The 576,716-nt window shown below is 40.8% G+C and overlaps 5 protein-coding genes across 22 annotated transcripts; 3 read left to right on the top strand and 2 right to left on the bottom strand.

Annotated features, from left to right (window-relative positions):
• Positions 1-158,834: 158,834 nt before the first annotated feature.
• LOC132399375 (katanin-interacting protein) lies at positions 158,835-289,189 on the top strand. Of its 5 annotated transcripts, none has more exons than XM_059979655.1 (29): positions 158,835-160,672; positions 169,889-169,956; positions 170,356-170,382; positions 175,109-175,200; positions 177,337-177,485; positions 185,262-185,371; positions 188,002-188,133; positions 192,223-192,363; positions 192,668-192,878; positions 199,521-199,652; positions 201,862-202,040; positions 202,973-203,073; positions 204,691-204,793; positions 205,106-205,330; positions 212,094-212,231; positions 213,978-215,028; positions 220,151-220,891; positions 224,408-224,613; positions 230,687-230,756; positions 231,914-232,091; positions 234,531-234,696; positions 236,855-237,018; positions 237,554-237,618; positions 239,814-239,924; positions 250,034-250,173; positions 252,954-253,055; positions 256,499-256,659; positions 277,714-277,799; positions 288,087-289,189. In XM_059979655.1, the coding sequence occupies exons 4-29, from the start codon at positions 175,145-175,147 to the stop codon at positions 288,140-288,142; spliced, it is 4,974 nt and encodes a 1,657-aa protein (XP_059835638.1). In that variant the 5' UTR covers positions 158,835-160,672; positions 169,889-169,956; positions 170,356-170,382; positions 175,109-175,144; the 3' UTR covers positions 288,143-289,189. The 5 variants fall into 5 exon arrangements, with proteins under 5 accessions (XP_059835638.1, XP_059835636.1, XP_059835637.1 ...); XM_059979658.1 differs by lacking the exon at positions 158,835-160,672 and adding an exon at positions 169,778-169,804; XM_059979653.1 differs by lacking the exon at positions 170,356-170,382.
• A 3,563-nt stretch (positions 289,190-292,752) lies between these two features.
• Positions 292,753-303,501, bottom strand: LOC132399373 (cytochrome c oxidase subunit 6B1-like). 4 transcript variants are annotated; one of them, XM_059979650.1, is made up of 4 exons: positions 303,345-303,501; positions 301,236-301,346; positions 293,121-293,221; positions 292,753-292,892 (listed from the first exon to the last, which is right to left on the bottom strand). In XM_059979650.1, the coding sequence occupies exons 2-4, from the start codon at positions 301,339-301,341 to the stop codon at positions 292,839-292,841; spliced, it is 261 nt and encodes an 86-aa protein (XP_059835633.1). In that variant the 5' UTR covers positions 301,342-301,346; positions 303,345-303,501; the 3' UTR covers positions 292,753-292,838. The 4 variants fall into 4 exon arrangements, with proteins under 4 accessions (XP_059835633.1, XP_059835634.1, XP_059835632.1 ...); XM_059979651.1 differs by lacking the exon at positions 303,345-303,501 and adding an exon at positions 303,042-303,338; XM_059979649.1 differs by lacking the exon at positions 303,345-303,501 and adding an exon at positions 303,054-303,338.
• A 1,365-nt stretch (positions 303,502-304,866) lies between these two features.
• fam234a (family with sequence similarity 234 member A) lies at positions 304,867-338,662 on the bottom strand. Of its 3 annotated transcripts, none has more exons than XM_059979640.1 (13): positions 338,205-338,662; positions 329,621-329,987; positions 329,217-329,327; positions 326,835-327,023; positions 325,459-325,589; positions 323,917-324,076; positions 320,678-320,828; positions 320,233-320,379; positions 317,956-318,037; positions 314,723-314,872; positions 312,626-312,737; positions 308,806-309,016; positions 304,871-306,692 (listed from the first exon to the last, which is right to left on the bottom strand). In XM_059979640.1, exons 2-12 carry the CDS (start codon positions 329,889-329,891, stop codon positions 308,808-308,810), a joined length of 1,713 nt encoding a protein of 570 aa, XP_059835623.1. In that variant the 5' UTR covers positions 329,892-329,987; positions 338,205-338,662; the 3' UTR covers positions 304,871-306,692; positions 308,806-308,807. The 3 variants fall into 3 exon arrangements, with proteins under 3 accessions (XP_059835622.1, XP_059835623.1, XP_059835621.1); XM_059979638.1 differs by lacking the exon at positions 338,205-338,662 and adding an exon at positions 337,656-337,776; XM_059979639.1 differs by lacking the exon at positions 338,205-338,662 and adding an exon at positions 337,656-337,776 and having other exon boundaries at positions 304,867-309,016.
• On the top strand, positions 337,855-458,659 carry luc7l (LUC7-like (S. cerevisiae)). Of its 9 annotated transcripts, none has more exons than XR_009513981.1 (11): positions 337,855-338,056; positions 343,484-343,578; positions 345,055-345,153; positions 347,517-347,627; positions 352,114-352,257; positions 353,000-353,176; positions 353,400-353,488; positions 353,671-353,700; positions 357,766-357,954; positions 401,824-401,952; positions 418,378-418,491. XR_009513981.1 is itself a non-coding variant. In XM_059979643.1 (11 exons), the coding sequence occupies exons 1-10, from the start codon at positions 337,996-337,998 to the stop codon at positions 360,748-360,750; spliced, it is 1,143 nt and encodes a 380-aa protein (XP_059835626.1). In that variant the 5' UTR covers positions 337,855-337,995; the 3' UTR covers positions 360,751-360,777; positions 362,647-364,634. The 9 variants fall into 9 exon arrangements, 6 of the variants coding, with proteins under 6 accessions (XP_059835626.1, XP_059835629.1, XP_059835628.1 ...); XR_009513979.1 differs by lacking the exons at positions 401,824-401,952; positions 418,378-418,491 and adding exons at positions 360,603-361,003; positions 362,647-364,634; XR_009513980.1 differs by lacking the exons at positions 401,824-401,952; positions 418,378-418,491 and adding exons at positions 360,442-360,570; positions 362,647-364,634.
• A 159-nt stretch (positions 458,660-458,818) lies between these two features.
• On the top strand, positions 458,819-470,304 carry LOC132399372 (cytoglobin-2-like). The gene is made up of 3 exons (XM_059979648.1): positions 458,819-459,065; positions 465,596-465,827; positions 468,366-470,304. The coding sequence occupies exons 1-3, from the start codon at positions 458,968-458,970 to the stop codon at positions 468,510-468,512; spliced, it is 477 nt and encodes a 158-aa protein (XP_059835631.1). The 5' UTR covers positions 458,819-458,967; the 3' UTR covers positions 468,513-470,304.
• Positions 470,305-576,716: the final 106,412 nt, after the last annotated feature.

The following is a 576,716-nucleotide window of genomic DNA, read 5'->3' as shown; positions in this document are numbered from 1 at the left end:
AGTATTTGGGTACTGGAATGCGGATCTCCGAGGGAGAAGGTTGACTGTCATGGGGTTGCTGCATTGAGATGAAGAGTTGGAAGAGTGTGGCAAACAGATGCTCAATGGCTTCCTGCAGCTGTTTCTGTGCTGTGTGCTCTTGATGACAGATGATGTCCTTTAGGCAAGCATACTTTGTTGGGTCACCTATCCTGTCAAGAAAAGTAGAGGAAGATTGACCCAAAAACAGAGCAGCAGAGATAATTTAGCAATGTATGGTAACTTAAATAATTTTGTCACAAGCCACTAGGGGCCACAAAACAAGAGAAAATAGATACCAAACACCACAGCCAACAAGGTGACTGAAAACTAGGAGTAATCGGTTAAGGCTGTTGGGTGAACAAAGACTGTGGATGAGAGCTGGGTTTAAATAGGCTGCAGGTGATGAGTTGAAAACGAGTGGCAGGTGACTCCTGTTAGCTGTGTGGAGACTGGGAGGTGCCTGCCTGCGATGCCCTGACACCAAAGAGTGAGTCAGTCTCCTCTCCCTCCCCCTCCCCAATACTGATTCCAAAGCAAAGAAACAATGGACACAAAGTTAAAATACAGATAAGACAAATCAAAAATCTATGCTCACACTCTTCTTCCTTCTGAAGCTTCACAAATTAACCTTAAAAAACTTGAAACAAACACTTAATACACAGTAAACACATATTTTATAGAACAAAAGAGAAGAAAAGACAGATGGAGGTCCCCCACACACACATTCACACAATTTCACATCAAATAACAGAATCTTCCTCTTGGATTAACTCAAATGCCCTCCGATACAGATGTAACAGAGACATAACTTTGCACATCACTCATTCATACATGCATTCTTTCTCTCTCTCTCAAGTGAACTCGCATGGCCACACCTCACAGAATCTTTTTCAAACACAAACTATTCACACTTTGTTTCAGGAGGTGTGCAGGGCAAATGACACCTTCCTAATGTAGCTGCAGCGGGAAGGCACCACCCACACCTACTGCCGCTGAAGGTGCACCTGTGACTTTAGCAGGACCTTCAGCGAAGGATATAGGGAACTCCAAGTGGAATACTAGGAATCGTGTGGAGGACAGAAGGAGCCCTTATTGAGGACCCTTCTCCCTCAATGGCCTCCTTGCTCCTCTTTTCCTGGCCGTGGGAGTAGGAGTAGGGAGTAGGAACTCCATCTGCCTCTGGAACCCAATTCTGAGCAATGGCAAAACATTTCCTTACGGGTTATGTGGAGCCCTTCACCCCCAGCTGCTTGTCTAATTTGCACACCCGAGTACGGGGACTTACCCTCATGTACTCAAATCCCTCCAATAATCTGATGGCAGTGTCTATAGTACGTCCTATCTCTGGTGTCAATTGGGCAGCACCACTCCCTTTTAAATGGGGAGTGGCTGCTTTAACTGAATAGCCCACCATGGTTGGAATTAATCTATAACCCTCCGGTGCATCACTGCCACCAGTGACCAAGGCCTCCTGGTGAAGGGCTTTAATCCCTTCCTCTAATTTGCCCCACTCCTCCCAGTCCTGTAAATCCTATTCGAAGAGTGAGAGGTAGCTGACCTTAGCCACTGCTCTCACCATGCCTCATAGCGATCTGTCACCCCTGTGGAAGACAGGTGGCACTCTCAGGATGTTGTTAATCATCTGGTGGGATGACAACAATTCCCCCCTCCCAGACACCCATAACTTCAGTCCTGCAACCCCCACCCACATCCCATATCCTCACCAACCATGAGGGCAGAAGCTCCCTCCCAGCTCTGCGGAGAACCCTCTGACAGCAGTCGTGGTGGTGAAATACACTGTGTTACCCTCTACAGCTCCCTCTCCCCCAGTCTACTGCTCTTCCTCACCCTGCTCCATGGAGGCTGGAGGGCTGTGGACCGGCACCCCTGCTGGGTCTGGGATCGAATGGCCTCTACTGGCATGGTTGCATGGGGGGAGGGCGGTCACTTAGAGGCACAACTCTGGCGTTTTCTTCTAGCCTCTGTCCCCATCCTCACTAACCAAATACTCCCATCTCCCATCAACATGTTGGGTTCCCCTCCCTGCAATACCGGGGCCCGGACCTTAGTGAGGTCCATTCACCAGTTAGCCCTGCAGGCAACGTCTAACTGCAGCACCTTTACTAGCCAATTGCTGTACTCCTACCACTGACTCTTTAGCACGCGTCTGCGCTGACCAGGCAGCCTCCCCACTTCCACTTCATTTCTCAAGCCACCTACCTTTCTCCTTCTGTGAAATTGTCTCATACTGCTGCTTTACTGTGGCTGCCAGAAGCCAGAAAGCACTCAACTGGCTCCCCTTCCACTTGGGGAAACCTACCTTGTTGAGTACAGTCACAACGTGGTGTCCCATGTTCACCCAGCAGGAGGGAGTCCAGCTGATCTGACCAACATGCTGGTGTCCTGCAGCTTACCAGTAGGTTGGTGAGACTATCATTCCCGCACTGTCGAGACTCTCAGGCCAGCCTGGGGCTCAGCATTCCTCACACACCAGGAAGTTGGTCTCTCTCTTATTATTGCTGTTAATCTTCTGATCAATCACTGAACCCAATGTAGCACCAATTGTATGAAGTCAGGTCCTCAGGTTTGGTGAGTGGGGATAGAAGACACTCATTACTGATGATTAAGTTAACCATTTAGTTATGGTACAAGACAAACACTAAACATTCAGTAAATCTTTCAAATGCTTATCTAAGGTATGTGCTTGGGCGCACTTACACTGTTTCCCTGGTATCATTTGCAACCTGGTCCACGGTGACCCAGAGAGCAAAAGAGGACAGGTGCTTTCAGCATGCTAGATTCATACATTACCCATGCCGTGACATCATCAGCCAGCCCAGACGCCAAATGGCAGCCAATGGGAGGGCTGCAGTGCTCCCTAAACAGGCCAATGTCTAGCAAGTACAGGGGAGAGGAACAGGCCAATGTCTAGCTAGTATAGGGGAGAGGATTTTGGTGAACAGGCAAGATGTACACTTACTGCGACAACGGGTAAAATGATTGCAGTGTGCCATTACTCCATACACCAGGACCCTGCTATCCTAACTTTGTTGCAACATTTCACTCCCTGACTGGGGGAAATTTTCACTGATTCTGCTTGTTAGTAGATGATAAAATCCAAAATACAGGACAAATTAGGATACTGAGTTTGTGACTTGACCCTTGAGCCAGTTCCAACATCCAGCAAACCCATAGCTAGCAGTCTCAACTCCACATTCCTGTCTCTCCCCTGGTAACTTTCCACCCATTTGCTTATGAAATCTGCCTCTGTCTGTCTTAATATTAATAGGTTCTGCTTCCACTGCCCCTTGAAGATGTGGGGTCCAAAGAGAATAACATCTGTCTCATTTCAAACATGTATGTATATTTAAAATTTTACTGAGAGATTCAAAATAGTAACAGGACCTTACAGCCATGTTGCTCAATTACGCTCATGTGACCAATTAACCTGCCAACTCATACACCTTTGGAATGTGGGAAGAACCGGAGCACCCAGAGAAAACCATACGGCCACAGGATCACTTTGTCACTTAAGTAAAGAAGTCAGTACTATTCACAACAGTTCAGATCTCATCAGCAGACCATCTAACTAAACAATACCCTCCTTAAGCTTGTATTGAATCCCATTAGAAAAAAAAACTCTCAGCTTTCCCAACTACTTGCTGTACTAGTGAATCATGCATTAACCACGCAGATCCCTCTTATTTCAGATCTCTACAACCTTGAAGTAAAATACTCCTTTTTTAAAATTTTTCTGTCAATATTGAGAAATTCACAATTTGATTCTCCAGGTTTTTGACCACTGAATTGATCTGCTATATCTCCCTTTGATTTTTTATTTCCTGTTTATTTTGTGTTGTTCGCAAATCTTGCAATCATAACCTGGGATTCTTCAACTGTCATTAAAATAATTTATAACATTTATAGACATTTCAGTGCTGAATCCAATGGCACGCCATTGGTTAAGTTTTGCCAGCTCTTTATGCTTACTGTGTTTCCTGTTAGCCAGCTTATATTTCATCCACACCAAAATGCTACCCCTTGCACCATGAGATCACTTTCTGTGAGATTTACTTTCCGTGAGATCCTTTGATGGAACACCGTATTAAGTGCCTTCTGCAAATCTAAGTGTATCACACCCGCGGGTTCCTTTTCATCAACAGCACAGGTTGCTTTTTCAAAGAATTCACACAACTTGGTCATATATGATTTCTTTTTCACAAATTTAAGTGGACTTAGTCTGGTTACTATATAATTTTCTTTATGTCCTGTAAAAATGTACTTACTAATAGCTTTAATAGCAATTCACGTCTGATAGATGTTAAGCCTATTGTTCTGTAAGTCTCCTGCTTTCCCTCCCCCTTTTTTAAATTAAAGAGTTGCATTTGTATTCATCCCTTTTAGTGCAGCCTTATCTGAATTGAAAGACTTGGAAAATCGCAACAAACATACTGTAACGTTCTCCTTCGCGTGTAACTGATAACGTCGAATTCAACGTCGAGATAAACCACAGTCAATGAGAACCAGATTGCAGTAAGATTAACCATTTACTGTTCACTCTTCACATTAACATATGGTGAAAACTGTTGATAAAACAATACAAGATTGATACAGTATTTGTTCCTTCCTTAATATCACATTTCAATTGTAAATACTTGTAAAGGTGACTATAACTACATTACACTAAGGTGCAGTATACAGGGAGAGTTTACCTGCTCCATTGACTACTTTAAATACACTTCCATGCAAACTATCCGCAACTCTTTAACTAACGAAAGCATAAACATTATCGACCGTCGTTACTTCTAACAGGATCGGCATTAACATCTTAGTTCAATATATCGATTATCTATTAACTTACAGCATTGCTCTCACTGTGATTTCTCATGCCTGCAAAACAACTTCTGCTCAGGTGTGCCTCGTGGTGAGCCCCCACCCTCGCGCTAATTTCAAACCGGTACTTTCCCACAAGACGCGGCGAAACCGGATGTGACGTCATCGCATGCCGATATATTTTACATGCAATGAATATACTTTAAACACTTCTAATTCTAACTAGAAAATACTATCGAATGAATTACTAAGCAAAAATATTATAAACTAAATAACTGTCGTAAAGACAGCACACATACCTCATTGGGACCAAGAGGCAGCAACTCCAACTACTGCCTTAGTATCACTTCCTAGTATGTACAGTTTCCTGAGTTTCTCCCTCCCTTCCAGTTCTTGATTTTCTGCTGTTTCTATGACACTACTTAAATCCACCACAGTGAAGACTGCAGAAAAATGTTGTTTAACAATTTGCCACCTACTTGTACCTCAAGATTCAAGATGGCTTTCTGTCACTTCCAGTACACATGGTGTAAAGGAGATCAAGATAATTGTTGCCCCAGATCTGATGCAGCGCAGAAAAAGAAACGCAATAAGATAAAGAACACAAGAACATGACAAAAAACACAATAAAAACTGTGATAAAACAGCTTATTGATTGTATGCCCATAAAGTGATACGAGGCACAGGATAGTCTATATATAAGGTGGGTGACAGGAAATGATAAAGTAGTGTTGGTTGGGGATGTGGAGGGCTGGGTTAGTGGCTGAAGGTGTTGATCAGCCTTACTGCTTGAGGAAAGTAACTATTTTGGGTTTGGTGGTCTTGGTAAGGATGCTGTGTAGCCTCCTCCATGATGGGAGTGGAACAAGCAGTCCATCCACAGTGTGGGTGAGATCCTTCATGATCTGGCCCCTTCCCTGCACCTTTCTGTATATATGTCCTGAAAGGCCTGTAGGCTGGTGTCAGTGATGTATTGGGCAGTTTTCGCTACCCATTGTAAAGCATTCCTGTTTGCCACAGTGCAGATTCATCACCATGCAGCGATGCAGCATGTTAGGATGCTCTCTACTTTATTATTCATTAGAAATTTTCTAGACCAGTTTTCTCTCAGATGACTGTTCACCTTGTTAATGCTTTTTATAAATCTTGATAGAAATCCCATCTGTTTTAATATTTTGCCTTACATTCCAATTATTTCCCTTTATTACCAAACCTTCACTCATTCATTGTTATTTATATTCAATCCATTCTTCTGACCTGCTCTCTAACGTTACAAAGATTTGAATTTTCATAGCTTCATGCGATATCCTAGTTTTTATAGTCAACTACAGAGTGTGGGCTCTCCCCTTGTGATATTTCTTTCTGTGGATTCAAGAAGTTCCTCTTTAATTGTCTGCCTCTGTGAATCACTTGACCCATCCCTTATCCTAATTTGCCTGCTCATTTTAGCGAGCTCTACTTTCATGTTCTCATAATTGTCCTTAATTAAGTTTGAAATACTCATCTTCAACCTATTCTTCTCTTTCTTAAACTGAATGTAAAATTCAATCAAGTTATGATTGCTTCTACCTAGGGGAGCTTTCATAATAAGGTTGTTAATTAATTCTATCACATTGTGCAACACTAGGTCTTACATAGTTTTTCCTCTTTTTGGCAGCAGTATGTACTGTCCTGAGTCACTATCCTGAAAACATTATAAATTCCTCATCTAGGCTACTTTTCCCTATATGATTTTTCCAAACAATATGTAGATTAAAATCCCTCTTATTAATATTGTACTTTTCTGAAAAGCTACCATTATTTCTCCTTCTATTCAGTATGACAACTAAAACATTGACAGACTTCTATAGATGTGTATTGGAGAGCATATTGTCTGGCTGTACCGCAGCCTGGTATGGAAACACCAATGCTCTAGAAAAGAAAATCCTACAAAGAGCATTGGATACAGCTCAGACCATCATAGCTAAAGCTCTCCCAACCACTGAGCACATCTACATGAAATGCTGTTGTAGGAAAGTCGCGTCCATCATCGGGGATCCTCACTACCCAGGACATACTTTCTTCTCATGCTGCCATCAGGAAGGAAGGTAGAAGAGCCTCAGGACTGGCACCACCAGGTTCAAGAACAGCTCCTACCCCGTAACCAGCAGGCTCTTGAACAAAGGAAGAACTTGACTCAACTTCGCTTGCCTCATCATTGAAACGTTCTTACAACCAATGGACTCACTTTCAAGGACTCTTCATCTCATGCTGTCATTATTTACTGCTATTTATTTATAATTGCATTTGCACAGTTTGTTGTCTCCTGTACTCTGGCTGAATGCTCGAGTTGGGCGATCCTTCATTGATTCTGATATAGTTCCTATTCTATAGATTTGTTGAGTGTGCCCACAAGAAAATGTATCTCAGGGCTGTATATGGTGACCTTTATCTACTTTGATAATAAAATTTACTTAGAACTTTGAACTTTATTGCTCCATCCTACCACACTGGTTGGGATGTCTATTCTCCACTAGCATGTGAACTTGTGCCTTCATTATTTCTTATATCCAAATTGGTTCTACGAATTCTCTTCTAAGAGCACCAGTAATTAGCAGAAAAACTCCTCTACCTTTTCTTGGCTCTCAAATGTCACGGATCCATCAATGTACAGGTTCCACCCAATGGGGTTCTACTGGTTTTGTCTCATTATTGCCATCAGATCTCTCATATTTATTTCTAGTTGTACACTCAGTTTATCTGCTTTGTCTCAAGTGTTGCTTGCATTCAGATACAGATTAGTTTGGTCCTTCTATTACTTCTATAAATTCTAGCCTTATCTGTTGATTTATCCTTAGACTCGCACTCACTATACTTCTCTGTCACAGTCCATTTATCATTTCCCGTTTCCTCCAGCTTCATCTCTACTCTGGCTTACCACATTATTCTAACTGTGGCACCTTGTCCCATCATTTATTTCAAAGTCCTCTCCACTTTTCTCATTACGCAGTTCACAGTTTTTAATATCAAAGAATGTATAAATTATACAACCTTGAGATTTGTCTGCTTACAGGCAGCTACAAAGCAAGATATAGGAGCAGAATTAGGCCATTTGGCCCATCGAGACTGCTCCACCGTTTCAATGTGGCTGATCCAATTTTCCTCAGTCCCAATCTCCTGTCTTCTCCCCATATCCCCTCACGCTGTGACCAACCAAGAATCTATCAATCTCTGCCTTAAATATACATATAGACTTAGCCTATAGCAAAAAACTCCACAGATTCACCACTCTCTGACCTAAGAAATTCCTCCTCATTTCCATTCTAAAAGGATGACCCTCTGGCAAGGAGATAATGCTGAGACTCTATAAGACACTAGTTAAACCACACTGGTGTATTGTTTGTCAATGGTTTTGGGCCCCATATCTCAGAAGGGATGTGTTGTCTTTGGAGAGAGTCCAGAGGAGTTTCACGGGGATGGTTCTGGGAATGAAAGGGTTAACAGATGCGAGTTTGGAGGTTTTGGGCCTGTACTCTCTGGAACTTAGAAGGATGCAGGGGGATCTCAATGGAACCCACCGAATGTTGAAAGGACCAGATAGGATTGATTTGGAGAGGATGTTTCCTATGGTGGGGGTATCCAGAACTAGAGGGCACAGCCTTAAAGTTGAGGGGCAACCTTTTAGAAAAGAGGTAAGGAGGAAATTCTTTTAGCCAGAGAGTAATGAATCTGTGAATGCCCTGCCACAGTCTGCAGTGGAGGCCAAGTCCACTGGCATATTTAAATCAGAAGTTAATCATTTCCTGATCAGTCAGGGCATCAAAGGATACGGTGAGAAGGCAGGTGTATGGAGTTGAGTGGGGTCCAAGTTTGGCTATGATGGAATGGCAGAGCAGACTCCTAATTCTGTTCCTGTTTCTTATTCTTATTCTGAGGCTGTGTCCTCTGGTCTTAGATTCTCCCACCACAGGAAACATCCTCTCCACATTCACTCTATCAAGGCCATTCAATAGGTTTCAATGATTCATTCTTCTGATTTCTAGTGAATTCAGGCCCACAACCATTAAACATTCTTCATATGACAAGCTATTCAATCCTGGAATCATTTTCATGAACCTCCTTTGAACCCTCTCCAGATTCAACACATCCTTTCCATGATAAAAGGCCCAGAACTGCTCACAGTACCCCAAGTGAGATCTCGCCAATGCTTTGTAAAATTTCAACATGATATCCTTGTTTTTATATTCGAATCCTCTTGAAATAAATGCTAACATTGCATTTGTCTTCCTCAACACAGATTCTATCTGCAAATTAACCTTCAGGGAATCCTGCACAAGGACTGCCATGTCACTTTGCATCTCAGCTTTTTGCCTTTTCTCTCCAGTTAGGAAATTGTCAACACCTTCTCTTCTTATACCAAAGTGCATGACCATACACTTCTTGACACTGTATTCCATCTGCCACTTCTTTGCCTGTTCTCCTAATCTGTTTAAAACTATGTAGCCTCTCTACTTCCTCAAAACCACCTGCCCCTCCACCTATCTTCATAATACCTGCAAATGTTGCAACAAAGCCATCAATTCCATCATCCAAATCATTGATATATAACGTAAAAAGAATCAGTCCCAACACAGGCCCCTGTGAAACACCACTAGTCACTAGAAAAGTCTCCCTTTATTCCTATTCTTTGCCTCCTGCCAATTAGCCACTGCTTTATCCATACTTGAATCTTTCCTGTGATACCATGGGCTCATAGCTTATTAAGTAGCATCATGTATGGCACCTTGTCAAAGGCCCTCTGAAAATCCAAGTACACTACATCAACCATTTCTCATTTGTCTATCCTGCTCATTATTTCTTCAAAGAATATCAACAGATTTGTCAGGTAAGATTTTCCCTTGAGGAAACAATGCTGACTACAGCCTGTTTTATCTTGTGCCTCCAAGTACCCTGAGACCTCATCCTTAGCAATTGACTTCAACATTTTTCCAACTACTGAGGTCAGACTAACTGGCCTATAGTTTCCTCTCTCCCTTCTTGAAGAGTGGAGTGACATTTGCAATTTGTAGATCTTCCAGAACCATTCCAGAATCTAGTGATGCTTGAAAGATCATTTGCAATGCCTCCATGATTTCTTCAGCCACCTCTTTCATAACTCTGAGGTGTACACCATCTGGTCCAGGTGACTTGTCTACCTCCAGACCAAAGTTTCCAATGAGCCATCTCTCTAGTAATGGTAACTTCACACACTTCATGCCCCCTGACACCTGGAACTTCCACCATACTGCCAGTGTCTTCCACAGTGAAGCATGATGTAAAATACTTATTCAGTTTGTCTGCCATTTCCTTGTCCCCCATTAGTACTGTACCTCTTCAGTATTGTATTCTAGCAGTCTGATATCCACTCTCATTTCTCTTTCACACTTTATGTATCTGAAGAAACATTTGTTATCCTCTTTAGTATTACTGGCTAGCATACTTCCGTATTCCATCTATATTTTCTTAATGACTTTTATAGGTGCTTTCTGTTGGTTTTTAAAAACTTCCCAATCCTCTCACTTCCCACTAATTTTTGCTCTATTATATGCCCTCTCTTTGGTTTTTATGGTGTCTTTGACTGCTCTTGTTGGCCAAGTTGTGTCATCTTTCCTTTAGAATACTTTTTCCTCTTTGGGATGTATCTACCCTTGCCTTCTGAATTGCTTTCAGAAATTCCAGCCATTGCTGCTCTGCCATCATCCCTGCCAGTGTTCTTTTCTAATGAATTCTTGTAGATACGATAGGGTCTTCTAAGAGGCTTTTAGATAGGTACATGGAGCTTAGTGAAATAGAGGGCTATAGGTAAGCCTAGTAATTTCTAATGTAGGGACATGTTTGGTACAACTTTGTGGGACAAAGGGCCTGTATTGTGCTGTAGTTTTTCTATGTTCTATGTTTCTGTGTGACTCTTCTTTCATGTCTCTGTAATCCCCTTTACTCCACTGTAATACTGATACACCTGACTTTAGGGTTTCAGGGTGTTTTCAGGGTGAATTCAATCTTTTTATGATCACATACCCCTCAGGGTTCTTTTATCTTTAGCTCTCCAGTCAATTCTTTCCTTTGCTTTCTCTGACTGAAGCCTCTTTTCGTGGAAGCCTCAAAGAGCTCTAGCCTCAAGATCACCACTCTGACTATGTCCTCTCAGACCACAGCCACCGTGACAATGGCTATTACCTTCTTTTAATTTGCCCTTACTAATCAATCCCAAATGCCATTTGGTTACTGGTCAAAGTCTTTTTTTTGCTGCCACAACCCGTTGCTGCCTTTTATCCTTGGGCAGTGGACCTGGTTGATATCCTTCCTCCAACTTCCGACGTCCTACGTCCTAATTGACTGCTGGTCAAAGCTCTTTCTTCTAATGCAGGTGTCCTTTAGCCACTTTTTAAAGTTTTTTGTCCTATGCCAGCTTGAAAATGGCTTAGATAACAATCCAAAAATTATTACACTTGAGGCTCTGCTTTGCAATGTCGTGCCCAGCGCCTCAAACTGACTCTTACAGTGTCCTACTGACGTGATTGGTATCTATATGTACCACGTGACCGTTTCACTTCAGATAGGAGTAGATGTCCTGAACCCTGGAACTGAGCAGGTAACACAGACTCTTGCTCTTTGCTGCAGAGAATAGTTAATCCCCCATTACTCTGTTCCTAATACCACTGCACATGTTCTCCACACACTGAATGATTTCTTGAATTGCAGTGTTCTGGCTAGTTAGCTCATCCACCCCGCAGACCCTAGTCTCCTCCAGACAAACAGAAAGCCCTCAAATTTATGGATAGTTGCAAAAGCTGAGGCTTCTGTAATCCCACACTCTTGGTTCCTCCACCTCGCAGTCACCACTGCTCCCCCCCATCCTTAATTAAATCAAAAGATCTTATTTAATGTGTTGTGATCACTCTCCCTCCCTGATATGTCAGTATCTGTACCTTGACCCCCAGCTCAGTGATTGAGCTGAAGATAGTCTGGTATCTAGGAACTGCCATGTGTTGCAACTGGGATCTGACTCCAATCCTGCCTCCCTTACTGTAGGAATTACCTACTTAATTACTTTACACAGTTAGTTACTTTCCTTTTAATGTATCTTAACATGCTTAAAGTTGAGGATATAGAATAGACATGTAGGTTACAACTATATTATGTTACGTTAATGTAAGTTTGTCCTCTCTTTGTAATGTATTATGCTGCTGCTGCAACAAGCTAATCTTCAGGGCATTTATATCCTGTATATGTATGCCTCTGACAATGATAAACTGGAATGTGAATTTAAATTTAGATTTTAAATACTTTCAGAATCTCACCACATTGTCATCTTCTTTTTCCAACTCACAATGCACAGTGAGAAGTCACGCTCACTCATTGTGATGGGGCTTAAAGCCAAAAAGAAACCAAACAGCCACCAAACTTGACCAGTCAAAGCTTCTAGCTGACGCCACCATTACTGACTGCTGCTCCCGGCTCACTGAAGCCCCCTTACCAACCAAAGCTGATACTCCGAAGGCTTTAGGATACGTTCCTGTAATCACCCCCGTTGATCTGTTTGGATCCCCATCATGCTTTTGGGTGGCTGGTAGACCTCACTGCTCCCGTGACCCAGTGTCCATCCTATGTGGAGGTTGCGTGTTCTCCCTTTGACTGCTTGGGTTTCCTCTGGATGTTCCAGTTTATCTCCCATATCCCAAAGACAAGCAGGCTGGTTGATTTATTGGCCACTGTGACCCATTTTTAATGTATATATGAGGGGTGGGGATGTGTTGTGGGTGGTGGATGTGGGAGGTAACAGCAGGACTGAAGGGAAGGTAGAGGAGAATAGAGTAGAATCAGTGCCAGATTAGTGCAAGTAGACATTTGGTTGCTGTGGACTCAGTGGGTCAAAGATCTTACGTCCATGTTTTATGATGATGTGACTGTGTTCTCCTGCTTCCACTGTTCTGTACATTGAGGAGAAACTGGCTTTGTCACGAACAACAATATCCAGTAGTACAGGAGACTTACTGAGATGCAGTGATGATATCCCTCAACACACTCTTCCCTAATGGGAACAGTTTATCATTGTAATTCAATGCCGCCATGCACACAGTCATTGCTGTCTAAGTAATGACAAAACGGCAATGCTAATAATGCCTCCTGCTGCAGCTAAAGTTTTGCATAATCTGCTATTTGTGTCACATAACAAGTGCCATGAAGTAAGTCAGCCACAATTTTACTGCATTCGTGGCAAAACAGATTGTTACCGATGCATGATTAGATTTTGTATTTAGTGAGCATGTAAATTGCAAATTGGATCACTGCTGGTACCCAGAGAAGTATTGTGATGAGACAGATGTGATTTTTAATGTGCATAATATTTATGAATGGCCTTGGAAAATTATGATGTCTAAATTTACAAATGAGACTGAATTAAGTGGAAATGCAAGGTGCCATTAGAAAAATGAGAAAATGTATTCATAAATGCAGTGTAAACATTAATAATGTTGGTCTTGGCTTTGTACAGTAATGTAAAATAGCTGACAGAAATCCTCCTTGCTCGTGATATTTTTCCCCATTGCAGTCAATCAGTGGGAATGGGCTTCTTACTGCCAATTTAACACTAACTCATAAAAGTAAACACTGGTCCTCATCATTTTACCCTATTTTCACATCTGCAATGGACACAGACTCAGCTACCTATATTGTTATATATTAAAGGTGAAGTAATTTCAGAGAGGTTTCTCAAGCTTGTCACGGTCGGAAATAGTAGTGGGGATAAACTCCCATGACCTATTAAATGCTCCCAATGGTCTGTGTCGCAAATAGCCTCTGACAACCAAGTTCACCCAAGCCTTCATACGTGGCTTAGCAGCTAAGCCCGTCAAAACTATTTCTACTGACAGAAGGGGCAAAGGCGGGTTACTGGCGCCTTAAAACCAGTCCCTTTAGGCAGATGGAGCTCATCAGCTGTGGTTGGCAGCTCATTGAGGAGAACAAGAACTCTGATCTTAAACCTCTGCTGCCTTATGGCCTATACCCACTCATGGGGAAGGCTTCAGGAGTAAACCCCAAGGGAAAAGTCTGGAGCTGTAGTCCCTAAGGCAGTCCTATGTTGAATTCAATTCTGATTGGCAACTTCAGCAATGTTGCTGGTGCCGGACTGTATCAGTCTCTGCCGTTCCTTTGGATTCATCAGCTGTGTGGAGAGGGGAAGCCTGCTGTATGGGCAACAGCTTGCTCTCCATATCGTACTGCCCTGGCTTGTCCTGAAAGCCAGGACTCAACATCTATGGTCGACTCTGATCAACAGAGGGCCTACAATTGGAGGTTAGATATTTATTTAAACTAGCAAAGTAGACAGAAGGGAAATGCAGCAAGAGGATTTAAGATGAAACTTAGCAACTCTAACCGACCCCACCACTGCTGCTGTACACAACCTGATCAGTGATTTCCTAACGTGGTGTTCAAATGCAAATATAAATAAATAGCAATAAATAATGAGGACATGAGATAATGAGATAAAGAGACTTTAAGTTGAGATCATTGGAAGGGCAAGTGAGTGTAGTCATCCCCTTTTGTTCGAGAGCGTGATGGTCGAGAGGTAGTAGCTGTTCTTGAACCTTTTAGTGTGAGCCCTGAGGTCCTTGCACCTTTTTCCTGATGGCAGCAGCAAGAGGAGAGCGTGGCCTGGCATTATTGCTAAAAGTTAGTTTTGCCGAATCATCTGAGTTATTTTATAATGTTCATAATTGCCTCAGACAGAAAAAAGTGGTAGATTGATAATTAATCCTACCTCAACTTATTTATTTAAAAGTTGTGACTCAAATCTTGGAAAAGAGTGAAGAATGCTCTTTTCATCAAGCTCTGAAAATGAATGGGTTTTCTCTCATTGAAATCCCACTTCTGACAAACTTGTTTGTGAAACTCATTGAAACAAAGCCATTAGTAAAATAGCTAACATTCCTGCTTTTGCTTTGATTATCTTCATCTAAATAGATCGGTGGGTAATTTCACTGCAAATCGTCCATGCATTTTTAAACACAATCATAAATGTGTCTTCAATTTCAAAATGCTATCAGCTCAGTATTGATTACATTGTTCAACATACAGTTAATCTTGGATCAGATAAAAGCAATGTTACACTTAAACTTTATCTAAGAGCCAATTGATTTCAAGAGCTATCCACCTAAATTGAAAGCCCAGTAAATCCCGAATCTGGCAAGACTCCAATTTAGTGCCTGCCGGTTCTGTCTAAAACACTTTAGGGAGTGAAGGCATGCTGAATGGATGAATGACATTACATCAACGAACTAATTTTCTCTGCGGCATTATTAACAATAATTGGCAAATCCTGTTTCAAAAAATTTGCTTTTAACAATCAAAAGGCCAAACGATAATTCCAACAAAATACAAACAACGCCATGTAACGTCTGACTTAGCAAACCTCACACTTGGCAAATATTAAGAATGACTCATCTTGGTGGATTGCATTTGCTTGTTTTGGGGTATAGGAAAGTGCTTAATTTCAAACATAGCTCGATGCATTAATACTCTGGTAATCTGGCACCTTTAGGGAATTGGTAGTGCCAGACTAGCAGATTTTCCATAGAGTTGGAGACTCCCGTGTAATAAATCTTTCCAGTGAATTTGGTGAGTCTAAAGGGAGCAGGGAATGTACAGGCACTCTGGACTACACATCTGGCCACAAAGTCACCCATGTTCCTCATCGCTGGCATTCCAGACCCCAACCACAAGCCTGGATCCCATTCCTAGCTACACACCAGGCCACTCACCCGTTTGCAGTATGGACCTATGACACATACCAAAGCCGAACCATAAAAAAATTTCCGAACCAACAATGTTATATTATCAGAAATTTCCTCAAATGGGTAAGGAAAGTTCGTCTTTTACAAATCTAATTGACTTACAGTGTATACAGAGAACACCTAATTTATCACAATAACACATAAGTAGATTTAGAATTCCTGAACTCTTCTCTTTGTACAGTTTAAGTAAGCTATATCTCTCAGTGATGTTCTCCTCCCTCACCCCTTTTTCAACATGAGATATCCTTGGCAACTTCTGAAAAGAAGGAAAACAGAGCACAGCTTGAATTAACAGTTCTCAAGATTTGGGAGATGTGGTAGTGAGAAACAACATTTGTGTGCATTAAAAAATTGACCATCACATCCCAATAAGGAACATTAAAAGCATCCTTTGGTCACACAGATATATCGATTTACTTATTGACATACAGCGTGGAGTAGGCTCTTCTGGACTTTGGAGCCACACTGCCCAGCAATCCCCCGAGTTAGTCCATATCTAATCATGGGACAATTTACAGTAACTAATTAACCTACCAACCAGTAGGTCTTTGGACTGAGAGGGGAAACCGGAGCGCCAGGAGGAATCCCACGTGGTAGCAGATAGAATGTGCAAACTTCTTAGAGTGGGAATGGAACCCCTGTCATCTGTACTGTAAAGCGGTGTGCTATCATGGTGTATATGACGTCTCTGTTCAGGGAGAAGGGAGCTCAAGCTAATTAAGAAAAACACTCAGAGTATTTCTTTGTAGTAAAACATTATGGTTCCTCACTGTTTATGAAGTAAAGATAGGGATGTTTGGCAAAGCTAGATGTAATCAATTTTTAGGTAAAGACAAACATTTTCAAAGGCTTTCAGATGGAAAATCATCAACCTGAAAATTTAGTTGGATTCTCTTTTCATGTGCTGCCCAGTCTGCTGAGTGCTTTCTGCTTTGTCTGTCAGGAAATGTAGAAGAGGATTGACAGAAAAACAGAGCAGTGGAGATTGTTTAGCAGTCAGGAATAACTTTACAAATAAACTGCAAAATAACAAGCTACGGGGGGGGCACAAAACAAGAGAGAACAGATACTAAACTTGCAGGTGAAGAGGTAACTGAAGTCTAGGATCGGCTGGCTGAGCCAAAAGTACTTCAGATGAAAGCTGGGTTTAAATAGGCTGCAGGTGCTGTGTTGATAACGAGTGGCAGGTGACTCCTGTTAGCTGGGTGGCGACTGGGAGGTGCCTGGCTGTGCAGGTCTGGCTGGACAACAACTCCTATGAGTGGCACCCAACTGCTCTAGGACCACCTTCCACCATCCTAGGTTCCAGAGGTGCAGGCTAAAGTGGGTTCATTGGTACATGGACGGAGGGCATAAGGACACATGAAAGATAGGTATGATCCTGAGGGACAGTAGCAGTTGAAGAAGGTAAGTGATTGGATTGACACGACGGGTAATCTTGAAGGAAAAAGTAAACCGGGGCTAGTGGCAGATCTTGAATGGACAGTCAGACATGGTCCCCAGGCCAGAGTAGTCTGGCTGGCAGATGGTCCGGCATCAGTGGGTGCAGTTGGCAGCTAGGATAGTCCTCCATACCCTCCTCCAAGCATTGCAGCAGTGGTGAACCATGGTGCAAGTGGACAAGACCTCTGCTGTTGGCTCCTCTGTGGGGTTGGTAGCCATGAAGAACTTCAATGAGTGACATACCCATGGCAAAGGAGGTTGAGATTGTGGGACAGTTCATCCCAAAGCAGATACTTCTTCCATGTGGAAGGGTTAGAGACAGCAAAGAATACAGTAATATCTCCACTTGCTGATCAGTTCTTTCTGACTGACCGTTGGTTTGCAGATGACAGCCAAAGGACAAACTCCCTGAGGTGTTGAGGATGGAGGAGAAACCTCGCAAGAAGTGGGAGATGAATTGTGGGTTCCTGTCAGACACAATATCCTAAAGGAAACCATAAAGGCAAACTAAATGTTTGAGGACTTGATCTGCCATCTCAGCTGCTGACAGAAGTCTGGTCCACCACTGTCACGACCATCAGAAAGTGACAAACACGTGGTAAAATCCATGCCGATGTGGGACCACCGATGTCAGGGGACATTAGACCATAAGACATAGGAGCAAAATTTGATAATTTGGCCCATTGAGTCTGATCCGCCATTCAACCATGGCTGATCCTTTTTTCTATCTTTTCCTCAACCCCAATTCCTGGCCTTCTCCCCGTAACCTTTGATGCCATGTCCAATCAAGAACCTAGCAATCTCTGCCTTAAATACACCCAATGACCTGATCTCCACAGATGCTTGTGGCAACAAATTCCACAAATTCACCACCCTTTGGCTAAAGAAGTTTCTCAGCATCTCTGTTTTGAAAGGGCACCCCTCTAACCTGAGGCTGTGCACTCTTGTCCTAGGCTCTCCCACCATGGGAAACATTTTTTCCACATCTACTCTGTCTCAGCCTTTCAACATTCAAAAGGTTTAAATGAGATCCCCCCTCATCCCTCTGAATTCCAACGAGTACAGACTCAGAGCCATCAAAAGTTCCTTGTATGAAAACCCTTTCAAACTTGTGAATCTCCTCTCCAATGCTAGCATATCTTTTCTAAGATCTTTTCTTAACTATTCACACTACTCAAGGTGAGACCTCACCAGTGCCTTATAAAGCCTCAGTAATACATCCTTGCTTTTGTATTCTAGACCTCTTAAAATGAATGCTAACATGGCATTTGCCTTTCTCACCAAGTTAACCTTCAGGGTGTTCTGCACAAGGAGTCCCAAGTCCCTCTGCAACTCAGATTCCTGGATTTACTCCCAGTTTAGAAAAAAGTTTGCACATTTATTTCTACTACCAAAGTGCATGACCATGCATTTTCCAACATTGTATTTCATTTGCCACTTACTTGCACATTGTTCTAATCTGTCTAAGTCTTTCTGCATCCTACCTGTTTCCTCAACACTACCTGCCCCTCCACCAATCTTTGAATCATCTACAAACTTGGCAACAAAGCCATCTATTCCATTATCTAAATCAATGAGATACAGCATAAAAAGAAGCAGTCCCAACTCCGACCCCTGCGGAATACCACTAGTCACTGGCAGCCAACAAGAAAAGGTTGCTTTTATACCCACTCGCTGCCTCCCACCAATCAGCCAATGCTCTAACCACGTTAGTAACTTTCCTGTAATATCATGGGCTCTTAACTCGGTAAGTAGCCTCATTTGTGGCACCTTGTCAAAGGCCTTCTGAAAGTCCAAATATACAACATCTACTACATTCCCTTTATCTATCCTAATTGCAATCTCCTCAAAGAATTCCAACAGGTTCATCAGGCAGGATTTTCCATGAAGGAAACCATGCTGACTTGGTACTATCTTGTCCTGTGTCACCAAGTCCTCCATCACCTCATCCTTAACAATTGACTCCAACATCTTCACAACCACTGAGGTCAGGCTAATTGGTCTATAATTTCCTTTCTGCTGCCTTCCTCTTTTCTTAAAGAGTGGAGTGACATTTGAAATTTTCCAGTCCTCTGGCACCATGCCAGACTCCAATAATTTTTGAAAGATCATTTCTAATGCCACCACAATCTCTAATATCACTTCTTTCAGAACCCTAGGGTGCAGTTCCCCAGGTCCGGGTAACTTATGTACCATTAGGGATTTCAGCTTTTTGAGCACCTTCTCTTTAGTAACAGTAATTCCACCCACTTCTCTTCCTTCACACACTACATCGGGCATACTGCTAGTGTCTTCCATGGTGAAGACTGATGCAAAATACTCATTTAGTTCATCAGCCATCTCCTTATCCCCCATTATTATTTCTCCTGCCTCAGTTTCTAGCGGTCCTATATCCACTCTCATTTCTCTTTTATTTTTAACGTACTTGAACGTACTTGAACTATCCACTTAGATATTATTTGCTAGCTTGCTTTCATATTTCATTTTTTCCCTTCCAATGATTTTTAGTTGCTCTCTGTAGGTTTTTAAAAACTTCCCAATCCTCTATCTTCCCACTAATTTTTGCTTTGCTGTATGTCTTTTCTTTTGCTTTTACAATAGGTTTAGACTTCCCTTGTCAGCCACAGTTGTGCTAGTGTACCATTTGAGTATTTCTTCATTTTTGGAATACACATGTCCTGCACCTTCCTCATTTTCCCCAGAAATGCATGCAATTGCTGCTCTGCTGACAGCAGCCAGCAGCTCCTTCCAATTTACTTTGGCCAACTCCTCGCTCCTACCACTGTAATTTTCCTTACACCACTGAAGCATTGCTACATCAAACTTTACTTTCTCCCTATCAAATTTCAAGTTGAACACAATCATATTGTGATCACTGGTTCCTAAGAGTTCTTTTACCTTAAGCTCCCTAATCGCCTCTGGTTCATTACGTAACACCCAATCCAGTACAGCTGATCCCCTGGAAGGCTCAGTGACAAACTGCTCTAAAAAGCCGTCTCTTAGACATTCAACAAACTCACTCTCTGAAGATCCATTACCAGCCTGATTTTCCCAATTGACCTGAATGTTAAAATCTCCCATGACTTCCATAGCATTGCCCTTTTGACTTGCTTTTTATATTTCCTGATGCAACCTGTCATCCACCTTCCAGCCACTGTTGGGAAGCCTGTATACAACTGCCATCAACGTCCTTTTACCCTTGCATTTTCTTAACTCAACCCACAAGAATTCAACACCATCCGATCCTGTGTCATATCTTTCTACTGGTTTGATGCCATTCTTTACCAGTAGAGCCACACCACCCCTTCCGCCTACCTTCCTATCCCTCTGATATAACATTTAACCTTGGACATTCAGTTCCGAACTACAACCGTCCTTCAGCCACAATTCAGTGATGGCCGCATCATACCTGGCAATCTGTAATATTGCAACAAGATCATCCACCTTATTTCGTATACTACATGCATTTAAATACAACATCTTGAGTACCATATTTGCTGTCCTTTCTGTCTCTACATCCCTCATGATTTGATACTCAGCCTGTTGGATGTAACTAAGTCCCATCACCTGCCTACCCTTCCTAAAGAGCTGAATGTTTTTACCATCCGTCCTTTCCTGAGTCCCTTCACTCCGGTTCCCACCCCTCCCCTGCCAAGTTAGTTTAAACCCTCCCCAACCGCTCTAACAAACCTGTCCATGAGAATATTGGTTCCCGTCACTTTCAGGTGCAACCCATCACTTTTGAACAGGTCATACCTCCCCAGAACAGATCCCAATTATCCAAGAACCTGGAGCCCTGCCCCTGCACCAGCTTCTCAGCTACGCATCTATCTGCCAAATCATCCTGTTTCTACCCTCACTGGCCTGTAGCACAAGTATCAGTCCAGAAATTACTACCTGTGAGGTCCTGCTTCTCCGCTTTCTACCTGGCTCTGCGATTTTTACCATGCAAATAATAATCTGCTCTTTAATTTTGCCTTCCAAAGTGGATGAGCTCACATATACCAACATTGTACTGCATCTGCCAGACCCTTGCCCACTCACTTAACCTATCTATATCTCTCTGCAGTCTCTCTGTATCTTCTGCACAATTTGCTTTTCCGACATAAGCAGATAGAGAACCAAATTCTGAGAGTTTGATCTCAGGAAGCATTCTATGCAGGGAACCTTTGCTCTTCTCCACATCACCCATCACACCCCACCCTCCTCACCAACCCAGACAGAAATATTGCTTAAAGTTTTTCAAGGGGTCAGGGTTTTCTGTAAATGAAATAGACTTTCATCTTCAAATAGATTGTATTCTTTTAGCTCCATTCCCACAAAAAAATCTGACAAATATCAACAACGCCATTCAGAAAAGAATGTGTATATTTGTCCTTAGTAATGGCAATGCAACAATAAAAATTCCCTCAGTATCATTCACAGATTGAATTATTTTATATGGAAGCCTCATCATCATATGTGCAAATATTGTACAAAGTGCCCATTTTGGAAATAATTCCTGGATATATTTAGAGAAAATGTTATGCCCCTTTTTATTGATTATAGTTGGAAATGATGATTGGTTCAGGCTTTTCTAATGATTACCATTGTTCCAGTTAACCAAACATCTAGTTCTTTATATCAACCATAGATTCTCATTTCCTGATGCTTGTTTTTTCACTGCAGCCAATGTGAAGGCAAACCGCAGTTGGAATGTGTCTATGTCCTGAAGGTCAGCTATCAGCTCTAAACAACACTAACTGAATGTGATGCATGGCTCTGGTATCAGGGCATAGATGAGTGAACTAAATCAATTCTCTCTAAAAGCACAGGTATCAAGCATTTAACGGAAAGATGGGGAATATACAAGAGCTTACTCTGAGTTAACATTTCTTGCAGCTACCTATCCTGGAAATTTATGAAAAAGATTTGATCCAGACATCTTCTAAAGTAAATTATTTTTGGATGTTAGAAATAATCCAAAAATCATCTCTAAGGAAATAAATTCAAATGGTTTAATTCTATTTAATTCAGGGTTCTGAGACTAATTAATAAATGTGCTAATAAACAAGGGATTTTTATGCTTGCTTGATGTAGAGAGAATAGATTGTGTTATATCTATTTCTCTGGTTCCAGCTATTATCTGTCTTTTGTCTGTAGTTCCATTTAGTCTACTTTGGACTGTCTTTTTTTCCTTTCCTTTTATCATTGCTTTTAGGTGTGATGTACTGATAGAAAAATGTTCTATGGCAGGGAAAGAACAATAGGTGGCCGTTGAGAGAACTTACTGTGCAATTACAGGATTACCATAGACTTTAGGATAGTCTTTCAAAATCCATTATGTTCTCCAGCCTCCTGTGTCTACTACCATTTACCACCTCTACAGGCACCACACATCTGTCCCCACCCCATCACTTCTTATTGAATAATCTTTCTGACATCCTTCTTACTCAAATCATTCCTGCTGATTTTGACCCTCCATTCTCTCTCCACACCTTATCCTTCTCATCCCAAACGGAGATAATAAAGGAATAGTGCCCTCTCCCACGTCCAATCTGCTTCTTGCAGCATTTAGCATGTTTCATTTTAAATTCAGTAAAACCATGTACACAATGAGGGCAGTCAGGGATGGTGAAGAATTATAGCAATGCTGCTTTCATTGAGGGACCAGTACCTGTCAATTCCCTGGTGTGAACATAGCAGGGAGCTGTCCTGGGACCAGCACTTAAGTGCCTTTCCAAAGAAGGTGCCGCTAATTTCTTGGAAGTTTACGCAGATTCGGCATGTAATCTAAAATGTGGACAAACTTCTATAGATGCACAGTGGAGAGTATCCTGACTGGTTGCATCGTGGCCTGGTATGAAGACACCAGTGGCCAAGAATGGAAAAGCATATAAGAAGTGGAGATAGTGTCGGTGAATCTCAGTGACTTCTGGCCGGTAGTCAATGAGACAAGGAAAACAACTAAATACTTTGCTACATGCACAAAATGCTGGAAGAACTCAGCAAGCCAGCAGCATCTGTGGAAAAGAGTACAGTCAACATTTCAGGCCGACACACTTTGGCAGGACTGGCGAAGGCTCCTTCCAGTCCTGCCAGAAAGTCTCAGACCAAAACATCGACTGTACTCTTTTCCATAGATGCTGCCTGGCCTGCTGAGTTCCTCCAGCATTTTATGTGTGTTGCTCAGATTTCCAGCATCTGCAGATTTTCTCTTGTTTGTACATACTTTGTTAATCACTCTTTATCTGGTAAACAATCAACACAAGCAATAGCCTATAACTTCCCTTTGGTCTTGGAGACCAGGCAGCAGGCCTGTTACCAAGAGCGAGGAAGACCAATCGATTTAAGCACCAGACCAAATTGGAAAGGTCAGCTACAGGTCAAATCGAGGCAGCGAGGTACAGGCCTCAGAGCATACACAAGCGACTGAACCCAATGTCTGGATAATAATTTAGGTACCAGGTCAGAATGAAAGGTCAGCTTATGCAGGATCGAGGCAAGGGACAGGCTGGTTCAGCTCGCTGTTCCACTGTTGCTGAACTAAGGGCCTGGGGACTGACTCCGCAGACTTCAGTTCAGAACGCTTTTTGCTTGTGCTTATCGTTTGCATGATTTTTTTTTCTCTCTACACATTGGGTGTATGACAATCTTCTTTTTATTTTAATGGGTTTTTTTGGGATTCTTTGTTTCATAGCTGCCTGTTAGGAGACGTATCTCAAGGTTGTATAACATATACATACTTTGATAATAGATGTAATTTGAATTTGGATACAGCCTGGTCCATCACAAGAAAAGTCCTCCATAACTTTGTCCATATCTACAAGGAGAGCTGCCACAAGAAAGCAGCATCCATCATCAAATGCCCCCACATCCAGGCCATGCTCTCTTCTCCCTGTTGTTGTTGGGAAGGAAATGCATGAGCCTTATGTCCCACACCAGCAATTTCAGGAACAGTTATTACGCTTCAAGCATCAGTGTGGGTAACTTCACTCTCTTCAGTACTGAAATGATTCCACAACATATGGACTCATTTTGAAGGACTCTACCACTCTTGTTCACAGTGTTATTTATTTATTATTTTTTATTAGCACTTTGGTTGCTTGTCAGTCTTTCAGTATAGTTATTCATTGATTTTATTGTATTTTTGTTCTACTGTGAATGCCTGCAAGAAAATGAATCATAACATGTACATTCAATGGTTACTCTTTGTGGTACTGCTTGTTAATGTAAATGTCTAATCAGCCAATCATATGGCAGAAACTCAATGCATAAAAGCATGCAGATGTAGTCAAGAAGTTCCATCGTTGTTCGAAACAAACATCAGAATGGGGAAGAAATGTGGACTACAAGGAGTGATTGATAAGTTTGTGGCCTAAAGTAGAAGGAGCCAATTTTAGAAAACCTAGCACATTTATTTTTCAACATAGTCCCCTCCTATATTTATACACTTAGTCCAGCGATCATGGAGCATACAGATCTTGGATCTCCAGAAAGAGTCCACAGCAGGGGTGATTGATAAGTTTGTGGCCTAAGGTAGAAGGAGATGAGTTATTAATGTCAAACTTTCTGCATAATCACTCAAAGAGTTGGCCTGCATGTGCATGTAATGAGAGCTGTATAACTCATCTTATAACAGTGGTGTGCTGAAGAGCATCTCTGAATGCACAACATATCAAAACCTTCATGGCCACAGCAGGAGACCACAAACATACACCTTGTGGCCATGCCTCCTGTACCTAATAAAGTAGTCACTGAGTGTAATACTTCGATAATAAATTTACTTTGAACTTTGAATCAAGCTCAGATGCTATCAACAGATCCCAGAATAAAGGATGTCAGAGGACAGTCATCGAATATTTCCTCTAAGTGGTATTAGCCAATATGTCATTGATACTAAACATATGAGATGGGAAAGGAAGGAGCTATGGTGTTCCTGGCATACTTTGAAGAAATGTAGATAAAGGGATCTGGAATTCGAATTACTGCTAGGGTCATTTACTAGAGAGTAAGGGAAAAGCAGAAATTTCAATCAATATGTGAGTGGAAAAGTGAAGGAGAAATCTTTGGATTGCAGCAACATTAGAATTATTGGGAGATGCTTGCAGAAAATAGAAAGGTTGCATTTGAACAAGGATTGGTCAGTGAAGCCTTCATCAGCTCCAGTCTCTCAGCAAATACACATTACTCTGTATTGTACACCTGCTTGTTTACCTAACAGGAATCTCTATCACTCGTAAAATGCTGGAAATAATCAACAGGAATGTGGGAAGAGAAACAGAGTCTTCAGGTTCAAGGCTCTTCCTGCTGACTGATGAGTATTTCCAGCATTTTCAGTTTTTTTTTAATGGTCTCTTATCGAACTAGACTCCAACCTAATGCTCATAATTCAACCAGAACCTTACAATGCTTACCATCTCTCCAAACCCTTAGAAACAGCCAGGTGCATGAGCAACTTGAACACCAGCTTGCTTGCTTCTCTCCTGTAGTAGATGGGGTAATCAGCAGCAGATCGGAGATGGATAAGCATGTCAATTGACTCAGTAGGCTGGAGAAGACTGTGTGACACCAATGGAGTGGTATGGGGATGAATGAAGATGACAGACTACTCCCACCTAATCCTTCTTCATATGTCCCTCCTGCCATCATTCCACAATCCCTTTGGATGTGCAAGCTGCAGAAGTCAGTATGTCTTACTTGTCCATTCCCGTAAAGACATAAGAGCATGAGGATAACAGCAGGAAGGAACTGCATGATGGAGAATCCAATTAAGGTGCAGTCAAGGTGCTTCTCCTTTGATTTATCTCTAAAAAAATTAAAGTGGTTCTCACCTGGATCACTGTGTTAAATTGTGACCTGCATGTTTCCCAATGGCAGCTGTCTGCTGAGATCACAACAGCAGATTTCTTGGGAACCTGGTCTCAGCTTCAAGGAAACACAGGAGAAGCTGCAGATCCTGGAAACCTGGAGCAACAAACAGAGGTCCTGGAGGACTCTAGCAGGTCAGGTAACATCTACGGAGGGAAATGGACAGTTGATATTTTGGGTTGAGACAGTTTACCTGGAGCCAAATGAAGCATCTCAACCCAAAATGTTGACTGTCATTTTCCTTCCATAGATGCTGCCCGACCACTGAGCCCCTCCAGCAGGATTTGCTGAGATTTGAGGAGCTCGCTCCATGATGTCCATGGGACCGCAGCACAAAAGGAGGCAAAGGCAAATGCCGATGAGAAAGGAACATCCTTCGGTTTGCGGCTACCACACTGCTTCATTCCCACCTTCATCATCAATCAGTGGCACAGATTATGGGCATCCCATAAGTACCAAGAGCCACCAGCTCATTAATCTGCAGAAACTGTAGCACGTAATTTTCCTGTGCGTGAGACACAGCAAGTACTACATTCCCTAGGAAGAGGAGATGACATTTGCACAACATTAAAATCACAGCCAGGCCAATGAAGGCAAAAGCACATCGACGTGCTAGTCGATGCACATTTCCTTATCAACTTGCCATGGGGTTGGTGCTTTGCATTTCTATGAGTTAAAAGAAAGGTTATAAATTGATTAGGCGTTGCAGAGGAGCCACACTTGGACAACATCATTAGATTGAAGTGACTGTACCACTTTTACATTTCAGTAGGATTTCAACAGGGAAACAATTACTCTTGCATTAAAGAGTTTTCAGAACATGGAACTCAACAGCACAGTACAGATCCTTTGGTCCATGATGTTGTGCCAACCTTTTAACCTCCTCCAGGATCAATCCAGCTCTTCCCTCCACATAGCTCTCTATCTGTCTTTCATCCATGAGCCTTTCCAAAAGTCTCTTAAATCTCCCTCATCCATATGCCTCTATCTCCATCCCTGGCAGCGTGTTCCATGCATGAATAACTCTGTGTAAAGAAAAAAACCCTGCCTCTGACACACACTATGTCTGCTTTATGCCTGTTTTGTCAACAATAAAGAGACAAAATGAGTCCATTTCTGTGACTGAGGTTTTTATATGCTGCACTGCATCGAAAAGTCATGTAATTCCTTCTTTTTGCTCCAGGTCAGTTCAACACATATCAATGTTTAGAATTGAGAAGCAGGCAACTGAAATCAAAGACCCTGGAGAGAAAAGCATTTCAGTTAAAACCTAACTACTGACAGAATTACTTGCATATCTGGAGCCACAGCTTGTTCAAACTGTTCCCACTTAATTAGACAGAGATTACGAGTGAGATTATTAAAAGACAAAAGATAATACACCACCTCAATAAGTCTCAAATCTGCACAAAACTAGACCTTCACCTGACACTCAAGCTATTTATCTCACTACAAATTACGTAAGTAATCTGTTACATATGTGGGTTATGACCACAGAAAAAAATGGCTGGAGGTGCTTAACATTTTAGTGCAACAGCGTTTATTAGCTGATTCAACAATCAAACTCACAACAATTAGTGAAAATAGTGTAAAGAAAATGCCAGAATATTTTAAACACAATAATAGCTCCTTACTTATTCTTGTCCAGTGGGAACTTCTCACAGCCCCTATCTCTCTCCTCTACTGAGGGCAAAGAACTCCTTTTATTAGACACTAAGACATACCATCTTTACCAACAAAGTTAACTTAAGTCTACACATGAATTAAAATATGATGCATCCCACAATGTTGTTACAATCATATTATAAATGAAACAGAAGTATCTTGTTTAAATACAGTATACAAACTACATTTACTAAAGAAATGGAATATTCTGCCTTGTATGGCGGGAAATGTAGCATAAAGCCAACCTGAGCACGTCAGCTCAGTTTAGAACCCAAATAAACTTCAGTGTCTGATTCTGAACGTACGTAGCAATGCAGAGGGAGAACGGAGATTGTACTGGGGAAGACACTGAAGTGTGTACACTCACTGCAACGACAGCAGAAGGACAAGGCGATGTTTGTGTGTGTAAACAGTGCATTTATCAAGTACTCTCCATCATATAGTCACATTTTAATTGATTACAAGCAAGTAATTAAACTCTTGTACGCCAGCAGAGTGGCCTGTTGGCTGTTGCCAGGGGTAGTGTTTCTGCTGGCTGCTATCCATTCCTCTGGGGCTGATAAAGTTCTAGATACTATGCAACAATCTTTACACATCTTAAAATTAATTAGTCCCACTGTAGTATGTATTTTTTCAATTGGCAATAGCTTTTTTTCTTTTGATTCATCAACAACAATTAGTTAATATTTGCTTCCACAGATCACATCATCCACTGATATTTTATTTTTTGACAAACCTGAGTGGACCCCTTTAAGATTATTCTCACTCACTTTCTTATCCATAGGGGATCAATTTTGATAAAGTACAGAATCAGTTGGGTGAAGTTAATTTTAAGATCCTCTTGGCTCTGCTGGTGGTTGCTGGTCTGAATACTGTGGTCAAATCTAATGATTGTTCATATTACAGTAAACCATTTTGCAAGACTTAGGCCAGGTCTTACATTTTAGGCCTATGCACTACTCAAACCAAAGGAAAGATACAAAACAAAAGACTGCAAGTCAAAACTTATGACAACGATTGTTATTTCTAAAGTGATACCAGTACAAGAGAAAGGGTTTCTCATAAAAATTCATAAGATCAGAAATCTGTGCAATATTTTAGCTGCAGATTATGGCACAGAATTTACTTTGTGGAACATCAACACTATGAGTATGAGAACACAGCATGTTAAGGACAAGGCCCTGATTGACAGCATTGTTAGTGCGGCAAATTAGCATAGCTTTATGTGTTGCAAAGGACACTATCACAAGCAATTCAGTCATCTTCCCTTAGAAATGAGAATGGTCAGACATAATTCTATCTTTCTTTCTAAATCTTTTTATTAGTATTAGTAATATGGACAGAATACAAATGATATATTGATAAAGAAATTACCAACATACACATTCCATTACATATGAAAAAAAAACATACATAATAGTTACAATATAAATGAGTTTACCAAGACATAAGCCATAAGATATATGTATGGACATAGTAAATCTAAATATTTCATAATGTATAATATAAAGAAAACAGAAAAAGGAAAGAAAAAAAAAACAAAAAAAAAATTTTATAATGCAAAACTAGCTAATCTAATAACTATAACTAATAAGTAATAAAAAAAGAAACAAAAAAAAGAGAAGGAAAAAAAAAGGGGGGCTGTTTATAATATCTCACAAAAATAAGTATTCATCAATGCCGTCACTTCCGGTCCTCTCAAAATACATAAGCTAAAAGCTGGGAAATCAAATGAACTTGGCACAGGGTCATATTACATCATATGAAAATGTTGAATAAATGGTCTCCATAACTTTTCAAATTTAATAGGTCTCAAAAGTACCACTTCTAATTTTTTCTAAATTTAAACATAAGATAGTTTGAGAGAACCAATTAAATACAGTGGGAGGATCAATTTCTTTCCAATTCAACAATATAGATCTTCTAGCCATCAGAGTTAGAAATGCAATCATTTGACGGGCTGAAGAAGATTAATGCAGTGAGTCTAACATTGGTAAACCAAAAATTGCGGTAATAGGATGAGGTTGTAAATCGATATTCAAAACTGCAGAAATAATATCAAAAATATCTTTCCAATATTTCTCCAAAAATGAACACCACCAAAACATATGAGTTAAAGACGCAATTTCAGAATGACATCTATCACAAATAGGACTTATATGAGAGTAAAAATGAGCTAATTTATCCTTGGACATATGGGCCCTATGTACGACCTTAAATTGTATTAGTGAATGTTTGGCACATAACGATGATGTATTAACTAATTGAAGAATTCTATCCCAATTCTCACTAGAAATACTAAAACTAAGCTCTCTTTCCCAATCCTTTTTAGTCTTATAAAGAGGCTCTGAACGTACCTTCATAATTATATTATAAAGTTTTGAAATAAGCCCTTTTTGAAAAGGGTCTAATTCAAATAAACTCTCCAAAGTATCTGAAGGCACAAAATTTGGAAACGTAGAAAGTACAGAACTTAAAAAATGTCTAGTCGGTAAATATCTAAAAAAATGAAATCTCGGCAAGTTATATTTGTTGGATAATTGCTCAAAAGACATGAAACAATTATCTAAAAATAAATCAGAAAATCTTAGTAATCCCTTAGTTTTCCAAGCCGAATAAGCTTGATCTATAATGGAACGGTGAAAAAAACAATTAGATACAATAGGACTATTTAAAACGAATTGAGTCAACCCAAAAAATCTCCGAAATTGAAACCATATACGCAAAGTATGTTTAACTATCGGGTTGTCAATTCGTTTCGGCAATTTAGAAAGAGCAAAAGGGAGAGAAGTCTGTAAAATAGAACCCAGAGCATAAGCTGATACCGATTTAGTTTCTAAACTCACCCAACAAGGGCCAAAAGATCCACCCCCATCTTTCAACCAACATAACAAATATCTAATATTAACTGCCCAATAGTAAAATCTGAAATTAGGTAATGCTAACCCGCCTTCCTTTTTAGTCTTCTGTAAATATGTTTTACCTAACCTGGGATTTTTATTCTGCCATATATATGAAGAAATTTTAGAGTCAACATTAGTAAAAAAAGATTTCGGGATAAAAATTGGTATCGCTTGAAAAATATATAAAAACTTAGGTAAAATAACCATCTTAATAGCATTAATCCTACCTATTAGGGATAAAGACAGAGGTGACCACCTAGTAAACAAACCTTTAATCTGATCAATTAAGGGTAAAAAATTAAATCTAAATAAATCTTTATGGTTTTTTGTGATTTTGATCCCTAAATAAGTAAAAAAGTCATTAACTAATTTAAAAGGTAAATTTCCATAAATTGGGACCCGTTTATTCAATGGAAACAATTCACTTTTATTAAGATTTATAGACATAATTCTAAACTTAAGTAAAGGCCTGAAGGTCTTGAGACAGTTGTAATGTATGGAATACTTTAAGAGTCAATATCTCCAGGTCAGAGTCATGGAGGTGGGAACGGAGCTGTACATGACATCAAGGTGAGGTTTTGAATCAGGTTACTGTTGTGTATTTACTATTTCAGTAATATTTGAGTAATATTATAAATATAATGTTTTATTGAGCATTTTGTTTGTTTTAATAATTCATTACAGGTTATATGTAAAAGTACATGAATAGCATATGCCATCACGGCAACACATCATATGCATGTGCCTCACTTAAAGTAAAAATTAGGGCACGCATTCTGGATTCTCTGTATTCTTCAATGCTTTGGAGTTACAAAACATAACAGTGATGATAAGTCAGTTTTAAATGAACCCAAGGTAACTACCTACACGTTGAAACACAGTGAGACATTTGAATTAATTGAAAAAGCTCAGTGAAAAATGATAGAGTTAAAAAGGCAGCGAATCACGTGTTCTTCAGGAAGGGACAGAAACAGTCAAGTAAAAAAAAGCAGAAAATCAACAAATTAACGGGTTCATAAATAGTGAGTATGGGTGATAATAATCATAAATCAAAAGAAAATGGAATGGTTGGGTACTTTGGAATGATAGACACATTTGATTGCATGAGATAACTGTATACTGTATACTGCATGAATTGAGCAGTATTGTAAAGCAAATGGAATTTGCCAATGAGAAGCTAGTGCCAGTTTTGCTGAGTGAATTGGGTGGAAAAGGGTACAGCTTGCTTAAAAGTTTGACTGCTCCAACCAAACCACTTGAAATGAGCTTTGCTGATATTGTGAAAGTAATGCAGGAACATTTGGAACTCAAACCATTGATGATTACAGAATGCTTTAGCTCTTACTCTGTTGCTAGAAAGTTTGTGAACTCAGCAGAATTTTCCCTTTTTCTGCATAAGTACAACCTAAAATGTGAACAGATCTTGATGTAAGTCCTAAAACTTGATAAAGAGAACCCAATTAAATAAATAACAGAAAAAACATTATACTCGTTCATTTATTTATTGTGAAAAATTATCCAATATTACATTTATTTGTTAGAAAATGTGAAATGCTTGGTAATGCCTTCAACAAAACCTATTTGGAGTCAGGTGTTCATTCAATGAGATGAGATTGGAAGCGTGGATTGTAGAGCTGCCATGCCCTTTAAGAAAGACACACAAAGTCAGGTTACTGACAGAGTCTGCTCTTCTCCAGAAAGATCTGTTTACGTACACCCTGCTTCGATCAAAACAAACTTTCAGAAGTTTTTAGTAGAAGAATTATAGAGATGCATGAAGATGGAAAAGGCTACAAGAGCATTTCTAAAGACCTGAGTGTTCATCAGTCCACGGTAAGAGAAGTTGTCTACAAATGGAGGAAACTCAGTACTGTTGCTACTCTCCCTAGAGTGTGCATCCGGCAAAGATCACAACAAAAGCACAACGTGCAATACTGAATGAGGTGATAAAGAACCCAAGGGTAACAGCAGAAGACCTGCAGAAACCTCTAGAACTTGCTAAAGTCTCTGTTCAATAGACAAGCAATATGGCATACACCAGAAGTGAATGTCTAATTAAAATGGGATTGGACACTGGCTTGGCTGCTTCAGCCATTCCACAAAATGAGTTTGAATGGCATTTCAAAGATACTGATTTGAAGTCTGTAGATATACAATTAAGAACTTATACTGGAGAAAATATAACTCCAATGAATGATATTCATAACAGTGAAAGTCAACAACTAATAAACTACACTGGGCTTTTAACATACATGATAAAGTAGCCAGGGAGCTAGATCACACAGAGGCTGGAAGAATTCTTCCCAAAGTTGATGGACAACGCCAATGGCCCGAGTAGCCATGAAGAATGGGTCTGCCAGGATCAGTGGTGATTTTAAGGTTACCATCAACCCAGTACCGAAAGTTGATCAATACTTTCTGTGCAGTATGGAGTATATATTTGCAAACATTTCTTGAGGGAAACACATCAGCAAAGGGGGCTGAGCTGAGGCCTACTTACAGCTGGAAATGGAAGAAGAGTCAGAAGTGTTTCTCGCCATAAACACTCACAAAAGCTTTTGTCATTATAATAGGCTTATTTTCAGAGTAGCATCTGCACCCAGCAGAAAGCGACGGACCAGGTGCTCCGAGGTTGTTCAGGCACTTAGTGTTACCTGGATGACATCCTTGTTACTAGCAAGGATTACACAGAACATCTCCAAAATCTCAAGACAGTGCTAAAAAGATTAGAGGATTATATGCTCAGTGCATGGTGCAACAAGTATGAATTCTTTAAACCAGGAATCACTTACTGTGGTCATAATGCACAAGGATTACACAAGTATGCTGAGGAAATTCAAACAGTGGTGGATGCTCCAAGGCCAAAGGACTTGTCACAGTTATAATCCCTTTTAGGATTTGTCAATTACTATACCAGGTTCCTGCCAAACCTGGCACTGTGCCTCACCCCTTGAACTCATTACTAGTTTGAGAAGAAATGGCAATAGACAAATCATGTGAGGTGGCTTTCCAAAAGGCGAAGGAAATGGTGACAGCAGGCATTGTACTTACAGAGTATGATCCACATCTTCTTATGGATTGCAGCTGCAGTCCTGCCATGTGTTATGAGTAATGGAAAGTAAACATCCCATTGCTTTTGCATCATGTTCCCTTACCACTGCGGAGAAAACTAAAGAGGCGGAGGAACTGAGAGAAGGGAGAAGTATCTTTACAAGTGCCAGGGTGGGAAGAGGTATAGTCAAGATAACTGTGTGGTATTGGGCTTGCTGTCAGTAAAGTTCTAAACCCAGAAGAAGATCTTATGCCCTATCCAAAATAGATAGCTATGGGTATCTTCACTAATGAGAGGTTACAGTAGCTACCTACTCTTCTCCACAGAATGTTTATTCTCGACAGTGAGCTTAGCTGTCAATACCAACTACTTGAACAGCTGGTCACCCCATCCCTCTTCCTTCCTACTAAGGAGGAGGTTCTTTCAGCTAACAAAGTAGTTTAAACACAGTTCATTTAATTTTAGTGATACACATTTAAATGTATACATACTTCTTAAAACACATTTAAAACTCACAGAAGTTTTCCGTCTTTCTAAAACACAAAAGATTTCCAAAATACAGGTACAATTCCTAGAAGCCGAAACAGACATGCCAACAAGTTGCAGATGATTGAGTCAGCAGCTGCAGAGATCAGGAGTGGACTCTAGTCCACCTTGTCTTCCTGTCATTCTTCTTTTTGTTCCTTGACCATTCCTAACAAGCCTGACCGCTCTCTTACACTTTTATTGTTTTTTGCCACTTGGGTGACTTCACCCATGTGATATTTTTTCAGGAACCTTTTCACACAAATGGTCTAAAAGCTTCTGGCAACAGAGATCCAAAATGCCCAAAATTAACGCTGTGAAAGCTGACTCTCTCAGTACGCAGAGCTTCCAACTATTGATAGATCAGCTCTTCGGTGTGCTAAGTGATAGTCTCAATCTGGTCTGCAAACTTCTTTGAACTAGATAACTGAGCCTGTGTTATCTGGTTTGACACAGGCCAATTAACGTAACCCCAGTGTTTTACATTACATCTCTTGAGCAACCAGCCTGTGCTGTAGTCTGTGCTCTGTAGACAGCACTCTTTGTTTGCAAAGTTGTCCTTTTAGGTTCAGACTGATTACTGCTTGCAATTTACATGTAGAACTGAAGGCTGGTTCCCGTTTATGACATGAAGCTGAACAAGTTGGAAATGTAACTTACTCAAAAATCAAATCTCTGATCTCTAAGAAATGTCAGCTCCTGTGTTAGAAAGCTGAACTTAGCAAAAGGAGCCCCTGGCCTTAGACAGTGAATATCCCTCACAACTTTTGAATTAGTGGGTTTGTAAGAGTATGGTGTCAGAGATGGATCAAATAAACTTGAGGGCAGAGTGGATGTTGGAAGCAAAGTTGATTAAATTGATGAGCTCAGCTTAGATGCAGGAAGCAACACCCATGTAGTTGTCAATGTAGCAGAGAAAGAGTTGGGGAGCATTACCAGTGTAGGCTTGGAACATGGACTGTTCCACATAACCAATAAAAAGGCAGGCATAGCTGGCTACACAGTTAGTTTGGGAAAAGTGGGAAAAGCCAAAAAAATTGCTGAGGGTAAGTACCAGTTCTGCCGATGGATAATGGTCATGGTGGGGGGTGAGGGGAACTAGTTGGGTCTGTTGTCTAGAAGGAAGCAGAGGACCTTAAGGGTTTCCTCGTGGGGATGGAAGTGTATAATAATGGGATATTCCATAGTGAAAATATGGCCGTCACCAATGACACCTTCTCCCTCCTCCTCTTCCTGGACACCCCACTCTGGTCTTCTGCCTGTTCTGGATCTTTTCATTGCTAACTGCTGATAAAACATCAACCGTCTCGATTTTACTACTCCTCTCTCCAATTCTAAACTCACTTCTTCCAAACATTCTGCTCTCCACTCTCTCTACACTAATCCTAACCTCACCATCAAACCTACAAATGAGGAGCACCAGGCCATTGTCACCAATGCCATCACTGATCTTATTGCCTCTGGGAATCTCCCATCAACTGCCACCAACCTCATAGTTCCCTTACCGCATCCCTGCCATTTCTACCTCCTTCCCAAGATCTATAATTCTGCCTATGCAAGTAGAATGATTGTTTCAGCTTTTTTTGCCCCACCAAACTCATGTCTGCATATTTTGACTCTATTTTATCCCCTAGTTAAGTCCCTTCCTACCTACATCCATGAATCTTCACATGCTCTTGATCTTTTCAATGATTTCAAGTTCACTGGCCCGGAACATCTTATTTTCACCATGGATGTCCAGTCCATGTCCCCACAACCCTCACCAGGAAGGCATCAAAGCTCTCCGTTTCTATCTGGACACCAGACCCAACCGGTTCCCCTCCACCACCACTCTCCTCTGTCTGGCAGAACTGCTCTTCTCTCTCAATAATTTCTCTTTTTGCTCCTCCAACTTCCTTCAAACAAAAGGAGTTGTCATGAGCACCCATGGGTCCCACCTATGCCTGCCTTTTTGTTGGCTACATGGAACAGTCTATGTTCCAAGCCTACACTGTGATCACTCCCCAGCTTTTCCTACGCTACATCAACAACTACATTGGTTCTGATTCCTGCACCTATACCAAGCTTGTGGACTTCATCAATTTTGTCTCCAACTTCCACCCTCCCTCAAATTTACCTGGTTCATTTCCAACACCACCCTCCCCTTACTCTCTCTCTGACTCTATCTCTGGAGACAGTTTATCCACTGATATCTTTTATAAATTCACCTTGTCACTCGTAAAAATATTATCCCGTTCTCTCAGTTCCTCTTTCTCTGCCACATCTGTTCTGAGGATAAGGCTTTTCATTCCAGGACAAATGAGATATCCTCCTTCTTCAAAGAAAAGTGCCTCACTTCCGCCATCATCAGCACTGCCCTCACCCACATCTTTTCCATTTCATGCTCATTTGCCCTCAACCCCTCCACCTGCCTCTCCACCAAGGATATTGTTCCTCGTCCTCACCTACCACCCCATCAACCTCTGTGTCCAGCACATAACTCTCCGTAACTTCTGCCTTCTCTACTTTTCAATCCTGTTCTGACATGTCAGTCCATGGTCTCCTCAACTGTTGCGATGAGAAACTGTTGGAGGAGAAACTCCTTATATGCTGTTTGGGTAGCCTCCAACCTTATGGTATGAATATTGATTTCTTGAACTTCTGGTAATTGCCCTCCTCCTCTCCTTCACTGTTCCCCCTTCCCCTTCCCTTTCTCCCATGGCCTTCACCTCTCCTAACAGATTCCCCCTTCCCCAGCCCTTCAGCTCTTTCACCAATTGACTTCCCAGCTCTCTACCTCACCTGTTCCGCTCTCCTGGTTTCATCAATCACCAACTATCTTGTACCTCTTCTCTCCTCCCCCACTTTCTTACTTTGACTTCTAGTCTCTTTTGTCCCCGTCCTGATGAAGGGTCTTGACCCAAAACATTGACTCTTTGCTCTTTTCCATAGATGCTGCCTGGCCTGCAGAATTCCTTTAGCACTTTGGGTGCATTGATTTGCCTTCCAGCATCTGCAGATTTTCTATTGTTCATTGAGTTAGACTTGGAATTCAGATTGGTGGGGTACTGGGGAAAATGAAGCTGTACTGTTAGGTTAGTTCATATTGGCAACCTGCTGCAGAATTTAGTCAGCAGGAAGAATTGTACACTAAGCAATGTATTCTATGGCAGAGAATCACAGACTAGAGGGTATAGGAGAGCAAAAGGTTTTAATATGGAAACTGGCAATGGACTAGAAGCGAAGTATTAGAAAATACAAGATGAGGAGAAAAATGGAAAATGCTGGAGGTTACAAAAATAACAAAAGGACAGACCGAGTGACTCTGTGTCTAAATGCATGTAGCGTGAAGCTGAGAACACACCACAAGCTGAAAGCCAAAACAGAGATAGTTGTACGACAATATAGACCATGAGAGGACAGGACATTTTGGAAGTTAGGAAAAGGTTAATAAATAATGACTGCAGAAGAGCAGGGATTATCTAAATTCAGAAAACCTGGATCTTAATGCAGTTTTGGTAAATTTGAGAAATAGTAAAATCCAGATGTCACTTATGGTAATAGTGTAGAGACCCTCATAGAGGGATCAGAAGTGGAGAGAGTGAGCAGTTTCAAGTTTCTGAGAGTCAAGATCTCTGAGGATCTAACCTGTTCCCAACATATCAAAGGCAAGACAGCAGCTGTACTTCATTAGGAATCTGAAGAAATTTGGCATGTCCACAAATACAATCAAAAACTTCTATAGAAGTACTGTGGAGAGCATTCTGATTGGTATGGGGAAGCAACTGCACAGGACTGAAAGAAGCTGCAGAGGGTTATAAGCTCCATCTTGGGTACTAGTCTACAAAGTTCCCAGGGCATCTTCAGGGAGCAGTGTCTCAGAAAGGCAGCAACCATTATTAAGGACCTCCAGCACCCAGGGCATGCCCTTTTCTCACTGCTACCATCAGGAAGGAGGTACAGAAGTCTGAAGGAACACACTCAGTGATTCAGGAACAACTTCTACCCCTCTGCCATCTGATTCCTAAGTGGACATTGAACCCTGGACACTACCTCACTTTATTTAATATACAGTATTTGTTTTCGCATGTTTTTTAATCTATTCAATATACGTATACTGTAATTGGTTTATTTATTTATTTATTTATTTATTATTATTGTTTTTATTGTATTTATATTTTTTTCTCTTCTATATTATGTATTGCATTGAACTACTGTTGCGAACACATTGCACATCACATGCCGATGATAATAAACCTGATTCTGATTCTGACCATGTCATGCCACATGAAGGGCGTAATGATGGGAGCTTGCCAGAAAGATATAGTGGAAATCATGGGGCATTTTAACCTATATTTAGACTGAGAAAATGAGTTGGGTAAAAGTAGCCTCAAGGAGGTACAGTATTCAGAATAGCTTATAGCATATCAGTTCTGAGAACAGACTACATTAGACATGGCATTGTACAGTGAGAAAAAGTTAATTAATGATTTCATAGTGAAGGCTTCCCTAGGTAGAAATAATCATAATGTGATTTAATTTTACATTCATCTTTGAGTAAGAGAACAGTTGATCCAACATTAGTATTTTAAACATAATTAAGGGCAATTATGAAAACAGAACTAGTTAAAGTGAACTAGCAAATTAGGACTGGTCAAGTGAGACGTAGCAACAGGCAGTTAAAAAGATCTTTCAGAATACACAGAACAAATCCATTTCTCTGAAACAGAAATGCTCCAGGGGGTGGACCCTCCCTCCATGGTTAACTGGAGCATGTAGACATAAAAATCATCTAATTTTACAAATTAAGGTGGCAGTTTAGCATATTGGATAGAATATACAAACAGCTTGACCAAAGGATTAATAAACAAAATATTAGGATATAAGACAACATTTTTGTACTAAAATTCAGCAATTAATTGAGATTATTTGAAGAAGCAATATGTCTTGTAAATAAAAGGGAACGGGTGGAAATATTATACTTAGATTTCCAGATAAGATACACATTAAATATCACTGTGGAAAACAGAAGCTCACAGTGTAGGAGGTAGCATGTTGGCATGATCTGAAGTTTAGTTAGCTAACAGGTAAAAGAGTTAGCAAAATATAATGAGTGATCTGCCACAAAGATCAATGCTGCGGCCTCTGTTTTTACAATTGATACAAAGGACTTAATGAAGGTAACAAAAGCATGGTTGGTAAATTTACTGATGCAACAAATGTTAGAGGACAAGTAAATGTAAATTGGCAATTTTGTTTTGCATTTTATTTGGTTTATTAGTGCCATATTCTTAGCAGAGTAGAGGAATAGAGGGCTCTCGAGGTCAATGTCTGTAGATCTGTCAAAATTACCACACAAGTTGATGGGGTTGGATGAAGGCATATGGTGTGTTGGGCTTCATTAGTCAGGGGATTAACTTCGAGAGTTGTGAGATAATATTACAGCTCGATAAAACACTTAGAGTTTTTTGTTCAGTTCTGGTCACCTCATTATAGGAAGGATGTGGATACTTTAGAAAGAGGAGAGGGAAGATTTAACACCATGCTACCTGAACATGAGGCATGTCCTCTGAAGATAGGTTGAGTGACCTAGGGCCTTTTCTTTGGAGCGAAAGAGGATGCGAGGTGCTTAATGGAGGTGTTCAAGATAAGAGACATAGATTGAGCAGATAGCCAGAGACTTTTTCCCCAGGGTATAAATTGCTAATAGGAGGGTGTATAGTTTTAAAATGTTGGAGGAAAGGATAGGGGAGATGTCAGAGGTAGGCCCTTTACACAGAGCGGTGGATGAGTGAATGCCCTGGCAGGGGTGGTGATAGAGGCCCATACATTAGGGGCATTTTAGAAACTCTTAGATAGGCATATGGATGATAGAAAATTGGATGAAAGGGTTAGATTTACTTTAGAGTAGAGGAAACGGTTCAATGTACTATGTTCCATGTACGGAGATATAGTGAAAAACTTACCTCGTATGCCATTCATACAGATCAGTTCACTACAACGATGCATTGCAGTAGTACAAAATAAAACGTTAACAGAGTGCAAAATAAAATGTCACAGTTACAGAGAAAGTTCAGAGCAGGTAGACAATACGGTACAACATTAAAATAAGGTAGATTGTGAGGTCAATAGTCCATCTTACAGTACCAGGGAACCATCCGATAGTCTTATTACAGAAGCTGTCCTTGAACCTAGAAAAGAACCTCAGAACCAAAACTACCAATTGAAACTCATTTGGAAGGTTTTACTCAGTGTTCACAGGGTTACTCCGAGGTCATTTTTGGACATACTATTGTCCAAAACTGACAATATCTTCAAATATGAGAATTACTGATACAAGGCTTATTGAAGGATTTACTTTGTATCAAACTTGGCTACTCAAAACCAAATCTAGTTCATTATTCCATTAAATGTCAAGTAGAAGAAGACAACTAGAAAGAAATGGAGCTTTGTTCAATGTCTTTCATAGTGATTTGGCATTTCTAATAGCAGTTATCCCAGATAAATTGGAAATATTCTGTAGTGAATACAAATTCTTAATGAAAAGTAATAGTACTCCATAAGACCACAAGACATAGGAGCAGAATTAGGTAATTTGGCCCATTGAGTCTGCTCCACCATTCAATCATGTCTGATCCTTTCCTCCCCTCTTCAACCCTTTTACCCAGCCTTCTCCCTGTAACCTTTGATGCTGTGTCCAATCAGGAACATATCAATCTCTGCCTTAAATACCCACAATGATCTGGGCTCCCCAGCTGATTGGCAACAAATTTCACAAATTCACCACCCAATGGCTAAAGAAATTTCTCCACATCTCTGTTTTAAATGTATGCCCCTCTATCCTGAGGCTGTGTCCTCTTGTCCAAGACTCTCCCACCATAGGAAACATCCTTTCCACATTTACCCTGTCTAGGCCTTTCAATATTTGAAAGGTTTCAGTGAGATCCCTCCCTCCTTCTTCTTAATTCCAGCAAGTACAGACTCAGAGCCATCAAACATTCTTCATTTGATATTCTTTTCATTCCCGGAATCATCCTTGTGAACCGCCTCTGGACCCTTTCCAATGCCAGCACATTTTCTCTTAAATGAGGAGTCCGAAACTGTTCACTCAAGATGAGGCCTCACCACTGCCTTATAAAGCCTCACCATCACATCCCAGCTTTTGTTTTCAAGACCTCTTGAAATGAATGCTAACATTTCATTTGCCTTTGCCACCACCGACTCAACATGCAAGGTAACCTTCAGGACGTTCTGCCCAAGGACCCCCAAGTCCCTTTGAATCTCATATTTTTAGGTTTTCTCCCCATTTAGAAAATAGTCTGCACATTTATTTCTACTGTCAAAGTGCATGACCATACATTTGCCAATATTGTATTTCATTTCCCACTTTCTTGCCCATTCTTTTTCTGTCTAAGTCCTTCTGCATCCTACCTGTTTCCTCAACACTACCTGCCCCTCCACCAATCTTCATATCATCTGAAAACTTGGCAACAAAGCCATCTATTCCATTACCTAAATCATTGATCTACAGCATAAAAAGAAGTGGCCCCAACACTGACCCCTACAGAATACCACTGGCAGCCAACCAGAAAAGGATCCTTTTATTCCCACTCGCTGCCTCCTCCCAATCAGCCGATGAGCCAATGCTCTAACCACGCTAGAATATTTCCTGTAAGACTATAGGCTCTTAACTTGGTAAGCAGCCTTATGTGTGGCACCTTGTCAAAGGCCTTCTGAAGGTCCAAATGTACAACATCCTCTGCATCCCCTTTATCTAACCTAATTGTAATCTGCTCAAAGAATTCCAGCAGGTTTGTCAGGCAGGATTTTCCCTGAAGGAAACCATGCTGCTTTGTCCTATCTTGTCCTTTGTCACCAGTACACCATAACCTCATCCTTAACAATTGATTCCAACATCTTCCCAACCACTGAGTGAGATCTGGCTGACAGGTCTATAATTTCCTTTCTTCTACCTCCCTCCTTTCCTAAAAAGTGGAGTGACATTTGCAATTTTCTAGTCCCCTGGCACCATGCCAAAGTCCAATGATCTTTGAAAGATCATTGCTAATGCCTCCACAATCTCTAATGCTGCCTCTTTCAGAACCCTAGGTTGCACTTCATCTAGACTGGGTGACTTATGTACCTTTAGGACTTCCAGCTTTTTGAGCACCTTCTCCCTTGTAACAGTAATTGCACTCACTTTTCTTCCCTGACACACTACAATATCTGGCACACCGCTAGTATCTTCCACAGTGATGAACAAAATACTCATTTAGTTCATCAGCCATCTCCTTGTTCCTCATTATTATTTCTCAAGCCTCATTTTCTAACATATCCACTTTCATCTCTCTTTAATTTTAACATACTTGAGAAAGGTTTTACTAACCACATTGATGTTGTTTGCCAGCTTGCTTTCATATTTCAACTTTTCCCTTCTAATGATTCTTTTAGTTGCTCCCTGTAGGTTTCTAAAAGGTTCCCAATCCTCTATCTTCCTGCTAATTTTTGCTTTGTTGTATGCCTTCCCTTTTATTTTTACATTAGCTTTGACTTCCCTTGTCAGCCAGGATTATACTAAATTGCCATTTGAGTGTTTCATTGTTTTTGGAACACATCTGTCCTTCATCTTCCTTGTTTTTCCCAGAAACTCACACCATTGCTGCTTTGCCGCTGCCAGCAGCTCCTTTCAATTTACTTTGGCCAACTCCTCTCTCATACCACTGTAATTTCTTTATTGAAAGCACCAGAAGGAAATTGATCAACATATACACAGCTTGAATAGCCACTCACTGCTGGTTTACTGTGATACAGGGATAATCCTAAGCTTAACATAGAAAACCTATAGCACTATACAGGCCCTTCGGGCCACAAAGCCGTGCCAAACATGTCCTTACCTTAGCAATTACCTAGGGTTACCCATAGCCCTCTATTTTCCTAAGCTCCATGTACCTATCGAGGAGTCTCTTAAAAGACCGTATCATTTCCACTTCCACCACCATCACTGGCAGCTCATTCCACGCACTCACCACTCTCTGTGTAAAAAACTTACCCCTGACATCTCCTCTGTACCTACTTCCAAGCACCTTAAAATTGTGCCCTCTCATGCTAGCCATTTCAGCCCTGGGAAAAAGCCTCTGACTGTAGAAGTAATGAATGCCTCTCATCATCTTATATACCTCTATCAGGTCACCTCTCATCCTCCAGCGCTCCAAGGAGAAAAGGCCAAGTTCACTCAACCTGTTCTCATAAGGCGTGCTCCCCAGACCAGGCAACATCCTTGTTAACCACCTTAGCACCCTTTCTATGGTTTCCACGTCCTTCCTATAGTAAGGCGACCAGAACTGAGAACAGTACTCCAAGTGGGGTCTGACCAGGGTCCTATGTAGCTGCAACGTTACTTCTTGGCTCCTAAAATCAATCCCACAATTGATGAAGGCCAATTACCATATGCCTTCTTAACCACAGAGTCAACCAGCACAGCAGCTTTGAGGGTCCTGTGGACTTGGACCTCAAGATCCCTCTGATCCTCCACACTGCCAAGAATCTTACCATAAATACTATATTCTGCCATCATATTTGACCTACAAAAATGAACCACCTCAAACTTACCTGGGTTGAACTCCATAAGCCACTTCTCAGCCCAGTTTTGCATCCTATCAATGTCCTGTTATAACCTCTGACAGCCCTCCACACTATCCACAACACCCCCAACCTTTGTGTCATCAGAAAATTTACTAACCCATCTGTCCACTTCCTCATCCAGGTTATTTATAAAAATCAAGAAGCAAAGGGGTCCCAGAACAGATCCCTGAGGCACTCCACTGGTCGCTGACCTCCATGCAGAATATGACCCATCTACAACCACTCCTTGCTTTCTGTGGGCAAGCCAGTTCTGGATCCACAAAGCAAGGTCCCCTTGGATCCCATGGGGTACCATATCAAATGCCTTGCTGAAATCCATATACTCTACATCTACTGGTCTACCTTTAACGTGTTTAGTCACATCATCAAAACATTCAATCAGGCTCGTAAGGCATGGCCTGCCTTTGACAAAGCCATGCTGACTATTCCAAATCATATTATGCCTCTCCAAATGTTCATAAATCCTGCCTCTCAGGATCTTCTCTATCAACTTACCAACCACTGAAGTAAAATTCACTGGTCTATAATTTCCTGGGCTATCTCTACTCCCTTTCTTGAATAATGGAACAACATCCGCAACCCTCCAATCCTCCGGAACATCTCCCACCCATTGATGAAGCAAAGTTCATTGCCAGAGGCTCAGCAATCTCCCCCCTCACTTCCCACAGTAGCCAGGGGTACATCTCATCTGGTCCTGGAGACTTATCCAACTTGATGCTTTCCAAAAGCTCCAGCACATCCTCTTCCTTAATATCTACATGCTCAAGCTTTTCAGTCCACTGAAAGTCATCCCTACAATCACCAAGGTCCTTTTCTGTGGTGAATACTGAAGCAAAGTGTTCATTAAGTACCTCTGCTATCTCCTCTGATTCCATACACACTTTTCCACTGTCACACTTGATTGGTCTTATTCTCTCACATTGATATCCTCTTGCTCTTCATATACTTATAGAATGCCTTGAGGTTTTCCTTAATCCTGCCCACCAAGACCTTCTCATGGCCCCTTTTGGCTCTCCTAATTTCATTAAGCTCCTTTCTGCTAGCCTTATTATCTTCTAGATCTCTATCATTACCTAGTTTTTTGAACATGTGAATCTTCATTTTACAGTGAGATTTCAGTTGTCATCTATCTTATGATGATAGGCAAGAACAGCATAACATCATTGTTTTGATATGATTGGATAGAGGTGAACTACATACATGAGATCTGAAAAGGTGCACTGGCATCCATTGTCAATATAAAGAAATCTTATCATTTGCAAGTTGATCTTCAATCAGCAACCTCAAATTGGAGAAACTCTGGGATTCTAAACAGCAGTTCCAATGATAGGATTTTGAACAGATATTTCAAACAAGAGAGAATTTGCAGATCCTGGAAATCCAAGTAACACACAGAAAATGCTGGAGGAACTCAACAGGCATCTATGGAAGAGAGTACAGTCGATGTTTTGGGCTGAGACCCTTCAGCAGGACCCTTCAACGGGAAACAGATAATTCATGTTTTCTCAGAAAATAATGTTTCTGTTCAGAATGGGTGGAAAATATGGACTTCTAGGGTTTTGTGTTGTGGCTGGATGCTACTGGCTGCTTTAAGCATTGGTTCATCTCATGTGCACAATGGAATAAGGATTGCATGTTTTCTTTGCAATGCAAGGCATAGGAGGATTGTTGGGGGAAGAAAAATTGTGTGGACAAAAGGGTGGGGAGAAGATCAAAAGGATTGCAGCCAAGGTAGAGGAGAAGGCCCAGTTTCACAGTTGAGGAGCAGGGACAGCAACATACTAGGTGCTGAAGAGGTTTTGGAGATTTTGGCGTTATTGGAGCCTTGGACACCTCGGGTGGTGGAAGAGTAGGAGAAGGAAGGTTGGAGATGCAGGGTGCTCTAGTGCTTAGGGCTTGTTTTTTGGAGGATTTACAATGACATTAGGTAAGGCAGCAGTGTCAGAAGGACGTGGGGTGGGTGGTATAGCCAGAAGCATGTTAATTATGTAGAAGATTTACTGGCAAGGGTTTTAGTGTAGCGCTGCTTTGGAGCTACAGTAAAATTCTGATCATCTGCTATCAGATTAATTGAAGGTACAAATAGTCTGGCATCTGGCTTACTGAGTGATTTTACCACTCTCCTTTCCACTCACTGGGGCCTGAAGAGCCTATTCTCTCTTTAAATATTACTGGAAAAATTTATTAGAATGCTGTGTAATATAAAAGGACGGTTAGTCCATCACCAATGATTATCAGAGTATTACCGCACTGAACCCTACCATGACTGTCCTTGCCATGTCCACTTCATTAAACAGCATAGATATGACAAAGGCCATCCCTTCCCAATGGCACTAAAATGAAAACCATTCTGAAGCAGTGCTCCTGTATATGAATAGATTAGAGAGCGGGCTATAGTTACAGCCTGCATTAACATTTTGTTTTGTCACTCATTAATGGTACCCCTTGAGGTACTGTAGTCCAGGTTGTACCAAAATGTTCCACAACAAAAGCAATGCATGAGAAATAAGATTATTCTGTGTGTCCACATGGGAAAAATCACATTTAGTACAACAGTAACTGATCCCAAAATTGTTCAGTCAAATTTACAAAATGATGAGAAAATTGTTGTGTTTCACCAGGGTAAAAAAAAACAATTTTCATTTGAATGATGTTTAAGAAAATGCAGTGTTTGTGATTGAATTTCCAGGTCAATATATTTTACAGATATAGAAATTTTCCTTAGTGACCTTTTCTAAATGTCACCAATACATGGTAAGATAATTAGTCTTCTGCATTCAATCTATGTTTAAACTAATATTAAAAGAAAAATGTCATTTCATTTCTAACTTAATACACCTCCTAAAGTTTATAGAACATAAAATAAAACTTTAACTAGCACTTACATAATACTGTCATGTCAATTCCAGTCAGGACACTCATGTAGTCAATCAGAAATTCATTGTTAGTTAAAAATTAAATGTATGGAACTCATAAAGATTGATAAATCCCTAGGGCCAGGTGGGATTGTCTTGAGTAGCTAATGGCATCCTGTAAAGTGATTGCTGTGGTCCTGATGATGATTTTGTCATCTTTGTCAGTTACAGGTAAGGTACCAGAAGACCAGCAGATAGATTGATAGATACTTTATTGATCCCAAAGGAAATTGCAGTGTCACTGTAACAAGTTCACATATTTACAATATTAGAAGAGAAAAAAAGAATAAATAAAAATGAGTTATCTTAAACGGTGTAACAAGAGGGGGAATCATCCTTTTCCCAGCTGTAGGTTGACTCATTATAGAGCCTAATGGCCAAGAGTAAGAATGACCTCATATGGTGCTCTTTGGAGCAGTGCAGTTGTCTTAGTCTTCTTCTGAAAGTGCTCCTCTGTTCAGCCAAGGTGACATGCAGAGGGTGAGAAACATTGTCCAGAATTGCCAGGATTTTCTGGAGGGTCCTTTCTTCTACCACAGCCTCCAGTGTGTCCAATTTGTCTCTTATAACAAAGCCGGCCTTTCTTATTTGTTTATTGAGCCTATTGGCATCACCCACATTGATGCAATTGCCCCAACACACTGCCACTTAGAAAAGCAATGATATTCTTTTTGTTTAGGGATTAACCAAGGACAGACCCATGAGTTCTATGTCAGTGGTAGGGAAATTATTGGAGAAAATCCTAAGGGAATAAGATATATGTACAGGTATATTTGGAAAAGCAGAGGCTGTTTAGGAATAATCAGTATGGCATTATACAGTGAAAATCCTGCTTCACTAATTTGATTGAGTTTTTTTTTGAGGAAACTAAGAAGACTAGCAAAAGCATAGCAGTAGATATTGTCTATATGGATGTAAGAAAGACATTTGATTAGATCCCGCGTGATAGGCTGGTTCAGATAGTGAAAGAGCTAACTTTAGTTAAAGTTCACTTGGTGTTGGGAGGCTGAGGCCGAAGGTCTTTGAGCCATTGTTTACTGCAGGAATCAATGCTAGGTTCCTTGTTGTTCTGTGAAATATAATGTAGGAGATGTGGTTGGTAATTTTGGAGATGACATGAAAGTTGATGGTGTTGTGGATAACAAGGATGATTGTCCAAGACTTCAGCAGGGTATGCAGTAGATTAGATGGGAAATTGGGTGGAGAGTTGGCAGACGGAATTTAATCCCAACAGTTTGGAAAGTGAAATTAGAGTACAAATTGTAGAATGCTAAGGAATGTTGATGAACAGCAGAGCCTTGGGATTTAAGGTTGTAGTTCTCTGAAAGTGGCAACATAGGTGGTGAAGAACACACACAGCATAGTTGCCTTCATTGATCTAACATAGATATAAAAGTTGGGATGTTTTGTTGAAACTTTACAAAACACTGGTTAGACTTCACTTGGATATTTTGGTACCAGAAAACATGGAATCACATCTGAGGAACGATGTGGTTGCACTGGAGAGGCTGCAGAGGAGTGTCACCAGGATGTTGCCTGGACTGGAAGGCTTTAGCTATGGGGTCAGAATGGATAGGCTTGGTTTGTTTTCACGGGAGTGAAGGTTGCTGAATGGTGATCTGATAGAAATACATCAGACCTTAAGAAGCATAAACAGGATTGATAGAACTTTTTCTCCGTAGTAGAAGTATCAAAAACAAAAACACATATGTTCAAGGTGAGAGGAAAGATCTTTAAAGGAGATCTGAGAGGAAGTATATATTTTTTTAAACACAGGAAGCGGTAGATATCTGAAACTCACGACGAGAAGAGGTAACTGAGTCGGATATAGTCCCTACGTGTCACAACCACGGATTCAGCAGCGCAGTAGATACAGCAATTGCACTTGTGAATTTGCACATGTCAGGTAATTATTATTTAATTGTGATGGTATTTAACTCCATACTTGTCGTCGTAGTGCTTGTCGAGACTTGGACAGAGCACAGCAATGCTTCACTGCTGTTTTGCATTTGGCCTTCCCTGGGATATTGGACTTTCAAATCAACTGACTCTGAAGACTAGCGGTATTCGTCTGACGTTTAGATGTTCCTTTCAGCACCAGTGGAGGCTTTGCTTTCCTTTGACAGTTTTAGTTAACGGCCCTATTTTGGCCTAGCATTTATTGTTTAATTTTCCCTTTAACACTGTTGGTATTGAAGTCTGTGAACTATTGACCTGCCTCACTTTGCACTTGGGTCACATCCGAACCCTGGTGATAGCAAGTCTTGACCTGAACTATGACAACAAGAATGAAGTTAAGTATTATCACAATTAAACAATAATTACATGATACGTGCAAATTCACAAGCGCAGTTGCCGTATCTACTGCGCTGCCGAATCCGTGGTTGCGACAGGTGTTTCAAGAGGAACGAGAGTGGCGCCGGAGGGTAGGTTCCTCCCTCTATTGTGGTGATCGAAGATACTTCTGGGCAGCACGTTCCAAGCATCCAGTGAAAGAGAATACCCGTCAGCAGGGAGGGGAATCCCAACGGGTGGGTTCTCTCTTCAGTCACCTTCCACTGATTCTGTAATGCTCACAGCTTCCTTATCGTGGAGGTCTCAGACCCATGAGCTCAAGGCGATTATTGGCTACGGTGCAGCCGGGAATCTTATGGACATCTCTCTCGCTCAAAGGTGGGGAGTTCAAACTCGGGAATTAAGAGAAAAGATCAACGTCAAGGCGCTGGACGGCCAACCTCTGGGAACTGGCTAGATCCACCTTTCAACCAACCCCTCCAACTGATGTTCGAAGGCAACCATCATGAAGAAATATCTTTCTATCTGTTTAATTCACCTGAACTACCACTGGTCCTTGGTCTCCACGGTTAACCCGACATAACCCACAGATCGATCGGTCTCTGAAGGCACTCCAAGAGTGGGGTCCGGCATGCCTGTCTACCTGTCTGGGTCCAGCTCAAGCTCCATTCCATGAATCCCCTCCTGTGTCAGCTGAGGATGTGGACCTGTCTGGGATTCTGCCTGAATATGCGGATCTCATTGAGGTTTTCAGTAAAAGTAAAGCCACCACCCTGCCCCCACACCGGCCATACGACTGTGCCATAGACCTCCTACCTGGCAGAGTCCTCCCCGGGCTGGCTCCTTTCCCTCTCTCATCCTGAGACGGTGGCCATGGAGGAATACATTAAGTAGACATTGAGCATGGGGTTTATCCTTCCGGCAACCTTGCCGGCAGGAGTGGGCTTCTTTATCTGTGAGCAAGAAAGACGGCAAGCTCTGTCCCTGAACAACATCACTGTGATAAATGGCTAACCTCTCCCCTTGCTGGTGTCTGCGTTTGAACACCTCCAGGGAGCAACAATATTTTCCAAAATTGATCTGCGCAATGCTTACAATCTGATTCACATAAGAGAAGAGGATGAGTGGAAAACAGCTTTCAGTACTGCTAACAGCCACTATGAATACCTGGTGATGCCCTTTGGTCTGGCCAACACCCCCGCTGTACTCCAGTCCTTGATTACCTAGGTGCTCAGGGACATGTTGAACCAGTTTGTGTATTTAGATGACATCCTTATCTATTCCGGCTCTCATCAGAAGCATGTCCAGCATGTCCGGAGAGAAATCAGATGCCTTCTGTCATAGAAGGGAACGGACCCCAATGCAAGACACAAACACTGAAGTACTCGGGAGAGGACTAGGTGTATCATGAAAGCAAGGGAATAGTGGAAGAAACAACGATGGACAAAACTCAGGACCTGGACGAGACTAGGATACAGGGCCTGGGCTAAGACAAGACTAGGAAAGTGGGACCTGGACGAAGAACTAGGAACCTGGACAAGGACTCCAAGCCAGAGACTGGACAGGGACCCGGAACCTGGGTCTTGACTCGGGCTCGGACTCTGGATGCAGGTGAGGACTGGACGTGGCAAGGAAACAGGACTGGACGTGGCAAGGAAACAGGACTGGACGTGGCAAGGAAACAGGACGCGGGACTACAGGGCTGTATGAGGACGAGAAGCTCAGACTTGGTCTTGGTCAAGGCAGAGCCTAGGTCGAGGGAGAGCAAAGCAGAAGCAGGGAGAGGCATAGCTGGACACGGACACTGGCCCTGGACGAGACTAGGACTCAGGGCCTGGGCTATTAGTTGGACTCAGCCGTGGAATGGAACCTCCTCGGAGCCTTGGACACAGAATGGAAACCTTCTCAGAGCCTTGGACCTGGACTGGACTTGACTCGGAGCCTGAGACTTGGACTGGACTTGGACAAAGAATGACAAACAACCACAGTCCATTCGAGTAGCGGCAAAGGGCTTGCCTACTGAGCTGGATACGAGACGAGAAAACAACTACAGTCCATTTGAGTAGCGGCAAAGGGCCTGCCTACTGAGCCTTGGACTCGAGCATGGGAACACTGAACACAGAGCCGGGACCACTCCTTGGGAACAGGACATAGGGCCAGGGCTTTACAGAGTCAGGACCCCTCCTTGGGAACAGGATGCAGGGCCAGGACTCATACACAGACACTAAATTACAGGACACAAAGAGACAGTTCCAAGCTCAACAATAGGTAGTTCCTTCTGTTGGCGTGGCAAGGCTCCGGTCTCACTCTGGCGGCTGAACTTGACAGCGATGCAGGCGAGGATGTAGGCAAGGCTTCAGGCAAGGGTTGCAGAAAGAAGGGGAAGGGAAGCGAACAGTCCAGCCTCAGGGTAATGGCAAAGATGGCCTGGCTTACCCAACAGTTGGCAAGGACAGGGAGGGACAGATCCAACCGCAGGGTAACGGCAAAGACTTACCCCACAGAGGCGAGGACAGGATACTGACAAGACAAAACCGCACCTACACTCGACCCCAGGGCCACTTATATTCCCGGCCCTAAGACGAGAGTCAGGTGCCTATGATTAAGCCCAACTGAAACAAGGGACAGCCGGAAGACCCGGAGTCTGGAGTCCACAGACCGGACCATGACACCTTCTTGAAAATAACCTGCATGCCAAGCCTGGAAAACGTGATTTCCATAGACCAGGTGTTGTTTTTGGGCTATAAACTTACCCCATCCAGTGTTCAAATGGACCCAAGTCAGTTCAGGCAGTTGCAAGAGTGGCCCAAACTGTCTACTGTCAAACAGGTACAGCGCTTCATAGGGTCTGCAAACTTCTATCGCCATTTCATCCGGAATTTCAGCTCTATCGCAGCTCCAATTAATACACTCACCATGAAGACCTCAGCAGGATTCATTGGACAGACGATGCCAACCATGCATTGTCCAAGCTGAAGCGACGTTTCACCGCTGACCCGTCTCAGCCACTCATTGTCGAGGTGGATGCATCCGATGTCGGCACTGGAGCTGTCCTCTCTCAGCACGCGTCCGCGGATAGCCGGCTGCACCCTTGTGCCTTTCCTTCCCGTCACTTGACTCCGGTCGAGAGGAATTACAACGTTGGGAACCAGGAGCTTCTGGCTGTCAAGGAGGCCCTGGAGGAATGCCGATGCTGGCTGGAGGTGGCAGAGCATCCTCTCCTGGTCTGGACAGATCACAAGAACCTCTCCTATATTCAGAGTGCTAAGAGACTCAATTCTCATCAAGCTCACTTCACCCGATTCAATTTTGTCCTCACTTATCATCCTGGCAGCAAGAATACAAAGGCAGAAGCTCCCTCCCAGCAGTTCGACGGAGCTGAGGACAATGCCAATCCAGAGCCCATTCTTCCTCGCTCGTGTATCACTGATCTGGGCAATAGAGACAGAGGTTGGGGCCACCCAACAATCAGATCCAGGCCCGGATGGGGGAACTCCCAACTGGCTGTTTTGTCCCTGCTGCGGTGCGTTCCAAAGTGTTGGAATGGGGTCACTCCGCCTGTCTGGCTGGGCATCCGGGAATTTGAAGGGCACCGGAGTTTATAAAGAGACAATTTTGGTGGCCATCTATGTCCCAGGATGTCCACGAATTTGTATCTGCCTGTCCCACCTGCGCTCGGAACAAGATAACACAGCAGCGTCCTGCAGGTCTGTTATGTCCACTGCCTGTGCCCCACCGTCCCTGGACCCACCTCTCAGTAGATTTCATCACTGGTCTGCTCCCATCTAATGGGCCCATTTTGGTCATTATGGATCGATTTTCCAAGGCTGCCCACTTCATTGACCTCCCCAAGCTCCCATCAGCTCGTGAGAATGCCACACTCATGGTTCAACATGTGTTCAGGCTCCATGGTGTTCCTCAAGACATGGTGTCTGATCATGGACCACAGTTCGCTTCCCATTTTTGGAAGGCTTTCTGCTCTCTTGTAGGAGCCACGGCCAGCCTCTCGTCTGGCTTCCATCCCCAATCCAATGGCCAGACTGAGAGAGTGAACCAGGAGTTGGAGACAGCCCTGAGCTGCCTTGTGTCTTTTAACCCCACGTCCTGGATCTCCTGATTGGTTTGGGCAGAGATCACTCACAACAACCTCCAGTCGTCCTCCACCGGTACGTCTCCCTTTGAATGCCAGAAGGGATTCCAGCTCCCGCTCTTCCCTGATCAGGAGATCGAGGTAGGAGTTCCTGCTGCTGAACAGCTGATCCAGAAGACGAGCCAGGGCTTCTCTGCTGCGCGCCCAGAAACAGCATTCCCGGCGGCTGGTCGGTTCCATTGACCGGTAAGGCCATTCAAGCCAGGAGAGGAGGTCTGGTTGGCATCAGGGAATCTTCCCCTGAAAGTCGAGAACCGGAAATTGGCACCGTGCTACTTGGGACTATTTGTAGTGGAAAATGCTGTCAACCAGGTGTCCTATAGATTGCATCTACCAGCATCACTGAAGATCCACCCAGTTTCCCAGCTCAAGCCGGTTACTATCTCTCTCCTGGCCCAGTCACCCCACCTCCACCTCCTCCCCGCCTGGTAGATGGTTCCCTTGTCTATACTGGGTGGCGCCTCCTGGCATCTCGCCGGGTACGTGTAAAGTCCAGTACCTTGTGAACTGGGAAGGGTATGGCCCAGAAGAGCGTACTTGGATCCCAGAGAAGGACACCTTGGACCTGTTGCTGATCCGGGACTTCCAGCGGACACAGGTCTGTGGTGGCTCAGGGGCTGCGCCTCGACAGGGGAGCCCTGTCACAACCATGGATTTGGCAGCACAGTAGATACGGCAATTGCACTTGTGAATTTGCACATGTCAGGTAATTATTATTTAACTCCATTCTTGGCATCGTAGTGCAGGTCGAGACTTGGACAGAGCTCAGCAATGTTTCGCTGCTGTTTTGCATTCGGCCTTCCCTGGGATATTGGGATATTGGGATATTTCAAATCAACTGACTCTGAAGGCTAGCGGTATTCGTTTGACGTTTAGTTGTTCTTTTCAGCCGCAGTGTAGGCTTTGTTTTCCTTTGACAGTTTCAGTTAACGGCCCTGTTTGGGCCTAATGTTTATTGTTTAATTTTCCCCTTAACACTGTTCATGTTAAAGTCTGTGAGCGATCGATCTGCTTCAGTGTCTTTCACTCTGCATTGGGCCATATCCGAACCGTGGTGACACTGTTTAAGAGACAGTTTGAAATGTAGTTAAATAGGTAAGGTGTAGAAGGATGTGGACTGATAGGATTAGTGTAGATGGACAAAAATGTCACCCCAGACATGGTGTGACATTGGCCCCTTTCTGTGCTGTATGAGGACAAAATGTGCCATCTGGTTGTGATTTCTGATTCTGAAATACATTCCACTGAAGTTCATTGCTCAGCTTGTGGAGATGCAATGTGATAAATGACTCCCAAAGTTTCCATGCGATAGTGATGTAGACATAGTAGCTTCCAAGAGCATTTTCCTCATTTTCCACCTCCTCCTCTGTATTCCTCACATACCTTTCATTCTACTGGGGGTGCTGGCAGCATACTCTCTTTCAGTTACTATGCTGTGAAGGATTCCTTCCATCACAACAAGTGTAACACCTCTACAAGTTAGAATTGTGTTATGTCCTCTGATTTGTTCAAAACACAGAAGCCTGGTTTCAGAATGCCAGTGGCTTTCATTATAGTTCTTCTGTGAGCAGGGCCATTGTTATATTTCCTGTTTTAAAAGGATTACTCTTGGGAGAGATAGCCATGGAGGTATTGGTTATTCCACTTTGTATGAAATAGGAAGGGATATAAATGAGTCCCTTATGACTTGAACTATCTGACAGCTGCCTGGGTGACCAGCAGTAATTTGCATTATGCGTCAAAAAGAGGCTGGGTATACAATTCTCCTTGTTCTAATAAACTGCCACTATTTTCAGGAGCAATGCAAAGAGCTGTAGTTGTCTCATCAGTAACCTGCGAATACTGGAGAGTAATAAACCATGGAATTCAGTAGCTCCAGACTGCATATCCAGACAAGTTATTAGAGTTGATTGCTCGTGCATACAGGCTAGTCATGGACCTATTGCCAGCTGTACTCAGTCCAATCCAATTTAAAGCCGTCTTCAGCTAATAACTTTTCAGAGTCTGGTGCCCAAACCTTCAACCACAGGATGGATTTTGATATTTAAGATACTGAACTCCAAAACAAAGCACCATTTTATGCAGAAAATCAACTTTCATGGTGAGCTGCTTTGTAATTTATGGGTGGGCTTGGCTGCTATTCTATGAGTGGTAGGGAAGTTATCTCAGGTGGCAACGATAAGAGATAATTCCAGTTTATAAGGAATTTAAATGGTGACACTTGTGTCAAGGACTCCTTATTCGATGTGAAGGGGAGTCAGGCAGTAAAATTAGTTGCTGCTCCTACAATGTTGACAGGGTTCAGATTCAATATTCTTCAAGGAGATTCAATTCAGGCCAAGACCCCACAGAACAGAGTGATCAGATTGATTGATGGACAGAGAAGAGTAGAAGAGATAAAGCAGAACAAATTTGCAGACGCTTTTCTTTATCATTGCCGAGGTGTGTTCAACAGAAATTTAATTTCTAATGACTGAAATGCAAATGTTACTCATCTCGTTATTCAACACATATATGTGGAGCTGTGTAGAATGTCAGATAATTTTACTCAAAATCACAAATTATGCAAATTATATTGTGAATAAGAAAACAATATTCAGAATCAATTTCTTAATAATTTTGTTAATGCTGATCCAATTAAACAAGATGTGGTCATTATGACAAAATGATTCTTGAGCTTTTCATTGCATTTACTACAGTGCGAGTTCCCCACCACTTAGCTGAATGCTGACCAGTGATTGAGCCTTGGACCTTTACATTTTCTTTCCATTGTATCCACTGATGATGTGCTGATTACACTGGACAACAAAGATTTTGCTTCCTGAATATCTTATGAATTTTGGGCTACTGATCATGAAAATCATCATCAAATTTCCTTATCGTGCACCATTTTTAATAAACTTATGTTTATTATTCCAATTCATAATTCAAGTCAATTAAAATATTGCCTACAATGCAAGCTGGGAAGTTTCCTATCTTGTCCCAGCATGCTTAGGCGGTGTGGCTGCTTCATGGCAGGACAGGTTTTAGTAATAATTATTGGGTTCAGGACTGTAAGGCTGGAATTTGCTATCGCCAGGCACAAAAATTTCTGTGAAGGATTTTGATATTTGAGACAGATGCTTCCCAGAGTAATTGATGCCAAGGTTAAGGAAAGCATTTTTGTTGGTCCACAAATCAAACAGGTCATCAATGACAGGCAATTTGAAGAATTTCCAGTGGGACCGGAGAAAATCACATGGAAGGCATTCAAGGAAGTTGTTGAAATTTTTCTTGACATCTACAGAGCACCAAACTACATGCAGCTGGATGAAAGCAAGCTTCAAGCATATAAAAGCATGAAATGCAACATGTCACTGAAGATTCATTTTCTGCATTCCCATTTAGACTTCTTCCCTGCAAATCTTGGTGCTGTTAGTGACAAGCATGGTGAAAGGTTTCACCAGGACATTGCCACCATGGAGAAAAGATACCAGGGCAACTGGAGTCCATCAATGCTGGTGAATTATTGTTGGACACTTAAGCAAGAAGCCTCAGACACTGAGTACAAATGAAAATCATTAACAAAATATTTTTAACTTAGTTGAACTATTGCAAAGCATCAGCACCATTATGCAATTAAACAAATTATATTCAATAAAAGTTAATTTGTTGTTTCTCCAAATTCCTACATTATAAAAGTATTCTGAAATTATATATTTGTGTTCATCATCAAGTAGTCTATCATAAACAAAAAAGAATTCTGAGGAAGCAACACGTTTGAGAAAATTTACTGTACTGTGCAATGTTACAACAAATAGATTGCCATATTGTGCAGAATATAGCTGTTTTGGAAATGTTGAATCCAATGGATTTTAAGAAGCAATTTGGAAAATAAATAAAAAAGAAATCTAACATTCTGTGGGATTCTCTAGCATTTTCAGAAACCTGATCTTTATAAAAAGCTTCTAACAAAGTAATATTTTTTTCAGCTGTGAATTTCATTTATATATTAAAGTATTTTATTGACAGACTTTGAAACTGGTTACACAGCTTGGTTGCTACAGATTAGAGTTGTTACCTTCCTGAAACACAAGACAAGACCACAATTTTAGATAGATAGTTAAGGAAGCATTAGTCATCCCTGCAGGAGATCCACTGAACTACAACTGTAAAATACATTAAAAACCCACATTGAAAATCCACTGAATACATAACCCATGCCAGGGCTTATAGGACAGAAGAGAAGTGAATGTTTGGTAAAGTGCTGTGAAAGAATGAGCAATTTCAAGTTGCTGGGTGTCATTATCTCTCAGGATCTAACCTGGACCCTACATAATGATGCAGGTACAAAGGGGACACAACAGCGGGAGTTTTCATTAGGAGTTTGCGGAGATATGGTATGTCATCAGAAACATTTGTAAAGTTCCCTCAGATGTTCCGCGGCAAGCGCTCTAACTGGCTGCTTCACCATCTGGTGTGGGGGTGTGGTGCGCCGCTACTGCACGGGATTGAAATAAGCTGCAGAGTTGTAAACTTAGTCAGCTTTACCGTGGGCACTAGCCACTGTAGTATCCAGGACATCTTCAAGGAGCGATGCCTCAAAAAGGGGGCATCCATCATTGAGGACCCCCATCACCCAGGTCATGCCTTGTTCTCATTGCTACCATCAGGAAGGAGTTTCAGAAGCCTGAAGGCAAATACTCAATGATTCAGGAACAGCTTCATCCCCTCTGCCATCTGATTTCTGAATGGACATTGAGCCCATGAACACTACCTTTTTATTTCTGGTTTTGCACTACTTATTTAATTTTACTATCAGTATTTAACATATAAATGTATATATTTCTATATATCCACACACTTACTGTAATTCAGTTTTTTCTGTTATTATGTATTGCATTGTACTGCTGTCTCAAAGACAAGTTTTGTGACATATGCCGATGATATTAAACCTGATTCTGAAAATAGAAGCAATATTCTGTTATTTGAAAATAATACCAATCTATTGCTGATATATTGTGATGGTCATCAGGCCATAAGCCCTCAGCCCTGGAATCTATAGATCATAAAATACAGGAGCAGAATTAGGCCGTTTGTCCTAATGGTCGAGTCTTCTCCACCATTTCATCATGGCTAATTCAATTTTCCTCTCAGCCCTGCTCTCCTGCCTTCTCCCCATATCCCTTCATGCCCTGTCCAATAACGAATCTAACAGGTCTGCCTTAAGTATACATAAAGACTTTGCTTCCACAGTTATCTGTGGCAAAGAATTCCACAGATTCACCACTCTCTGGCTACAGAAATTCCTCCTCATTTTCCATTCTAAAAGAACGCCCTTCTGTTCTGAGGGTCAGATGCCCTATTGTCTTAGACTCTCCCAGCATAGGAAGCATTCTTTCCACATCGATTCTATTGAGGCCTTTCACATTTGATAGCTTTCAATGAGTTCACCCCTCATTCTTCTGAATTCCAATCAATACAAGTCCAGAGCTATCAAACACTGTTCATATGACAAACATTCAATCCTGAAATCATTTCTGTGAATCTCCTTTGAACACTCTCCAGTTGCAGTACAGATAAAGAGCCCAAAACTGCTTACAATATTCCAAGTGAGACAAAGTCTCAATATTATTTCTTTGCTTTTATATTCTAGTCCTCTTGAAATGAATGCTAACATTGCATTTTCCTTCCTCACTACAGACTCAGCCTGCAAATACACCTTAGGGAACCTTGCACAAGGACTCTGAAGAAGCTTTGTGTTTCAGTTTTTTTGTATTTTCTCTCCATTTAGAAAATAGACAACTCTTTAATTTCTTCTACCAAAGTGCATGGCAATACACTTCCTGACACTGTATTCCATCTGTCATTTCTTTGCCCAATCTTCTTATCTGTTTAAGTCTTTCTATAGCATCTCTACTTCCTCAAAACTACTTTTCCCATCACTTATCTTCATACCATCTGCAAATTTTGCAACAAAGCCATCAATTCCATCATACAAAACATTGACATAGAACGTAAAAAGAATCGATCCCAACACAAACCCCTGTGGCTCACCACTGGACGCCAGCAGCCAGGTAGAAAAGGTTCTCTTTATTCCCACTCTTTGCCTCCTGCCACTCATCACTACTTTATCCATGCTTGAATTTTTCCTGTAAGACCACGGGCTTGTAGCTTGGAAAGCAGCCTCATGTGTGGCACCTTGTCAAAGGCCCTCTGAAAATCCAAGTACACAACATCAGCCAATTCTCCTTTGTCTATCCTGCTTGTTATTTCTTCAAAGAATTCCAACAGATTTGTCAGGAAAGATTTTCCCTTGAGGAAACCATGCTGACTATGGCCTATTTTATCATGTGCCTCCAGGTACCCTGAGACCTCATCCTTAATAATTGACTTCAACATTTTCCCAACCACTGAGGTCAGACTAACTGGCCTATAGTTTATTTTCTTCTGCCTCTCCCCTTCTTGAAGAGTGGAGTGATATTTGCAATTTTCCAGTGTTCCAGGACCATTCCAGAATCCAGTGATTCATGAAAGATCATTATTAATGCCTCCACGATCTCTTCAGCCTTCTATTTCAGAACCCTGGCATGTACACCATCTGGTCCAGGTCACTTATCTACCTTCAGACCTTTCAGTTTCCCAAAACCCTTCCCTCTAGTAATGGTCACTTAACACACTTCATGACCCCTGACACTTAGAACTTCCACCATACTACTAGTGTCTTCCACAATGAAGAATGACACAAAATATTTATTCAATTTGTCCATCATTTTTTTGTTCCAGCATCATTTTCCTGTGGTCCAATATCACTCCCACCTCTCTTTTAAACTTTATACATCTGAAGAATCTTTTTGTCTCCTCTTTAATATTATTGGCTAGCTTACTTTCAAATTCCATCTTTACCTCCTAAATTATTGTTTTAGTTGCTTCAGTTGGTTTTTAAAAGCTTCCCAATCCTCTAACTTACCACTAGTTTTTATTCTATCGTACTCTTTGGCTTTTATGTTAGCTTTGACTTCTCTTGTTAGCCACAGTTGTGTCATCTTTCCTTTAGAATACTTTAGAATATGTCTATAGATGAGATGAAGGAGGAGTTGTAACCAGGCCTTGAAAACATCCTGGTCTGTACTTCAGAGGGAGACAAAACAGGTTCCTACTTGATTTCAGTAAGGGTTAGAAAAGATTCAAAACTCTGAAAATCTGCAATTAGCAAGGACTGAGTAGGCAAAGTGAACTCTAGTAGAACGCACCGCCTGACAAAACGCCTGGAGCATCAGCTTTCATAAACAATGCCTTGTTTTTAGTTTGAGGGACAAACACCAGTCTCACGGTGACACCTCCAAGACAGGATCTCACACCGATTAGATCGTGGCATCGTCTGAGTGAGAGGGTGTCTGTTCCATGATAGATACTGATGAATGTGGGCTGCTTATGGGCTAATCTCCTGTCTCACCTGGCCTCATCAATCACCTTGGAATGAACACAAAACAGCAGAAACAGGGATCCTTAATCCCAACTGGCTGCCAAAAGGAGAAGATAAAGATGGAAACAAACAGCATTTTGTGCTGAAACGTGTTGTCTGTGGACACCAGTTCTGAATGAAAACATTGCCATTCAGCTGTGAAACTAAATCAAGTCCTGAATTCCTGGGCACCAACTATGAAACTCAGGAGCTTAAGGCTAATGGACAGATACAATCCCCTGAATTTCTCAGGTCATTGTCTTGCCAGGCACCACATGGAATCCATTCAATGATATTCCTCAGCATTATGTTCAGTTTTCAGGAATCACTAAGTGCGAGCTAGTGATTCCATCGGAGCCTAATACAAGTTATTGACATCAGAAGGAGGAAACCAGAGGTCCATAGCCAGTCCTCATCAGAGGATCAGTGGTGGAGAGGGTCAGCAACTTTAAATTCCTGTGTTATCAATTCAAAGGACACGTCTGGGTTTAGCATGTAAGTGTAATTACGAAGGAAGTACAACAACACCTCTCCTTCCTTAGGAGTTTGCAAAGATTTGGCATGACATCTGAAACTCCGACAAACTTCAAAGGATATGCTGTGGAAAGTATATTGGCTGGCTGCATCACAGCCTGGTACAGAAACACCAATACTCTTGAACGGGAAATCCTACAAAAAGTAGTGGATATGGCCCCATTCATCATGGGTAAAGCCCTCCCCACCTTTGAGCACATCTATACAAAGCACTGTTGCAGGAAAATGGCATCCATCATCAGCGACCCTGTCACTCAGGTCATGTTCTCTTCTCACTGCAGCCATCAGGAAGAAGGCGCAGGAGCCTCAGGACTCACACCACCAAATTCAGAAATAGTTATTACCCCTCAGCCATCAGGCTCTTGAACCAAAAGGGATTGCTTCATTCAACTTCATTTGCCCCATCATTGAGATGTTCTCACAACTTACGGACTCACTTTTAAAGACTTTTCATCTCATGTTCTTAATATTTGTTGCTTATTTATTTATTATTATTATTATTTCTTTCTTTTTGTATTTGCACAGTTTGTTGTCTTTTGCACACTGGTCAAATGCCCAAGTTGGTATTAATTATATTATGGTTATTATTCTATTCTGGACTTATTGAGTATGCCTGCAAGAAAACAAATCTCAAGGTGGTATATGGTAACGTATATCTCCTTTGATAATAAAATGACTTTGAACTTTTTACACTTTCTAGGGCACAGATTTAATAGGCAAAAGGGACAGGAAGTTTAAGGTTATGACTGTTTGTAAAATTGTGTTCTTAGGGAATTTCATCATTTTTGTTTTTCAGGATTTTTTTACTCCTTTCTCAATGTTAATGTATGTTAAATCAGTACAGTATTGTCTCTCCCACCTCTTATTTCCTCCACTTCCCAAAAAAAAGCAGCTTGGTAGGATAATTAGCCACTATAAAATGCCTCTAATATACCTGGATATTGGATCTGAGACGGTTGATGGGAATAAGTGACAGGGAAAATTAGTGGGGTGAAGGAAATGTTCTGTGAGCCCACAGGTTCAGAGGAACTCCTTCTAAATCATAATGGAGCATGATATACTGTAATTAATCCATTGAACATACTTAATTTGATTGACCTGCAAAAAGATCTCATTCAACAATTGGCTGGAGGAACTCAGTGAGCCATGCAGCGTCTGTGGAGAGGAAAATTGTTTACATTTCAGGTTGAAACCCTGCATCAGGACAATTCCTTTCTTCCCACAGATGCTGATTAACCCTCTAAATTCCTCCAGCAAATTATTTACTACTCCAGCATCCACGATCTGCAGTCTCCTGTGTCTCCAAAACATCTCATCCATCTGATATAGCTTACATAGAAGGTAGAACATAGAAATTTACAGCACATTACAGGCCCTTTGGCCCACAATGTTGTGCCAACCATGTAACCTACTCTAGAAACTGCTGAGAATTTCCATATCGCATAGCCTTCTATTTTTCTAAGTTCTATCTAAGAGTCTCTCAAAAGACCCTATTGTATCCACCTCTATCACAATCGCTGGCAGTGCATTCCTCTGTGTGTGAAAAACCTACCTCTGACATCTCCCATGTATCTACTGTCAAGCACCTTAAACTATGTCCTTTCATGCTAGCCATTTCAGCCCTGGGAAAAAGCCTCTGACTATCCACACGGTCTGTGCCTCTCATCATCTTATACACCTCTGTCAGATCACCTCTCATCCTCTGTCGCTCCAAGGAGAAAAGGCAGAGTTCACTCAAAACCTACTCTTATAAGGTATGCCCTCCAATCTAGGCAACATCCTTGCACTCTCTCTAGTATCCACATCCTTGCTGCTGTGAGGTGACCAGAACTGAACACAATATTCCAAGTGGGGTATAACTAAGGGTTTATATAGCTGTAACACTACCACAGACTTTTGGACTCACGGTTGATGAAGGTCATCACACCATAAGCCTTCTTAACAACACTGTCCACCTGCGCAGCAGTTTTGAGTGTCCTATGGACTTAGACCCCAGGATCTTGCTGATCCTCCACACTGCCAAGGGTCTTACCATTAATATTATATCCTGTTTTCAAATTTGACCTACCAAGGTGGAACCATGGAATATGTACAGAAAGTCCCTTTCAATTCAAACGAAAATGTATGTGTTGAAATCTCATTTAGCAAGGGTAAAACTAAGTTTACAAGCAAATATCACTTAATTCCATAATTGCATTTCTCAGTATAAAAATAAACTATGGAACTGAAAGATGCAGTTTAAGCAATGTTTCAGAGTACTGCATGTGTACAATGACATAGAAGTAAATTGCCATTGTTTTGATGTCTGTTAGTTTGTAATATTCTATGACTTGTGTACCAAATAATTCAATTTTGCCTTAGTGGAAATTTTTCAAAATTCAAATTAAATCTTTATTTGGAAGAAAGCAGAAATCTAGAAAACTGGAGTCTACTCTTACAACCCTGTGAATTAAACAATGTGTAATGCTCCTCTTAGCAACACGGCATTTTATCACTTAGTAACAGTAATGAATCATTGTCTTTTTATCCATCTTGAAATAAGTTCTGTAACAATCCATTAAGTATTTTGTTCATCTAGTGCTACTCCCTTTTTCTTAAACTTGCTCTCCTCCAAACACTTCCTTGCTCACATTAACCTGATAATGTCAACTTCTAATTATTTTTGCAGCTTTAAAATACTGCAAAATGTAAAGAATTTGACTGTGGGTTTTTCTTTTGATATTTTCAATGTTAATGGTTTATCTTTATTTAGGAGTGAATCAGTATAATTGATTGTTATGAAATCTAGGATTTAAAAGGAAATAACATTTGCAGATTACGTAGTTAGTAGGGCTAATAGCTAAAGAACATGAATCACCATGTGAACATCTATTTTATGTTTTTATTGAAAGATTGTATTCCATGTTGAATGTACACTGGATTCTGGTTAATTGTGATAAATCAGGACCAGTACATTTTGGCCTAATTAACAGAAGTTTCATGGAAATAATGAAAAAGGCATAAAAAAAAGAGAATCTACTATTTAACTGACTAACAAATTATGTATTTCAATGAAATACAGAACAAATTAGAACACTAATTAAACTACTCCAATACTATAAAACTATAATAATTATTGACAGAGAAATTAATGTTGAATGTTGAAAGACCCAGACAGAGTAGATGTGGAAAGGTTGTTCCCTGTGGTGGGAGAGTCTAGGACAAGAGGGCACAGCCTTAGGATGGGGAGGGCGCACTTTCAAAACAGAGATGCTGAGAAATTTCTTTTGCCAAAGGATGGTGAATTTGTGAAATTTGTTGCCACATGTAGCTGTGGAGGCGAGGTCGTTGGGTGTATTTAAGGCAGAGATTGATAGGTTCTTGATTGGACATGGCATCAAAGGTTACGGGGTGAAGACTGGGAACTGGGGTTGAGGAGGAGATAGAAAAAAGGATCAGCCATGATTGAGTGGTGGAGCAGACTCGATGGGCCAGATGGATTGATTATACTCCCTTGTTTTATGGTCTTAATCCAGTGTATCCTGTCGTGGTCCTTTGATTGACTGTAAATGAACAAAATTAGAACTGACACCTAGTGCAGATAGTAGACTGCCTTCAAACAATGCTTTTGACGACTGTATCCTCCAAATCTTCATTTCCATTGTAACATTCAAGATGATTGTCGATACCTTCAAATTCTTCATAGTTCCTAACTTGTTGAAGTAGTGAAATCATTTCATTTTCAATCCCGTCAGTTTCTGACATCTCCATGCCTGAATGCTTGAAACTGCAGTGAGCTAAACAGTCCTGCTTTATCTTACTGCTTATTACTCGACAACTATCACTGACAAGAATCACTGCTTTTTGAATGCACACAAGTGACACTATTTAAAAACTGTTCTTTCTACACACAGTGAAGTGTCGAATGACCATATATTGTGCATGCAACTGACACTAGTTAGAAACTGATCAGCAAGTCTCCCATCCCATTTAGAAGGCATAGTTTCCCAATAAACTAAAGGAATCCTGGCTATTTTCTTGATTTGTTTTTGTCCTTTAGGAGTTGCCCAAATAAGCATTTGACCTGATCAGCCGATGGCTCAATTGAAATGCTGCAAAATGTGTTTCCATGTAGGTCACAATGTCTTTTATTATTCATCTTCATGCAGCTAAATTAATTCATGAAAAGAGTGTATATGTCTCCCAAAGCAGGCAACGTAACCAAGTTGAAATAGATAATAATTTATACAGATGAACCTAAACCATAAAACTACACTCAGAAGTAAAATGAACATAAAAGAACAAGATTTATTTTACTTTTTTAATCCTTAGAAATCACATTGCAAGCTTTTTAGAGAACAGTTCAAAGGCATTTTTACCCCCAGAACCTCTGTAAGGTCCAATGCAAAACTATGGACACAAGGCTCAATTAAGTGGGCACTCCACTGATTATATGTTAGTTTTCTTAATGTCAAAAAGGAAAGACACTGCTGGATAATGTCCATTCGCTCTGTAATCTTGCAGGAGATCATTGCTGTTCTGTCTGATGCAGTCTGCCCCTGTACTGGAATATGGATCAACTCAACAATGAAATGTGACTCAGAAATAAGTCACTACTTCCCCAATTTCAAGAAGGATATTTGCCCATCAGAAATTGAAATTGAAATTGAAATACCCTATACTGTCCATTGCATGTTACATCATTAATTATACAATAATTTCAGTGTTATGACTTGGCCAACTCTAAGAGGCTCACTATATGTTAAATAGAGCAAATAAACAAAGTGTAAGCAGGGTTATTAAAACCAGGAGTGCTACTTCTTTCTTGCATGAACTCAATGGAATTAGGGTACTGCCTTAACCATTAGTACAATATACCGTTTAAGGAATACTGAATTCTACTGAGTTGTGAGCCTTGAGAACTTTCCATTTCAACTTGCCTTACTGTTTCAGATTGGATTTTGGTGCTGGTTTATTTAAAGGTAGTGGATAGACTGAGGTCACATAGCTGACAGCAATCTTCATGAAGATGAAGGTGTCAATGTTTCCTGTAAACAGATTATCATGATTTGTAGTAAAATTTTGAGGCTGAAGATTTCTTCTGAAAAATCATTAAGTCGATAATTTAGCTCCCCATAAACCTTCGCTCTGCTGCTAATCTGTCTGTTTACGAACAGTAAACTACGTCAATGACTATTGTGGAATCGTTCTGAGCAATAAGTCATTGGATCGTCATTAAATTCACTTACCTTTCTCAGTGCAAGTAATCATTAGAAAATAAACATTTTTGCACAATTGTTCATTCCCGCACATTGTAAATATAGACTCATCTAGAAAAGATCACATTACGGCAGAATCAGTTTAACGTTGCTACAAGAAATGAATCCTAATTCCTATTAAGCATTACAGAAGACGCATAATGCCTGTAAACTAAAGCAACACAAGCTGTAAGAGCAGGGAGAAATCATAAATGATAATCCATATTTCATGCACAACAGAACAGATAGAGGGACTGAAGAACATAAGCAGACTATTTAGCTACATAATGCTCAGATGATCAAAGTGACTGACAATAACGTCGGGTCTTGCTGAGCATAAACATTAGGTTCCCTTCTCAAAACAGCTTTGACAGGCAGAGAAACCTTGCCCGCAGGCTAACTGAATGTCACAGCTTTAATTTAAATTAGATGTTTATGAGTACCTCATAAGCAACCAAAATCAAATGGGTACTCTCAGAAAACAAAAATACCATTACAAATTTGTAAAGTTAAACACTAAAAAGCATCTAAAAGCAATTGAAAATATTAACTTCTACTTAACATGATTACAAGTTTGTTGTCATGCCAGCTGTAATGTGATACACACTCAGCAGGCAGCTTGGACTCAGGCTGGAAAACCATTTTAAGCTTATTAATATTATAAAGAGTAGGCAAATAGATTTTCAAATGGCTTAAGTTCGACTTGTTCCTTGCTCCTCTGCCTTTGAAATAATCTGGGACATTTTCCAGTTTATCCAATACTCCAAGGTGGAGAGAGTCCAATGGATCACAATGCACAAGTTCCTTGAGAATGGAGGCAAAAATGGGTCTAACTTTACCTCATCCTACTGCCACCTTAATGTGTGGCTGTAATAGGTGGGTATGTGGATCCAAAGTACATGGACACAAAATCTCACCATGTATCGAGGTTCTATCTGTTTTGGGGATTGCAGAGGTTAGACCTGGCCCCTCTACTGTGCAACAGCCCAGTCAGCTGTACCTTGCCACACTACCTCTCCTTTGTGGAAGAGTGCTTCAACGTAAACACCTTTGAGCACAAGTCAAACAGGCAGTGGTCAGCACAGAATGTATTAGGGACACCTATGGATTCTGTATGTCTTTTTTTCTGAGCAAACGCTCTAAACCATATGACAGAATGCCTCTTATCCAGATCTTACCAACAAGCACCAAGACCTGGCTTGGCTGATGGTGAGAAGCGACCATCCAGTTAGACCCTTCCTCTACAGAGGATATATCATCCCCAATATACGATGCGCTTGGGATGGCTGCAGTGGGAAGAAACGGTCACTCAAGCCTTTGGATTTTCTAACAGGGTGTAAGACGGATACAAGGGTCAATGTTCAGTTTTATCTGCAGCATCTTCATAGCAGGGCTCTCTGATCTAAGGGCTGTCCACAAGGACAAACTGAGAGACAGACGTGAAGTGCAGCTGTCATCAAGTCAGTGATGTATGCCTTTTCGTCTGCCTGAAACTTGTTGACCTTTCAGCACAGAGACATGTCTGTGAGGGAATGCTGTATGTTTTAATTATGAATAAAGTCTACTTTTGAAATATGAAAATACTAATTTTCAAACAACTGTGATATTTGCATTTCTAAGAGATGACGGAGCAGATTAGAACTTGTTGGTGAAATAGTCTCCACCTGTTGTCCTAGTTTGGGAATCTTGCTAACAGATTGAGCACAGTTCAACAGACAGAGCTGACAGTCTGAACAAACCATTGCCATTGTATGTCCTGATTGAAACCCTGTTTGAAGCTCAGACATGGAGCTTTCACAAGGCTGGTCACTTATCTGTATTTCATTCTTTATTTTAGAAAAAAATTCACTTCTACATTGCATTCTGATTAATTTTATGGTCTCGTTGGTCACTCAAGGAATCCATAAATTACATGCATTGTTTCTACTGAACTGGCTACTAAACAACAGTAATTCTGTGTCTGAACTGCCAAAATAACAACATACAGCTAATAGTTTAAGGAGTGTTTCAGGAGGGTCATCTATTGGTAAGCAGGAAAAATCCATACCTGTGCTATTTATAAGATCACCAATGATTTTCACATTAATTACTGATTAATGTTTACATAAGTAAATGCTGGAGTGGTCAGGCAATGCAGAAAACAACAGTTAATATCCTAGGCCAGTGAATCTTAGAATGTTGAAACGGAACCCGATCCACTATGATAGAGTCTCAGAATGCTGTAGTATAGAAACAGGCCCTTTGGCCTATCTGGTCCATGCTGAGCTATTGATCTGCCTCTTCATCAGTTCTTTGACTAATCTTCTTCAGATACGGCTCTTAGTTCTGATGAAAGGTCAATGGTCAAAAATGCTAACTATGTTTCTCCACAGATGCTGCCTCTTCTGCTGGATATTTTCTGAACTTTCTATTTTTTCACTTCAGATTTCTAATTTCTCCAGCTTTTCTCCTTTTGATTAATGTTTATGGAATCTTGGTTTGGGTAACATTTAATGCTTAAAAATTTGAAGTGCCTACAGAAAGAGGCATATTAGGGCTTCAAAACAATTAAGGTGGCTTCAAGGCCTCTGATATAGCTATCTGGTGCTGAACATGAGTACTTCAGTAATCATTCATCTTGAAGTCCAGGGAGGAACCTTAAAATGATGCAAAGGGAATTGGTAGGATACTATTCACTTGGTGATAATACCAGTGGACTATATGAAAGACAATGACAGGATATTTATCTATTGAGATACAGCGTGAAATAGGTTCTACCAACACTTCAAGCCACATCACTCAGCAATCCCCTGATTTAACCCTAGCCTAATCAAAGGACAATTTACTATGAGTAATTAACCTACCAACCCATAAGTCTTTGGACCATGGGAGGAAACCAGAGCACCCAGAGGAAAACCACACAGTCACAGGGAGAACATACAAACTCCTTACTGTCAGTGGTGGGAATTGAACCTAGTAGGAACTGGTACCATAAAACATGCTAACCACTACACTACAATGCTGCATTAGCAACTGCTAATGAGCTCAATCACAGAGAGGACAGAACATCCATTGTTTCAATCTTTCATGTACCTCTGCTTCTTCCAAATATCCTAGACCTAATTTTTCCAGTTACTACAACAGTGTTGAAGGCTTCAGACTATATTTGTGGATGCTTTACATTGTAATCCAGTTGAACTCCTTGTATACTTTGAAGGCTTTGTTGATTTTCCTATTGTTCCACGAGTTGAATATTTTCCAACCAGTGTGAAGCATTGTCATTACAGGAGAGCAAAAAATCCAACATGTAGAGATCACAAAATCTGATGTCCTCGAGCAAAAGGATGATTAAAAAGACTTAAGAAATGTCATTTTTCATTTTCAGAGTCAGAAATGGAAAGAAGCAGAAATTATAATGTTTAGGGTATTGCAATCTGTTTTGAGAACCACATCTCCCAAAAGATATATAGAAATTATAGAATTGCTGTGTACATTTAACAGGATGAACACAGAGACTGAATACTTACACCATGGGACAGAATGGGATTGGTTATAGAAGACTGAAGGGTGGTCTAAGCACAGTCTTCAATATAATGAAAAGGGAATTGGGAAGGTTCTACCTTCTGAACCATAACATTAGAAGAAGAGATCAAAAGAATTGCAAGATATTTAAGATCTAAGTTGTCATGGAGGTCAGCTATAGAGAGGATAAAACTTGTAACCTGCAGCGTTTGTTTTCATGCACATGAAAATGTTTGGAGAGAAAAGAGACAGTTTTATATATTGGAATATCTATGGACTATGAGCAGTTTACTCCAATTGATACAATCAATCACTTTTACCTCTCATTCTTGTGCTTATAGATTCTGCCTTTATCTTTATCTTAATGCTGTCTCTTTTATTTTTCTGCTATTGTCTTTATTATTTTTCAACCACAATAATGTAACCTCTAATTATGATAGCTTCTTCCCCAATGTTTCCACAGCATATGCTGAAGTATTTTACTGCCAGATCTATCTCTTTATTACTTCAAATCCAAAATAGTTGTATTGAGCATGTTTCAATTAACTCTATTACATTTATTCCTCACTGTGAATTATTGCCTCCTTTCTCTTTATTTTGTATGCTATTTACACTGCTTTACAGATAATTTCATTTGTATGTATTAGCTGTTCCACTCAGTTTATTTTAACAGCTATTTTATGCTTATGTTCTATTAATCTATCTGTTCCCTGACAGTTTATGTTATTTTTGTTTTTTTCTCATAATGCCTTATGGCATAGAAGAGGGCCATTAAGCCCACTAAGTCTATGCCAGAATTTTTCTTTATCATCTTCTCTCACACTTTCAATCTTCAGAGCTGTCTTGTTTCTACTATCTTATTGGTTTAAGATCTTATTTACTTTCATTTATATTCTTTCTACTGCAGTCTTGGCTCAGTTCATTGTGGATAAGACTATATTAGGGCTCAGTTTTTCCCTATTAAGTGAATTCAAACCTCTTCTCCAATATGAGACATCCAATCATGCATGCATCACCATGTCTATACCCTAGCTAAGTGCCAAGTGGCTGGAGATACCCTGAGCTTATCATCCATGAACATCTGGAGTTAGGGTATACAGCAGATACTTACTTCACCAGAAACCAATCTTCAGACATAAATGTGAATTGTAGATTGAACTTAAAATGCTGCCCTGAACAATAGTTTTCCTGAATCTGAGCACTGGAGTTGATTGCAAACTAGACAATGCTGATTAACATTCATTTTGGGTGGCTGGAGTGAGAATGCAAAGAAAGAGGAGTATGCAATTCAAAGGAAGCATTGTAGATATATTGTAACTATAGAATTGTCCTGCTATTACCTTTGATCTTTAGCATATTAGAGATGTCATGTAATATTGGGTCAGGAGGCCTCTTCCTCCAAGAGTGTCTCATTTTGTCAAAGAAAACACTTCTGTGTCCACTAGCTTCAGAGTCTCTCTGGTGACTTTGTTCACGTTACAGCAAACTTCTGTTTTTTTTTAAATCATCCGTTCCCTCAGTAGAAGTACTTTGATTTTTGTCTTTGATCTCAATGTGGGTTCTATTAACTAGACCTACTTCCTCCTTTTCCAAGTTCTTTGTAATTACTGAAATATCTTAATTTGGCTTATATCAAGCAGACATATTTTCTTGGTTTTGTTTTGACGGTGACAAAACACAGTCTAACTTTAATTATTAAATTTCCAAAGGCAACCCCTTACTTTACCCTACAGTGCTATAGTTAACATTTTCACCTGTCTACCTGCCATCTCCATTCTAATACACACTGTAAGCAAGTAAACAGTATTTTATCTGTTTGATTCCACAGGTATGTTCTGCAGATTTACATATACTTTCCAAATGAAACATCTAAAATATTTAGTCTTAGGACCAGGAGTTATCCACTTCACTTTTTGAGCCTGATCTGACATCCATTATCCTCAGCTCCACTGACCAGTACTGAGATACTCAAGACACCCTGCCTGGCACCAACAATCCTTCCATGGTCAGTCACATTAGATCACATTTCTGCCCTATTCATTTTTTTGTAATTTATTTTTTATTGAAGTTCATCATCAAACAAACGTTTCCATAAGATGTATTTTAGGTATTATAAATATATATCATATAATCATATATATCACAAATCTCCACAAAGTATTTATCTGAGGTATACACGTAGAAAAGAGTGGAAAGAAAAAACAAGCAAAAGGAAAGAACTATGTCCAAGTAGAGAGTGATCTTTTTTTTTGACAACAGATTCATTGATTTGTGAGAATAAAATCAGGCCTATGAAGCATTATGTAGTTAAACCATTTTCCCAGTATGAATCAAATTGTTCCAGCTTATGGTTAACAGATGCTGTTATCTTCTCCTTTTTGTAATTGTCCATTGTAATTTCCATTCATGTATTTAAAGTTGGGCTCTCCTGTGATAACCATTTCCTAGTAAGAGTCCTTTTACTAGCCACCAACAGTATATTGCCCCATTCTGATGCTTGGTCTGAACAACAACTGAACCTCTTGAGTATGTCTGCATGCTTTTATACACTGAATTGCCACCAAATGACTAGCTGGTTAGATATTTGTATTAACAAGCAGGAGTACGGGTGATCACTAATAAGATGGTTGCTGAGCATAATCCTATTTTGAATGTGGCTCTGACTACACTATCCAAGAAAGTAACAAAATCTAAAGACTCATCACATTCTCAGTGAAGTATTTTATTGGAATTTTAGCCTATCCTGTCTTCTGGTTCCATCCAGTCAGGGGACCATCTTCTCTGTCTCCAGCATGGGAATACCTGGAAGAATTTTGTACATTTGTATGATATGATAATTCTTTCTCAAAACCTTAGAGAGCACAGAGCTACTCAACTCAATTTCTGTTCATGTAATAAACCTCCCATGCCAGGAATCTTTTTGTGCTGTTGTTGAATAGCAAACATATCTATTGTTGGAGGTATAGGGTTACAGAAAACTACAGCACAGAAACATCTAAATGCCAAAGCATTTAAGCTGGCTAATCCCATCAACCTGCATCTGGACCATAGTCCACCATACCTCACCCATCCACGTACCTATCCAAACATCTCTTAAACATCAAAATCAAAATCGCATCCATCACTTACACTGTCAGCTTGTTTCATCCTCTGAGTGAAGAAGTTTCCCCTCGCATTCCCCTTCAGCTTTTCACCTTTAGTTTGACAGGGTAGTAAGATTATGTTAGCCTACAAAGCGCGAACTGATTACAGTAATATATCATTACTCCTGGAGTCAAATTCTCTCATTTGGTTTTTATTCTCCTAGTATATCAATTAGTAGGCCTGATTACTCTTCCTGAATCTTGTGCTTTCTTTTGTTCCAAAGAAAAACTAACCACGTTTTGCTCGCCTTCTCTTCTCTGTCAGAATTCAACTATTTTGCACTCGAGTCCATTAAATAAAAACAGTAATCTGAGATGGGTATAGCTACTCATCTCAAAGACGTGAGAGGTCGCGGGTTTGAATCCAGCCCGTGCCTTGCACGACTTCCACCCTTGCTAGGTGGAGTGTCGAGCTAGCAACTCAGCTTCATAAAACAGAAAATTGCTGAAGAAATGGCAAAGTTGCCGCCTGATGGGCCAAATGAGACGTTGGAGGAACATAGTTGCTATGTATAGCAATTTATGAGTATCCTGCTGCCCACAAGCTCCCACATACTGTACTTCTGATAGACACTAAGTACTCCTGCCACTAATCTTTATTATTGCTGTTAGATGTAATTTTGTTTAGAATGGAATTATCTGAGGCTTGATTGGTTGATATATTAGTTTAATCTCAAGTTAATTAGGTTAATTAAACTGATGTTTATTATTTATGAATGATTGATGGTTATTTAATGTGGATGACCTCTGATTATTGGTTTATTCTGTGCATTTATCTATTTAATTTCTTCGGTTTATTTGTTTGCCAAAACTTAATTTTTCAGACCTGTAATACATTTTACATTCAAATTTAATTCTTCTATTCCCTCTCTTCTTGCCATGCAATGTGCCTATCATCATCTTTTGAGTTCTCTCTGCCTGCTGTTTGTCTCCTTATAAACTCCTCTATTGCCAGCTGTTATCTACTTATGTTCATAGTGGGCCAATAAGTTCCCTCTACCTTGTGCTGAAGTACAGGCGAGGAATAACATTAAATAGTTTATTTGTGGAGAAACACATTTACTTAAGGTTGGGAGATTACAATCACCCAAATATAATGGCTAACAGTGGGATATCGTTCCCTTTCTTACTGACATCTATGCTATATACCGACTCATGCAAATAGCACAACCAACTTGAAAGTCAATCCATTAAGGAAAGACTTCTGGTGACTGTACTTCCTTGACTTCTGCTATCAGCTCATGAGGGCTCTTCACTGACTTCTCTGTCCTTATGGCTGAGAGGGTTCATATTAAAAGGTAAATCAGACAGCTATTAACAGCTAAGAGCCCAGATTCTCTTTCGATTTAACCCTCAGTTTTGCACTGTACCCCCTCTGGTCCTGGACCAAGTAAACATGATTTCAGTTCTCTCCCCCTCTCGTAGCTGGTATCTGTCAGTTGATTTTGGGCACATAACCAGGTCACCAGCTGTATGTTTGACAACATTCAATGTTGTCAAACACTATTTCAGAAGTTACATTAAAATCAAACCTACAAGACTTTCAAATTTGAAAACAGTTCTAAATAGAATGTATGTTTAATAGAGTTACATTTTAGATATGAAAATGCCAACTTCAACTTCTCCACTTGTGTCTCTGCTGTTGAAATCCACTCCCAGCTATTAATATGCATTTCCAGTTGTAGACCTTTTGTCTACTTGCATGATTGAGGTAATCTTTATGATGGGTTGTTTACTTAACAACTTCTGACTCTGTGTGTGTGTGTGCGTGTGTGTGTGTGTGCATGCTCGCGTGCGGGTGGGAGTATTTGCTCACAGAGTGTGTGTGAAGCATCTAGTGTTGTAGTGCTTGTGGTTAGTGCATGCTGCATACTGCTCTCTGCTTGCTACTCTCTGCTTACAGCTATTGCCACTGGCTGGCCTTCTCAACAGAGGCTGAAACGAGGAGCTGACTGTGCAAGCCTCCTCCTGCCAGTACAGAGCCTCTCCACCACCAAGACTCCTGCAGTCCCTCCTCGGGGCCACACACGGAAACTGGGTATCTTACGGTCCCAGGCTAAACTACAGGGGATCTCAGAGCGGTAGTGGGGCCCCAGATACGTGGCGTGCAGGACCAGCACTGTGTGGAAATGCCCTGGCACCCGTCAACTACTGTCCCAGCTATGTGTAAATGGCCCCACTGCCATGTGATGTCTGGTGAGACAAGACTAAGGGAGCACACCCTGACAGAAAAGCAATGCGCTGGCGGTGCGCAATAGGCGGGCCTTAACAGACAAAGGACCCGGCAGCCTCCTGCAGCCAAGATGTGGGACTGGTAGCCCTGGGGTCACCCTTGCCACTGGGATTAACTCATCATGGTGACGATAGTGCTACTGGGGATGGTGCACCCCCTGTGGCACTTTAATATCTTCCTTGTGCAGGTCTCCACCTCTGACCACGGTGAACAACACTTGGACTTTACATATCGTTGAAATCTGACAGGCAATAAGCGGGCCTTAACAGACAAAGGACCCGGCAGCCTCCTGCAGCCAAGATGTGGGACCGGTTGCCCTGGGGTGTGTGGTAGCGCCAGTGCTCTTTAACATCTTCCTCCTGTGTGTCACCAAGCTTCTCCACAACGAGATTGAGCACAGCAGCGGTGTGGCAGTGGGCGTCAGATTAGATGGCAACCTATTTGACATCAGGAGGCTCCACGCAACCACCAAACTCCATAGAGAACAGGTCCTGGATCTGCAGTATGCAGACAACTGTGCTCTTGTGGCCCATACTCTGGAGGATCTTCAGACTGTCCTTGCTGTGGCGGTGAGAGCGTACAGCAGGATGGGGCTGACTGTCAATACCACCAAGACGGAAGTGGTTTGTCATTGGAGTACCAGTGTCCCACCCACCCTACCTGCCTTCACTGTTGGTGATGAAAAACTGTCAGTAGTGCCATCTTTCAAATATCTGGGGAGCATTCTCTCTGAGGATAGTGGTATTAACAACAACATCCAGAGCCGCATTAAACAGGCATCAGCTGCTTTTGGGAGACTTCGGCGTAGAGTCTTTCAGAACGGGAGCCTTCGTCCCTCCACAAAGGTCGCTACATACCAAGCAGTCTGTGTCACCACCCTCCTTTATAGCTGTGATGCTTGGGTAACCTACAGCCGTCACATCAAGTCCTTGGAGCGCTTCCACATAAACTGCCGACAGTGCATCCTGGGAATTACGTGGCGCGAGCGGGTGCCTCACACTGAAATACTTGTAAAGACCAACTGCAGAAGCATTGAGGCCATGGTCACCCAGCGTCAGTTGCAGTGGCTGGGGCAAGTGATAAGGATGCCCTCATGTCGGCTACCCCGCAGAGTGTTACATGGCCAGCTACATCGTGGTCGACGCTCAGCTGGAGGGCTGAAGAAGTGCTATAAGGATCAGATGAAGAATGCTTTAAGGAAATGCAAGATCAGACCTGAGGACCTGGAGGATGTTGCTGCTGACCGTAACACTTGGTGACAGCTGTGTATGGACAGGGTACGTATTCTGGAGATGGAAAGAACAACCAGAAGACAGCAGAAGAGAGCCAGGAGAAATGCAGCCATGGTTGCCATCACTACCACCACTACCACATATATGTGTCCCACCTGCAATAGAGCTTGTGGGTCCAGGATAGGACTGTATAGTCATCAAAGATCTCACTGTTAAAGGAGTGGATGTCGTCATCGGATTTTGATGGACAACCGAAGAAGAAAAGAAGTGTGTGTGTGAGTGTTTATATATATTCTTTCCCTCTTTCTCCCACCCACAATGGAGCGGCTAACTGAGTGGCACAGGAATAACACAATTAACTACCACTATATCTCCCCTTTTTCAAAAACAAAAGGAAAAATAGGTAAATAGGTCTATAGAACTGCATTAAAATTATAGTTACAGAAATTGAGCCATTTTGTTCACTTTATCCAAAGCATGTAACTCATTCACTTTATGTAAACATGAAAAAAGAATTAGCAACATATCTGCCTTTTTCTTTGTTGTTAACTGTCCCTCACTCTTTGTATAAAAAAGAATTGCCAACATTATAACTATCCTTCTCCTTGTTTTTAAATGGTCTCTCTCTCTTTGCTTTCATCTTTTTTAAGAACAGTCTCATTTGTGAAATGTTTTCAACATTAGAACTCTTGAAAAAGGATCTGGTGCTTTCCCGGCATATCTGACAAATAAACACTTCACGGGCTTCCAGCTGGGTACAGGTATCCATTTTAATCTACGTTTCGATTACAAACTCTGCCAGCTTCATTAGGGATGATGCCTGGGCATGTCCAGTCCAGTGGTCATCCGGCCCTCCTGATTGGTTAGCCCTCATCCAATCAGGTTTCTGCTGTCCCACCTTGTAAACAATCGAATTCTAGGTCTTACTTAGAGCGAGACCTTCATCTTTGTTAAAATTCTTTTCCTCTAGTTTTATTTCAAAGGCTTCTTTCACCAGGTGGTCCCAAAGGCCATCGATGGGGCAAAGTAGTTTCGTGCCATTGCATTCAACCCTACGGCCATTGCAAATGTAATGGTACAAAACTACTTCCAGGAACGTATTTCTGGAAGGAAATTGAGCATTGTGGAGCAACAGAAGAACTACAAAACAATATCTACTTTTGAGAGCAGCTTGAAGGCTTTGCCTACCAACCCTAGCTCTTTTTCAGCTCACAAATATACTTAGCAAACTAGTGTAGGCAGTTTAGAGTGATGAGTCTCTGGATAGTTTTCATAGCTATCTGTGAACGAGAACAGTCTTAATGTAAATTCTTTCTTGTTGGGGGTCTTGCTTAGTCTGTAGCACCAATGATCAACCACTTCTGACGGCATGTTGGGTTTGATATTGAGGGACAGTGCAGAGCACACCAGGATGCCAGCATGCAGGATACACAACTGATCTTTATTGACAGACCTGCTTGCACAGTTTTCACACCTGACATTAATAGTTTTTTTGTTATGTAAGGTTATTAAGGGATATGGTTGCATTCAGGACCACATCAAATAAACTGAGGGAAAGAAGAAATAAATTGGAACGGGTGACTAACCCACACAAAATGATGGAGCAACTCATGGAAATAAATAAACAGTCTAAGTTTCAGCCCGAGGCCCTTCATTAGGACTGAAAAGGAAGGGGGAAGAAGCCATTATAAGAAAATGAGGGAGAAGGGATGAAGTACAAGCTAGAAGGTGATAGGTGAAGGCAGGTGGTTGGGTGAGGGGATGAAGTAAAAAGCTGGGAAGTGATAGGTAGAAAAGGAAAGGGAGTAAAGAAGGAGGAATCTGATAGGAGAAGAGAGTCACCATGGGAGAAAAGGAAGGAAAAGAAACACCAGGGAGAGGTGTTAGGCAGCTGGTGAGAAGAGAAGAGGTACGAGGGAAACCAGATTGAGGAATTGAAGTGAGGGAAGGGAGATGGAGGAAGTTAGAGAAATCAATGTTTGTGCCTATTGAATGGCTACTTCTGCATTCGTTCCCTCCTCTTATTGGTGCAGTGTTGCTGCTTCCTCGAACAATAGAGTCCAGGACAAGGGTCACAGTCTCAGCATAAGGAGCTGGCCATCTAGGGTAATGATAAGAACCTTTGTCATCCAGAGCACAGTGAACGTTTGGAACTCTCTACCCTGGACAGCTGTGTGGGCTCAGTCACTGACTACATCTGAAATAGGAGAGACAGACCTTGAGATATTAAGGAAAGTCTGGCTGGCTGCAGGTTCATTGATCCAAAGTACATTTATTAAAGAATGTATAAATTGTACACCTTGATTTACTTGCTTGCAGTCAGCCACAAAGCAAGAAACCCGAAGAGCCCAATTAGAAAAAAGAAAGGCCATAATTACTCTGCTAAGAAAGAGGGAAAAAATGCGCACATATATGTCATGCAAACAACAACATCCCAAACCAGACTGTGTTCTTAGATCTGCTCCCTGGAGCAGGCCCAAGCCTCGATCTCAGTTCATCACATTAGAGGGCAAACAAAACTCATAAAGACCACAGTCGCCGGATCACTTTACAGCCTCGGCACCGCAGAGCGGCGCAGTGGAAGCATTCAGTTTGTTGGATTCACATACACCAGTACTCGTAAAAGCCATCCCAGGTAATAAAAGTACCAGATGGCTGGTTTTTTACCTGATGTACATTAGTGGAGCAGTCACTATGAAACTAGATTGACTGCTGGTCCCTTGATGTCTGGGTCTGTGGAGTTCCAACACTCAGCGCCTCCACCTTGTAAGCAACATAGGCTCATCCACATTACAATTCCCTGCTGCAGAATTGTTACTGGTTAAGACAAATTTTGGTGAGTATTCATTAATTTAATAAGGCAACTGTTACTGTAGTGTGATGATGCGGTGAATCAGGATGGTGGGGTAAATGCCAGGAAGGAGAACTGAGATAAAAGATCCATCATGAGCAGACAGGAAAGGAAAAATGGCTTACTCTGTTTCTCTTTTTATAATGTTTGTTCAGCAGCTGTCACTGAAATAACCAAATATAGAATTATACTTAATAATATATCCCCATACTGTAAAAGATCTGGGTGGGATAGAGTTTGTTAAAAGTGTTCAATAATGTTTCCTTAATAAATAAATAGAGGTACCAACTAGAGAGGACACAATACTAGATCATCTATTAGGAAACAAGACAGGGCAGGTGACAGAGGTGTGTGTAAGGGAACACTTTGGAACTGGTATCATAATTCCATTAGAAGCAAGATAATTATGGCGAAGGATGGGGCTGTTCCTTTTGATATATTGGGCTTCATAAATCAGACTACAGAGTACTGGAGTTGGGATGTTACATTGTAGTTGGGAAACCAAAATTTGGAGACTTGTGTGAAGTTCTGGTCACCTACCCACAGAAAGAGTTTCATTAAGATTGAAAAGATTATGGAGAAAACTTACAAGGATGTTACTGGGACTTGAGGAGCTGGGTTACAGGGAAAGGTTGAATAGATGAGGACTTTATTTCCTGAGTTTAGGAGAACTGAGGAGAGATTTCATAGAGGTATACAAAATTATGGGGGGTATAGATAGGATGGATGTAAGCAGACAGTTTCTACTGAGCAAACACGAGGAAATCTGCAGATGCTGGAAATTCAAGCAACACACCCAAAATGCTGGTGGAACACAGCAGGCCAGGCAGCATCTATGAGGAGAAGCACTGTCGACGTTTCGGGCCGAGACCCTTCGTCTACTGAGATTGGATGAGTCTAGACTAGAAGTCATAGGTCAAGGATGAAAAGTGGAATATTTAGGGGAAGCCTTGGAGAGAACTCCTTCACTCAATGGGTGGTGTGAGTGTGGAATGAGCTGTCAACAGAAGTGGTGGATGTGGGTTTGATTGCAGCATTTAAGAGAAGTTTGGATAAGTGCATGACTATGAGGGATATGGGAGGGCTATATTCCAAGTACAGGTCAATAGGACTAAGCAGAATAACATTTTGGCACAGACTAGATGGGCCAAATGGCCTGCTACTGTGCTGTAGTGCTCTATGACTATGTGCAAGTAAATCCTTGCTGGAAAATAGCTTCTATAATCGTGAAGGTAGTGGGTAGTGGCTTCATATGTCACCACTACAGGGCGTGACGACCCTGTCTTACACGAGTCCGGGGCTCAGCTGGCTCCGGCTGTCAGTACCCGGTGCGGGCCCCTATCCAGGCTTACAGATCCTACTGCCCTGTGGGTATCTTCAGGAGAAGAGAAGGCCAAGGAGTAAACCCTACACAAATCCGGAGTGGAGTCCCTAAAGTGGTTGGACGACAAATCACATCACCTCCCGGCAGCTCCTGCAGCCAAACTGATGTCAAATGTACGGCTTCACATTCCTCTGGACCACATCCACGAGGCCAAGAGGGGGATCTTGATGTCTGGGCAGCCCAGGAACTCCATATTCATCGCCCAGGTCTGCGCCCCGGAAACGGGCGCATCCATTGTCTATATAGACAGATGAAGCCATCACAATCGTGAAGGTATTAGGTAACAGACTTATGTGCCATTTTCACTGCATTTCTTTCTCACAGTAACATTTAAATTTTCTGTACAACTTTAAGATACCTGAACATTGTAGAAAGGTAACTGCTATGTTACGTCTTTGCATTGTATTCTGTATAAACTATTTTTAATCTTTTTGTGAAAATCACAAGGTGGTAATTTTTTGTATATGTGGAAGATCTCCCCATTTTGACTGTTCAAAATATTAATAAAAATACACAGTACAACACTGCTGGTTATCTGAATTGTTGAAAGATGATAGATAGAATTGGTGTAAGGAGAACAGAAACAAAAAAAATCTAAAGTAGTGACACTTCCAACCAATTACATAGAGAGAGAGAGACAGAGAGAGAGACACACACACACACAAACAAAGGGGACCTAGTCTATTAACTTTCAACAAGGCATCCAGTTTATGCATCCAATGGAATGATGAGAAGAGTAAGTGAATGCTTTAGCAAAGTGTAACCAGATAAGGGAGCTTATTACTGAAAGGATATTGAGCTTTGTGGAGGAACAGAAGCTTGCAGGAAAAACCAGCACATTTAGAAATGCCAAATAGGTATGAATGTGAAGGCTTCAAAACGCTAGGCAGATTTTGTGCTCTTAATCCATTTCACATTGACTATTTCTTCTTTGTTTCTAATTGTTTTGTGCTCAACAAGTATTGGACATGACTAACCTAGTTAACCTATGCATACTAACATACTTAACCTAGATCTTACCTCAATTTTTGCACATGATTTGATTGTTACTCCAGCTTTGAGCCCAACATTTCTCATTTTCTTATTTCTGGCCCCACTTCTACCTTTCCTTGTTGACCTCACTTACCTATGGCATATTTTAATTATCTCTTTCAGATTTGTTGTATATTCCACCCATTCCACATTACTCTTGATACTCCATTCCAATCGCACGCCTGATCTCATGGGGGTTCAAAGTGAAAAGTAGATTTATTATCAGAATATGCATATCTTACTGTATTCTAACTTGAGATTCATTTTCTTGCAGATATTTACAGGGGAAAAAATAAATACAATAGAAATTAAGGAAAAACTAGACATAAACAGGCAAAGAAACATGCCCTTCAGCACAACTTAACTCTGCTAAATAAGGTGCTTTCCTGAACCAGTCCAATTAGCCTGTGATTAGCCCAGATCCTTCATAAAAGCTGTCCTTTCCATCAACCTATCCAAATACTTTTTAAATGTTGTAATTGTACCCACAAACCCTAGGCACACCCCGATTAACCCTGGCCAAACCTCCACAGACACGATGATCTGCGTCAGGAGGGGCAAGATCCAAGAAAGGCAAGTGTTGGGCCTGGTTAATGAAGGCGTGGGCCAGATCAAAGTGGCAGGGTTGCATGACACTGAATCTCAAGTGACGAGATCAAAAAGCACAAGAGGGCTGAAACAAAAGAGATGCTTGTTGACTTCAGGAGAGCACAGAGTGACCACTCTCCACTAAACATTGTCGGCTCCTCCATTGAGGTCGTTAAGAGCACCAAATTTCTTGGTGTCCACATCGCAGAGAATCTCACATGGTCCCTCAACACCAGCTCCATAGCCAAGAAAGCCCAACAGTGTCTCTACTTTCTGCGAAGGCTGAGAAAATTCCATTTCCCACCCCCACGCCCCCCCATCGTCACCACATTCTACAGAGGATGTATCGAGAGCATCCTAAGCAGCTGCATCGCTGCCTGGTTCGGAAATTGCACCGTCTCAGATCGCAAGACACTGCAGCCGATAATGAGGTCAGCTGAGAAGATCATCGGGGTCTCTCTTCCTGCCATTACAGACATTTACACCACACACTGCACCTGCAAAGCTAACAGCATTGTGAAGGACCCCACACACCCCTCATACAAACCCTTCTCCCTCCTGCCATCTGGCTTTCAGGCTCTCACGACCAGACTGTGCAACAGTTTCTTCCCCCAAGCCATCAGACTCCTCAATACCCAGAGTCTAGACTGACATCTACATTATATTGAAAATTGTCCTCTACTGTGCCTACTGTCTTGTTTATTATTTATTTATTTATTTATTGTACTGCCCTGCACAGTTTTGTGCACTTTATGTAGTCCTGTGTAGGTCTGTAGTCTAGTGTAGTTTTTGTGTTGTTTTATGTAGTCTAGTGTAGCCTTCAGTTGTCTCACATAGTCTAGCGTAGTTTTGAGTTGTTTCATGTAGCACCATGGTCCTGGAGGAACTTTGTTTCATTTTTACTGTGTACCAGCAGTTTATGGTCGAAATGACAATAAAAAGCAACTGGACTTGACTTGATCTCTACCACTTTCTCTAGCAGCTTGTTCTATATATGCACCACCCTCTGTGTGAAAATCCTTCTCCTTTCCACCTTTAACCGACGCCCTGCAGTGTCTAGACTGTGCTATCCTGGGGTACAGACTGTGACCATTCAACTTAACTACATCATTCATGATTTTATACGTTTCTATAAGGCTCTCAGCCTCCTTCATTCCAGGCAAAACAGTCCTAGTCCATCCAGACTCGCCTTTTAACTCAAGCCTTCCAGTTCCACCACGATCCTTGTGAATTTTTCCTCACCCTAATGTATCACAAAATTCCTATTATTTGGCAATCAGGACTGCATGTAATAGTCAAGGTGTAGTCTCATGAATGTCTTATACAGGTACCATAGGGCAACGAGAACAAGAGTTAGGTTGTCATAACAGATGAAGGGCAGTGTGCCTTATGCCTACTTTATTACTTAGTCTATTTGTGTTGCCATACTCAGGGAACTAGTTACTTGTTTCACTGTTCTGCAACACTCTCAGGGACCTCTCATTTGCAGTCAAAATGCTGAACAGGTTCCCAAAGTGCATCACTTTGCACTTGACTGAGTTGAATTCCATCCAGCATTCCTTGACTTGTTCTCCCAGTTGATCTAGATTCTGTTATAAATTTAGACAACCTTCTTCATTGTCCATACATTGTCATCCAAATTATTAACATACAGCATATGACAAGTAGCAAGGGAAAGAAAGAGACAAACAATATGCGTTCCATGCATGTAGGTAGATCTAATTGGATTGAATCTGAAAAAGCTGGACTTGACCTCTAAGCATAACACAGAAGGAATGTCTGAAAAATTTTCAGAGTTCTGACTGAGGCGCATTGTTGTGTAATGAGTTTTAAGAGAATATTTCATGGAGCATCATCTATGTTCATCAACCAGAACTCAGAAATAGCTTGCACACATTTCTTCCATGCGGAGTATTATTTTATGATTTATCTGCTTATTGATTCAGAATAGCCTTCCTCAAATAAATGATTTTTTTTTTCATTTCCTTTGTTGATTTAGTGTTGTTATTTCTGGTACACAGAATTCAAAAATAATATTTCTACACAGCATGCTGCATACTTTGTGAGAACGTTGTTTACAAGGAAGTTACGCTGAATTCCCATAACAGCTGGACTTCAGATAAGGTATATTGAGGCAAACTATCGAAAACTAAGGGCATTCTGATTAAATTACCACTGTGAAAAAGGAAATAATATTTATAGCAGCCTCACAATAGTTCTGGTTTAGCTCCAGTTCAAAGTGATTTCATTGGATTAAACTAATTGGGGCATAAGCCTCTGCAGAGCTTTGAAGATGCTGGATGAAGATAGATTTTCATAAATGTCAATAATGAATACGAGTCTTAAATTCAAACTGGTAAAGTGCTTCGGCGGAATCTCAACATTTATTTATTTAGTGATACAGTGCAGGGTAGGCTTTTCTGAACCTTTGAGCCACGTTACCCCAGCAACCCCCAACAACCACAATAAACCCCAACTTAACCTCAGGACAATTTACAATAACCAATTAACCTACCTGCAACGTCTTTGTACTGTGGAAGTTAAACCGGAAGACCTGGAGAAAACCCAAGCATTCCATGGGGAGGACATACAGAGACTCCTTACAGAATGGCACAGGAATTGAACTCTGGAACGCCCCAGCTGTAATAACACCACACTAACCACTATGCTACCATGGTGCCACCAATGTTAACAACCTCTCAAACAGCAACACAAAATATAGACTAATCTTTAGGTTTTTCTCTCTTTATAAGCTTCAGGATTGTCAACAGTGTCTAAGCAAGGATTTAAAATTAGTTTTCTTGATCTACAATATATCTGAGGGCATAAACAGGTCATTTGAGAACAAACATATGATTCTCATTATTGACAAATCTCCTCTATCAAGTTACTTTGGACATCTTGCAATCTATCCTCCAGGTGACAAATGATGCAAATAAATACATGTATTTTGATTTATGCAAAATGTATGCATTCTTTTTCAAGTGCAAAGACCTAGTAATTACTTTTGTTCAAATCCAGTTGTTTACTTTTGTTGTTCTCTGATGTTTCCATTGACTTTTGTATCTATTTGTCAATGCAAAACAGTTTCGTGTTGAGGGAAATAAAATGAGGAATGGTGCAAATAAGAAAACCATCATCATATGCCTCCAAAATGTCCTATAGTACCTTACATAAAATGAATTATGTTGTGCAGTTACTGTTAATGGATATCATTGATACAAGGATAGATTTTTCAGTGCTTCATCAGAGAAACTGAGTTTTAAATTCAAGCTGTTACTCAATTTCTAAATGACAATAGCTTGCATTACCCTTGCCAGATAACTTTTTGAATCAGAGTAATCAAATTCCATATCAACATCTTCATGTTGTTACAATTCCAAAGTACTTCTCTGCCCTCACTTCAGTCATCTCAGCTGCTACAATTCCCAGAGTTCGTCATTCCTGAGGTCTTCCTTTTCAAAATGCAACTTACTCCCTTAAATCATTTCAAATGTCAGTTATAGTTCTACTCCTGTTCAAAGTAAATTTATTATCAAAGCACATGCATGTCATCGTATACAAATCTGAAATACATTTTCTGCGGTCATACTCAATATGTCCAATAACCATAATAGAATCAATGCAAGACCGCACCAAAAGGGAGAACCACCAGTGTGCAAAAGACAACAAACAGTGCAAATACAAAAAAAAGATAGATGGATAGATAAATAAATGAAGAGACCTTGAAAGTGAGTCCATATGTTGTGGAAACAGTTCAGTGGCAGGACAAGTGAAGTTATCCACTTTAGTTTCAAGAGCCTGATGGTTGAGAGTAATAACTATTCCTGAACCTGATGGTGTAGGACCTGAGGCTCCTGTGTGTTCTTCCTGATGGCAGCACTGAGAAGAGAGCATGCCCTGGGTGATGGGGATCCCTGAAGATCAATGCTGCTTTCCTGAGATAACACTCCATGTAGATGTGCTCAATGTTGAAGAGGGTTTTACCCATGATAGAATGGGCAATATCCAATAGGATTTGTAGGACTTTGTGTTCAAGGGCATCAGTGTTTCCATACCAGGCTGTGATGCAACCGGTCAACATACTCTGTATCATACATCATCGAAGTGTGTCAAAGTTTTAAATGTCATGCTGAATCTTTGCAATTTCCTGAGGAAGTAGAGGCACTGCCTTGATTTCTTTGTAATTGCACTTATGTACTGGGCCCAGGACAGGTCCTCTGAAATAATAACACTGAGCAATTTATAGTTGCTGACCTTCTAATGTGGACTGACCCATGGAACTCCAGTGTCCTCCTCCTGAAATCAATAATTAGCTCCTTGGTCTTGCTAACATTGAGTAAGTTGTTATGGCACCACTCAGCCAGATTTCCAATCTCCCTCCTATATGCTGATCTGTCACCACCTCTAACGGTGGTGGTGTCGTCACCAAACTTGAATATGGCATTGAAGCTGTGCTTAGCTACACAGCCAAAACTGTAAAGTGAGCAGAGCAGGGGACTTAGCCCCAGCCTTGTGGTGCTCCTGTGCTGATGGAGATTGTGGAGTAGATACTGTTGCCAGTCTGAACTGACTGGGGTCTGCAAGCGAGGATATTGAGAATCCAGTTGCACAAGGACGAATGGAGACCAAAGTCTTGAACTTTATTTCTTAGTTTTGATGAGTTGATAGTATTGAATGCTAAGCTGCAGTTGATAAAGAGCATCCTGATGTATGCACCTTTGCTGTCCAGATGTTCCAGGATTGAGTGAAGAGCCAATGAAATGGCACCTGCTGTGGACCTTGCCTATCGATACGCAAGTTGGAGTGGATCCAAATCGCTTCTCAGGCAGGAGTTGATATGCTTCATCGTCAACTTCTGAAAACACTTGTATCACTGTAGACATGAGTGCCACTGGATGAGAGTTATTGAGGCAGGTTACTCTGTTCTTCTTGGTTACCGGTATAATTGAAGCTTGCTTGAAACAAGTGGGTACCTCAGACAGCGAGAGGTTAAAGATCTCAGTAAACACTCTAGACAGTAGATCAGCACAGATCTTTAGTACTCAGCCAGGTACACCATCTGGGGTGGATGCTTTCTGTAGGTACACCCTCCTGGAAGATGTTCATGCATCAGCCAAAGAGACTGAAATCACAGGGTCATCAGGGGCTGTGGGAGTTTGTGATAGTTCCTCCATGTTTTGACAGTCAAAACAAGAATAGAAGGCACTGCACTCACCTGGAAGTGAAACCCTGTTGTCACCTTTGCTTGATTTCGGTCTGTAAAAGATGATAGCACTCAAGCTACCGTAATTCAAGCATGTCACCAATTCCAGCATGGACGTGACTTTTTTATTCTCCTCCATTTACATTTCCACTTACATATGAAGGTCTTTGCAATGACATCAAAGAGACAATGTAGAGTTAGGACCAAAATAATTTTTAAAATATTGTAATTGTTCAGCAGATTAGATAGCATTTGAGTGTGCAGAAGTTATTTTATGCCGAAGAATCTTTGTCAGAACTGGAAAAAGAGAAAGCTAGTGAGCTCTAAGTTGCAGAGCAGATGCAGAAGGGGGGAAGGGGTCAAAGGGAATAACACTGATACGGTGAGGCCACATTCACATTGTGGACTGAATGCAGGTACTTTACAAAGCAGTTATCCTCTAGTACCATGACAGATTCAATGTGCAGGAGGGGAAATCGTACAATTCTCATTATGCATTAGAGAGCATTAAAAAGTGCAATTGAAAGACAGAAGGTGATCTGCAAGGAAAAGAAATTAGATAGCAAAGATAAATATATTCCATATGGCATAGCGAGAAAGACCATTTGGAGGGCAACTCTATTTATGCCAACATCAATATGATTCTGAGTAACAAAGGAGAGATGCATAATTTATAGCTCTCATGCAGAGAAGATGTATTATGAATGCTGACTGTAGCACACTAGTCTGAAAGAAGTGCAAATAGTCACTATTAAACTTGACAAGTTGCTTGGGTGGGGAGAGAAGAAGTTTAGTACCTCCTGCAGTTGTGTGGGGAAGTACAATGAGAGAGTAAGTAATTGATGGAGACAAGAGGGTGGTCCAAAGAGTTACTAAAGGAGTGGTTAAGAAATGTAGTGTAACTATTCAAAATTCTAGAAATTGTGAAGAATGATCCATTGAATATTAAAGCTGGTAGGAAAGAGAATGAGGACTGCAGAAGTCCACCCATGCTGAGCCCACAGGGTCTCCATTCAAGGAAGAACTGGTACATTGACATTTAAATGTCAAATAACTGAATGCAGGAGTTGGGATGTTACGTTGAATTTGCAAAAATCATTGCTAAAGCCTAATCTGGAGTATCGTCTGGAGTTCTGGTCACCTGCCTACAGGAAAGATTGAAAGGGTACACAGAAAATTTACAAGGATGTTGCCGGGCCCAGAGAACATGAGTTGAAGAGGAAGGTTAAAAAGGTTAGAACTTTATTCCCTGCAATGTAAAAGACTGAGGGGAGATTTGAATGAGCTATACAAAATTATGATGAGGTAAAGATAGGGTAAACACAAGCAGGCTTTCTCCACTGAAATTGGGTGAGAACTAGAGGTCATGGGTTAAGGGTTAATGATGAAATTTTAGGGGGAACATGTGGAGGCTTGTGGGACTAGGCAGAATAATCATTTGGCATGGACTAGATGGCTGCTGGGACCGTTTCTGTGTTGTTGTGCTCAATAACTCTGATGAGCTGAGAACCACCTTCTACTTCTTCCTCAGAAAGCTGAAACAGACCAAACTTCCACAAAAGCTGTTGCTTAACTTCTAAAGAAGTACAATTGAAACCATCCTGACCAACAGCGCCACAGTGTGGTATGCCAGCTGCACAGCCGCTGAGCGACAAGACCTGCATCATGTGGTGAAGGCGGCCCAGTGGATTGTCAGGATGGAGCTCCCAGGACTGGACACCATCTATTCCAGCAGACTCGGGAGGAAAGCAATCAGCATAACCAGAGACACCACACACCCCGGTCACTCCCTGTTTGGACCGCTGCCGTCCAGCAAAAGGTTCAGGATACTAAAAGCCAGAACAAGTAGACTGAGGAACAGCTTCTACCCCAGAGCTGTGGTCTCCATCACATCACTCCCACAGAACAATGACTGAAACTGTGAGCACACACATGCGCACACAAGGACTCAAATACTTGCACTAATGGCACTTTGTGCATTACTGTGATATTCTGGTGCTGCTGCAACTTATTTTCTGCTACTTATCTATTTAATACTGTTTTTCTATTACTGTCTTGTTTTTATCTACCGCTTTATTTAATTGCCTGAGAGGAAGCCAGAGTTTCATTGTACCCATGTATAATGACCATAAAATCATTCAATTCAATACTGTGGAATAGAAGCACAAGGGGATTGTGCATCAATGATAATGAAGAGCTGATTGGGACAAGGGAAATGGAAACAGACAAAGTTGCAGAAAGCATCATGGATGTAAATGAGTAAGGATGGACCAAAGGAAAAAGGACAGAAAACAGGTAGGAAGAGATTAGTGTGGTGAGACAAGAACAGACTGAAACAATAGGTCTGCCAGAAATGTCCTGCTTGAGTGGATCTGTTAGGACACTTGGTTACCACTGCCATAATAAACTGATATTTCTAATTACAGATTCTCCATGAGCTGACCACTCTAGACCTGGCCTTATTCGCAGTTCCTAGAGTTCTCCCTAACTCCAAACTACCATCCTCGGTAAAATACTACAGGCATTTAGATATGGCGTCCACTTGCCAAGTGCATTGTTCCTGACATTCTCCAGCATTTCACTGTAGAGTTTCTGAGAGATCCTGTATCAGGTTTGACCTAGAGCTAAATCCCAGACCCCAATGATTATGGTTAATTAAGGGCAATGATTTAAGAGGCAATAGGGAAGGGAAGAAGCTTTTTTTTTAAAATAGTATTTTGTTTTCTCTTTTTTTTAAACTTAATATGACTTTAGTTGACTATATTTTTAACCACTGACATTGAATAGAATTAACATTTTACAGTGGCTTCAATTTTTGAGAGTTTTTATATTAAAATACATTTACCAACAACCTATTCATCAAAGTTCAGTTGGTGTTTCAACAGGACTACTCAGCTCCAGGAAATTAAACTCTGGAAGTAGCTGAGACCATTTGTGCAACTATGATGTTCAGAATCCCTACCAGAATGAAATCAAAGGGGAACAACGTAAACCTCTTCCGAAGGCTGGAATCTTAACTTATATGCAGGAAAATGGTTTTAGTTTTTGAAGAGCAACCAACTCAACTTGAGGACATCATTGCATGTACTCTTCAGGCTAAACCTCACCCAACCATCTTCAACCGTTTCATTATCAGTTCTGAAGCAGGAATGCTTGTTGGTGATTGCAAAATATTCAGCTTTTGTCAAAACTCCTCAGAAAGTGGATCAGTCTATGCCTGAAGAAGCAAGACTTAGATAACATTAAGGAATAATAGGCAGGCAGTAGCATATTCTGCTCACTGAATGGAATTTGTATTCCCCACTCATATGTGTTATTGCCCAAATTATCAGGACAAGATTTTCTTGTGTTAATATCCTTCTCAAAAGAAGGGTCACAAGGAATGGTCTTGTGTATGAGCACTGGTGGACTTTTGCTAGTGGATGTTATTGTGCTGATTTCACAAGAACCGCATGAGCATTGTTAGTATCTTACATCGTGATGATTAACGTTCAGAAGAGCTAAATTTGAATAGACCATCCAATCATAATATTCATTAAAACGAAGCCAAGTTATTTCCTTACCTGTAATTCCCATCCATGAACTTCGCAACACGGATGTTATGCAAAAGAAATCCTGTTTTTTTTTGCTCCCAGAATTATATTTTCCTTATGAGTAATCATTACCTGCTCCGTGATTTCATATTGATGGTGTATTATTTAAACATAGGCCTCTTTCTGTAACTGACAACAGATCACAGAATCAAAGTGAATATTTAAAGGGAATACCTTTGTACAGCTACAAGTAACCCTGAAAGGAAAATTTGCATTTACATGAGCTCTGGACACACCTAAGAGCTTTAAAAGTTGATGTAGTCCTTCTGAAGTGAAGACCTGTCCATGTACTTGATGTAGAGCAACCATTTCTGATAAACTCCCCACTTGGTCTGATTTGAATTTCTACCTTTAGATATTTTAAGACCATCTGCAAGAGCAGACAGGCCTTCAGCTTAACATCTCTTCCAATTGGCATCACTTCTAATGCCGTAGCATTCCATCAGCCTTGATTTCTATACCGAAATCCCTGGTGAGATTTGAACCCACAAACTGCTGACATAGAAGCAAGGATGCAAAATACTGAGTGACTGCTGATAGTTGAAAATCATTCAATTCAGTCTGCAGTTGCAGAATCATTCAATTCTTCTTCTATTTCCGGCAGTTTAGACGCATCTTGGTGTATTACTGCCCTCCGCACGATATACAATTAATTACAGAATTTCAAGAAACTCAAATTCTCAAATATAAACTAGTCACATGTAGAAACAGAATAATAAACTTTTCAATCAGATGGTGGTTCTCTTGGTGGCCAAACAAAGATTTAATAGAAAAACAAAATACATTTAAGTCAGACAGCCTCTTGAACAATATTCTTCTTTCAATGTTATATCGATTACAACTCAGCAAAACATTCTGAACTGTCTCTGGAATGCCACAGTCGCATAATCCAGTTGGATATTTTCCTATTATCTTTTTAAGTAATAGGTTAGGTCACAACCTAAGTCTTGTTAATTTCACCAAATCTCTGATTTAAAGAGTAACAGTCTGAGACCTTTTTAAACTAGAGGGTGACTAGGAAAGAAATGCCTTCCCTTTAATTCATTTTTCCAATCCTCTTGCCATTTCTTCTTGATGCCTTTTTTTATCCTACTTCTCAATTCTGCTCTGCCTAGGGCAGGGGTCGGCAACCCGCTGCTCTTTCATCTCTGTGCTGCGGCTCCCTATGGCTTTGGAAAATAAATGCTGAGTATTTAATTAAAATGTATTTTATGTTAGTTTGTTAGTTTTTGAAATGTAATTCTAAATTTGAAGATTATGGTGATCTTGTACAATCTAAATAAAGCGTGTTTTTTGTCGCTATTAATATACGTCACCACGGCCAATGCCTGACACCTGCCAATGCACGATTTCTTTAATTTTTCAATCCAAGGTAGGCTAACTATGGAGAATTCTAAAAAAAGAAAAGTGACTGAAGAAAACAGAACGTTTAATGATACGTGGGCAGATTCATTTGCTTTCACTGCTGACGAGACTGGTTTACCGTTCTGCTTAATATGCAATGAGAAACTAGCAAACAACAAAAAGTCAAAAGTCGCAAGACATTTCCAGAATAAACACGCAGCCTTTGCTCAAAAATATCCGGATGGAGATGAGAGAAAAAAAGCCGTTTCGGAACTGATGTGGAAGGTTGATCTGAGTAAAAATCATTTCAAGAAGTGGATGATGTCTGGAAAATCAACGACATATGCTAGTTTTGTTGCTGCTCAGGAAATAGTCAGGCACGGGAAGCAGTTTACAGATGGTGAATATATAAAAGAATCTTTCATTAAGATTTCAGAACATCTATTCACGGACTTTAAAAACCAGAGTGAAATTGTGCAGAAAATCAGGGATATGCCCCTCTCTGCAAAGACTGTCAAAGACAGAACCATAAAAATGGCAGAAGACATCAGAAGACAGTAAATTAAAGACATCAATTCAGCTGTGGCCTACTCGATTGCCTGTAACGAGTCTAAAGACAAAGGTGATATTGAACAAATCGCGCTGTTCTGCCAATATGTAAACTCTGCCGGGCCACAGGAAGAAATGATTGAGTTGATAACTCTAAAAGGCCAAACACGGGGGGAGGATATCTGTGAGGCTGTCTTGAATTGTTTAAGAGCCAAAGTAATAAAGACCACCCACCTGGTGTCAGTAGCTACTGATGGGGCACCAAGTATGACAGGAGCGCACAAGGGATTTGTGGCTTTACTGCAGAAGTCGCTGGACAGAAAGCTGCTGACTTTTCATTGCATCTTGCACCAAGAGGCACTGTGTGCTCATATATTTCCTCCGGAATGCACAGAAGTAATGGATTTTGTCATTCAGATTGTCAATAAAATAATGGCAAAAAGTTTAAATCACCGTCAATTCCATTTGTTACTGGACGAGCTGGAAAGCGCATATTCTGATCTCCTGCTGCACAACAAAGTCCGGTGGCTGTCAAGAGGGGAGGTGCTGAAATGCTTTGTCGTGTGTCTGGAAGAAGTGAAAACTTTCCTGGGCAGCAAAGGGCTCACCTTTCCTGAGCTGGAACAGCCAGAGTAGCTGGAAAAGCTACACTTCATGGTAGACATGACAGCGCACCTGAACATGCTGAACACAGCTCTTCAGGGGAAAGGACGCACAGCCCTGCACATGTTGGAGGATGTTTTGGTATTCCAGTGCAAATTGACAGTGCTTGCCAGAGATTTACAGAAAGGCACATTGTCTCACTTCCCCAATTTGAGAGAGTTCAAACAAGCTCACGACATGATAAATTCGGAGTATTTACATTTTGCAATCATCGCAATGCAAACATTGTTTGGGAAACACTTCTGTGAGTTCAGAGAGGTAAAAAATGCATTATCCTTCCCAGTCACTCCCCTAAGCATCGATCCATCCCTACTGAATATGACTGCATTGGCAGGTGTGAGTCAACCTGATCTTGAGATGGAACTGGCCGACATAGCCGACAAAGACATATGGGTGTCCAAGTTTAGATGCTTGACAGCAGACCTTGAAGATGTTGCCCGTCAGAAGGCCATTCTTGCTCAGAATCACAAATGCAGTGATATTAAAAACCTCCCCTAACCTGACAAACTTGTGTTCGAAACATGGAATGCTATCCCCAACATTTATGTAAACATTAAAAAGTATGCGCTTGGAGTCCTGTCGATCTTTGGATCCACATATGTATGTGAGCAGGTGTTCTCCAACATGAACTTTATTAAAAACAAACATCGCGCACACCTCACAGATGACAGCTTGCGATCCTGTGTAAAGATGAAGGTGACGTCATCCAGCCCTGATGTGCAGACGCTGTGCGCTGAGGTCCAGGAGCAGAAATCCCATTAACCAAGTATGATAAATATTTTAATTGCCTATTATTTTACGTATATTCATATTTTTTCATTGTTCAGTGAAATAGTCCTTTTATTTTTCAGGTTGACAGCTGGCCGACGTTATTTTTGGTTTGCTGCTGGCGGACAATTTAAGTTCTGCATTTTTCATAAATACAAGAAGGACTCAATTAGACATTGATTATTTTACTTAAAGGTAACCTTCAACCCAACGTCTTTTTTTCGGAGTTCAAAATGTTTTTGTTGCATGCAGAAATGTAATTTCGTTTTCTCTGCAGGAGTTCATCAATTTCATAAATGCAACACATTATAGTTTGTTTATACATAGCATGAAGGCAAAAAAACGTTGTATGCAGTGTTATTTCATTTTAAATGTCAAACGGGTTTTGTGGCTCCCAGTGTTTTCTTTTCTGTGGGAAATGGGTCCAAATGGCTCTTTCAGTGGTAAAGGTTGCCGACCCCTGGTCTAGGGGTATTCTAATTCCTACTTGCCCACTCTGTAAGGAAGACTTTGCAATGCCATCCACAATTTCATTTCCCTCGACCCCAGCATGCCCAGGTATCTGACTTCACAACCCCTCTTCCCTACTCTAAACAAAACTAAGAGAATCTCAATAACTATGTCAGGATGAGCTTTTGATTTATTCCCTTTTATAGCCTCTAAGGCAGCAGCAGAATCCGAACAGATGACAGCCCTGCATGGTTGAGAGTCTTCTATCCACCACAAGGCCCAGAGGATTGCTAATAATTCTGTTGCAAAGACAGAAATACCATCTAGGACCTGGTGACCAATCTCAAACAACGCACACAAAATGCTGGTGGAATGCAGCAGGCCAGGCAGCATCTATAGGGAGAAGTACAGTTGACATTTTGGGCCGAGACCCTTCGTCAGGACTAACTGAAAGGAAAGATAGTAAGAGATTTGAAAGTAGCAGGGGGAGGGGGAAATGCAAAATGATAGGAGAAGACCGGAGGGGGTAGGATGAAGCTAAGAGCTGGAAAGGTGATTGGCGAAAGTGATACAGAGCTGGAGAAGGGAAAGGATCATGGGACGGGAGGCCTCAGGAGAAAGAAAGGGGGAGGGGGAGCACCAGAGGGAGATGGAGAACAGGCAGTGATGGGTAGAGAGAGACAAAAAAAAAGAGGAGGAGGAAAAGCTAAATAAATCAGGGATGGGGTAAGAAGGGGAGGAGGGGCATTAACGGAAGTTAGAGAAGTCAATGTTCATGCCATCAGGTTGGAGGCTACCCAGCCGGTATATAAGGTGTTGTTCCTCCAAACTGAGTGTGGCTTCATCTTGACAGTAGAGGAGGCCATGGATAGACATATCAGAATGAGAATGGGAATGGGATGTGGAATTAAAATGTGTGGCCACTGGGAGATCCTGCTTTCTCTGGTGGACTGAGCATAGGTGTTCAGCGAAACGGTCTCCCAGTCTGCGTTGGGTCTCACCAATATATAAAAGGCCACACCAGGAGCACCGGGCGCAGTATACCACACCAGCCGACTCACAGGTGAAGTGTCGCCTCACCTGGGGCCCCGAATGGTGGTGAGGGAGGAAGGTTAAGGGCAGGTGTAGCACTTGTTCCGTTTACAAGGATAAGTGCCAGGAGGGAGATCGGTGGGAAGGGATGGGGGGACGAGTAGACAAGGGAGCCGTGTAGGGAGCGATCCCTGCGAAAAGCAGAAAGGGGGGGAGGGAAAGATGTGCTTGGTAGTGGGATCCCGTTGGAGGTGGCGGAAGTTACGGAGAATTATACATTGGACCCGGAGGCTGGTGGGGTGGTAGGTGAGGACAAGGGAAACCCTAGCCCGAGTGGGGTGGCAGGCGAATGGGGTGAGGGCAGATGTGCAGGAAATGGGAGAGATGCATTTGAGAGCAGAGTTGATGGTGGAAGAAGGGAAGCCACTTTGTTTAAAAAAGGAAGACATCTCCTTCGTCCTGAAATGAAAAGCCTCATCCTGAGAGCAGATGCGGTGGAGACGGAGGAATTGCGAGAAGGGGATAGCATTTTTGCAAGAGACAGGGTGGGAAGAGGAATAGTCCAGGTAGCTGTGAGAGTCTGTAGGCTTATAGTAGATATCAGTAAATAACCCGTCTCCAGAGATGGAGACAGAAAGATCAAGAAAGGGGAGGGAGGTGTCGGAAATGGACCAGGTAAATTTGAGGGCAGGATGAAAGTTGGAGGCAAAGTTAATGAAGTCAACCAATCTCAACTCCAAGTTGAGACACATACATCCCAAATCCTACCCTACTGCTCTCTGGGTCCACTGAGACATCAGTAAAAATCTTCAGATAAGATCCCCATTTATTATTTAAATATTCATTTACAATTGATGCTGTTGAAATTGCTCTGCTTCCTTGAAGCTGAAAAGGAGGAACAGGTCTACTGGTTCTGGCAAAAGCTAAAAAAGGAATGGGTGGCAAGCAAATTTGGTCAGCTATGTCTTCCTCAATCAGTTTCAATTTCACAGCCCAGATATTAACCAAATCTAAAAATGGATATCTTTTAATCTTACTTTGGCGCTCTGATGTCTCCTGCAAAAGACATTGCAATGGAGAGCTGTGATTGAAGTCATTTAGTTTTACCCAATACTGCAGGCCCAACATCTTAAATGTAGAGGCACTTCTCCTATCTCCACACATAATGCAGGGACAGGTGTTGTTCTGAAAGCTCCACAACAGAGTCTAAGTGCTTTGGACTGCACAGTGTCTAATTTTCCAAGCACTGCCGTAGCAGTGGAACCAGAAGCAATACAACCATAATCAATTACTGATCTAATCATAGCTAGATATATCAAGTACATAGTTTCCTGCCCTGCTCCCCAGTCACATCCAGCAATACTTCTCATAACATTTAAAACTTTCTCACACTTTCCAATTGTTTTATCTATATGAACCCTCCAAGTAAGTCTTTCATCAAATCAGACACCTAAAAACTTGAATACCTTGACTCTAATAGAGAATCATATAGACACAATTCACAGTAAGAATCTTTCTTCTAAAGCCAAAAATCATATATCTGGACTTAGAAGCAGAAATCCTGAAACTCCATTTGTTTGCCCAGTTTTCAACTGACCTTAAAGCCTTTTGTACCTGCTTTTGTACTTGACGTTTCTTCCTCTTTTCCAGATTGCACCATCATCTGCAAACAATGATTTGCCGAATCCTGTCCCTACCCGCTCGAAGATATTGTTTATCATGTGGCGACCCACTTTCTGCGCAGGCAAACCGACTCACAAATAGCCAGCACGTGGGGAGAGACTTTGGTAATGCACCTCTGATGTCATTTCCACCCGGACAGGGCGGGCGCTAGGGATTAAATGCCAGCGCCGCAATGTTTGAATAAACTAGCTTCGAAACGACTTGACGTCTCTAGCTCTGTATGTAGCACATCGCTACATTGGTGACCCCTACGGTCCAAACGGGATTTGGACCAAAGATGACCGACTCTTCATCTGTTCACGCAGTTTCGCTAAAACTGCTGACTTTCTGGACACTGCGACCACGCGTGTGGTTTAGCCAAGCAGAAGCCCAGTTCCAGATTTGGCAGATATCCTCTGATTCCATGTGTTACTACCACATGGTGAGTGCCCTTGACCAGGGGACGGCCGCCCAGGTTGCGGATTTCATACAGTTGCCCCCGGAAGAAGGCAAATATGAAGCATTCAAAGCACTGCTCATTGGGACCTTTGGCCTCTCACGGAGTGAGCGGGGTGCTCGCCTGCTTCACCTGGACGGTTTGGGAGACAGACTGCTGTCAGCATTGATGAACGAGATGCCGGCCCTGGCTGATGGACACAAGCCCTGCCTCATGTTTGAGCAGGTGTTCCTAGAGCAACTGCCCGAGAATATACATCTGCTGCTGGCCGACGCAGATTTCAGCGACCCCTGGAAGGTGGCGGCCTAGGCAGACGTGCTGTGGAAAGCCAAGAGGGAGAGCGTGGCATCCGTCGGTCAGATTACCAGGCCACGCGCCCAACAGCGGACCAGACCAGGCCCGGCAGGGGGGTGCACACAACACAGAGGCAAGAGTGAGGAGGACAGTGAACAGTGGTGTTTCTACCACCAGCAGTGGGGCACAGAAACCCGCCGTTGTCACCCGCCCTGCAAGGGCCAGGGTCAGCAGCCGCTAATGACTATGGCAGCTGGCCACCAGGACAGCCTCTTGTACGCCTGGGACAAACAGTCGGGACGCCACTTCTTGGTTGACACCGGAGTGGAGATTAGCGTCTTGCTAATGGGGCACGACACCCGCAACAGGAAGCCAGGATCCACCCTAAGGGCCGCAAATGGCAGCACGATACAGACCTATGGCACCCACACAGTGCAGCTGCAGTTCGGCGCCAGCCGGTTCACGTGGGACTTGACACTGGCCACTGTGGCCTAACCACTCCTGGGGGCGGACTTCTTGCGAGCTCACAGCCTGCTGGTTGACTTGCAAGGGAAAAGACTGGTACATGCCGAGACTTTCCAGACGTTCTCCCTGGGTGAAGCCAAGTTGCCGGCCCCTCACCTGGACTCCATCACGCTGTCGGACAATGAATTCACCAGAATCCTGGCGGACTTTCCATCGATTCTGGCACCGCAGTTCACGACAGCCATGCCCAGACATGGGGTACAGCACCACATTCCAACCCAGGGACCACCCCTCCACGCCCACGCACAAAGGTTCCCCCCAGAAAAGCTCCGCCTGGTGAAGGAGGAGTTCGAGGATGGAGGAATTGGGGATCGTACGGAGGTCTGACAGCCCATGGGCCTCCCCACTGGACATGGTGCCCAAAGCAGCCGGGGGTTGGAGACCATGCGACGACTACCTCAGACTGAATGAGGCTACATGAGGCTATGCAGGCTGAATGTGCTACCCTGTGCCGCACATACAGGACTTTGCAGCAAACCTGCATGGGGCAAGAATATTTTCCAAAGCAGACCTCGTCCGGGGATACCATCAAATCCCAGTGCACCCTGAAGACATCCCCAAAACAGCATTCATCACCCCGTTCGGCCTGTTCGAGTTCCTCCGAATGCCGTTCAGCCTGAAGAATGCCACATAGATGTTCCAGCGACTAATGGATGCGGTGGGACACGACCTGGACTTCGTGTTCATCTATTTGGACGACATCCTTATAGCCAGCAGTAGTCGTCAGGAGCATCTGTCCCACCTCCGCCAGCTCTACTCCCGCCTGAGTGATTTCGTCCTCACGAACAACCCAGCCAAATGCCAGTTCGGTCTCTATACCATTGACTTCCTGGGCCACAGGATTACCAAAGACAGGACAACACCTCTGCCCGCCAAGGTAGACGCGATCCGCCACTTTGCCTGGCCCAACACGGTCAAAGGCCTACAGGAGTTCGTTGGTATGGTGAACTTCTACCTCCGTTTCCTCCCCTCAGCAACTCATATCATGCGCCCTTGTACACCCTGATGTCGGGTAAAGGCAAGGACATTACTTGGGACGAGGAGGCCGTGGCCGCTGGAAGCCTTGGCAGATGCCACGATGCTGGTGCAACCCAGAACGGACGTTCCGACCGCCCTTACGGTGGACGCATCTGACACAGCAGTCGGTGGGGTGCTGGAGCAGCTCATCGAGGGGCGCTGGCAACCCCTGGCGTTCTTCAGCTAGCACCTACGACCACCCGAGCTCAATTACAGTGCTTTCAACCGGGAGCTGTTGGCACTGTATCTGGCAATCCTGCATTTCAGGTACTTCTTAGAAGGCAGGCCGTTCACCGCATTCACGGACCACAAACCGTTGGCCTTCGCATTCACGAAGGTGTCCGATCCGTGGTCCGCTCGCCAGCAGCGACATCTGTCCTACATCTCCGAGTACACGACGGACATCCAGCACATCTCGGGAAAGGACAACGTCGTTGCTGACGCACACTCCAGACCAGCTGTCCAGGCCCTGTCCCTGGGGGTGGACTATGCAGCACTGGCGGAGGCGCAGCAGGCAGACGACGAGATGCCCAGCTACAGGACCACAGTCTCGGGTTTGCAGCTGCAGGACTTTCTCGTAGGCCAGGTGAGAGGACCCTCCTGTGTGACGTGGCTATCGGCCAACCTCGCCCCATCATTCCAGCAGCCTGGAGGCGGCGAGTTTTCGACTCCATACACGGTTTGGCGCACCCATCTATCAGGTCAACCGGCCGGCTGGTCTCCAGCAAGTTTGTGTGGCATGGACTTCGCAAGCAGGTCAGTGAATGGGCCAGATGTGCGCGCAGTGCCAAACAGCCAAGGTGCAGCGGCACACTAAAGCCCCGCTGCAGCAGTTCGAACCCACCCACCGGAGGTTCGACCACATTCATGTGGATATCGTGGGCCCCCTACCAGCGCGGTACCTCCTAACTATGGTAGACCGGTTCTACCATAAAGGCTCGGCAACCTGGCCCCGATGCCGACTTCACAGCACGGACGGACCCTGACCCATGTACCCAAAGACCTGCAGGACTGTAAGTTTGTGTTTGAACGAAGGGGCGGACACCGGGCACTGCTACAGCGGCCGTATGAGGGGCCGTTCAAGGTGATCAACAACAACAGGTCCATGTACGTTCTGGACATTGGGGGGGAAAGAGGAGGTTTTCATGATGGACCGACTCAAACCAGCCCATGTGGACTTGGCACAGCCGGTCGAGGTTCAGGCACCGCGGCGCAGAGGCAGACCTCCCAAACAGAGTCTGATCCAGACTGTGGACATTGGAGGGTGTATCGCTGGTTCTGGGGGGGGTTCTGGGTTATGTGGTGACCCATTTTCTGCACAGGCAAACCAGCTCACAAATAGCCAGCGCACGGGGATAGACTTTGGTAATGCACCTCTAATGTCATTTCCGCCCGGAGAGGGCGGGCGCTAGGGATTAAATGCCAGCGCTGCGAAGTTTGAATAAACTAGTCTCAAAACGACTCTAGCTCTGTATGTAGTACATCGCTACAATCATGACATTAAAAAGAACAGGACTAATGGTAATGGTACCTATTTTAACTGACTTGGAGCTTATTCCACCTATTCTTACTTGAATTGTCCTTCCCTTAAGAAAATCTTTGATCCAATTGAACATTCTACCTCTAATTCCCACATCATAGTTTAATTAATAAACCATCCTTCCATAGTGGGTCATATGCTCTTTCAATATATAGAAATACAGTTACCATTACTTCTCTATTTTGCAATGTCTTTTTAATATCACGATGTAAAAGGGCAACAGATTCCATTGTTGATCTTCCAGTTCTAAAACCATTTTGATAGGCAGCAAAATGTCCTTTATTTTCTAGAAAATAAACCAGTCTGTTGGCGAGCATTCATTCCATAGTTTTACAAAGCACTGATGTTACAGCTATAGGCCGATACGAACTAGCACTAGACACATCTTTACCTGGCTTTAAAACTGGAACCATCACTACATGCTTCCATTCTACTGGTAACTTTCCTTCTTTCCACACTGAATCAAACAAAGCTAGCACTTCTATTAATACAGAGTCATCTAAATGCTTAAGAAAGTCATAACACAGTCCATCCCTATCAGGACAAGTGTTTGAACCTGATTGGACAGTTTCCTGCAATTCCTGAAGGGAGAAAATAAAATTCATGGAACTGTTACCATCCAAGCTCCTGTCCAATTTCCAAGTTTCCTTTAACATAACTTCCTTTCTCAAATCACCTGGCAAAAACCAGTAGGACAGGAGAATCCCAATCACCTCCTTTTCTCGATTTTAATCGCTTGGCTTCAAACACTTGACCACCTTTAATATCGTCCAAGATTTCCTCTTCAGTCATGCCGGACCAAATACCATACACTACACCCAAATCCCTTCCTTTCTTTCAGAGTAATACATTCCACTTTCACAACCAATTTTCCCACCGTTTTAGCATTGTTATATCTTTGCAACAAATTTTCAGCAATCCATTATACAAAATCTTGGCCTAAAATCCTTTACCTATTTGGTTCCCTAATGTTGCTGCCACTTTCAAAGGATTAAGGGCTCTAAATCCTCCTTTGCCTTCCTTCTGACCTTTAATTTTATACAGAACTACAAATTTCTCCAAATCACCCATTTTCCTCAATTTGTTGTCCCCAGTTACATCCGGTCTTTCACTTGATGCAGCTCTTGTTTGGCTCCCCTTTCTTCTGGAGTATTCCACAGTCTCCCACCCTCCTCCTTCAATCTCAACCCTCCCTCCCTCCCTCCCCCCTTTGCAGCCATAGGCTACAAACTAACCCTTTCAAACTATTAGGCTGAATAAAGGGGAAGAAAATAAATTAATAGGATATGTAAAATTAAACAAATGGGCATACCAAAAGTAAGGGAAACCACCACTGATCAAGCATCAAAAAAACCCACCCAGCTCCTGGCCCTCTGCTATCTATTCAGGACCCCAGCCACCACCTGCAGAGTTCTGCCCTTCCATTCATGTGTTTGTTCTCGTTTAACATTTAAAATAATCTCAGTGGTGCCCAGAAAATAAATTAACCAAGTATTCCTATTCTCTTGTGTTGGCCAACAAGAACAACAATCAGTGAACAGGAATTTTGTGAACTGTTTGATGAACTGATTTTTTAATCAAAACAATTGAAACACAAGGTATTTCAGCTAATGACCTGCTAAAGCTGAGACCATTCTCAGACAAGTAGCAATCACTTATGTAAAGCGGTGGACTTGCAGGAGGAGCCTGTGATCTTGTTAAGCACCATGCCTGCGTCACCTGCTTTGACAGTTTTGAACCAATCAGAGTGGAAAGGAACAAAAGGCACTATGCTGAGGGCAAAGGCCATGGAACGATATTGGATTTAGCCCTGGACCAGAACCAATAAGAAGGTGACCCAGGTCAGTTAGCTGACCTTGAGCCAGCAGGAATTTAAGTGCAACATTTGAACTGTTGAGGAAAGAGTATAAAAATTAGAGGTTTTGAATGCAAAGGAGTGACAACTCTCTGGAAACTAAGCATTGCAGATGTGAGGGGAGCCTATGTTGACCACTTGGAGATTGGATTGGAAACACCAGGAACACTTGGCCAGTGTAGACTCCTTTCCTGAGTATTACAGTATTACCTTTTCTATTCTTTGATTACTCATGGAGGGTTAGGGAAACTTAGTGGGTGTGCACACAGATATTCAATTGTGTAAATTCATATGCTTGTGAACTGAGCCAATAAAAGTACTTGCCAGTAAACACAGATTTTCTCAGTGCCTAACTGATTATTATTACTGAGGGGTAATTCCCTGTAACACTTGAAATATAAGCAGAGATGCACTTTCTCTCAGGTTCAATGTCTCAATATAAATCTTTCTATAAGAGGTAAATATCCTAATAGATTTTCACTTGCTATACTGTAGTTTGAGTTTATTCTAAAAGCGCTTTCAACTAGAAGAATCTTCTATGGTGACCCTGTGAACATTGATCAAATGGTATCATGTGGGGAAAATGCTAGAGTCAGTTATCAAAGATGTGATAACAGCATATTTGGAAAGAGGTGAAATCATTGGACAAAGTAAGCATGGATTTGTGAAAGGAAAATCATGTCTGACGAATCTTATAGAATTTTTTGAAGATGTAACTAGTAGAGTGGATAGGGGAGAGCCAGTGATGTGGTATATTTGGATTTTCAAAAGGCTTTTGACAAGGTCCCACACAGGAGATCAGTGTGCAAACTTAAAGCACATGGTATTGGGGGGTATGGTATTGATGTGGATAGGGAATTGGTTGGCAGACAGGAAGCAAAGAGTGGGAGTAAATGAGACCTTTTCAAAATGGCAGGCAGTGACAAGTGGGGTACCGCAAGGCTCCGTGCTGGGACCCCAGTTGTTTACAATATATATTAATGATTTAGACGAGGGAATTAAATGCAGCATCTCCAAGTTTGCGGATGACACGAAGCTGGGCGGCGGTGTTAGCTGTGAGGAGGATGCTAAGAGGATGCAGGGTGACTTGGATAGGTTAGGTGAGTGGGCAAATTCATGGCAGATGCAATTTAATGTGGATAAATGTGAGGTTATCCACTTTGGTTGCAAGAACAGGAAAACAGATTATTATCTGAATGGTGGCCGATTAGGAAAAGGGGAGATGCAAAATGACCTGGGTGTCACTGAAGGTGGGCATGCAGGTACAGCAGGCGGTGAAAAAGGCAAATGGCATTCGTAGCAAAAGGATTTGAGTACAGGAACAGGGAGGTTCTACTGCAGTTATACAAGGCCTTGGTGAGATCGCACCTAGAATATTGTGTGCAGTTTTGGTCCCCTAATCTGAGAAAAGACATTCTTGCCATAGAGGGAGTACAGAGAAGGTTCACCAGATTGATTCCTGGGATGGCAGGACTTTCATGTGAAGAAAGACTGGATCAACTAGGTTTATACTCACTGGAATTTAGAAGATGAGGGGGGATCTTATTGAAACATAAAATTCTAAAGGGATTGGACAAGCTAGATGCAGGAAGATCGTTTCCGATGTTGGGGGAGACCAGAAAGAGGGGTCACAGTTTAAGGATAAAGGGGATGCCTTTTAGGACCGAGATGAGAAAAAACTTCTTCACACAGAGTGTGGTGAATCTGTGGAATTCTCTGCCACAGGAAACAGTTGAGGCCGGTTCATTGGCTATATTTAAGAGGGAGTTAGATAAAGGGAGTTAGATAAAGAGGGAGTTAGATAAAGTGGCTAAAGAGATCGGGGGTATGGAGAGAAAGCAGGTACAGGGTTCTGAGTTGGATGATCAGCCATGATCATACTGAATGGCGGTGCAGGCTCGAAGGGCCAAATGGCCTACTCCTGCACCTATTTTCTATGTTTCTATATTTCTACAAGGCAAATTATGATAGACTCAACACTCCCTTTTCCCCATCCCCTCCCCTCTCCCTGCTTATCATCCAAAATGAGAATAGCTTGTGTCTGTGCAATGATTACCAGATCCTTTCCAAGTGTAAATCAATCTGAAGAGACAAAGATTATTTTAAGTGCTTTTTAGAGAACAGAACTTGAGTTACATTTGAAGTGTTCTCAGTCAATTAGAGGGAACCCAGACCTTAACTTTTAATTAAATAAAATTAGAAAACAAAGTAGAAGAAATAGGAAACATCTGTCACTTCAAAACTGCACCATCTTTGTCTGATCTACCTTCATACCATTTTCCAGCACTGTCCCTAATTCCCTCAATTCCCTTCACTTTGTGAAATCTATCAGTCTGTGTTTTGAATGAACAGACAGCTGAGTTTCTGAGTCAAAGTACTGCAAAGCTTCACTGGCCTCTGAGGAACAAATTTCACCCCGTCTCATTTCTAAGTGTTTTATCTCTAATCCAGAAATGTTGCTGTCAGATCCCAGACTCTTCTGCAGGGGAAGGAAGCTCCCTGCATCTGTCTGTTTCAGAATTTTGTATACTAACTGGTACATATTTGGCACCCCTGCTGTTCATTGACAGCTTTCCAACTGAGGAGAAGCAGCATGTTGCTAGGCCATTTAAAAGGCCTCCTGCATGTCTTTAAGGAACAGCAAGTTTGGCAGCAGGCAACAATAAATGGCTGACACAGGGAATTACAGATGCCGGTAAAACTTTGTGGCCAAAATTCACTCTGACCTCTCCATCACCCCCTCTCCCACTGTGCTGGAATTACTGAGATATGAAATCAACGGAAGGGATATATTTTATCTGTAGGGGAACTGTCAAGGGAAGCTGCTCCAGATGTGTGGGCAGAGGAACTGCTGCTTGGTTAAGTGTGGAATGCAGATGAAATAACCTTAGAGGAATAGAAAAAGTTTCCTTCTAATTCATGTTTCTCGTTACTCTTTTACCTAACTTTCCTGTGCCTGAACAGCCACAACTGCTGCGCTCCATTCCCAGCCCTCAAACCTGCTTTCTCCTGCCCCTTACTCTGCATTCAACCTACACCTCATCATCCTGATTTCGTTTATCTCCTCCCACCTTTGTCATCTGAACCATCACTCCACTCTGGCATCCTGATAATCCTCAGCACCTTAACATCGACACAACGCCTCCTTTGTCTGAGAGTAAGTTCGTCAAAGTAACAGGGAGTAGGCAGCAACAGGAAGAGGGTTGCCTTTTATCCGTGCTGTGATCCCACTTAAAGAACAGATAATGACCGTTAAAAATAGCAGACATTTTAAGAGTGTTCCTACCATGTAACAGTTAAACATGTCCAGTAATGGTTTAAACCATTTTCCTGCCTTTACTTCTCACTTAAATCTCAACTGCCAAAGCACAAGTTCAGCTGCATTTAAAGCACAATCACCATTCTCTGCTTTTCATGCCACAGAACATCAGTCTGATCTGTAACACTGGCTATGTTTCTCCCTCCAGAGATACCGCATATTTCTAGCATTTTTGGTTTTTATTTCAGATTTAGTTTGTACTGAGTAGCGGCATTAGTGGGAGGCTCGATAGGACAATTGCAAGGGGTACTTGGTGAGATGACGGTGATGACTGCTCCAACCTGTCCTATTGAAGATGCCAAGCGAGAATGCTATCATCCAAAGGGTTCACATCGGACAATAGCAAGAGAGTGGTACAATGATTGCTGAAGGATTGGAAGGTTGTTTTCTCCCTCATTGCTGTTGAAGGATGGTGCCAGAGACCTGAGTCTTGGCAAGGTGTAGGTTTGTAGGTTGGACTCTGTAGTTCCCTTTATGATGTGTTTCTGGTCTCTCCTTTTTCTCTTACTATTTTGGGCAATTTTGATCAGGGTGGCCTGCAGCTAATGAGTGGCACAGGGCTAGATTGAATTAGAATGCAGCTGAACTAAATATGCCTGGACTTTTTCGATTTTGCCATTTGCACAATTTCTTTTTGCATGTGGGTGAGGTTGGTGATTTTCTTTAAATGGGTTCCATGTTTTTTTTTGTTTTGTGGCTGTCTGCAGGAAGACAAATACTGCATGCATACTTTGATAATAACTGTACTTTGAACTTCGAAGTTGTGATGATATTATATGCAAGTGTGAAGAAAGGAGACATGAAAATGGAGTGGTGAAGAGCAAACAAGTCATAAAGGCAGAGCTAAAATGAAGTAGAACTGATAGAACAGTTCCAGAGGTACAGATGAGTGGACTGCAGGAAAATCGTTTTCATGGGTGTGGATGAATGAAAAGTCAAATTAGATATGTTTCAAAGCTCATGGTGAGGAGGTACGATCCAACATAGGGAGAAAGCAGAATACAATCAAGAGTCTAATAAACTCAGTGCAGATGAAATCAGTGACAAACATGACCAGGCACTGAGACAGCAAGGGAGAGAGAGGCTTTTAGGCAGACAGACCATTGATATATGCATTCCCATCAGTTTAATTACTCTCTGTGGCTGCGGTGAGCAAGCAACAGATGATGCCTAGACTTCGATGTGATAGGTATCGAAATACACAGCCGCTGATGCCTGTGGATGGACCTCCAGCAGTCACTGCTGATGAATTTTAAAACTGCAACAACAAGTCCCCTTTGCTCCAATCATCAAACTGAGAATCAAGAGCCTGTATAATGAAACAGGTCTGATAGCTTCCTATTAATTTTAAAGACCAGCAAGTTGAGTGATTGAAGATTAATTCCCCAGCTGTCACTATTGGTTGATCAAAGGCTGCAGTGACAAATCTGTGTTCTGACCAGTAGGGCTCCAACCTCCAGTAAGTTAAGCTTCTTAGGGGTGAATTTTTAAAAGGTAAAGCAGCTTAAATGTTTTCATTTAAAAAAGCAGTTTTCAAAAAAGAAAGAAGTACAGACCTTCCTAATTAAAATGAGGGGTGTTCCCAAGTTTAAAGTTTTGCTAACTGTTTTTTGGAGTGTTTTGTACTATGATGTGGATTGCAAATCAACGTTCTGCTCGGGTTTGTTGTTTCAAGGTAACTGACTATGGGGAGCGGATAATGTATTGGGATAGTTTACAGTTTTTTTTTATCTCTACTGTCTGAACTTGCATCCGGCTGTGATGCTTATGATAGAAATATTATAGAACATCATCTGACCCAAATTTGAAAAACTATTTGTTTGCTCAATTGCATTAACCAAGTAATTCAAGATTCAGCCAGGAGTCCTAAGTCAAATCATAATCACGACACAATGCGCTTCCTTCTTTTGATAAAGTCAATATCTTCTCTGTTTTAAATGAAAACAATATTATTTTGTATTTTTGGTATTTGGAAATACATTTTGAAAGAAGGAAATTGTTTTATTTGTTTTGTGCCAGGGGTGTTAATATATTCAATTTACATGCAGGGTAAGTACACAGTAATGCAATGAATTTGTTGCTCTGATATTAACATGACCTTCATTTAAACTTCATTAGAAATTCTGCAAACCTCAATTATTTGGATTTAATAAAGGTGCAAGTTCTTAATACAGTTATAATCTTAATATGTATTTCAAATGAGTTGGTTTTGATAAGCTCAGGCATTTTTCACAGTGCAGTTCTGAGACTGTAATTCTGTAAATGCCAGAAATTGGATTATGTGCTGCCACATTTTTCTTTGCTCTGTGATCTAATTTCAATGGGAAACCAAAACTAATCGGAAATCGAGAATTTGCGAGTTGTACTAAGCTTGGGATTTTCATGCTGGGTGCTGTGTATGAAATGTAAACATTAGAGACTTCACATATACTTAATGGTGGAGGATAATTTTCAGTGCAAACCTTGACAACCCTTTACCAACTAATTGGCCCTAATCCTCTACATTCCCTTTATCTCCCGAGCTCTCACTCCCACAGCTTGCAAACCAGCTTAAGTCCTGACATGCTTATGATAGAACTTTTATAGGACATCACGTCCATAATTGAACTATTGGTTGCTCATTTGCGCTGACCAAACAGCTCAATATTCAACCAGCTTTAGTAAATACCATCACAAGTACACCAATGTGCTTCCTTTATTTGCCCAAGTCAATATCTTTTCTATCTTTAATGAAACTTATTTTCTTGTAGGTTTGAGATTTTTTGGCACTTGGAAAATACCTCATAGAGCACTACAGTACATAAACAGTGCTTTGGTCCATCTAGTCTGTGCCAAACTATTATTCTGCCTAGACTCATTGACTGGCACCTGGATCAGACCCCTCCCATCCAGGCACTTATTCAAACTTCCCTTAAATGTCAAAATCAAACGCATCTTCAATTTCTTGAAGAAATTTTTTCTTCAATTTATATGTTGTGATAAGTTAAAGGACTGAGTGTGCAAGGATTTTCAGACAGGCATGATAACTTGGGACTCCTCCACCACAGACATGAAGAGTGGTAGGTCCTCAATCTAAACGTTCACTGGCTTGCTGGAAATGAACTCATGTAACTTTACAGTCATGACCAAATTCAGAGTATATCTTGAACAAAGTTGTTGTAAAGTACCCTCGAGTCGTCGTTGACTGATGGCAACCCTAAGGTAGTAGTCCGAAATGAGTTTTGGTCCTCGCAAAGGTAGCTCAGTGTAGATAGCATTGCATTCATTGTCAACCTTATTGTGTGCATCCATCTCACTGGCAGGCTTCCTCTCTTCCATGTACTTCCACCTTGCCGAGCATGATATCCTTTTCCAGGGAGCTGTTTCTTCACATGATGTGCCCAAGGTATAATAGGCGGAGTCTTGTCATTTTAGCCTCCAGAGAGAGACTTGGTTTGATCTCACTGAGGACTGATTAATTTGTTCTGTGAGAGGTCCATGAGACATGTAGTGTTATTCTCCAGCATCACAGTTCAAAGGCGTCACTATGCCTTCTTTACCGTCCAACTTTCATATCCATATAACGTCATTGAGAACACCATCCCTTGCACAAGTAGAATCTTTGTATGTAGAGATAAGTTCCTGTTCCTGAGGATCTTCTGTAAATCCTTCCCGGCTGCTCTGTCAAGGGGAATTCTTCGTTTGATTTCTTGACTGCTTACCGCTTTGGTGTTAATCATTGATCCAAGTAAATTGAAACCCTCAGCCGCTTAAATTTCCTCTCCTTTGAATTGGAATTGGTTGTGCTGCCAGTAGTCATAAACGTAGTCTTCAGATTAAGGTACAGACCCATCTTGAGGCTATGTTCCTTGATGCTGGTTAGCTATTGTTTCAGGTCTTTTTTGTTCTCAGCCAGTATTGTCATGTTATCAGCATAATTAAGGTTATTGATAATCCTGCCACCAATTCTCACCCTCAAACACTCCTGCTTCTCTGAAGATTTGATTGACATACCTATTAAATATGCAGGAGGATAGAATACAGCCCTGTCGTAACTCTTACAGATGCTGTTTCTGAACCGTTCAGAACAAAATATGGATTTCAATATAGCCCGTTCATACAAATACGGTTTTACTATGTAACACCAACATGACTCAGCTTGTCTGTAAGGCTCTGATTTTATTGCTCAGCTTAGTGATGGAATGGAAGCTAAATCCACACTTATAATCCAGTGGTAATATCCTTCAATTGAACAGAAACTCTATCTTCCTGGTGATTTCAACATTTCCTCGATTCATGCTACTGATGTGGATTAGTTTCCCATTAACCTCAATATATTTTTAGATTTTGCTGGCTAACAGTACTAACAGTCACTATGTTACAGAGATATTTTAAAAATTTTCAAGAAAACAGAGACATAAATGCAATTTATTTATCAGTCAATAAGTGTAAGCATTTGGTAGCCCAGCAGTGTCTCTAGTTTCTGCGAAGGCTGAGGAAAGTCCATCTCCCAGCCCCCATCCTCATCACATTCTACAGGGGTTGTATTGAGAGCATCCTGAGCAGCTGCATCACTGCCTGGTTCGGAAATTGCACCATCTCGGATCACAAGATCCTGCAGTGGATAGTGAGGTCAGCTGAGATCATCGGGGTCTCTCTTCCCGCCATCACAGACATTTACACCACACGCTGCATCCACAAAGTGAGCAACATTATGAAGGACCCCACGCACCTCTCATACAAACTCTTCTTCCTCCTGCCATCTGGGAAAAGGCACCGAAGCATTCGGGCTCTCACGACCAGACTGTGTAACAGTTTCTTCCCCCAAGCTATCAGACTCCTCAATACCCGAAACCTGGACTGACACCTTACTGCCCTATTGTCCTGTTTATTATTTATTGTAATGCCTGCAGTGTTTTGTGCACTTTATGCAGTCCTGGGTAGGAATGTAGTCTAGTGTAGTTGTTGTGTGTTTTCTTTTCTCTGTGTTGTTTTTTTTGTGTAGTTCAGTCTAGTTTTTGTACTGTGTCATGTAATACCATGGTCCTGAAAAAACGTTGTCTCGTTTTTACCATGTACTGTACCAGCAGTTATGGACGAAATGACAATAAAAGTGACTTGACTTGACTAGTGATCCCACAAAGCTAGGGGTCACACTTTGAGCTGTACTTTAGGGAAGACTGACCAGACATGAGACCTTAATCTCTACCTCCTGTCAATGTGAGTGCCCCAAGGATTCCAGGAATTCCCCTTTCATGAAGCTTCCAATTAGTAAAGTACATTGAATAAAAAGACAACTACTTCAATTGGAAACTACAATAACCAGTTTTATAAAAATTACAATAACCAGTTTTGGTACTGAAATATTTACTGACCTACTGGCCATCTTTCCCCAGTTGTGTGATTCATCCACTCTCTGAAGATATTCTCAAAAGGGCACCTAAATATTCATTGTTAGTTTCAATTGGCGGCGTACATATCACTCATTCAACACCACGATTCACAAATGGGTCGGTGACATCATTGGTACAGCTAATTTGTTGTAGTGACTTGAGTGCACAGAGTCTGAATTACTGGCAATGAGATCTGTGATTGCACATTCCTCCTACATTATAATCTAGGTACAGCAGCTGAATGATAGCAACCGTGTGATTTGGTAGATAACACAAAGTAAAAAATCTATTTCACTCAGTGAGCAGACACAATTCAATACATGAACAGCTGCACAAAATACTTATAGTGAAAACCATTTCAAATCGACTCCTTTCCTCCTCAGGTAGTATCACTACCCCACTCCCCCCCCCCAACTACGTGACCAACCAATGCTTAGTAATGGGACCATAATACTGGACATCCAGTGGAAGGCATATAGAAAAGACCTTTGTGTGCACGTGAAACACCCTGGTTTCTTCGGCTACATAACTCTTGAGAAGACAATTTCTGGCCCTGCCAAACTCACGAGGTTGAGGCGTGCTCCCACCCCAAACCCCCATTTGTGTGAATGCTGTGTCATTTGCTACCCTGTTACAAATTAATGCCACAAAATAACATTGCTTATGATTAAAGGAATTATATTTATGAATCTTAACTAAAGGGTTAGTAAAGAATAACAAAAAGAAAAGGGCCCATTAAAGTTCAACAGTCAAATGTGCACAAGTTGGAGCTCATCTTGAACTTCTCTGTCACTCACGCGCTGGGCCCCCGGTCAACATGAAAGCCCACACCACCTTCCGAATATCGCTCGCAATCCATCTCGAACAAATGTGTCTCCCACTGGATCGTATGCTATGGCTGGATCTCCCTAGTGTCTTCTCTCTTCATCTCCTCTCAAACAAAAGCCCCAAGCCCAACCTTAGTGCCCCTCACCAGAGAAACCTCCCCTTAATCCAACCATCCCAACTGGATGACACACATTTCTCCTCATCTCTCATCTTCAGCAATAACCCAAACAGGCATCAGCAATAACCCAAACAGGCATGAAGACAGAACAGACTGTTCTTGCAGAGCTGCCAAAATTAAATACATACATAATAACAGTAAAAATATGAACGATGTTCTCTCTAATATTGGCAGCAACATGAAGAACATGGATATTCTACCATCACTCAGAGGGCAATGCCGATTTGGTGTCAGTAGCAGTCTGTTCTCTTTTCACCAGAGTGTATACCCTGCCCAAACCTCACAGAATGAGGGAGAAAAAAAATAAAGATCAAAAATGATCTATTGGTTACTTGAGGGAAGATTGAACACACTTGTATCAGCTGGAGTTGGCTGGAACGAGAACAGACTTGATTAGAATATATAAGAGCTCGAGTGCCCTTTATAGGATACATGTGAGAAGATGCTACTCCTGTTAGGAAAATTAGAACTGTGACAATACATAAAAAATAGGGATTACCCTCAAGATCAGCAAGACTGAAGAAGTGATTGTTGATTTCAGGAAGGGGAAGTTGCGAAGAACATACACCAGTCTTCATCGAGAGGTCAGCAGCAGAAAGGGTGAGGAGCTTCAAGTTCCAGTGATGTCAACATCTCTCAGGATCAACCCTGGGCCCAACATACTGATGCAACTGTGAAGCAGGCATGCCAGCGACTATACTTCATTAGGAGCTTGAGAAGATCTGGTATGTCCAAAGATGCCAGCATATCTCCACAGATGGCCTGCGGAGAGCTTTGTGACCTGTTGCATGAAAGCTCCAATGGATGAGATTGAAGAGGCTGCAGAGGGTTATAGACATAGCCAACTCCATCAGTGACACAAGTCCCTACACCACCAAGGACATCTTCTAAAGGCAGTACCTCAGGAAGGCAGCATCCATCATTAAAAATCCTCACTTATTACTACCATCAGGCTTTAGGTCCACACCCAACATTTTTGGAACAGCCTCTTCCCCTCCACCATCAAATTTCTGAATGATTCATGAACACTACCTCACTATTCTTCTTTGCACTATTTAATTTATTTTATGTTTATTGTAACTTGCAGCTTTTTTTTATGCCCTGCACCGCACTGCTGTCACAAAGCACTAAGCTTCATGAGATGTCAATGACAGTAAACCCGGTTTTGAATCTGATGTATATAAGGTAAATCTTTTACTCCCATTGGGTTGTCTTCAGCATTCCCCTCTCAAAGCTGGTGGATACAAATCCTTAACTAATTCTCAGGGGCAAGTATGCAGATATCTGCTAGGCTAGAGAGTGAAATGTTACCAAGGATAGTCAGGAACGTGGATGCAATCAGAGTTACATCAAATCAGTTAATAATCTTATTAGAAAGAGAAGTAAACTAGAAGAGCTGAGTGGCAATTCCTGCTTCTGATGTCTGCTGCTGAAGCAAATCATCTGTATTGTCTACAGAGCGCGGCCTGGATGGTTCTAAAGTGTTGGATTGAAAAGTTTTGTAGAAATGAGTTATTTCCAGATGCAGTCAGACCTCGCTTCCCTGGAAATTGCAGAGAGGTCACACAGGCTGCTAAAAGAGGGAAGAAAGTGGAACAGAACTCTCAGAAAAAAGCCAGTATAGCTCAAGTTCAATAAAGACAGGTACTTGGATGTGTCGGTTTTATAAAATGGTGACTGAAACATTCCACTTCTACAACCACAATTGTGATCTCTTAGCTGTATCTGACAACATCATTTGTGGCTGCCAGGATGCCAGTTAACTTTGTGTCAAGTCAGTCCCACGTTTCTTCAGATATATGCACCATTAAACAGCCTGTGATATGAGGGAGGTTACCGTGGGTTTCTGTACACAAACAGAAAGAGTTATGTCTGTAAACTTTGACTGTTTACTCCCATCCATAGGAGCTGCCTGACCTGCTGAGCTCATCCAGCACATTCTGTGTATTGCTCTAGTTTTTCAGCATCTGCAGTACTTCTTGTGTCAGAGCTATTTTACTTTCCTTGTCAAATCCAAGTTAGCTGAAGAAGGCTCCTTGACTGTGGGATTTCCGTAGTTGAAGTTAAAATGCAGACTATCGAAGCTAAGATTTCTACACCATTGGATGAACACTATCTCAAGTCAAGTCACTTTGATTGTCATTTTGACCATAACTGCTGGTACAGTACATAGTAAAAATGAGACAACGTTTTTCAGGACCATGTTGTTATGTGACACAGTACAAAAACTAGACCGAACTACATTTAAAAAAAAAACAACAGAGGAAAAAAAAAACAACTACACTAGACTACAGACCTACCCAGGACTGCATAAATTGCACAAAACAGTGCAGGCATTACAATAAATAATAAACAGGACAATAGGGCAAGGTGTCAGTCCAGGCTCTGGGTATTGAGGAGTCTGATAGCTTGGGGGAAGAAACTGTTACATAGTCTGGCTGTGAGAGCCCGAATGCTTCGGAGCCTTTTCTCAGAATGCTGGAGGGAGAAGAGATTGTATGAGGGGTGTGTGGGGTCCTTCATAATGCTGTTTCCTTTGCGGATGCAGCGTGTAGTGTAAATGTCTGTGATGGCGGGAAGAGACCCCGATGATCTTCTCAGCCAACCTCACTATCCGCTGCAGAGACTTGCGATCCGAGATGTTGCAATTTCTGAACCAGGCAGTGATGCATCTGCTCAGGATGCTCTCAATACAACCCCTGTAGAATGTGATGAGGATGGGGGGTGGGAGATGGACTTTCCTCAGCCTTCGCAAAAAGTAGAGATGCTGCTGGGCTTTCTTTGCTATGGAGCTGGTGTTGAGGGACCAGGTGAAATTCTCCGTCAGGTGAACAGCAAGAAATTTGGTGCAAGGTATTTGGAATCTAAATTGGCCCTAGACCAACCAATTCAAAAAAGTGCTTGTCTAATTCAAAGAGGCAACATTTGGAGTCTCTGGTCCATGTTGATATGAAAGTGAAAAATGGGCCTTTGTTTGGAAGGACTCCACTTATATTGAAGTGAAGCCAATGCCTTGGTGAATTGGACAATAGACTTGTAAATATATTAAATTTAAAAAAGAGGAAGAGCTAAGAGAAGGGGTTAATTTTTTGTCGGTACTGTTGTGTAAGATAGCAAGTGTAAGGGAAAAAACTGCTATAGCTGATGGAAAACAGGAATAAAAAATGAAGGTGGTGAAAACACTCATAGGTCAGGCAGCGTCTATGGAATGAGAACAGATTTTCCTGTCAAGAACCATTTGTCATTCCTGGTTGTAAAGTAAAACTTAGTTAACAGTAAGCAGAGTGCAAAGTGGAAAGAGCTCTCAATTTAAAATTGAAGGATCACCAGTGCACAAGATGAAATGAGAGAAAATGGCATGTTAAATTTAAAGGTACTTAAATTTACGCATGAAGAATTCACAATAAAATAGACAATTTAGTGGCACAAATGGGAATAAATGGACTTGACCTACAAGACTTTACAGTGGTATAGTTGCATAGTGACCATGGTAGGAACGATATATTCATGGAGATTTGATATTTAGAAAGGATAAACAAAATATCAAAAGGCAGAACAGTGCTGATTTTAGGGAAATGACAAATGGGGGAATACAATTGAGGAAATACCTTGGGAGGAAAGGAAAAGCAAAAAAAATCATTACTGGTGATAAGGTAGAACATGTTCATGTTCTCTTTTGCTGCTAAACTCCTGGGGTAAGGTCATAATCAAGTTAGAATAGGTGGAGCAATGGTTCAGCCAGCAGAGTTGATATCTTGAAGCACCTGAGACTCAAGTTCAGTCCTGACCTCAGGTGCTATCAGTGTAGATTTTGAATAGGTTAACTCCAAGTGCTTCGATTTCCTCTCTTATTGCAAAGATGTTCTGGTTGGGAGGTTAGCTGTCCACTGTAAATTGTGAGTGGTAAAATCTTGGGAGAATTGACAAAAAATCTGTAGTCAGTTGATTAGGTAGTTTGGTATAACAATATAAAATGAAAAAAGTAATTATTAAAAGGAATATTTCATAATTGTCGACAACATACAATGGGTAATACGTGAAAATAGAGTAATCCACCTGCAGCAAACCAAAAATGATAAATGTGTTAAAAGAATTGGTTTATAAAAGTTGCAGGAAGCTTGTTAAGTAGTACTATTGGAATCACTCCAGTTAAGTATAAAGTTCTCCCAAGTGGTTTTTCCCATAATGGAGAATGCTTGTGTGTGACTTGGTTAAACAAGGGGAGGCTGATGCATAGGCAGCCACCACACGGTCTTTGACAGATCAGAATCTGGATCCAGTTGTGTGGCATCCAGGACAACTGGGGACACTTCGCTGCCATTGTGATGGTAATCTTCTTCCAGCAGCTCAATCACTGATTGGATCGCTCTTTGTCTGGACCTTCCACCTTGACTTTTCTGCCACGGGTGATCTTACCAGGACCCAAACTCCAGGCAGCGTCACTCTCAGGACCTCAGAAACTCACAAGCCTCTCCACCACGACTGGATGTGGATCCTCACAGAAGAGTTTGTTAAGTACAAAGGGTATCCAGCCAAAATGCTGTTTCCTTGGGAATCCCCTACATTAACTCTTCACCAATCAACTTGTGCAGCAGAGTACAATGACTGGAGTACCTATCACACACACCATGTGGAGCCTTCCACACAGTCTGCCCTACCAACCATCTGGCAGAGAGGCCAGCCTTCAGCTAATTCAATTCATTATATGTCATTGCAAGAAATACTAGACATAGCAAAGGCTTCATGACTGGATAATACGGTAGTTTGAAGTGCTTATGGTTTGTATTTCGGTATCATTCACAACTCCAGCCATACTATTCAGATATCGATACAATACCAACATCTACTAGACAATGTGGAAAATTGCCTAAGATGATTGTGGCTGTAAAATTGTGTAAGAAGGTTGATACCAAAAGGGAAAAACTGACTTCTACTCTCTAAATATTCACTTCCTCCACCATTGGTGCCCCTTGGTAGCAGTTGATTCCTTATACAAAATACACTACAATAAATTGCAAAGAAACCAATTAAACTGCTTAATGTCACAGTTTCTACCATCTAGAAGGACAAGGGCAGCCAATGCACATGGGCAAAACCATCTTCCAGTTTCTCTCCAAGTCATATACCATCCTGACTTGGAGAAAAAGTATTATCCATTCCTTAATTGTCACTAAATCCTGGAATTCTCCAACCATCTATGGAAGTACCATCTCCATGAACAGTGTTACTTCACAAATCATCAATGCTTCACAAATCATCAACACTTCTCAAAGTTTTTACGGAAAGGCAATTAATACTGGCTTGTCATCAGTGCTCACACCCTATAAATGAATAAAGAGATAGTTAGAAAGGAGAATCTTCCTCTTGAGTGACACAAAATCTTCCCATAGGATTTCAATTAATTTAATCAATTTTATTGTGGACAGCCTTTCCTTGTGGTATGGGACCATAGGTTCCCTCAGGTAGTATCACCCCAGTCCTCCGTTCTTACTTTGCCTTCTCTCTATTTTTTTCTTTTCCCTTTTCATGATTCCTTTAAGAATTGCTTTTGAGAGGTTGCTGCTCGCTACAACATGACTGGACCACAGCATTCTCTTCTTTCCTGATGTAATTGGGATTCCTGGCTATCATGTTCATAGTGCGCTGAACATAGCCTTTAGGCTTTTCTATATCAAAAGAGAAAATCCCAGGGATTATATGAGAACATTTCAAAAGTCAACAAATGTTTCAATTTCAGCTTTGAGACCTGGTGATTCACAGACAGACTCAACAGTCAATACAGCAAGAGTTTTCAACTCAGTCTGGGTGTGGTGGTAATGCTCATATCTTTGTACATCTAAGTTTATGTAATCTTGGTCCTGGATGTAGCTTCCACTGTGATGCTTGTCTTTATTACAACAGCAGATGTTTTGTTTGTAATGTTAATGAAGGCTGGGTATTTTAAGATGTTCACCTCTTTCAGCCGCCATTCATTGTACAACTTGTGTTTTTTCTATGTTATAGAGTCATCGAAACAGGCCCCTTGGTCCATCAGTCTGTGCCGAGCCATTTAAACTGCCTACTCCCATTGACCTGCACCTGGACCATAGCCCTCCATACCTCTGCCATCTATCTATCTATCCAAAGTTCTCATAAATGTTGAAACTCAGCTCGCATGTACCACTTGTGCTGGCAGCTCCCTCCACACACTCACAACTCTCTGAGTGAAGGGGTTTCCCCTATTGTTCCCCTTAAACTTTTCACCTTCTGCCCTTGACCCATGACCTTTAGTTGTAGTCCCAGCCAACATCAATGGAAAAAGCCTGCTTGCATTTACCCTATCTATACCTGACTACAGTGTATGGGGCGTCCAGGGAGGGGTAGCACCTCTGGTGATGGGCTTGTTGTGCTCTGCCCTGGGGCAGCTCATCCACCTTTGGTCCCTACCTGCACCCGGCTCTCACTTGTGGCTCCAAGTAACTTTGCAAGTGACAGTGACCACACTGCTTCGACAGGTGGGCTAAACCAGGTGAGGGTAGTTGGAAGCTCCAACCCTGGTGAGATAGGAGTATACCTGCCCCAGCATGCGAAGCCAGTTCCAGTAGACTGGGTGGATGAGATCAACTACGAGCCCTAATGGCCAAGAAGGTGATGTCATGCTCATGGCAGATTCCAGAATAGCCAAACAATTGAGAGCCATCACAAGGGAGAAGAGATCCTTGTGAGAGGTTCAAGGACTGTGTGAAAGCCAATGTCATTGCATCTACACAACTTGAGCGGAGTGCTCAGGACCCCAATGGATGTCATGCCCTGGTAAGACAGGCCTCCAACAATTTTAATAGTCACCATGCAGATCTGGCTGCTGCCCACGACAGGAGAAAAATGACCACATTAGTTCCTCCGATAGTGGCCGGACAGTTTACCTGCCCTTACCGTCAACTTTCATGTTTTTCTAGAATCGGACTGCAGAGACACCTCAGAATGCACAATCAATGCGCTGCACAAACGTTATCGTCGGAAATGACAGACAATCAACTCACCCGACTACGGAAGCTTTGTGACTGGTTATCAGATCTATCCATACTACCCTTTGGCTTTAACAGTCACATACGGATACTGATTGCAACACTCCAACCTCGGGCGTAAATTAGTCAGATGACAAGGTTCCCTGGAGACACCTCCCTATATACCCTCTCGCAGAGGCAGGGCATGGGTGAGGCTTAATGCTGGATCTGAATTGCCTATTCCTGATTGGTTACATTTTAGAAATGTGTGTTCCCAGACTGGAGCTATCTCCACACTCTTAGAACCTACGTTTAGGTCCCCCACATGCTCCATCTCTAATGATACCCTAATCTTCCTATTGTAGGCATTCTCTTCCTTTTCAAGGACATTGGCCTCATCAAACCTTGGTCTACATGAGCATGACAGGCAGTGTTCAGCAATTCAACTTCATTCCGCTTTTTATGTTCTGTTAGCCTGGTCTTCAATGGCCTTCTAATCTCACCAATATGTATTTTGGCATGGTATAGAGGTATAGATACACAACCCCCTGACACTATTCTTTAGGCCTTCTAGGTGCTAATTTGCTTAGCCTTTTTCTAATTGTGTCCTCACTTTTTGCTATTAACTGGACACCATATTTTTGGCAAATTCATCTTAGCTTTTCAGTGAAGCTGCCACTGTATTGCACAATAACTGTTCTCTCTGGAGGTTGTCTTTGTTGTGGTGTTGTGCTGCACTTCATTCCTTTCTCAATTGTGTGCATAGGGTAGCCAATATTCTTGAATGGTTCTCCAACCTTCTTGCACTCTTTCCCCTTTGCAGCTCTAGTTGTGCACAAGGTATTTGCTCTTAGTGCCATGCCTCGAACAGTGCAATGCATTGTCTTCTTTGGATGATCTGACTGGAAATTTAAGGCACTGAAAGCAAATACCCTGTGCACAACTGGAACTGCTTTAAATGAGCCAGCCTCCACTTGCCAGATCCTTTCTGATGCCATCAAAATCGGCCTTCCTTCAATTTTGAATCTCAGCCCTATCATTTTCCATATTTATTTTGAAACTAATGGCATTATGATCACTAGATGTAAAGAGTTCCCCACATATTGCTGTCACCTGCCCTGTCTCTTTCCCTATTAGGAGAAAGCAATGTATAATTTGTTTTTCTAAAGAGTTAACCTCCATGTCATGCATTCTTTTCTCTGTGCTTAAATCTTAAATTATGTCTCTTGCTCCCTCCCACACCAGCTGTGGTTTCATTCTGTAATTACATTTTCTGTATATTCTTCATTCAGGCCTGGCAGTGTATAATTTTTGTGGTCAATCTTTCAATGACAAATCCTTTCATATTATGTTATTATTTTGAAAAATAAGAATTTGGTTCAATTCTATTGACAGTCGATTTTTTTTAACATGAACGTAAAACAAAATGTAGAATTTTACATTATAGTGTCCTTGGAGCAATAATGGCCAGTTCATCGGGTTCTATTCTTTGTAATTACTTCCATTGATTATCTATTATCCGCTGAGATGTTCAATATCTCATTTCAGGATGTTCACTCTTTTGATATGTTGATATTATAAGCATGTGAGTCAGAAACGCAGCTTGAATGCACAGGCAATAATTCACAGTCAAAACTGTGAGTTTTGCATTAGGGACACTAAATGGTGTTTCGTATTTTAAGATCTGCCTTTTGGGGGGGGGGGGGTTGGGGAAATCTGCACCATCTAACTTAAATATGCCAAGAGAAGTAACTTGTAGAATGGTTCGAGATGTCATTTCAAAACAGCTTGTGGTTGTACCCACAGTAGAATGGCAATTCTGCACTAGGTGTCATTTAATGAATCTGATTTGATTAGGGAGCTTAAGGTGAAGGAACCTTTAGAAGGGAATGATCATAATATGATAGAATTCACCCTGCAGTTTGAGAGTGAGAAGCTAAGGTCAGTGGCCTCAGTATTGTAATGGAGTGAAGAAAATTACAGAGGCATGAGAGAGGAGCTGGCTAAAGTTGATTGGAAGGGGACACTAGCAGGGATGACAGGAAAATAGCAATGGCTCAAGTTTCTGGGAGCAATATGGATGGCAGAGGATAGATTCAGCCCAGAGAAGTATTCTAAAGTAGGATGAGGCAAACACGTCTGTCAAGGGAAGTCAAAGACAACATTAAAGTAAAAGAGAGGGCATATAATATCACAAAATTAATGGGAAGCTTTAAAAAACAACAGAAGGCAACTAAAAGAGTAATAAAGAGAAGAGAGATAAATATGAAGGTAAGCAAGCCAATAATATAAGAGGATACCAGAGGTTTTTTTCAGATATACAAAGAATAAAAGAGACGAGAGTGGATATGTTACTATTGGAAAATGATGCTGGAGAGGTAGTAGTAGGGACAAGATATAGGAGATGAACCCTAAGTATTTTGCGCTAGTCTTCATTGTAGAAGCTACCAGCAGTATACCAGAAACTGAAGGGTATCAGGAGGCAGCAGTGAGTGTAGTCACAATTTCTAAGGAAAAGGTGCTTGGAAATCTGAAGGTAGATAAGTCACCTGGACTAAATGGACTACACCCCAGGGTTCTGAAAGAGGTAGCTGAAGAGATCGTGGAGGCATTAGTATTGATCTTCTAAGAATTGCTAGATCCTGGAATAGGTCCGGAGGACTGGAAGATCGCAAATGCCACTCCAGTCTTTAAGAAGGGCAAAAGGCAAAAGGAAGGAAATGATAGGCCTATTAGCCTGACTTCAGTGGTTAGGAAGATGTTGGAGTCCATTATTACGGATGGGATTTTGGGGTATTTGGAGGCATATGGTAAAATAGGCTGAAGTCAGCATGAGAGGAAATCTTTCCTGAACATCTGATGGAATTATTTGAGGAAATAACTGTGCATGTTGTTTACTTTGATTTTCAGAAGGCATCTGACGACGTGCTGCACATGAGGCTGCTAAACAAGATAAGAGTCCATGGTATTACATAAAAGATGGCAGCATTGATAGGAGAGTGGCTGACTGTCAGGAACCAAAGAGTGGTAATAAAAGGGGCCTTTCTGGTTGGCTGCCAGTGACTAGTGGTATTTTGTAGGGGTTGTTGTTAGGACCCCTTCTTTTCACGTTATATGTCAATGATCTGAATGACAATTGATGGCTTTGTGGCCAGGATTTCAGACTTTCAAAAGTAGGTGGAGGGGCAGGTAGTGCTGAGGAAGCAGGGAGTCTGCAGAAAAGCTTGCACAGATTAAGAGAAAGGGTAAAGAAGTGACAATTGAAATATAGAGTAGGAAAGTGTATGGTCATGCACTTTGGTAGAAAGAATGAAGGTGTAGTCTATTTTCTAAATTGGGGAGCAAATTCAGAAATCAGAGGTGCAAAGGGACTTGTGAGTCCTTGTGCAGGTTTCCTTAAAGCTTAACCCGAAGACTGAGCCAGTAGTAAGGAAGAAAAAATGCAATCAGCATTTATTTTGACCGAGCTAGAGTACAAGAGCAAGGATGTAATGCTGAGGCTTTATGAGGCACTGCTCAGACAACCCTTGGAATGTGGTGAGCAGTTTTTGATTCCTTATCTAAGAAAGGATATGCTGGCATTTGAGGAAGTGTGTCCCGATCTTAAAATGGAAGCAGTACCACCTGCAGTTCCCATTCAGACAGCTGAGGAACTCTTGCCAAGAATCATACTTTCTTTATAAGAGATAAACAAGCTCATAACAGTTAATTGATATAAACCTATCTAAAGCACAACTTTAATCCCATCTGTGCAAATCCAAAATTTAAATAACTTAATTACCTATCATTACTGGGTCAACAAATTTGTCAGCTCAAGGAAATTTCTTCATTGCTAATATTAGTTAGATATGTTAGATATGGCCCTTCTGGCTAAAGGGATCAGGGGGTATGGAGAGAAAGCAGGTACAGGGTTCTGAGTTGGATGATCAGCCATGATCATACCGAATGGCGGTGCAGGCTCGAAGGGCCGAATGGCCTACTCCTGCACCTATTTTCTATGTTTCTAATGTTCATTTATTATCAGCGATTTTATGTATACTGGGATTAGCACTGAGATGGGAATACAATTAAAAGCTGCAGAGAATCTTTGACTGCCATGAAAATAAATGGTTAAAGAAGTGCATCAAAATACAGCAGATCATCTCCTAGTGGAATGAGACACCCACAGGCACGACTCTGGAAGTCCTGCTTATGAAGGGGAATCCCTACTGTGCTCATACTCCAGGGGAAGGGAGAGGCAATTTGGTTCAAGGTAACAAGGAAGTCATGTCTTTGCTGACAGTGGGAGACTACAACCAGAAGTGACTGTGCTTATGGATTAGATTTGATTGGACTGCATTAGAGCTCCTAAATTTAATATCAAAATTCAAAGTAAAATTTATTATCAGAGTACATACATTACACCACATATAACTCCGATTCTTTTTCCTACGGGCATTACTCAGGAAATCTATAGAATAGTAACTGCAAGCAGGATCAATGAACAACAAACTGTGCAAATGAAAATACAAATAAATAGCAATAAATAATGAGTGCACAAAATAACAAGATAAAGTGTCCTTACAGTGAATCATTGGTTGCAGGAAAATCAGAAGTAGAATGAGTATAGTTATCTTCCTTTGTTCAAGAGCCTAACGGTTGAAGGGTAGTTACTGTTCTTATACTGGGTGGTGCGAGTCCTGAGGCATTTGTACCTTCTACCTGGTGGCAGCTGTGAGAAAAGAGCATGGCCTGGCTGACCAGGATCTTTGATGGATGCTGCTTTTCTAAGGCAACATTTTGTGGAGATGCCCTCAGTGGTTGGGAGAGTTTTACCTGTGATATACTGGGCTGAATCCACTACCTTTCTACTCAAAGTATTCAGTGTTCCCATACCAGGCCATAATGCAGCCAGTCGGCACACTTCCAACCACACACCTCCAGAAGTTTGCCAAAGTTTCCGACGACATGCTAAATCTCCAGACTCCCAAGGAAGTTGAGACTCTGCCGTGCTTTCTTTGCAACCATGTTTATGTGACATGTCCAGGACGGGTCCTCTGGGATAGTGACACCCCAAGAGGAGCTGGAAGAGATAACGTATAAATACAAACATCTCTCCCCACGTGCTTTGTCTAGAGTGGAGAAAGTGAAAGAGCAGATCTCCAAAATCCAAACGATTTTGGAAGACACCAGAAGTGTCTGGGTGGATCTGAATTCCAAACATAAGGAATATATATGGATGTACAGAAGATGCTTAATGTTGCTCCATGTTTGAAAATTCATTGAAGACATGATAAACAGCTGTATTGATTTAATGTTCCATGTCTGTATGTGAGACTAAGCAAAATTGATGCTCAGCTACAGCCCAGTTGAGAAAGGACCTACAATGTACTCTACTGGTATGATTAGTTCCCAGTCCTGACAGTACCCTCCCTTTACCACTTTTCACAGGGATCATCGAATGGCCAAGATTATGTTGACAAGGCTCACCATCTGGAATCACCACTTTCTATCTTTTTATGTCCATCCTTACTTGGGGAGAATGCAGAGACCTCCTTTCACTGTTTCTCCAGTGATACATAAAGGGCCTCACACACGCCAATGTGGAAACTTGTCCCAAAATGCAGCTGATGGTCATTATTGGCTGGTAAAGGACTGAGGATGTTAACGTCTCCTCTTTGGTGGAGGTGTTGAAGACTAGTATCTTGGCTGTAAAATAAATGGGAAGAGAAGGAAGAGTGGTATAAAGAGAATGTATATCTTTTACACATTGTGCGCTTGGAATCTGGAATGCACTATCTGTAGATATGGTGGCAGGGTTCCCTCCTGCCTCTCCATGTCTTAGTCTGAATGGAAGAGATGGTGGGATTTGAATACATTTTTATCAGCTGCAGAGAATAGTAGACTCAGCCCAATACACTCAGGACACATTCCTCTTCACCATCAGTAAAATCAATGGAATATGCTGCCTCAAATGGCAACGTCCATCTTCACAGATCCCCACCACCGGGGCCATGTCACCTTATTGCAGGAGGTACAGAAGCCTGAAGACACACAACACCAGGTTTCAGGGCAGCTACTTCCCTTCAACCATTTGGTCCCCGAATTGGTTAGTACAACCAGAAATGGAGTAGCAACACGTTTATCACTTTGCACTAAAATGGAATTTGCTTTTGTTCTAATTGTGTCCTTTCTTGTTTTAAAAAATGTTTTTCTTGTGAACGCCGCTTATCTGATGCTATGTGTGATGCTGCTGCGTAAGAATTTCTTTGCATCTGTGTATACATTTACTTCTGCATATGACAGTAAACTTGACTTTGACTTCCATGGACATGGAATGGGTAATGTTTCAATGGATATTATCCCTGAAAACAGGGGTGTGTGGAAATGGTAATATGTGTGAAGGTGTAGTGGAGTAACCACTTGTATGATTGATAGTTTGTGTAACGGTGATCCGTTAATTGGGGTGACTTTTCAGGCCCTGGTGTAGATTTTCCAGAAAACAGAGTTTTGACAAATACAAGTCCTGTAGTTTTAAAAGTTAGGTAATAGTAACTTTAAACTTTTTCCAGTATACTTCATTAAACTTCGTACTTTATAAATAATATTTTCTAAATTTTTAAGTGAGTTAAAAACTTAAATGTGCCAGAATTTTTTGCTTGTCCCCTATTCAGAATCTGTAACTTCGTCTTCAAAATTAAGTAGTAAGTATTAAGTTCATGAAACCTTTAGTTTTTATTTTCTCACAACAGCTTTGAAAACACACGACAAATTCATCTGGATTATTCTTTGTGACAAAGAACTACTGTCTCCAACACTTCTGTCATTACCGACACACTGTACATTTTAGAGACCCATCAAGTTTTTTCAAACAACTGCTTATGTGGTTGCCATGGAAATGAGAAGTGACAGAGGAGCATGTGGTTGTCATGGCAGAAGACTGACATTTTGATGTCCAGAAATGTGAGTAATTTAAAGATTTATACCTCCTGATCTGAGATTATGTTTATTACATGTCATTACCAAATGAGTTACAATTTGAGTTTTTTAAATGAGAAATAAATAACCACTTTATTTCTGTATATTTAAAATATACTTACAAGCCAACTATCCAGCTGAGTTAACAAGTGCGAGATTTAGCCAACTTTTTCTTAAAAAGTGAGAAATGTCATTACCATTACATAACTGGTGGTGAAGCTATCAAGGTAACCCCAAAATCATCAGCAGACCGATCAAAAAAAGATAGAGATACGATTAAAGAAGGCCCAGTGAAATATCGGCAGTACATTGAAAGAGAGGTACAAAAATAGAAGGGAGACAGGATAACTGAAGATTACCAAAGCACGAACAGGGAGTGAAGAGACAACAGTGGAGAGTTAATCAAAGAAACAAAATAGCTGCTAATAAGAAAAGACAGGCACTACAGAGTTTTATAGCCAAGAATACCCTACCCGAATCTCCAGTCGGCCAGTAACAGAGCACCATGACCCCCATCTTCCTGAGGCTTCACCTATGCACTAATCGAGACTATAAGAAGATGCTTTAAATTTCAAGTGTTGCTTTATTCAGAGCTGTTGAGATTTCTGTGAATGTTTCATAAGTCTTACTGATTTTAGAAAAATATTTAGAAGGTTTTTTTTTAAAATAAGACTAGACAATGCTTAGTTTAGCTGGGCTGCCTATGTTTATGTTTCACGTGGATGTTTTTAACAAAGTTCTCCAGAACCTGCCTTAAAAACAATGACCTCTTATGGAATTTTGATAAATAGAATAGATTTTAAGGATGTGTTTTTAATTGTAAATGTTGCTTCTAGTTGGACAGACATTTTATCAGAGTTAATGTTAAGCTAAAGCCTTAGTTTGTCAATGTCAAAAGTATTTTGTCATTACCATTACTGTGCATATTTTGATGGGAAATAAAGTACTGTTTAGTAATATTGGTCTGAACTCATTTGCTGGAGTCAAGTGCTTTGATGCCAAAATCATCACTCAGTCAAAAAGGGTTAGAATTCCATTAGTCTACTTCGTAAACAAACGTTTTGTCTTTTAGCCAAGGAAAGTATTGACATGCTTATGAAAGTGTGCCTCAAAAACATCTTCTGAGTGTACTTAAAATGAGTTAAAACAAATTATTAAAGGGAATAATTTTTATTTGCAAGATTGACCTTGAAATCTTTGTCATTTCATTATAAATTCAGTATTTTGATGGTGTGATGGTAATGACACTCATCTGTGAAAACTCTGCAAAAACATCTTAAAATATAAAAGTTCCCTTAAAGGTTGATCAATGCCACCATCTGGTCTTCATTTCAGAGCCTAAAATAAAGGTTATAACATAACCAAAACAGAGATCCAGAAAATTTCATTCTTCAGAATTTCAAGTAGTCAAAAGTGCCCCGAGTTGAAGAATCGCCTGTAAGTGTGTTTACATTTGTGTCAGCATAATTGTTTTTGTAATCTGGTCACCACAGGGCTTGCTTTTAAGGCTGGAAATCTTTGGGTGATTGCTGGACAGCAAGATATTCAATAAAGCCTGGTTGGGATCTGCTCCAGTCCCATTTTAACATAATAAGAGAAGATCTCAGGTGCTGGAAATCTGAGCAACATACACAAAATGCTGGAGGAACTCAGCAGGCCAGGCAGCATCTGCGGGGAAAAAAAAACAGTCGACATTTCAGCCCAAAGCTCTCCAGCAGGACTGGAGAAAAAAACCTGAGGAGTAGATTTGAAAGGTGACGGGAGGGGAGAGAGAAACACCAAGTGAAAGGTGAAGCCTGGAGAGGGAGGAGACCATTGTGCTGAGCATCTACACTCCATCTGCCAGAACAAGTGGGATCTCCCAGTGGCCACACATTTTAATTCCATTTCTGATATGTCCATCCATGGCCTCCTCCACTGTTGGGATAAGGTCATACTTAGGCTAGAGGAACAACACCTTGTACTCCATTTGGGTAGCCTCCAACCTGATGGCATGAACATAGATTTCTCAAACTTCCAGTAATGCTGTCCCCCCACTCCCCCCTTCACCATTTCCCATCCCCTTGTCCCTCTGTCATGTTATCTCCTTGCCCGCCCATCGACTCCCTCTGGAGCTGTTCTTCCTCTTTTTCTTTCTTTCACGGCCTTCTGTCTCTTTCACTGATCAACATCCCAGCTCTTTGCTTCATCCCTCCCCCTCCAGGTTTCACCTTACACTTGGCGTTTCTCTCTCCCCTCCCGCCACCTTTCACACCTACTCCTCAGCTTTTTTTGCTCCAGTCCTGCCGAAGGGTTTCAGCCCGAAACGTTGATGGAATTTTTTCCATGGATGCTGCCTGGCCTACTGAGTTCCTCCTGCATTTTCTGTGTGTTGCCCATTTTAACATTTTATTTAGAGGTCTAATTCACACGAATACCGATTCAAATCTCTTTTGATGAATTTTGTGATATTTCTGAGTAGACCTGATTTGCAGCCAATGCCGAATTCAATGATTTTGTTCATTTGTTCATTATGTACCATGTTATATGGTCTTTCCGTGACCACGATTGTTCATAGCAAATTTTTCTAAATAAGTGGTTCACCTTTGCTTTCTGGGCCATGCCTTTACAAGATAGATGTCCGTCTGGCATCAGTGGTCGCATAACCAGGACTTGTGATATAAGACCATAAGGTATAGGAGCAGAAGTAGGCCAATCGGCCCATCAAATCTGCTCCAAATTTCAAGAATGGGCTGATCCAATTCTTCTAGTCATCCCCACTCCCCTGCTTTCTCCTTAATGAGGAGAAGAGCATTGGCAGCGAGGACTCCGGTTCACTGGAGGATGATATTGTAGAGCAGATTGAAACTCAGGGTTCAGCAGAGATACAGCTGAATAAAGAACCAAAACACAGCAGTGTACAATCTGGAGATCTGATTGTACTTGATTTTGGGCCTAGTACAAAAAGTAAGTTTGTAGGTTTTGAAAAATATGGAATTAATTTTACCATTAATAGAATTCAGTATGCAAATTTTGAAGTTTGTATTGGCAGAAGTAATATTTATTTTTGGATTAATACCTTTGTTGAATTATGTTTAAAATAGTGACCATACATAGATTCAAAGAGTAATTTTACTTTAAGCAATGTGATTGCTTGCAATATAACTGATCTGTGATATTCCTTGTAACACTATAATAAATTAAATAGCCATGGGACAGGCAGGGCAGTATAATTAATTCTGTGTCATACTGAAGTAAAATGCAAATAGTAAGATGCAAGTACTTACACAGTGGAACAATTTTCTCCTCTTCATAAGTTGACCTCTGCACATATATAATTACTGTATCCAGTTGAAGTGGTTGGGCTACAGCAGCAGAAGACCTCAAAATACACTCCTGTATCTATTAAAGTGGCTACTAAATGTATATCCTTAGATTTTATTTACTTCTGCCTTTGTATTTTTGATGAGAGTTGAAAGAAAAAGGGCACCTCTTGTATTTTCAGTTAACACATGCCAAGATGAATACAGGGCTGAAAGTGTTATATTTGAATGCATGCAGTATGTGGAATAAGGTAGATGATCTTGTAGCATTCTTGTAGAAATTGCCAGGTATGATATTGTGGACATTGCTGAGTTGTGGCTGAAAGATCATAGTTGGTGGCTTAAGATCCAAGGACAGCAGGTAGGTAGAGGGTTTTGCATTGTTCTGTTAGTAAAAAAAAAAGTTACATCAAATCCTTAGAAAGACCATAAGGTATAGGAGCAGAAGTAGACCATTCGGCCCATCGAGTCTGCTCAACTATTCAATCATGGGTTGATCCAATTCTTCCAGTCATCCCCACTCCTCTGCCTCACACCATACCCTTTGATGCCCTGGTTAATCAAGAACCTATCTATCTCTGCCTTAAATGCACCCAGTGACTTGGCCTCCACAGCCATTCATGGCAACAAATTCCACAGATTTATCACCCTTTGACTAAAGTAATTTTTCCACATCTCAGTTTTAAATGGATGTCCTTCAATCCTGAAGTCGTGCCCACTTGTCCTGGAATCTCTTACCATGGGAAATAACTTTGCCATTTCTAATCTTTTCAGGCCTCTTAACATTCGGAATGTTTCTTTGAGATCCCCCCTCATTCTCCTGAACTCCAGGGAATACAGCCCAAGAGCTGCAAGACATTCCTCATATGGTAACTCTTTCATTCCTGGGTCATTCTTGTGAATCTTCTCTGAACCCTCTCCAATGTTAGTATATCCTTTCAAAATAAGGAGCCCAAAACTGCACACAATACTCCAAGTGTGGTCTCACAAGTGCCTTATAGAGCCTCAACATCACATCCCTGCTCTTATATTCTATACCTCTAGAAATGAATGCCAACATTGCATTCGCCTTCTTCACAACTGACTCGACCTGGAGGTTAACCTTTAGGGTATCTTGCACAAGGTCCAAGTCCCTTTGCATCTCTGCATTTTGAATTCTCTCCCCATCTAAATAATAGTCTGCCCGTTTATTTCTTCCACAAGAGTGCATGTCCATACACTTTCCAACATTGTATTTCATTTGCCACTTCTTTGCCCATTCCCCTAAACAGTCTGAGTCTCTCTGCAGGCCCACTATTTCCTCAACACTACCTGCTCCTCCTCCTATCTTTGTATCATCAGCAAACTTAGCCACAAATCCATTAATTCCGTAGTCCAAGTCATTGACATACATCGTAAAAAGCAATGGTCCCAACACCGACCCCTATGGAACTCCACTGATAACCAGCAGCCAGCCAGAATCAGATCCTTTCATTCCTGCTCTTTGTTTTCTGCTGATCAGCCAATGCTCCACCCATGCCAGTAACTTCCCTGTAATTCCATTGGCTCTTATCTTGCTAAGCCGCCTCATGTGCGGCACCTTGTCAAAGACCTTCTGAAAACTCAAGTACACCACATCTACAGCATCTCCTTTGTTGACCCTGCTTGTAATTTCCTCAAAGAATTGCATTAGGTCAGGCAGGTTTTCCTTTCAGGAAACCATGCTGGCTTTGGCCTATCTTGTCAAGTGCATCCAGGTACTCCATAATGTCATCCCTAATATGCACCAGCTGTTCATACAACCATCCACCTTTTGCTCCCATGACTTCACGTGATCCTGAACGGGAGTGGGGAGGCAAGGAGGTTAAGCAGATGACACATTACCCAAGGGTGACCAGCAGGCTAGCAGAGGGAACAAATGTGTGGTGAACTACATATACCTGTCTGGACACGCCCCCCCCCCCCCAGCTGACTGCTCCTGTGGCTCCTCCCACAGACCGTGGCTCCTCCCACAGACCCCGGTATAAAGGCGATTGGAGGCACAGCCCCGGCCTCAGTCTCCAGGATGTAGTGTGGTGGTCACTTGCTGCTTGTGCTTTCTTCCAGCCAATAAAAGCCTACCTTAACCCATGTCTCAGAGTTACTGATGGTGCATCAAAGTGCTTTACACTTCCTTTGGTAGAGACGTATCTCCACACGGCCACCCCAAATGAAGCTTTAGCACACTAAAAATAAATTAAATCCAATTATTTGACTAAGATATTTACATATCATTCCAAATTTAATCTAATAAAGGTATTTGGCTGCTTAAAACGAGCAGATTAGTTGCTGCATTAAAAATAATAGTTCTTACATATTTAATTCAAATGAAAGCATAACTGATGGTACTCTGCTGGATAAATTTACGCAGTTTTCACAGGTTAAAATTAATAAATAAGCAATTATATTATTTGGAAAAATATTGTTATTTCAGAAAGGCAGTTATAGAGAACTTTATACGATTAGGTGGCAGTGAAGTTTATTCAAACCAGAACAACGTTTTGGCTGATGAAGGCAGGTGTTCAGCCTCTGAAGCAAACGCGCCCTCTACTGGAAAGTGGCAGCATGCCAACGGTGAGATAGCAGGTCCTCCCCTGTTTCCAATGCCCGATTTATGGATATCCCGTACACGTTTGGGAGACTGGCGGGATTGATGGGGATAAATTTACCAGCTACTGTGGGACTGAAAGTATCCTCTGCATTGTAGGAGCGGGGCATTTTTATGTGCATGCTCCCCGCACCCTCCCTCCCTTCACCTCACCTCTCCAGGCTGCAACAACAGGGCAGATCGCTGGGCAGAGCTGCTCACTCCGTCAGTGAGGCCAGCTGCAGGCTGCCTCTCCCATCACAGCCTCTGGGATCCTCGTGTACACATCATTTCTGTTCATTTCCATCCTACGCACAGTTCCCATTGTGGACAGTTTTCAGGATGGGAACCCCAGTCATAATCAGCAAAACAGCTGTAATGAATCAGTGAACTGAAATTTGCACCAGGGTCTTCAAAGCAACCCACTAGCTTGTCAACTTCGCCCGGATTTATGCTATAAATACAGGTATCTCCGTGTGGTATGGTAGTGTAGTGGTTAGCACCACACTTACATTACAGGTGTGGTGAACTACATATACCTGTCTGGACACACCCCCCTGCTGACTGCTCCTGTGGCTCCTCTCACAGACCCCTGTATAAAGGCGATTGGAGGCACTGCTCCTCCCTCAGTCTCCAGGATGTTGTGTGATGTTCTCTTGCTGCTGACGGTGCTTTCTTCCAGCTAATAAAAGCCTATCTCGACTCACGTCTCCGAGTGTTATTGATGGTGCATCAACAGGCAACCTCGGTTCATTTCCCACCGCGGCCTGTGAGGAATTTCCAAGTCCTCCCTGTGCTCCAATTTTCCTCCCACAGTCCAAAGAACTACGGGTCTGTAGGTTAATTAGTCAGTGTGATTAGGCTAGCTTTAAATCGGGGGATTGCTGGCCAGCATGCGTCGAAAGGCCAGAAGGCTATATCACAATCGATAACAACCAATCGTGTTGTTTTCCTTGTGCGGAATAGTATGTTGTCTTTGTGGTCTTTGTCTTCACAGTCTTTATCTCCCTTCCAACAGGTTTTTAACAAAATAGTATGATGTACTGTAAATGAGACTGAAAGGACATGACAAAATGTCAACTGATTGGGGTAAATTGGCAGTGGAAGGGTCATTAATTCGCTAGTGATAAGGAGCCTTAGAGAGTTAAATTATAAGAGCAGAATACAGAAGTGAGTTTATATGTGCATAAAATTGTGAGCCAATCTAATATAAATATAAATACTTAAGATGATCAAAGGATTGATAGCATGATATTAATTCACCTGATGGGCAATCCAGAATATAACATCAAAGTGTTGCCCATATATGCAAGAGACAATGGAAACCTGGTATTCCATCTCAAGGAAGCTCCAGGGACTAACCGAATTGAGAATGTCAAAACTGAGCTTTATCTGAGTAAGGATATTAAAGATTATGGATGGAGGTGAGTACAGAGATGAGAACGAACGCAGATGCTAGAAATCCAAGCAACACACTCAAAATGCTGGAGGAATTCACCAGGCCAGGCAGCATCTATGGAAAAGAGTAAACTGTTGATGTTCCAGGCCAAAACCCTTCTTCAGGTTTCATGATCAGCATCAGTACTGATGAAGGGTCTCTGTCTGAAACATCAGCTGTTTACTCTTAGTAATAGAGAACCGTATTCCCTATTAATGAATAGGGATTGCTAGGGAATGTTACAGCTGGTGGCATCGGCTGTAGAGGGTTACCTGCAAGGTTGGCATGGAGGTTGCTGTCTGCACTGGGCCTTGATGAAAAGAGCAAGAACCAAGCAGCTCACAGGATGGGGGAGGAAGCAGAAAGAGCCTCTTGCTGGTATGGAGCAGGTGAGAGGAGTTGAGGTGGAAGTCAGATGGGCAGTGACCTGGCCACCACTGGAGAGTGCAGTGGCTATGGGTTGAAACACTCTGAGGGTTGGGCACTACCTGATGACATCTACTCCTGGCCAAAGGCTATGGGTGTATGATGCAAATGCAAGTTTATTTTGCTAGTTTCTCAATAAAGTATCGAATATTTTCTTTGACTTTAAAACCTTAACACAGGATTTGATTGGAAGGTGTGTCATAGAGGATTAACACCTCCTCACCCCCTCCAGTGCTTAGTCTCCAAGCGGTGTTAGTTCATTTGAGTAGCCACTGCACATACCATGTTCAAAGAGCCAGCTGCCAGCCTAGATGAGTATGTCACTACTATCTTGGACTTCATCAGCAAGTGTGCTGAGGACTGTGTACAGTCTGGGTGTTCTCAAACTGAAAACCATGAATGAACTGGAAAATCCACTCCTTACTGAAGTCTAGATCTGTAGCATTCAAATTAAGTGAACCTAACCTTTTCAAGAAATCAAGATACAACTTCCATAAAACTATCAGAGATGCCAAGTGACAGTACCAGTCCAAAATGAAGTCCCAGACTAGCCATTAGTTGTGGCAGGGTTTTCATGCTATAATAGGCTACAGAACAACGTCAGCCAGCATCGCTGACAATGGCACATCCTTTCTCAATGAGCTTGACGCATTATCTGCACCTTTTGAAAAGAAGGGAATAGGTATATTACCACCCTCCAGTATACCTGAACCCAGTCACCATTGCGGATGTAAGATCAGCCTTTTGGAGAGTGACCCTTACCACTTATTTACATGCCCTACACTTCCTCTGTAGCTGTTACCCTTTATTCGGCATTGTTACTGTTTTACCTTGTTCCGCCTCAATGAAATGTGTAAGAATTTGATCTTCATGAACAGCATGTAAGACAAGTTTTTCACTCTATCCTGGCACATGTGACAAGAATAAACCAATTCCAATTTTAATGCCCATTACCTTTTTCTGTCTCCACCTCCTAATTAATTTCCCACAGCATCAGTAGATGGTCTGCAATTTCATGTGATTATTCCAACATTTGAAGAGCCACATTCCAGTACTCTTCCCAGTCTCTAAACTGTGCTGATAGAGATGCCATCTGCACAGTGGATTATTTGTTTCTCATCAACCATGACCCAGAATGTTTATCGTGGGGGTTTCGGCCATCATGATGTCATTTAATGTCTAGAGAAATTGATTAGACTTGTATTGAAAATTGTTGCTGCTTGGTGCATTTTTGACACTAGTTATTTTTTACATTGTAGCTGAAATGTGGACATTGTCAAGGTGTCCTATTTCTTAATAATTCCAGGAATGACGGTTCCTTAAGGTTGTTACAGCTAGTGGTGGTAGTGGAGATAAACTCCCACTACCTATTAAATGCTCCCAATGGTGTGCGTCTCAAATATCCTCTGAGAACTGTGTCCATCACCTGGCCTTCATGTGTGGCTTAGCTACTAAGCCCCACTGAACTATCTCTGCTGACAGGAGAAGGGGCAAAGATGGGTTACCAGCACCTTAAAACCCAGTCGCTTCAGGCAGATGGGGCTCATCAGCCATGGTTGGCAGCTCACCTGGAAGGAAAACTATGATCTCAAACCTCCGGTGCCTTGCAGCTGTACCCACTCCAGGGAAGGCCTCAGGAGTAAATCCTGAGGAAAAATCCAGAGCTGGAGTCCCTAAGACAGTCCTAAATTGAGTTTAATGCTGACTGGCAACTCCTGCGATGTCGATGGTGCCAAACTATATTGGTCTCTGCCATTGCTTTGGATTCATGAACTGTGTGGAGAGGGGGAGCCTGTTGTGTGGGCAACAGCTCGTTCTCCATATTGTACTGCTCTGACTTGCGTATCATATAGACAGTTGTAACGCAACATCAATGGCCGAACCCAATCCAATGGAGGGCCTCAATCCATAATGAACTCCCTTATTAAATTCTTAGTCAAAGGGTTCTTTAATGTCAAGGTCTATTATTCTCACCATGAAATTCATCTCAAGTTTTTGTGAGTCAGTAGCTATCAATTTCTGGTTCAATTAGCGAGAGTTTCAACACTGACTGCCTGCCTTTTGAGTGCTGCCGGAGGAGTTCGGGAACGGCTTATCTCTGTGTGACTCACTGTGGCAGGCAGGTAGGCCTCTTTGCCTCGCATAGTGTCCCTCTCTTTCGATGAATGTTGGTGATATTGTAGGATGGTATTGTGGTTCTGTGTTTATGGATAGGACTATTGCACTTATGGACTGTGGATCTTTTGCAGAATTTTGATGTTTATATCATTTTTTAATTGCCAATTCCCTTTCCGTTTTGTTGTGCACTGGGGATTGATGTTCTGTTAGTATTTAGTTAGTCTTTTGTGTGGGGAAGGGGTTGTTTTTTGGGGATCGATGTCACTGTTCTGTTTTGTGCGAGGGGAGGTTGATGATTGGGATGCCGTTTTGTTTTTAGATGGGGGAGGAGATTTGATGTTTACTCTCTAAATTACTTTCATGTTCTCTTTTTTTTGTTTCGTGGCTATCTGGAGAATACAAATTTCAGATTTGTATATGCATACATACCTTGATAATAAATGAACCATTGAACCTTTGTGGCTGGTAGCATATTTGCAAGATTGATAAGTTTTGGATTTAGCTGACCCATTGAAATCTAACAAAAAATAATCTCACATTTATTGGACAAAGGTGATTGAGAATAAAAGTGAAAGGATAAGATGACTATCTTTGTCAATGTGTAGTCTGGATGTTCTTTCAATCAACCTGCGTGATGCACCATCAATAACTCTCTCTGAGACGTAAAGGCGAGATATCGGCTTTTATTGACTGGAAGAAGGAACAAACAGTGAGTGACCACCATGCTACATCCTGGAAACAGAAAGGCCAGGCTCAGACCTCAATCACCTTTATACCAGGGTCTGTGGGGGAGCCACAGGAGCAGTCAGCAGGGGGCATGTCCAGACAGGTGCATGTAGTTCACCACATTCACTGCCGCCCCCCCCCCCCCCCCGTTTTAAAAGAGTCCCCATGTGGCGAAGTTTCTTACAGGTTAAGTCTATCAGGTGGTCGAATCTGTCGCTGTGATCTACGTAGCACCGGCTGTGATTGCACAGGTGCCAGTGGTGCTTGCACCGGAGACAGAGGTTGTGCTGGTTCCGGCCTAACAGAAGGTGTCAGCCCACTAGGCGTCAGTGATCCCTCACACGTGTGCAAGGCGCCTGGTATATATGCATATGAGACGCCCGGTATATGAGAGTCGTGAGGAATCTGTGTAGGGCTCGGTGTGCGCGGTGTCACTTCGGGTACAGGGTTTGTAGTTACCGTGGAGTGTTCGGGGTAGTGGTCTGCTGCTCCTGCGGGCACCAGATCGCGGACGGAGACCGTGTCCTCCCGCCCATCAGGTAAGACCACGTAGGCATACTGGGGGTTCGCATGAAGTAGGTGAACCTTCTCAACCAGCAGGGAGTATTTATTACCCCTTACATGTTTCCGGAGCAGCACTGGCCATGGGGACGTCAGCCAAACTGGTAGGGTGGTCCCAGTGACAGACTCCCTGGGAAAAGAGAATAGGCGTTCGTGAGGGGTGGCATTGGTGGACGTACATAACAGGGAGCGGATGGAGTGGAGTGCCTCAGGGAGGACCTCCTGCCATCGAGAGACCGGCAACCTTTTTGACTTAAGGGCTAAAAGTGTGGCCTTCCACACTGTGGCATTCTCCCTCTCCACCTGTCCATTTCCCCGGGGATTATAACTCGTGGTCCGACTAGTAGCAATGCCCCTAGCTAGCAAGTACTGGCGCAGCTCGTCACTCATAAAGGAGGACCCTCTATCACTGTGGATATAGCAGGGATATCCGAACAGAGTGAAGAGCTGGCGCAGGGCTTTTATGATGGACGTGGTAGTGGTGTTGGGGCAGGGGATGGCAAAGGGGAACCGCGAGTACTCGTCGATAACATTGAGAAAATAGACATTGCGGTCGGTGGAGGGAAGGGGGCCCTTAAAGTCAATACTCAGTCACTCAAAAGGGCGGGTGGCCTTGACAAGTTGCGCCGTTTCAGGACGGTAGAAGTGCGGTTTGCACTCAGCGCAGATTTGGCAGTCCCTGGTCATCGTCCTGATGTCCTCCAGGGAGTACGGCAGGTTCCGGGCTTTCACAAAACGGTAAAGTCGGGTGACCCCCGGATGGCAAAGATGTGCATGAAGGGCGTGTAGCTGGTCGAGCTGTGCACTAGCTCACGCTCCCCGGGATAGGGCATCAGGGGGCTCATTGAGCCTTCCAGGCCGGTACAGGATGTCAAAGTTGTAGGTGGAGAGTTCTATTCTCCACCACAAAATTTTATTATTTTTGATTTTGCCTCGCTGTTGGTTGCTGAACATGAATGCAACCGAGCGCTGGTCGGTCAGCAAGGTGAACCTTTTGCCGGCGAGATAGTGCCTGCAGTGCCTAACAGCCTCCACTATGGCCTGGGCTTCTTTCTCCACCGCGGAGTGCCGAATTTCAGAGCCTTGAAGGGTACAAGAAAAGAATGCTACTGGCCTGCCTTCCTGATTGAGGGTAGCAGCAAGCGTGAAATCGGAGGCATCACTCTCTACTTGGAAGGGAATGGTCTCGTCCACCGCATGCATCGTTGCTTTGGCAATGTCCCCTTTAATGCAGCTGAAGGCCGCACAGGCCTCAGCAGAGAGGGGAAAAGTGGTAGACCTGACCAGGGGGTGGGCCTTGTCTGCGTAATGGGGGACCCATTGGGCATAATAGGAAAAAAACCCAGGCACCGTCTGAGGGCTTTGAGAGTGGTGGGAAGAGGGAGTTCTAACAGGGGGCGCATACAGTTGGGATCAGGGCCAATGACCCCGTTTTCCACGACATACCCAAGGACAGCAAGTCGGGTGGTTCTGAACACACACTTGTCCGTTATAAGTAAGGTTCAGGGCTTTGGCCACTTGGAAAAATCGTTGGAGGTTGGCGTTGTGATCCAGCCAGCCAGATGGAGATGTTATCCAGATATGGGAATGTGGCCTTCAGTTGGCACTGGTCCACCATCCGGTCCATTTCCCTCTGGAAGACAGAGACACCATTTGTGACACCGAATGGGACACGCAGGAAGTGATAGAGCCTGCTGCCCGCTTCGAAGGCGGTGTAGGGGTGGTCCTCTGGGCGGATGGGGAGCTGGTGATAAGCAGATTTCAGGTCTATTGTCGAGTACACCTTGTACTGAGCTATCTGGTTGACCATATCCGCGATGCGGGGTAGAGGGTACACGTCAAGCTGCGTGAACCTATTGATGGTTTGACTATAGTCCACGACCATCCTATTTTTCTGCCCAGTCCGAACAACAACCACCTGGGACCGCCAAGGGCTTGTGCTTGGCTCAATGATCCCCTCCCTGAGCAGCCGCTGCACCTCCGACTGAATGAAGGCCCTGTCCCCCACACTGTACCTCCTGCTTTTAGTTGCCACAGGTTTACAGTCGGGGGTCAGGCTGGCGAACAGTGGTGGGGGAGGGATCTTGAGGGTGGAGAGGCTGCAAGTGGTGTCAGTAGCGCAGCTGTCGGCATGGTGCTGGGTGGGATGTGTGGTTCGGTGTGTGTGTGTGTGTGTGTGTGTGTGTGTGTGTGTGTGTGTGTGTGTGTGTGTGTGTGTGTGTGTGTGTGTGTGTGTGTGTGTGTGTGTGTGCGAAGTCCCACCAAACTGAGGATTCCTGACAGTGAGTGGTGGGAGGGGCCCGTCATATGCCATAGTCACACTTTCGAGATGGCTCTGGAAGTCCAGCCCCAATAGCACAGGTGCGCACAGTTGAGGCATGACCAGTAGCGCAAAGTTCCGATATTCTTTGCCCTGCACCACCAGTGTCGCTACACAACCCCCCCAGATGTCTGTGGAATGCGACCCAGAAGCCATGGTGACCCTCTGGCTTACCGGCCGTGTCACGAGTCCGCAGAGTTGCACCGTGTCTGGGTCAATAAAACTCTCAGTGCTGCCCATGTCAAACAGGCAGCTAGTCCTGTGCCCCTCCACCAGGATGTCCATCATTGACCTTGCAAGCTGGTGTGGGGTGCTTTGGTCGAGAGTTACGGTGGCCAGAGTTGAACTGCTGTCTTGGTGCCCGGTAAACACCAGTGGGTCGGGGGCGGGGCGAGGTGGCGCCGACAAAGATGGCCGCCCACATCCGGGCATGCAAGATGGCGGCCCCTATGTCTCACATGGGTAGGGGGCGAGGCATGTTGACGCCGACGAAGATGGCCGCCCACATCCGGGCATGCAAGATGGCGAACCCCACGTCTCACACGCAGCGCTGCTCGATCCCGCTCGTGGTTTAGAATTACAGACCTTGGCGAAATGGCCCTTCTTCCCACAGCTGGAACAGGTTGCTTCTCGGGCCGAGCAGCATTTTCAGGGCTGCTTTTCGAGTTTGCAGAAGTAACACAGCTCGGGCTTTCGCCTGGCCGCAGCCATGGTCGAGTTCGGGAAGTTCGTGGAATCACGACTGGCAGCGGCGTTGGCGAATTCGCTCACGGGAACCAGCGGCAGCGGAGTCTGAGGTGTCCACGGAACCGGCGGGGAATTGCGCGACTGGACAGCGTCAGTGTTGTGCAGAGCAGCCTCCAATGTGTCAGCCGTCTCGATTGCCAAGCGTAAGGTAAGATCGGCCTTTTCCAGCAGCCGCTGGCGCACATACACTGACCTAATTCCTGTAACAAAGGCGTCTCATACTAGCAGCTCCGCATGCTGTTCCTCCGTGAGCGTTTTGCAGTCACAAGTCCTGACGAGTGTCTGTAGTGCTCAGAGAAACTGGGCGCTCGTCTCTGCAGGCTGCTGCCGTCGGGTAGCTAAACGATGTCTTGCATAGACGGTGTTCAACGGCTGTAGATACTGTCTTTTGAGGGCGTCCAGTGCCCCTTCGTAGGTCGGCAGGTCCCTGATAAATGAATAAACTTTTGGGGTGACCCTCGAGAGGAGAATTCTGTGCATAACAGCAGGGTCAGTTGGACGAACCTCCTCCAAGTATGATTGGAAGCATGCAAGCCAGAGTTCAAAGGCAAGAGCTGCTTCAGGGTCTTGAGGGTCCAAATCCAATCTTTCCGGACGTAAAACGGTTTCCATGTTTTAAAACTTCCAGTCAATAAAATTGATGCACCATCAATAACTCACTCTGAGACGTAAAAGCGAGATATGGGCTTTTATTGACTAGAAGAAGGAACAAGCAGTGGTTGACCACCATACTACATCCTGGAGACAGAGAGGCAGGGCTCAGACCTCAATCGCCTTTATACTGGGGTCTGTGGGGGGGAGCCACAGGAGCAGTCAGCAGGAGGCGTGTCCAGACAGGTATATGGAGTTCACCACTCTGGGTGGTTTGTACTTTGCATGTTTTGCTGTTCCACTAGTGTTGATAGAATGACTGCTATTTTAAATACATACATTTACTCAGAGATGACAAGATAGTTTTACAAGATAATGCAGCTCTTTATTCATCTCTTTTCTTTTACCAAGGGTAATACATGTTCTAAACTAGCATTGTTTAGTTAAAATAAAAATCGATAACCTTCCACAAATAATTGTTTGTCCATTTGAAGATTTTCCATACAGGGCTTCTCTGAGGTTTTAATATACCTTCTATTTGTATTCCCAGGACTTCACTGCAGCTAGATTTCGTGTGGCATTCAGAAAAAGCATTTAATTGACGACCCCACACAGGAATTATCTGGCTTCAAATTGCACAGGAGGTGACAAGTTGCATTTAATCACATTCAAAAACTGAATGACTTGGCTATCTCCTCCACAAACAGAAATGTTTCCCCTACTGCAAATGTGCTGAAATGCAAGCTGTTCATCACATAACCACTGCCTATTATATACTTATACACGAGATGCCAGCTCTATACATCAAACTCCGATGGCATTAAATAGGTTGTCAAACACAATATTCAATTATAACATTTGACAGTTGCTTCCAAATGCCACGTGGATGAATAAAAAGTTGTCCTTCATTGTTTGATAATCAGAAAACTCTTCAACCACACAATCCAGTTTTTCAAGTGCAAACTATGATGAAAAAGAGGCTATACAAGTTTCTATACACTGAAAGATAATTTTAATTCTTTAAATGCATTAAAAATCTGAGATGATTCTTCCAAAAATTAAATCATAAATTTGTATCTTATTTTGACACTAACAAGCAATATGCACACAGAAGTCTATATAAAACTTTTTGGTGTCATGCAGCAAAACTTATGTGCTGTTGGGCTGTGAAACATGTTGCATTTTTCCAAGTATTCTGGCAGTACCTTACATCATAAACTGTAATAGATGCTTCAAACACCTGGTTTTGACCTGCTGAGTTCTTCCAGCATTTTATGCATGTTAGTCTGGTTTTATGTATTTGCTGTCAAGTTTTAAGATTTTTAAAAAGTCAGATATTATTGTTTGGGGTGTCCAAAATATATTTAAATCAAGAGAAGCAGAAGGATTATAATTATAAACAGTAGCGTTTTCTATGTTTGGCTGAGAATATCCTCTTTAGTCTCAACAACTGCAATGCTTCTATTTCCTTCTGTGTTTTTTTAAAATTTAGCAAAATAGCGCGGGGTAGGCCTTTCTGAATCTTCAAGCCACACCACCCCAGCAACCTGACAAACCCGATTAACTCAAACCCAATCACAGGACAACTTACAATGACAAATTAACCTACCCTGGATGCTACATGTTAAGTCATTGAGTATAAGGGCAGTACAGAAGTGAGCCCTACCATGTTCATACTAATCTTTTTGTGCACATGCACTAATCCCAATTGTCTGTATTAGGGCCACATTTTTCCAGGACTTGCCTATTGACGTTCAAAGTTCAAAGTAAATTCATTATCAAAGTACGTCTATGTCACCATGTACTAACCTGAGCAACACACACAAAATACTGGAGGAACTCAGCAGACTAGGCAGCATCTATGAAGAAAAAGTACAGTCGGCGTTTCGGACGGAGACCTTTCAACAGGACTGGAGAAAAAAGATGAGCAGATTTAAAAGGTGGGGGAAGGAGGGAGAAACACATGGTGATAGGTGAAACCAGAAGGGAGACAGGTGATATAAAGAGCTGGGAAGATTGGTGAAAGATACACAAGGCTGGAGAAGTGGGAGTCCAATAGGAGAGAACAGAAAGCCATGGAGGAAAGGAAAGGGGGGAGGAGCACCAGAGGGAGGCAACGGGCAGGCAAGGAGATAAGGTGAGAGAGGGAAAAGGGATAGGGAATGGTGAATGGGGGGCTGGGGTGGGGGCATTACCAGAAGTTTGAGAAATCAATGTTCATGCCATAAGGTTGGAGGCTACCCTGATGGAATTTAAGGAATTGTTCGTCCAATCTAAGCGTGGCCTCCCATGACAACGGATGAGGCCATGGATGGACATATCGGAATGGGAAGTGGAATTAAAATATTTGGCCACTGGGAGATCCAATTTTTCTGGTGAACAGAGCATAGGTGCTTGGTGACGCAGTCTCCCGATCTACGTCAGGTCTCACTGATATACAGGAGGCCACACCAGGAGCACCGGACACAGTAGATGACCCCCATCAGACTCAGAGGTGGAGTGTTGCCTCACCTGGAAGGACTGTTTGGGGCCCTGACTGGTAGTAAGGGAGCAGGTGTAGGGGCAGGTGTAGCACTTGTTCTTCTTGCAAGGATAAGTGCCAGGAGCAAGATCTGTGGGGAGGGACAAATGGACAAGGGAGAGCATTGGAGAGGATTCAGAGGAGGTTCACAAGGATGATTCTGGGAATGAAAGGGTTATCATAAAAGGAACGTTTGATGGCTCTGGGTCTGTACTTGCTGGAATTCAGAAGGATGGGAGGGGGATCTCATTGAAATCTTTCCAATGTTGAAAGGCCTAGAGAATGTAGATGTGGAAAGGATGTTTTCTATGTTGGGGAGTCTCAGACAGTCTCAGGATAGAGGGGTGTCCATTTAAAACAGAGATGTGGAGAAGTTTCTTTAGTCAGAGTATAGTGAATCTGTGGAATTTATTATCACAGGCCACTGTGGAGGCCAGATCATTGAGTACATTTAAGGCAGAGCTTGATAGGTTCTTGAACGTGGCATTAAAGATTATGGGGAGTGGGGTTAAGGAAGGGAAGAAAGGATCAGTCACAATTGAAAGTTCAGCTGATTCAATGGGCCAAATGGCCTAATTCTCCCATGTTTTATGGTCCTACAGGAGCCATGTAGGGAACGATCCTTGCAGAAAGCAGAATATGTAGGGGGGGGGGAAGAGGGGTTGATGTGCTTGGTGGGGATATCCTGTTGGAGATGACGGAAGTTAGGGAGAATTCTGTGCTGGACATGGAGGCTGGTGGGGTGATAGATGAGGATAAGAGGAACCCTATCCTTGGTGGGGTGGCAGTAGGATAGGGTGAGGGCAGACGTGTACAAAAATAGAAGAAATGTGGTTGAGACCAGCACTAATGATGGAGGAATGGAAGCTTCTTTCTTTGAAAAAGGAGGACATCTCCTTTGTTCTAGAATGAAAAGCCTCATCCTGAGAGCAGATGCAGTGGACATGGAGAACTGAGAGAAGAGGGATGGCATTTGTAGTAATAGAGTGGGAAGAGGTATAGTTGAGGTAGCTTTGAGAGTCAGTGTGGTTTATCATAGACATCAGTAGATAAGCTGTCTCCAGAGACAGAGACGGTGAGATTGAGAAAGGGGAGGGAGGTGTGGAAATGGACCAGATAAATTTGAGGGCAGGTTGGAAGTTGGAGGTAAAGTTGATGAAATTGACCGGCTCGGGATGGGTGCAGGAAGCAGCACCAATACAGTTGTCAGTGTAGTGCAGGAAAAGTGGGGAAGTGATATCAGTTTAGGCTTGGAACATAGACTGTCTACATAGCTGACAAAAATGCAGGCATAGCTGGGGACCTATGCGAGTACCCATAGCAACACCTTTTGTTTAAGGAAGTGGGAGGAACCAAAGGACAAATTGTTGAGAGTGAGGACAATTCCACTAGACAGAGGAGACTGGTGCTGGAGGAGACCTGGTTGGGTCTGGTGTCCAGAAAGAAATGGAGAGCTCTGAGGTCTTCCAGGTGGGGGATGGAGATGTGTAGGGACTGGACATTGATAGTGAAAATAAGATGATGGGGACCAGGAGCTTAAAATCATTGAAAAGATTCAGAGCGTGGGAACTGTCACGGATGTAGGTAGGAATGACTGAACCAGAGGGGATAAAACAGAGTCGAAGAATGCAGATATCAGTTCAGTGGGGTAGGAACAGGCTGAAACAATGGGTCTACCTGGGCTGGCAAGTTTGTGGAGCTTGGGAAGGAGGTAGAAACGGGAGGTGTGGAGTGCAGGAACTGTGAGGTTGGTGGCAATGGATGGGAGATCCCCAGAGATAATAAGGTCAGTTATGGTATGGGAGACAATGGCCTGGTGCTTCTTAGTGGGATCCTGTTCGAGGGGTAAGTAAGAGGAGGTATCTGACAGTTGTCGCTGGGCCTCAACAAGGTAGAGGTCAGTTCAGCAGACTAGTATAACAACCCTTTTATCTGCCAGTTTGATGAGGAGGTTGGGATTGGAGCGGAGGGAGGGGAGAGCCAAGCTTTCAGAAGGAGTGAGGTTGGAATTGGAGTGAGGAGTGGTGAAGTCGAGATGGTTGGTGTCCTGTCGGCAGTTGGCAATGAAAAGATCCAGGGCAGGCAGAAGACCCAAATGGGATGTCCAGGAAGAGGAGAAGGGTTGAAGGCAGGAGAAGAGGTCATTGGTGCAGTGTGGAGAGGAGACAGAGATAGAGGCAGTGGAAGAGAAGTTCAGCGTCATAGCAGGTGCGGAACTCACTGGGGTGTGGGTGCAAGGGGACAAAGGTGAGTCTCTTACTAAGGACAGAACGTTCTGTCTCAGAGAGGGGGGTTCCAGCGGCAGCGTGTCAAGACCCAGCCTGGAGGTTAAGGCTGGAGTCAGAGTTGTAGGTTAAGTAAACAGCACTTTGGAGATGTCCGAGGCTGTTGGAACTTGCATTGATGGCAATGGAGTCCAGGTTTTGAATCTGCCTGGTTTGTTAGAGCCATTGAGGTTGGTAGCAAGGATCTCAGTCTGAAGACATCGAGGCCTGCTGGCATTGGAGTCAGCAGGTTCTGTGGTCTGTAGATGGGCGATCCTCTGATCCTTGCAGGACGTGAGAAAGTTAATGAACCGGCGACTGAAACCATGGATCTGACGGGGGATAGAGTAGCGGACAGGTCCATTACAGCTGGCAGAGAGAGAATCTCAGAGTTGTGCAAATGACCAGGATAGGGACACCAGGTCCCTCCTCATGGTGGAAAGAGGGTTTCACTTCATCCCTCCCCCTCACAGTTTCACGTCTCACCTTGTGTTTCTTTCTCCACCACCCCTCCCCCCACCTTTTCAATCTACTCAACTTTTTTTCTCCAGTCCTGCCGAAGGGTCGTGGCCCAAAACGCTGACTATACTTTTTTCCATAGATGCTGCCTAACCTGCTGAGTTCCCTTAACATTTTGTGTGTGTTGCTTGGGTTTCCAGCATCTGCAGATTTTCTCTTGCTTGTGATTTGATGCACTTACCCACAGAGATTTGTTTTCTTGCAGGCATTCACGGTAGAACAAAGAACTGCAATAGAACAGTGTTGGCCAGACTGAACTACAATCAGTGAACAGGAATGGAGGCAGCCGTTTTGTGAGACTGCCCTCGCAGCTTCCATTTTGTGAACTGCTGATGAACTCAAGAAGGTTCTCATCTCGAAATGTCAATTGCTTATTCATTTCCATAGACGCTGCCTGGCCTGCTGAGTTTCTCCAGCACTTTGTGTGTGTTGCTCGGATTTCCAGCATCTGCAGATTTTCTCCTCTGCAGATTTCCTTGTGTTTTTGATGAACTTTGTGATAACTTAGAGAGCAATTGACGGTGGACTCAACAAATTTTCGTTAATGATCTATAAACCTGGGCTGATTTTCAATAAGCAGCTCTTTATTGTGTAAAATGGCAGGTTTGCAGAAGTAATCTATGCCAAGTGTCTGGGTGAGGTGACCTGGTTTGACTGGTTTGAACCAGTCAGAGTTGAATAGAACAAAAGAAGTCACCTAAGGCAAAGGCCATAGAATGATACTGCTTTATAGCCCTGGGCTGCATCCAATGGAATCTGACAGAGGTTAGTCAGATGACCTCAAGCCAATGAAATTGAAACATCATAGATTGACCTGATAAAGAAAAGTATAACATTAGATAGTTTTGGCAGCAAAAACTCTCTGGAGGCCAGGCATCATGGATATGGAGGACCCCACGTCGAACATGTGGTTAAATAAAAATGGAACACAAGGAACACCTGGCCAGTGTAGATTCCCAGGTAGTACCTTTTCTCTTTGACTTTTCATGGAGAGTCAGGGAAACTCAGTAGTTGTGTACACAGGTATCCATTTATGATCATTCACAGACTTGTTAGTTCAGACGATAAAGGTACTTGTCACTGAATATAGATTCTCTTTCTCTGTCTGACTGATCATTATTACTAAGGGGTAATCCCTGTAGTAAAAGGAATATAATAGGATCAATGAAAACTACACACAAAGGCCAGCGAACAACCACTGGTCAAAGAAGACAAACTGCAAATACGAAAGAAAAACAATAATAATAGTAAAAGTAATAATAATTACCCATGAGTGGTGCTTCTATCCTCCATCGGGCAAGTGGTGGATTGGGGAATGCTCTCCAGATATGCAGGGCAGGTGGGAAATAAAATACCAAACGTGGACCAAAACGGAAGCAAATCCAGGGGCATCTGCACCAAGATTGCAGTGTCTCTCCTCCATGTTACGGGCAACTGAAATCTGAGCCTGGCTGAGTGTATAAAAACCTAGAAGCTTCTACTTTGGAGATGCGGTAATGCGGCTGCTGCCGGGGATTGCCACGGCTTGCCTGGGGCTGGAGCTGGGTGTAACAGCAAGCGAACTGCTAGGGGTGCACTGCTGAATAGGTACTGGCAAACCTGAAAAAGCAACAGCCAGCATTCAAGTTAGACCACTGATTTGACAGGCTGCAACTGCGGAGTACGTTTCTCAGGGGAGCAGTCCATTTACAAATGAAACCACTCAAGCAGTTAAGAGAAGAATGGCACTCGTGAAATAGTCATTAGAAGTAAACACATACACAATGCGTGTACATGATCGAGTAACAGAACTTGAGACTGACAGGACAGACTTCATCAACAGTTTATCACACAATATCACTCCATGCAAGTAAGTGCACAACAAATCGCAGATCAACGTAGAGTGATATAATTAACTTAATTCCTATAGATATGTTAAACTAAATAAAACATGAAGTAGCACAAGAAAGAAACCAACCTAAAGACTATACCAATGTCATATAAGAAAATAATGTGGTTTTGTTTGGCTATAAATCTGCTTTCTAATTTACTGAATCTGATGAAAATAGGATATCAAATCAGAGATAGCTAAAAGAATTATACCTTAACACACTTTCTGTACATATTTGAAATTATACACTCTGCCAGTAAATCTAAAGCAATTAATTCAAATAGTAGAACTTTTTCCTAAAGATATAAATGAAACTTTGTACTAGACAATGCAGAGCATTAAACATAAAGAAAGGTGCAATAGAGCTAGTAGAATATAAACCAGAGCAGCGGGATACAATACCACCAATGGATGAATATGAAACATATGTGTCTGGGAGATTGATAAGCAAAGAAAGTAGATCACAGTGTGATAAATGGAAAACTTTTGACAGAATTTACTTTAAGGCTTAAGAAAATCTGCCAGACAACACTCAATAGTAAAAATATAACAAAGGCAATAAACACTTTCACTTTAATCATATTAATGTATTCTTTTGGCATAATATCTTGGTCTGAAAATGATATGGAAAATTTACAAAGAAAAATAATAACTGAAATGACGTATTTTAGAAGACATTACACTCAAACGCACTTGGATTACCATTACAGTACCTAGGACAGAAGGAAAAAGAAGAATAACGCATTAAAAAAATTACATAGCAGTCAGATAAAACTTCTAAGGATATACTTTCAACAACAAAAACAGGGTTCAGCACTCCATGTGAGCACATGCAATTCTGATAAGAACTACACACCACTAAACTTAAAGCATAACCCAGAAAAATGAAGAAATGATGACTATAGAATAAAAAGTTAACCAATAGAAGAGCACGACCCTCCATGGAAGATATCCCCACAATCTGAGCAGACTAGATGTTGACAAGAAAGCGTTGGACGCCTGACTCTTAGTTCAAGTCAAGTCAAGTCACTTTTATTGTCATTTCGACCATAACTGCTGGTACAGTGCATAGTAAAAATCAGACAACGTTTTTCAGGACCATGGTGTTACATGACACAGTACAAAAACTAGACTGAACTATGTAAAAAAAAACACAGAGAAAGCTACACGAGACTACAGACTACATAAAGTGCACAAAAACAGTGCAAGCATTACAATAAATAATAAACAGGATAGTAGGGCAAGGTGTCAGTCCAGGCTTCGGGTATTGAGGAGTCTGATAGCTTGGGGGAAGAAACTGTTACATAGTCTGGCCGAGAGCCCGAATGCTTCGGAGCCTTTTCCCAGACGGCGGGAGGGAGAAGAGATTGTATGAGGGGTGCATGGGGTCCTTCATAATGTCGTTTCCTTTGCGGAAGCAGCGTGTAGTGTAAACGTCCGTGATGGCGGGAAGAGAGACCCCGATGATCTTCCCAGCTGACCTCACTATCCACTGCAGGGCCCTGCGATCCGAGATGGTGCAATTTCTGAACCAGGCAGTGATGCAGCTGCTCAGGATGCTTTCAATACAACCCCTGTAGAACGTGATGAGGATGGGGGTGTGGGAGATGGACTTTCCTCAGCCTTCGCAGAAAGCAGAGACACTGCTGGGCTTTCTTTGCTATGGAGCTGGTGTTGAGGGACCAGGTGAGATTCTCCGCCAGGTGAACACCAAGAAATTTGGTGCTCTTTACGATCTCTACCGAGGAGCCGTCAATGTTCAGCAGGGAGTGGTCGCTCTGTGCCCTCTTGATGTCAACAACCATCTCTTTTGTTTTGTTCACATTCAGAGACAGGTTGTTGGCTCTGCACCAGTCCATTAGCCACTGCACCTCCTCTCTGTATGCTGACTCGTCGTTCTTGCTGATGAGACCCACCACGGTCGTGTCATCAGCGAACTTGATGATATGGTTTGAGCTGTGTGTTGCAGCACAGTCGTGGGTCAGCAGAGTGAACAGCAGTGGACTGAGCACACAGCCCTGTGGGGCCCCCGTGCTCAGTGTGATGGTATTGGAGAAGCTGCCTCTGATCCAGACTGACTGAGGTCTCCCAGTCAGGAAGTCTAGGATCCAGTTGCAGAGGGAGGTGTTCAGGCCCAGTAGGCTCAGCTTTCCAATCAGTTTCTGAGGGATGATTGTGTTGAATGTTGAACTGAAGTCTATGAACAGCATCCGAACATATGTGTCTTTTTTGTCCAGGTGGGTTAGGGCCAGGTGGAGGGTGGTGGCAATGGCGTCATCTGTTGAGCGGTTGGGACGGTAAGCAAACTGCAGGGGTTCCAGTGAGGGGGGCAGCAGGGTCTTGATATGCCTCATGACGAGCCTCTCGAAACACTTCATGATGATGGATGTAAGTACAACGAGGCAGTAGTCATTTAGGCAGGACACTGAAGACTTCTTCGGCATGGGGACAATGGTGGCAGCCTTGAAGCACGTTGGAATGGTGGCGCTGCTCAGGGAGACGTTGAAGATGTCTGTGAGAACATCTACCAGATGGTCTGCGCATCCTCTGAGCACTCTACCAGGAATGTTGTCTGGTCCAGCAGCCTTCTGTGGGTTGAGCCTGCACAGGGTTCTTCTTACATCGGCCACGGGGAGACATAGCACCTGGTCATTTGTAGGAGGGGTGGACTTCCTCACCACCACGTCATTTTCCGCCTCAAACCGGGCGTAGAAGTTATTCAGGGCGTCTGGAAGGGACGCATCACCTGCACAGTCGGGTGATGTTGTCCTGTAATTGGTGATGTCCCGGCTGCCCTTCCACATGCGCCGTGTGTTACCGCTGTCCTGGAAGTGACTGTGGATTCGCTGGGCATGTGCACGCTTTGCCCCTCTGATGGCTTGGAACAGTTTGGCCCTCACTGTTGTTAGTGCTGCCTTGTTGCCTGCTCTGAAGGCGGAGTCACGGGACCTCAGCAACGCACACACCTCTGCGGTCATCCATGGCTTCTGGTTGGCACGTATCGTGATGGTCTTGGACAGAGTAACATCATCGATGCACTTGCTGATGTATCTGGTCACTGATGCTGTGTACTCCTCTAAGTTGGTAGAGTCACCATTGGTTGCAGCCTCCCTGAACATGTGCCAGTCAGTGTGCTCAAAGCAGTCTTGAAGAGCAGAGATGGCTCCTGCTGGCCAGGTTTTCACCTGTTTCAGAGCTGGTCTGGAGCGTTTGACAAGCGGTCTGTATGCTGGGATTAGCATAACAGAGATGTGGTCTGAGTATCTGAGGTGGCGGTGGGGCTCTGCCCGGTACACGTTGGAGATGTTTCTGTAAACCAGGTCCAACACGTTCTCCCCCCCGTTGCAAAGTCCACATACTGGTGGAATTTGGGGAGCACTGACTTAAGGTTTGCATGGTTAAAATCATTAGCGACAATAAACAGTCCATCAGGGTGTTCATTCTGCAGTTCTCTAATAGCCCCTTACAGTTCACAGAGCGCCTCCTTAGCATTAGCGCTGGGGGGGAATGTACACACCGAATACAAGGACAGTGGTGAATTCCCATGGCAAATAAAATGGTCTGGATCTAACGGCCACAAACTCCACTAGTGATGAGCACTGTTTGGAAACCAGCACAGAGTTCTTACACCATTCCGTGTTGATGTAGACACCACAAGCCACCACTGCGAGTCTTAGCGGAGAGAGCTACATCTCTGTCTGCACGAAACAAGGCTAGCCCGTCTAGCTGAATGGCAGTGTCCGAAATCCCATCAGTGAGCCGTGTCTCTGTGAAGACAAACACGGAGCAAACTCTGTAATCCCGCCAAGTATTACGTTGGAGTTGGATGTAGTCCATTTTATTGTCCAGGGAGCGGACATTGGAGAAAAGAATGGGTGGGAGAGTGGGCCGGCTAGGGTTTGCTTTTAGCCTGGCACGGACCCCTGCCCGTTTGCCTCGTTTCTGCTTCCTCGCACATTGCTTTTGACGTCTCTGTCTCCAGCTACCAGCATCAGGTGAGTCCGAGGAATGTAGGCCCGTTCCCCTCAGCAAGTCGATGTTGCGTAATTCAGCCAGCAGATCTTTGTGGAGGTTTATTTTTGGGCGATCTCTGTATTGTAGTAGTATCTGGCGATGGTAGATAGTCGCTCTGTTATCCATGTGCCCTAATCAAAAATTGTGTATCAAACTTAAAATAGAAAATTAAATTAATGTAACACCAGGTCTGAAAGGCTGCTGCTGCCGTGCCGTGTCGCCTCATGGGATCTTATGCTCAAACACCTCCTCTTCCCAGAAACAAGGGGTTCCTTATGGCAATACAGGACCAGGTGGTTAACACAAATGTTATCAAAATCATATAATAATAGATCAACAAATTCAAGATGAAAAATGCAGAAAATGCCAAGAGAAAACAGAAACAATCCAACTCATTACAGGATCCTGCAGCAGTTTAACTCAACCTGATTCCCTACACAGGAACAATCAAGTAGCAAACATCATTCACTAAAATATTGCTTTAAAATACAAACTGATAGAAGGCACAATACTTTATTGTAAGTGCAATCCTAATCCAACTTTAGAGTCAGAATCTTACAAGTTACATTATAACTGAACTATTATTACAGATAGGACAATCCATAATAAACATCTAGATATAATATTACAGGACAGACAAGCAAGAACAATTTACTCAATAGATATCACAAACAAAATAAAATCTACAGATGCAGGAGATTCGAGCAACACACAAAATGCTGGAGGACCTCAGTAGGCATCTATGGGAAAAAGTACAGTTGACATTTTGGGCCGAAACCCTTTGGCAGGACTGGAGAGAAAAAGCAGAGGAGTAGATTTAAAAGGTGGGGGCAGGGGAGAGAGAAGCACCAGCTGATAGGTGAAATCTGGAGGGGAAAGGATGAAATAAAGAGCCAGGAAGTTTATTGGTGAAAGAGACCAATAAAGAGGCCATGGAAGAAAGAAAAAGGGGGGAGGAGCACAGAGAAAAGTGATGGGCGGGCAAGGAGATAAGGTGAGAGAGGGAAAAGGGGATGGGAAATGGTGAAGGGGGGGGGGGGACAATGCCAGAAGTTTGAGTAATTGATATTATTACCATCAGATTGGATGCTACCCAAGTGGAATATAAGGTGTTGTTCCTCCAACCTAAGTGTGGCTTCATCACAACAGTAGAGACCATGGATGGACATATGGGAATGGGAAATGGATTTAAAATGGGCGGCCATTGGGAGATCCCGCTTGTTCTGGCAGAGAGAGCATAGGTGCTCAGCAAAGCGATCTTCCAAACTAATTTGGGTCTCGCTGATAAACAGGACGCCACACTGGGAGCATTGAACACAATAAGTGACCCCAACAGACTCACAGGTGAAGTGTTGCCTCATCTGTCCTTACACCTCCTCCCTCTCTACCATTCAAGGCCCTAAACAGTCCTTCCAGATGAGGTGGCAAGGACCCAGTGGAGTCACATCTGAGGCACAGGGATTTGGTAGGGACAGTGTTGACTGGTCAGTTTCCCTTCAACCCAGTTTGACTGGGCCCAGGGCAGGGACAGATGCAAACTTGTCCAGGAAGAGGTGTCAAGGAAGTGCACACCACCAGGGTGGTAGGAGTTGGGCAGCAGGAAGTTTGGACAAGGTGAGAGGGTGCGCTCTTGCAAAAGATCTCCTGATTCAACACCTGGATGGCAGAACCCCGGCATATCAAGATCACAATCCAGGCTGTGTGACGTCCTGCCTATCCCAGCAAAACTTTTTGCTTGGGCCCTGGCAGAGGGGTTCTGGAACATATTCTCAACAGCTGACCAAAAGCCCTGGAAGAATGCTGCTACTACTGGCACTCTGACCAGATGCTGAAGAGAGTGACAGAAACTATCTCCTTGGCCATTGACAACAGTAGGGATCTCCACCATCTCAGAAAGCCCATAGTCTTTGTCAAAGCTGAAGACCAACCATAGCCTCAGCCCAGTTCACCAGCAGGCTTCATCGCGTTTGATCAGCAACTGAAAGTTGTTCTTGGCAAGCAGTTAGAGTTCCCTGACATGGTCATTCTGTCAGAAACCTCAAAGCAGGTGGGCATGGTAGAACTGACAGTTCCTTGGGAAGACTGGGTTGAGCATAAGAAAGCCAATTATCAGGAGCTGGTACAGCAGTGCCAGAGACACTGGAGAGCACGAGGTGAGCCTATGGAGGTGGAGTGTAGAGGTTTTGCTGGCTGCTTACTGTGAAGAACCTACTCTCTCCTTGGTATTACAGGGACTGCTCAGAAAAGAGCCACCAGGACCACCACAGAGGCTGCTGAGTGAGCCTCCAGAGGGCCCTGGATCAAGAGGTGTGACCTATGAACCAATGCTGCTGGGACACAAACCAGGGTCTGATCATTCCTGCTGGGTCAGCTGGGCAAGAATGTCTGATGTTGAAAGACCTGAAACACCTGATGGCCCCAAGTCAAATCACTGACTTGTCCCAATGCATCCTAGGATGTACCACAGTTTCAAGGTGTTAATGCAAACAAAAGTCTACTCATAAAATTGAAATATAAATAAAATCACTAAAGATATTGTTTGTCTGCCTCCTATTATTAACCACAGCAAGACAGAAATAAAGGGTTTCGTTCAATAAGTTCAGTATGGTATCAGAATGCCATGGCTTACAAGCATTATTGGAGCTGTAATGGTTAACATGCAGTATACATATGTATCACTTTACAAGCTGAAGTACTAATGATCCTTCCAAATACTGGATCTGCAAGTTTCCAAGAATAGTGCACATTGAGTGGTATTTGCAGCAACCTATTAATGTCCAAGTGAATAGGGGCCCTATTAATTTTCTTCAGTTACCTGTGCTCCAGGATACGGCAGACAATGATCAGTTATGCATATTTCTTAATCCCTGGCTGAAGAATGCAGACATGCTCCATTCTTGCACGTACTGGCAGGGAGCCATGTCCAAGAGCACTCTGGTAAATTCCACACCTTGGCTAAGCTTTGAGTTTTAGAGTTCTGAGCTGGTCTTTGGCCTGAGGCTACAGTTCTAAGTGCTTGCTCTGCATGTATAGTGGCTTGGTGCTATATTTGGTTAACTTTTGTGTCTGACTAAAGTTCCCAGAAGGTTCTACCTTCAAGTTCTACTTCACAGACCTAACAGCAAAAAAACTAGGTTGATACTTTGAGATGTTAATAGAGTACCACATTGCCAGAGGTGCCAAGTTTAGGATATATGATTCAGATAAGTAGTCTCAGGTGCCTCATTTGCTTCTGTTTTGTAGAGCAGGGAAAGGTGCCCGAGGCTATAATTATGCTTCAATCATCAATAATAAACAGATCATCCTGTCATTATGAAATTGGAGCAACACACACAAAATGTTGGAGGAACTCAGCAGGCCAGGTAGCGGCTATGGAAAGGAGGAAGCAGTCGATGTTTTGAGCCAAGATCCTTCGGCAGGGCTGGAGAAATCTGGATGAGGAGTAGATTTAAAAGGTGGTGGAGGGGAGAGAAAAACACAAGGTGGTAGGTGAAACCAGGAGGTGGAGGGATGAAGTAAAGAGCTGGGGTCGATTGGTGAAAGAGATACAGGGCTGGAGAAGGGGGAGTCCGATACGACTGGAGAAAAAGATGACTGGTTTTGACCTGTTTTACCTATCACTTACTATCTTGTACTTCTTCCTTCCCCCCACCCACCATTGTAAGAAAATGGTGGGGGGGGGGTGAAGAAGTACAAGGTAGTAAGTGATAGGTGAAACAGGTGAGGGGAAGGGCTGGGAAGTTGATTGGTGACAGAGATAAAGGGCTGAAGAAAGGGGAATCTGATAGGAGAGAACAGAAGGCCATGGAAGAAAGTAAAGTGGGAGGAGCACCAGAGGGAGGTGATGGGCAGGTAAGGAGATAACGCAAGAGAGAGAAATGGGAATTGGGAATAGTCAAGGGGGTTGGGGGGTCTATTACTGGAAGTTCAAGAAACTGATGTTTATGCCATCTGGTTGGAGGCTACCTAGATGGAATGAATATAAGGTGTTGCTCCTCCAATGTGGTCCCATTACTGCAGTAGAGGAGGCCATGGACTAACCTATCTTAATGGGAGTTGGAAGTATAATTAAAATAGGTGGCCACCAGGAGACCCCATTTTTTTCTATCAGATAGAGTGTAGCGAAGTGACCTCCCAATCTATGTCAGGTTTCAGTAATATACAGGAGGCTACACCGTGAGCACCAGATACAGGAGATGACTCCAACAGACTCACAGGTGAAGAGTCACACAATCTGGAAGGACTGTTTGGGGCCCTAAGTGGTAGTGAGAGAGGAGGTGTAGGGGCAGATGTGGCATTTGTTCCACTTGTAAAGATAAGTGCCAGGAGGGAGATCAGTGGGGAGGGACAAATGGACAAGGGAATCGTGTAAGGAGCGGTCCCTGTGGAAATTGGAAAATGAGGGGGAGGGAGGGAAAGATGTGCTTGGGGGTGGGATCCTGTTGGAGATGGCAAGCAGAACAAATGCCGCACCTGCCCATTCCAACATCTCAGACCATAGCCTCATCTACTGCTACAATTTGTCCACACTCAGGTTGGAGGATCAATACCTTATATTCCATCTGGGTAGCCTCCAACCTGATGGAATGAACATCGATTTCTTGAATTTCTGGTTATAGACCCCCTCCTCATTTCCATTTTCATCTCTCACCTCAAATCCTTACCTCACTTTGGTGCTCCTCCCCGCTCCATGGCTTTTTGTCCCCTCCTATCAGATTCCCCCTTCTCCAGCTCTTCATCTCTGTCATCAATCAACTTCACAACTCTTTACTTGTCCTCTCTCCAGGTCTCACCGATCACCTACCACCTAGTACTCCTCCTCCCCTCTCCCCACTTTCTTACTTTGACTTCTCATCTTTTTTTTCCCAGTTCTGATGAAGGGTTTCAGCCTGAAACTTCAACTGTTTACTATTTTCCATAGATGCTATCTGATCTAATGAGTTCCTCCAGCATTTTGTGTGTGTTGCTTGGACTTCCAGCATCTGCAGATTTTCTCCTGTTTGTGATGATCAAATTGGAGCCTGTGGGAACTTGTTTTTCAAATGTGAAACAGAATATGCTGGAGCAACTCAGCAAGTCAGGGGAAGGGAATAAGCAGTCAATGTTTCGAGCTGAGACCTTTCATCAGGACTGAAAAATAAGGGAGAAGATGCCAGTATAAGAAAAGGAGGAGTACGAGCTAGAAGGTGACAGGTGAAGTTAAGCGATGGGAGATGATGTAAGAAATTGGGTGGAGATAAGTGGAAGAGGCAAAGTGCTGAAGAAAAGCTCTCCAATCTGAGAACTGCCTCATCATGCCAGTAGTGGAAGCCATGGACAGACATGTCAAAATTGGAATGGCAACCAGAATTAAATTGGGTGGTCATTGGAAGATCTTTCTGCGGTGGTCCGAGCGAAGGTGCTCGATGAAATAATCTCCCATTCTGCTCCAGGTCTCACTGATGTATAGGAGGCCGCATTGGGAGCACGAGATTGAATAAATGAACAGATGACTCTGACAGACTCAGAGGTGAAGTGTCACCTTACCTGGAAGGACCGTTTGGGGCCCTGAATTGTGAGGAGGGAGGAAGAGGGGCAACTTGTCATGCCTACAGGGACAGGTGACAGGAGCTTGAGAATGATCTCTACAGAAAGTAGGGGGTGGGGGGGGGGGTGTAAAAAAGATGCCTTTAGTGCAGGGGTACCCAAAACTCTTTTATGCAATGTCCAATACCATTAAGCAAGGACCCTATGGACCCAGGTTGGGAACCTCTGCTTTAGTTATCCCTGTTATGACAGTGGGAGAGTGTTGTGAAGATGGAAGTACAGGAAATGGAGGAGCTGTGGGAGAGGGTAGTATTGATGGTGGTTTTTGAGTGCTAAGCTGATAGTGCATGAATACAGTGTTACGTACCCCGTAACTGGGTGTCTGACCAGCAAAGATAGAAGAATCTGTTGGAGTCTGGTGGTACTATTTTCAAACAGTGTTTATTAGTAAAATATACAAATCAATATCAACAATGCAAATATATAGATAATATATGTTAGCAATACTAAACCTAAAAGTGTGGGTATAATAATAATCAATAATAAATAAGCTCTATCGATGTCTAGGGGATAATGAATTGTCATATGTGAATATAAAGTTCAGTTCAGTTCATACATGCTGAGGTTCTTGTGTTTTTGTGTTCTTGTGTTTTAATCGTGTTTTGGTTCTTGTGTTTTAATCGTTGGAGAGAGAGAGCGAACAGTGACAGCTATGGTCAGGCAAACCTTCCTTCACATGTTCTTGATCCGTCGATGTGTTGTCGTGGCCATTCAGGTATGACCCCTCTGTCCTTCAGCTAGACCGTTCTTCTGTGGTGGACTCGTCACCCAGGCAAGGGCAGACACACACACAAGCCCCCACCGGCCCTGCTATAACACTATGAGTTAAACTGACTAATCCTTTGTTCCGTCTTCGATGCCCCACACCTTCTCGTCGGTTCCAACACTCAAGCAGTGCTCACTGGTGTGTCTGAGGGGTGTCTCCCCAGACCTCACTTTTATCCCTACTCATGGGGTCTCAGGTGTCAATCAGTTTTGAATGGCTTAGCCCATCAAACCAGCCCACTCCAGCTGTCCACTGAGGAATTTTAATGAACAGAATGGTACCAAGTAAACAGCCCTCTCCGGAGCCATAAGTCTTTCAGGAGTCATAATATGGTGGGTCAACATCTCTCTCCCCCAGTGTTATCTCTCCCTTATCTGAAGCAAATGTTCCAGTCCCAGTATGTTTTCCCTTTGTCTCTCTTTCTCTCTCATTAGCAGCGTGGTAACAGTAGCAGTTTGTGATTCTCCTGGGGGGGGGGGGGGAAACATGGGCAACTCTGTACCCTTCTGCCCATCAGAGTTGTTCATCCTTCGTAACAACAGAATCTGGAGACGTTTCAAGAAAAGCTCAAATCTGTACAAAGTTAGGTTAGGCATAGAGCAGGGATCTGAGGGACAATCAATCCAGCCAAAGTGAGGTCTGCAGCAATGACTAGGGTTTTCTGAGCCACACTGAGATTTGTTAACACCAATATGCATATGGAGACACAAGAAATCTCACAGCTAGGACAAACATATGATAGATAATGGGATCTCTAGTCGAAACTTCGTCTGCCTTTTCCTTCCATAGATTCTGCCTGACCCGCTGAGTTCCTCCAGCGCTCCTGGTGCAGGAGTCTGCAGGTCACTGACCTTGAGAGTAGTGCATGGGTCCGAGCTGAGGCATGTAAACCTGCTGCCTGCGGAGAGCAGCATGAACTTGAGCTTTGCGGGCAGTGAGCCAGCACCTGCAGACTCGGTGGTGTCCGGGCCTAGGGATCTGCAGTGATGAGCCTGGGTCCGTGGCCATAGGCTGTGACTACTGAGCAACACATACAAAATGTTGGAGGGACTCAGCGGGCCAGGCAGCACCTACGGAAAAAAGACTCGATGTTTCGGGCCGAGACGTCCACACTTTACTCTTTTCCCTCCAGCATTTGGTGTGTGTGGGATTTCCAGCATCCGCAGAATTTCTCTTGCCTGACACTACCGAACCTGGATGGGTCAGGGTCAGGGGCAGAGCACCGATGCCAGAGCCTGGCCCTCAGGCCGCGGCGAACAGAACCAGACCCTCCAACCCCCGGTCACTGAGCAGCAAAGCGATGTAGCTATTGGTTAGTGGCGACAGGAAGTGGGCTTTGGTTGGCCGTTGCCCCTCGTTACCGGCGCAACCTGTAGACTCACCGGAAATTTGCGGCGGCGGCGGCCGGGCTGGGAGCCGGAGCTAGCGGCGGCATGGACAGTGAGTAGGCGGCGTCGGAAGATACCAGTCCCCCTTCTAGGCATAACCCCGCTCCCTCCCAAGGTCGCAGCCCCGTTCCTGGTTTGCCCGCCATCTCCTATTTAATTTAACCAGCAACCCCTAGAACATCCTCCCAAAACATCGGGCTTTTCCCTAGTCTTCACCCCCATTCGCATTCCGCTTCTACTGGCTGCAAGCAGCGCGTACAGGGTCCAAGCTCCAGACTAAAGCTAGTAGCTAAAGAGATGTACACAATACAGACAGGCAGCCGATCTCTTGCTGGTTGAAACCTGTTGCTAGGGCTGTGGTGATGGGACTTCACTCTGTCAGCAGTGCTTGTTGTACTGTTCATTTTTTCTTTAGGCGTGGCTTTTCCCTGGGGTTCTGTTCGTATAGTGTGCATTTTAAAGGTTACCCCGAAGAGTGTCCATATTGAGTATGTTAGAGAAAATGACAATTTTAGCGTTAATGTTGATGACATATTGCTACTAACTCGCCACTTAGCAGTAGTCTTTTCCCTTTAACTTTGTCAAAAGTTGATCATCTTAATTTTCTTTTATATTGCTTTACTGCAGTTGAGTGGAGGTTATTTTGTCTTGTAACTTAATTCATTAAGATTCAATATTTGGCGCAAGCCTTTAATATCTCTTTGGTATTCAAATCTTTCGTCAATTTGTCTTATTTAACTTAAATACAGTTGCTTTCTTGTGAAGCAATATCTGCAAATTTGTAAACTTGTCAAATTTAATAAATCTTTTTAATCACATTTTTGATCAGGTAGCAACCCTGACTCGATCAAATTAAAGGTATAATTAGAGGAGGACAAGGCAAGTTTATCTTCATAATTCAGTACTAACTGTGCGTGATATCATTGAATGGATTTATGCCACCTCTCAGGCCAATGTAATATTTCTGTTCAGAATTGAACACCACATTTCAAATTTGGTTTGGACAAAACTTAATTGAGCAAAATTATAACATCTTTTCCTTTTGGCCCATTGAGTCTGCTCTGCCACTCCATCATGGTTGATTTATTTTCCCTCTCAATCCCATTCTCCTTCCTTCTCCCCATAGCCTTTGACACCCTGTCTGATCAATAATCTATTGTCCTCTGTTTTAACTGTACTCAGTGATTTGGCTTCCACAACAGTCTGTGGCAATGAATTCCACAGATTCACTACTGGCTAAAGAAAATCCTCCTCATCTTTGTTCTGAATGGGTGCCTTCTGTTCTGAGGCTCTGCCCTCTGGTCCTAGACTCACCCACATAGGAGACATCCTCCCCACATCCATTCAATGAAGGTCCTTCAATATTCAATCAGTTTCAATGAAATCTGATTTTTCTAAACTCCAGTAAGTACAGGCCCAGAGCCATCAAACACTTTTGCACGTTAACACTTTCATTCCTAGAATCATTCTTGTGAACTTCTTCTGGACCATCTCCAATGCCAGCACATTTTTTCTCAAATAAAGGGCTCAAAACTGTTCACAATACTCCAAGTGAGGTCTGATCAATGCCTGATAAAGCCTCAGAATTACATCCTTACTTTTTTATTCTAGGCCTCTCAAAATGAATGCTAATGTTGCATCTGCCTCCCTTACCAATGACTCGATCTGAAAGTTAACCTTTAGAGAATCCTACACAAGGACTCCCAGGTCCCTTTGTTTTATGTTTTGTGACTCAATATATATCATAAATCTCAAGGCTACTCATTCCTGTGTTACTCTCATCATTACCAGATTTTTCATGAACAATGCAGATTAGTGCTCTTTTTGAAACTGCAACTTGACTTTTTATCTTATTCTCTTCCCTGTGCAGTCCACTTACTTTTGTCTGCCTGACATGCTTTTTGTATGTGACCTGCATTTTTTAAAAACACATTTTGCTTTAAACCTGCATTGTGACAGGTGTATGCGAACCCCTGCCACAATGGGAATGCAGTTTGTTTATCCAGGCATGCTTTTGTTTAGACATTGCAATTTTGTTCACACTCTCATTTCTGACTCAACTCAATTGCATCTCTGGCTGCGGTTTCCATTAGTACAGCGATTTCAAGTGCTCCTTTAAATGTGAGTTGTGCCTCAGGAGACATTTTTGAATGTTTTCTTGTAAGATTCCATAAATTAAACAATCTCTCTGAGCTTCACTAACCCATCACTGAATTGACAATGCTCAAGACAATCCATTCAGTTCAGCCATGTACATGGAAATGGACTCTCCTTCCTTTTGATTCTGCTTATGAAGCCTAAAGAGTTCCTGCATTATTTTTACAATATCAGCAAAGCTAATTTTGGCTGGTTTGTTTGCAGTAGTCAAGCTTCTAAGCAAACTATGCTTTTAAACACAGCAAAACTGACACATGCTTTTTTAATTTACTTCAAAATATTGTTCAGTTTACTCAGAATACATGAGCTAATTATCCACTGTGCAACTGAATGCCTCTATCTTTGCAATGTAGTCAGCCATTTCTATTTATTTATTAATATTATCACCTGGGACTCACTGTTTATGAACCTGTGAATTTGTCTGGTTTTGGACTTTTTGAAAAACTGAATCATTTCTCTCTTGCAAAGAAAGCATGCTGCGCTTTTAAAAAAAAACGTGAACGCTCTCTGCGCTTCAACAGGTAGGGAGGCTCAGGTCATTAAAACCTTCGTCTTCATCACTGTTATGTTTTGTAACTCCAAAATATTAAACTAATTGAAAGTAAATTCATGGGTTTTTTTTTTAAAAACAGTTCTTTACATATTTTTAAAGTATAAATTTACAAATAACTGCAATGCATTATGTAGAACAAAGAATATACAACAGAGTCAAACAATATATTTTCAATATTACTCAAATATTAAATACACAACTTTTTGCACGTTTGATTCTTGAAGTTTTGAAAATCGCCTGCCCCATTATTCCTTCTACTACAGTGCACGATCATATACTCCCTTACACTATATACCACCAGCCACTTTTTTGCACTTTCTCTCAATCTGTCTGAGTCCTTCTGCAGATTTCATGCTTCCTCAGCACTACCCGCCCTTCACCTATCTTTACAACATCCTCAAACTTGGCCACAAAGCCATCAATTCTGTCATCCAAATCATTGACATATAGTGTGAAAAGAAGCATCCCAACACCATCCACTGTGTAACACCACTAAACATTGGCAGCCAACCAGAAAAGGCTCCCTTTAGTCCCACTCTTTGCCTCCTGCTGATCTGATCAAGTTGTAACTATCATTCAATCATACATGAATAACCCTAAGTACAGCCAAATGAAAGAGTGTTACTGCAGGGCCAAGATGTAAAACACAGTAGCAACAGTCATACACAGCACAAGGTACATATAGCACATGTAAGGTAGCAGCAAAATACAGTCACACAAAAATCAGTCCAAGTCCCTGAGTCCATGAATGTTACAGCAGCCTGCAGTTAAACACATTACAGTTTGTCTTCTGCCAAGCGAACTCTGAAGGGCAGCACTGATGCCTCTGGCACCAACTCCAACACCTCTCTTCTGGACGCTGCAAATCGGCGATACAGCAGTTTGATACCTAGTCCTCGCTACGCCTGAGGCTGTGCAGCTCTCCCTTAGTCCGAAACCACTGGTCACCGGTGAACCAGATTCGCAGCATTCCATTTGCGATCGCAAGCAAAGTGACTAAGACAATTACTTGCTGTTAGCCTGCACGTCATCTTCATGTGCTGCGTTTGTAGCAGGCAGCAGTCCCATCAGCACCAAGTCTAGTGCCTTCAGTTTCTCTACCAATGAGCAAACTCACTGATAAGGTAGAATTGCAGTACTTTAAGTTCTTAATGTACAGCAGGGTCTTGTGATCATAAAAAGATACATTTAAAAAAGGTACTAACACCTTTGGTTGGCCTCATAATACCTGCAGCATCTGAGTGTGCCACCATTTTCTGGCATGGATGGGACCATGCAAGTATTTTTCCTGTAATATCATGGACTCTTATCTTGTTAAGCAGCCTCATGTGTGGCTCCCTGTCAAAGGCCTTTTGAAAATCAAAGTAACTATCATTCGCTGACTCTCCTTTGTCTATCCTGCTTGTTATTTCCTCAAAATTCCAACAGATTTGTCAGGTAAGATATCCCCCTAAGGAAGCCATGCTGACTTTGGCTGATTTTATCATGTGTCTCCAACTACCCTGAAACATCACCCTTAATAATGTACTCTATTATCTTCCTAACCACTGAAGTCAGTCTAATTGGCCTTTAATTTACTTTCTTCTGTCTCTCTCCCTTCTTAAAGAGTGGAGTGACATTTGCAATTTTCCAGTCCTTTAGAAACATTCTAGAAACTTGAAGGATCATTGCTAATGCCTCCACAATCTCTTCAGTTACTTTTTTCAGAACCCTGAGGTATAGTCTATCTGGTCTAGATGACTTATCTACCTTCAAACCTTTCAGCTTACCAAATAGAAACTATACTCCTGCCCCTGTCACTCTTGAAATTCTAGAATAGTGCTAGTGTCTTCCACTACTCAGTGAAGACTGATGCAAAATAGTTATTCATTTCATCCGCCATTTCCTTGTTCCCCCATTACTACCTCCTCAGCGTCATATTCCAGCGGTCCAATATACACTTTCATCTCTCCTGGAGAAAAAATCTTTAGTATCCTCATTTATGTTATTGGCTAGCTTGTCTTCATATTTCATTTTTCTCTCCTTGTGGCTTTTTAGTTGCTTTCTGTTCATTTTTAAAAGTTTTGCAATCCTCTGACTTGCCCCCTAATTTTTACTATATTTTATGCCCTCTTTATCTTTTATGCTAACTTTGACTTCCCTTGTTAGGCATTGTTTCATTATCATCCCTTTAGAATACTTATTCATCTTTGGGATGTCTGTCTGTGTCTTCCGAATTGCCCCCAGAATCTCCAGCCATTGATGTTCTGCCATCATCCTTGCTAGTGTCCGCTTCCGATCAACTTTGACCAGCTTCTCTCTCATGACTGTGTAATTTCCTTTACTCCATGGTAATCGTGATATATGTGACTTTTATCCTCTCCCTCTTAAACTGCAGGGTGAATTCTATCATATTATAATCACTGTCTCCCAAGAGTTTCTTTACCTTAAGCTCCCTAATCAAATCTGGTTCATTACACAACACCCAATCCAGAATAGCTGTTCCACTGGTCGGCATAACCACACGCTGCTCCAGAAAGCTATCTCATAGGAATTCCACAAATTCCCTCTCTTGGGATCCAGCATCAGCTTCATTTTCCCAATCTACCTGCATCTTGAAATAACCCTTGACTTATAGTAATGTTGTCCTTTTTACATGTTTTTTTCTATATTCCCTTGAAATTTAGTAGTCGTTCACACAAAACGTTGAAGTTTAGACTCCACAACATTTTCCTGAGAAACCTAACATCTTAAAACTGCACATCTGCTCTGTTGCCTTGCAGGAAATTTTCATACTGCCAAGATTTGTGCAAATTCTGTGCATTTTCATTTTCTTGCTATGTGCAGTTAAAAAAAGACTTTTGTAAGAGTATATTCAAAAAATTATTTAGAAATATTAGGCTCTGTGGGATACTATAATCAGCAGCACAATTGCAGGAAAGAATTGTACTTTCTATCTGTTGTATTTTGGTTAAGATTGGGAAATTGTGGTCACAGTAAAATAGAAGTTGTACTCATTATGTGATTTTTGTCATTCTGCTGAGATTCAATTACAGAATCAAAAGTGAAATCTTCTGTGAGCCATTGCTGGATAAACATGATCATTTTTTTAGTATATAAGTTATTCCCTGACATTTTTCTTAAGTATGGTGATTTGGTACAGAATTATTAACAACGACAAGTAAGTTTATCCACAAGTAAATTTTTTATAATACAGTATTTATTTCAACTGTTCAGTTGTTCATTTTATTATCAAAATATACATACAGAATACAGTTCTTAAATCTATCTTCTCCAGATAGCTATAGAATACAGAAAACCATAGAAGCAGTTGAAAGAAAGATGTCAATCCTCCCTGCACAAAAAAAACAAAAACTTGCAAACCCCCAAACACCCTCAACCCCTCCGTCGCACAAAAACTAACAGATCTCCCAAGCGCCCAGCCTGCCATTCTGCAACTGGAAAGAGTGGGTGAGAACAATAAAAAGCATTGAACTGAATGAGGCTAATATGAACTGCAGTCCATATCCATAAACCTCAGAATTTTGAACACATCTTTGAGATGTCTTATCCTTTTGTATTAAAAAGCTGAACAATTAAATGGCTGCCATGAAATATACATTCTAATCTAAATTAATAAATTGAATTACACCATTTTGCATACAAAAGTAAACTAATCCCCTTTCGATGGGGAAATTTCAAGTTAATGTTTAAAAATATCAACTTTTGAGACAATATATGCTGCAAATTTGAGAAATAAGACATGTAAGTTCTTACTCTAGCTCCCATTCAGCCAGTGTTGGAGTCCCCTCATCTTGGACACAAAGCCATGTTTTACTCAACTGTTGCTTGGTCCTTAACTGTAATCATGTACTAGAGTTTTGCATCTTTCTGCCATAACTTCATTCTCACTCAACTGATAATTGCATTTAACTTTGGCAGCATACAATATTTTGGGCAGAATGATACACTTATTTTTCTGGCCCTCTGCCTGGAACAATCTACAGACTGGAAAGAGTAGCTCTAGAAAGTTCACTCAGATATGTTTGGGTCAAATGGTAGTAGGTGATTCTACAAATTCTACTTCCCATCCTAGTTTCCAAAAAAAAGTTTATGTCTCCACTGGCATTATTCACTCCCTATTGGCACCTGGCAGTAGCATCGCCTTTCCTTCACTGTCGGGGTGTGGTTTCTGTTTACATTTGTGGTGCTCAGGTCAAGAGGCTTGAGAGTTTCAAGTTCTTAGGAGTGAACATCACCAGTAGCCTGTCCTGGTCTGACCATGTAGAAGTCATGGCGAAGAAAGTGCACCAGTGCCACTACTTCCTCAGGAGGCTAAGGAAATTTGGCACGTCTTCATTAATCCGAACCAATTTTTATTGATGCACATCAAAAACATCCTACCTGCAGGCATCATTGCTTGGCGTTGCAACTGCTGTGCTTGAAAGCACAAAACACTGCAGTGAGCTGCGGACATACCCCAGTACATCATAAGAACCAGCCTCCCCTCTGTGGACTCTTGTCTACGTTCTCATTGCCTTGATAAACCAGCCAATAGGATCAAATACCCCACATAGCCTGGACGTTCTCTCTCTACCCCACCCTTTATTGGACAGAAGATCTAAAAGACTGAAACAACTAGACACAAGATTCAAAGTTCAAGAGTAAGAAAGCTCGGGACAAGGGTAGCTTCTTTTATGAAGCCATTGAACAGTTCCCTTATATAATAAGACAGGCTCGATCTCACATTTACCTCGTCATGGCTTTCAACTTTTTGTTTGCTTACACTGCACTTTCTTGTAACTAACTCTTTATTTTACTGCTTTTCCCTTGCATTGATGGTTTTTTCGCTGTACCTGGATGCATGTGACAATAAGGAGCCAATTATCTTAACAAAGCCCATATACTGGCTCTTGGTACGATTGCAACTATATGCATCTTTTTCTCTAGAAGCCCAAACAAGTTTTCACCATCAATTCTTCACCCTATTTTCTATGCATGTTATGACAATCAGTCATTCTGTTTTCTTCATTGAAAACTGAAGTTGCTAGAAATGTGAATTTAAAAAAATCTGCTGGAGATACTCAAATGGTGAGGCAGCATCTGTGGAGTGAAGCTTTTCTTGTTTCATTTTGTCAATTTTATTTTTACAAAATGTGTACTTCGGTAGTGTTTGAATTTATTATCTACCCCAAATTGCTCATGACTCAGTGGGCTAAGCTGCCCACCTTGGAACTGTTGTATTTCTCCTGGTGAAGGTATTCCTAATTGTTATTAATTAGAGAGTTCTGGGATTTAATCAGCAAAGATGAAGGAATGACAATGTATTACAAAGATGATGATGCATGATTTGTAGTGCTGCTTGCAGATGTTAGTGTTCCCAAGTGTCTCCTAGATATTTCCTTCCAAGTAATAGAAGTAGTGGGTGTAGAAGGCTATGTCCAAATTGTGTTGATTAATAAATGATGTACCCTGCAGTTATTGTTCCCTTGTGGAGGTTGTGATTGTTCGTTTGATGGATGGAGTTAGAATCAAATGGATTGCTTTGGCCAGGATAGTTTCAAAGCTCCTGTATGTCATTGAAGTTCTACTCATTCATGCATGGAGATTATTCTATCATTCTTGTGATTTATCTTATAGAAAGGCTTCGAGGATTTGAGATATGACTCATCATTGCAGGATACCCTTTTTCTGCCCTGCCTTTGCATTGTATTTACATTACTGGTTCAGTCAGTGCTACCATTCTTATATTGATCTCGAGAACTCATAATTTCTACTCTTATTCAACCCTTAGCTATGCTTTTGGTTTTGGTTTCTAACAGTGATAAGAACTACTTATCCTTATCTCTGTAATTTTGTTTACCTCATTGTAAAAATTAAAATTTTATCTGCTGTGATGCTTTCATGGCTTTACTCCTAAATTGTTATTTCAATTTTGTAAATTTTAATTAATTCAAAACTTTGCCAATATCAACCTTCAACAGCTTGCTGCTGCAACTTCCTGTCTACATTGGTTCCTGGTTTCCCAGTACTTTGAATTTAAAATTCTCATCATTGTGTTTGAAACCCTTGGAAGCCTTGTCAAAGTTCTAGTGCTGTAATGTTCTTTGTTCCCGTGACTCCGTTTTGTATATTCACCTGTGGAGATGCAAAAGGTATATCCATCTCTGCATATTCTGTTTCCAGTTATCTCGACCTCACACTTTGGATTCTTTTCCCCTCCAAACCTCCCAACTTGCTTCTTCCCCACATTCCTTACATGCCTTCATTCATGAAGCAACAGGGCATGTCTGAATTTCATGGGTATTTCATCTTTCATAAGTAGCTTGATGAAAGCTGATCAGACAGGAATACCTTGCATATATTTACTTGGAGTTGCAAACGTCAGAAGGAGGAATGTTGTTTTTAAACTCGGAGATCACTGACTATAAATAGTTTCTTTACTAGGGCAATTGTACAATCTTTAAGATTCCATTTATTGGTTATTTTTATCTTGTAAGCTTTTTGTGGATAACATTATTGTTAATATAATGTCTCCTCAATTTATATCTCTTATGTCCTGTTGATTTTTTTCTAAAGGTCACTGTTCAAGGAGACATGCAGACCAAATAAAAAGAGACAAAGAGCGGTCAGAGGAACGGAGTGAGGTAGGAATAAACCCTTAAGGAAGTAGATTTTCATTTAAGTGTGTTACATTTGAAAGAATTATGGAATTTTATTTATTCAGACAGACCTTTCTTGCTGTTATTCTCTTCAATACATGTTATTGTAGCTTTAGGTTTGGGTCAAATAAACCTCATTTCAAAAAAAAAATCACTGGAGTCCTACTTAAGAATCTGAATAGCATTTTGCAGCAGATTGGAATTTGGACAATATAAAATATAGCATATTTGGAAAGCATTCTTATTCAATTCCCACCTTACAAGTTAATTAAAGTAAAACAAAAGCTGGTATACACTTACTATCCATCTGTCTAATTGTGTTAATCATTCCTGTAACTGGTGGCTTGAATGGTTTACTATTCCATTTCTCTCTGTCTCTTACAGCTGCTGTGATTGCCAAAGCCGTCATGTGTAAGGGGCTCAAATGTATTTCAATCTTTTGTAGTAAAAATAGAGAATGTTGATATAACCCAGCAAGTCAGGGAGCGTCTGTGCGAAGGAGAAGCAGAGTTAACGTTTCATGTTAATGAGTTACATTAGGCCTAGAAGAACCCAGAGATTTAATAGCATATAATGAAAAACAAAAGCAGTGAGAGAAAGTCTTTTTTGGGTGGAGTGCAGATATGCTTAATGACAAACTGACATTGATGGAAAGCAAACTGGGAAAAAATGACAATAAGGTGAAAAAAGAAGTGTTTCAGCAAAGTGAACAGCTACCTGGATTTGATTTCCCCAATGTGGAGGGGAGAGGAAGCAGCAACTGTAATATACCACCTGAAAGGAATCAAAATAAATTGCTATCTCAACTAAAAAGAGAGAATAAAGGGGTTGGGATTATTCTTTTGAATCTCCCTGGAAAGGGGATTTGGACTTGGAATAGTGATAAATAAAGCTATGGATTTTTATAAGCAGAAGTTAAGATAGAAATGTGGATTATGTGATGGACAATGTCATGAGCTCTGTCAACCAGAAGAGCAGATAATTGTTATATCAGGCAAAAAGAAAACGTATAAAAAACGTACAAAGGTGAATCAAACCAGATCCACTGGAAATGAAGGAACCAGGGGAGTTTTTATAGAATGCTCTGTGGAAGTAAGTGGGAGCAAGATAGCTATGGGAATTGGTAGCTTTCAAGAGAATATCCCAAATTCTAAAATGCCAGCACTAACTTTATAATACACACAATTAGTTAATAGCTTTGTACAATGCACACAACTATTTGAATTATTAATTTTTCCATTTAATTAACTTAATCTTCGGAATTTAAGATAGGAACAGGGGAGCAACTCAAGTCCCCTCAAGACTGTCCTGATATTCAATATGATCAATATGATTCAAGCAATCAGACTCCTCAATACCCAGAGCCTGGACTGACACCTTACTGCCCTATTGTCCTGTTTATTATTTATTGTAATGCCTGCACTGTTTTTGTGCACTTTACACAGTCCTGTGTAGGTCTGTAGTCTAGTGTAGCTTTCTCTGTGTTTTCTTTTTAACGTAGTTCAGTCTAGTTTCGGTACTTTGTCATGTAACACCATGGTCCTGAAAAACATTGTCTCGTTTTTACTATGCACTGTACCAGCAGTTATGGTCGAAATGACAATAAAAGTGACTTGACTTGATTTGATCATGGCTGAACAATGTTGGTCTCAGCTCTCTATGTGCCTGTTTACAATGAATGGACAATGAACGGATGTACAGTACCTCACTTTTGTTTGTTCTCTTTTTGCACTATTTATTTGATTTAACTTTGGTTAATTGGGACACATTGGTACTACTACATTTTGGTCCAATTAAACAGTTGCCCCAATTAGCCAGAGTTTCATGGAAATAGTTAAAAAGGTGTAAAAAAAAGACAAGCTACCATTTAATTGAGTAACAATTTATGTATTTAAGTGAAATACAGTACAAAATAGAGCACTATCAACCCTATTATAAAACTGTGCATTAGTTTCTAATAGTTATCAGTCTTGTTCTTTTGAATGACTGTAAATTAAAAAATCAACACAGACATCTCAAAGGTTCAAAGGTCAAATTTAATGTCAGAGAAATGTATGCAATATACATCCTGAAATGCTTTTTCTTCGCAAACATCCACAAAAACAGAGGAGTGCCCCAAAGAATGAATGACAATTAAACGTGAGAATCCCAAAGTCCCCCCCAGCTCCCTGCTCCCACGCTAAGCGGCAGCGGGCAACAGTCACCCCTCCTCCCCACCCACTGGCAAAAAATATGCACCCTCTACCGAGCACAAGCGTAAGCTAAGCGATAGCAAAGACACAGACCAAAGTTAACCCCAAAAGCTTCGCATTTCATCCGAAATTTGACAAACCACAGGTTCTCTCTCTCCCTAGCAAGGAAGAGGGAGGTGTCCCCCATTTTCACAGTGAGTGGGAGACATAACAACAACCCGCTGGTCTATGATCTTAAAAGTCTGTTTCATCGCTTTTTTCGAGATCTGTGTCCAAAGATCGCAAAGATCTCAAGTCCTCGGGCCCACAGCGAAAGATTTTCCGGCCTCCCTGACGACACGATTCTCCTGCCATGATACTGACCCTTGATCCACCTGTTTCCAGAGCCCCGAGATCTTAGGCTTCTGAACGTGATCGAGATTCTCAGGCTAAACCCTTGGCATGTGGAATAGTGGCCAGTCGTGGAACCCCGAGAATCAGTCCCGTTCCCACAAGGAACCAAAGCCTGCATGTTACTCCAGGTCAGGGTCTTCAAAAGAACCCTGAAAGGGAAAAATAAAGATATTAAAGATGGAAATAGAGCTGATTCTGAATATGCAAGCAAAGGAGTCACCATTAGGCACCATCATCTAGTGCAAATTATAGATTTCATACAAGCTTTTGACGATTGCATCCTCCAAAACTTATTTTTTATTGTAACATTCAAGATGATTGTCAATACTTTCAAATTCTTTGTACTTCTTAACTTGGTGAAGTAGTGAAATTATTTTGTTCTAATTCCTGGCCGTTTCTGGCATCTCTAAGCCTGAATGCTTCAAACTGCAGTGAGTAAATCAGTTCTGAATTGTCTTACTGCGTATTTCTCATCAACTACCAGTGACAAAAATCATTGCTTTTTGAACACAACACACGTAAGTGGCACTGTTTATAAGCTGTTTACTCTTATCACGGTGTAGTGTTGCAGGTGCACGTGACTGACGTTAGTTAGAAACTGTTTGGTAGCGGTCTGCAGAATTAGATTAATTAAGTGACACAGAGTTCCAAATAAACAAATAAAATCCTGGCTATTAGTTTTTGTTAAGCATTGTCCCAATAAGCAGCTGCCCTGATTAACCAATGCCTCAGTTAACTGAAATATACAGTACTGTACAGGGTATCTGTATTTTCTTATTGTAATTTGTAGCTTTTTTATGTTATGCATTGCTGCATAAACAATAAATTTCACAACATGCCAGTGCTATTAAACCAGATTCTGATTCTGAATTCTTAATTCCTTGATATTGTTCCAACGAAACAATAAGATCTTGAAGAACTACATTTCGGTTTTTCAACTCATTGCTTTGCAACTTTTGAATTCAATAGTAAGTTTAACAGTTTTAAATAATTCTGGTTCTGTAGCTCACATTTCCTGCATTCAGTTTTTTTCCTCCCACAAACATGTTTGCTCTTCATTTGACTTCTACTTTCTTCACCATATCACTGGGTCTTCCTTGGGTTCTCACCGCACCACTATTTCCAAGTTGAAATCTTCTGTTGCTTATTTGAAGAATCACTGATGGAAGTACACATTTAAATAAGTAAGCTGTGTTGTGGGTAAAGAAGAACTAGAGGATGTTCTGGAGTTAGATTTGTAGGAAGCATTTGATAAGCTACATCAGGGATTGCTGTGAAATAAGAATTGATAGTACAGAAAGTAACATGGGTATGAAGAGAAGACTGACTACCAGGAAACTGAAAGTAGGCACAAGTGGGTCTTTTCTGTTTGGCAAGATGTAACCAACAGTATATTATCGGAATTGATTGTTTATTTTATAAATGACCCGATTGGGAACCAACTTACTAAGTTTGTTCACGACACAAAAGTGTGTATGAAGAAAGATTGTGAAAGAGACCCAAAGGAATTGCAAATGGGCATAAATAGGTCTAGATCTGGCAGTTTGTGTATAACATGGTAATGTGTGAATTTGACCATTTTGGCAGGAGTAAATCAAAGCCAAAACACAGAGGTAGCAGAACATTACTAAATTTGCTCAGATGCAATGGTGGGTAGGAAGAAAGATCATGAAGAAGACCTGAAGGAATTGCCAGTGGGCATAAAGAGGTCTAGAACTGGCAATTTGTGTATAACGTGGTAACATGTGAATTTGTCCATTTTGGTAGGAGTAAAACAAAGCCAAAGTGTAAAGATAATGGAAGATTATTGTTTACAGTGAGAGTAATTGATTACTAGAGCTGGAAGCAGTGTGTCACTTTGGAGTACTGTTTGCAGGTATTGGTCTTATTTAAGATAAGATCTAAATGCACTGGAAGCAGTTTGGGGAAGAGTTACAAAACTGATATGTGGAAGGGGCAGGTTGTCTTATAGGTAAATAGGGCAAACTAGGTTTGTACCCATTGGATTGTAGAAGACTGAATGGGACTTAATTAAAATGTTTTAAGACCCTAAGGGACCTGGAGAGCATAGATGTGGAGTAGATATTTCATTTGATGGGCGAATCTAGAAATGTTGACTACTTAAAAATAGGATGGCTGTTTAAGTTGGAAGTGAACATTCTCTTCTTATTAGATTGAATGTTTGAAAGTCTAGTGGAAACAGTGCCTTTGAATATTTTTATGGCAGAGGTGGATATTCTTGATTAACTAGAGGAAGATTAGTGGTTTATACAGGATTGTGGTATTCAGGTTACAATCAGATCAGCCATGTTTTTAATAAAAGGTAGGTGAAGTAGGCTCAAGGGTGTAAGTGGTCTATTCCTAAGTTGCACATTTGTCTGTACATGGCTTGAATTAACTCTGTTCCTTTCTCCACAGATGTTGCCTGACTGGTTAAGCATTTCTAGCATTTTTACTTATAAAACTGTAGAAGAACTTTTGCAATTTTTTTAAAAGACCAGAAAATATCTATTGTCAACCTGTTTCTCAGTTAAGTTATATTTATCATTTAGGTACCTGCTGCAAATAGAGCTGACCAAAATGTTTTAATGAACTTTGATGAAAAACATGATAGATATCTGATACTACTTCAGTACAGGAACAGGTAATGTAGATGCTTTTTATCCTGACATTTTTTTCCTTGATGTACATTTGCTACATAAAATTAATTTAGGCTAGGCTTTTAAAAAACTCGAACCATATTATTTTAGTAAAGTTGGATATATGTCTGCTTACCATAGATACTAGTGTTACTATTTGATTACATCTGCAGCTTTTTCTGGAATCTTTTCTGAAATAGTCTTTTTTAGCATATCTTACTGATGACATTTGGCTATGTTGACTGGAAATGTGGCATGTTTGGGTTTACCTACGTCAAATACAGATAGAGGTGGACATTGGGGGCTCTTTCCTCATAAATCTTCTAGTATGAGACAACCCACCATTAATATTAAGTACAGCATTCAGACAGTCTTCTTGATTTACAGAAATACATCCAAGTTATATATGTATGACTAAATTATCAATTGTTCCAGAATCACTATATCTTAATAATATTTGCCTTTTTCCAAAATAAATATGTAGGTGCTTGAGAAAATAAGTATGACAGCAGATATTGGAAAATCAAACAAAAATTTTGGCCATCATATCCGAGGGACTGAAAATAAAGATAATCCTTTTCCAATTTGCACAGATCCATTGGAATGGCTTTTTTATTTTGCAGCCTTTGAACCTATACAACTTGTCCTGAAATTCTGGAATTACATTAAAACAAGGATCATTCAACCCACTGTTGGAGTTTGCCCTCTATATGGGTACCCCATTTTTTAGTGGCTCTTACCTCTACAGCTTCCAGGCTTCTGGTCTCCTAACTCTGCATAACTCACCTGTACTTCCTTCCAAATATCCAAAAAAGTACTGTCTGGGCAGACTCATTGTTTCAGTCAGATTTTACATACAGAACTCATTTCTCCCTTGACTTTATTCTTTTTTCTCCTCTAGCTTAGCCCTATCCTGCTTATATTCATAACATCTCTGATGCCTTCAGAACTTTGACAATTTCTATGATTACAACTGGGAATCTTCAACTCCACTCATTTTCAAATCAGATGGCTACTTGTATAAGCTTATTTATGTTTGGGATACCTGGAACAGTCTTTGTTTCAGTCCTATTGGTACATTGATGCTGCTTCCTGCATGGGTGCCTCTGAGATGATTTTGCTCTTCTTGGCATCCCCTCTGCTAGAAAGGGTACTTGCCCTTGTAATCCTGCACCTCTGCTCTCACCCTTTCGTTATCTGGATGGAACAAGGATAGAGAGATACCCAGGCCCTTGCATTCATCCCCCATCAGCCTCCACATTCAACAGGTCATCCTTTGCAATTTCTGTTAGCTTCAACACCAGATACATCTCTGCTCCCTGGCATTATTTGAAAGGGGCCATTTCATTGACAGTGTCCTGGTCTGTTCTTCCATCTCAATCAATCCATTCTTTGTGGCACTTTCCCATGTAACCACAGGAGCTGCTGTGACTCAAGGACCATATCAATTCTTCCAAGTAAAGTGAAACAAAGGTTCACTTGCACATCTTCCAATCTAGGCTACTATTTTTGGTATTCATTATATGGTCTTCTCTGCACTGGAGAAACTGCTTTACAGAGCACCTACATTTATTCTGCAGGAACAGTTTGGACCTCCCTGTTGCCTCCTAAGTCTATAACCCAATTTTACTCAGCTTTTACATCTCCACTAGTATACACATGTGGATCATGTTAGACCAGAGGCCCTGTATTTCACATCTTTCTATTCCGCTTTGTATTATGCTATATCTGCTTCCATTTACCCATCATTTTTGTAATTTGCGTAACACATACAAACTGCTGGAGGAACTCAAGTCCAGCCTTGCTATAGCAGTGATATTCCTTTGTCTTATTCATCCCATCCCGCTCTGCAACGTAACACAGAAAATGCTGGAGGAACTCAGCAGGTCAGGCAGCATTTATGAAAAAGAATACACTGTTAATGTTTCGGGCCAAGACCCTTCATCAGGACTCTACAACTCTCTGTAATTTGGTTTCTCTTTCTAGTGCTCACAACGGATCTTTGATTTGAAATGTCAAAACTCTATTTTTCTTTTAACAGACACTGTCAGACCAGCTGAGTGTTTCTAGCAATTTGCATTTTTTGTTTCAGATTTAAAGCATGTACAACCATTTTTATTTTCATGGTATTTTGTATTCAGGATATTGAAAAAGCTGAAAGCAAAAAGTCCTAAACAAATCCAGCTGGAGCGTTTGGAACAAGGGTTTTCCATCTATGTAAATGGTGCCAACTCTGAACTAAAACAGCAACCAAGATATGAAACAACTTCAAGATCAGTATGGACAGCTGGTGAGTAACTGCTTTCACTGAAGAACAACTTAGGAACTTATCTATTTGTGTTAGCTATTCACAGTCTCATGTTTTTTCTTGTATTCATTGATAGTGGCTTATTTCTGACTGATCTCCGTATATGGGTCCTTCCCAGTTTATGGCAGGGTGCTGTTCCTGATAGCTGCTGGTATCCTGAACAGTCACAATTCGGAAATGCAGTCACTAATTGAGTTCCCATACAATAAAGGATGTCTGTCAAAGTGGGTTACTCCAGAGGAAGAGATAGTCTGGAGAGAATTCCTAAATCATATTTTTCCATTTCTTAATAATAAAGCTGATAATAAGAAACATCCAATGTCTATCTTGGGCTAATATTCTTTTAAAAGATTTTACTGCAGATGACACTTTAATGGATATTAATGGTTTAAAAATGATACTGCTGCTGATCCAGATGGCATGTCTTGAAATTGAATTTGCATCAAGGATATTAACGTGTTAACTAGAATACAGCAAATTTCTATATTTTGTCAAGAATCGTTGCTTGCAGCAAACAAATGCTTGTTCATATATTTGGGCTGTATATGAGTCGGGTGATTGAAAGCAAGGGAGGACCTCTATGTGTCTTTAGTCATTATCCCTTTAATATCTATGGTTGTCAAAAGTCTGTTCTGAAATTTACAACTACCAATTGACCTTCATTTAAGCAACACACACAAAATGCTGGTGGAACACAGCAGGCCAGACAGCATCTATAGGAAGAAGCACAGTCGACATTTTGGGCTGAGATCCTTCGTCAGGACCTTTATTTAATCGTGGTTTGTGGAGAGGAATTCCAAATTTGTCTTTGAAAACGTTTCCTAGCTTCTGTGAGAGACGCAGTCGCTTGTTAGGGAGTCTCTCGGTAAGGAGTCGTTAAAGAATCGATGGGAGGAGAGCGTGAGAGCAAGGATTGCAGGCTTCGAACGAACCCAGAGGACTGGGTTAGTTGGCAGCACTCTGTGCATTTCGAATGTGACGGACATTTCGTATAATCCATACGTGGATTGAGGCGCACACTTTTGATTAACCCTGCATGGTCTCGGGTGTTGTGCGGTGACCATTTCGGTGGAAGGGACCTTCCCTGTCAGTTATTCTGTGAAATCTCGCTCTTCTTGGACTCTTCAAAAAAAAGGTACTCTGTGGTTGCAAACTATGGTAACTGTTTCTTTGTCGCTGTGAGATCGCTTCTCCACTGTACTGTGAATCTCCAAGATCGTCTCTTCATTGCAGCGTGAATATAGAAGTCTTTGCTCTCACTTATTTCATGAATCACCTGGACTTTCTAAACTGCCTCTCTAAGACTGTGCTTGAGTAAGACTTGGTTAAGAATTGTTTCTAAGTGTGATTGTTTAGGAGCCTTAGATGCATAATGCAGTTAACTTCTGTTTAAGTTAGTCGTTTCATCTGATCCTTATAGTACTTCTTCAGCCCCCCAGCTGAGCATTGATCATGAGGTAGCTGGCCGTATAACACTCTGTAGGGTAGCCGACGTGGGGGCATCCTTATCACGTGCTCCAGCCACTGCAGCTGACGCTGGGTGATAATGGCGTCAATACTTCTTGATGTGACGGTTGTAGGTTACCCAAGCTTCACAGCTATAAAGGAGGGTGGTGACACAGACCGCTTGGTATGTAGCAACCTTTGTGGAGGGACGAAAGCTCCCGTTCTGAAAGACTCTACGCCGAAGTCTCCCAAAAGCAGCTGATGCCTGTTTAATGCGGCTCTGGATGTCGTTGTCAATGCCGCTATCCTCAGAGAGAATGCTCCCCAGATATTTGAAAGATGGCACTACTGACAGCTTTTCATCACCAACAGTGAAGGCAGGTAGGGTGGGTGGGACACTGGTACTCCATTAGCAAACCACTTCCGTCTTGGTGGTATTGACAGTCAGCCCCATCCTGCTGTACGCTCTCACCGCCACAGCAAGGACAGTCTGAAGATCCTCCAGAGTATGGGCCACAAGAGCACAGTTGTCTGCATACTGCAGATCCAGGACCTGTTCTCTATGGAGTTTGGTGGTTGCGTGGAGCCTCAAAGAGGTTGTCATCTAATCTGACGTCCACTGCCACACCGCTGCTGTCTTCAGTCTTGTGGAGAAGCTTGATAACACACAGGAGGAAGATGTTAAAGAGCACTGGCGCTAGCACACACCCTTGTCTCACCCCTATGTGTACAAGGAAGGACTCGGACTCTTGTCCTCCTATGGTCACCTGAGCAGTCATCCCATCATGGAACTGGCGGAGGATGTTAACAAATTTATCGGGACAACCAAACCGGAGGAGGACATCCTATAAGGGCTGTCTTTGCATAGTGTCAAATGCTTTGGAGAGGTCAACAAAGGCCAGAAGTAGGTCCTGATGTTGCTCCCGGCACTTTTCCTGAAGCTGCCGGGCTGTGAAGATCATGTCGATCGTGCTCCTGTTCTTCCTAAATCCACACTGCGATTCAGGCAGCATTGACTCGGTGATGTTGCTGATGAGCCTCTGAAGCATCACCTTAGCCAGGACCTTTCCAGAGACAGAAAGGAGTGATATGCCCCTACTGTTGCCACAAATGGCCTTGTCACCCTTGTTCTTATGAATGACAACGACATTTGCATTTCTCCATTGCTGTGGGATGTTCTCGTCACTCCAGGCCTTGGTGATGTACTGGTAGACGGTACGCATACACATGTACCCTCCGTTCTTCAGTAACTCGGCAGGGATATTATCAGTGCCAGGTGTCTTATTGTTCTTAAGGGAATGGACAGCTGATAGAACCTCCTGGAAAATTGGTGGTAGACTGAGGTTGTGGATAGGAGGAAGTTCAGGCAGTTCATCCAGGATGGTGGAGTCTACATCAGAATCCTGATTAAGCAGGGTGTTAAAATGCTCAGCCCACCTCAGCAGAATGGTATTCTGATTCTTCAGAAATGTTTGACTATCTGCTGTTTTCAGAGGAGTAATGCGTTGATTTATTGGGCCGTAGATGGTTTTGACAGCATTGTAAAATTTCTGCATCTCATTATTATCGGCAAAGGACTGGATTTCTTGTGCCTTTTCAGTCCACCACTCATTTTGAATGGCCCGTATTGCCTTTTGCACTTTCCTCTGAGCTGCCTGCCAATGCTGCCTGATGCTGGTGGGTGAAGGGTTATCTAAAGTTGCCCGGTGTGCTTTTTGCATGTCCTTAAGCAAGTTGTGGATGGTATCTGAGTTATCGGCAAAACAGTCTTGGTGGTTTTTGTTCTTATGGCTGATGGATTGGGCTACTGCCTCATAGAGATCAGAGCTGATATAGGTCCACTGTTGTTCCATGGTATTTTCTGAACTCAGACAAGGTTCCAGTTCCCTTAGTTTCTCAACTACGATGCGTCAAAACTCACTTCTTGCTTCCGTGTTTCTCAGGCGGTTACAATTTAGCAGCTTTTTATTGGGTTTTTGCAGCCGCAAAGGGGGACGCACTTTCATATGGAGCTTGGCCACAATCATACGATGGTCAGTCCAGCACTCTGTACCTCTCATGGCACGGTGGTGTGAACAACCTTGATGTCACTACGTCTCACAATGATGAAGTCGGTCATGTGCCAATGTTTAGAATGAGGGTGCATCCATGAGGTCTTATATTTTGCCTTCTGCAGGAAGATGGTGTTGGTTACGGTAAGTTTATGCTCAGAGCAAAGAGTAAGTAGCCTCATGCCATTTGCATTGACCTTGCCAATACCATGCCTACCTAGCACTCCACTCCATATCCTGTTGTTCTGTCCCAACCTAGCGTCAAAGTCCCCAAGTAAAAGGATCTTATCATTCTTAGGGATCCGGCAAAGAGCTGCATCCAATGTCTGATAAAAGCATTCCTTAACCTCATTCTCAGATGGCAAAGTTGGTGCATAGGCACTGAGAAGCGTGGCATAACATTTCTTTGCCGGGGGATACGGAGGGTCATTAGTCTTTCACTAATGCCAACAGGTGTTTCTGTAAGACTTGGTAGAAGGATGTTCTCGATGGCCAATCCTACTTCGTGGAGATGTTGTCCACCTGGGGGGAAACCTTTCCATAAGAAGGTGTAACCCATCCCTTCCTTTGTTAAAGAGCCTTCATCCAGGAGCCTGGTCTCACTCAGGGCAGCAATGTCGATGTTGTAGCACCTCAGCTCAGCAGCGATCAAGGCTGTTCTCCAGTGAGGTCTGTCAGATATGCCATACATGCCCAGGAGAGTCTTTACATTCCATGTTGCCAGTTTTAGGTTGTATTGTTTCTTATTTCGACCGCAATAGTGGAATAGCCCGATAGGCACGGTAACCTATCCTGGTGAGTCAAGTCAAGTTGCTTGTTGGTACAATACACAGTAAAAACGAAACAGCATTTCTCCAGGACCATGATGAGTGATTGAATGGGCAATTTTTCTAGGCCCTTCCCCAATTGGGGTGAGCAGTGCAGTCCCTAAATAGGGCTGCTCAGTTGCACAGGGGTCTGCCGAAAACAGCTGTCACTCAGTCCCAGCTGCTAGTGACCAAATACCCAGTGCCGCTGCAGTGCAGGGTTCTGACTAGCAGTTCCCAGTCCATTTGTACCTGCTTCCTTTGCCAGGTGCCCCATCGCCATCAGATTTCAACGATATGTAAGGTCCAAGTGTTGTTCACTGTGGTCAGAGGTGGAGACCTGCACAAGGAAGATATTAAAGTGCCACAGGGGGTGCGCCATCCCCAGTAGCACTATCGTCACCATGATGAGTTAATCCCGGTGGCAAGGGTGATCCCAGGGCTACCAGTCCCACATCTTGGCTGCAGGAGGCTGCCGGGTCCTTTGTCTGTTAAGGCCCGCCTATTGCGCACCGCCAGCGCATTGCTTTTCTGTCAGGGTGTGCTCCCTTAGTCTTGTCTCACCAGACATCACATGGCAGTGGGGCCATTTACACATAGCTGGGACAGTGGTTGACGGGTGCCAGGGCATTTCCACGCAGTGGTGGTCCTGCACGCCACGTATCTGGGGCCCCACTACTGCTCTGAGATCCCCTGTAGTTTAGCCTGGGACAGTAAGATACCCAGTTTCCGTGTGTGGCCCCGAGGAGGGACTGCAGGAGTCTTGGTGGTGGAGAGGCTCTGTACTGGCAGGAGGAGGCTTACACAGTCAGCTCCTCGTTTCAGCCTCTGTTGAGAAGGCCAGCCAGTGGCAATAGCTGTAAGCAGAGAGTAGCAAGCAGAGAGCAGTATGCAGCATGCACTAACCACAAGCACTACAACACTAGATGCTTCACACACACTCTGTGAGCAAATACTCCCACACTTTGTACCTCTCAAAATAACTAGATACAAATTTGTTCATGTCTCTCTTGTTCCTTGCTACTTTACTGGTCCCTAGCTGATACCTTTTCAGGGGGAATTCAGCAAGTTTTTCAGGGAGAACAAATTTATTTTGTTGAGGCTTTAATCTGAAGGCAAATACAGAAATCTTTGAATTTCAGAATTGCCTTCATGACCTTAGTACCAGGTGATAAGCTAAAAGCTTGTTGAGTAGTCACAGCTGTAGTACAGGAAACACAATACACACACCAAACTTACACTGATAGCAAAATTCTAATGAACTGGCAATTTGATATTAATGACTGGAGGAAAAAATATTGATCAAATTTTGGTGATAAAATTCCTTTTTTTCTGTCTGGGTGGGTAGGTGGGACCTCAAGTTAAGATGTCATTTGAAAGAAAGCAGACTATAGGTACAGCGGAGCAAAAGTGGACCACTCAGTCCATCTTCACTGTATCCATGTTTTAGGAATTACATGTCTCCCCTTAGCCTGTGAACGTAAACTGTTTCCTTAGCAGTAGATTCAGATATGAACAAGGAAACTACCCAGGTTTTGGGAAGATGAAGATGAGTGTGCAAGAATTGATTGATAAGAATTCTTAAGAGTAGATGCAGATTATGGAATCTGACCATCCACAAATTCTATTCTTTGTATTTTTGAAAATTTTGGATGTGGGTGTCCCCAGTTAGGCCAGAATTTATTTAACAGGTGGTCGTCATGAAATTAATGGAGAGTCACCTTCTTCAATCACTGTAGTTCATTCTGAGATCATTTTTGTTAGGGAGTTGGCAAGATTCAAATGCAGCTATAGAGAATGAAGCAGGATATATTCCTAATTTATTTGATATCTGATTTGAAGGAGAACCTGCAAGTGGTGCTGTTCCAACAGAAAAACCTTGCTGGGAACTGCAGGGTATTTTGTAGTTGGTGCACGGTGCAGCCAGATCTGGTAATAAATAGAATGAGCATTCAATGTATTGAATTTTATTGATTGATTGAGATATAACATGTGGTTGGCGCTCCTGGCCCTTCGAGCCATGGCGCCTAACAATACCCCCATATTAATCTTAGCCTAATCACGGGACAATTTACAATGACCAATTAACCTACCAACCACTATGTGTTTGGACTGTGGGAGGAAACCCATGCAGTCACAGGGAGAAGGCAGCAGCGGGAATTGAACCTGGGTCACCTATAGTGTAAGGTGTTGTGCTAGCACTATGCTACCATATTGTTCACAACAAACAAACTTTGTTGAGAATACAAAAGCTGTTCTGCTTGCTGTTGATCTGCTTGAGCAATCATCCATCCAAATGCGGAGTATTTTTCACATGGTTTTGACTTGGAGGAAAGACTTTAGGATGTGAAGAAGAGAATTAATTTGAGGATACCCAGTCTCTGATGAGCTCTTATAGCCACAGTATTTGTGTGGCTGGTTTAGTTGAGTGTTTGGAATTTTAGTCTTGATTATTGAACACCAAAAATATCAGAGTTTTAACTATATGGGGAAGTTTGACGAAATGCATGCATTGTTCTGAATCACATTTCTTAAGTTGGACAGTTGGGATGTTGTCTGATTCCATAATCTTTGCCATTATAAGTACTTTGCAGCATGTCATGTCCTGTGAATCAAACTTGGAGACAGTGGCTTAGTAATGGTGGGGATCTCGTGTGGAAGTGGAGGTGAATTATTTACTTGGGGTTTCTGCTTGATCACAAGTCTGAATGCTGCGGCTTGGTGTTTATTACTCATGCTGAGCCTCGCTGTTGTTTACACTGAGCATGTTTTGGAGCGTCTTACTCCTGTTAATTGCTTTAATCATTTGCCACCATGCATGAGTGCAAAGCTTTGATTTATTCTGGGGTCACTTAGCTCAGACTATTGCATGCTCTTTTTGCTTGTAGTATGCATGTTGGTCCTGTTTTGCAGTTTCACCAGGCTGGCATCTCATTTTTTGGGTCCACCTGGTGTTGCTCCTGATAGGCCCTTTTGCACTCCTTTCCTGTCCTGATTGTAACAAGAGAGAGAAACATTCATATTGGGCTATATGGTTCAGAGCTCTTCACAGTACCCTGTTGTGAGCTGCACTGAGTTTATCCCATTTGTGTGATTGCAGTGTTGCTCTACGTCACGGAGAACCTCCTCAGTGTGAAGACAAGTTGTTATCTACCGTCCTTGTTTCCTCATTTTGTCCTACCGAATTTTAACTTTACCATATCAATTCCATTCATATTTAGATGCTTTTTGGAGTATTTTTGATTTTCTTTGAAAACCCTTGAGTTTTTGGATGGATGGTGGGGGTGGGAAGGGACCTTGTATGTTAAAAATTTCTTTCAAACATTTAAAAAGTTGCCATCTGCACTTTTCCAGTATACTGTTAAGGTGCTAGTTTTAACTGTATGATATGAAGCAATAACTATGTTCACCTTTTGTTTCTATATTAAAATTTTTCAATGCAAAATTAATTTCAGATTCAGCTTCACGATCGACTTCCAATGCTGAAGAGCTGCAAGAGAGAGAAACACTGAAACGACGAACCCGAACTGCGCCAGACAAAGTTCAGCGAAAGGCTTGGGTACAGGTAAAGTAAATTGCTATAAACCATTTTTTAAAAACCTGAAAAATTTTTGTACAATCACAGACAGTCTGTCACAAACCCATTACAAATGTTCCAGCGTAACAGAACTTGTAACGTAATTCCAGCGCTACTTCCCACCCTGAGCATCAAAGACATCAAGGTGACATCCCTTCTCCAATGTTCTGCAGAGACTATCTTGTACTACCTTGATTTGATGAATTACGTAACTACATTTCCAAGCTGAATATTAACGGTGTTTTTAAAGACTTAGATCTCTTGGGACTTTCTCATGGGACACTTCTGTGATGGTGAGGGCTGTTCCCGTGATTTCAGTCCATTTCAGATTTATTGTCTCATGCCTCATCCTGCCTGGCAGCACAATCACTGCTAGTTAATAAAAATGAGATTACCATAAGAAGAGGGTATTGTCTAAATATTATAACTGTAACTTCAAAGAGAGATTTTGTTAACTTATAGTACGCTTAAATCAAATCTCATCTCATCTTTACTTATCAGAAATAATATTTCAACATGAAAATTAGTACTTTTTTTCTGAAATCACCAGCATTTCTGTCATTTTCCAGTTCTATTATGGGTTTTTCTAAGATACGATTTTTATCATCAAATTACTGTATATTTTAGAAGACAGTGCTCTCTAAGGAAAATGTAGTTAGGATATGATAGGGCAGATTTGCATTGCCAAGGAGAATTGAACAAGCTACTAAATTTTTTGTTGCCTTTTGAATATTTGCAAAATATGTCAGCTACCTAAGTAAGTTGTGACATTCATCATCAGAATCAGGTTTATTGTCACTGACAAATAACATGAGATTTGTTGTTTTATGGTAGCAAGACATAAAAAAATTACTATAAAGTTACAATTTAAAAATAGTGCAAAAGAGGAGTAGTGAGGTAGTGTTAATGAAGCATTCAGAAATCCGATGGCACAGGAGAAGAAGCTGTTTCTAAAATGGAGGTGGCTGAATCTATAACCATCTGCAGCCTCTTTTGAGCCTGTGTGTTGGAGCTTCCATACCAGATGGTGATGCAGCCAGTCAGAAGGTTCTCTGTAGTCATTGGTGACATGCCAAATCTGCTAATAAAAGGTAGCTGCTGCTGTGCCTTCTTCAATATGATTGCATTAATATGTTAGGCCCTTGATATATCCACTGAGATGTTGACACCCTGGAACTTGAAGCTGCTGACCCCTTGATGAGAACTGGTGTGTGTTCTCTCAAGTACCCCTTCCTGAAGTCCACAATTAATTCCTTGGTGTTGCTGACAGGTGAGTGAAAAGCTGTTGTTGCGATGCCATTTAGCCAGCCAATCTATCTCACTGTGGTACTGTACAGCTCCACGTCACCATCTGAAATTCTGCCAGCAACAGTGATGCCATTGTCGAATTTATAGAGGGAATGTGAGCTGTGCCTAGCTGCACAGTCATGAGTGTAGAGTAGAGCATTAGGTTAAGGTGCACCTGTGTTGTTATTGAGGAGAATATGTTATTACCACTCTCCACTGACTGGTCTCCAAATAAGGACGTCAAAATCCAATTGCAGAAGGAGGTAAGGAGGTACGGAGGCCCAAGATTTAAAACTTGTTGATTAGTACTGATGGGATGATGGTGTTCAACGCTGAGTTGTAATTGATAAACATCTGCGTAAAATAGGTATTGCTTTTGTCCAGGTGGTCCAAGGCTGACCAGAGAGCCAGTGAGATTATTTCTGCTGTAGACCTGTTGTGGTGACAGGCAAACTGCAGCAAGTTCAGGTCCTTGTTCGGGCAGGAGTAAATTTTGGTTAGACCAACGTTGCCAAGTCGGTATGAGTGCTATTGGGAGATTGTAATTAAGGCAGCTCACCCTGCCCTTCTTGGGTACTGGCATGATTGATGCCCCTTTGAGGCAGGCAGGAACCTCTGACTGCAGCAGTGATAGGTTGAAGATGTCCTACCCATGTCTTCAACATCTGCAACCATTTTGTCAGCATTCCATACACTTGGTGAGTGTTTGCTTTTGGATGGCTGTGACAGTAGGTATTATCAATTGTCTTTAAAACAGCTGCATTACTTGAGTAGTTTTTTGGCAGTATTTATGTGGGACTTTAAAAAAAAATCACCATGAGGAGGAAACACTAAAAAAATATAATTTGTAGCCCAGCTTACAATTATCCTTTGAAATTGGTATTTACTTTCCAAATTAACTGGGTTGTAGGAGCTATTCTATTTTGTAAACCATGCCTTAAAGGTACTTCTGCAGAACAAGTAAAACATTTAGGGGGAAAAATTAGCACCAGTACATTGCATTACTGGACTAAAATATCTTTCTTGCTTGTATTTCAATATACTGCAAAATAGTAATGAAAATTTTTTTTTGCCCTTCTCATTTTTTATTCAATCTTCATAATTCTAATGACTGATGAATTCACTTCTTTTTTCCCTCTATTCCAAAAGGAGAATATGGGAATAAGTGAGTCTTGGCAGATGTGTATTGTGGATCAGAATACTTGAAATCAATCTAATTCTAAATTGTAACCAGAATTATAAGTTGTGTGCTGTTGTTCCAGTTTAATGTTGGGATATGTGCTGTACAGTACCTTAATTTCTGTATAAATAACTTTGTCGTTTTGTTACAGTCTTCGGTCCATATTAAAACAGAGAAAGGTGTGCAGTTGCACTTTGGTCCACTTGTAGATTACTCTAATGATTTTGAACCTTATGAAAGTATTAACATGGAGACACAGGAGCTACTGTGTAATTGCTCTCAGGTAACTTTCTTTGAAAAGATACAATTAATAATCCTATCGTGTGATTTTTTTAAAATGTGAACAAGTGTATTTCTTTTGATTTCTGCAAAGTTTCTATCCAGAATGACCATAGTTTGAATTCCAAATTTCTTAAGAGATTATAAAACATTTACAGCAGAGAAAACAGATTTGATGCTACTGGTATGCTGTTCTTTTACCTCTGCATGAGTTTCTCCTAACTTGGATCAGCATCTTTCCATTTTAAGATCAATAATGGTAATTTTGCATTAAAAATATATAATGTTGTTCAAAATATTGCCGATGCAACTTTAAAAAATAGTAATTGCAGGCAAATTTAATGCATACATTAGAAAATCTGTGTATCTCTGACTTGGAGGTTTTGAGAGCTGAGATTAATAATCTTTCAGATTCACGAGGGATGTGTAGAGTCATGCAGTGAAATAATTGTTTGTATTTTTACATCAAATTTATAAATGTTTTGAGGATAATGATCAAATGTCTAAATTTCTGCCAGCCATTTCTGAAGATTGATACAGCAACAACTTCAAAAATTTTCCTTATTTTTTCACTGGTGTGACAAACTGTTGATTAAATTTCTTAAGTTCAGGCTGTCTCCTTATGTCAAAATTGTGAAATCCAAAGGTTGTTGCTGAAGTTGCAATAATTGTTTTGGTTCCAAACTCTTCACTGATGTATTTCAAGAGAGAGTTACTTTGTTAACAGGGAAAACGTATCTTCTATAATATGAGATCTAGCAGTTTGATGTAGATGCGTAGGTCAAGAGGCGCCAGTGCACATGGGTGACTGTGAGCTGCAAGAATTTGTACCAGTTTTCCTCTTAAATATGCTCCTTTTGAATTACTTTTGCTGCAATCTGCAGCATGTAAATTTCCTCTTAACGGACTATGAAATTACATCAATGATCTTCACATCTCACGTTCAGTGGCTAAATGCAGACCATTAAAGCATGGCGCCTTTAAGGGTCAACACCAAGACCAAGGCCGAAAATGCAGCAGGAGAGGCAGGATTCATACCATGCTGTAGCTCAAGGGGAATGAGGCCTCTCTGCCTACCATCTTGTTAGCAAATGTATAGTCACTTGAAAATAAAACTGATGATTTCAGGGCAAGGCATCTCCAATGTTTGTTGCATTGAGACTTGGTTAACAGCAAGTATGCCAGACAGCTATCCAACCAGAAGGCCTTACGATTTTCAGAATGGATTGAACCTTGAATTCTGCTACGGGAAGAGATGGTGGTGTAGGCTTTTAAGTCAATTCTCGTTGGTGCATGGATGTTGGGGTTATATCAACTCCTTGTTCCCCTGGCATATAACAACTAATGATTAAATGTAGACCATTCTATTTGCCCTGAGAATTCTCATCCATGATCCTCACCGCACTTTACATAATCCCTGTGGCCGATCATAAGCAAGTGCTCATGAAAGCACTCATGCTGTCTGTAAACAGGAAATGGCCCATCATGACACATTTCAAATTACAGTTGGTGACTGTAGACAGGCCTGTTTGAAGAAAAACCCTGCTCAGTTGTCACCAGCATGTCACCTGTTGCATCAGAGGTCCTATTAGACCAGTTAGACCACTGCAACACTACGATAAGGAATGCCTATCGTTCCCGCTAAGACAGCATTTTGGCAAAGTGGATCATTTGGCTGTACTCCTGCTACCTGTATACAGCTAGAACCTAAATAGCAAGGCTCCAGAGATCAAGACAATCATGAGGTGGTTGTGGGAGGCTGAGGAACGGTTGCAGGATTGCCCTGAGTCAGTAGACTGGCCCATGTTCAAGATCTCATCTGAGGACCAAAATGACTACACCAGGGTCATTACAGATGTTAAAGCAGCTGTGGATGAATGTGACCTCACAAAATTGTTCAGGATTTTCCTCAGTCAGAAGCCCTGGATGAACAATGAAATCTGGAATTTGCTGAGAGCCATTTCAGAGGCATTCAAGTCCGGAAATCAAAAATGCTGTAAGAGACATAGGTATGATCTCTGGAAAGCCATCTCTTGGGCAAAGTGGAAATTCTGGATTAGACTAGAATCAACAAGGGATGCTCGACAGCTATGGCAGGGTTTGATTGCGAAAACCTCTTACAAAACTAAATCTTGCAACATAGGGGACAGCTTCGTTTCACTTCCAGATGAGCTCAATACCTACTATGCTTGCTTTGACCCAGAACAGGGAGGAACCATTGTGCATTCCCATGTCTCCTGATGATCCTTTGGTCTCAGTATCTGAAGATGACATTAGAGCTGCCTTCAAAAGAGTGAATCCAAGGAAAGCATCCGGTCCGGACAGAGTACCTGGTCGAGTACTGAAGACTTGTGCTGACCAACTTGCTGATGGATATCTTCAACCTCTCACTTTGGCAGTGTGTGGTACCCACCTGCTTCAAGCAGGCTTCAAACGTACTGGTGCCCAGGAAGAGTGTGGTAACCTGTCTAAATGACTATCACCCAGTGGCACTTCCATCCACATTGATGAAGTGTTTTGAGAGGCTGGTGTTGAAGCATATCAGCTCCTGTCTGAATGGTAACTTGGATTCATTCCAATTCACCTACCAGAGCAACAGGTCCACAGCAAATGCTATCTCTTTGGCTCTTCACATAACCCTGGAACATCTGGACAGCAAAGATGCATACATCAGGATGCTCTTTATCAATTACAGCTCAGAATTTAACACCATCATTGTCTCAAAACTAATCAATAAATTCCAAGACCTGGCCTCAGTACCTCCTTGTGGAATTGGATCCTGGGTTTCCTCTTTTGCAGAACCTAATCAGTTTGGATTGGCAAAAATATCTCCTCCACAATCTCCATCAGCACAGGAGCACTGCAGAGGTGTGTACTTAGCCCCCTGCTCTACTCGCTTTACACCCATGGCTGTGTAAAGCTCCAACACCACAAACAAGTTTGCTGATGACACTATGTTGTGGACTGTATCAAAAGGTGAGATGAATCAGGAGGGGGATTGAAAAATTGGCTGAGTAATGTATTAACAACAAACTCTCACTCAGCGTCAATAAGACCAAGGAACTAATTGAGGACTTTATGAGAGGGAAACCAGAGGTCCATGAGCCAGTAATCATTTGGAGGATCATAGGTGGAGAGGGTCAGTAATTTCAACTTCTGCTATCTCAGAGGAGCTGCCCTATAAATATATCATATAGATAGTATTGTGAAGAATGCATGACAGCACCTGTACTTCCTCAGATGTCTGCAGAGATTTGGCAGGTCATCGAAAACCTTGACATACTTCTATAGATGTGTAGTGGAAAGTGTGCTGACTGGCTGCATGATGGCCTGGTATGGGAACACTGAAGGCTTTGAGCAGTAAATCCTACAAAAGGTACCAGATTTGGTCCAGTGCATCATGGGTAAAATCCTCCCAATCTCTGAGCACATCTGCATGAAACTTTGCCATAGAAAAGCAGCATCCATCTTTGCCACCCAGGCCATGTTGTTTTCTCGCTGCTACCATCAGATAGAAAGCGCAGGAGCCTCAGGACTCGCACCACCAGGTTCAGGAACAGTTAGTACCCCTCAGCCATCAGACTCTTGAACAAAAGGAGATAACTACACTCATTTAAAGACTCTGTTATATTGTTATTTCATGCTTGTTATTTATTGCTATTTATTTGTATCAGTGTTTGCACGGGTTGTTTACAGTTAACAGTTCCTGATGTTTAAAGTTTACAGTTACTGTGCTATAGATCTGCTAAGTGTGCCTGCAGTAAAGGAATCTCTGGGTTGTATGTGGTGAAATGTATGTACTCTGATAATAAAGTTTATTTTGATATGTACCTGAATTTGGATAGGAACATTAAAACAGAAGAAAATGCTTTGAGCATAATAGAAATGTATGAAACAAATACACACAGATCTGATTGTTGGAAAATTTGACAAAAACACTCGGATAAAGATGTTATTTAAAGGACATGAATTGATTGGCAGCCAAAGACACAGCTTGCAATGATAGGGAAAACACAATTTTTATATATTTTATGATAATATTGGCCTTTGTTTCAATGTAATTTTGCTAATTTTCCATCTAAAATCCTTGCAGAATCTCGGTGATAAATCATCCAAGCACAGAGGCGACTCCTGTGCCTTTTCAGAGTCCTCCTTCATAAAGCCATCAAGGACATCAGAAACCTGCTGTTGTGCTGGCAATGAAAAAATACTACTGAATGTGCAAGATATTAAGGTGTGCTTGACCTTTTTCATTCATTGCATTTATTCAAATTGCACTGTTCCTATTTTAATTGTAAAATGTGTTCTAAATAATATCTCATATTTCTCATTAGATCTCGTAAAGATTTTTTCTATTTAACTATGGGTTGCATGAAATCCTGTATTTGTTGCTGTCCCTATTTGTGCTGTTGATCAATTGCGTAGCGTTGAACTGAAGTATTCTTTTAGCCAGACTCTGTAGGACACAATGATCAACTTAATGGCTTGCTTTCTTTTGTATTTATTAGTTCTGTACTTATGATCACCTGTTGTATTAGCTATTGAGAAGAAGCCTGCAGCCAAATGGTGACCTCCAGCTTAATGAGGAGAAGAGCATTGGCAGCGAGGACTCCGATTCACTGGAGGATGATATTGTAGAGCAGATTGAAACTCAGGGTTCAGCAGAGATACAGCTGAATAAAGAACCAAAACACAGCAGTGTACAATCTGGAGATCTGATTGTACTTGATTTTGGGCCTAGTACAAAAAGTAAGTTTGTAGGTTTTGAAAAATATGGAATTAATTTTACCATTAATAGAATTCAGTATGCAAATTTTGAAGTTTGTATTGGCAGAAGTAATATTTATTTTTGGATTAATACCTTTGTTGAATTATGTTTAAAATAGTGACCATACATAGATTCAAAGAGTAATTTTACTTTAAGCAATGTGATTGCTTGCAATATAACTGATCTGTGATATTCCTTGTAACACTATAATAAATTAAATAGCCATGGGACAGGCAGGGCAGTATAATTAATTCTGTGTCATACTGAAGTAAAATGCAAATAGTAAGATGCAAGTACTTACACAGTGGAACAATTTTCTCCTCTTCATAAGTTGACCTCTGCACATATATAATTACTGTATCCAGTTGAAGTGGTTGGGCTACAGCAGCAGAAGACCTCAAAATACACTCCTGTATCTATTAAAGTGGCTACTAAATGTATATCCTTAGATTTTATTTACTTCTGCCTTTGTATTTTTGATGAGAGTTGAAAGAAAAAGGGCACCTCTTGTATTTTCAGTTAACACATGCCAAGATGAATACAGGGCTGAAAGTGTTATATTTGAATGCATGCAGTATGTGGAATAAAGTAGATGATCTTGTAGCATTCTTGTAGAAATTGCCAGGTATGATATTGTGGACATTGCTGAGTTGTGGCTGAAAGATCATAGTTGGTGGCTTAAGATCCAAGGACAGCAGGTAGGTAGAGGGTTTTGCATTGTTCTGTTAGTAAAAAAAAAGTTACATCAAATCCTTAGAAAGACCATAAGGTATAGGAGCAGAAGTAGACCATTCAGCCCATCGAGTCTGCTCAACTATTCAATCATGGGTTGATCCAATTCTTCCAGTCATCCCCACTCCTCTGCCTCACCCCATACCCTTTGATGCCCTGGTTAATCAGGAACCTATTGTATCTATCTCTACTTAAATACACCCAGTGACTTGGCCTCCACAGCCACTTGTGGCAACAAATTCCACAGATTTACCACCCCTTGACTGAAGTAATTTCTCCGCCTCTCAGTTCTAAATAGATGTCCTTCAGTGCTGAGGTCATGCCCTCTTGTTCTAGAATCCTCTACCATAGGAAGTAACTTTGCCATATCTTTGTCATATCTATTCAGGCCTTTTTAACATTCGGAGTGTTTCTATGAGATCCCCCCTCATTCTCCTGAACTCCGGGGAATACAGCCCAAGAGCTTCAGACGTTCCTCACATGGTAACCTTTTCATCCCTGGATCATTCTTGTGAATCTTCTCTGAACCCTCTCCAATGTTAGTATATCCTTTCTAAAGTAAGGAGCCCAAAACTGCAAGTGTGTGCATGGGTGCCTTATAGAGCCTCAACACCACATCCCTGCTCTTATATTCTATACCTCTAGAAATGAATGCCAACATTGCATTCGCCTTCTTCACAACTGACTCGACCTGGAGGTTAACCTTTAGGGTATCTTGCACAAGGACTACCAAGTCCCTTTGCATCTCTGCATTTTGAATTCTCTCCTCACCTAAATAATTGTCTATCGGTTTATTTCTTCCACCAAAGTACATGACCATACACTTTCCAGCATTGTATTTCATTTGCCACTTCTTTGCCCATTCCCCTAAACTATCTAAGTCTCTCTGCAGGTTCTGTTTCCACAACACTACCCATTCCTCCAACTATCTTTGTATCATCGGCAAATTTAGCCACAAATCCATTAATACATTGTGAAAAGCAGCGGTCCCAACACTGACCCCTGTGGAACTCCACTGGTAACCGGCAGCCAGCCAGAATAGGATCCCTTTATTCCCACTCTCTGTTTTCTGCCAACAAGCCAATGCTCCACCCACGCTAGTAACTTACTCCTAAGTTGCCTCGTGTGACACCTTGTCAAAGGCCTTCTGAAAATCCAAGTACACCACGTCTACTGCATCTCCTTTGTAATTGCAAAAGAATTGCAGTAGGTTTGTCAGGCAGAATTTCCCTTTCAGGAAACCACGCTGGCTTTGGCCTATCTTGTCATGTGCCTCCAGGTACTCCATAATCTCATCCCTAACAATTCCAACAATTTCCCTACCACTGATGTCAGGCTAAGCTGCCTCCCACCCTTCATAAATAGGAGAGTAACATTTGCAATTTTCCTGTCATCCAGTACAATGCCAGAATCTATCGATTCTTGAAAGATCATTGTTAATGCCTCAGTAATCTCTCCAGCTACTTCCTTCAGAACCTAAGGGTGCATTCCATCAGGTCCTGGAGATTTATCCACCATCAGACCATTAAGCTTCCTGAGCACCTTCTCAGTCGTAATTTTCACTGCACAAACTTCACTTCCCTGACACTGGTGAATGTCTGGGTATACTGCAGACATCTTGCACTGAGAAGACTGATGCAAAATATGCATTCAGTTTCTCTGCCATTTCTGCATCTCCCATTACAATATCTGCAGCATCATTCTGTATTGGTCCTATATCTACCTTCGACTCTCTTTTACCCTTCATATACCTAAAAATGTTTTTAGTATCTTCTTTGCTATTAGTCTCCAGTTTCCTTTCATAATTCATCTTTTCCTTCCTAATGACCTTCTTAGTTTCCTTCTGCAAGTTTTTAAAAGCTTCCCAATCCTCTTATCTGCCCACTAGCTCTGGTTTCCTGTATGCCCTCTCTTGCTTTTACTTTGGCTCTGACTTAACTTGTCAGTCATGGTAGTGTCCTTCTTTCCTTTGAAAATTTCTTCTCATTTGGAATATATCTGTCTTGCACTTCTCTCATTTTTCACAGAAACTCCAGCCGTTGCTGCTCTGCTGTTTTTCCTACAAATGTCCCTTTCCAGTCAACTTCGGCCAGTTCCCCTCTCATGCCATTGGAATTTCCTTTATTCCACTGTAACACTGACACATTGGGTTTTATTTTTTCCCTCTGAAATTTCAGTCTGAACTAGATCATATTGTGGTCACTGTTCCCTAAGGGTTCCTTAACCCTGATCTCTCTTATCACCTCTGGATCATTGCACAACACCCAATCCAGCACAGCCGATTCCCTAGTGGGCTCAACAAGCTGTTCTAAAAAACCATCCCTTAGACATTCTACAAATTCTCTGTCTTGAGGTCCAGTACTGACCTGGTTCTCTCAATCCACTTTCATGTTAAAATCCCTGTGACGTTGCCTTTCTGACATGTCTTTTCCATCTCTTTCTGTAATTTGTAATCCACATCCAGGCTTCTGTTTGGAGGCTTGTATACAACTGCCATTAAGGTCCTTTTACCCTTGCTATTTCTTAACTCGGCTCATAGAAACTCTACACCTTCCAATCCTATGTCATCTCTTTCTACTGATTTAATATTATTTCTTATAGACAGAGTCAAACCACCCCCTCTGCCTACTAACCTATCTTTCCTATACACCATATATCCTCAGCTCCCAGTGGCAGCCATCCTTTAGCCAAGTTTCAGAGATGGCCACAACTTCGTATTTGCTAATCTGTAACCGAATTTCAAGATCGTCCATTTTATTCCATATGATGCATGCATTCAATATAACACTTTTAGTCCTGTAATTGTTGCATTTTGTTTTAACTGCAGCACACCACTGTTGCCCAGTAACTCATGCCACTGGCTGTGATTAAGCCTCATCTCCTACCTGTTGTTTCTATAATCTCTGTTGCACGCTATCCTTGATTTATTTCTGTTTTCCCCTTCTTTAACCCTATCACTCCAGTTCCCATCCCCCTGCCAGATTAGTTTTAACCCTCCCTAACAGCACTATTAAATGTGCCTGGTAGGATATTGGACCCCTTTGGGTTCAGGTGTAACCCATCCTTTTTGTACAGGTCGTACCTCCCGCAGAAGAGACCCCATTGATCCAGGAATCTGAAGCCCTGCCCCCTACACCAGTCTCTCAGCCACACATTAATATACTTGATCATGATATTCTTGCACTCACTAACACACTGCACAGGCAGCAATCCTGAGGTTACTACCCTAGAGGTCCTGCTTTTCAGCTTCCTACGTAACTTCCTGAATTCTCTCTTCAGGACCTCCTCCCTTTTTCTACCTATGTTATGGTACCAACGTGTATCAAGACTTCTGGCTGTTCACCCTCTCCCTTCAGAATACTCGGCACCTGATCTAAGACATCCCATACCCTGGCACCTGGGAGGCAACACATCATGCGGGTATTTCTATCAGGCTGATAGAACCTCCTGTCTGTTCCCCTCACTATGGAATCCTCTATGACTACCACATTCCTCATCTTCCTCTTTCACTTCTGCACCACAGAAACAGGCTCAGTGCCAGAGACCCGATCGCCGTGGTCGTTCTCGGTCAGGTCACCCCCTCAACAACATCCAAAATGAAATAGCGATTACCATGGGGGATGGCCAGAGGGGTGCTCTCTACTATCTGAGTTCTTCCCTGACCAGCACCCACTTATCCATTTCCTGCAGCCTTCGGGTGACTAAATCCCTGTAGCTCCTCTCTATCTCCTGTTCACACTCCCTAATAGCTGACATAGGATTAGAAAATGTACGATCCTAGTGAGTAGAGTTAAGAAACTGCAAAGGTAAAAAGATACTGATAGGGGTTATATACTGGCCTTTGAACAGTAGGATGTGGGATATAAATTACAATGGGAGATAGAAAAGGGCAATGTTACTGTAGTCATGGGTGATTTCAATATGCAGGTAATTGGGAAAATCAGGTTGGTGCTGGATCCCAAGCAAGGGAATTTGTAGAAAGCCTATGAGATAGCTTTATAGGGCAGCTTGTGGTTGAGCCTCCTAGACGAAAGACAATTCTGTACTGGGTGTTGTCTAATGAATCAGATTTGATTTGAGAGTTTATGGTAAAGGAACTGTGAGAAGACAGTAATCATAGAATTCACCCTGCAGTTAGAGAGGGTGAAGATACAATGGAATAAAAGGAATTACAGAGGCATGAGAGAGGAGCTGATCAAAATTGATTGGAAGATAATGCCAGCAGCGATGAGGGAGAGCAACAATGGCTGGAGTTTCTGGGGACAATTTGGAAGGCACAAGATAGACGCATCTCATAGATGAAGTATTCTAAAGGGAGGATGAGGTAACAAGGGAAGTCAAAGACAGCATAAAGGCAAAAGGTTAGTCATAAAATATAGCAAAAATTAGAGAGAAGTTAGAGGATTGGGAAGTTTTAAAAACAACAGAAGGCAATTAAAAAGCCATAAGGAGAGAAAATATCAAATATGAAAGTAGGTTAACCAATAATATGAAAGAGGATACCAATATTTTTTTTAGATATATAAGGAGTAAAAGAGAGGTGAAAGTGGATATTGAACTACTGGAAAATGATGTTGGAGAGGTAGTAATGGGGGTAAAGAAATGGCAGATAAACTTAAGTATTTTGCTCTAGTCTTCACTATGGCCGACACTAGCAGTATGATAGAAATTTGAGAGTACCATGGGGCAGAAGATAGTGTAGTTGCTATAACTGAGAAGAAGGTGCTTGGGAAGCTGAAAGGCCTTAAGGTACAGACTACACCCCAAGGTCTGAAGGAGGTAGCTGAAGCGATTGTGGAAGCATTAGTAATGATTTTTCAGGAATCACTTGATTGTAGAATGGTTCCAGAGGACTGGAAAGTGCAAGTGCCACCACTCTTTAAGAAGGGAAGGAGATAGAAGAAAGGAAATTATAGGCTAGTTATCCTGACTTCAGTGGTTGGGAAGATATTGAAATGAATTATTGAGGATGAGGTTTCGGGGTGCTTGGAGGCACATGATAAAATAGGCCAAAGGTAGCATGGTTTTCTTAGGGAAAATCTTGCCTAACAAATCTGCTTGACCTTGTGGAAATAACAGGCAGGATAGACAATGAAGACATTGCTTACTGATTGCTCATGGTATTACAGGAAGGATACTAGTATGAATCGAAGATTGGCTGACCGGCAGGAGGCAAAAAGTAGAAATAAAGGGGGCCTTTTCTGGTTGGCTGCCAGTGACTAGTGGTGTTTCACACCGGTCAGTGTTGGAACTCTTTATGTCAATGATTTGGATGAATGAATTGATGACTTTGCAGGCAAGTTTGTGCGTGATATGAAGATAGGTGGAGGGGCAGATAGCGTTGAGGAAGCAGAGAGACTACAGAAGGACTTAGAGAGGCTGGGAGAGTGTGCAAAGAAGTTTGTAGATGGAATACAGTGCAGGAAAGTGGGTGACCATGCATTTTGGTCAAAGGAATAAAGGCATAGACAATTTTCAAAAAATCATGGGTGCAAAGGGACTTGGGAGTCCTTGTGCAGGATTCCCTAAAAGTTAACTTGCTGGTTGAGTTAGTAGTAAGAAAGGCAAATGTAATGTTGGATATCAAATATGAATGTTTCTTTGTAATGTAAATATGGTCTGATAAGTGCCATATCAATGCGTTGGCAGAGTATTTGAGATAGTATCAGACTTATTAGATGTTTAAGAGAACAGCCTAATGAGGCTGAACTGATTTTCTAATATTATATGATTTCAATACCATATGTTTGTTGCCATTACTTTTTTCAGAAGAAGTAAGAATTTTGGGAAAAATCAGAGGATAATAGAATTAAGTTAAAACTTCTGAACTCTCTGATAACAAGATAAATATGAGTAAAGAACGGAATATTTATCATTTCATCTTCCTGCAGGCATACAAAAACAGCAGCTTCTAGCAGTAAGGCGAAAAGATGATGTTGCATCCTACATTCCTTTGAAACCTCTTCTTGTGAAAAGTAAATCTTTTGACCGGTCTGCCACTCCTGCTTCTAACCAACAAACAAGTAAGGTCTATTTCAATGTGGCAGGTATCAAGCGAAGTATTTAGTCCTTACACCTGATATTCTGCCAACTTGCAAGTTTGCATAATAGAATCAGCTTAGAATATGGAATCGTATTGATTTTTTTCCATTAAGTATCTTAAAATTTAAGCAGCCAACTGAAGATATGACATAGCATTTAGATTTTGAAGCAATATTGTCTGACAAGTGGCATAATTGCATCAAGTGAAGATGAATGAGAAGGTATCAGATTAGTAAGATAAGTTTTTATGAGACCCAACCTCATGAAGTTGAATTGGTTCTTGCAATGTTATCCAGTTTTCACAATAGCTTATCAATTGCAGGAGAATATCATATCCCTCCATAATATGTCCTTCTCCTTGGTGAATAATGATTGAAGTAGTCATTTACTATCTTGCCCACTTATTCTAGTTGTAGGCATAAATTCTCTCCTTTCTCATTGAGTGGTCTTAACTTTTCCCCAGTTACCTGTCTTGTTATTTAATTTAAATATAAAAAGCCTTAGAATTGTCTTTTATCTTACTCTCCAAGGACATTTCATTGCCTCTTTTAGCCCTCCTGATTGCACATTTTAGTTCTCTCCTGCTTCGTTTATATTCCCCCAGGCACTGTCCATCTTCAGCTTTCTAGGCTTTTACTTATGTTTCCTTTCTCTTTTTGATGAACTTTCCATTTCTGCTTATCCAAGGTTTCCAAACATTGCCATCCTTGTCTCTCTTCCTCACAGTAGGATGAGTCTAAATGGTTAGTTGGCAGTAACCCAAACAGTTCGCAGGTTGGAAAGGGAACAGTGAACAGAGTTCCCACCTGGCAAAAATTGTCTGCAGATCCATAACAGCCAGCACTTTCATAATGTCAGTCTCCCAAATGCTTATATGTATGCACAGGCTATATATAAGTTGACTATTCATAAGCTGGGAATGACCTATAAATGCTTTGGACAAGCTTTATGAAAAAGGGTGAAAATGGTAAAAGAGTAATAATACTAGACAACAAAGATTTTGCTTCCTGAATACTTTTGAATGTATCTTATGGATTCTGGGCTGCTGATTATGAAAATCACAATGAAATTTCTCTATCGTTCACCATTTGTTTGTAATCACCTATGTTTGATAGTTTAATTCATAATTCAAGTAAATTAAAGTGTTGCCCCAAATGTAAGCCGGAAAGTTTTCTGTCTTGTCCAGGCATGCCTGGGCATGGTTAGGCAGGGCAGATGTTGCATGACAGGACAGGTTTTAGAGAGGCTATAAGAACATCGCACATCACTGTTCTATGCACTGTGTTTACATGCATATCTGATTATGACCACATTGAAGCACGTGCTTTGCATGCATAACATATTGTGTGCACGTGCATAACCAGTAATGGTATTTTCAGGGGTATTTGTGATAGCAAAATGTCTCACCAATGTTGTCACAGCTACAATACTTTCTGTTATATTTGTGGCGAGTATGGTATATGCTTAAATCTGAAAGACGGAGCATGATTCCACTTATTTAGAAAGTTTATGAGTTCTACTTCTGGTGTATAATTGGTTATCAAAACAAAGCCCAGGCACCTCACATTTGTTGCATTCAGATTTCGACTTCTTCCCTGCAGATCTTGGCGCTGTCAGCAACGGGCATGGTGAACTGTTTCACCAAGACGTTGCGGTGACAAATGGTATCGAGGCAACTGGAATCCATCAATTCTGGCTGATTATTTTTGCACACTTAAGCAAGAAGCCTCAGACACTGAGTGCAAATGAAAATCATCAACAAAACATTTTTAGCTTGGTTGAACTATTGCAAAGTGTCAGCACTCTTCAGTTTCGAAAATATTTGTTGTCCAGTATAATAATTATCAACCTTTGCTTTGGTACATTTATTCCTAAACTGAAATCCATAAAACAATCTCCAAAGTGGTAAAATGTCAGTGCTTCTTCCTATCACATTTAAATTGCCTCTTACCTACAATCTGTTCGTATTATGTAAGTAAATTTAAATTCAGTTACTCCACGTGGTATCATTAGCACAAGGTAAACAAGTCCATCATTCAGATTCTAGGCTCTGCGTTCTTTCTGTTTTGAGTTTTCGTTTCTCTGCCATAAATGTATAATTACATTATTTTATTGATTTTAATCATTAAAGTTTAATTTAGTTTTAGTATGATTGATGATCAGTAACATCATTTCATTTTTTTTTTCCAGAGCAAGACTTCCACCACGAAAGGGTACATTCTGCTGTGAGAAGGAATACATGCCATACCAAGGATCCAGACTTATCTGCTTCAGTCATTTTCCAAGCAATGCAGAAAGAAAATGAAGATGTGCTGAAAATAAAAGAAAAACAGAGCACAGTAATAAGAACACCAACGTGTTGGCAATTGGTACGTAATGACAGAAAAATGAACTTTCAGAGGTCTTAAAACATGTAGATTATTAGAAGATCTGAAGACCTAGTTTTTTTTAGCAACCTTAGTGAAATTCTTTTAAGCAACATGCTTGTACGTTTAGACTTCGCATTATAGTTAAGTTTTACTTTAACCATAGGGAATGAAATTGTGATGAATTGATAAATTGTGAAATCCAAACCTGGACAATTGGTTGTATCGGTTCAAGACTTCCAGAAATTGTGCTTCTGCATGTGTCACACAGAGCACTAAAAGTTTGAGTTTCTATTCAAATAGACAATGTAATTTTTATATAAATGCATAAATTTAGAGGCAATAGAATTAATGCTAGAAGCACCACTTAAAGAGGCTTGCTTATAATGAAAGAACCATTTAAGAGGCTTGTTGCAGAATGTACCCTCTCATGGTGGAATTCTGACTCTGGAAAAAAATTTAAGTATGTTGTTGATTATTAACCATGCTAAAATTAAACAAAAATGATTAAAATCAATAAAATAATGTAATTGTAAGTTTACTGCAAAGAAACAGAAACTCTCAAAGCACAAAGAAAGCCGGGTCTAAAATGTACCTGTTTAATATGTGCTTTTGATAATGTGGAGTAACTGTATTGTCATTGACTTAAATAATATGAAAAGATTGTAGAAAAAACGGCATCAAAGTGCAATAGTAAGGAAGGTGAAATATCAGTTTTTTCATCTTACTTTGCATTATCAAAACTCTTGAGTTAAGCTTTCTGTGAAAAAATATCTAATTTTTAACCAATTTGCTTGTGTTCTGAAAAGGTAATCAAAATGAATATAAAAATATGGTAGATATTTAAGAATCAATGTTTTAAAGCAAGTTTATCTGAATAAGGTTATTTTTGTATTTTGGAATTTCTTTTAAACTTTATTATTCTTGGGAATTAGCATTCACCAGATGCAGCCTTGAATGGAAGATTGCAGTGTTCATCAGTGAAGCATGAGATGATCAATAGAGCTATTGAGCGAATCGGTCTCTTGGAACCCAGGTAATCTCAATTATCTTTCTTTTGATTAGAACACACAAAAAGTTGGCCTTTCTAATTTCCCTTTCTACTTACAATATTTGATGCTTTTAAATAGACTTTTTGCACCCCTTTTATTAACGTTCATAATGAATTCATGAATGTACATCTTTGATGGGAAATCATGGAGAAAAGCATCACTGTTCAATGTGATCATAGATTGTATAAGCTAAACAATGTATTTACACAAGTTCGTCAGAATGCTTCCTGGAGATATTTTTCATCATCTTTTTAATCAATATCTGAAGTGCCTATAATACCTGAAATCCTATAATGTGGATTGAAAAGTTCTGTCATTAAGCTGTTTTAGCTGAAGATCTGAGTCTCCTCCTAAAGTCCAAGAAATATGTTGGTACATCATCATCGAAACGTGGTAGCAATATTTATGTCTGCCTTTACTGCTCTTTTCTCAAAGCTCTGCACAACTTTTTTTTTCTTATTACCCTATCATTTCATTTCATGAACATATGAATTAAGAGCTGGAGTTGGCAGCTGAGCCACCATTTAACAAGATCATGCTGAACCTGATTGAAACCTCAACTCCACTTTCATCACATAATCATCCCTTAATATTCAAAAACTCTGTGTAGTCTATCCTTTGTTCCAAAGACTCATGATCCCCAAAGAAAAAAATTGCATCACCTCTATTTGAATATTTGACACAGTGACCTTGAATTCTAGATTCTCCCACAAGTGACAGTATCTTTACCATATCCACTTTCAGGATATGTTTTAGTCAAGTCTCCAGTCATCTTCTGAACCACAGCAGATACAACCTTAGTTACTCTAGTATATCTTTATAAGAAATCCTGCCTAGATTTAGTCTAGTAAACGGCCAGTAATGTATTTACATTCCTCCTCAAATAAGGAGACCAACACTGGATGCAGTGCTCCAGTTGGTAGTTGAATTAATACCCTAAAAAACTAAACCATCAAACTTCTATTCCCTTCGTCTAACATATTTTATATAAATTGTAAAAATTTCTGATCCCAGCACTAATGTTTGCGGCACACTATTTGTTGCATTGTAAATCACAAGGAAGACTCATTCAAGCTTACTCTGTTTGATGTTAGCCAGCCACTTTTCTATCCCTGGAAAAATATTACCTCTTACACCATGAGCGATCATGGTCTCCTGACCATGATTGTTCTCGGTAAATTTTTCTACAGAAGTGGTTTGTCATTTCCTTCTTTACAAGACACCTGTCCAAAGCCATTATCAATAATCTTCAGAGATTGTCTACCTGGCGTCAGTGGTCGCATAGCCAGGACTTGTGATGTGCACCAGCTGTTCATACAACCATGGCTTCATGTGACCCTGATCGGGGGTCTAAGCAGGTAGTCCACCCTGCCCAAGGATGAACTGCAGGCTAGTGGAGGGAAGAAGCACCCTACACCTCCTTTGGTAGAGATGTATCTCCACCACACCACCTATGACAGATTAGATTGTCCTAAAGAAGGCCAACCTGGACTTATGGGGTGGATGATATGATGACTCTAGCCCTTGTTTTTATATTTATGCTTTTATTTTCAGAGGAAGTAAACTTAATTATAATTCTACTATTCCTATGTTTTGATTAGGCAACAAAAGAAGCTTCGAAAAGTACTGGAGAAAATAGATGATCCTTTGAATGAGAGACCCAGTAACAGTACTTTAATAGCTCAAAATTCACTCAGTACTGAGGTGAATGAACTTAATTTCATTTTAATTGAAGTGCTGAATTTCTCTGTATCACTAAATTGCCAATTGCCTGTAAAGTAGTTGGAAAAGGATTGCAGATAAATGCTGGAATCTATCATTAAGAAAGGTATCAAATAAATGCTGACACTTGCAATAATTTGGTTTCCATGCAGTTTTTCTAGTTTTAACAATTTGAAATAAAGATTTTATGTTTTTGCATGTTTTAAAGGTATGCAGCAAATTTTGAAGTATGAAGCAGGAACTTTACTTTCAACTTAAAATAGTTTAAAAATGTATTTTTTTTCCTCCTAAAAGACTCACCAGAGTGTTGGAGTATTTGACAGGCAATCTGCAAAGGATATAATTTATGTCTCAATGGAAATTTTATCGAACTGGGGCAATGATCACAAAGTGGGCTTAACAGAAGTGCAGTTTTTTGACCTAAAACAACAGAAGATTTCTGTTTCACCTCATGATATTGATGTCAGAAATGCATATTGTCCTGGAAATTTGGACTCTTTAGTAAATGGAAGGACAAAGGTAAGCAATATGGATCTCTAAAATTGAAGGCTCTTTGTAGATAAATGGATAAATTATATTGTTTAACTTAAATCATCTGTGTTAGGTATTTTTATTCCACTTGTCATAGCCAAAGCTGAAAGTCGGTTAAGTTTATTGTCATATGCACAAGTACATGTATGAAGAGGTGCAGTGAAAGATTTGTTTGTAGATACCTGATGCACAGTTTTTACAAGAACATAAATGAACATATAATGCAAAAAATAACACAGAATAACAAAATGTCAATTTTAGTGCAAAGTAGTTGTGGGGTTGCTATATACACAAAGTGATTTGGGTTGCGTAGGTTGGTTCAAGAACTGAATATTTGAACCTGGTGGCTTTTGTACCTCCTATCTGATGGTAGTTGCAAGAAGATGACATGGTCTGGATGTTGAGTATCTTTGTTGTCTTCTTGACCCTGTACCACATATAGGTACTGCTGATGTTGTGGAGGGATGAGCCAGTGATGTATGAGGCTGAGTCCACCACTCTCTGTAGTTTCTTATGATCCTGCTTATTAAAATTGCTGTACAAATTATAATTCAGTCATTCAGGGTACCTTCAGTGGTATATCTATACAAGTTTCTTAAGAGTGTTTGGAAAGTAATAGATTGTGTGAAGCCTGTGAAAATATCTAGATTCTAACCTGCATTATTCTTTCAAATGCTACAAATATTTTACCCTTCCCATTTGAAATTAGCTGTAATAGTGCATAGAATAAATTCAAGAAAGGACACGAAGATGCCTGTGAGTAATTAGTTAATCTACTGAATATTCACATCAATGGCTGCCAACCTCCATTACAAACTGTTTTGGGCCTGTTCTCCCATTTTATGCATAAAATAATCTCTTCTCACTGCTGCCATCATGAAGAAGGTATAGGAGACTCAGGACCCATACCACCAGGTTCAGGAATTACCCCTCAACCATCAGGCTCTTGAACCATAGGGGATAATTTCAGTCGCCCCATTACTGAACTGTACCCACAACCAATGAGATTATGGCTCACTTTCAAGGACTCTTCATCTAATGTTCTCGATACTTATTTTGGTATTTGCACAGTTTGTTGTCTTTTGCAAATTGATTGTCGAACTATTGGGAGCAGTCTTTTATTCTGTTGTGTTTCTTGTGTTTACTACAAATGCCCGCAAGAAAATGAATTGCAGGATTGTTTATGGTAAACATTTATGTACTTTAACAATAAATTTACTTTGATAATTGAGCTACATAAAGAGTATTCCTTCCCTTTAGCAGAATATCAAAATATTTCTGATTGAGACCTACAGATCACTTTTTCATTTATGGATTAATCAGAAGTTAAATGTTTCCGTTAAGATTACTTATATATTTGTTGGCCATGCTTCATGAATAGTCATTTTATTTGTAAACTGTATGTGACTTTAATAGAAGATTGTTGATTACCTCAGCACCCTTTGTGGAAGTTATATGAAGGACAAGTGCTGCAATGGTGAGGTGAACAGAGCATTAACATTACAGGGAAACCTAGAATACTAGAGGATGTAATTTCAAGGTGAGAGGGAGAAAGTTTAAAGGAGATTTATATGGCAAATTTTCTTACAAAAAAAATAGGCTTGAAACTCAAGACCAAGGAGGTAGTGGAAGCAGTTACATAACAATGTTTAAGAGGCATTTGGAGAGGCACACGAGCAGGCTGGGACTAGAGAGGTATAGATCAGGTGCATGCCAATGAGTGGTTCAGATTGACATTACGGTTGATGCAAACATCATGGGCCAAAGGGCCAGTTCTATGTTCTGTGTTCTAAAGCCGACAGTGTTCCATTGTGGCATTTCTTACTCATGCACTGCTTGCAGTGTTGTTATTTAACGTACATGTATGATCTCTGAAGTCAGTCCTTGAGTTTGAGTTGTACCAGAGTGCAAGCAACACTCTTTGCAGCTAGTAGAGATTAAATTGGGGATATGGGAGAGTGATCCCAAGGAGTCAGTAATACCTGGCTCTGTGGGGTGTAGGCTCTTTGTGGAAGGGGTGTTGGGGATCCCCTTAGGCAACAAGTGAAAGTAGTTCACCATGATCGCATGGAAGGCTTCTCAGGACAATGACTACTGAAGAATGTGAGGAATTCTGTGATGCAGGCAACTCTACATACCTATTTTGCATAATCCTGTGGTTGAAGCAAAAGTGAATGGAGTTTTCTCTGCTTGAGTATAGAGTCTGAATCAAGGACCAACTTTATTTGCCATATACATTTACATATATTAGGAATTTGCTGTGGTGTGTTGGTCAGTGCGCAGCATGCAACATAAAACAACATTTGACAATTATAAAGAATAGAGAATTATATAAAGTTTGAGGTTAAAGTACGGATATGGAATAAAATGTGCATAAATACCCATATGTATTTGCAATGTAAAGAGTGTTATAAAAAGTGGTTTAAAGTATTCACGCTGTGGTGAAGGGGTAATTAATGGGGGTGGGGGTTGGGGTTGCTGAAGAGAATGGTTAATCAGGTATTAATTGCCTGGGGTTAGAAACTTGTAAAATGGTGTGACGGTTTTGTTTAATAGCCCAATAATGCTTCCCAGAAAGGAGCTTTTGGAAAAGGTAGTTTGCGGGGTGGGTTGTGTCTGCAATGATGCTTGCTGGTTGCTTCTTTCTCTTGGACACATACAAGTCCTGCAGTAATGGTAGGCTATTGACAGTTCACTGTAGTTATGTATATTGTGGGAGGATGCTGCACCAAAACAGACACTAAGGGCTGACATGACGATGTTCTCTATGATGGCGATGAAGAAGTGCACCAGCACGTCCTGGAGAAGATGGAATTTTACAAGCTGCTGCAAGTACATCCTCTGCTGAGTCTTTTTGTTAATGAAGGAGATGTGGTTCTCCCACACGAGGCTCTGTAAATTAATGATTGCTAGGAGCCTGAATGTTGAAATGGTTGTAACTGTAGGGTCATTAATGAGTGGGTGGAGAGGAGACTTGTCTCTCCTGATGTTGATATGCATTTCCACTGTTTTGAGGGCATTCAGCCCCAAGTTGTTCTGATTGCAACTGGACCCTAGCTCGTTTACTTCTCGATGGTACTTTGATTCATCGCTTCTGGCGATTATTCCAATTACGGTGGTGTCATCCACAAACTTTCTCAGTTCAACTGATGGATCACTGGAGACACAGTCATTAGTGTATAGAGAAAATAGGGCAGGGGAGAGAACACACTCTTGTGGCACACCCAGTGCTGAGTGAGTGGTATGTGAAGGTCCACTTACCTAGTCACACATACTACCTCCTGCTAGAGAGGAATTTTGTGATCCACGTGCAGAGGGGACCTGGTATGTTATGTTTGGAGAGTTTCTCTTTCAGAAGCACAGGGAGGATGGTATTGAAGGATGAACTGAAATCGACATTCTGACATGCAGTATGTACTGGGGGAGGAGGTGATGTAGTATGAAGTCTAGAGCTATGTGTTAACTGCATTATCTACAGATCTGTTAGCTCTACAGGCAAATTGCAGCAGATCTGGGAAATTTTGAGTTATGGATTTGAGAATTGACATGACCAGACTCTCAAAAGTCTTCATTATGACTGATATGAGTGTATTTGGTCTGTAATCATTGAGCCCAGTGATTCATGATGTTTTTTGGGGGAACTAGTATAATGACAGATGTCTTGAAGTATGTTGGATTTGCGCAGTGTTTAAGATGCATGTGAAGAGTAATCATCTACTTTTTTACAGGACAGCATAGGAGTGGCAGAGGTGATGGGGAACAGTAACAGCCTTGAGCTGAGTTGACAAATTTGAAAGTTATCTGACACTGATCCTAGGGGGGAACAGACACCAGGAACACTAAAAACTGTGTTTGAGCTTGCAGATCATCCCATGGGAGCAATTAATGCAGCTTGAGCACTAGGTCTTCGTGTAGCAGAACCCAGAGGAAGCAATGTTAATTAAAACCCTATTCTTTGAGGAAATGACACTTGCTTCCTTTAGACTTCTGGGGTAGAAAATGTAACCACTGATTAATTTTGTGTCCTGCACTGCTGCAGAGGTCATTTAGAGTAGTTTTATCCTGAGAGAAAGATACCATAGTAGCAAAAATTCTGCCTTTAACACTGGAAATCAAAATTGCTTGAAGGGCTCTAATGGACCCAGAAACATAGAAAACCTACAGCACAATACTGGCCCTTCGGCCCACAAAGTTGAGCGGAACATGTCTCTACCTTAGAAATTACTAGGGTTACCCATATCCCTCTATTTTTCTAAGATCCATGTACCTATCCAAAAGTTCCTTAAAAGACCCTATTGTATCCGCTTCCACCACCATTGCCAGCAGCCCATTCAACGCACTCACCACTCTCTGTGTAAAAAAAATCTTAACCCCTGATATCTCTTCTGTACCTACCTCCCAGTACCTTAAACCTGTGCCCTCTTGTGGCAGCCATTTCAGCCCTGGGAAAAAGCCTCTGACTATCCACATGATCAATGCCTCTCAACATCTTATACACCTCTATCAGGTCACCTCTCATTCTCCATCGCTCCAAGGAGAAAAGGCCAAGTTCACTCAACCTATTCTCATAAGACATGCTCCCCAATCCAGGCAACATCCTTGTACATCTCTGCACCCTTTCTATGGTTTCCACATCCTTCCTGTAGTGAGGCGACCAGAACTGAGCACAGTACTCCAAGAGGGGTCTGACCAGAGTCCTATATAGCTGCAACATTACCTCTGAGCTCCTAAATTAAATTTTATCATTGATGAAGGCCAATACTCCGTATGCCTTCTTAACCACAGAGTCAACCTGCACAGCTGCTTTGAGCATCCTATAGACTCGGACCCCAAGATCCCTCTGATCTTCCACACTGCCAAGAGTCTTACCATTTATACTATACTCTGCCATCATATTTGACCTACCAAAATGAACCACTTCACACTTATCTGGATTGAACTCCATCTGCCACTTCTCAGCCCAGTTTTGCATCCTATCAATGTCCCACTGTAACCTCTGATAGCCCTCCATACTATCCACAACACCCACAACCTTTATGTCAACAGCAAACTTACTAACCCATCCCTCCACTTACTCATCCAGGTCATTTATAAAAATCACGAAGAGTAGGGATCCCAGAACAGATCCCTGAGGCACACCACTGGTGACCGACCTCCATGCAGAATATGACCCATCTGCAACCACTCTTTGCCTTCTGTGGACAAGTCAGTTCTGGACCCACAAAGCAATATCCCATTGGATCCCATACCTCCTTACTTTCTGAATAAGCCTTGTATGGGGTACCTTATCAGATTCCTTGCTGAAATCCATATACAGTACATCTACTGCTCTTCCTTCATCAATGTGTTTAGTCACATCCTCAAAAAATTCAATCAGGCTCGTAAGGCATGACCTGCCTTTGACAAAGCCAAGTTGACTATTCCTAATCATATTATACCTCTCCAAATGTTCATAAATCCTGCATCTCAAGATCTTCTCCATCAACTTATCAACCTCTGAATTATGACTGACTGGTCTATAATTTCCTGGGCCATCTCTACTCCCTTTCTTGAATAAGGGAACAACATTCGCAGCCCTCCAATCCTCCGGAACCTCTCCCATCCCCATTGATGAAGCAAAGGTCATTGTCAGAGGCTCAGCAATCTCCTCCTTCACCACCCACAGTAGCCTGGGGTACATCTCATGCAGTCCCGTCTACTTATCCAACTTGATGCTTTTCAAAAGCTCCAGCACATCCTATTTCTTAATATCTAAGCGCTCAAGCTTTTCAGTCTGTTATAAGTCATCACTACAATTGATCACTACCAAGATCCTTTTCCATAGTGAATACTGAAGTAAAGTATTCATTAAGTACCTCTGCTATTTCCTCCAGTTCCATATACACTTTCCCACTGTCACACTTGATTGGTCCTATTCTTTCATGTCTTATCCTCTTGCTCTTCACATACTTGTAGAATGCCTTGGGTTTTTCCTTAATCCTGTCCGCCAAGGCCTTCTCATGGCCCCTTCTGGCTCTCCTAATTTCCTTCTTAACCTCCTTCCTGTTAGCCTTATAATCTTCTAGATCTCTAACATTACCTAGCTCTCTGAACCTTTTGTAAGCTATGTACAAGAATATATACAATAATAAACATATACAAGAACACTCAACATTTAGTTTGGGTAGTTAGCAACAGTAAGGCAATACTTTTAATTTTGGAGTTGTACAAGTAAATTTATAGCCCGTCAATTCCAGTTTTAAAATGAATATTGTAAAACTCTGAAAAAGAATAAAAAGTTGTGTAAGATTGCATTATTCTTGAATGTCTATGTTAGTATGTTGCATAGCCTAAAAGAGGAATTTGAAAATTTCATTGAGAATTTCCTCCTTTTCATTTTACTGTTTTTTTCATCAATTTAGCAAAATTGCTTACATATAAATTTACTTGAACAGGCAGGAAGTATGTTGGGGAAAATGCCATAGTTTTGTAATTATTGCACAATATTTTTTGAAATATTTGCAATGCGGCCTTCAGGTTCTAAGTTCTAAATTTGTAAATACTGATGTCATTTCTAAAATATACATTTGCCTGTGTTTTTATTAGTAAATTGCCATGAGAATTGCCTTTTACCATTCTGTGTTATTCTATGTCTTAATGTCTGTGTTTCTGCTTAATTTTATTAATCAAATTAATTTTAATTATTTCCTGTGTTTAGATCTGAGAAACTTTAATCATGGGTATGTTGAAATCTTCTTTCTGTTCTTCACAGACCACAAAAGATCGTCATATGTGGTCCTGTTCTTTCCACCCACCAGTTCAATTATACTTTGTTCTACGAAACGCTAACAAAGTGTGTGACTTTGGTATTTCTAAGATCAAGATCTGGAATTATAACAGAAGCCTCAATGTAAGTTACTTGTATATTTGTTGCAGTATAGAATGACTGTCACCAGTTTTTCAAAAAAGGACATTTAGAATTAATTAAAACATTAATTAATGTGCACATGGGATTTCTCCTTATAAGTAGGTGGTAGTGGAATAAATCTATGAATGTTCATTCTCTTGACAGTCCACATGAGCAAAGAATTTAGAACAATACATGATTAGCGTAATGGATTAAAGTTAAGCTTTATCCTGGTTTTACTTGTGCACCACCAGTTCTTGTAATTGTCAAGACATTTCTTACTCATACTGGAGGTGCTAATATGCACAACATGTAAACATTATGTTACTGTTTTTGTATACCATGCCAGGATACAAATAGCATTCGTCTACAAAAGACTTCAATTACCTTTGAACATTGTGGTATGTATTTTAGATTGGAATGAAGCTTTAAGTACAACAGATGGTTAATGCTCTGATTAGCTTTTGTTATGCACTGGCATTTGTAAGTTCGTGTTTTTAATGTTCATTAAAAATACAAACTCAAATATGCTAATACATTTCTCAATGCTTCTAATCTACTTAATCTCTGCAACTTCATAAATTTTAAAGTTGAAATAAATTTTCTGAAGTAGAGACAAATGAATTTAGTCATAATCTTTTCCTTGTTTCAGGCTAAGTGATGAAAGGCAACCTGGAGAAAAAAGAAATGGTCTATGTTCAAAATTAAATCATTTCACAGTTCATGTGTGTAACAGCTATTGCAGTCGGTGTGAATTATATGTTACCATGAGATAATCATATAGCAATTGCTTGCATATTTGTAGGAATGCTGCAAAAACTTGAAACACTATAAATCTGCAATGTAGAGAATTCCTGATCTGCATAGGAGTCTGCAGACCTCTAATACCAAGCTTATGAGAGTGGAAACGAGATGCAAGACTTGTTATCTAAATTAAAAGTTCCTAACCAAAGTAATACAGTTGTTTGATTATGATAATATTTGTTTTTTCTCTTGAATTTGCAACCATTTTCAGAGAATAGAGAAATTACATTCACTGTGATTTCTCATTGTGACTATTGAAGATTCTGTCCATTAATGTGATAAATTGCAGTAGTTTGTGAAATGTTGGAATTATTTAAAATAATGGAAGCTCACAAGTAGAAATAGACTGTTACCCAGTAATTGAGAACGGGGCATTGTGGTTTCAATATTAAATTTAGAACATGAGGTGAAAATCCTGAATTTCTCTCAAAGCCAAAAGTTCATGGTTTTAAAGAAGGTCTGTGTAAGCATTCAGGAGTATGAAGGCATAGCTGAATGCAGATAGACATGCTTGCATGCACAGATAAGAAAGACTAAATGGATTGAATGAGTTAACTGCCCTGCTTCAAGTTATAACATCAATATAAGTGACCTCTGAGTTACGGGAGCTGGGGTTGTATACCTTGCACAATTGTCTGTATAACAGTTTTCCATAATGCAAAGCTGGGTCATCTGTGCATGTATTAAGATATACAAGCGAAGATAAATTGATTTTTTTGTTTATTTACTCTATTTTCACATAAATTCTTTGAGGGAAAATTTTATTGTGTCTCAAATTTTTGGGTGGTAATTTACCTGAACAACTGTTATGCAGATTTGCCTGGATAAAGATTTTTAAGAAGTTGCTGAGGAACCATTACATTAAAATTCACACTATACTACTTTTTTTATCTAATACATTTTCCACATTACAAGAAATGTATTGTCTGTGCTTTCTTTCCTTAGGATCTTGACGTTGGGGTGAAAAGTGTAAGGATTTATATGGATGGTAATCTGGTACATGTAGGTGAGCTGGAAAAAGGCTGTGGAAACCAGGTGTTTGACTACAGTACGATCATTGATCTGAGGCCGAGCAAAAGAGGATTTTATATGTCCAATGGGAGTGATATGGAAGAAGAAGTTGATAGTTTGGAAAGAGAACATTGTATTCCATCTTCAGAACAAGCAAGTACCTCAGGCTTTTTGAATTCAGTGCTAAATAATAAGAAAAGCATTTCCATTGGGAGTGATACAGAAGAACAAATTAAAGAAGCTGGGAACTCAAAAAGAAATTCTGACTTTTGGTTGTCACACCAAGCAAGTTGCTCAGTTTTAAATTCAAGTTTTGACAGTGATAAAAACATGTTAAATTATTCATTTGGCTCAACAAAGAGTAAGATTTCTGCCTTGGAAGGAGACATGACGTTAAAAGCTCCTGTGTCACTTGAGGAGTCACTTTTAAGGATAAATATTTCAGAAGTCAATAAGCAACTGGAAGAGGTTCATTCTGTTGAATCCCTGGGCCCAGAGTATCAGCAGGAAAAGCCATCTGGAAAGAAAATAGCAGAGATGTCGTCAGTTTCAAAAGTGCCACTGTGGTTAAAATCACCAGATGACGAAAAGTCCCAGGAAAGTAAGTTGAAGAAGCCCCCATGGCTGAGTGATGAAGTGCATGGAGATCTAAAAATGAACAGTTCAAGCAAAATCAATGATACCATTTGGCCTGATCTGTTTGATCTTGCTCAAAGTCACAAAGATGCTGTTGATACAACAAATAAGATCTTAAACTGCAATAGAAAAGAATTATCTGGCCCTCATGAGGAGGGCAAAATGCATACTGACAGAAGTGAATTGGACTTTATGGACAATCTTGAGGAAAGCGACTTTTGTGTTCATTCACTAGAGGAAGAGAGTCCAAGAAGTGATGGAATCATTGGTGAAAGGCGAAGTTCTTTGAAGAGGCCAAGAAATACAGAATTGCTTCATATGATTGATGATGATGAGTTGCTTCAAATGGGTACAGTTACTTTATCTAACATAGTATTTTCTTATAATTTCTTGGTATTGTCTTCATACTAAGGTAATCACTTTGGATTGAGGATGATTTACTTTCATTTCAGTTTTGTGGGTTCTTGATTGACTGAAGAGGCCAGTGTGGGAATGGTAGACTCTTCCACAATGGTGCAGGTGGATGGCTGGGTAGTTTGTAATGTGGCACACTCCTTCCTTGTTATTGCAGGGCTTCTGTGCATTCTTGATACACAGACTTGAGGCTCTCAGTTCTATTCTGATTGTACTTTGAGTAGTCATGGGTCAGGGATTCTCAAAATTCAGGGGGCTAATACCATTTTTCAAGGTAGCTTTGAATAGATTCTTTAATCCTTTCTCCTATCTACCTGGTAATCTCTTTCTGTGACAGAAATAGGAATAGTCTGTCTGCTTCGGGGATTTGACTTTGGGCATGAAAACTTCCTGACATGCCCAAAGGAGCTGGCTGAGTATCACCAGAACCTCAGTACTGGGAATGTTGTCTAGGAAGTGAACAATGATGTTGAATCATTTATCCTTCCACAGAATTTGGAAGATTTTGTAGTCAGGTGGTATCTTTTTATTTGCTTTGAGATGGGTAGTCCAGATCTCAGAAGCACATAAGTAGACAGGGATTACTTTTGCTCTGTAGTCATAGAGTATACTGCTAGATTTGAGATGTTGATCTTCAAACACTTTTTTTCTCAATCAGCCAAAAGCTCTGCTGCCATATTGAAGGTGGTCATGACTTGCATCATTGATATCTGGTTCCTAAAATATAATAGGCAGCCCATATTTTCTGGCAGCTCACTGTGTGACCCTTTTGTCAGTGGGCGATATCATTCGAGAATATATAGCTTGCAGATGTTGAGTGTAATGGTCCAGTAAGAAAACCATGGTTCTATGACGGAAAGAGTTGACAGTGCCTTGTAACTGTGTTATCAGTGCATGTATCAGTTTGAACACTGAAGTTTGGGTGACCATGGCTCTAGAGCAGGAGTTCCCAACCTGTGATCCACAGACCCCTTGCTTGATGGGATTGGTCCATGGCATAAAAAAAGGTTGGGAGCCCCTGTTCGAGAGTGTACTTGACAGGTGTTGAATAGTTTCCTTGTAGTTCTGGGAATTATCTTCACATCTAAGTGCAGTTTGTTGGAGGTGAGATGTAGATTTGGGGCAAGAAAGAATTATAAAAAATGTCTAGCATTCATACAGCCTTGTTTGACAGTGATCTTCACTTCCATATAGATCAGCTGATTAGAGAGAATTATAGCTTGCATGCCATCATTAAGCAAAAATAGAGTTGAGACACATTCTTACGTGCCGCTGAATCTGAGCTGGAAGTACTGCAATTCCTCCAGTTGATGGATTCAAAGGGTTTCGTGAGATTGAGAAAGGTCATGTATGGTAATAGGTGCTGTTCTCTCTGTTTCTCTTGGAACACATATGTGGTGACAATTACGGCTAATGTGCCTCTAGATCCACGGATCCCTTGGGTAACAGTAAGGCTCCATGGCCTAAAAAAGGTTGGGAACCCCAGCTCCAGATGGACAGGATCCAGTCTGTGGTTTGTGACCAGCTGTTTGGTTGTGCAGTATGCAAGCAGTTATGGAGGAATCTGATGACTTTCCCTGTGGCCAACATGAGTAACTACCACTGTTGGACCTAACTGATGTAACTTTTCAGGGTGCTGGTGAGACTGTACCTAGAGCAGTGTGTACAGATTTGGTTCCTATGTTTAAGAAATGATATAGCTATATTGAGTCACACGCCATTGGAAGCATTTAATAGGTAGTGGAAGCTTGTCCCCATTTCCACCCCTGGCTATAACAACCTTAAGGAACCAATGCATGCACCTCAAATAGTCTCTGACAATCCAGACCAGCTCCTGGCCTTCACGTATGGTTTAACAACTAAGCCCGGCAGAACCTTTTGTACTGATAGGAGAAGGGGCAAAGGTGGGCTACTGGCACCTTAAAACTAGTCTCTTTGGGCAGTTGGGGATCATCAGCCGTGGTTGGCAGCTCACCATGGAGAAGGGAAACTCTGATCTCAAACCTCCGCTGTCTTATGGCTAAACCCACTCGTGGGGAAGGCTTTGAGAGTAAACCCTGAGGGAAAATTCTAGAGCTGGAGACCCTAAGGCAGTCCTACTTTTGAGTTCAATGCTGACTTGCAACTCCTGTGATATTGCTGGTACCAACTGTGTCAGTCTGTGCCGTTCCTTTGGGTTCATCAGTTGCGTGGAGAGGGGAGCTTGCTACATGGGCAACAGCTTGCTCTCCATATTGTACTGTCCAGGCTTGTGTATCTAGACAGGTAGGGAACAATATCCACGCCAACTCTGACTGACGGAGGCCCTCACCTCACCTCAGTTATATTGATGGTAATACAGAGAAGGATCATAAGATTGATTCTGGGAGTGAAGTGATTGCCATGTGAAGAAGCTTCAGCAGGCCAGGCCTATGTTCTGGAAATGTAGGACTCTGAGAAATATTGATGTTAGACAAATTTTGGATCAAGGGGGCAGAGTTTCAAAATAAGAGTTTGGCTATTTAAAACAGAGATAAGGAATCTCTTTCCTGGGGACTGAATCTTATGAAATTTCTACCTCAGAGAGCTGTGGAGGCAGAGTCATTGAATGAGATCAACAATCACTTTGACTGAGGAGATTTGGGGGCGTTCTGAAGAAACACAGGCATCTACTTTTAAGGATGCAGCTGTGGTAACTTTTCGTATTGTTTAAATTTGCTCAGAGCCATTGCTATCATATTCTGGATCTGTTTTCACATTAAATGTAGTTACTACCCTCCTCCTCGTCCAGATGTGAGTTGTGATGACATTGGTAAGAAGGAAACAGGGATACAGATGCTTGGGCATTTAAGTGCCAAAACATTATTAATAAGGATGTTTTAAAAAACACAAATAATTCTAAATTTTATAACTAGCAGTATAGATTGCAAAACCAAAAGAGCTTAAATAAAACTTTTTAAATATGTGGTTTGGTCGCAGCTGGGTTGTGCTGGACTGTGGATAAACTTTAGAAGATCCATTAGCAACTCACTAGAATTGTAGAATAAGGAACTTGGTTTATAGAAAAGCCGAAATTATATATTTATATTATATATTATATATAATTATATATTTATATTATATATTACATATAATATTTTTTTTTCTGCAGCTTGCTTGATTAGTTTATATAGATTCGGCAGACCCAAGGCCTATAAAAGCCAAGTGTCTGTATTTCCTACTGTATGCCACAGATTGTGGGGGAAAGAATGTTACCAACTGTGATTTTAAAAATTGCAGCAACTTACAACTGGTAGAAATGTAAGGGGGTGGAACTTGGAATCCTGCAGCTCCCTGCTACAGGACAGAGTATTTTATATTTGAGAAGCTGTGGTAAATAAATGCTACAAACTTAAATGTTATCTGCTTTATTTTTGCAAGCTTCTGATTGGAGCTGGTGGTAAAAGTTAATCCTTTTATGAGTGACAGTAAAAAGGTTAGAATCTCAAAGCACCTCTCTCCCACAAAGCATCAACCCTCCCCCACTTACTTCAGCAAGAAGTATCCGCTCCCTCCACCCCACCAAGCAAGTAATCACAAAATCTCCAAGAAAGAAAAACCCCACCTGCAGTATAACAAAAAAATCATTCACCTGACAATTGGATGTATCACAGGCTCGCTCTCTCTCTCTCTCTCTCTCTCTCTCTCTCTCTCCCAATAAAGGGACAGAGAGGTGTCACACAGCAAGATGAGAAAATAACAAGACAAAAAAGACACAACTAGCTGATTATGATGTTAAAGTCTGCTGTATCGCTTTTCTTTCCCGAGTTCTCTGACTTGAGAATCGGCATCAAACAGCCCCACCACTAAGAGAAAGAGAGAGAGCGAGAAATCCAATGTAGAAGTCTCCAACAGCTGATCTGCTGTTCACGATATTCTCTCACAATGCTTCAGACGGTGACGCTAGTGTATAATCAGTTTGTGCTCAGGGCCTCAGAGCCTCAGCACTCCAAGGGCATGCACATCTTCTAGGCTGTGTCCTCGTGATATCGAAAAACGGCTGATTGGCGAGCCCTGGCAGGGGGGACCATCTCTGTAATGGACTGAAGTTTGACTGCAGCTCTAGGTCAGGGACTTCCACAGAACACTGTTCACCTTGAAAAGGAAAAAGAGAGGCATTAAAAATAGATGAGTTCTATCTTACACAGATGAGTTTGAAGAAGCCACTCTTGAGCGCCATCTTAGCTCCGCCAGAAAACTCTATTGTATAGAATTTAAAGCACACAAATAGGCTATTCAGTCCAAATGATGCAAGCCTGTGCAATCTTGCAACCTCCTCACCTCCATCAAATCTGATTTAAAATCCTTCTGTTCTTTCATGCTCGTGCAACTTATCTAACATCCCTTTGTAAAAGATATAAAGTACATGTTTATGATTTTAAACAGCACAGACTAATATTGTAGGTATTTTTTTCTGTATTTTGAGCATTTCCCTTTGTAGTTCAGAACTATAATATTCCAGATGTTAAGAGACTGACATTTTGTATTTTAACTGTTCCTGGTTAATATGATATGGCTAGTATAATGATTAAGTAACTGCATTTACATTCAGGGTTCTTATTCCAATTAGCAAAGCAATCCCAGTAATTCTTGTAACAACTTCTTTCTCGTGAATTTTCCATCTGAAGCTAACTTGGTCTTTATTTTCCATTTTTATGTTTATATCTCTTTCTCATCTCATAATGTCCTTAATAGTCAAACTTGATGTACTCAGCTTTTTGTCTTGAGCTCACTCTTTCTCCCAAGCTCTGCTTTGAAAAATGACATCCCTCCACTTTTCCCTCAGTTCTAAAGGCCTCTGACCTGGAGTGTCAATTAGTCTCACTTATCCATTGATCTGTTTGGCTAACTGAGTTCTTCCCGTGTTTTTTTTTTCTATGTCAGATTCCAGCTTCTGTAGTTTTATTTATTTTCCACATGTCCATACAGAATTGTGTGTATCCTTTGAGGCTGTCCTCTGGTTTGGTCATAACATTTCTAAGTAGACTAGCAGTAGGTTGAAAATGCATGGCATAAATTATGTCTTCTGGATTTTCCAGATTGCCAGAAGCCTTCAAAGTCTGTGGGGTCCACGAGAGCCAAGTGGCGAAATGAGCAGGACGACACCCTAATGGAATCATGGGATTCTTTATTACAGTTCAACAAGTCACAACGAGGTCGTTTAGCAAATATGGATTTCGAAGGAGACATATTTGATGAATTCTTGCAGGAACAAAGAATTGGAAGAGAATCAAGACTTAAATCCTTGCACCAGGAATCAATACAGGAACTCAAAGAGAAGAAAGAAGAACATACAATGGATCCTGAAAGAGATGATGATGGAAGTGATTTTGAAATTCCTGTTTTACCATATGGCAGTCACTTGATAATTAACATTATATCTACTTGGGGTGATCGACATTATGTTGGACTTAATGGGATTGAAATATTCAGTTCAACTGGAGAACCTGTAAAAATAGCACAAATAAAAGCAAATCCAGCAGATATTAACATTTTGCCTGCTTATGGGAAAGATCCTCGGGTAGTTTCAAATTTGATTAATGGTATTAACAGGACGCAAGATGATATGCATCTCTGGCTAGCACCTTTCACGCCAGAAAAGCCACATTTCATCTATATTGACTTTGAAAATTCCTGTCACATAGCTATGATTCGAATCTGGAATTACAATAAATCAAGAATACATTCTTTCCGTGGGGTTAAAGATGTAGAAATCTCATTAAATGGAAAGTTCATTTTTAAAGGAGAAATAGCCAAGGCATCAGGAACACTAAGTGATGGTAAAACCATATTCAGTTCTTTGTTTGACTGTGTACTGAGTTAAATGAGTATAATGTTTATCTATGAAATGTTAACATTGAATTTGGCAACTATGCAACCAATATTATGAAACTGAGTTTTGAACTGTTATTTTTTATTGAGATACTGCATGGAATAGGCCCTTTTGGCCCTTCGAGCCGTGCCATTTTAATCCTAGCCTAAACACAGGATAATTTGCAATGACCAATTAACCTACTAACTGGTAGGTCTTTGAACTGTGGGAGGAAACTGGAGCACCCGGAGGAAACCCATGTGGTCAGGGGGAGAATGTACAAATTCCTTACAGACAGCGGTGGGAATTGAACCTGGGTCATTTGTACTGTAGAATGTGCTAACAACTATGCTACCATGTTAAATGCTACTGAAGTATTTCAAATCCATCTTTAATACTTTTACACACATTTTATATGTTGCTGAAAATTATTCTTTATATGTGTTTAAAGTTTTACCAGACTTTCTTAGACATTTTTTTACTGCTCCATACTTGAGGGAATTTCTATTTTTGGGCATGCTCTACTCCTGTGCTGTCCCTCATAATTCTAAACTATCAGTAGTGACGAAATACTTCCATGAGGGAGTATTCATGATCTTCAGCTTTTACATGTTGTCTTTAAGGCCCATACCCATTTAAAAGACTAGATATGAGGGGTACAGATAGAGTTGACGTGGATAGGCTTTTCCCATTGAGAGTAGGGGAGATTCAAACAAGAGGACATGAGTTGAGAATTAAGGGGCAAAAGTTTAAGGGTAACACGAGGGGGAATTTCTTTACTCAGAGAGTGGTAACTGTGTGGAACGTGCTTCCAGTAGAAGTGGTAGAGGCAGGTTCAGAATTGTCATTTAAAGAAAAATTGGACAGGTATATGGACAGGAAAGGAATGGAGGGTTATGGGCTGAGTGCGGGTCAGTGGGACTAGGTGAGAGTAAGTGTTTGGCACAGACTAGAAGGGCTTAGATGGCCTGTTTCTGTGCTGTAATTGTTATATGGTTATATATATTATATCAGGTCATTTTTTTGAGCAAGAGGGTCACCGGCTATTTCCCAGCTCATTTACTTTCCCACAGCTTTTCCTTAAAGTGGCAAGGGACTACTCTACTTTAAACAATAAAGCTTCATAAGTGGAAGTTTATTTTATATGTTAATTGAAGGGTGATTAACAGAAAAACAATGCAACTGTAAGAACTGCACGGTTGCCATCAAGATAAGTAAGATATTGGAAAGTTTCCGCAGGGTTTTGCTTTATTTTAAGTGAAAACACAATACAAGCAATTTACTTATTTTAATAGTGCAGTCTTGTGTTATGAACATGTAACCTAATAATTAGAAATTAATTTTGTCTAATGTCAAAACTAATGTAGGTTTGTTCAATAACCCAGAATGTTTTTTTGATGTGGTACATTTCTAATGCAAGTGTAAATGATTTATTTTTATTTTCCAGTATTGAAAATGCAATGCTCTATGATAGTTTGCATAGAATTTCCAGCACTGTATTAACCTCTTGGTCAAAAATATCCATGCTGATTTTTCTGCTTCACACACACTTTTACCCACCATTCTTCATTCAACTCTACCTTTATAATCTGTTGTCTTTATCCAACAAACCTTTAAAATGTCCCTATTCCTGTCATCAAATTTTGTTGGAACAAATTCCTCACTGTAATCAATCTTAGGGTAAAAATATTTTTCCTGAATTTCCTTTTGAATTTTTTTGGAATTTACTTGTGTCTTGTGGTTTTGGATTGCCCACAAGTCAGTAATATCTTCTATATGTTTACCCTGTCAGTCTTTGGAGATACTTTTATGAATTAAAAGAATAATTTCAAAGGGAAATATTATTAGAAAATGGTGGACGTTTAGCTTGATTTCATCATCAACCTCAGACCCACCAACTCCCAGGATTGGTTCCATGCAGGCAACCCACTTGCTATTGCCAATCAGTTTACAGAAGTTCATTTGTACAGAACTCGCAATTCTTTACCTGAACATTTACAATACAGAATAAAACTTACTGGCATAGAAGTTATGTGAGAAAATTTAAATAGATAAAATGTATCTAGTGATTCCTGAGGTATGTCCCTTGACTATTCCTCTTCCCACCATCTCCTGTAAAGTTACTTTTCTCGATCCTTCTCCTCCACTATATCTGTTTCCAGGATACTGCTTGCCTTTCTAGGACATCAGAGATGTTCTCCTTCTTCGAAGAATGGAGTTTCGCTTCCTCCATCATTGATGCTGCTCTTGACCACATCTCCTCCATTTCCCAAACAACCGTGCTCACACCATCTTCTGCCGCCTTAACAATGATAGAGTTCCTCTTGTCTTGACTTACCACCAACAGCCTTCACATCATTCTCCGCATCTACTGCCATCTCCAAAGGCGATCCTATCGATAAACATATCTTTACCTCCCCACCCCCTTTGCTTTCAGCAGGGTTTGCTCTCTCCGCAACTCCCTGTCCATTTGTCCCTCCCCACTAATCTCCCTATCAGCATTGAACCCTGCAAGCAGCCAGCACCTGAAACTGACGATTTGCAGGTTGAGTTAGTAATTTAAAAAGGCAAATGCAATGTCAGCATTAATTTTGTGAAAGCTAAAACATAAGATCAAGGATGTACTACTGAGGCTTGATAATGCATTCATCAAACTGCATTTACAATATAGTGAGAAATTTTAGTCCCTGTATCTAAGAAAAAGATGTGCAGATCCTGGAGAGGCTTCAGAAAGATTCCAAAAATGAAAGGCTTAAACTATGAGGAGTGTTTGATATCTCTGTGCCAGTACCCAGAGGATGAGGGAGAAATCTCTCATCACAAAGGGCTGTGGAGACCAAATCATTTGGTGTATTTAAGATAGAGATTCTTGATCGGTAATGGAGGGGGAGGGTTATGTGATGAAGGGAGGAAAATGTGGCTGGAGGAAAATAAATTAGCCATGATTAACTGGTGGAGTAGTCTGAATAGGCCAAAGAGCCTGAATTTGCTTTTACATCTCATGGTCTCATTTATTTTAATGGTCTTGAAACACAAATTTCTCCATTTTTTTTCTCCATTTTAACAGTAAAGTGTTTTGGAATTCCACGAGCCATCAAAAGTTATCTTTAAAAGCAATATGGCGAAAGCACAGCTGATTACCATTAGATGAAGTAACTATTACATTAATTGAATATGGAAATTACCCATCAAAATACGTATAGAAAATTTGATAAACTCATGATTTAGTCAGTAAAATCTTTTGTCAGATGGTCACTTGATGTAGATTCCAAACACCTTATTCAATATCCTATCATGTTTAAAGGAGGAGAAATGACACGTATTTTCAAATTTCCAGTTTATAATGATTCTGAAAAATAAATAATTCAGAGATGTCCGTTTTTAACATTTATATTTGGAACCTTTAGAAAATGGACAGGATTTATTATTTGCTTCCATTTGTTTAGGTTCTTGATTTATTGTTTGTTGCGTTCCTCACTTGCAGCTTTGGAGCAGTTTGGAGATACGATACTGTTTACTACAGACGATGACATTCTGGATGCAATGTCCCAGTATGATGAAACATTTATGGCTGGTATTGATTATACTCTGCCACTTACATTTGAGGAAGAGCTCAATAGACCTGGTACTGCAAACGATGGAGATGAGAGGCCATTCACACAAGCTGGCTTTAGGGCCAAGGATAAACAGGTAAAAAATCTCCCAGTTCTATCTGCGCTGCCATGCTTAAAAATATGCTTATAGCTTTAATGCCACATACTGTTTGCATAATTTAAGGTCAATTAGAAAAGGCTGCACAGGTTAAATTCTGGTTGTGGGAAAGAAAGCAGTGTTCAGCAGTAATTGGAGGAAGATTTACAAGTTTATTGTCATCTGACTGTACATGTATACAACCAAATCAATGTGTCCGAACCTTTTTTAGCCCAACACCTCCCTAACTTGCTAACGCCCCTCTTAGATACAATATACTACGTGGTGCCCCCATAGTTTAAAAACATGTCTACCCTATGCTAACATGAGAAAAATGAGTTTGCTTTAATTTTTTATTTGTCTTTAGCTTACACAATACCTGTGTACTGTACAGCAGCTTTGATATCAAATGTGATCCTTGAGCTTGATGGTTTTTAGTAAGAGTTGAAATACCTGGTTCAAGTTGTGACAGCCAAAGCCTTAAGTCCCCATGTGTAACAATGTCCAAGTGGTTTCAGTATTTTGTGAGTATGTGGGTCAAGGTACTGAAGCCTCTATTGACAAGGTAAGAAGATGGAAATGTAATGAAGAGCTGTTTGGCTCTTCTCCGAAGACCAGGAAAGTTTGTATGACAGTTTAGCTATGTACCACAAATGCTGATGTTTTTGAAAAGCATTTTTGCTTCTTTGTCATTCTGAATTTTGATAATTTCTTCTTGCAAGCTCTCTTCCTGTTCTTCCACCTTTCAAAGAAACAACTTAATTACCCAGTCATGAATTTCCAGATCGTTCAAATCTTTGAATCGATTCTGAAAATCCATCTTCAGTGACTGCGGGTATAAGCCTGTGAGAGAGAATGCCATACTTTCCATGCAAGGAAACCGTGAGAACATTCTTCTCCCAGTGTTTTGCTTCTATATTTCCAATTTTCTGATAAAAGTGGACATTGCACATCTTGTCTGGATTAAATTGAAATTCTCACCCCGCAGTTTCATATTTAGAATGTTAATTTCACCATAGAGATCGGCTAGGTATGCCACATTTCCATGTAAATGTTGTCTTGTTTTCCAAGCTCTTGTCACTTTGAGCAAGAATTCAACCACAGTGTCAGAAAGATTAAAAAAACATTTTAAGCAGCAGCCTTTTGACAGCCAGTGCTCTTCAGTGTGAAGAAGCAAGCATTTAAACACTTCATCGTTACCTTGGCGCATTGGTAAAAACATTCTTTTTAATAGTTGAGCTTTAATTTTGTTGATAGTAGGTATTATTGGAGTCATGCTTGAAAAAAGTCACTGGCAGAATTTTTTGGCTATGAGACATTGACAATGAATTACACAATGGATTGCAAGCAGACTTGGAATTTTTTTTCATAAATCCCACTAAACCAGCATAATGACCTGTCATATATGGTGTTCCATCTGTTGCACAAGAAATTACCTTCCTAATTGGAATACTTTTATTCTCAATATACTTTATGAGCTTGTTGCAGATTGATTCTCTGTTGATAATTGTTCTAACTTTTTACAAAAGGGAATCTCTTTGAACACCTCAAAAGGAATCCTCAGGGTTGACTCGATTTCACTGTTTGGCTCCGGCCAATGCTGTATCATTACGTGACCAGTTTTCTGTAGAACTGTCGAGAAAGTTGAGAGGATATACTTGACTCACCAACTGTTAAATTGCATGAACTTGTTCTGTGCCGCGAGTCAAGGGGAACTGTTGGGCATCCTGGTTGCTAATTTATGCATCCCCAATAATGTCTGTTTGGTCGCCTCGCTAAGGTCACATGAGTTTGCAGTGATTCGGATGTGTTGTTACAACGAGTGCTCACTGCCTGCAGAGCTATAGTTCTTCCTGTGTTCTAGTGCCTCATCCATTTTATTGGAAGTGCCTATTCAATTAACAGTCAGTTAGGTCTCATGCCTCAAGTTAGGGTGCTGCTTACTGCCCCCGCAAAAATCTTGAAAGCCTCTGGACGCCTTCTTTTTCCCCTAATGCCTCCTTAGGACATGTAACTGACCCTTGGGGAGGGGGCCATTCCACCCATCCCCATTGGGAATCTCTGAACTAAATGAAACAAAGTACCTCCAGACCATGTTGCAACCACAAATATATAGTGCCTATAAAAAGTATTCACCCCCTCTTTGGAAGTTTTCATGTGTTATATTGTTTTATAACATTGAATCACAGTAGATTTAATTAGGCTTTTTTTTTACTCTTTCATTTCAAAGAGAAAATAGATTTTTACAAAGTTAATTATTTCCAAATATAATAATATATTATAACACAAAATAATGGATTGCATAAGCATTCACCCCCCCCCCTTTAATATGACACACCAAATCATCACTGGTGCAGTCAATTTGTTTTAGGCGTATTTTGTTAAATGCCTACTCAAGGTGTTTCAATTGACTGTAGTAAAAATGCACCTGTATCCAGAAGGTCCCACTGCTGGTGAGTCAGTATCCTGGCTAAAAGATCACTCCAGCAACTGCAAAAAAGTTATTGAAAAGTACGTCAGGAGATGGATACAAGAAAAGTCACTGAACTTTGCTTGCAGTACAGTTAAGTCAATCATCAAGAAATGGAAATAATATGGCACAGCTGTAAATCTGTCTAGAGCAGGCTGCCCTCAAAAACTGAATGACCGTGCCATAGTGAGTGAGGCCACCAAGAGACCTATGACAACTCTGGAGGAGTTACATGCTTCAGTGGCTGAGATGGGAGGTGCACATACAACTGTTGCCCGGGTGCTTCACCAGTTGCAGTTTTATGGGAGAGTGGCAAAGAGAAAGCCACTGTTGAATAAAACTCACATTAAATCTCAGCTAGAGTTTCCCAGAAGACGTGGGAGACTCTGAAGTTAGCTGGAAGAAGGTTTTATGATCTGTTGAAACCAAAATTGAGCTTTTTGCCCATCAGACCAACCGCTATGTTTGGTGTAAGCCAAACACTCTACATTATCAAAAACTAACCATCCCTACCGTGAAACATGGTTGTGACTACATCATGCTGTGAGGATGCTTCACTGATGCAAGCCCTGGAAGGCTTGAGAAGGTAGAAGGTAAAATGAATGCAGCAAAATACAGAGAAATCCAGGAGGAAAACCTCATGCAGTCTTGGAAGAGAACTGCAACCTGGGAGAAGATTTATTTTCCAGCAAGACAATAACCCCCAGTATAAAGTCAAAGCCACACAGGAATGGCTCAAAAACAACAAAGTTAATGGCCTAGCGTGGCCAGATCAGAGTCCAAACCTTAGTCCAATTGAGAATTGTGGCTGGACTTGAAAAGGGCTGTTCACTCACGATCCACATGCAATCTGACAGAGCTTGAGCAAGTTTGCAAAGAAGAGTGGGGAAAAATTGTTGTGTCCGGATGTGCAAAGCTGATAGAGGCCTATCCACACAGACTCAAACCTGTAATCAAAGGTGCAAGTACTGACTTGAAGGGGGCGAGTAATTATGCAGTCAATTATTTTGTGTTTAATAATTGTGATAAATTTAGACCAAGTTGTAGAAATTTGTTTTCACTTTGACACATAAGAGTCTTTTCTGTTGATTAGAGTCAAAAAAACCAAATTAAATCCTCTGTGATTCAATGTTGTAAACCTATTAAACATGAAATTCTAGGGGGGGGGGGGGGATGAATACTTTTCATAGGCCCCATACATCACATGCAGCACATAAAACAAAATATTACCACAGTTATCTTATTAAAATATAATTCAAAGTGCATGTAGTGCATAACACTAGTGAACAGTAAGTAGTGCAGTAAAGGTTTACTGTTCTAGTGATGAGATCTCGGTGGTGGCAGGGTATTCATTAGTCTTACAGCCTGAGGGAAGAAGCTGTTACCCAGTCTGGCAGTCTTAGTCCTGATGCTCCTGTACCTCCTTCCTGAAGGTAGTGGGTCAAAGAGATTGTGATAGGGATCCTTAACAATTTTCCAGGCCCTTTGAATACAATTCTCCTGGTAGATGCCGCGGGCTGGGAGACAGTGACCCTGGTGATATGCTTGGCAGTTTTACAATTCTCAGTAGAGGTTTGCAGCTTCTGTCCCACACAATGAGGCCATTTTTAAAAAATAAATCTATTAATGATTTAGACAGATATCTAGAGTTTAATTTTAAAATTTGCATTTGGCACAAAATTTGAAAATGTAATGATAGAATGGAGGATAGTAACAGAGCTCGAGGGTACTTGAAAGTAGACTGTGAAGAGGAGGTGAAGAAATTCATTTGGCAATAATGATGATTAAATATGGTTCTGGACAGACAAACTTGTAAGTATGCAAACAATTGTGCATCTTTAGATGCTGAAAGGGCCCAAAGCTTTATAAATGAATACTTCAGCCTAGAAATTCAATCATGTGGCACATCTTTTGTGGGTTATGAATTTAAATTAAAACATAAACTGATATTAAAAATAATCATTGCTTAACGATTATGGAGGGTTATGGACCTTGTGTAAGCAGATGGGAATAGTTTACTTAAACATTTAATTACTAGTTTAATTAATTTGATGCAACAGACTTTAATAAACCAACTGACTTTCACAGCTTTCTTGATTATACCTCTTCTCACCCTTTTACTTGTAAAAATGCTAATCCCTTTTCTCAGTCCCTACATCTCTGCCACATCTGTTCTCATGATGAGGCCATCTGAGATGTCCTCTTACTTCAAAGAATGGGGTTTTCCTTCCACCACCATCGATGCTGCCCTCACCCACAACTCCTCCATTTCCCACACATCTGCCCTGACCATATCTTCCCACAGCCATTAACAGGGATAGGGTCCCTCTGGTCCATAACTACCGCCCATGAGCCTTCATATCTGGCATATCATTCTCCATAACCTCTGCCATCTACAACAGGGTCCTATCACAAAGCATACCTTTCCCTCCCCTCTCCCTGTTTTCTCCCTACATGACTCCCTTGTCCACTCATCTGTCCCCACTACTCTTCTGCAAATGCTACACCTGTCCCTACACCACCTCACTCACCACCATTCAGGGCTCCAAACTGTCCTTCCAGCTGAAGCAACATTTCACCTGCAAGGGGTCATTGACTGTATCTGGTGCTCCCAGTATGCCCTCCTCTGCATCAGTGAGACCCCATGTAGATTAGGGGACTACTTCATTCAGCACCTTCACTCCACAAAAGGGATTTCCTGGTGGCCAGCCATTTCAGTTTGACTTCCAATTCCACCATGTCAGTGATGGCCTCCTCAATCGCCATGATGAGGCCACTCAGGATGGAGGAGCACCACCTCATATTCCAGCAGGGTAGCCTCTACCCTGATGGCATGAACATTGATTTCTTTAACTTATGATAATTTCTCCTCTCCACCCCAACCCCTCTCACTCCTTCTCGTCATTTGACCATTGCCTCCCTCTGGCACCACTCCTCATCCTCTCATTGGACTCCCCCTTCTTCAGTTCGTCTACCTATCACCTCCCAATTTCCATACTTAATACCCTCTTTCCATCTTCCCCCCCTTACCTAGCTTTACCTTTCAGCTGTCAGCTGGTATTCTCTTTACTCCTCCAAACTTCTTATTCTGGCTTCTTCCACCTTCCTTTCTAGGCTTGACGAAGGGCCTCAGCCCAAAACTTTGACAGTTTACTCCCTTCTTTAGATGCTTGACCATCATTTTGTGTGTATTGATCATGGGCTGACGGGGGCCTATTCCTGTGTCCTTAATGTTCTATGTTCTAGCGAATGGTTTCTGAAATAAAATATTTGTGTCTGTAACAGCAATTTTATTTACACCCTACACCAGATCAAGTGAGTTCAGGTTAACCATGACTTGTATTCCCAGATCCTCTTCATCTTTGCTATTCCAATTTAACCCTCAGGGCGGAAGTGGAGCTGAAGTTTTGGCTCAATATAGCAGTGTGTCATTGCCATCTACTGGCAAAATGGCTGTATTGCAGGGGAACAAACAGTTAAATACAAATGAATTTTTAAACCAAATTATCGTAGTGTCATTGTAGGTTCAAAACAATTTGAAATATAGCAACTATGTACAACTATGTGCCATCTCTTCCATCTATTGAAATTCCACATTTACAGGAGGAAGAACAATCGTTCTTGCTGTCGGTTGGACTAGCCAGTCAGGTACTTGGTGAATATACAGGGAAAAGTAAGTAATTGTATGCAAGCTAAGTTCCAATAACTTCAAAAGAATTATCTCTTATTCACCCTTATATTTTCCTTGGGTTCTCAAACTGTTGATAAAATGTAGTTAAATTGTTTTTACTTAAGCTAATGTATAAATTGCTGATGCTGTATTGTAAAATGGGAAAAAATGTTGCCAAAACCTTTCCACTGTGTTATAATGTCATTAAGTGGTTCAGTTCTTCTGACTCTCATTTTAAATTCATAACACTCCTGCCACAATTATTAGGTCTTCCAGTTAGGGGCCAGAATGGAAATATCCAGTACTATAGCAACACGAGGGAAAGGAAAGGCAGCCAAAGGACACTAAACCCACAACTTCAAAGCTGAGCTGTTACTCTGCAGTCTGCCAACATTTCAGTCTAAGGCCAGCTGTGAATGCTAAATGTAGTAAAATGTAGTAACTGTTACACCCAAAGACATTTATTTATTGGACTCAGTCGAAGTAACAAAGTATTAATACTTGTAACAATGCCGTAATGGAATGCAATAAGCATTTTCCCAGGTTTTGGCCCCTCTTAATCAGACTGTGTTAAATGCCATTTTCAATGTGGTACACTAATACCCTTCAAAACCACTTCCCGTAGACCTCTAATATATAAACTTTCAAAGATGTACAATTCTTTGAATGAAGAAATTTCTCCATGCTCAAATGGTCGATCCATTATCCCATGTCTATGCCCTATTTAAGAATATATTGAATGTTTTAAATAATTATTGATGGGATGAGGTAGATATGTCTTTTTTCTGGTTGATTGAAATTTGGAAGCCATTCTGTACTGGACAGAGAGCAGGTGATTACTTTTTTCCTGCACAGAGTGTTTTGAATCTGGACTGTGTTACCAGAAGAGTTAATAATTAAAGCAGACACTAATATCAGCTTTTAATAATACATTAAATGGGTGGGTACAGAACAGATTAATGTGACTGGAACTATTGTATATGTGGATGATAAACACCAACGTGACTGGGCTCATTAACTTGCACTGTAATGTTTGTATAATTCTGACTAAAATAAGAAAGGAATGGATTGCTACCAGATTGAATTAGTGCATCGATTTCTGAACATGTATTTGGGAATCAGTATGTTTTGCCATATAAACTTTTTTTCTTTAAATCTAGCTGTACAGCTAAATTTCACAGCTACATGGGGAGATTCCCACTACCTTGGACTGACTGGACTGGAAGTTATAGGCAAAGATGGGCAAGCACTACCTGTCACAATGGACATTATTGAAGCAAAGCCAAGAGATCTGAATGAACTGCCAGAATATGATGAAGACAGTAGGACATTGGACAAGTACATAATATTAATTGACTATTTAAACAAATTAATTTAACTCTGAGAGTTAAGCCTAGGGTTATATGAAATGCACTCATGTTGACCCCTAGAACTCTTTTTCTAGATGGTACTTATTCTGGACTTTCACTTAAACTTTTTATTTTAATGATTTATCATTTTGCAACTTGGAAAGAGCTGTCTGTGGATTATTGCCTCACTAGTTGACAGATTTTACATAAGTAAGCTCAGATCTATTTGTATCTGTAGCCAGTGATAAAAATTATTGACAGTGTGTTTTAAAAGTGTGGCCACATGAGATCCGGAAAATATGCCTAAGCAGCCCAGATGGACATTGTGCTTAGGGCTGTATATTCAGCAACAATTTGTTACCTGAGCTATATCGATCAGGAGCTAATATTCTCCATTTAATTGTTGACTTTAGGTCAACAGTATTGAATGGATGATAAATCAATGAGTACATAAGAACAAGTAGTTTTCAATAACTGTGACAATTAATTGATCATCAGTGTGAATGTTATGGGTTAGGTGAAAGAAGATGCAAAGCACCTTTCTTGAGGTCAGAATAGTTATTGAGGGCATTGTAACAATTCAATCTTTTAAAAGCCAGTAAAGGCAGGAATAAAAACGAAACCCTGAAGTTAAAGGAAGTGGCTCCATGGACCACTGACTTCAATCCTGATGGGTTTAAGAACCAAAGCTTCTGTCTGTGAGTACTTTTCAGCACATCAGTTCTTAATACATAGAACAGTACAACACAGGGAATCTTGCTTTACATGTCCATAGTTCTCTGAAAGTGAAAATACAAATGGATAGGGTGGAGGGAAAAAACAGATGGTATACTTGCCTTAATTGTTTGGGGCAATGAAGATCCTTTGGCCCACAATATTTGTGCTAACTACAATGCTAATTTAACCAAATGCACCTGCTGCTTGTAGTCCATGTCTCTCTATTCCCTTCCTGTTCACGTGTGCAAATAAGTGCCTCTTCAACAGCAAAAGCACATGGCATGAAAACAAAGCTTTCCACTTTATCTCAATGTGTAACAATAATAGACTATTTACCAAATACCCATTTCTCAGGGATTAGGAAATTCAGCACTTTGTTGAAGAAGAGAATGACTGTCTGTGTCATTATGATCAAAAGGACCTCTACCGCTCCTCACATGGTGGCTTTTGGCTTCTTGCCATCATAATAGGGGTGGGAATAGGGTTTGGGAACTAAACCTGCACCCCTGGTTCGAAGATTGGTGTGGTAGATTAGTTAGTGTTACACTCGGTTCACCAGCTCCACTGGGAGCACGTTCCAGGAAACTACTACTCTTTAAACAAAAACAGTTGCTTGTGTTGCAAATTTACAAACTGTCCTCCCTCACCTTAAAGCTGTGCTCTCTAGTTTTTGATATTTCCACCCTGGGGAAAATAAACTCTCTGCCATACCTGTACCTTTCATAATTTTATACCCTTATACCATATCACCTTCAGACTTTGACACTCCAGAGAAACCAAAATGAGTTAGTTCAACCCATTATTGTTATTACTACAAAACGATCAACACTCTTGTGAGCTCCTCTGCACCGTCACTGAAGCCTCCACATCCTTCCTATAAGGTGGATGTCAGCAATGCAAACAGTACTCCAAATGTAACTTAACTAAAGATGAGTACAACTGCTCATGACTTTTTGACTTTTACAGTATACTCAATGCTCCGACTAATGAGGACAACTATGCCATCTCCCTTCATAACCTTCCTATCCACTTGTATTGCCTTTTTCAGGAAACTAGACTTGCAGAACACGATTCCTCTAAGTCAGTGCTCCTAAGGGTCCTGCTATTTTCTGTATACTCTCCTCTCAAACTGTAACCCCTCACACTTGTCTGAATTAAGTTCCATTTTGCCATTGCTCTGAACCAATTGCAAACTGATCAATATCCTGCTGTAACTTTTCCAAATTCCACCAATTTTCATTTTGTTTGCAAACTTGTTGTCTGCATTTCTTTTTTTTAAATTTGTCCTTTTGTTCCTACCATCAAAGAGGCCAGTGTTCATTCACTAGAGATACACCTGACATTTGTGCAGCCTAATTTTGGACAAAATGTGGGAGCTGTTCCTATGTTGCATCTTGTTAAAAGAATAGTGTCCAGAACCAGACATGTGCTCGAGCCATATTTTTTTTTGTGAAAAGTTATGCTAAATTCCTTGCTCTTGGATACTGTCTACATTTATTAAGATCTCTTTTTCTTACTTTCGCTGCCTCTCTCCCCTCTCCATCCCTCCTGAAAGGCTTTCTCTCTGTACAAAGCCAGGCCATCTTTCTCTGTGTCCTTCAGAATCTAGGCTGTAAACTGAAGTTACTGATTCTAAAAATAAAAATTCAAAAGCAGAAATTTGGTACTGGAGACATATAAAGACTAACTGATTCCTGGTATCTTTGCTAAGGCTAATAGATGGGATTAATATCACTACAGAAGATGAGCATATGTGGCTGGTTCCTTTTACGAATGGAGAGAATCACATTCTCACAATCAATTTCAATCAGCACCAACACATTGTTGGATTTCGCTTTTGGAACTACAACAAATCCCCAGAGGATACCTACAGAGGGGTGAGTCATTGGGAAGAGTTTCTAAGTAGGATCTTAGAAGGATAACATGCAGGTTTTGTATCTAATCTGCAGATTTGGAATGTGTAAATTGACAATATGGTGCAATACTTGTGTAATTATTTAGAGTAAATATATAGACGTTAACTATTGACTGTTTACAACAGTAACATGCAGTTTTTTTCCCCACTGCTGTTGTATATTGTGTCTTTTCTTATCCTTTCCTATGAAATTGCAACACTTGGAATGTTGTCACTGTGGTTCTGTATGTAAATACATTAGCCAGTTTGCATGTAGCAAGAGTTTACAAGCATAGAAATTCATGAGGCAGCAGGAGACCCATGTCACAGATCTAGGGATTAATCCTTGTCGTTAATGACATGGCACTTCAGATTTTTTCCATCTTTCTGGACAACAAGTTCAGACCTCAGCATCCACTAGGGGTGGGTGTTGGTGGGGAAAGAAAATCTGCAGCTCTTCTATCATTCTGTTAATTTTGTTTGACTAATATGAAGTTGGTGTAAGTGGGTGATTCAGAGCTGATACTGTCTTGGTGGGCTAGAGAGTCTGTCTCATTGCTGTATCTCTCTACAGCACTAACTTGCATTGGCTAACAATGCCTTCAGGTTTATTATGCTTTATTATAGGTCCTTGTTCACTTTATCTGAGCCTCTTTATCTTAGACATGTTATATACGATATTACTTTTGGTGGCATAGATAGATAGCCGGGTCTTTTATTCAGGGTCAAAATGTCTTAATGCTAGGTGGCATGCATTTGAAGTGAGTGTGGCTAGGTTCAAAGGGGGTGTTCAGAGCAAGACTGGTTTTTCACAGAATGGTGAATGCCTAGAATGCATTGCTAGGGGTATTGATGGAGGCAAATATGGTAGAGACATTTAAGAGGCTTTTAAATTTACATGTGCATGTGCAGCGAATGGAAGGATATAGACAGTGTAGTTATTGTGTAGGCAGAAAGGATTAGGTGTTTAGTTGCCAGTTCAGATCAGCACAGCCTCTGTACTATTCTATGTTCCATATAAACTATAGCATTCCTTAGCTTCCTCTGTTTGAAAGAAAAGAGCTGTAACATGTATAATCTCACATCAGTCCAGGCAATGTCCTCAATTTAATCATTTTCCTGTATAGTGTTGTAGAGCCTGGGTGTCACATGACCAGAATCATAAAAAGTGCTCAAGCGTCCACTTATAACTCTGGCATAGCTGCCTCTCATATTCTGTGCCTTGCCTAATTAATGGAAGCCTTTTTAATTCCAGAAGCCTTTTTAACTCATTATCAGCACTCCCACTTTCAGGGATTGGTGCAGTCCTTTTACTACTGCACATGTTTCTGTATCCCATTTATTTTGCTTTTTTTTGTTTTCCATCTCCAATTTGTAAAGCATGTTAACAGCATACCAATCTCTAGTTCATGTTTGTAGAAATGATTGCAAAATGGTAGCCTTAAATGGTTGCTATATCCTCCCTTCATATAGGCCCCCTAATGTTTCTTCAACAGCCTGATTTAGATTTGCAGATGGAAAGGTGAACATATTTGATGGAAATGTGACAATTCTGAGCCTAACTGCTGATATTTTCGTATGTGTTAACAAACAAGTTCAGGATTCCCATGCAGGGGAAGCAGGAATAGAGGTACTGTATGAAAGTTTGTTATAGCTGATGAATTCAGAAGCCAGCAGCAATTCCTCATCATCTATAAAAGGAGATTTGTACTAAAAGCTGTGCCTGAAGCAGGGATAGTATCTCTGTTTACTTAAAATGAAGAATAGACATGAACTAAGGCAAAGATTGGTTATTTAAATCAATTTGAAAAAATACATTAAAATGTTTAAATATTTTTAAAGTAGTTTTGATGTAATCCTTGCATCTGTTTTCAATAATTTGAATAATTTTCAATGGTACGTTATTTTAGAACCATGGTATAGGTAGGCAGGGGTTCCCAAACTGAGACCTGGACCCCTTGCTTAATGGTATTGGTCCATGGCAGAACAAAAGGCCGGGAACCCCTGGTATAGGGCAGTGCTCAAGAGAATGGTGCATCATTCAACCAACTAGTTGCTCCAAGCCAAGATTTATGCATTGGACAGTAGTGAGCATTGGCTATTGTTATTTAAATGACTCTTTACCCTTTAACTTTGGCCAGGCAAAGGTAGTTCACATTACACTTGATGGATACACCATTTCACCACCAGAAGGCTTCCTCATTCGGAAAGGTCCAGGCAAGTGTCATTTTGACTTTGCTCAGGAAATTCTCTTCATAGATTACCTCCAGAAGATCAATGAGGCAGCACCAAAGCAGCAAATTGGGTAAGAAAAATCCCAAGTCATTAATTTTTTTCCTTATGTCTTCATACCATCAAAATCTCATTCCTTCCTGAAATTTTAATAAAATAGATTTAAACTGTGATGACAACTCTGAATTCTTGCAAGTCTGCTCTCTGTAAATTTATTAAATTGATCAGTTGGACATAAATCCCTTATATCAAAGATATTCCCTTTTTCAAAATTAGCAGTCATCACATGAAATCTACAATAGCAAACAAATGATCTTGAGGTCCTGTTTGGCTGTATTGATTTAAATAATTCTGAAACTGTTAAATTAACCATTGTGAAGGTTTGCTTTATTTTTATTAGCTCCTCAATATTTTAAATAGAAAGGCATGTTCCCATGTTTAATTTATTGGATTTTAAAAACACCTTGCTAATTTTAATACACTTTTGCCTGATAATAAACAAAATTTAGTTATTTATGCATATGATAATATTAACATAAATGACAGATTAAATTTTGGTCGTGACCTCTTAATGTCGACAGTGAGTTTTTTTTTGTTGTTTATGATAGGAACTATCCTAAGAAGATGGAACAGGCTAGTATGGACTATGAAGCTCCACTCATGCCATGTGGCTGTATCCTTTCAACTTCAGAAAGTCTTTATGATATGTGAATTACTCCTATTCAAATAACAGATGGGCCTGAAGTTTCTACACTACTTTCATCCAAATGATAAGCCCTTGAAGTTAAATAGTTCAAATGATCACAACTTCAAGCATGAGTCACCATACTGATTGCATGGAGCTTGCCCTGTTTCAAATGCCCCTTTTGTAGAATTGTTCCTGGTAACAAAACCAGGCACATCCCTATGTTAGAAAATACATTTTGGACTACCTACATTCAATTGAGGACATTAATTACATTTTTGTTTGTTTGCTCAGAGTAAGGCCACCCATGGTCACATTAATGCGTCGTTAATGAATTGCACTATGATCATCGGTGGAAGTTCACATAGATCTTCAATACTTTTATCTCTATTTATATTTACTAAAATTCAATCAATGAATATGGTTTTGTTGCATGAAACCTGTGCTCAATTAATGCTATATTTTGCTGCAGCAGTTATTTAAACAAATTCTCAGGTTAACTGTTGTCACTCCATTGATTGTGTGTTTGTGCTGATTGTGTTTGTTTTCAAGCACATGCATTCTGAAACTGTTCATTTCTCATACACCTCTGTCTTGCAAAAGGAAAAGCAATGTCCAGTGTGTTTGCCAGGCTGTGGTGTTTGACAGATCAGACTCATCCCAGAACCAGAATGCAATTTTGTTTTGGGCTGGAGGTCCAATAGTTTTCAATTGTTAGTACAGGTATGTGTCGCTTAACGTCCATGATGCATTCTGTGAAATTGGACATTATGTGATTTGGACGTTGTGTGAACACCATATTATATACTTTGCCTCTTGCTGCTGCTATCACTAGGAGTGGTTTTGTTGGGTTTGAAATCCATGATGCACTTTACGGTAATATTTTCAAAAGAAAATTGAACAGCAAGAAAATACTACTACACTCAAGAGACACGCGATACACAAGATTGGTTACGTCCGCTACGTCACGTCCTCCGATCAGGACTACGGACGTATATGCGATCGGACGTTGTCCAAACAGACGTTAAGCGGTACACACCTATAAATGTATGAGCCGTAGAAGTCACTAAGATGTTATTTGCCCATTGTGATATACAGTATAAGTGACTTGAATGAGAATGTACATACCGCGGTTAATAAGTTTGCAGGCGACACTAAACATGTGGTATTATTGATAGTGAAGATTGTTATCAAAAATTGCTGAGGGATCTTGATCAGCTGGTTAAATGGTTGAGGAAAAGCAGATGTGGTTCACTTCAAAGGCAAGTTAAACCAGATAAGATTCTTCCAGTAAATGGTAGGTCCTGGGGAGTGTTGTATGATAGATTAACCTAGGGTTATAAGAATATTGTGCCCTGAAAGTGGTGCCGCAAATAGACTCGGTGAGTAAAGAAGGCACTTGGCACTTTAGCCTTCATCAGTCCGAGCACTGAGACATCGGAGCTGGGATGTTATATTGCAGTTATTGGTGAGGACCCACCTGAAGTGTTCTTTATACAGTTTTGTTTGCCATGTTATAGAAAGATGTCATTAAGCTGGAAAGAGTGCAAAAAAAAATTAAGCAAATGTTGCCAGGACTCGAGAACCACCATTACAGAGAGAGGTTGAGGGAGACTTTATTCCTTGGTGTAAGACTGAAAAGTGACCTCGTAGAGGTGTATAAAATAATGAGTGGCATAGAGAGGGGGGAACTGAGATGAGACAGTTTTAAAAGGGGCCTGAAGAGCAATGTCTTAACACAGCTGGATATGTGGAACAAGCTGGCAGTGAAAGTGGTTGAATGAGATACAGTAACAGCATTTAAAAGATGTTTGGACAGGTAAGTGGATAGAGAAGGCTTGGGAGGAGGGATATGGGCCAAATGTAGGCAAGTGAGACTAGTTTAGGTGGGCATCTTGCTCAGCAAAGAGATGGGCTCAGTTTCCTCTTTCCATGCTGTATAACTCTGTCTCTATGACCCTCAGCCCTTTATGCCCATACAGCTGATAAATGGATAATATTACTACAATGAGTCTTTGTTTTATAGTAGTTTTTCTTTAAATGTACAGGTAGTGTTTTTGGAAGATGATGTATGCATTTTACAGTTGAAATGAAATATTTATGGTAATGTCAGCAGTAGTTTAATCTCTGAGAATGTTTCCAGATTTGTAATGAGTTCCTTTCCTTGATCCACATTTTCCCAGTTATTTTTCAGCTTCAGTTGCTGACTACATGGGGAGATCCCTATTACATTGGACTGAATGGACTGGAACTCTATGATGACAACGGTGAAAAGATTCTACTGACAGAGAATAGTATCCTTTGCCATTAAACAATAAGACATTATCAACTACTTTGTAAAAATACTGAAACCACTATTTGTTCTCAACTCAGGAGGGACTATTAAATCTCCGCTCAGTTTCTTTTTTACAAATGCCTGTATGACTCAGCAAACTGCATAAAAACAAACTGAAGGACTTAGATCTATTCATTGTTTCTGTGATCACTTAGGCCTCGGCCTCTGGCCTTACAGCCTCTCTTTTCACTTAATCATCAGCAGCCATGCAATCAGCTCTTTAGATTTCACCTTGTGAAATTCCCTCTTCAAATCAGATTGTTTCCTTACTTATAATTATAATTTCAAGTATATCTTCCATTACTCTAGTACCTATCCTTCATTAGTATGTAAATGCAAATAAAGTTGTACTGTGACGTTCTGAAATTGTGTAAGGAGGGCGGCACAATAATGTAGCAGTTAGCGGGGCGCTTTCAGTTCCCGCCACTGTCCGTAAGGAGTTGTACGTTCTCCCATGACTGCGTGGATTTCCTCTGTGTTCTCTGGTTTCCTCCTGCAGAAGCACGGTTTGTAACCTGTGAACATGCTGTGTTGGCACTGGAAAAATGGTGGCACTTGTGGGCTGCCCTAAGACATCCTCTTGATTATTGACACAAACAACATATTTCCCAGTTTGCTTCGATGTTTCAACGTACACGTGACAAATAAAACTGATCTTCTAAAGCAAGTAATTCTTACAAGGCTATCAGGTTTGGATATGATCTTGTTTGCGGCAGCATCCACTTTCTTTTTGCCTCTAGGAGCATTTAAGAATGCATTTTAACAATAAAGGATCTATATAATATGATTTGTGTTGGCAATCATATAATAACTACACTTTGATATCTGCATTCAATGTGTATTTCTCTCGGGGCTTCTCAACATCATTAGCCGTATTTTAATTAAAAGATGCAAGTTAGTTACTTCCGAAGCCTATTATGTGCTTAAATCCTGCAGATTCGTGAAACAGCTGTTAAGAGCTTCCTGCTGTTTTGAATATGAAATATGCAAGAAAAACATCGTCAAGTGTAGCAGTGAAGCCTTTCTTTCTGATACCCTAAACAACTTTAATCCATGCTTCAAGGTATGCAACACTAAGCCATCCACAAAAGCTACTACCCTTCCAGGTGAGCAGTCACTGTCTGTAACAATAGCAGACGCGAGAAGGATTTTGGAGAGAGTCAACCCCAGTAAGGCTGCCAGTCCAGACAACATCTGGTAAAACCCTCCCCACCATTGAGCACACTCTTCACAGAGCGTTGCCACAAGAAAGCAGTATTCATCATTAGGTACCCCCTCCACCCAGGCCATGCTCTTGTCTCGCTGCTGCCATCAGGAAGAAGGTACAGGAGTCTCAGGACTCACACCACCAGGGTCAGAAATAGTTATTACCCCTCAACCATCAGGTTCCTGAACCAGAGGGAATAACTTCACTTGCCCCATCACTGAAATGTTCCCACAACCTATGGTCTCAGGGACTTTGATACTTAATGCTTAATTATTGATGAGTATTATTATTGCTTTTCTTTTCGTATTGGCACCGTTTGTTGTTTTTTGCACACTGGTTGTCCATGTTGATGAGATCTTTCATTGATTCTATTATGGTTATTGGATTTATTGCATATATCTGCAAGAAAATGAATCTCTAAGACAGCTAAAAAACACAATGGCACATATCAGAATGTTATTTCTGGATTTCAGTTTGATATTCAATGCAATTGTCCCAGATCTCAGATCTTGGTAAACAAATTCCTGCTCTTTGGTTTAAGTATACCACTGTGCAAATCTGCGTTGGCCTTCCTAACCAACGGACCTCAGACAGTCAGGATGCACAACCACTCGTCCTTACCCATCATCCTCAACCCCAGTACCCCCAAAGGGCAGTGTGCTGAGCCCATTGCTGTACGCTCTGCTCACACATGACTGTATGACCAAACACCGGAGCAATCACATTGTCAGGTTCGCCAATGACATGACCAACAATGACAAGCCTACCTACAGAGAGGAGGTGAAAGAGTTCAAAGCCTGACCAGGCAAATTAACTCTTCCGCATTGTCAACAAGACAAAGGAGATGGATATTGACTTTAGAAAAATCACACCACTCGTACTGCTCTTCACATCTGTGGCACAGCAGTGGAAGCTGCAAGCAGTATCAAACTCCTGAGAGGAGACATCTCACACAACCTCTCATAGTCCCAGAACACATTCCACATGATCAGGAAAGCTCACCACAGCCTCTACTTTCTGATGTGGCTGAAGAGAGCTGGACTATGCACATCAGTACGCATGACCATCTACAGATGCGCAGCTGAGAGCATCCAAACACTGTGTGATAAAGAAACTGCATTGTGGCAGGCAGAAAAGGCTGTACAATAGGTAGTTAAAACTGCCCGACACATCACTGATGCCATCAAGAACATATCTACAGAAAGACGCAAGGAAACGGCCAATATTATCATGAAGGATGTCACCCACCCTGGCAGGTGAACTGTTTGTCCCACTCTGTCAGAGAAGGGAAATAGCAAATCAGACTTGATGGGCCAAGTGGCCTGATTCCACTCCTATGTCTATGGTCTTACACTGCCTCCATGCCAAGACCACTAGCCTTAAAATTATTTACTAACCCGCCCCCCCCAGCCATTAAGCTGATCAACACCTCCACCCATTAACCTGCCACACCACTCCCATCACCACTACATACACTTAAGGCATTCCTCGCCACAAGCCCTCAGTACTCTTCATTCCCACCCCCTTCACTGCCACTTTACATGCCGCACCTCGTACCTAAACAGTCACTGTGCTAGTCTGTTTTGATCTGCCCTGCTGCTACCTAGCTCCCCTTGCCAAGCATTACTTTGTCACTTTGCCATTGACTGTCAAGAGTCACCTTATGTGCAGATACTCCTGCACCTAGCATCACTTCATGTACATAAACGCAATGTGTATAAGCTAATCTAATGTATATACAGCCATGCTCAGTTACTTGTGTTTTATAGAGTTGCCTTGATATTTAATGTTTTTATTGAGTTCTTTATGGTGAATGTGATGTTTTTATGCTTCAATCATTTTGTTCTCCTTTACACCCGTGTGCAGAAGAATGACAACAAGCAATCCAAATCTTGAATTTAAAAATAATTGTGTTTACAGCAGTGATTTCTGACTTCGTATTTTACATGTACCTAAGTGGCCATTTGCTTTTGTAGTTTTTAATGCGGTGATGTTATTTTTCCCCACCACAGCAACTAGTTAACATGGGATACATTGGTTTTTATCTGAATTTCTTTCTAGGAAACATACTAAAATACCAGGTGGGTTGGGAGCACCAGAACCAATTTATATTATCAATTTCAGTGACACCACATAACCAGGGTGATCAGTAAACATCAAATATTATCTGTACCAGCAAAGATTCTGCTTGCCACACATTGTGGTGTGCTTTGCTAGTTTTGATCATCAGGAATTCTGTGCAAGTTTCAAATCTTAACAAAACAGATTTGTGTCTAGGGAGCTACACCCTGAAACTTCATTAGCCCTTTAGCAGACATTTTGCAAAACTGATCTATGGAATAGTGTCCTAGATTATCTGAAGGGGAATGGTACTCGTAGCCACCTTGTGCAGCGGCTGTTTCATTTCAGCAACTATCACTTACTTACAACGTGATCCTTGCATATTAGGTTTCCTGTTTTCACATCTTTGTCACCTCTTGTGTTCTCTCTTCTGTTTTGCTAAAGGCTGCTTCAAAGTGCTAAAATATCATTTGAGCCTTTCAAAATAATGTAGGCAATTTAGAGCATTGTCTTAAATGATATCTACACCCTGAATTTTTCTTGTATGTAATTTTAACCCTTGCTCCCTAATGTGCACCATTGATGCGAACAAAACTGATCTAAAAACCTGAACTTGTTAGAAATACCTTCAACTCAAGCAGCATTTTTGAAGAGGAACAAATGATCTTAGTGTTTTGGGTTGGTGAAGTATCAATAGAATTAGTACATGTTAGAGTTCTAACAAGTACTAGGTAAACAAAGAATGTGGGAAGGAAGGGAGGGAAGTCCTATAATGTGGTTGTAAGGCAAGAGGTACTTGAGTCTGCACTGGATTAATGTAGTTTGGCCTGTGAGTGGATTGATTACAACAGGAAATAAATTGGTTTGATTTGATTATGTTCAGTAGTTTATTTTTAACTATTTCTTAATAGCTGTGAAGATATTTATATGACAGTTTCCATAGCTGTTATGTCTGAGGTGGGGGTTTACTTATCTGTCATAATGGAACATATCAACTCCAATTGGAGGGAACCTGTGCTATGCTGGGCTTCACCAGTTAATCGAGAGCCATTTTCCAGTGGAAAACTGTGCCCCGAGACCAATTGAAACAAAGAGCAGACTCTAAGAACAGCTGTTTTGAATTTGGGTAGCTTGCTGCTTCATAGAAGATCCCCAATAAATGACAAAAAAATTTGTAATTCAGGTTATCTTGTACCATTTAATCATTTCTCCTAATTATTTCCCACTTTACACTCTCTTTCAGAACATCAGGTTTTGACTTTCGCTCCTTTCATAGTTTCATGTTGAGCTTGTTTTATGTTAAATTTATTCCAGCTCTAATGAGAAGTCAGCAAACTTAAATATTAATTTCCCAGTGACCAACCATTTTAATTCCTATGCTCATTACCATTCTGACATGCCGGTCTTTTGCCACAAATCAGGCCTTTCTCAGGATGGAGAACAACACTTCATATTCTGTCTAGTAAGCATCCAACGTGATGGCATGAACATTGATTTCTCCTTCAGTAAAGAAAAATCTCCCCCCCCCCACTTCCTCTATTCCCCATTCTGGCTCTTACCTGTCACCTCCCCCTGGTGCCCCCCTCTTCCCCTTCTCCCATGGTCTGCTGACCTCTCCTATCAGATTCCTTCTCCAATTCTATGCCTTTCCCACTCACCAGGCTTCAGCTGTCACCTTCTACCTTGTCCTCCTTCCCCTCTCCCCACCTTTCTTATTCTGGCACCTTCCCCGTTCCTGAAGGGTCACACCCCAAAATGTCAATTGCTTATTCATTCCTTAGATGCTGCCTGACCTGTTGAGCTCCTCCAGCATTTTGTGTGTGATACTAATTCTGTTTCTCTTCTCACAGTTTACGTGACCTGATTACTTCCCAGTATTTTTTTTTCATATTTTCAGCATCCACTATAATTTGATTTTGGAGAACATATAGCTGAAAATAAGCTGACCTGTTAAAATTAGTCAAAAGTTAAAATAGGTCATGAGGTAAATTTCAAACATTAGTTTAAAATGATAAACTTCAACGTACTAGAGAAGCCAGTTAGGTTTAATCTATCAGTATTTTATTGGCTCATAAGTTAATGCTTTAATTCTGACTATACCTATTCTGCTACATTGTCATCCAATGTACAATAAGTGATTTCTTCTATACCTGTTAACCCTCCATGTTAGTGAGGTTAAACAATAACTATACACAACTATAATTATTTGTTAATAACCCTGTAACATGTACAACTGATTTTATAATTGCTCTTTTCTGTGCTGCTAGCAGCCACCACTTTTGGTCATATCTGTAGAAGAGCAGGGTGGAGCTGAAGAAGATGGTAGAAATTCCAGGAAATGTCAGGATGAATCCGTCAAGCAGAAACCAACATTGATAAGTAGAATGGATGTATTACTTCACGTAGGTTACTGATAAATAAGAGAATATCTTCTTTTTTGGTCACTCACAAACAACAGTTCTGTGAGAGGGATTAACTCTTACTGTAGGTAAACAGTTGTTATTTTTCCACTATTTGAATTTTCTAGCTTTTTGTGCTTAAAATTGTATATTTTTATTGCGTTCAGAGGATTGTGAAGCTTAAAAATTGAAACATCTTAATATTTTAATATCTCCCTGTCGTATATGTCCTGAAGAAGGATCTTGGCCTGAAACGTCGACTGTTTATTTCCATAGATGATATCTGATCTGCTGAGTTCCTCGAGCATTTTGCATGCATTGCTCTAGATTATCAGCATCTGCAGGATCTCAAGTAAATGAAAATATGGCAACTTTCATTGAAGTTGTTGTATAATTATTCATGACAGTAACTTGTGGACTTTACTTACCATTTTAAGAAGGGTCTGCCGGGACTTGTCTGAGGAGTAGGAGTGTCTCAGAGTGGCAGCAGAAGATTCTCAAGAGGGAAGGTGAGCAGCCAGACATTGTGGTGCATATTGGCACCACTGACTCAAGAAGAAAGGGGGAAGAGTATAGGGAGTTAGAGAAAAAGCTGATGAGCAGGCCCTGTGGGGTGGTAATCACTAGAATACTCCCAGTGCCACTGCTAGTCAGGTCAGAAATAGGATGACGGTACAGATGAATGAATGGCTGAGGAAGTGGAGCAGGGGACAGGGCTTCAAATTTCTGCATCATTGGGAGCTCTTCTGGGGAAGAGCAGGTTATACCTGAATCTGAGGGGAACAAATATCTTTGTGTGCAGGTTCTCTAGAGCTTTTGAAGGGTTAAAATTAAGTTGGCAGTGGGTTGAAAATCAGACTGATAAAGCTGAGGATGGAGCAACTGGTCCACAAGTCAATGCAGTGTGTAGTGAGGATGGACAGGCAGGTGATAGGCAAATTGCAGTCAGTGGGATGAGGTGAAGTGTAACATGGGGGCAAAACTGAAAAGGATAATCCAAACAGGACTGAATGTGTTATATTTGAATTCACACAGTATACAGAATAAGGTAGATGATCTTGCAGTGCTGTTAGAGATTGCCAGCTATGACATGGGTGTCACTGGGACTTGGTTGAAAGAAGACCGTAGTTGAGAGTTTAACATCCAAGGATACACCTTGTATCGGAAATACAGGCAGGTAGGAAGAGGGGTTGTGGCGACTCTGTTGGTAAAAGATGAAATCAAATCCTTAGAAAGCGATGATGTTGGATCTGAAGATGTAGAAGACCTGGTGAGTAGAGTTAAGAAACTGCAAAGGTGAAAAGATCTTGATGGGCATTATATACAGGCCCTCAAACAGTAGCCAGGATATAGAGTCTAAGTTTCAACTGGAAATAGAAAAGACATGTAATATGGGCAATGTTATGATAGTCATGGGGGATTTCAATACGCAGGTAGATTGAGAAAATCAGGTTCCAGGGAAAAGGCAATTCCATATAAGCTGTTGTGTACTGAACCAGATTTGATTAAGGAGCTTAACGAAAAGGAACCCTTGGGAGGCAGTGATCATACAATGATCAAACTCATCCAACAGTTTGAGAGGGAAAATATACAGTCAGATGTGTCACTATTACAGTGGAGAAAGGCAATTACAGAGGCATAAGAGAGGAGCTGGCTAAAGTTCTTTGGAAAGGGATGATGGCAGAACAGCAATGGCTGAAGTTTCTGGGGGCAATACGGAAGGTACAGGGTAGATATATCCCGCAAACAAGTATTCTGAAAGGAGGATGAGACTATCATGGTTGATAAGGAATGTCAAAGCCAACGTAAAAGCAAAAGAGAAGGCGTATAATACAGCAAAAATTAGTGGGAAGTCAGAGGTTTAGGAACCTTTTAAAAAGTGACAGAAGGCAACTAAAATACCATAAGGAGAGAAAAGAGGAAATCTGAAGGTAAACTGGCCAAAAATAGCCAAGAGCATATGAACAGTTTTTTCAGATAGTTTCTTGTAGTGTATTCAGCCCCAGCCCTTTGTTCACATAAATGTGTATTAGAACCATGGATTTTGATCAATGTAACTGAGATTTGATCAATTTATTTGTGAATCTTGAGCTTTTTTTTCCCACAATTAAGCTCAAAAAAGGGGAAAATTGTAAAGCACAAAGAACTAAAAATTCTAAAACTGAAATGTCAGCAGTTCAAAAGTATTCATCCCCCTTTGCTCAGTACTTAGTTGAATCACCTCTTGCAGCTACTACAGCCAGTAGTCTTCTTGGATAAGTTTTCGTTTTACACAATGTGATGGAGGAAGATTTGCCCATTCCCCCTTTCAAGATTACTCAAATTGGGCCAGGTTAGTTGGGGATCAGCATTGGACACCAACCTTGAAATCTTGCCAGAGATGTTCGATCAGTTTAAGGTCAGGAGTCTCACTGGGCCACTCAAGAACACTCAAGAATTTTCCTCATGTGAAGCCGCTCCCGTGGTTGTTCGGGCAGTGTGTTTTGGGTTGTTGTCCTGATGAAAGATGGACTTTCTCCCCAGTTAAAGATTTCTGGCAGAGGCTAGCAGGGTTTCTTTTATCCAGGTTTGCAGTATTTTGCAGCATTCATCTTCCCATCAATTCTGACCAGATTTCCAGTCCTTGCTCCTGAAAAGCATCCCCATTGCATAATGCTACCTCAACCATACTTTACAGTAGGAATACTGTTACTTGGCTGATGCACAGTATTAGATTTATGCCACATGTACTGCTTAGTGTTGAGGCTAAAAAGTTCCACTTTAGTCTTCCCAACCACAAAACTTACCACATTTTTACAGTATCTGTTAAGGACGCTTTGCAAAGTCTTTGCGGACAAGGATATGCTTTTTATTTAGCCAGGGCTCTTCCTTACCACTCTTCCATAAATACTCTTTTTGTGTAAGGCCTTAGAGATTGTGAAGCCATGAACTTAATCTCCAATTGCAGCCACTGACTTCTGCAGCTCTCTCAGAGTGAATGTTGGCGTCACGGTAGCCTCTCTTACAAGTTCCATTCTTTTGTGACTATGTTTAGAGGGTCAGCCTGTGGGTATGGTTTATTAATTTTTAACACTTTTTCAAGATGTACTGCACTGAGCTCTGAGATATGTTCAGTGCCTTTGAGATGGTCTTGTACCTTTCCCCAGATTTGTGCTTCCCTATTATCACTTCCCTGACTTGTCTTGAATGTTCTTTTATTTTAATTTTAGTCCATTGGTCCATTTGAAAATGGACCATTGGACCATTGAAAATCTACCTTACTGTTTTCTAAATGGGAGAAAATTCAAAAATCCAAGGTGCGAAAGGGACTTGGGAGCCCTTGTGCAGGATTCCCTAAAGGTTAATTTGCCGGTTGAGTCAGTGGTAAGGAAGGCAAATGCAATGTTAGCATTCATTTCAAAAGGACTAGAATATAAGAGCAAGGATGTAATACTGTGGCTTTATAAAGCACTGGTCAGACCACACTTGAAGTATTGTGAGCAGTTTTGGATCATTTATCTAAGAAAAGACGTGCTGGGATTCGAGGGGGTCCAGAAGAGGTTTACAAGAATGATTCCAAGAATGAAAGGGTTATCATTTGTGGAGTGTTTGATGGCTGTGGGCCTGTACTCGCAATAGTTTTGAAGAACGAGGAGCAGGATCTCATTGAAGCCTATTGAATATTAAAAGGTCTGGATGTGGAGAGGATGTTTCCCATAGTTGGTGAGTCTAGGTCCAGAGGGCACAGTTTCAAGATAGAGGGACGTCTATTTAGAACTTTAGCTGGAAGGTGGTGAATCTGTGGAATTTATTGCCATGGACAGCTGTGGAGGTCAAGTCACTATATTTAAAACAGAGGTCAATAGGTTTTGGTTCATCAGAATGTCAAAAGTTATGGGGAGAAGGCTGAAAAATGGAGTTGAGAGGGAAAATGAATGAGCCATGATGGAATGGCAGAGCAGACTAGATGGGCCAAATGGCCTAATTTCCTCTGTCTAATGTTCTTGTAATGAACTTGATTGTTAGCACTATATCACTCCTGTAGTATTTATCATCAGTGGTTTCATATCTTTGAAATGCTTAATCAAAATCTTAATGAATTTTAAAGAAAAAGAAAAGAATGACTTTCATTTATATAGGGCATTCCATAACTTTGGCATATTCAGAGAAGCTTTATAGTTAATGAAGTATTTTCTTTTGAATAGTAATCACAGTATGTTAAATGTATCTGCACGAATTATATTCACAAAACATAGTATCAGTACTTTTTAGAACTGACATTTTCATGTTCAAATTTAAACAACCCACATCCCTGTCATCTATTACAGTATGACGTAACTAGTTGTATTTACTTTGTTATTGCTGAATTGTGTCTTTTGTTCAAATGAATTTTTAAAAAAATCCTTAATGAGCTAATTTCAGATATTGCTGCTTTCCCGGACAGTGTGAATGTTTTAGAAAGTGTTTCAGGAGATGTCAGAACCCCAGACAAACTAATTGATGGAGTGAATGACACCAATGATGGCAGGCACATGTGGTTAGCCCCTATTCTTCCTAATTTGGTAAGGAGTAAGGTAGTTGTCAAATGAATGATTTTATTTCGAAGATGTACTCTGCTATTTGCAAAAATCAAGCTGCTGGAAAAGTGCGATGGATCAAGCAGCATCTATGCGGGGAAGGAGGTTGTTGATGTTTGGGGTTAAAACCCTGCATTAGGACTTAGAGTGGAGAGGACAAATTACGTACAAAGAAGAGTGGAGGAGGGATGACACGGGCCAGTCTCACCTCTGATCCCTCCTCTTCATACCGGCTATCTTCACTCGTAGTCCTGATTGAGGGTCTCAACCTGAAACATCAACAATTCCTTCCTTCCACCCGCACTCCTCCCTACAGATGCTGCTTGACCCACAGCGTTTCTTCTGCAGTTTTATTTTGCTCTAGATTCCAAATTGCCCTTTATCTCTGTACTTTGCTATTAACTGTGTGACCCTGTTTTTAAAAAATTGCTATTTTATAATCTCGTCATAATGATCTGAGACTTGTCAAAATAAATACTTGCAACACGTTCCATTATTCATGTGTAATGTTACTGCAAAGCCAGGCAAGGACAATTAAGTGTAGAAATGCACATTCATTTCACTGTTGGTTATGCAAAAAACACCACTTGTTGATTCCTTCACCATGGAAATGCATTTGAGCTACATAAGCTTGAAAGATTGCATGAAAAGCATAAACTAAAGTCTTTTTCGAGTGCCTACTCCCTGTTAACATGAGAAGTATTGGGCTGGATTATGTTGACAAGCTAGCAAGTTGTTCTGTAATTAAACAGAGACTAGCAGCAGAGTGTTAGTGCATCTGGGCATTTCCATGCTGTGGTGCACCTGTTGTCAGATATGTCTCCCTGTCTGTCCCTGAGCTCACTGTTGAATTGCACTGACCTGAAGAGAACACTTAGTATCTGGCACTGTAGCTTTACACCAGTGATAGTTTGAGTATTGAGTTAGGTGAAGTTAGAATGATAGCAGGAACATAAGCTAACATGAGGAAATCTGCAGATGCTGGAAATTCAAACAACAACACACACAAAATGCTGGTGGAACACAGCAGGCCAGGCAGCATCTACAGGGAGAAGCACTGTCGACGTTTCGGGCCGAGACCCTTACTATCTTTCCTTTCGGTTAGTCCTGACGAAGAGTCTCAGCCCGAAACGTTGACAGTGCTTCTCCCTATAGATGCTGCCTGGCCTGCTGTGTTCCACCAGCATCTTGTGTGTGTTGGAACATAAGCTATTCATTTTAATTGAGGAGGTAGTTGGTTTATCCTTTAAATATTTGTTGAGATAATTTAACATCAATTGTTTTTGTGTATTTATTATTCAATATATTTTTAATTGTTCCTAAATATCTCTGACCATGGATGTTTGGAAACAGAGTAAAGAAGATTTGATAGCATGAAGCAACTCTGGCAGTGGAGGCTTTTGGACCAAGAATACTAAAGGTCTCATCATGTTTCTGAAGTAGAAAAACTGCAGACAGACAATCAAATAAATGTGGAGATTTAGATGGTTGGAAGTGAGGTCATATGGAATCAGGCCATGAAAAATTTGAAGAGGATCTCAGTAATTTTAAACTTAATTTGGAGATTGTTTGTTCCACTGCATTCCTGGTCAGATTGCTTCAACTGACACACTTTAAACATGACATCATTTAGATTGCTACGTCCTTAATTGCACCAAACCCTCTTGTTCCTGTTATCTCATGTTTACATAATGTCTTGATTTTAAAATTCTCTTCATTATTTTCAAACCCTTGCTCTTTTTCAGTACTTCTAAACTTTTTTCTTCCTGCCTGTTCGTCTATTGGTGCACAAGAATATGCTATTTTATTTCCGACTTCCTTTGCCTTCTAGAGTCGTAGAAAAGTACAGCACAGAAACAGGCCCTTTAGCCCATCTAGTCCATGCCAAACCATTTAAACTGTCTGTTCCAATCAACTTGCACCAGGCCCATAGCTCACAACCCTCTGAGTGAAGAAGTTTCCCCTCAGGTTGCCATTAAACTTTTCACCTTTCACCCTTAATTCATGACCTCTAGTTGTAATCCAACACAATCTCAGTGGAAACAGCCTGCTTGCATTTACCCTATCTTTCCCCCTCATAACTTTGTATACCTCATTCAAATCTCTCCTCGACTTTCCACATTGGAAGGAACAAAGTCCTAATCTATTCAATCTTTCCTTAGAAATCAGGTCTTCCAGACCTGACAACATCCTTGTAAATTTTTCTTTAACCTTCCTTGCCTCTACTTTTTTTTCCCTCTTTTTAAAACCTTATTCTTTGACCTTCATTTTGGTCATTGCCCATAGTCTCCCCTTTGTTTCAATGTAAAACTCTGTTTGATGAAACTCACATGCAGTGCCATAAGTTTCTTTTGCTCTGTTCAAGACCTATAATTTAACACATGTTGCCTTGAACAGCTGGTTGTCCTGTGTATCCTTGCTACTACTGTAAATGAATATCACCTTGTCCATAACCAAAAAAACATCACCAATTGGCTGATTGTGTCTGAAAAGTTGAGGAGAAAAATGCCTAATGTCTTGTTATGTTGCTCCTCACACTAAGTGTCTCTGTTCAGTCAGTTTATTATGGGTGTTACACAGAGGAAAAATAAAACCTTTGCTGGAGAAGGCATTTGGATAGTTGGGAGAGAAATAAGGTAAATAATGGATAAAGCACCTCTAAAGCATGGCTTTCTAATCACTATAATGTGTAATACTGATGTATTTTAAATTCCACAGGATGTTTTGAATTTATAATACACTATTAATTGCTCTTTCTGTTTCAGGTGAATCAGATCTACATAATCTTTGATCGCCCAATGGTTGTATCAATGATTAAGCTCTGGAATTATTCAAAAACCCCTCAAAGAGGAGTAAAAGAGTTTGGGGTAGGTTATCTTACTTTTAACCAAATTAATATGCATAAACTTGATATTTTCAATGCTCATTTATAGGAATTCCCAATTTATTTCTGAGGAATGGACAAGAGAATTATTTCTGAGGCATATTGTGCTTTGCCTAGATTGCCTAATATTGTCAATAGTGCTGTTGAGGTGAATTTAAGCTTATATTTGCCAGGGTTAGGAGATAAGTCACAAGATAGTTATGTAGAGGTGGACAATGGAATATAGGCAGAAAGTGCTGTAAAACCTGTGAACATCTCAAAAATCAATACCTTTTATGGCTTTTTTGCTCATTGGATTATAAAACTACCGTAGAGTTGTACGGCACAGAAACGCACCCTTCAGTTTGACTTATACATACATGTCAGCTGAATTATCTGTCTACATTAATCCCATTTTCCTATATTTGGCCCCTATCCTTCTGTCTCTATACATAGATCTGCCCAAATCTTTTAAAATGTTGCCATTGCCCTCTTCTCTACCAGCTCCTCTACCAGTTTGTTCCATATACCCACCACCCTCTGTATGGAAAAAGCTTGTCCTTCAGATTTCTTTTAGTATTTCCCCTGTCTCATTAAACCTATCCAAAAAGTTGTAGACTCCTCTATCCTTGGAAAAAAAGATTGTGACCATCTTTCTACTTATCTATGTCCCTTGTGAATTTATAAACCTCTATAAAATCACTTCTCAGCCTCCTTTCCTCCAAGAAAAACAATCTCAGCCCATCCAGTCTCTCATTAAAGCCTATTAGTCTCAACAATGTATCAATGTGGACTGAAAGGCCTATAATGTGCTGTAAATTTCTATGTTCCCTGTTCTAATATCCTTGTGAAATCTGACTGATCTTTGGCTATTGTTTGGACATCAAAATCAAAATGAGTCTTGTTTCCTTACATGAGATGTTTGCCCTACAATTTAAAGTTGGTATTATAGCCAAGGACGAAACTTGTAAAATTGACAGAAATGGTAGATATTGGGCATATTTTAGAATTTCTCAAGAAATTGATACATTCAAGATAGAATAAAATGATAAATTGGCAAGAAATGTGAAAGCCAGTTGGAATAACTTAATGTAGGCATGTTAAAAGGAAAAGACTAGTGAAGGTAGATGCCAGTCCTTTTGAGGCAGAAGCTTGTAACTGGAAATATGGAAATGTGAAAGAAATTAAGCAACCACCCTGTGTTTGTTCTTATAGAAAAGTCCAACATAATTACCGAAGGCACTAAAATAATCAAGTGTCTTGTGAAAATGAAAGAAATAAATGAGTTTTTAACCAAGTACTATATGATATTTTTCAAGGATCTAACCATCTGCATACAGGATTTTGAAAGAGATGGCTATAGAGATAATAAATTCCTATAAATTTTTATAGATTTTAGGAATTATTCCTATGGACTTATGAAAGGAAATTCACATTTAACTAAATGGGCTATTTTGAAGAAGTGACTAGATGAAAATATAAAAAAGAACCAGGGGAGTAGAGCATTTGGTCTTTCAGAGGGTTTCAGTAGGGTCCCAACCAGGAAGTTTGTCAATGAGGCTAGTATAGAGCTGCTGTAATAATATTGTTATTAATTGAAAATTTGGTTATTGGATTGAAAACAAACAATTTTACTCAATTTGGCAGACTTAGACTGGTAGGGTACTGCAGGAACTGGTGCTTGGACACCAGCTATTCCATTCTAGGAATCTGAGGAGTTCATGCTTGCTCATGATACCATCGATCATAAGACTTAGGAGCAGAATTAGGCCATTCAGTTCATTGAGTCTACTCCGCCATTCAATCTTTGCTAATTTTTTCAACTCATTTTCCCATCTCTCCATAACCTTTATCTTCTTTACTAATTAATAACCTATTAAACCCTGTCTTAAGTACATCCTATGACTTAATTTCTACAGCCCTTTGTGGCAACAAATTTCATAAGATTCACCAACCCCTGGCTGAAGAAATTCCTCTTCTTTTCAGTTTTAAAGGGGCGTCCCTTTATTCTGAGGCTGTGCCCATGTATGCTAGGCTCTCCTACTAATGGAAATATCCTCTCTGTATCCATTCTATCCAGATGTTTCAGTGAAATTCTCTTCCCTCATCCTTCTTATCCTTCATCCTTCATCAGGTATCAAGCTCAGAGGCTTCAAATACTCCTCATGTGTTAAGCCTTTCATTGATGTCAGTACAAAACTAGGTGGGATCATAAGAAGGGAGGAGGATGCAAGGAGGCTTCAGGTAGATATTAATAAGCTGAATGGCCAAGAACATTGCAGATGTAATATAAATTGGAAATGTGAAGCTATGTATATTCGTGGACAAAACAGAAAAATGCAGATATTTGAAACGGTGAGAAATAAAGTAGTTCTGAAGTTCAAAGGAACTTGTGTCTCTTGTGTTTTTATTCATCATTAGTTATAAAAAAATCATTTAACCACATCATTTTAAGAAGCTGTGAATAATTGACCTCCTTCAAGGGAAATGTATACGCACATTTTAAGTGGGTTACTGTTAACATCAGAATTGGAAAATCTTGGCCAAGAATTTAGGTCTATATGGTAACTAATGTGGACTCTTCATGGCCTAGATGTTACTGAAAAATGCCAGCAATATCCCTGTGATAAGAACTTCAGGATTGTTTATGAACACAGTCCCAAATTCCTGATAGCCATCCGCAGGGGGCTTTGCTGTCTAGCCCCTTATCTCCAATTATACGTAAGCAGATTTCAGATTTCCTGCAATAATCCAGAACTCTGCCCTCAAAGCTGTGCATGTTAAACCTGGTGAAAGAGCAGTGACTACATTTGCTTAAAGGACAAACGCATCTAAGCAAGGCTTAAGTATCATGTCTTTTACAACTAAGTTAATCATATTTATTAAATACCTTTACTTTTTTGATTCTTTGGTTATATTTGATAACTTGTTTTAAAAACTGTAATATTTTGATCAGTGCTTTTTTTTGTAAAAATTGCTGGTGACATTCAGAAGCTCAATGTTTCTGATAGTTTTGACAGCAGACCAAATTGAAGGCATAGGTTAAATTGCTGACAGTATAACATCAATTATTTTGTGGGCAGGATTTGTTATGGATGAGTTTTGTATCTGGAGTTCTGATTACTGGTTTGTTACATATAGATCTGCACAAGAGTTGACTTAACAGCTGGGTGAATGATGTCTTACTGTTGTTCAGAAATCCCTTGCAAGTTATACCGAAATATGGAGATATGTGTATAAACAGATAACCTCATTACCTATGAACCATAACTGTATTCTAGTCAAAGTTAAGTTTATTGTCATATGTGCAAGTACATGTATGCGCAGGTGGAACAAAAAACTTAGTTACAGCAGCATCACAGTCACATAGCAATATATTCTAATAAGTACAAAACTTTGTGCTGTGTTATAGTGCTACATTTACAAAATATTTCATTTGTTTTGTAGCTGCTTGTTGATGATCTATTAGTCTACAATGGAATTCTGGATATGGTGAGTCAGGTGGCCCGTGGTATCCTTCCAACCTGTGAGCCGGTTATTCCATATCATACCATTCTTTTCACCCCTGATGAGAAGATTGCACAGAGAGAGAGAAATACGGTCATAAGGTACAGTGAATTTATGACGGAGAAAGTCGAATTCCCTAATTTACAAATTTCAATCTGTATTTTTTTTCTACACGTACAACACGCTGGAGGAACTCAGTGGGTTGGGCAGCATCTGATGAAACGAATGGTCAACATTTCGGGCCGAGACCCTTTGCAAAGCAACACACTGGAGGAACTCAGCAGGTCGGGTAGCATCCATGGAAACGAGCGGTCAACGTTTCGGGCAGACTGCTCGTTTCCACGGATGCTGCCATACCTGCTGAGTTCCTCCAGCGTGTTGTACATGTTGCTTTGATCCCAGCATTTGCAGTGTACTATGTGTTTATATTTTTTTCTGCATTGGAATGATTCCACATTTTTGCATTCTCAACCTAGGGAGCATGAATTTTGAGGTTAGAGGTAGTGTCAATTCTGCCACCCACATTACAATTAAATTAAGGTTGCTTCTGAAACTTTTGAATCATCTTAGATTTATCTGTTATCTGAATGGAATGGTGTTTTTGATCATTAGAAATTTCAACTATGATTTGACAGATTAGAAGATTGATAAAAGCTGATTCTTTCCCAAATTTTGCCTAATTCTTGACCTGAAGAGTTGTTTCCAAGAATCTGTGTATATTTAGTGGAAGAAAGGATGTTTGTGTTTGAATTGACTGATTATAGTTAACTCGATTTTTGATATAATTCTTTTGGTCTTGTTTGGTTTCTGTTGATGTACTGAGTTTTTTTTTGCAACAGTACGCATTTGTTTATCAAACAGACTGCCAGAGGAAATCGGTGGGTCAGGTTGCATCTGTGGAGAGAAATGGAGAGTCGACATTTTGAGTCTAGACCCTTCATTGGGCATATAAGATCAAATGTAAATAAACAATTCTCATCCCTTGGTGTGATACTGGATTACAAGATTCGGACATATTTCTTTGTGCTGATAAATGGGTCATGAAGGAGTATTTTTTTTGGATCCTTCCATTATATTCAGGTCGATTCTGGTATGGGCTAAAGTGAGGTCAAAACTGACATTCTTAAGCTTTTCCATCTCTTGCTGTTGAGCTCTATCCATTTTTGACAGCAGTTCCAGCTGAAGTAGGTTATATTCTAATCTGAGACCTGTTAGTAATAATATTGATTTGCGTTGCAACAAGCTGCCTCTGGATCAGGCAGCATCCCATGGAGAGAAACAGAGAGTCAACAGTTTAAGTTGAGACCCTTTCAGTCCAGATGGGGGGGTGGGGGGGTCTTGACCCAAAAGGGCCACTGCCCATTTCCCTTCACAGCTATTGTCTGACCTGCTGTGTTCACCCAGTTTTTTGTTTGTTGCTCCAGATCCCAGTACCTGCCATATTTTCTGTCTCATCAATTTACACAATACCTTTTGTTAACCAAGAGAATTCGAATTTCCCTAAATAGCCATTGCTAAATTGAAATCATTCTTGCAATTGAAGGGAGGCATTGTAGCAGACTTTCAAAATAAAGTTGAACAATGAGGTTAATGGCTCTTCTATGTTTCCTGAAGGACAAATATTGCTCAAGGCACCACAACAATATCTTTGTTTTCCAGATAGATCTATACAGGAATTTGTGTGAAAGGACAGCATGTTCCTACTCCAGTGGACTCATTTTCAAGAACTCTTCATCTCATGTTCTTGATATTTATTGCTTAAGTACTTATTCTTATTTCGTTCATTTTGTATTTGTACAGATTGTTGACTTCTGCACTGTAGGTGAACGCTCAAGTTGGCTAGTCTTTTGTTGATTCTTTTATGGTTATTGTTCTATCTACTTATTGAGTATGCCCACAAGAAAATGAATCTCAGGATTGTATATGGTGAGATATATGTACTTTGATAATTAATTTACTTTGAACTTTGTCTATTAAAAATCTTGTTCCAAAAAATGTCACCTCCAGAGCAAAGTAGTGCCCTCTTGAAATGCCAGCCTAGACTACTGTATGTGTTCTAGCCATGAGTGAATTTTAAGTTTGTCTGTGTAGACTTGACTGTAAGGCTTTGATTTCTTTGGCATCTTTCCTGAGTTAGGAATGTCCCAAACATTATCTTGTCCTTAAAATAATTTGATGTTAGTCAGTTTCAGTACAAAAGATATGGGTACTAAATTGTAGTAACAACACTCCAGAGAGAGCAGTGAAGAGCTGAGCAGATATTGGTTAACAGATTAGTTTCTCAATGCACTCAGAAACATCATCACTCTTCAAGTTATATAAGGGAGTCTTCATTTATCTATTTAAAGGACAAGATGGTTCCCAGTTTAACACCTAATCTGTTAAATAACTTCTCCAACCATAGTGAACTGAAATAATGTCCGAAAAGTTATCACAGTAATGGGATTTGAACTCAGCCATCTGATTTAGAGGAACAGTGTGTCTTTTGTTCTTGGAAGATGCCATTGGTATATTTACAGCAAAGTGGTTAATTCACTTGGTGATTGGAAGTGTCACCATTCTATTTACCAAAAGAGTTCTCCTCCATGATCCTGACTGCAGTTTACATACCACCTTTGGCTGACTGTCACATGAGATACCACATGCTTACCAAACAAGAAACATTCTATCCTGATGCATTTCAAATCACAGCTGGGGACTTCAACAGACTTTTTTGAGGAAGTCTACCCAATTACCATCAGCATATTATCTGTAATACCAGCGGTTCCAGCACACTAGACCACTGCTATAAGGAATGCCTACCATTACATCGCAAACAAGAGAAAATCTGCAGCTGCTGGAAATCTGAGCAACATGCACAAAATACTGGAGGAACATTTTGTGTGTTGCCTACCATTACATGCTCAGATCACATTTTGGGATATCTGATCACTTGGCTATCCTTCTCCTACCTGCAGAAGCTGAAGAGCAGGGCTCCAGAGTTGAAGACAACAAAGAGATGGTCATGGGAGGCAGAGGAGTGGCTATGGGATTGCTTCGAATCAGTGGACTGGGCTGTATTCTGAGTAAATGGCTCTGAATAAATACACCACTGTTGTCACGGACTTATTAAAACAGTCGTAAACGAGTGTGTCCCCATGAAATCATTCAGTGTCTTCACCAACCAGAAGCTCTGGATGAACCATAAAATCTGCAATCTGCTGAGGGCCAGATCAGAGGCAGATCTCCATCTACTATCTCCTGAAGACCATCTCGCAGGTGAAGTGGTAATTCTGGACTAAACCTGAATCAATGAAGATTGCTTGACAGCTGTGGCAGGGCTTGAATACTATCACCAACTGACAGGCAACAACAGAGCCTTGCTTCCAGATGAGCTCAATGCCTCTATGCTTGTTTTGACTGCTAAAACGTGGAGGAACCTTCACAAACTTCCACAGCCCCTGATGATCCTGTGATTTCAGGCTTTGAGGCCAATATGAAAAGAGGATGAACTCATAGAAAGTACCTGGCCCAGGTGGTCTATCTGGCCGAGTAGTAAAGACGTGTGGATCAAGTGGCTGGAGTGTTCACCAATATCTTTAACTTCTCACTTGATGGTCTGAGGTACCCACCTGCTTCAAGCAAGTTTTAATTATACCGATGCCCAAGAAGAATGTGGTAACCTGCCTCAATGTCTATCACCCAGTAGCACTTACATCCATTATCATGAAGTGTTTTGAGAAGTTGGTAATGAAACACATGAACTTCTACCTGAGAAGTAACTTGGATCCGCTTCAATTTGCCTACCAGTACAATAGGTCCACAGCAGATGCCATATCCTTAGTTCTTCACTCAACCCTGAAACATTTGGACAGCAAAACTGCATGTATCTGGATGTTCTTTATCAATTACAACTCAGCATTCAATACTATCATCTCCTCAAAACTGATCAATAAGCTTCAAGGCTTTGGCCTTAAAACCTCCTTGTGCAATTGGATCCTTGAGTTCCTCACTTGTGGACATCAGTTGGTTCAGATTGGCAACAACATCTCCTCCAGAGTCACCATCAGCACAGGTGCATCACACGGCTGGAGCTTAGTCCCTGCTCTACTCAGTTTACACTTACGGCTGTGTGGCTTAGCACAGCTACATTGCCATATTTAAGATTGCTAACAACACCACTATTATTGGCAGAGTCAAAGGTGGGGAGAAATCATCATATGGGAGGAAAACTGGCTGAGTGGTGCCACAACAATAATTCTCACTCAATATCTGCAAGGCTAAGGAGCTGATAATTGACTTCAGTTGGAGGAAGCCAGAGGTCTGTGATACAGTCTTCATCAAGGAATCTGAGGTGGAGCGGATCCAAAACTTAAATTCTCCAGTGTTATTATTTCAGAAGCTCTATCCTGGGCCTAGCATGTAAGTCCATTATGAGGAAAGCAGCACAGGGATTCTACTTCATGAGAAATTTGCGAAGATTTGGCATGACATCTAAAACTTTGACAAACTTCTATAGATGTGTGGTAGAGAGTATATTGACTGGTTGTATCACATCCTGGTATGGAAACACCATTGCCCTTGAATGGAAAATCCTACAAAAAGTAGTGGATACGGGTCCAGTCCATCACAGGTAAAGCCCTCCCTACATGGAGTGCTGTTGCAGGAAAACAGCATCTACCATCAGAGACCCCCCCACAACATAGGGACTTACTTTCAAGGACTCTTCATCTCATGTTCTCAATATTTATTGTTTATTTATTATTATTATTATTATTATTATTATTATTATTATTATTATTATTATTATTATTATTATTATTATTATTCCTTTTATGCACAAGTTGTTGTCTTTTGTGCATTACTTTTTCTTTGTCCGCCCTGTTGGCTGCAGTCTTTCATTGATTCTGTTATGGTTCTTGGATTTATTGAGTATGCCTGCAAGAAAATGAACCTCAGGGTTGTATAATTGCTGACATGTATGTAATTTGATAACAAGTTTACTTTGAACTTTAAAGAAGATCACTGAGCAGCAGTTGTCAACAGAGGCGAAATTAAAAGCTGCAAGGAATGGGGGTTGTCGGGGTCATGTAATCTAACATCAGCGGTTTTACCATAGTTTCCATCGAGAGTCTGAGATGAATTGACAACACTGTGGGTCACACAGCTGCTGGAGACTAGCTTGTGACCACAGTGCTGGCAGTAGATTGGAGCAGCAGGTGGGGTATATCTACTGGAACACACTCACATCATTTACCTTTCTCATTTTGCCAGCTTTGATAGCACACTGAGAAGTGAATATGTTTTCATAAATTAATTACTGTGTCTGAAAAATTATGGTTTAAAGCCATTCAGTTCCTTGCACCAAGGCCCTAAGTAAGAATGGACAGAGCTGTCATGCGGGTGGAGCCAAAACAGGGCTGGCCCATAAATGGCGGTTAGCGTGTCACCCCAATTATATTTTAAATGTAGTATACCTTTCTCATTCCTAACTACTCAGTCAAACATCACTGTGTGATCTTGCCAACTACCATCTATTCCCGCTGGGCATCACCACCCATCCATTTTATTAATCCCTCTCATTCCCTAAATCCACCTAAAGGCTGTTATAAGTTTTAGCCTTCTTGAGCTGACATAAAGCCTCTGACTGTCATTTCAGGATCCCCATCAATAAAATTAAATGCTCAAGAATGATCATGAGCTCTCACCCCTATCCACAGTGATTTCCTGACCTTGCAACAGCCCCTCCATTGTGCAGTGACAGACAGAAACATGATTGGTGAGATTCAAATAGAACAAGAAAAACACAGAGATGTGTGCCAGGGGTATTCTCTAGTCCCTACTTGTCTTGCTATTTTAAAAGCCAATTGCACACAGAGTTACACACATTCAAGATCACAGCCACATTATATACCCCAATTCTTCTTTGAGGTGTGCCGTAGATAAATGGGTTTGCATGTATTCCAGACTTTTTGATTACAGTATCTTATGCAGACTGCATGCAAAACATATATGTTCAGCCTGAATGGCACTGCAAGCAAGGTGAAAAAAAAGAGAAGTGCTTATTTCTTGAGAGAGCAGGTTATTGACTGGGGAAGAGGCGCCTGGCTCTCAAATAGAGAAAGGTAGGAGACAGCATGTGAGGGAGGATAGGCAGGTGATAGAGAAGGGACGCGCTCAGACCGAAGGTTTGAGTTGTATCTATTTTAACACAAGGAGTGTTGTGATCAAAGCGGATGAGCTTAGAGCGTGGATCAGCACTTGGAGATATGATGTAGTGGCCATTATGGCTCAAGGACAGGAATGGTTATTTCAAGTGCCGGGATTTAGATGTTTCAGAAAGGACAGGGAGGGAGGCAAAAGAGGTGGGGGCATGGCATTGTTGATCAGAAATAGTGTCGTGGCTGCAAAAAAGGTGGACATCATGGAGAGATTGTCTACAGAGTCTCTGTGGGTGGTGATTAGGAACAGGAAGGGGCCAATAACTTTACTGTTTTTTTATATAGGCTGCCCAATAGTAACAGGGATATCGTGGAGCAGATAGGGAAACAGATCCTGGAAAGATGTAATAATAACAGAGTTGTCGTGATGAGAGATTTTAATTTCCCAAATATAGATTGGCATCTCCCTAGAGCAAAGGGTTTAGATGGGGTGGAGTTTGTTAGGTGTGTTTAGGAAGGTTTTTGACACAATATGTAGATAAGCCTACAAAAGGAGAGACTGTACTTGATTTAGAATTGGGAAATGAACCTGGTTAAGTGTCAAATCTCTCAGTGAAAGACCATTTTGGAGATAGGGATCATAATTCTGTCTTCTTTACCATAGCATTGGAGAGAGCTAGGAACAGACAAGTTAGAAAAGTGTTTAATTGGAGTAAGGGGAATTATGAGACTATCAGGCAGGAAATTGGAAGCTTAAATTAGAAACAGATGTTCTCATGGAAAAGTACAGAAGAAATGTGGCAAATGTTCAGGGACTGTTTGTGTGAAAATCTGCGTAAGTATGTTCCAATGAGACAAGGAAGTTGTGGTAAGCTGCAGGAACTGTGGTGTACAAAGACTGTAATAAATCTGGTCAAGAAGAAAAGAAAAGCTTACAAAAGGTTCAGAGAGCTAGGTAGTGTTAGACATCTCGAAGATTATAAGGCTAACAAGAAGGAGCTTAAGAAGGAAATTAGGAAAGCCAGAAGGGTCCATGAGAAGGCCTTGGCAGGCAGGATTAGGGAAAACCCCAAGGCATTCTACAAGTATGTGAAGAGCAAGAGGATAAAATGTGAAAAAATAGGTCCTATCAAATGTGACAGTGGGAAAGTGTGTATGGAGGGGTGGAGTTTCAAGATGGCGGCGTAAGCATCTGCCTTTTAGGCGCTCTTTATTTTTTTAACTATAATCACCCTTTAATTAGACCTTTTCGAACTTAATCATATGAGTTGCTACCTTTGATTGACCCTTTTTTCCTAAAATAATAGTTGATCTAATCTTGTCAAACCTAAAATGGCTACAAGTAAGAAATCGGCTAAGGATCCTGTATCCATCGACGCAATTGTTGGTCTTTTGGACACTAAACTGGATGTTAAATTTGCGGCTATGGAAAGTAAATTGGACAATAAACTGGATGCTAAATTTGCGGCTCTGGAAGGCAGACTAGAAGGTAAATTGGACAGTAAACTGTTAAGTTTTGAAAGGAGGATTACTTCGAAAATATCCGATCTTGAAGGAGTTGTTAAATCGCTTGAAACTAAGTTTCAGTCGCAGGCGTTAGAGGTTCAACAGCATGGAAATAAGATCACGACTCTTGAACAATCAATTTGTGAAAAAGCACGTACAATTGAAGTGTTAGAGAAGAAGATAGAGTCGACTGTTAAAACTTTAGATCAGTACAAGTTTAAAATTACTGATCTTGAAAATCGTTCTCGCAGACAGAATTTGCGCATCATCGGAATTCCCGAAAAAGTTGAGTCCGGTGATTTAACTGAATTTTTCTCTAAATTACTGTGGGAAATTTTCGGTGGTGAAGGTTTGAAAAATGAACCTGTTATTGACCGCGCTCATAGAGTTGCGAGGCTTTCGTCTGTGTCTGATAAACCACGAGCGGTGATTGTTCGCCTTCATTATCCTCGTGAGAAAGAGCTTCTAATTCGATTAGCTCGTAAAAAAGGTATGATCTCCTACAGAAATTATTCATTTCGAATAGTTGAAGACTATTCGTATGAAGTTATGAAAGCCAGGATCGCTTTTAAACCAGTGATGGCAGAGATTCATTCGTTTGGTTTTAAACAAGCTTTAATGTATCCGGCGAAACTTAGAATGGTGCTGCCCGACAACAGTCTACACTTTTTTATCACTCCTGAAGAAGCGAAGAAATTTGTTGAAGAATATCGATCCTCTAGTGGAACTTGAACTATGAGTTACATTGAAGATTTTTTTTTGGAGAGAGGATGTTATTTCATTTTAAGTTTTAACCCTGGAAGTTGGGTTATAACTTCTTATTTTGAACTATGGGTCTGGGTCTTTCTTTTTTACTACTATTATTATTGCTTATAGATGCTGTTTTAATTTTTATTATATCCTTTTTTTATATACGTTTGTATTTTGTAATAATGAATTATTTTTTTTTCAAAATGTCGTTTCTTCTTCCCATAAGTCTTTACTTTTTATAAGCGTTTATTTGCTTGCCTGTATTTAGAAATGGAACAAAGGTTTTGAATTCTTTTTCTTTAGTTTTTTTTTTAAATATGTTGTAGTGTCTATTAAATCTTTTTTTTTTATAAAAATATTCTATTTTGATAACTTTTTTACTATATTTTCTTATTAGATTGCTGAATTTATATTCATATTTTGTAATATGGCTTTCTCAAAATGTCGTTTCTTCTTCCCATAAGTCTTGGCTTGTGAAACGTCATCTTTGTATCTGAATATGGAATTTCTTTTTTAAAGGTGTATCACATTTTTAAACTTTAATGTGCATTTTTTTTTTATTAATGATCTTTCTGGTTTTACTATTTTAGTTTTTTTTTGATTTGTCTGATATGGGTGTGTATGTGTATATATATATATATATATATATATATATATGTAGGTATATATATATATATATATATTTTTTTTTTGCAACTCTATATTTTAATTGGGGTGTTATATAGTTTTTTCTTAAAAAATTTTCTTATGGAGCTGCCATCTTGAAATGGGGGTAATATTAGTATTAGTTTATGCGCCTGCCGCTTGGCTTTTTTTCAAAGGGTGGGGGGAGGGGGGAGGGATCTTTTTTCATGCTTTTGCTTTTTATTTTTTTGCTTTTAGTTTATGGGCTGACTTTAAATTGTTAATATTGTTGAGGTGTCAGGATCTCCGGTTGCTCCTGAATCAATTTTCCTTCTTCCTAAATTGTGGGTTATGTGTCTTTTTAACCTTTTATGATATACACAATTAATATTGGTATGATGGATAAATCTATTAACTTTATCTCGTGGAATACTAATGGTTTAAATCATCCGATTAAACGTAAAAAAATATTTAAAGTATTCCATAGATTGAACGCTAATATTATTTTTGCACAGGAGACCCACATTAGGAGGGAGGATAATCAACGTTTTTTTAGGTTCTGGAAAGGTCAACAATTTCACTCAAATTGTACCGCTAAAATTAGGGGTGTGTCTATTTTTATAGACGCCTCAATTTCGTTTACACATTATGAAATTATTTCTGATCCACAGGGTAGATTTTTGTTGATAACTGGTTCACTTTTTAATCGGAAAGTTGTTTTAGTTAATATTTATGCTCCAAACTTTGATTGTCCTGAATTTTTTAAACGTTTATTTACTTCTCTTCCTAATTTGAATGAATATATGTTGATTATGGGTGGAGACTTTAATTGTTGTTTGAATCCTTCGATGGATAGATCTAAACCTATTCGAACTCTTCCGAATAGATCAGCTTTACTTATTAATTCTTTTATGGTTGATTCTGGAATTACTGAAATATGGCGGTTTTTGAATCCTAAAGGTAAAGAATTTTCATTTTTTTCACATGTATATCATAGTTATTCTAGAATTGATTACTTTCTTATTGATCATCGTTTATTAACAGATGTTATTGATTGTAAATACGATTCTATTGCTATTTCGGATCATGCGCCTTTGAAGTTATCTATCAAGATTTCGGATTCTTCTATCAATACTAGATCTTGGAGACTTAATGCTACTTTACTTCAAGATCCAGAATTTATTACCTTCATAAAACAACAAATTGACTTATTTTTTTCAACAAACTATAATGAAGAGATTGATAAAGGAATACTTTGGGACTCTTTCAAGGCTTTTATTCGTGGACAAATTATTTCATATTCCGCTGGTAAAAGAAAACAAAGATATTCAGATATAGCTTTATTGGTGGATAAAATTAAAGAAATTGATAAGATTTATTCCGTTACTCCTACCAAAGAACTTTATAAGAAGAGAGTTGAGCTTCAAATGGAACATAGTTTATTATTATCTTCTTCAATTGAGAATCAATTAATTAAGACTAGGGCTCAATTTTATATTCATAGTGATCGAACTGGTAAATTGTTAGCTAATCAATTAAAAGCTATTTCGACTAAGCGACAAATTATTAAAATTCGTAAACAAGACGGTAATTTAACTACTGATTATAAAGAAATTAATAACACTTTTCAAGATTTTTATAAATCTTTATATCAATCAGAATTTGACGGTGACCGGTTTACGATGGATAATTTTTTTAATAATTTGAATATTTCTAAATTGATAGATGAAGATTGTAGCTTGCTTGATGCTCCTATTTCTATGGATGAAATAAGAGAGGCTATCTCATCAATGAATTCAGGGAAAGCTCCTGGTCCTGATGGTTTTATTGTAGAATTTTTTAAAACTTTTTCTTTATTGCTTTCTCCTTGGCTATGTGAAATCTTTAATGATGCGTTTGTTAAGAAGAGATTACCTCAATCGTTTTATGAAGCTACTATCTCTTTAATTCTTAAAAAAGATAAAGATCCTACCTTATGTGCATCTTATCGCCCTATATCTTTATTAAATGTAGACTCTAAGATTCTTACAAAAATTTTAGCCATTAGATTAGAAAAGGTATTACCACAGATTATTTCAGAAGATCAAACTGGTTTTATTAGGAATCGATATTCCTTTTTTAATATTAGAAAATTGATTAACATAATTTATACTTCATCACCTACAACCCCAGAATGTGTTATCTCATTAGATGCTGAAAAAGCCTTTGATAGAGTTGAATGGACATATTTATTTAATGCATTGAGAAACTTTAATTTTAGTCCTAATTTTATATCATGGATTAAATTAATATATTATAAACCTGTTGCTTCTGTTCTTACAAATAATTATAGATCCTCTTTTTTTCAATTATCTCGTGGTACGAGACAAGGTTGTCCTTTAAGTCCTTTATTATTTAATATTGCATTAGAACCTTTAGCTATTGCTATTCGTGAGTCTCCTAATATTTTTGGTATTACCCGTAATGAGAAATTATACAAATTATCGCTTTATGCTGATGATTTGTTGTTATATATTTCTAATCCTAGTAGGTCTATTCCTGCTATTTTATCCTTGTTGGCTCAATTTGATAGTTTTTCTGGTTATAAGTTAAACTTAGATAAGAGTGAGTTATTCCCTTTAAATGCGCAAACTTTATTGAGTGATAGGATGCCATTTAAAGTTGTTACTGATAACTTTATCTATTTAGGTATAAAAATCACCAAGAAATATAAAGATTTATTTGGACTGAATTTTTTACCTATGCTTCATCAAATTCAGCAACTTACTACTAGATGGTCTCCCTTATTTTTATCATTAGTTGGTCGGATTAATGCTATTAAAATGATGATTTTACCGAAATTTTTATATTTATTCCAAGCTTTACCAATTTTTATTCCTAAATCTTTTTTTGATAATATTGATTCAAAGATTTCCTCATTTGTTTGGCAAAATAAAAATCCTAGGTTAAGCAAAAGGCAATTACAAAAGTCTAAAAAAGATGGTGGTCTAGCTTTACCTAACTTTAGATTTTATTATTGGGCGAATAATATTCGTAACCTAATGTACTGGAAACTAGATTTGGATTCACCTGTGTGCCCACAGTGGGTAAATTTGGAATGTAGTGAGGTTAAGGGATATTCTATATTTTCCGTTCTTGGTTCTTTTCTTCCTATTGATTTAGCCAAATTCAATAAACAGATATCTAACCCTGTTGTTAAACATACACTACGAATTTGGTTTCAATTTCGCAAATTCTTTAATCTGAAAAACTTTGCTCTGGACAGCCCTATTTTATGTAATTTTTTTTTCAAACCTTCATTGACAGATCAAGCTTTTAGTATATGGAAAAGGAAAGGTATAAAATGTTTTCGTGATCTTTTTTTTGAAGGTACTTTGATGTCTTTTGATCAACTATCCAACAAATTTGAATTACCTAAATCTAATTTTTTTAGATACTTACAAATTAGAAATTTCTTACATAAAATTCTTCCATCTTTTCCTAATTCAACTCCATCGGATTTTTCAGATTTGATTTTTACTTTTAATCCTTGTCAGAAGGGATTAGTAGCTTTTATTTATAACATGATTATGAAGATACAGCCAGAAATATCGGATAGAATTAGACAAGAATGGGAAAAAGAACTTCGATGTAATATATCAACAGATAAATGGGAAAAAATTTTACAAATGGTTAATTCCTCCTCTATTTGTGCTAAACATGCTTTAATACAATTTAAAATTGTACATAGAGCTTATATGTCTAAAGATAAACTTGCCCGATTTTATTCGCATATTAATCCTCAATGTGACAGATGTCACTTAGAAGTGGCTTCATTGACTCACATGTTTTGGACATGTCCCACTTTACATAATTATTGGAAGGACATTTTTGATGTCATTTCCTCAGTATGGAATATCGATTTACAACCCCATTTTATTACTGCAATTTTCGGTATACCAAATGAAGATGGCAATCAGCTTTCCCCTTCAATCAGACGAATGATTGCTTTTGTAACATTAATTGCCAGAAGGTCTATATTACAAAACTGGAAAGAAGTAAATCCTCCTACTACATTTCAGTGGTTCTCCCAAACTATTTCTTATTTGAGTTTGGAAAAAATCAGAAGCACTATCTTTGATTCTTCAATTAAATTTGAAGAAACCTGGGGACCATTTATTCGACACTTTCATATGAATTAATTTGGCTTATTTCAGATCCTTTTCTCTACTTATACTTGTTCAGGTATGGAGTTCTGGAGTTTTTCTTGACACCTTTATATATTTATAAAGTGCTATTATTGCCCATGTTAGTTTTAGTTTAGTATTTTTTTTCATTATATATTTTTTCTCATATATAATTTCAATTTTTTTTTTCTTCTTTCGACGATTATTTTTGTTTTTCATATATATTTATATAGACTTGATTGATTTATGTACCTTTTGTTGATGGATGTTTTAATAGGATATTATTATCCTATTACTAATGTAATCTCAAGTCTATTGAATCTGTAATCTATTCATTATTTTGTGTTATTTTTTTTATATATGAAATTTAATAAAAAGATTGAAAAAGAAAGAAAGAAAGGAAAGTGTGTATGGAACCGGAGGAAGTAGCAGAGGTACTTAATGAATAATTTACTTCAGTATTCACTATGGAAAAGGCTCTTGGTGATAATAGTGACTACTTGTAGCAGATTGAAAAGCTTGAGCATATAGATATTAAGAAAGAGGATGTGCTGGAGGTTTTGGAAAGAATCAAGTTGGATAAGTCCCCAGGCCTGGATGAGATGTACCCCAGGCTACTGTGGGAGGCAAGGGAGGAGATTGCTGAGCCTCTGACAATGATCTTTGCATCATCAATAGGGATGGAAGAGGTTCCAGAGGATTGGAGGGTTGAGAAAGTTGTTCCTTTATTTAAGAAAGGGAGTAGAGATGATATGGAAATGATAAACCAGTGAGTCTTACTTCAGTGGTTGGTAAGTTAATGGAGAAGATCCTGAGAGGCAGGATTTATGAAGATTTGGAGAGGTATAATATGATTAGGAGTAGTCAGCATGGCTTTGTCAAGGACAGGTCATGCCTTACGAGCCTGATTGAATTTTTTGAGAATGTGACTAAACACATTGATGAAGGTAGAGCAGTAGGTGTAGTGTATATGGATTTCAGCAAGGCATTTGATAAGGTACTCCATGTAAGACCTATTGAGAAAGTAAGGAGGCATGGGATCCAAGGGGACATTGTTCTGTGGATCCAGAACTGGCTTGCCCACAGAAGGCAAAAAGTGGTTGTAGACAGGTCATATTCTTCATAGAGGTCGGTCACCAGTGGAGTGCCTCAGGGATCTGTTCTGGGACCCTTACTCTTCGTAATTTTTATAAATGAGCTGGATGAGGAAGTGGAGGGATTGGTTAGTAAATTTGCTGATGACACAAAGGTTGGAGGTGTTGTGGATAGTGTGGAGGGCTGTTAGAGGTTACAACGGGACATTGATAGGATGCAAAACTGGGCTGAGAAGTGGCAGATGGAGTTCAACCCAGGTAAGTGTGAAGTAGTTCATTTTGGTAGGTCAAATATGATAGCAGAGTATAGTATAAATGGTAAGACTCTTGGCAGTGTGGAAGATCAGAGGGATCTTGGGGTCCGAGTCTATAGGATGCTCAAAGCAGCTGTGCAGGTTGACTCTGTGGTTAAGAAGGCATACGGAGTATTGGCCTTCATCAATGATAAAATTTAATTTAGGAGCTCAGAGGTAATGTTGCAGCTATATAGGACTCTGGTCAGACCCCTCTTGGAGTACTGTGCTCAGTTCTGGTCGCCTCACTACAGGAAGGATGTGGAAACCATAGAAAGGGTGCAGAGATGTACAAGGATGTTGCCTGGATTGGGGAGCATGCCTTATGAGGATAGGTTGAGTGAACTCGGCCTTTACTCCTTGGAGTGAAGGAGGATGAGAGGTGACCTGATAGAGGTGTATAAGATGTTGAGAGGCATTGATCGTATGGATAGTCAGAGGCTTTTTCCTAGGGCTGAAATGGCTGCCACAAGAGGACACAGGTTTAAGGTGCTGGGGACTAGGTACAGAGGAGATTTTATACAGAGGGTAAGTTTTTTACTGAGAGAGTGGGGAGTGAGTGGAATGGGCTGCCAGCAACGGTGGTAGAGGCGGATATGATAGGGTCTTTTAAGAGACTTTTGGATAGGTACATGGAGCTTAGAAAAATAGAGGGCTATAGGAAAGCCTAGTAATTTCTAAGGTAGGGACATGTTCGGCACAACCTTGTGGGCCGAAGGGCCTGTATTGTGCTGTAGGTTTTCTATGTTTCTATAAGTGATGGAGCCAGTAGTTTGCAACAATAGAGAGATCCAAGATGACTTTTTTGGATGACTATGTTGTAAGCAGAATAGTAATTGATTAGAGGGCAGCATTTACAATGTCAATCTGCAAGTTAACTGGAAATCGGTTGGTTAGCACTTCCGCAAAAATGGCATCAAAAAGTGAGAAGGTTAATCTCATATAATCTGGAATATTATACACTGAAGGATGCTGAGAATTTTGTATTACTGCAGAAAGAAGTAAATATTTCTAAATTTGATAGCGAACAGTTGCTGCTGAGGTCTGAGGTGCCATTCAGAGGACTCGGACTGCAGGGTCCAACTTCATATACGTTTCATGAACAATTTCTTAGCTGTCAACGCAGGTTTATTGAAGTGTCTTCTCTGACCTTTAGGTCATGAAAAAGAAGCAATGAAAAATATGTTTTGATTTATGCTTTATGGGGAAGTGGGTATAAGCACAAGGCCAGCATTTATTGCTCATCACTGACTGACATTGAGAGGGTGTTGGTGAGTCAGCACCTTGAGCTGCTGAGGTTCTTCTAGTGAAATTACTTGCACATCGAGGTTTCCAGGATTTAGATCAATGACAAAGAGCAGTGATATATTTAATAAATTACTGTTTGCCCTTGTGCTTTAAATGGAAAAGCTGTTGTGCCTTGCAACATAACTAGAATGTTCTATGAAGTATCTGTGAAGAGTATATCGGGCCATGACCTTGTTGTGCTTGATTTTCAGTTTTTTTTTATTAAAAATTGTAAGCCTGGTTTGGCATGAACTGCTATGAAATGATCTTTTTATAAACTTAATCTTCAAAGAAAATTTAGTTTGAAGTCCTTTGTTTTAGATTGGTGACCTCAGTAATCTTTGACATGTTGCCAAGTCCTGAAAGAGTTTGTCTTCACAGGGAACAAAGAGCTCTTGTGAGTAGGTAATTTAATTAAAGAAAAGAGTCATTTTATTCAGTGTTATTTCATGAAGTGGTGACAACTTATACAAAATAAATTTTGATTTAATTAAAAGGCTACACAACTTAAGGATGTGATGAAGGTAGGGCAGTGGATGTTGTCTATATGAACTCTAGTAAGATCTTTAACAAGGTCCCACATGGCAGACTGGTCTGGAAAGACTGGTCACATGGGATTTAGGGGGAAGCCAGTGAAGTAGATTCAGAATTGGCTTCATAATAGAATGCAGAGGGTGATGGTTGAAGATCAATTCTCTGATTGGAGGTCTGTAACCAGTTGGATATCCCATAGGTCAGGACCTCTTGTTATTCACTATTTATGTAAATGACGGATATGAATATACAGGAAAAATTAGTAAATTAGGTCTTTTTGTCAATAGTGAAGGAGGTTACAATGAATTGAAAAGAGCTCTCAATCAGTTAGGAGATGGGCTGAAAAGTAGCAAATGAATTTCAACCTACCGTATATTCCGGAGTATAAGCCGGCCCCCATTTTCAAGGTTAAAAAAGTGACTTTTTCAGGTTACCTTTGTATAAGCCAACCCCTTTTGTAGAGGGTTTTGATTTAACCTGAAATGATCACAAGATCTCACATGCCAGTACTCAGCTATGCTGGATCCAGATCCCGGAAATTTCATGAACCAGTACCTGCTAAGAAAACAGGCCTACACATTGTAGAGCGTTATAGGCAAATTCTTAATAAATAAATCAGGGAGGGAAATTTTGGATTAGGTTTCCAATGGAAAAGAATCCTCTGAAATGTAACCCCCGTGAAACCATTTAGCGCCCATTGTAATCTCGGTAAAACATAACACGGGGTGGCGGGATCAGTACGTGTACTCAGTATTGAATTTGCGACCACCAGGTACAAAAGATTAAAACATATGCGATATAATGCTGGTTTCAAGCTGAAGGTTGTTGATTTTGCTAAAGGAAGGAATAATTCTGCAGCTGCTAAGAAGTTTAGTGTAAACGAGAAAGAGTGAGAGAGTGGAGAAAGGCAGAGGACACGCTGAGGGAAATGCCAAAGACAATATGTGCAAACCGTGTGAAAACATGCCAGTGACCAGAACTGGAAGAAAATTTTTAGAGTGGGTGAATCTCCAGCGATCATCTGGATACATTATTACCAGAGAAATGGGACAAAAAACACCGTAAGGTCAGCGAAAATTTCAAAGCTACACGAAATTGGTGGACCCGATTTATGAATAGACGTGATCTTGTGTTGAGACAAAAAACAAAGATTGCTCAGAAAATTACCCCGAAGTGTTGTTTACATTCAAGAACGCTGCTGGACGGACGAAGCCGGTTACTTGAAGAGGGTTGAAGAGGTGTGGCGTTGACATCCCTAAGGTGTCAGGAAGGAAAAGTCGCTACTTGTCTAGGACATGTTCAAAGCGCACTTGTCAGGAGAGACAAAAGCAGCATTGAAAGCTGAAAATACGGACATTGCAGTCATCCCCGGTGGTTTGATCTCTGTGCTCCAGCCACTAGATGCGAGTTTAAAGAAATCATTCAAAGAATTCATGCGTTGACAGTGGAACGAATCTGACTCAAAAACAGCCAATAATTACGACCTGTCTTCTGTGTATTTGTTTTTCCAAAGTTGGCACCCTCTGTATAAGCTGACCCCCTAATTTTAGCACCAAAATTTAAGGCCAAATTCTCGGCTTATACACTGGAATTTACAGTAGATATATGTGAGGTGATGCATTTTGGACAGTCAAACTAGGGTAGGATTTGTACAGAGAATGGCAGGGCACAGACAAATGTTATGGAACAGAGGGACATGAGAGTACCAAAGTGCTCAGTTCTCTAAAAGCGACCACTCAAGTAGACAGGGTGGTGAAGAAGGTGTTAATAGTGTGCTGGTTTTCATCAGTTAGGGCGTTGACTGTAAAGGGAGGAACCGGCTTAGATAACTCCCATTTATCACTGCTGTGAACTGATTCCACGACTTACAGATCCACTTTCAAGGGCTTTTCCAACACATGCTTTCACTGTTATTTTTATTTGCAGTATGTCTTCTTTTGCACATCAGTTGTTTGTCAGTTTTTGTTTTTGTATAAACGAGAGAGTATCTGGAAATCAAAGCATCGGGATATGTAGTTTTTTGTTATATTCTATTGTATTTCTTTTCTCCTGTAAATGCCTGCAAGAAAATGAAACTCAAGGCTGTATATGGTAACATATGTGTACTTTGATAATAAATTTAGTTTGAATTTTTAAACTTCAAGCTTTGAATTTGTTGCAGTCATGTAAGTTATTAGTGAGGTTGCACTTGGAGCATTGTGTACAGTTTTGGTCACCCTGCCATGGGAAAGATTTTGTCAAGTTCGAGAGGGTGCAGAAGCGATGTGTGAGAATGCTGCCTGGACTAGAGGGCCTGAGTGACAGTTATAGGGAGAAGTTAGCCACACTGGATCTTTATTCTCTTCAGTGCAGGAGAATGACGGGTGACCTCACATAAGTTTATAAAATCATGAAAGGTATGGATAAGATGGATAGGGAATGATGGATACATCTTTTCTGCGAGGTAGGGAAGTCCAAAACAAGAGGGGATACAAGATATGAGAAGAGAGATTTAAAAGAGGCCTGAGAGGTAACTTCTTCAATCAAACGTTTGTGAGTGCCTGAAATGAGCTGTCAGAGGGAGTAGTTAAGGTCGGTACAAATGCAGCATCTGAGAAGCATTTGGATAAGTACATGGAGGCGAGACATTTGAAGGGTTATAAGCTGACCATGGAAGCAGGAACTAGCAGGGAGAATGCTGTGGTCAGTATGGACCAGATGGCCCAAATGGCCTTTTTTTCCGGCTAATTTCCTGTAAGACTCTGAATGTGGATACTGCAATGAATGGGAGAGTTGGTGGTGGTGAGACAGCATTCCTGGAAAGGTAGTGAAGTTGGTCAGGAAAGGGCGGTTGGTCAGAAGGACTAAAACAGACTGTTGTAAAGAATATTTCCCACAGGAGATAGGTCCTTTTAAACAGCACTCCTAGCAGGAGGATGCCAAGACAGTTTCTGTCAGGTGTAATACACGAGTACATTTTTAAATGCGTGGATCGCGGGAGAGCTGGTAATTACAGGCAAAGCCACTTGCCCTTTTATGTGCAATCGCAGGCTGAAGGAGAAATAGATGAAGTTACCTTGTATATAACGTAACTCAAATACAACCATTGAGCAGCAAACTTTTGTCAGGGAGAGGACAATGACTGCATAGTTTCAAATAGGGAAGTAAAACTTTGTTCTGCACATAAATAAAAACAGTGAATAAATCAACCTTGTGAAGTTAAAATCACATTATACATTCAGTGGCCACCTTATTAGGTACACCTATACACCTGTTTGTTAATACAAATATCTGTTGTAGCAGCAACTCAGTTCATTAAAGCGTTGTCAAGAGGTTCAGTTGTTCCTCAGACCAGACATCAAAATGTGATTTAAGTGACTTTGGCGGTAGAATGATTGATGGGACTAGGCAGATTTGTTTGTGAGTATCTCCAAAACTTCTGGGATTTTCACACACAACAATCTCTTGAGCTTACTGCAGTTCTGTGGCTAAAAGTGCTTTGGAAATGAGAGAAGTCAGAGAAGAATGGCCAGACTGCTTCAAGCTGACAGAAAGGCAACAGTAACTCAAATGAACAGGCATTACAACAGTGGTGTGCAGAAGAACATCTTTGAATGTACAACATGTCAAACCTTGAGGTGGATGGGCTAAAGTAGCAGAAGACCATGAACATAAACTCGGTGGCCACCATTTTGCCTCTAGACGAGCTGTTCATTTTGTATAAATATCACCCTTGTTCATAAATTTTTTTCACATCATTTCCTGTGTGGGTTAATTTGGATTTATACTTGGTGCAAACACAGCAGAAAGACATCCATCTTCATTCACTTTTTATTTGCTCTTGAGTGATATCTGTGATTCTTAATCTTTCTTAATATTGGAAAGGTTTGGTACATGAACTTTGAAGAAAGTATTATGTTTATCATCCATCACTATTAACCTATCATTGCAGCACGAGTTCGCTCTGGTCCACGGTATAACTATAGAATGTTGTATGTGTATATTAGATGGTTTAATACTGATCGTCAGAATAACCAACAATATTCATAGGCACACAATGATTCTGTATTGAATCTAATACGTGTTCTACACAAAGTTTTTTCATTAAAAACCTTGAAGAAAGCTTCTGGCTGAGGTGATTTTTGAGAAGGTGTTTAACTCCCTGCCTAGCTTTGTACACAATGCACTGCTAGAGCAGCAGGTACCGAATAAAGTGCAGATGAAAGTTGCATGCTGCAACACTATTGATGTCATGTGGCAATAGGGCAAGTGAAGATCCACTAGAATGGCATAAATTGACTTTCCCAAAAAGGTGATAAAACACCCAGGAATGTGCACAATTTTTCTCTGCTTGCAGTTAAGCTGATTTTTCAACAGCACTATACCTTTTTCCTATGTCTTTTGTAAAAGAATTTTCAGGCAAAGTTAAACATAAATCAAAAATGGAAGTTTGCAATATATTCAGTATCAGCAATGTAACACTTAGTCAGCAGTAGATTGGTTCCAAGACATCCCATTGTATCCTGATGGTGTCAATTTTCAACGTAAGTTAAATCTACTTGTACATTTATCTAAATGCATAAATAAACTTTGCATTTGATATTGGACATTCCTCACTGACAAAGAAAATGAGTTTTGGAAAGACTTGACTTGGGCAGTTTATAATAAATTGATGGCACCTATTTTGGGGCTCATGATGAGGACAAGGGAAAAGCAATGTACTTGATTAAGCTTCATCAGTAAGTTCTTTATTAACTTGCTTCATTTTATTATTTTGTTTAGCAACCAAGTGGAAGGTCAAGATGTGAAATTGACTAATGAGCATCAAATTATTCATCGATCCAAAAAGAAGCAAGCTGCTGACCCAGGTTAGGTTTTCATTTTCCTTCTGTATTCAAAATTCAAAAGCTCATAAATTTATTATCAAGGTACATAAATATCACCATATACAACCCTGAGATTTATTTTCTTGTGAGCAATCAGAGTAAGTACTTGGAAGACTGCACCAACAGGACAAACAACCAATGTGAAAAGATAATGAACTGTGCAAATACAAAAAAAGAAATAATAATAATAAATAGATAAACAATAACTACCAAAAACATGAGATGAAGAATCCTTGAAGCAAGTCCATGGGTTGTGGGAACAGATCAGCGATGGGGTGAGTCAAGTTGGGTGAAGTTATCCCTTCTGCTTCAAGATCCTGATGGTTAAGGAATAATAAATGTTCCTGAACTTGGTGTTCTGGGTTCTGAGGCTCCTGTACCTTCTGGTAAATATTAAGTGAACAGATGCTATAACTGAGCACCAGTTCAGGGGAGGGTCTGTCTTTATTTATTTAGCAAAATGTGTAGAATTGGCTTTTCCTGCCCTTTGAGCCATGCCACCCTAGTGATCCCATACCCTGATTAACCCTAATTAGATCATGGGGTAATTTACAATGACCTATGAACCCTCACCCTGTACATCTTTAGACTGTGGGAGGTAACTGGAGCACCTGGGGAGAACCTACGCATTCACAGGGAGCACGTAGAGAGACTCCGTACCAGAACTGGAACTCTGGAGCGCTGTAATAGTTCGGCCTGAAGTATTTTAGTGTTTTGAAAACTTAATCTGTGATTTGGTTAGGATTACTTGTTAGAGACCAACTTTTTACAGTAGATTGGAGGAGTTTACTTCAAGAACAAGATTAGGAAATTCAGCTGCTTGAATCTTTAAATCAATAAAAGTTACTAACAGAAATGCTTCCATACAACATCTAATCAAAAGGATGGTTTAAAAAAAGATTGCCTCATACAACAACAATGGTAATTGTAAAACTTTCAATCAAAGTTTTGAAGAATTTCAATTTTTCATATATTGACTGGATTGGATAATAAAGAATGTCTGTAGAGGATGATTTTAGTTTTAATACTTCAGTCACTAATTTCTCATAGTATTTTGTGATTAGCTGTAAACCATGCTGTAAACGCTAACAAAACTGACTGGTAACTCTCAGTCAGCTTTCTTGGACTGGCCGTGTGGTTCACATGCCTGACTGACTTCCAAAGCAGATGCACTTTTTTGAGCCCAGGATGGGAGATGATGACCATGTGGACAAAATGTACTGAAACCTTACTTGAAGCAATGCAACATTTCTCCTGACTCTTGGGAATATTGTGGCCCTCATCCGCTCAGGGGAGGATGCAGATGCTGGAAATCTAAGCAACATACTCAAAGGAACTCAGCAGGCTAGGCAGTATCTACGGAAAAGAGTATGGTTGACATTTATGGCTGAGACCTTCGGCAGGATTGGAGAAAAAACAGATGTGGAGTCAGTATTAGAAGGTGGGAGAGGGGAGGAAGAAACAGAAAGTGATAGGTGAAGCTGGGGTGGGAGTGGTGAGGTAAAGAGCTGAGACTTTAATTGGTGAAAGAGATACAGGGCTGGATAGGACAGAAGGCCATGAAAGAAAGAAAAGGAAGGAGCACCAGAGGGAGGAAAAGGGCAAGCAAGGAGATAAGGTGAGAGGGAAAGGGGAATAGGAAATGGTGAAGGGGTGGGGTGCTAAGTGAGGACAAGAGGAACCCTATCCCTGGTGGGTGGCAGGAGGATGGGGTGAGGGCAGACGTGTGCAAAAATGTAAGAGATGTGGTGAAGAGCAGCATTGATGGTGGAGGAAGGAAAACTCCTTTCTTTGAAAAAAGAGGACATCTCTTTCATTCTAGAATGAAAAACCTCATCCTAAGAGCAGATGCGGCGGACACAGAGAATTGAGAGAAGGGGATGGTGTTTTTACAAGTGACAGGTATAGGAAGAATAACAGGAAGAGGTATGATTTGTTATGTGTCCAGCAACAATGAATATAGAATTGAGTCAGGTTTTATAAACAAATAGACTTTTATTAAATTCTGCTGAACAAACATGAAAAGTAAACAAGATACTAACTTAACCGGAAGTTAACTGCTATACAGCAACTTAGCAAACAGTTCTTAAAGTGGTAATTGCGAACACAGTCTTAAAAGGGGTAAATACAAAAGTCCAAGTGATTTATACAGTCAATTAGGAGAGACTTTTCTGAAGTAACGGATTCACGACAAAGGAAGTAAAAACAGCTTCAAAGAACTGACCTTTTTCTTGGTGAATAGCACTACACAACCCTTTCTACTCTAACATGCAGGGGTTATCTTAGATGCAGGTCACTACTTCCTGAACGAGGATTCAATAAGGTCAATCCTGTATTAAACCGCCAAAATTTACTCGATCCTTCGGGGTTCCTGTACTTTGGTAAAGTCTTCACTCTCCATCAAACATCAAATACAATTGTATCAGATACATCAAACAAAACTGACAGCAATTGGCGAAACTGCTGGCACAATGATTCTGTACCTTACAGTAGAAAGTAAAACTCCACTTTAAAACAAAACTGTGTCATGAGACAAATATGCAGCATAATGGAGTAACTGACAAATTAAATGACGACTCAACACAAAACTCTTGCGTCACAGGAGGCCTTCCCGTTTTATACCTGTTGAGAACATGTCATCATGTGACCTCACACTGGTGGGAAATTACATCACCCCCACCATCACAAGTCCATTACATCATGCTCACAAGAAACTCAATTACATCATGGTCATAAGACAGTCACAAGATACCCGTGGGGTATCTAACAAGTCGAGTAGCTTTGAGAGTCAGTGTGGTTTATAATAGACATCAGTAGATAAGCTGTCTTCAGAGATAGAGATAGTGGGATTGAGAAAGGGGAGGGAGGTGTGGAAATGGACCAGATAAATTTGAAGGCAGAGTGGAAGTTGGAGGTAAAGTTGATGAAATTGACCGGCTCAGGATGGGTGCAGGAAGCAGCACCAATGCAGTTGTCAGTGTAGTGCAGGAAAAGTGGGCAAGTGACATCAGTTTAGGCTTGGAACATAGACTGTCTACATAGCTGACAAAAATGTCGGCATAGCTGGGGACCTATGCAAGTACCCATAGCAACACCTTTTGTTTAAAGAAGTGGGAGGAACCAAAGGACAAATTGTTGAGAGTGAGAACAATTCCACTAGACAGAGGAGACTGGTGGTGGAGGAGACCTGGTTGGGTCTGGTGTCCAGAAAGAAATGGAGAGCTCTGAGGTCTTCCAGGTGGGGGATGGAGATGTGTAGGGACTGGACATTGATAGTGAAAATAAGATGGGGGCCAGGAGCTTAAAATCATTGAAAAGATTCAGAGCGTGTGAAGTGTCATGGATGTAGGTAGGAATGACTGAACCAGAGGGGATAAAACAGAGTCGAAGAATGCAGATATCAGTTCAGTGGGGTAGGAACAGGCTGAAACAATGGGTCTACCTGGGCTGGCAGGTTTGGGAAGGAGGTAGAAACGGGAGGTGTGAAGTGCAGGAACTGTGAGGTTGGTGGCAATGGATGGGAGATCCCCAGAGATAATAAGGTCAGTTACGATGTGAGAGACAGTGGGCTGGTGCTCCTTAGTGAGATCCTGTTCGAGTGGTAAGTAAGAGGAGTGTGGTGAACTACATATACCTGTCTGGACACGCCCCCCCAGCTGACTGCTCCTGTGGCTCCTCCCACGGACCCCGGTATAAAGGCGATTGGAGGCACAGCGCCGGCCTCAGTCTCCAGGATGTAATGTGGTGGTCACTTGCTGCTTGTGCTTTCTTCCAGCCAATAAAATTGATGCACCGTCAATAACTCTTGGAGATGTGAGGCGAGATATAGGCTTTTATTGGCTGGAAGAAAGTACAAGCAGCAAGTAACCATCACACAACATCCTGGAGACTGAGGCAGGGTAGGAACTGGCTGAAACAATGGGTCTACCTGGGCCAGCAGGTTTGTGGATCTTGGGAAGGAGGTAGAAACGGGAGGTGTGGCGTGCAGGAACTGTGAGGTTGGTGGCAATGGATGGGAGATCCCCAGAGATAATAAGGTCAGTTACGATGTGAGAGACAATGGGCTGGTGCTCCTTAGTGAGATCCTGTTCGAGAGGTAAGTAAGAGGAGGTATCTGACAGTTGTCGCTGGGCCTCAACAAGGTAGAGGTCAGTTCAGCAGACTAGTATAACACCCCTTTTATCTGCCGGTTTGATGGGGAGGTTAGGATTGGTGCGGAGGGAGGGGAGAGCCAAGCTTTCAGAAAGAGTGGGGTTGGAATTGGAGAGAGAAGTGGTGAAGTCGAGACAGTTGATATCCCATCGGCAGTTCGCAATAATATTCGCAATAAAAAGGTTCCAGAGCAGGCAGAAGACTGGAGTGGGATGTCCAGGAAGAGGAGGAAGGTTGAAGATGAGAGAGAAGGATCATTGGTGTGAGGCGCAGAGTCCTTGCTAAAGAAATAAGCTTGGAGATGGAGGTGGTGGAAGAAGAGCTCAGCATCATGGCGGGTGCAGAACTCACTGGGGTGTGGGCGCAGTGGAACAAAGCTGAGGTACTTAACTGAGGATGGAAGGTTCTGCCTCAGAGAGGAAGGTCAGAGGGGGTGGTGAAAACCCGGTACAGATAAGAACTGGAGTCAGAGGGAGGATCCACAAAACTGGCCATCCTTAATATTCACTGGAAATATCAGGTGAAAATGCAGCTATAGATTTTCATTTTGACAAATAAATAGGCAAAAAAAATTAAGGGGAATATCAGGGATCTGATGACCATAATGTTCAGTCATAAAATTAGAGGAAAAAAGCCAACTATTATACTATTTTTAATAAACTGAAAATAAATATGAGTGAAATGAATATCAGAAAAACACAAAGGTGTAAAGCAATCGTGTAATAGGTTTAAAAAATGAATGTATTCCATAAATAGACGGGAAACTGGTATATCTGGCTAATGTAGTTGATGTTACCAATACTAAATTTGGAATTACGATCAACAGATCCAAAATGCTGGAGGAACTCAGCAGGCCAAGCAGCATCTAAGAAAAGAGTACAGTCGACTGGACTGGAGAGAAAAAGCTGAGGTGTAGATTTAAAAGGTGGGGAGAGGGGAGAGAGAAACACACAGCGATAGGTGAGAGAGGGAAAAGGGGATGGGAAATGGTGAAGGAGAGGGAGGCCTTCCCAGATGTTAGAGAAATCGACGTTCATGCCATCAGGTTGGAGGCTACCCAAACAGTATATAAGGTGATGTTCCTCCAACATAAATGAGGCCTCATAACGACAGTGGAGGAGGTAATGGATGGACATATCGGAATGGGAAGTGGAACTAAAATGTGTGGTCACTGGAGATCCCACTTTTCAGGTGGACGGAGCATAGGTGCTTAGCAAAGCCGCCTCCCAATCTATATCTGGTCTCACCAATATACAGGAGGCCACACCGGGAGCACCAAGCACAGTATGTGAACTCAGCAGACTCTCAGGTGAGGTGTTGCCTCAAATGGAAGGACTGTTTAGGGCCATGACTGGTAGTGAGGGAGGAAGTGTAGGGGCAGGTGTAGCACTTGTTTCATTTGCAAGGATAAGTGCCAAGAGTGAGACCAGTGGGGAGGGACGAATGGACAAGGAAGTTGCTCCGGAGGTGATCCCTGTGAAAAGCAGAAAGCCGGGGTGGAGAGAAAGATGCGCTTGGTGGTGTGATCCTGTTGAAGATGGCAGAAGTTTCAGAGAATTATGTGCTGGCCACGGAGTATGGTGGGGTAGTAGGTGAGGACAAGAGTGGCGGGAGCATAGGATAAGAGCAGACGTGCATGAAATGGACGAGATGTGGTTGAGGACAGCATTGATGGTGGAGGAAGGGAAGCCCCTTTCTTTTAAGAAGGAGGACATGTCCTTTGTTCTAGAATGAAAAGGCTCCTCCTGAGAGCAGATGCAGTGGAGGTGGAGAAATTGAGAGAAGGGGATGGCGTTTTTACAAGTAACAGGGTGAGAAGAGATATAGTCAAGGCAGCTGTGAGAGCCTGTGGCTTTAGAATAGACATATTCTGTCTCCAGAGATAGATTCAGTGAGATTGAGATAGGGGAGGGTTTACTCAATTTGGAATTGTTCAGGAGAGACAGAACATGGACATCTGTTTAGATAGGCTAAGAAATAATAAGAAAATGACTGGAATTATGAAGCAGTAAAGTGTATAATTCCACACATTGTAAGGACTAGAGGGTTTTTGTATGTAAATTCTGAATGTAGCTGAAGGTAGTGAAGCTGTCTGTGTAATTCAGCATTTTTCCATAGTGTTCATAAAATGAGTTGAGAAATTTAAACAAGAGTGATAGCTTGCTATTTAAAGGTAAATGTTAACAAAATTTTAAAATTTGAAGTGGCAATATCGAGGATGTTGTTGAAGCATAAGATGGATAAAATCTTGTTTGTATTTGGCAAACAAAATGGGCAAAAGAGTGGTTACAGCTCCATTAATATAGGATATGAGGGCTGTAGTGTGAAATATCTCTAGAGGACAATCAGTACAGGCAAAGTGAGAGTACTCCCATCCTCATTGGGACCAAACACTCTCTCTGTAATTGGATCTTGGACATTAATGGAGAGACCCCAGTCAGTCTGGGTTGACAGCAACATCTCAAATTCCATCACACTGAGCATTGGTGCCCCTCAGGGCTATGTGCTTAGCACGTTGACTTACAACTGCACTGCCCAATCCAACTCAAACTGCATCATCAAGTTCGTTGTTGACACGAAGTGGTCGGTCAGCCTCATCAGCAACCAAGGTGAGACAGAGAGGAGACAGAGAGGCTTCTCAAACAGTGTGAGAACAGTAATCCAAGTCTCAACATGGGCAAGGCAAAAGATATGGTTGTGGACCAGGAAGGCACAGTTGGACAACTCCCCATTTCACATCGATGGCTCTGCCGTGGAGAGAGTGAAGAGCACAAAATTCCTTGGTCTGCACGTAACGGATCTAACCACAACAACTCCTCACTAGTCAAGAATGCACAGCTGCATCTATGCTTCCTAAGAAGATTGAGGTGTGTGGGTCTCCCCGTCCCCATTCCAACAACTTTCTATAGGCGTACCTTTGAGAGTCTGCTGTATCATTGTGTGATACAGAAGCTGCAAGACCTTAAAGTGGACGGTAAAAGCTACTGAGAAGAATTCTGGGGCTCCTTCCAACCCCCTCCCTCCACCCATTTGTAATACTTACTGGGAACATTGTATACAGAACAGCCCAAAACATTGTGGAGGATCCCTACCACCCATCCCACAATCTTGTTGATCCACTACCATTAGGAAAGAGGTACAGGAGCATCAGGACTAAGACTGCCAGACTTGTAACAGCTTCCCTCAGGTTGTGACACTAATGAATACTCGCCACTACTGAGATTTTGTCACTTTGACAGTGAGCTGATTATCGTTTACTGATTACCTGTGCTGCAAACTACAGGCATTTTGAATAATATTTTAGTAACTTATTTGTGGTAATATTTTGTGTGGTCTATTATATGTTTTGTGGGTGAACCAAGAAAGGATGTTTAATTTGTATAGTCAAATGATAATAAACTTCAGCTTGAGCTATAGGTAGTAGCAGGATTATAGTAAGAGTCAATAAACACAAGTGGGATGAGTCTAACTTGTGGAGAGGTTTTGACAAGATCTATGAACTTTTAACAACGCTGTTGAACATCTATGTTGGCACCAGAATGTGTGGCAAACAACGCATTCACAGTATGTTTCAATGTACATGTAATAAATAATCTGAATCTGAAGATATGACAATTGTGTAAAACTTTAATCACCTTGACATAATTCATAACATAAATCTGACTTAAAAGGAGCTAAATTTCAGCAGCAGGTTAGAATGTAACAGCTAGTATTTGTAACAGCTGGGTAGAAAGATGAATTTCTGAATGCTGGACTTTAAATGTGTTTGATAGGATATCACACAAATGTTTGATGCATAAAATGAGGCAAATGAAGCACATGATAGAGAATAGAAAGTATGTTAGGGAAAAATGGGGTGCTTGAAGTGCAGCAGCCTGATATTAAAGGAGATCTACAAAAATCAGCACTAAGCATCAACTATCTTCAATCAATGCTGCTTGCTTGATTTTAAAGTCTGCTACATATTCAGATCTGGGAAAGGTACAAAACAAACTGGTGGATGCCAGAAATCTATTAAGAGAGATAAATTAAGCAGCTGGACTAGGAGGTAGCAGATTCTATAGCAAAATGTAAAGTCATTCACTTCACTGTAAAATGGGATAAAATGACATTTTTAAATGATTGTAAGCCATTTAAATGAGAAGAGATATCTGGGTATGAGGCATAAAGTTAAAGTGCATTTAGAAAACAATTGCTTTTATGAGACGATCCTCTCTCAATTTTTGATCTGCAGCATAAATATGCTTGCTCTGGGTTAATTGTGGCAGACACTGAATAGATTGATTTCTGGAATCAGTAGATAGTAATCTGAGGAACAATGAACTAGGATTAATTTATATTCATTGCCAGTTAGTAATCTCATGAAACTTTAAAGATTGAGAGGGATTGACAAAGTACATGGTGAGCGACTGTTTCTTCAATTTGTAGAATCTAGAACTAGTAGGAATTTAGGATTGAAATTTGTAAATCTCAGGAATTTCCTGGCCCCATAGAATGAAAGGGTTAAGGATATTTGGGACTTGGATCCCTGGGATATCATTCAAACCTCCTTGCCTGTATCTGAACTTATGCCAGGTCGTTCACCTATCATCTCTCGGCTTGTTGACCATCATTGGTGCCAATTAAGCTCCAGCTTAATTAGTGTTCATTCTTTTATCAAATCTCTCCATGGCTTTTCCTCTTCCCATCTCTATTATCCAACCCCAGAAATCAGAATTATTCTGTTTCTGATTTCTTAGAAATCTTTTTGTGTAATTGTTTGACTGTTGACAGTCTTGCTTTCAAACTGCCAAGGCCCTAAATTCAACTCTGAAATAGATAGATTTTAGGATACTCTGTAAATCTAGTGATTTGAAAATCAGCCAGGAGAATAGATAAGCTCTGGAATAGTCTGTGATCTTCTAATAATAGTATAGATTCTCAGGGCCATTTAACCTACTCTAACTTCAAGTTCTTGTAAACTGCCAGAACGGTTTCCAAAAAAAGCTATTCCCTACTTCCATAGTTACTGGGCTCTGTCATTTTCCATGTGGCTATGCCTTGATTCAAAAGTAAAGCTGTGAACTTTTCAGTGTATTGTGATATATTATCCAGAATCAGGTAAATTTGTTCACTGGAAATTTTGTAAGTTTGCTCTTTAGCTAATTCTGTAGTTCTAGGCATCGAGATTTGTTGGGTAGAATAAAACATAGAAAAGTAATGAAAAATGCATTCAGCCTGGCTCAGAAATGATAAAGTGGAAGACCATGTTAGCTTTAATGACAAGTGAGATTTAGTTATTCATAAATACTTGAGTACAATCATATTAAGTTGTATGTATTGTTGGTTAGGGAGAACTGCAAAGCATTCTAGATTTAGACAAGACTAATTTTCACGTGATGAGACAAGACTGGCTGTGATAAATCAGGAAAATTAGCGAGTGAAATAATTGATTTTACCTTGAAACAAAAGCAATTTATCCTAAGAGGATTAATGCCCTACATGCTAAATATCACATCATCAGACTACGAAGGAGGTAAGAGAGAATAGAAATCTAAAACAAAGCATGTACAAATTCTGGCAACAAAAATGATGATAAAATCTGACAAATAAGTCATAGGATCAGAATTATGCCATTCAATCTGCTCTGTCTTTCTATCATAGCCGAGTTATTATCTCTCTCAACCCCATTTTCCAGAAATAGAGCTGAAAGAAAGGAGATTGCAAAATGTGTATGGTACATTACAATTAACACATATGAAAATGGATGCTTGGGTGCAAAAATGAATTTTCAAAGGCAGTTAACATTTATTAAAGTAAGGAAATAGACATTAACTAATTAATTTACATCAGCATTTAGTGGAAAAGGATGTAGAATGTAAGGAAGTCATTTTACGACATTGGTCCCTCATTTCTTTACAGTTATGCTATACTTTATTTGGATTCTTTTATTATTTCTGTTTTTGCACTATTTTAAATTAACTATTTAATATACATATACTTACTGTAATTCATTTACTTTTTCAATATTTATCATTGTACTGCTGCAGTTAACAAGTTCCATGACATATGCCGTCATATTAAACCTGATTCTGATTCATAAACTATACTTACATGTAAGTTTAATCTTTCTTTTAGCTTTGCGACCAAATACATGCATTACAGACAAGGGATCTACGAGAAGACGATTTTGATAAAAAAAATCTCAGTGTGGTGAATTGTCTTGAAATATCTAGTTATTTCCTTGATTAGAATTTGTATAACACTCTCGATGTTAATAACTGAAACACAGCAAGAATGACAAGAAATCTTCAAAGTTGGAGCAGACTGAGTACACTTAATGACTACCTAATATTGAGTTAAAGATTAACATGCATGAATTGTTACTCACTATCTAAATATTGCTTTTTGGTTTCTTGGGAGAAATGAGAGTGCCATATCACCCTGTATTGAGATATATTTCTTGTCAGTCAAATGTAGCGTGGCCAAATGTAGCATTGAGTAAACTATTTATTCAGTGCTATAATGTGCCTTCATCTTGAGCAGCCTTTACAATACCAAACTCACCAATATTGTGTGCCAATCAAGCTGTACCATTAATTAATTGAATTGATGCTGTAACAAATATTGATCTCGCCTCAAAACTTTTAAAATTTGGTACTGTGATGACATCAATATACCCATCAAAATTGAATATTTGTCCACCTCTGTTAAGTAGATAGATGTAACGTACTTTTCTAAACCTGACTTGTATGTGTAAGGAATTGTTCAAACATCTGGATTGTAATCAAATTCAGCTGAGGAATTCTCATTCTGAAATATGTATATTACAAACACCTTGGATATATATTAAACCTATTTATTCTAAGATCTAGCACTTGTTAAGGTATGGGAATGTTTTTTTAATAAATATGTTCCTGCCTTTAGAATATCTATTACCATCATTCAAGTAGTATTATTTATCTTGCATAAATACTAAATGGCCTTGAAACATTACTTGCTTAAACAGTGTACATTCCTATTTTATGAACTTAAGTTTGTAGTAGTTTAATGATACAACAATTCAATAGGTATTAAGAGTGGGAAGTATAAAATGTTATATGTATTTATTAGGATTTCTGTCCAAATGGCTTCATCTCATATTGAGAACTCTTATTCGTTAACATCTCACGACAATAGATGAGTATTGTAAAGTGTAATTTTAAAAAAGCTAGATACAATACTTATGATAGATTATATTGCACATACCTGATGTTTGTCTTTTGAACTGACAGTTTGTAACAATTTAAAATATGCATTATATTGATTTTCTAGTCAGACCTATGTCAAACTTTATCCCCTTTCATTTAATAATTGTACATATATATTTCATTGTGTAAAGAAACTGTATACTAAAGAAAATAGTAATTTTAAAATTTAATGAAAAATTTATAATATAGTTTTGCAGTTTTAAATAAAAAAGGTTCTAATCTCAACAATATGTTGTAATTATTTTTCATATATATTCTATTGCTTGGGTAGAAAAATCTACTTTTGAATACATTTGATGAGGAATACATTTACAAGGTGTTTTTTTTCATGTGTCTACTTAGTTTAGATTTAATTTTATGCATGCACTTTTAACTTTTCTGACATAAATAATAATCAGCTTTCCCAACTAACTCTCTCTGCAAATTTCAGAATACATCAGTTTGTTTTTGAAAATAAACATATTTAAGAAGTGATTCATAGTGCAAATACCTTCAACCCAGAATCAGCCTGATGCTTAACTATGACGATGATCAGAACATGTCAGCCAAAACTGTTATATTTTTAACCTTAGACTTTTATCTTAAATATTAGATTTTGGGATTTTTGGAACAAAAAATGTGAACATAAACTTGAGTGATTTTATTTAAAGGCAGTTATTTACATCATTGAAAAACAAAATCCATAGCAGCTATTGGGCTAGCAATTGTTTGGCACCAGTCTGTCTCTGTCATTAATGACTTTCTAAATCATTTGATGGCATCATGACACAAATATTTTGTACTTCTAAACATAAGATGCTGTTGTTCAAATTTCCAGATCACCTAGATTTTACTGAGGTGGGCCTCTGGTCAATGTTCTGCACTCTTCCAAACGAACTTTACCAGGATATGGAAACTAACTTGGCAATCCATTGCACCTTGCAGCCATAAAGCTTTGCAGTTAGTGTTCAGCATCAATCATTACCAAGCTGAATGTGGTGAAATCAGTAATCATTACTGCCCGAGACTTATCGAACAACATTGTAGGGAAATGCAGCTTTGAACAAATCGCCACACTGGCATCACCATGTTTAGCATACCTCAATTCCTCAGAAAAAGTTTATTATGACTCTCACCAATTTTTATCTGTGCACCATAAAAAGCATTATGGCTTGGTATGACAATAATAAACCAATTTACCAAATGTTAAGCTAGAAAGATAGGAAATAACCATTTTCAGGAAAGGGGAATTGTTTGATTGGAAGTCAGCAATAACAGCTAGTAAATCCTTAACTTTCCCTCTCAAACCTCCAGCAGCTAAATCGTTAGCCAAATTGCATCACAAAAGGGGAAATTGCTAAACAAGCTGTTGAAAATGAAACCACTAGTGACCAAGCTTTACAGATTAACTTTGCATTAATAAAGTTTGAATATGGAAAGAAAAAAAATCCAAGGTGACTCATGATTACATCCCCTTTTGTACCTGGTCAGAGTGGAAAATCAGGTAAGAGACAGTGCTTTGAGATATTGCCATTCTGCAACTGCAATCTGAGCAGTGCAGCAGCAGTAAGCAGTGAGACTTAACACTAATACTTGTCAATGTTTAAGATCTGTATTAATCTCTGTAGCTGAAATTGTTCCAAATTTGCTTGTTTTGATAGATAGCCCAGCAAGGTTACAGCCATAATCTTTTCAAATATTATATTGAGCAGATAATGGACAAGACATTGGTCAAGCAGTGCCTTTTTTCTGGTTGACTCATATCCCAGAATGGCTGAAGCAAGGTTTTTTTTTAAGCATTAAGTCTATTCCTGTGTCAATTAGCCATTGCCTCAGTTTGTGTTGAATTTATATAAAACCTCCCACATCCTCCCAACAAAACAAAAAAATATTGACTGGGAAACCTCCCTCCACTCAGATCTTTATATATCCCTCAGAAAATAGGCAGGGCATTGGTTTGATGTCTGAACCAAAAGATCACACTATTCTGTACAGAGGGAGCTCAGGGAAACTGGCATCAAATTCCCTGTATGTGTCCTCATACTTGGCGATAATAAAGGATTCGGATTCTGATGATAGCACCTGTAAGGCACCAGATAAACTACAATCAACATTTTGAGATTGAAGTATGGTAGCACATTGCAGGGAGAATGTACTTTAAAGCACTGGCAGCTCAAATTCTTCCTCGGAGGTCCTAGTCTCATACTGTTGAATGAACATCCAAGTGGATATGGTTCCTCCCATGAGCTCCCCCACAATTCTCTTTCCTGTCTTCTAGCAGCTGCCAAGTTCCATCATTTATGAAATCTTTGACAGGAAGTGCCTATTAACATATGCATGTCTAAGAGAAATTATTTATCAACTCATCTGAAACCATTGCAAGTCCTTTAACATAGTCTGTAACTCTTAAGTAGACTGGAAAATCTACTCAGTGCAGAGAGTCTGATACAACATGGCATATGCTTGTTTGGTTTATCTGAGTTTCAAGCCATGTTAGTAGTACAAGAGAGCTTGTCATCCAGTGTGCAATAATAGGGTAACATGGAGACTATGGGATGCCAAAATAATTCAAGTATCCAAAGGGCCAGTCAAAATAAAGGAAACTCAAATGTCCTTGTTAAAACTTGATAAAATCAATCTAACATTTCACACCCATCATTCAGAGGAAAATACAAAAGCACATGTAGATCTTATTTTCAAACAGTTGGCATGTTTACTGTTTCCTCCTGAATTGGCTTCATTATCTTTACCTGCTGAAAATTTATTGGGCAGCTTTTATTTTGCATTTATACAATATGATGATTCATTTTCAGCTCTGGAGAAAGGACTGGCCTTAATTTACATCTTCCACAAGAGGTGGCATTTCTAACAGTATAATGCTCAGAAAAGCACAGGATATCAGCATGGTTTATATTTTAAGAATTTGTTCTAGATCTTGTATTTGTGTCCTCTGCACTCCGAGTTGGTAAAACCTAAACAGTGCAGCTAAACGATCATTTCTGATGATATAACTGATGACTCTTACAAATAATCATGTCATCTGAATTTAACCAGCAGAGAACAACAACATGATGTTATATTGTAAAAGGCAAAATACGTCCAATTCTTTCAATCATTAGTTGAAAACTGTTTGTAGTTAATCTAACCATATAACAATTACAGCACGAAAACAGGCCATCTCGGCCCTTCTAGTCCATGCTGAATGCTTACTCTCACCTAGTCCCACCTACCTGCACTCAGCCCATAACCCTCCATTCCTTTCCTGTCCATATAACTATCCATATTTTTTTTTAAATGACAAAATCGAACCTGCCTCTACCACTTCTACTGGAAGCTCGTTCCACAATCTAGTATCTAGTACCTGGTCTATAATTTTGTGCTCTCATTTATGATGTTGAAGTTCATTGCCAAGATGATACAATATTTCCTTACAAACACTTGAAAATGCATAATGAATATTTGGCCCTTTCCTGAGGAAAATTATGGTAGATAACATTTTTTTCAAATGATCTACTGCTCTAATTCCACAACAATGTAATTATAAACACAAGAATAAGCAGAGAAAACAAAAGTACTTAAGTTCAACTTGCAGAATTTATTTTGGTATAAGATGCAAGTTTTAAAACCACAGTAATTGTTTTAATATGGTTGCAATAATTGCTTAGATTTTTCCAGGAAATGTGCCTTGCTCCAACTGATCATCCCATTTCTTTATCTAAAAGTACAAAATAACAATAGTTACTTCACAGTAAATAATTTAATGGATTCAGTAAAATTTCTGATTTTAAATTGATCAGCTATTTTCTTCAATAAATATAAAATGAAATGCTAAATGTGATCAATTTAAAGTATTAATTTAAAAATTAAACTGGTTTAAACTGGTTTACAAATGAAAGCCAGTATGATTTTTAATTTTATAAATGCATACTATTGCATCACTTACCCATGAAATGGGGCAGATTGACTTGAACACCCTTTGATACCATTCACAGGGAGAAGTATCAACACCTTTTGCAGTCAATGCTTTGGTACAACGATGGAAATCTGTAAAACAATTGCAAATACAGCTTGGCCATAATTATCCAATCATATTCTGTCCTGCCCAGACTCAATTTTGAAATTGACTTTCCTCAATATTATAAACATGTTGATGACACAAAGGTTGGAGGTGTTGTGGATAGTGTGGAGGGCTGTCAGAGGTTACAGCGGGACATTGATAGGATGCAAAACTGGGCTTGAGAAGTGGCAGATGGAATTCAACATTGATAAGTGTAAGGTGGTTCATTTTGGTAGGTCAAATATGATGGCAGAATATAGTATTAATGGTAAGACTCTTGCTGTGTGGAGGATCAGAGGGATCTTGGGGTCCGAGTCCCTAGGACACTCAAAGCTGTTGCGCAGGTGAGCATATGGTGTATTGGCCTTCATTAACCGTGGGATTGAGTTCAAGAGCCAAGAGGTAATGTTACAGCTATATAGGACCCTGATGAGACCCCACTTCGAGTACTGTGCTCAGTTCTGGTCACCTCACTACAGTAAGAATGTGAAAACTATAGAAACGGTGCAGAGATTTACAAGGATGTTGCCTGGATTGGGAGCATGCCTTAAGAAAATAGGCCGAACGAACTTGGCCTTTTCTCCTTTGAGTGACAGAGGATGAGAGGTGACCTGATAGAGGTGTACGAGATAATGAGAGGCATTGATCATGCAGATAATCAGACGGTTTTTCCCCAGGGTTGAAATGGCTAACATGAAAAGGCAGTTTTAAGGTGCTTGGAAGTAGGTACAGAGGGGATGTCAGGTTTAAGCTGTTTTTTTAAAAAAAAAGTGTGGTGAGTGCATGGAATAGGCTGCCAGTGACTGTGGTGGAGGCAGATACAATAGAGTCATTTGAGAGACTCCTGGATAGGGACATGGAGCTTAGAAAAACAGAAGGCAATGGATAACCCTGGGTAATTTCTAATGTAAGTACATGTTAAGCACAGCATTGTGGGCCGAAGGGCCTATATTGTGCTGTAGGTTTTCTATGTTTGTTTTTAAAGACTGTCTATCTTATGACACCTTGTCAACTGCCCAGTCTTAAATGATTCATCTTCAAAAGCAAATCTCCTTAACAAATCCAAGCTGACAGTTCTTCAAGAATCTATGTTTCCTACGTAGATTAATATTAATGGTACAATTATGCTATTGTCAAGATTTTTTTTCAATAATTTGTCCTCCATCAGTACAAGGTTGACTTATAGTTAAAAAGTCAACCCCTTTCTTTTGAATAAAAGTAGTCCTGCAATTGTAGCTGTCCAATCCCTCACACCATACCAGAAAGGATTGGAAATTGAAGCTCAGGGCCTCTATTCCTTCTCTTAACAAGATTTTATATGGACTCGATTTATCTACTCATAAAAGTACAATACTCTTGAAATCTTACCCATGCGACTTCTGTAATTTAAAATTGATGCAGTAACTACTTATTGGTATTTCTCAAGTTTCTTTTGCCTCCAAATACTTTGATTTCCAGAGGCCTTTGGATTTGAATGCCACTCGATCTGACTCCTATTTGCCCTAAAAACCTGCTATCTCTGCCTCAAATGCTTGTTGCTACAGTAAAACTCAAAAAACTTTAAGTAACTGTTTCCAGAATACTTTGGTAAATTATATTAGACAGCCTTCACCAGACTGAACTTTACCTACTTATTTCTTCCCAATAACAATTTAACTAAATGACCAAGCTTTCTGCCATAATGGTCTCTTACTGGATATTTTCCCCCGGTTTCACTCATTAAAGTTTCCACAACAGCTTCTCCTTTAACGGAACACTCCACACTAAGTTCTAAATGTAAGAAGTTGGTGTTATTACCACCAATTTTATTCCAGTTAATTGGCATGGCTAAAAATACCTCTTATTCCTTCTCATTATTACTGTACTCAGAAATCTGCCTACATAACTCCTCTTCTCACTCCCTTTGCCATTCTACTTGGAGGAGGGTAGATAGCATGGGGCAAATTTATTTACTAACTTGTGACACAAAATGCTGGACGAACTCAACAGATCAGGCAGTATCTATGCATAATAGACGGTTTTGCCAGAGAATACAAGCTCCTGGGGCTTGTTTTAAACAGCAAGAAAATCGAAGTCCTGTACCAACCTGCTCCAGATCAAGCTCCTCACCCTCCAATCACCAAATTCACAGCATCCTTCTGCAGGACACTAATCACTTCCCATACCTTGGCAGAGTACTTTCTTCAAGAGCCAAGATTGATCATGAGATAAATTGCAGAATAGGCTCTGCAAGTGGAGCTTTTGCTAGGCTGAGAAAGAGTTTCTGAAGATTTTTTATCAAGACCAACACTAACCTTCTTGTCTATAAAGCTACAGTCCTCCACTCCTGCTATATGGAGCAGAGTCATGGACAACATACACTTAAAATCCCTAGAAACTAGCATCCAAGATGCCTCCAAAAGATTTTGAGAGTTAGCTAGTAGAACAGGTGTATTAAATCCAGATTTCTGGAGGAAGCTAACATTAACTCCATAGCTACAACTGTAACTCAACACCAATTGAGATAGGTTAGCCACATCATCCACATGACTGACTCCCACCTCCCTAAGCAACTCCTGTTTGACCAACTCAAGGATGCAAAGTGCACTCCTGGAGGGCAGAAAAGCAGTTCAGGGACAGTATCAAGACCCACCTGAGGAAGTGAATGGAACCTGAATGGATGGGAGAAATTAGCACAGGATAGGGAAAGCTGGAGAAGGGCTGTCTATGAGAGGACCGCACAACTCAAAGAATACCTCCACCGTGCCGCTAAGACTAAGCGGCTTCAATGTAAGGACAGGCTGGGAAATGCCCAACCAGCTATACCTTTCACCACTTCAATGACCTACACCTGCCAACACTGAATAGGACTTGTGGATCATGGATCAGCCTCTTCAGTCATCTCAAGACCCACAAGTGACCAGATCAACCACCAGAAGAATTATACCAGACTACAAGTGATCACTCTTGATGATGATGAAAAGGAGTAAGCAGCTGACATTTTGGGCCGAGACCCTTTATCAGGACTGATCCTGATCATGAGTCCTGAAGGGTCTTGACTGAAACATTACTTGTTTACTATTTTCCATTGATGTTGCCTGAACTGCTGAGTTCCTCCAGCATTTTTTGTGTGCAGCTTAGATCTCTAGCATCTGCTTTTTTCTCATGTTTATTTACTACTTCCTCATTTCAATTAATAATCCCTGATGGTCAATATTTAATTAACTAATACTCCAATCTCCCTACTCTAATTTGAAAACCAAGCAGAAAATGTTTTTCTTGACTTTTTAAAGCAATGTTTCTGTACATACTGCTTTCTTCCATCTATTCTCAATTTGTTTCCCTTGCATGATACTGCATTATACATTAAACAGATTGTTAAACAATACACTTTTGTTGTCTAGCTTCTTCCCAAACTTAATTAAATTTCCAAACATGCCTATGTTAGAGAGGATGCTGATTAGTGTATTCAGCTCTAAAATAGGAATGCTATCATAACTATCTCCCTAAAAAATGAAACAAAAGTCAAGCTGTTCTCCCAATACTTCAAATTAAGAAAAATAGTGAACAAAATTAAATATTTAAGACTGAAAAATTATGATGAATTCCAAACCATTTTGAACAGAAGCTCAATTATTTGTTGCATTACTTTGATGAATACATAAAATTCTTCAGATGGTTTGACTTTACTAATATGTCCAACTAATTTAGACACCTAACAGGAGTAGCAAATTTCCCAAGATGATACCATTGAGAGATTGATCCATCCAACTTCTACAGCTCCTAGCTCCCTTGGAACCAGTTCCATTCCCCATGAGAGCCCCTCCTGCAGCATCCTCTCTAGTTGGATAATATATGTATTATCCTCCTATTTCTGTACTATTAAACAGCTATGAAATCATTTTACCTTCAAGTAGCTATTTCCTGACCATTCTGTTGTTATTTTGTAACTTAATAAAGTAGATATTTTCCAAGAAGTGACATCAAATGTAGTCAATTTTGTTCTTACCATAACTACATTATGAACTCTACTGCCAAAATCTTCTGCCATGGATATTTCTATTTCTATGGATGTTCTATTTGCCTAGTTTCACACATCTTATTTTGATGTACATATTAATCTTTGTGAGCTCCCTAAAATTTAACTGCAGGACCCAATTTCTTCCTTCCATTTAACTCAATGGATCATGAGCTCCACCTTGTTCCCCGTCCAATGGCAACCCTCTATCCTTACAAACTCTCAACTTCACAGAGTGTTTTGCAGCCACTGTAAGATCCCTAACCCTATTACAAGAGGAAGAAATTGCCCTAGAATTGTATTTGCAGCCACTCCCTTAATTATAGAATCACTTTTGCTTTCCTGTTCTTCTTCATTTACTGTACATCTAAACTACCTATACTGGCATGGATTTTGCATTTATTCTGAGCTAAGTGTAGGTGTGGGACTCCTTGTTTGTCTGTTGGTCACCCACTCTCTGACGGTCTGCAAGTGAGGTGTCCACCTCGTGAAAAATCTTCTAATGCCTAACCTAGTGAATAGATTACATTGATATCAACTGCTACTGAAAATTCAAAGCCAAAACTTGGCCACACTATGGATTCCAGTTAAGTGTGTCACATCGGGACCAGTACATTTTGGCCCAATTAAGCTGCTGCCACAATTATTCAAGATACATAGAAATAGCTTTAAAAAAAAAGACAATACCACTTAACTGAGTTACAAGTACATGGTGTCCCAATTCAGCAGCATAGTGAATGGTGAGAGGTCCTGGTAGAGTCAATGTGGAGATGATGTTTCTTATGGTGGCAGAGTCTAAGACCAGAAGACACAGCCTCAGACCAGATCCTTTTAAAAGATCTTATCCTTTTAGAATGGAGATGAGGAAGAATATTTTTAGCCAGAGAGTGGTGAATCTGTTGAATTTGTTGCTGTGGAGGCCAAGTCTTTAAGAGTACTTAAGGCAGAGGTTGATAGATTCTTGATTGGACAAGGCAATACAAGGAGAAGCCAGGAGATTGGGGCTGAGAGGAATAATAGATCAGCCATAATGAAATAGCAGAACAGACTCAATGGGCCAAAGGACCTAATTCTGCATCAAAAAAGAGAGTACAGAGAAGATTTACTAGAATGTTACCTAGGTTTCAGCATCTAAGTTACAGGGAAAGGTTGAACAAGTTAGGTCTTTATTCTTTGGAGCATAGAAGGTTGAGGGGGGACTTGATATTTAAAATTATGAGGGGGATAGATGGAGTTGACGTGGATAGGCTTTTTTCATTGAGAGTAGGGGAGATTCAAACAGGAGGACATGAGTGGAGAGTTAGGGGGCAAAAGTTTAGGTGTAACATGAGGGAGAACTTCTTTACTCAGAAAGTGGCAGCTGTGTGGAATGAGCTTCCAGTAGAAGTGGTAGAGACAGGTTTGATATTGTCACTTAAAGTAAATTTGGATAGGTATATGGACAGGAAAGGAATGGAGGTTTATGGGCTGAGTGCAGATTGGTGGGACTAGCTAAGAGTAAGCATTCGGTATGGACTAGAAGGGCCGAGATTGCCTGTTTCCGTGCTGTAATTGTTATATGGTTATATCAGTTGGCCTAAATAAATAATAAGCAAACGCAACAGGTGCTATTTAAATCTGATCACTCCAAGCATGATCACATGACTGAGGCTAGTTAGAAACTGTCCAAATCTTCATTTTGGTATGCGCATCGTATGGCGTGTCTTGGGCATCTGAAGCCTGGTGGTTTCATCCCTCTCCAGGTTGTTTTTTTTTAAAACCGATGTCAAGTTGTTAGCTTGACACTCAACTCAGGACCGGATGGCGAGCGTGCAAGGGAGCCGGCCGGATTTGAACTCGGGACCTCTCATCCTGAAGTCCAGCGCTGATGCCACTATGCCACCAGCTGGCCAAGTTGATTGTAGATACCTTCAAATTCTTCATTAGTTCATAATTTGCTGAAATACTGAAGTTGTTTCATTCCCAGCAGTCTCCAAGCCTGAGTGCTTGAAATCAGTGAGCAAAACAATTCTGAATTGTCTTACTGTTTATTTCAAGCCAGCTATCAGTGACAAAAATAACCGATTTTTGAACCCAAACAGATGCAACTGACACTATTTATAAACTATTTGCTCTAAGCATGGTGTGGTGTCCAATGGCCACAATACGTGCACACAACTGATGCTAATTAGAAGTTGTTCAGCAACAGTTTCCTGTCCCAATTCAGCAGCATAGTGAATGGTGAGAGGTCCTGGTAGAGTCAATGTGGAGATGATGTTTCTTATGGTGGCAGAATCTAAGACCAGAGGATACAGCCTCAGAACAGATCCTTTTAAAAGATCTTATCCTTTTAGAATGGAGATGAGGAAGAATATTTTTAGCCAGAGAGTGGTGAATCTGTGGAATTCATTGCTGTGGAGGCCGTCTTTAAGAGTACTTAAGGCAGTAGTTGATAGATTCTTGATTGGACAAGGCAATATAAGGAGAAGCCAGGAGATTGGGGCTGAGAGGAATAATGGATCAGCCATAATGGAATAGCAGAACAGACTCAATGGACCAAAGGACCCAATTCTGCTCCTATAGCTTATGGTCTTAATTTACATTAATTCACTCTGACATTTTAGAGTGCCTATTTATGCAGCAAAACCAGAGCATTTGAGGACAAATTGAATTTGCTAATTTGGATTAAGTAAATGTGCAAAAATACTGTTCTTGAAGCTCAAATTAAAACAGGTAACAGTGACTTCCTCTTCAGCTCCCACATCATACATGGAAACTAAGAAATTTTATAACAAAAGAGGCCCTTGAGTTGGGGTTGACCATGGATGTTGCATCGCAGCTGTCTATGTGATTCACAAACCAGGGCAGTACAATATGGAGAGCAAGCTGTTGCCCATGTAGCAAGCTTCACCTCTTTGTGCACCTGATGAACTCAAATGAACAACAGAGACCAATACAGTTTGGCATCAGCAGCATCACAGGAGTTGCCAGTGTTGAATTCAACATAGGACAGCCTTAAGGACTCCAACACAGGACTTTTCCTCGGGATTTACTCCCAAAGCCTTGGCCGTGAGCGAATAGAGCCCCAAGGTAGCGGAGGTTTGAGATCAGAATTTTCTTTCTCCCAGATGAAATGTCAACCAGCCTGACAAGCCCCATCTGACCAAAGCAACCGGTTTTAAAGTGCCAGTAACTCGTCTTTGCCCCTTCTCCTTTCAGTAGAAATAGTTTCGCTAGGGTTAGTAGCTAAGCCACACATGAAGGCAAGGACCTGGACTTGGTCGTTGGAGGCTTTTTGAGATGCACGCCATCGACAGCATTTACTAGGTAGTGGCAGCTTATTCCCACGACCACCCTCGGCTGTAGCAAAATTAAGGAATCAGACACAGACGTTTATAAGAAGATGCAATGGGTATATGTGAAATGCAATTAAATTTCTTGGGAGAAGTGCTCAAGTATAACAATTAGATGCCTGTCACACAATACATAATCTATCATTTTCTCTTCTGGGTCTTTGTATGACAATTTGCTATTCTATAGACCTATCCATGTAGAATGAGGTCCAACATATGACTGGTACCGTGATAAGGCCTAATTCAGTTCCAGTTAAAGAGGGTTTCCAGTCATGGACACCTGCTGCATGTACGAAGAAACTTGCCCATCAAGCAATTTTCAGACACAATACTCTTTCCATTAAAATCTCTAAATCCTCTGTGATCATAACCTCAAGAGTAGCTAACTTAATCAACCAGTCTACACTGGAATTAAAGCCTCACCACCAACTCATGGTAGGCTTCTCTTATGTGTCCCAACTAACACATTCCTGTGACTTATCTTCAAAACAGGAATGGTGTTTATCATGTTAATGGGACATGATGCATGGGCCTTAAGTATAACAGAGTTTCACAGAAAACAGCCTCAAATAAAATCCTATTGCCCCATTCCATATACACATTATTCATTAAGCATACTTTCCCGAGCCCAGTCAATTTCTAAACTCAAGTCTCAACAGAACATTTTCTTACCAACATAATTTTGGAAGCAGTTCCTGGTTTGGTTTTGATTAGGAAACCTGGCATCAAAAGGAGCAGTCTTATAGTTCTTCAGCTTGTCCTCAATAGTGTCTCCCATGGTGCCTGAAAAAAGATTTGGGAAAAAAAACTTTTTACAGAGCCAAGTTTTTTTATCTGAAGAAGAACAAACACAAAATGCCATTTGGATAACAGGATGTCAAAAAGGCTCTGCAGTTTCACTGAAGGAAGTTGCTACAGGTGTCTTTCTGCATGTCAAATTTAGTGGCCAGCTGCTAAGCCTCATTCCTCTTCACCTCTCATTTCCCTTTGAGAGAATCTAAACAGGAAGCCTAGACCACAGCCAGAGTAACTGCCACCAACATATGTGTAACACAAGACAAGCAGTCACTGGTCCAGATGATGCTGGAGATCGTTTTTCCTTTTGAATATTTTTTGAGTAAAGCCATCATGACAATTTACCAAGAATTGACATTAATGAAATGACAAAAACAAGATTCCCCCCAACCAGCAGATCACAACCGTTTGAACAATTAATGTATCTTAAGTATATAAAAGCAAAATAAATCAAACTCCAGCTTAATAAGTAATTATTTCAAAATACCATTACCCAGGATTTAAATACCTTCACTTGAATTCAAAACATGTTGAAAAATAAAATATGGGTTATATATATTTAACCAACGTTTGACAATTCAAACGTGAATCAATGCACACAGTATTATCAAAGGAAGATTACTTTCCATTTTAGGGATTTGAAAGAAACAGACTCCAAGTTCTACTTATGTTATTTTTCTAGTACTTAGCAAAAGCCCATCTGACTACAGAGCTAATTGCACCTCAAAGTACATTGAAAGCAGCTCTGGTGCGTACACAGGGATCTGCAGTGATATCAGCACTTTTACGAGGGTTTACTCTCTGAGAGTTTTGCATCAGCGATTTAGTAATGTTCTTCCCCATTTTAAATATAATCTGGCAGTCCTTTGGGGTTGAATTTTATTACATGATGGCTCAACGCAGTTCCGCTTAATTGAATTCCGAGGCCACGAAAGCTTGGGCATAAAACTTTAGCCTTCTTGCTCTTATTGTTTCATTCTTTGTGCACAGTTCCTGTTTACAGTTCGCTATTCGCGTATCAGTTTTAACACCCAATGACTGGAATCTGTGGCGCCACCATCTGATTCCTATGTCCACATAAGGTTATTTCTCCACAAGGAAAAGGAATCATGATTATTTCTTAATAGTTTACCGTATAAACCATGAAATCAAACGTCCGATCAAAATCCCTTATATTAGTTCGGAGCATGACAGTTGTGTAAAGAATGTCATTCCGTTCAGCACTCTTTACAAAAGCCAAAGCACCAAGTGAATTTATGCTTTAGAAACACTTGCAATAAGGTAGAATTGCAAAATAAAATTTTATGTTTAAAAATTCCATCTAGTTTGAACCCGTCTTCTTTAACTCTTATCAGCAAAACTGCCGATTCATCCCAGCACTGTTGCGCGTTTCTAGGAAAAGCAAGGGCAAACTAAAATTACGCAAATTAAAAATTCCAGAATGGGATGGGTAATTCTGGACGATGGTCCTTCGGGCTATCCTAGTGTGGGACATCCCCACGCTGCTAGGTCGAGGGCCACAATTTCTCAAGGTCATTGTTAAGTACAACCGCAATCGACGGCTCCATCCCTATGCTCGATAGGTGACCCGAGTGTCTCCCCGGGACCCAGCCCACCCCTACCTGTGGCACTCAGAGCGACCCACTCCCAACCCAGCCCTTCCCCGGGAGAAGCATCGCGAACCGTCGGACTCACGGCCGGCTCAGCGACTGCAGCGACTCGCCTTCACTTCCTTCCTCACCGCTGCTGCCCGACAACCAGCGGTAGCTCCGTGCGCCGGCGACAACACTGCATGGCGGAGCAGGCGGGGTAGGGAAGTGGGCGGGGGTTGGGTTGAGGATGGAGGGTGCAGGGAAGGGGAGGAGAGGATGAAGGTTGACGGGGATGAGGGGAGACAGGTGGCAATGGAAGGGGGTGGTGAGTGGACGGTTGAGTACAGGAAGGTTAGAGTGGGAGTACAGACCAGGTAATCACTAAGTCACGCACCTGCCGCTCTCAATTTAACACAACTCCGGAGATGGGGACCTTGCCCTGGCCTCAGCTGGCTCTGCGTCAGCGCACCGCCTTCGACGATCAAGTCCAAGTACAGACCGGAAAGGGCGCGACGCCTGCGGGCTGCGGGTCGCGAGATGGCGGCCAGCGCCACGTGCCGGACCTGCTGCCCGTCGCCTTCCCACGGGAGCGGCGGCCTCGCTCACTCGAGGGGCCGGGGGCGACGGTAACGAAACAAACCCCGGCTGGGTTCAGGGAGCCCCGCACGTGGGCAGCGGTGGGGGGCCTCGAACTCTCCGAATGGCGCCTGGCGCCCACACGTTGAAATTCTGTGGCCGGCGTTAGCCAAACCAGCTGAAAGTGAACGCGGGAAGGTCCGCAGATGCTGGAAATCCAAAGCCACACACACAAAATGCTGGAGGGACTCAGCAGGTCGGGGAGCGTCAATGGAAATGAACAGAAAGTCAACGTTTCGAGCCCAGACCCTTCTCCAGGACTGAGAAGGAAGGGATGATACACCAAATTAAGTTCATTTCTATAGATGCTGCCTGACCTGCTGAGTTCCTCCAGCATTTTGTGTGTTGTTTTGAAAATTAACCTTCCTCCCACCAAAACCAAAAGCACCATTTCAAGTTAAGGGTTCAAGCCTGTCAACATCTTTGCTACCAATTCCCAAATATGCTCCCACGTCCACATGGCCCATTTAAACAAATCTATTTATAGATACAGAACAGACTCTTTCAACCCAGAGAGTGGAATCACCCAGCAATCAACCTATTTAATCTAGTCTAATCTCAGGACAATTTACAATTTCCTTGTCTCAACAGAACAGTGAGAATACCATTAAAGTTCACAGGCTTCCCAGCTAACTCAACCTTCTACCTCATCTGGAAGGATTCCCATCAATTTCTCTCATTTACTGTTCTGGCCATGAGACTTTCCACAGTTGTTTCTCTTTAGCTGTACCCTTCCTTGCACTACAGTTGACAGGACTTCATCAGCACCCTTATGTAAGATTTCAACTGAAACAGATAATCTGCCCCCCCCCCCCCATGCTGATTGACCCAATAAATACCTCCAACATTTTGTTTCTCCAGATTCTAGCATCTGCAGTCTCATGTCTTGTTTCAGCAGATTGTATTCCCTTTCCCACTCTCTCTCCATCTCCTACCCAAAACAAAGATAGGGTAGCCCTACCTACCCCTCCAACTTCCGTATTCAATGGACCAATTTCTGGCACATTCAATGAGATGCTACTAGCAATACTTCAAATGGACTGTTGCCTCCTTGACCTACTGGTTAGTTACAGGCAGAATTAGACCAATAGCCCTTTCAGCTTGCCCTATCATTGCTGCCCTTCCTCTGGCCTCAACCTCCTCTCATGAGCTGGTAAGCAAAACTTCCAACTGTGTTGGAGACAGACTTGCTCATTGCCTGTAATGTGTGTTTTGAAATGGATTTCATTGCATTGCTATGGTTCATGAACACAAGGTTACAACACACTGAAAAAATAACCAAGTTATAAAAGAGCAAATTATTCAGCTGGATAAACAGGAATTTATTATGAATCACATATATCTCACAGTATTTCCCATCTTTGATACAAGAACACCATTGTAAAACATGAAAATAAGTGCAATCTGCCATTATATCTAAATGTTATAAGGTACTCAAACCATAAGCAGTTAATTTCAAAATACATTAAACTTAATGTACATATGGTAAAATGAATGCTAATTAATCAGTGTAGCATATTGGAGTACATACAAAGAAAACCACATAACACAAAGTAATGATATTATCATATTCTCAAGGTAACTGGTACTCTGCACATACAAGGTCACCAACGAAGAAATACAGTTTTGAAATATTAATACTTTAGTAATGTGAACTTCTGTTTTATCTATATTTATTTTTCTTTGCTTACAAAGATAGGTTGGATTAAATTAGCAATCTGTTTTTGGCATGTTTAACTTAATGATTTTTAATCAGTGAATGCCCAAAATGTTGCTATCTGTGTAATCAACTTGTGTCATTGTCCAACACAAATAAAAAGTTAAGCAACACACACAAAATGCTGGTGGAACGCAGCAGGCAAGCACTGTCAACGTTTCGGGCCGAGACCCTTCATCAGGAGTCCTATTGAAGGGTCTCGGCCCGAAACATTGACAGTGCTTCTCCCTATAGAGCCTGGCCTGCTGTGTTCCACCAGCATTTTGTGTGTTGCTTGAATTTCCAGCATCCGCAGATTTCCTCGTGTTTGCTAAAAAAAAAGTTAAGATTGCAAATATGTAATATAAAATAAGCAGTGAGAATACACATCAATAAATTAGTCATACAGATACAATATATTAACTATTTTGTAAATGTTTATGATAATCAACTCATACTCTTTGGAGGCATTTAAACCTTAATTAGAATATTGAGTTTATTAATTTAAAACATCAAGCATAAAGTTCATGCTGATAGCAACAATTCATTTTGCTGTGATCATTAAACTGAAATTTTATTTATTGTCTACACCAACATACTGGTTACTCAAGAAAGAAGAAACAAAAAGTAGCCTTTTTCATGACTTCAGAAAATTGTACAGTGCTTATAACCCATGAATTATTTTTGAGATCCGGTCACTATTGTAATATAGGAAATAAGGCAGCAAATTTATATAGCAAACTTCCAGAAACAATGACAAAATAACTTAAAAATATCCAAATTATCTATTTTATTCCTTGAAGAATAATATTGGCAAGTACATCAGGGTGAATGGCTCTGCTTTCTAGAAATGTCACTGGATATTTTAATTCAAGAAAGCCAATTCAACATTTCATCCAAAAACACATTAGTCACTGGAGTTAATCTACTGTGCTAGCCTGAATCCTATGGTTCAGGCCCTGAAATGAGTCTTAAACTATAACCTTATGACTCAGACTAAAGTATCACAGCCAACCAAGGCAGAAAAATTACTGTGCATTGTTTTTGCAACTTCGGCCATTAGTTTTCTGTTGTAATTTGTATAGTAAATAATTTTACTTATTATGGAATAATAAATAGTATTGTAGATCTTTTCCCACATATTAAAATAACCTGCTCAATACTGGCAATCAATCACTTAAGGCCATTTGGCATATGTTCAGCCACAGCTGCAGAAATATTTTATTGGTAAAGATGGCACATTGACACAATATAATCACTAATCAGTGCTTCTTGATTTCCCAATGTTTCTTTTCTTTCTTTAATAAATGAGTTGACCTGTTTTAAGGAGGAAACTTATTTTCTCCATAACTCTTTTCAAAGGTGCACTTAAGCTGCTTTGCTCAGCCAGGTTTCTTCATTAATAAAGATCTAGGAGGAGCAATAAGTTTGTAATTAAATGCAACTAAAATGGTTCTTTATATTGTACTTAGCATAATTTTAAACAATACACCATATACATATTATAATACAGACCAAGGTTCACAGTATTCATCATTGATTGCCTAATAGAAACCCTATTCTTAAAATCAGCTTCTGTGAATGTCATTTTTGAGTACTCTTAACACATTAAGTATTAAAAAATTATGCAATTTGTGAAAAATACTTTTCAGAATGTCAAAACAATTTATAATAAAAATAAATCCTAGTAAATCCATCAAAATGCATTTTCTATCATCTTTTTTCCAAATCTGGGATGATCATATTTTGTGGTTTGAAATATTAGGGTCAATTACTACACAGTTACCTATATTTGACTTGTGCACATAAAAGGATTATCACATTTTGTATAAATTACATCTCCCTAAATTATTTTAGTCTAAAATTGGAGTGCAACAATACATGGAAGCAGTAAGCAAAACATATTGTTGCAAGTCCATCTTTATCTTACATTCCTCCGGCATCATACAAATACAGTGCATTCCAATTAATTGGTCCATCAGTTAATCAGAGCAGCTGCTTATTTGGAACAACTCTTAAAGAACAAACACTAACCAAGAAATAGTCAGCATTTATTTGGGACTCTATGTCGCTTAGTGGGGACAGGACACTGTTGCTGAGCAGTTTCTAACTAGCATCAGTTGCGCAAACTCTATGACCATTGCGCACTACTCTGTTTTTGAATAACTGCACGTTTGTGTTCAAAAAGCAGTGATAGTTGGCAAGAAATAAGCAGCATGACAATTTTGAAAGTGCAGTTCTTCAACACACATCTAACTTCAAACATAACCTGTCCCATACATTCTAACCCTTATTTTCTATTCTTCAACCTTTACACTTCACTTTCTACAGTCCCTTTCTATCCTGACTTTCTATTCATTCCTTTCCATCCCAAGGACGTGGAAAGTGATCATTATGTGAACTACATTAGTAAATGTGCATGGTTTTAAATGTAAACCAAAGGATAGTAGTGGAACCCATATTATTGCCACAACATTTACAAGTTGAACCAGTGTCCAAACTGAAAGTTCAAGTAGTGCATGAAGTCCTCTCGTTTATAAAACTGTTTGAAATCCCTTTGGAAGAATTTTGGCTTTCAGTGTTGGCTGTTGGGATTTTGTGGACGTAACTCCATAATGACCCCATTTGATTTGAATGATTACATATAATTTTACTTTCTTTAATACAATGGGTATTAATTTTGGAAAGGGGAATTGAGTTTCTTCTCTAATATACTCTTGCAAATATATTGAGTTATATTTGAAAATCCTTACTGAAAGTGCAGTCTTACCATTGCCAGATTCCAACGTATACAAAGACCTTAAAACCTATTCCGCTCAGGTATAAGATTTACTTAACTTTGTATATCTTTTTTTAAAAATAAATAGTTGTATATCTACAAGCAATTGACAATCAGGTGGAAATAGCAGCAGTGTTATTTTCAACCCTTAATTTCCCATGATCATATATACAAATTCTATTAGAATTCACACTGAGGAAACAATTATTTAGAATATAACTTCAATATTAATTATAATATTGAAAAGATTCTAAAGCTGCCAGATAATTAGGGTTGTGCACTTTGCTCTAACAAAGCAATATCTTATTTTGCTTGCATTCACAGTTAAGTAAAATACAACTTCAGGAGAGACTTTTCAAGTTAAAGGCATTCTAATTTGGGACCATTATTATTTCTGTATGTGAACAGTTTCTATTTTACAAATCAAGTTTTTAATCTGTAATTTAAAATTCTTGTACTGAATTAATAGATGTTAGTAAGTTTGCTCAATAAAATACATTGATGAACAGTATATTAAAACCAACTGCAATAAATCTTAATGTTTTTCATGAGGGTGGGTGAAGATCCTCATTTATTGCTATCAATATAATTCTGCATTACTTTATCACATCATTATTTTACAATATGAAGAATATTGAAGTGCACATTTTAGAAACTAAATATATGGTCAAACTTCAGAACTTTTGATTAGCAAGAGATGAAAACATTTGCAGTAAATAAACCTTCATTGATTTTACAATTTACCATTAGCTGCTGTATCTCATTCTGTAAAAATATTCTTTAAGTTCATCATCACTAAAGTCATCATGTCCTTTCTTTAGACGTCTAACCCTGCTCACACTGATGATGTCTTTCAGTTTTTGTTTGATTATCTTCAAAGGTCCTGGTTCGTTTCCCAAAGGCTGCCCCAATAACAGTACGCTTCCTGCATGTCTGCTTTGTTCAAATAAGGCAGCTGGAATAAAAAAATGGGGATATTAGTAATTTATTTTTTAAGAACATTAATATTTTTTCACTATCTGACAAACAGTAAAAACAATAAATTACCATTAGCTATGTATATTATGTTATCAACAGATTCTGGCATAGTTCCAGAGGACTGGAAAATTGGAAATGTAACTCCACTCTTCAAGAAAGCAGGAAGGAAAAAGAAAGGAAACTACAGGCCAGTTAGTCTGACCTCAGTGGTTGAGATGTTGGAGTTAATTGTTAAGGATGAGGTTTTGGAGTACTTGGAGGCACATGATAAAATAGGTCCGAGTCAGCATGGTTTCTTCAAGGGAAAATTGTGCCTGACAAATCTGTTGGAATTCTTTGAGGAACTAACAAGTAGGATAGACTTAGAAAACACAAAGTACACGGCAGATGCTGTGGTCATATCAACACGTACAAACAAGCTGGATGAACTCAGCAGGTCGGGCAGCATCCGTTGAAATGAGCAGTCAACGTTTCGGGCCGAGACCCTTCATCAGGACTGAAGAAGGAGGGGGCAGGAACCCTATAAAGATGGTGGGGGGAGGGGGAAGGTGCAGGTGAAAAACCAATCAGAGGAAAGATCAAGGGGTGGGGGAGGGGATAGGCCGGAGAGGTGAAGAAGGAATGTAAGTGCTAAGTGCTACACCTGTCCCCACACGTCCTCTCTTAACACCATTCAGGGCCCCAAGCAGTCCTTCCAGGTGAGGCAACACTTACCACCGATCACCCATCAGGTTCTTGAACAAAAGGGGATAGCTACTCGCATTTAAGGACTCAGTTATATTGTATTTTATGCTTGTTATTTATTGCTATGTTTATATCTGCATATGCACTGTTTGATTACAGTTAACAATTCCTGATGGTTACAGCTTACAGTTATTGTTCTATAGCAACCTCTTTGTCCTGGAGGAGCCCTTGAAATAACCTTCAGGTCTCAGGGAACCCCTGCGTAAAACCTATTATATCTACAGCTCACTGTACGTTAGCCTGATCAGTAAGTTGTAGATATAATAATCCAAAAATAATTGTCAATTCTCTTTTTGAGTAGTGAATGAATTTTGAGCCAACCTTGCTTGGAAAAAAAACAGGTAGTTAAGCTTAGTTTACTTTTCTCTAAATTAATCTCTTTCTTTCCCTTCCATAAATTTTAAAAACTCATAAGGCAAACATAATAAATTTTTTTTAAATAACTGGCTTAGGCCAAAATGGGATTTAGTTTTTCTAAACGTGAGCTTGGTAGATTTAGTTTAAATAAGGTTGTAAGTTGATTTTAATTAATGATATTTACAACATGAAAATTAAAAACCATAAACAAAAGGCATATAAATAACTAGATGAGAAAACTGCAAAAAAAAAATGAACAGTTCACAATACAATTCACTCCTAACCTACACAAACCACCTTTTGCAATGTTTACAACAGCAAAATGGCAGGCCAGCAGCTGAGTTGTGGCGCATTAAAGTTCCTTCTTTAGAATGAAAATTTCCCTCCAATTTTCAGCTACACTGGTAGAGTTTGTTTGCTCCCTTAAATCATTCGGCAGCGCGCAAGGGGAAGGTTATTCAGGAGGGAGAAGCTGACATCATAGCCCAAGTTGAGCAAGTGCATTCAATGTTTGAAAAACACAACTTCACGCACCTCATCAGCTTACTATCCTCCCTTCATGCATCACAACACTCACCAATTATCAGTCTACCATCTCCCCCCCCCCACCACCATGCAATACAGCGCTCACCAATTATCAACAGCCTCCCCTAAAACTGAGAGATGGACTTAACGAAACAAGCACGGTCCTACTGTGCACTGCCATACTGGGCTGAGAGACCTCTAACGAGATTGCCAACAGTGCTGCTCGGTCACTGCCCACCACTGCGAGTGCTAGTACCACACGTCATGCAAAATTCAAAAAACGCCGTGTGTTTTTTAAACCACGATCTCTCACGGAACCCCTAGTGACCCCTCATAGCAGCTCTGGTTGAGAAACACTGTTCTATAGATTTGCTAAGTATGCCCACAGAGAAAGAATCTCAGGCCAGCAGAGCCTTCGGGCTCCTCCAAAAATATGTGGGAAGAACCACCAGCTGCGGCTGTCCACAAAATTCCAGGTGTACGGGGCTGCCGTCGTCACAACATTGCTATACGGCTCCAAAGTCTGGGTTTTGTACCATAAGCAAATCTGTTTGCTCGAGCACTTCCATCAATGCTGCCTCCACTCCATCATGGATATCAGCTGGCAGGATTGTGTCTCCAATGATGGAAAAGGCTCAAAGTCCAAGCATTAAAGCCACTTTGCTGCTCTAGCAGCTCTGCTGGCCAGGTGACGTGCCTCACAAGGACAACTCCAGGTTAACAAAAGCTATTCTCTATGGAGAACTCTCAGGGCAAGCGAGATCGTGGTGCAAGACCAACTTAAACACCAGCTCTCTCAGGCAAATATAGAGGTTAACGAGTGGCAGAAGCTGGCTTGTGACAGAGACTGCTGGAGTACGCTGATCCATGGAGCAGTCAAGAATTTTGAAGAACCCAGAAGAGCGACTGCTGAAGAGGAGACGTAGGATTCTACTACCCAAGCACCTGCGTCTGTGTCCCTACTGCTCCAGTCTGCAGATCCAGAATTCGCCTCCACACTTACCAACGATCATGCTGCCACTCCTGAGGATTCTTCTTCCCTCCTGATCTTCACAAGTGAAGAACTTAGCCATCACCATAGTCTTCCACTTTGTACTCTGTCTGACACATTTCTGTGTCACTCAGAAAGCCTTTTTGCATTCTTGGCACTGCTCAGGTTCCCACCTTGTTGCATCTCATCAACAAACTTTGAGATAATATATTTGGTCCATTGATGTAGATTGCAAACATTTGGCCCCACACACTGATCTTGGTGGTACCCATAACAAGGATCCATTTATTCTTACTTTGTCTATATAACGGCAGTTCTGACATGTTCCCACCTTGTTTTTCAGCCTCAAGAGCAGCATTTAAACTATTTAAAAGGGACCTCAGGGGCAACCTCTTTGTAGACAGGGTGGTGTATAGATGGAACAAGCTGCTGGACAAAATAATTGAAGCAGATACTATAACACTTAAAAAGACATTTGGATAAGTACATGGGTAGGAAAGGTTGTATGCGGACCACATGTGTGCAAATGTGATTAGCTTAGGGGACTGAAGTGCCATTAATCTACTCTATTAGACTAACAGATTTTAATTTCACAAATCCACTTCAAGTCTGCTCAGTTATTTTCTAAATGTCTTGAAGTCAAATCCTTAGCAACAGACTCCAGCACATTTTCCACTACCAATGTCATGCTAATAGATCGGTAGCTCACTGCCTTCTCCTTTCTTCCATTTTTAAAAGTCACATTTACCGCCCTTCAATCTGCAAGAGCCATTCCAGATTTATTCATGCGCTTAACAAATTTAACCTGTCAAATCAAAGTACATTTGTGGATAGGCAAAGGTACAATTTACACAAATTTCAGAAAAGCTGTATAGGATTACAAGCAATTCATCATTATTTTCTACAAATTATCATATAAAATATAGCAATTTAAATTAATTATTCATAACCGGCAATAGGAGGACTTACTGGTGAATGCAATCACATTCTCGGTGCTATTTCTTAACTCCAGAATGACGTTTGGGTGTAATGGATGAACCATATAAAGATTATAACTTTTCTCAGAGAAACCTTCCTGCAACTGAGAAAATAAAAATTCACAAATTATTTTAGAAGAGGACCTATAGAAAGGTGTATGGGGATGAAGTTAGATGAGATGCTTTATTAGAGGAAAAAAATCCAATGAATCAAAGTTCTCTTGCGTTATGATTCTATATAAAAAATTAAAACATTAAAGAGACTGGAAATAAAAAAATGAATAAAACGTCAAATATATAAGAGGCAACATTCTTCAAAATAGAATGGATACATAGTAGGAAAGTGATTGCTAGATACAAAGTATTCATTGGCATTAGACATGGAAGTATATACAGTCGGCCCTCTTTATCTGCGGGGGATTGGTTCCGGGACCCCCCGCAGATACCAAAAATTGTGGATGCTCAAGTCGGTGGACTTTAGGACCCAACAGAGCACTGGAGCTTATTTAACCTGCCTCAAAGCGGTGGACTTTAGGACCCAGCGGAGCTCGGGACCTGCTGCCCGCAGTATTTGTTCCGGAAAATTATCACCATTGAAAGTAAAGTGGAAATAATAAAGCGATCGAAAAGAGGTGAAACGCCATCGGTCATTGAAAAAGCATTAAGCTACAGTAGGTCAATGATCGGAACAATTTTAAAGGATAAAGTGAGAATAACGGAGCATGTGAAGGCCCTGCCCAGATGAAAGCTACAATTATTACTAAGCAATGCAGTGGTTTATATATTGAAATACATACATTTCTTAAGTGTTTTATATGCATAGAAAGGTAAAATATATACTATATACTAAGACAAACGTTTGACTAACTGATGCTAAGTAATACCCAATGTACCTGTTCTGACTTAGAATATTTCCGGACTTTTTTTCAATTTCCAATCCACGGTAACCTATACACATCCTCCCTCATACTTTAAATCATCTCTAGATTACTTATAATACATAATACAATGTAAATACTATGTAAATAGTTGTTATACTGTATTGTTCAGGGAATAATGACAACATCTGTATATACTCAAACAACAAGGGCTGGAGAGAGAACTTCTGGGTTTTCCCGATCCGCAGTTGGTTGAATCCACGTATGCAGAACCCACTGATAAGTAGGGCTGACTGTACACACATAGGATTCTCACTTACTCTGGGGAACCATCAATCCTGCACATACCCCATTACACTCGTGCCAAGAGTATGATTAAATTGATGTTCACTGTTCTGACCCTTACTAAATTAATATTTTGGCTGTATCTAAGCCAGCAGTCTATCACTTATTCAGTATGCAATTAAGATAGATTAAGGCATCACAATTAATCCTATTCTCATCCTTATCTGATGACCCTACAAATCTAAGGATATTCAATCAGCCTTTTGATCAGGGGGACTGCAGCACGTTTGTTGCCCATTTGCTAGAATCAAAAGATGCAATTTCACATACATTGTAAGTTTAGGGCTAATCACAGTAGTGTCTCTATAGTGTAAAATGATCATGGGTCAAGATATCTGAGGATCAACACAGAAATAAACACAGCCCAAAATTACATATTTTTAAGAGTAAACCCCAAGATTGACTTTGCTTTCAGTTCTTTACTGAACCATTAGAAAGTATGGTACTTCTTATATATTCTTCAAGTAGTGTTTGTAATAAAGTAAAATATTAGTAATGAATAAATATGGCATAACATCTATTTCTGATGGTATGAAAATGCTTTACTGCACTGTCAGAATATCAAAGTTGAACATTTTATTTGTACAACCTTTTATTTGTACAATTCTAGTTAAAAAGGTTGAGTAAACAACAATCTGAGCAGTTAAATATGTACAACAACACACACAAAATGCTGGTAGAACACAGCAGGCCAGGCAGCATCTATAGGGAGAAGCGCTGTCGACGTTTCGGGCCAAGACCCTTCATCAGGACTAACCGAAAGGATAGTTAAATATGTAGGTGTTTATGCCATTAATAATAGCTAAAATAATCAGCTTTAATTATTAATTGAGCAGAGTAGTAAATTATTTTCATTTAATACTTACAGAAATATTGTTTTGTGTCGGAAGTTCACCCCAGAAAAGAAACATTGACTGGGACATGGTGTTAATGGAAGATGGTTTTGGACAGTTCTCCCTGCATATTAATTCTTCCTCCCATAGTATTTTGCCACTTTTACCATCCACAATGATAACCTACAGAACAAATCAATTTCATGTTTTGATATTTCTAGCAAAAAATATAAATCAGGTCTTAAAAACTACCCTAAATTAATGTTAATCTTATTATTTAACTTCATATGATTAGTAGCTGCTTTATGCTCTTCTACCAGACAGAAATTCCTCCTTTTCCAATTCTGTCTACACTTCTGTCCCTACAAACTGTTCCCCATTTTATGACACTTTCCATGCAAACGGAGATACAATTCCTGTTCTTTTACCACTTCCCTTTACATATTCAGGGGCTCTAAAACAGTCTCTCCAGGAGAAGCAGCAATTGACATGCACTTTCAGTAGAGTGTACTACATTCAGTGTTCACAATCAAAACTCATCTACAGTAGAGAAACCAGATGTAGATAGGGTGATCACTTTGACAAGTACCTGCACTTAGTCCACAGGCGTGATCCTTAGTGTCCAATTGTCTGTCACTTTAAATTTCCATCCCACTCTCCTTCTGACTTAACCACCAATGATCTCCTGCATTGACCCTCAGGAGCCATCACAAGCTGGAAGAATAACACCTTCATGGTCCGTAATGATGGTTTTGGGGGTCAGAGAAGGTTTAGGAAGAGGGATGTGGGGAATTAGAGGACATGCCAGTGTCTAATCCTCCACTCTGCATTCAAACATCAGCGGCGAGAGCATGGTCAGACTTCAGGCCCACAGACCAGTGAGTATATTCGAGGTCCTGTCATTAGCAAGACAGGAGTTCGAGGCCTGGATTTCAGGCTCTCATCCCATTTGGCTCAATTTTTCTCTTTCTCTATTTTTACAGCCTGTATGTGAACATAGCAAAGAAACAATCTTCTTCTAACTGCTACATTAACCATTTGGTCTCACCCAATGTTATATTAGATTTTTTAAAACAATGAATGAATGTCTGTCTGGTCAAGCGACAACTCAACTCTTTCTAGACTCTAGAGCATGTGGTGTCTGTAAAGTAATCATTAAAATGTGAATGTTTGTTAGTGGGTAAACACTGAGAATGTCTATCTGCATTTGGGCTTATTGTTTATGCATGTAAACATTAATATGCTTTTTACAGTCCAAGGAATGTTGTGTTGGGGCATGAGTTAATGGAGCAATGGCTAATTGATTTATGACGGCTGTGTTGAGACAAAAGATCAAAGAGTTTCTCTGGTTCTGCGTTTCTCTCCCTTGTTAGGCTTGTGAATATATCGGGCTGCGTTTTCACAATTTATTTTGAACTTCAAGTGGAGCCGGATTGTGATCGGTACCTGTGACCAAGGGGTGGTTTCATGAGCAAGTCAGAAATGAGGGATCGCCTGCCAACAGCAACAATCAAGTGGTGAGTATGAAATGTGAGCCCAGAAATCTTCGTGACTTGCTATGTAGTACTTTGTGCTTTCTACTCTATGATAATAAATTAGATTTAAATTAGTTTGTTGTGCCTGTATGCTTATTATCACATTTCATGGACACTTTAATGATAGGGTCTGATGAAACAAGCCCATTACACCTTATTACAAATACTTCCTTTCTTCTACTCATCCCACACCCCATCTTCTCTGCAACTGAAAACCAAACTTGTTCTCTTTCCCAGTTCTGACGAAGAGTCTGGGACTTGAAACGTTCTTTTCCTCTTACCACTGAAGCTATCTGACCCACTTCCTGTGTTTTCAGTTTTATTTTAGATTTCCAGCAGCTGCAGTTTCTTTTTGATTTTCACTTAAAACTCAAGGCTCTAATCACCAGGGAGCTCAATTTAGAATGCTATAGGGATGGATTCACATCCAGTCTACCCAACTACAGACGATTCTGTTTCAATCAGAATTTGGTGCAGTTAATACAAACACTCTAATTATTTAAAATGGCATTTAGTTGTAATGTTTAATGAACATGATTGGTTGTTGCTGTTATGCACAGCATGCTGATCCAGAATTTAGGGGAGGCTCTCCGTTGGTTGGGGTTGGAGTCGACCATGGATGTTTCGTCCCAGCTGTCTACGCAAAATGCAAGCCAGGGCAGTATGATATGGAGAGCAAACTGTTGCCCATGTAGCAGGCAACCCCGTGGGACTGCCTAGGGGACTCCAGCTCTAGATTTTTCCCTTTGCTTTACTCCTAAAGCCTTCCTCATGAGTGGGTATAGCCACAATGCAGCAGAGGTTTGAGATCAGAGTTTTCCTTCTCCTTATGAGCTCTCAACCACGGCTGATGAGCTTCCTCTGCCCAAAGCTACTGGTTTTAAGGCACATTACCTGCCCTTGCCCCTTCTCCTGTCAGGAGAAACACTTTCACCAGGCTTAGTAGCTAAGCTACACATGAAGGTCAGGAATTGGACTTGGTTGTCAGAGGTTATTTGAAAAGCACACCATTGGTAACATTTGATAGGTAGTGGGAGATTATCCCCACTATCAACCCCGGCTACAACAATCTTATGGGACCTAATTTAAAATGTTCAAATAATAACTACAATCTATTCCTACCATTCTCCCCCACCCAAATCCCAGAAATGAAAACCAAATTAAGTAAAAATTAACATTGTTTTGCTGAATTTTATAAAACCCAAAAGTTTCCCTTGTAAGTTTGATGAATACAGATGTTTCTTTATAATATGGCTTTTATATGACTTCAGCCAAATGCTGTTGACTCTGAATTTATTGCCACTCATTCACATTAACCAACTGTATATAAATCTATACAAAATACTGATTTTGGCAGGGGTATCTATATTTTGAGAGTAAGGATCACAAATTGGACTGATTAAATTACCCCTATGAATGGGAAAGGCAGTGATTAAACCATTATAATGATTGCTAAAATATTATTATTGCCTAACTGAGTGGGGGAGGGAAAGGGGTTGATGCTTTGCTGCTTCTACGTGGGAGGGGAGAGGAGGGGGCTTTGGGGTTCTAACATTTTTACTGTCATTCATTCTTTTGGGTACTGTTCTGTTTTCATGGATGTCTATGAAGAGCAAGAATTTCAGGTTGTATTTTTTATACATTCTCTGATATTAAATGGAACTATTTTTTTTGTTAATTCATATAAATATTCCAAGTGATATTATATAAAGGTATTCATTATAGTCAAACCTTCTTTTTGTCCTTTTCAATTAAATCTTCAATTAAAAAATCAAACACATCATCCATGTTAAAATAACCAGGTAATGGCACCCTGTAAATAAAAATCTTGCATCATTCCAAAAAGTATTTTTATATTCTATTTTTTAAAAATTGCTGTATAAAGTTATCTTGTCAAAAGTAATCTACTCTTATTTCCTTCAACTTAAAAACAATATATCGTGATGAATCAACACATTTTAAAATGTTGACGATCATTTTTTCTAAAAAACTTCCAGTAAATGCTTACACTTATTGGCAAAGAATCCCAAAATATTAGCATTAAATAAGGCAATTTGTCCCACAAAGTCTGTGCTGGCTCTAAGTAAAAACAATGCAGCCCATCCCTCTCCCCAAAATGTGGAAATATTTTTTTCTACTTATCCAGTTAATAAGGCAATTGAATTTATTGCCATTATTTCTCCATCAGTGCATTCCAGATTGTGACAACTTACTTCATTAAAAACCAGCTGAGAAGCATATTGGATATGTTGAATTATATTCTCTCTCAATCGTCAACGGTTTAAGGGGTACAAGCTCAACCTCTCCTCATACAACAATCCTATCATTCCAGACATCAGTCTGGTAAACATTAACTGCATTCCCTCAATGGCATGAAATACAATCTTTCTCAGATAAGGAGACCAAGGCTGTACACAATACTCTTAAGTGTGGTCTTACCAAACCCCTCTTCAAAAAGAGCCTTGTAAGCCTAGTTGTTCAGTTGTTATTAAACTATTACTTTCATTTTTTTCCTGCTTTCTTTGACTCTTCCTTTCTCTTTGTACAAGTTCTGGGTTTAATGGCGTTTCCTCTTCCCCTCATGGCATGCACCCACGATGCAACCAAACTACCTCCCTTTGTTAAAGTAGTTTTACACGCTGATCTTTACTGCCAATTTAAACAGAAAGTGCTGGATATTAACACGTTGGTTAATGTTTCAGTTTGTGACCTTTCATCAGAACAGGTAAAGTTCAGAGATAAGAGTAGTTGGAAATTGCAGTGGAAGAAGCAGTGAGGAAAATGGAAAAGAGGAATGGTAGAATAAAGCCCAGTAAAGATTGCAATACTAATGAGGAGGAGGAGACAGATGAAGGAGGTTGATGGTAAAATTAACAACAGAGGACACGCAGATGCTAGAAGAGATGCAAGCAGGTGTTGCTACCAGAAGAGGAAGAAACTAAACCTGAGATATATAGCTGGAATGGCTGAGCTGAATGTTAAGCCCAGAGGATTGTAATGCATTTAACCAAAATATCTCTCTGGACTCGACAATGAGCAACTGAATCAGCCAAGAACTGAAGAAGTATCATCAGCCTGAAACTATGTTTTTCCTGACACTTCTGCTATCCATTTTCTCTTCTATGCCAGATTTTCAGCATCTGCAGGCTTTTGCTTGCCCTTTGATTCCAATTTGCCAAATCAGATTCTTAAAATTGGCATTTTGGTTCACCTATTTTTCTCAAAAAGTAGTTTGTATCAATTTCATAACTGTTGTAAGCTCATGATATAATGCTGTTGCTCCCCAACTCTTCCACCACAGAATCCTGTTCCACTCTTTTGTACAGAAGCAAGTCCTCCTTCCTGCTGAGCCAGATATCCTCCTGAACACACCATTATTTCCTTACCCACTGTGCCTCTTATTGTTTTTGTTCATATGAAACCCCCTCACAACGCTAATAATCTCAGAATTTGGATGTCTCTGTGACTTTCTTTTCCTTTTCGTTGTTGAGCAATCCATAGAATACATCCATCGATGAAATGGTATCACCATAGATTCTCTGCTCTTACCTATTAGATTGTGCTTCCCTGTCTGGGCAAACTCCCTCTCCAAATATGTGGTATTCTTCTAAATGAACACTGCCCCTGAATGTCACCCATCCTTCCCCATAACACCCCAATCCTGCCTTCTCCACCCCCAAAGTCATGACTCTGCTACTATTATAACAGATTAATCCCATTTGACTATTTATTATGTGAGCCATTGTTTTCTATTAATATATGGTCTCTGGAGCAGGATAAGAATAACACAGCCACTTACTGACTCACAGCTGACAACACCATGTTACATCTCTGCTTTATATAACCACACAAGTACAACCAATACAAATCGACTGAGGATTTACAGGATAATAATAAACTTGAGATAGTAATGTCCTAAACTTCTAATATTGTCATTAATACCCACATCTGTTCCCCCCCCAAAAAAACAAATCTACTGTTTTAGTTGGAAATTAAGTAAAAATTTACCCTTGAATCTGTGATAGATTACGATACCAATAGGTCTGCAAGTTCTGTCCATCCAAAAGCTCAACTGTATCATTTGTGCTAATTAGCAGTTTGCCAGCATTCTTTCCTGGGACATGAATCGGCTGAAGATATTTAGTAGTCTGGGAACTGGAAGGGAGAAAGAAGGAAGGACAAAATAATAAATGTTTAAAAAATTAACAATTCAGACATTACTCCAAATTGGTATCAGTTATATTTAATTACACTGCTGACCAACAATTGTTAAATGTCCTCATATAAAAAGGCATTAGGTCTTCAAAAAAAAACAACTCACCAAATAAAAGGTATTTTCCTTTAAAATACTGTTAAGTTTTGTTTTCAAAATAACCAACCTGATTTAATTTATGGCTTCATTGTTTGTTGGCAATAAGACCCTAATATTAGATATGCACAAACAGAAACTCACCTGTACACTTCTACCATTCCAGACACAGTATCAGTCTTTTTCTCCCATTCGGGATCCGATTTATTTAATATTGGATTCAGTTTCGACGTTGAAAGTGGCAATCCAGTTGCTTGTGCATAAATATCTTTTAGTGCCACTCCTTGCCCATTTCCTGGAAATTTAGAAAATTAATTTGCTATTTTAACTCCATGCACTAGATGGTCTATGATCTGCATATAAAGATAAGTAGGTGGCAAGAGTCCAGACACACCTAAATATGTAAATACATCAAAAGCTCGAAGTGAATATACGTTCTTTGATAATAAATTTACTTTGAACTTTTGACATACTTACCAATCACTTGCTATCAAATAGGTGTGTTACCCCTAGAAATTTCTTCATATTTATACTTCAGTGAACATCACCAATAAATGATTGATTGCCTGGTGAACGTTGTGTTCCTGTTTGTGGAAGTTGCTGTGCACAGGCAGGTTTAGGCTACTTACAAAGACTAAAGAAGTTTCCTTGGTAATTATCATTTAGCCAATCCTATCACAATGTCCTGAACATATGGATCAATACTGTGCTTTCTTAAAGAAATGTAGTACACGTCCTCACTCTATAGTAACAGTCATGATCCAGTTTACAAGGTTATAGTTTTCTTTATTCATCCCATTAAGGGAGAAAGATGGAGGGAAGAAATAACAAATGATCTCCTTTCAACACAACTTGCTTTAGTGATCAATGATCAATGCAGACCAACAGGACATTACTGTTGTTAGCAAGTATAAAATTATTTTTGCTTTACAGATATACAGGTTTATGTAATTTAAGCTGCCTACCTCCTCTTTGCAAGTCAGACTCAATTTTTTTAGTTGTTCATCCCACAATTTAAGTAGGTCCTTAATGATCATCTATAGTTCTGTTTACTAGATAATATACTAACCACTAGATAGCTTTCAAAAAGAACTCCAGTCAACTTCAATATTAATGCCCCCCTCCAGTACTAGATTTGGTTGTACGTTACCTTAATGACAACCCCATCCAACTTTCCTCAGAAATTGATGGTAGCATCCTTTTCTGAAATAACGTTTTAGCACCAGGGTTTCAGAAAAAAAAAGCAAGTTCTGCATGAGCTGGAAAGAGGTTGATTAGGTGAGCCTTGACGAAGTTTGAAAGTAGAGCAAGCTTGGATAATTTTCCGTGTTACCAAATCAAGGATGTTGTCATAATCTCTCTGGACGCAAGTGAAGAACATATGCAAATCTTCAGCAATACAGATATGATTTTATCAGAATCAAAACTTTCATTATATGTCTATTCTTTTTGGTGTCACATTGACTGAACCAACCTGGCTGGATGTTTGAATGTGAAATGGTAGAGATCATGGGTGGCACCATCCACTTGGGATATGTGGACAAAGGTGCTCAAAGATACTTCAAGCTAGTTCTCCATATGCACTTGGTAATCTGTACCTTAGCTGATGGAGGGATTTTTTATTCTGATTTGTAGGATAATTTTCCTCTACCTACAAAGATGCTGCTTTTGGTATTTAGCATGCATCTCTGTTTTGCAGCATCACAGAATAGCTGTAATTCACTTTGGGTTGAACTGATTGGTTGTTAAATCAAGAAAAAAAAAGTATGCACTCAGTCACAATTAACCTCAATCCCCAATGTTCACAACACATTACTCAAACCCTTTAGGAAGGTGCTATTTCTGGAAAACCTTTAAATCGCCTAAACATTCCCAAGCGTCATACAGCATCATCATGAATAAATTTAAGTTCAATGACAAATGTTTTGTGATTTAAACCAGCTTCATACAGTCGGCCCTCCTTATCCGTGGGGGATTGGTTCCGGGACCCCTCGCAGATACCAAAACTTGCGGGTGCTCGTCCCTTATTCAACCTATCTCAATGCGCTGGACCTTAGGACCCAGCGGAACCCCAGACCTTATTTAACCTGATTCAGTGTGGTGGACATTAAAACCCGGCAGCAGAAATCGGAATCCACAGTGTTTCTGTTCGCGAAAGTAATCACGATCATGATTGAAAATAAAGTGGAAATAATAAAGCGATCAGAAAGAGGTGAAATGCCATCGGTCACTGGAAAAGCGTTAGGCTACGTCGGTCAACGATCAGAACAATTTTAAAGGATAAAGTGAGAAAGGTTCTGTCCCAATGAAAGCTACAATTACTACTAAGCAACGCAGTGGTTTAATTATTGGGTTTTGGGTTTTTGATCCTCCACATCAACCCGGCCGGATGGAGAGTGCACTCGAAAATGGTCTGTCACTGGCTCCTGAGCTCGGCGCTGAAACATACGTTAAGTGTTTTATATGCATAGAAAGGTAAAATATATACTATATACTAAGACAAACGTTTGACTAGCTGACGCTAAATAATAACGGACGTAGCTGTTCCGACTTACTTAGTAAGGAAACTTACGATTTTTTTCAATCCCAATCCACAATAGCCCGCGCATATCCTCACGTATATTTTAAATCATGTCTAGATTACTTATAATACCTAACACAATGTAAATGCTATGCAAAATGGTTGTAATACTGCATTTTTTAGAGAATAATGACAAGAAAAGAAAGTCTGCACATGCTCGAACAACAGGTGCTGGAAGAGCACTTCCCGGTTTTCGTGATTGGTTGAATTTGTGCATGCGGAATTCGCGGATAAGGAGGTCCGACTGTACTAAGAAATAAGCAGCTTGTTGATTTATTTTGATTGTGTCTGTTGAAAATAAATGTTGGTCAAGCTCTTAAGAGAATTTCTCAATCATTTTTCACAAAGATAGGCAGAGAGAGCTGAAGTTTAACGTATCAACAAAATACAAACATCTCTAATAGTTTAACATTGTAAAGTACAAGTGAAATGGGCCATTGGACTCCAACAAAGGCTCACAATGACCTCAGTCAAAACTACCAACTACACATAGTCCCCAAACAACAGAGAACCTGCAGATGCTGGAAATCAAAGTAATACACACAAAATGCTTCAGATGCTGCCTGGCCTGCTGAGTTCCAAAATAATTTTGTGTGTATGACTACACATGGAGGCAGGTTTAGCCACTGATGCTTCATTGTCAAAAATCCAACACCTGGTGTTTTGGCCCACCTGACGAAAATGGAATTAGCTTTTCAGGAACCTTATTAATTGTGTAAATGTATCTTCAATTAAGTATAGCTTTTCAAGAAATTAAAAGTGACAATAAACACAAATAGAAATCTGGTATCTTAGCAGTTACCTTGAATAAAGAGAATATAGTAGGCCCCAGTATTGGTAATATGAATCAGGGGACTGGAAGGCATGAAACCTTTGGTAATACTGCGGTACACTTTTTCACCAATGGGATCTCCATTCTTTCCAGATATTAGAAGGAAAATCAATGTATTAACTGAGATACCCTAGAAGAAAACACAAAACTCATTCTGAATGCATACATATCTGCCAGTTATATTCAACGCAGACACCTTGTACAAAGTCAAAAGTGCAAGTGCTTGGAGTTATGTAGTAATTATCAAATACTTTACAGTTTGATAATTCTTTACATAAATAACCCCACGGTATTAACTTATTAAAAAAAAAATTTTTTTAGCGATAACAATTTGGAGTAGCCCTTCCTATTTCTGGTCTTTTGCACAACGCTGCCACAGCAGCCCCCAACAAACCGGATTAACCCAAACCTAATCATAGGATAATATACATTGACCAATTAACCCACCCACTATGTCATTGGACTGTGGGAAGACACCAGAGCACCCGCTCACAGACAGCACTACAATTTAACACTATATTACGGAACGCCCTGAGCAGTAAAATAGTCGCGCTAACAGCAACGCTACCGTGGCGCCCTAATAAATGGTGTTGATAAATTTTGAAACTTACATGGCAGTCCAATGATACCAAGCTTAGGAGGTTTATCAAACAAGTTGCAAGTTAGAGATAAGCCAGAAAAATGTGCAGAAAAGTGGCAGATGGAATTTAATACAAAAATAGATGCAATTCACCAGCAAAAGCAATGGGAAGTGGCAATATATACCACAAGTCACAAATCTAAAGGTTTGTGCAAGAACAGAGGGTCTGGGGATTGAGTGCATTGTACGGCAGAACATTAGGGAAGAGTAGTCAATGAATCATGTGGCATCTTGAGTTACATAAATAGATACACTAAATAAAAGTATAGTTATGTTACAGAAGACCTTAGGAAAGGTCCTCAAGTATTTGAGATGATGTAAGGCAAGAGATCTAGAAATAAGGTTAGGCTAGAGAATCTGTTCTCCCTAGAAGATGAGGGGAGATTTAATTGATGTGTGTGAGATTACAACAGATGTAGACAGGGTAGACAAAACAAAAGCTGTTGTTATGAGCCAATAATTGAAGGGCCAATGGACACAAACTTTATGCTTCGGGCAAAAATATAGAGGAATGCAAGGAAGAACCTACAGATTGTTTTTATATAGCAAGTGGTATCAAACTGGCATTCTTAGCCTATACAAGTCACTGTAGCAGAGGCTACTAATGATTGAAGAAGAAAATTAGATAGGTAGGAGATCAATAACTTTGCAAGGCTAGGTGGCTAGAGCAGGAGAATGAAACCAACAGGATTGTTCTGCAAAATTCTAACATGGTTCAAGTGGGCAAATGACCATGTGGCTCAAGATGGTCTAAGTTAAAGAAAGGCAAACTACTTATTATTATTGTTTCTCTACACAAAAAAGGTGCATATTTGGTATGCAACAACCACAGACATTCACCTTATCGCAGTCAAAGTAATTATTTCCCATACCTGATCAGCAGGTACAAATAACAGCAAAAAATCTCCAACTTCATCATCATCTAGGTCTGGAAGCACCAGTGCAGGACTAATCACTGAAAGGTCAGCAGTAAGACTGGTATTGAGTCTCCACAATGTTTCACCTTAAATATAAGGCACAAGGCAATTTTTTTAAAGTATTCATGAAAAATCAAAGGCCAAATAAAGGTTTAGGTTGGTTTTAGAAATTGCTAGCAATCAACATGCTGGATTATCCACTTCTCTTATAACTAAACCATTAAAATCTTAACTTTTTCATTTTCTGCTATTGTATTAAGGTGGACACAATGCAAAATTAAAGTACATGAAATGCATGTTGAGTAACCTGACAACATCTAAAGAAAAAAACTGCTTATGTGAAAATTAATGGGCCAGATCATGGGGAACCAAACATCATTCAATCTTGGACTTCATGCTGGTGCACTGCAGCACACCTATGTTTGTAAAACAGCTACAGGTTCACAATAAAAGTGTTGTACTTCACCATCCCTGATTACTAGGTCATGTCCTCTCCTCAGTAAGCAGAGAAAAGGTACTAGCATCCCCATTCTTTGCCATCAAAATGAACAGGAGCTGGAGAGAGCATGGTGGTTAATCATTCTTTGGCTATCATTAACAAAAGAGTATCTCCAAGTCCGAGGAAGCACATATCACAGACCAGTCCTTATCCAGTTGAAAATTTGCCATTGCTGCTATTTCTTCCTGCATTCTTACCACCCCTCCAATCTCCCCGCTGCTTCGCACTTCCTGCCAGCATCCCATCTCATCTCTCTCTTATCTCTCTCTTTCTCCTCTTAAACTCTCTCATCATCTCTATCCATTGGCCTTTCAATTCCTTAAGTAAAAAAAACCTCCCTGTTCTCCAGTTTTAGTTAACAGGTTATGAACCTTTTCATATTTACAGAAATCTTAGTTTAACTAATCTATTTAAATAACTGCTCCATGATTATGTCACTGTAACTATTCATAATGTTTATGATAAATTCCTTCAGAGAACACTATCATGAAGTTAAATATATACCAGAGGAACTGATTATAGAAAGGTAATGATTGATTCCAATAACTAAGCATCCTGAAGACCATCAAGATTTTGTAGGCTGCATTCAATGTGTTGAATAGAAATAACACTGAACTTAACAGGCAAAATCAGAATATGGAAAAGGTTTCACCACCATCCCCAATTTCCAGATGATATCCTCTCTCCAGTGAGCAGAGAAGTACTAGCCTTCCCATTCTTTGCCTTTAAACGAATAGGAGCTAGAGAGAGTAGGGTGGTTGCCCATCATTAACAGAAGAATATCTTCTTCAGAGAACACTATCATAAAGCTAAATATACTCAAAATATATACCAGAAGAACTGATTGTAGAAAGGTATTGGTTGATTCCAATAACTAGGCACCCTGAAGACTTCGTACCACCAAGATTTTGTAGCCCACATTCAATGTGTTGAATATCCTCTGTTATAGCTGTCTTCCAAAGGAGGCTCCCATTTGTTCCGGAGAGAAGTGTTAGATGTGCACAAGGATGGGAAAGGCCCTCTGAAAAAGCAAGCCAGAATAAAATTTAACTGGGAACTAGTTATTATACCATTAAGCATTTTACATACATCCAAGGAAATTAAAAAACATTGTAACAAAAATATACCTCTCCTTTGCAGCTCAAGTTGTGTAGGAGATCACGAAGATCTAAGATGTAAAATTTCGAAGTAAGAATCACTCTTGATACTGTAAACCCACCAGTTCACAATTGCACCAATTTGTCATAGAAACATACAATGTGGAACCAGGCCCTGGGGCCCAACATGTTCACATCAATTGTGTTGTCCAGTGAGCTAGTCTCATTTGCCTGCGTCTTTCCCATAGCCCTTTTCAACTCCCCGATCCAGTACTTATCTAGGTGGCTTTTAAATGTTGCTAATGTACCCATCCCAACCACTAGTTCTGACAGCTCATTCCAAATATGGAGCACCCTTTTCAAAGGGAAGCTGCCCCTGATGCCCCTTTCAAATCTCTCACCTCTGATCTTGAACTTATGCCTTCATTTTTAGCACCCCTCCCTGAGTAAAAGACTATGTACTTTCACCCTATGTCACTCATCCCTCTATCAGGTTATAGAATCATACAGCATGGAAACTGGCTCAAATGATCCATTCCAACCACAACATCCCTCTTTATAGTCTCAGCTGCCCGTGTTTAGCCCAGAATACTCCAAACCCTTCCCCTCCATATTCCTATCCAAATACTTCTTACATGTTGCAGCTCAATTACTTCCTTTGCCAGCTCATTCCAGGTACTCACTATCCTCTGTGTAAAGAAGTTACCTCTTGGGTCCCTTTTAAATCTCTGCCCTCTTATTGCATATCTGCCCTCTGCTTTGGACTCCTCAATGCTGAGGAAAAAACTTTAACTTTAACCATCCACTTTAACCATGCTTCTCATGATTTTATAAACTCCTATGAGGCCATCTCTCATTCTCCCAACCTCCAAGGAATAAAGATCCAGTGTTGCCAACCTCTTCTTCCAACTCAGACCCTCTAGTCCATGTAAAATCTTCTACAGCCTCTCCAGTTTGACAATGTTTTTCTATAATAGGGCGACCAAATCTATACACAATTCTCCAAGTGCAGTGTCACCAATGACATATAGTTGCAACTTAATACCCCTTCTCCTAAACTCTAGGCCTTGTCTGACGAAGGCCAGCATGCTAAATAAATTCTTCACCACCGTCTACTTGTGTGGCCGCTTTCAGCATACTATGCACTCCTAGGTCCCCCGTTCTACAACCATACCCACGGCCCTAACATTCACAGTACAAAACCTTTCCTGGTTTAGTGTCCCAAGAAGAGTTATCTCACATTTTTTTCCTGAATTGAAAGCCATTTAACAATCTTCAGTCCACCTATCTAGCTAATCAAATTCCCTGCTTGTAATTTTTCATAGCCTTCTACATTACATACAGCACTACTCATTTTCAGTATCATTTGCAAACTTAGTAACCATGCCTTGTACATTCATATCCAAGTACTTTATATAAAGTACAAAATACAAAGGTCTCAACATCAACACCTGTGGCACACCACTGGACACAGGCTTCCAGTCTGAGAAACAATTCTTGACCATCACCCTCTGCTTTCTACCATGGGGCCAATTATAAATCTAATTGGCTTCCAGACTAGCCTGCCATTAGGGCTCGCATCAAGATCTTGCTAAGATCCATATAGACACCAGCCAATACCCCACTCTCATCTGCCACTTGGTTACCCCCTCAAAGAACTCCAGGGAAGAAGGACTGTAAGAAAAATGTAAGCTGTTAGACTGTGATTGTGATACACAGAAATTAACTACAAATTTTTGGAATATGCCAAGATATTTTTAAGTAAAGTGTGATATTTTATAATTTTCTCATTCCTTCGTAAAATTAGTACAATGGGAAAACCCTGAATTTTATTATAATGCCTTCAAATTATATTCTAATTAATGGAAAAGTAGTAAAGCCAGTTGGTGAGAATACCAAAGGAAGAGGATATTGTTAGGTTCACTATCAATAACTTTTCAAAAGGTTCACGACCTTCAATACATAAACAGCCAGCTTGATTTAATTATGAAAATCAGCAATCTGAAAAAATGAAGGCATCAAGCTAACAGCAAAGTGAAGTAATACAGAAACTGGAGTACCAACGTAATAATAAAAGCAAAACAAAAATATCACACACAACTACAATCGTCCCTTACCATCATTTGAACACGACCCATTATTAGTGTCGTTGGCATCCTTGAACGCAAACATCACATCTGCAACTTTGTCTTTGTTTGCATCCCACAGTATGAGAAAAGGGTAAGTTACTGGAATAAAATAAATGAAAAAATATTTTCAGGTCTCAGTATCTTATTTCTTTTTAATGAATTGAGTATGTTTGTTTCTTCTTAAATAGCAAGAATTCAAGCAAATATAACCAAATTGCTTTTAGAAATCTTGAAAGGGGAACAATGACCTGTTGGTAAAGCTACAAATAAAATTTAACATACAATAAAGTTATATTTCTTTAAAATGATAAACATTTAAATCTATATTGCTCTTATTATTTTAATGTAATTATCCAAGATCTGAGAATGATAAGAAACACTTTTAACTTTACCTGCATTTTCAAATGTTCTATTCCATGTCCTTTGTGATGAAGGCCTCACTGGGCAGGGAATTATGAAGGAAAATGCAAACACCACAATGAGGCATAAAAATAACACCAAGAAAAAGGCAGCAGTTCTCCACCAGGACAGCTGATGAAATTTTGTAACCTTCCTGGACTTGGTTTCTTTGGGCTTGTCAGAAGCTTCATTCAAGTCTTGAGTTCTGACTTCTTCATTTTTCAGAGGATGTATCTCTGCCTCTAAATCTTTGTTTTCAGTCATATTCCTGGTCTACATCACAATAGGAATAGCTGAGTATCTTGTTCAAAACATCTTTTTCCTCTTGGAGCAACTCTCCTCTCCTTGCCAGTACCCTTCCTGTAAAGGTTAAAAACGAAATTTACACAACACAAACTTTTTTGTCACTGTGAACATCAGTTGAAAGAATATCCATTCAGCAGAAAGTAATCCCTTCTATTTGCTCAACATCACTTTGCAAAAATCTTCCAGAAAATATAATTTCAAGTCCCAAACAACCACGGTTTATTAGACTCACCAACAGAAAGGAAGTTACACAACACCTCAAAAAACGTAATCAGCACACTTACGTCACTGGTGCAACAGAAAAGTCTATTAAGTGACATGAGAAACTTTATTACAGAAACTAGTTCCAGATATACAAGCATTACTTTTGGAAACATGAAAAATATGAATTAGGCCATCTGGCCCGTCGAGACTGCTCTGCCATTCAATCATGGCTGATCCTTCCCCCCCCACTCCTTAACCCCAGTTCCTGGCCTTCTCCCTGTAACCTTTGATACCATGTCCAATCAAGAACCTATCAATCTCTGCCTTAATAAGACCATAAGACATAGGAGCAGACTTGGGCCATCTATAGCCCAATCAACAGCAAAATCCAAACTGCTGGAGGAAGTCAGCAGGTCAGAAAGCATCTGTCAGGACAAAGGGCTAGTCGATATTTCCGGTAGAGACCCGACGTCAGGACGAGATTCTGTATCAGAACTCTGGCCCATTGACTTCCACTAGTAATTTGTTTTTGGTCAGATTGTAGCGGTGTGCTACAAACAGCGCTAAAATTACGACACGGAGTCGGTAACTGCAGTCGAAGGAAAAACTTTATTCGAAAACTTCAGCCTCACTTTTAAGCCTCTGTCAACCGGCCCCCCATGGCGAAGAGGCTCCAAAGCTCTGTGCTCGCAAACCCCCGTAGGCTATCTAATTGTGAGTCGGTTCGCATACGCTAGGAAATGAGCCGCCACATAACCCCCCCCCCAGAACCGGCGATACACCCCCCAATGTCCACAGCCTGGGCCAGAACCTGCTTGGGAGGTCGGCCTCTGCGCCGAGGCGCCGGAAACTCGGCCGGTTGCGCCAGGTCCACATGGGCCGGCTTGAGGCGGTCCACCGTGAAAACCTCCTCCTTCCCCCCAACGTCCAGCACGAACGTGGACCCGTTGTTCCGGAGCACCGTAAACGGCCCCTCGTATGGCCGCTGCAGCGGTGGCCGATGCCCGCCCCTTCGTACAAACACAAACTTACAGTTCCGTAGGTCTTTGGGTACGCAGGTCGGGTGCCGCCCATGCTGTGAAGTGGGTATGGGGGCCAGGTTACCGAGCTTCTCGCGAAGTCTGCCCAGGACTGCAGCGGGTTCTTCCTCTTGCCCCCTCGGGGCTGGTAGGAACTCCCCGGGGACGGCCAGGGGCGCGCCGTATACCAACTCGGCCGACGAGGCGTGCAGGTCGTCCTTGGGCGCTGTGCGGATGCCGAGAAGGACCCAGGGAAGCTCGTCCGCCCAGTTGGCTCCTCGCAGGCGGGCCATGAGGGCCGACTTCAGGTGACGGTGGAAACGCTCCACTAGCCCGTTCGACTGTGGGTGGTAGGCAGTGGTGTGGTGCAGCTGAGTCCCCAAAAGGCTGGCCATAGCTGACCACAGGCTGGAGGTGAACTGGGCGCCTCTGTCGGAGGTAATGTGGGCTGGTACACCAAAGCGGGATATCCAGGTGGCGATCAGGGCTCGGGCGCAAGATTCGGAGGTGGTGTCGGTGAGCGGGACCGCCTCTGGCCATCTTGTGAACCGGTCCACGATAGTCAGGAGGTAACGCGCTCCGCGCGACACTGGCAGGGGGCCCACGATATCCACATGAATGTGGTCGAAACGCCGGTGGGCGGGATGGAACTGCTGCGGTGGGGCTTTGGTGTGCCGCTGAACCTTGGCCGTCTGGCAGTGCATGCACGTCCTGGCCCATTCACTGACCTGTTTGCGGAGTCCGTGCCAAACGAACCTGCTGGAAACCATCCGGACAGTTGTCCGGATGGAGGGATGCGCCAAGTTATGAATGGAGTCGAAAACACGTCGCCGCCAGGCTGCGGGGACGACCGGACGGGGCTGGTTGGTGGCGACGTCACAGAGTAGGGTCCTCTCACCTGGGCCCACGGGGAAGTCCTGGAGCTGCAAACCAGAGACTGCAGTCCTGTAACTCGGAATCTCCTCATCTACCTGCTGTGCCTCTGCCAGTGCCTCAAAGTCTACCCCTTGGGAAAGGGCATGAACGGTAGGGCGAGAGAGCGCATCCGCCACGACATTGTCCTTACCCGAGACGTGCCGGACATCCGTTGTGTATTCAGAGATGTAGGACAGGTGGCGTTGCTGGCGGGATGACCAGGGGTCGGATGCTTTCGTAAACGCAAAGGTAAGCGGTTTGTGGTCCGTGAACGCGGTGAAGGGCCGACCTTCTAGGAAGTACCTGAAATGCCGGATTGCCAGGTAGAGCGCCAACAGTTCCCGGTCAAAAGCACTGTACTTGAGCTCGGGTGGCCGCAGGTGTTTGCTGAAAAACGCCAGGGGTTGCCAGCGACCTGCGATGAGCTGCTCCAGCACCCCACCGACTGCCGTGTTTGATGCGTCCACTGTGAGGGCGGTAGGGGTGTCCATTCTGGGATGTACTAGCATTGCGGCGTCAGCCAAAGCTTCCTTCGTTTGAACGAAAGCGGCGGCGGACTCCTCGTCCCAGGTAATGTCCTTGCTCGGACCCGACATCAGGGCGAACAGGGGGCGCATGATCCGGGCAGCTGAAGGGAGGAAGCGGCGGTAGAAATTGACCATACCTACGAATTCCTGAAGGCCTTTGACCGTGGTGGGTCGGGGGAAGTGGCGGACCGCATCTACCTTAGCGGGCAGAGGGGTTGCCCCGTCTTTAGTAATCCTGTGGCCCAGGAAGTCAATGGTATCAAGTCCGAACTGGCATTTGGCAGGGTTGATTGTAAGACCGTACTCACTCAGTCGGGCGCAGAGTTGACGGAGGTGGGACAGATGCTCCTGACGACTGCCGCTGGCTATGAGGATGTCATCCAAATAGATGAACGCGAAGTCCAGGTCCCGTCCCACCGCGTCCATTAACCGCTGGAACGTCTGTGCGGCATTCTTCAGGCCGAACGGCATGCGGAGGAACTCGAAGAGGCCAAACGGGGTGATGAGAGCCGTCTTGGGGACGTCGTCAGGATGCATCGGGATTTGATGGTACCCTCGGACAAGGTCGACCTTGGAGAAGATCCGGGCGCCGTGCAGGTTTGCCGCAAAGTCCTGAATGTGCGGCACAGGGTAGCGGTCCGGTGTGGTAGCCTCGTTCAGCCTGCGGTAGTCGCCGCACGGTCTCCAGCCCCCCGTCGCTTTGGGCACCATGTGCAGGGGGGAAGCCCAGGGGCTGTCGGACCGCCGGATGATCCCCAATTCCTCCATTCTCTGGAACTCCTCCTTCGCCAGTCGGAGCTTGTCCGGGTGAAGCCGCCGAGCACGGGCATGGAGGGGTGGTCCCTGTGTCGGGATGTGGTGCTGTACGCCGTGCCTGGGCATGGCTGCTGTGAACTGCGGTGCCAGAACCGATGGGAACTCCGCCAGGACCCTGGTGAAGTCATTGTCGGACAGCGTGATGGAGCCGAGGTGAGGGGCTGGCAACTGGGCCCCGCCCAGGGAGAACGTCTGAAAGGTCTCGGCGTGTACCAGTCTCTTCCTGGGCAGGTCAACCAGCAGGCTGTGAGCTCGCAAAAAATCCGCACCCAGAAGCGGTTGGGCTACGGCGGCCAGTGTGAAGTCCCACGTGAACTGGCTGGGGCCGAACTGTAGCTGCACCTGACGGGTGCCATAGGTCCTTACTGTGCTGCCATTCACGGCCCTCAGGGGGGGACCCGGTGCCCTGCTGCGAGTGTCGTAACTTGTCGGAGGTAAAACGCTGACCTCAGCCCCAGTATCGACCAAAAAGCGGCGTCCCGACCTGCTATCCCACACATACAGGAGGCTATCCCGATGGCCAGCCGCCGTAGCCATCAGCGGCGGCTGGCCCTGGCGTTTCCCGGGAACTTGCAGGGCGGGCGGCAACGGCGGGCTTCTGCGCCCCACCGCTGGTGGTAGAAGCACCAGTGGTCATTGGGCCGGGGGTTAGTGGGCTCTGCGGCCGGGCCTGGACTGGTTTGCTGCCGGGAGCGTGGCTGGGTGATCTGTGCGATGGACGCCCCGCTCACCTTTTTGGCGTTCCACAGCAAGTCCGCCCGGGCTGCCACCTTCCGGGGGTCACTGAAATCCGCGTCGGACAGCAGCAGGCGTATGTCCTCGGGCAGCTGCTCCAGGAATGCCTGCTCAAACATGAGGCCTGTGTGTCCCTCGGCCAGAGACAACATCTCGTTCATTAAAGCCGATGGAGGTCTGTCGCCCAAGCCATCCAGGTGCAGTAAACGGGCAGCCCGCTCGCGCCGTGAGAGTCCGAAAATCCTGAGGAGCAGGGCTTTGAATTCCGTGTACTTGCCGTCTGCCGGGGGCGACTGTACGAACTCCGCGACCTGGGCAGCTGTGTCCTGGTCGAGGGAGCCCACCACGTAGTAGTAGCGGGTGTCTTCTGAGGTGATCCGGCGAACGTGGAATTGGGCTTCGGCTTGCTGGAACCATAGGTCCGGGCGCTGTGTCCAGAAACCCGGCAGTTTCAACGAAACCGCATGAACAGAGGCGGCGTCGGTCATTTCTGGTCCAAAAATCGTTTGGACCGTCGGGGTCACCAATTGTAGCGGTGTGCTACAAACAGCGCTAAAATTACGACACGGAGTCGGTAACTGCAGTCGAAGGAAAAACTTTATTCGAAAACTTCAGCCTCACTTTTAAGCCTCTGTCAACCGGCCCCCCATGGCGAAGAGGCTCCAAAGCTCTGTGCTCGCAAACCCCCGTAGGCTATCTAATTGTGAGTCGGTTCGCATACGCTAGGAAATGAGCCGCCACAAGATTATAGCATCTGCTGCCTTTTGTACCTGAATCACCCATTTTGCAGCAACAAACAATCTGCTGGAAGAATTCAGCGGGTTAAGCAGTATCTGCGGGACGAAAGGAATTACCAATGATTCAAGTCAAAACCCTACATCAGGGCTAAAGTCTTACAGAAGATTTTTTTTGCTCCAGATTCCAGCATCTGCTGTCTCTTGTATAACCCTATCTGGTAGTGTAACCCAATCTGCTCTGGTTTCTCCAGAGCAGAGGTCATATTTTTGCCAACCATCCCTCTCTTCCTTTTTGTTTTATCTGTATATTCTAGCCTGCTGACATGTCATGAATTTCACAACAATAGTAATATTTTACATAAATAAGCTTACTGCCTTTAACAGCCACACTATTTCAGAAATTTTCTTTGTTCCCCTCCTCTGCTACCTAAGGTAACCAATTTTCTTTCTTTCTCTGTTCTGAGGCTTAAAGGCCCACTGAACTGTTCCTACATTTTCTACTTTTATCTAGATTAGTTGCATTTAAGCTTTTTCATAAACACCAATGATTCAGAAAGACATGGACCCAACAAAAATGACAGAAGAAATTTATCTAGTAATATTTGCAACATGAAGAATATTTTATATTATTCAAGTCTAAGCTACATTTTTCCATGTTTAAAATTGAAAGTGACGGTATAAATTTAACTAAGAAATCAAACAGGTTCATCTTTATGAAACACATCTTTCATTCCGTATAGAAATCTCATCATATTTCGGAATCATGCATATATATCATGGCGCACATGATTTTTGAAATACAGTGGATATATAGACACACACACACTTAGTGTGTAAAAATTCTGTAAAGTGAAGATGTTTTCATAGTTATATACAGTACAGCTCAGAAACAGGCCCCTTGGCCCATCTAATTCATGCAGAATTATTTAAACTGGCCATTGACCAGCATCAGGACCATGGGACCAGAGCCCTCTATATACCCACTATCCATGTACATTTCCAAACTTCCTTTAAGCACTGAAATTGAGGACACAAGCACCTTTTGCACTGGCAACTTATTCAACTCTCGTGACCTTCTGATGAAGAGCTTTCCCTTCATGTTCTCCTTAAACATTTTTACATTTCACCTTTAACCCACGATCTCCAGTTGAAGTCCCACTCACCCATAATGAAATGAAATGTTTATAAATATCAAAAAAATACTAGGAGTAGTAAATGGTTAAAAAAAAACTAAATCAAATCAATATTTGGAGTGACCACCCTTTGCCTGTACAATTGCTCCAATTCTCTTGGTCCAATGTTGTGCTATTTTACAAGAAAATCGGCTGGTAGGTTGCTCGAAGCATCTTGGAGAACTTGCCATAGTTCTTCTGCACAGGTTGTGTGCTTGGAGTCATTGTCATGCTGCAGAATGAAGTTAGAACTGATCAGAGACCTCCCTGGTGGTATTGGACAATGGATGAGAATCTGCTTGTACTTCTCAGCATTGAGGATTCCTTTGATTCTGATCTGATCACAAACTCCATTTGCCCCAAACCTGCAGGGAACCTCTACCGTACTGCACTGTTGGCTTCAGGCACTTAGCCATGTAATGCTCTTCAACAGACAAACTGCTCCTGTTTGCGTAAAATGTAAAATCTTGACTCGTCGGTCCAGAGCACTTGCTCCCTTTGTTCAGCACCCTTGTCTTTGTTTTTGTGTGCAGGTGAATCTTTTGGCTTTGTTGCCACCTCGGAGGAATGGCTTTTTTGGCAGCAACTCTTCCATGAATGCCACTTCTAACAAGACTTCTCTGGACTGTAAAGAGGTATACTTGAGTTCCAGTGGTTTCTCTTAGTTCAGAGCTGACAGCAGTGCTGGACCTCTTCTGATTAAGAAGATGTATCTCTCATCTGCTGTGCTCAGTTTCCATGGATGACCACTGTGTTTCTGGTCCTCATCCTTGCCCGTTACTTTGTGCTTCTTCCAAAGAGTTTGGACAGCACATCTTAAGACTCCTGTCTACTGCAAAATTTCTGCTTGGGAGAGACGCAATAACCACCCTGTGTCTTGTTACTAGGCTCACTCTTACCATGATGCAAGATTTGATGACTGGAAGATTCATTTGTCAAATCTGCCACATCCTGACCTTTTATGTTTGGTTGGTCTTTGCCCAGTTTGATTCCTCCATTATTTCTGTTTCAGTTTATCATTTAGTTCATTCAACTCATTGTGTCATTGATCATTAGCATCCTGTTTGCTATTTTTATTTAACCATACCTATAAAGTAATCAAGTTTTTATTTGAAAAGTGGACATTACCTAAAATGCCATTTAACAAAACAGAAAAAAATCTGTAATTTTTTTTTGGAAATGAATGTTTATAAATTTAACAATTACTCTTTTCTAGTGGCACATGAATACAGAAGACAAAACATAAAAATCTAAAACAAAATTATAAAAACTTAGGATACTTAAGACTTTTGCACAGTAATTTACTTATAGAGACACACACACACGTCACTCTAGATTTCCAGTATCAACTGAACCTCTTGCCTTTATAATACATTCCCTTTAAATTGTGAATCATCTTCAACTTATTTCAATACACGTTTTTAATTGGTAAACTTCTTATCACGAGATTTACAGGATTCATTCCATAATAGGCTCATAGGTATAAAATGACAGCAAAATAAAATCGTCATTTTTCCAACCCAGAGACCAAAATGGTAGCACAAATAACAACTACCCCTCTGCATAATATTTAAACATTGATCCAACAATTCCTTACTACAAACACCAGCAGTCACCGATTCCAATTCTCCACCCAACGTTTTCAACCACTATCACGTCCGTCTCATCTAGAGGATGAGCATTGCGCATGCACATTTTGTTCACATACTCTCTGGGTATTGTAGTCCATTTCCGCTCACGCTACAATTACAATATCTTTATATATACTACAACTCCCGACAACCCTCACGGTTTGATCGTTGTGAGAGTGCCCGGAAGGTTGGTACGTTACCGAGGGAGAGCGCCGACTAGGCCTCGGATTCACGGCGCAGTGTTTCCGACATTTATGCACGTAACATATTGTTTTACAATTAACAAACTAATCTTGAAACAATAAAATGTCTGCTCAAGCTCAAATGAGAGCGATGCTGGACCAGTTAATGGGCACATCCAGGGACGGTAAGTATGAACATCTACCTGTGACTTTTCTATCAGGACGTGTCTTGTTTCTTTCGTATTCAATTTTGTGTAAAAAAATCAAATAATTAGTTAAAAAAATAAAGTCCATCAAGTTCGTCGTAATGAAGAGGAAAATAGACAACAGTACCCAAGGTGTTCTTCACTCGAATCGAAGGCCGTCGGGTCTGGGCTAACTTGTAGCTGACCTGTACAAATGAGCGGACGGAGGAGGCCACATGGAATAATGTGCGTCTCGTAGGCCATAGACGGTACACCCTCCCTTTAGTGTCGAAACTGTAGTTGTGTGCAATTTTAGATGATAAATTCGGGCTGAACAAAATAGTTGAAATTAATTACGGAATTTAGAGTTACTTGTTCCAAAGCAAGATTTTTAAATGAGAAGGTAGAGTTAGCTTGCAGGAATATAAATAGCTGTAAATATTTCTGTAGATCAGGCAGCATTTGAGAATGGAGAAACCAAGAGTAATGTTTCAGATGGATAATCTTTCACTAGAGCTCAGAGAAGCTAGAAAACACTTTTCTAACTTTTCCTGGTTCTGATCATTTCTGTTTCTCTCACCACTGATGATGATTGAAGTAGTACCAGTATGTTCTGTACTTTGTATTTCCAAAATCTGCAGCTTATGTTTTGCAATTTTGGTGTCATTTGAAAGATTGATTGTAAAAACACATAGAGATTGGAACTGTTATATTAAACAGCTGAGATCAGTGAAGATTCAAAATACATTCATTATCAAAGAATATATAAATTATAAACTTTGAGATTTGTTTGCTTACAGGTAGCCACAAAGCAAGAAACCCAAATAACCCAACTTAAAAAAAGAAAGACCATAATTATTGCGCTGAGGAAGAGGGGAAACACACACACCATGCAAATGATAGGAGCAAACTGCAGCATTCCAAACCAGATTGGGTCCTTAGAGCCACTCCCAAGTCTTGATCTCAGTTCATCATGTTAGTGGGGCAAAAATACTGAAAAACTCACTGAGACAGATAAAACACGATACAAGTAGATACTCAACCTAACAAAGTGTGAATTTTGAAATAAAAGTAAAGAATATTAAAGTGCTAAGCAGGTCAAGTTGTATCTGGAGAGAGAGAGACATTTTATATTCAATCTGAAATGCTATTTTTTTTCCCTCCCTTTCCACTTATTGCTTAATCTGCCTGGTATTTCTTTGGCATTTTTTGGTTCTTATTTCAGGTTTCTGACAATTTTTTATCTTTATTATCTGAATTTGTTGCTTGCTAACCTTTTAATGTTCAAGAGAATTCAAGTCCCTTTTCCATGGCAAGCATTTAGGACTATTCTGTATGATATATGATAATAATTGATAAATAGAACATAGAACAATACAGCACATTACAGGCCCTTCAGCCCACAATGTTGTGCCGACCCTCAATCCCTGCCTCCCATATAACCCCCCACCTTAAATTCCTCCATATACCTGTCTAGTAGTCTCTTAAACTTCACTAGTGTATCTGCCTGCACCGCTGACTCAGGCAGTGCATTCCATGCACCAACTACTCTGAGTGAAAAACCTTCCTCTAATATCCCCCTTGAACTTCCCTCTCCTTACCTTAAAGCCACATCCTCTTGTACTGAGCAGTGGTGCCCTGGGGAAGAGGTACTGGCAGTCCACTCTGTCTATTCCACTTAATATCTCGTACACCTCTATCATGTCTCCTCTCCAAAGAGTAAAGCCTTAGCTCCCTTAATCTCTGATCATAATCCATACTCTCTAAACCAGGCAGCGTACTGGTAAATCTCCTCCATACCCTTTCCAATACTTCCACATCCTTCCTATAGTGAGGCGACCAGAACTGGACACAGTACTCCAAGTGTGGCCTAACTAGAGTTTTGTAGAGCTGCATCATTACATTGCGTCTCTTAAACTCTATCCCTAGACTTATGAAACCTAACACCCCATAAGCTTTCTTAACTACCCTATCTACCTGTGAAGCAACTTTCAGGGATCTATGGACATGTACCCCCAGATCCCTCTGCTCCTTCACTCTACCAAGTATCCTGCCATTTACTTTGTACTCTGCCTTGGAGTTTGTCCTTCCAAAGTGTACCACCTCACACTTCTCCGGGTTGAACTCCATCTGCCACTTCTCAGCCCTCTTCTGCATCCTATCAATGTCTCTCTGCAATCTTCGACAATCCTCTACGCTATACCAACCTTTGTGTCGTCTGCAAACTTGCCAACCCACCCTTCTACCCCCACATCCAGGTCGTTAATAAAAATCACAAAAGGTAGAGGTCCCAGAACAGATCCTTGTGGGACACCACTAGTCACAACCCTCCAATCTGAATGTACTCCCTCCACCACGACCCTCTGCCTTCTGCAGGCAAGCCAAATTCCGAATCCATTTCTGATTTATTCAAATTCTGAATAAATACTATATTTGCCCGAATATTGATGCTTCAGAGAACTTGCGATTCTTAGTACCTGTATCAGGAATAAGACCAAGTGGAGCCAGTGGGTGAGATACTACTTGGAGATTTAGAAAGCTTTCAGTTGGGTGTCAGTCAAAGGGATGTTAAGCAAGTAATTGATTGAGAATGATACTCTGGTACGAAAAGCAGGTCAATAGTGTGTTGTCAGGCTATGACTAATGGTTTGTTTCAGGATTGGTATTGTTCACAGTCTTTCATAAATTTGGATAAGGGGATCAAGTCTTGTCGATGAGATGAAACTAGGTAGCAGTGATAGTAGGATGTGAATAGGCCAACTTAATGGGCAAGGCATGGCAGATGGAATAAGATCTGCAGAAAAAATGCAAGATTTTGAAAAATAGAAAATTTTATGCAGCTTGGGTCTGTACTCGTGCAGGAAAATATAGAAACAAATAAAACGAGTGTGGGGTTTGACAGTAGATGCAGGGGTTGTGTTTCTGGCTGTAACGTCCAGAGTTGAGAGCCAGTTTCAACACAAAAGAATCATTCAATACTGAGATCAGAAATATCTAGAGAATAGTGAATCTTTGGCATGTTCCACACTAGAGGCTATTCAAGTTAGATTAACAGCTGTTTGAATATGTGGAGAATGGAGGGGTATGGTGTTTGTTTCAAGAATGTTGCATTGAAGTAAAAGATGAGCCATTATCTATATGGTTCATACTTGTTCTTAAGTAGAAGAGGCCCAAAGGCCTGTATCTTGTTTGGATTTTCCATATTTTTATAACATCAGATAAACATTTTATGCTTTAAACACAAATAATTCAATTAATAAAAAAGTTGGAAGTGTCCTGTCATTAACTTATTTTAAATATTCATGAATTTAGATTCTTTTGATTAAGTCCACTGAATGTTCTTTATTTTAGTACTTAATGAATAAAATGTGTAAAATGTAAGAAAGTGTTGTGCAGTAATGTGAATCTCCAGACAACACTGAGAAATTTCTGATGTAAAATATTTTTCTGAAAACTTCATATTAAATGATATTGGTTCAATGTCACGGTGTATTAGGTTTGCTTACTATTACATTGAAAGCAAAATTTGTTAAAATCTTTGAAAGATCTTTCTTTGAGTTGAAGCAAGAATCCCAAATATTTTCCAAAATAAAATTGCTATTGAGTGAAATGTGATAAGCTTTACCTCTTTTTGCCACACTTATCTGTTACTCCAGTAAAATAAACTTAACGAGACTAATGAAACTTGAAGAAAAACCATCTTTGGTTTTGGCCTTGAAGTTGTCCTTTAATAATATGCCCAGGACTAAATTCTAGTAAATAACAGCAGCCCTTTGAATTTGCATCTTGTTGAAACTCAGAAGCAAAATATAACTGCAGTGTAATAAGTCATGCACATAAAGATTTGGCAGGTCATGTTCTTAATGTCAAAAGTGAGCACTGCAAATATGTATGAGGAAACTGCTTTTGGAAGTTTCTATGGTGATCTTTCTGTTCTCTTTGATAGCAAAATTCTTTCTGCCGTGATGGGACACATGGGTACTGTTGATTTATTTTCACTACTCTCGTACATTGCGTTGTGTATGCTTTGGTACAAAATTTTTAATTATGTTGATAATATCTGATTTTATTTGAACATTTTGTTTAGAACTTCTAAAAGGAATTTTTATTCCATGATTTATAGTGAAGAAAATCCTTAAGGTTATGTATCTTTTAAATGTAATATCTTTCAAAATATTTTGGTGAAATGGAACTTTTAAAATGGTCTTGCAGTTTCTTTTTCTTTTTGAGAAGGCAAGAAAAACTTGTAATTTTAAGGAGATTAAACCAAGCAATGATGCTTCCCATTTTTAACTTGTTAAATGACTGCAATTATTAGTAGTTTGTTCTTTCACTGATTGTCAAATGTTTGATTTCTGTCATCTGTTTCCCGTACTGAACTGAAAGGCACTAGGTATTATTTGGATGTTCCTTTTGTAGGAATTTGGCTTTTAACAGTGTGGTGCAAATTAATGGCTTGCACTTCAATTTCTTACAGGAAGCTCAGTTATGTTTTATTTAGTTACATTTGAAATTTGCTTCCCATATCTCTATTCATACAAACTGAACAATTGTGGCCCCTTGTTTTATTTATAAAGGTTCAATGTATCTTTGCCTGCCTACATCAATCTGCAAGGGAGTTGCAGAAAAGCCTCATGTTCATCGAGCCGTGAGTCATGAATAATTTTTAAAGCTGTTATGAATATCAAAAAAAGTGTTTGCTTTTCAAAAGTAATTAATATAAACAACATAGTTTAGACTAAATAAACTGCATACAGTGGGAACACTACATGGTATTTGGATGCTTGCAGATCTAGAAAAATTATTTAAATATTACACATTTATCATATACACAAAATATCATTAAAATTATCACCAGTTACATTTTACCTTTCCTTTGAACACCTTGCTACATGGTGTGGCTCAGAAAACCTTTTTTTTTTACAGCAAGTATAATTCTTTGCAGATGAGGCGCAAAGGTTGCGAATGCTGTGTGGTATCTTTTGGACGCTCATTGTATATTCAAACCCTAACCTGAGTTTTTTGTCTCTGAAAGTGTTGGACGCTGTCATGTGCTGTCAGTAAAAGTGGACTCTGCCCATCATTCACTTAAAGTACTTAAACCTACTTTGGGTAATCTTTTTGACATTTTGCAATGTTTATAAAAAGGCATGCCTTTGTTGGAATTTCTGTAGAATATGATTAAAGTACCACATTCCAGAGGTCCAAGATTAAGAAGAATATTTTTCCAAGGTGTTGCAATGAATTGTGTGTGTACTATCCAAAGAGCATTTGCATTCTGCAGTAAAATGAGGAAATAGTCCCATTATTACATGCAAGAAGCCATAGTACATTAATTTGCTTCAAAAACGGCCTCATGATGTCCAATTATTCAAGAGTCATTTTGATCAATTTTGATCTCATTAGCTTTAAACTGCCTTGTTTCAGGAGATGCAACACGACAACGTGTGAAATTCTCAGATGATAGAGTTTGCAAGAGTCATCTTCTTGGTTGCTGTCCTCATGATATCCTTTCAGGAACGGTATGTAGTTTTAATTTTTTTTAACTGGTCTGGGAGGGGAGAAAAAGTAACAGTGTTTTCACACAGCACACAAAATGCTGGAGGAACTCAGCAGGCCAGGCAGCATCTCTGGAAAGAGAGTACAGTCGAAGTTTCACGCCAAGACCTTTCATCAGGCATTTACTGCTGAAGGTCTCAGCTGGAAACGTCGACTGTACTCTCTTTCCATAGCTGCTGCCTGGCCTGCTGAGTTCAACCAGCATTTTGTGTGTGTTGCTTTGATTTCCACCATATGCAGATGGTTATATGCAGATTTTCTCCTGTTACTGTTTCCGGTTTCTTTCTGTTCTCAGCTTTTAGAATGGATGATCTGTGCTTCAAATTTCTCTTTTTGCAGTATATTCTCTAATCACACAACTCTTGTGTAAACAGGACAAGTTGAAAAAAATTCAATTCCAATATTAGACCTTCTGTATAAATGCGAAAGTATCAATGTAAAATCAATAGTGTATTTTGAGATCTCGTTTTGATTCCCTGAGTATACATTAAACTGTAACAATTTGAGGCCATACTATTGTCATGTTCTTGAACAGGTTTGGGGTACAGTATGTTTCCATTTCTGTGTGGGGTCATGCTTTACCTATTCCCTATAATTTATTGGACAAAATAATGTAAACATTAAGGGATTTAATTTGTTTAACAAATAAAAAGTAATATAACCATAATTTCTTTCAAGCAAAAATAAATTTATGGTCTGTAATAGACTTCACTATAAATTGCTTGGTAAGCATTGCTGTCAGTAAATTGCAATTTTGTCTTTTTTTGTCTGAAATTTTCAACTCCATATAAATACAAAGGTATTTAAAGCAGGCAGCATTCAGTAATATCAGCATCCTTGGCCTCCACAGCCATCTGTGGCAATGAATTCCATAGATTTACAACCCTCTAGCTAAATAAATTCTTCATCTCCTTTCCAGAGGGGTATCCTTCTATTCTGAGGCTGTGCCCTCTGGTCCTAGACTCTCTCACTATTGGAAACATACTCTCCATGTCCACCCTGAGGCATAATATAGCATTCTTTGGGCAGGATAATTTTTAGTTGAATACACCAGACTAAAATTTTGCAGGATGTTCATTGATACTTTTTATAAACAGTTGAACTAATCAGTCTTAACTTTTTGAATTCAGTAGAACAGATAAAATGCACTGTAGGGTTCAGGTGTTTTGGTGTAAATGGTTAAGCTACAAGTCTATACTAAGGTGTTGATATTTTTTAAGAAATTATTATTAACATGTAGTTAGTATTTTGGATCTTATAAATCTGGTGAATTTTTGAACTTTTAATTTTACTTTTTAAAAAGTAGTAAACCTTAAATTAATTGGGGAATTGCAACGGTTAGCGCATTGTTTTAACAAAATACTGCACCTTGCATTTAAAAGACATTGTTTTTGAATTTTTGAATATTGTGGTTCTACTCAAAATGTTCTGTTTACTAGCGTATGGACCTGGGAGAATGCACAAAGATTCATGACCTCGCTTTGAGAGCTGATTATGAAATTGCTGCAAAAGAACGAGATTTATTCTTTGAACTTGATGTAAGTTACCTGATTGAGTGTGAATTACTTGATTGTACTTTTCTAATGGATAATGAGGAAAAAGCTCATCAATCTTTGCCTCTTACTGTACTTTTATTTTCACTGCTAATATGAGATGTATCAAACTTAATAGTGTTAGTTTGCATAATTTCCAAATCAGCACAGAACTTGCTGCTAACAGCATAACAAGCTGAGGTTTATATGTTTAAATCAGACTTTGTAAGGCTAATATCATTAATGGTGTATTTTTGTAGGAATTTTCAATTGATTCATTTATTAAAATCTGCTTTCTTTACATAAAAAATATAGCCTATCTTATGAATTCAATCTTTCAACTGCTTTAAATGACTTGGGTAGTAATTGAGCTTCATCAAATCACTATTAATGTAATAATGAAATTATAACTGGCTGATTACTCATGCTGATTCTGATAATACAATTGAAAACAAAAAGCTGCATATCTGAACTAAGAGAAGGAAATCTGGCGCTGCTTCAGCCAGCGAGGTAGCACCTGGAGAAATTGAGTTAATGATTTGGGATGATGACCTTTATCAGAAAGGTCCAATGATGAAAGGTTGGTAATCATCGTTACATGAATAAGAGTGAAATTTGCACTCTTTACAAAGTAGCACTCTGTGCTCCTTGGTGATGTGACCTGGACAAAGTCAGCCAGAAATGGTCATTTCTGATACAAATAGAATGAGTGAGTTATTTAAAGGTAAATATACCAATGTTGTGTCCAAAATGCAGTGACACACTCTGACCAAAGATGACGTGTTGTTCCTTGGGGTCTTGTTAAAACAGTGCAGGAGGCCACAGAGAGGAAGTTGAGAGTGAGGTGAATTTTAAGTGGTAAGGAGTGGAAGCTCAGCTTCACTTCTGTGGACTTCAGGCCGGTGCTCATCATTGATCACTTGCATTTGGTTTCTCCAGTGCAGAGGAAACCACATGAACACCGAATGCAGCATCTTAAATCAGAAGAAGTAAAGTGAATTACTGCTTCACTTGAAATAAAGTGTTTGGATCCTAGAAACAATTTGTCTACTTGGCTTATCACTTTAATCATTCACTCCCATCTTTATTGCTGTTTGTCTGCGTATGTGCTACAACTATGGTTCTGTGTAAAAAGTATATAGTTTCCTGCATTCTGGAACCCTTTAGCTGTCACCTTCAGCTTTACTTTACCCTTACTGTTCATTTCAGACATCTTAAAGAAAAGTAATTATTCCTAATCAGTGTTTCAACATAAATGCATGTAAGCTGAAACCAAATTGTTTATTAATTGTTGCTAATAGTTTGGAGTATTTTACTTAACATGAGATGGTATATCTTCAACTTGCCATGAGGAAAACTGAATAAAACTAATGTGTTCAATAGAATTGGGGGTAATTATCAAAAAGTGACCAGATTTAATTACATTCAATATTCTATGACTTCTAGATTGCTTAAGGACTTATTCTACAGCAGATTATAGTTGTGTACTTCCAGTAAGCAAGATCTGTTGTATAGTTTTGTATTACATTGTCTTTTCAGCGATCAGATTGTTTTATTGGAGTCAACTTTAAACTCTGACCCTAATTTCTAATGAGGATAAATGTTCCAAAGTGGTGATTTGCTTGTCCTATTGTTTCTGTTTCATATTTCTTTTGCATCTTCTGACAAATTGAAGCCAATTGTACTGCACAACTGGGAACTCTTAAAAGTATGGTTGATTTTTTACAGATGCAGTTACTGAAGGGATCACAAGGGGGAGTGCTTTAAAACTGTTCTGTAGTTGTGCTTTGCTATGCTTTGCCTGTTCTCACCCAACATGATAAATATAAGACCTCCTCTGTCTTAACTGTAACATCGTACTATTTTGAAGATTGGTTACTCTTTTTATGTTTAAAAAATTCTTACAAAATTAATGGTATTAAGATTTTTGAAATGGAAGAGGAAGAATGCAAACTGGGGGTAGTAGCTTAGTGCTGGAGCAAATAGAGTGTAGTCTGTGAATAAAATGTAAGACAATTGTATTGGGAACCACAGCTAGAGACCATTTAGAATGAACATTCTTTACATTTATAGATGACAATCTTAAAGTCTATGCTAGGAACTGCAAAATAACTGGAGTTTGAAGAGAATAGGGATATAGAATTTGAATCTAAAAAAGGCATAATGCAGCATGGCTCTTTTGGATTAGTTTGTAAAATTTACCTAATGCATTCATGCAGACTTGTGCCAGTAGGCACAGCAAAGGTTGAAATGAGAAAAGCATATTAAACAAGAAAATATATGTGGGGAATTCAGAAGTATGATGGGGCTATCTAAAATTTAAAAGTTTCACAATGATTTTGAGTAAAATTGTCATCATCATTTTGTAGGCAATGGAACATCTTGAAAGTTTCATCGTTGACTGTGATAGAAGAACAGATATTGCCAAGAAGCGCTTGGCAGAAACACAAGAAGAAATAAGTGCTGAAGTAGCTGCTAAGGTATATTTACCATTTACTTAGCTTGAATGTAGATTCCTGTATTCTCTTCATCTGATTTATAAATTTGGTGATTATGTCAAAAAGAGAGGGGAGTTGAACCCAGTCAATGAATATGATATTAAAAATTAATTTTTTGTTGTGGAAGGAATTCAAGCAGAGTTAATCTAATATTCTTTGGACATAACTGAATCTATTAATGGATGGTTGATGGTTGCCATGGACTTGATCTGAGGGATCTTTTTCTGTATTGTACTTCTGAGTTTTTCATCTAGAAAATTGCAGCATGGACAGTCATGGCTTTTCCAGATTAATTCCAGATTTTATATTTAACCAGATAAACTTATTCTTGGAACGTGTGTTGTTAGACTTCTTAATATTGCAAGATGAAGTGGTCAGTATGCTTATTTAAAAAAAAGAGTTCCTCCCTATTATTCACATCCTGATTTGGATACACGATCAATATCTTTGTTTGGAACCAACAAGGGCATACAGAAATGTGACTGCAGTACTGACTTGCAAATTCCAAAGTCTGCTGTGCCCAAAAGCAGACTTGGTTTCAGTGTTTTGCTGTCAAGCATTGTTTTTCCTTACATTGGTAACAAAGATGAAAGTTCTTGGAAATTTTCATGAAAATGAACTACTTTGAGTCTTTGAGAAGACATTAGGTGTAGCCTGCATTCTACTTTTCCAAAATAAGATAAAATTAAGATGGATTAGCTTTATTTGTCTCATGCCCATCAAAACATGCAGTGAAGTGCATCAATTGCATCAATGATCAACACAGTCTTAGGTTTGTGCTGGGGGCAGCCCACGAGTGTTGCCATGCATCTGGCACCAACACAACTTACCAACTCTAACCCACATGTCTTTGGAATGTAGGAAGAAACTGAAGCACCCGGAGGAAACTCTACAGTCATAGGGCAGACATTCAGACTCTTTACAGACAGTGGCGGAAATTGAACCTAGATCTTCAGATCTTTGGCGCTGTAAAGCCTAAAGCTAACTGCTACACTACTGTGTCTTCCTTTAACAGTAACTTTAATGTGAAATGTAACCTTTTATTTCCTCTGCAAATTTTTGGTTTGTTATGTACCCCTAGGGTTCATATTTTCTGTGGACAATCACTTTAAAATGTCCAGAGAATGAGACTGGTTTTTGGACACTGTTTGAGCTGTTACAAAGAGAGAGAGAGTGAGAGAGAGTGAGAGAGACAGAAACTGCTCGAAAGATTGATTTTATGGTTTCTCTACAAGTTGTTTACCTTCCCACAAGAACACTTGCCTGCTTGTAAAGTTCTTACAGAGAGAGGAGGGCGGAGCAGGTTGATGGACAGCTGGTGTCCAACTCGTGGAGATAAATACCAGGTCTGCTGATAGACAGACGCGTGGTTTCAGATGCTGAACGAGCTTTGTTGCACCCACAGGAAAGTGGGGTTTTTGGAGGATCGATCAGTGGCTCTCGCAGTGTAAAAAGGTGTGACCGGTGGGGAATTATTTGTGTCCACCCTTGCCTGGGTGATAGTTCCATCACTGAAGAACGGTCGCACGTGTTATGGTCATAGTCGGTGTCTACAACAGGATTTCGGAAGACAACGGGAAGATCGACGGCATCAGCTCACCTCCCACCTCTCTCTCTCTCTCTCCCCCTCTCCCTCTCTCTCCCCCTCTCCCCCTCTCCCCCTCTCCCCCTCTCTCCCTCTCTCCCTCTCTCCCTCTCTCCCTCTCTCCCTCTCTCCCTCTCTCCCTCTCTCCCTCTCTCCCTCTCTCCCTCTCTCCCTCTCTCCCTCTCTCCCTCTCTCCCTCTCTCCCTCTCTCCCTCTCTCCCTCTCTCCCTCTCTCCCTCTCTCCCTCTCTCCCTCTCTCCCTCTCTCCCTCTCTCCCTCTCTCCCTCTCTCCCTCTCTCCCTCTCTCCCTCTCTCCCTCTCTCCCTCTCTCCCTCTCTCCCTCTCTCCCTCTCTCCCTCTCTCCCTCTCTCCCTCTCTCCCTCTCTCCCTCTCTCCCTCTCTCCCTCTCTCCCTCTCTCCCTCTCTCCCTCTCTCCCTCTCTCCCTCTCTCCCTCTCTCCCTCTCTCCCTCTCTCCCTCTCTCCCTCTCTCCCTCTCTCCCTCTCTCCCTCCCTCCCTCTCTCCAACGTTACTCAACTAACTACCTCGAACTGAACTGAACTCTCTTCATCAGCGTAAGACTATATCCATCCACCCCTAGGTTTGAAACAATTTTGTCACGTACCCCGTGACGGGTTAAAGAACCAGCAGAAATGGAAAACACTTGGGAGTCTGGTATTGCTATTAACTAATAGTGTTTATTAGTAACTGCAATACAGTACTATAAATGTAGATATTTGAAACAGGTTAGCAAGGACACACACACAAAACTAGGCTCTTTCAAACCTAGGGGTGGATGGATATAGTCCTACGCTGATGAAGAGAGTTCAGTTCAGTTCGAGGTAGTTAGTTGAGTAACGTTGGAGAGAGAGAGAGAGAGAGGTGGGAGGTGAGCTGATGCCGTCGATCTTCCCGTTGTCTTCCGAAATCCTGTTGTAGTCACCGACTATGACCATAATACGTTCTTCAGTGATGGAACTATCACCCAGGCAAGGGTGGACACAGATAATTCCCCACCAGTCACACCTTTTTACATTGCGAGAGCTAGTGATTGATTTCCCCGAATCGATCCTCCAAAAACCCCACCTTCCTGTGGGTGCAACAAAGCTTGTTCAGCGTCCGAAACCGTGTGTCTGTCTGTGTATCAGCGGCAAGTATCCTTGTGGAAATGTAAATAATGTAGAGAAACCAGAACATCAATCTCTCTTCCCCACCCCCTTCTCTCCATCCCCTCCCCAAACAGTGTCCAACGGCCAGTCTCATTCTCCTGACATTAAATTTAAAGTGATTGTCCGCAGAAAATATGAACCCTGGGGTTTTAACAGGTTAAAGATCATAGATCATCTAGGGAATTTTATGGTGTTGTTAAGAATGTATTCATGTGCTTTTACTTTAACAATTGCAGTCCTTACTACTTTGCATTCTTCAGCAATTTTCTTTTTGACAGAATCATTCTACTTTACATCTTTAAAAAAAATTGACTTTTAGTTATGATTACATAAAGTAACACAGCTTATATTTACTTACTCTGTTCCTGAGAGTAAATTCCTTGCTGTTTAGAAGAAGGTGCAGTGACTGCATTGAAGTGTGTGTGTGTGTGTGTGTGTGTGTATATATATATGTATGTATAAAATAAATAAATTGGGAGGAATTTATAGCATGACTTTAGATGACAGTCTTAAAATTCTACGTAATTGACATACAGTGTCATTGAGAATATTGAAGCAAATCTGGACCAGAAGGTTGAGGCAACAGGCATTATTTAAAGGGTTCTACCCGAGTCATTGCTGCAAGTCCATCTTACTCTGTGAAGATAGACATTTTTAACATTTCATCTTTATTGATCCACCCCCTCACTGTCAGTGATTGTTCTTTGCCAAACCTTCCCTCTATCCTGGATTGTAATGTTGGAGACACAGTTTTTGAGTATATTTAGATTTTATAAGTAAGGTTCTAGTTACATCGAAGATTCTGCAATATCAAGTCTTAACCAGAAGTGCTGATTTTGTAGAATCTGCTAATTGCCTGTACTTTTCAACTCCTTTTTGCCACTTGGCTCATTTCACCCACTGAGGTATCTGACCGCTGTCAGGTGCTCCCAGATTTTGTTAGTTAATGGTCTGTGAATTAAGCCAATCGCTCCCCTCAAATTGCAGCATAAACTGCAATCTACCAAAAAAAAAATCATTATTTAGATAAAATACAGCAAAATATTATTAAAGAACATGCTTTAGTTGTTTTAATAAAGTATCAAATATTTCACGTAACAATAAGATGGTCTCTCTGAAGACTGATTAACTATGCCAGTTGATAATTACTGATTACAATTAATAAAAGTAAATTAGGTTTTTTCATATTTTTGCCTGTATCTCAATTACAATTGTTACCCAAATTGTGATACCTGTCAAATGAAAGGTCATAGAGCCTAATTTTGAAACTTTTAGTGTGAGTATTATTATATTGTAGAATGTTTCAAATAAACACAGATTTGTACAATGCCTTTTTGTAACTGGCTAAAATATAAACACAAGATGTTTAACATTTTTGGCTGTGTATTGAACTAAATTAAGTTAGCTTGCCTAAAATCAGTGTTGTTCAGCACAAGTTGATTTTGGAAAAATTACGGAAATGTCACCAGATCAGTTGTAACTTCTACAGTTCTTGAGTAAATGAGACCAAAGCCACCATCTTTTTAATAAGCATTAACATCTAACATGTTTTCTTGAGTCTGCTCCAAATGTGCCTTTAATTGCAAATGTGGGATCTTTTTTTCTGATTCCAGTTACTTCATGAAAGTTTGATGTACAAATATGCAGCATTAGCTTGGCTTCATATGTGTCTTTCCTTTATCTTCGGTTCGATAACAGATGTATTCTATTTACAGGCAGAAAAAGTACATGAGCTGAATGAAGAAATAGGAAAGCTTTTGGCTAAAGCTGAACAACTTGGAGCTGAAGGAAATGTAGAAGAATCTCAGAAAGTCATGCAGGAAGTAGAAAGAGTGCGAACAAAAAAGAGGGAAGCAGAGGTACTGCTTTATTTTTTTTAACAATTGTGTGTTAATGCACTGATTCCCCATGAAATTGCTGTAGCCAATTTGGAATATTTGAGATTTCATATTTAAATTTCTAGTGGCCAGTAGTTATTGCTTTTGGTAGCTTGTAATCCAACTGTCATGCATGCACATTGAGATTTTCTACCATTTTTGCTGGTACTTTAAGTGATTTTTTTCATACATGCAGTCAGTTACTGGGACATGGGCAACCAGAGTCTCACAAGCATCGAGATGTAGGACAAAAATAGATTTTAAAACAAAGCATTAACGTAATATAGTTAATAGTGGATACCAGGGAAAAGCCATGCTTGTTGGAAAACTTGGAAATTTAATGTCTGTTTTAAGATTACTAACTTGCCAGAGCTCTTTGATTAAAATGTTCTTGCATTAATTCCTGTTTGGAAATCATTACTGAAAATTTCTCATTGATGTCCCACTGCGCATAGGTCACAATTAAATATAGAAGCAATTAGGGAAAATTTGACAGGGGCTGAGAAATCTGAGGAAATATTTGAAGCTTAATTTAAGACAAATGCTTTTTGGAGAAGGGAATATAGAAAAGTCATGCAGAAAGATAATACTCAGAGAAATAGTTGATATTGAGTAGATGGAGTATTTATGTCAATGAGCTAGTCACTGGTATGTATGTAATTTTTAATTGTTAAATTTGGTGTTTTGATATTAAAGATGTTTGTTCATTGTTTGTTATGCTTAGGATGAATATAGGAATTCAATGCCTGCTTCTAGCTTCCAGCAACAGAAACTGCGTGTTTGTGAAATTTGTTCTGCGTACCTCGGCCTTCATGATAATGATCGTCGACTTGCTGATCATTTTGGAGGCAAGCTGCACTTGGGATTCATTCAAATACGAGAGAAGCTAGATCACCTAAAGGTATTTTTTAACTTGTATTAGAAAATACTTCAAAGAACTGTAGAAGTACATGTTCTGGGTGCGAGGTTTCTATAATGCAAATATTTTCCTCCATTTATGTTTGGCCACAATATTGGAAATTATTTTAATATGTTGCTTTTTATAGATAAAACTAGTCATTTTTAACTAGTAATCAAGATGAATGCTCCTGCAGTTTTATTTATTCCTCCATTTGGAATTATAGAAAATTGTTGCAGAGAAACAAGAAAGAAGGAATCAAGAACGATTAAAGCGAAGAGAAGAAAGAGAGAAAGAAGAGAGGATGAAAAGAAAGTAAGATAAATTCTATACATACCACTGAATACCATTTAAGATTTAATTCTCTGAGTGGTTTCAGTTTAATGCATTCTAATTAATAATCGGTCTTAACTGTATTTTCAAAGCAAGTAAAATACAAAATCTTGTTCTATAGGTATCTATTGTGTTTCTATAATCTACTAAATATTGTTTTGCAGGTCCAGATCACGTAGCAGGGATCATAAGCGGTAGGTTTATTGTGCTATAAAATAAAGTTTGTTATTCTTAATCATGTGAAGGAAGAACTTTAGTTTTAAAATTTCTTATAACCATTTGTTTTGGTATTGTACTTGCATTGAAAGTCTGATGTATCAGTTTTTATTGCGATAGGTACTGATTGGAAAAAGTTCCTATTTTTTTTTTACTTCCCATCATGCACTTCCAGAAATTTCAGTTTGCCTCTTTAAAAAAGATTTACCTCATTTGGTGTTTTTTTTAAGGGAAATTAAAAATAACACATTCAGTAAATTGTATTTGAATAAATCTATTTAACATTTGATTTAATACTTCACATGCTTTAATCATGCCACTGAATAGATTTTTTTTAGATTGGATACGGACATTTTACAGTATTTCCCTACACGTATCAACAGAGATAGAAATTTCATGTCATGAAAATTTGAGATGTTTTTCTTTTTCTAAAATGTTATTAAGAGAAAATTAAAGATTGAAGTCCCAGCAGTGGTAAAACCAGCAATATGTTTGCAATATCCTAATTTGAACCATTTGGTTTGTTTTCAACAGAATGTATAAGTTTGAAACTATCTTATGGTTCCATATAAAACTTGAAAGCACATGTTTTTAAATTTTGAATTGCAAGGAAAATCTTTCCCCAGTTATTTGTGTTGCATGTTTTACCTTTAAAGAGCATAACGTGATGGTAGGAATATCAGAAAGCACCTGCAGGCAGGTGGAATGGTCAGGGGAGAGCTTGTGGGGTGAAGGCTTGGCCTTCAGGAACACTGTGTGAGAACTTGACGGTTCCAGATAGCTGGCAGCATTGATCTATCTTGACTCTTGTCCCGTTTTCATAAGGATACAGGTATTTATGAACCAACTTTTAAAAAGGCATGGAACTCTCAGTACTGCCAACTTCTTTATCTATCTGCAAATCTGCAATTTGGGATTCTAGGCCATGACACTGTATTCATTTTCCTTCATAGATGCTGGTTGACCTGTTGAATTTCTCCTGCATTTTATGTGGGTTGATCCTGAGACCTTTATCTTTTGTTTCTGCATTCCAGGATACCTGTACCAGATTCTTGCGAGCTATTCCTCAAACTTTTCTCTGCTGTGTTTGCCACCTGCTGCTGTTATAAGTATCTATTGTGCTGCTATATATGTATGTGCTAATACTTCTAAATAAAGGTAGAGTACAAAGTAAATGGCAGAAAACTTGGTAGTGTGGAGGAGCAGAGTGATCTGGGGGTACATGTCTCTCCCCCCCCCCAGATCCTTCACAGGTAGATAGAGTAGTTAAGAAAGCTTATGGGGTGTTAGCTTTGTTCTGGTCGCCTCAATAAAGGAAAGATGTGGAAGCATTGGAAAGGTTACAGAGGAGATTTACCAGGATGCTGCCTGGTTTAGAGAGTATGGATTATGATCAGAGATTAAGGGAGCTAGGCTTTACTCTTTGGAGAGACGGAGGATGAGAGGAGACATGATAGAGGTGTACAAGATATTAAGAGGAATAGACAGAGTGGACAGCCAGTGCCTCTTCCCCAGGACACCACTGCTTAGTACAATAGGATATGGCTTTAAGGTAAGGGGAGGGAAGTTCGAGGGGGATGTTAGAGGAAGGTTTTTCACTCAGAGTAGTTGGTGCGTGGAATGCATTGCCTGTGTCAGTGGTGGGGGCAAATACACTAGTGAAGTTTAAGAGACTACTAGTCAGGTATATGGAGGAATTTAAGGTGGGGGATTATATTGGGAGGCAGGGTTTGAGGGTCTGCACAACATTGTGGGTCAAAGGGACTGTAATGTGCTGTACTGTTCTGTGTTCTGCTCTGGCTCACTGAGAAAAGCAGGGTAAATCTGCTAACACGAGATTCTGGAAATCTTGACCAAAGCGCACAAAATGCTGGAGGAACTCAGCAAATTGGGCAGCATCAATGGAGGGGGATAAACATTTGACTTTTCGTGCCATGACCCTTCATCAGGACTGGAAAGGTAGGGACTGAGGCCAGAATAAGAAGGTTGGGGGAGAAGAAGTGGTGCAAGCTACCATGTGATGTTGAAACCAGGTTGTTGTGTGGTGGAAGGGAATGAAGTAGTAACTGGAAGAGATAAAGGGCTGATGAAGTAGCAATCTTTTCAGAGAGAGCAGTGGACAGTAGAAGAAAAGGAAGGAGGAAGGACATCAGGGCAGGTGAGGAGAAGAGAAGGGGTGAGGGGGGAGCCAGAATATGGAACGGAAAAAAGAGAAGGGGAAGGGGGAGACATTTCCAGAAGGTAGACAAGATTAATGTTTATGCCATCAGTTGAAGGCTGCTCAAACAGAATATGAGCTGCTGCTGTGCTAGGAGAATGAGATGTTGTAGTTGACCTCGACAGGCTGTCACCTCACCCGGAAGGACTTTTGGGGTCCCTGATGATGGTCAGAGGTTGTGTAGGGGCAGGTGTAGCATGAATCCTACCTATAAGGATAAGTGCAAGCAGGAGGATCAGTGGGAAGGAATGAGTGGACAAGGGAATCATGTAGAACATAATCTATGGAAGGCGGAGTTGGGTAGGCAAAAATGTGCCAATTACTGGTAGGATTCTGTTTAGGTGATGGAAATTATGGAGAATGATGTAGATACGGAGGCTTGTGGGATTATAGATAAGACTAAAGGGAACCATAGTCGTGTTATGGCGACAGGATTGGGATGGGGACTAATGTGTAGAAATGTTGGAGAAGGATGAGGGCTGCATACATAATGTGGAAGAAAGAGAATATGTCAGATCGCTCCATCCTGAGAACAGGTGCGATGGAGATGAAGGAGCTGAGTAAAGTGATAGTTTTTTTTTCTCCCAAGAGGCGGGGTGGGAAGAGATATAATCAAGATTACTATGACAGTAGATAAATCTACTGATCACAGTCTTAATTTAAGATGAACATTGATTTACTTGAAAGCAGAGAGAAACTGAAATTATTTTCATAGGACAGGAAAGGCTGAAGAAATTTGGCAGGGATTCATAATTTCCTTAATAAAGGAAAGGAAATATCCATTCCCAAAGTAAAATAAAGGAAGAGTACTTGAAGAGGTTTCTATTTTCTGGAATATACCTCCTGACAGATTGGAGGAAGCAAAATTGATAACTTTTGTAAGGAAAATTGGCAAAGGTATGGAAGGCAAGGTATGGGTTAGGTGGTGGAACTACAGTTGACTCTTTCAAAGAGTTATCATAGAGGTAATGGAACAAGTTACAGCCTCCTATTCTTTATTATTAAATGTTAGTGAACTACTGTTGTAGGTGTAAATGCAGTCAAAGGTGAGAGAATCTATAAAAAGACTTGCTGTTTGCTGCACTATCTTCTCCGTTCTTCAGTATTCGCTCTTCTGAATAGGCTTCCACCATTAGTATCCTAATAATAAATTTTCATTCCAAGCCGTTGTGCTTATACCAGAAGATTCAAGGAGGAAAATCCTGGCACTTGTTTTAAAATAAGCATCAATTAACCATTGTCAGACACATTGTTGAAATAGTCTAGCGGCTATTTGTATGTTTTACTCAATTTTAGTACTCATTACACAAAATATTTGCTTGTGTTTACATTTTAACAATTGTGGGTCTTGTGCAAAGCCAAAGTCTTTGAACAAATGGAAATGTGAGCAAGTAAACTTCTTATTAAGTATTTACTGAAGTTTTGATTGGTTGACCTTTCCAGTAGTAAGTGGCCATACTAAATATCTTTCAACAACATGCAAGCTGCTGGAGGAACTCAGTGGGTGAGGCAGTGTTTATGGAGGGAAATGGACAGTCATTGTTCCACATTGAGACCCTTCATTGGGCCGGATGAAACCTCAATGGATGCTGCCTGGCCCACTCAGTTCCTCCAGCATGTTTTGGGTCCATCATTGCAGTCGTTTATTTCTACTGAATTTCTTTGTTTAGCTGGCAGATAATCAAACACTAAGGTAAAAAACTGCAATGCACAAGGGTTCAACCTGACTACAGTTATCCTGCTGTTCAATTGTTTCATTTTGCTAGAAATGTGTATTATGGTTCTCCATCTTACTACTGTTAACCATTGGTTGAAACATTTACAGATCAAGGTCACGGGATCACCGGCGGAGACGCTCTAGTTCTCCTGCTCACGAGCGACGTAGGTCTAGGTCAAGGTCCAGGTCCAGAGAGCGAGAAAGACGCCGCAGGCACAGATCTCGTTCACATAGCCGCAGCAGAGGGCATTGTCGCAGCTCAAGAGAGAAAAGCAGGGACCGGAGTTCAAAGCATAAGTAAGACTCATGAAGTTATTGAAGTTTTAAATTTCTGGAATATCATTCCAACTCATTATGATATTAATTCTGTGTTAAGACTGCACAGGTTATAACCCCTTTCATGACTGAATATAATCTGTGCAGTTAGCTACATATTTTATTTGTATTAATTTTTAATGTTGGTATGGATTTTAAGAGGAATCTGTATACAATGACCCTGAACACAGGTTATGTTTGTAAAATGTCGGCAGAATTATTTACCCGATCGTCGTAATTGAAGATCTAACCAGTTATTCATGTATGATTTGTTGTATTTAATAGTTGGAGATTCGTAGCTTTTTCCAAGGTTCAGCTGTTCCATCAAAGATCGATCCATGCTCTTAGAATTGTAAAACAGTCTTTCCAATTAACTTAGCTTCCCCTTAGGGGGATTAGATTATAGTGATGGGTTTGATGTGCTGTCATTATGTGTGAGTGTCTTTTTAGCCTTATTCAAGAAATGTAACTGAGAAATATGGATAAAGTTAAACTAGTTACCACCACCAGCACAAATTAATTTTGCTGTGATTGAGAAACCTATTTGTGATTAGTTAAACATTTCTTATGAGTATTTTCTCAGAATTAACCTTTTTAAAATTGCATTCTCTAATTATGCAATAAACCATGCAAACTTCTGTTAGGTAAGCTGTAGGTTTTGGGGGTGGGGAGGGGGAGACAAATCAAGAAACATGTAAATTTGTCAAGCATTTTATAAAATAATCATTTTAACCTAACTCTTTTTACTTTAGTTATCGAAATCTTTTGCATAATTTGCATTCAGACTGATCAGCTTCACTGTTTACATTTCATCAAGAGCATCTTCCTTTGCAAGGGATTGATTTATAAGTGATCTTAGAAGCTTCATTTTAATTGCAAGAAAGTATTTGGAAAGTGTTAAATTCCATGCACCATTTTGGTGGATTTTGCATTGTAATCTGGATAGAAGGAACAGAATGAAAGATTTTTGGATGTGTGGATGAAAGATGCAAAAATGATACTGGCTGGAAAGTGGCAGAAGGAGAGAAGCAATAGAGTACATAGAGGGGACAAGGGAAGGATAGTGAACACAGGAGAAAGAACGCTGAGCGCAGTAGGAAAGGAAATTTACAGAAGAAATGATTTGGGGGAAATGAGTAGGACACAGCAGTAAGAGGTGGGGGAGAGAAATGTGGGGCATGTACAGAAGTAGCGATGGTATCATTACAGAAATTGGAAAGCAGAGCTGTGGAAAGGAATTTGGAAGTGGGGAGAGGGGTAGGGAGGATGGGAAATGATTTAAAAGCTATTATTACTTTTGAATAGACATGAAACGATCAGACTTCAGTGTTGTTCTGTAGGGCCTCTTCAACAATAGTATTGCTAAGAGGATCAGTATTTCCAATGCCATATCAATTAATTCAAGTACAGAAAAAGTGATCTGTCCCCATCTTCAAAGTGGTGTCTTAATGATTAACAAACCCCTTGGATGGGTTCATTCATTAGGTTTCAAAATTCTTGAATTTTTTCATTTACAGTGAAAATGTAAGAAAATCAGTGCAAGGAATGTAATCAGAATAATCTTGATGACTGCTCTAAGCTTGCCAAGTGACATTAAATTGACACCCTTTCTAGTGCAAGACTTGTATGACTCACCACTCAGTGTTATACATAATTAGGGCTTGAATTTTTGGGGACATTAACTAATTTAAAAATGAAAAACACCCACTTGGAAAATTGTTCTTTTCATACTTCCCCATCAATAAAACCCTGCACTCAGTGGATGTCAACCATGCTAAATTTACAATTTGATTCAGTTTGGTGCTGCATGTTTTCGAAAATGCTTTTATAGATCATGCAGTAATCTTGTTTGCAGGGTACTGGTTGGTGACATGAACGTGGTGAAAAGAGTCAGTGGAGGAGGAAACAAAATGTGTTTGCAATTGATAATGAAGATCTTATTAAAGGAGTAATTACGGAAGAGCTTTAATTAGTCTTCAGTTGTTAATATTGTCTTTTTTCATTTGGTTGAAAACCCTTGAGTGAAGTTCTGTGTTAATAATTGGAAATTCGTGTTTAGATGAGCGCTAATAAAACCAGCAACCGTACTAATCAAAAAAGTTTAAAAATTCAAAACCATGCAAGATAGCTAATTATCCCCAAATAAAAAATAGCCTTATTATAGTACTATCTAGTATTAAGCTGAAACAAATATAATGTAATCTTTAATTTAAAAACAAAATTAAAATATTCTGTCTTTTTTCACCACTGTATTTCCTATTTCACATTCAAAATTTCTTTTAACTTTGTTCATTCTATCCATTCTGTTACACTTTTTTTCATACAATATTCTGAATTGTTAGCTTTGATCTTAGCAGACTGTTCATCAAGTTAAAAGAGATGGGAAAGCTGTACCAGGTCACTTAACCTGTGCACTTCCAGTAAGTGTTCCTCGCTGGTCGAAAGGAACATTTTGATCTCTTCTTTCAGATGCACCAACAATTGTATCATCTCAGCTGGTTTGCATCAGGGTTGAAATGGAGTCAAGCTACATAGCTGCATACAGCATCTTTTGGAGAGTTTGCCTTGTGGGCCGACTTGGCAGCTGAAATAATAGAGGTTTGTATTAAATAAAAGTGTTGTTTTTCAAGGTCTTCACAGGATCGATCTTCTAGGGAAAAATCAAGAGATAAGGATCGAAAGGAGAAGAGTTCGGCAGAAAGGAAACATGAAAGTACAAATGGGAAGTCAGAATTAAATGCAACAAGTCCTGAAGAAAGGGAGGCTGGTGAAATCTGAAGTATTGACTGAATCAAAAAAGTTCATGTAAAACTGAAAATATTTTAAAACCCTTTTGAATTTCTCTTGTTTATATATTCCTGCCATGTAGTGCTTCATTTTGGCAGAGAAAATTTCATAGATGTAGGAATGCATTTATTTTTCCATTGGTGTTTCAAGATTTCCTCTGCGGTTTATTTATAAATGAAATAAAATAAGCAAGTAGTTTCTTTTAAAAACTGACCATCTTTGGAACCAACATGAAATTTTTCTAGTAAGTACCTGTTTAGTTAGTAATTTGGTCTCTGCAATGAAATAAGTTCATGTCAGCTTAATGAGATACAAGAACTTTATAACTGATTAACTACTGATGGAGTTCTTCAGATTGTATGCTACAACCTCATTATAAGACCCACAAAATCAAATACCATTAATATTTTTTCAGTGTTTCTGTGGCCATTCATTAGATCAGAGGGCAAGAAGCCAGTGAAATATTCAAGTGAATATTTTCACTTTATGAAAAATAATTTTGTCAAACTTTTTAATATTTTTGTTGGTGCAGTATATTTGTATGATTGTACAGGTTAATATTACAACCCAAGCTCCAGGTTAAGTTAGTGAATTTATTTTGAGAGCTACTTCATGTTACAAAAAAAATTCAATAATTTTCTCTTAAATACAAGATACCTTAAATCTCCCTGTAAAAGGACTTTTTGACACCATTACCTATTGGTGTCAAAAAGTTATCATCATTTCAATATTGCAACTGTTATTTTGCATCACTAATGTTGTTTAATTTGAATATTATGAGTGATGTAAATTACTCAGTGCACTGAAGTGTGAGATCTTGAAAGCTGAGCATCACATCAACTATCATTTTATCTCCCCTAACTTGATTTAAAGCCATAGTTTAAACTGCCTGTTAGTTCTTTGACACTAAATTTATTTGGAATCCTTTTATTATGAGAAAAGCTGCAGGTTACTTATGCAGTTGAAAGCATGTCTGTGAAGTTCATAACATCTAGTTGCAGTATAACTCATCTACTAACTGTACATAATCCATTGTATGTACCAGCTGATGTTATGTATAAAATAATAGTTAACTTTATGCATTTCCTGGTAAATTCCATGATTTTTAGATTTTATTTTGGAATATTAAAACTGGAAGGTTCCAGCTTAAGCAACACACCTTCTATAGTTCTACTGTTCAGTTCAGATCATAATTATAAGTGGTTTCCTCTTGCTTGGTTCAGAACAAAGGCAGCAACTGCAATTTGTTAACAGCTTTTAATACCGAGAGTAGGGTAGCAACTTAATTTGTCACCCTCACTGAGATTTTACTGATGGATTTGGAAAAAATTTGTAACTATACATTTAACTTGTTACAGATTTTGATACAAGAAAATCATAACTAACTTATAACTTTCTAAGTATGTGTGCTATTTTGTAAGTTTCATTATAGAAATAATATTTAAATGTCCATTAAAAGTGAATTGATACATTGCACTTGTTAATTGGAGTTTGAATTTGTCCATCAATAAAATCTACAATTCATTCTTTTACTTTTACTGAGGGTTAAATAGGTTTTTTCAGTTACGTTTATCAATTTATAAAAAAAAGACACAACATTCCACTTGCCTCTATGAACTGCATGAAGCAGAACAATAGTTCTGTATATTTTTAAAACATACAATACCGAAAATATGCTCTCTTCAATAAAGGGTAATGGTTAACTATCCATTCTGGCCTCAATCTTACAAAGTTGTACAAATAGTTTTAAGTGTAATTGTTGGCTGTTCTATATTGCCAAAATTTAAAGTGGGTAATGCCTGCATACTATTTTTCACCGTACCAAACTCTCCTCTTGATTTGGTTCTAATATCTAAAATAGTTTTTTTTATTGCCACTTTGATTTAGGTTTTCCCGTCCTGACAAGATTGTAATCTGGATCTACTGAACAAAGCTACAAAGCTGGCAACCTTTCCTTTACTGGAGCAGTTGTAATTTACATCACCTATTAAGTGTCTTTAAGATTGTAAAATCACTCATACCAAATGCAGAAATCAATTTTTCAGTGTTAACTATGACTTCGTAAATTTAAGCTGTTTGAAATTTATTCAGCAGTGAACTGCATTCCATTATGATTTGATGCTTGAGTTTCAGAATTTGGTGTAAAATATGTTCAGTCCCAAATGTTGAGGTAATTCAAAGAAATGTAGAGGACTCTAAGATTTTGTTACACATTCTAACAATATGTGATTGGAAACTTCAGCAATACAGGCCTTAAGAATGTAAAATATCTTTATTTGTCTATATTTGCATTCTTTGCTTTTTCCACATAAAATATTTGATCTTTCCTTTCTTCGGGGGGGGGGGGGGTGGCATTAGAGAAGTTTAGCTTTAATTTTGTCTATCCTTACAATAAAGAGAGTGTTTAATTAATGTCAGGTTATTTAATTCCATTCTATCTGGATTCTTATTTTTCAGTTGTTTGTACCCCTCTAATGTTCCTGTTAGTTCTGCTAGCATTTACTAATTTTTTTCAGCTACCTTTTGTTGAATATACCGGCTACAATTCTTCTTGCCTGATTGCTATCATGCAGCTGTAGCTTGTAGAGTTTCGTGACAGTGGAAATCTGAGTTAACAGATGAAGAAAGTTTGTAATTCAAGTCCTAGCCTATGGTAACTAAAGAATTTGAGTTGCAGTTTTCATTGAAGAAAGTAGGATGTGGAGTCAGGAGGATGAGGAACTAGCACCAGAGTGGGATTTGTTAACTTTCATCCTGACCATTTGCTGTGACTGAATATGGATTTTATTTTTAAATTGAAAGGTACAGACTGAAGCAGATGTACTTTGGAGACACTGTGGAGGTTTACAAAGGGGGGGGGAAGTAATTGAAGTGTGGTAGCACTTTACTGTTTGGAGTATGCCTTCACTGCAGTATAAAGGAGGAAGAGTAAGGAAAATATAAGGCATCATCTTCTGAAAATTAACACAATTAAAAGAAACAAAGTTGAATAATTGAGAAAAATGAAGGTGTTCTGGAAACCAAGAGAAGGAAGCCCAAATCGAAAGGAAATTAAAATAGTCTGACCCATGTTGAAAATGGCCAAAGATCATTAAAATCAAAGTGCAACCTCAAGGGCAAAGATCTGTATAAATAAATCAAAGGACTTGTTTCTTTCAGACCAGAGGCTTAGTCTCAGAGGGATATCTATTTAGAACAGATGAGGAAAATTTTCTTTATCCAGAGGATGATGAATCTGGAATTCATTGCCACAGACAGTTGTGCAGGCCGAGTTATTGGATATATTTAATGTGGAAGTTGATAGATACTTGATTAATCATGGTGGTAACAGGTACATGGAGCAGACAGGAGAATGGGGTTGACAGGGATAATAAGCTATTATGGTGTGGCAGCAGAGTCAGTGGGCTGACTGGCCTAATTTTGCTCCCATGTGTTATGATCTTAGTTAAAACACTAGGTAAATTAATAGTGCTCCTGCCGTGAGATAATTTGAAAGGAGATAAATGGATTGAACAGGACAATGGGGATAAACACAAGATTTCCCCATATACACCAGTAACAGATTATTTAAAAGCAGATTTAATAGTAACACTATGGATTGTATGAAATTTTAGTTAGGGTTTATATTCACTGCTGTCAGGATGTTGTCTTTTTTTGGAACATTTCTGAATCTGGACCATTTTAAAATAATAACAACCAATAGATTTTGATAGTCCACATTATCAGAGTTATGAAAGTCACACAAGTAAATAGCTTGTATCAAACCCCAGTAAATATTAACACAGATGCAAGGAACTGAATAGATTACCTATTACTTTGTGTATATCTTTGCTCAGTTTTCTGTTCACTATTGTAGTAAAATTGTCTTCAAAGTTCTTGATTTCCCCTTGTGTTCATATTCAAAATTGGGTACTATGTTCACGATTATATTGATCCTAGGTCACAATGTTATGTTCGAGCAATTATGCAGTAGGCAGCAGACAAGCTTAAGCACCACTTCTGTGAAATAGAATACGGAATTATCTTGCATGACCTGCATTATTCGGGACATGCTGGTGACAGCCCACTTTATCAATGCATCTGTGATGGAGAGGGGGAGTGAGCGAGGGCATTTAAATTAATGAAAGGTGATATCATGGACTGAATGAAATTCTGAAGGGGGAATGTTTACACTGACTAAAGAATCAAAGACTATATCTGTGGCATCAGTACAATTGTATATTTCTGAAATAAAAACCAAATGTGGTAAAAACTCAGCCACTCAAGCAGAATTTGTGGAAAGCGAAACCAGTCAATGTTTGTGATAAGGCTTATAGAGGTTAGGATCTGGAAGAGGAGGGAAGACCAGAGCTGGGAGAGAGGTAAAGTGCACGACATAAACCCAAATGAAAATGAGTTCAGGAGATGAGGAGCAGGTGAGCTGACCATTAGCAAGACAAAAGGGAAAACAACATGATCAGAGTAGTAAATGATTAAAGTTCAATTTAGCTCAAGTTGGAAAATCCAATGTTCATCCAAGAAAGTAGATATTATTCTAATTTATGGTGGATTTCAGTGCAGCCGCAGAAGAGGACACAGGTAAAATGCTATAATGTGCCCCATCTTTCTGACCTATGATGCTAGTGTTTCCCTTCTTGCATTTGCGAACAGCCCTTGGTCTTATTCTGAAATGCCATCTAGCATAAGCAGCTTTCCTCTGGCAGACTTGTCCTTATTTTCATGAGTAATGCACTATTTATAGAGCAAGATAAATATTTCCAGGTTCTGATTCTGCCTCATGAGTTCCCCTTACTGATACTACACTCATCCTAGGTGTGATGGAGTTCTGAAGTAAACTGTCCAGTTGTGTCACCCTTAAACTTCAGTGTCAGAGTTCCTTTACGCTAGCTCAATAAGTAACGTTATGCATCTTGAAACTTAAGGACTCAGAATAAATGCAGTTAATTACGCAAACATTAAGCTATAGGATATAAGTGTTCCATGTTTACACAAGTACAGGAGATGGGGCTAGAACTGGCAAGAAAATAAGGCTTCTAGCCTCCATCTTCTCGAGTTTTGTAAACTCGACTCTTGTACTTCGAACATTTTATCCTGTATATATGTGAGGTTATGTGCTTAGATCACTTAAGACTGGAACCCATAATTTGAGTCAACATTTGTCACAGGTGACAGATACATTTGAGTCTTAGATTTGGAATGTAGCATTTTAAATAAACCTGGTTAAGCTATAGTGAAATAGTTTAATTAAGTGGCAGTTCACATAATGTAAATAAAGCACTATTTTAATTTGTACATAGTTTGATTTAAACCTGTTCATTTCAATATTAAATCAAGGGCAAGGGGGGTTAGGTTATTACAGTCAATAGAAGATGGGCTAATTTGAGAAGCGGCAAGTAAGTTGTGTCCAATCAATTTCTAACAACTCTGAAGGAAGAATGGAAAATTGAGAGAGGTGTGCAATTTGCATTATTTTGAACTCCCAGGGAGCAATTATCTCAGTTTTGATCCCTCCCCTTGCTCCCACAATGGATGTGGGAGTGTCGGGGAGGATTGAAGGATGGAAACATGGAGAACAGAAATACATCATTCCATGCACAAGGTCATAATTGCATTATATTGTCCTGCACTTTATTATCTTTTCAGTTCAACTAGTTTCAGTTGATGTAATACTCAGCTCTCCCATTATCTCAGCCATCCATCATATATTGTTTTATTATGCAAATTTAGCACTTGAGAATGGATGCGGTGTATTTGCCTCAATTACTTTTTGTATTGGTAAGTTCCACATTTTAACAATTCTTTATTTCACTAATGGATTGATTAGCTGTTTTGTGTTATGTATGTATTTAATTTTGGACCATCTTGTAAGTATGCACCACACATGTCCCATTCTTAATGGTTCCAGTGGTTATCTCAAAGTCTTCTCTAAAGGAATTATTCAATCCTTTACAATCTTTCCTGGTTGTTGTGACCTTAATTCAGATGCTGTCCTGTGCAGCATATTTGTGTATTCTCTAGTATGTGTGTGTGTTATAATGCATAGTTGAGAAAGCAGAACCCTTCAGTGGAGCTTGATCAAGATTTGATATGCTTGACATTATTTTCAATTCCAAAACCCTGGAAATAAACCCCATTGTTAGCATTTTCTTCACATTGTTGCCTTCAGTGCTACTTTTAATGTCTTGTTAAAGTGATTTCTTTGCTCTTCTACCCATTCAGTTTGTTTTCTGTGATATGAAAAAAGTAAACTTCCATTTACAAATGACTTCCTTATCCTTATTATGCCACAAAATGCATTCCAACCAATTAAATACTACAAAAATATTGTCATCTCAATATGGAAACTATGGTGGAGAGGCAGAGCCTTAATGAATTAAGGAAGTATGCACAGGCTGGTGTGTTTTGACCTTGAAAGTTGAGCCATGGAGTAAGTGCATAGTATGTTCTCAAACATCAAAGTGTCCATGGTTAAATCTATTTTAGTGGTGTTGATGGTGCAACAAATGTGATATTCCTGTTCAAATTATTTGCAAATTAATTTCAAATATTAATGCTGAATTGATTGTTCTGTTCAAATCATATGCAAAGATTATGAAAGGTAATGTCCACGCGCTGTCCATGAACCTTGCATATTCTGTTAGAGTTCTTTGACAACGTATTTAGCAGAATGGATCCACAAGGATCCTGTCTGGTTTAAGTGTCCTAAGGCTTTCTTTTTCTTCCTGATTAAATTTAGGATCTCTCAGGTCATCCAATGTTCCCTTACCATTCTTGACTTTTCTGGAACATGCTATTCCTGATTTCTGATCAGCTGATCTTTAAACAACTCCTACATGTCAGTCGAGGCCTTGCCCAACAGAACATTTAACTCCCAATCAATGCCACTTAGCTCCTGTCTTATTCTGTTATTATTTGATTTCCCCTAATTCAGATTCTTTTCTGGAAATCCAAGGTATAGTCAACATGGCCTTGTGCACAGTAAGTTGAGTCTAACCATTCTGAGAGTTTTCAAGGAAGTTAACAGAAGAATTCATGAGGGCAAGGTGGTGCATCCTGTCTAATGGACTTCAGCGAGACCTTTTAAAGGGTCATGCATGGGAGGTGGTCAAAGTTCAGTCACTTGGTATTCAAGATGAGGTAGTAAATTGGATTAAGCTGTGGGGGCTGGTGCTGGGTTTGCTGCTGTTTGTCATCTGTATCAACGATCTGGATGTTAATGTGGTAATCTAGATTAGCAAATGTGTGGATAACACCAAGATTTAGGGTCTAGTTGACAGTGAGGAAGACTCAAAGCTTGCAGTGGGATCTGGACCAGCTGGAAAAATGGGCTGAAAAGTGGCAGATGGAACTTAATACAGACTGTTGCACTTTGGGAGGATCAATCATGGTAGGTCTTAGATGGTTAGCGGTGGGGCATGAAGGAGTACAGAAGAAGATGAATCTGAATATAGATTCATGATGGCTTTATAGTGGTGACACAGGTAGATAGGGCCTTAAAGCAAACTATTGACACATTGGCCTTCATAAATCAATGTATTAAGTATGGTATTGGGATGTTTTTTAAAAAATATAAGAATATAAATTGCCTGGTTTTCTGCATTACTCATAAAATGTGGTCTGATCTTCATCCAAGTCACAATAATAGACAAACATGATCCATCTAAGCTAATAACACACAAACAGTTGTACTTTTCATGTCTTTATTGAACACATTGTTTAATCATTCACAGCCCAGGCTGGAAAAAGTATGTGAACCCTTATAGTTAACAACTGGCAGAACCCCTTTGGCAGCATCAACCTCCACAAAACTTTTCCTGTAGCTGTAGCTGATCAGACTTGCACACTGGCAAAGAGGAATTTTAGACCATTCCTTCATACAAAACTCAGTTCATTGATATTTCTGGGATGCCTTGCATGTACATCCTCTTCAGATCATGCCATAGCATCTCAATTGGACTAGGATCGGGACATTGAGTTGGGCATTACAAAACATGGGTGTTCTTAAACTATGCTGTTACTGATTTACTCTCGTGCTTTGGGTCATTTGTGGCATTATCTAGCTCCTATGGGCTGCTACTCTGACATTCTCCTGTAAAATGCCTTGATAAGATTTGGATTTGCCTCAGTGATTGCAAGCTATCAAGGCCCTAAGGCAGCAAATCAGCCCCAAACCACGACACCCTTCCCACATGTTTCACTGTTGGTATGAGGTTTTGCTGTTAGTCTGCAGTACCCTTTTTTCTCTAAACACAGAGGTGTGCATCTGTGCCAAATAGCTCAACTTTTGTCTCATCTGCACAGAACATTGCCCCAGAAGTGTTGTGGAACGTACAGGCGGTCTGCAAATTTAAGAAGTGCAGCATTTTTTTTTTAGTTTTTGGAGTGCAGTGGTTTCCTACATAGTGTCTTTCCATGAACACCGTTCTTCTTCAATATTTTCCTTAGTGGACACATGAACAGAGAATTCAGCAATTATAGAGATTTCTGCAGGTCTTTTGCTATTACCCTTGGATTCTCTTTCACCTCTTCGGCATTGCATGTTGTGCTGTCGGTATGATCTTTGCAGAACGCCCACTCCTAGAGAAGGAAGCAACAGTACTGAAATTTCTTGTAGACAATTTCTCTTACTGTGGACTGATGAACACTCAGGTCTTTAGAAATGCTTTTGTAACATTTTCAGCTTCATGCATCTCTTCAAATCCAAGGTCCCCCGAAAGTTATTTTGATTGAGGCATGGTGCACATGAGTAGCCCTTTCTTGAGAAGAGCACTCAGTAACCTGACTTGAGTTTTTTTAAAAATATAGGGCAGGGTGCCTCTACAATCCGCACCGCCAATCTCATTGATTGGTACTGCTGACTCCAAAATAGCTTTTGCAGAAGGCATTACCACAGATGTTCACTACTTTTTTGAACCTAGACTGTGATTGCTTAAATGATGTACTCAGTATTGACGAGAAGTACAATTGTTTGTGTGATATTTGTTTAGGCAGATTGTATTTGTCTATTGTAATTTATGTGAAGTTACTGCATTTTATGAGTAATGTGAAAACCAGGAAATTGCAAAAGGCCCATAAACATTTTCTTGCAGATATATAGCATCTGACCTTGTCTTCCTCTCAAACTGTAGGCTGAGTTCTATCATATGATCACTGCCTCCTAGGGTTCCTTTACCTTAAACTCCCTAATCAAATCTCATTCATTACTGAACACCCAACCCAGAATTGTTTCTCCCTTAGTGGACTTAACCAAGCTGCTCTAAAGAGCCATCTTGTAGGAATTTACAAATTCCCTTTCTTGGGATGCAGCACCAACCTGAGTTTCCCAGTTTACCTGCATATTGAAATACCCCTTATTTATCATAACTTTGCCCTTATTACATGCCTTTTCTATTTCTCATTGAAATTTTAATCCCACATTCTGGTTACTGCTTGGGGCCCTGCATATAATTTAAGAGACTACTGGACAGGTATATGGAGGAATTTAAGGTGGGGGGTTTGATGGGAGGCAGGGTTTAAGGGCCGGCACAACATTGTGGGCCGAAGGGCCTGTACTGTGCTGTACTATATAACTTGCATCAGGGTCTTTTTACCCTTGTAGTTTCTCAAATCTACCCACAAGATTTCTACTACTACTGATCCTATGTCACCTCTTTCTTTGATTTCAATTTTTACCAACAGAACCACCCTTCCCCTGACTTTTTAATACAATATGCATCCTTGGATATTAAGCTTCCAACTATGAGCTTCTTTCAGGTACGACTCAGTGATGCCTATAATATCATACTTGCCAATGTCTAATTTTACTATAAGATAATCTACCTTATTTCATATACTGTGAGCATTCAAATAGAATACATTCAGTCCTGAATTCATCACCCTTTTGATTTTGCCCCCATGTAACACTTCAATTCATCCCACTGTCTGCAATTTTGCTGTATTATCTGCCTGTCCATCCTTAGACTCACTACACAGTGCAACTACGTCTACACCAACTGCCCCTTCCTCAGCCACATCATTCCAGTTCCCATCCCCCTGCCAACTTTAACCCCTTCCCAACAGCTCTTGCAAACCTGCTCACAAGGATATTAGTCTTCCTTGGGTTCAGGTCAGCTGTAACCCAACCTTTTTGTACATGCCATACCTTCCCCAGAAGAGATGCCAATGATCCAGAAATCTGAAACCCTGCCCCGATTGTCCTGCCAAAGGGACTGGACCCAAAACATTGACTCTGCTCTTTTCTGTAGATGCTGCCTGGCCTGCTGAGTTCCTTCAGCATTTTGTGTGTGTTACACAGTATTTGGAGTAGTCCAGAGATAACCTCCTTGGAGGTAATGTTCTTCAGCCTCTTCCCTATACTTAAAAATCTCTTAAGCTCATCCTTCTTGCCCATAATAATTCTAGCATTGTAATAAGCACATCGGTCCCAGCATATTTATTAGTTTCACCTTTGTTGCCCTTTTAATCTTGTTATAGCACCTCGCCCTCAACCCTACCACCTGTTGTGATTCCTATCTTCCAGCCATTCTGGTTTAAGCTCTCCTGTGTAAGTCAAGCAAACAGGATGAGGATATTATTCCCCTCCATGTGAGATGCAAACTGCATTGTTTGTGCAGGCCCTACCTGTCTTGGAACAGACTACAACAATGTGAGTTAAGTCACCTTGGTAAGAAAAACAGTAATGATAACTATTTTGGAATTGGGTATTGATGGTGTTCAAGGAGACCTAGTTATCCTTGCACCTGAGGCACTTCAAGCTAGCATATGTAGGTACAACGGGCATTTAGGAAAGACTGTCCAGTTCTTGAACCAACTGGAACAACTCTAATCATTAGATTGGCAAAATTATCACCTTTTTCTTCGAATTGTGTTCTTTTTTGTACAAATTGATTATAATCAAGGTTTAGTTTGCTTCTATATGAATGCTGCATATATAGTGCTTTGTGCCTGTAATGCTGCTGCAAGCAAGTTTTTTCATTACACGTGCATTTGACAACAAACTTTGCCATTTATTGCGAGAAGCTTTGAATAGAAGAATAAAGATGGCAATTATACAAAATTACTTATCCTCGATAAGACCACACTTAGAACATGAATTACGGCAGTAACCTTTTGAAATTGGTCAGCAATTTGTCTCCAAGCAGTCTGATTAATAGCTATGAGATCGGCCTTCTCATTGCTGCTGATTATCACCTGGGTTTGCAAAGTTGTGTTTTCAACTGAATTGTTGATCTTTTATTCAGTGGTAGTAGTGTCAGTTGGACATTGTATGTGGTAAACTGTAACTTGGTGTTAGCATAATCAGAATCCGGTTTATTATCACTGTCATGTCATAGAATTTGATGTTTTTTTGTAGCAGCAGCACACAACAATACATGAAAAATTAAGTTAATATAAATCAATAAATAAATAGTGTGAAAGTGGAATAATGGGGTTATGTCCATGGACCATTCTGAAATCTGATAGTGGGGAAGAAGTTGTTCCTGAAACACTTGAGTATGGGTCTTCAGATTCGTGTACCTGCTCCAAAATGGTAGTAATGAGAAGAGAACATGTCCCAGATGGTGACAGTACTTAATGATGGATACACCTTTAGGCAGCACCTTTTCAAGGTGTCTTTGGTGGTGAGGTTGTACCCGTGATGAAGCTGGCTAAGTTTACGACCCTTTGCGGCTTTTTTTTTATCCTGTGTATTGGAGCCTCCATGTCCGCAACCAGTTAGCATGTTCTCCATGAAATTTGCTGGAGTCTTTAATAAACACACCAAATCTCCTCAAATTCCTGATGAAATAGTCGGTGGCATGCCTTCTTCGTGACTGCATCAATGTGTTGGGTCCAGGACCAACCATCTATAGTTATTAGTTTATTAGGACTTTATTGAGTATGCCCACAAGAAAATAAATCTCAGGGTTGTATATGGTGACATACATGTACTTTTACTTTTGAGTAGTTGATGTCCAGGAGCTTAAAGCTTTCCAGCACTGACCCCTCAGTAAAGATTGGTGTATGTTCTCCCAATTTCTCCCACCTTGGTCTTGCTGATGTTGAGTGCAAGGTTATTGTTATGACTCCAATCAACCAGCCAATCTATCGCACATTTGTACACCACTTCATCACTATCTGAGGTTTTGCTGCCAAGAGTGGTGCCAACTGCAAATTTATAGATGGAGTTTGAACTATTTCTAGCTACAGAGTCACGTGTAGAGTAGAAAAAAAGGCTAAGTATGCATTTTTGTGGTGCACCAGTTTTAATTGTCAGCAAAGAGGCAATGCAATTACCAATCTCCACCGACTGATCTCCCAGTGAAGAAGTCAAGGAGCTAGTTGCAGAGGGATGTGCAGACTAGAATGTTTAAACTTTGTGACTAGTAATGAGGGAATGACAGTGTTTAATGTTGAGATGTAATCAATAAGCAGTAGCCTCACAAATGATTTGCTGTTGTCCAGGTGATCCATGGCCAAGTGGAGAACCAGTAAGACTAATATCACTGTAGACCTGTTGTAGGAGGACATTTGCCACAGGTTCAGGTCCTTGCTCAGGCTTATTTATGCACCTCTTCTCATCACTACCATCAGAGAGCAGTTAAATGAGCTAGGGGAGGCTCAGTCTTTTAGCAATGACTTCTACCCCTCTGCTATCAGATTCTGAGTGCTTCATGAACACTACCTCATTATTTTGCTTTTTTAATATAGTTCTTATTTGCAGCATTTTTATTATCTATTGGACTGCATTGCAAAGCGACATTGGCCAGTGATAATAACCAGATACTAATCCTGATGCATAAATTTTCATTGCCTTAGTGATAAAGGTGAAAGTAAATTTATTATAAGATCTTAGGATATAGGAGCAGAATTAGGCCATTTAGTCCATCAAGTCTGCTCAACCATTTCATCATTGCTGATTCAAATTTTGCTCTCAGCCCCAATCTCCTTCACGTATCTCTTCATGCCTTGACCAATCCAGAATCTATCAATCTCTGCCTTAAATATACATAGAGACTTGGCCTCCACAGACCTGCGACATTGAATTCCACAGATTCACTACTCTCTGGCTAAATGTTTTCTTCCTCAGCTCCATTCTAAAAGGACACCCCTCTGTTCTGAGGCTGTGTCCTCTGGTCTTAGACTCTCCCACCATAGAAACATGCTCTCCACATCCACTCTATTAAGGCCTTTCCCCATTAGATAGGTTTCAATGAGGTCACCCCTTGTTCTTCTGAATTCCAGAGAGTGTGACCCCAGAGCCATCAAATGCTTTCTGTATGAGAAGCCATTTAATCCTGGAATCATTTTTGTAAACCACCTTTGAACCCTCTCCAGTTTCAGCACATCCTTTCTAAGGTAAGGGGCCCAAAACTGCTCACAGTACTCCCAAGGGGTCTCATCATTGCTTTATAAAGTCACAAAGTTACATCCTTGTTTTTATATTCTACTCCTCAAATGAATGCTAGTATTGCATTTGCTTTCCTCATAACAGACTCAACCTGCACATTAAGCTTCAGGGAATCCTGAACCTCATTTTTTTTTGTATTTTCCTCTCCATTTAGAAACTAGTCAACCCTTTCATTTCTTGTACCAAAGTTCATGGCCATACACTTTCCGACACACTTCCATCTGCCTTTTCTCTACCCATTCTCCTAATCTGTCTTAAGTCCTTCTGTAGCCTTTCTACTTTCACAAAACAGTCCACTTCACCTCCACCTATCTTTATATTGTCTGCAAACAATTCAATCATCCAAATCATTGACATATAACGTAAAGGCAACCACTCTCAGCAAAGATCGCCTGTGAACACCAGTAGTCATCGGCAACCAACAAGAAAAGGCTCCCTTTATTCCCACTCTGCCTCTTGACAATCAGCCACTGCTTTATCCATGCTAAATCTTTCCTGTAATACCATGGGCTCACAGCTTGTTAAGCAGCCTTGTGTGGCGCCTTGTCAAAAGCCTTCTGAAAATCCAAGTACACAACATCAATTGATTATCCTTTGACTATCCTGCTTGTTATTTCTTCAAAGAATTCCAATATATTTGTCACGCAACATTTTCCCTTGAGAAAACCATGCTGACTTTGGCCTATTTTATCATGCACCTTTAAGTACCCTGAGACTTCATCCTTTACTGACTCCAATATCTTGGAGGCTAAGTTGAGGTATTTGTTAAGTTTCTCTTTCTTTATCAGTTCTTAGCTAGAGTAATGAGAATTGATCCCTGGGAAAAGATGTGCCTTTTTACAAGATGTGGAGGATTTGGGAGACCTCTATTAAACACTGAGGTCAGACTAACTGGCCTATAGTTTCCTTTCTTCTGCCTCTCTCCCTTTTTGAAGAGTGGAATGGCATTTGCAATTTTCCAATCTTCCAGAACCATTCCAGAATCTAGTGATTCTTGAATGATCATTACTAATGCCCTCACAATCCCTTCAGCCACCACTTTCAGAACTCTGGTGTACACCATCTGGTCCAGGTGGCTTATCTACCTTCAGATCTTTCAGTTTCCCAAGGACCTTCTCCCTAGTTATGGTCACTTCACATGCCACCTGACACCTGGAACTTCCACCATACTGTTAGTGTTTTACACAATGAAGACTTACTCAGTTTGTCTGCCATTTTCTTGTCCCCCATTACTACCTTTCCAGCATCGGTTTCCAGTGATCTGATATCCACTCTCACCTCTCTTTTACACTTCATGTATCTGAAGAAAGTTTTGGTATCTTTAGTATTATTATTGTCTAATTTACTTTTTATTCCATCTTTACCTTAATGACTAGTTTAGACGTCTTCTTTTGGTTTTAGGAGCTTCCCAATCCTCTTAACTTCCCACTAATTTTTGCTCTTATTATATGCCCTTTCTTTGGCTATTATGTTGGCTTTCACTTCTCTTGTTAGCCATGGTTATGTCATCTTTCCTTCAGAATATTTATTCCTCTTTGGGTGTACAGTGTATATCCTGTGCTAAATTCCTTCCAGAAATTTCAGCCAGTGCTGCTCTGCTGTCATCCCTGCCAGTGTGTGCTTTTCCAATCAATTCTGACTAACTCCTCTCTTGCCTCTGTAATTCCATTTACTCCACTGTAATACTGATACATCTGACTTTAACTTCTCCTTCTCAAATTTCAGGGTAAATTCGATCATATTGTGATCACTTTCCCCAAAGGGTTCTTTTACCTTGAGCTCTCTAATCAATTCTGGTTCGTTGCACAACACTCAATTGAGAATAGCTGATCTTCTAGTGGACTCAGCCATAAGCTGCTCTAAAATCCATCTCGTAGGCAGTTGAGAAATTACCCCTCCTGGAATCCAGCACCAATCTGATTTTCCTGGTTTTCCTGTATATTAAAATCCCGCATGACTATTGTAACATTGCCCTTTTGGCATGCATTTTCTATCTCCCACTGTAATTTGTAGGCCACATCCTTACTGGTGTTTGGGGGTCTGTATTCAACTCCCATTGGGGTCTTTTTATCTTTGCAGTTCCTTAACTCTACCAACAACAATTAAACACCTTCTGACTCTATCTCACCTCATTTTTTACCAATAGAATAGCACTGCCCTCTGCCTTCTTGCCTGTGCATCTGATACAATGTGTATCCTTGGATATTAAGCTTCCAGCTATAATCTCTCAGCCATGCTTTAGCGATGCCCACATCTTATCTGCCAACTTTTAACTGCTGCAAGTTCATTTACCTTATTCTGTGTACTGTGCACATTCAAACACAACACCTTCAGTTTCATATTAACCCTTTTTGTCTTATGTCCGCCTTTATGTTGCAACTCGTACTGTTGACTGCAATTTTGCCCTATCAATGGCCTCTCCTCACTATACACTGTCTTTGTTTTTGAACCAGTTACCTCATCTTTAGCACTGCTATCCACCCTTCCTATACTTCTTGCTTTGAAATATATGCAGCTCAGGATACTAGTCGCACCATGCTCAACCTTTTGATTCCTAACTAAGTCAGAGGTCTTACCAACATTTACCTTCACAACCTCTCCACTAACTGATCTGGCTCTGGTTCTCATTCCCCTGCAACTCTAGTTTACACCCCACCGTGCAAACCTTCCCACTAATATAATAGTCCCTCTCCAGTTGAGGTGCAAGCTGTCCCTGGAGGAGAGTCCAATGATCCAAAAATCTTATGCCCTCTCGCCTACACCAACTCTAGCCACATATTAAACTGCATCGTCTTCCTGGTGCTGATCTCGTAGCACATGGCATGGGTACCGATCCTGAGATCACAGCCATGGTCCCTTATCTTGGCACCTAACTCCCTGAACACCCTACCAATGTCATTGGTACCTACATGGACCACAACTTCTGCCACTAATTAAGAACGCTGAGAAATCCATCCCAGACTGTGGCACCTGGGAAGCAACGTACCTTCTGGGAAACTCTTTCTCGCCCACAGAACCTCCTGTCCATCCCCCTACCTAATGAATCCCTGTCATCACAGCGTGCCTCTTCTCCCCACTTCCCTTCCAAGTCAGAGGCAGACTCAGTGTCAGAAACTCAACCAGTGACTTTCCTCATTTAGGTAATTCTGTCCCTCCCACCCCAACAGTATCCAAAGTGATCCGGAGTTCAGCTAGTTCCAGCTCCAACTCTTTAATGCGAATTGTTAGAAGCTGTAGCTGGATGCACTTGCAGTTGTAGTCATCAGGGACATTGGAGGTCTCCCTGCCTTCCCACATCCCACAAGGTGAGCATTCCACTATCCTGCCTGACATTTTTACAGTCCTAGTTGAACAGATATAAAGAGGAGAATGAAAAAACTTAAGCTTTTCTTTCCTTTTGCTTTCTCTGACCGAAGTCTCTCTTCATTGCAGTCTCAGAGTTAAAACCTTAAGATCACCACTCTGACTATGTCCATTCCAACATTAGCTACTGGTCAAAGTTCTTTTATCAAAGTACATATACAGTATATTACCATATGCTACTTTGACATTCATTTTCTTACAGGGAATTAAAGAAATACAATTATATACAAATACAATTACAAGTTATGAAAAGCTATACATACAAAGACTGACAAACACCCCGTATGCAAGGGAGAACAAATCATGCAAATAATAAATTTAAAAGTAGTACTGAGAACATGAGTTGCAACATCCTTGAAAGTGAGTCCATAGGTTGTAGAGTCAGTCCAGCTTTGAAATGAGTAAAGTTATCCACATAGGTGTAGGAGCATGATGGTTGTAGGGTAATAACTGTTTCTGAATAAGGCTCCTGTACCTCCTGCCTGATGGTATAAGTGAGAAGAGAGCATGACCTGGATGATGGATGCTTGTAAATGTATTCAATTATGGAAGGGCTTTGCCATGATGGACTGGGCTGTATCCACTGTTTTTTGTATAGTTTTCCTTTCCAGGGCACAAACATTCTCAGATCTCTTCTACTTTGACATTGTGTTGTGGTCATGGCAGCTGCTGTATCTTAAACAATAAATAAGCATCCCAAGTGTTGTTCTTGCTGTAACTCTCTGAGCTGCCTGGGCAGATGTGGCCTCCTGCTTTGAGCTGTGTTCTTCCTCATTATTTTTCTTATAGCAATTTGTTTTCTGTTCTTCCCACAGTCGGCTTGAATTCCAGGGTAGAATGACCACTAGTACCTGGAAGCTTGAATTCCTTTTAGTCCTTCAGTACCTATCATAACACTTCTTGTAGACTTTAGCACTTTTCATGAACTCTGGAAGTACAAAATGCTTGTTAGTTTTAGCAAGTGAGTGCATTGCTGTAGCTACTTCATGAGGTGGTGGTATTTGCACCAGAAAGGCATACTCATGGGTATTGGGGGGGGCACACTGGAAGCAATCAGATGTCCCTTACACCCAAATAATGGATTTTGCAATGCAGAATTTTACGCTGAAGTTTTCTTGTATATCATTCAATATGCACATATAATGTTAGAGAAATGTATATAATATACATGCTGAAATTCTTTTTCTTCGCAAATGTCCATGAAAACAGTGTCTCAAAGAATGAATGACAATTAAATGTTAGAAACCCAAAGTGCCCCCCAGCTCCCCCTCCCACGCACAAACAGCAACAAGATAACAGGAGGGGATACGTAACAAATAGCTTATTGATTTACAATGTTAAACATCTGTTTCATCCTTTTTTCTGAGTTCTGCACCCAGAGAGTCGGCCCCAAGGCACAGCTCTCTAGACACACAACCCCTGGCAGCTAACCTGCTGCTCCCTATGTTCTGTGTTCTCCCGCAGTGCCTCAGTCAGAGGCACCGGTCTAGAATCAACCTGTCTCCAGAGCCACGAAAATCAGGCCATATCCTTGGGATATCATAAAGTGGCCGGTCGTGAGGACCTGAGAGCTGGTCCCATTCCCACAAAGAACCAAAGTAACTCCAGGTCAAGGTCTTCAGAAGTACCTTGAAAAGGAAAAATTAGAGATAGCAGAGATAGAAATCTTAAGGGCAAACTGTTGTTTTATTCTTACGTGATAGAGCTATCCACATGTTTGCTATTCCTTTAAAGCAACCTTAGTAATTTCCAGCTGTCATTCAAAAATTTAAGTGACTTGTAACGTTTGCCCAACCTAGCTATTAATTATTGCAGGAGTTAGTTAATTACAAACCTAGCTAAACACATTCCTGCTCAGAAATCACAGCAAACGTGTCTCAATCTGATGTCATCAACTTGATATTTTTCTAAATGTTATTCCTAGAGTAACATGATCTTTTCTCTTTGAAGAGCAGATTTGATTATAGTGTCTAAAGAGCTTGATTTTACCTTTAGTGTCAAATTTGTTCATTAGTTAATTTTCTGTGAATTTCATTTACACAATGAATGTTAAGAATCTACGAATCTTTCTAGCCATGATCACTAGCTGGCTTATTCGTCGCAGTGTCTGACTGGCAACTGAAAATCGATCTTGGCAAGCAATTAAAGTTCCCTGACTTCATCGCATCAACATCACTGAGGTCTGAAATAGTCATTCTGTCAGAAACCTTGAAGCAGGCAGTCATGGCAGAACTAACAGTACCTTTGGGAAGACGATTGAGGAGGCATTTGAGCGCAAATACTACAAGTGGGTAGAGCAGTGCCTGACACAGGTGGAGGACTTGATGTGAGCATGGAGAGGTAGGGTGTAGAAGTATTGCTGACTGCTCGTGTGCTAGAATCTACTCTCCCTGACATTAAGGGAACTGCAAATAAAAGAGCCTTCAGGAGTGTCACAGATTCTGCTGAGTGAGCCTCCAGGTGACTTTTGATCGAGAGGTGTGAACATGGATGAATGCTGCTGGAACACAAGCCAGAGCCCAGCCAGCCCTGGCTGGGTCACCTGGATAAGGGTGTCTGATGTTGAAAGTTACATCACTGACGATGTGTCCCAGCACATCTTGGGATGTATTTCACATCTTGTATCCTTGAACAAAACAAAGGAAAAGTCTTACCAATCTGCAAGGTTCAACTCTAACTTACAGTTCAGATGTTTATTCCAGTCATTGTAGCTTTTCACCATTTTTGCTATGACCCTATGGTTAATGTTCTTTAGAACTCTGTTGTTGGCTGGAACTTCAAGTAGAATAAAATAACTGTGTTACAATTTTACTGAACTCAAGCTAAATGGTTTGGCCTGCTGACTTGTCAGTTTCCATTTTTACAGATTGGAAGATATTAGCATCAGTGGAGTTGCTTACTGATTGAGACAACAGGCAAGTGGACCAAAACTCTTGGGTACCAATGCTAATAACCTGGCTCTGAGTCTGCCATTAGCAGCATGTTAGCTATCTGTCCAGGATAGGCATTGGCATTACTGAAAGGCAGGAGCAGATGGGATATTGTGTGAGCTACTGAGGTACGACACAGCTGAGCAATGGCTAAGCCTTTGGCTTAAAAAGTTCTCAAATTATTTCCCCACCCAACCCAAAAAACAGAGTTTTAGTCCTATTGTCTGTTGGCCTTCTCAACTTCACCATTTATTTTGAAGGTGCTATGGATGGTGAAGCCCACACAAACACTTGCAAATGTCTGTATTAACGATAGTCCCAAACATACTGTTGCTGGTCTCAGGTCCACAGATTCCAGCAGTACTCCTGCTGTCACTGATATTTGCCAGCCCTGGTCTTTCTTTGCAGCTTGTGACAAGTGTCCAGTAACTATTGTTAAAGGAAAGACGAGTGTGGCACGAACCTGACAGCTACCAAACTTACTGTCACTTTACTGGATGGCAACTTGTCCACTATACATACAACTCAAGCCAGGTGCAAGGAGCTGGAAGGATTACTCATGGTCATCCCAATCAGTATTACATTAAAGCTGTCTTCTCTTTGTTATGAATGAACCAAAGTTGAACAGTGTCAGTGCAGGCAGTTGATAATGTCAGGGAAAGAGAGACTGCTGACTGCTGTTGGATCGACATGCAAAACAGTGGAGGAGCTCAGCAGGTCAGGCAGCATTTAGGGAGGAAAATGAACAATTAATGTTTCAAGCTGAGGCCTGTCAACATAACTGTCAAGGAAGGGGGCAGAAGCCAGAATAAAGGGGGAAGGAGGTGGAGCTGATGGATGAGAGATGAATCCAGGTGAGAAGGAGAAAGGGGAGGCGAGTGAGGAGGGGGAGGAATGTGAAAACCTGGGATGTGGTATGTGGGAAAAGCAAAGAGCTGAAGAAGGAGAGATCTGCTAGGATTGGGCAGTAGAACATAACATAAAATGAAGGAAGTGGGAAGCCACAGGGAGAAAGGTAAAGATAAAGGACAGATAGTGAGGGTGGAGAAGCGGAATTCATTATGTTACGAACTCCGTAACTGGGTTACTTACCAGCAAAGATAGAGAGGCCCGTTGAAGTCTGATGGTACTATTTTTAAAAGTATTGAAAAAGGGGCACAAAAGTAAGATTAATGCAAGCATACAGATAATATACGTCATCAATACTAAATCTAAAAGCGTGGGTATAATAACAATAAGAAATAGTTCTATCGTCTGGGGGATAATGTATTGTCCGATGGAAATATAAAAGTCACTGTTAGTTCGTTCAAGCTGCAGCGTTTTGGGTTTAAGAGAGAGACAGGTCAAACTTGCCCAGGTCTTTTATGATGCCAATCCTTTGAGTCGGGGGAGTCGGTTTCCCCGTTGTTAGCTAAAAGCCGTTTTCTGTGGTACCAGCCACCAGTTCCAGCAACGGAACTGAACGCACATGGCCTCCTTCAAATGGCTTCCCCGATTACGGGAGCACTAACGTTTCTTCTGGTGCGTCTGAGGGGCTGTTCCTACAGACCTTTTATCCTGACTCACAGGGTGGTAGATGTCAATCAGGTTGGGGGTGATGCAATCTCTCCCTCAACCAGCCCACTTTGCCTGAGGGCGTCCACGTAGTACAGTCTCCAATCCACAAATTCGCCTTCCGGAGACAATGACTATGTCCCGTAGCTTTACATTGCCGGGGAAACGAGACATTCCGCACGTCTCTCTCTCATTTCCTGGGTCCCCTGACCCAACCCAACAGTGATCTTGCGATTCTCACAAAGGAGGGGGCTACCCCGCACCCTTCGGCCCCTCAGAGCTGTGGTACATTCATAACAATTATAATTCACTATCTGTTTTCATAGTGAGCCTTTCCATTCCAGGCCAACCAAGATGCCCTTTGTTGTCCCAGAAAAAGGTTTCCTCTCCACTACTATCAATGCAGGCCTCAAGCACACCTCTTTCATTTCCCACACATTTGCCCTCACCTCATCTCCCTTCCAAGGATAGAGCTCCCCTTGTCCTTATTTACCATCCATATCAAATACATAATTCTCTGCATTTTCACCCACCTCCAGTGAGAACCCACCACAAGGCACATCTTTCCCTGCCTCCCCTCTCCACTTTCCACAAGGTCTATTCTCTATGACTTCCTTATCTACTCGTCCCTCAACATCAATCACCTCTAGGCACTTAACCCTGCAAGTATACACCTGTACCTATATCTCCTCCCTCAGAACCATTCAAGGGCCTAAACAGTCCTTTCAAGTGAGGCAGTACTTCACATGCGAATCCAATGGTGTCAATTACTGTATCCAGTGCTTTCAGTGCAGCCTGCTCTGTGTTAGTGAGACCTTATGCAGATTGGGCATCACTTTGTTGAAAACCTTTGCTCCAACCACTTCAACAGCCAGGATCTCTTGGTGGCCAACCATTTTAATTCCACTTCTTCTTTCCATAATGATAAGTTTGTATACGACCCCATTCAATGCCACACTGAAGCCATTTGCAGATTGGAGGAGCAACACTTTACATTCCATTTTGGTAGTCTCCAGCTGATGGCATGAACATTGATTTCTCTAACTTCTGAGAATCTCACTCCTCTGTTTCCTCCCCACTCCTGTTTTCCCTTATCTCTTCAGCCCTGTTACATTTTCCCTTTCTCCTCCCCAGCCTCTTGACCTGCCCATAGTCTTAGAAACATAGAAAACCTACAGCACAATACAGGCCCTTCGGCTCGCAAAGCTGTGCCAAACATGTCCCTATGTTAGAACTACCTAGGCTGTACACATAGCCCTCTATTTTTCTAAACTCCATGTGGCCATCCGGGAGCCTCTTAAAAGACCCTATTGTTTCCGCTTCCACCACCGCCTCTGGCAGCCCATTCCACGCACTCACCACTCTGTGTTTTTAAAAAAAAATTTAAAAAAACAACAACAAACAACTTACCACTGACATCTCCTCTGTACCTACTTCCAAGCACCTTAAAACTATGCCCTCTTTTGGCAACCATTTCAGCCCTGGGGAAAAGCCTCTGACTATCCACACGAGCAATGCCTCTCATTATCTTGTACACTTCTATCAGGTCACCTCTCATCCTCCGTCACTCCAAGGAGAAAAGGCTGAGTTCACTCAACCTATTCTCATAAGGCATGGTCCCCAATCCAGGCAACATCCTTGTAAATCTCCTATGCACCCTTTTTATAGTTTCCATGTCCTTCCTGGCAACCAGAACTGAGCACAGTACTCCAAGCAGGGTCTGACCAAGGTCCTATATAGCTTCAACATTACCTCTTGGCTCTTGAACTCAATCTCACGGTTAATGAAGGCCAATGCACTGTATGTCCACAGATTCAACCTGTGCAGCAACTCTGAGTGTCCTATGGACCCCAAGATCCCTCTGATTCTCCACACTGCCAAGAGTCTTACCATTAATACTATATTGTGCCATTATATTTGACCTACCAAAATGAACCTCCTCACATTTATCTGGGTTGAACTCCATCTGCCACTTCTCAGCCCAGTTTTGCATCCTATTGATGTCCTGCATAAACCTCTGACAACCCTTCACACCATCCACAAAACCCCCAAACTTTGTGTCATCAGCAAATTTACTAATCCATCCCTCCACTTCCTCATCCAGATCATTCATTAAAAAAAAGAGTAAGGGTCCCAGAACAGATCCCTGATGCCCACCACTGGTCATCGACCTCCATGCAGAATATGATCTGTCTACACCACTCTTTGCCTTCTGTGGACAAGCCAGTTCTGGATCCACAAAGCAATGTCCCATTGGATCCCATGCCTCCTTACTTTCTCAATAAGCCTTGCATGGTGTACCTTATCAAATGCCTTGCTAAAATCCATATATTCTACATCTACGACTCTACCTTCATCAATGTGTTTAGTCACATCTTCAAAAAATTCAATCAGGCTCATAAGGCACGACTTGCCTAACAAAGTCATGCTGACTATTCCTAATCATATTATGCCTCTCCTAATGTTCATAAATCCTGCCTCTCAGGATCTTCTCCAGCAGCTTACCAACCACTGAAGTAAGACTCACTGGTCTATAATTTCCTGGGCTATCCCTGCTCCCTTTCTTGAAGAAGGGGACAACATCTGTAACCCTCCAATTCTCCAGAACATCTCCCATCCTCATTGGTGATCATCGCCAGAGGCTCAGCAATCTCCTCCTACTAGCCTTGGGTGCATCCTGTCCAGTCCCAGTGACTTATCCAACTTGATGCTTTCCAAAAGCTCCAGTACATCCTCTTTCTTAATATCTACATGCTCAAGCTTTTCAGTCCACTGCAAGTCATTCCTACAATCACCAGGATCCTTTTCCATAGTGAATAGTGAAGCAAAGTATTCATTAAGTACCTATTTCCTCCAATTCCATACACACTTTCCCACTGTCACTCCTGATTGGTCCTATTCTTTCACATCTTATCCTCTTGCTCTTCACGTACTTGTAGAGTGCCTTCGGGTTTTCCTTAATCCTGCTCAGCAAGGCCTTCTCTTGGCTCCTTCTGGTTCTCCTAATTTCATTCTTAAGCTCCTTCCTGCTAACCTTATAATCTTCTAGATTCCTACCATTACCTAGTTTTTTGAAAAAAGCTTTTCTTCTTGACTAGATTTACAACTGCCTTTGTACACCACGGATCTTGTACCCTACTATCCTTTCCATGTCTCATTGGAACATACCTACTCAGAACCCCATGCAAATATCCCCAGAACATTTGCCACATTTCTTCCGTATCTTTTCCTGAGAACATTTCCAATTTATGCTTCCAAGTTCCTGCCTGATAGCCTTGTATTTCCCTTTACTCCAATTAAATGTTTCCCTAACTTGTCTGTTCCTATCCCTCTCCAGTGCTATGGTAAATAGGTAGAATTGTGACCACTATCTCCAAAATGCTCTCCCACTGAGAGACCTGACACCTGACCAGGTTCATTTCCCAATACCAGATCAAGTACAGTCTCTCCTCTTGTAGTCTTCACTGTCCTCCCTTTGGTTCTCCACCTTCTCCTTATTCTATGGTCTGCTGTCCTCTCCTAGCAGATTCCTTTTTCAGTCTTTCACCTTTCCCACCTATTGTCTCCCAGCTTCTCACATTATTCCCTTTCTGCCTTCTCCCTCCTGCCTTCACCTTCTTACCAGTATTTACCTCACACCTGCCAGCTTCTGCTCCTCCTCTTGCCCTTATTTTATTCCAGCTTCTGCCCCCTTTCTTTCTAGTCATGATGAAAGGTCTTAGCCTGAAACAATGTCTGTTTGTACCCTTCCTTAGATTCTGGATGCTGCCTGAGGTGCTGAATTTCACCCCAAGGACCTTGTTTTTGCTGCGTTGTACACATGGGAAGGGGGAGGGGTGCTTTGGAGTTCTAAGATTAAACTGCAATTCATTTTTGGGGGCACTCCTCTGTTTTCATGGATGGTCGTGAAGAAAAAGCATTTCAGGATGTATATCGTATATATTTCTCTGACATTAGATTGGACTTTTGTATCTTTGAACCTTGAACCTTTGTTTCTTTTGCCTTTTGACTGAAAGGTGGAAGGCAGATGAATGAACAGAAAGTGTGCACCTACCGAATAGTTTCTCTCCTCCCAATGTTGTCCTTCATGGATCCTTAAGACTATGCTGAGAGTGTATTGACTTTGGCCTCACCTATTGATGTCCATACAATGCTTTGTCTCTGATTTGACCCTTATTCATAGAAACATATCTGATGCAGGTTAGTCACTTTGCAGTTCTTGCAAGTGGCTTGAAGGAATTTGGTGCCAAGGCAACAAGGGAAGAAGGTGCATGTTCTTATCACTTGACATGTTGGATGTATCATTTACATCACTCTCCAGAAAACTGGAGCATTACCTTCTCATTTATTTAACTGGCTCTGTTCTTTCATGAAGAAGGATAAAAATTATGACATATTGAACAGAATTTACAATGTAAAGAGGATTGAATGCTGTGTTAAGCATCCCTTGCAAGAATCTGCAATCCTTCTCTTTGCATCTAGCATTGACTCCCTTTACTTCAATGATTGAAAGGTTTTTAATTAACAAATATCATCCAACTAGAAATAAAAATGAAACTTGTATCAATGTGATTCTTAATGTAAGACCCTAGGGCTTATCATTTCTCATTGCCTTTTTTGTGGGCTTTATTGGTCTGCTCCTTCAACTTAGCCAGACTACTGGATGGTTGCGCTAGTCGCTTAGGGGAAGCGACTGTGATGGGTGACTGCAATGGACTCTAGCTTTGCAATGACTGGTTTCCAGATGTATTATCATTCAGTGAGAGGCTGAAGCCAGTGGCCGAGGCAAGGGCATTGCCTGACAACCAGTGCTGGAGGAATATATAGCACTGCCCAGAGACGGGAAGCAGCATTCACATCATCTCCTATATCTAGAGCTCTCCTGGCACTCAATTGTTATTGAGCTGCATATCTACTGGGATCCAAATCAACACAACTGCCAATAAAAATCATTAATATTGCACCAAATTAGTTGACTAAGTCCTGCAGTACTAATTTCTACCCCCTGAGGGCAGCAGTGTTCTCCCTATACTCAGCAATACACTCAGGTAGAATGGAAATCTATTTCTAGTGAAGACCAAGCAACACCCATCAGAATGCTGGAGAAACTCAGCGGGCCAGGGAGTATCTAGGAAAAGAGGGTCCAATATGTTGACTCTACTCTTTTCCTAGATGCTGCCTGGCCTGCAAAGCTCCTCCAGCATTCTGTGTGTTGCTCATATTTCCTCTTGTCAAGTGAAGACCAATCTGTTCCTGAGTACATTTTTCTAATTCATCAAAATAACAACTTAAAGAAATTATTTCTGCCTACACAAGGTTCATATCTTTCCATTTTCCATATTCAAGTGCCTATCTAAACTTCTCTTAAAAGTCCTTAATGTACCTGCCTTTCCCACCATTCCAGGCACCCACCTGTAAGAAAAACTTGCCCCTCACATCTCCTTTGAAATTACCCCCTCAAAACTTAAATGCATGCCTTTTGGTATTAGATATTGCAATCCTGGGGAAAATATACTGGTTGTCTACTCATGCCTCTCAAACTTACAAACTTCTATCAGATCTCCCTCAGCCTCCACCACTCCAGAGAAAACAATCCAAGTCTGTTCCACCTCCTAGACAGCACATGCTATCTAATCTAGGCAGTATCCTGGTAAACCTCTTCTGCACCCTCTCCTAAGCTTTGACATCCTTCCTATAATGGAGTGACCAGAACTTGCAGATGCTGCCTAACCGGAGTTTTATAAAGCTGCACCATAACTTCAAGACTTTTGAACTCAGTGCCTCAACTAATAAAGGCAAGCATATCTTATGTCTTCTTAACCATTCTATCAAGTTGTGCAGCCACTTTTCGTCTGTTCCGTTATCCATTGTAAATTTGAAGGGATAATGGTTGTTGACATTCCAGAGTGGAGGTGATTCACTTCTTGTTCCATAGTAACTCATGGCTGAGGATAGAAGGAGGTTCCTCCATGCACCTGATCCATCTTCTGCATTCTGTCATGCAGGCTGGACAATGCTTTCATTTTGCTCCTCAAACATACTTCCAGTGTAAGCTCCCCTCACTGTCCTCAATCAAGTTCAAGTTTATTATCATTTAACCATACACAAGTATACAACTAAATGAAACAGCATTCCTCTGAAAGCAAGGTGCAAAACACAGTACATATACACAAGAACATAAGAAATAGGAGCAGGAGTAGGCCATCTGGCCCATTGAGTCTGCTCCGCCATTCAATAATATCATAGCTGATCTGGCCATAGACTCATCACCACCTAACTGCCTCTTCCCCATAACCCTTAATTCCCCTACTATGCAAAAATCTATTTAACCTTGTCTTAAATATATATAACCTCCACTGCTTAATTAGGCAATGAATTCCACAGATTCACCAGTTTCTGGCAAAAGCAGTTCCTCCTCATCTCTGTCCTAAATCTACTCCCCCGAATCTTGTCCCCCGAACGTCCTCTAGTTCTAGTTTCACCTACCAGTGTAAACAACTTTCCTGCCTCTATCTTATCTATTCCTTTCATAATTATATATTTTTCTATAAGATCTCCTCTCATTCTTCTGAATTCCAGCGAGTACAGTCCCAGGCGACTCATTCTCTCCTCATAGTCTAACACCATCATCTCTGGTATGAAACAGTATATATAGTTATGATAAAGCACAGTACAATCATTAAATTATATTAGCACACGTCCCTGAGTGTCATAGCCTGAAGATTGATGGTGCATGGGATGTTGTCCCAGAGTCATGTTTCTGTAAGTATAAGCACACAGTAGTTCCTCTCTCAGGTTGGCTCGGTTGCAGATGGAGATAATCTAGTTTGTTTTCCAGGAAGCGAATATTGGAGAGCAGAACTGAAGGTGAGCCAGCCTGCTGGGGTTAGCCTTTTAACCTAACACAGATTCCAGCGCACTTGCCACACTTCTGTTTTCTCTAGGGTGTTGCTTGTTGCGTGGCCTCTGCCTCCAGGGAGAGGGTACATTGGCCTGCCCATTTAAATGCAACCCCCTGATGCCAACTTAACACACCTCACTAGTCCAGGCTCTTCAGTGGGGGCACTTGAGCTGGTGCTTCACAGTGTCAAGCATAATGATGCAGTTTGTTCTTCCACATCAGCATCCCCAGTCTTCTTCAAGTGCGGCTGCTTACCTGGTTCTGAGTGTGTGTGTGTGTGTGTGTGTGTGTACATACATGCAGCCAACTGACACAGTTCCAGCCAGCATGTAAGGCACAGTTCAGAGTATTAGAATTCCTGGCAAGTCCTATGAGTCAAGATATAGACAAACATGAGGAAATCTGCAGATGCTGGAAATTCAAACAACAACACACACACACAATGCTGGTAGAACACAGCAGGCTAGGCAGCATCTATAGGGAGAAGCACTGTTGACGTTTCAGGACAAAGTGTCTCGGCCCGCAACGTCGACAGCGCTTCTCCCTATAGATGCTGCCTGGCCTGCTGTGTTCCACCAGTATTGTGTGTGTGTTGTTGTTCAACTTATTGACAGCTGGGTTACCGTGTACAGATAGTTCACTAGCCATCTCCTGCCATCTACAAATATATGCTCTATATACATTACTACAAACATATGAATTAGTAGCAGGAGTTTCCCACTCAGCCCCTTGAGCCTACTCCATAATCAGAAACACCATGGCTCCTCCAGCAACCTTCCACACCATTACTGAATGAGAATCCCTCTTCCTTCGGCCTGAAAACATTCAAAGGTCCTGCTTCCTTCGTTGAGGAAGGGAGTTCCAAAGACTCAAATCACCCAAGGAAAAGATAATGTCATGTCTATCTTAAATGGGCGATATGCCTTGCTTTTAATCATGACTGCTAGTTCAAAGTTCTCTCACAAGAGAGGGTATCCTCTCCATATCTCTCAACAATGTATGTTCTCATCTAATTACTTCTCACCGTTCTAATCCCCAGTTAACACAAACCCAGACTGCCAACCCTTTCTGGTAAATTGACCAATCTATTCCAGGTATCAGCTCGGTAATACTTCCAAAGCATTTAAATCCTTGACTAAATCAAGTTATGGATATGGTTTCACCATTGTGGCACATACCTAAAACATAACCTCACTACATGTTAATTTTCCCTCACAGTAAAGTATATTATTCTGTTATCCTTTCTAATTATTCAGAATACCTGCATACTAGCCTTTTGTGAATCCTGCCTGTCACCAGATCCTTTTGCATCTCTGAACTCTGTAATTGCTCACCACTGAGGCATTATTTTTTCCTTCCAAAGTAAACAAAACAAGTTCATATGTACTGAATTGACTTCCATTTGCCAACATTTGCCTCTGCACTTACCTCTGTAGCCCCTTGTTGCAACTTTACTTCCTGCTTACCTTTATGTCATCAACAAATTTGAAGCCTTTATCCAAGTTCCTTATATAAATTGTGGTAAGCTGAGGCCCTGTACTGAACCCTGTGAACTTTACAGTTTTCTAACCAGAATACAGTACCATTCTTTCTATGTTTACTCTCTCTTTCCTGTTAGCTATCCTGTTTGTGTTATTTGCTACACTATTGGCATTATTTTTCAAAATAACCATAGACATGACATAGTATCAAATGCCTTCTCTAAGTTTATTAGTCATAGAGTATTACAGCACCCCTGATAAAGGGCCCTTTGGCCTATCTAGTCCATGCCGAACTATTACTCTGTCTTGTCCCATTGACCTACACCTGGATTTATCCAAATTTTCATTTATGTACTTATCCACATTTTTCTTAAGTGTTCAAATTGAACTCCACAGCCACCACTTCCAATGGGAGCTTGTTCCACACTATCCCCTTCCTCAGGTTTCCCCCTCAGGTTCCCCTCAAATATTGCACCTTTCACCCTTAACCTATGACCTCTAGTTGTTGTCTCCAAATTCCGATGAGAAAGTCAACTTGCATTTACCCAAACCATACACCTCATATTTTTGTATACCACTGACAAATCTCCCGTCATTCCCATCTGCTCCAGGGAATAAAGTCTTAATCTATTCAACCTTACCCTATATCTCAGGTCCTCAAGTTCCAGCAACTCAGGTTTACAAGTCCTTGCATAGTTCCCTTTTACCATTAGCAAGTATTACTTAGACATAGAATGCAGAAAATTACAGCAGCGGGCCAGCCCTTCAGCTCATAACACTGTGCCAGCCTTTTTATCTACTCTAAGATTAATCTAACCTTCCCTTCCGCATAACACTTCATTTTCCTTTCATCAATGTGCCCTAGACCTCTTAAATGTCCCTAATGTATTTGCCTGTACTACCACACCTGGCAGTATGTTCCACACATTCACCATTGTGTTTCTAGACAAAAAATTACCTCTGACATCCCCCCCCATGTACCTTCCTCCAATCACTTTAAAATTACCCCTCCCCCATCCCTTCATTTTAGCTACTTCTTCCCTGGAAAAAATGTCTCTGGCTATACACTCAGTCTGTGCCTCTTATCATCTTGTACACCTCTATCAACTCACCTCTCATCCTCCTTTGCTTCAAAAAGAAAAGTACTTTCTTGTTCAACTTGTCATCAAAGGCATGCACTCCAATCCAGGCAGCATCCTTAGAAATCTCCTCTGCATCCTCCCAAAGCCTTCCACATCCTTCCTATAATGAAGCAACCAGAATGGAACACAATATTCCAAGTGTGGTCTAATAGGCTTTTATAGAGCGGCAATATTATCTCATGACTCTAGAACTCAATTCCCCATCTAATAAAGGCCAATACACCATAAGCCTTCTTAACAAACCTACTTACTTGCACAGCAACTTTGGGCAATCTGTGGACATGGACCCCGAGGTCACTCAGTTTCTCCAAAGTAGTAAAAATCCTGCCATTAACCCTGTATTCTACTGTCAAATTCCAAAGTGTATCATTTCACCTTTTTCCAGGTCAAACTCCACTCAGAAAAACTACATTAAACAGGCCAAATGTAAATTTTCCTGTCACAAAACTGTGTTGGCATGGCTTGATTATCTTAATTTTTAATAAGTGCCCTAGTATAATGTATTTAATAATAGATTCAAACATTTTGCTTGACTGATTTTAAACTTACTGCCATATAGTTTCCTGTATTTACCCCTTTTTGATTAATGGAACTGCATTCTTTGACCAAATGAAACCTTCCTTGAATCTAAGGAACCTCAGAAAATGACCACCAATGCATCAACAATCCATTTCTTTTAAGTTCATGAGGTAAAGTCCATTAGAATCTCCAATAGTTTGCTCAGCATCACTTTCGTGGCAACTGTAGGTTTGTGATTTAATTTTTGTGAGTTCTTCCCTTGCATCCGCACAGATTTCTCTGTATCAAGAGATCTACCTTCCTATTTTAATGTTGTCCATAAGGATTGAAAGAGGACCATGCTCCCTCCTTCATTCTGAATCTCTGCCAACCCTGCACTTGGAGCAGTGATAGGATGGGGTTTGAATTGTGATATTATTCAGTATAGGGATGAACCAGCAAATATGCAAATTTCAATGAATACTGTTCATGACTCATGCAGCTTCCTTTATATGGGATACTAGTCAATGAAGAAACAGCTTTGCTCTTGTTCAGGGATTATGGTCTAAAACTGGAGTCCTGCTGTTTTATCTGTCTATTTATTATTATCATTTTATCTTTTGTATTTGCCCTGTTTGTTGTCTTTTGTATATTGTTTGTTTGTCCACTCTGTTAGGTGCAGTCAATCATTGTTCTTTTACGGTTATTGGATTTACTGAGTATGCCCACAAGAAAACTAATATCAGTCTGTATATGCTGGCACAACCTTATCAGTATTTATCACTCTTCCTAAGAAACCTGGAGCAATAGAATGTGAATTACATAGGACCATAAGTTTAATGAGTCATATCACCAAGATGCTTCTAAGAATTTTGAAGACAAGAGCTAAAAGTAAGATACAAGCTGAAATAGGTAAAGAACAATGTGGTTTTGTGAATTACGAAGGTACAAGAAACGCTATATTGATGTTAAGGATACTATCAGAATGAGCTATTCAAGTGCAAAAAAATTTCTTTGTTTTCTTGACTACACAAAAGCATTTGATAAAGTGAAGCACAATAAGTTATTTGAAATATTACAGGAAACTCTAGATCTAGATTCAAAAGACCTCCGCTTAAGTAGAAATCTGTACTGGGATCAAACTGCCACTGTAGGAATAGATGAAGTGAGTCAGTTTACGAAAATCAAGAGAGGCATTAGACAAGGGTGTGTTTTCTCTCTGATTTGTTTAATGTGTACAGTGAAACAATATTACAAAAAAATAAGAGACATCTTGGGAATCAAATTTGGTGGTGAAAACATCAATAATTTCAGATATGCGGATGACACTGTGTTAATTGCAAGTATAGAGGAAGAACTACAAAATTTAATTAATATAGTTGTTGAAGAAAGTGCAAAAATGGGTCTATCTATCAATTGCCAAAAGACAGAATGTATGGTGATATCCAAAAAGGAGAATCCTATCTGCAGGCTGAGAATAAATGGGGAAGACATAAAACAAGTACAGAACTTTTGCTACTAGGAAGCTAAAGTAGATGGCAAGTGCGACATGGACATCAAAAGAAGAATAGGGACGGCAAAAGACACCTTTACGAGAATGAAAAGTATACTGACCAACACTAAACTAGGCATGACAACCCACCTCAGAGCACTGAAATGTTACATTTATCCACTAATGTTATATGGCTCAGAATGTTGGACAATATCTAGTAACATGAGGAAACGAATTGAAGCAGCAAGGATGTGGTTTTTGAGGAGGATGCAAAGAATATCATGGATGAAATGAATATCTAATGAGGATGTCATGAACAGAGCAAACACAAAAGGAGAATAAAGTATGAGATCAAGAAAAGGCAATGTAACTTCATTGGACATGTGATTAGGAAAGAGGAGTTAGAATGTACGGTACTTATGGGAAAGATTGAAGGGAAGAAAGCAAGAGGAAGGCAAAGACAAATGATGATGGAGAGAGCAGCCAAAGAACTGGAAATGAATACCAAAGAACTGTTCCACTTGACCCAAAACAGGGGTGTGTGGGCCATAGCACTCAAAGCTCAAACTAGGCATGGCACCTGATGATTGACGATGATGTGGTGATACAAATGTACTTTGGATCTGGCATGAGTGTAGTATTGGGTGTGGGGCTAGACCATATCTTTAGTAATAAAAGAAGGAGAGATTTAATAGCATCACAAAGTCACACAGTATAGACACAAGCCAAGGTCCACATCAGCAATCAAGCTCTCATTTACACAAATTCTATTTTTATTCTCCCCTCAGTACGAAGTTCAAAGTAAATTTAATATCAATGTACATATATGTCACCCTCAGATTCATTTACTTGCAGGGAATCACAGTAAATACAAGAAACTCAATAGAATCAATTAAAGACCCCACCCAAGAGGACAGACAATAACCAATGTGCAAAAAGAAAACAGCAAACTGCAATGCAAAAAGAAAGAGAAAACATAAATATTAACAATAATAATAAATGAGTAATCAATAGATATCAAGAACGTGAGATGAAGTGTCCTTGAAAGTGAATCCTTTTCAGTGGGAACCGTTCAGTGACAGGGCAAGTGAAGTTGAGTGAAGTTATCCTCTCTGCTTTTAGTCTATGGGCCAACGTTAGATTATTAATATTGTTGAAGTGTCATGTTCTCCGGTTGTTCCTGAATCATTTTTCCTTCTTCCTGAATTATGGGTTATGTATTTTTTTAACCTTTTATGATATATACAATTAGTATTGGCATGATGGATAAGTCTATTAATTTCATCTCTTGGAATACTAATGGGTTAAATCATCCAATTAAACGTAAAAAAATATTTAAAGTATTCCATAGACTAAATGCTAATATTATTTTTGTACAGGAGACCCATATTAGGAGGGAGGATAATCAACACTTTTTTAGGTTCTGGAAGGGTCAACAATTTCACTCGAATTGTACCGCCAAAATTAGGGGTGTGTCTATTTTTATAGACCCCTCAATTTCGTTTACACATCATGAAATTATTTCTGATCCACAGGGCAGATTTTTGTTGATAACTGGCTCACTTTTCAATCGAAAAGTGGCTCTAGTTAATATTTATGCTCCAAACTTTGACTGCCCTGAATTTGTTAAAATGTTATTTACTTCCCTCCCTAATCTAAATGAATATATGCTGATAATGGATGAAGATTTCAACTGTTGTCTGAACCCTTCGATGGATAGATCTAAACCTATTCGAATTCTTCCGAATAGATCAGCCTTACTTATTAATTCCTTTATGGTTGATTCGGGAATTACTGAAATATGGCGGTTTTTGAACCCTAAAGATAAAGAATTTTCGTTTTTCTCACATGTTTATCACAGTTATTCTAGAATTGATTATTTCCTTATTGATCATCGTTTATTAACAGATGTTACTGATTGTAAATATGACTCTATTACCATTTCGGATCATGCACCTTTGAAGTTATCTATCAAGATTTTGGACTCTTTCAATAATACTAGATCTTGGAGACTTAACACTACTTTGTTTCAAGATCCAGAATTTATCACCTTCATAAAACAGCAAATTGACTTGTTTTTTTCAACGAACTATAACGAAGAGATTGACAGAGGAATACTCTGGGACTCTGTTAAGGCTTTTATCCGTGGACAAATTATCTCATATTCCGTCGGTAAAAGAAAACAAAGATATTTAGATATTGCTTTATTAGTGGATAAAATTAAAGAAATTGATAAGATTTATTCTGTGACTCCTACCAAAGAACTTTATAAGAAGAGAGTTGAGCTTCAAATGGAACATAGTTTACTATTATCTTCTTCAATTGAGAATCAATTAATTAGGACCAGGGCTCAATTTTATATTCATAGTGATCGAACTGGTAAATTGTTAGCTAACCAATTAAAAGCTATTTCGACTAAGTGACAAATTATTAAAATTCGTAAACAAGACGGTAATCTGACTACTGATCATAAAGAAATTAATAATACTTTCCAAGATTTTTATACATCTTTATATCAATCAGAATTTGATGGTGATCTGTCTATGATGGATAATTTTTTTAATAATTTGAATATTCCTGAACTGACAGATGAAGATCGGAGCTTGTTCGATGCTCCTATTTCTATGGGTTAAATAGGAGAGGCTATCTCATCAATGAATTCAGGGAATGCTCCTGGTCTTGATAGTTATATTATAGAATTCTTTAAAACTTTTTCTTCTTTGCTTTCCCCTTGGTTATGTGAAATTTTTAATGATGCATTTACTAAGAAGAGACTACCCCAGTCTATTTATGAAGCTACTATCTCTCTAATTCTTGAAAAAGATAAGGATCCTACTCTATGTGCATCTTATCGCCCTATATCGCTATTAAATGTAGACTCTAAGATTCTTACAAAAATTTTAGCTATTAGATTAGAAAAGTTACTATCACAAATTATTTCAGAAGATCAAACTGGTTTTATTAGGAACCGGTATTCCTTTTTTAATGTTAGAAAATTGATTAATATAATTTACACTTCTTCACCCACAACCCCAGAACGTGTTATTTCATTAGTTGCTCTAAAAGCTTTTGATAGAGTTGAATGGACATACTTATTTAATGCCTTGAGAAATTTTAATTTTAGTCCTAATTTTATATCATGGATTAAATTAATTTATTATAAACCTGTTGCTTCTGTTCAGTGCCAGGGCAAGTGAAGTTGAGTGAAGTTATCCTCTCTGGTTCAAGACTGGCTGGTTGAGAGGTAATAGTTGTTCCTGAACTTGGTGGTGTGAGCCCTGAGACCCCTGTACCTTCTTCCTGATGGCAGCAGTGAGAAGAGCACATGACCTGAGTCATGGGGATCCCTGATGATGGATGCTGCTTTCCTGTGACAACGCTCCGTGTGGATGTGCTCAGTGGTGGGGAGGGCTTTAAGCATAATGGACTGGGCTGTATCAAATACCTTTTGGAGGATTTTCCATTCAAAGGCATTGGTGTTTCCATACCAGGCTATGATGCATCCAGTCACTTTACCCTCCATCACACATTTATCTTCAAAGTTTTAGATGTCATGCCGAATCTTCGCAATCTCCTAAGGACGTAAAGGCACTGCCGAGTTTTCTTTGTAATCCCACACACATGCTCAGCCCCGGACAGGTAATCTAAAATGAATACTCCAAGGAATTTAAAATTGTTGACCCTCCCCATCTCTGATCCCCCAGTGAGGACTGGCTCATGGATCTCTGGTTTCTTTCTACTGAAGTCAATAATCAGCTCCTTGGTCTTGCTGACATTTACTGGTTGTTGTTGAGGCACCTCTCAGCTAGATTTTCAATCTTCCTCCTATATGCTAATCTGTCTCGACCTATAATCAATGAAGAGCATCCTGATGTATGTAACTTTGCAGTCCAGATGTTCCCAGCTTGGTGAAGAGCTAATGAAATGGCACCTGCTGTACACCTGTTGTGCTAGTATGCAAATTGAAATGGATCCAAGTTGCTTCTCATGCAGGAGTTGATATGTTCCATTACCAACCTTTCAAAACACTTCATCACTGCAGATGGAAGTGTTACAGGATAATAGTCATTGAGGCAGATTAGCATGTACTTCTTAATCACCAATATAATTGAAGCCTGATTAAAGCAGGTGGGTACCTTGGTCTACCAAAGTGAGAGGTTAAGGACAGAAGATGTATATTTAGAAGTTTTGTAAGCAGCCCACAACACGTCACTGTGATTCACCAGAGCCATCTTGAAATAACTATCCACCAACCTGAAACAATTCTCCCTCTTACCTTCATGATATGAGTGATTTATGGTGGCCAATTGAAACCTCTGCAGTATGGATGAGATGGCACCCAGATGGCACCCAAGTCGGGATTAAATCTGGTTCACTGATGGTATGACAATGCAGTTCCACTGTGTCACCCATTCAGGCAATCAGGCAATCTTTCCAACTCTGTAAGACCAAATCTGTGACTGAAATACCAGTTCTAGAGGCCCCAGCCAAGGGGAACATCTATTCTGCAACTACCCTTGCCTAGGCTCACATGAATCCTGTATGTTTTTATGAGATCCTGCTTATTTATCTAAACTTAAGAGAGTACAGGCACAGTCCACACAATCTCCCCTCTTAGAATAACATTGCTGCTCACACCTTTCCCAAAATTAATGTGGTGAGCAAGAACAGTAAGACTATCCAACTAATCAGAATGAAGAGCTCTCATTGTAAAGAACTGATTGTACGGATAGCCAGAGGCTTTTCCCCGGAGTTGAAATGCCTGACACGGGGGGCATAGTTTTAAGATGTTTGGAACTAGGTACAGAGGGGATGTCAGGGGTAAGTTTTTCATACTAAGAGTGGTGGATGCATAGAATGCACTGCCAGTGACGCTGGAGGAAGCAGAAACAGAAGAGTCTTTGAAGAGTCTCTTAGATAGGTACATGGAGCTTAGAAAAATAGAGGGCTATGTGGTCGGGTAATTCTAGGCAGTTTCTAGAGTAGGTTACATGGTCAGCACAGCATTATGGGCTGAAGGGCCTGTAATGTGCTGTAGATTTCTATATTCTATGTTCTAATCAGAATGCAGAAGGTGGAAATTTAAATGAGATTTATGTGACATACAGGAAATATAGTCTAGAGTAAATTAACAGAAGGTCGGTTAAGAAAAAACAGAGAGCAAAGAAAAATGTAGATATTTAATAAAATATGAAGACTAATCTTCTTCATACATTTTTATTAGCTTTCTATTTTATTTCATATTATTATTTATATCTTTTGTCTTCTGGACAAATCCATCTGTGAGCATCTTTCTTTATCCTTCTCACTTCAATTCAGTGGAACCCAGCTCTTCTAAGTACTCTAAATTTAATTATTCCGTGCTTTTTCCTATTAGCATAATTAAAGTTCTCGATTGTCGTCAGTCTGTGCTTTCTTCAGTAATTGGGCTACAAGGTGCTCCTCTGTTATACCCACAATTTGACGTGTTGTATAAATCCTTTTGTGTTCTAACCCTTTCATTTTAGCTAAACAAGTTATGACAGTATCCACAAGGTATTTCAGTGCTACAATAGGTTCATTAAGCAATGCGGTCACCACTGTATTTTTGTCTAGTCTATATAGCTTGTAGTTTTGTGTAAAGCCTGTAACTTCTAAGTAAAGTCATTTATTCATCCTAGTTAGCAACTTCATCTACCATCTTGCGTATGTTTATACAGATCCAGACTGTTCTGTATTGGTTCACCCCGGAACTCCCTGTTTTCATTTCCATATCTAATTATTTCTGTTTCAGTAGCATTCTTTCATCCTAATTTCCCGTCCAAGTCCTTCGTCCTCCCTGTTTCTCCTCTCTAATTTTTCATCCTTGTTTCCCCCTTTTCTCTTTCCAATATTTTCATTAGTTTCTACATAGAAAACAGAGAACAAGAAAGTGTATATAAAAGGTCAAAAAAGATTTTTTTAAAACTACCAATTACATTATCTGTTCATAATAACAATCACATGACCCCATATTCGTATAAGTTAATCAATAGTTATATTGAACTATACTAATTTTCCCACTCAGTTTAAAGCCTTCCTGTAGGCTGGTTCAATTGCTACCTAGGCCTTAGTTAAGGGGATCTGAAGCCTTTATTCCCCAAAAAGCTCCCAGGTGTTCCTGTACTCACTGACCTGTGGTGCTGGAAAATAAATGTTTGAGAGCATAAGGCCAACGTGTATGAATGCCACTTGCCAATTCATCACAATGCATGCCATATGATAAAATGGTATGTATTGTGATGAAAAATTGCTTGTAAGCATTAACAGACAGGGAGAGGCAAAGGCACAAGAGAAACAATCATTAGGCATACTGCAACTTCAGGGTGACTGATTGAATTCTACGTGTATGCATTATGTCAACATTTAGTTAATTATATGATTGTAATATGAATGAGACGCTTAGAGGAAGGAGAAGAAGCTTCGGATTGCTCATGTTGTGGGGTGTAGATCAGGTTATTTATAGCACTCATCAATTATTTGATTCTAAGTTTTCAACTTTTTCCTCCACTCTCCTGCTTCATTCTTGCCAGTTTACCTAGTGTGCAGCATAATATTGGAAATCCAGATAGTTGCTAGGATGAGTTCTGCAAGTTTCTTCTGAGCGTGGTACTTAATGGGATATGTGCCAAAATGTTTTTGTCAGCATATTGTCCTTATTGCAGACCTGTCTGCACATGTATGTGGTTTCTGGACTAAATACATTTTACCCCAGTACCAGCCTTTGACATGCAAGTTCAAGTTAAAAGCCATAAAGAACACTTGCAGAATAAAATAACTTTTATTACATTTGTACTGCCAGGGAAATTACATCCTCATGAATAACATGTTGCCTGCAATCACTTAGCAACTATGTATTAAGGGAATAGAAACTCATTTGATTCAGAAAAGTGGTATTTTTGCTTGAGATTCAAGCAAGGTAATTAATGGCTCCTAGTACCTTGGGATGCTTCCAGATTTTCTTCCAATATGAAATGGTACAGCTTGGAGGAGCTCAGCGGCTCAGGCATTATCTACGAAGGGGAATAAATAGGCAATATTATGGACTGAGGCCCTTCATCAGGACTAGAAAGGAAGGGGGCAGAAGCCAGAATAGAAAGGAGGAGGAGTGGAAGGAGAACAAGCTGGCAGATGATAGGTGAGACCAGATGAGGGGGAAGATGGTATGAATTAAGAAGTTGGGAGGTGATAGGTGGAAGAGGTAAAGGACAGAACAAGAAGGAATCTGAACAGCAAGGAGATTGGACCATGGAGGAGGGACACCAGAGGAAGGTGATAGGCAGATAAAAAGAAAAGAAAAAGTGAGCGGAGAACCAGAATGGGAAAAGGAAAAAGAGAGGGCAGGGTGAGAGATTACAGGAAGTTAGAGAAATTGATGTTCATGCTATCACATTGGAGACTACCCAGACAGAATATAAAGTATTTCTCCTTTAACCTTAGTGTGGCTTTATTGTGGCAGTAGAGGAGGCCATGGACAAATTTGTTGGAATGGGAAAGGGAGGTTGAATTGAAATGGATAGTCACTGGAAATTCCTGCCTTTTGCAGCAGATGGAGCAAAGGTATTTGACGAAGATTTTCTAATCTACTTAGGGGTGTCACTGATGTAGAAGAGGTTGAACCAGGAGCACCAGATACAATAGATGGCCTGGACAGGTGAGGTTCTGCCTTAGCCAGAAGGTTTAGGGCCCTGAATGTTGGTGAGCAAAGAAGTGTAAGGGCAAGTTTGTCACACTTTCAAGGATAAGTGCCAGGAGGGAGATTATTGGGGAAGGACAAGTGGACAAGGGAGCTGGGGAGTAAATGAAAGTCATAGTTGTCACCTGTGGATCTTTTACCAAAGAGCTTCTGGTTATTAATCCTTCCACCACTCAAAACAATACTTCTATGATTTTAAACCTCTTTACCTTCAGCTTAATACTTGAGGAAAATCTTTGATTCATTTCTACTGCAGATACTATAGAGTCTTAGAGTCTCTTAGAGTCATTAAATAATCCCATTTACTCACAAGTGCAACAGTTCAACAGAAAATAAGTCTGATACAATAGAAAATATTGATCTTAATGAAAATAGCATGTTATCATGTCTTATCTACTGTTTCAATGACTTGCATCATTATGGAATATCTTTGGAAACACAGCCGAAATTAAAAAGATGAATAGAATTCTGGGAATCATTTTCAATTGCTTCATCATGAGTTCCCAGAAATGAGCCTGAATGAGTTTGTTTTCCATATTAGTTATCCACACTCCTACATGTTCTAGCTGTGATTTGTTTGATTACATCCTTATCTTCAGATTCATTCCAATGGCAAGTATTGAATGCAAAGTTCTTGACTGATGACCACTGCAATACAGAAGGAATGCTGGACATTTGGTGATGTAACCTTTGAGATGAGATGCCGGGCCGTGATTCTCTCTGTTCTCGTAAGTGAGTGTTATAGAAAATGTATGACTTTTTTTTTAGAAAATATATAGTTTGGATAGAAGATGTTATTTTCCCTCTTGTATAGTCCAGAAAAATAAATCGACCCACTACAATGTGTCATTCCAGGGCCATCTGTAGGCCTGCAGATCACAGCTCTCCAAACCAGGTACACTATTTAAAGATCTACTCTGCCACAGCATTTATCTCTGCAGGCATCTGTGAAGGCTGTGGGTTCATTAGGAAGCAGATAAGACATCCGTTGGTGAGCTTGGTTAAGGTGTACTGCCCCTTCTCTGGTTATCACCTGTGGTTACTATAAAATGGCTGCCTTTTAGTGCTCAGTGAGGAGGGCGACTGGAAGCAGCTCTGGATTTGAGAGGGGAGCTGTTGACTGCAGCACCTGGTAGTCCCTGCAGCACTGTGATCTGTGGTAATTAATCAGCTATGCGACCTGAAGTTATTGCCTGATAACCAATGGGTAGGGTAAAGCTGCTACCTTCAAGGGAGAGGACAACACTTCCAATTTATAAAGGACCAGAGGAATTCTTCCAGGACTGACGAAAAGCAGACTTCCTTGTGATTCTGATCAGTTAAGTTTTTTCGGCACCTCCAGACACATACCAGCATAAACAATTGGACTTCTGCAGCATCAGTCTGCTCCTGGCTGTCAGCTCTCGGCCCTTGAAGAACAACAGTCTCCTCCTGGTCACAGAAAACAGAGCTCCTATTCGAGTGGCCTGAGGCATGTAGGCTTTGGAAGTCTCAGTGGAAGCCGACAACTATTCCAGTGCTCTTGGTATTGTGGTGTATCAATACCACAATAGATTAGAAATAATCCCTGATTAGAATTAATTGCTGATAGTATCATCAAAAATGCCTGCAACCTGACCACTGCTTTTCTCTCTTCTACCTTCTGGGAGAAGATACTGGAGTTTGAAAGCTCAGGTATCCAGACTTCAGAATGGCTTGTTCCCCACTGTTACCAAAATCAAGAACCAATCACCTCTTTTAGATTCCCTTCCTGGTAGTGCTGCATGTTCTTGGATTCTTAATTCTACCTCTCTCAGTTTTTCACTTTACTTACAGCCCGTTACGTCGCTGGCATTTAGGGCAGCAACGGAGTTCTCCATCTCTGGCAGTGTTCAGGGCTTCCTTCATCATGCCTGTAGCATCCTCCCGGTTTTCACTACTGTCAGTCATACAGGTCCCGGGTAGAGACGCAGGAATACCATCACACTCAGATGTACAATTCTTCATTGCTGTTTCCGTAACAATTTTCTTACCCAGTCAGAGTGGTTAGCCCTAAGCTGAACCCCCAAACCTGGAGGACCGGTGGACCACTCTTAGTCTGTCGTCTACCTTTTGACCTGTTTGGCATGGGTGACCCTACCAGGAACCAAAGCATAAAGCCCTGACTCCAGCCAGCCTAGTTCACTGGGTAATTGAGGCACACAAGCTTCCAGACCGAACAGCAGGGCTGCGGTCTCCTTGGAGGATTGTCAATTTAGCATTTCCTCAATGTATTGCCTCAGTTTACTACCGTAATTTGCACAACTCTTCACTTTTGTGCTCATTATTGTATTTAATGTTGTATTTATTACTACCATGTATACTGTTTAATCTGTGAGCTTCATGTGAGCAAGGAATTTCATTAAATCTGGTGTGTATGAATCTGAAACTAGATCGGAATGTTAATCTGAATCTGAAATGATGCATTGCTAACTCTGTATAAAGTCCTGCAGGATCATGAGGAAAGTCCCAGCCCCCTACCCACACATGTTGGGTAGTGAGGCCTTGCACCAAGCATTTCCAGGTGCATCCTCAGCAGTTCTTTCACAATGCTCTCAATTGTAATCCTCATCTGAGTCTTCCAAAGACAGATTGACATGTGGCCTTTCCCCCAATGGCTGACTCGGCTCTGCTGCCACTAAGTATCGGTCCACGTGATATGTCCATCTAATCTAACCAGTTCACGTTTTGCAGTTCCAGGTCCAGCTGGGGTTTGATTGGGTCAGACTTGGAAGAATTCTGCCTCTGCACGTTGGACAAAGGGGTTGGTGGAATGAGGCAATGCTGACTCTGCAGTGGGAACAACAGGATGAAGAATATGTGTTGCTCTTGGAAGGAATGCCCAGCAGTTATGCCCGTATATGTAGACAGAGTATTAATTTCTTGGAGGAGATCATGCGTGCTGCAGGTCCTGTGGATCTTTGAATAGTTTCTGGGCTGATGATGTCCTCAAGCCCAGCAGACAGAGGATGAAAATGGAAAGATTCTCCTCTGGTTGTCAGGGACAAAATTCAAAGTAAATTTATTATCAAATTACATATATGTCAGTGTGTACAACCCTTAGATTCATCTTTTATGGGCATACTGAATAATTCCATAACAGATTAATAGCCATAATAAATCAACGAGTGACTGCACCACCCGCATGCAAAAGAGATCACACTGTGCAAATACAAAAAGAGAGGAATAATCATCATCATAAATAAGCAAAATATATCAAGAATATTAGATGAAGAGTCCTAGAAAGTGGGTCCATAGGTTGTGGAAACATTTCAGTAATGGGACAAGTGGTTAACACTTTTGGTTCAAGAATCTGATGTTTGAGGGGTAATAACTGTTCCTGAACCTGGTATTGAGAGTCCTGAGGCCCCTGTGCCTTTTCCCTGATGGCGGTAGTGAAAGAGAACATGTCCTGGGTGCTGGGTGGCGGGTGGTGTCCCTGATGATGGATGCTGCTTTCCTGCAGTAACACTTCATGTAGGTGTGCTCAGTGGTGGGGAGAGCTTTGCCTGCAATGGACTGGGGCTGCATCCAGTACTGTTTGAAAAATCTTCCAGTCAAGGGTACTGGTATTTCCATACCAAGCTGTGATGCAGCCAGTCAATATACTCCCCCCTACATGTCCATAGAAGTTTGTCAAAGTTTTAGATGTCATGCCAAATCTTCTCAAACTTGTAAGGAAGCAGAGATGCTGCCATGGTTTCTTCATAATTGTACGTACGTGCTGGGCCCAGGACAGGTCCTCCAAAATAATAAATGAGGAATTTAAAGTTGCTTACCCTCTCCACCTCTGATCATCCAATGAGGACTGGCTCAGGGATCTCTGATTTCCTTCTCCTGAAATCAATAATCTTCTCCTTGGTCTTGCCGACATTGAGTAAGAGGTTGTTGTTGTGGCACCGCTCAGCCAGATTTTCAATCTCCCTCCAAAATGCTGATTCATCACAAGAGCCTGTTCTGTGCAACTTTATCCTTCCCTTTATTTTACCTTTTATTAAGCTGCCCTTTATCTTAGTGCTGAGACATCATGATTGTCCTGTTTGATTTATAGTGATTGTAAATGGTGTTTTGTGCTGTGGTGAAACATCGATGTTTGTAAAAGAACAGTGAAGAAACAGCTGCCATTGTGTGGACGCTAATGTGTGTATGTGAGAGTGTCTGTGAATGTGTGTGTGAAAATGTGAATGTAAGTATAAGTTTATGTGTAAATAAGGGTGTGCATGAGTGTGTATGTGAAAGTTAGTGTGAATGTGAATGTGAGAGTCTATGGGTGTGTGGGAGTGCATGTATGTAAGTAAATATGTGCAAATGAATGAGTGTGTGAGCAAGTGTGAGTTTAGGTATATGTCACTGTGAGTTCATATAGTGAGCTGTATTACTGAGGCAGTGAGAAATACAGACAGAGGGGAGGCTAGTTCCTGTGATGTGCAGAGCTGTGTCCACTGCTCTCTGCAGTTTCTTGCAGTCACGTGCCGAGCTGTTGCAATACCAAGTCGTTATGCATCCAGACTGAACGTTCTCTATGGTGCATCAGTAAAACATGGTAAGAGTCTCTGGGGACATGTTGAATTTCTTTAGACTCTTGAGAGATTAGAGACGTTGGCCGTGACATTAACAAAATTGAACCAGGACAGGCTGTTGGTGGTACAAATAATAGTTTTTCACTTTCCTCCTAGTTCTAAACTGATCATTGCTTTCTTGATCATTTACATGGTAACCAGACCTAAATGGAGAAGCCATGAACTGTTAACAGCCACAATAATTGATGAAGAACTGCATCAGCTGAGTGGCAATATTATAGCCATCAGCAAAAAGAGAATATAATGTTATATTTGTTCTGTTTATTGTCAGTACACGTCCAGTAGTGTTTATTAATTAGACTTCCAGACTAAGATCTGTGCCTCGGCAACTGGTTATCTTCCAGCCTCGGGTTATGCACCCAGATGTATGGTACAATACAATGCACTGGGATATGATACTATGCAAGTAAAAATAAAGTATAGTTATGCTTAACAACATAGTTTTCAATTCCTTAACCCTTACATACTGTTCGGGTCAAATTGACATTTAATAGCAGTAAAGACACCCTAAATGCCATTTTTTAGCTGAAATTTGATGACTTTTCCTAAAGTAACCCAAGATGCACAAAAATGAAAATATTTAAAAGTTTTATACTTTTGTATAGGTGCTACAAATTTTTGTGCATTGAGGCTGTTGATCCGTTTCTATTGAAATGGATTTTAGATCTCTGAAACATTAATTAAGGATTAATCACCCATTTATTAATGTCAGATAAGCTATTTATACATCCAAAATAGATCTGTGGTTCAAAATTTGATATAGACACTTGTTATGAGGGGATTCTTGGGCCGGGTCAAAATTGACCCGGACTGTACTGTGAAGGTATAGAATATGAACAGGTTGCCTGGGTTAAGCATAACATCCTCTTTTAAAAAAAAATGTACTCTTCATCTTTTACATGTATGTTTTGTACATACATTACAGAATCATATGTTATAAAATCAACTTCTGTTGGAGAGCGGTGGTTGCATCCTCTATTAGTTGCAAAGCCTGTTCCCATGTGGATCTCTTATAAGGAGTCCAATAGTAAAGGAAAAACTTCAGGATGAATTTTATGACCTGCCCTGATGCAGAAAGGTGCAAAGTACCTGCCTCGTAAACTAACCATTGATGCTCCAGTACAAGTCTGTTCCAAAGCAACCCACCTTTTTAAATCGTGGCTGATCCAGATTGTGTAGAGTGCTTTATTGCAGATTTAAGTCTGATGTGGTCTGTGTGTAATTACGTAGACATGCCACAGGGCTCGTGATTATAATAGGAACACTGGTTTGCACATCATCTCCATAAGAATATACCGTCCCATTTGCTTCAACCAAACCGAAATGTAATCACCTGTGCAGCATTTGCATTACAACTATAAGCATCATTTTACACACAATAGAATTTCTAACCTAAGATGCTTCAAAATCACTCTTCTGCCTTTATTTAACGTGTCTTCATAGAACCTTTGATCCTTTGCGACCTTGCTTTTGTCACGATAAAGTGACTCAGCATAAGTCTTACAATGATCAACATGTCATTGTTACAGCAACTCAATAGCTTCCAGTCAATTACTTGGAAATTACATAAAATAAAATACCTTATATTCATAGAGACTGCAGTTCTTTAGAAATTAATTTTCATTATAGAATAAGTATTGAAATTCAGTGAGAAGTAACATGCGCACTCAATATGTCTTATGCATTGGTTGCCAAATGAATCTTTAAGATAGCTCAGCCACAATGCGCTACTTCTGTATGTGACTTTTGTACCCATGGAGATAAAGGATTCAGAAAGTAGAAAGTTAGTTTACTTGGACTGTTCACTTTACCTGAAAATAAAAGTGTTATGGAAGGCTGTTCTTGATATTAAAAATTAAAATATATCTAATGTTAAATTTACATCACAAAATTAAGGTACGAAACCCTCTCAATTTTTATTATTGCCTGGTTGATGTATATAAAATAGCTTTGCTTTACATGTTTTAACATAACTCTTAAAATAACACTTCCACAATATTCTATGTTATGACTTTTGAAATGGATTTTAGTAGGAAAATCTACAAACCTAAAATGTTTCATTATTAGACAGCTTTGAAATGAAATTTTAAAGATTTCCAAATTTAAAATTGTGACCAATACAATCTTTTACACCAAGTTTGCAGAATTTTCAAATGAGTCCCTTTCCAAAGGTATCATAAATTCAAAGTTCAAAGTAAAATTTGTTATCAGAGTACATACATGTCAGCACAAACAACCCTGAAATTCGTGTTCTGCAGGCATACCTAGCAAATCTACAGAACAGTAACTGTAAACAGCATCAATGGGTGACAAACTGTGAACTGCAGATATAAACATATAGCAATAAGTAACAAGATAAAAAGTTCTTAAAGTAAGACTATCGGTTGTGGGACCACCAGAAGTAGAATGAGTATAGTTATCCCCTTTTGTTCCAGATCTTGATGGTTGAGGGGTAGTAACTGTTCTTGAACCTGCTGGTGCGAGTCCTGAGGCTCTTGTACCTTCTACCTGAGGGCAGCTGCAAGAAAAGATCATGGCCTGGGTGGTGAGGATCTTTGATGATGGATGCTGCTTTTCTATGGGAACGTTTCATGTAGATGTGTTCAATGGTTGGGAGGGTTTTATCCAGTCAAATTGGCACCTGCATACTACGCTCCCATGATTGACACCTTCTGGATAGGCCATGAAACCATATATTTCACTTCCTTTTATGTCTTTTACGTTTGCGTTTTGACTTGAATATGATTCTGGAACATTTGGGGCCCGTGATTCGCAGTTTAGAGATCATTTGGGCATTTCTGTGCTCTGCAGTCTCTGAAAAGATTCGGGAGACAGAGGCAGCATGTGCGAACCTCATGGCGAGAAGGCTGTGGTACAGGGCACGAGCCAATGTTCTCTAATTTGATAATTAAAACTTCCATTGTTCACCATTTAAAATGAAACATTGAAACTAATATGGAAGGTGAACTCTAGCAGCCTGCCTCTTGATCGCTGGGGGGATCACTCTGCTGCCGGAGAGGGGAAAGGCTACTGCTATGCCTGGAGAATGTTACCCAGGTTTTTGAATTTGGACTTGGGCCATGGACTTTTTTTCAGTTTTTTATATTCTGTGTTCTTTGCCTGATCTTTCTCAGTTTGTTCTTGTGCAGGGGAGTGGGCTTTGCGGGTCAATGTGCCTGTTCTGTTTTTGTTCATTGTTTTTCATGCAGCAAGGGGGGATTTGGGTGTTGAGGATTGTGCTGTTTCTCTTCTTTCTTGGTTTTGTGGCTATCTGGAGAAGAAGAATTTCTGAGTTGTATACTTTGATAATAAATGAACCTTTGATGTACCTTGCCAAATCCATTGCATTTTGTAGGATTTTCTGCTCAAAGGCATTGGTGTTCCCATCCCAGGCCACAATGCAGCCAGTCAGCACACTTTGCATTACACATCTATAGAGGTTTGCCAAGGTTTTTGATGACATGCCAAATCACCACCGACTCTGAGGATGTAGAGGCGCAGTCGTGCTTTCTTTACAATTATATTTATACGATGGGTCCAGGACAGGTCCTCTGAGATAGTAACCCCCAGGAACTTAAGGTTACTGTCCCTTTCCACCCCTGATGATTATTGGCTCATGGACCTCTGGTCTCCCTCTTAAGAAGTCTAAAATCAGTTCCTTGGTCTTATTAACATTGAGTGAGAGGCTGTTGTTATGACAATACTCAGCCAAATTTTCAATCTCCTCCTGTTTGTTGATTCATCACCACCTTTGAGTCGGCCCACAGCAGTGGTGTCATCAGCAAACTTGTATCTGGTGTTGGAGCTGTACATAGCCACACAGTTATAGGTGTAAAGTGAGTAGAGCAGAGGCTAAGCACACATCCCTGTGGTGCTCCTGTGCTGCGGAGGAGATATTTTTACCAATCTGAACTGACCTAGGTCTACAAGTGAGAAAAACCTGGATCCTATTGCTCAAGGGGTTACTGAGGCCCAGATCTTGGAGTTTACTGATTACTTTTGAGGGGATGACAGTACCATAGAACCATAGAACACTACAGCACAGTAAAGGCCCTTCAGCCCTCCATGTTGTGCTGACCCATATAATCCTTAAAATAAAGTACTAAACCCACACTACCCCATAACCCTCCATTTTTCTTTCATCCATGTGCCTGTCCAAGAGGCTCTTAAATACCCCTAATGTTTTAGCCTCCACCACCATCCCTGACAAGTTATTCCAGGCACTCACAACCCTCTGTGTAAAAAACTTACCTCTGATGTCTCCCTTAAACTTCCCTCCCTTAATTTTGTACATATGCCCCCTGGTGTTTGCTATTGGTGCCCTGGGAAACAGGTACTGACTATCCACCCTATCTATGCCTCTCATAATCTTGTAGACCTCTGTTAAGTCCCCTTTCATTCTTCTACGCTCCAAAGAGAAAAGTCCCAGCTCTGCTAACCTTGCTTCATATGACTTGTTCTCCAAACCAGGCAACATCCTGGGAAATCTCCTCTGTACCCTCTCCATAGCTTCCACATCCTTCCTATAATGAGGTGACCAGAATTGAACACTAAGTGTGGTCTTACCAGAGATCTATACAGTTGCAACATGATCTCTCTACTCTTGAACTCAATCCCCCTGTTAATGAAGCCTAGCATCCCATAGGCCTTCTTAACTACCCTAGCAACCTATGCAGTAACCTTAAGGGATGTATGGATTTGAACCCCAAGGTCCCTTTGTTCATCCACACTCTTAAGTAACTGACCATTAATCTTGTACTCCGTCTTTTGGTTTGTCCTTTCAAAATGCATCACCTCACACTTGTCTGGATTGAACTCCATCTGCCATTTTTCTGCCCAACTCTGCACCCTGTCTATATCCTCTTGTAACCTTCGACAACCTACAGCTCCATCCACAACTCCTCCAATCTTCATGTCATCCGCAAACTTACTCACCCATCCTTCCACCTCTACATCCAAGTCATTCATAAAAATCACAAATAGCAGGGGTCCCAGGACAGATCCCTGCAGCACTCCTCTAGTCACCGACCTCCAGGCAGAATACGTTCCTTCCACAACTACCCTCTGCTTTCTTCCTTTAAGCCAATTTTTTTATCCAAACAGCCAAGGTCCCACTTACCCCATGCCTCGTGACATTCTGGATGAGTCTCTCGTGAGGGACCTTGTCAAATCCTTTGCTAAAGCCCATTTTTAAAGTCCAGTGTTAAATGCTGAGCTGTCATCAATAAAATGCACCCTGTATGGATCTTTGCTTAACAGATGTTCCAGCTTATTATAAAATAATCAACCTGCTTCATATGTAAACATAAAATATGAGAGCAATAAATGCATAGATATGAAAATTGAGACAAATTGACTTCAGTACAGCTAATGCTCAACTTTGATCTACCTTTCTTTACTCCATAGAGGGAAATTTTATACCCTCAACATTGTTCACACAGCCATTAAAGGCCTTTTGCAACTTTATATTGACAATATATTACATATATTACAGTTAACTTGTTGTCATCAATAAATTTGGATGCTAGTAAAGATCTTCTTAAATATAGGGAAGGGATTAGGCCCCAATGTGGATCCACAGGGACACCATTCATTTTACCTCGATGATTCTCTATTGTCTGCTTCCTACTCTTTCACGAATTGTAGGGCTTGCACAGGCAGGCACCTTCCAGTCTCCACCCAGTCCATATAGGTTACATCTGCTCTCTTACCTGCTTCTTTAGTTATCCAAATACAAGTATACTTATTAAGCATATTTAACTGTTGGAAATGCATGCGGGGTTTCACTGATCAGTTCAGATCTATGCAGGGGTTCAATTACTCTGTCTCTAATAACAGATTATATTATCTCTCCCAGGAACTAAATTTTAAATTTTGATCTTAGTGTATTTTTTTTCAAATTTCTCTTTCTTATCAAACTTAAATTATCAATGTCACAATTGTGAAAGATAATGGCAACAAAAGAAACAAAGAAAATGTAATATGCTGAACAGATGGGCACATTCAAAGAAAGAGGAAGACATAGCCATCAAGGCACTTCCTTGAGACATAAGGCATCAGCAGAAGTACAGCAGTTATACAGAGATGTAGGAGACTCTACATGCTGGAAGCAACAAACATCATGTTGCTTGGAACAGGTACAGGTCTTTCAGTGGTCTAAACTAGGTGGGTGACCCAGTGATACGGTGAGAAGGAGAACATTGCAAGTGGGAACAAAAGGTGCAATGGCTAAAACGTCCTGTTTCTGGCAGAACTGCAGCAAGCTAGCTCATGCACGGAAGGGCAAAGGGAAAGTTCTCCCTGGTCTTCCTCCAGGTCCACAGGACTCTAAAGAAAGACGGCTGAAGTACTCAATGCAACCTGTGGCATCTAGGCTTATGTCAGAATCAGTATCAGAATCCAAATCAGGTTTAATATCACCAGCAAACGTTGTAAATTTGCTGTTTCTGCAGCAGCAGTACAATGCAATACATAAAAATAGAGAAAAAACATGATTTATTGTATGTACAGTATATTAAATAGTTAAGTAAGTAGTACAAAAAAATTTGTGAGGTAGTGTTCATGGGTTCAGTGTCCATGCAGAAATTTGGCTGCAGAGAGGAAGAAGCTGAATCATTGAGTGTGTGCCTTCTGGCTTCTGTACCTCCTGCCTGATGGTAGCAAGGTCAGTGAGAAATATAGTATTTAATGGACAACAAGAATGATTTAAGCAATAATTTAATTTTGATCAGATGTTTTTTTCTCACCTTAATGTTAATCCAGATACTCGAGGATTATTTAAACTTGTTGAAACAAGTTTTGCCAGGGTGAGCTTCAGTAGCAGCTCTATTAATGTCCTAAAGTTAAGGCACAAAGGGAATGGCAAGCAACTGATTGAACTCTGGAATGCTTCAAAACTATAGAAGTCCTCAGTCTCCTGTTACTCACTCTGTTCTATAATCACTGACTTATCTATTTTCCCTACAGCTTTCTGAGTTCCGTTCACAATACTGGCGCCACATTTGCTACCAAGGTGAACTTCAAATTAAACATTGGCCTTCAGTAAGATTCCCTACACTGACTTCAGCAACGTGAGCCAATTCCACCCTGCTTCATTTTGTCTTGTCCCACTTGGTGGTGCAATAATATCAGTTCCAGACTCCGGAGCGAAGGTTCCCAAGTTCAAATCCAAGTTGGGTTGAGTGTCAAGCTAGCAACTCGGCCTCGTAAAAACAAGAATAGCTCGCTACGGAAACACCATCATGACGGTGCCCCGATAACTCCACTGCAGAGTTAAGGGCTATTCTTCTTCTTCATCATCTTGTCTGCTGCTGAAACCTTTTATTATTTTTGGACATAACTATTCCAATTCATTGCAAAGTGACTTCCCATGTCTAAACCTTTGAAGATCTGAGGTCCTCCAAAATGTCGGACAGTGCCTCTTGATTAACCAGTTCTTCAATTTTACAAGCTATTCGTTAGTGTAAATTAATTAGTAAACTAACTAGTAAAGGATTAGTGTAAACAGTGGTGGATAATCAGCACAAACTTGATGAGATGAAGGACCAGTTTGTGGTGAACTACATATACCTGTCTGGAGATGCCCCCTGCTGACTGCTCCTGTGGCTCCTCCCACAGACCCCGGTATAAAGGCAATTGAGGCCTGAGCCCGGCCCTCATTCTCCAGGATGTAGTGTGGTGGTCAATTACTGCTTGTTCTTTCTTCCAGTCAATAAAAGCCGATATCTCAACTTCACGTCTCAGAGAGAGTTATTGATGGTGCATCACAGTTTCAAATCTCTCCATGGATTTGTCCGTCTTTCTCATCATACTTTCCCCATCACCCTGAGTCTGGACTTTTAACCATCTCGTTTAACCTTGGGAAGGTGCATGTGCAGCTACAAGGGTTTGAGATCAAGAAATCCCCTCCTAAACTTCTGGGCTTCTTTACGTTTCTTTTAAGGTGCCCCTTCTAACAAATCTCTTTGATTGAGCTTCACTTTATCCATTCACTAAGGTTTGGTGATGACTCAGTTAATTCTGGATTACCTGTCCTCCTGAACATCTCCTTGGGATAGTTTATTATGTTGAATGCATTTTTGTTTCTGTCAGTACAAGCTGCTGAATCTCTAACAACATGTATCACTATAATAGCTAGATTGAAATACAAGCTTTACTAGACTTACGTGATGGTGTTGAATAACAGAAGGAAAAATATAATGATTTATGTAAGATAGGTCAGATGGGAAGCAGGGCAGCTATCTGAAAGAATTTATCTGATGTAGTACATCAGTCATAACTAAACCATTTGGATTTAATAGATCCATATGAATATTCTGCATTTGTGAGGCATGCAGAGCAGTTGCTCCTTCTCCATCGGGAGCATTGTTCACAAATCACTTCAGTCTTTGCTCAGGACCATTTTTAATAGACCAATAGATGCTGCATCCAGGATCAGGAAAGAATAATCATAACAATCCCTCCTTTCATTTTAACTCGATTTTTGATTACAATGTTATCTGTGATTAAAAGTCAATAAGGTGCAGATGATGGAAACATGAAACAGAAGGGGTTAATGCTGGAAATGCTGCCCCTTCTGTTGTCCTTCTCTGTCACAAAGGGGGGAAAACAGGTCTCCCTTGCCAACAAACAGGACACGTCTGCACTTAAAACTGAATTATAGAAAGGAAACATGTTCTTCATCACATCAAATTTGTGCTGTCCATCCTACATTAATCCCACTTTTTGTGCTCCCCACATTCCCTTCAAACCATCCCCCCTACACACATGATTGTACCACTTAACTATATACCACGGATACTCCACACAGACCAATTAACTTACCAACTTGCATCTCTTTGAGGTGTGCAGAGAAGCCAAAGCACCCAAAGAATGTCCACACGCTTGCAGGGAGAACATACACAACTCATGGACAGCACCTAAAGTTGGGATTCAACCTGTATCTCCAGGAATGTGAGGCTGTGGTTTTACCAGCTGTACCATTGTGTCACCCTAAATCTGCTTTTGTCTCCAAATTCTCCCAGTTCTGACTAAAGGTTGTCCACCTGAAACATCAGTGTTTTTTTTCTGTTTCCATAAACAGTTTCTGACTGCTGAGGGTGTCCAGAATCATTTTTTTTTATTATCAGGTCCTTGAAGCTCTTAAACATTTGCTTCAGTTCTTCTGCTCATTATCTTAAACTGGTTTCTTCTGATTTCTGCTATCAAATCCATTACTGAATTTAAATACCACTGTTAAATCTCCTCTTAACATTCTCCATTCTACAGATAATGCGCCTTCTTCTCCAATGCCCCTACATTACTGAAGTCTTTAATCTCTGGTGTCACTCTAGGAAGTGGTCTCTGCACTCCCTCTAGGTGTCCAGTCCTTCCTGACCCATAATGCCTAGAACTAAACATTATAGTTTGGCATGGACTAAATGGGCCAAAGGGCCTGTTTCTCTGTAGTATTTTTTATGACTCTGTGTCTCTAGGTGAGGTGAAGTGTAAATTTTATAAAAGATTAGTACATATTCATCCATGGCACTTCCCTACATATGTGCCAGTAAATTAGAGATTTCTTTCCAAGAATATTCCTTATTACTCAAGCTATCATTATTCATTATTCTGTATGGAATAATATCAGCTTTGCCCACAAATGTGGCCAGACTTGCAGAGCATTTCCAGAATTTTCTACTTATGTTTCAGATTTCCAGCTTCTGCAGTTCTTTTTTGCTTTTCACTTTTGCTCCCACGCAGGAAACCCCCTTGTTCTCTGCTGACCACAAAAAACCCAGCCAACTACTGAGTCTAGAGATGACTTTAAATTGTATTCTCAATTTAACATGCTAGCTTTGGAGATCTGTGAACACACCACCAGGCTCGTTGGTTCCTGCACCACCCTTCAAGTTGTATAGTTTAGTTTAGATTCTCTCTCCTCATTTTTCCTGATAAAATGAATGGCTTTTTCATTCTGCATCTTATATTTCTTCTGCTGTGTCTCCTCATTTCACGACCTGTCTATCTCCTGAAGCCAGTTCTTCTCTTTCCCACTGCTTAACACATTTTTGAATTCATGCCATCAGAAATCTTTATATTATTTCTTTTATACTTAAATTCCAGTTATTACATGTTAAAAAAGAGATGACTAATACTGTTCCAGTTAACAGTATTAGGTTAAGTGATCCAATACTGTTCCAAAAAAAAAATTCCAGTAAACCTCCTTTCAATCTGCTTTGGCACTTACAGTCACATGTCACATTTTAAGATACCTCCTATTCCGAATAAAATGGCCACTGAGTGTATGTTCATGATCTCCTCCTGCTGTAGCCCATCCTCTGTTGTGCATTCAGAGATGCTCTTCTGAACACCACTGTTGTAACAAATGGTCATTTGAGTTACTGTTGCCTTCCTGTTAGTTTGAATCCGTCTGGCCGTTCTTCTCTGACTTCCCTGACAAGGCACTTTTGCCCACAGAACCGCCGCACCAGATGGTTTTTTTTTGTTGTTTTTTGCAACATTCTCTGAAAGCTCTTGAGGCTGTTGTGTGTGAAACTCCCAGGAGATCAGCAGTTTCTGAGGTACTCAAACCACCCTGTCTGGCACCAACAATCATTTCACAGTCAAAGTCACTGACATCACAGTTCTTCCCTATTCAGGTGTTTGGTCTGAAAAACAAGTGAACGCCTTGACCATGTTTTTATGAATTGAGTTGCTGCCTCATAGTTGGCTGATTAGCATTAATGGATGGGTGTACCTAATAAAGTGGACACTGAGTGTACGCTAAACAAATGAAAAACTAAATGCAGTATTTTCCCTGGACTTTTTTTGTGAATGGGTACAGGCTAATTCATCAGGTCAAATTTGCACTATATGCAAGTTATTTTAGGAGATGACTCTTTAACAGCATACATCTGACTTCCCAAAGGGTGCACCAGCTCATATCTGTTCACTTTAAACCCCATCTCCCATTTATCCACCACTACAGTCTGTCTTCTATGGGCAAGCTAATTCTAATCCAAACTGCTAATCACCATGCATCTTAATCCTCTAGATCATCCTACCATGAGGGACCTTGTCAAATGCCTGACTGAAATCCATATGGACAACATTAAGTTATCAATCATCAAATATGAAATATCAGACTATGAGGCCAGTTGTTTTCTTGATGGTTAATTTTTTTAAGCTGGAACGTTTCAATTACAATTATCCAGTCCTCAACATTCAATCTGAACTCTGATTATTTTCCCCCGGAAGATTTTAACTACTCTTGGCATTAACCTTTTCTTTTAATTTCATAATGTCCCTCCTTTCCCCTGTTCTTTAATTACACACATTTATTTTTATTCTGTAGGAGAGTGTGGTCTTGTATTTCATTGCACACTTGTACGAACACTTCCAAGAGGACCACAACCTCGTTATGGTTTGGAGGCTTACGTGCCTCAATGACCCAGAGAGCTATGTTGGCTGGAGTCGGGGCATTATGTTTTGGCTTTTGGCAGGGTCACCCATGCCAAACAGGTCAAAGGGTAGAGGACAGATTAAGAGAGGCCCACTGCTCCACCAGGTTTGGGAGTTCAGCTCAGGGCTATCAACCCTGACTGGTAAAGCAAAGTTGTTACAGGAACAGCAATGAAGAATCCTTCTGCATCTGAGTGTGATGGTATTCCTGAGTCGCCACTTGGGACTTGCATGACTGACAGTAGTGAAAACTATTGAGACGATGATGGAAGCCCTGAACACTGCTAGAGATGGAGGCCTAAGAGCAAATGGTGTAACAGGCCAGTAAATTGTAAGAATAGTTCCAATTGATCATACAACAATTATTTTGCATAGTCAACTGTTACAACGTCTGCCTCATCTCATCAAAACTGAGGATATACTGTATCTTTGCGACTTTCTCAAATCCAGTCAAAATTAAGTATGCTAGATGTTTTCTTCCTTAATCATCTGAATTACTCATCATCATGCCCAATATGGCTTGCTCTCTTGCTGTTTCAAGGGTACATTGATCCCACTATTTACAACATGGTAGGGGCACATGGAATGTGGAAGTGTGGAGCACTTATTGAATTTAACAGCACAGTTGCCCAGTATCAATATTCTATTCCTGAACTTCACCTTCAATGAGAAAATCAGTATTTGGGTCCACTGCAGGGAGCAAATATTGGATAAACTTGGACTGGTTTCTTTGGAGCATTGAAGGTGCTCTGATAGATATTTGTGAAAGACATAGACAGGGTAGATAGTCGCTATCTTTCTCCAGGAGAAGATCTGTCAAATATTAGAAGGCACAGCTTTAAATTGGAAGTGGGAAAGTCAGAAAGTCACAAAGTAATACGGAACAGAAACAGAGCCTTAGGACCAACTGGTCCATGCCAACCATGATGCCCACCTAAGCTTGTCCCATTGGCCTGCATCTGACAGATACCTTTCCTATCCGTGTACCTGTCTAAGCGCTTTTTAAATGTTGTTAAGGTACCTGCCACAACCTCTTCCTCTCTTAGCTCATTCCATACACACACCAATCTCTCCCCTCTCATCTTAAACCTGTGTATTTATTATATCCTTGTGCAGGTGGGTGATAGGTGCTTGGAATGGTGGAAGCAGACGTCATCGAGGCAAGTGGACAGGAACATGAGCATGCAAGGAAAGGAGCAATATGGATCGTCTGCAAGCCACGGGGGAGATCCTGGCTGGTATGGGCAGATGGCATATAGATAAAGGTGCTTGACAAAGTGATCCTGGAATGGCCGTGGGTCTCACCGATGTAGAGCGGGCTACGCCAAAGCACCAAATGCATTAAACAACCACCAATGGATTCACATGTAAAATACTGCCTCACTTTAAGATCCTGAATAATGGTGAGAGAGAAGGTGTGGGGGCAAATGTAACACTGTGTGGTTACAGGGATAAGTGCCGGGAAGGGGAATGATTGAGAGGGATGAGTGGTTTATTGACCCTTTTTACTTGAGTTGTATTTTACCTCTGGACGTAAAGTATTTATGCTTTAGAACAGAAACAATGCAGCACAGGAACCCTTTGTGACAGATAAAAAGTAAATCAAAATAACCCCAAAAACTAATTCCTCCTACCTACACAATCTCCGTATCTCTTCAACTTCCTCAAATTCACTTGTTTATCTAACCACCTCTTAAAAGCCTCTAATGTATTTGCCTCTGCTATCATACCAGGCAGCAGATTTCTCACGTCCCCTTAGAGCCTACCCCCCCCCTCTCACCTTCAATGCATGCCCTCTGGTATTTGACATTTCTACCATGGGAAAAAGATACTCTGTATCTCTCATAATCTTATAATCCTCTATCAGATCTTCCCTCAGCCTCCGCCACTCCAGAGAAAACAACCCAAGTTATCCAGCCTCTCATGATAGTACATCCCCTCTAAATCAGGTAAACCTCTTCTATCATTAATGCTATTACTGATCTTTTTTGTTTTACTTTCTACTTCCTTTTTCATGTTTGGAATACGTTTTCAAGTTTTATTTCTGTGCAAGCCTGTTGTCTGGTCCTCACTAACCGTTTTTAGTCTGTACTTCGTTCTTAGTCAGGTTCTAGAGAAATCAGAGGTGCAAAATGACTTGGGGCAAGGAAGGCAAATGTAATGTTAATGTTCATTTTGAAAGGACTAGAATATAAAAGCAAGGACGTAATGCTGAAACTTTATAAGGCATTGGTCTGATCACATTTGGAGTATCGTGTGCAGTTTTGGGACCCTTATCTAAGAAAATGTGTGCTGGCATTTGAGAGGGTCCAGAGGAGGGTCATGAGAATGACCCCAGGATTGAAAGGGTTAGGATATGATGAGAGTTTGAATACACATGAGTTTAGAAGAATGGGGGGGGGGGGGGGCGGCGCGGTTCTTATTGAAACCTATCGAATACTGAAAGACACAGATGGAGTAGATGGGGAGAGCATGTTTCCGATAGATGCTGCAGAGATTCACATAGGTGCAGCTTTATTCTTTCTTTTGAAGCATGAGTAAAAGGTCTGGGAATGAAGCATCACTGCCATTCATGATGTTAGGTTTCACCTTGTAGGGAGTATTGGCCTGCAAACCCTGTCAGAGCTGCTGTGCATCCAATTCCATCTGTAACTTCAATGGGACTTGTTTTCTTGCTCTTAAAATAGCTTTATGTAGGTCATACCTGGATGTCTTGTATAGGTCTGGATTACCTGTCTGGAATGCCACAGATTGAGCCCTAGCAGGCTACTAATCTCCTGGTTCATCCATGACTTTTGGTTTGGGTATGTTTACATAGGCACACACTCATCCACACAGGTCTTGATGAAGTTGTGGCTTATTCATTCAGATTCGAGATGAATCCCTGAATATTGTCCAGTCCACCAGCTCAAAGCAGTCCTGTAAGTACTTCTCTACCTCCATTGACCATACCTTGACCTATGGCTTTTTGGTTTTCAGCACTTGTGCTGTGGTCTTTAGTTTCCGCCCAGGAGTAGAAGAACAGTCAGGTAATCAGCCCTTCCAAAGTGTGGGCATGGTAAGTATTCTGAATGGATATATAATATTGGTCCAGTGTGTAGACTCCTTTGGTTCTGCAGGTGATATTTTGGTGCTAGTTATCCAGAGACTTCTTCAAGCTGGTCCGGTTGAAATCCTCCACGGTGATAGGAAAGGCATCCAAAGGCGTGCTGGTCATAGTGCTCAGCTCATCCCGTGCCTGCCTGATACTAGTCAGAGGTGGAATGTGCTCCGCTACCAAGATGACAATGGGAAACTCCCTCAGCAGATAATATGGACATTTCTTGTCTGCTAAATATTCCAGGTTGTATGAGCAGGGCTAATACAGAACCACCACATCTGTACACCTTGATGAGTTCATCATAAAGCTTAAAGCTGATTTATCTCAGCACCTTGGACTGAAGGGGATAACAGAGAAGTGCTGCGGATAGGACAGACACGATCCTCTTACCATACTGTGTTACGAAACATGGAAACATGACTCTAGCCAATTTCTTCTCAGCTTTATTTCCCTAATTATCTTTGAAATATACATTTTAGAAGTATACATTTCTTTGAGCTTTTCCATTTAATTCTTGCTATTTGACTCCTTATTCCCATAACCACCCCCTACATTTGTGACACTGTTCATTGCTTAAGTATGAATATTTTCTGTAACCCATTTTCCTGTTTAAGATGAGTTTTCATCTATTTATCCACACTTACACAATACAAACAGACTCCATGGGAATTTTATAATGTGGTTTTTATAGGACTCTTGGAATAAGTGACAGATTGAATATTTGTTAAATATTTGCATAGCTTTGCTCTGGTTATGATAAAGTTTACACAATACTACAAGTTAAAGTCAAAGTTCCACAAAAGCTTTGGAACAAAGATGTTAGAATGTTAAGCCTAACAAGAGAACTGGTGGATGAATAATATCATGTATTTGATTCTAACACATAGCTCTGTATTCTTGATATAAGAGCTGCCTGCCAAATTAGTGTATATATAAAAAAAACTTCCTTATTTAAATCCATCTAACCTAGCTTTGAAGAGAGGTAGAAAGCAGATTTCTTTGTAGAGTGGATTCCCTGCAGGAGTAATAAATATCATAGTACTTCGAAATGTCAGCAAATCTCAATGGATCTTATTTTTCTCCTTTGATGGTAACATGTTCACTAAGGTATTTGTTGCAACATTGTGGCTCAGTGCCCGTGATGTTCCTGCCATGTTGGTATAATCTGAACATGGAAAAGTAATAGGTGTGTATTTTACCATATTACCAAATTGAATAAAATTTACTTTCTGTCCCAGGCAAACAATCTTACTAATAAATAACAATATAATCAGTGCAGTGGGCAAGGAACCTTGCACTTGTACGATGAGCAGAGGATTTCAATGAGGTTTCAGAATGACTGTTGAAAAGGGAACTGTATTCATGCTGAAAGAGGTCTGGTATCAATCTAATGACAAGCCTACATGCTGACCTTGTGTAGACAATTGTTCCAAGTCATGTGGTATTTTTCTTGAGCCTTGCCTTTCCCTGTGTTTGTTTCGATTCTTGTGTGTAATCCTATATGAAATTCATCATCAAAGGCGATAATGCAGCAGATAATGTTATAAGAAATATTAAGCATTCACAGACAATAGGTTAGAATTTCAATTACTCACACCCATGTAACACCATAGCTTAGAAATTCAATCAAGTTGCACTTGTTCTTTAAGTGCGGTACAATTGAATAGAAGAGCCAAAGCAACTGTTAGATGAGATCTGAACTCTGGAGTGCCAACAGCTTAAATTTATAATTCATTTCCAGTGTCTGTGCATGTGACATGTTCAATCATGGAGACTATTGGCACTGTAGTTGTAGCCTGAAGTGACCGATTGCACACTGAAGGGCCCCTACTTAGTGAAGAAGTAGTAGGAGTTTAACAGGGAAAGCAGGCATGAGTGGAAGGATGCCTATGTAGACACTGGCTATAAGGAAGCACAGTTGAATAGTCTGTCATAAGGAAGGACAAATATTTATTCTTCTATAATATCTGCGCACATTGTACTTTGGCTTTCAACTTTGCTTGGGTATGGAGAGTGGGGATCAAGGGATAGAATAACTTGGCTTCATTTCTTGCCTGTCTTCATTGATAGATATCTGATTGTGCTTGCGAACAGGCCTAGTCCTGGGTTTCTGCGACCAGGCTGACATGGGCTGGCTGTTTCAGTCCCCCGGTTTGTAGCAGTAGATCCCACTGAAAGTTCAGCTTTCAGAGGAGATCATGTTGGTTCAGTAGCACTTCTCAAGGATGTCCTGAATTTTATGTGACATCATTGAAAGGACCACGAATGCCACTGCTTGGGCACATGATTCTGTATGTGATCCCTCCCTTTGTAGCTAAAAAGAAGGTTGCACTGCTTTGTGTCCTTACAGTTACACTTCTATGTGTATTATAGTGTATTATGGGAAAAATGGGAACCATATATTCCAGCAAGAAAAGCATTGAATGGGCTTCTCTGTAGGTTTCCATGTGTACACCAGGTTTGTTAAAGATTGGGTTATATATAATTCATATTTATAGTTGAGTTATCCAGTAATGCAAGGTGCTAACAGCCAGATAAGACTTTTCAAAATTATATGCACAGAGATCTTTACTTACTTATACTATGTGGCTGATATGTTGCGAGAAGTAGTTGCTTAACTCATGGGTACCTCAGCTTTCTTTTCTGTGAGATTGCTGAGGTTGAGAGGGGACGGAGGCTGGAAGGTGATACATGAGGGCACAAAGGCAACGAGGGCTGGAATATGATAAGTAATGAAGGTGATAATAGGAACCATTAAGGGAGAGATGAGGGGCAGATGGGACCAGGTGCGAGAGGGGATATTATGGGTGAAGGCTGTGAGTAGTAAGCAGTTGGAACCAAAATGGATAATAGGGGATAATGGGGTGGGTTCTGAGTAAGGAAATAAAATGGGAAGACTAGCGGAAGGAGAGAGGGGGCAGTGCATTGGAAAGTTCAGCTAATCCTGACCTCCTATGTACCTCTAACCCTCCTCCAATCTAGGGAAAATAGCACTAGCCTCTGCTTCAGAAAAAACAGACCTAGCTTTTCTAGTCTCTCTATACCCTGCAGGAACGTGTTGAACTTGAACTCTTGTTACTTCCCACTGTGCAGATGTAGAACTAACTGCAACTAGTTGCTTTTCCTGTCTACCTTCTCCAGGCCCTGTCTAATTTTAATGTAATTGGTCCCCTCTGAATCCTAGATCTTTGCTCCTGGTTGATCCTTATCATTTGTCAAAACAGTATGTAATATACTGAATTCTGGTTACTATCTCCAAAAATTTTTCACCACTAACAATCCCTGCAATGGCAGCATGGTAGCGTAGTGGTTAGCACAACACTTTACAGTACCAGCAACCTGGGTTCAATTCCAGCTGCTGCTGCCTGTAAGGAGTTTGTGCTTTCTCCCCGGGACTGCATGGGTTTCCTCTGGGTGCTCCAGTTTCTTCCCACAGTCCAAAGACATACTGGTTGATAGGTTGATTGGTTATTGTAAATTGTCCCGTGATAGGGCTAGGATTAAATGGGAGATTGTTGGGCAGTGTGGCTCGAAGGACTAAAAGGGTCTATTCTGCACTGTATCTCAATAAAAAAAAATTTAAAACTTGATCAACTCCAAAATAATGTCCAGCAATGCTTCCTCCTTTCTTGGCCTAGATATGTAGTGTCAAAAAGCTCTCTTGGATGCACTTCAAAAATTTCACCCTCCCTTGAACCTTTTCTCTAAGGCAATCCCAGTTAATGTTAGGGAAACTGAAATCACCTGGTACCATAATCCTATTTATGTTACACCTTTCTACATAATACCACTTCCTCTATCTCATGTTCAACTTCAAGTTCATTTCTATTTTTACCTAGGGTATAAATGCTATAAAAGTTAGTTTTTTTCACTGCAGCATCACAATATATTACAAGCATGTAATTGTTGACTGTCAGATCATCTGTAAAGTACACCCAGCAAAGTGGATGGGTATATATTACTTATTTACTTCGGCCCTTAGCTCCTAGGAGGAGTGTAGGTCATCAATGACCTTCTGTCTCCATTGTCCACTGAATTCGATGGTATGGCTGGAGTTCATCAATGTTTCTGCAGTCCATCACATCCACTGTACAGGGGATTGGCTTATACAGTTTCACCAGAGCCCTGCCCGTTTCCATATCTCACGATGTTTCTCCCTCCCCTCCCCCCACCTTTCAAACCTACTCCTCAGCTTTTCTTCTCCAGTCTTGTTGAAGGGTTTCGGCTTGAAACGTTGACTGTACTTTTTTCCATAGATGTTGCCTGGGCTGCTGAGTTACTCCAGCATTTTGTGTGTCTTGCTCGGATTTCCATTATCTGCAGATTTTCACTTGTCTGTGATTTGAGAGGTTGGGTGTGCATCACAGACCCTTTTGTTCCTAATCTCTACCTCACTTCTGGAACCTTTTAGGAAATTCTCCCTCAATTCTGAAGCAGTGCTTTCCTTGCCCAACAGTGAAATGCCATGTCTTCTTTTACATCTCAATGTCTGAAAACCATATCCTCAGATATTGGAAACAGAAGAGATTGCAGATGCTAGAATCTGAAGCAAAAAAAAACCTGCTGTAGGAACTCAGCAGGTCTGGCAACATTTGCAGAAGGACATGGAAAGTTTCAGATCAACACTGTCCACATTGACTGCCCCACTTTACTCAAAATGGTGTCTGTCAATTTCCTTCCACAGATGCTGCCCGACCCTCTGAGTTCCTCCAGGAGTTCATTATTTACTCTGGGATTTGATGGCTAAGAGTATCTTCTCTGGAACTGTAACAGATCAAGACGGTGACTCATGATCAAATTCTCAGAGGCATCCAGAGACAACAATAAATTGTGTACAATCCTTATCCGTGGATTCCACATGCGTGGATTCAACCTAATCACGGATCTGGAAAACCCATTTCTCTCTCCAGCACTTGTTGTTTGAGCATGTACAGACTATTTTTTCTTGTCATTATTCTCTAAACAATACAGTATAACAACTATTTACATAGCATCTACATTGTATTAGGTATTATAAGTAATCTAGAAATGACTTAAAAGTACAAGCAGTCCCTGGGTTATGAATGAGTTCCATTCCTGAGTCCGTCTTTAAGTCGGATTTGAAATCGGAACAGGTACATCCGGTATTATTTAGCGTCAGTTAGTCAAACATTTTTCTTAGTATATAGTACATATTTTACCTTTCTATGCATATAAGGAGGGCCGACTGTACTCCATTTCGCTACTAAAGCTTCCATTATTCACTGACTAAAGCAACAAGGAAGATTGAAACATTGAGGCAAATATAAAAGGTGAGCAAGTGTTCAGCGCCAACTATCTGCCTTTTAATCACTGGTGGGATACTCTGCCTCAGGGGAAGGAGCCCATATGGCCTATTGCTCTGTCTAGAGGATAAGCCTCTGAGTTTGAGTGGTGTCTCTCTCTTTCAATGATGTTGGAGGATGTTACCATGGCTCTGCGTTTATGGATTTGGACAATGAACTCTGGACTTTTACAGGCTTATGACTTTTTATATTCTGTGCTGCTGTTCATTTTTTTCTTGTTTTTTGTGCAGGGGAGAGGGGTTTGTCATTGATGTCCTTGTTGCATTTTTGTTAGTTTTTTTGTGCAAGAAGGGGAATTTGGGGGTCAATGTTCTTGTTGAGTTTTTGTTATTTCTTTTGTGCGGGGGCCGATGTTCTTGTTGCGTTTTGTTCAGGGGAGAGGGGTTTTGAGGGTTAATGATCATGTTTCTTTTTTTTGTGCAGGGGGTAGGTTTGCTGTTACTCTTTGATCTGACTTCCATTGTTTTCTTTGTTTCGTGGCTTGCTGGAGAAGACAAATCTCAGAGATGTATACTCCATACATACTTTGATAATAAAACGAACCTCTGAACTTTTGAAATGACTAAATCCCAATACCCTGAGAATATTTGCATATGAACATTCTCTGGTCTCTAACCCTCTGGAAAGGCTTGGAACATCTAGTCTGTTGCTTCCTGTGATGAAATATCACCAGAGACACCAATGAATGAATTGATTCATAGCTAGCTATGCATTAACAAGCCCTGCTCCTTGGAGCATAGACTGGGAGATGTTTCAGCAATCTACAGTCTGTTTTGGAGATGCCTTATGGGGTGTCCTAATGTCTGCAGAGTGCCCTTTAGTGGAATGAACAAAGCAGCTGTCACGTTCTAGGTGTTTGAGCAAATTTTGCTGGAAGGGCTTGAATCAGGAAAGGTACGATGACAGAATCAGGCATGTGCTCGATGTGAGGAGAATATTCGTTGTGCTAACTTGAATTCTGACCAAATGTACCTGCTTCTATTTTGTAATTAACTCCATTCACCTGGAAGTTTTCACTAACTGACTTACTCTGAATAGAATTAATCTTGGGTCACGTGGCACTGAATAGAAGGAGCATAACATGATGCAATTTTTAAGTCAGTCATGATACTGACAGTACTGAGGAGAGCACTCAACTCATTGTAACCTCACTGGCTAAAAGTGAACTTCAGCCTAATCCCACTCCCTAGCTCTGTAAATTACAGCTCCTCAGCTAGTCATTACAATATATTAGAAAGGTGTTCAGCAGAATTCCAGGATTCCAGAATTGCTCAAGATAAATGAGCAATGGGATCCAAGGAAAGTAGTGTTGGAGTAAACACTGGCTCCGATACCAGGAACAAAGGGTAGCAATCAGTGGGAATCTTAGTGCTCAGAGGGTTCAGTTTGGTGGAAGTCTGCAGGAGTCATTACCAGGCTTCTTGCTTTTCTGGGTATATAACAATGGTAGAAGATACAGTGCAGAACTTTGTGAATGTTACCAAAATTGGCAGTGTTATTGATGGTGAAGAGGAAAGTTCTCAGTATCTATGATAATAACAAAGTGTTTGCATAAGCACAAAAGTGGCAGATGAAATTAAACCCAGAGACTTATATTTGAGTGCAATTAAAGCAAAAAAAGCATGAAATAATGGTCGGAACAGAGAGACTGTGAAGTGTAAGTGCATAAATAAGCAAGATAGATGGATAAGATTTTAGAGAAATATATCATCATTAACTTGGGGGGGGGAGTGTGTGTGTGTGTGTGTGTGTGTGTGTGTGTGTGTGCGAAAGAGAGGCAGAGCATGGGACATTGAGCGAAAAATATGAGAGAGAGATTGAATGAAAAATTTAGAGAAATCATAGAGTTCACTGTAGAATTCTGCAAAATTACTTAGTCCATTATCTGGAGTACTGTTTTCACTAAAGGGTTGGCACACTCCAGAAGAATATAATAGCACTAAGTAGTGTGTAGATATACAAATCTGTTAACAGGGCTGGAGGATTATCCGTTTCTGGCAATTTATCTACTTTTGGACTTGTAGGATCCTTAATATGTCCTCCCTTCAAATGTTTATTTTTTCCAACCCTTCACATTCCTCCTCCTTACTGCAATGCCTACTGTGCTTATAAAAAGTATTTGTCCGCCCCCTTAGAAGATTTCATGTTTTGTTGTTTTACAACATTGTATTACAGTGGATTTAATTTGGCTTTTTGACACTGATCATCAGAAAAAGACTCTTTCATGTCAAAATGAAAACAGATCTCTACAAAGTGAACTAAATTAATTGCAAATATAAAACACACAATAATTGATTGCATAAGTACTCACCCCCTTCAAGTCAGTTTTCAGTAGATGCACCTTTGGCAGCAATTACAGCCTTGAGTCTGTGTGGATAGATCTCTATCAGCTTTGCACATCTGGACGCTGCTGTTTTTCCCCTTCTTTACAAAAGTGCTCAAGCTCTGTTAGGTTGCATGGGGGTCGTGAGTGAATAGCTCTTTTTAAGTCCAGCCACAAATTCTCAATTGGATTTGCGGTTTGGACTCTGACATGGCCAATCCAGGACATTAACTTTGTTGTTTTTAAGCCATTCCTTTATAGCTTTGTCTTCATGCTTGGTGTTATTGTTTTGCTGGAAAACAAATTTTCTCCCAAGTCGCAGTTCTCCTGCAGACTGCATCAGGTTTTCCTCCAGGATTTCCCTGTATTTTGTTGCATTCATTTTACCCTCTACCTTCACAAGCCTTCTAGGGCCTGCTGCTGTGAAGCATCCCCACAGCAAGATGCAGCCACCACCGTGCCTCATGGTAGGTTTGGTGTGTTTCTGATGATGTGTGGTACTTGGCTTACGCCAAACATAGAGTTTAGTCTGATGGCCCAGAAGCTCAATTTTGGTTTCATCAGACCACAGTACCTTCTTCCAGCTGACTTCAGAGTCTCCCACATGCATTTTGGCAAAATCTAGCCAGGATTTCATGTGAGTTTTTAAAAGTAGTAACTTTCACATTGCTGCTCTCCCACAAAGCTGTGATTGGTGAAGCATCTGGGTAACAGTTGTTGTATGTGCAGTCTTTCTCATCTTAGCCACTGATGCTTGTACAGTAACTCCTCCAGAGTTGTCATAGGTCTCTTTGTGGTCTCCCTCACTAGTCCCCTTCTTGCATGGTCACTCAGCTTTTGAGGATGGCCTGCTCTAGACAGATTTACACCTGTACCACTTCTTTATGATTGACTTAACTGTACTCCGAGGGGTACTCCAAGTGGTTTTCACTCACTTGGAAATTTTCTTGTATCCATCTCCTGACTTCTGCTTTTCAATAAACTTTGCATGGAGTTGCTTGAAATGCTCTTTTGTCTTCATGGTGTTGGTTTTGCCAGGATTCTGGCTCACCAGCAGCTGAACCTTCCAGATACAGGTGTATTTTTACAACAATCAGTTGAAATACCTTGATTTCACATGGATCTCTAAAAAACAAATCTCCATTTAACTAATTACAGTATGTGACTTTTAAAGCCAATTGGTTGCATCAGTGATGACGTGGTGTATTAAATTAAAGAGAAGAGAATACTTAAGCAATCAATTATCTTGTGTTTTATATTTGTAATTAATTTAGATCACTTTGTAGAGATCTGTTTTCACTTTGACATGAAAGAATCATTTTCTGTTGATCAGTGTCAAAAAAGCCATATTAAATACACTGTGATTTAATGTTGTACAATAATAAAACATGAAAACTTCTGGGATGGGGGGGGGGTAAATACTTTTTATAGCCATTGTATATCAGCTTGCTTTTCATAAACTTAAATAGCATAATCATCTAGAACTTTATACATAACTTTCATCCTCACTTTCACATGACTGTCTTGGTCTCTAAAATAACTTGTGCTTTTCTTCCTAATCTTTCTTTTCATTCCTTATAGAAAATGTAAAAGCTTCTCTTATGTTATCTTCCCAAATGTTTTCATGTGTTCTGTTTACCTTCCTAATTTTCTTTAGAGTGTCACACCTACCTATTCTGTACACATTTTCTGCAGCACTGAACTCTTAATATCTATCATAAACTCTCATTTCTTGCTTTCTGTGATATTATCTGCAATCTAGGTAACAGTTTTGGATCCTAACAACCCTTACCACTGAGCACTGTGACACATCTCTGGTGTTTGGTCTCCTTTAGTGTAATGTTATGGAGCCTGTCTTTATGCCTGAAAATATAAGCAAAACAGGAATAGGAACAAATTTATCAACTCATTCAAGTTAACAGAAAATGTCACGTGTCAGCCTCATTCTAGCCCTTTCATTGTAATTTCCTAACATGAAGTTCCTTCAAAGAGTTTTGCCTTTGGAGGGGAAACTACCACAGCAGCAATAGGTGTACCCATGACTACAGTCCAAATACTACAATAGCTGCCAAAAAGAGAGCAGCAACAGCAAATCCAGTGGAAGAGTAAATTAACTTCAACAAAGCAGGAGATCTGGTCCATCATCTCCCTGATTTTGGAAAGAGGCAAATGAAACCTGGATGGTTTGGTTAGGTAGGGCAATGTCAACCACAAGGAGACTACAGTTATCATGGCCTCTAAGAGGAATGGCACATTCATCTAATCAGATCTTAAAGATCTAAACAAAACTCTAAAGCGAGTGGATTATCCTCCTCCACGTTTACACCTCTGCACACTGCTAGTCTTCAGCATCCTTGATGTGGGTTTTGACAAAGTAGGCAGTGAAAAATAATCTTATTTTATGCAATCCAAGCCTCTCACACAATGTGTCATTCAGCATTAGTTCAGTTCACAGAGGTGTGTGATGAAATTTATATAACCTTGCAAAGCAGTTCAAAGCTCAATAAACAAAAATCCTTTAGTGTACTGGTTTTTCCTCAAGATATAGTAGTGTTGCATTTCTGCGAACTATTTACCATAATCCTATTGAGGATGTGTGCTATGAAGAGAGGTCAGACAGGCTTTTTTGTTTGCGGTTTACTCTGGAGCAATAGAATTATAGAGTCATAGAACCCTATAGTGCAGAAACAGGCCCTTTGGCCTATCTAATCCATGCCGAACTCTGCCTAGTCCCAACAATCTGCATCTGGATCATTGCTCTCCATATCGCTCACATCCATATATTTTTCCAGATTTCTCTTACATGTAGAAATTGAACCTGCTTGCACCACTTCCTCTGGCAGCTCATTCCACACTCTCACCATCTCGTGAGTGAAGAAGTTCCCCTGCATGTTCCCCTTAAATATTTCACCTTTAACCCTAAACCCATTTCTTCTAGTTTGAGTCTCACCCAGCCTCAGCAGAAAAAGATTGTTTGCATTTGTCCTATCAATACCCCTCATAATTTTGTATACCTCTATCAAATCTCCCCTCATTTTCCTCCGCTTTAAGGAATAAAGTCGTAATCTATTCAGACTTCCCCTATAATTCAGGTCCTCAAAACCTGATTTTTCTCTGTACTCTTTCAATCTTATTGATATCTTTAGGTTGGTGCCAATACTGCACACAATAGTGCAAATTAGGTCTCCAATGTCTTGTATCTCTTCAACAACTTCATCCCAATTCCTGTCTTTTTGAAGCTAATGTGTCAAGAGCTCTCTCCACGGCTTTATCTACCTGCGATTCCGCTTTCAATGAAATTTAGATCTGTGCTTCCAGGTCCCCCTTTTCTACCACTCCTTAGTGCCCTACCGTTCACTATGTAAGTCGTAGCCTGCTTTGTCCAACCAAATCCAATACCACAAACTAGTCTGCATTAAATTCCATCTACCATTTCTCATCCCCTTATTCCTGCTGGTCCAATCCCATTTCAAGCTTTGACAGTCTCTCTGATTGTCAACTACACCCCCCCCCCCCCCCCACCGTCTTGGTGTCATCTGTAAATCTGCTGATCCAGTTAACCACACTATCATCCAGATCATTGATGTGGATGATAAACTTCAATAGAGCCAGCCCCAACCACTGTGGCACACCACTAGCCACAGTCCTCCAGTTTGAGGCAATCATCTACTACCACTATGTCCTCTCCCGCCAATGATGAATCTAATTTACTACCTCATCCTGAATGCCAAGCAACTAAACCTTCTTGACCAATCTCCAATGTGGGAACTTGTCAAAGGCCTTGCTAAAAGCCATGTATGTAGACAAAGCCCACTGCCTTTCTGTTATCAACATTCCTGATAACCTTCTTGAAAAACTAAGATTGGTTAGACATGACCTACCATTCACAAAGCCATGTTGACTATCCCTAATCAGACCCTGTCTATCCAAATACTTATATATCTGGTCCTTTAGAAAATCTTCCAACAACTTACCCACTACTGATGTCTGGATTACTGGCCTATAACTTCCTAACTTATTTTTAGAGCCTTTCTTAAACAACAGAGCAATCTTAGACTCCAATTCTCCAGCACAACACCTGTGGCTAAGGAAATTTTAAATACATCTGCTAGGGCCCTGCAATTTCTGCATTAGCCTCCCACAAGGTCCAAGGTGATACTCCACCTAGCCCTGGCAATTTATCTGTCATAATTTGTCTCAAGACTGCAGGCACCGCCTCCTCTATAATCTATGTACAGTCTATCACCTCAGTGCTGTTTTGCCTTAGTTCTATAGATTTTGTCTGCCTCCTGAGTAAATACAGATGTAAAAAAGTCTATTTAAGATCTCCTTCATCTCTTTTGGCTTCATGGATAAGCTGCTCTGCGCATCTTTAAGACAACCAGTTTTATCCCTTGCTATCCTTTTGCTCTTAATATATCTGTGGAAGCCTGTGTGATTCCCCTTCACCTTGTCTGCTAGAGCACCTCATGACTTCTTTTAGCCCTCCAGATTTCCTTCTGAAGTGATTATCTTGCATTTCTTATTCTCCTCAAGAACCTCATTGGTGCCTACATCAATTATGCACCTCCTTCTTCTTATCTGAGGCTAACAGGAGACCTGATAGAAATTTATAAAATTATGAGAAACCTAAGTAGACAGCTGGTAATTTTCTAGTACTAGAGGGCACTCATGTAAGCTGAGACAGGGTAAATACAAAGGAGATATTTGGGGAAAGTTTTATACAAAGAGTGGTGGGTGCATTGAAAGTGCTATCAGGTATGGTGGTGGAGAAGGATATAATAAAGCTGTTTACGAGGCTCTTAGGCTCATGAATGTGCAGGCTGAAGGGATTAATTTAATGAGGTATCATTAGCGGATTGAACTTGGCACAACACTGTGAGCCAAAGGACCTGTTCCTATACTTCTCTGTTTGTGTTCTTTGTAACCCAAATAGTTTGCAAATCAAAATGCAAATGCAAGCTGAGTTATCAAGCAGCTGAAGTTGCCTGCAGCCCTGCAGCAGCCAGCAAATCCATCCCAGTAAGCACAGGCTGTGCATAAATTGGGAGTTCATAAGCTTGGGACGAGTAGTGTACCGAACTCTGTAGGAAGAGTGTCCGAATGCATCTTTATGGATAGGGATGGTTGATGCTGTATTATAAGATTGGTATTCCTTTCTCTTATGCTGCAGAATCATGCTTTAGAGGGCATTGAATTCAGCCTAAGGGCCTATGAGAGACAGAGAGAGGAGAAGAAAAGCTGGCCTGTCTAGCTGCCTGGAGTATTTGTGTATCGAAAGAGTTAGCCTTTATGTTACTATTGTAAAACAAAGGCTCCTTGCGCGTCTGTGTTTTGTTGTCATTTTTTATAGAATACTGATGTGAATTAATTTGTGTCAGCAAAGGGATCTGAAATTTCCAAGTTGTCTTATTACCTAAAACATGCTCCCTTTCTGTCTAGCTTGATGTAACCATTCTTCCACTCCCAAAATATGGATGTGTCCTGTTGTTGATATTGAAATTGTATTTAATTACCTGGAATGCAATTTACATTTTGACGTTATTAGATTAATATTTTGTAATAGCAGCTGAAGTAGGAAAATAGCAGAGGGTGTCAGTTGTGGCAGGAGCCAAAGCATTGTTGGCTGAGATGAAGATAGGTGGAGAGTGCAAAACAGCATCAGATCGAAGGAATAATCACAGATTCTTCTGTTACACACACACACACACACACAAAGAAGAAAGGGAAGGAGGAGGGACACCAAAGGCTGGTGATGGGCAGGTGAGGAAAAGAGAAGGGGTAAAGTGGTGCCAGAATGGGGAATGGAAAAAGAGAGAAGAGGTAAAGGAGAGAAATTACCGGAAGTTAGATAAATCGAGGTTCAGGCCATCAGGAATACCCTGACAGAATATGAGGTGCTCCTCCTCCATTCTGAGCGATGCTTCGTTGTGGCCATCAAAGAGATAATGGACTGACATATCAGAGTGGGAATGGAAGGTCAAATTGAAATGGGTGGCCATTAGAAAATCTAGATGAAGTGGATGAAGTGAAGCATTTGTTTGTGACAATAGGATTTCACTTTAAAAAAGGAACCACTCAGTAACAAAGTGACTGCTAGAAGCTTGTCAAAATTAGTAATTCCTCAGAAACTAGCAGTGGAGGACTGATACGGGACCCAGGTCAGTGTTAGTACAGTCTGTGCACAGGAAAGGGACTTCGTTCAGGACGGGGTTTGGACAGATCAGGATCTATGTCAGGACAGGATTGTGGTCTGGATAGAGTCTGTGGTCATTAACAGGATATCAGTTCTCATGGGACTGTGGATGAATTGATGAACAAAATAATAAAACACAAAGATTCAGTCTAGAAAGGTTTGAGAGTCAGAAAGAGAATTTTAATGCCTGCTGTTACAGTAAGATTGCTGCATTCTCTCAGAACCAAATAAAATTGTTTCACTACAGAAATTCTGTTTGTGGTCATTACCAAAAAACTCAGTTTCTATAGTGAAACAATTTTATTTGGTTCTGAGAGAACCACAGCTGTTAGTAATCACATTAGCAACATGAGAATTGATGAATCTCCAGACCTTCATTATTAACTTATGTTCTTCACCAAGAGGGCTCAGGTTTAAGGTGCTGGGGAGCAGGTACAGAGGAGATGTCAGGGTAAGTTTTTTACTCAGAGAGTGGTGAGTGCCGGCAACGGTGGTGAAGGCCAATACGATAGGGTCTTTTAAGAGGCTTTTAGATAAAATAGAGTTTAGTAAAATAGAGGGCAATAGGTAAGCCTAGAAATTTCTAAGGTAGGGATGTGTTCAGCACAACTTTGTGGGCCAAAGGGCCTGTATTGTGCTGTAGGTTTTCTATGTTTCTAATATCTGAAAACTCTTTTTCATCAATTCAAAAATGATGGAGATGCAGAGGTATTTGTTAGGACCCTGAGCCATTAAGTGGGATGCAAGCTGAATGAGAAACTATCAAATCAGTGGAAGTGTTGTTCACAACGTGAGTACAGTAAACTGGCATTTCAGACGTCCTGACTATGCGCCATTGGCTACAATGAAGCTGGGAGCAGCCATTACAAAGACTCAAAAATTAGTGTCTTTCATCCCAGCATACAAATCATTTATAATATCACTTGAAGTCTGTTATAAAACTCATTATTTGTAAGTGAAAGATGGCTGATGATGTGCTAATGTTAATTAATGAGAATACCATATGAAGATATTGTCTTGAAAATTCTGTTCTATAAATTTTGGAATGAGCGTGAATAAAATATATCTTGAAATGAAAACAACTACTGGATGATATTTATGTTGATAAAGTCATTTTTCATGCAATTGAACTCATTGCCACATGAAGAAAATTTGGCATAGATCTCACCAAGGATTAAAAAAAAGTTGAATTTAATATAGTCACAACCAGTAACTACTTGTTTTTGCTCAACATCTGAATTTCCCTTAAATCTGTCATATAAAACAAAATGGTCTAAAACTGCAATGAAAGCTGAATAAACAACAATTATAGTTTAATGTGAATGATCTGTCCTTCATGGGTCACTCAAACACAAGATGCCGGATTGAGGCAAATAGGAAGTGATGTTTTATTATTCTTGCAAAGTGGGAATGCTGCAACTTCCCAAAGGAGACAAATCTCTAAATACTTGAAGCCTTTACCTGTCCAAAAGCATAGGAGCAGAATAAGGCCATTTGGAGCATCGAGTCTGCTCCGCCATTCCATCATGGCTGATTAACTATTCCATCTCATCTCCATTGTCTTGCCTTCTCCCTGTAACCTTTGATACCTTTATTAATCATGAACCGATCAACCTTCACTTTGAATATATGCGATGACTTGGCCTCCACAGCTGACTGTGGTAATGAGTTCCACAGATTCACCTCCCTCAAGAAGAGTAAACACCTCCATGCAGATGGGGCCGAGAGCAGGCAAGATCTCATGTTTTTCCTGGAGATGGTCCAATCCTGGATTAGATATCTCTCAGACTTTGACACAGAGTTGAAGAAGGGTGGACAATATGTGATAACGAGCATTCAAAATTTTAATTCCTCTTTTCCAAATATTTTCAGCTTTATTTCAGATTTCCAGCATCTACACTTGATAACAATATGTAGCAATTGCAAGAACATTGGCAAAAGCTAAGGGATATCTGGCTGGTCCAATTTGCTTGTGTTGCCCCTACTGACCCCTGGTCCATTGACTAAGCAGCAAGGAGGGTTGGCCTGGATGATTTCCTTTCATGTATAAAAAAAGCATATTCAAGAAATTTGGTAAACAGAATTTAGCAATATTGATTCTTGGAAGCAAGTTACTTGTTGATTATGAGAAGCCACATTGGATGGGTGTGAAGTGAACCACAATGATAGGAATTCAAAATCTGTAACAAGTTAAAAAAGACATTGCTTGTATATATTTAACTTGATTTTAATGAACATCATCCTACAATTGTAGGTATTAAATCCTTCAAAACTACATTTTACTTCTATTAATCATAATTTAACAGTGAAGCTTATCCTATATCTTACAGAATTGGAAATACTCGCGATTTCAAATAAAGCACATCTGTTAAAACTGTGCAGTCAGTATCTTACTGTTACAGTTCATGATCGAAGCCACATTTCTGAGAATGTACCTTCAATCTCTCCGAGTCACCGTTAGGTTACTTTCAAAGAGAACGAACAAACAACATCAAACACACACATTTAAAGGAAAACAGTGCATGAAAATGCAGCAGCTTTTTCGAGTCACCATAAGTCAGAATTTTCCTGCCTTCATTTCTGACGTTGGATGTGGATTTGTACTTTCCCTCTTCTCTTCCCAATTCCTTTGTTCATTCTCATGTATCTAAGTTTTATGTAAATCTTTTAGCCTACTAGGAAGGCTGATAGCAGCCTGCTCCACAATCTATTTTAAAATCCAGATGGCCACTCACAATATACTCAGAAACAGCAGTGTGACTATGTTCAATTTGTCTTGATACTGTAGGATTTTTTTTTGTTCTGAACTCCAATCAGAGTTTTCTATAGGAAATAAAAGCAGAAAATCCCGGAAATACTCAGCAATTTAAGCCACATCTGTGAGAAAAGAAATAGAATTAACATTTCAGGTAGAAGACTCTTCATCAGAATGGCTTTTAGTTTTTCTATTTGAACTCTTAGTCAGGAATTTTAGCTTCCTTTGCACAGTGCTACATACTTGAGGCCTCTTCTGGATGGACCTCCAGATGTTCCATTATTGTAAACAAGAGATTCTGTGGATGTTGGAAATCCAAAGCAACACACACAAAATGGTGGAGAAACTCAGCAGGTCGGGCAGCGTTATGGAGTCGATGTTCAGCGCCAGGACCATGGGTCTGGATGAGGGGACATGGTCCAAAACGTTGATTGTTTATTTTTCTCCAGAGATGCTACCGGACCTGCTAAGTACCTCCAGCACTGTGTGTGAGTGTTATTATATTAATCACATAGTTTCTCCGAAATATATGCAGTCTTTTGCATGGTCACCCCCTTCATACCGGACAGTTTATCATTCAAGTCCTTAGGGGCTTTGGTTTCCTTTTCCATGTAGCAATAATTACCGACATCCTGACACATGGTTAAGTTATGACATATGGTTAAACTACTGAGACATGGTTTCTCTTTCCCTGGCAGTCTTTCTAGAGGTGAATTTAAAGACAATCACCATGCTCTCAGTAATTGAAATGGTCAAATATAGAAAGATACTAATGATAATAGGTGACAGTATAAAAGCTGATATAAAACTATATATATTGTTCTGGAGAGCCAGGGTGTTCCAGATGAATGACCATTATTTTCTGCACATCTGACATCCACTTAGAGTTCATTGTAATCCACACAGCAAACCTTGCTTTTCCCTCAACTGGTCAATGGTGTGTAATCAATTCAGCTTACAGGGTTCTAATTTTTTTTCCTCCTTTACTATCTTCATGTCAGGGTACGGTCCAGTCCAGAATCCGTGTTCTGGGTCTCGATCCAGTCCGAGGGCTCCGGGCTCCAGGTCCTGTGGTTGTCCCTCCCATCACCCGTGATCTAGCTAGGACCCCCTGGCTCAAGGAGGCACACCTCTGACTCATTGAGCTGCAGGTGTTTATAAGGGGCCTTGGGACTGGGACCAGGCGGGTGGTTGTTTTGTTCTGTTTCTCTGCCGGCTCTGAACTCTTCTCTGCATTCTGTTATCCTGCCCGGGCTCAGATCCACTCCTCATCATGCTTCTCTGCCCCGTACCAGTACTGCCAGGTTGGTCTGCTCCCCCACCTTTCTTCCCATGCGCTGGTCCCGCTTCTCCGTTCATTTGTTTTGTTCGCACTGTCTGCCGGCCTTTCCCGATTTTTCTGCTATCATGACTGTTGTGTTGGTCACCCTAGACCTATGCCCATTCCTACCCCTTGCCTCCGTCGGGCAGGCCTGGCCAGTCTGCCGCTGCCTGGCGGGGGTTCTGCCCCGTCCTCCTTTTCCGCCCGAACCCTGGGATTGTGCCCCGCACCCGCCTAGGGGTCCGTGTCGTGCCCAGGCCTCCGGTGTTTCTGCCTGGGAGGCGTCCCTACCCAGGACATATGCAGCTCACTCAGGGAGGGCTCTCCACCAGCTTATCTAGCCACCTAAACCTGCCTGCCTGCCTGAAACCCGGGAGCCTGTCTACCTGAACTCGAACTCCGGGAGCCCGCTCCGCTCTGCCTGCCTGAACTCCGGGAGCCCGCTCCGCTCTGCCTGCCTGACACTCTATCTACCTGAACCCCAGCTCTACCCTTTAGTGCCATGGCATCCCCATCCTGTCCTCCCCCTAGTACTTCAGTGTCCGTGTCCTGCGTTTGGGTCCATCCGGCCCCATTCCTGACAGAACGACCACCCCAAGCATGGACCCAGCGACACAGGCACTGGAGGCTAGTTCCTGTTACCCTGGGGTCCTCTCTGCTCTGGATATCCCTCCTTACCCACCCGTACCGTCCCTGGCCCTCCAGCCCCGCTTTGGTCGCCAGGTGGCTCCCTTAGTGGGGGTTACTGTCAGGGTCCGGTCCGTAATCCATGTTCCGGGTCTCAATCCGAGGGCTCCGGGCTCCGGGCTCCGGGTCCTGCAGTTGTCCCTCCCGTCACCTGTGATCTAGTTAGGACCCTCCTGGCTCAAGGAGGCACACCTGTGACTCATTGAGCTGCAGGTGTTTATAAGGGGCCTTGGGACTGGGACCAGGCGGGTGGTCATTTTGTTCTGTTATCCTGCCCGGGCTCAGATCCACACCTCATCATGCTTCTCTGCCCCGTACCAGTACTGTCAGGTTGGTCCTCTCCCCCACCTTTCTTCCCATGCGCTGGCCCTGCTTCTCCACGCATTTGTTTTGTTTGCGCTGTTGTGTGCCGGCTTTTCCCGATTTTCCCGTTATCATGACTGTTGTGTTGGTTACCCTGGACCTATGCCCGTTCCTACGCCTTGCCTCCGTCGGGCAGGCCTGGCCGGTCTGCCGCTGCCCGGCGGGGGTTCTGCCCTGCCCTCCTCTTCCGCCCGAACCCCGGGATTGTGCCCCGCTCCCGCCTAGGGGTTCGCGTCTTGCCCAGGCCTCCGATGTTTCCACCTGGGAGGCGGCCCTACCCGGGATACATGCCCAGGGAGGGCTCTCCGCCAGCTTATCTAGCCACCTAGACCGGTCTGCCTGCCCACCTGAACCCCAGGGACCTGTCTACCTGAACTCGAACTCTGGGAGCCCGCTCCGCTCTGCCTGCCTGACACTCTATCTACCTGAACCCCAGCTCTGCCCTTAAATGCCATGGCATCCCCATCCTGTCCTTCCCCTAGTACTTCAGTGTCTGTGTCCTGCGTTTGGGTCCATCCGTCCCCGTTCCTGACACTTCAATAGTTATTTTATGGATGAAAATTAAGATAAGATATATTTAGGGATTCCACGTTAAGGGGAATAGAGAGGAGCTTCTGTGGCCCCAAATGGGACGCCAGTATGGTGTGTTACCTCCCTGGTGCAAGGGTCAGAGATGTCTTGGAGAGGCTGCAGGGCATTCTGAAAGGGGAGGGTGAGCAGCCAGTTGTCGTGAGTGGGATGAGGTTCTACAAGCTGAATTTAGGGGGCTAGGAGGTCCTTTAACATCTGCAGGACGATGCTGAGGATGTTCTATGAGTCTGTGGTGGCCAGTGCTATCATGTTTGCTGTTGTGTGCTGGGGCAGCAGGCTGAGGGTAACAGACACCAACAGAATCAACAAACTCATTTGTAAGGCCAGTGATTTTGTGGGGGTGGAACTGGACTTTATGATAGTGGTGTCTGAAAAGAGGATGCTGTCCAAGTTGCATGCCATCTTGGACAATGACTCCGATCCACTCCATAATGTACTGGTTAGGCACAGGAGTACATTCAGCCAGAGACTCATTCCACCGAGATGCAACACTGAGCGTCTTAGGAAGTCATTCCTGCCTGTGGCCATCAAACTTTACAACTCCTCCCTTGGAGTGTCAGACACCCTGAGCCAATAGGCTGGTCCTGGACTTATTTCCACTTGGCATAATTTACTTATTATTTATTTAATTATTTATTGTTTTACATTGCTATATTTCTACACTATTCTTGGTTGGTGTGACTGAAACGAAACCCAATTTCCCTCGGGATCAATAAAGTATGTCTGTCTGTCTGTAAAGAGTAGGACCTCAAAGGTAGTAATCTCAGGATTATTACTGGTGCCATGTTCTAGCCAGAGTTGGAATGGCAGGATAGCAAGAATGAATATGTGGCTTGAGCGGTGGTGCAGGAGGGAGGGTTTCAGATTCTTGGGGCATTGGACTGCTTCTGGGGGAGGTGGGACCAGTGCCATCCGGATGGTCTACATTTGGGCAGGGTCGGGATCAATGTCCTAGGGAGATTGTTTACTAGTGCTGTTGGAGAGGTTTTAAATTAATATGGCAGGGGGGTGGGAACCCACCCAGAAAAGAAGAGGGAAGTGATGCAGAGACCGAAGCTATATTTAGTGAAGAAACAAGTAAGAGTAGAGTGCATAAAAGTAAAAAGCAAAAATCGCATAGGTCACTAGATTCTAAAGGACAAGTATAAAGGCACTTTATCTAAATGCCCTTAGTATTAGAAAAAAGGTTAGTGAACTTGTGGCACAGATCAGTAACAAGGCATATGACTTAGTGGCCATTACAGAAAACTGTTTGCAAGGTGGAGATGACCGAGAATTAAATATCCAAGATTATCAGGTAATATGGAAAGATATCAACATGTACAAAAGCCGGAGGAACTCAGCAGGCCGGGCAGCATCTGTTGAAATGTGCAGTCAACGTTTCGGGCCGAGACCCTTCGTCAGGACTGAAGAAGGAGGGGGCAGGGGCCCCATAAAGAAGGTGGGGGGAGGGTGGAAAACCAATCAGAGGAAAGATCAAGGGGTGGGGGAGGGGATAGGCAGGAGAGGTGAAGAAGGAATGTAAGGGGAAAGCAATATGGGTAGTAGAAGAAGGCAGAATCATGAGAGAGGTGATAGGCAGCTAGAAGAGGAGACAGAGTGAAAATGGGATGGTGGAGGGGAGAGGGAGGGAATTACTGGAAGTTGGAGAATTATTGTGATGTGTATTCCCTGCCCCCTCCTTCTTCAGTCCTGATGAAGGGTCTCGGCCCGAAACATTGACTGCTCATTTCAACGGATGCTGCCCGACCTGCTGAGTTCATCCAGCTTGTTTGTACGTGTTGATTTGACCCCAGCATCTGCAGTGTACTTTGTGTTTAATATGGAAAGATAGGCAGGAAGGCAAAGGAGGTGAGGTGGCACTCTTAATTAAGGATGAGATCAGGGCAATTGTGAGAGACGATGTAAGATCTACGGAGCAGAATGTTGAGTCCATCTGGGTAGAGATTAAGAATAGTAAAGGGAAAAAAATCACTGGTGGGAGTTGTCTATAGGCCACCTAATAAAAATACTGCAGTGGCAGAGGCGATTAACCAAGAAGTAATTGAGGCTTGTAAGAATGGAATAGCAGTTGTCATGGGGGATTATAAGTTCCACATAGATTGGGTGAATCAGGTTGGTCAAGGAAGTTTTGAGGAAGCGTAGAATGCATCCATGATGGATTTCTTGAGCAGCACGTTAGTGAAACTTCAAGGGAAATTGCTATTTTCGATCTAGTCCCATGCAATGAGACAGGTAAGATTAATGATCTTGTAGTCAGGGATCCTCTTGGAAAGAGTGATCACAGTATGATTGAATTTCGCATATAGATGGAGGATGAAATAGTTAGATCTAAAACTAGTGTATTATGCTTGAACAAGGGAGACTACGACAGAATGAGGGAGAAGTTGGCTAATGTGAATTGGGAGCACAGGCTATTTGGTAGGACAGTTGAGGAACAGTGGAATACTTTCAAAGAGATTTTTCATAGTGCTCAACAAAAGTATATTCCAGTCATAAGTAAGGACAGTGAGTGTGGGGGAGAGCCAGCCTTGGATAACTAAGGAGATAAAAGATAGTATCAAATTAAAAGCTTATGTGTACAAAGTCGCAAAGAGTAGTGGGAGACTGGAGGTTTGGGAAAACTTTAAAAAGCACAAACAACAACTAAACAAGAAATAGGAAAGGGAAGATAGAGAATGAAGGTAAATTAGCACAAAATATAAAAACAGATAGCAAAAGTTTTTATAAATATATAAAGCAGAAGAGGGTGGCTAAAGTCAACGTAGGTCCCTTGGAAGACGAGAAGGGGAGATTGATATTGGGTGATAAGGAAATGGCTGAGGCATTGAACGAATAATTTGTGTCGGTCTACACAATGGAGGACACATTTATTATGCCAAAGAATGATGTTGTGGACGAAATGGGAGGTGAGGACCTCAACAAAATCACTGTCACTAAAGAGATAGAGATGAGCAAACTAGAGGGCCTGAAGGTAGATAAGTCCCCTGGTCCTGATGGGATGCATCCCAGGGTGCTGAGGGAATTGGCGGAGGTTACAGTAGACACATTGGTAATCATTTACCAAAATTCTCTAGACTCTGGGCAGGTTCCGGCAGACTGGAAGACAGCAAGTATGATGCCACTTTTTTTAAAAGAATGTAGGCAAAAGACAGGCAACTATAGACTAGTTAGCTTAACACCTACAGTCAGGAAAATGCTTGAAGCTGTCATTAAGGAAGAAATAACAAATCATTTAGAAAGGAGTGGTTCCATTAGACAGAGGCAGCATGGATTCAGAAAGGGTAGGTCCTTTTTGACAAACTTACTGGAGTTTTTTGAGGACATAATGAGTGCAGTGAATAGAGGGGAACAGGTGGATGTCGTATACTTGGGATTTCCAGAAGGCATTCCATAAGGTGCCACACAAGAGACTTATAAGTAAGATATGAATGCATGGAGTTGGAGGAAGTGTATTGGCATGGATAGTGGATTGGTTAACCAATAGAAAGCAGAGAGTTGGTATAAATGGGTGTTTCTCCAGTTGGCAGTTGGTAGTGAGTGGGGTGCCATGGGTTGGTGCTAAGGGACTAAGTGTAGTGTAGCAAAATTTGCTGATGATACTGAGTGGAAAAGCAAATTGTACAGAGGATGTGGAAAGTCTGCAGAGGGATATAGATAGGTTAAGTGAGTGGGACAAGGTCTGGCAGATGGAATACAATGTTGGCAAATGTGAGATCATCCACTTTGGAAGGGATAACAGACGAGCAGATTATTATTTAAATAGTGAAAGATTGCAGCATGCTGTTGTGCAGAGGGACTTGGGAGTGCTTGTTCATGAATCACAAAGAGTTTGCTTGCAGGTACAGCAGGTTATTCGGAAGGCAAACGGAATGTTGGCCTTCATTGCTAGAGGGATTAAACTCAAGAGCAGGGAGGTCATGCTGCAACTATACAGGGTACTGGTGAGGCTGCACCTGGAGTACTGTGTGCATTTCTGTTCTCCACACTTGAGGAAGGATATACTGGCTTTGGAGGCAGTGCAGAGGAAGTTCTCCAGGTTGATTCCAGAGATGAAGGGGTTAACCTGTGAGGGGAGATTGAGTCGCCTGGGACTATACTCTGTGGAATTCATAAGAATGAGAAAGGATCTTATAGAAACATACAAAATTTTGAAAAGGATAGATAACATAGTAGGAAAGTTGTTTCCATTAGTAGGTGAGGTTTGAACTAGGGGGCATTGCCTCAAGATTCAGGGGAGATTTAGGACAGAGATGAGGAATAACTGTTTCTCCCAGAGAGTGGTGAATCTGTGGAATCCTCTGCCCAGGGAAGCAGTTGAGGCTTCTTCACTAAATGTATTTAAGATGCAGTTAGATAGATTTTTACATAGTAGGGGAATTAAGGGTTATGGGGAAAAGGAAGGTAGATGGAGCTGAGTTTACAGACAGCTCAGCCATGATCTGTTTAATTTAACTCAATGAATAAAATAGTCTTAGCCCAGTGACATTACTGTGTCCTTCATCTGTGCCATGTAAATCTTCACAGGATGATTTTCAGCATGAGGAGTAGTTTAAATTTGGAGATAAACTTGGAATAGATTAAATAGATTATTTCTGCCTTTACCATTCACCTTCAATCTATGTGTTGGAAGCTTAAAAGTATTCTGTTCAATAGTCTGATATCTGTCTTTAAATACTTCAATACCGCTCCATTCCACTGTAAGAAGTTGCCACTTCTTCTCAAAACTGCCCCATAAAATGTTTTCAGTAAATGCATTCTATGTTAACCTTAGGAAGGTTGATTGAAGAGAAAACCCTAATGTCTTCTGTAGATCTGCCAAATAAAACTTGAAACCATTCTTCAGTACACAAACAACATTTCAGCAGTATTTAGAGAAAGGAGGAGTTGTGCAATGGGTTATTTCACCATCTTGTATTTCAAAGCACCTAATGCACTGCTGAGTTTTTGGCTCTGTCCATGATGTGATAACATTCAGTGTTTCCTGATAGCTCAGCCAATATTTCTCCCACAGGAATTTACCTGAACTTATTTGACTGTGGGAAATTGTTTGTCATATATACTGGATTAAACCCACTCTCAGACCATGTCCTTCAGAGTCCACTGAGTGAGACTCCGCTTGCGATGAGTTAGGATATGAATGTGGATGCTGGGGAAGCTGCTGTAGGAAAGAGAGAATTCTCGTGAGTCTGTTCTCTCTCCCTGAGCTGACTTCCATAATCCTCTCAGGAGACAAATGCCAAAGTGCATCTTCCCTTTGCTGCTAGAGGGTTCATGCCGTTAGACCGCTGTGACAAGTGGGAACTGAAATCTACCTGTGAGTGGCATCTGGCTGCTCAGTGAGGACCTCAAGTTGCGCCTTGGTGCCATCTCATTGGTTGTCCTATCTGACTGAGGCCAGGTCAGAGACGTGTCAAAATGTGGCTGCACAGACTTGGCAAGATTTAGTGTGGTGTCTGCACCTCAACAGAACCTGAACCTCTTGGCACAGTGCAATGAGATTGTCACTAACCCTGTGCAAAGGAGAGTACATGCCCATCACCATGGAGGGCAGAGTCCTTTGGCTATGAGATTAGAGATGAAGACTTCCACCCTTCTTGTTCTCCTGCATCTAGCTCTTGGGCTAACTCATTCTCCATCTCCATTTCTAGTCAATCGTGGTCCAGATCTGGAGCAGTATAGTTGAGTTGGTAACTATTCCAACAGCCATCTCCCAGCCAGTTAGTTGAACACCTGTACCAGCATCCCAGCATCTTATGTCAGACTGCATAATGCCAGTGGCAGGTTTGTACCTCCATGACACATGTCCTTCCAAAGCAATGTCATGGTTCCAGTCTCTGAAGAGTATTGTGCAGTTCAAAGCAATGACTCTCTAGCTCTTTATTGTCATCCTCCTCTCCCTCAAGTGATTCTGTCCCAATTGCTCTGTCCTCCCACTGGTGAATGGCTGAGGATGGTCAGGCATCAGGTCTCTCAGTGGGAGAGCATTTTGGAAATAGCGAGCTTAATACTATCTCCTTCCTTTACCATAGCATTGGAGAGGGATAGGAACAGACAAGTTAGGGGAACACTTAATTGGAATAAGGGGAAATATGAGGCTCTCAGGCAGGAACTTGGAAGCATAAATTGGAAACAGATGTTCTCAGGGAAATGTACGGAAGAAATGTGGCAAATATTCAGGGGATATTTGCATGCGGTTCTGAGCAGGTACGTTCCAATGAGACATGGGAAGGATGGTAGGGTACAAGATCCATGGTGTACAAAGGCTGTTGTAAATCTAGTCAAGAAGCAAAAAAGAGCTACAAGAGGTTCAAAAAACTAGGTAATGATAGGAATCTATAAGATTATAAGGCTAACAGGAAGGAGCTTAAGAATGAAATTAGGAGAGCCAGATGGGTCCATGAGAAGGGATTGGTGGACAGGAATAAGGAAATCCCCAAGGCATTCTACAAGTATGTGAAGAGCAAGAGGATAAGATGTGAAAGAATAGAACCTACCAATTGTGACAGTGGGAAAGTCCGTATGGAACCGGAAGAAATAGCAGAGGTATTTAATGAGTACTTTGCTTCAGTATTCACTATGGAAAAGGATCTTGTCAATTGTAGGGATGACTTGCAATGGACTGAAAAGCTTGAGAACGTGGATATTAAGGAAGAGGACGGGCTGGAGCTTTTGGAAAGCATCAAGTTGGATAAGTCACCGGGATGGGACTGGATGTACCCCGGGTTACTTTGGGAAGTGAGGGAGGAGATTGCTGAGCCTCTGGCAATGATCTTTGCATCATCACTGAGGATGGGAGAGGTTCCGGAGGATTGGAGGGTTGTGGATGTTGTTCCCTTATTCAAGAAAGGGAGTAGAGATAGCCTAGGAAACTATAGGCCAGTGAGTCTTACTTCAGTGGTTTGTAAGATGATGGAGAAGATCCTGAGAGGCAGGATTTATGAACGTTTGCAGAGAAATAGTCAGCATGGCTTTGTCAAAAACAGGTTGTGCCTTATGAGCCTGACTGAATATTTTTAGGATTAAGCTCATCAATGAAGGTAGAGCAGTAGATGTAGTGTATATGGATTTTAGCAAGACATTTGATAAGGTACCCCATGCATGGCTTATTGAGAAAGTAAGGAGGCATGGGATCCAATGGGACATTGCTTTTTGGATCCAGAACTAGTTTACACACAGAGGCAAAGAGTGGTTGTAGATGGGTCATATTCTGCATGGAGGCTGGTGACCAGTGGTGTGCCTCAGGGATCTGTTCTGGGACCCCTACTCTTTGTGATTTTTATAAATGACCTGGATGAGGAAGTGGAGGGATGTGTTAGTATATTTGCTGATGACACAAAGGTTGGGGATGTTGTGGATAGTGTGGAGGGCTGTCAGAGATTACAGTGGGACATTGATAGGATGCAAAACTGAGCTGAGAAGTGGCAGATGGAGTTCAACCCAGATAAGTGTGAGGTGGTTCATTTTGGTAGGTCAAATATGATGGCAGAATATAGTATTAATGGTAAGACTCTTGGCAGTGTGGAGGATCAAAGGGATCTTGGGGTCTGAGTCCATAGGACATTCAAAGCAGCTACGCAGGTTGACTCTGTGGTTAAGAAGGCATACGGTGCATTGGCCTTCATCAATTGTGGGATTGAGTTTAAGAGCTGAGATTTAATATTGCAGCTATATAGCACCCTGGTCAGACCCCACTTGGAGTACTGTGCTCAATTCTGGTCACCTCACTACAGGAAGGACGTGAAAACCATAGAAAGGGTGCAGAGAAGATTTACAAGGATGTTGCCTGGATTGGGGAGCGTGCCTTATGAAAACAGGTTAAGTGAACTCAGCCTTTTCTCCTTGGAGTGACGGAGGATGAGAGGTGACCTGATAGAGGTGTACAAGATTTTGAGAGGCATTGATCACATGGGTAGAAAGAGGCTTTTTCCCAGGGCTGAAAGGGCTAGCATGAGAGAGCACAGTTTTAAGGTGCTTGTAAGTAGGTACAGAGGAGATGTCAGGGTTAAGTTTTTTACACAGAGAGTGGTGACCGTGTGGAATGGGCTGCCGGTGGCGGCGGTGGAGTCAGAAACAATATGGTCTTTTAAGAGACTCCTGGATGGCTACATGGAGCTTAGAAAAATTGAGGGATATGGATAAAGCCTAGGTAGTCCTAAGATAGGGACATGTACAGCACAGCATTGTGGGCTGAAGGGCCTGTGTTGTGCTGTACATTTTCTGTGTTTCTATGGTCCATCCCAACTCTCTACAAAACAGAAAATTGCACACTGCAAATTCTTCTTTACCACCACCATTTTCCAGTTCTGATGAAAGGTCATCAGTCTGAAATATTACCTTTCTCTCTCCATAGATCTTCCTGCTCTGTTATTTCTATCTTTTTCTGCTTTATTGCAGTTTTCCAGTACCTGCATTGCTTGAGCCGAGGGTTACATGGTCATGAAGGGCCAACAGGAAACATGTGAGTGACTGGGATGAGATCGTGACCCAGGAAGACATGACAAGGATTTGACCAATTAGCCTAACAGAACCAGGAGCTCAGAGTATAAGATCCCATGCTGCATGGAGAAGGTGGTCTTGGAGGATCAGGAGCATCAGGACCAGACGTGGCCACCACATCATAAAGACACACACACACACTCTCTTTCTCTCAGACTCCAACCTCAATCTAAACTTCACATGTGGATAAATGTATGCAAAGAAAACTGATCATACACAGTTATGTATATGCACAGTCTCTCTTTCTCTATCACACACACACACACAAAATATAGATATACACATAAACACACGTGCAACAGTTTCAAAACACAAACACACGTTCTCAACCCCAGCACACACACAGTCCCAACACCCTCTACACACAAACAGCTGCAGAAATGTACACCCTGACAAAATAAACACTTGTTCTTTAAGATTGATGATGGCATTTTAATGTACTGGCCTCACATCTGATACCGTTCTTCCCTCAACCCAGCCTCACACTGATTTTCCAAAAGCCTCAGTATAGGGACCTGAGGGTCATTAGGGATGCTGGAGATGAAAGTGTCTTCTTCCACTAAGAGCACACGCTATGGAGAGTACAAGATTGTTTAGGTTCAGATAAATGTCATAAATTTTTGCTGTTGTTGACAGACAAAAAACATAGCCTCTAAGCTAAACACAAAAACAGATATTTCTGATTAGCAGAAACAGGAAAGTACTTACTGCAATAATAACAAACCACAGCTGCTGAGACAAAATAAATGTAGCGCATTTGGAAATTAGATAAAAGCTGTCTTTACCTCAGAACTGTATGAAAACAAAATAATTGTGTAGGAACGGAAATCTTTCATCTTCAATACTTTTCACATTTACTGGGCACCTATAACACCTTCGGTCAATGAAGTATAATCACTGTGTAATAAAGAGACATTAGCAGCCACTTATGTATCTAGAAAGATCCTGGATACAGACATGTCATTAGGACCAGTAAATGAGCAGAAACTGGTCTTGGATTGCTTGCAGGATCATCACCAATTGTAACCATCTCCAACTATTGATGAAATGGAAACTGTGAGTATAATCAGCCAATAGATTCATAGCGAGATATAGCATGAGAAAAGGCTTTTCAGTTCATCAAGTCTGTACTGACCATCGACCATCCATTTACCCTAATCCTACATTAATCCCACTTTTCATTCTCTTCACATAGTTGTCATCTCCCCCATTTTCTACCATTCAGTTACGCATTAGGGACAATTTGCATCAGGCCATTAATCTGCCAGCCCGAATGTCACTGGGATGTAGGAGCAGATCACGGGGAGAATGCACAGACTCCACAGAAACAACACCCGACGTTCGGGTTGAATCTGAGTCCCTGGATCTGTGGGACACCGGTTCGACTAACCGCACCTCAGTGTTACCCTTGTGCAGTCAGTCGTGACAATCAGAGGTTAACTTCTCCTCAGAATCAAGCACAGCTAAATAACTACGAGAAGGTTGGCTTCATTTATAGAAGAGAATAAACAATCAGTAGTCACTGGTGACCCCCACAGGTAGTAGCTTGTCTAACACTGGCTCTGGATAGCACTGAACAATTTGTGAGCATAGGTTGAATCAACTGTTGCTCAGCTAGCAAACAAGAAAAACATCTTTACTGTTGCTGTTCAGTTTTTAGCTGTAAAGATTAGTTTCTGTGAACAGGGACAAAGTGATAAGAACATACTATGAAATCCACTATCACGGTGCTAAAATGCAACTTGTTTGTGAGGTAGAAATAAATATAAGCTGGAATGGAAAGTGCAGTTCTTTACCACAGAAATGTCAAATTTCAATTTCTAGTCAAGACTTGTCTAAGCACAAGAAAGTTAGATATTACTCTCTGTGAAGTACATCAGTAACACAGCAAACCCGATCCTAAGAGGGATCTTTGATGTTCTGTGCCCTCAAGCTATTCCAGGAATAGGAAAGGTTTAGCAGGATATGGGACAAACACAGGCCAATGGGCCTAGCTTGGAAGGGCACCTTTGTTGCATGGACCAGTTGGGCCAAAGGGCCTGTTTCTATGATGTATTATTCGACGACTCGACTCTGGAAATACAAGATTCCTCCCTTGTCGGGACAGGTCTCACAAAGTCAAGGCCATGGCCATTCTTGGACTCAGGATTACTCTTAGTTGTGTCAGTGCTGCCATCTGCTATATTTCATGGTTTTCTGCTCACTGTTGCTTTAGGAAGATCACCTAAACACCATACTTAAGGGAGCAAGACGACTTTGCCTTTGGCCTGTAGGAATAGAAAGAGCAGACATAGGCTTTCTTTAAGTGCAGATATTCAAGGAATCTTCTCCTACAGAGCATCTGGCCCGGTTCCTGAAGGGTCTGTTTCACCTTCTCTCCCATGAGTCACCTCTTCCGCAGATGTATCCAGGTCAGTATCTACCTGCCCCCTCCAAACATACTTCATCATACTGCTCCTCCCTGTATGAATTATAGCAGTGTTGACCATGCTGATCATAAGGACCTTCAAAAGCTGGTTTTCCAGGTTATAGATGCAGGGCAAAGTGCCAGCAGCCTGAGAATACTGAAGCCCATCAGGTCAGCTGAACATGGAAGCTGAAATTATGTGCCTTTTCACCAGGGACCCTGACAATGCTGATTAACAAATTTCTTTTTTGAGGACTGGAACCCTGAAGACTCTTGTGAATGACCAGAAGAATGTCACCCAACTCACTGACGAGGCAGAAGTTCACACCGACCAGAAGAAGTTCAAGTTGAGACCGTTACCGCAGAAGGTTTGGGTTGCATAGCAACAGAGATGCTGCCTCACAGTCCCAGCAACCCCAGGATCAACTCAGACCGCTAATGCTGCTTGTCTGGAGATTGCACGCTCACCAGCCAGTTGCTCTCTTGATCCAATGTGCTTCTGAATTCTACACCTACACATTGTAATGTGGACAGTAAGAGATTGGATTCAGATGTCAGTGTAACTGATCTCCTTCTGCATCCATGGACTCTAGACTTAATCCATCAATTATGTCTTCAACACGTTACTGCCCCCACTCCGTGGTCCTTACAATGAATGGGAACTATTTACTTGTTCTATGCATATACTCCTATCAGATTCTTCACCAGCCTCTTCAATTCTAAGGAGAACACCCTCGGCTTCAGCAGTATCCACACAAACAGAAACAGGAATTTCTCCTGTTGGCAGGCAGCGACTATTTGTGTGGTTTTGCCATCCGAGCTTGGGTCCCTGCTATTCACCAGATACGTCAATGTTTTGGGTTTTGGAACTGCATGACACATCTTCAAGTTTGCAGATAGCACAAAGATGACAGAGGGATGGAGGTGGGGGAGGCAGGAGTTTGACCTGTTAGGACAATGTAAGCCAGCTCTAATATGATTCAGATAATCCATGGCAAGTATTGGATAAAGTTGAGGTTATCCAGTTTGGTTCCAAAACAGAGGGGCAGATTATTACCAGAATGATGAACGTTGAGGATGAAGCAAAACCCGCCTATCCTTGCAGACCAGTTGCTAAAAGTAAATACTTAGGTGCAGCAGTAGCCAGGAAAGCCAATGATATATTGTCCTTCACTGCAAGCAGCCAAGTGCAGAAGGAAGGATGTCTTATTACAGATGTATAGGGCTTAGTAAGACCACACACAGGAGAACATCTGCAGATGCTGGAAATCTGAGCAACACACACAAAATGCTGGAGGAACTCAGCAGGCCAGGCAGCAGCTATGGGAGAAAGTACAGTCAGTGTTTCTGGCTGAAACCCTTTGGCAGGACTGGAGAAAGAAAGCTGAGGAGTAGAATTGAAAGGTGGGGGGAGGGCAGAGAGAAACGTCAGGCGATAGGTGAAACTAGGTGAAAAGACCACACCTTGGCAATTATTTGCAGTTTTGGCTTTCTTATCTGAGAAAGAACATTGTTGCCTTGGAGGGAGAACAAAGAAGTTACTAGACTGTTTCCTGGGACTGATGCACAAAGGGAGATAGAGTTGATTGGGCCTATGTCATTCAGGTCTATATTTACTGGAGCATGGGATAATAAGACTCAGGGATCAGGTCTCAGGATCGAGAACTGAGATCAAGAGAAATTTCTGCTCCAATTGGGTGATGACCATGTGGAAGTAATGGAAGCCAACTCAATAGAGATTTTCAACAAGATCATAGATATATTTCTAATTGCTGATGAGATCAAGATGTGAGGAGAAGATAGGAGCAGGTTACTGATGTGGGTGAAGAGCAATGATCATACTAAATGTTGGAACTGGCCTGAAGAGCTGAATCGGCCACTTTACTATTTTTTAATGCTTAGGTAATAAGTTCCTTTCTTTGGAATCTCCTCATGCACTTTGTCTATAGTCTTTATACCTTCCCTAACTGCTGTCTGAAAGTTGTCTAATTTATCACATTTCAACATTTGCCCTACACCTCTTGTTTCATTACCCTTGCATCTAACTTTGACATACTCTCACATAGCGATCTTAACAATCCTCTATGTGTAAACAAAATCTCACAATTTTCTCATTTACTCTAACAATCATTTCAAACCTACACTTTCTAGAAGGCATAGCTATCTCTATTTTCTCCAATAAAGCCTTTCATAAGCCAGAATTCTTCCATTAGGACTTCTCTAACCCCTGCTCAGAGAAAAACAAGACAAAAAAAATAATCTCTTCAATTTCTCCAAATAAGAGAAGCAGTTTATTCTTGTTATCATCTGATAATTCTTCCATGTATCTTTCCTAAAAAACTTGACATACTTTCTCACAGATAGAGCCTACAATCTAATACAAAGGTTCAGCTAAGAACAAATCAAACAGTTATAATTGTTTAGCGTGAATTCCTCTTTTTTTTGCAATTGATACAGCATTCGGCACATTGCAAACATAACTCGTTGTTTCTGTATGGTCCATTTGGTATGTTTTGCTTTAATACTATCTTGATGAATCTAAATTCTTATCTCCATAAATCACCTTCATTTCTCACTGCACTAACAGCTAACCTTTCTCATGCAGTGCCTGAGGGTTCTTCTTACCTGCTCTGAAGACATTTCTGCTCTTTGCAATATAAAAAGTCAGCAACACTAGCCAGAGAAATACCGCTGCTACAAGGGCAAGAAGCTGTAATCTTGTGGCAATTGATTCCGCTCCTGACACCCTAAGGTTTTTCCACCAACTGGAAAGCATTAGTCAGCAGTGAGTATGATGAAATACTCTCCAATTGTCTGGATTAGTGCAGCCCAAATAATGCTCAACAGCCTAAACAGGTTAAACCAAGCAATCTTCTTGACTGGCACCCTGTCAACCATCCTAAATATTTATCCGCTCTCTCACTGGTGTGCAATTGCTCTAGGGTGCATCGTCTGTGAAATGTTGCACCCGCAAGTGACTCTGACAGCACCGCCCAAATGCCTGAGCTCTATAGCCAAGCACAACGCTTTATAGTGCCGGCGACACAGGTTCAATTCCCACGGCTGCCTGTAAGAAGTTTGTACGTTCTCCCTTTGATCGTATGGGTTTCTTCCAGGTGCTCCGGGTTTCCTCCCATGTTCTAAAGATTTACCATATGGTAGCTTAATTGGTCATTGTATATTGTCCCGTGATTAGGCTTAGATTAAATTGGGGGAATGCTGGGTGGTGCAGGTTGAAGGGTCAGAAGGTCTACTCCAAGCTGTACATCGATAAAATAAAATAATTAAAGAACATATGATGCCTAGGAACACCGCCACCTGCAGGTTCTCCTCCCAGCCGCACAGTATCCTGACTTGGAAATTTACCGCCAATCTTCCAGTGTTGTTGGGTCTAAATCTTACAACTCCCTTCTCAAAAACATTGTGGGAGTAGCTTCACTTGAAAGACTGCAGTGAATTCAAGAAAGAAGCTCATCATTACCTTCCCAAGGGGAAATAGGGATGGGTAATAAATGTCAGCCTTGCCAGCAATGTCCAAATTCTGAAAATGAATTATTTAACCATGTTTCTCCTGTTATTGGAAACAGTTCCATATCTATATTGGAGAAACCGACATGAATTCCTGAATTTTTAACCCCTTATCAAATAACCATATAACCATATAACAATCACAGCACGGAAACAGGCCATCTCGGCCCTCCTAGTCCGTGCCAAACTCTTAATCTCACCTAGTCCCACCTACCCGCACTCAGCCCATAACCCTCCACTCCTTTCCTGTCCATATACCTATCCAATTTTACCTTAAATGACACAACTGAACTGGCCTCTACTACTTCTACAGGAAGCTCATTCCACACAGCTATCACTCTCTGAGTAAAGAAATACCCCCTCGTGTTTCCCTTAAACTTTTGCCCCCAACTCTCAAATCATGTCCTCTCGTTTGAATCTCCCCTACTCTCAATGGAAACAGCCTATTCACGTCAACTCTATCTATCCCTCTCAAAATTTTAAATACCTCAATCAAATCCCCCCTCAACCTTCTACGCTCCAATGAATAGAGACCTAACTTGTTCAACCTTTCTCTGTAACTGAAGTGCTGAAACCCAGGTAACATCCTAGTAAACTCCTTCATATCTACCACAGTCTTGGATGCTCCTGATTTTCCATGTTGCTGAAATTCTTTGTCACTTGAAACTTACTTGTCAATCTTTCTGAGTCTTTGACACCTTGTTGAATATCCAGAATGTAAGCCATGGTTTAGTTTAAGAGGAATTTTGACAATCATATGGACAGGCAGGGAAGGAATTGAAGGAAATAGACCAAGTTTGGCCAATAATGAGACATAGAACATAGAATAGTACAGCGCGGTACAGGCTCTTCCGCCCACAATGTTGAGCTGACAAACCCTGCCTCCCATATACCCCCCCCACCTGAAGTTCCTCCATATACCTAACTAGTAGTCTCTTAAACTTCACTAGTGTATCTGCCTCCACCACTGACTCAGGAAGTGCATTCCATGCACCAACCACTCTCTGAGTGAAAAACCTTCCTCTAATATCCCCCTTGAAATTCCCTCCCCTTATCTTAAAGCCATGTCCTCTTGTATTGAGCAGTGGTGTCCTGGGGAAGAGGCACTGGCTGTCCACTCTATCTATTCCTCTTAATATCTTGTATACCACTATCATGTCTCCTCTCATCCTCCTTCTCTCCAAAGAATAAAGCCCTAGCTCTATTAATCTCTGATCAAAATGCATACTCTCTAAACCAGGCAGCATCCTGGTAAATCTCCTCTGTACCCTTTCCGATACTTCCACATCCTCCCTATAGTGAGGCAACCAGAACTGGACACAGTACTCCAAGTGTGGCCTAACCAGAGTTTTATAGATCTGCATAATTACCCCGTGACTCTTAAACTCTATCCCTCCACTTATGAAAGCTAACACCCCATAAGCTTTCCTAACTACCCTATCTACCTGTGAGGCAATTTTCAGGGATCTATGGACATGTACCCCCAGATCCCTCTGCTCCTCCACACTACCAAGTATCCTGCCATTTACTTTGTACTCTGCCTTGGAGTTTGTCCTTCCAAAGTGTACCACCTCACACTTCTCCGGGTTGAACTCCATCTGCCACTTCTCAGCCCACTTCTGCATCCTATCAACGTCTCTCTGCAATCTTCAACAGTCCTCTACACTATCCACAACACCACCAACCTTAGTGTCATCTGCAAACTTGCCAACCCACCCTACTACGCCCACATCCATGTTGTTAATGAAAATCACGAAAAGTAGAGGTCCCAGAACCGATCCTTGTGGGACACCACTAGTCACAACCCTCCAATCTGAATGTACTCCCTCCACCATGACTCTCTGCTTTCTGTAGGCAAGCCAATTCTGAATCCACCTGGCCAAACATCCCTGGATCCTATGCCTTCTGACTTTCTGAATAAGCCTACCGTGCGGAACCTTGTCAAATATCCTTACTAAAATCCATTTAGATCACATCCACTGCACTACCCTCATCTATATGCCTGGTTACCTCCTCAAAGAATTCTATCAGGCTTGTTAGACACAATCTTCCCTTCACAAAGCCATGCTGACTGTCCCTGATCAGACCATGATTCTCTAAATGCCCATAGATCATATCTCTAAGAATCTTTTCTAACAACTTTCCCACCACAGACATAAGGCTCATTGGTCTATAATTACCCAGACTACCCCAGTACCTTTTTTTGAACAAGGGACAACATTTGCCTCCCTCCAATCCTCCAGTACCTTTCCTGTGGACAACAAGGACTTAAAGATTCTAGCCAGAGGCTCAGCAATCTCTTCCCTCGCCTTGTGGAGCAGCCTAGGGAATATAACGTCAGGCCCTGGGGACTTATCCATCCTAATGCATTTTAACAACTCCAGCACCTCCCCTCCCTTAATATCAACATGCTCCAGAACATCAACCTCACTCATATTGTCCTCACCTTCATCAAATTCCCTCTTATTGGTGAATACTGAAGAGAAGTATTCATTGAGGACCTTACTCACTTCCAGAGCCTCCAGGCACATCTTCCCAGCTTTATCACTAAAAAGTCCGACCTTCACTCCTGTCATCCTTTTGTTCTTCACATAATTGAAGAATGCCTTGGGGTTTTCCTTTACCCTACTTGCCAAGGCCTTCTCATGCCCCCTTCTTACTCTCCTCAGCCCCTTCTTAAGCTCCTTTCTTGCTACCCTATATTCATCAATAGACCCATCTGATCCTTGCTTCCTAAACCTTATATATGCTGCCTTCTTCCACCTAACTAGATTTTCCACCTCACTTGCCACCCATGGTTCCTTCACCCTACCATTCTTTATCTTCCTCACCGGGACAAATTTATTCCTAACATCCTGCAAGAGATCCCTGAACATCGACCACATGTCCATAGTACATTTCTGTGCAAAAACATCATCCCAGTTCACACCCGCAAGTTCTAGTCTTATAGCCTCATCATTTGCCCTTCCATAGAGACCATAGAGTAACAAAACTAGAGTACTAAAGATAGAGAGTGGGCAAAGTGGGTGAAGGGATTTAAGTCACAAATCAGGAGGCATGACCTCATTGAATGGTAGTGAACTCCAGGAGATGAACGGCCTCTTTCTCTTTCCATATTCCTACAATACACATGCATCCTTTGCACTGCAGTATTGGTTAGGCTTCATAGAACACAGAAGGGATGTCCTTGCTTACTGTGATGTTAATTTAAACCAGACATTTGCTATACTGGCTGTAAAGTTCGGAAATAAGTCTGACTTTCAGACGCATTTTAAAACTATGACAATAGCTGACATAATTTAAAAAATAATTTATTAAACTAAAACTAACTGAAAGCTCCTGGAAAAGTGTAAGACAGGTAAAACATTAAATTAAAGCCAATGAATGCCCCTCTCTTATCTGCAACCTTACACTTGATATTCAGATCAACGGAATCTCCAGCGCCTTATCTGGCACAGTATTTGAGTAGTATTTCCTGCAGAGTCATTACTGGTAAACTCAGCAAAACAGGACTACTAATTGCCTAACAATCTGTAATTCTCGGACTGCTGTTTGGCAATAGATCCACAGAAGTCCCAACTTTCCTGATGTTTAACATACCATTGCTGGTTTCGTATGGAAGCGCGACGTCAAACCTCGCCCATTCTTGGGACATCTCAAAACCTTATTTGATTAGTGATTTTTTTTCCCTTTGTAGTGGAACAGTACGGCCAACTTGTACAGAGCAAGGTCACACATGTATCAAATGCCGATATGTTTTGCTGTGGCTGGTTAGGTGGTTAAAAAGTAGTCAGCGTATCGGGAAGACTCCATAATCTTTGCTAAAGCTACTTAAAACCGTTAAGTATTAAAATCCGGATATATAAAGTGCTCTTCTTCCAGACATGTGACAATTGCAAATCTTATTGACCCAGCCTTTGTGCTTACCTTGTCAGTTATATGCTAAGCGTGGGAAAAGACTTTCATAGAAGAATTCGTCAAGTTCGATTTAGTCATGAGAGCAGGCCTGGAGACCCCTGTAACTAAAGACCCCAAAGCTAAACTGAGCCTCTCACAATATACCAGGGTCTACCTTTTTAACTGCTCGGCTTTAGATTTATCCCAAAAGGTGAACTAACTTTAAATATTTTCATGTCTAGGAAATTTACTACACCTGAATGTCCGTAAGCAAGGGAGCGGAACAACTAGGCGATCCAATGCCAACTAACAGTTATGCAATGGATTTCTGACCCAAGACATGTCATCCAGCGAGCTGCGACTCATTCCAGCAAACAGATCACTCCTCCGCCGGCACTCTCCCTCTCTCCGACTGCGCTGGGTGGTCCCTAGGCAATCTTTGCGGCTATTAATTTGTAATGTAGAAAAAAAGCGCCACTTGCAATCTGTGCATGCTGCACCCAATCTGGAAGGTCCGTCTAATCTTAACCCCGGCGTATGCACTAAAGAGAGTGGGCGGGAAAACAAACCTACAATGACCGTGATCTATTGGGCGTTATTTCCAAAGCGACACGTGATATTGCAGGAACCTTTGTAACAACTTAAAAGTCGCTGGCAGCCTGGACCGCGTATCAGAGAAAGGCTGCCTGCTATCCTCCCACCGATCGCCGCAAACATGACTGACCTGACAGAAGCCGACAAAGGCCATGTTCGCAGCATCTGGCAGAAGCTGTTTGCAGATGCCGAAGCAAACGGCAGGACAGTTGTGTTGAGGTAAGGGGCGAATCTTCTTTACCTGTTGTTTTCCTGGTGGCTGCAGAGCACTCGAGTCCTCCTCCACTCTTCTCTCCAGGAATTGATATCACTCATCCTCTTTCAGAGAAAAACAAACACACAACTAATGTCAAAGCAGCAATAAGATCTATTTTTAGAGATGGTTTCTTATAGCGAAAAGGACGATTTGTAACCTCAGCAGGGATAGAAAAAAAATGCAGAGAGCCAAAATGCTTAAAGAGAGTTGCTTTTAAATAACGCCTTTCACAAGCCCAATTAAGTACTTTTGACACCGTGGCATCGTCTGACTCAGCAAGCAATTCTACCAGGTAATTGTCAGGTGACGGATGCATTGGTATTATTGAGGGTTACATTTTGACTACGATTGCAGGGATGTCCTTGGTAAATTTGTGTTGTAGGATCTTACAAATTCTGCAGAGAGGGGACTGAGGCCTTGGTTTTACCCTTTCCCCAAAAGAAAGAGAACATAAATGTACATTAGTCGAAAAAGAGAACATAGATATTAGGTATTATTTAAAAAGGTGAGAAACTCTACATAAATAGGTACAATTTATTGGTTTTTTACAACTTGTTACATTTTTTTGCAGAATACTTAGTGAATCATAAATACCAAATGTTAAAAGTTTTGTGGATGATGGATGGAATTTGGAAAGTTGAATGAAACTGTTGAAAATTGCTAAATATGGAGAAATAACAACAGCGAAGTTGCTCAGTCTAATTTCAGTGTTAACTGCTTATCAAACTACATGTACACCCTGACTTGTGGAAATATGTTTAAATGCTGGTTCACATTTTCATTTCTCTCCAGATGAAACTTCTGTGAGTGATTATTGATTCTCCTGCAAGCTCTATTAATTCGAATCCAAGTGTGGTTTAGGATGTTTGTGAAGTTTTCAAAAACTGGCTGCAGTTCTGGAAAGGTTTGCATGTATTTAGTGTGGGGGGAGGAGGGGAAAGTTTAAAGAGGTGAGAGGCAAGTTTCTTACGCAGTGAGTGGTAGGTGCCTGGAATAAGTTACCAGGGTTAGTAGTTGGCGCAGGCTGTTCGGTGAAGTTCAAGAGGCTTTTAGACGGACACATAAATGTGAGGGGAATGGAGGTAAACACAGATGATTCTGCAGATGCTGGGTATCCAGGCAAAACTCACAAATGCTGGAGGAACGCAGCAGGTCAAGCAGCATCTATGAAGAGGAATAAACAGTTGTCGTTTCAGCCTGAGACCTTTCATCAGGAAATTGAGGTATATGGGTGATACACAGGAGGACATTTATTATAAATTGGTGTCAAGATCAGCACAATATTGTGGGCCAGGTAGCCTGGGCAGTTCTACACTATATGGGGCCCTAAGTTCATCTTTCACGCTAAGAAGCTGTCGACGGTGCTAAAGAGATTGCAGCTAATGTCAGGAAAGTTATGTATGTGCAAGTAGCTGTTTGGAGCATTTTGGGTCAAGACTGCAATGCCACAATCACCAAGTGGGCATTTGAGATCATTTCCACCACCTGCAGAGGGGAAGCTGACTGAACAATTGAAACCATGTTTTGGTCTGGTTCACTGACGTCCATCGACTTCAGCAGAGGAGAGGAACGGGGAGAGTTAAGAAGAGTGTAACATTTCTGTAAACTTTATGTTAATTGTTTCTTTCTTCTTTTGAGTGTGTTATTTGACAATACTTTGATTCAGCTGTCTTAGCTTTGTGCTTGAATGTTTCTGAATATCAGAAGCATTTATTGTTTTGACAGCTGGGTATGCTGTGACATAGCTGGCTGCAAAAGTTTTAAAGTAGAACTTCTTAGCCACCTGTCACATGACGATGCCCACATTACTGACAACGTACGGAGTCACACTGTGAATGCTCAACATTGTGCTTTCCAGGATTTCCTTTGCTCTGCGGGATTTCTGGATGATTTGCTGCAGATGATATGTCTTGGGCTAAATGAGTATCTTGAAAGTTCTTGTTGTTTAACAGTATTTTTAATTGAATTATGAACACCATTACGCATTGCTATGTTCAAAGGAGAATTCCGAGTCCTCACTTTGTACTGCTGGTGCGGTTAGGACTTGCAATACAGCCTTGATCTGCAGGAATTGTGGCCACCCTACACACCAGTTACCCCAGATACTAAGGGCACCTTGCTACAGAGCTCTCACCAAATCAACAGTTCTTTTATTATTCTGTCAATGATTCATGATCCTGTTCTGTCTATTTTTTGGGTGATGTTGGCATATTTTCCTTGCACTTCACATCTGAATACCCAGTTTCTCCCCATCAATATATCTTCCCTTATCCCCTAGATGATATGTTAACTTTCACTGCTTTCTGCATTCACTTGCTATGGATCCTTTATGCTTTTCATGATTCCTTTCCATTATACATTTCTTGAACAAAATTCTTCTATTTTTGTTACATTTCTTGCAATCTTTGTTGATGCTGTCCACACTGTCTTACTGCAATTGACATCTTCCTCTAGGAACCACACCCTCTACAAAGTGCACAATATGATCTCATTGAACAGCTCACCTCTGCTGCCAACACCCCTCAGAGTTACAAGACCACACCAAGTAAAACAAAACACCTAAGTGTACAGCTGCACCATCCTCTGTAATGGTAAGTTCCAATCCAAACCCCCAAGAAAAGATAAAGAAAGACAGGTTTGTAAAGTATCAAAACACAGTTTACTTCTTTACTAAAAGCTTGAGGTAGAATCCTAAGCTTATTCACATTTGTACGATTGAGATAAGTGAAAATATGTCTCTTGATTTATTTTCTTTTGGTATGAAGTTCAGTTCTGTTTTGTATTCCCTATAAAATATTGACTCCGATGATTGGTGTGGCAGTGTTTTCATTCTGTGCCACTTTTATTTCTATTTGTAATCTTTCTTTTGTAATTCATGCAAAATTGTCTTATTCATACACTGAGTCTGCTCTGCCATTCAACCAGGATGTGACTGAATGTGTACCTCAAACCTTTCTTTTCACTGTTATATCCCATGATATCCAGCCCTGTCACGGTGTTACCATTTAATATCCCGAAGCACTACATACATGAGAGGATGGGCCTATACCAGTGGAAGATTAGTAGAATTGTCAGAATGCATGATTGAACACATTACATTTGGGATATTTAATGGGGTTGTAATTATCAAAATAAAATGCATGGAAGCACCTAAGGCATGGAAAATTCAAAAGCAGGGATGCACAAGATCCTACCAATAGAACATGGAATATACTGCATGTTTTATGTGCTGTAGAGAAGTATGATAAGGTGGACAAAGAGAGTGTTTGACCATTTTGCACTACAATGCACTTTGATTATTTTGTTCTAATTACATTGTTTCTTGTACAATTTATGTTTAATATCTGCTTTTCTTGTGATCGTTGTGTATCGGACACTGTGTGCCTTTGACGCTGCTGCGGGTAATTTTTCATTGTTCTTGTGCATATAATATTAAACTCAGCTTTACTTGGACTTTGACTAAGCATGTGAACCGTGAGCTTCGTTCATTTTGGATGAAGCAGCCAGTGGAGATTAGCAGGTTCAGAAGGAGCAGAGTACAGTAAATAAGCTTCCATTTCTGTCATCGTGAGTGTAGCAGATGCTTGCAGGAATTCAGCAAGCAGCCGCGTGGGGAAGTTGCAAATTGAGATTCAACAGCGAGCGTGGGTTCACAGATGTTAAATATGGTGCCAGAAAGCCGGGTACCATCGCATTCAAGCTCAAAATAATGTCTAATAAGTCTAAGTATTCCATCGTGTTTGCTTGTCAGGTTTCTGCTGCAGCCTGTCCCGGTCGGTTTCACACAGCTCCCGAGTGCTCTTCAGCAAAACTTGCGCATGTTGCTGTGTTTCACAACATTCCTGTCCCTCTCCTCACTGCAGGTCATCTACGTCTAATGTCTCACTGTAAGTACACGTTTTCCTCCGGTTTGAGAAAACTGAGCTCTCTGTCTAAGTGGTCACTGAGCAGTGGTTCAATGGTTCAGTTTAATATCAGAGAATGTATACAGTGTCCAACCTGAAATCCTTACTCTTCATGAGAGAGAGAGAAAAAAAACAAAGAATGAATGACAGAAAAGCGTTAGAACCCCCAAGCCCCCCCCTCCCACGCACAAGCAGCAGCAAAACAACAAACTTCCCCTCACTTATTCCAGCAAAAAGCAGTAGCTGCCCCACCACCCACCAAGCCCCCAGAACCTATAGACCATCAAAAATTACTGTCCATCCCAACACTTCAACATGCCCTCTCTCTCTCTAACGAGGGAAGAGATAGCACTCCTGCCACAGTGAGAGAGGGGGCCAATAGCTCACTGCTTTGATTTTACAGTCTGTAGCATCATTTATTTCGAGATCCCCCAACTTGAGCATCGGCACCAAACTCTCTCACCGTTGAGAGAGAGAGAGAGAGAGAGAGGGCGATCGCTCCAGTGCAGAGACCTCAATAGCCACGTCGACTGTCTCGATGCTTTGATCTCCTGTGTCACTTCATTCGGCAGGAAATCAGGTTGTCCGCAGTGCCGCACCCCGAAGGTGCACGTCTTCCAGGCCGCCGCTGCTCGGCATGGGCTGAGAATCCATGTAGCTCGAGTACAGATCGGAAAAAAAGGCCATGAGAACAGAAGACTTAAACTGACCACAGACCACAGAGTTACACCGCTGGGTCATGAACATGACGTACATTCACTCTAGCACACTGAATGGAATGCATACATTTCTTTTCCTTTGAAAGGGATCGGAGGTTAACTAACAGGAGTACGTTAGTCACAGATGCATGTATCTATCCTCATGGAAGTGACAGCATTCTGCAACAGTGGCACAACCTTTGGTAGTGGTGCTGAAATAATAGTTGATATGAGCATGATCACCTTAATCCTCCTCCTCACCTTCCTCATGCCCCCTCATTGCTTGATGTGAGACTTTAGATATTAAATGACCTGCAGCCAGGACAGGGAGAGGAATGTAGTGGAACACAAAAGCACATGCAAGTTTTGCTGAAGAATGCTTGAGAGCTGTGGGACATCTGATGCACCATCAATAACTCTCTCTGAGACGTGAAGTAGAGATATCGGCTTCACATCTCAGAGAGGGTTATTGATGGTGCATCAATTTTATTGACTGGAAGAAAGAACAAGCAGTAGTTGACCACCATACTACATCCTGGAGAAATGATATTCAAATCCCTTACTATCTTTCCTTTCGGTTAGTCCTGACGAAGGATCTCGGCCTGAAACGTCGACAGCGCTTCTCCCTATAGATGCTGCCTAGCCTGCTGTGTTCTACCAGCATTTTGTGTGTGTTGTTGTTTGAATTTCCAGCATCTGCAGATTTCCTCGTGTTTGAATCTCTAAGTTAATTTTCAGGAACCAAGTCAATCAGAATCAGAATCAGGTTTAGTATCACTGGCATATGTCATGAAATTTGTTGTCTTTGCTGCAGCAGCGGTACATTGCAGTATATAAGAATAGAGAAAAAACTGAATTACAGTAAGTATTTGCTGTATATATATGCAATAGTTGAATTAAGTAAGTAGTACAAAAATTTTAAAAATAACTAGTGTGGTAGTGTTCATGGGTTCAATGTCCATTCAGAAGTCTGATGGCAGAGGGAGGAAGCTGGTCCTGAATCATTGACGGTGTGCCTTCATGCTCCTGTACCTCCTTCCTGGTCATTACAATGAGAACTAAGTGGGTGATGGGAGCCCTTAATGATAGATGTCACCTTTTTGAGGCACCACTCTGAGGATGTCCTGGATACTTCGGAGGCTAGTGCCCACGATGGAGCTGACTAAGTTGTCGTGATTAGTATCCCACGACCTACAGAAGTCTATACAAATGGAAAGCTACCAGTTTCACAGATTCCTACCACAATTCTTTACAGTTATTTTTATCTCTGTAGCTCAGAAGTTTTTCTTAATGCCCTAATATTTCGTTTCATTTTGAATATATGAATATGTTTGTCATTTTGTCCAATATTTCTGTTTTTCACAGATTAGTAGATTCAGCATAAAATATTGTCTGCTTTGTCAATGGATAATGTAGTCACCCAACTATTTCTGGAGCTTCTTAACATGAAACCAATACCACTTATAGGCTTAACACTCTCACTGTGCCACACAATTCTGTGAGGGAAACTGGTCGTCTAACCGCCCAGAAAAACACTTCTGTTAATCACTGTGATGCCCAGTGGGCTGATTATTTTCGCTGCTGCCACCTTTGTTTTGTTCCTCTTCTCTTCCAGTTGTCTGACTCTTTCATTGCTCCTCTCTATATATAAGTAGTTGGAAATTTGGAGAGTATAACCAGGTACTATTATTTTTCTTGACAACTATTGCTGTTTTTTACTATGCAATATTAACTATCAGATTTTAAAATTATAAAAGTTATTTCTGAATGTCATTGTTTTCCATCTCTTTAAGTTCAGTTAAAAGTAACACACCATTTTATTTAGTTACAAGAGATCTCTGTACTTCTATTGCCAATGAATTAAAAATATACTTAACTTGTATGCATCAGGTTGTTTACAGATCACCCGGAAACAAAGAAGTACTTCAAAAATTTTAAGAACATTTCAACTCCAGAAGAAATGCAAAAATCAGCTCAGATCAAGAGACATGGCAAGGCGGTGATGAACCGACTGAATGACATAGTGGAGAATCTGGATGATTGGGATTCAGCCTGCGTCGTCATGACAGACTTGGCAGAAAGTCACGTTTATAAACATAAAGTGGAAGTACAGAACTTTCAGGTAAGTCCCTGATTTGCACAGTGTATGTCTCGTTGTTTATTTTCTCAACAAATTCACAATTTATACAGCTTGGTAAAAAGAAGGCCGTCAAGTCTCCACAAAGTCTTACGTATTCCATTAATCCTTATATGAACATTACCAGACAAAATCTGACATTGTATCAAATAAGGAATCTGTAGGTAAATGACCGAAACCTCATTAATAGTATAATAAGGATCTTTAAAAAAAGAAAGAACAGCAGGGAGGTTTAGGAGAGAAAGGTTTTAGTCTCCAGTGCTGCAGGGATTAAATTGGTGATGTGCAGACGGCCGGATATCTGAGCTGAGGGTGGAGGCCAGGGACCACTTGGTTTAAATAAATAGGAACAGTTAAATCAAGGCATTGTTTAATTGCAATTTTGTGTATGTCAACAAATATGGGTAGCAGTGGAAGACTATCAGCAGCCGAGATTTGGAAAGGTTTAGGTCTGTAGACCATAGAAGATGGGTAACTCGTTGGAAATTCAATGGACAGGTCAAAAAGTAATGGATGGGCTTGTCAACAACCAAACTGCTGAGGAACAATGGGAGTTAGGTAATGTTATGGAAAATGTAGTCGTGCTACTTATCTGATAATCCGGTCCTTTAATTCAACTTGGAGTCAACTATACATCAGGTTTATGAAAATACAGTTAATTCTGAGTAAATTGTCACAAGGAGAGGTATCGTTGGTGGCCAAGACATTAAGTCTGTAATCTCTGTAGCTGTTGATAAGCAAACTTAAAACTAGCATGAAAACAAGTATATAAATATACTTTGAGTAAAGTATATCCAGGCTAGGTTAATAATATGTAAAGGTTTAACTACAAATAACAAATAAATCAAATATCATTGCTTTAATCAGTCTCCTAACTTTAAATTGTTTACTGGTTTGCTTGATTCAGTAGTATCTAATATAACATGCCCATTGTAAGTAACTACAGTTTGGAAAAATAAATTGAAAAATAACAGCCATTTAGGATAGGAAAACAAAATCCTAATAATAATGATACCCTCTGAAATGATGAATGTGTTACTATATCTCCCCAATACATGTTACAAATTAAAATATAATGTTCAGTTAATGGTCTGGCAGCTTCTTTTAGTTTTCAGCATCTTTTAGTTTCTCGTGCACTCCATATCATTATCTGTACTGTGTGACTTGCTTTGTAATTACTGAAAATGCTGTGACTAACGTGTTTGTTTGGGCTCTGTACTATACACTTAACATTTATGTTATAATGTTAAATATAAACTAACCAGTGATTATAAATTGGCCAGCAGGAAGAGTGGGCAGAAAGAGCATCCTGTTTCCAAGCTATGAACTGCCATCATCTTGTACGGTTCCCAATCTTTTCTTTCTACCATTGACCAATACCATTAAGCAAGGGGTCCATAGACTCCAAGCTGAGAACCCATAAATGCTGATTAAATAATGCAGGTCAAGTCAACTTTACTCATTGGGTTAAAGCAGCAAATGTTCTGGAATGTAATAGCTTGCAAGCTGTATTATTAGTGGTCTAAGAACCAGAGTTACCCACTTCTCCAGATAAGGTGTTTCAACACAGTTCTGATGTTGGAATTTTAGAATTAGGGAGGCACTCAGCACAGCCAAAGTTCCACAGCAACTTTTAACTTTCCAACTGTTTTGTCCAAATTCCTGGTGAATGTTATTAGTAAATCTGTTTCTACCATTCATTCAGTCAATGAATTCCTGTTCATAAGAGTATGTATAAAAATTCTCCTCAGATTTTAGTCTTTTATACCCACTTCTCCTTAAGGAAACTTTTTCTATGTATCATGACCACTTAGTTTTGAACAGTTTTATCAATGATAACATGCAGTGCTCCGAAGAGAATAGTCTAGCTGTACTGATCTCTCCACATAAATGGTCCCTTGTGCTTGACATTATTTGAATTCATTTTCTCTGCACCATCTCTGAAGGCCTTAAAATAATATGGTGTCCTGCATTGGAATCAGTATTCCCAAACGATTTATAAAGATTAACAGTACACTACACTATCTTCGTGCACTTGGCCTCCATTTATAAAGCCCAAAATTTTTAATGCCCTATTTCACAGCGTTATGAATCTGTCCTGCCATCTTCAAATAAAGATGGAATGCTGCAGATATTCAGCAAGTCAGTTAGTATCTGTGGGGAAAGTACCAATTATTACTGCACCAGGTCAAGGACTTTAAATTGGAACTGCAAAAAACCATCTTCAAAGATGTAGTCAGAATACTACCTGTGCCCATTTAGAATTGTGCCATTATTATAATGCCTGTCATTATTTCTGTTTTTTGACAAAAGAGCATTTCTCCATCCTCTGTATTAATTCCACCCTCCACTCCCCCATTGCATTTGCGTAGCCAGCACTCAATAGCTTCCAAACCAAAGTTAGGTTTTTTTAATTGAACGTGGATAGTTACACCGATTAAAATGAAGAACAGTGTGCTCATTTTCTTCAAAGTCGACTTTTACATTCTCATATTTTTCTTTGTGTTTGTTCTGTTACTGCAGGTTATATTTAATGTAATCATCAAAATTCTGACAGAGTCTTTGGGAGCAAGCTTTACACCTGAGATGCGAGAATCCTGGCAGAAGTTGTTTAATATAATTTACAAATACCTTGAGAATTGCTACAAGGAACTTGAAGCTGCTAGCTAGATTTGTGCAGCATTCACTCTGCACGTGTTGCTACTCCAACAACTGAGGAATTAATTGCCCCTTATTATCACTAATGTATGTAAGACATATATTAACATAATCAGAATATTAATACATTTTAAAATTGGTGAATAAAGAATGAGGACTGTCAAAACAAAACCTATTAATCACCTCTCTTGTTTAAATTGCATCAGAGTAAAAAGTAATTTTGTGAATCACTTGACCAAATTGCATAATTTTATAAGTAATATTTCAATATGTTTTAAATTAAAGCACATTTGAATTCAAAAGACACATACAAACCAGGACCAATTTAATTTGTTATGATGAATGATTGCCAAAGAACTGTGGAATGATATAGACCAATATACAACTAGCCAGAGCAACTCAATAGGTCAGGAAGCATCATTGGGGAGAAATGGACAGTTAGCCTGATGGGTCGAGCACCTTCATCTGGACTGTATATTTCCCTCCACAGGTGCTGCCTAAGCCATTGAGTTCCTCTAGGTTTTTGTGCGTTGCTCCAGATTCCTGCATATGTAGTCACGTGTGAATCTATTGTAGCTTGATATGCTCCATTTTAATTATATCATAATCATTCCTTTTACTCTGAAATATGTACACCCGTCTCTCTCCAAATCCAGTCATTCTTCAGTTTAGACTCCCTCCAGCAATTTTATATGATTCTTTTCTCTCAAGACTTAACACCTGTCTGCTGGTATTGGGAAGAAGATGGATAATCTCTGCCCTTATTGTGTCAATACTGTTGACCCACAAAAGGTGCTGCTGACTCTAAACTCTTTGTTCTCTGTAATAATATCATGCTCAGATTTTTAGAGTGGTTTGAAATGATTATTGTCAATTTCTAACCTAAATGTGTACGCTGAAGAGAACTGTAGTTTGACACATTCTTGACATCAAGATATGAGACTCAGTACCCGCATTTGAATAGAACTTGTTTTATTTTGTCCCTTCTCCTCTGCAATCTGTAGTTGGATCAATGGCAAAACATAATAACATTCAAAATATAAAGCTTGTAATATTTAATCAGAATTGTTGTAGCAATGTAAAATATCATAAACTAAATAGAATTAAAAGAAATATGCTTACAATCTGAAATGAAAATAAAACACGAGAAATATTCAGCAGGTTAAGTGTTATTGGAACTGCTGAAAATTTATCAGCCTGATAATTGTTTTATTATTGTTACATGTACCAAAATCCAGTGAAAAATCTGTCATGCACAGAGATCAAATCATTATACAGTACAATGAGGTAGAACAGTTTAAACAATAAAAATGCAGAGTTAAGTGTAAAAGCCACAGAGGAAGTCTAAGAGCATAACAAGGCAAGTTGTGAGGTGAAGACCCATCTTATTGGCCATTCAGGACCCTCATAACAGTGGGATAGAAGCTGTCCTTGAACCTAGTGGTCTGTGCTTTCAGGCTTTTGTACTTTCTGCCTGATGGGAGAGGAGAGAATGTCTGGGGTGGGGGGTGGGCAGGTCTCTTTCCATCCAGAACACTGCCAAATCTTCTGAATACCTCCAACATTTTCTGCTTTTATTTCAAAATGATGTATTTGTTGGATCTGTATTTGCAAATATATACCTTTTCAAATATATATTTACCAATATTCATACAACAGAAGAATGTTATTTTATCAATTGAACTCTTGTTTATAGTATTCAATGTAATTTGCAAAATGTTGGTTGATGTTGGAGAACTTGTAAGCTTGCAATTGCTTCAGTTCAATAAAAACTTGTTGCTCATAAAGTTTATCTTTACATCAACGGTTTGCAATTCTTTCTGGTCTTGTAAAATAGAGAGACAGCCTTACTTAAGTCATAAAAGTAGCTATAAATATGTATAAAGCTGTCTTAAAGGTAAACAAGGTAGGAACATCTGTTAAGGTGCAGAGCTTCACAATTTATGGATGGTTATGCAAGATATTCACATTTCCATTCAACAAGGTCTTATAAAAATACACAGAAATGTCTGCTTGATATTTTCATCCAGCAGTGATGCACTGGGCTCCTGGCAGCCAGGAGAATGAGTGCTGTGATGACAGTCATCAGCCTTTTGTTGGTTGTTTTCAGGGCAGTTGGATGCTGTCTTTAATTCCACAAACCATCCAACATGAATATCGAATTTCAAAGCCTTAAGGGAGGGAACCCTTCCCGGATGAGTTCACACTGAGAACAAGTGTGTAACAAACTAGTTTACATATATTTCCTTGAGTAGAGTGACATTCTTCAGGTCCATAGGCTTCCCTCACCTTGATTTGCCTCCAGCTTCATCAGAGGTGGATAACATTGCATCTACATGGAATCATTCGCCATCCTGTAGTTTTGATGGACTCTGGGTCAAGGTCTCTTTAGGGGGCTTCTGCTGTTGCTTGCATACTGGGGAGTGGGGTAGGATAGGGGGTCAGTGCTTCTGCTGGTGGGAGTAAGGGGGCTGATGCATTTGCTGCTGCTTGTGCAAAGGCATTGGGGAGTGGGTGTTGTCGTGGTTTCCTGAAATAACCAGGAGACGCAGAAGATTCTTTGAGAAGTTTAAGCCTTTATTTGCAAACAAAAGCTGAGACAATTAATGAGCATGTCACTAATTGACCGCCGAGCCCTAGATCACAGCACTCTTTATAGTAATTTCTTATCTTAGTTGCATTCGCAGATACTTGTTCTAGTGCCTTGACTGGTCCCCATACCATCACACCACTCCACAATCCTGTCTACCACCGTTATCTCTACATTGCTTACATTCACTGTTAGCTACGTTCTCAAGGCACTGATGTGTTCAATAGTACAGAGACAATACAGAGATTTCATTCTCCTACTAAATTGGATACATACATAGCAAATAGCAAACACAAAGCTGGCTACATAGTTTTGGTTACATAGCAAACAATGCAACTTTATTCTCCAATAGTGTCGGGGCTTCAACCTTTCTATTATTCATTCTATGGGGTGTCTTGTTTCGTGGATGTCTGTGTAGAGTAAGAATTTCAGATTGTATACTGCATACAGACTCTTATTAAATGAACCTTCGAATCCAAGCATATCCCAGAGGCTTACAGCCAATGAAATGTAAAGTATACCAATATATAATGTTTTTATTAACGCAGAATAAAAGGTGCATATTATTATTTTAATCTAAATAACTAATACTCCCTGCCTTATTTCGATTGGTGTCATTCAATCTTGTATGTCCCCTGAGGGAGCAGATAGAGCCTTGTTCTAAGTTCTTGGCTGAAAGGTAGATTAGATGGGGATGTCCTTAAACATATGGGTTGTTTCTTTTCATGCCTTGTGGTGTATTGGGCAGCATTTTATGCCTTTTTCTTTGTGTTTCTTCATCTGCCAAGTGCCCCATCAACCTCTTCTTTGTGTCTCTGGGATAATATTTCTGTAAGATCTTACTCTCTAGGAAGCTAGAACACCTGCAACCCTCTCTTCCCGATGCTGCTGCTGGTGAATTTCAATATGCAGATCGATTTCCCCCCCATCCCCCAATCCTTTACTGCAATTGAAGTACCAATATCAGAACTGGTGGCTGAGTCAGATGTAGTTACGATGGGCCTTCTTCGATCTCATCTCAGCTAGCTGCACACATCTCCTTGCTCTACGCTTCTGTCACTTACCTTCTGATCGGATTGGAGGGCGCACCAAGGAGCAACGTGCAGTTGTGATGCCACATTTGCTGGGAAATAGAACTTGCTAATGTGATTAATGACTTTCTACCGTGTAACATTGGCTTTGGCCTGACCCTGCCAAGTTCATCTGCTCCCTGTTATGTAACTACAGAACTGAAAGGGTTTCCAGTTCTACTCCCCTCCCTCCAACCTAACCTTGCTCTAAACATAGACAACTTCTCACTTCCTTTTTCCCCTGTCCTGGTTTTCCAGATGCCATTCCCATTCCTATATTTAGCCCCAGATTCCTTAATAATGTTCCCTCAGATTTTAAGTTTCACATAATACCTGGGTTTTAATTAATTGAAGCTTTGGTAATTTCAGCCCTAGGCTTTGGAATTCCCTGATATTCCTTAATATGTATTAATAATGCTTCTGTAAAGAGCTTTGGGATATTTCACTGCTAAGCAAATGCAAATTGCTGCTGCCGTTCTAGGGATTCAATCAGCACAGTTTAATTATGAGATGCTTCCACAAGACTCCAAGGATGTTGTTCATTGGTTATTACTTATTAATCAGCTATGAATAAATCTTTACCTGGCATCAGTAATGAATTCAGAAGAACTACCTGTAGATAAAACATGGGAATGACATGTTGTGGTCAACTTTGTCCAGATCAGTACCAAAAATTTCAGTCTGAACCCTCCTCCTTAACTCCCATCTCTCATATTTCTCCTTCCTAAAATCTCCCACTCCAACTCTAGCCCACTCACCCCCTTCAACTCTCCTACTTCCCCCCATATCATCCTCTGTCTCCACCTTCCCTCCCCTTTCTTCCTCTCTTCCTTCCAAACCTCTTATTTTGCTCCCGCATATTTTCTCTTCGTACTTCTCTCCCTCTGAACCTTTTCCTCACTTTCTTCTTCAATGCCGTACTCTCCTTCTCTCCAAATCCCTCCCTGACTCTCCGACTCTCCATCCACTTTCAGTCAGCCCTTGATAACCATATTCACCCAATACACATGAGAAGGTGAATTCTTTCAGAAAAGCTACAAGGGACAATTGGTTTCACATTCACAGACAAGATTTCCTGACTCTCTGTGATTGCCAACTTCACACTTCCCTCTTGACCTCTCTCTTCCCTTCCTCTATTACCCCTTTTTCTTCATGTCTCCTCTATTTTTGTCTCCATCTCCTCCCACCTCTCCTTTCACTACAAGCTTCCTCTGCTTTCCCCTCCTGTCTCCCACATCTTCTCTCCCCTTTCTCCATTTTTGTATTCTCCCTCTCCCCCTTACCTGCCTCCCCTCCTTCTGTCTCCATCTCTCCTCTCCCCAAACCACATCCACTCTATACCCCCCACTCTATTTCTCCATCTCATCATCTCCTTTTCTCCTTTTCCCTCTCATTCTGCCTCACTCTCCCTCCCCATCATTTCCTCCATCTTACTGTTCTCCTCCTTCACTTTGACCCATCAAAACAGCAACCAGCAGGAGCACAGTGCAGTAATTTGACAGCTTGTTAAGTCATGTTCCCGTACTCCAATGTTTATTGCAATACATTTGTACGTGCTCTCTGCATCTTTCAATCTACCTGACGATAACCCTAGACACATCTTGCAGCACAGGTTTCCTGCCTTGATATTGGTTACCCTCAGTCACATGGTAAATATTTTTTCTCTTATCTGAGTACTTGAAGAACTGCGTCCACCAAATATTTCAATAGCTCATGCAGGAAACAGTGATCGCACCTCTTCCTAATCAGTTGCAAAACTTTTATTGATACACACAGGAAGTATCTGGGTGCATCAGGGTTTGATATGGCAACTGATCTGCCTGTGGCCTTAAGAAACAGCCTTGTGTTGTTTGCACAGATCAGCACATCACAGGAAGCAGCTTGTCCGCTATGGACTGTGCCTGCGTTTCTCACTGCCTTGGTGTCAAGACCCCATCCAACCCAGACATTTTCCCTCTTCCATCGGGCAGCAGATATAAAAGGCTGGAAATGCATACCGCCAGGGTCAGGAGTAGTTTTAATGCCGCTGTTTCGAGACTATTGAAATCCAAAAGTTCAAAGTAAAGTTTATTATCAGAGTACGTATACATCACCATGCACAACGCTGAGATTCTTCTCTTGTGGGCATACTTGGCAAATCTATAGACCAGAAACTGTAAGCAATCTGTGCAGATGCAGATATAAATAAATAGTAATAAATAACGAGCATGAAATAACAAGATAACAGAGTCCTTAAATGAGTGCGGCTATCTCCTTTTGTTCAAGAGTCTGATAGTTGAGGGGTAGTAACTGTTTTTGAACTTGCTGGTGCGAGTCCTGAGGCTCCTGCACCTTCTACCTGATGGCAACAGTGCGAAAAGAACATGGCCTGGGTGGTGGGGATCTTTGATGATGCATGCTGCTTTTCTATGGCAACGTTTCATGTAGATGTGCTTAATGGTTGGGAGGGTTTTACCCTGATGTACTGGGCCAAATCCATTACCTTTTGTAGGATTTTCCACACAAAGTCTTCAGTGTTCCCATACCAGGTCATAACGCAGCCAGTCAGCACAATTCCCATAACACATCTACAGAAGTTTGCCAAGGTTTCCGATGACATGCTAAATCTCCGCAGACTCCTGAGGAAGTAGAGGCACTGTCGTACTTTCTTCGCAATAATATTTATATGACGGGTCCAGGACAGGTCCTCAGAGATGATGACACCCAGGAATTCAAAGTTACTGACCCTCTCCATCTCTGATCCTCCAGTGATTACTGGTTCCCAGACCTCTGGTTTCCATCTCCCGAAGTCTACAATCAGTTCCTTGATCTTATTGACACTGCGTAGAGGTTATTATTATTTCACCAGTCAACCAAGTTGTCAATCTCCCTCCTGCATGCTGATTCATCACCCCCTTTGATACAGCCCACAACAGTGGTTCATCAGCAAACTTGTATATAGAATTGGAATTTCCCCTGAGTACAATAAGGTGGACTTTTGACCTCACAATCTACCCTGCCATGACCTTACAGTGCAAATTCCCTATAACTGTAACATTATATTCTGCAATCTGTTGCTGCCTTTACTGTGTATTACCTTAATGCACTGATGTGATGAAATGATTTCTAAAGATGGCATGCAACACAAAATTTTTCACTGTGTCTTGGTACATGTCACAATAATAAACCAATTTATCAATTTACCAATTGTCCCTTGTGAATACTTGAGGTCTATTTTGCAGGATCTGTAGAAAACTGTATGCCATGAACATTTTATATGTAGGCACAGCTGACTGATAAAGCACTAACCCACCCATTCTGTCCTGGCTGTCTAGATAAGGTAAAAGCCATCTATTCTCCTTCATTTGTTAGTCATTCTTAGCTGTTGAGTACCTTTGACCCCAATGTTAGGATCTGAAGGAGGAGGTCTTGCCAAATCTACACCTGTCAGAACTGTCAAGGGACTTGGATTATCTGTGAATGTCACAGATGTTCACATAATCAAAATAATTGATTGCTGTGATTAGTTAAATTGGGCGGTATATGGACATTTGCAACCTGCTTGTGGACAGTGATCCCCTCTTCACAGCTGATTCCAAGTTTCCCTGCTGGGTTGTGTGAGGGCTTTCCATCAACAATGAAGCCTGTGGCTCCCACAAAACCTGGAGACCAGGGTGGAAAAGTCTGCAACAGAAACGATGTTCCTCTCTTTGGAAAGCTGGGTTGGAAAATTTTTATCTAAATTAACCAGTACAGTGTGGGGCTACACTTCATCTGCAATCTGCAGCATCAGTTTCCCTGCTCTACCTTTTCTAGCCTCACACACACCACACCAAAGGTATAATTGTTTCTACATGCTCACTGCCCACCCTTCCACCCCATGTCCATCCCTCGGTCATCCTCATTTGAATACAATTTCAGGGGGAGAGTCTAACATCCTTCACTATGGATTTCACAGCTACTATTGGTATGAGAGCAAACGAAGTCAGCTCGGCATCAGTGAGGTAAACAATTTCCCCAGCTTGGTGGCTTCACAATTAAATAGGGACCCACTTTTTAATGTGTCACTCAGTCACATTGATGCCAACAGAGTCTAATACAAAATACATTCCTGTTGAAAAGTTAAGGCATGTTTCCTTTGCTAGATATAAATTCCAGAGAGGAGCTCATGTATCATGATATATATTGCAGGTGTATAAAACTGCACCAAATGAAATACTTGCTCATTGATGCTTTTTTGCAAGTGGGGGTCGTTGCTTTGTTGCTGTGTATGCGTGGGTGGGGGGAGCTGGGGGGCTTTGTGGTTCTAACATTTATCTGTCATTCATTCTTTGGGGCACACCTCTGTTTTTGTGGATGGTTGCGAAGAAAAAGAATCTCAGGATATATTCTGTATACATTTCTCTGACATTAAATGTACCTTTGAAACCTCTGAAGCCATTGATGGGACCAGTGTCACCCAGTGACTCAGAGGATGGTGGCAAGGACAGTGGCGACAGGCTCCATTTGGAAAGATCTCTCAGCTGGCCATGGATGCTGGAACTAGGTGGGCAGTGAGGAAGTTCACTCAGGAATGAGTGGGTAGCTATTACAAACGGTATGATAATGATGTTCTCGTCCAAGCATAGAACAGACAGCACTGCTGAACACCAAGCCACTATTCAAATGAGAACATGCATTCTATAATTGCATGAAAGATGCCATCATTTTCAGTGCCCTTAATATGTCTATTATTGTTAGATGCACTATACAGATCATTTCATCACAAGAGTACATTTAGATAGGACCTGGAAAATAAACAGTAACAGAATGTAGAATGAAGTGTTACAGTTATAAAGGATGTGCACTGCAAGGCCATGACAAGGTAGTTTGTGAGGTCAGAGTCCATCTTATTGCACTAGGGCACAATTCAAAAGTCTCATAACAGCGGCAATGACCTTACCTTGTTAGTTTTGACCTTGCCTTGCGAGTGACCACTGATAGGCATAAAGCACTCTTCACTGTTGTGATAGTCATGAAATATAGCTGAGCAAGGGAGTGCTGTTGATAATACAGGCCATACAAGAGAAACTCTTCTCAAAGCTTTTCCTATTCCTACCCTCCTCATCTCAGTCACTATCTAATATCTGCTGTGTCCATGTTTCTAGATGATTGAGACAAGGGGACAGTTTTTTTTTGGATGAATTTGCCCCCACGGACTCCAAGAGAGAGGCATCAAGGATCAGGGTAGATTGTTGAAGCTAAAAGGGCCTCACAATAAAAGAGCGTTTGGACAAAGACGTGGAAATCCTAGCAGTTATGCCGGAGTGCTAAAGTGATATGATGTGTTTGAGGAAATGTAATGCTAGTCAATTATTTTAAAACATTATAGGAAATAGGAGCAGGACTAGCCACATGATGCCTTGCAATTGCCTTTACTAAGATTAGAACCATCCTGCACCACAAGTGCACTTTCCATCTTTATCTGCACCACTCCTGATCATTTCATTTTTCAAAAAGCTATTGGTCTCTGACTTCAACATCCCCCACATTTGAGCTTCCTCATTGCAACTTTAGATTTAAACATCGGCCCAGATAGACTGGACAGGCAGGGTATCGCGAGTCGGCCTGATGTTCACTCCTCTCTCTGAGGCACTGAGGCTGTAAGCCTGCCCCTGGCTGATGTGTTTCGTGTCTGCGAAAAACTTTGCGGTGATTTACCTCGTTAATATGATGAACTGAATACCAAGGCTTCGGGCCTACTCTAGGCTGCTCTGGAGATTTGGATCTAAGGACTCAATTTGGATCGGAATGCTGTTGCTGTTGCTTGCTTCTATTGTTTGCATGATTTGTTTTTTTCTCTCTATCCATGTGCATTAGGGTTGGTCTTTATTTTTGCCTTTTTTTTTTAAAAGTTATCTTCATTCGTTTTTCTTGCTTTGCAGCTGCCACTAAGCAGACAAATCTCAAGGTTGTATAGTCTGTACATTCTTTGATAATAAATGCTCTTTGAATCTTTGAAATCATGTCTAAATAATTTTTTAAATGTGGGAAAAATGGCTGGTTTATGGCAGATGTCCATATTGAAATAAGTAAGAATGGCTATTGGAGTGAAAAGGAATGTCTTTAAACAAGTGTAATTTTAATCCCAATTTGCTCCCTGGTTGTGAAGAGAAAACTCCAGGCTAAAAAAGTTTGCAGAAAATAGCCTTATATACAGTATTTCTAGCTTTATTTATTTGTTTTATTGTTGGTATCTGCATTATATCAGTGTTGTAATTTCTAAACTAATCATAATAAGCTAAATCTGCAGGTTTTTGCTAAATAACCACTTGGATTGTAATTAGATACATGGATTTGTCAATCTATTTAATAATGTAAACAAATGTCCTAATGTGCTTTGCATGTGTCTCACAGTTTGGATTGCAAATAGTTAACATTTCCTGTTGCAGTCTCTGCAAGCTTGTGTAACCCTTGGTGTTTGCTTGTTCCCTTGCAAGAAGGAAGATGTTACAAATAATGTTAGTTCAATAAAAATAACTTTAGCATTCTTTCATCTCTGTTTCTTGGCTCTGAGTATATCCTTGTTCACTTTCAAAGCTTGAGAGAAGCTGGTTTTTATCATCAAGAATGACAAAAGCTTCTTGCATTTTTGACAACAGTATTTGGCAATATGGCAATTTTTCTCTCTGCTGTAGAACCTGTTCCATGTGCCTCAATCAGCTAACCACTAGTGTGAAGAACATCACTGCAAATTTAGCAGAGGTGTGAACTACCGCAGAGGTATAGTAAACAGTGCGAGAAACAAAAGCAGACTTTGGGAGGTCATCGAGAAACGAGCGGTTAACAGATGAGGTTGCTTGCATTTTGGATGGAAGAGTGAAGAAAGGCAGGAGGCCAGAATTAAATGGCGTTCTCTATTGACCAAACTTGATCATGTGCATAAACAGAAGAGATTCTGCAGGTGCTGGACATCCAGAGCAACACACACAAAATGCTGGAGGAACACAGCAGGTCAGGCAGCATTTGTGGAAAGAACTAAATAGCCGATGTTTCAGGACAAGACACTTCGTCAAAACTGGGAAGGTAGGGAAAAGAAGCCAGAATAAGAAGGTGGGGGCAGGTGAAGGAATAGAAGTTGGTAGGTGATAGGTGAAAGCAGGTGAGGAGGAAGGTGGGTGGATGGGAGCAGGGAAAGTGAAGTAAGAAGCTGGGAGGTGATAGATGCAAGATAGAGGTCTGAAGAAGTAAGAATACGATATGAAAGGACAGTGGACCATGGGAAAATGGTAAGGGAGGAGGAACACCAATGGGAGTTGATGGGCAGGTGAGGATAAGAGGGCTGAGGGGGTAGCCAGAAAAGGGAAAGTGAAAAGAGAATGGGAGGAGGTGGAAAAACCGCTGGATGTTAGCGATATTGATGTTCATGCCATCAAGTTGGAGGCAACTCAAACAGAATATGACGTGTTGCTCCACCAACCTGAGAGTGGCCTATCATGACAGTAAAGAAGTCAATGAACTGACATGTCAGAATGGGAACGGGAGATTGAAGTGAAATGGGTGGCCACCAGGAGATACAACTTTCTGTGGCAGATTGAGTGAAGGTGCTTGATGCAGTGGTCCCTCCTCTATGTCGGGTCTTCCCAAGGCGAGTGCTGAATCCTAGTAAACGACCTCATGGACTGTGCTCATGTGCACTTTGGGTTTGAACTTTTTGTTCACAAAAGTTGTTGAAAGCGTGAGTCATTGCAAGATGAGTGAAACGGGGTACCAGAGACTTCTATTCATAGCAGTTAATATTCGGCACTTTCACGAGTTTCCATTTCATTGCTGCATCTCTGACATCACTGATGTCCTCAACACAGCCACAAGTGAACATTCACCTCCCTCCCCTCGAAAAGGAAGCAGCAGGTTTTAGAGGCACACAGACTAAACAGGAATGTAGGCTTCTGCAAAGTTCTGCTGAGCCTTAAGTTCTTCATGAAATACAAAGGACATCACTCCATGCTGAGTGATACTTGGAGGATGTTTGGACACGTGAAGGATCGTTTGCATTGGTTACCATGGGTCACCAAACTTACAATTGGCACTTTCCCCATCATCCTTGATTTTTCGTTTGTTACATATGAATTAACATGGTGGCGGTGAATCTGTGGGGTTCATTGCTATGAATGCCAGTGAAGGCCAAGTGATTGGGTATATTTAAAAGAGAAGATGATAGGTTCCTGGTTAGTAAGGGTGTCAAAGGTTACAGGGAGAATGGAGTTGAGAGGAGTAATGGATCAGCCATAATGGAATGCTGGGGCAAATGGCCTAATTCTGCTCCTATCTCTTATGGACCTATGATCTTGTGGATTCACGCATAGTCAAACACGTGATGATTGTATTAGTGAGGATTAGATTATCATTTCAATCCATAGCCACTTGAAATGGCAAAGCATTACAAGTTTGGAACAAAGAATCAAACTGGGAGGAAAAAAAATCAGCCCTACAATCAGTACAAGTAAAGCAAATTATTCTATCATGGGTCTCAAGGGACTACTAAAGGAAAACCTTTCTAATCCAGTGCAATCAAAGATTTGTTCAGACATTGCAACTTTGGGAAATTCTTAAACTGTTTGCTGTAGGATTAATTTATATGTGGCTTAAATGATGAATGGTTGGGTTCAAACTGTTAAGCATACAGATCCCTGTATTTGATTTGGCTTGCAAAATCACAACCTAACTGGTAATGGTAGGGAAAAATGCCAAGAAATGTTATCCATCACCAAGCATAAATATAACTGTGGTCTTCAGTGAGAAAACAGTAGCAAACGCTACGTTCCTAAAACAGTGTCCTCGTCATATGGGCATAATAGCTGTGAGTCCTTGAGACAGATGCAAGGGCTACCATTCATTACAGGTCAATAGAACCGACATAAATCCAAAGCCAGTGGGATGCTGCTTTAGAGGGAGCAACATTGTCCGCTAGGAATATACGGAGAGCCGTTCTTCTTTACAGTGAAACTGGCCCAGATAGAGTTGAATTCCTCTATTGGAAGTGATAGGAGCAAAGTAGCAGTACAAATAAATACTAATTAGTACAAGTAAAGCAGATTATTCTACCATGCATCTCATGGGACTACCAAAGGACAACCTTTCAAATCCAATACCATGAAAGATATTTTAAAGGTACAGGTTTAGCACCAGGGATCAGAAGTTATGGGGAAGGAAAACAGGCTAAGAAGGAGAAGAAACAAGAGAAAACCTGTAGATGCTGGAAATCAAAGCAAGACACATAAAATAAGCCCATGGACTTTCTGACCTACCTGGATATAAACCCATGGACTCTCACCTGAACTATACCTATTCCCAACCAGTTACTTATAAAAATGCCATCCCCTTCTTTTGATTCCTCCGTCTCCACTGCATCTGCTTTCAGGATGAGGCTTTTTCTTCCAGAACAAAGGCGACGTCCTCCTCTTTCAAAGAAAGGGGCTTCCCTTCCTCCACCATCAATGCTGCCTTCAACTGCATCTCTTTCATTTCACGCACATCTGCTCTCACCCCATCCTCCAGCCACCCCACTAGGGATAGGGTTCCTCTTGTCCTCACCTACCACCACACCAGCCTTCACCAATAGCACATAATTCTTCGAAACTTCCACCATCTCCAGCAGGATCCCACCAACCAAGCGCATCTTTTCCTACCTCAACCTCCCCCCCCCCCCATTTTCTGCTTTCCGCAGGGATTGCTCCCTACAAACTCCTTTGTCCATTTGTCCCTCCCCATGGATCTCCCTCCTCACACTTATCCTTGCAAGCAGAACAACTGTGACTCTTGCACCTACACCTCCTCCTTCACTACCACTCAGGGCCCCAAACAGTCCTTCCAGGTGAGGCGACATTTCACCTGTGAGATTCTTGGGGTCATATACTGTGTCAATTGCTTCCGGTGTAGCCTCCTGTATATCAGTGAGCCCCAACATAGACTGAGAGATCGCTTCACTGAGCACTATTACTCTGTCTGCCAGGGAAAGCGGGATTACCCAGTAGCCACCCATTTTAATTCCACTTCCCATTCCGATATGTCGATCCATGGTCTCCTCCACTGTCCTCATGAAGCCACACTCAGGTTGGAGGAACAACACCTTATATTCTGTCTGGGTCATCTCCAACCTGACGGCATGAACATCAATTTCCCAAACTTCTGGTAATGATCCCCCACCTTTCTTTCACTATTCCCCATTTTACCCTATCTCCTTGCATGCCCATCACCTCCCTTTGGTCCCCCCGTCCTTTTCTTTCTTCCTTCTGTCCTCTCCTTTTCCTGCTCTGCATCTCTTTCACCAATCAACTTCACAGCTGTTTACTTCATCCCTTCCCCTCCTGGTTTCACCTATCAACTTATGTTTCTCTCTCCCTTCCCTCGCCTTACAAATCTAGTCAACATCTTTTTTTCTCCAGTCCTGCCGAAGGGTCTTGGCTCAAAATGTCATCTGTACTTTTTTCCATAGATGCTGCCTGGCCTGCTTAGTTCCTCCCTAAACGTTCTTTCCAGGTGAGGCAACACTTCACCTGTGAGACTGTTAGGGTCATATACTCCCAGTGTAGCCTCCTGTATATTGGTAAGACCCAACATAGATTAAGTGATCACTTCACCTAGCACCTACACTATCTGCCAGGAAAAGTGGGATCACCCAGTGGCCACCCATTTTAATTCCACTTCCCATTCCAATATTGTGTCTATCAGACAGAATGCACAATTCCAATATCCGATATCAGACAGAACACACAACATAAGCATTTTGCGTGTGTTGTTAAGTAGCAGATGAGTTCTAAATTGTGGAAAATTCAATTTTACTGAACTGACAAGTGATTTAACAGGTGGTTACTTGATGGTATATTAGTCTCACAGCGATAGATGGCTTTTAAGAATAAATCTAGCTGTATTACTAAACTGCCATAAAAATCTCTCCTTTCACTTATCAAGCATTAAAATCAGAGTTACAACCCCACCAGCCTCCTTGGTTACACTTACTACTTAGTGGCTAAGAGTATTACTCCTAAATGCTAATGGCTAATTTCTCATTCAAATGTCTCAAAACCCTACACAGTCATGGAGAGAATGTACAAACTTTACACAATCAAAATCAGGATTAAGTCATCTCAATGGAGCTGTAAGACAGAATTCAATCAGCTGCACCACTTTGCTACGTCATTTTAATATATTTTAGTCTTCTCAATCCTAAGGAGAACCACCTCGTTTTCCCTAGCCTAACTTAATTGTCATAACAACTGTTTGACCTGCTGAGTATTATCAGTGTTTTCTGTTTTTAATTCCTGATTCCCAGCATCAGTAATATTTTTATTTCTTTTCTGATCGCTCTCTTCTGCAGCCTCTGCAAGATATTTTCCCTCAATTAAGGCAACCAGAACAGAATACAAGAAACAGATCTGAGGCCAAACTAATGACTTATAAAGTTCTCCCAAGGATTTCTTGCTTTTGTGCTTTATAGTTTCGTTTATTTAATTCACGATATCACACCCTTTGTATCAGGGCTATTCACTTCTGCAGGCAGCTTCAAAAATTTCTCATGCAAAATTTCCCATCTCTCTCATGCACAAGGCCCATTTAAGTTGTTCGATTTAGTTAATCATGGCCAGATTTTGCTGAAGAAATAATTATGGCTGAACAAGCATATCCTTCTTAAAGCACAAATTAACTAGCAATTACTGGGGAGGAGACAGCAATACAAGAACTACAGGAAATCATATTACTGTTAAAATATGAAACTTTGACATTAACTTCTGAAAAAACCTGTCCTTCAGCATTGGCTAGAAATTACTACTGTAAGCAACCTGCCATTAAATTTCTGATTGTTTACGATCACCAATGTTCTTTCTTCATTTTCTTTTCGCTTTAGTCTTATGCTTTGTTGCTTATTAAAGTCCCAATTGCTGTCTTACTTGCTGCTGCACTGGAACCATCCCACAGCAACCTCGTGAAAAAAAAAACAGTTTAAATTAAGAATAGTTTTGTTTCATGTAAAATAACATATTTAATGAATGGGCCATGCAGCCAAAATCTGGCCCATTGCCTCTCCTCATCTGTCCTCTTAAAATAGAGCACTTTACAGTCCAATGCAATAAGCTTATTTTACAGCATGTCATGTCATAACATTCACCTGCCCATTTCTCTATTTTCTCTTGAGATCTGCTATCTGCTTTCTGGGATCAGAATATCCAACTTTGAAATGATGTTCTTTCTGTCAGCACACAGTTAATTAATGTCCACTAAACCAATTCCATGTCTTTAAGAAAAATTGACATAACGCTGGTTCAATTCTGACAGCAACATAAAGAGAAAGCTGCTTTAGTCATTCACTCTCTCTGTGCAGTTGAGGACAATTCAGAGTTAATGAACAGAGGTGTTAGGAGTTCTGGGTTTTAGATGTTTCAAAAGGGAGCAGGGAGTGAGGTAAAATAGGTTGGGGAGTAGCATTGCTAATCAGGAAGAATAACACGGCTGCACAAATGGAAATTGTAGTGGAGGGATTATATATTGTGTTATTGTAGGCTGACAACAGAAGCAGGAGAGAGCAATTGTTCTAAGGCATATTCTATAAACTACGCCCCTCCCCCCCCCCCATCAAAACACCAAAAGCAGATCGAGAGGCAGATTTTGGAAAGGTGCAAAAGTAACAGAGTTGTTTTCATGGGTGACTTCAACTTCCCTAATATTGATTGGCCCCTACTTAGTGCAAAAGGTTCAGATTGGGTAAAATTTATTAGGTGTGTCCAAGAAGGATTCCTAACCCAATATGTAAACAGGCCAGTTAGAAGAAAGGCCTTACTGCGTCTGGTACTAGCCAATGAACCTGGTCAAATGACAGATCTGTTGGTGAGTGAGCATTTCAGAGACAGTGACCACATCTCCCTGATCTTTACCATAGCCCTGGACAGGGTTCGGAACAGATTGTATGGAAAAGTATTTAGTTAGGGGTGGGAGAAATTATGATTCTATTAGTTAGGAACTTGGGAGAGTAAACTGGAAACATATACTCAGGGAAATGCACAACAGAAAGGTGGAAATTGTTTATGGAGCACTTGCATGTGGTTCTGGATAGGTTTGTCCCATTCAGGCAGGGAAAGGATGGTAGGATGAAGGAACCATGGCTGATAAGGGATATGGAACATCTGGTCAAGAGGAAGAAGGAAGTATACTTAAGGTGTGGGAAGCAAGGACCAGATAGGGCTCTAGAAAGTTACAAGGTAAACAGAAATGAGCTTAAAAATAGACTTAGGAAAACTAGAAGGGGCATGAGAAGGCTTTGGTGAGTAGGATTAAGGAAAATCCCAAGACATTCTATATGTTCATAAAGAACAGGAGAATGACTAGAGTGAGAGTAGGACTGATAAGGGATAGAAGGGACAACATGTGCCTGGAGTTGAAAGAGGTAGGGCAAGTCCTTAATGAATATTTTGCTTCAGTATTCACTGGTGAGTGGGACCCTTACAAATAAGAGAAAAGTGTAAAACAGACTGATATGGTGGACCACAAACATGAGAATATCTGCAGATGCTGGAAATCCAAGCAACGCACACACAATGCTGGAGGGACCCAGCAGGCCAGGCCCATCCATGAACAGTAGCAAACAGTTGATGTTTCAGGCTGAGAACTTTCATCAGGATCAGAAAAGAAAGATGAGAAGTCAGAGTAAGAAGATGAGGGGAGGGGAGGAATAAGCACAAGGTGGTAAGTGATAGGTGAAACCACGAGAGGGGGAGGGGTGAAGTAAAGAGCTGGCAAGTTAATTGGTGAAAGAGATAAAGGGCTTGAGAAGGGGGGAATCTGATAAGAGAGGACAGAAGACCAAGGAAGAAAGGGAATGGGGAGGAGCACCAAAAGGAGGAGATCGGCAAGTAAGGAGATAAGGTCAGGAAGGGAAACAGGAGTAGGGAATGGTGGAGAAGGGTGGGGGTGCAATTATCAGAAGTTCAAGATATCGGTTCATGCCATCAGGTTGGAGGCCACCCAGGCGGAATATAAGGTGTTGCTCCTCCAACCTGAGTGTGGCTTCATCACGGCAGTAGAGGAGGGGATGGACTGACATGTCAGAATGAGAATAGAAAGTAGAATTGAAATGGATGGCCATCGGGAGATCCTGTTTTATGGAGCAGAGGTGCTTGGTGAAGCAGTGTCCCAATCTACATTGGGCCTCACCAATATAAGGAGGCCACACTAGGACTACTGGATACAACAGACTCACAGGTGAAATGTTGCCTCACCTGGAAAGACTATTTGGTGCCCTGAATGGTAGTGAGGGAGGAGGTGTAGGTGGAGGTGTGGCCCTTATTCCACTTGCAAGGGTAAGTCCCAGAAGGGAGATCAGTGGGGAGAGATGAATGGAGAAGAGAGTTGTGTAGGGAGTAACTCCTGTGAAATGTGGAAAATGAGGGACAGGGAGGGAAAGATGAGCTTGGTAGTGAGATCCTGTTGATGATGGGGGAAGTTGCAGAGAATTATATGTTGGACTCAAATGTTAGTGTGTTAGGTGAGAACAAGAGGAACCTATCTAGGAACCTATCTCTGATGGGGTGGAAAGAGCATGGAATAAGGGAAGATGTGCGTGAAATGGAAGAGATGCAGTTGAGGACAGCATTGATGGTGGAGGAGGGGAAGCCCCTTTCTTTGAAGGAGGAGGACACCTCATTATTTCTGGAATAAAAAGTCCCATCCTGAGAGCAGATGTGGCAGAGATGGAGCAACTGAGAGAATGGTTTGGCATTTTTACAAATAGGATGGGAAAGAAATAGTGCAGTTAGCTGTGAGAATCAGTGGCTTTATAAAAGTCATCAGTAGATAAAATGTCTCCAGGGATATAGACAGAGAAATCGAGAAAGTGGACGAAAGTGTAGGAATGTACCAGATGAATTTGAGAATAGGGTGGAAGTTGGAGGCAAAGTTAATGAAGTTGACGAGTTCCACATGGCTGCAGGAAGCAGCACCAATGCAGTCACCGGTGTAGCATAGGAAAAGGTGGGGAGTGATACCAGTGAGGCTTAAAACACAGATTGATCCAAGTAGCAGACAAAAAGGCAGGCATAGCTGGGACCCATGTGAGTGCCCATGGCTACACCTTTGGCTTGAAGGAAGTGGGAGAAACAGGCCTTTTGCCCCTCTAGTCAGTGCCAAGCTATAAATATGTCTAGTCCCATCAACCTGCATGTAGGTCATAACCCTCTATACCCCTCCTACCCATGTACTTCTCCAAATATCTCATAAATGTTGAAATGGACCCTACATCCACCACTTGTGCTGGCAGATCATTCAACACTCTCACCACTCTCTGAGTGAAGAAGTACCTCTTCATGTTCCCCTTAAACATTTCACCTTTCACTCATAACCCATGACCTCTAGACTAGTAGTGTTCTACAGGAGTTGGTTTTGGGACCGCTTCTTTCACATCACAGGTCAACGATTTGGAATTGATGGCTTTGTGGTCAAGTTTGCAGATGATACAAAGATAGGTGGAGGGGCACGTGGTGTTGAGGATGTAGGGTGTCTGCAGAAGGACAGATTGAGAGAATGGGCTAAAAGTGACAGATGGAATAGAGTATAGGGAAGTGTATGGTCATGTACGTTTGTTGCAGGAACAAAGGTGTGGACAATTTTCTAAATGGGAGAAAATTCAAAAATTAGAGGTACAGAGGAACTTGGGAGACCTTGTGAAAGATTCCCTAATGGTTAACTTGCAGGTTGAGCAGGTAGTAAGGAAAGCAAATGTAATCTTAGCAACCCTTTTGAGAGGACTGGAATATAAGAGCAAAAATGTGACACTGAGGCTTTATAAAGCATTGTTCAGCTGTATTTGGAATATCATGAGCAGTTTTGGTCCCTTATCTAAGATGGAGAAAGTTCAGAGGAGATTCAGGAGTAATTCTGGGAATGAAAGAGTTAATGGATTAGAAGTGTTTGATAACTCTGGGACTGTACTTGCTGGAGTTTCGATGAATGAAAGGGGATTTAATTGAAACCTATTGAATATTGAAAGGCCTAGATAGAGAGGATGTGAAGAAGATGTCTTTTTTATAGTGGATAAGTCTAGGTCCAGAGGGCATAGATTCAGAAAAGAGTCTATTTAGGACAGTGCTGAGAAGGCAGGTGGTGAATCTGTGGATTGCATTGCCATAAACTTTTGTAGAGACCAATTCATTGCGTATATTTAAAACCGAAGTTGATAGGTTCTTGGTTTGTCAGGGTTAAAGGTTATGTGGAGAAGGCAGGGGAATGGGATTGATAGAGAATAATGATTCAGCCATGATGGAGCAGACTCGATGGGCCAATTCTGCTCCTGTGTTTCATGGAGCAATACATGCAGCTCAACATCCTTGAGTTTTGTTGTCTTAGATGTGATAGAGAGGATAGAAAAGGTGGAGGAGTTGCACAGCCTATGAGGAAGACATGTCACAGCAGTACTCAGAGGGGACATATTGGAGGGCTCATCCACAGATGCAACTTGATTTACACTGATGGAATTAGACTATTGCACCCCTTTTCCCACCCTTCAACATCTGCTGAGGGGAGAAGGAACACATATTTAGACAGTTATATAATGGTGCAGAAAGAACAGGCTATCACAGTGGGGCTTACAAAGTTACTGAGTACTTGTTCAATAAAATAAGTTTAGACGGGCAGTGATCTTTTTCTTTTTCAATCTTTTTATTAGCTTTTAAAAAAAAACATAACATAATATTATATTACATATGTTATGAATACAATAGATTTGAAATTGAGTTGATAACAAGATAACAATATCTTATTAAACTATCAGCGATAAAGGATCATACAATATCAATCTAATCTATATTGATTATACATGAAAAGATTAAAAATAATCATCAAAAGAAAAAAAATGTAAAATATAAGAAAAAATGTATATTTAAAGAAATAATAAAAAAAATAAACCTAAACTAACATGGGCAATAATAATAGTTTATAAGTATATGATAGTGTCAAAAAACTCCGGAACTCCATACCAGAACAAGAATAATAAGAGTAAAGGTCTGGAAGAAGTCAAATTAATTCATATGAAAAGGGCAGTGATCTTCAGAGTTCTTTGGATGCAGCCCTCAGTGCATCCAAAAGGGCTTCGTAAAACAGAATGTGGAGAGTCAAAGCAGAGGAGAGGACATAGTAAACCTGGTTTGGGGAAATGAGCCAGACCCAATTGTGAGTAAACATTTTGAAAATAGTGACAACAACACATGATGTTTTAAGATAGTTACGAGTATGGATTAAATTGGATCTTCAGGGAAGAATCTAAATTAAGGGAAGGCAAATCACAAGAAGATAAGACAGGAGCTAAGGGGTGATATTAATAATAACAAGTTATTAATAGTAAAACTGAATGCAACAATGCAATGAAAATGCTAACAAAGCACTAGGATTGATTGCATTTCCAGGGTTTAGGAATTGAAAATCCTAATTAATCTCCATTTAAAGGTACTGCTTTCCCAGCTGTGCATTATAACACCTTGTCAGGCCCTGGGGATTTATCCAATCTAATTTGCTTCAGGATAGCATACAAATCCTCCTCTATAATCTTTATAGGGTCCATGCAATTGATGCTACCTTACCTCGCTTCTATAGACTCAGTGTCCATCTCCTGAGAAAATACAGATGCAAAAATTCATTAGAGATCTCCCCCATCTTGTTTGGTTCTATGCACGAATTTCCATTCTGATCTTCCAGAGGACTAAGATTGTCACTTGCAGTCCTTTTGCTCTTCACATACCTGTAGAATCCCTTAGGATTCTTTTTCACATTGTTTTCTAAGGAAACCTCATGCCTTCTTTAGGCCTTCCTGATTTCTTTCTTGAGTGTTTTCTTGCATTTCTTATATTCCATAAGCACCTCATTTGTTCCTATATCACAGATATAGCTTATACTCACAATGCACCTCTTTTTTTTCTTAACAAGGGCCTCAGTATCACTTGAAAATGAAGGTTTCCTACACCTGTTACCTTTATCTTTTATTCTGATAGGCAAATAAAAGCATAGAATCTCAACCCACAGACCAGATGTATCTTTTTGCATATTTACGTTGAAACTAATGGCATTGAGATCACTAGATGCAAAATGTTTCCTTACATAAGCTTATGTCACCTGCTCTGTCTCATTTCCTAATAGCAGATCAAGTGTCACACACTCTCTTGCTGGGACTTCTACGTACTGATTAAGGAAACATTCCTGAACACATTTAACAAATTCTATCCCATTGTTGTGATGGAAATGAGACAGATTTTTTGGGTCTCAAAGGCAAGGGCTCTGGACACACAGTTTTAATAATAAGGAGTTTATTTACAAGGGGGGGGAGAGCTTGGGAACAAAGCAAGTGGCTACAATATTTGCACAAATGCTTAGAATAGACGAGCATGGTAAAAGTTGGGTCGGCAGTACAATACACAGGAAAACGGTGTGGGGACAGAGTACAGGTACACATACAAGCAAGGGAAAATTAACTACAATACCCGCCACCCCTTGACAATGGGCAGGAATGGCTCTCTGCTAAAGGAACAACAATAAACGCTCCCACGACCCTATTCAATGCACGGCTCACCATGTGTCTCCAGCGCTGTATTGCAGTCTTCAGCCTGGAGTGAAGCAGGGTGGGGTCCCTCAAGGATGGCAAAAAAGAGAGCGAGCCAAGCACATGTAGCACCCTTTATGGGTCGGGGGGTAGAGGGTCTAGCCCAGGTGATTCACCAGGGAGCCAATGGCTTGGTGCTAGAAGGGTTAATCCAATTAAGGTGGCCAATGGTTAAGTGTGCATTGATTAGTTGGGAGAGGTGAAATGTTGACTGGCAGGTGGTGTGCCTTCTGACCAGGTGAGGGCAGTGCTGTCGCGTGACAGGCATGGCTCTCTGGATACACCCATCTAGTCCTTTTATAGTATGGGAGTTCCAGTCAATTTGTGCAAAATTAAAATCACCTGCTGTAATATTCTTATGTTTCTTGTGTTACGGATTCAGCAACACTAAATATGTGAGTGAGGCAGGGTTTTGATAACAAACAAAACGTTTATTAAACACTGAAAAACAAACCTCCAAAAGCAAACAAATAACTAACGTAACCGGAAATCAGCTGATGTGCGGCAGCTTAAACAGTTCTTAAAGCGATGAAGCTTAAACAGTTCTTAAAGCAATGAAGCCTATTCTTAAGACGATGTTGCAAAAACAGTTCTTCAAAGTAGTATTGCAAAAGTTCAAAATGGTTACAGTCCATTTAAGGGAGAGACTTTTTAAGACGATTTAACTTCTCCTTCACGTCGTCTTGTTGCAGTTCCCAGTCAAACCATACTTTTCCCACGAAGAATTTACGAAGATGAAATGAAACGGCTTAAAGGCACTGACCTTTCCTTTACAACACCGTAATCAATCCTTTCTGCTATTCACAGGGATTAATACAAGCACAGTCAACGAATTCCTTCCGAATGAGGATCAGACAAGGTCGAACCTGTTACACCGTCGAAATCGACTTTCCTCGATCTTTTAACTCTGAACTCCGATCTTCACTTTCCACTAATTCTCATCCAGCAGTATTATAAAGAAACTGCTGGCAATGACCTTTTAAACTTTAGGCATTAAACAAAACTCCATCTTTCAACTAAACTGTGTCATAACATTAAATCACGCAATGGCATGAAGTCAACATGGTAAATCCAGCCACTAACTACCCCTCCTCACAGGGAGGGGTCCTCCTTTTATACCCTGTAAAAAAAACCTGTCACATGACCTCTACTGGTGGGAAAATGATGTCCACCATCACAAGACCATTACCTCAAGTCCAGTATAGCTTCAACACTTGTCATGTGTCACGGGTATGTAACACTTGCAATAGCCTGCAATCTCTCTGCAAATATATCCCTCTAAATTCCTTGGACTAATGGGTGGTCTATTAACATAGTCACACCTTTTTTATTACTCATTTCCGCTCAAAGCCTAAATAGCTGAGTCTTCCAGTCTGTCCTGACTGAGCTCTGCTGTGACATTTTGTCTGACTAGTTGTACCAGTCCTGCTCCTTTAATTACTCCAGCCCCATCAGGTCTTAAACAATGGATGTTTCAGATAATTGGAATAGTTGAGGAGTATGAGACCAATTGAAGCTAGATGAACTGCAAAGATATGCAAAAATGTTCAAGGTCTTGCCAGGCGCTTTGACAAGACCATCGGTTCTTTGAAATCCTTTAGCATAGCATATTCAATCTTATTTTAGTTAATTATTAATTATTTTAGTTAATAAAGGATTTTGCAATAAACCTCTGGTGACAGATTCTGGACTGACACCAACTTACTGCCCTTTACTGTGTCTATTGTCATGTTTATTATTTATTGTAATGCCTGCACTGTTTTGTTGCACTTTATGCAGTCCAGTGTAGGTCTGTAGACTAGTGTAGTTTTTTTTATGTTGGTTTACGTAGTTTCAGTGTAGTTTTTTTATTGCTTCATGTAGCACCATGTTCCTGAAAAACGTTGTCTTCTTTTTACCATGTACTGTACCAGCAGTTATGGTTGAAATGACAATAAAAAGTGACTTGACTTGACATTCATGCTTTAAAATCAAGCTCTAAGTATACAATCCTCTGCACTCTTCCTTTTTAATGATTAAAGATAATAATACTGCCACTCTGATGAACATTATGTTGGCAGGGAGTAGAGGATTGAGCAGACACAAGAAAATCTGCAGATGCTGGAAATACAAGTAACATTCACAAAATGCTGGAGGAACTCAGCAGGCCAGACAGTATCTATGGAAAAGAGTAAACAGTCGTCGACGAGATTCTTCATCGGGACTTGAAAAGAAGGGGAAAGGAGTTAGAATAAGAAGGAGGTGGGAAGGGAGTACAAGGTGGCAGGTATTAGGTGTGGCCAGGAGAGGGGGGTGGGGTTGAAGTAAAGAGTTGGGAAGTTGTTTGGTGAAAGTGATAAAGGGCTGGAGAAGGGAGAATCTGATAGGAAAGGACGAAAAACCATTGAGGAAAGGGCAGAGGGAGGCGGTGGACAGGTAAGAAGGTGTGAGGGGGAAACAAGAATGGGGAACAATGAAGAAGAGAAGGAAAAGGGCAGCTAATGGAAGTTTGAAAAATCAAGGTTCATGTAATCAGATTGAAAGCTACCAAATGGAAAATAAGGTGTTGGTTCTCCAATCTGAGTGTGGCCTCATCGTAGCAACAGAGAAAAGTGCAAGTAAGGCTTAAAATAGTCAAAGAACCTTATGCACTACAGGTTCTGCCATGCCACCTGGTAGAAACTTCAAACTATTCACTGATCCACCTCCCAATTAGCTGTTGGGAAAAGTGAGACATGAATGTGGAATAGAATCCAGCATCAACAGCGAGAAATGTGAATTCTCAAGCTTCCTGGGAGGGGGAAGGTCAGAGATGGGAGCCACTTCCCATCTCAGGCAACAGCATGTGGAAACCAAGTACACCATTTCAAACAGATTCAACGTTGCACTTCAGGTCTGAGAGCCACATTATCTGCCACTATAATATAATTGTGCCCTTGTGCACGGAATGGTGTATTTCCATTCTTCATTCCTCCCCTGACACATTCTCATCCATATTGGAGCAAGGGGAGGATTCAATTTTGAGACAATTGCTGCCGGGGAGTTCAAAATGCACAATTGCACACCTCTCACAATTTTCTGTTCTTCCTTCAATCAAAGAGTTGTCAGAAGTTGATTTGACATAACATACCTACTGCTTCTCAAATTATCCCACCTTCTCTTGACTGCAATAAGCTAAGCCCCTTGCCCATGATTTAATAATGAAATGAATTGGGTTGGCAGTTTAAATCAACCTATGCACAAATTACAATAGCGATTTATTACTGAAACTACCTTGGTTTCCTTGGCTACGTAAGTCTAGGAAAGACAACCTTTGGCCCAGCCATGCTTGTGAGAGTGAGGCGCACTCGATCCCACCCCAAACCCCGGATTGTGTGGGTGCTGTGTCATTTGCTACCCTGTGACAAATTAATACCACAGTATAATATACAGTGCACTGCATACAATTAAAAGAATTATATTTATGAATCTTAACTGAAGGGTTAGTAAAGAACAACACAAAGAAAAGGGCCCACTCTAATTAAACAGTCAAATGTGCACAAGTTGGAGCTCATCTTGAACTTCCCTGTCACTCATGCGCTGAACCCTCAGTAAACGTGAAAGCCCACGCCACCTTCCGAATGTCGCTCGCAATCCATCTCGAACAAACTGGTCTCCCACTGGATCGTATTATACGACTGGTTCTTCTCATCATCTCCCCTCTTCATCTCCTCTCAAACAAAAGCCCCAAGCCCAACCTTAGTGTCCCTCACCAAGGAAATCTCCTGCTAATTGGATGGCACACATTCCACATCATCCCTATCCTCAACAATAACCCAATCAGGCTGAACGCAGAAAAGCAGCTCTAAATGAAACACCTACAGCATAACAGTAAAGATTGAATCAGGGCATTACATTACACTATGTGAACTGCCGTCTTAATTAAACTATTGTCTCTACAGCTTCACCAGGTTTGTTTAAAATGCAGCATTTCACATGTAGAACTCAAATGCGTCAGCTGTGGTAAGTCTTGCTTCAGATTATGGGTTCCAGTCTTAGAGATCTGAGCACTTAACCTCGCATTAGATATAGGATAAAATGTTCAAATTTACAGTACTACAGGATGTTAAAGAAAGAGCTGGGAGTCCATAATGTGAGTCTAACTTCAGGTTTACTTTCGGAGTTAGAAGGTGGGGGGAGGGGAGGAAGAAACACAATGGCTTCTTCCTTCCCCTCTCCCATCTTTTAACCCAGACTCCTCATCTTTTTTTCCTCCAGTGCTGATGAAGAGTCTCAGCCCAAAATGTCAACAATACTTTTTTCCATAGATGCTGCCTGGCCTTCTGAGTTCCTGCAGCATTTCTTGTGTGTTGTTCGGAGTTCCAGAATCTGCAGATTTTCTCTTGTTTGTGATAGCATGTATCTCAACTACATACACAGTATCCTATGTAATACAACCAATGTCCAGTAGTAAGTTTTCAATTGTCCATTCAGGTTTAAAGATTTAATCGCTGTGAAGGATTTCTTACCCTTGTATGATAATGCCTTTGTTGACAACTCTTTGGCAGGTGAGACTTGTGGCTGTGAAACGCTCGCAGTTCAGAAGCCTCCTCCATATGGGTTGTAGGAGTTGACTCTGAGACTGCAGGAAGTGGTTGTGGCAGAGGTAGGAACCATTCTTGTTAACAATTAACTCTGCTCTCCTCAACTGATCAATGTGTCATCTCCAGATGATATCAGACGCAATCTCCACTGTGTAGGAGAGTGGTCCAGTTCTGTCCTTAATCTTTCCAAGTACCCGCTTCTGATCATCTCTGTAATCCCTCGCCAGGACTGCTTGTCGACTCTCAACTCTCTTTGTTTAGGAGACTTGATTTGGTCTCAGCTGTTTGTCTTTTGACTTCACCTGCAAGAATTGCATCCAACTGCAGCTTTTAACACTCTACGTTAAGGATTTGGAGGTAGCACTGGATGACCTCTGGATCATTCAGGAGGCTGAGGGGTGATAGATAGGAAACATCGAGAAGTAGTTACCTCCAAAGGAATTGGACTGCAGCCAATCACCAAGCAGGAGTAGGTGAAGAGAGCTAACTTTTCAATCAACTCCACACTCAAGATTAAAATGGCAAAATTTTGCAACAGTTTTTTGGAGTTGGACTGCGACCAATCACTGATTCAATAGAAAGGACAAATAAAAATAATGAAAGTTGCAAGTGGAGCAGCATTTCTTGGAATGACCATTGTTGTGAGTGGATTGGTGTTTGGAGTGGCTTTGACCCATCAGGCTTAGGTGAGGTAAAGTCTCTGATAAGTTTCTCGTTTTGTTCTTAATAGTTCAATCCTTGTCTTTTCGGGCAGAGTATTGTTGTGAGAATGGCTCCAGGGGCCAGTGTTTTGTATTGTGTGCGAGATGTGGGAATTCGGGGAGACCTCCAGTCTCCGGAATAAACACGTGCACCATGTACACAGAGTTGCAGCTCCTCAGAGAACTGATAAATTAACTGGAGCTCTAGCTCGATACCCTCCGGCTCATACAGGAGAATGAGAAGGTGATAGATAGGAACTATGGGGAGTAGTCACCATTACAATGCAGAAAACAGGCAACTGGATGACTGTCAGGAGAAGAAAGGAAAATGCTCAGCAAATGCAGGGTACACTGAAGCCATTTCCCTCAATAATAACTATTCCCTTCAGATACTGTTAAGGGAGATGACCTACCAGACTGTGCCATAATGACTGAGTCTTTGGCACCGACTCTGGTGTTGAAGAGAGGTGAAGAGGACTGCAGAGGTGACAGGGAATTACATAGTCAGAGGAACAGAGACAAGATTCTGAGGGTGCGATAGAGAAACCTGGATGGTATGTTGCCTCCCAGGTGCTAGGGTCAGGGATGTCTTGGACAGAGTCCATGCATTGAAAAGGGGGAAAAGCATCCAGAAGTCTTGGTACATATCGGCATGAATGACATAGGTAGAAAAAGTGAGAAAGCCCTCAAGAGGGATTCTAGGGAGCTAGGAAGAAAGCCAAAACAGGACCTCCAGGGTAATAATCCTGTATTGCTGCCCATGGCACGCGCCAGTGAGGGTAAGAATAGGATGATTTGGTGGTGAATATGTGGTTGAGGAACTGGGGCAGGGGCAGGGGTTCAGATTTATGGATCATACGGACCTCTTCCGGGGAAGTTACGACCTGTACAGAAGGGCTGGCTTACACCGGAACCTGAGTGGGACCTATTTCCTTTTGGGCAGGTTTGCTAGGGTTCTTCAGGAGGCTTTAAACTAATTTGGCAAGGTGATGGGAACTCGAGTGACAGCACTGAGGATGAGGTAGTTGGTTCATAAAAAGAGGCAGTGTACAGTGAGAATACAAGTTTTGAGGAGGCTATTGATAGAGCAAAATTCCCGTCAACAGGATGAGTTGCAATGTAAAAAGTAAATATAATTGAAAACCGTGACTACAAAACTGAAGAATTTTATATTTGAATACGTGCAGTATACGGAATAAGGTAGCTGAACTTGCAGCACAGTTACCAATTTGAATGAATGACATTGTGGGCATCTCTGAATTGTGGCTGAAAGAAGATTATAGATGGGAGCTTAATGTCCAAAGATACACATTGTATCAAAACGACAGGCAGGAAGGTAGAAGGGGTGGCGTAACTCTGTTGGTAAGAAACAAAATCCTATCATTCGAAAGAGGTGTCATAGGTGGGCAGAACTAAGAAACTGCAAGGGTAAAAAGACCCTTGCAGACCTCCAAACAGCAGTAAGGATATGGTCTAACAAATTACAATGGGAGACAGAAAATGTATGTCAAAAGGGCAATGTTACAACAGGTGGTGATAGTGTGGTGTATTGAGCTGACATTGCTTGCAGTGCCTCCTTTGGGTTCTGCACAAAGCTCTCTGCCAATCCATCTGTCCATTTTCTGAAATGGTTCTGACATGAACTGAGGCCTGTTATCACTGACTAAGTGTTCTGGAACACCAGTCCTTGCCAAGAGGCTTCTCAACACAGCAACAATGTGTGAGGCTGTTGTGGAGGATAATGGGATCTCTTCTGGACACTTTGCAGCTGCAGCCACTACTACAAAGAAATTTGTGCCCATGTATAGTCCAGCAAAATCCACATGGAATCTTCTGCCATGTGTTTCACCTTGGTGTGGCATTTTCATTTAACTCTTTATACTGTATGTTTACATTTTCCAATGCCATCCATGAACACTGCTGTGGCATCATCAAGTACCGTTCTTAATTCACTTTTTTTTTGACTCTCTTGCATGGATGTGGCATGGAAATAGTGGATAAGTTTCCAATCAATTTGTAGTGTCTCAGCCAATCACAGTACCACAATGCTGGCCCTCCTGTTTTTAGCACAAACAAGCCCAATGTGGCTTGTTGGTTGACAGATTTCACTGTTAAGAATGTCATTCCCATGGGAGTTACCTTTTTCTCCATAAAAAGCTTTTAGTTGGATTGTAGCGGTGTGCTACACGCAGCGCTAAAATTACGACATGGAGTCGGTAACTGCAGTCGAAGGAAAAAACTTTACTCGAAAACTTCAGCCTCACTTTTAAGCCTCTCTCAACCTGCCCCCCCATCGTGCAGAGGCTCCAAAGCTCTGTGCTCGCAAACCCCCGTAGGCAATCTAATTGTGAGTCGGTTCGGATACGCTAGGAAATGGGTCGCCACATAACCCCCCCCCCCCCAGAACCGGCGATACACCCCCCAATGTCCACAGTCTGGGCCAGAACCTGCTTGGAAGGTCGGCCTCTGCGCCGAGGCGCCGGAAACTCGACCGGTTGCGCCAGGTCCACATGGGCCGGTTTGAGGCGGTGCACCGTGAAAACCTCCTCTTTCCCCCCAACGTCCAGCACGAACGTGGACCCGTTGTTCCGGAGCACCATAAACGGCCCCTCGTATGGCCGCTGCAGCGGTGGCCGATGCCCGCCCTGGTGCTGCCATTCACGGCCCTCAGGGGGGGACCCGGTGCCCTGCTGCGGGTGTCGTAACTCGTCGGAGTAAAACGCTGATCTCAGCCCCAGTATCGACCAAAAACCGGCGTCCCGACCTTCTATCCCACACATACAGGAGGCTATCCCGATGGCCAGCCGCCGTAGCCATCAGCGGCGGCTGGCCCTGGCGTTTCCCGGGAACTTGCAGGGCGGGCGACAACGGCGGGCTTCTGCGCCCCACCGCCAGTGGTAGAAGCACCAGTGTTCATTGGGCCGGGGGTTGGCGGGCTCTGCGGCCGGGCCTGGACTGGTTTGCTGCCAGGAGCGTGGCTGGGAGATCTGTGCGATGGACGCGCCGCTCACCTTTTTGGCGTTCCACAGCAAGTCCGCCCGGGCTGCCACCTTCCGGGGGTCACTGAAATCCGCGTCGGACAGCAGCAGGCTTATGTCCTCGGGCAGCTGCTCCAGGAATGCCTGCTCAAACATGAGGCATGTGTGTCCGTCGGCCAGAGACAACATCTCATTCATTAAAGCCGATGGAGGTCTGTCGCCCAAGCCATCCAGGTGCAGTAAACGGGCAGCTCGCTTGCGCCGAGAGAGTCCGAAAGTCCTGAGGAGCAGGGCTTTGAATTCCATGTACTTGCCGTCTGCCGGGGGCAACTGTACGAACTCCGCGACCTGGGCCGCTGTGTCCTGGTCGAGGGAGCTCACCACGTAGTAGTAGCGGGTGTCTTCTGAGGTGATCTGGCGAACGTGGAATTGGGCTTCGGCTTGCTGGAACCATAGGTCCGGGCGCTGTGTCCAGAAACCCGGCAGTTTCAACGAAACCGCATGAACAGAGGCGGCGTCGGTCATTTCTGGTCCAAAAATCGTTTGGACCGTCGGGGTCACCAATTGTAGCGGTGTGCTACACGCAGCGCTAAAATTACAACACGGAGTCGGTAACTGCAGTCGAAGGAAAAAACTTTATTCAAAAACTTCAGCCTCACTTTTAAGCCTCTGTCAACCGGCCCCCCATCGTGCAGAGGCTCCAAAGCTCTGTGCTCGCAAACCCCCGTAGGCTATCTAATTGTGAGTCGGTTCGGATACGCTAGGAAATGGGTCGCCACAGGATATCTGCAGACCTCAGATCAATATATTTGAAATACCATTCAAAATCATTTTTGTGGAATGACTGAAACAGCCAAGCCAGTGTTTATTCTATTTCAATTAGTTTGCTCTTCACTTCTGGTGAAAGCTATTTTGCTTGTCTATTGTTAGTTTTTGCATTGTAATCTCAAGGCTGCTTAGTCCTGTATCGTTCTCATCATTATCATTTTCTTCATCAACTGCATGCAGATTAGTGCTCTTTTTAAAACCACAACTTGACTTTTTAGTTTTTCTTCTTCCCTGTGCAGTCCATTTATTTTTGTCTGTCCAACATGTGCTTTGCATGCTTCCTACTTTGTTGTGTTTTCTGCAGGTTTTGCCTTTAAATCTACAATGATTTAGTGTTTGTGAGCCCCTGTCACAATGGTAACATAATTTGCTTGGCCAGGTCAGTTTCTGTTTACCTGTTGCTATTTTGTTCATGTTCAGTCTTATTTCTGACAACAGCTCAATTGTGTCACTTGCTACGGATTCTATTGAAACAGTAATTTCAACTGCTTTTTTATATGTTAACTGGGGTTCAATTAGGAACCGTTTTTGAATTCTTTCTTGCAAGATAATACAACCTAAATGATTTCTTAGTGCATTGCTGTCTCTTCAATCTCTTCAATTCAGCCACACAAATTGAAATTGACTTCCTTGTGATTCTGATTATGAAATAAAGCGTTCTGCAATCAACAATGGTTTTGGTTCCAAATATTCCTGAATTACTTTCATGATATCAGCAAAGCTCATCTCTGCTGCTGTAGTTGGAGCAGTAAAACCTCAAAGCAAACTGTATGCCTTTAAATCCAATGCACTTGGCAGAAATGGCACCCAGTTCGCATCAGCTATTCGATTTGTTTTAAAACACTGCTTAACCAGCCAGTGTATAAAATCCAGTTATCTGTTGTGTAATCAAATGTGCCAATATTTCTGATATAGCCATCCGCTTCTGCTCTTCTTTTTTATGATCATTATTACCCAGTGCTCACTGTTTGTTAACCCATGAATTCTTCTTTTTCCTGCCTTGTTTTAAACTCAATTGTCTCCGCATGTGCTGTGTTGTGTTTTTTAACTCAACCGTTTCTTACTGTACTTTTATTAAAACTCATATGTCTCAAAGTTATTTTAATAATAACATGTTGTCACTGTGAAGTTCTGTAACACCAAAGCATTAAACATGGGAGACTGACTCCCTGTTTATTTTGAGTGAGGTGCATGCTTATTACGTGGTGGCATCGGCACTTATGCAATTCACTTATATTTTTATGTATAACCTGTAATGAATTATTTAAACAAAGAATGCTTAACCAGTGACATATTTATAAGATTGCTCAATTACTGAAATATCATGTACACAACACAGGAGGTGGGGCTAGAAGCCTCACTTCCTTCACAGTGACCTAAATTCTGTGCTGGTTGCTGAGAATTGCCTTAGATTGAGTCTTGAAATTGAGAGTTTAGTCACTGGGAAAGAAATGAGGCTTCTAATCCCATCCCCTGTAGTTCTGTAAATTTGAACATTTTATCCTGTATCTTAATGCTCATGTATTGAACTGCAGTTATTATAAATTCTCAACAAGTTTCAAGATGTGTAACATTACTTATTGAACTGAGTGAAGAAACCTCTGGCACAGAAGTGAAAGGGTGGAACAACTGGATAGTTTACTTCAATTTTGAATATGAACGCAAGGGGAAATCAAGAATTTCAAAGGACATTTTACTACAATAGTGTATAGAAAACTGGGCAAAAATATACACAAAGTGATAGGTAATCTATTCAGTTCCTTGCATCTGTGTTAATATTTATTGGGGTTTTATACAAGCTATTTACTAGTGCGACTTTCATAACTCTGATAACCTGGACTATCAAAATTCTATTGGTTCTGTTATTACCTACACAAGATTCAAATTTAGAAATGTTATGTAAAAAAAAATCCAACATCCTTTTTTTTAAGTGTTTGTTGGCATCGTTCCAGAATAAAGCTTTAATTTTCAGTCATGCTACTTTCTTATGTCTTATCCAGGGGAAATAATTTCTTAATGCAATCAAATCTCTTATTCACAAACACATCAAAATTATCACTTCTTAATCTATTCCCAATGTGATATCAGATATTATATCTAATCATTTCAGTATTTATTATTCTATCCAAAATCAAATCCAGTGGCAGCATTCACAAATGAACAGCAGTTAATATAAACACTAATTAGCATTTCATACAATCCATATTGTTGCAATTATATCTGCTTTTGTATACTCCTGTACTGGTGTATACAAAGAATCTTGTATTTAGCCACATTTTCCTGTTCAATCGAAAAGTTCAAAGTGCAAAGTACATTTGTTACCAGTGTTACGAACCCCGTAACTGGGTATCTTACCAGCAAAGATAGGAGTATCCGTTGAAGTCTGATGATACTATTTTTAACAGTATTTATTAGTAAAAATACACAAATGTAATATCAATGCAAATATACAGATAATATACAACATCAATACTAAACCTAAAAGTGTGAGTATAATAATAATCAATAAGAAATAAGCTCTATCGTTGTCTAGGGGATAATGAATAGTCCGATGGAAATATAAAGTTCAGTTCAGTTCATGCAGGCTGCGGTAGTTGCTGATCGCTTGTTGCAATTGTTGGAGAGAGAGAGAGAGAGAGTAACTTGCTGACTTTCCTTTTACAATCTTGATCCATCGATGATTTACTGTTGTGGCCATTCACGTATGACCCCTCTGTCCTGTAGCTAGACCATTCCATGGAGGACTGGTCACCCAGGCAAGGGCGGACACACACACAAGCCCCCACCGGTCTCATAGCGTCTCTTCTGGTGCGTCTGAGGGGTGTTCCCCAGACCCTACTTTTATCCCCACTCACGGGGTCTCAGGTGTCAATCAGGTTGGGATAATGCAATCCCTCAACCAGACCACTCTGGTTGCCCCCTGAAGGGTTTCAATGAATAGAACAGTACTCAATACACAATTCCATCTTCAAGAGACAATAGCAGTAATCTCTCTCTTTGTCAATAGGAGACATTCCAACCTTTGTGTATCCCTGCGTTGTCTCTCTCTCATTACTGATGTGAGCTGTTTATCTCTCTCATTTCCTGGGTATCAGACCCGAAATAATAGCGATTTTGCGATTCTCAAAAAGGAGGGGGGGGGAGCATTGGCGATTCTGTACCCTTCTGCCCATCAGAGTTGCTCATCATTCGTAACACCAGAGCATGTATAAACCATACAACCTGGAGACGTGTCTGCTTACAGGCAGTCACTACAGAAAAAAACCAAAAGAACCCCATTAAAAAACCACCAACACCCAATGTGCAGAGAGAGAAAGAGAGAGAGAGAGGGAGGGAGAGAGGGAGAGGGAGGGAGAGAGAGAGAGAGGGGGAGAGAGAGAACACAAATCATGCAAACAATAAAAGGAAGCAACATCATTTAGAATGACATAGGCCTGAAGCCTGGAGCAGCCGGAACAGGCTATGACCTCAGCCTCCATTCATCACACAGAGGGGCAAATCATTGTGAAGCTGACAGACTCACTGCCCAGAGCAGCTGGAGCATTCTCACAGCCTCAGTGAATGTTGCAGAGCAAAATCGGGCTGAAACCTTGCCTCCGGTCCTCACACTCTGCCTTTTCAGTCCATCTGGCCCAGTGTTTAAATTATTTAAGCACTGTGTCTTCCCCGCACTAGGATCTGGGCCTTGCCACCACAATATGCATTGGGCCTGGACCCCGCTGCCACATTCTGGCCCGAACCCGACCTGTCCTGTCTTTTCTTTCTTTCTTTTCCAATCTTTTTATTATTAATAATATGAACAAAATACAATTGATATATTAATAAAGGGATCACAAACATACACATTCCCATTGCACATGAAAGAATACATAAGCAATGATTACAGTATAAATGAGTATTCCCAAAACATGAACAATACAGTATATATATGAACAAGGTAAATCTAGACATTTCATAATATATAATATAAAAAAAAACGGAAAAAGAAAAGAAAAAAAATGATATGCTAAAATAACTAAACTACTAATCTAATAGCTAATAAAGAAGAAAAACAAGCAAAAAAGGAAAAAAAAGAAAAAACTAGAAAAAGAAAAAAAAAGGGCTGTTTATAATACCTCACAAGAATACATAATCATCAGTGTCATCAACTCCGATCCTCTCAACATAAATAAGATTAAAGCTGGAAAAACAAATAGGTTTGGAACAGGGCCATATTACATCATATGAAAATATTGAATAAATGGTCTCCATATATTTTCAAATTTAATAGAAGTATCGAATACACCACTTCTAATTTTTTCTAAATTTAAACATAACATAGTTTGAGAAAACCAATGAAAAACAGTGGGAGGATTAATTTCCTTCCAATTCAGCAAAATAGATCTTCTAGCCATCAGAGTGAGAAATGCAATCATTCGACCCTTCAATGTTCCACCCTTCAATTATCGATCAAGCTTATTCAGCTTGGAAAACTAAGGGATTACTAAGATTTTCTGATTTATTTTTGGACAATTGTGTTATGTCTTTTGAACAATTATCTAATAAATATAATTTGCCTAGATTTCATTTTTTTAGATATTTACAGATTAGGCATTTTTTAAGTACTGTACTTCCTATGTTTCCAAATTTTGTGTCTTCAGATATTTTGGAGAGTTTGTTTGAATTAAACCCTTTTCAAAAAGGGCTTATATCAAAACTTTATAATATAATTATGAAGATACATTCAGAGCCCCTTTATAAGACAAAAAATGATTGGGAAAGAGAGCTTAATCTTATTATTCCTATTGAGACTTGGGATAGAATTCTTCGATTAGTTAATACATCATCTATATGTGCCAAACATTCATTAATACAATTTAAGGTCGTACCTAGGGCCCATATGTCTAAGGATAAATTAGCTCATTTTTATTCTTATATAAATCCTATTTGAGATAGATGTCAATCTGAAACAGCGTCTTTAACTCATATGTTTTGGTCATGTCCGCTTTTGAAAAAATATTGGAAAGATATTTTTGATATTATCTCTGCGGTATTGAACATTGATTTACAACCCCATCCTATTACTGCAATTTTTGGTTTACCAATGATGGACTTACTTCATTTATCTTCTTCCGCCTGTCGACCTTTCCAAATCGCCCTGATGCTTAGATGGATCCATCCTCGCTCTCTGTTTAGGTGGTCATGCTCTGAAATTCCTCCACTTCGACTTTTCTCCACTTTGCCTGCCCCAACTCCAACTCCATCCCAAACATGCCTCAATATCACTCAGACCACTTCCCCTTGAGCATGCCTCAAGCTCACTCCGACTTTGCTTCACACTCAAGCAGGCCTCGACCCTCGAGTCAGCCTTGCCTTGGCTCCCTCTAAATTGTTTACCACAATATTCCACAGACAAAGTGTTATTAATGAAGTATTTGCATGTGTTTCTTGCTTTATGAACCACCAGTATGCTGTTGCCCATCTTTGGTAGCGCCATCCTAAACTCCTTTCAATTTATTTCATGGCAGGAGCTCTATTGAATTACCTAGTGTTTTATTTAAGACCATAGAGGAGCAGAATTAGGCCATTCCATCATGGCTGGTTTATTATCCCTCTCAACCGCATTCTCCTGTTTTCTCCACATTACCTTTGATGCCCTGATTAATCAGGTACCAATCAACCTGCAGCTTAGGTATATCCAATGACACAGCTGTCTGTAGCAATGAATTGCACAGGTTCACCACCCTCTGGATAAAGGCATTTTTCACCATCTCTCTTCTAAATAAATGTCTCCCTTTTCTGAGGCCGTGCCCTCAGTTAAATCTTTGCCCTTGAGGTTGCACTTTGATTTTAACCATCTTTGGATATTTTCAACATGGGTCAGACTATTTTAATTTCCTTTTGATTTGGGCTTCCTTTTCTGATCTTCAGAAGACCTTCATTTTTCTGAATGATTGAACATGTGTATATAAACACTAACTTAGAGATTGTCCAACTTTTTTTCTGAATTATTGAATTTTGTTTCTTTTAATTGTGCTGCTCTTCAGAAGACGTTGCTTTATTTTCCTTACCCTTCTTCTTTTACACTGCAGTGAAGGCTTACAGAATTTCTGCAAGAAGTAGACTAGTACCACACTTCAGTTATATCCCCCCACTTTATAAATCCAACAGTGTAACACATTGTAAGTAAGTTAGTGAATAGCTGAATTTGCAGCCTTAGCTCATCTGGAAACTCAGATATCCACCATTGTGAAATCTACAAGCTGCAGGTTCACAGTAGCAATCAGGCAAGAATTTTTTCTATTGAATCCTGCTTGTGTCTTCTTGCACATTGTCAGCTCAATGTCGAGAGAAGTGGCAAGAGCTTTGATATCCAAAACATATTTCTGCTTATATTAATGCAATATTCAACGAAGGGCAGCTGAAAAAATTAGTCAGTGCAAGTAGAACTAATGGGAACATTAGAGAAGCACAAATGATTGAAAAATCAAAATCCAGATAGAATGGAATTAGATAACCTGACATCAATTGGACAATCTCTTTATAAACAAAATTAATTTTAAAGGTAAACTTCCCTACAACCCTCCCCTAAAAGTGAAGTTCAAATGTCTTTTTTATGTTAAAAAAGCAAGGAATGCAAGAATGAAACTACTTTACATCCTTTAGACCAATATTTCTGAATTTTCCAATCAGATATTATTAGAATGTATAATAATTCCTTAGATGGTCCTCTACATTTCAATGAATTACTTTAACATTGGGAGACTGAACACTTCCTATACCAAATTCTGAAACTTAAGTATCAAATCAGAGTGGAATGCAGCTCATTGCTGAATAAATTTCCAACAGTTCCAATTTAAAGAGAAGTCATAGCTAACACTGAAAAATTGATTTCTGCATTTGGTATGAATAATTTAACAATATTAAACATAATGTACTGGTTAGGCACAGGAGTACCATTACAATCATACAAATATACTGCACACTCAACAAAAATATGAAAAAGTTTGACAAAATTATTTTTCTTAAAGGAAAATATTCCTTTCAATTATATTTCACTGTTTTTTGCCCCCTCATCTCATGAAGAGCCATAAAAATATTGGAAAATATAATGGTATTTGTGGGTCTTATTAAGAAGTTGTAGCATACAATCTGAAGAACTCCATTGGTGGTTAATCAGATATACAGTTCTTGTATCTCATTAAGGTGACATGTGCTTATTTGGTTGTAGAGACCAAGCTGCTAACTAACTTAACAGGTACTTACTAGAAATACTTCATGTTGGTTCCAAAAATAGTCAGTATATAAAACCAACTACTTGGTTATCTTAAACTTGAGAAAGTCTGTAGATGCTAGAAATCCAAAGGAACATACTCAAAATGCTGGAGGAACTCAACAGGTAATGCAGAATCTATGGAAGTGAATAACCAGTCAACATTTCGGGCCAACACTTTTCTTCCAAGCTAGAAAGGAAGGAGGAAGATATGGCAGGATGAGGTAAAGATTCGTTTGGTGGTAGGAGACCTGCATCTGACCCATTTTCCAGGATATTTGTGCTCACCTTCTCTTCCGGCCACATTAACTGGGATAGAGCTCCCCTCGTATTCACCTACTACTTCATGAGCTTCCAACATCCAGCACATTATCGCCAAACAGATTTTTACCTTTCCCCCACTCCTGCACAGGAGGTTGTCAAGAAGATTCAATCACTTGGCATTCACGATGAGGTAGTAAATTGAATTAGACAGGTGGAGGGAGGGAAGGAGGATTGCTAGAAGGTGATAGATGAAACCAGGCGGGTGGGAAAGGCATAGGGCTGGAGGAGATGGAATCTGATAGGAGAGGAGAGTGGACCATATGAGAAAACAAAGGAGGAGGAGATCCAAGGGAAGGTGATGGGTAGGTAAGAGGCCAGAATGGGGAATAGAAGGAGGGAATTTTTTTTTACCGGAAGGAGAAATTGATATTCATGACATCAGGTTGCAGGGTATTCAGATGAAATATAAGGTGTTATTCCTCTACCTTGAGGGTAGCCACGTCTCGGCTTAAGAGGAGGCCATGGACCAACATGTTGGAACAGGAATGGGAATAGGAATTAAAATGCTTGGCCACTGGGATGTTCTGCTTTGGGTGGATGGAGCAGAGGCGCTCGATGAAGTGGTACTCTAGTTTATGATGGGTTATGCAGAGGAGGCAGCATCGGGAGCACTGGACACAACAGGCGACGCCAGCAGGTTCACGGGTGAAGTTTTACCTCAGCTGGAAGGACTTTGGGGCTCTGAATGGAGGTGAGGGAGGAGTTGTACCTGTACCTGTAGCACCTTGGCTGGTTGCAGGTATGTGCCATTAGTGGGGAGGGCTTATTTTGTTTTATTTCCTTTATAAATAAGCTGCAGAGGAAGACTTGGAAAAGCAATGGAAAAATACATGCATTTCTGCATGTATGAAATTTTCTCTGCCAAAATGGCAGGAACATATAAACACAAGAAATTCAAAAGGGATTAAAATATAAACACGAGAACGTCTGCAGAACTGGAAATACAAAACAACACCCATAAAATGCTTGAGGAACTCAGGGTGTAAAAATATTTTCCGTTTTACATGAAGCTTTTTGGTTCAGTCAATACTTTAGACTTCACCAGACTCCCTTTCTTCAGGACTTGCTGCATTTAATTCTGACTTCCCATTTGGACTTTTTTGTTTCCTTTCTGACAAATTCTTCTCCTTTCGATCCTTATCTCTTGATTTTTCCCCGGAAGATCGATCCTGTGAAGATCTTGAAAAACAACACTTTTATTTAAGACAAACCTCTATTATTTCAGCTGCCAAGTCAGCCCATAGGGAAAACTCTCCAAAAGATGCTGTATGCAGCTATGTAGATTAACTCCATTTCAAATCTATTGCAAAATTGCCAATATAAAACAGACAGACAGACATACTTTATTGATCCCAAAGGAAATTGGGTTTTGTTACAGTCACACCAACCAAAAATAGTGTAGAAATATAGCAAAATAAAACCATAAATAATTAAATAATAATAAGTAAATTATGCCAACTGGAAATAAGTCCAGGACCAGCCTATTGGCTTTCTGAGGGAGGAGTTGTAAAGTTTGATGGCCACAGGTAGGAATGACTTCCTATGACGCTCAGTGTTGCATCTCGGTGGAATGAGTCTCTGGCTGAATGTACTCCTGTGCCTAACCAGTACATTATGGAGTGGATGGGAGACATTGTCCAAGATGGCATGCAACTTGGACAGCATCCTCTTTTCAGACACCACCATCAGAGAGAAACGCTTGTTGGTGCATCTAAAACAGGGATGTCCAACCTATGGTGCTTGCGCCAAAAGTGGTGCATTGGATGATTAGAAGTGGTGCATTGCACCCAGTGATAATAATAAAAAAGTAAGCCTACTCACGCAAAAAGTATTAACCAAAAACCGATTTGTAGAAAAAAAATCTATAACAGGAATTCAAGTAGCTTAGAGCTGGAAATGGGTTTTACTGAGAATAAATCTAAAATTTAGCAATTATTTTTAGCAATTTTATTATTTTGTGCACATCTTCTGACAAATGTTATCTTCTTTCACATTAATCTGTTTTCAATTTTAAAAAATGTTCAATGAGTCAAACTAGGAAAAAAGGACTTTTGTTCTGCAGTCGTCCCATAACTGTTCAGTACACATTTGCTACTTGTTTGATCTTGAGGTGCTAGGCGTCTGCACCAGCTGTGTGTCGCAGGTTTTTGCCAGTCAATTTACAACTGACATTTGTGTGCTTCGGAGTTGTGCTTTGTTTGTCCTTTGTGAACATTTGGAGTTTGTATTTTTTCAAAAATTAAGCCTTGTTTTTAACATTCAGTCACCCATCACAGTGCAAAAGAAAATGAGCAAAAGAAAAGCAGAAAGTGATAGTGATAGCAATGAACAGTGAGAAAATGAGTTCTTATCTATAGCGGGTCTGAAAGGAAAACCACTGTGCATTGTTTGTAAAAACACTTTCTCACATAAAAGAAGACATGATCTTAATAGACACTATAAAACATAACATCAGACTGAAATAGAAGGAAAACTGAAGCTAGTGCTTGGGTCTGAGTTACAAAAAGAATATGCGGTTAAGAAAACGGAAGAAATCAAAAGAAGACAAAATATATTTGTTAGAAGTCTCATTAAGGTAAGTAATGTTTATCGTATTTTTATATTAAATCAATATATCATGTAAAAATGCTAAATATATCTATATTAACATATTTTTATGAGAATTGAATGGGAGTACAGGAGTTGTATGGTGCATCTGAATTCCTGCATGAAAAAATTGAAGCATGGAATGTAAAAGGTTGGCCAGCCCTGATCTAAAAGAAGAAACCTGGAAGTTCCTTTCGACCAGCGAGGAACACTTACTGGAAGTGCACAGGTTAAGTGACCTGGTACAGCTTTCCCATCTCTTTTAACTTGATGAACAGTCTGCTAAGATCAAAGCTAACAAGTCAGAATATTGTATGCAAAAGACAGAATGTAATGGAATAGATAGAATGAACAAAGTTAAGAGAAATTCTGAATGTGAAATAGGAAATATAGTGAAGAAGAAAGACAAAAGAAGATATTAATTTTGTTTTCAAATTAAAGATTACGTATATAGTTGTTTCAACTCAACACTAGATATTACAGTGATATGGGTACTTTTTATTTGGGGATAATTATCATGCACTGGTTTTGAATTTTTATGCTGTTTTGATTGAGTTTGGAAATTTTTGTTGGTTTTATTAGTGTTCATCCAAAACAGGTATTAACACTGAACTTCACTTAAGGAGTGAAATAACTTCCAGTCTCTCTAAAGTTCCATGTTCAAAGTAAATTTATTATCAAATTACGTATATGTCACCATATACAACCCTGAGATTTACCTTCTTGTGGGCATATTCAATAAATCCATAAAAGAATAATCACCACAATGGGGTCAATGAAAGAATGCAATAACTTTGCCGTTCAAGCAACGTGAAAAAGACTCAAAGGAAAGAAATAATAATAATAATAAGCTCCTCCAAAATTATAACAGCCATAAATTTAAAGTTGCTAACTCTCTTCATCACTGATCCTCCTATAACATATATGTCAAACTCAAGGCCCGCGGTGGAATTATCTTTGGCCCACGAGATAATATCTAATTACTGTTAAAGCTGGCCCCAGTAATCGAAGCGCCTATGGCGTATGATATGGCTAATGCTGAGTTTATTCAGGTACCAGGTTTTCAGGGTTTTTAGTGTTTATTCGGTTTCCCTGGTTTATTTCCTGAATATCATTAATGAATATTTTTTTTCTCTCTATTAGAGCTGGCCCGCCGGTATATTGCATGCACCACTAATACTACAAATCCCACAATGCACTGCCAGTGCATTGCTCGCGCTTGCCTTACTCTCTCATCAGCATCCTTATGGCGCTAGTCACGTGTGGTCAACTTTCAGCTATCCCTCACCCCAAAAATGGCTGAACAAAAGGTGGACTTTGAAAACAGGGGTTTTCAAGGCAGGTGGGAGGCAGAGTATATGTTCGCAGATATAAAGGGCAAACCTGTTTGTCTTGTGTGCGGAGACGGTTTGGCTGTATTTAAAGAATATAATGTAAGATGACACTATGAAACGAAACACCATGACAAATACAAGCATCTGGACAAGAAACAGAAGCCCGCGATGTGCGGTCAAAAGAGTGGATTGGTGGGCAGGATCCGGGAGAAGATGCAGGAGGAAAACGGCGCAGGTGAGCTGACAGCTTATCTCTGCATCATACACAAGGAATCGTTGTGTGGCAAAGCCTTGAAAATGGAACATATAATGAGCACCATAACATGAGCAGTTAACTTCATAAGAGCCAAGGGTTTAAATTACCACGAGTTCAAGTCGTTTCTGGAGGAGTTGGGTTCAGAATATAATGATTTGCCCTATCACACAGAGGTGCGATGGTTAAGCCAAGGAAAAGTGCTGAAAAGATGTTTCGAGTTGCGTGAGGAGATCTGTCAGTTCATGGAAAGCAAAGGGAAAGACACAACAGAGCTCCGGGATAAAAAGTTGCTTTGTGAAATGGCGTTTCTGTGTAATGGTTAGGTCTACATTTGTGTTTGCTAATGCTTGATTTCAAACGGTTTATTAATGGAAAAGGTATTGCTCCCAAAACAATCTTAGCCGAAATAGCATCGTTTCTTTCTCGTTGCCTACTTTCTTGTAATCTACGTCTGTAAGTTAATACTAATCATAAAAAGAATGCTTGCTAGGCAATCTGCTTCATAAAAAACAAAATTTGTAAAGTGAAACAATTTTAGATATAGCAGAGACTGAGACACATGAGGGCAGGTTGAAAAAATGAAGGCAATGAAAGCTGTGGGAGCATGCGCGTGCATTCGCACGTGCACAACTGATCCGGCCTGCATGAAGTCGCATTTTTCTCAATCCGGCCCGTGACCTAAAATGAGTTTGACACCCCTGTCCTATAAGGACTGACTCCTGGTCCTCTGGTTTCCTTTGACTAAAGTCTATAATCAGCTCCTTGATCTTGATAACATTGAATAAGAGGTTGTTTGTTGTGGCAGCACTCAACCAGATCTTAAATTTCCCTCCTATATGCTGATTCATCACCACCTTTGATTTGGCCTATGACAGTGCTTTCATCAGCAAACTTGAATATGGCATTGGAGCTGTGTTTAGCTTCACAGTGTAAGGTGAGTAGAACAGGGAACATAACACACAGCCTTGCAGTGCACCTGTGCTGATAGAAATTGTGGAGGAGATGTTGTTGCCAATCCGAATCGACTGGGGTCTGCTAGTGAGGAAATCAAGGATCCAATTGCATAGCAGGTTTTGAGGCCAAGGTCTTGAGGCTTATTGATTAGTTCTGAGAGGATGATGGCATTGAGTACCAATCTGTAATTGGTAAAGAGCATCCTGATTCCACATATTTTTGCTGTCAAGATGTTCTAGGGTTGAGTGACTGGAACTACGTGAAAGCTATACGTTGGGAAGTATTCGGTGTCTCCCCATTATCATCTATGGGAAGAATGGTTTCCGGTGCAAAGGAGAAAGCGGAAGTACTCAACCAACAGTTTTGCTCTGTTTTCACAAGGGAAGATACCTCATCATTACCGGACTTAGGATATGGTAGTGTTCCAAATATGCTGAATATCAACATTACCACTGCAGGTGTTGAAAAATTATTGAAAAAACTCCAGGCCCACAAAGCCGCAGGACCTGATAATGTGTCAGCCCGTATTCTCAAAGAATGTGCTGCTAGTGCCACTCCAATACTCCAAGCAATCTATCAAAAGTCTTTGTCTACTGGAACCTTGCCTAAAGCCTGGCTCAAAGCCAATGTCATAGCAATCTACAAGAAAGGGGACAGGTCTTTACCATCTAATTACCATCCTCTGTCACTTACTTGTATTACAAACAAGCAGTTAGAACACATTATTCACAACAGTACCATGGGTCAGCTGGAAAGATTCTCACTTCTCTCTGCCAGACAGCATGGATTTAGGAGTGGACGGTCTTGTTAGCCAGACTCATTAATGATCTAGCCCAGATTCTGGATGCAAAGAGTCAAGTGGAGTTTTGCATAATGGATTTTAGTGAAGCTTTTGATACTGTACCACATCAATATCTGTTAGCTAAACTTGACCATCTTGGCATCTGAGGCGCTACCAAGGATCGGATCAAAAGCTTTCTAACTAAACGGCACCAGAAGGTATTAATCAATGGGCAATCCTCATCCAGCTGTCCAGTGTTTTCAGGAGTACCACAGGGCACTGTCTTGGGCCCACTACTTTTTTTAACCTATATAAGTGACCTTCCAACTTGTGTTACATCTGAAGTTAGACTGTTTTGCAGATAACCTGATTCTGTACAGACCAATAAATTCTCCAAATGACATTAACTCACTGTGCAAGTGGGAGCCCTCCTGGCAGATGAAATTTAACATCTCAATGTGCTACATTATGAGAATGACCCACAAGAAAATTTTTTACCATCATCAGTACATCATGAGAAATGCTGCACTCCAGGAAGTAAAACATCACCCCTACCTGGGCATTGAACTGTCAGATAACCTTAGCTGGGTAAAACACATCAACCAAACCATTTCAAGTTCCAACAAAATCCTTGGCCTTCTACGGCATAACTTTTGGAATTGCTCAAAAACCACAAGAGAAATTGCTTATAAAACTCTCGTCCGTCCAAGACCTGAATACAGTAGTGCCATTTGGGATCGCTACCAAACCATTCACATCAATAGCCTTGAGAAAGTCCAGAGTAGAGATGCCAGGTTTGTAACCAATGATTATGGAAAGACCAGTAGTGTTACAGATAGGCTTCTTGACCTCAAATAGGATACCCTCCAAAGACGCCGTACAATAGCCAGGCTTATTATAGTTTACAAGGAAACTCATTCATTAACTCCATTCAACATTAGTCACCTTTCGTGTAGCCAGAATAACAGACCCGCAATGCGACAAAACCGATCCCTGAACTACAAGACCATCCAGACCAACAAGGACTGCTACCGCTACTCACTCTACCCTAGGACCATTCCAGTTTGGAAATCCCTGCCGCCACACATTAAATCTGCTGCTGATAGTAAAACTTTCAAGTCGCTGCTCTTAAACACCGCAATTTAAATTACAACAGCATGCATGAGGGACTGCACATTTATAGCCCAGAGGCGGCTGTTGATGCAGTATGGACAAGACAAGACAAGACTATTAGAATATTGGAACATTAGAAAGGTTTTGACAAGAACAGGCCATCTGCTCAGCAAAGCTCATCAAATTCCTATTCACATAATGTGTTGAAATAACTATTGAGGTTAGATTTAAGTGTAAACCGGTAGACAAATTCAAGTGGACCCAAGTCGCTTCTCAAGCAGTTGTTGATATGTTTCATAACCAGCCTCTCAAAGCACTTTCCCACTGCGTATGTAAGTGCTACTAATTGATAGAGATTGAGGCAGGTTACCACATTCTTCTTAGGCATCAGTTTAAGTGAGGCCTGATTAAAGCAAGTGGGTACCTCAGTCTGTTGAAGCAAGAGATTATAGATCTCAGTAAACACACCAGCCAGTTCATTAGCACAGGTCTTTAGTACCTGGCGCAGATACCCCACCTGGGCTGGATGCTTTCTGTCACTTCATCCTCCTGAAAGAAGCTCGCACGTTGGCAGCAGAGACTGAAATCATGGGATCATCGGGGGCTGTGGGAGCTTGTGATGGTGGCTCCACGCTTTGACAGTCATTGAACTCACCTGGTGAAAAAGCCCTGTTGTTGCCTACGTATGTCTCATGATCTTACCTTCAAAGAACTGATAGCGTTCAAGCCCTGTTGCAACTATTGAACAATCTTTACTGATTCAAGATTAGTCTGGAATTGCTACTTTGCCCAAGAACTGGCTTTCTGAAGATCATAACTGGACCCCATGTAGCATTCTTGCTCACCAGACTTGATTGCCTTTGATCAAGCAAATTGTGCATCTCATGGTTTATCCTTGTCTTCTGGATGCAGATTTTGTGGGGCCTCATTAATCTACAACAGCTTTTATAAAGCCTTTGACAACTCAATGAAAACTGACAATGTTAGCAACTGTGGACTAATTAAAGCTCTCCCACAATTACTCCTTCAAGCCCTAATTATGTACAACAGTGAGTAGTGAGTCATAAAATTTATGGGTGTCAATTTAATGTCACTTAGCAAGCTTAAATCTGACAACAGGAATATTCCTAGTATTTCAAAGACTTAATGCTCATACCATTTTTGTACAAGAAACTCATGTGAGGAAGGAGGACAAATTTCGATTTTTTAGATTTTGGCGGGGTCAACAGTATCACGCAAATTCAAATGCTAAAGTAAAAGGAGTTTCAATTTTTATTGACTCCTCTATTCCATTTGTTCAACATGATATTTTTTCGGATCCGAATGGTAGAGTTTTGTTAATTATGGATTTACTTTGTAATAAAAAGTTTGCTTTGGTTAATGTTTATGCTCCAAATGTGGATTGTCCTGACTTTTTTAAGTCCTTATTTACCTCTTTACCCAACCTAAATGAATATAAATTAATAATGGGTGGTGACTTTAATTGCTGTTTAAATCCTCTGATGGATAAATCTTTATCTATTCAGACTTTAGCTAATAAGTCAGCCACTTGTATTAACTCTTTTTTGACTGACAATGGAGTTTTTGATATTTGGAGATTTCGGCATCCTAAAGACAAAGAGTTTTCTTTTTTCTCACAGGTTTATCACTCTTATTCAAGAATTGATTATTTTTTTGTAGACTCTTGTTTTATTCCATTGGTAATCGGTTGTAACTATGATATTATAGCTATCTCTGATCATGCTCCATTATTACTTTCTATGAAATTTACGGATACAGCTTCTAATGCTGGACAATGGCGATTTGACTCTACCTTATTGCAAGACTCTGACTTTATAAAATTTATGGAGGAGCAGATCGACTTCTTCTTTTCAACTAATTCTACAGATGATATCTCCTGCGGAACACTTTGGGAAACTTTTAAAGCATATATACGTGGACAGATTATTTCTTATTCTGTTGGTTTGAGGAAACGTACTAAGATGGAAACTCTTTTATTGGTTGATAAAATTAAAGAGATTGATAAAAAATATTCGATTGCTCCTAGTAAGGAGCTTTACAAACAAAGGGTTGAACTTCAAATGGAACATAGTTTATTACTTACATCCTCGATTGAAAATCAATTAATGAAAACTAGATCTGATTTTTATATACACAGTGATAAATCTGGTGAACTGTTAGCTAGTCAATTGAAGAATGCTTTGGTTAAATGTCAAATCACTAAGATTTGTCAGCAGAATGGGAATCTGACAGTTAATCATGATGAGATAAATAAGGCATTTCAAGACTTCTATACCTCCCTGTATCAATCTGAATTTTCTCAAGATCATAATACCATGTCTGATTTTCTTGGGAAATTAAATTTTCCAAGATTATCATCCGATGATCTTTTAATATTGGATACTCCTATTATGGATGTAGAAATTAAAGGGGCTATTTCCTAAATGAATTCTGGGAAAGCACTGGGTCCAGATGGTTATACAGTTGAATTTTTAAAAATTTTTTCCGCTACTCTTTCCCCTTGGTTAGGTAAGGTTTTTGAGGAAGCCATTAGATTGGGGAATTTGCCACAATCTTTTTATAGAGCTTCCATTTCTCTAATATTGAAGAAAGATAAAGACTCTACTAACTGTGCTTCCTATAGACCTATATCTTTATTGAATGTAGACTCCAAGATTTTTTCCAAGTTACTGGCATCTAGATTGGAGAAGGTATTACCCAAAATTATTTCAGATGATCAAACCGGTTTTATTAAAAATTTCTATTCTTTTTTTAACATTAGGAGATTGTTGAATATTGTTTATACTCCCTCACATGACACTTCAGAATGCATGATTTCATTAGATGCGGAGAAAGCATTTGATAGAGTTGAATGGCCTTACTTATTTAATGTGTTGGAGAAGTTTAATTTTAGTCTGATATTTATATCATGGATTAAATTGATTTATCATACTCCAGTAGCCTCAGTGTTTACCAATAATCAAAGATCTCCCTTTTTTCGCCTATTTTGGGGCACTAGACAAGGATGTCCTCTTAGTCCATTACTATTTAACATTGCCTTAGAACCTTTGGCAATTGCCATCAGTCAATCACAGGATATTTTGGGTATTAATCGTGGGATAGACATTAATAAGTTATCTTTGTATGCAGATGATTTATTACAATTCATTTCTAACCCGGAGAAATCCATCCCAGCAGTTTTATCATTATTGGTTCAATTTAGTGAGTTTTCTGGGTATAAGTTAAATCTTAATAAAAGTGAATTGTTTCCTTTGAATAAACGGGTCCCAATTTATGGAAATTTACCTTTTAAATTAGTTAATGATTCTTTTACTTACTTAGGGATCAAAATCACAAAAAACCATAAAGATTTATTTAGATTTAATTTTTTACCCTTAATTGATCAGATTAAAGATTTGTTTACTAAGTGGTCACCATTATCTTTATCCCTAATAGGTAGGATTAATGCTATTAAGATGGTTATTTTACCTAAGTTTTTATATATTTTTCAAGCGATACCAATTTTTATCCCAAAATCTTTTTTTACTAATGTTGACTCTAAAATTTCTTCATATATATGGCAGAATAAAAATCCCAGGTTAGGTAAAATATATTTACAGAAGACAAAAAAGGAAGGCGGGTTAGCATTACCTAATTTCAGATTTTACTATTGGGCAGTTAATATTAGATACTTGTTATGTTGGTTGAAAGATGGGGGTGGATCTTTCGGCCCTCGTTGGGTAAGTTTAGAAACTAAATCTGTATCAGCTTATGCTCTGGGTTCTATTTTAGGGACTTCTCTCCCGTTTGCTCTTTCTAAATTGCAGAAACGAATTGATAACCCGATAGTTAAACATGCTTTGCGTATATGGTTTCAATTTCGGAGATTTTTTGGGTTGACTCAATTTGTTTTAAATAGTCCTATTGTATCTAATTGTTTTTTCCACCCTTCTATTATAGATCAAGCCTATTCGGCTTGGAAAACTAAGGGATTACTAAGATTTTCTGATTTATTTTTGGACAATTGTTTCATGTCTTTTGAGCAATTATCCAACAAATATATCTTGCCTAGATTTCATTTTTTAGATATTTACAGATTAGACATTTTTTAAGTTCTGTACTCCCTATGTTTCCAAATTTTGTGCCGTCAGATATTTTGGAGAGCTTATTTGAATTAGACCCTTTTCAAAAAGGGCTTATTTCAAAACTTTATAATATAATTATGAAGATACGTTCAGAGCCTCTTTATAAGACTAAAAAGGATTGGGAAAGAGAGCTTAGCCTTATTATTTCTAGTGAGAATTGGGATAGAATTCTTCAATTAGCTTATACATCATCGTTATGTGCCAAACATTCATTAATACAATTTAAGGTCATACATAGGGCCCATATGTCCAAGGATAAATTAGCTCATTTTTACTCTCATATCAGTCCTATTTGTGATAGATGTCAATCTGAAATTGCATCTTTAATTCATATGTTTTGGTCTTGTTCATTTTTGGAGAAATATTGGAAAGATATTTTTGATATTATTTCTGCGGTTTTGAATATTGATTTACAACCTCATCCTATTACCGTAATTTTTGGTTTACCAATGTTAGACTCACTGCATTTATCTTCTTCTGCCTGTCGAATGATTGCATTTCTAACTCTGATGGCTAGAAGATCTATATTGTTGAATTGGAAGGAAATTAATCCTCCCACTGTATTTAATTGGTTCTCTCAAACTATGTTATGTTTAAATTTAGAAAAAATTAGAAGTGGTGGTTTTGAGACTTCTATTAAATTTGAAAAGTTATGGAGAACATTTATTCAACATTTTCATATGATGTAATATGACCCTGTGCCAAGTTCATTTGATTTCCCAGCTTTTAGCTTATGTATGTTGAGAGGACCGGAAGTGATGGCATTGATGAATATTTATTTTTGTGAGATATTATAAACAGCCCCCTTTTTTATCTCTCTCTTTTTTTTTGCTTCTTTTTTCTTCTATATTAGTTATTAGTTACTGGATTAGTAGATTAGCTAGTTTTGCATTATATATATATATTTTTATTTTTTTTCTTTCTTTTTTCTGTTTTTTTATATCATATATTATGAAATATTTAGACTTACCATGTTCATACATATATTTTATGGCTTATGTCTTGGTAAACTCATTTAGATTGTAACTATTATGTATGTTTTTTTTCATATGTAATGGAATTTGTATGTTGGTAATTTCTTTATCAATATATCATTTGTATTCTGTCCATATTACTACTAATAATAAAAAAATAGAAAGAAAAAGAAATATTCCAATTACATTCCTTCCATTAAAAATTCTTTTTACATTATACATTAATGATTTGGATGATGGAATTGATGGCTTCGTTGCAAAATTTGCAGATGATACACAGATAGGTGGAGGGGCAGGTGGTTTCAGGCAGTAGAGAGGCCACAGAAGGACTGAGACAGATTAGGAGAATGGGCAAAGAAGTGGCAGATGGAATACAGTGTCAGAAAGTGTATGGTCATGCACATTGGCAGAAGAAATGAAAGGGCTGACTATTTTCAAAATGGAGGGAAAATACAATAACCTCAGTTGGAAAGGGATTTGGGAGTCCTTGGGCAGGATTCCCTAAAAGTTAATTTGTAGGTTGAGCTGGCAAATGCGATGTTAACATTCATTTTAAGAGGACTAGAATATAAAAGCAAAGCTGTAATGTTGAGACTTTATAAAGCACTGGTGAAGCCTCACTGGAGTATTGTGAGAAATTTTGGCGTCCCCTTATTTTAGAAAGGATGTGCTAAAACTGGAGAGGGATCAAAGGAATTTCACAAAAATTATTCCAGGTTTGAATGGCTTGTCATATGAAGAGCATATGGGTCTGTATTCACTGGAATTAAGAAGAATGAGGGGTGACCTCATAGAAACCTATCGAATGGTAAAAGGCCTTGATAGAGTCAATGTGGTGAGCATGTAACCTGTGGTGGGAGGACCTAGGAGCAGAGGACATGCCTCAGAATAGAGAGGCATCCTTTTAGAAAGGAGATGAGGAGGAATATCTTTAGCCAGAGTGGTGAATCTGTGGAGTTCATTGTCACCGGTAACTGTGGAAGTCAAGTCTGTGTGTATATTTAAGGTAGAGGTTGGTAGATTCTTGATTGATCAGGACATGAAGGGATATGGGGAGAAGGCAGATGATTGGGGCTGAGAGGAAAAGTGGATCAACCATGATGAAATGCAGGAGCAGACTCTTTGGGCCAAATGGCTTATTCTGATCCTATGCTTTACGGTCTTATAGTCTAATATGACATCCCCACTGTATAAGAAAAAAATAAAGAATTTTGAAAACTAATGAATGAACCCATCCAAGAGGTTTGTTAATCATTAAGACACCACTTTGGAGATGGGGACAGATCACTTTTTCTGTACTTGAATTAATTGATATGGCATTGGAAATACTGATCCTCTTAGCAATACAATTGTTGAAGAGGCCCTACAGAACAACACTGAAGTCTGATCGTTTCATGTCTATTCAAAAGTAATAATAGCTTTTAAATAATTTCCCATCCTCCCTACCCCTCTCCCCACTTCCAAATTCCTTTCCACAGCTCTGCTTTCCAATTTCTGTAATGATACCATCGCTACTTCTGTACATGCCCCACATTTCTCTCCCCCACCTCTTACTGCTGTGTCCTACTCATTTCCCCCAAATCATTTCTTCTGTCACTTTCCTTTCCTACTGCGCTCAGCGTTCTTTCTCCTGTGTTCACTATCCTTCCCTTGTCCCCTCTATGTACTCTATTGCTTCTCTCCTTCTGCCACTTTCCAGCCAGTATCATTTTTGCATCTTTCATCCACACATCCAAAAATCTTTCATTCTGTTCCTTCTATCCAGATTACAATGCAAAATCCACCAAAATGGTGCATGGAATTTAACACTTTCCAAATACTTTCTTGCAATTAAAATGAAGCTTCTAAGATCACTTATAAATCAATCCCTTGCAAAGGAAGATGCTCTTGATGAAATGTAAACAGTGAAGCTGATCAGTCTGAATGCAAATTATGCAAAAGATTTCGATAACTAAAGTAAAAAGAGTTAGGTTAAAATGATTATTTTATAAAATGCTTGACAAATTTACATGTTTCTTGATTTGTCTCCCCCTCCCCACCCCCAAAACCTACAGCTTACCTAACAGAAGTTTGCATGGTTTATTGCATAATTAGAGAATGCAATTTTAAAAAGGTTAATTCTGAGAAAATACTCATAAGAAATGTTTAACTAATCACAAATAGGTTTCTCAATCACAGCAAAATTAATTTGTGCTGGTGGTGGTAACTAGTTTAACTTTATCCATATTTCTCAGTTACATTTCTTGAATAAGGCTAAAAAGACACTCACACATAATGACAGCACATCAAACCCATCACTATAATCTAATCCCCTTAAGGGGAAGCTAAGTTAATTGGAAAGACTGTTTTACAATTCTAAGAGCATGGATCGATCTTTGATGGAACAGCTGAACCTTGGAAAAAGCTACGAATCTCCAACTATTAACAAATCATACATGAATAACTGGTTAGACCTTCAATTACGACGATCAGGTAAATAATTCTGCCGACATTTTACAAACATAACCTGTGTTCAGGGTCATTGTATACAGATTCCTCTTAAAATCCATACCAAAATTAATAATTAATACAAATAAAATATGTAGCTAACTGCACAGGTTATATTCAGTCATGAAAGGGGTTATAACCTGTTGCAGTCTTATCACAGAATTAATATCATAATGAGTTGGAATGATATTCCAGAAATTTAAAACTTCAATAACTTCATGAGTCTTACTTATGCTTTGAACTCTGGTCCCTGCTTTTCTCTCTTGAGCTGCGACAATGCCCTCTGCTGCGGCTATGTGAATGAGATCTGTGCCTGCGGCGTCTTTCTCGCTCTCTGGACCTGGACCTTGACCTAGACCTACGTCGCTCGTGAGCAGGAGAACTAGAGCGTCTCCGCCGGTGATCCCGTGACCTTGATCTGAAAATGTTTCAACCAATGGTTAACAGTAGTAAGATGGAGAACCATAATACACATTTCTAGCAAAATGAAACAATTGAACAGCAGGATAACTGTAGTCAGGTTGAACCCTTGTGCATTGCAGTCTTTTACCTTAGTGTTTGATTATCTGCCAGCTAAACAAAGAAATTCAGTAGAAATAAACGACTGCAATGATGGACCCAAAACATGCTGGAGGAACTGAGTTGGCCAGGCAGCATCCATTGAGGTTTCATCCGGCCCAATGAAGGGTCTCAATGTGGAACAATGACTGTCCATTTCCCTCCATAAACACTGCCTCACCCACTGAATTCCTCCAGCAGCTTGCATGTTGTTGAAAGATATTTAGTATGGTCGCTTGCTGGTGGAAAGGCCGAACAATCAAATCTTCAGTAAGTACTTAAATAGAAATAAATCTGCTTGCTCATATTTCCATATTTTCAAAAATTTTGGCTTTGCACAAGATTGACAAATGTTAAGTGTTTTTATTTGCAATCAGTAGCAAATATTTTGTGTAATGAAATTGGTGCAATTAATAATATTGAAACAAATTAAGGAATACGAACAATACCATAAGACCATAAGATATATGGCTATTTGGCCCACCGAGTCTGTCCACCCATTTCATCAAGGCTGATCCATTTTCCCTCTCGTCTCCAACCTCCTATCTTCTCCCCATATCCCATCATGCCCTGATTAATCAAGAGTCTTTAAACCTCTGCCTTAAATATTCCCAATGACTTGGCCTCCACAGCTGCCTAAGGCAACAAATGCCACAGATTCACCACTCTCTGGCTAAAAAAACTCTGGAGTACGAATATCTACTCCAATCAGGGTAATCACACAGCATCCAATGGAATCAATCCTGAATGTACCCCTACAATTGTAATTCTCTCTTTGGCTAACAGCTTAATATAGGGGATGATAGCCCCCAGCCCGGCCAAACTTGAGGAATCTCATTTGGATGGATGCTGTGTGATGTGTCTCGTTACAAATCATTGCCACAAAATAAAAAATAGTATACATTATGCAGTTAAACGATTGAGCTTTATAGTTCTTAATTTGACTATCTGGTTAGTAAAGAAAATAAAAACAGAGTAAGGGCCCATTCACATGAAACAGTCTAATGCAGAAACCTTGGAACTCACTGACAAGGCCATTCGTCCACCATCGACCTCCTCTGATCGTCGCTGACCTTCAGACCCTCGCTCCAAGTCTACTCCGGCCGGCGGTCTACCAGTTCCCTCCGTTCACATCTTCTCTCCTCATCTCTCCCTGGCAAAAGACCGCAAATTCCCGGCTCCCAGACACACAAGAAAGAACAACTTCCTGCTCATTGGCTAGCATGCCTCGTTATCTCTAGTCATAACCCAAACATTTCTGCTATAGAGAAACCATTACCTTAGCAGTGGAACATTACAGAGAAGCCATTACATTAGCAGTGAAACTTGCAGCATGTTATGTAAGCAAAATACATCCAGGACTGGCATTATTTAGGGTTTAACTAAACAGGAATGTCAGGATGTTCCAATTAAAGGAACCTTGATTTGAGCGAATGTTGTATAAGTACTGTTCACTCACAACCAGGAAATGACAGATCGTACACTAGCATAAAATTATAAAGAAAATATATTTAACAAACTTCAACTTTATCACCAGTTAACAGGAAAAGAAAAGAAAGAGGAAAGGGCCCATTGTAGTAAAACCAGTTCAAATGTGCACATAAACAGTGGAGCTTGTTTCAGGAGTAGTTGTGTGTATTGCTTTACTCATGTACTGGATCCAAGTTCTGCATGAAGGCACCTGCCACAGTCTGAACTTCCCTTGAAGATCATCTCAAATGAACTGGCTAATTTAGGAGCATTGGCCCTGCTTCCTTGAAGCCAGCTACCTACAGAAAGCACTTCTTACAATGGGGTCACTCCATTCGGCGGCATCTTCCCTTGTGCCCCGTCCTGCTGCTTGCACCGAAAAGACATCAAAACCAACTACGGTCCTTCAGTGCTCTCTTTCCACCCAGCTCTCAAGAATGTTCCATGCCTTCCCACTCCTGATCGGCTGACACAATATTCCTAAATTGGACAGCATGTCTCCTTATCTTTAGCTGGAGTCAAAATACTCTTCCCAGCAGGACACACTGCTTTTACAGAAAACTGCTAAAATGAAATACCTCACAGTATAACAGTAGAAATCTTAACCAAGGCATTACGTATATATTCTGCACAATCTTCAAGTTCTTCTGTAAAATGCTCTGCAAAGAACTCTCATTCACAAGATTTTCAGTTATATAGATTCAAAGATCATCCAAAAGTGCATTACTTGAATTTGCTTTTCTTTCCTTGAATTTCTGTTTTAAAACATTGGTATGTTGCCAAATGTATGTCTATGAATAACAGCAATTATTTGTAGCATTTTGTAATCTCAGTAGTGTTTTAACAACAAAATCGGACAAAAAAGCTCACAGGGCAGATGGCCAAATAGTTGCTCAAGGGATTAGGTTGTAAGGAATACAGTGTAAGTGCTAGTGAATATCACTAGAGGACAGTGATGACTATGTGGATGAATAGCATTAGAGGACAGATTAAATGATTATGTGGATAGTGAAATGATTCAGGAAGGAGGCTTTTAGATTTTTGGATCATTGGGGCTATTTCCGGAGAAGACAGAAACCATAAGCAGGATTGGTTTTACCTGGAATGGAATGAAGCAACATTATTATAGATAGAGGAATAGCTATGTTGGCAAATCACAGAGAAATGTGAAAACAATATGAGAGAGTTTCACACAAAATTCTGGAGAAACTCAGCAGGCCAGGCAGCATCTATGGAAAAGTACAAACAATCGAGGTTTCAAACCAAGACCCTTCAGTAACAATGGACAAAAGATGAGTGTCAGAGTCAGAAGATGGGGGATGGGAGGAAGAAGTACAAGGTAAAAGGAAAACAGGAAAACAGGGGTGAAGTAAAGAGCTGGGAAGTCAATTAGTGAAAGAGATAAAAGTCTGGTGAAGGAGGAATCTGATAGGAGAGGTCGGAAGGCTGTGAAAGAAAGGGAAGGGGGAGGAGACCAGGGGAAGGTGATGGACAGGTAAGGAGATAAGGTGTCAGTCTCCATTCCCATTCCAACATGTCTGTCCCAGTCCCATTCTGACATGTCAGACCATGGGATCCCTTACTGCTGCGATGGGACCACACTTGGGTTGGAGGAGCAACACCTTATATTCTGTCCGAGTAGCCTCCAACCTGATGGCATGAACATCAGTTTCTCAAACTTATGGTAAATGCCCCCTACCCCTGCTTCAGCATTCCCTGCTCCCATTTCCCTTTCTCACTTTATCTCTCTGGAAAATCTTCCTAAACTCAAAGCATTGTGTTTTTACACACAAGAAGATGAAAATATCGACTGAATACAATTTCAAAGTTACAATTGCTTTGTTTAATATTTTGAGTGTAGAGGAATGGATGCCTGGAATTGCATATTTAAAATGGGGACATATCATACATGACAAAGCACTCTGAATATTGAAAATCTTTGCTTGGATAGAGTAATTCACAAGGACAGTCTAAAAGCTTCTGGGGACAGAATCCACAGGCACTCAAAATTAGTGGTGTGAGAACTGACTCTCTCAAGAACAAGTACCTCAATTATTGATTGCTTGCATTCAGGATTGTTCAATGTCATTGCCATTACACAAGTGTAAAGGAGACGAAATAATTGTTACTCCAGATTGGATGCAGCACAAAGAAATCATTGTAAGATGGCTGGCATTCTTCAGTCTCGAAGGACGATGGGGATGATCATCATCACAAGCCTGGGCAGAAGGTATGGAGATCCTGAGATGCCCAGTCATCAAGATCCCCCTCTCAGCCTCACCAGTGTAGTACAAAGGAAAGCTTATGGAGCAATATGTTTGGGACCAGACTGGCTGCAGGAGCTGCCAGAAGGATGTTCAATGACTTAGGGGCTCCACTCTGGACTTGTTGTCTGGTGGGTTTTCTCCCGTAGCCTTCATCTCTCCCAAGGCTGCCCACAAGACAGTGGGGCTATTTACCCATAGCTGGGGATAAGATAAAATAAAGAACACAATAATAAAAAAAACACAGTAAATGTAAATACATAAGATAGCTTATATACATAGATTGACAATATGTACATAAAGCATTTTAGGTACAGGAGTGACTGGATGTAAGGTGACTCTGACATGAAATGATAAAGTAGTGGAGGTGGGTTAGTGGGTAGAGGTGCTGATCAGCTTCACTGCTTGAGGGAAGTATCTGCTGTTGAGTCTGGTGGTCCTGACTTGGACGTTATGTAGCCTCCTCTCTGATGGGAGTAGGACAAACAGTCCATGAGGAGTGACACTTCGAAACTTTGAAATGATAAAGTAGTGGAGGTGGGTTAGTGGGTAGAGGAGCTGATCAGCTTCACTGCTTGAGGAAAGTATCTGCTGTTGAGTCTGGTGGTCCTGACTTGGACGTTATGTAGCCTCCTCTCTGATGGGAGCAGGACAAGCAGTCCATGAGGAGTGACACTTCGAAACTTTGAAATGATAAAGTAGTGGTTGTTGGGACCGTGGTTATATGGGTTAATGGGAAGAGGGGTTGAGGAAAGTAACTCATTATTTATTTATTTTGTTATTTATTTATGTACATCTGGGTGCAGAGTAGGCCCTTCCAGCCTAACGAGCTTCAACACCCAGCAACCCACCCTTTTAACCCCAGCCTAATCACAAGATAATTTACAATGACCAGCTATCCTATTAACCGCTATGGTTTTGGGCTGTAGGAGGAGAAAAAGTGCACCAAAAGGAAACCCACACACTGACAGGAAGATTATACAAACTTTCTTACAGAGGACTTCGGACGTGGACTCGGAAAACCAATGGCCCAAGCTGTAATAGCATCACCATAACCTCTGTGCTACTGTGACACCCCAATTCTGGTGGTCCTGGCATGGATATCTACATAGCCTCTGTCCTGATGCGAGTGGGACTGTCCATGAGCGGGGTGCGTGGGATCCTTCATGATATCTCTGGCCTTTTTCCTGCACCCTTCTGACCTTGATGATGGGTTGACTGGTGCTGGTGATACACTGGGCAGTTCATTATCCATCGTATCCGTCACAGTGCGGTTTCGGTATCATGCAGTGATGCAGCACGTTAGGATGCTCTCTACTGCACATCCGTAGAATGACATGAGTACTGATGTGCACAGTCCAGCTCTCCTCAGCCTCCTCACAAAGTGGTGAGCTTTCTTGATTGTATAGGATGTGTTCTGGGACCATGAGAGGTTGTACAAGATGTCCACTCTCAGGAGTTTGAAACTGCTAGCAGATTCCACTGCTGTGCCACCAACGTAAAGGCGGGGGTGAGTGGAGTGAGTTCTTCTGAAGTACAGTATATAACCATCTCTTTTGTCTCATTTTTGTGGCACATGGCCAAGTGGTTAAAGTGTTGGTCTAGCGATCTAAAGGTCATGAGTCCGAGCCCCAGCCGAGGCAATGTGCTGTGTCCTTGAGTTGAGCAATGCACTTAACCACACATTGCTCCAGTCCACCCAGCTGAAAATGGGTACCGGCAAAATGCTGGGGGTTAACCTTGCAATCGACTGGCGTCCTATCGGGGGGGGGGGGGGCAGTCTCGTACTCCCAGTCGCTTCGCGCTATAGAAACCGGCATAAGCACCGGCCTGATGTACCGAAAAAGCTCAGGACAGACTTCAACTTTAACTTTTTAACACTGAGAGGTGATTTTCCTGGCATCAGGCCTCGAGATCTTCAACCTTCTCTATGTAGGCCATTTCATCATTGTTGGCGATGAGCCCCACCACTGTCTTACCATCAGTGAAATTGACAGTGATTACTTGGGTGCTTGGCAGTGCAGTTGTGTGTGAGCAGAGTGTACAGCAGTGGGCTCAGCACTCAGCCTGCGGGTGTCACCTGTGCTGAGGATGTTGGGGAGGGAGGAGCAGTTGTACATCCTGACTATCTGAGGTCTGTTGGTCAGGAAGTCCAACAACCAGTTGCACCGAGTTGTGGGAGTTTGTTCATCAAGGTCTGTGGACAATAATGTTGAATGTTGAACTGAAATTCAGAAACAGCATTCTGACATAAGAGTGCTCGTTTCCTACGTGTGTCAAGGCTAGGTGCATGACAAATGCTATTTCATCTGTCTTTAAGCATATTGGTGACTGTCCAGTGTGGCAGGAATGCAGTTTTTGATATCGCCATTACCAGCCATTCACAGCACTTCATGATGAATGGCCTCAGTGCCACCGGGCGGTAACTGTTTAGTTCAGAAGTCGAGTTCTTTGGTACACGGATGATGTTGGCTGATTTGAATCGTGTGGGAACAGCAGCTTGGATGAGTGAAGTGTTGGAGGTGTCCATGAAGACATCAGTGAGCTGGTGTGCACACTCCCTGAGTACTCACCCTGGGGTGTTGTCTGGTCCAGCAGTATTACAGGGATTTGGGACATTGATAGGATGCAAAACTGGGCTGAGAAGTGGCAGATGGAGTTCAACCCAGGTAAGTGTGAAGTGGCTCATTTTGGTAGGTCAAATATGATGGCAGAATATAGTATTAATGGTAAGACTCTTGGCGGTGTGGAGGATCAGAGGGACCAAGATGGCAGTGTGATGCAGCTTGCAGCGGCCACTCCAGAGCTGATATGCTATTTGTTAAGCAGGGGTGCCGTGCGCAATCCTAATCTAATGAAAAACGGACGTGGGAGCATGGAGAAACATCTGGAAATCTCAAGGAAGGCCCTCTTTGTTACTGCTGCTGTGAGGTCTGTGTCTCTGCTGAGAAGAACAGGCTGCTAGTCCTCGGGGTTGCGTTGCCGGTGGCCATTGGTGGGGGTGGCTTAATATGCTCAGCAGAAGATGGTACTTGGAGAAGCTGTGCCGGAGGGGGTGGTCGGAGGCTCGGAGGTTTGATGGATTTGGAGTCCGCTGCGGTCAGGTCGCTTTTGGTGTGTGCTGTGTCTGCGAGGCTGGGTTCGACGGAGCTTTCATTGTGTGCTGCGTCTGTGAGGCTGGGTTCGATGGAGCTTTTGTTGTGCGCTGCGTCTGTCAGGCTGAGTTGGGCGGCGCCACGGAAGTCCGTAGCGGGAGTTTTCCCTTCTGCCGCCGGCATGGGATGACTAGTCTATCAGGACCCTGAGGACTTGAGGAAACTGCATGGTGGTTTCTTTCAAACTTATAGTCTTGTAACATCTTTGGACTATTTTTACCATGCCCATTGTCTGTTTTTTATTAAATTATGTTATTGTTTGCACTGTTGTAACTATATATTGTAACTATGTGGTTTTGTGCAGGTCTTGTAGCTTTAGTTTTTGGTCTTGCTTTGTCTGATGGATTTGGAGTTCCTTTCCAGGGAACGCGCTAAGACGGTAGCACAATATTAATACACAGCAGCCTCTCTGGACTCTGGATTGGGGATTGCCAAATGTTAAGTGAATTTTCTGGTGTAGTCTATTTTGTCATGTGCTTTGTTGATATCATTCTGGAAGAACATTGTCTCATTTTTTAACTGCATTGCATTTATGGTTTTTAAATGACAATAAACTGAATCTGAATCTGAATCTGAATCTTGGGGTCCGAGTCCACAGGACGCTCAAAGCAACTGTGCAGGTTGAATCTGTGGTTAAGAAGGCATACGGTGTATTGGCCTTCATCAATCGTGGAACTGAATTTAGGAGCCAAGAGATAATGTTGCAGCTGGATAGGACCCTGGTCAGATCCCACTTGGAATTCTGTCCTCAGTTCTGGTCGCCTCACTACAGGAAGGATGTGGAAACCAGAGAAAGGGTGTAGAGGAGATTTACAAGGATGTTGCCTGGATTGGGGAGCATGTCTTATGAGAGTAGGTTGAATGAACTTGGCCTTTTCTCCTTGGAGTGACGGAGGATGAGAGGTGACCTGATAGAGGTGTACAAGATGTTGAGAGGCATTGATCATGTGGATAGTCAAAGGCTTTTTCCCAGGGCTGAAATGGTTGCCACAAGAGGACACAGGTTTAAGGTGCTTGGGAGTAAGTACAGAGGAGATTTCAGGGGTAAGTTTTATACGTAGAGAGCGGTGGAATGGGTTGCCGGCAATGGTGGTGGAGGCAGGTACAATAGGGTCTTTTAAGAGAATTTTGGATAGGTACATAAAGCTTAGAAAAATAGAGGGCTATGGGTAAGTCTAGTAATTTCTAAGGTAGGGACATGTTCGGCACAACTTTGTGGGCCAAAGGACCTGTATTGTGCTGTAGGTTTTCTATGTTTCTATGTTTCTCTTTATTCTCTGCAGAGTTCTTCTCACATTTACTGCTGTTACATACATTGGCTGCTCGCCTAGAAGGAGGAAACTTTCATGGCTGACATTGTGCTGCATGCCTTGAAATGTCAGGGAGGGAGGCACACACGTACGCTGGACACTGTTTTTCCTTGCATAATTATTAATGCCCTTAATGCCCAGCCATACATGCTAGGGATTGTTAATGGACAGGTGTTCCCTAAATGTTTTGTGTGTAGTCTGTCTTTGCCCTCTGTGGCATATTCAATATTTCAATAATATTGCAAACATGTTGTTTGATTCAGCATTCTTTGTTTACATGGGTTATATGTAAAAGTGTGTGAATGGCATACTGCATTATGTCACCATGTCATATGTGAGTGCTTCACTAAAGAAAAGGGAAAGAAAACTAAACAGATAAATATCCGGGCTCCTGTGTTCTTGTTTCGAATGGTTTCTGGAGTTTACAAAACATAGCAGATGTGATGAAGAAGTTTTAAAATGCACCTGAGATGACTACCTACCTTTGAAGCTCTGCACATTTTTTTCAGCAGGGGAGAGAGATGTCAAAATTAAATAAAAAAGACAGAAAATGGACTAAATTAATAAGCATCGGATATGACCACAGGTTCATAAACAGTGTACTGGGTGATAATATATATAAAAAATCAGAAATGGAAAGATAGATGAGTTGGATTGTACAATGGAAATTGAATGATGTATATACTAAATGAATTGAGCTGTATTTTGAAGGAAATAAAATAGCCAATGAAAAGCAAGTGCCAGTATTACTGAATGCAATATGTGGAAAAACATACAGTTCGCTAAGAAGTTTAAGTGCTCCAACCAAACCAGCCAAAATGACATTTGCTGATGTCATGAATATACTGGAGGAATATTTTGAACTGAAGCCATTGTTGATTGCAGAACACTTTAGGTTTCACAAGCAGAATCAAATGGAAGGGGAGTCCATTTTAGCTTATATGGCTGAATTAAGGAACTTGTCTGAGCCTTGTCAGTTCAGTGATGGGCTTAATGATGCTCTGAGAGATCATTTAGTTTGTGGAATCTTACTAAAAAAATCAGTAATGTCTCCTAATTGAAGCACAACTCACATTTAAGAGAGCAGTTGAAATTGCTTTATCAATGGAAACGATAGCTAGAGATGGAAATGCGTTGTAGTCAGGAAGCATAAAAAGAATTGCAATGTCTAAAGAGAAACCTGCCTGACTGAACAAATTGTGTTACCATTGTGGCAGGGGCTCACAGACACCAGCTGAATGCAGGTTTAAAGTCTGTGGAAAAAGCATTTTGGGCATCAAAAATGAAATAGACTGCACAGAGAAGAGAACAGGATAAACATTCAAGTTGTGGTTTAAAAAATAGCACCAGTCCTCATGCTGTTGATGAAAAATTTGATAATCCAACACATTAGACCACAGTTATACTAAGATAAGTTATGCCCATCATTCCATGCCCAGACTGCATTTCGATAAATCAGATCATTTGGCTGTCCTTCTCCTACCTACATACAGGCAGAGGCTAACCAGCAAACTTAGGACAACAAAGAGGTGGTTGTAGGTGGCCGAGGAGCTGCTGCAGGATTGCTTTGAGTCAGTGGACCAGGCCACGTTCAAGGACTCATCTGTGGATCTGAATGAATGTACTACAGTTTTCACAGACTTTATTAAAACAATTGTAAATGAATGTGTCCCCTTAAAATCATTCAGAGTTTCCCCAATCAGAAGTCCTAGATAAATTATGAGATCCACAGGCTGTTGAGAGCCAGGTCAGAGGTACTGAAGTCTGGTGACCATGAAAGCTACAAGACGTCCAGGTACGATCTCCAGAAAGGCATCTCATTGGTGAAGTCACAATTCTGGACTAAACTTGCATCAATGAAGAAAGCTCAACAGTTGTGGCAGGGCTTGAATACCTTCAGCTCTTATAAAGTAAAATCATGCACCATAGTCAACAGCAGGGCTTTGCTTCCAGATTAGCTCGATGCCTAAGCTCACTTTGACTGTGAACACATGGAAGAACCATCACAAACTCCCACAGTCCCCTGATGATCTTATGATTTCAGTCTCTGGGGCCAATGTGCGAGGAGCCTTCAGGAAGGTGAACCCATGAAAAGCATTCAGCTCAGATGGAGCAAACACGAGGAAATCTGCTGTTGCTGGAAATTCAAACAACACACACAAAATGCTGGTGGAACACAGCAGGCCAGGCAGCATCTATATCGGCCCGAAATGTCGACAGCGCTTCTCCCTATAGATGCTGCCTGGCCTACTGTGTTCCACCAGCATCTTGTGTGTGCAGCTGAGATGGAGTATCAGTGCAAGTAAGAAAGACCTGTGTTGATCAACTGCAATCTTTAACCTCTCACTTTGGCAGTCTGAGGTATTCATCTGCTTTAAGCAAGCTTTGATTACACCAGTGTCCAAGAAGAATGTGGACACCTGCATCAGACACTGTCATCCAGTAGTACTTACATCCGTAGAGATGAAGGTTTTTGAAAGGTAAATAATGAAACATAACTACCCTGCCTGAGAGCAATTTAGATCTGCTCCAGTTTGCCTGCTGGAGCAACAGGGCCACAGCAGATGCCATTCATTTGGTTCTTTACTCAACCCTGGAACAGTCAGAAAACGAAGTTGCATACATAGGATGCTCTTTATCGACTACAGATCAGCATTCAATACTCTCATTCCCTAAAAAAAAATCAACGATCTCCTAGACCATAGCCTCAATGCTTCCTTAAGCAAGTGGATCCTTGATTTCCTCACTTGCAGACCACAATCATTTTGGATTGGCAACAACATCTCCACCACTTTCAACATCATTGCAGTTAACAAGGTCAACTAGACAAGGTTGTCCATTATCACCTGCTTTATTTGTGTTGGCATTAGAACCATTAGCTGAATTAATTAGAACTGACTCAGATATTATGGGTTTCAGAGTTAATCAGGAGGAATATAAGATTAACTTATTTGCTGATCATGTTCTGATTTATCTAACTAACCCATTGCATTCGTTGCGTAAATTATCTTCTAGATTGGAAGAATATGGGAAAATATCAGGGTACAAAATAAATTGGGATAAAAGTGAAATTCTACCCCTTACTAAAGGAGATTATAGTCAATGTTGATTAATAACTCAATTTAGATGGCCAATAAATGGTATAAAGTATTTAGGTATATGAGTTGATAATGATATAAAGAATTTATATAAATTAAATTATTTGCCATTATTGAAAAAAATTCAAGAGGATCTTGATTAATGAATGATGTTACCAATAACATTAATAGGGAGAGTCAATGCTGTAAAAATGAACATATTCCCTAGATTACAATATTTATTCCAAACACTACCAATACAATTACTGCAGAAATTTTTTCAAGAGTTAAATAAATGTGTGAGGAAATTCCTTTGGAAAGGTAAGATGTCAAGAAGATCATTGGAAAAATTGACATGGAAATTTGACCTAGGAGGGTTACAATTACCAAATTTTAAGAATTATTACAAAGCAAATTAACTTAGATTTATTGCATCTTTTTTTGATGACGATAAACTGGCATGGATTAGAATAGAACTAGACAAAATAAGAGAAAATATACCAGAAGATTTTATATATAACTGGGAATCTAAATGGATATGGGAAAAGAAAGAACCTCCTATACTAAAACATTTGCTTGATTTATGGAATAAGATAAATGTTGATGATGAGATAAAGAAATCTTTATTAGCAAAGAGAACTTTAATTCAAAATAAACTTATCCCTTTTACAATGGATAATCAATTTTTATATAATTGGTTACACAAAGGGATTAGATATACAGCAGACTGTTTTGAAGGAGGTATACTAATGTCATTTGACCAATTAAAGAATAAATATAAAATATCAAATAACACTCTTTTCTGTTATTTCCAATTAAGGGCTTATTTAAGAGATAAATTGGGTCAAACAATGTTATTGCCGAAACCTAATTAAATAGAAACTTTAATTCATAAAGGAAAAATTAAAAAAAATATTTCTGGAATGTATAATTTGATTCAAAAACAGGCAATTAAACAAGGAATTCATAAGTAAAGACAAAAATGGGAAACTGATTTGAATATTAAAATTGATGAAAAAAGTTAGTCAAGATTGTGTCTTGACAGTATGACAAATACAATAAATGTTCAACTAAGATTAGTACAATATAACTTTTTACATCAGATATATATTACACCACAAAAAATAAATAGATTAAACTCAAATTTATCTGATCAATGTTTTCGATGTAACCAAGAAATCGGTACTTTTTTACATTCTACTTGGTCTTGTTTTAAAATTCAACCTTTTTGGACAAATTTAAGAGTTTTACTGGAGCAAATTATTGGAATACAACTTCTACATAATCCATCATTATTTTTACTAGGCAATATTGAAGGGATAAAATCAAAATCCAAATTGAATAAATATCAGAAAGAATTCATAAAAATTGCATTGGCAGTAGCCAAAAAGGCTATTGTAGTTACTTGGAAATCGGATTCATACTTGTATAGATCGTTGGAAAAATGAAATTTTTAGCTGCATTCCACTTGAAAAAAACTACTTATAATTTAAGAGATAAATATGAAATATTTCTGAAAATTTGGCGCCCTTATTTACAAAAAATAGGATTAAATATATAGGTGCTCCAAGGATAAAATTATTGGTTATCTGGGGAAAGAAATAAATATACATATTAAAGCTATTATGAACTCCATGGAACATGTGGGGGATCTTCCAATATCCAGGCACTCTTTCTTTCTTTCTTTTTTTTTCTCTTTTTTTTCTATAGGGATATGTTAGGGGGGAGGGGTTAAGGGGAGGGGGGAAGGGTAGATAATTTTTTTCTTTCTGTAACCTATTTGAAAATTCAATAAAAAAATTTTAAAAAACCATCTCCACCACGATCTCCATCAGCACAGGTGCACCACAGTGTTAAAAACATTCGAAGATTATGGGCTCAGAGCACAATATGACAAGTGTGAATTCTTTAAACCCAGCATCACTTACTGTGGCCACACCATTGGTGCACAAGAATTACCAAGTGTGCTGAGAAAATTCAAGCAGAGGTGGATACTCCAAAGCGAAAGGACTTGCCACAGTTGCAGACCTTGTTAGAATTTGTCAATTGCTATAACAGGCACCTGCCAGACCTGGCACTGTTGAACTCATTAATACAGATCAGGAAGAAACAGCAACGGACAAAGTAATGTGAGGTTGTTTTCCAAAAGGCAAAGGAATTGGTAACTTCAGATACAGTACTCACACATTATCCACATTGTCCAATGAAACTTGCCTGTGTCACCTTGCCTTATGGTCTAGGTCAGAGGTCGGCAACCTGTGGCTCCAGAGCCACATGCGGCTCTTTGATCTCTGTGATGCGGCTCCCCGTGGTTTGTTAGCTTTTGAAATGTAATTCGAAATTTGAAGATTATGGTGATCTTGTACTTTGCGGAGACACCGTTTCCTGGCACATCCGAACAATTAGCCACCGTTCCGACTAAGGGAGATAGCCTACGGGGGTTTGTGAGTACGTGTCTTTTGGAGCATCCGCGCCCATGGGGACGGGTTGAGGGAGGCTTTAAAGCAAGGCTGTTCGAATAAAGTTACCTTTGACTGCAGTCTTTATTTTAGCGCTGCGTGTAGCGCTACATCGCTACAACGTGTTTTTTATCGCTATTAATATACATCACAACTGCCAATGCCTGACACCCGCCAGTGCGCGCTTTCTTTTAATTCTTCGATCCAAGGTAGGCTACCTATGTAGTAACCTTCAACCCAACGTCTTTTTTTTGGAGTTCAAAATGTTTTTGTTGCATGCAGAAATGTAATTTCGTTTTCTCTGCAGGAGTTCATCAATTTCAAAAATGCAACACATTATAGTTTGTTTATACATAGCATAAAGGCAAAAAAAACCCGTTGTATGCAGTGTTATTTCGTTTTGTGGCTCCCAGTGTTTTCTTTTCTGTGGGAAATGGGTCCATATTGGCTCTTTTAGTGGTAAACGTTGCCGACCCCTGGTCTAGGTGCAGTCATGTCATACAGTATGAGTGATGGAAGGGAACACTTCATAGTCTTTGCATCACATTCCCTTACTAATGCAGAGTAGAATTACACAGATTGGCAAAGTTCTGAGTCTGATTTGGGATGTAAGATGTTTCACCCTTAACTTTAATTTGAGAGACTTTACCCTCATTACCACTGGTGTCCATTCCTAATCCTCAGAAGGCTGTTCCACTAACAGCAGCAACAAGAATGTAGAGATGGGCTCTGTTTCTTGAAGAACACAATTTCAACATTGAATTTAAGAAGACAGCTAGTCATGGAAATGCTGATAGATTATCCCATTAAGCCTTGGAAAAGGAAGTACCAGAAAAATTAACAGAAGATGACACTCCTCTTTATGTATTTTTCCTAATACAAATCAAAAGTCTCCCAATATAGCAGACATGATCGAAAGGGAAATCAGAAAAGACCACACACCATCTCAGGTCTACATAATGACCTAAATGTCTGGAATATGCAGCAGAATTTACAGTTCCCCCATTTTTACCAGCGCTGAGATGAACTTCTCCTTGATGGAGATTGCTTTATGTCAAGAGGGAGAGATGTACCATCCAAGTTGAGAGGTAAAATTGTGGAGGAACTGCACGTTGGTCTGATGAAAATGGAACTGTTGCCTTGTAGCTTTGTCTGCTGTCCTGGGATAGATCAGCAGATCGAGTAGCTTGCCACGCCCTGTTTGGGATGCCAACATGTCCAGAAGAGGCCAAGAGCAATGTCTGTCCATCCCTGAGAATGGCCTGCATCGCCCTGGCAGAGGATTCACGTGGATTTTCCTGGCACATTCACAGGCACATTTTTTTTCCGTGGTAGTGGATGCAGCTAACAAAGTGGCCAGAGGTAATCCCAATAGCGTCCACTATTGCTAATGTCTTGAGAGCCGCTTTCAAAGGACTCGTGTTCCAGAACACCTAGTCAGTGACAATGGCCAGCAGGTTGTTGTGGAACAGTCATTCCTGAAAATGAATAGAGTAAGACATATTACATCCATGCTGTCCCACCCAGCTACAAATGGCTTTCTGGAAAGGCTTGTCCAGAGACTAAAGAATGCACTGCAAGCAAGGTCAACAGAACAGACTACTTTGACATTAAACCAGAAGCTCACCAATTTCCTCCTTGCATTTTGCAATGCAGCACACTCCACAACCAACAATTCACCAGCCATGCTGTTCCTGGCTTGGCCCTTGTGGTCATGCTTGGATCTCCCCAAACCCAATCTCAGAAGGAGTTTGCAGGACAAACAGCTGAGACAAATCAAGGGTTCCTCAAACAAGGAGGTTCAACATTTCACTCCTGGACAATCAGTCCTGGCGATGGACTACAGAGGTGATCAAAAGTGGGTACTTTGGACAGAACTGGACCACTCTCCCACACAGTTGAGAATGTGCCTGATACTATCTGAAGATGATACATTGATCCATTAAGGAGGACAGAGTCAGTTGTTAGAAGAAAGATGTCCTTGCTGTCAGAACCACTTCCTACAACCATCACACAGGAGACCCCAGAACCTATGAGTGTCCTCAGCCACAAATCTCACTTTCCAAGCATAGTCACCGCCCCCCTCCCCCACCCAACCCCATCCATTCAGGAGAGATATTATCTCACAATAGTAAGAAATCCTCCAAAGTGATTAAACCTTTAGCCCTGAATGGGACAATTTAATTAACTATTCTTTGGATGTCTATATAGTCATTTTATTATATTGTATTATGTGAGGACTGCAGTGTATTCAATATTTCAGCAATATTTGAGTAATATATTGTTAGATTAAGCGTTATGGATTAGATGTAAAAGTAGGTGAATGGAATATGTCTCCACATCATATATGAGCATCTCACTGAAGAACAGAAAGAGAAAACTAATAAGAAAAATAACCTGCTCTTGTGCTTCCTTCAATTAGTTTCTGGGGTTACCCAAACTTTACAGGACATAACAGCCTCTTGATGCCGAAGATGGGATTTCTCCTGGCTGTTCTGGGAGCTGTTCTGTCACCTGCTATGCGAAGACTGTTGTTGAGGTACTGATGTCGTCTACACATTTGCAAAGTTAGCCGGAGACAGATGAGGCCTGAGTTTCCTCTGTTGGTGTTGACCTCCTTGAACATCTGCCAGCTGGTCCATTTAAGGCAGTCTTGAAGCATAGACATTGCCTCATTAGGCCATGCCATGATGGCTCTTTTGACTGGTTTCTCCCTTTTCAGCAGAAGCCAACATGCTGGGAATAACATTTTAGGGATGTGGTCAGAAAGGGCACGATGAGGGGGTGGGTGACTTTGTAAGTATAACATCCATTTGTATAAGCATGGCGCAGTTTGTTTGTTCCCCTAGTGGTCATGATAAAATGTTGGTGCAATTTGGGTAAAATGTCCTGCAGGTTAATATGATTAAAGTCTCCTGCATTTAGAAAGGGATGATCCAGATGCTTGTTTTGTAGAGAGCTGATGATTCTGTAAAGCTCCCCTAGTGAGTCTTTGGGGATGTCGATGGAGATGTCAGATGCCTTGTTTGATGTAGACTAATAAGCATAGCCCCGTTGTCTATACGTTGGGTCAGTGTATCTGAGAATGCCAGTTTATAAACCATATTGTCTTCCGTCTGTGAACCAATAAAATGACTCTTTACACAATGGTGCTTATTCAGACATCTGTGTTTCTAATTTCAAAGATGGTTACTGTTTGCAGTTTACATTCTGAAAAAGTTTAATGTAGATAGTTTCTCATTGTATTAATGGCCAATATATCTTAAATTTAATATTTAGACCATGTCTGTTCATTTAGTAGGCAGATCTGATTCCTCATGGGGTATTTTTCAAACAGTCGTTTGGATTTCATTCATTGTGAAACGCATCCAGCAGAACTAAGGAGAAATCCTGTCCTTTGCCAGGGATGCTAGAATGTTTCTACCATGAATCCAGGGTAAATTAATAAAATCAGTATTGGAGATGGTGCCATGTGGCAATAGCACAATTAACTGCACCAGAATGCCATCCTAAGTACCAATCTGCACTCTCAACAATGGAGAGTTAAGAGCTGACTGAAGATGCACACTTGTCAACACAATTGGTAAGCGATAATCCTGTTGCCTCAATGAAGTGAGTCTGAACAAATCATTGTAACAAGTCAAAAGCTCAGTGATTGTCAGGAATATGTAATGCATGCAGGCAAAGCAAATCTATGCTGACGTAATTGTCAGTAGAAATTTTACCATATTTCTAGTTCTTTAATACTTTGCAACTTGCACAAGCATTAATCCTAAGGCTACTAAATGCATGGCAGAGAGAGTGATATTAAGATGAGGCAGGCTGAGAATCGAGGATCGCCTTGTGCAGGCCAGGTGAGATTTTTAGGTGAGCGCTTAACGGGCAAATAGCCAACCTAGCTGCTTCTTCAAGTGAGGCTTTAAATATATCTAAAGCTCAGCATCTCTACTGAACACACATTAAAAATCAAGGACCGAGAAATGGGCAAACTAAGGACTGGAATTTATAGAGAGTCCAGTCCAGGGAAGGACTAAGCTTCAATCAGGACTATTGTATGTCCTGGTCTCTCAATGAAATGGCCCTTAATAGTTGACTCTTGATTGGTGACTGATGTACAAACTTATCATAGTGTTAACACTGGTTGATATCATTAGTAGAAAGCATTGAGGTGGCGTTGAGTGATGATGGGACTAAACGACTCCTTTGCTTACATCTTCAAAACAGCTTTATTTCTGTCTTTAATATCTCTTTTTTTCTCTTTCAAGGTTCTTTTGAAGACCCTGGCCTGGAGTTACACTTTGACTTTGGTTCTTTGTGGGAATGGGACCCGCTCTCAGGGCCTCACGACCGGCCACTTTTCGATGTGCCAAGGATGCAGCCTAGAAGACTAGTGCGCCTTCAGCGTGCCGGATTTTCATGGCTCTGGTGGCGGGCAGATTCAAGGCTGGTGCCGCCGCTGCTGACTAATGTGTTGCGGGAGAACAAGGAAGATCGGAAGTAGCAGGCTTGTCACTGGCTGTGTGCCCAGAGGCACAGAGCTCGGAAAAAGCAACACAGCAACACCATAAATCAACAGGTTGTTTTGTTATTTCTTCCTCTCACTGTGAAATGGGAACACCTCTTTTTACCTTATTATGGAGAGAGAGAGACAGAGAGAGCCTGTGGTATATTGAATACTGGGTGAATGAATAGTCCTTGGGGTATTGCAAGTCTGTGCCTTTAATGATGCTTTTCTTCATGCTTGAGTCTTCAGTGGAAGGTGCTAATGCTCTTTTTGCTGGTGGGGGGGGGGGGGGTCATTGCCTTACTGCTGCTTGTGCATGGGTGGGGGGGGAGCTGGGGGGGGGACTTTGTGGTTCTAACATTTAACTGTCATTCATTCTTTGGAGCACTTCTCTGTGTTTGTGGATGTTTGAGAAGAAAAAGAATTTCCGAATGTATATTATATACATTTCTCCAACATGAACTATACCTATTGAAAGAGACAATTACCAAATTAGCGTTTATCTTGTGAATTTAAAATCAGTGTTAAACAAAGATTGAACCATAGTTGGAGGACACTGTGGTGTTCTGTGTGTTGAACTATTGAAAGGATTTAGTTATGCAGAAGAATGCAAGAATAGTTAACAAAGGAAAAAAAAGCAAACTTCTGGAGGGACTCAGCAGGTCAAGTAGCATCTGTGGGGGGAATAAAATTCTTCAATTATTTGGGTCAAGATAGGATCTCAACTCAAAAAATCAACAATTCCTTTTCCCCATCAGATGCGGCATGACCCATTGAATTCCTCCATCAATTTTTTTTGCACCATATTCTAGTACCTGCAATTTCTTGTGCCTACTTAACAAAGATTAAATTGAAGTTTGAACTCACGTGGTCAGAATGAACCAGTTGTGCCTCTTTCCTAAGGGTTGAGGGTAAGGGTGAGTTCGTGCAGTACTTTAAAATTGTGAAGATTTTGCCAAGCGGGCACACGGAGCACTTATGGGGAAGAGAAAAGGTGGAGTCTATCAAGAGCTGTCACCAAGAGATCCGAATGGGGAAATTTGGAACCTACCTTTGCCAAGTATGCTTGAGAGAGTATAGAGATGTTTAAGAAGATAGTGGGAAAGATTCACAAGGGAAGGGGGAAAAGAAGCATATGTTGAAGAGTCAGATACAACTGGAGAAGGCTTGAGCTGAGTGAAGTGTGATTAGTTAAACAGCTTGATCTAGGCTGCATGCTCTATTTAATTCATTCACTGAAATTCCCTTTCTCCTTTGTCATTCTAATGGCAAGCTCTCACTTGCCAGATTTTGTTTGCCACTGATAGGCGCAGCTTTCTCTCTCCAGTGCTATGCCCTATTCCGCTAGCAATGTGCCACAGTACTGCTATTAACAACACAAAACTTAGATAAAGATTCTTAATAAAAAAAGCACAAGAAAGTCTGCAAATGACGGAGAGCCAAAGAAACACTCACAAAACCATAGAGGAACTCAGCAGGTCAAGCAGCACCTACAGAAATTAATAAACAGTTGACATTTCGTGCCAAGAACCCTTCTTCAGGACTGAGAAGGAAGGAGAAAGACAAGATGCCAGAATTAAAGCAGTGGTGGGGGAGGGGCAAGAGGCTAACTGGAATATGATAGGTGAAGCCTGGTGGGTGGGAAAGGTCAAAGGCAGGAGGAGAAGGAATCTGACAGGAGAGGAGAGTGAGAAGAATAGGAGAATGGGAAGGAAGAAGGGACCCAGGGGGAAGTAATAGGTAGGTGAAATGAGGTAAAATGTCAGAGTGGGGAATAGAGGAAAGGGTGGGGGGGGGTTTGTTTACTGGAAGGAGAAATCAATATTCATGCCATCAAGTTGGAGGGCAGCCAGATGGATCTGAGAGGTCCATGACAAATGGAGGAGAGAGAGGCAGAGCCTGAGACGCAGGCACTCATAACGTCACATCCAACTGCCATATCAGCTCATTTGGTCTCATTCTATCATCTCATTTGCTCTACCCAACCTTCTCTCACCTTCTCTGCTACTGTAAATTAACATGTTTTTTTTTCTCTTCCCTCGTTCTGATGATGAATTTCGGAGCTTAAGGGTCAACTCTGATTCTCTCACTACCGATGCTCACATGTAAGGTTTTTCCAGCACTTTTTTCTTGTTTTTATCTCATATTTCCAACATCTGTAGTTTCTTCATTTTTTGTTTTTGTAATGAAAGCCAACTAGAGCTGGACTTGCGGGTTAAATGCAGAGAGCTCTGTGGTGAACTGGGAGTAATTATGGCATCCTATGAGTTAAGCGTTTTGGGACATGCACACAACTTGGAAGTTCTGAACTCGTTGGTTCCAGCAATTTTCTGTTTGTGCTCCGGTATTGGAGACCGCAAAGAGTACAATAGCATGGCGTGTGCTTGTTATTGTTCCCTAGTGCTGGCACTGAGCTTATGCGAGAAACATTCATCAGTTTGAGAAGAACAGCTGTGCAGACAAAGGATAGCTGCAAGATAGTTACCATTTTAAAATTAGGATTAATTTGGTGCTCCTCAGTGTTTCTAATTTATTGGAAGTATACTTATTTTTTGAATTTTAGCATTTTGCAAAAAAGGATAAGTTAATGCTTGCAATCTGTTTCTGAATATCAGGCACATTGAGAAGAGTCGGAAGTCATTGCTTGAGGGTATTGTCAAAATCTGAAGCCAGAGCCTTGCCTGCAGTTATTGCTTTTCTGAAAAATTTTATCTTTATTTTTATTTATTTTAGGTTACTTTGAGATACAGCACCGAGTAGGCCCTTCTGGTCATTTTAATTACGTCACCCGGCAACCCCCAGTTTAACCCTAATTTAATCATGGGACTATTTTTTAGAATGACCAATTAACCTACAAACTGGTATGTCTTCGGACAATGGGAGGAAACCAGTGCACCTGGAGAAAACACAGGCATCCCATGGGGAGAATTTGCAGACTCCTCATAGATGATAAGACTATATGATTATAAAACCAGAATTAGGCAATTTGGCCCATCGAGTCTGTTCCACCATTCCAAAATGTTGACTTATTATCCGTCTCAAACCCATTCTCCTGCCTTCTCCTCATAACCTTCAATGCCCTGATTAATCAAGAACAAGAAAATCATAACAGCACCTGTCACCTGAGTGAATAGAGTCAGAGAAATGATCTTGAGGCTTTAGCTTTTCGAGGCTTCTGCAAAGAGCGGTTACAGTCAGAGAAAGCAAAAGAAAACAAAAGCTTTAGGCTACATTTTTTTCTTTCCCTTCTTTACATCTGCTCAGCTAAGACAGTAGAGATGCCAAGCAGGATAGTGGAATGCTCCTTTTGCGGGATGTGGGAAAGCGGGGAGACTCCAGCGTCCCTGACAACTACAGCTGCAAGAAGTGCATCCAGCTGTAGCTCCTAACAATCCACCTTAAGGAACCGGAGTTCGAACTGGATGAACTCCCAATCATTCGGGGGTGGAAGGGGTGATAAATAGGACATATAGAGAGGTAATTATACCAGAGGTGTAGGTCCCAGGAAACTGGGTGATAGTCAGGAAGAGGAAAGGGGTTAAGGAGCTAGTGCAGAGTACCCCTGTGGCCATTCCCCTCAACAATAGTTATATCACTTTGGATACTGTCGGGGGGGTTGGCCTAACAGAGGAAAATCACAGTGGTCGGGTCTCTAGCACTGAGTCTGCCTCTGTGATTCAGAAGAGAAGGAGGGAGAAAAGGTACACTGTGGTGATAGGGGATTTGAATTTCGGGGAACAGGCAGGAGGTTCTGATGGCGAGAACAAGATTCCACGGATGGTGCATTGCCTCCTGGGTCTGGGATATCTCAGATTGAGTCCTCAGCATTCTTAAGTGAGAAGGTCCACAGCCAGAGGTCATAGTCCATGTAGGTACCAATGACATAGATAAGATGAGTAATGAGGTTCTGCACTGAGAGTTCAGGGGGTTAGGTGCTAAGTTAAAGTGAAGAACCTCTTGGGTTGTGATCTCAGGATTGCTACCCACACCACATGCTTCTGAGCCCAGAACTAGGAAGATTATACAGTTTAATATGTGGTGAAGGTGTTGGTGCAAGAGGGAGGGCATATGAGGTTTGGATCATTGGGCTCTCTTACAGGGAAAGTCTCAGGGTACTTGAAGGCACGTGATAAAATAGGCCAAGTCTGCATGGTTTCCTCAAGGGAAGATCTTGCATGACAAATCTGTTGGAATTTCTTGAAGGAATAACAAGCAGGATAGTCAATGGCAAGTCAGTTGATGTTGTGTACTTGGAATTTCAGAGGGCCTTTGACAAGATGCCACACATGAGGCTGGTTGACAAGCTACAAGGCCATGGCATTACAGGAAAGATTCTTACATGGATAAAGCTGTAGCTGATTGGAAGGAGGCAAAGAGTAGGAATAAAGTGAGCCTTTTCTGGTTCTCTGCCAATGATTAGTGATGTTCGACAGGGGTCTGTGTTGGCACCAATTCTTTTTACATAATATTAATGGCTTTGTTGCAAAGTTTGCAGATGATATGAAAATAGGCGGTGGGTAGGTAGTTTTTGAGGAAGTAGATAAACTACAGAGGGACTTAAATTCAGAGAATGGGCAAAGAAATAGAACATAAAACATAGAACATAGAATAGTACAGCACATTACAGGCCCTTCGGCCCACAATGTTGTGCCGAACCTCAAACCCTGCCTCCCATATAACCCCCAAACTTAAATTCCCCCAAATACCTGTCCAGTAGTCTCTTAAACTTCTCTGGTGTATCTGCCTCCACCAATGACTCAGGCAGTGCATTCCATGTACCAACCGCTCTCTGAGTGAAAAACCTTCCTTTAATATCCCCTTCTCATCTGCCTTCTCTCCAAAGAGTAAAGCCCTAGCTTCCGTAATCTCTGATCATAATCCATACTCTCTAAACCAGGCAGCATCCTGGTAGATCTCCTCTGCACCTTTTCCAATGCTTCCACATCCTTCCTGTAGTGAGGCGACCAGAACTGGACACAGTACTCCAAGTGTGGCCTAGAGTTTTATAGAGCTGCATCATTACTTCGCACCTCTCAAACTCTATCCCTCGACTTATGAAAGCTAACACCCCATAAGCTTTCTTAACTACCCTATCTCCCTGGGAGGCAACTTTCAGGGATCTGTGGACGTGTACCCCCAGATCCCTCTGCTCCTCCACACTACCAAGTATCTTGCCTTTTACTTTATACTCTACCTTGGAGTTCATTCTTCCAAAGTGTACCACCTCACACTTCTCCGGGTTGAACTCCATCTGCCACTTCTCAGCCCACTTCTGCATCCTATCAACGTCTCTCTGCAATCTTCAACAATCCTCTACACTAAATACAACACCACCAACCTTTGTGTCATCTGCAAACTTGCCAACCCACCCTTCTACTCCCACATCCAGGTTGTTAATAAAAATCACGAAAAGTAAAGGTCCCAGAACCGATCCTTGTGGGATACCACTAGTCACAACCCTCCAATCTGAATGTACTCCCTCAACCACGACCCTCTGCCTTCTGCAGGCAAGCCAATTCTGAATCCACCTGGCCAAACTTCCCTGGATCCTATGCCTTCTGACTTTCTGAATAAGCCTACCGTGTGGAACATTGTCAAATGCCTTACTAAAATCCATGTAGATCACATCCACTACACTACCCTCATCTATATGCCTGGTCACCTTCTCAAAGAACTCTATCAGGCTTGTTACACACGATCTACACTTCACAAAGCCATGCTAACTGTCCCTGATCAGACCATGATTCTCTAAATGCCCATAGATCCTATCTCTAAGGATCTTTTCCAACAGCTTTCCCACCACAGACGTAAGGCTCACTGGTCTATAATTACCCAGACTATCCCTACTACCTTTTTTGAACAAGGGAACAACATTCACCTCCCTCTAATTCTCTGGTACCATTCCCGTGGATAATGAGGACGTAAAGATCCTAGCCAGAGGCTCAGCAATCTCTTCCCTCGCCTCGTGGAGCAGCCTGGGGAATATTCCATCAGGCCCTGGGGACTTATCCATCCTAATGTATTTTAACAACTCCAACACCTCCTCTCCCTTAATATCAACATGCTCCAGAACATCAACCTCACTAATATTGTCCTCACCGTCATCAAGTTCCCTCTCATTGGTGAATACCAAAGAGAAGTATTCATTGAGGACCTCGCTCACTTCCACAGCTTCCAGGCACATCTTCCCACTTTTATCTCTAATCAGTCCTAACTTCACTTCTGTCATCCTTTTGTTCTTCACATAACTGAAGAATGCCTTGGGGTTTTCCTTCACCCTACTTGCCAAGGCCTTCTCTGCCCCCTTCTTGCTCTTCTCAGCCCCTCCTTAAGCTCCTTTCTTGTTACCCTATATTCCTCAATAGACCCATCTGATCCTTGCTTCCTAAACCTCAAGTATGCTGCCTTCTTCCACCTGACTAGATTTTCCACCTCACTTGTCACCCATGGTTCCTTCACCCTACCATTCTTTATCTTCCTCACCGGGACAAATTTATCCCTAGCATCCTGCAAGTGATCCTTAAACATCGACCATATGTCCATAGTACATTTCCCTGCAAAAATATCATCCCAATTCACATCCACATCCTTATAGCCTCATAATTCGCCCTTCCTCAATTAAAAATTTTCCTGTCCTCTCTTTTTCCATGATAATGCTAAAGGCCAGGGAGCGGTGGTCACTGTCTCCCAGATGCTCACCCACTGAGAGATCTGTGACCTGACCTGGTTCGTTACCTAATACTAGATCTAGTATGGCATTCCCCCTCGTCAGCCTGTCAGCATACTGTGACAGGAATCCATCCTGGACACACTTAACAAACTCCGCCCCATTTAAAGCCTTGGAGTTAATCAAGTGTGAATCAATATTAGGGAAGTTAAAGTCACCCATGATAACAACCCTGTTATTTTTGCACCTTTCCAAAATCTGCCTCACTATCTGCTCCTCAGTATCTCTGCTGCTACCAGGGGGCCTATAGAATACCCCCAGTAGAGTAACTGCTCCCTTCCTGTTCCTAACTTCCACCCATACTGACTCAAAAGAGGATCCTGCTACATTACCCACCCTTTCTGCAGCTGTAATAGTATCCCTGACCAGTAATGCCAACCCTCCGCCTTTTCCCCCCTCTCTATCCCTTTTACGTATCCAATCTCTCAGTTCATCTCCTTTGTTTCTGATGCTTCTTGCATTGAAGTACTCACACTTTATCCCTTCTCCCTTACTACTTTTACACCCTTTATTCGGCTTCTCTTTCTTCAAAACCTCTCTGTATGTTAGATCTGGCTTTACTCCATGCACTTCTTTCACAGCTCTATTGCTCTGGATCCAATCCCCCTTGCAAATTAGTTTAAACCCTCCCAAACCACGCTAGCAAACCTACCTGTAAGGATTTTACTCCCCCTCAAATTCACATGCAACCCATCAAATCTGTACATGTCCCACTTTCCTCAGAAGAGATCCCAATGGTCCAAAAATCTAAAACCCTGCCCCCTGCACCAACTCCTCAGCCACGCATTCAACTGCCATCTCCTCCAATTCTTACCATCACCATCACGTAGCACTGGCAGCAATCCTGAGAAATGGCAGAGGCAATCAAGTGTTGGGAAGTGTATGGTCATGTACTTTGGTAGATGAAGTGAAAGGGTTGACTATTTTCAAAATGGAGAGAAATGCAAAAAACTGTGGTGCAAAGGGACTTGGGAGTCCTTGTGCAGGATTCCTTAAAGGTTAATTTTTAGGCTGCCTCTGTGATGAGGAAGGCAAATGTGATGTTAGCATTCATTTCAAGAGGACTAGAATATAAAAACAAGGATGTAATGTTGAGACTTTATAAAGCACTGGTGAGGCCCCACTTGGAATGTTGTGAGCGGTTTTGGAAAGGATGCGCTGAAACTGGAGAGGGTTCAAAGTAGGTTCATGAAAATTATTCCAGGATTGAATGGCTTGTCATATGAAGAGCATTTATGGCTCTGGGCCTGTATTCACTGGAATTCAGAAAAATGAGGAATGACCTCGTTAAAACCTATCGAATGGTAAAAGGCCTGATAGAGTGGATGTGGAAAGGATGTTTCCTATGGTGGGAGAATTTAAGACCAAAGATCACAGCCTCAGAATAGAGGGGAGTCTTTTTAGAACGGAGATGAGGAATTTCTTTAGCTAGAGTGGTGAATCTGTAGAATTCTTTGCCACAGGCAGCTGCGGAGGCCACATCTTTATCTATACTTAAGTTAGAGGTTGGTAGATTCTTGGTTGGTCAGGGCATGAAGGAATATGGGGAGAAGGCAGGAGACTGAGGCTGAGAGGAAAACTGGATCAACCATGATGAAATTGTGGAGCAGCCACGATGGCCATATGGCCTAATTGTGCTCTTATATCTTATGGTCTAATATATTAGCCTCCACCTCAAATGCAACCAATGAATTGTCCTGCACAGCTTTCTGTGTTAAAGAGTTTAACAGATTCACCAACCTCTGGCTGAGGAAGATTTCTCATTGTCCATTCTAAATTGATGTTCCTCAATTCTGGGGCTGTGCCCTTTGATTCTAGACCCCTCTTCTGCAGGAAATAACCTCTCCACATCCACTCTATCCAGGCCTATCAATATTCCATAGGGCTTCAATGAGATCCCTCTCATTCTTCTAAACTCCAGTGAGTAAAGGCCTATTAAACACTCCCCAAATTTTGACCTTTTTATTCCTGTGATTTTTCTTGTGAAGCTCCAATGGACTGTCTCCAATGCTAACACTTCCTCTCTTAGATAAAGGACCCAAAACTCAAAGGATTCAAAGATTTCAAAGGTACATTTAATATCAGAGAAATGTATGCAATATACATCCTGGAATGCTTTTTCTTTGCAGCCATCCACGAAAAACAGAGAAGTGCTCCCAAAGAATAAACGACAGTTAAATGGTAGAACCCTAAAGTAACCCCTCAGCTCCCCTCCCTCCAGCGCGTAAGCGGCAGCAAGCAGCAATTCCCCCTTCTCCCACCGGCAAAAAAAAAGCATCGGCACCCACCACCAAGAGCTCAAGCATGAGCAAAGCAACAGCAAAAACACAGACTTAGAATCCCCCAAAGACTGCACATTTTCCTGGTATTCAACATCCCAGAGGTGCTCTCCCTCCCTAATAAAGGAGAAAGAGGTGTCTCCATTTCACAGCGAGAGAAGAGAAGAGCAAACAGCTCACTGGTCTACGATGTTAAAAGTCCATTGAGTCGCTTTTTCCGAGCTCTGTGCCCAAAGATCTTGGGTCTCTGCGCAGACCACCAGAGATCTTCCATCTCCCGTAACACAGCGATCTCCTACCCAGACACTGACCTCTGATTCCATCCCCATCTCCAGAGCCAAGAAGTCTGGAACCTCTGAAGGCAAGCGAAGCTCTTAGGCCGCGCCCTTGGCGTGCTGAATAACGGCCGGTCGTGAAACCCTGAGAGTGAGTCCCATTCCCACAAAGAACCAAAGCCTGCATGTAACTCCAGGTCAGGGTCTTCTACAGAACCCTGAAAGGGAAAAACAGAGATATGAAAGATGGAAATAGAGCTGTTTCAGAAGATGCAGCAAAAGAGTTGCTGTAAAGGCTGATTTATTCTTGTGCATACGGGCTACGCCATAGCCCTGATTTTCACTTCTGCGTAGCTCTATGCCATAGCGAGCATGCATTGGTGTGCTCCAAAACGCTAGTTGGCGGTGGGGTTTCTATGTCACTTCATGAGAGAGTTTCTTCATGAGAGACATGGGCGAGGAAATGCATTTCAAACATTTTCGCATGTCGGCGGGTAGATTTGATGATTTGTTTCATTTATTTTGCATCGGTGTACAGACATGGCAGAGGAGAAGCAACCGGAAATGCGTAGGAGGAAATGTGATACTACCAAGCGGATCAATCACAGTTGTTGCGGCCTGCATCGCCGTGACGCATGAGTTACTTTTTTGGGGAAGTGCACGTCACTCTATGGCATAGGTTACATGGTACCTATGGAGTAGATGCAACACACAAGTGTAAATCAGCCTTTAGGCTGCATTGATTCTCCTGAGCTCCTCTTCCTAAACTGCTCTCAATGCTCCAAGTGTGTTCTGACCAATGCCTTTTAAAACCTCAGCATTATGCCCTTGATTTTCTATTCTAGTCCTCTCAAAATGAATGCTAGCATTGCTTTTGCCTTCCTTACCACTGACTCAAACTGCAAGTTAGTCTTTAGAGAATCCTGCACAAGGACTCCCAAGTCCCTCTGCATATCTGATTTTTGAATTTTCTCCACATTTACAGAATAGCCTTTGCCTTTGTTCTTTCTTCCAAAGTGCTTGATCATATCCTTCCCTACATTGCATCCTGTCTGCCACCTCTTTGCCCATTCTCAGGATCTATCTATATCCTCAGTAGACATCTTGTTCCCTCAACACTATCTGCTTCTCTACCTATCTTCATACTGAAGGCAAATCTCGATACAAAAACATCAATTCCTTCACCCAAATCATGACAACTTGAACAGAAACAGTTTCAACAGTTTCAACCTGTTACAAATTTGTTTAATCCTCCTCAACAGCTCTAGCAAACATCTCCTCAAGGATATTTGTCCCTCTGGGATTCAGGTTTCATCCATCCTTTTAGTACAGGTCATATCTTCCCTGGAAAATGTCCCAATGACCCAGAAATCTGAAACTCTGCCCCATGCACCAATACTTCAGCCACATATTCATCTTCCAAATCATCCTATTCTTACCCTCATTAGCACCTGCCATAGGCAGCGATCCAAAGATGACTACCCTGGATGCACTGTTTTTCGGCTTTCTGCCTACCTCCCTGTAGTGTCTCTTTAGGACCTCCTCTATTTACCTACCAGATGTATGCCACAGATACTAATATGGATCACAACTTCCTGCTGCTGGCTCTCACCCTTTGGATGGTGATGTCAGAATTGAACTCTGAACTCTGGCACCCCGAGCTGACCACTATGCTACCTTATGGCCATTTTGTAGAAAGACCTCCTCTCAAAATGATGGCATTTCATTGGGCAATATCCCTCCAGCCTACTGGGTCTCACAGTTTAGGATCGGGACTATACCTAACAGTAAGGCAATTCTGCAGAATTTACAAAGATTATGCCTGTATTTGATGAGTGTTGGCTCAATAGCAGGTCAGTTCTCCAATTTGTGTTTGTGAGTCTTTGCTCTTAGGAAAATATCGATTAGCTTTCAAGAGCATTTGCAAGTCTTTAGAACATCTACAAATCATAAATTAATGATATTAATTCTGCTCACATTATCCAATGCACAACAATAAATTATTTCATTAACATCTGGATAAATAGAGATGGTCATATTTTTGGTTGCTAAGTAATTAGATATTTTGCTTTTATTTGGCATGTATGTTTAGTTCTGTGTTAGGGTGTGGGCTTAGAGATAGCCATGACACTTACTTTATTCAAAAGAATTAGTAGCTCATGTTTTATGTTCTATGGTTAATCGACTAAATTTGACATACACACCCTGCAGAATGTCAGGAAATGTGTAACTGCTGATGTATAAAACACCATACTCTAAGCTTCTATTTATGTTTTACAGTACAGATAAGTACTATGTGATAGATTGTATGCTGGTTTATGTTATGCCTGTTGGAATCTTTCTAACACGATATGTTTAGCTGATATTTAACTTAAAATCTTAATCAAGGCCATGTAGACAATACAATATGTCAGACGGATGAGTAGGGAGGGTTGAACTCAACAAATTGTAATTTGGGTATTCCTTGCAATATCTGAGGTGGAATTAGTCCAGGCACTGAACATATGCTTCATTTAACTTTTTATAAGCCTTCCAAAATTTTCAACTACACTTCAAGTCAACATTTTTTGCTGTTACTTCTGTAGCCTTTACCCACATACTAAAACAAAAGGCATCCCCAATGGGCAACAAATTTATATCTATTGTAGAAGAGCTTCTATCCTGCAGTTCTAACCTGTCAAGCCTGTATCCCAACTGGTTTTGACTTCCCTATCATAGTAGGCTACTATACCAAAGGGTCTACACAGAATGCTTATCTAATTTTCCATAACAGTTCCTTTTGTATCACTGTCTGAAGTTCCCATTTCACCATCTTCAGCAGTTTAGAAGAAATGATGCTGTGCCCTCATTCAGTCCGATGTCTAAGTAAGCCCATCTATTTATTGTGGATTTATGCACTTTCCTTGAAGATTGTGTCTTTTATTGTAACTTTAGTAACTTCCACTGCTGTGTTGGGCATTAGGTGTGGTTCTGAGATTCCAGTTACCTGCCACTTTTATTCTCCATCTGCCTCCTACTCTGACCAATGTCTACACTTTTACAATAAGAATTCCAATTTGGAGAATTTACAAGGAAATATGGAATAAAGTAGTTGAATTCCCACTTACCACACAACTTCAGACGGGTGAGTAGGGAGGTAGACAGTAGTGTGAAGCAGGTTGAGAAGGAAGGAGACATGGAAGACTAATCAAATATTACAATAAAACTTTGGCTTAACAGTTTATCCGAGTTATGCAATAGCAAGATGCTGTGGTTCCAGAACAGCAGTGTATTTAGAAAGGAGGGAGACAGAATTCTAAATTTAAAACAAAATGTATCGGGAGAGAGCAGAAAAATAGTACAGTGGAACAGCCATGATCATGTTGAGTGACTTGGGAGGCTTACAGTGCCGCATGGTCTGCTTCTGTTTGGAGTCTCTATAAATATTAATAAAAAGTAAATGTGCTGCTGAGCAGAAGGTTGTGATTTGTTTAGCTTTTCTAGTAGATGAAAATGGACTGCATCAGGCTGGCGTTTGTCTGATACATATATGAACTTGGTGCTTTTGAAAGCATAAATGTAAAGCTATAACACATCTTAACGTTCTTTCAGAAGACTCTCTGAACCTGATGACGATATGTTTAACCTGACTACATTTTCCCAGTCCGCCGTGACCGCTTCCATCCCTTTTCTCCTTTGTCAAATTTGTTTGTTCATCAGTCAGACAGAAACAAAACAAAAAGTACTGTGAACACTCAGCAGGCAGGTGACATCTATGGGGAGAGAAGCAGAGTCAGTATTTCAGGTTCCTAAAGATATAGTTGAACACATTACTAGACTAATTGCTTATTTTTGACTTCAGTCTTTGGTCTCTTTGAACTTTATTGCTTCCAGATTTTCATCCTTTAGAAAGTACTTCAAAGCACCAAAGAGGTTGAACTTACACAGTTATCACAGTTATCAGCCAATTTATGGATGTTGCCAATATGCCTGAAAGTTCAAAAGTGCAAAGTAAAATTTATTATCAGAGTACATATATGTCACCACATGCCACCCTGAGATTGTTTTTCCAGCAGGCATCCTCAGCAAATATTTAGAACAATAACTGTAAACAGGATCAATTGAAGAGCAAGAGCACAGACAACAACAAACTGTGCAAATGCAAATATAAATAAATAGCAATAAATAATGAGAGCCTGAAATAACAAGATAAGGAGATCTTAAAATGAGATCATAGGTTGTGGAAACATCTCGGTAGATGAGTGTAGCTATCCTCTTTTGTTCAGGAGCCTGATGGTTGAGGGGTAGGAACTGTTCTTGAACCTGGTGGTGCGAGTCCTGAGGCTTTTGTACCTTTTACCAGATGGCAGCAGTGAGAAGAGAGCATGACCTGGGCGGTAAGGATCTTTGATAATGGATGCTGCTTTCCTCAAAACTGCGTTTCATGTAGATATGCTCAATGGTTGACAGCTTCACTTGTGGCGTGCTGAGCTGAATCCATTGAATTTTGGAGTATTTTCCACTCAAGTGCACTGGTGTTCCCGTACCAGGCCACAATGCAGCCAGTCACCACACTTCTCACCACACATCTATAGAAGTTTCTCAAGCTTTTTGAGGTCATCCCGAATCTCTGCAAACTCCTAAGAAAGTAGTGATGCTGCTGTGCTTATTTGCAATTACTTTTATATGATGGGTCCAGGACAGGTCCTCTGAGAAATTCCAGGTCCCTGGAATTTAAAGTTACTAACCCTCTCCACCTCTGATCCTCCAATGATTACTGGCTCATGGACCTCTCATTTCCCTCCCCTGAGTCTACAATCAGTTCCGTGGTCTTGCTGACATTGAGTGAGTGGTTGTTATGATACAACCCAACCAAATTTTCAATCTGCTTACTGTATGCTCGTTCATCACCACCTTTGATATGGCCCACAACAGTCATGTCATCAGCAAACTTGAAAATGGAGTTGGAGCTGTGCTTGGCCACACAGTCATAGGTGGAAAGCAGGTAGAGCAGGGGGTGAAGCATGCAGCCCTGTCGTGCACCTGTGCTGATGGAGATTGTGGAGGAGATGTTCTTGCTAACCTGAACTGACTTGGGTCTACAAGTGAGGAAATCCGGGATAAAATTGCACAAGTGGGGTATTGAGGCCCAGATCCTGGAGTTTACTGATTGGTTTTGAGGGGATGATAGTAATAAGTACTGAGCTGTAATTGATAAAGAACACCTTTGCTGTCCTGATGTTCTGGGATTGTGTGAAAGAGGAAGAGATTGATTTTAGTGATGGACTTGTGGAAGCTGGATACAAAACAGGAAAGACACAGGCTCTTTGTGAACAGATGGGAATTAGAAAGGGACTGGAGAGAAACAGAAGAAGTGGCAAGTGAGCTTCATGTTGTCTACTACAAGACGAAAGTTGATGAGATTGAAGAAAACAAATGGGCGAGTCCATTGCTGTTGTATCTGGAAGCTGTGGCCTTGGTTGGGGTGGGGCAGGTGCAGTGGTGAACACTGGGGAAAGAGCAGAGCTGGAACGCACATTGAAGAAAACATGGGAGTTTAGTTGATGAGGTAGTTAGGAAGGATTAATGGCTTGATGACAGAATATATTGAGAGGAGCAATGAAGATAACTTTGATAGAGCATTAATATATCATTGAACAGAGCATTAGAAAATCATTGAAGAAAAAGACTCTTTTATTGAAGCACCCAAAGAAATGGCAGTTCCCCCCCCCCCCCCAGCATACTAGAATCATGGGTCCAACAGCTTCCTTTGCCAGAGACAACTGATAACTTCTGAAGCAACACCCACAAAGTGCTTGAGGAACTCTGCAGGCCAGGCAGCACTTATGGAAAAGCATAAGTGTTTAATGTTTTGGGCTGACATCTTTCATCAGGATTGGAAAAAAAATGAGAGGTCAGAGTAAGAAGGTGGTGGGGGGAGGGGAAGGTGGTAGGTGATAGATGAAACCGGGAGTTGGGGGAGGGGTAAAGTAAAGAGCCGAGAAGTTGATTGGTGAAAGGGATAAAGGGCTGGAGGAGAAGGAATCTGATAGGAGAGGACAGAAGAACATGGAAGAAAGGGAAGGAAAGAAGCACCAGATAGGCAGATAAGGTGAGAGAGGGAAGCAGGAGTAGGGGATGGTGAAGGAGAGGGTAGGGAATTACCAAAATCGATGTTCATGCCATCGGGCTGGACACTACCCTGATAAGGTGTCGTTCCTCGAACCTGGGTGTGGACTCATCATGGCAGTAGAGGGGGCCATGGACTGACATGTTCTCATGTTTGTGATATTTGTCTGCTTTTGTACATATATAGTGTGCCATCACAAGGAAGAAACGTGTACTGCAATAGTGTGAAATAAACAATGATGAACACCCTCTCAAACTGGTACAACAGTCTGAAAACAGAAACATCAATAGTTAAGTCTGGAGACATGCGAGACTGCAAATGCGGAAATATAGAGCAACATACAATTTCTGGAGAAGCTGAGGGGATTGAGAAGCATCTGCAGGGGTGAGCTAGGAGGGGGTAGGTGGAAGGAATTGTCAGTGATTTGGGGGGAATCTTGAAGCAATCAATGCAGGATTTCTACCAAAATTGTCAACAATTCCCTTCCTCCAAAATGTCGCTCAGTCAAAATGACTGCCTCCAGAAGATAGTTTGCAATGTCTATTGATTTAAATAGGCACAATGATACTTGAGACAGAAGAGAAAGCTGCCATGATTTCCAGCAGTTGGAGGCTAGGTTGTTTAATTCACCAGAGATGCTTCCTGATTGAACAGCAAAGAGCATCAAGCTTTTTATATTTTTGTTTATATTAAATTTAATGTTGCACTTTTAGTTGACTAAGCTGTTGGGCTAGGCTTCATTAAAAGCATAAGATTCCCGAATTAAAAACTGGTTCCTTTTTAATTAATCAAAATTTGTGTGACAACTTCCTGAAACTCAGTTTAGACTCTGATGCACCATCAGTAACTCTGAGACGTGGGTTAAGGTAGGCTTTTATTGGCTGGAAGAAAGCACAAGCAGCAAGCGACCACCACACAACATCCTGGAGACTGAGGAAGGGTCTGTGCCTCCAATCGCCTTTATACCGGGGTCTGTGGGAGGAGCCACAGGAGCAGTCAGTGGGGGGGGGGGGGGGGGGGCGTGTCCAGACAGGTATATGTAGTTCACCACAGACTCCCATGGAAAAACCTAAAAGGGTACAATGTATGGTTAAAGACACTCATTTGGTACAGCTGACAATTTTCACTTTAAATGCCCGTGGAATTGTCTGATTTATTTGTAGGTCACAAGAATAAGTTCCTAGTGCTGAAGTTTAACCCCCTGTAGATCATTATGATCTTTGTCCTCTCTTTGTGTTGTCAGTCTACATCCAATTTTGGAGAACACCAAGATTGTTCTGGTCCACATGAACCACAGAGACTGAGGCAAGCATCTACTAATATGATATTGTCCACAATCTATCAAGGAGAACTAAACAGACTGGAATTTATTTTACTACATAAAAAATACTGAAAGTTGGCCATTTCAATGAATTTAATACTATATTTTGAAACAGTCTGCTGGAATAGATATATAGAGATAGTTAAGAAATTCTGGATTGAGAATCACCCATACTTTAAAGTTCAAAGTTCAAAATTCAAAGTAACTTTAATATCAAAATGCATATTCTGTATGTCACCATATTCAACTCTGAGGGCATACACAGTAAATCCAAGAAACACAATAGAATCAGTGAAAGATTGCACCCATTGGGACGGACAAACAACCATCCTAATTTAGGAACAAAATATTATTTTACTCAGAATAACTCTCACCAGTGATCACTTCTGGAGAAATGTTGAAATGTTGAAACTTACATTGGAACTGGAACTAGAATGTACCTCATGCTAATCATATTAAAGTATTGGATATGCAGCAGAAGTCAGTGTTTACATGTCAAATCAAAATCAAATCAAATTCAAGTTTAATTATCATTCAACCATGCATGAATATAGCCAAACAAAACAGTGTTCCTCTAGTGCCAAGGTGCAAAACGTACACAGCAGATTCAAAATAGTGAGAAAAAAATAGTCATGCAAAAAAATATATATATATGTAGCCCAAGTTCCTGAGTGACATGTCTCTCAAATTGATGGTGCAGTTCCCAGCAGTGCACTGATGCACGCAATCCAGCCTGTCATTCCACTGACTGAACACTGGAGGGCAGCACCCAACCTTTTCAATTTCCTCCCATTCCCATGTAAATTGGAGCTCAAATGTGAAGGCTAAGACTTTTGTGGAACTCTTTCAGTCAAGCTAGAGACACATCACGCTGGTTTGTTGCAGCTATTATTGATTAAAGAATCACCGTAGACATAGGGAGTCCTGCCAGGCCAACTTCAGAATTGGTGGCAGGTTGCTGAGACACCTCCCAAGATGCCACAGCTAAAGGAAGTGTTTCGTTAAGCAAGTACTTGTTGAGATATCTAGTCCATGGGTGCCTGTATGTTGCAGAGACCTCAAGATGATGATGGTTTGAGGTGACTTGAAGAAAGGGACAGGCAGGTCTATCTTTAAAGACATGACCGTCCATATGTCTTCTGAGGTGACACATCGTACCTAGACCTCTGTCATGGCCACTGCTTTCACAGGCTCAAGCTTTCCACTGAGAAATGTGATGATTGCTGCATTTGCAAAAAGAAAACAACAGGTGTTACCAATGAAACATTCTTGCTCCTGTTCTCAGATCTCTTGCAAAGATGGCCAAGGTATTCGTTACTTTCTTAACTGCTTGGTTATTATTTAATGGAATGGAAATTTCTCACATGGTCACTGCTCTGTGCTCTTCAACGCTTTGGATTTCTCAATGGTTGTCAAGAATTTAGATGAGTTCCCAGGCAGCAAGATCAGGTGGTGCCCACAGAACTGGATAGAAAGCTGCAGTGGTGTGGGATAGAAGGAGAATGACTCCGATTTTATAACATTACTTACATGTGCACCCTGTGACACAGGGGAAAACTGGGGCTTACTGGCGATTCCACGACGTTTCCTCTGAATCTCCGTAAGTCTGTAGTCTCATCCATAAAGGTATCTAGTTATACACGATGGCTCTACACACCTACTATCATTACTGTAAATTCTGAATTCCAATGTCATTATTTTCCGTTTTTTCTTTGATATTCGGAATTGCTGGCCAGCCAGCAGATACTGTTTGTCACTATTTGCTCCTGAGGGGATGGAACCAGCGGTCCTTCAGGCGAAGGTTCTCCTAAAGAGCTGTAGGGTGTTAAGTTCCAGAAGTTAGACAATGAATGACCAGCAAAATATTTCCTTGTCTTTGAATGAATGACTTTGTCTGAATGGTTCGTGAGTTGGAGAAAATCCCACTGATTGTGACTGTTCCTGCCTGGCGCTCCCAGGTGGGTTTGGGAGTTCTTACCGTGGTGGTAGTGCCATTGATGGTCAAGGATGGATTGGATGTTTGGACTCTTGTCAGAGATGTACCATACTGTGCAAAAGTCTTAGGCACATATTTATAGCTAGGGTGGCTAAGACTTTTGCACTGTCTGTGTTTGTCAACGTAGAGCAGAGAGAGAGTTTGTAAATCTGGTAGGAGCAAAAAGTGTTGGGAATAGCAACGGTGAAGTGCAACAGGAGGGGTGTGAGACAGGTAGCAGAGAAGGTGTGCTGTGATGGGGGGTGGGGGTGGTTTGGCAAGGGTACAGGCACACCCTGCCCTGAGAGTCCAGGTAAGGTTATTTGATTTATTGGTTTATTGATCATTACTAAATGTCTCTCTGGTGTTTCCCACTCCTTCCCCTTTCCCTTCCTTTTCCCAGCTATGATTACCCTCTCCCTGCCCCCTTCCAACTCTTACTCCGGAATATGAGTCACAGGGAGAATGTACTAACTCCTTGCAGACTGTGGCACTGTAAAACCACTACACTACCAATCCACTCAGTAATCTGAGATGAAGCCGAAAGATATTTAGAAATCAAATATAATTCAGTACACTGCAGATCAAGACGGTTCTTGCTTCACACATTTGAGTGGATTGTTTGGTGAAATAATATTAAAAACGCTTGTGTGGTTAATAATTTCTGATATTGTCTTCTGACAGTGGATCAAACTGTATTCATTTGCAAGATATTAAAAAAACTTCAGGCATTAAAATCAAAGAAACCAAGGAACATGTGGCTTGGGGGGGGGGGAGGGCTTCTTCACACAGAGAGTGGTGGGAGTGTGGAATGAGCTGCCAGATGAAGTGGTAAATGCAGGCTCACTTTTAACATTTAAGAAAAACTTGGACAGGTACATACATGGATGCGAGGTGTATGGAGGGATATGGTCCAGGTGCAGATCAGTGGGACTTGGCAGAAAAATGGTTCGGCACAGCCAAGAAGGGCAATAAAAGGCTTGTTTCTCTGCTGTAATGTTCTATGTTCTATAAGAGATGTATGTTGGACTGTGGAGAGGTGAATTGTGGATGCGAAGAAGATGTTTCCTATGGTGGAAGAGTCTAAGACCAGAGGACAGAGCCTCCGAATAGAGGGGTGTCATTTTCGAATGAAGATGAGGAGGAATTTCTTAGCCAGAGAGTGGTGGATCTGTGGAATTCTTTGTCCCAGGCAGCTGTGGAAGCTGTGTACTTAAGGGAGAGATTGATAGATTCTTGATTGGTCAGGGCATGATGGGGTATGGGGAGAAAGCAGAAAATTAGGGCTGAGAGCAAAGATGAAATGGTAGAGCAGACTCGATGAGCCAAGTGGCTTAATTCTGCTCCTATATCTTATTGTCTTGTGGTTCTATCCATATTAATACAGAGCTGATTCTGCAATTTATTGATGGTTTGGATGTGGGCGTAGATGCACGTTTACAAGGAGATCCAGTAAACTACAAGGATGATTAAAACAAACTTTGGGAAGCTCTAGACAAACTGATGAAATAACACACTGTATGGGAACTTTTGAGAAGGAAGATGTAATACATTTTGCCAGAAACTAAGGAAGAGCAATGTAAATTAAATGCTGCAAATATTGATAGGTCACAAGAACAGAGGGATCTGAAGATTCACTCCTAGGTGCATTTGAGGGTATCAGGACCACCTTAGTGGACTTCTATTTGCATGATTTGTCTTCTTTTGCACATTGGTTATGTGGTGAACTTTGTTGTGTGTTTTTTTCATGAATTCTATTGGGTTTCTTTGTTTTGTGGCTGCCTGCAAGATGACAAGTATCAAGTTTGCATATGGTATACATACTTTGATAAAGTTTACATACATATGGTATACATACTTAGATATATATGGTTCAAGAAGGCACCTCATCACCACCTTCTCAAGGGCAACTAGGGATGGGCAATAAATTCTGGCTTAGCTGGCAATGTCCACATCCCGTAAATGAATAAAAAGAATAACTTTGAACTTTGCTCACAAAGTGTCTACTATCTTTGATTTTGCTTAAGACAGAAATTTCAAGGAAGTCAGCCAAAACCATTATCAGTGTCAGGAGGTCCACAACTGTGCTATTTTTTCAACTTAGACAAGACGGCTTAACTAACGTGTAAGTGGCCATGATCAAACTTCGGTGGTTTGAAAGACAAAGAACCTGAGTAAGCAGAGTGAGGAACAATAAACGTACAAACAGCACCAAGTAATCCAGTCGGACTTTAGCACCACACAAGCAATTTTAATTGAAGTATCTGGTTGTATTTGTCCTTGTGCAATTAGATCTTCTATTTCCTCACTTGCAAAGTCCAGTCAGTTTGGATTGGCAATATCTGCTCCACAATCTCCATCAGCACAAGGCTGTGTGCTTACTCCCCTGTTCTACTTGCTTTACACTTCTGACTGAGTGGCTAAGCACAGCTTCAATGCCATATTCAGGTTTGCTGATGACATCTGTGTCATAGGCCAAATCAAAAGTGGTGACAAATCAGCACATAGGAAGGAGAATGAAAATCTGGATTAGTGGTGCCACAATATCAACCTCTTACTCAATGTCAGCAAGATCAAGGAGCTGATTATAGATTCCAGGAGAAGAAAATCAGAGGTCCATGAGCCAGTCCTCATTGGTCAATCAGAAGTGGAGAAGGCCAACAACTTTAAATTCCTCAGTGCTATTTTTGGAGGACCTGTCCTGGGCCCGGCATGTACGAGCAATTATGAAGAAAACATGGCAGAACCTCTGCTTCCTGAGGAGTTATCAAAGATCCAGCATGACATCTAAAACTTTAACAATCTTCCATAGATGTGTAGTAGAGAGTATATTGACTGGCTGCATCACAGCCTGTTATGGAAACACCAATGTACTAGAATGGAAAATTAGAGAAAAGGGAGTTGATACAGCCCAGTCCGTCACAGGTAAAGCCCTACCCACCACTGGGTACATATACTGAAAATGCTGTTGCTAGAAAGCAGCAACTATCAACAGGGACCCCCACTGCCCAGGTTATGTTCTCTTCTCACTACTGCCATCAGGAAGAAGGTACTGGAGCCTTAGGACTCTCAGCACCAGGTTTAGGAGCAGTTATCATTCTTCAACCATCGGGCTCTTGAACCAAAGGGGAAAACTTCTCTCAATTTCACTTGCTCCATCATTGAAATATTCCCACAGCCAATGGACTCAAGGACTCTTCATCTCAGGTTCTCAAAGTATTATTTATTTATTTGCACAGTTTATTATCTTTGGCACCCTGGTCGAAGACCCAAGTTGGTGGGGTCTTTCAATGTACTATTATTGTTAGTATAGCCATATAACAATTACAGCATGGAAACAGACCATCTCGGCCATTATCCTATTATCCTATGGATTTATTTAGTATGCCCACAAGAAAATGAATCTCAGGATTGGACATGGTGACACATACCTGTATGTACTTTGATAATTAATCTATTCTGAATTTTTTTTGTATAGCTATCAAGGAGTTATGATAAGAGAATATGTTGAATTTTATTGAAGAAAAGCTGTTTTGGGTCAACAGGACAACCAGCTAAGTTTGGAGATAAGAGGTGCTTAAATTGGGAACCTGGTCCACTGTGCACAGAAGAAAGATTTGCTCAGTGGAGACGAATCAGTTACTTGCTGAAGGATTCTGAGAATGCAGAATGGCAAACGAATAGAAAAAAATGGGCCTCCCTGGACAAACTGAACCCACAATAGTTCCATATATGCTTGTTCTTCATATACTTTTGATTATGCAGGAATGGAAAGGAATTGTAATTACCGAACCTCAGACAAGAAATTATTCAGATTTTTATTGTGTCCAAATCTATTTGAAGATTTTGAATCTCAAGTTGCAAAAGAGGCAAAGGGTTCACAAGTCTTCATTGAAAGAGGTTATGAATACTGGAGCAAGGCTATCTTACCACTGTAATGCCGTGCCTGGAGTACTGTGTGCAGATTTGGGCTTCTTAACTTAGAAATTATTTCATTGCCGTAAGGAAGGCTTGGCAGACAGATTTGTGGGATGGCTGGACAGTTGCATCAGCAGAGTTTTACCAAATGGTCCTGTGTTATTGGAATTTAGAAGAGTGATTGGAGATTGTATTGAAATGTACAAAACTGTGCCAGACTCGATAGGCTGGAGGCAGACAGAACGTGTCATTGTCTCCTGGCTGAGGAGTCTAACACAAATTTGAGGACACTAGATATGATCCTTGGGACTGAGATGAGGGGAAACTTTTCTGTCAGGATGGTGACCACATAAAATTCACCGCCTGACACAGTAGTGGAGTTGAAGTTACTAAATATCTTTAAAATGGAGGGTGATTAATTTCTAGACACAAAAGACATCAAAGAGTATGGGGAGAGAGAGAAGCTACAGTGCTGGGATAGATGATCATTGTTGACCATATTGAATAATAGAGCTGACATGAACAGTTGAATGACCTACTCCTTGCTTACTTTTCTATCTGCACGTAAAAATCAACTGAAGTTAGTCTTGCTTCCTCACTTCAGGAAGACCATAGTGAAGATCCAAAAGAGATTTGCTGGGAGAGATGTGTGATACTGATTATGCGAAAAGACAGGGAAAGCTGGGGTTAGTTCCTCAGAAGAAAAATAAGGTGGAAAGATGATTTGATTTAAGTGTTACAAATCATGAAAAGATTTTATAGAGAAAATGAGAAAATATTTTCAGCAACAAAAGAGCCAATATGATGCTGTAATGGATCAGAAGGTATATGATGCAAAGTAATTTTCCACATTTGACTGGAAAGTTAGAAAATTTGAAGGGAGAAAATCCAAAAAGGAAATTTGAACAGATATTTCATATACACAAGGCACAATGGCCTGGTGGACTACACTAGGTTCAAAATCCTAAGTACAGAATTTGAACCTTAAGTCTCCAATACTGTCCAACAGTCCAGGATAATGTTGCTGCCAGAGATCCAGTTAGTCCAGTGGAGCCCAGGACCCAACCACACAGTTCCTTAATCACGGTTTACCTTTCAATGTGTGGGATTCCCGAGCCATTTGTCTTGTTTATCCCTTTGCAACATCTCCAATACACCCTTCAGTACTTAGAGCATTTAAAAAATCTTTCCCCAATGACCTGCAATTTGCAGGATATTTCCAATAATCTCAAAACTGACAGTGGTATTCATTTAACTTTGCTTTCTGGACAACCCACATCTGTCTTTGAAGTTGAGCTCAAAATATGGACCAGTATTACCAATTCCAGGACCCTACAATCCTACCTGCTCTGTAAAGGTGCTGAACTATAACCAATGGCCACAGTCTGAGAATCACAGATACTATGGCCCCAGTCCCATTGGAACAAGAGGGTACTTGCAATGCTTATTGATTGACATTGGGGGGCAGCAGCTCACAGCCAGATATTTTAATAAGTGGCAGAGTTGTGCAAGGTATGAAAGTTACTGATGAAAATTCTTGATTCCCAAGGCCCCAAGAAACCTTTAATGTCATTTCCTGAGATCCTGAGACACTTAAGTAGCTAATCTATGAGGATTTAAGGCATTGCCCAGGCAGCATATTGTCTCTACTAATCAATTTTGTTGAGGGAAATAATGAAAGGGACAATGTAATCAATCGTTTAAAAATTCAATCGTCACTGCGGGTCGGAAAGCTGGAAACTGCAAAGAACAGTGTGAAACAAAGGTCACAAAATACAAAATTCTTTCTTTCTTTCTCCATACTTTCAGCTCATTTTTGAAAACCAAATAATTTACTATCTGTTTAAAAAGATGTAAGGAGGTGCAATCTTTGAAAGAAGCATCTTAATTTTCCAGATAATATTTCAGAAGCTTGGTTTGTAAAGATTTGTAGTGCTAATGAGTGGAGGCCCATGATATGTTCAGTGTCTTAAGATCTGTAAACAACTTTTTGTTATATTCCTTTGACTTATTTATTGTTTTTTTTTCAGAGGAGGGCCCAAACTCATTTTCCCTTTTATAATTGTCTCTACTTACCAGCTTCTTTGATGTTCTGATGGAACAGAATATATAAACAAATATGAATTAGGATGAATGAATAGACATTGATATACATTGTTTTGTATATGCTGCAATGTGAAATTGGCCCAACTTCAGAGCCAGGACACGTATATTTTGATCATGTTGAATGGCAGGACTGTCTCAAAGGGCTGAGTCACCAGACTTTTCAATCTGTATGTAATAATCAGCCTAAGTTACTCTTCCTTACTCACTCCAGGAAAACCTTAGGTAAGGTCCAGAAAATTTGCCAGAACTCTGGGAAGAATGTGAAACTGTAATTATGTGGTTATTTTCCTGTAGATTGCTCCATCAAGTTAATGACTGGAAGAACAGGTAATGGTTGGCAAATCTCTTGGAACACCTGTTCTAACAGTATAACAGAAGTCCTTCCAAACGCCAATGCTAGTGCATTATGCAGTTGTGTCAAATGGGTATCAGTGATCATGATTTTATTTCTGTTGAAATTAATAAGACAAATAATGAAGTAAAAGGAAGTTTCTGTGAGGAATCATTGAGAGGAGATTTAACCCTGTGAGCTTGAGACAGTTTGGGTGGTTAAAATTAGGCAACATGTGAATGGTCAAGCTAGCTGGTCCCAACTTGCTATCAGTGGATTTAACCAAAATATATAATCACTAAACAGTTAGATATGATTTTTCCCTGGAATACCAATTCAACTGGCAATTAATTTAACGTTTTTTCCTCTGTATGAACCAATGTCCTGATATTCACCAGTGATGGCAGAGGGTGCGGGGATGATTTATTTTCTTTGACTGTGATATGGATCCTCACTTGTAAAATGATTTGTCATGGTTTTTGATATTGAGGTAGTGAGCTTCCTCCTTGAAATGCTGGAATGCTTGATGACGTAATGATATTTTGATAGGAAATTGCTGCATTTAGTTCCAGTATTGATGCAGAAATGGCACTATCTTTTCAAATCTGAGTGAAGCTTAGCGGGCAACCTGCAGTTTTCCTTTGCCTCTCTCAGTGGAAGTGGGGTTTGGCAGTTGGGGATCAGCCTCATTAAAGCATTGCAGTAAATATCCTACACATAGTCGCTTCTCTACTTGGGCAACTGAATGCTCTTGAAAACAAAGCTCTTGCTGAACGCGTACATTATACAAGATCAACGTATGAGCAATCACTTCAGTGTGACATCTTAGACACCAGATGAGGAGTACCCTTAGCAACTGCCCTGCCTGGAGATCCAACCATTTAGGTTTAGTAAAGTTCTGTAATGTGGGGAACTGCAGAGAATGGAGGAATCATTAGGGAGTCCCGAGAGAGGCAATGCAGGGGAAGGAACACAAGTCTCACAAGCACTGCTGCCCTCACTGTTTTTTAACTCCAAATTGTTCCAAGGCCTTCCCTAAGATGCATAACAATTCACCATGCACAAATGCAGAATCAGGTGACTAATGGAGACAAAAGACACTGGAGAGGCTGGAATCTGGTGCAACAACCAATCTGCTGGGAGAGCTCAGTGTGATGGCCAGCATCTATGGAATGAAATCAATTGCTGATGGTTCAAGTGGAAACCCTGGATTAAAAACCCTCTATCACAGGAGTTCCTAACCTGGGGTCTACGGACCCTTTGCTTAATGGGACTGGTCCATGGTATAAAAAAGGTTAGGAACCCCTGTTCCAGTATCAAAGGTATCGGCTGTATCAGGTGAATGATAGTGAGAATCATGTCGACTTCACCTGAGATAACATCAGTCAGAACAAGACAGCACTGACAAAAGATACTCACTCTGAATTTGAGTAACACCTGCCACAACTCCATCCAATAAAGGCCAGAGGTCCCCTATTGAATACCACATGACTACCATCAGTGCAACGAATCTTTGAACCATCTGTTCCCATTCTTGCACAAGTTGCCTTGAGTCACATATCCCATGTAATCGGACTTACGTTGACAGAAAGCAGTTCAGAAACCATACAATCTTTTCATATCTTTCTTCAAGCGTCTGAAATGGCACCATGTCGCCAAAGCATAATATTCATGATTAAACAGTGCAGCAGGATCTTAACCATCAGGCACCCAGGGTACACATCCTTATGCTTTGACTCCTGCTGTTCATTTTAGTGGGACTTTAGTTTGATGTGAGACTGAGGTAGATTACGCAGGTTTCCACTCTGATTCCACTAGAGCTTGAATATTCTCTCAACATCTGGAGTCAGAAGAGTACAAGGTCTTTATTTAGTATAATCATACATATAGGAAAATCAGGCAGAATACAAACATACCCACTTGTTGATTTCCTAGGTCAATATTTTCCATTCTACCTCATGCTACGTACCCCGTAACGGGTTAAAAGAACCAGCAGAAATGGAACACACCTGGAGTCTGGTTTTGCTATTGACTAAACACTATTTATTAGCATCTACGTAAATCAGTAATATAAAACCAGATAAATCAAACAGAGTTTATGCATATATAAGTGTGTAGATATAAAACCCCAAACTTCTTCAAGCTTAGGTGGTAAACGATACAGTCTTATGATGGTATAGGAATGAAGTCCGTTCAGTTTGTGATATTGAGTTGAGAGAGAGAGGTGATTCTTTTTCCAAGTAAGCCGATGCCGTTGATCTTTCCGTTGTCCTCCGAAGTCCTGTTAAAGTCACCGACTGTGACCACACAAAAGGGTACCGTCTTCACGTGGTAAAGCTATCAACCCAGGCAAGGGTTAAACACACTGATAGCCTTCCACTGGTCACCCTTTTTCCACACTGCAAGCAAAACCCACTCTTTCACGGGCACTCAAAAGCTCATCCAGTGTCTATTCCTCCTGTATTTCCGTCTGTCTCTTCCGTGTGTCTCGCGTATCTGTCTAAAAAGTCAGCTGACCTTGTATATATCCCAAACACGCTGAACGCCTGCTGGCCATTATATAGCTTCACGCTTCTGTCACCATAGCAACTCACGAGCTGCTCGGTGTTCTCTCTCTCTGAATCAGTGTACACACACTCTCTCTCTTTTTAAAGGCACAGTCCATAATGAATAAACCTTAGGATCTTGTCACACTCATCGCACTCCTCTTTGGATATCCCATGGTTGCTACCTAGTGACCCATTGAGCCCGACTCATTTATTGCTCACTCTACCTAGATCACTGACTAATTCCCCTTTGTCCTCTTTAATCCCTCCACAGGTGTCTCACATGCATTTCCTCCTCTCTGTAAGACCATAAGACTATAAGAGCATGAGACTTAGGAACAGAATTAGGCCATTTGGCCCATTGAGTCTGCTCTGCTATTCAATCATGGCTCATCCTTTCTTTCCTCTCCCCAGCCTTCTCCCTGTAACCTTTGAAACCGTGGCCAATCAAAGACCTATAAGTACACCCAAAGACCTGGCCTCACATTTGTGTATGATAACAAATTCCACAAATTCGCCACCCTCTGGCTTAAGAAATTTCTCCGCATCTCTGCTTTAAATGGACACCTCTAGATCCTGAGGGTGTGCCCTCTTGCCCTACACTCTCCTGCCCTGAGAAACTTCCTTTCCACATCTACTCTGTCTAGGCTTTTCATCATTCGAAAGAAATCCCCCCACCCCCCCCCCATCCTTCCAAGTTCCAGTTAGTACAGGTCCAGAGCCGTCAAATGTTTCTCATGTAATTATCATTTCATTCCCAGAATCATCCTTGTGAACTTCCTCTGAACCCTCTCCAATGCCAACACATCTTTTCTTAGAGAAGGAGCCCAAAACTGTTCACAATACTCAAAGTGAGGCCTCACCAGTGCCTTATAAAGCCTCAGCATTACATCCCTGCTCTTATATTCTAAACCTCTTGAAATGAATGCTAACATTGCATTTAACTTCCTCACCACAGACTTAACCTGTAAGTTAACTTGTAGGGTGTTCTGCGCAAGGACACCCAGGTCTGTTTACATCTCATATTTTTGGATTTTCTCCTTGTTTAGAAAATAGTTGACACATTTACTTCTACTACCAAAGTGCATGACTATGCATTTTCCAACATTGTATTTCATTTGCCACTCTCTTGCCCATTCTCCTAATCTATCTAAATCCTTCTGCAGCCTTCCTATTACCTCAACACTATTTGCCCCTCCATCAATCTTAGTATCATCTGCAAATGTGGCAACAAAGCCATCTATTCCATCATCTAAATCATTGATATACAGCATAAAAAGAAGTGGTCCCAGCACCGACCCCTGTGGAATACCACTAGTCACTGGCAGCCAACCAGACAAGGATCCTTCTATTCCCACTCACTGCCTCCTACCAATCAGCCAATGCTCTAACCATGTAAGTAGCTTTCCTGTAACACATTGGCTCTTAACTTAGTAAGCAGCCTCATGTGTGGCACCTTATCAAAGGCCTTTTGAAAATCCATATATATAACATTCACTACATCCCCTTTATTTATCCGACTTGTAATCCCCTCAAAGAATTCCAACAGGTTTGTCAGGCAAGATTTTCCCTTAAGGAAACCATGCTGACTTTGTACTATCTTATCTTGTGTCAACAAGTGCTCCATCACCTTATCCTTAACAATTGACTCCAACACCTTCCCAAACACTGAAGTCAGGCTAACTGGTCTATAACTTCCTTTTTGCTGCCTTCCTCTTTTCTTAAAGACTGAAATAACATTTGCAGTTTTCTAGTCCCCTGCACAATGACAGTGCCTAATGAGTTTTGAATGATCATTTCTAATGCCACCACAATCTCTAGCGCTACCTCCTTCAGAACCCTATAGTGTGCAGTTCCTTTGGTCCGGGTGACTTATACACCTTTAGGTCTTTCAGCTTTTTGAGTATCTTTTGTCTTGTAACAGTAACTGCACCCACTTCTCTTCCTTCACACACCACAATGTTAGGCACACTGCTAGTGTTTTCCACAGCGAAGATTGATGCAAAATACTCGTTTAGTTTATCAGCCTTGTCCCCTGTTATTATTTCTCCTGCTTGAAAAAACTTTTACTATCCACTTTGATATTATTTGCTAGCTTGCTTTCATATTTCATTTTTTCCCTTCTAATGATTTTTAGTTCTTTCTGTAAGTTTTTACAAACTTCTCAATCCTCTATCTTCCCACTAATTTTTGCTTTGTTGTTTGCCCTTTCTTTTGCTTTTACAATAGCTTTGACTTCCCTTGTCAGCCATTGATGTACTATTTTACCATATGAGTACTTCTTCATTTTTGGAATGCATATGTCCTGCACCTTCCTCATTTTCCCAGAAACTCACTTCATTGCTGCTCCAGTGTCATACCTGCCAGCATCACTTTTCAATTTACTTTGACCGACTCCTCTCTCATACCAGAGTACTTTCCATTACTGCTATGTCAGACTTTACTTTCTCCCTATCAGATTTCAAATTGAACTTAATCATATTATGAATACTGCCTCATTAGGGTTCTTTTACCTTAAGCTCACTAATCTCTTCTGGTTCATTACATAACACCCAATCGAGGATAGCTGATACCCTAGTGGGCTCAATGACAAGCTGTTCTAAAAAGCAATTTTGGAGGCATTCAACAAATTCACCCTTTTGAAATTCATTACCAACCTGATTTTCCCAATCTACCTGCATGTTCAAATCTTCCATATCTTTCATAACATTGCCCTTTTGGCACGCCTTTTGTATTTCCCATTGTAATCTGCAGTTCATATCCAGCTTCTGTTTAGAGGCCTGTATCAGGGTCCTTTTACTCTTGCAGTTTTCTTAACTCAATGCACTAGGATTCAACGTCTTCCGATTCTATGTCACATCTTTTTACTGATTTGATGCCATTCTTTACCAGCAGAGCCACTCCACACCCTTTGCAAACCTTCCTATCCCTCCGATATGACGTTTAACTGTGGACATTCAGTTCCAACTACAACTTACCCTTCAGCCACAATTCAGTGATGGCCACAACATCATACCTGGCAATCTGTAATATTGCAACAAGATCATCCACCTTATTTCTTATATTACGCTCATTTAGATACAGCTCCTTGAATACCGTATTTACTATCCTTTCTGACTCTGCATCCTTCATGATTTGTTAGCTCTGCAGCTTGTGTGCTAAGCTCTTCCTGGTGCATCTGATACCTGGTTTTCTCCTTGTAGAACATGATATTCAAAGACTCAAGATACTTTTATTATCAAAGTATGCATGCAGTATACAGCCCTGAGATTCACCTTCCCACGGACAGTCACGAAACAAAGAAACACTATGGAACCTGTTCAAAGGAAAACATCAAGACCCTTAACACACACAAAAAAACCAAATCGCTCAAATGACGAAAAAAAGAGCAAAAAACACAGAACAGTGAACACCAAATCGTAAAGTCATTGAAGGAGTCCAAGCATATTCAGATCAGCTCAGTTCAGTTCAGAAACAATACTACCTCCCGTACTCTTCACCTCCCTTTTCAACTTTGCCAATGTTTCTCTGCAGTCTATGTCTTAACTCAGCTGGCTTTGCCACTTCTCGCAGGGAAACATCCTATGTGAGCATCTCCTGGCTATCGCATCCCAGTTCTGGTGACCCAGGTTTGATCCTAGCCTCTGGTGCTGTCGGTATACAGTATCGAGTTTGCACCTTCCCCGTGAGTTTCAACCAGTTGCTCTGGTTTCCTTTCACCTCCCAAAGCTGTGCAGGTTGGTAGTTTCAATGGCCTCTGTAAATTTTTCCTGGTATAAAGGGGAATGGCAGAATTTGGGGAGAGTCAACCTGTTTCCTTAAAAGCTTTTTTTTCACAGGCTACTATCAGCACAAGAGGTCATTCATTGGTGATACAACGCAAGGTTTAAAAAGAGCTTGGGTACTTTTGCCTTTTTTCAGTGGACTGCAATTAATGTGGGGACAATAAAAAGGAAGGAGGTTTAAACAGAGTGGGCATTGTTGAAGTGGGCCATGTTAAAGCGGTTCGTCTGGCTCAGCAGGCTTAGGAAAGCACAGGTGCAGGCCCTAAGTAAGTTGTTTTTTTTTCTCTCTCTGTTAGTAGATATCTAGGGCACTGAAAATCTAAGTGCAGTGGTATGTTCTTTGTGTGAAAAGTAGAAACTCTGGGAGGCGGCCAGCCTCCCTGATAACTACATCTGCACAAAGAGCATCATGCTGGAGATACTTCAACTGTGTTAAAGAACTGGAGCTGCAGCTGGATGACCTTTGGCTCATATGGGAAAATAAGGAGGTGATAGATAGGTCTACAGGGAGGTAGTCATCCTGAAGCTGCAGGAGGCAGGTACCTAGATGACTGTAAGGAGACGGAAAGGAAATAGCCAGCCAGTACAGAGTACAACTTTGGCCATTCGCTTCAGTTATAAGCATACTGCTTTGGATACTGTTGGGTGGGGGGGATATCGACCTACTGGGTGGAGCTGCAGCAAACAGGCCTCAGGCACTGGGTCTGGCTCTGTGGCTCAAAAGGGAAGGTGGAGAAGGGAGGTGCAGTAGTGATAGGGGATTCCAAAATAGAAGAGCAAAATGCAGATTCTGTGGATGTAAACGAGACACATGGATGGTATGTAGACTCCCAGGTAAAGGATGTCTCACATCAAGTCTACAACATTTTAAAGTGGGAGGGTGAATGGTCAAATGTTGTGGTACGTATTGGTACCAATGACATAGGTGGAAAAGGGAGGAGGTCCTGGAGAGAGAATATAAGGAGTTAGGCTGAAATCTGAAGAGCAGGGCCTCCAGTGTAGTAGTCTCTGGATTGCTGCCAGTTCCATGTGCCAGTCAAGGCAAGGATAGGATGATTTGGCAGATTAATGTGTGGCTGAAGAATTGGCGCAGGGGTAAGGTTTTCAGATCTCTTTTGGCGAAGGTATGACCTGTACAAAAAGGATGGATTTCACCTGAACCCAAGGAGACCAATATCCTTGCAGGCAGGTTTGCTAGAGCTGTTGGGGAAGGTTTAAACTGCTGTGGCAGGGGATGGGAACCGAAGAGATAGGGCTGAGGATGGGGCAGTTGGTATACAAGTTGATGCAGTGTGTAGTAAGACTGTGAGGAAGGGCAGGTAGATGATAGGCCAATTTGCTGGACTGTATCTTCCTCCAGCTATAGGAGAAAGGCTACTATAATTTTCCCCTTGGTTATAGGTGAAATATTAAAGGAACATTGGTGGGCCAGAAACACTGAGAGGGATGAATGGGATTGGTGAGATATTTCTGCAAGGAAACAGCATGACACAAAGGGCTGAGTAGCTTCCTTTTACATTGTGATAAACAGGCATTCGGAAACCTGCCCTGATGTGTCCAGTCACTGACAACCAGTGACATAATTGACAAGAAGCGCAAATATTCTAAACATACTGATGGCTAACTTGCTGGAGTGCTGACATAGAACTCTAGGATGGCATCTGAGAACCAGACCAGAAAGACTCAGGAAGTAGAAGAGTAAAGCCCCAAAGAACATTAACAATCTTAAACAGAATGGAAATTACAATCATGAGGAAATCTGAAGATGCTGGAAATTCAAGCAACACACACAAAATGCTGATGGAACACAACAGGCCAGGCAGCATCTATAGGGTCTCAGCCCGAAACGTCGACAGCGCTTCTTGCTATAGATGCTGCCTGGCCTGCTGCGTTCCACCAGCATTTTGTGGAAATTACAATCAACTAACTTCCACAACTGCTCTGCAATCCATGGCTAACGAACCAACACTTAGCTTTCATCAATCATCTCTGCAGCATCACTTTTCCACATTTATTTTTCTATGTATTTATTTACTGAGACATAGCATGGAATAGGCCCCTCCAGCCCTTTGAGCTGTGCCACCCAGTAATCCCCTGATTTAATCCTAGCCTGAACATTGGACCATAACATTATCTAGGAAGTAAGACCAAAACATATGGGACAAATTAGGCCATTTGGTCCATAGAGTCTGCTCTGCCATTTCATCATGGCTGATCCATTTTTCCCTCTCAGCCCTAGTCTCCTGCCTTCCCCCACGACCCCACCCCCATCCCTTAATGCCTTGGCCAAGCAATAATCTATAAACCTCTGCCTTAAATATACATGAAGACTTGGCCTTCACAGCTGCCCGTGGCAACAAATTCCACAGATTCACCACTCCCGGGCTACAGAAATTCCTCCTCATCTTGGTACTAAAATGACACCCCTCTATTCTGAGGCTCTGTCCTCTGGTCTTAGGCACACCCACCATAGGAAACATCCCCTCCATATCCACTCTATCAAGTCCTTTCAATATTTGATAGATTTCAATGAGGTCACCCCTCATTCTCCTGAATTCCAGTGAATACAGGCCCCGAGTCATCAAACACTCTTCATATGACAAGCAGTTCAATCCTGGAATGATTTTCATAATTTTTCAGCGCATCCTTTCTAAGATAAAGGGCCCATAGCTGCTCACAATACTCCAAGTGAGGCCTCCTCAGTGCTTTATAAAGTCTTGTTTTTATATTCTAGTCCTCTTCCAATGAATGCTAACATTGCATTTGCTTTCCTCAACACTGACTCAACTTGCAAATAAACCTTTAGGGAAATCTGAGGTCCCTTTGCAGATTTTTGGAATTTTCTTTCCATTTGGAAATTAGTCAGCCCATTCACTTCTACCAAAATGCAACAGCATTCACTTCCCGACAGTGTGTTCCATCTGCCCCTTCTATGCTCATCCTCCTAATCAAAGTCCTTCTATAGCCTCTCTACTTCCTCAAAACCACCTACCCCTCCACCTATCTTTGTATTGTCTCAAACTCTGCAACAAAACTATCAATTCCTTCATCCATTGACATAAAAGAACCCCTGTGGGGCACCATTAGTCTCCAGCAGTCAACCAGAAAAGGCTCCCTTTATTCCCACTCTTTTCTTCCTGCCAATCATCCACTGCTTTATCCATGTGAAAATCTTTCCTGTAATAATATGGGCTTGTGGTTTGTTAAGCAACCTCATGTGTGGCACCTTGTCAAAGGCCTTTTTAATGTCCAAGTACACAACATCAACCAGTTATTCTTTGTCTATCCTGCTTATTATTTCTTCAAAGAATTCCAGCAGATCTGTCAGGCAATATTTTCCCTTGAGGAAACAATGCTGACAACGGCTTGTTTTATCATGTGCTTCCAAATACCCCAAAACCACATCCTTAAAAATTGACTCCAACATCTTTTGATCCACCGAGGTTCGACTAACAGGCTTATAATTTTCTTTCTTCTACTTCCACCCCCCACCACATCTTGAAGAGTGGAGTGAGATTTGCATTTTTCCAGTCTTCTGGAACCATTCCAGAATCTAGTGATTCTTGAAAGATCATTACTAATGCCTCTGCAGTCTCTTCAGCCACCTCTTTCTGAACCCTGGGATGTACACCATCTGATCCAGGTGACTTATATACCTTCAGAACTCTCCGTTTCCCAAGAACCTTCTCCCTAGTAATGCTAACTTCACACACCTCTGACCCCCGACACTCTGGTACTTCCACTATATTGCTAGTGTCTTCTACAGTGAAGACTGATGCAAAATACCTATTCAGCTCATCCACCATTTCTTTGTCCCCATTACTATTTCTCCAGCATCATTTTCCTGTGGTCTGATATCTCCTCTCATCTCTCTTTTACACTTCAAGTCAAGTCAAGTCAAGTCACTTTTTATTGTCACTTCGACCATAACTGGTGGTACAGTACACAGTAAAAACAAGACAATGTTTTTCAGGACCATGGTACTACATGAAACAGTACAAAAACTACACTGAACTATGTAAAAACAACACAGAAAAAACTACACTAGACTACAGACCTACCCAAGACTGCATAGAGTGCACAAAACAGTGCAGGCACTACAACAAATAATAAACACGACAACAGGCACAGTAGAGGGCAGTAGGTTAGTGTCAGTCCAGGCTCTGAGTATTGAGGAGTCTGATGGCTTGGGGGAAGAAACTGTTAGATAGTCTGGTTGTGAGAGCCCAAGTGCTTCGGTGCCTTTTCTCAGACGGCAGGAGGGAGAAGAGTTTGTATGAGGGCGGCATGGGGTCCTTCATAATGCTGTTTGCTTTGTGGATGCAGCATGTAGTGTAAATGTCTGTAATGGCAGGAAGAGAGACCCCGATGATCTTCTCAGCTGAACTCACTATCTGCTGCAGGGTCTTGCGATCTGAGATGGTGCAAGTTCCGAACCAGGCAGTGATGCTCAGGATGCTCTCAATACAACCCCTGTAGAGTGTGATGAGAATGGTAGGTGGGAGATGGACTTCCCTCAG

The sequence above is a fragment of the Hypanus sabinus genome, chromosome 9 (genome assembly GCF_030144855.1).
Source record: "Hypanus sabinus isolate sHypSab1 chromosome 9, sHypSab1.hap1, whole genome shotgun sequence".
In the NCBI taxonomy this organism is placed as follows: Eukaryota; Metazoa; Chordata; class Chondrichthyes; order Myliobatiformes; family Dasyatidae; genus Hypanus; species Hypanus sabinus.
This window is presented reverse-complemented; position numbering and strand designations above follow the sequence as displayed.

Excerpts from the sequence above, each read along its gene's own strand:
- LOC132399375 (XM_059979653.1), top strand. Across the intron at positions 212,232-213,977 it reads ATTATAACAGAAGCCTCAAT|GATCTTGACGTTGGGGTGAA; the intron begins GTAAGTTACTTG and ends TTCTTTCCTTAG. Across the intron at positions 253,056-256,498 it reads GAGGAGTAAAAGAGTTTGGG|CTGCTTGTTGATGATCTATT; the intron begins GTAGGTTATCTT and ends TTTGTTTTGTAG.
- LOC132399373 (XM_059979650.1), bottom strand. The coding sequence starts at position 301,341 with ATGGGAGACACTATTGAGGACAAGCTGAAGAACTATAAGACTGCTCCT. Across the intron at positions 293,222-301,235 it reads CTGCTTCCAAAATTATGTTG|ATTTCCATCGTTGTACCAAA; the intron begins GTAAGAAAATGT and ends ATTGTTTTACAG. Across the intron at positions 292,893-293,120 it reads CAATCTGCCCCATTTCATGG|ATAAAGAAATGGGATGATCA; the intron begins GTAAGTGATGCA and ends TTGTACTTTTAG.
- fam234a (XM_059979640.1), bottom strand. The coding sequence starts at position 329,891 with ATGACTGAAAACAAAGATTTAGAGGCAGAGATACATCCTCTGAAAAAT. Across the intron at positions 320,829-323,916 it reads CTATATTCTCTTTATTCAAG|GAAATGGGCAAGGAGTGGCA; the intron begins GTAACTGCTAAG and ends CTAAATTTCCAG. Across the intron at positions 318,038-320,232 it reads AATCTATCACAGATTCAAGG|GGTGCCATTACCTGGTTATT; the intron begins GTAAATTTTTAC and ends TTTTATTTACAG.
- luc7l (XM_059979643.1), top strand. The coding sequence starts at position 337,996 with ATGTCTGCTCAAGCTCAAATGAGAGCGATGCTGGACCAGTTAATGGGC. Across the intron at positions 353,177-353,399 it reads AGAAGCTAGATCACCTAAAG|AAAATTGTTGCAGAGAAACA; the intron begins GTATTTTTTAAC and ends TTGGAATTATAG. Across the intron at positions 357,955-360,602 it reads GACCGGAGTTCAAAGCATAA|GTCTTCACAGGATCGATCTT; the intron begins GTAAGACTCATG and ends TTGTTTTTCAAG.
- LOC132399372 (XM_059979648.1), top strand. The coding sequence starts at position 458,968 with ATGACTGACCTGACAGAAGCCGACAAAGGCCATGTTCGCAGCATCTGG. Across the intron at positions 459,066-465,595 it reads GGCAGGACAGTTGTGTTGAG|GTTGTTTACAGATCACCCGG; the intron begins GTAAGGGGCGAA and ends TGTATGCATCAG. Across the intron at positions 465,828-468,365 it reads TGGAAGTACAGAACTTTCAG|GTTATATTTAATGTAATCAT; the intron begins GTAAGTCCCTGA and ends CTGTTACTGCAG.